At 39.3% G+C, this 574,334-nt stretch overlaps 1 protein-coding gene and 1 long non-coding RNA gene across 14 annotated transcripts; one reads left to right on the forward strand and one right to left on the reverse strand.

Moving 5' to 3' along the window:
* The first annotated feature begins 7,828 nt into the window (after positions 1-7,828).
* On the forward strand, positions 7,829-452,163 carry ptprt (protein tyrosine phosphatase receptor type T). Of its 12 annotated transcripts, none has more exons than XM_047347294.1 (38): positions 7,829-8,240; positions 74,927-75,052; positions 108,916-109,076; positions 109,935-110,045; positions 114,097-114,178; positions 116,640-116,755; positions 119,136-119,310; positions 131,047-131,340; positions 193,279-193,394; positions 195,097-195,277; positions 206,179-206,288; positions 225,154-225,355; positions 231,451-231,553; positions 235,665-235,941; positions 249,008-249,044; positions 252,017-252,073; positions 283,816-283,951; positions 294,714-294,746; positions 305,332-305,361; positions 323,618-323,772; positions 343,209-343,289; positions 345,041-345,076; positions 357,840-357,932; positions 359,647-359,756; positions 373,772-373,859; positions 405,852-405,937; positions 408,786-408,822; positions 409,254-409,351; positions 411,902-412,018; positions 420,338-420,492; positions 423,760-423,895; positions 429,395-429,544; positions 429,708-429,881; positions 429,972-430,103; positions 431,340-431,465; positions 433,274-433,437; positions 447,797-447,932; positions 449,397-452,163. In XM_047347294.1, the coding sequence occupies exons 1-38, from the start codon at positions 8,153-8,155 to the stop codon at positions 449,448-449,450; spliced, it is 4,563 nt and encodes a 1,520-aa protein (XP_047203250.1). In that variant the 5' UTR covers positions 7,829-8,152; the 3' UTR covers positions 449,451-452,163. The 12 variants fall into 12 exon arrangements, with proteins under 12 accessions (XP_047203250.1, XP_047203251.1, XP_047203252.1 ...); XM_047347295.1 differs by having other exon boundaries at positions 405,861-405,937; XM_047347296.1 differs by having other exon boundaries at positions 252,026-252,073.
* Positions 450,118-467,890, reverse strand: LOC124856634. 2 transcript variants are annotated; one of them, XR_007035382.1, is made up of 4 exons: positions 467,353-467,890; positions 455,328-455,478; positions 453,223-453,311; positions 450,118-450,204 (listed from the first exon to the last, which is right to left on the reverse strand). It is a non-coding gene; the product is annotated as an uncharacterized LOC124856634 (long non-coding RNA). The 2 variants fall into 2 exon arrangements; XR_007035381.1 differs by lacking the exon at positions 455,328-455,478.
* Between the last annotated feature and the right edge of the window lie 106,444 nt (positions 467,891-574,334).

Genomic DNA, 574,334 nt, shown 5'->3' on the forward strand with positions numbered 1-574,334 from the left:
ATAGTGTTATAAGGTTTGCCCTTTTTGTGTTATGATTTGTGGGTGTTTTGGGGTTTTGTTGGTCTGTTTCACAGTTAAGGTTTTGAATCATGCTTCTGTTTATTATTTTCCTGGTTATGCTTTAGTTTCATGTTTTTCTAGTTTCTGTTAGTTTGTATTCAAGAGTTTCCGTTCTGCTGAAGCCACGTTTTGTCCTGTCAATCAACTTTATTCGGTTCACCTGCACCTAGTTAATCTGTCTTCTTGTTTCACCTGGTCACGCTCCATAAATACACACCTGTTCAGTTATTCATTACGGAAACATTTCAAATCATACTCAGGTCTAGTCATCTCGATCATGTCATGCCTGTTTTGATCCTGCCTCATCTGGAGTGAGTTTTTGTTAATTAAATAATTTTTTCACTTACCGTCATGCTGCCTGCTAGTCTACATTCTGGGTTCCTCAAGTCCTGACATTTTGACTATAACACATCTGTAAGTTTAACTGGTTTTTATGAAATGGTCAGTCAGTCATTTTCTACCACTTATTCCATAGTGGGTCACGGGGGAGCTGGTGCCTATCTCCAGCAGTCTACGGGCGAGAGGCAGGGTACACCCTGGACAGGGCAACACACAAACAACCATGCACACACTCATTCATTCACCTAAGGGCAATTTAGAGTGACCAATTAACCTAACAGGCATGTCTTTGGACTGTGGGAGGAAGCCGGAGTACCCAGGGAGAACCCACGCATCCACAGGGAGAACATGCAAACTACATGCAGAAAGACCCCCGGCTGGGAATCGAACCCAGGACCTTCTTTGCTGCAAGGCAACAGTGCTACCAACTGCGCCACCGTGAAATGGTTAAAACAAAAATAAAATATATTTTCAGAACAAGCCCATTTGAAGCCTTTTGTTTATTCATTCATTGTCCAAAAGGAAAAGTGAAAGAAATTTGGTCAAAAAGCTTTATCTGAAAACGTTTTTTTGTAATGAAATCAGGAAAACTTCTACAGAAATACTTTGAGGACAAGCAATAGATAATGCAATATCTGGGTCAGAGAGGATTGAACCTTTTGTTTTTGGGTCTGTGTTGAGGTCTCCTCGCAGTCTGAGAACCTTCAAAAGAACCTACAGTAAAGTCAGAGAGGTTTGAAAACTCTCTGCTGGAGACACATTCCTGCAAATTTTGACATCAATTCTCCAAAGATATGACTCGGTTGGTTTGTTTTAAAGCAGTGAGCTCTCTTCACGTCAGTGCTACACACTCCATCAGAAGCCATGACACATAATGGTAGAAAAATACAGAGACATGCAGTTTGTAGGGTGTTAACAGATGAACTGAGATCTGTGGAATGAAGTTTCTTCGTGCTTATGGTGAAATGAGACTCAAAGTGATCACTCGCATGCCGTGAAAAGAAAAAACATATAGTTAAAATACCGACATTTCTGTTTCTTTTTATTTGTTAAAACTCACAAGAACCCCCTGATGACTCAGTGTCTGCATCATTTCTGTTTTAAAGCATCTATATTAAAAACAGCATGTCGCTCATGACATGTTGATTTGTAGTCGGTCCTCATTAAACCCTCTTAATCCTGATGAAAGTGGATTCTTTCCCTGACCCAACAAAGACCATTATATTTTCCCTCTGCAATCACTGCTTGTTATTCAGGCTTACCAAAATGTTTTACAGAGTGATGTCCAATGACTGTTCAACCCACCTGAATCAAATGGTTTATTAGCAAGGCTCTGTAGAACGTGGTGACATGCTGAGGAGGTAATTGAGCTTTTTGAATCGGCTGTGTTGGAGCAGGGAGACATCTAAAACATACTGGACACCGGCCCTGAGGGCTGGAAACTACTGGTTGTTCACATCTACATCACTGGCTTGGAGTATCTGATTTTTTTGTATGAAAGAGGATGAAATGGTATTAATTCAATTCAATTCAGTTTATTTATATAGCGCCAATTCACAACACATGTTGTCTCAAGGCACTTCACAACAGTCAGGTACATACATTCCAATTAATCCTAACAATTGAACAGTGCAGTCGGAGTTAGCTTTTTATTCAAATTGGATAAAAAGTTTTTCTATCTAAGGAAACCCAGCAGATTGCATCCAGTCAGTGACTTGCAGCATTCCCTCCTCCTGGATGAGCATGTAGAGACAGTGGACAGTCACTGGCGTTGACTTTGCAGCAATCCCTCATACTGAGCATGCATGTAGCGACAGTGGAGAGGAAAAACTCCCTTTTAACCTCCAGCAGAACCAGAACCAGGCTCAGTGTGAGCGTCCATCTGCCACGACCGACTGGGGGTTTGAGAGAACAGAGCAGAGACACAAAGAGAACAAAGAAGTACTGATCCAGGAGTCCTTTCTATGAGAAGGAAAAGTAAATGTTAATGGATGCAGCTCCTTTAGTCGTTTCACCTAGAAAGAAAGAACAGATAAACTCGGAGCCAGTTTTCAAGGATAGAGTCTGAAAGAGAGCACATATAATTAGTTACAGTTAAGCTCAGTCAATCGCCATGTCTAGGAGAGAGAAAGGGTTAAACACTAAAAGACAGGGCTATGTGGATCATCGGTAGAGGGTGAGCATTAAGTTGTTGCCAGCAGAAGCTCGGACGATTCCCCTCTCCAAAAAGGTGTCACAGGTAGACACAGAGCCAGGCCAGGTGTAGCTTCTAGGAAGAGAATAGAGAGAACAAGGTTAAAAGCTGAAATAACAGCAAATAATGCAAAATTGGAGAGTAGTGTGAGAATATAGCGAAGAGGGGGAAAGTGGTGGTTATGTCCTCCAGCAGCCTAAGCCTTTAGCAGCATAACTACAGAGATAGTTTCAGTTCAGATTATTTAGTTAAACGGCGCTTATTTACAACAATGTCATCACAAGGCGCCTCACAAAGGGTCCGACTGATGGTCATTGTTCTACTAAAAACCACAAGGATTGGGATGCCTCTCTCTCTCAGACTTACTATCATGATATTGCTATTTAAAGATTACAGCTTAGAGCCAGAACATTTCAAATGGAACATTAAGAAGCATTGAACTCACAACCCTTTCATCACCACTGAAGACCAATCTCTTCTCACTGGTCAGAGATTTTATCTCCTGCGTTTTATTTTAACTGCTTTGAAATATTGTGTTTATTTCTGTAGAGTCTGCTCAACCTATTCAGTAAACCTTTGGCTATATGCTTTTTATGGGCTTTGGTGCTGCTGTCTTGCAGTAAGGAGATCCTAGGTTCAAATCTTGGTCCGAGTAATTCAACATCCCCCGAAAGTCTAAAACATGTCTGCTAGGCCTCTTTAAATCAAAATCAGAAACAATTTATTGCCAGGTACCATAAAAAACATTTTACAGAATTAGGACATTTCTGTGGTGAATGGTGCAACATTAGTCTCTTTTTTTGATTCTTCATAGCATGCTACAATGAATATCTGACATTCACTCCCAAACCCACCCTCACACTCTCCTGTGTATGATAATAGCATCATAAAACTCATGGTATTTTGTTTCGGCATGCCGTCCAGGTGTGCCATTCTAAGATTATAGACAATTCCAAAAAAATAAATTGACGTTTGTGGGTGTCGTGACAAACTGTGAGAAAGTTCAATGGATATGAATATTTTTTACAGCTTTATAAATCCATCTATACATGTTTCCCAGTCTTCTTTAACACTTACTGTCATTACTTGTGTCATGAAGTAATTAAAACATTTTTGGATGTTTGTGTACATCCATACAGTTTGAAATCTACACCAAATGGTTTACAAACATTTTTGCTCTCTAACACAGTCTTTAATGTTCTGTACAGTAAAACATGGTGCATTTTGTACCTCAAATAATGCATTTAAAATACACTAATACAGAAACTGACTTTATTTTACAGGTTACCTCCCAGTTTCATCAAGACTTAGCAATTACATAAAGTCTTAATCCAGTCGTACAGAGTCAGTATTATAATTTACTGGTACTGAAATAATACCCATCACAGGGAACTTAGAGAGACTTGAACAAACTGCTGCGACTCTGCATAATTGATTTGTAATAAATAAGTGATGATGTAGAGGTGAAGAGGATACGGACGCTTGTGTCCCGATCGTGTCTTGGACAAACACTGCCTCATGTTAATGAGACATTGATTTCTGCATCACTGAATAATGGAAATATTCATTACCTGTCAACCCAGAAATTCATAGTGTAGGCAGGGAGGAGGATGTGAGCCAGAGGGAGTACCAGGGAGGTCGAAAAGGACACACACCTTCAGGCTCTCAGGTTAAAGAAGAAACTAACATCGTGCTGTTCAGTTACAGCTCAGTATAAAAAGGATTGTTATGCAACCTTTATGATGATGGAAATGATAGTTAAAGCCTTCTATGTTTCTATGTGTTCCTGTGACAAAAAATTATTTCCTTTTGCCCTCTTTGTTGCAACCATATGCATCTTCAAGAGTAAAATATTTCCGCCACTTTAGCCTTAGATCTAAAGTCCGAATCCGATCTGGGATTAATAAATGTCTTGGGCTGGACTGAGCATGCATTCAAATCTGTTCACTCTGTGTAATTTGCAGGTTGACTGAAAAGAGAGAAGTGAGGCCTGAACCGGTGAATTTAAAAGGTTTTAAGATCATCATAACATTCGTGATTTAATTCCTGAACTTTGAAATCATTTTAGTGAGATGCTGGAGAAAGTACCGGAATAACCACTGAATTACGATATGGTAATGCAGTACTGCCCCCTACCCAAGTGGTTCCTGCACACTGAAAGTTAGCTGGCTGAAAGAGGGCAACAAAATCTTTCCTTTTGCTTACAAGAAAAACATTCATGTGTGTAAACTGAAGAAGCACCACCCATCATTCTTATTAATGTAATGCTTTTATTTAAAACTGCAGTTGGCAATCTACAAATAGCTTTTCTGTTAAGCAGCCGACTGCAGGATGCACTGGAGCAGATAGCCTGACTAGCTTTCCAGCTTATATCAGCTTCTTAGACCTGTGCTACTCCATGAAGAGCAACAAGTGATAATATCCTAACTAATACTTAAATGAATATTATCCCCATGTCTGCAGCTAGCATTCTAAAACGCTGCCAGTATTGATCAACCACTTTGCTTTGCAGAAGCAGTCTTTCTTTTTCTAGCAGCCATCAGGTTGAGCTGAGCAGTGTTAAGCTGTACGGACAAATATCATCTGGACCTTCCCAAAAGGCTACATGGAATTTGCTGAATTTAATGCATCCTGTCACGCTCACCTGGAAAGGGAAGGGAACAAATACCAGACAGTCAGCGGGGGCCTCTGAAGGGCATCGGGCCGAGAAAGATTTGAAACGGTGCATCATATTTTCACCTATATCTGTGTTTTCAGAGAGGTTTTAAATTTACACTATGCTTATGAAACAAGACTGGCTTAAAGTGTTTCATCTAAAATTCTAGGTATGTCAATCAGGAACACAATCTCCACACAATAAAAAAAGATTAGCAGAAACCCAGAGAACTGCATGAATTAAGTCAGTTCTGAACATTTAGCTTCTGGATGGTTGCTTCTTGCTTTGACTTAAAGCATTTGGCATACTGTTTGATTTTTTTGTGGAATATGTTAATTTAAGCCTGGATGTCATATGCAGAGCCACAACGGATTCTGAAAGGTCACCCAGTCACAAGCGGGGAATTTTAGGTTTGAGTGAAATCAATCCAGAGAACAAGAACAGGCCAAACTGTGAGGAATGAGGACTGTGGTTGTGTGCATCAATGGGTTCTATGAGATCACAAGTGTCCAGGTGAGGGTTGTCCAAAACAGACTTGATTTAACACTGCACTGCTTTGTCAGATTCATTTCTACAGGTTTCTAGCAATAACTAATTTCCAACCCCTGTCCCTGGTTAGACTTCCAGGAGTAAAACGGATTCAATAAAATATGGATTTTTTAAATATTACAACCAGTAAAATAAAACACTAAGATAATATAGATAAGTCATGCTCATTAATCTTTTTGGACTGAATTTTAGCTTCAATCGCAGTGTCATATTTTAGTGGCATGCTTTGTATGAACTAATGTTTCATCTCAACTTTTATTTTGAAAATAAACTCACCAGTTCTCTCTAGTTTACTGTAAAGCTTTCCAAATGTTCCACATGGACTGGTGGCCAGTCCATGTGGAACATTTGGTCTGATGCTTCCTGGAACCCTCCTATCAGTTTAGAGCGCAACGAATTCTGGAAGTAAGCTTGAAACTCGGTTAAAAAGCATTTGTTCAGTAGAACTAGTTGTTGGAAACGTTGTTGTATAAGTTGTAATAACCCTTGAATTTTATCACATTACAACCATAAGCATTAATTCATTTTATTAGGACTGTTGTTCTCTAACAAACCTCACACGTTTGTTAGAGAACAACAGCATCATGAAGACCAAAGAACACAGCAGACATGTCAGGGTCAATGTTGTGCAAAGAGGTCAGAGCAGAGTTAGGTATAAAAACATTAACCCCAGCTTTGAAAATCTCTGTTTATTATCTGCAACAGAGAAGAGTAGCATGAAAATACCTTTTCCGTGATGGCACCATCATCCTAGAGGCAGGGAAAACGACCCTAAACATACTACCATAGCTAAGATGAGGGTTTAGATCAGTGGTGCCCAAGTCCAGTCCTCCAAAGCCACTATCCTGCCAATTGTAGATGCGCCCCTGCTCCAACACACCTGAATTAAATGGCTCATTACCAGACCTCTGCAGAGCTGAGTGACATGCTGATAATCAGGCATTTGATTCATGTGTGCAGGGATACATCTTGAAGCTGCAAGATAGTAGCTCTGGAGGACTGGACTTGGGCACCCCTGGTTAATAGCAAAGCATTTTTAAGTGTTAGAATTACATAGTCAAATCTAGACCTAGATCTAACAGAGCCGTGTGGCATTTTACGGTAATTAGAAACAAACTGTTTGTAAGAGTTAAATTTTGCAGCACTGAGCCTAAAAAGAGTTGCAGCGTGTTTTAAAAGAAAATTTTTATTTTACAAAGTTGTCAAATCCGTTTAAACTAATTATATTGTGCAGTTAGTGCGTGTTTGGGTCTGTGTGGATAAAGGTTGAGGTAAAGAAGTGTCTCTTGTTACAGAAATCCTGTGCTGACAGACGGATCTAATGACAGACAGGGAAGGAGAGAATCACTGGAACTCAGAGAACGATAAGCAGCAGAATGAATTCAGTCCGAGCGTGAAACGGATCGCTTTGCGGAGAAAACAGGCGGCGAGACCCGGGGGAAACCTGGGAGCCGGGAAGTTAAGCTGAAGGAAAACAGTGAGGGGGAGGGAAGGTTGTGTCTAATCAACAAAATTAAAGTCATAATGTGTCGTTCAGAGGTGTTTTATGGACATTTAATTCAGCACACATGTTCACAGGAGATAATAAAAGGTTCATAAAACCTTAAAAACACAAAATGAAATGTAAACATCTCTTCTTAAATTTGTCTCACAATTTACAGAAAATAAGTTTATTCTGTTTCTTAAACTTTACATTCTGGAGAACCAGTTGCTAATAGTTTTTTTTTTAAAACAACTGAAGATAATATGACATTTAAAGTTGATACGCTGACAAACTACTCTACCCTGTTTAACTTTGGTGTTCAAATCCTAACGAGGAAAATTTAGAAATCCAACAAAATTTCCTGAAAGGACCCCCAAATTCTCTAGTATTCTACAATCTGCTTTTCAACCTTTCCCGCGACAATCCCTCCGTTTTACTCTGAAGTCATGACCGGAAACACCGCGCGCAGTAGCCCTCGCGTCTTTACGCGCGGATCTGGCACCCGGCGTGGTGAGCACCGCTCCTCATTCCTCTCCCAACTCCTCGCCAGTGTGTAAGAGACCGTCTGAGCGCCAACACACGCACACTGCCATCCCCTCTCCTCTACCTCTCTCTTCCTCACACACACCTGCAAACACTCGGACACGCGCAGTTACGCACAAACACTTCTTGTCGGACCCGGGAGGAGAGGAGTGAAAGAGGAGAGTGAGCTCCAACTTGTTTCTGTCTGTTCTTGGGTCCACCAATGCGCGGATTTAATTATTTTTCCTGCAGACATTATCGGAAAGCCACCATAAGGACCAGACTGGAGTATGTAAAGTAATCCTTTTTAGTACAGAGCAGCGCAGAACAAGAACAAAGAGGAGAAGAGATGGATGAACGGAGTTATTGTCGCGCATTACTGGTACCTTATCTCTGCTTGCTACTTTTGGTATATACTGAAGGACAGTTCTTCCCAGGTAGGAACTCCGTTAATTCCTTTATTTTGTTTGCGCTTTTTAAAGTGATTGTTTAATATGTCTTGCCTTCTTCTTTTTTGGTGCGTCAGAATGTTTTCATTTGAGCCTGGACAAAAGTGAGATCACTGACATGGGCTTTGCTAACAGTGCGTTGGTTTAAAGTCAGCTGTGGGTAGGTTTTAAGTTGTGTAGATTAATTTCATGTGATCCGCCGAGAAACCTTGACATATGAAGAATTCGCTGAATCCTTAAAGTTGAGGTGTTTCATGTTACGAGTTATATTTTCTGTGCGTACAGGATACTTGGAGAAGTTTTTCCTGGAGATTTCACTCCAGGAATTTGATAAAAATAAAATCACTTCTTATATTCTGACGCGGTTTAAAACTGTGGTTCACTGTTCTCACAATCGCTTTAAATACAGACTGACCAAAACATCGAAGCTCATTCTGCTCCCATATTAAAGGCTTTTGCGAAGTTTTCTTTTTCGCCATGGACTCGGTAAACACGCAGGCACATCTGTCCATCAGATCCGCAACCTTACCGCGCCATGTTCTCCAAGAACAATTCACCTTCAGCCTGATACTTTTTAGTCTACCTTCAGGTCCAGATAAAGGAGGCTGAAATCAGAGCCAATATGCCTCCATTGCAGTCAAAACCTCGGGGTCATCCGGCAGTCTGCTGCCAGCATTCCCTTTGCGCACCAGAGTTTGCAGAATCTGCACCATTCTAAAAGTAATCGGATATGCGCTACAACACCGGACATCATTTTATGTTATGGTGAAAAGTCAGTTTTTATGCAAATATCGTTGCATTTCTGCGTAAAAATGAAATAGGCTAATTGTTTAGTAAATATTGAACTCAAACGCGTCGTGTCAACCTCAGCATGCTCCACAAGCTGCTGTTTGCATCCTTTTCGATGATTAAAACGTTTTTTTTGCCGTGTTTTAAGACAGGTTTACGATGTAAAGTTCAGAATAAGCAGGAAAAAAGCGAGTTTTAAAAAGATAATTTTTTTTTATCCTGAAACTGCAGCAGCCTGTCCGCTTTGTGTGCATGCCGCTGTCTCTGCTTGGTATTCATGACCTGTAGGATTGCAAAAGGAGGCTACTCTGAAGGGGAGACTGTCTCCGAGCTCTGAATCCTCCCTTAACTCTTTATACATCTCCTTTCTGTGTTTCTCTCCGTGCGTAAAGATGTAGCGGCCGCTCCTGTTGGCTCGTTTCTTCCAATAAAAAGTCCCCAAACGCAATAATCTGCTCCTTTATGTCTAAAATAACCCCAGAACGAAAAAAATACAAGATTTGAATCTTCAGAATCAGAATGAAAACTGAATTTTAAAACCCCATGTTAACGACTAAAGAAGTCGGATGATACAATCATTTGCCTAAAACTGTTCTCTAAACTTCCTAACATTGATATTTTTATGTATCATCCTTTTTAATTTTGTTTTCTTCCCTGTGAATGTGACTTAGAAAAGGTTCCAAGACAGTTTTTCAGGCTTTTGTTCGCCTATGCCCCGTTAGAGGGCGACATTGGTCCATCTGATCTGTTGTTCCCACACGCACAAATCTTCAAAGTCACCAGGATGTTTCTGAAGTTCCCTTGTTCTCTATATTCAATCAGTTTGTCTTGGAGTTTGCAAACAAATGCAGAGCTCCAATTAGGTACAATTATCTACAATTCAGCAATCTAAGATTTTAATGAACCTACATATACATTTTTTTTATAAAACATTAACGCATAAAATACATCGAATAAAAACACCACTTGTTTGATGTTCTCACCAGTTCCCATTTTGGTTTTAGGGGATCAGATCCTTTAAAAATGATGTATTTGTTGAGCTGTTTTGCCTCATTTTTCTGTCTGACAAGGCTGTCTTTTTCATCCTGTGTGTGCAAGTTCAGTGCAGCTGTGCTCCTGATCCACGCCTCCATGTTATACTGTGGAGCATCTGCCTACATCTAGAGGTGATGGGCACTGAGGCGTGCAGGTCTTCATGAAAAAAAAATTCCAATTTATGTTTGACTCAATTAGATTTTCTTTGGCAGCAAGGGCAAAAAGGATAAGCGGTGAAAGGAGGAGAATGAAGGAAAAACAAGATCTGTTTCTTCTCTTGACATATTGAGGAGGATTCAACATCCTTAAGGTCAATTAAAACAGCCTTAATATGATTAGTGAGAAGTGTTACAGGTACATGCCGTCATACAGAGGTGAAGAGGAAATGGAAGCAGTGGGATGTGGCGGCCAGAGAAAACATAACGAGGAGGAAGGATAGGAAAGGTTGTGGAGGTGAAGTTTAAGCTTCAGGGAGAAAAAAGATGATGAAAGACTTTAAGGAAGAATGAGAGAGGAGGAAGAGACAGGATGAGGTCACAGGGACAAGATCGCTGAGGAAAGGAGGGATGAGAGGGGAGATGAATAATAGAAGAAAAGAGCTGCAAAGCAAAGAGGAGGTGAGTGGACGAGACTGTGGGGAAACAGATAAGTCTTGTCCTCTTTTGTGTCATTCATCACTCCTGTCCAGAAGAAGAAAAACACAAAATAAAAGCAGGATGAAAAAGGAAAATGACACTAAGTTGATTATGTCTGAAGTTATCGATTGTCTGAGTGGCTCTAAGAGTTTCCTGGGCTGTGGTAAAGAAAGAGAGAGCTTTATGACAGGATGTCTGTCACCTCGTGGCCCGCTCTGTTCAGTATGCTGTCCGTTCTCCCTGTGTGTGTGTCAGCCTAATCCACAGCACCTATTCTATTGGCCTGACGAACTGACAGCCTAATGGCAGCAAACGTTGAATGCTGCTACTGCTGGTGTGTGTGTGTGTGTGTGTGTGCGTGCATGTAAGTGTGTGTGTGTGTGTGTGTGTGCGTGCGTGTAGGTATGTGTGTGTGTGTGTGTGTGCGTGCGTGTAGGTGTGTGTGTGTGTGTGCGTGTGTGTGTGTAGATGTGTGCGTGTATGTGTGTGTAAGAGACAGACCGTTGGGTATTGAGTGAAGGCTACTGGATAGTGGAGCTGAAAGAGAGCGAACATATGAGAGATCTGTGATGTGAACGGAGAAAAGAAAGCTGTTTTATCATCAATGTCATCACTCTTCATGTTTTCCTTCCAAGCAGCAGTCGTATGTAATGTTTCAAAGTTGTCTTGAGTTGAAATTGTTCTGGTTTTCTGAAGGTCTTTCTGTTTTTGTCGTTGGACCTTGGCTGCTTTTCTCTCAATATTATTGTATACATCACTGTTTTGAAAGATTCATTTTCTACCGCTTATTTCATAGTGGGTCACGGGGAAGCTGGTGCCTATCTCCAGCAGTCTACGGGCAGGAGGCGATGTACACCCTGGACAGGTTGCCTGTCCATCGCAGAATTGTTCTCTCCTAAAGTCATTCAGACATAAAAACCTTCTAAACTCCAGATATGAAATGGGGCCCTCTTAAATTTGATATATAGACACCTTGACAGAAATTAAGATTTTAGCTCCAACAGGGTGATTCCTGAAGAGGTATTAGCTTAAAACCCAGCATACATTAGATGACTAAAGGCTGAAGCATTATTTGTGTCCTGTGTCGGGTACAAGGGCAAAACTGAAGTACAAAAGCAGCTAAAGTCCAAAGACAAACTGTGTTACCTTCAGAAATTTTTTAAAGATGTGTGTTTATTTCCAGCATTCATTGGGCGAGATGTAGCGTACACTGCTAAAACAGTGCCACCATTCACTGCATCCCATAATATAAAAAACAACATTTTCATTTATCAAAGCTGTTTTTAACAGTGTATGTGAATGCCCTTTTCTGAATGTCTAACCTCTGATTGGTGTTTAGAAACAATGCTGGTTTTGCACTAATTCAACCTCGTCTTCCTCGTTTTACAAATGAGGAAAACATATTTACATATTACATCTTACATTTACATATTACATATATACATATTTACAAACAAAACAAAAAAACTTTTTATTTTCCTACAATTCTTTTTATATATTTATATTTAAAATGTCTTAATTCAGTGCAAAGTTGAACCAACGTCAAATTCCTTGTTTTTGTGCACAAACTTGGCGAATAAAGCTGATTTTGATTCTGGAAATGAGTCACACTGGGTTTGGCTCTATCAAAACTGTGATTTTCTACTGAGTTTGCACCTCTCATTGAGAAAAAAAAGAGATTTTCTAAAATACTTTCTAAAGTAGAATTGCTTTTCAAATTTTGTTTGGAGTGTATCTCAATTCAATTCAATTCGGTGTATTTATATAGCGCCGATTCAAAACACATGTTGTCTCAAGGCACTTCACAAAAGTGTGGATTGTGTAAGCAGTGATTAGACATAACTAAAATAAAGCCCCACTCGATGCTTGCCTATTGTCGCTGGTAATATAGAGTTGTTGAAGGGAACCTAGGAGACCGTGTAAAGGCTTTTTTCAGTAGACGAGTCTCAATATGGGATTCTAAAAACAACTTGACTATATTTAAAACCAGGCAGTGTTTATAAATGTAGCTGCACAATCAGCTGAATCTGCAGCTCTTTGCAGGCGTTTTAGCATTCTGTACATGACCAGAAATGTTACAACGTTGGAGTTTAGGAGGTAGTGACCTCAGGTTCTTCTACAGCTAATCCGACTTTTTATTACAGCTGAAGCTCATCTCTTTTGTTATCTCCACAGACTGCGCAGACTGAAAGGGAAACAAACAAACCCTGTAGTTTTAAACATGCAGTCACAATATTTCAGTGGCTTGTTGGTCTGAATGAGCCCTGATGAAAACAGTGCATTTCTCCAGAACTGATTTCTCAGTGATTAAACTGTGACTTTAGTTTATCCCTGGATCCTGTCTGATGGGAAGAAACAGCTAAACACTACTTATAAGAAGGATATGCATATTCATAAACAGTTTATGATAAACATAAGTTCCTTTACCTGGAAAACAGTCTGTTTAAATCCCACACATTTCAGAGGAGCACTAAAATCTGTAATTCAGATTTTATACATCAGTCCTGAAGGCATCATTTGAACTCAGCTGTAACTGAAAAAACATTGTGATAGAGACAAAAATCTGATCCAGACATTGTTAAAGAGGTCATTAATATTCATCCATGGGAAGATTTAAACAGCCGATGGTTCAGATGTTAAATCTGACAGATTTACCAACTCTTGTGCTTTTTTCTTTCTGCCACTCGTGTTTTCTGCACAGCTTTTGTTGCAGATGATTTGTTTCCTCTTCTCCAAAGCTCGCCACTGCCTTTCTTTAACAGGAACTAAATAAAATATGTGCCTGGTGGACATTAGCTCTTTCATTATAACAAATTAAAAATATTCATTACAGTCAAAGCCATCAATTACATAAATCATAAAAGTATAATTTCAAAGAACCTCATAAATTATACAGAACTCATAAATGATTACACAGCCAGAAGCCTCAAATTTCATGTCTTTATGGTGGACATGATGGTTTCCTTCATACGTTTCTGCAGCAGAATGCCAGCCAGACAGAAATGAGGTGGAAAATGTTTTTGTTTTTTGTCTTTTAGAGGCTGTTAGCTTCAGCCTCAGGGTAAGATGCAGCATATGCTACTCATCTCTCCTGGTATATTACACTCTGACTCCACTTTCAGAGAGAAATGCTCACATTCAGTTTTATACCTGAGACATTTGTGGTAAACTGTCTACTCATTTAATTTTCAAATAAAAACGACTGTCCTTTTACTGTTGATTAAATACCATGGAAGCATCTGCAGAGGCCCCCCAAGTGGCCAAATAAGACCTCACTGTATTAATAAAAATGTTGGCCTAAAGAGAATTAAACATGCTGAGGTGAGTGAATCTTCCTCAGTTCTGACAGAATGTCTGCATTACAGGGTGACACGGGAGTGGATTTTCTCTCCTGTCCCATCCCGGTCCCACAGAAAAATGTCCAGTCCCATCCCAATCCCAGGCCAGCATAAAAAAAAATCCTGTCCCATCCCACTCCTGGTAAATTGACTCCCACTCCCATCCCGCTCCCATTCAGAACGACTCCCACTCCTGTGCCACTCCCATTTTTGTTTTCTTCATTTAGTCTTTTCGGAATTTCTTTGAAGGACCAGTTAGGTCCCTGTTTTTAGCTGTAGTAAAGGCCAGTTAAAGTAAAAATAATAATAATGAAGAAATAATAAAATATCAAACAAGGAAACAGACCATGCCTCTCTTAGCTGAATAAACAAAATGTACATAGTTATATTTTACTCATTTATTAAGTGATCGTTTCCTTTGAACAATGACATTACTTTTATGTTTCAAGTTGCTGAAACGAAAGAAAAATCCACCTAGCAAGAGAACTGTACTTGGTGAACAAAAGTGCAAAAATGCATTACCTTCACAATTTAGAAACTGTACCTCAATGGTTCACAGCCCTGGTCCTCAGGGACCCCTTCCCTGCAAGTTTTAGATGTGTGTTTCCTCCAGAACACCTGATTTAAATTCTGACATGATCTCCTATACAGGCATCAAGAATGGAGGGTCAAACTGGACAAAATTAATACAATAAAATCATCATTAAATAAATAAATGTTGTGAATGTCCCATAAGTGAAGTAAATGTAACATGAAAGAAATGTAACATTAAATGTGCCATTAAATTAAAGGTACCATTTATTTATTTAATACATCATTAGAAACAATAAATGTACCATTATATCATGAAATGGACTATTATGCAATTAAATGTGCCACTGAATAATTAAGTATAATTTTAAAGACGACATGACGTAATTAGTGGTACACTTAATATTTAATGATGTATTAAATAAATTGTACATTTAATAGTACATTAAATGTTTTTCTATTTCACAACATATTTATTTAATATCTTCCCTTGATGAGCCTTTCCCCTCTACTGTGGCAAAGGCTCTTAAATCTTTAGCGCACATGCAGCAATTTTGTTGGTCAGATGAGACTTGACATGTGATGGTACTTTTGGTTTGATGAATGAAGAGATGCAGGGCTGATTCAATCCAGAATTTGCCTAACAAGTGTCCCTTAATCACTGGTGTCCTTGATTACGACTAAACACGTTTTACAAGCAGCAGACTGCGTGTTAACACCGCTACATTCAACTCTCCTGAAGTTCGGTAATATTTGCGACTTTCCTGTCAGCTCTATAAGTTTAATAGATAAGTCCTTACCTTTGACTTTACGTTGCAAATCCAATTTTACCACGTCCAGTTCTCCACCTGCGTTTGCTCCCTCCATTCTGAACGCAGGTGGAAAACATCAATCAGAAGCACTGTTGGCTTGTGGGTCGTGTAGTTCGTTTGACTCACATTATAGTATAGGCTTCTTGGAAAAAAACTACACAATGGCGAGTTTTTTTTCTTAAAGTTTATAACAAAGTCTCAGTTTTACATTTCCAAAGACAATTGATCCTGGTTTGTTTTCCCTCCTATTGGTTAGCTCCGGCTCCCGTCTGCTCCCGTTCATTTTTTTATCCTGTACCTTCCCAAGCACCTGATCTTTACTGATGCTGTCTCCCATCCCGCAGGATTCCCATGGGAATCCTGTGACCTGTAGGATTCCCTAAAAAATGTCAGCCTCTAGTCTGCATATTAATTAGATTGAGTAACATCACTAAAAGGTCGTTGCTGCAAAGTTTTGGTGCCTATATGCCAGCAGTGCCCAAGTCCAGTCCTCGAGAGCTATCTAAAGGTTGCATCTTGCAAACCTTTAGATGCATCTCCAACACACCTGATTCAAATGAATGGCTTGTTACCAGGCCACTGTAGAGCTTAATGACTGAATGCTGATGAGGGAATCAGCCATTTGATTCAGGTGTGTTAGAGCAGAGATGGATCTAAAAGTTGCAGGATGGTTGCTCTTTAGGGTCCAGTTTACAGGACCGTGTTTTTTGGTGAAAACAGAAAAGTTTTGTTGCGTTCCTAGTTTTCGTCAACCCAACAACGACGTGCGTTTTCTCTGAAAAGGCCACAATTTCAAAAAACAGGTTCCAGCAGGTTACGTTTTGAAAATTTCTCCGTCTCCGTTGTTGTGTAGACAGGAAAAACGGATTCCTTCTTTCTGGGGAAGCCCCGGCACATCTACATTATGAGTGCAATAAGTAAACATTTAACCCAAAGAAAAAGAAGATATCAACAATAAAAATGGTAGACTGCAAAGTATTATTTGTGCTGCTGACTCTTCTAAATATAACGACTCCAACAAAGTGCTCATTTTCTACCCCGTTTTTAAGCAGGTAGTGTTTGTATGCAAGCGCATGTTGTTGAGTTTCAAAGAACATACCGCCTACTAGTGGCTTGTCAGTGGAAATACATCATTTTCTCATTGTTCCTATTTTCAGTTGATTGTCATGTGCACCATGCCTAGGACTCAGATTGGACACCACTCATATATGTGATAAATGCAGTTCTGATGGTGTTGCTGGGGAATTTTCTGATATGTTCAATAAATCTGTCTCAATCTGCATTATCTGGTGATCAAATTGTGTATGTTATGTTTTAAGATGCTATTTAAGGTTTGCTAAGGTAAATATGCAATTTTGTTTGGGGCATAAAAAATATTACTTCCTTAATACACAGAACTCCTAGAAATGGTTCCTCCATCTGTTTTCTCTCGTTTCAACAAAGGCAAAACAGTAGTTATTTCTCCCCATAGCTCATAAAAAACTTTGTCATCAAGTGAAAATGGTAAATACAACAAGTGCATGGGCATGAAATGGAAGCAGGTGATGGCAATAGTTTCAGCTGTTTGAAATGATGTGAAACCCCTCCATTCCTGTGGTGAGCTGCGAGGTTTACTAAGTTTTAATCGGTTACTTACTAGTGTTGTGACATCATAAGATACTGCAACTATAGGTTTTAATCATATCTGTGAAGGCTTTCTTTTCTTCTTTTTTCTTTCTTTCTTTTATTTCATTTTTCTGTTATTTCTGTTTGATTTCCACACTCTGATGTTTCTAATCAACTGAAAAAACTGTCAGAGTCCAAAGAAAAAAACTCTGAAAGAACTTAAAAAAGTTTCGAGCAGCTCTTGGTCAAGACCACTTAAAAACACTGCAACAAAGTCTGGCTCCAAAAGGGTTAATTTAAATCATTATTATCCCATCAAACAACTTGACATAACTTTTTTCTTTGCTGATAAACGTATCTCACATTTCAATCAAAAACATTTAAACTGACTGATATAATAATTGCTAGAAACACGACAAAGGCATATGCAAAAGTAGTTACTAGTCGTCTTTCTAACAGCTTCCCTGTTAATCTGGAGCCAGCTGAAGCTTCTTATTACTAAAGATGCAGAGCGTACTTCTCAAATGGCAGAATGAGACAAATCAAGCCGTGATTGAGTTGATTATGATGTCGGAGGTATAGAACATAACATGGTGTAGCACATTAAAAACTTATTTTCCTCTAATTAAAACAACTCCTGGTAAATGCAGGAGGTCTTAGCAATGCTTAACGAGGTTTCACAGTAATTAATCCGTATTTAATAAATGATGTTAGGAAAGAGAGGCTGCTTATTCAGCTGAATCAACAAGCTTCAGAGAGAGCTGGGAGGGCTGTGGACGACAAAATAAAATAAAAGAAGAAATGAGACAAATAAGTGCGGGTAGCAGCAGGATGGTAATAAAGACAGTTATAGAGTGTGGCTGGAGGAGAGAGAGGAGAGGAAGAAGATATATTAGATGATATTCGAGCATCCCCCACTTTATTCTCACAGTGACTAAATTTGATTTATGTCAGACTGTGTGGGAGATCATATTCAGAAGATGGATACGTTGGCAGGGCGGCTCTGAACCGCCTTTAGATATTTTATATAAAAATCATCTAACTTTACAATATAGGAGAAAATCACTGTTATAATTTATTTCTTGTAATAATATAATTTAAGTCTTGTCTTTGTCTGTTTTAGTGGTTATATCCGTCATTTGTACTGTTAATGTTTAAAGTTTTAACACAGGCAGTTAGAGGTTGAATAAAGTTGTTAAAAGGTTAATAAAACTCCACCAAAATGTGTAACTATACTGAAGAGCTTTGTCATGAGTGGAGTTTCCTTGAGTTGTTCCTTCTTGAATTCTTCCAATCTTTGTGCATTCTGGAATTAAATGAAGTTGTAGTAGAAAGTCTTTAACCCCAAACTTTGATTTCATTTTGCTGTATGATACATGTACCTCCACAAGTGCTTGTTTTACTCGTATTTTTAGTGTGAACTTTAGCCTTTTGGACAATGTGGTTCAATTGTGACTCTGACAGAATGTTTCTGTTTTTCTTTCATTGTTGTACCATTGACTGTAAAATAGCCCCACAGCATGATGCTAACACCACAATGCATTGCAGCTGGTACATTGTTCATAGGTTTGAAAATCTCAGCTCCTCCTATCTTTTTCTCATCTGTTCAGAAAACGTGGGCATATGCTTGCAAATTACAGTTCAGTTTGAAGATGTTGACTTTGGAGCTACCTTTTTCCTCCTTCTTACCCTCTCAGTCCAAATAATGTAAAACATCACTGTAAACAGTGGCACTGGTGTTTAACCAGTTTCCATATTATGGTTGGCTTGAGATTCTGTGGTTTTTTTGAGTTGTTCCTGAACATCCAAACCTTATTACTTTTACATAAGAGGGAAAGTTTGGGCCTTGTGCAAGAGCTTGACGAAGGGGTGACACATCTGAATATATATATATATATATATATATATATATATATGCAGTTGTTGAGAGATCAATCTAAAGAAGTAATAAATAAATAAATATAAATAAGTCATATTTATAAATACAATAAATAGGTAAGTAATAAATAAATACAAGTATGTAAAAAATTGTTTATAAGTTTCCATCTTCACTGAGGTCCCCATGAAGGCCACATTCCACAGGCCTTTCTTCTAACCTTCAGGAATATTACAAGACCCGAGAGGTCTAGAAGGACTTTGAATTAAGATGATGTAAAGCTTTAATAAACATTAAAAGAGTCTTAATATCAGTTCTGAAAAACCAGTGCAGAGACAGTAATTTTAAATATTATGAATTCTCCTTCTGGTCCTCATCAAAGCAGCTGTTTTGCATTAGTTGCAGTTATGAGACATGCTATTTTGCAAGACTAAAAAAAAAGCCTTACAATAATCAGTTGTCTAGGTGATTTTAAAAAAGCATGAACGAGATTTGGCCATACTCTGATAATGTTGAAAGAATGCTGGCATTGGTAACGGTTGATAGAAAATCAGGTTTTTCGCTGTGTACCTCAGGGCCTGTGAAGGACCGAGCCGGTCAAGCATGAGGACACAGTAATAATTTTCAAAGAACATGGGTTTTATTTCCCCAAAATAACAAAATTCAAATAACTGTTACAGTGCCCTTAAAAGAGGTCCAATAAAGAAGCTAAACTCAAGACAAACAAATCAGGGTTAAACACGACAAAACCTCAAACTAACTGCTCAAACAAACAAACTGACCTCCTACAGAACAAACAAAGGGGACCTAAATACTGGCTGATCAGACCAGACTAACACACTGAGGAAAAGGGAAGGAAAACATATACAGAAACTTAACTGGCAAAAATAACTAAACACAGTTAGCTTAAAAATGTGCTTGAATGACTAATAACTAAACAAAATAAGCAAATCACAAAAACAAAGAGAACTTATGCAAAAATTTGAATAAAGACTCCATGGTCTTCCCCCATGGTGGAACTCCAGATGGTATCACCCAATCAGTCAATCTGGAATTGGAGTGTGCCAGCCAGAGTCCATTGCTTCTGTTCAAGGTACTCCCCCACAGCACCGACTGTGTGGCTGCAGGTGTGGCCATCACAGGGCCAATGAACAATACCGAGTTTTTGTTCAGGTTTATCTGTAGAAAGTATTCTGCTAAGTCAAATAAAGCTGTGCATCATCCACAGAAACATGAAAATGTATGTCATGTGTCATATTGACATCTCTAATGGCCAGAATGTCCAGATGTTACAAGAATGGGACCTAAAAGCCTGATTCGCTATAGTCATAAACCACCACAGAAACTTCATTTTATGTTGTCTATTTTTCTGGAAATCCCAGCAAAAAAAAAAAAAATGTACAAATAAAATCAGGAGGTAAAGATAGGATCATAAGTTATTACAATTTCTTAATGACACACACAGTAAAGAGATAGCCTGAAGAGACAGAAGAAGCTCTGATGGACTTTTTCTGCTCCACTGTATGGGAAGAACTTCTTATGGGGAGGACATTGACAGCATCGCACACTGCTTTAGCTTCGGTTTGGACAATACTGTGACCCTCATGAAGGTGTTTCTCCAATAACTAGCACTGGATCAACCTTGAAATAAAGGTTCTCCTCAAGGAGAAGACAGTCTTTAGATTAGGAAACAAAGAAGAGCTGTGAGCTGTGCAGAAGGAACTGAAAAGAAAGATAAGGGATGGAAAAAAACATCTATAGGAAGAAGATGGAGGACCGGCTGCAGCAAAACAACATTGGTGGGTTGGAATAGCCTGAAAACAATTTCAGGCCACAAACCAAACTCCCAGGCTGCAGATTTAGAGTTCCAATTTTTTAAGGACATTTTACAGATTTACAGCATATAGCCGAATTACTGTCAAGTCCTTGTAGTTTAAAATTGTTTAGCAAATGAGCTGAAAGTTAGTAAAGTGAAAGAAAAGTGCACCATGGAAAGTCAAGCGGTCCTAAGCAAAATCTGTTGTGAAAGACAATAAAAATCTTTTATCATGAACTTGAATCAGTCTGTGGTCGATAAGGGTGTCAAGGGAAAATGTTCCGATTGTCAAATGTACATAAGAAATTAGTCATAGAAAAATGAGAAAAGAGGTTTACTTTTCAAATGGAAATAGTTCAGATGATAAACATGAGAAGAATGAGAAAAAATCAATTAAAACTGACAAAGGTGTGATTTGAGAAAGACTGAAAAGAAAGACAGATTAGAGCAAATATCACAATATTTGCTCTCACCTCCTGATATTTTCCTATCATTATTTACCCTCAGTTATGCACACAAAGCCTCTCAAACATATTTATTTTTTATAGCAGCAGACTGAAAGTGCAAAACCATCTTCTAGTTGTTTGCTTTCATCTGAACAAACGACAAACACTTGACTCACATACTGCCATGAGTACACATTCATAATCCAGCATCTGCTCTCCTTAAAATGACCCCCTTTTTAAATGTCTTTGTTCTCATCTTTCCATCTTGATGAGTGTTTTTACCAATTCACCTGCCTGCTTATTCCAATCATCCTGTTTAAACATCCATCAAGTGATTCGTTCTTCCATTTACCCTCACTTCCCTCAGCTCTGCTGTCCATCCGCCTGTCGGTCCTTCTACTCATTCTTCCATCATTTCTGCAATCATCCATCTGTCTGTCAGCAAAAAGCACAGAGGCACGTGTGGAAACAGCCTGCGAAGGGACTCATGCATTTACAGCGAGTGTATTTGTGTCTAAAGGTGTGTGTGTCGGCTCAGTTGGAAGTTGATTAACAGATAATTACCTCAGACAGAAATCTCACAGGAAGTTGAAGTTCCAGGTGGACGAACAGATAAACTATTTCTACAGTAGGAGAAGCATGGCACAAACCACTTTACCTGCCAGTCACAGAAAAGGCAGAAGGGTGGGAGTGATGGGAGGGGATAAATACGAGTGAGGGAAATATCTGAGATCAGGGAGAATGATTGGCTTTGGAGGATGAAGGACAGAAATGACAATGATGGACAAATAAGTTGGAGAAAGGGACGAGAAGGAGGATGATAGATTGGAAAGAGTTTGAGATTAAGAAAGTTTTATATTAAAGATAGAAAAAATACTATTTTGCGAGACTTTATTCTTTTCAAATATGTTGTAATTTTATTATTTCTGTTTTCATATTACAAAAATCTGACATCAACAAATAAAGATCTGTTCTCATCAATAAATTAACATAATCGCAAAAAAGAAAATAAACATCAGCAAAATGTTACATTTCACCATATTACATGGTGTAATAGTTGGATAATAACATAATAATCGGTAAAGATTATATTTATCCCAAAGTCATAACCAGTAAGTGACCGTGCTGTACCACAGAATAACAAAGACAATAAAAGTGAGATTACAATTGCATAAAAACAGAGAAATAATTATGAAACAAAATAAAACAAATGTTATTTCATGGTATGGAAACAAATTTAAAGACATATATGATGTAATTGCTTTAATAAAATGAAATCACTGTTGCATTACAGTATTATTACATTATTTATCATAGCTATATTAATATTTTGATCTTGATGATCATTCGGTTACCTTCATTGTCAGAGATTTCATGTACCGTAAATTCTGGACTACAGAGCGCACCTGATTAAAACCCGCATGCTCTAATTTTAGAAAGAAAACCAATTTTGTATTTATACTGGCCGCACCGGATGTTAAGCCGAGGGTGTCCCACGTTGTAATATGATTTACACAGAAAGATATTACACGTGAGGAATTTTGACCTTTTAACTTAATCCGCATGGTAATTTAAACAAATGCATATTGCAAATGCTTTTTTTCGAACAGTGCCTGTAACACGGCTGCCTTTAAATATACGTACGTTATCAGTAACACACAAATTTCGTTGCTAATGCTTTTTTACTGAACAGTGCACGAACAACATTCCAGTATCTCCTAACTGATATCCACTGCAGCCTACCAGGTCAGAAGTCATTGATCACCTTCTTCATCTTCTTCCTGCGCACTGAAACCATCAAAGTCCTGTTCTTCAGTGTCCAACTTGAACAGCCGCAGGATCTCGTCACTGACTTCAGCCTCTTCGTTGATGCTCTCACCTGAGCGCACCCGGTCCCCTTAATCACGTAGCAGTCCAGCCTTTCGAAACCCGTTGGTGATTTTCCATGTTGATGAGGGTGAATATAAAAGTCTGATTTACAACACCGGTAATTGAATTGTGAAAGTGCTCTTGATTTATCGCACAAGTTCATCTGACCTCTTTGAACCACTCATCAATTTGATTGGTCTACTGTTACCAGGCAAAATGTTTTTGGCGGCATGAAAAAAAAAACATGCATTAGCCGCACCATTGTATAGGCTGCAGTGTTCAGAGTGTGGGAAAAAAGTAGCGGCTTATAGTCTGAAATTTACGGTACTTGTGACACTGATTTTTAACTAGGCCTAACTGCGCAACGGTCTCAGAGTCTCAGTTTACTCCACAGTTATGAGATTATAATGTCTGCCTGTGAAATAAACAGCCCTCTGCAAGCTAGCTACAGCTGCAGATTGCTCAACTAATTAACTTTTATTGTGAATTTACAAAGAAATAAAAAAAAGATTGTACTAACTAGTTGTGTTTAACATTTGGCACGGTAAACTGAGCTTGACTCTGTCGTTTTAGGATTAGTTGGATTTGAATGCGTCTAAGTGATTGGACTCAATTGACTGTATATTTCTTTGCATAAATTAGATCTATTTAATTTGTAAAGTCTCCTGAGGCGATACTTGTTGTGAATTGCTGCAGTATAAATAAACTAAATTGAACAACAGCAATTTTTTTAGCATGATGCTGATGTTGGTTGTAAAAAGACATTAACTGGGGCCACAACATATTAGAAAATATTGTGATGGCAATAAGTTTGGTAAAAAGTGCAATGATGATATCAGGGCAATTAATGCCTGTTTTCTTCTCTCCTCTCTTTCTCATCTGTGCATCCATCACTCTATGACCTTAAGCATTTTCAATGTCATTAGTGTCCGATGCAAGCTTCTGCTGCCGTGAGACTCTGTCCAACTGGCAAAATATTACATTAGCATGATAATGCAAGTTCAAAACAATGTGAATGTTGCACACACTTATATCGCTATATATTTGCCAAATATTATGGTGCCTTAATGTTAACCTAAAGTACCGCCAGGTGTTGCTCTTTATTTCAATCTTTGACTACATTTTTTAAACATTTCCAGATGGCTATCTTTGTCTTTTTCTCATAATGGGAAAGGTTTATTGTAATTTCCCACCTTTAGTGTGATAACGGATTTTGTCATAGATGGGCTCTTTAACCTCTGGAGGTTCACTGGTGTTTAATTAAACTATGCTGGGTGTGGAAACTTCTTGTAAAACTGCAATGCAGTTGCTCGAGCTGTTTCAGCTACTAGTTGTTAATTTAATTATTTTCCCTGTTTATACATTTTGGCTAAATTCTTCAATTTTTGTCACAATAATAACCTGTTATGCATAATTACATGTTACCATTTAGTTAGTGACCTGCAATGGAAAGTAAAACAAAAATTAGCTCAAATTTATACTCAGATTTCTAATTATTTGACAGCTATTTTCAATATTAGTACCTAAGAACATCTTAACAATGTGAGTGTAGTTTATTAAATGTAATTATTTTACTAATTAATAATTTAGTCAATTTTACTAAATTATTTAATAACTGATGAAACTTTTGAGAACATTTCTTGGAAATCTTTTATTAAAAGGTGCCGAGCACATATCTGCTTTTTTAAAGGCAGTCATTAAAGAATGGCTCAGCTGTAAAGTTATGGGTTCAATACGCCATCATTTATGCTCTTGAAAGGGAACAGACAGGACTTTTCTTCTTTGATGTTCTTGCTCATCATTCTTTTATCCAGCGGTGCTGCAGCTCCCAGTTGTCCTATCATGTTTAATTGGAGCCATTAAAGAACTTTCACACAACAGGAGCCCTCTTAAAAAAACAAAAAAGGCCATCTTTCTGCAAACAGATGAAGACAGGGTTTGCGGTGAATTGGAATGTCTTTAAAAAGCTGAAGTTAGAGAAAAGAATCTGGCTGAAGTACAGGAAGAGAGTCCAGAACAGACAGAGTGTTGATCTATATTTAATCTGTGTCTGTCCTTTGTTCTCAGGAATGTGCCTCATGAGTGTCCTATAAATAAATTCACACCAACTTTGACTTGGTGGACAGCTAAAGAGCAGAAGCCATTTTTAAAGAACTCAGAATTTTACAGGCTTATTTTTTAACTTAAATCTATGCAGCACCAAAGCATTTTAGTGAGACACAGAAATGTAAAAGATTAATCGACAAGAAAATAAAGGCTCTGTGTTTTAGGTCCTTTTTGTTTTTAATGTTACTTTTTCAAAACAGCCTTCTACAGCCATATCTATTTAGTGTATCTGTATTTTTATAAATGAATAACTAGAAATAGATATATCCAGGACTAATGTAAGCAATAATGATATCATTGGTACGTTTAAGCCAGAAAAGTAATGAAAGGAGAAAAACAGGTATTATCAGTCAACCCTCTACATGAAGATTTAAGAACAATATTTCAATTGCCAAAGACCTTAAGTTTCAAACTAATGCATGTTCCACTGTGATTAAAGCTAATTAAAAAATATATCATGATCATTTCTCATTTTAAAGTGGTTGAAAAAATAAATAAGTGATGTTGAACACGAGGCTCGGACATGGAAAGCTGGTCTGCTGTTCCCGAAATAAAAAAATGGTTTAAATTTGATTCTTATCTTGTAACCTGTAAGAGAAATAGGACTTTAGGAGTAATACAATATAAGACTAGTTTGAAAAACAATCCCAAACTGGAAATTAGAGCTAGACAAAAAAAGCACAAAGTTTTGTTTTGTATTACACATTTAACTGATTATCATGATACAGTTTTAAATGCACCATCCAGTTTCTAAGATAGCATGTTTCAGAACAAGCATCAAATAAAGCAAAGCGTCTCATCCTGTAAAAATGTTAAAAGTCTTCTCCCAGCTAAAATAAAATGAACACATCTAAATTCTTGATGAGTTTGGACAAGGATAAGTAGGTCAGAAACACATTTATAATCACATTTTAGGCTGCATGGTGGAAATGCTTCTCCTTACCATTAATGGAAAATGATCTTACAAAACCTAAGTGGATAGCACAGAGGGAGGGGCATGGATGGGTTGTGATTTTTATTTTCATCACCATCTCATATAACATGATTCGTTTTGTTTACTTGCTTGCTTGTTTTATTGAAAATATGTCTAAGTCTTGTCCTTAAAAGAATAATAAGAAAATACACACAGTAAGCAGTTTATTTGATGTCTCATAATGCCTAAACAGCACGCCTACGCTTCTAGTTTACATCCGTTTTAGCTTAGAGCTGCGCCACAAACCCATGCTACACAGACAAACATGCTGCAAGCATATCTGCAGATGTAAACTGTCACCCTTTAACCTCTGCATAAACGAATGAACATTAACAAGAGAGCGACAAAGACAAGTTGACATCTGGTCACATTAAGTAGAAAAGAAATGACGACGGACGATGATCGTTTTCAACCCATTTCTGTTAGATTTCCATTCATAAAGGACTAACAGTTTAGGAGTTTCTAGTACATAGCACCACTTCTTCAGTAGACAACATGCAGGGTTGTCTACATTAGCATGCAACGATATAAATTGATCATTTAAAATTTTAATGGAGGCTCTAACAATGAAGGTACCACAGTAAATGTATTTTTTGCCCAAAACCACATAAGGCTCCTCTTATCTCGTACTACTTGCCTTCAGCTTTCCTGGGACCACGTCACAGGGAAAGCAGTCTCAGCAGAGACAACCAAACGTCTCCCAATGTTATGTGCCTGGAACACCTTACGAGGGAAGTGTCCAGTGGGGGTCCGGAAGAGATATCTGAGCCACCTCAGCTGACTCCTCTCGATGTGTAGGAGCAGCAGCTCTACACCGAGTCCCTTCTGGATGAGCTCCTCCTGGAGGAGGAGGGGGTCTTGTGTCTATACAATAGCATAAGCATCCTCCTACTCACTTACTCTGTGTGTCTGGAAAAAAATCGTTCTAGTATCCTGGCAGTAGTTCTCATTGATTTCTTTTCAACAGAAAGCTATTATGCTGCTGTAGCTACCACTGGACTGTATTCGTCTCAATACGCTGCCCCTCATTGGCCAAACCAGTGCACTCATTAACTAGTATCATAAACCTATTCTGAGGTCAAAAATATATTAAATATTGAAAGAGGTTTTCAGAGGAGAGATGAGGCTTTAGTATGTAGGCCATAGGAATTGTTTGTGTTTTGGATTTATAAAGCCAACCTTTATCAATGTAATTTTCTGTTCCTCAGTAAGTTAATGTAGTCAATATAATACCCGCTAATACTACTTATAATAATTCAAGAATAGACAACATATATGGGTCACGTAAAGAAGTGATTTGACTAAGTAACAATCTGGCATGCTATGATGTAGTGGATGTTGCAAAAAGCTATGATTTTAGCCTAGCTTGACATATTGACATCTAAGTATTTATTATATGTTATCCTGAATTCCCGTCAACAACAATTCAGTGTTTTATAAGCACTTTCGCAGTAAAAGCAATGTTTTGCAGATAATTCAAAGCTAAGACTCTTTAATGTTTCTCTATCAAGCAGCCAGATGTTTGGTGATATTTTAAGTTGTCTGGATAATTATTCTCAAGGCTTTCTGAAGGTCTTTAATTTTTTTTGGGATTGATTGCTGCATTACTAATGTTCAGAGTTAAGTGACTGAACAAATAAAGCATTCTGAAGCATACTGTAAAGGAGTGAAAAGGTGTATTTCAAAAGGCAAGGCTTATGAAAGTCTTGGAAAGCAGTCATTGATTGCTAATCAAAAATATAGACTAAACAGAGTAAAATACCTTTATTAATAATGTGCTTCATTTCCTCGAAGTTTTGCAATAGAAAATGAATCTAGAATTACTCATCTGATATAACTGCAGCGCAGATTTGCATCTTAGCTGATGGCCTCTGCAGAGTTTTGCATGATTTCCATACAGTGAAAGTTCTGCACATTTTCAGCCGAGTGCCGAGATGCCCATTAAAGCACTCTTTACCAGGAACACAGTCACATTAAACAGGTGCATAAAGCATTTTAGCTTCATGAGAGTGGTTTCAAATACACTCAAGCTCCAATTAACAGCAGTAATTCCCTCAGCAGAATCATGCTGTTGATCGTAAAATTTGTTTCTTATATCATACACTACTTTCTGTGTTTCAGAAACATTTTTAAAGAGGAAACATCTAAACAAGAGTCCATTGTTTTCCTCTCTTAATCATAAAATAGACTTCTCTCATCTAGAAAACTCACAAACGTTTTATTTTAGATGAATACTCACCAATCATTCTGGTTTAAACCATAACAGGCTATGCAACAAAGCTTTTTTTTACTCACATTTCTTCTTAATTATTCCTGCTTCTCCTTATATTTATGGCTAACACTGTTTGCCACTTTTAAATTACATGGAAACTGTCTATGCATGAAAGTCAAAAGTAACTTTCATACATTTTGTTTCCTGGCTCCAAAACAACAAAGGATGTAGCTATCAGAGAGCCATGCAGTCTCCCCTTCTCAGGCTGTCAGTCTGAAACCCAAAGTAGCATGACTGACAAAGGAGCAACGAAACCCAAAGAACTTTAACATCCGTAGTCGACCATGTCGACTTCATCTGTATGTTAGAGCAGACACTAACTGTGCTGTGAGAGTAGCATTTTCACTCCCTAAGCATTAAAGTTGGGGGGTTAAATAGAAAGGGAATTAAGCAATGAGAAAATAGAGCAGATAGAGATATGGTGTAATAAGGAGAGAATGTGAGGTATTAAGAAGTATTAATTCAAGTGTAAACCATGGACAGTAATGAATCACCCTGCTGCCTAATGGACCACTGGCTTGGTGCTGATACCCCGTCTGTGTGCCTGAGTGTGTGTGTGTGTGTGTGTGTGTGTGTGTGTGTTGGTGGGAGGAAGAGGAGGAGGAGGAAGCTCTGGGATGTTACAAACCCCCCTGCCGTACCTCTCTTGAGGTCTTATTAACCTTTACTCAACATTCACACACACACACACACACACACTCCCGCTTCCTGACTATCCCACTCAGACACAGATCCTTCCGTTCTGTTTTGTTTTCTCACCACACACACACACACACACACACACACACACACACACACACACACACACACACACATGAGCAGTGTGTCCTCGCAAAGGAGATTTAAGAGCTGGTTAATTGTTTGGCTGGGGCTGGTTTTTCTGTTGAAAGTTAATGCCACCGTCATGCATGGCTCCCTGCGGAGGGGGTCAGTAAGGCTGTGTGTGTGTGTGCGTGTGTGTGTGTGTGTGTGTTTTGTCCTTTGCATGTACCGCTATCAAGTTCACATTTACAAGAAGGTCTTCTTAGACTTGTGTTTATTAATTTTGCATCTTAAAACAACTTAAGGGTGAGTTAAACTACATGGCCAGTTAACAGTACCTTTTACAAAACATCCTTTTTATATATTTGATATTTTTACAAGACCAAAGAGTAGTGGAGAAAAAGTGATTTGATAGATCAATGTAAAGAACTATAAGAGAGTCTTCTTATTTTAACTCTCTTATGTAGTTTTTTCCTTGTTTAACTTATTTTACTTTAATTGTTGATGTGTAAAGGGCATTTGAGCATAATGTTACTTTAGATTATAAAGTTGAATCAAACTCATGCACTGTTTTGGTTTCAGATGGTGCCATGCACCAGCTTTTCTTACTTTAGGTTAGTGGTGCCCAAGTCCAGTACTAGAAGCTACCATCTTATAGTGTATTTCTTTTATGGACTCCAGGAAGAATAGCAGCAGCATTTGCTGTGGCTAATGGAGATCCAAGCAAATGAACCATCCTGCAACGTTTAGATGCATTCCTGCTCCAACACACCTGAATCGAATGGCTGAATTTGTTCATCAGCGTTCAGTAATGCAGCTCTGCAGAAGCCAGGTAACGAGCCCTACATTTGAAGGCATGCATCTAAAAGTTGCATGATAGCATCTCTCAAGAACTGTACTTGGACACCTGTGCTTTAGGTGTAGGCTTTATTAGGTTAAAGGGGTAGTTACGATTTTTAAAGTGAAATTTAACAGTGGTCACTTGTGCAAAATAGACATTTAATATTCACTACTATAGCAACGTACTCCACTTGTATAAATATCCTCAGTTTAAACTGTTTAAATAATTAAAGTCATACAAAAAGCTCTCTGACTGGGTGACTGTTATCCTACCATCATACTTAGGATTTCTTTACTTTTCAGCAAACATGGTATATAACATCTGTCTATTACAGGTAGGGCAACTACTGACAAAACTTCACTTCAAAAATCACAGCTGTCTTTAACTATGATCCAACTCTTGTAAATATTTCTCAGAATATAATAAAATCATAGCAAAACTGTAATATATAATTTCATTGTGACTGTTTTACTGTGACTGGATCTATTATTACTAACAGCACCTGATCACCAGTCACTCTGTACAAGAAGTCCTCTTCCTGCCAACTGACATATGTGCTGTCCACAGATCATTAGGTTATGATGGTCGGCCATGTTTGGATTCACCAAGAGACTGAGTATTTTTTTAATTTAGTTTGCCACAGGGGCATTACCAGCATTTTAGATTCCAAAAAGCAAAGAAATGTGAGCATTTACCAAGATCTTGAAGCGGCCATCTGTCGCCGCCATGTTTTTTAAGGAGTTATTGCGTGAACAAACTTATTCACGTGTGATTTTAATTGTATTTCTTATTTAATGGAAACACCGGAATTGCGGAATTGTGTTTTTTTCGACATTGGCAGAACATCAACAAAGTTTTGCGCACATTTTTAATGGAAACGCAGCTATTGAGAGGAAGAAAATGCATCATTAAGAGAAGGATTAGATCTAACTATATCCAGATTTTGTAAAAGAACTGAACAGTTAAAATTCTGCTCTAAAATGTCAGTTATATTAACTGCAGATTTTGGTTTTTGCAGCATTTATTGAAAAAATGCCAACCTTTCCAAGAAGGAGCTTCTATGGAAGCTCATCCAATAATTGAACTGACATAGCTTATAGTGTAAAGTCAAGGTGAAAGAGCTGTTGCTCCAACTGGCTTCCTATTTACTGTGGTAGAGGAACGGGCTCTTCATCGATGCTAGAATTATCCATGAATACCGCTTCTGGAGTCAGACCAGAACGGTCAGCTGTCATGTAGCAACGTGGCAAAGACATGTCCGTGCAGTCTGTAGAAAGGTGAGATGTTTAAAAACAAGTTTGAATCAGGTCTACATCTTTAGTCTGAATCCTCCAGCTGACTCCCAGTGTTTCAGTTATATGTGAAGCTTTGATCCGCCGCTGGGAACTTTGGCACCTCGCTTTTTTCTTGTTCGTGACCGTATTCAACCTTTAATAGCACACTACCTTTTTAACATAGTGTTCATTTAGATTGTGTTCATATTTCGAACTGTGAGAAAACCTTTCAGTTTACTTGTTCTTTATCTCTGAAATGTTCCATTCAGAAGATGTATATTTCCTGTCAGTCTCTAAAGACCAAACTGCTGCTGGCTAAAACGGGAAAAAAGACAGGTTTTGAAGGGAAAATAGCTGCTGATTAGATTCCTGAGAGTGGATGTGATTTTATTCTCAGTGAAAAGATGCACTGAATCTTTGTACAACATTACTGGTGTAATGAATAGTCTTGTTGGCTTTTGTGGAGTTTCGTTGAGCCTTGCTGCACAGAGTTCCTATTTGAGGATTTTGTTCTTAATTTTGCTGCAAGCTCATTTGACATAAATTATAGTTTAAGAATACATATTTATATAAAATAATATATAATCAAATTTTCAGTTATAGTCAGCCATAAAAAAGCCATCAACTCTAATAGTCAGTCCCATGACTTTAACTCATTAGACTTTGGTTTACTTGGTTCTACAGGAAAACTAGATTAGCTAATTGTGACATCACAGCATCAGCCAAAGCTTTGTAGAATTATGCATTTATTTCTTAAAAATGATTTAAAATCAGACCAACAGTCAGATGTATTGATCAGAGTTATCATGGACAAACACGGGTACAGAGTGAGAAAAAATAGGATACCAAGAAGCTCATCAGATGGAACAGTCCGGTGGTTCTGAGCATGTGTCTTTACAGAATATTTGAAGAGGAAATATGCCTTTTTTCCTCATGGTACAAGCTTTTTGTTAAATTGTGATAAAACATATGCATTATAATTATTTTTATTGTAGTTTAGCATTTATATATAAAATGTTGATTAATAGTTAATAACTAAATGTTGAACCATGTTTAAAACTTAATTGTGTATTATTTTGTACAAACCTTTCATGGTAACATATTTCAATTTATTTTCATCCTTGATTGAGCCAGTTGACTCTTGCTAAGTGACCTACTATTAAAAGAATTATTGGAATCAACTATATAAATATACCTACTGCCCAAAATCCCAACACATGCAAACTTCTTCCTTTTAGCGCTCTTAAGAATTTGCAGCTATAGATGGATTATTTCAGGAAAGAGAAATCTGCAAAAGTAACATAAGAACCAGAGACAAAGAAAATGATGAGTTGCTGGTTTCTGTGGTGATTCCCGCCTTTCTGGGGAAGAGAGAGAGAGTCCCCAGCACAAACTGTTTCATCAGATCAGCAAGCAAAAACTCAAACAAGATAGCCCACCAGGTACTCCACAAAAACTACAGTATATGGTGAAAAATAACGACAGGTTAAAATATCCCTCATTTCCAGTCTCTGAGTTTTGGTAAAATAAGAAACTATAAAAGCAGCTTTGTCTATTTCACCTGATCTTTTAAATTATTTCTCAAACTAGTAAAGAAGACCATAAATCAGTTTAATTAATCTTATTTTAGTCTTAAAAAAGCCTTCCCACAAACAATTACACACTTGGTTTTAATTATAATTTCTAGTTCCTGTAACCACAGCATTATACAAGCCCCACTGTTATTTAGTGGTATATGTGTCTAAAGCCCTTCTGGATGGTCTTTTTTAAACAGTAGTGTATGAAAACATACAAGCATGTATGCTCATCAGTTTTCTCCCACATTCTTTACATATTAGTAACAGAACAGTTTGTTGAATGCAGTTGAGCTTCAGTTTAATTAGAAGGCAGCAGGTCAGATATTTAGATGGAATAATAAAGAGATGTAAATGAGTCTTGCCCAGTCTGAAAGGCCTGCCTGGAGTTTTTTTCAGTGATAGTTCATGTAAATAAGGCAAGCAGACTAATGAGCTCAGGAGGCATGGGGGGTTTTTAAATTTCACAAAAGTGGCTGTAATTGTTAAGTGGATGCAAAAGAGAGAGCTTCATGACAGGGTGGTCTGTTGTTATCTGCTCTACCAATTATAATAATTGCAAAGACTTCTTCTCCTTTGTGTCACTGTTTTTGTCTTCAGCGTAGGAAGGCTGAGTAAAAGAAGTGTCCTGCTGGCTAAAATACCCAAAGACATGTCCTTGGCAAGGAGGACTGCTGTCCGTGTGATTATGTACTTGTTTGGGTTCCTAAATGTGTACTGCTCATGTAAAGCTGATTGTTTAGGTTTAAACGTAGTAGCTGGGTCTGTTCTGAAAAAGCAAAGAAAAAAAGATGGCACCGTGTGGTGATGAATAAAGCCAACACCTGGAGGGGCTGTAGCGATGTGTGGATTTATGTCTGATTGTGGTTCAGATCCATAACCTCGCGGCAGGGTGTACAACTACAAGGTCACAAACTAGGTTACATTTTCCCCCCAAGTGCTTGTTAGATGGCCTTCCTGTAAAGGCAAACCCTTTGTGTAAATCTGGCTGCATAGTTCCAGTTTGTTTGAAAAACCCAACAGCTTTCATTTAGGACCTAGAGATATCTTCATATGTTGATTATATTCAATTTCTATATCTTATTATGTAAATTATTGAAATTCTCTTGGTGATTAAGGTATAAGACACCAGAGAAGATAAAACGAGGCAGAAAAAAAACATGTTTGTGTGTGTGAATGTTTATGTAAAAGAGGAAGAGTTATAAATGACTTTAGTTCACAGTTTTACACACGGGAACCGACCAGGGATGTGTATGTATGCGTGTGATTGGCAGCAGTAATTGGTGTTGGCTTGGTGAAAGAAAACAGTGAATAAATACAGTCATGGAATACTGATAAAAGCTATTTGGACTGAATAACCAAACGCACACACACACACACACACACTAAGCCCATCCCCTGAGGCCTCGTCAGCATTGCTATTGATAAGTACTGGATATAGATTTTTGACTTTTTCATCACAACTCAGAGTTCTGTATTTCAAAGTTACATAGTTTGATGACACCTCTGTTTACGCGTTATCCCAGGTTAGCATTGGTGTAAGTGAAGAAACATGATGTTAACTTTCAAAACAATATTCAGAGGACCTGAATGCTCAAAACCATCTCCCCAGATCTGGTAAGATGCTACTATAACTACATAGTTGCATACTTTCTTGCTTGAAGTTGTTGTCAGTCAGTCAGTCAGTCATTTTATACCACTTATTTCATAGTGGGTCACAGAGGAGCTGGTGCCTATCTCCAGCAGTCTATGGGCAAGAGGCGGGGTACACCCTGGACAGGTCGCCAGTCCATCGCAGGGCAACACACAAACAACCATGCACACACGCATTCATACACCTAAGGGCAATTTAGAGTTACCAATTAACCTAACAGTATATATATACATTCATTGCACACTAACTGAAATATTTCAGGTCTTTTATTGTCTTAATACGGATGATTGTGGCATACAGCTCATGAAAACCCAAAATTCCTATCTCACAAAATTAGCATATTTCATCCGACCAATAAAAGAAAAGTGTTTTTAATACAAAAAACGTCAACCTTCAAATAATCATGTACAGTTATGCACTCAATACTTGGTCGGGAATCCTTTTGCAGAAATGACTGCTTCAATGCGGCGTGGCATGGAGGCAATCAGCCTGTGTCACTGCTGAGGTCTTATGGAGGCCCAGGATGCTTCGATAGCGGCCTTTAGCTCATCCAGAGTGTTGGGTCTTGAGTCTCTCAACGTTCTCTTCACAATATCCCACAGATTGTCTATGGGGTTCAGGTCAGGAGAGTTGGCAGGCCAATTGAGCACAGTGATACCATGGTCAGTAAATCATTTACCAGTGGTTTTGGCACTGTGAGCAGGTGCCAGGTCGTGCTGAAAAATGAAATCTTCATCTCCATAAAGCTTTTCAGCAGATGGAAGCATGAAGTGCTCCAAAATCTCCTGATAGCTAGCTGCATTGACCCTGCCCTTGATAAAACACAGTGGACCAACACCAGCAGCTGACACGGCACCCCAGACCATCACTGACTGTGGGTACTTGACACTGGACTTCTGGCATTTTGGCATTTCCTTCTCCCCAGTCTTCCTCCAGACTCTGGCACCTTGATTTCCGAATGACATGCAGAATTTGCTTTCATCCAAAAAAAGTACTTTGGACCACTGAGCAACAGTCCAGTGCTGCTTCTCTGTAGCCCAGGTCAGGCGCTTCTGCCGCTGTTTCTGGTTCAAAAGTGGCTTGACCTGGGGAATGCGGCACCTGTAGCCCATTTCCTGCACACGCCTGTGCACGGTGGCTCTGGATGTTTCTACTCCAGACTCAGTCCACTGCTTCCGCAGGTCCCCCAAGGTCTGGAATCGGCCCTTCTCCACAATCTTCCTCAGGGTCCGGTCACCTCTTCTCGTTGTGCAGCGTTTTCTGCCACACTTTTTCCTTCCCACAGACTTCCCACTGAGGTGCCTTGATACAGCACTCTGGGAACAGCCTATTCGTTCAGAAATTTCTTTCTGTGTCTTACCCTCTTGCTTGAGGGTGTCAATAGTGGCCTTCTGGACAGCAGTCAGGTCGGCAGTCTTACCCATGATTGGGGTTTTGAGTGATGAACCAGGCTGGGAGTTTTAAAGGCCTCAGGAATCTTTTGCAAGTGTTTAGAGTTAACTCGTTGATTCAGATGATTAGGTTCATAGCTCGTTTAGAGACCCTTTTAATGATATGCTAATTTTGTGAGATAGGAATTATGGGTTTTCATGAGCTGTATGCCAAAATCATCCGTATTAAGACAATAAAAGACCTGAAATATTTCAGTTAGTGTGCAATGAATCTAAAATATATGAATGTTAAATTTTCATCATGACATTATGGAAAATAATGAACTTTATCACAATATGCTAATATTTTGAGAAGGACCTGTATATGAATGAGTGTGTGCATGGTTGTTATTCTCTCTCTCTCTCTCTCTCTCTATATATATATATATATATATATATGTATGTATATATATATATATTTATATATATATACATACATATATAAATAAGGTGGTCATCAGCTTCTCCAAACACTTTCTGATAAAACTTTAAGTCTGATTTGAAAAACTATTTTATTTTGTGATTTGTAAGGATTATGAGGTAAAATATTTGCAATCCCATCAAGTAATTTTAAACACAATTAAAATAACAGTCTTTATTAAAATATTTTATCTGAATTTATTTAATTAAGAATGTGAGACTGTTGAATTTACTATCAACACACCATTATGACTACTTTCACTTCCCCCACAAACTAATGTGCAGTTTGAAACTTTTAAATGAGATTTCACACATGGACACACACACGTATACAAGCTCACTTGTTTGCAAAGTTGGTATCTTCCCAAAGACATGTCACCACTAACAATCGTAATCATCAGGATCCTTTGTGTTTCTCTTTCTCACTCTGTTAATTGTGATGTAGTTCAGTGTTAAAGAGCGCCCAGTAGCCAAAGCCAATTGTTAGTGTAGCTCCACTGCATAAAGGTTAGAAACTCCATTTGCATTTAGATGAGTGAGAAACTTAGGAAGAGAAGTAGGAAAGGAGAGGAAGTAATTATAACTCGCTCTGTGGTTCATTTAGTGATTGGATGAATGGGTGTGCATATGTGTGTGAGTATTGGGGCTTGTTTGACATTTATTAGAAGTGAGGTCCAAAAATGCAAAGATTACTATATTTGTGGGGTCCAACATCTTTGTTGGGATTACAGTTTTGAGGTAATGTAAAGGTTAAGAATTGAGAATTAGAATGAGCACCAGAGTAGTAGTGAGGATTAAGCAAGGTGGATGATCATCACTGTCTCCATAGAGATTGTACTACATGAATGTGTATGTTGGACATGTGAAAATTCATTTTCACACATAACTATTTGTAAGTTGGTAATGTGCCATTATCAGTTTCTTACACAGCTAAACAGTGTTGGTGCAGAAAAATCTTGACACAACTACCCCTTACTGAAACCCTAAGGGAAAAAAGTGTAAGAAATGAAAAAAAAAACTTACAACGCTCAGGTTAGACAAGGTGTAAAATATATTCTGTACTATATCCAAAACTTTGGCTTCATGTGCTATTACCTCCTCCCTTTCAAACTTATAATTCAGAAATGTGAAGACACTTTTTTTGTGTGTGAAAAAAAAGCAATGATATAACCTGGTATTTTAAAATACAATACAGGTATACAGCAGAGTATTTGTGTCCTACATCTGTCCAATGCTTCCCATATTGTGTTAAGAAAAGGAAAGTCTCCAGTCAATAATTTTCAATCAAAAGTAGGGAAATGGCAATGCAATTTTTTTGGCATTGCATGAGTTTTTAATTGTCCTCTTATATACATTAAATTAAAGATAACTTCCTTTTGAAGCTTAATATTCCATGGTGCCATAATCATTATTTTATTCTTTTGGGGCATGTAGAAGTGATGATTAATACTTGAAAACCAATTCAGTCTTTGTTCAATTAGGGCATTTGCATATTTAGATAACAGGTTTTGTAAACAACACTGTATTGAGAGGCGAGAAAGTTTTTTTATTCCATTGTGAAAGTTTATGGGATGGGAGTAAACATAGGTTGAGGAACTCAGTCATAAGGGCGGAGCTCAGATGCCTGAAGAGGCTCAGGCACCTGAGCGGAGGTTTTCCTGGTTAGACCACGAACTCAGTAGCAGACTTATATATCCTTCTGGCATGGGAACACATTGGACCCGGAAGCAGCTTAGGTGTGCTGGGAGGAGAAACCTTCCCTTCTGAAGCTTACCTCCTCAACCTGAAGTCAGGAATCTGTTATTTCGAGGTGATAGGAAGATAATGCAGGGTTCTTATGTAGTTTTGGAATTATTATTTGCTTTTAGTATTATGTGGATGTGCGTGTTTTCAGCTGAAGAACTTTTTGCAGCGTGGTGCATGGTGAAAAAACATGGGAATATTCAAAAGCAACCACTTTGAAGCATGCAAATAGCAACTACTAGAGCTGACAGAACGTAGCTTCTGAGGTATACTGTGAATTTACCCAGCAGAGCTTTATGAATCAAAATATACCAGTGTTGTTGTCTATGGATGGTTGATGATCTCCAGCCAAATACACCATAGAGCCTGAAGGCATGAGGAAGAGATTTCTTTATTCGAAATGAAACATGAAGAAGTTTTGTAAACTGAAGATAAACTGATTTGATTTAAAAGTCTAGGTAATAAAAGTATGACATTTTGAAATATGATATGTGCAGGAAATGACAGTTTTCTAATAAAACCCTCATTTGAAAGTATTATTCTCATTTGCTGAACTTTTACACTGAACAGAAATGTCACAAAGTGCCGAGATTGTGTGTTTCAAACACCAGGACACACACAAACAGATCCATAAACACCTGGTAATAATCATGAAGTCGATAACATGTTGCAGCTACATGACATTTGTAATTAGAGGACTGGCTTTGCGTTTCCGAAAATGGGATTTGGAGTGCAGGCTAAAGGCTAATTACCATTATTCAGACTGATAAACCAGACCTGACTTATTGATCACTTCTCTACACACTCTGTCTTTCACCCCATCTGTTTCTCCTCCTCCTTATTCTCATCACCTGGGAATCAATCTGCCCTTATGCCAAATTAACCCCTCTGTTCTGTCTTTCTTGATTGGCTATTTCTTAGCAGAAAGAGTCCACACAGAAAGACAACTGTGCAAATGGAAAGGAGATATGAAATATTGTAGATACATTTTCAAGATGAAGAACAAGTTTAGTTTAAAAACATTGAAAGAAACGAGATAATGCATTTGGAAAAATAAGGACAAACTGGATGATCATATTCTGTGTTCTGTCATGCCTGGTGGGTTTTCTTCTCTTTCACACAAACAGACATACATAACTACTGAAACTGGCTTACTCTGTATTGTGTTTGAACATTATTAGACCATTTTGAAAGGTGTTAAGAACGGTTAACTTCATGAAAATGTGTGCATTTTGTAATATACAAGGAAATATTCTTTCCATTAAAGGAGTTGGAACCTCGCCATTCCATTCTTTTCACAGTTATTATTAACCATGTGTGTTCGCACCTGGCAGTGTGCTGATGGACTGCTGCTGAGTCCAGATGGGTGTCTTTGTGTGCACCAAGTTCACGGCTGATTGATTTAAGCAACCACAATAGTTCAACCTAATTACGATGGCATGGCGTTCTCAGACTTTGTGTGTGCATTTGCTCGGCACGACTGGATGCACATTTGGAACGCCTTGTTCATTTTCTCAGAATGAAGCCAGTCATGATTGGTAATGTATTTTTTCAAGCCTGTAGACTGTGTAAGGTAAGTTGAGATTTAAAAACCTGTTAGTTTTTGATGTTTGGTGATTTATATTATGAAGTCATGAATATACAAAGCATTGAAGGCTTTTGTGTTCTGCCACAACACAAGCGTTTAAAGCACCATGCTGCACTCTATTAACTTTCTTTAACTAGTTTTGCTCTGTACTTACTTTTGACTGTATTCACTGCACAAGGACTATACCTTTTGTGTACGTGCAGACATTTCTTATGAGAGACACAGTCTTAAGTGTTTTAGTAATTTGATGAGCTGGCGTGTAGACTTGCATTTTAAGATAAGCAAGATTTTAATGAAGCTTTTTAAAACCAAAGTGAAAGGACAGTTCCAAGGATAAGGGTTGGGATAAAAAAGTGAGAAGAAATTGTAACTGTATGCAGAAACATGTTGGGCATAAGGATGTTTTTGTTTCTTTTCTTTTTTCTTACTTTTTCATTTTTTCCATGTGGTTTTAAAATAGGGATCAAAAAATATACAGAAAGGAAAAAACAACAAATTTTTCAGACGTTTGGTTTAGAATCTATGATTTTGATATGAAAATGAATCACAAACACGAGCAAATAAACACTCGAAAAAGGCGTCAATGAAATAATAGCTTTGGTAGACAGTGTGAAATCTGTTTCAGATAAAAGAAAGTAGTTCATGTGAACTGTCACGGTAAGTAAACAAGGAGAAAAGAGGGAAGTGATGGTAGACAACACAAATAAGAAAATTAAGGCTTTAAATGTGACTCAGTGTGGTAAAACAAATCAACGTGCGCTGCAGCATCAAGTCATGTCATTTCGCCCAATGTGAAACCACTTGAAGGAGATTTTCAGCAGAATTTCAGTCCTGTTAATTATTGGCTGATTGCATGGGGTTTGAATGGAAAGTGGTGGAAGAACAAAACACAATTTAGTCGTTTTGCTTAGTGCTTCTACTTATCAAAGGCAGACAAATAAGAGAGAAAGAGAAAAACACTGTTTGCTAGGATTTTTTGTTTATTCCCCAGTATTTGTTACAAGAACATGAAACTTGATAAGAGAGATTTCGGTATTGTTTTTTGTTGTTGTTTTTTTTACCTGTTTTCATCTTGATTTAAGTCTATTTCATTAATCATGCTGAACCTCAAACAGTGCCCAATTTTTGTGACATGTGAGCCAACAGCTATATAATAAACATAGAAACTAATGGCTAACAGATGGGTACTGTTGAGTACTTAATAACCAAGGAATTCTCAAGTTAAATTATAAAACAAAAAATCATGTGCAAACACGTAAGGCTGTCCAGTTGTTAAAATGTTAACATTGTTGGGTGATAACTGCTAATGACTGTAAATTATCTGGAAGAATATTTGTGCATTAACCTCCTGGGTTTTTACTTACATTTACTTAACTTTTGAATGCAATTGGTAATGTAATAAATATAATGGAATGTTATCACCAACATGTAATTCGCATGTTAGCATGGCTGAAAACCATGTAGCTAGTGACTGTACAAACATCTACCAGGAGAACAGGATGTTCCTTAAATGTATTTGATTGCCTGGGGTAAATGTGCTGTTTGGTAGTTGTCACTGTATAAAAACGTATGAAAAATCATCATTAGGTGAACATCTTATTGGGATGTTTGTTTTTTTGGATGTCCCGATGCTAATGATTGTGAAAACTGAGAACATGTCTTAGAATGTTAAGTGTTTTTTTTTTCCTAGTGTTAGCACGATGCTATCTTACAATGAAGTGGATTCAAAAAGGCTAAAAAATAGTACTTGGAGGACAAGCACTGTGAGATACTTCAGAACCAAAGTCTAAAGTTTAATGAGAAGGAAAACACAAGGGTAAGCACACAAAATGTAATCATTATCATGTAGTTAGCACGTTAGCATGGTTGAATGCTAAGCAGCTAATAACTGTGAAAACATCTGCATGAGGAAAGCCATGCCAGCCCATAGTTTTAAGAGTTGAAGGTTTAATGAGGCTGAAAACCTGCTCACACACATGTAAGCACAAAAACACATGGAGGCACTGATTACTGTGCTTATTCCACATCAATAATTTTAAGGTTCTAAAACAGGAAGAGACTTCAAAGTCAAAGCCCTCAGCAGAATGGACTATTTTTAAACATTACAGGTCCTTCTCAAAATATTAGCATATTGTGATAAAGTTAATTATTTTCCATAATGTCATGATGAAAATTTAATATTCATATATTTTAGATTCATTGCACACTAACTGAAATATTTCAGGTCTTTTATTGTCTTAATACGGATGATTTTGTCATACAGCTCATGAAAACCCAAAATTCCTGTCTCACAAAATTAGCATATCATTAAAAGGGTCTCTAAACGAGCTATGAACCTAATAATCTGAATCAACGAGTTAACTCTAAACACCTGCAAAAGATTCCTGAGGCCTTTAAAACTCCCAGCCTGGTTCATTACTAAAAACCCCAATCATGGGTAAGACTGCCGACCTGACTGCTGTCCAGAAGGCCACTATTGACACCCTCAAGCAAGAGGGTAAGACACAGAAAGAAATTTCTGAACGAATAGGCTGTTCCCAGAGTGCTGTATCAAGGCACCGCAGTGGGAAGTCTGTGGGAAGGAAAAAGTGTGGCAGAAAACGCTGCACAACGAGAAGAGGTGACCGGACCCTGAGGAAGATTGTGGAGAAGGGCCGATTCCAGACCTTGGGGGACCTGCGGAAGCAGTGGACTGAGTCTGGAGTAGAAACATCCAGAGCCACCGTGCACAGGCGTGTGCAGAAAATGGGCTACAGGTGCCGCATTCCCCAGGTCAAGCCACTTTTGAACCAGAAACAGTGGCAGAAGCGCCTGACCTGGGCTACAGAGAAGCAGCACTGGACTGTTGCTCAGTGGTCCAAAGTACTTTTTTCGGATGAAAGCAAATTCTGCATGTCATTTGGAAATCAAGGTGCCAGAGTCGGGAAGAAGACTGGGGAGAAGGAAATGCCAAAATGCCAGAAGTCCAGTGTCAAGTATCCACAGTCAGTGATGGTCTGGGGTGCCGTGTCAGCTGCTGGTGTTGGTCCACTGTGTTTTATCAAGGGCAGGGTCAATGCAGCTAGCTATCAGGAGATTTTGGAGCACTTCATGCTTCCATCTGCTGAAAAGCTTTATGGAGATGAAGATTTCATTTTTCAGCACGACCTGGCACCTGCTCACAGTGCCAAAACCACTGGTAAATGGTTTACTGACCATGGTATCACTGTGCTCAATTGGCCTGCCAACTCTCCTGACCTGAACCCCATAGAGAATCTGTGGGATATTGTGAAGAGAACGTTGAGATACTCAAGACCCAACACTCTGGATGAGCTAAAGGCCGCTATCGAAGCATCCTGGGCCTCCATAAGACCTCAGCAGTGCCACAGGCTGATTGCCTCCATGCCACGCCGCATTGAAGCAGTCATTTCTGCAAAAGGATTCTCGACCAAGTATTGAGTGCATAACTGTACATGATTATTTGAAGGTTGACGTTTTTTGTATTAAAAACACTTTTCTTTTATTGGTCGGATGAAATATGTTAATTTTGTGAGATAGGAATTTTGGGTTTTCATGAGGTGTATGCCACAATCATCCGTATTAAGACAATAAAAGACCTGAAATATTTCCGTTAGTGTGCAATGAATCTAAAATATATGAATGTTAAATTTTCATCATGACATCATGGAAAATAATTAACTTTATCACAATATGCTAATATTTTGAGAAGGACCTGTATAACCTGTCCATCTTGTTTTGAAGAGGTCAAAGCCCTGATTTCATTTGAATATTTATGAGTTATTGTTATAACTTCAACAGTGTGACGGCATGTCGAATGAACTTTCACCTACTTATTTAAGAAAAAAGAAGATCAGACAAACATGTAGTGTATTGGTTAATTTAAAGGTTCTGTTTCTTGAGGTTTGGCTCATTTTTCTCACTGCACAAAATGTCTATTATACAGCTGCCAGCTTAATTTTAATTTGTTTGGCAACGTTTATATAATCATTTCCATTTTCCACAACAACTTAAATAAATTAATTGCAACTTTTGTGTAACCTTTCATTTAAAGTTCATTTTTCTAAGATATATATTTCCATTAAACCAAAGAAGAAATTACGCAAATTAGCTTTTCTTGAATTCAGAGTTTTAATAGCAATCCGTGGGAAGTAAATTAAAGATGCTTGGACATGCTTCACTGTCTTTGAATTAAACTCTCATTGGGTAATGTAGCATTGTGAGTTGTATTTGTCGACAAAAATTAGACTAATGAAAGTGAACTAATTACATTTCAGCCATTATTTAAAATAATGTAGTGAGCTGCAACAAATCAGAGGGAATGTTGCCAGAATACCATAAGGCTTAATTAAATAAAAATGTGATACTTCTGTAAATATACTACTATCATATTTAGAGAAAAAGTATTTCATTGAAAAAGAAGGTGTGTAGGAGAGGTGGATTTGATATTTTGCTCTTAGCTGCTCATCAAGCTGCTTAGAAGTAAATTTAATCATATTTATAGTTCTTTGGTATTACAAATTGAGAGAATTACTTGAGGAGAATATCAGCAGTCTTATCACCAATCGGTGGATTATAGTTGTTATGATTATACTGTAATGAAGCACAGAGTTCAGAAAGTTTGTGGTCTGATCAAATGCATTAAAACACTGTGGAATCCCTTTTTTCACGTTGGAGTATCATGAAAAAGAAGGATATTAAAGAATGCATTGAAGCTTTTTTATTTATATTTGAAAGAATCTGATGAGCTCTTATAGCTAAAACGTAACTCATTTAGTAACTTTCTTATTTGACTAGATTATCTTTGTTTTTGTTGTTTTCTTAGTTCATTAGACATAGGAATGATCCATTGGGGAAAATGTTTGTTTTATCTGTTAATCTGTATAATCTGTTTATCAATTTAAGGATCAGAGCCTGTGGGATGATGAAGTACCACCTTAATTACTAAATAATTAATTACTGAATAAAAACTATTTGGCAAGCATTAAGTATTCTGAATTCTGTTGCCTCGTTTTTGCACAGCAGAATGAGCAGCAGGAGAGAGTCCGACGAAGTCAGAAAAACAAAGTGTTGAGTGGGAGTGAAAGCATCCTCTGGCTTTTACAAGTAAAGCCACTTCTGTGGCGTTAACCATTGGCCTGACCAGGAGCCCCCCGTCCTTCAGCGTGTTCCTGAGTGCGTGTGGCATTGTGTCCATCCATAGGTGGTGATGCAGCCAGGGCTGTGACAAGCAGGAGAGTAGGAGGATGTTCCTGTCAAGAGTTCACTGTGGTGTGTTTGTGCATTCCGCATGTGTGTGTATGTGTGCATGTGTTGTCCACAGTTGAAAGCTGTCAAAGGGAGACAAGTTGAGGTGAGGAGAGGTCCCTGTGGTGTTTTTGTGTGTGTGTTTTAGTATGGAAGGGAAAGTGATTCAACAGTCATGTATTTAGACCTATTTTGTGTGTGAGGTTGTGCTTGCTGGGCTGTGTTGAAGCTCTGTTCCACCCGACCACCCTTGTCCAGACCAGCTGTCAATCAGCTTGTGCAATTCCCCCCTGGCTGACCACTTTATATCCCAACCACAAACACAAAACACTTACACCGACAAATATTTAAACACTCTCCAAAGAAGAGTGTTTAGAAACCCCATTTAATGTGTCTGTATAGAACTGGGAGTATAAGCATTTCCAGCATTGCTCTCTGTGCTAGAAATGCATAAACTAATAAAGCCACAACTTCTGAAACAGTTAGTGACTGAGAGGTAATAACACAAGCCAGAATTCAGATCTGAAAAGCTTGGTCCATTTATCTCGTGTTTGCACTTTTCTTTTAAAATATGTTATGTTATAGTATGTTTAGTATAAGAAAAACACAGTTTTGGTCCGATTCTCAATTTTCCATTGTCAGCATCTTATCCAGTAGATCAAAAACATTCTTTTGGACTGAGGGTTATGTGCAATGACATTACATGTGGGGTCTATAGTATTAAAGTCTGCAGAGCACCTCTTCCTCTTAAGGGCATTTTTATAGTTGTACTCTTGTTATCAGTTGCAATTACTGGGTAAATTAAGTCAGTGCATAATTTTCTGCAGCCATCCAGACAACACCATAGCCATTGTTATTAGTATGCAAAAACACATAATCTGGGCCTCTTTTGAGAGCTACAGTGAAGTAAAGAGAGATGTTCTTTGTTTGAATGTGAGGTCCATGTGTCAGTCCTTCTGCTTCTCTTCAAATGAAAGTAAATAAATGTAGTTGAGTTTTGACCGTCCTCTTGCTAGCCAGCCCACTTTTTAACTGAACAACATTACGTAAGCAAAGTAAGAGTCTGAGTCAGCATAAAACGCAGTGTAACAATCTGCCTTTCTGCAGACAGTTGGAATTGCTCTTCAACAGTTTGTGCATATTCAAACAAATCCTCAGGACTTGGTGAATTGCAAAGGCAGAACAGAGCTTAGCTTACTTATGATGCAAAAACAAAACTTGGCTGATTCACTTACACAGCCAGCTGCCTGCCTTAGAGTAATGTGAAGTTCTTTAGATAAAGGGATGCTTAACTGACATAATGCAGCATTAGAGTAATTAAATTATTTTCGTCTTTCGCCGGATATTGAAAATTACTTTCTGCAAACAGTGCCCACTCTACCCTGCCTGCATGTCACTGGACTCTGGCAGCCACGTGCTTCTCCTTCTTATAAGCTCTTATAATCAGCAGAGGGAGCAATGAAAAATGTTTTGTCACAAGTAGCTCAGTAACAAAACATGGCTTCAGCAACATAGTTACATTCATTTAATATAAAAAAAAAAGGTTCTAACAAGTCTAGTTTCACAAACAAGTCTTTGTTGGAGTGTGTGGCTGCAGGTGATTAGCATATTTCTCTGGGAGACTCATTAATCACAGCCTTCATTCTGGCCCCTGCCCTGCATTACAGATAAAGGTGCTCTAGCTTGTCAATATTATGGCTCCATCTTGTCTTCTATTTCTTAGACCCAACTGCAGCGAAAAGACAGGGATGAAAAAGAGGGAAGATTTAGTCCTGAAAAAAAAAAAAAAAAAAACAACCAGAAGGTTTTTCCAGACAAGTATCTGAGTTGCTGAACAACACTGTGTTTGAGTTTCAGAATTATAACAAACACAGATAAACCCCTAAGTGGTTGGCCTCTATTCGACATTAGGCATTACTATAGATATTTGACATTTTCTTGAAAATACGATTGAAAGAGGCATTACATCCAAAGTAATGTCTGCTGAAATTCAGTTAATTTGAAATAAAACATGGAAAAGCAGAGGTATTTTTAAACCTCACACTATACTGTCATAATACTGATATATATTATGACATAGAAGAGATTTCTATCTGGAATTAATACTGCTTTAGGTAGCTGCTGGCTTGACTTCTCCCAAAAAATACCCAACGCAATTGTCCCTGTGTTTCAAAAACAGGAACACTTCATACCCACTTTGCATTATGTGGTGAAGTCAAAATTTTAGCTTGCCTTCAGCTGCATGTTGCTTTGTTTGTCCAAGGTTACTGACAGGTTATCTGGACTCTGAGAGGAGTACAAATACAGTACAATCTAATGTTTTCAGGTTGAAATAGGCCAACGGCAGGCTCTAGGGAGGATAAGAACACATCAACACACTCTGAGAGACACAGCAACATATCCAGAAATAAAATCAGGACAACGATGAAGAGCAGAGGGGCTAGATGGGTGTGGGGGGGTTGTTCACCTGTCCAAAGCTTTAAATACACACAGACACAACCACATACCCCAGAGCTCTTTGATATGCATGTCCTTGTTCTCAGGTCGGGGTGAGAGGCTGACCTGGTTTTAACAATATAACCTTAGGTGGTACAATTTCACTCAAATGCATACACAATGGATGCCAAACAAGACCTCTGAACATCTGCAGGTGCACTCGTACATGGGTGTCCATTGTAGTCTTTCTTTTTGATTTCTTGTTACATGTTGGGCTCTAAATAATTACCAGAAATTTTAACAATATCAAGTATGTGCTAAGTGGGTAGCCTTGTAGGAATAGAAGTAGGTTGTTGCTGTGCAGTGTTTGATACTTGTATTCATTCAGAAAAAAAGTCTGCTACACGATAAAACATTGACCATAAAATGTAACCTAACGTGTACTAAATTTACATTCAAATCACATTTTTATAAAAGGTTTTGATATTTGTTTACTGGTCCGTAAAGGGCTTATAATCCCGGAAACCTTTGAGCATTAACAGATTTATGCCCCAAAAACATCAGTGAAACATATAACAAAATCTTCTCGATTTAAACGAGCTTGCATCTTTGAAAATCGACGTTTTTCTTGATTGATTCAAATTATCCACAAACCACTACAAGAAGCTATTAATTCCTCTGGCTGTCAGTATCAGAAATCAACATGTTTAGCCGTTACATCTATGTAACTTGTATACTGTTACATATATTTTCTATGTTTATGTGTTACTGCCTCCCAGCACTAAAAAAAGATGCCTTAAATCTTTAAAATCACTGAGATAAAGAATATTGGCTCATTCCACCCATAAATTCCCTCATAATGATCTGTCTTCTACTTGGAGGAGAAAACCAATACATTTTGGCTCTTTACATCTCCCTGAGAATTGGTGATCAATATATGAGTGTGTGTGTGAGGTGGAGGGACTCAATGTTTTCACCAACAATCATCTTGCAGTGTGAATGTGTGTGAATTTACCTAATTTGTTTTTGATTAAATAGTTAGCTGAACTTAAACTGGTGAACTATTTATTTTAACATCATGCAATGTGATTGGATTATGTCTTACTGTGGAAGTGTACCTATGATGAAAGTTACAGACCTCAATTTTTTGTGAGAAAACTTTCAAAATCTGCAGTGTATCAAATACTTATTTAAGCTCACTGTATGTTAGTGGTTATTCATCTCTAATTTTACTGCAGTAAGCTTAATGTTGTTGCAGCATTTTACAGTATTTAAACCCTTACATTAAACTGAAATGTTCCCACATGTGCACATAAATTGAAGGCATATTGTTTTAGATCTTTATTGTTGGAACATGTTTGTAGAAATAGGGATGCAGTTAACATTAACAAGAATGCTTAATGTTTTGTCAGTGGGTGTGTTTGGTGCCTCTTCTTTTGTAGGATTTCAACACAAATACTTTTTCCAACACATACAGATAGACTTTTAGCACAGGTCCCTTCAGAAAGTTTAGAGAGCATTGTAGTATTGCAGCGTGTGTCGGAAATATAACGGTCTTGTTTAATTAAACATGCTAAATTTTAAGAAGTTGGAAACAAAATGGAGATTTATGTTTTATTTTAGAGCCTCTATTTTGTCAAAGGGAGACTTGGCCTTTTAAATAGGAACCCCTATTGAACCAAAGGGAGATCAGGACTTATTTATCTGAGCTCACCTTTTTAGCAAAGTGACATCTGGGCTTTTTTTTTTTTATTAGATTCCTCATTTAAACAACAGGGAATTTGGCCAATTTACTAAAAAATACATTTCACAAAGACGGAAAAGGCCTTTTCAATCATCATCCTCATTTTACAAAGGTAGATTGGGTCTTAATTCGAAATCCCATTCAACAAAACTAGATCAGGTTTTGTGAATTAGAACCCTCATTTCACAAAGGGAGACCTGATTCTCAGATTCTCAGAGTCCTGCCAGAGAGCTCCTAACGTTCCTGCCAAGGACTCCTAGCTTAAGAGTGATTCAGTTCGCTGCTGACAGCGACTCTGAGGAGACGACTGAACTTCCTATCTTAGTGGGGCGGTTGGTGGTTGACCCTGTTCCTGGGTGTGGTTGACCCTGTTGCTAGGTGTGGTTGACCCCGTTACTAGTTGTGATGCTGTCTTCTAAGAGCTGTGATTGGTTGTTGCAAAAAGAAACACAAAAAAACTAACAAAAACACAAATGCACTACTAGTAATCAATGGAAAGAAATTAACAAATGATAGAATTTAGACTGGATACAAAAATGTTTAAATCATGATGGTAAAACGTATCAAAATGATATTGTCAAACAGTATCAAAATGTTTGAACGGAGCCTATTTACATGCACGTCATTATTTTGATTTGCTATTATTATGTTTACTCACCATGCTGGTCATTCTCTTACTACATCTATTTCATATTAATTAATTTCACTTTAATATTAAAATTCTGCATTTTACTGTGATCTTCTTATTGTATAATGACGTTTAGGTTGGTAAAATGATTAAAACAAAATGGAGAAAACCAAACTGAACAGAGGAGCAGAGCCTGCTGGTGGAGGAGAAGAGAGGAGTGTTGAAAGGTAGAGTTGATCCTGGGATCATGGTGGGAACAAACAAACATTTTTCCACATTTGTATATGTTTTAAAGCATTTTACAGTCTGTAAGTATTTAAATAATTCTATACTATACTGATTGTAATTTTTCACTTTTTATTCATGGTTATTTATTATTGTTTCTATTATTTATTTATCCTTCCTTACTACAGGTGCACCTTTAATATTTTCTGCTGCTGAAACAATTTAATGTTCCTCTAGGGAGATGATAAAGTTTATCTTATTTCTATATAAATAATTGTATTATTGTTATAGAAGTTTATGTGCTCATTTACCCGACTATTAAGGGGGTGGATCCCTGTGTGGTCAAGCCGGTGGTGTTTTATTAATTCACTGTTGTTCATTGTGCGTAGAATATCTCTTCTTTCTCTGTCTTTCCACCATCTTCTCTGCTTAAGACGCTCTCAGGCTAACTAAAAGTCCTCCTCACTACTCTTAACATTTGTTCACATTAGGAGCTCTCTTAAGGCTTTAAGATGCTTCTTAAGTTGCTTTGTGAATAAGTTTTATCTTACTGAGGGAAAATTCTAAAATAAATCTTCGAGAAAAGATTTTTCTTAGAATGACGTCACTAGGAGTTACTTTTAGTCATAGGAATCTTTGTGAATACGGGTCTTTTAAATTAGGGCCGCCATTATAATAAAGGTAGGTCTTGCCTTTCTATTTGTAACCCCTATTCATTAAAGGGAGATTAGACATTTTCAACCAGAGTCCCATTTAATAAAGGGAGATCAGGCCTTTTAAATTAGAAACCCCAGTTTACCAAAGGTACCCATTAGGGAGACCTAAACTTTAACATAAGAACCCCAATTTAACAAAAGGAGATTAGGCTTTTTTAATCAGAGCCCGCATTTCACAAAGGGAGACCCGATCTTTTTATTACAACCCCCATTTAACAAAGGGAGGGTGGGTTTTGTAAATTAGAACCACAATAATTTTACTTTTTCTCTGTCACACTAACTTTCCTCTGTGAATAGCAATTGTAATAGATTGATAAAGCCAGTATTTGTTCACCTCAGTGTTCGCTGGAACCTTATGTCAGACATGATCAAATTTGTTTTGAGAACAACAAAAAACGTGTCTCAAATTTCTGTTTTAATTAAAACCACTCTGTAGATGTAGAGGTTTAAAGTAGAAAAATGAAGTGAGCTGAAATATTTTACAGTTCAGAAGGTGATTTTGTGGATTTCTGAAATTGTACTTGCCACCATACATATTTAACTTCCCTTCTTTGCATAACTGATCTGAACTCATACTTTATGCTAATTAATGAAAGGTCAATGTGCAGTCTGAATAACTTGTGTGAATGCAGAAACAGAAAAAATGATCAAAAGCATCAGATATTTGAATGATCAAATCTTATCCAAATCTGCCATAAGTCTGCAGTGTAGCGCTGCATAGAAAAAAATTAATCGACCAAACTAAAAAGTACCCTAAATAACCCTCATCTGCGAATATTTCACTTTCTGAAAGAAGGCCAAATGCTCAGTGGTGCCCATATCTAAGCGGAGAGGAGCCTTTAGTGATGTAGCTAATTTAAATTGAGAATTAAGCCTGGCAGAGGTGGGAAGTGAAGGGCCTCTTCAACCTACACATTTCTGTTCTGAATATTTATAGGGATTAAGTAGGCTTTTGCTTAAAGGGAAATTATGTATGAGCTGATGTGCAGTGTGTTGGCAGGTCATGAACTTCTGTGGCCTTCTGTGTGAGTTTGTTGAGTGATGAAATTGCTAAATGCAATTGACTCCCAGAACATTACAGGTTTAACGTATGTCTGTAACATTTTTGAGTTAGTCTTTAAACTAATCAAAGTTAAACATATCACTAATACATTATATTACATTTCTGTCCAATCAATCAAAACTGCCTTTGTAGTGCTACCAAAGTCATGCAATAAAACATAAAACAATTCTTTTTTCTGATGCACAAGATAGAAATGTATTTACTTGACTAAAACAGCACTACTGTACATTTTAAGGAATAAATCATGTCAGCAGCAGAAAGTACTCAAACCCTGTAAGCCAGATCTGTCATGCCACATTCATTAACTCTTCAGTTCCATCATTTATAAACTGGGAACACTGAAAAAGTCCAGAAAATAATGAATTTCACCCATTTTTATAATGGCATATTGCCTGCTTGTGCATTTTATAATTCATTTGAAGGTTATTTTTATTGGTTATTTAAATTTTAGGGGATGTTTCTGATTTATGAGATTAATTTTATCTTACAAGCCATTCAGAGCAATATGATTTTATGAAGAACTACTTCTAAGTTTTGGTCACAGTGCCAATGTGAACCAGTTCCCATTCATTTTTCAATCTGTGTTTTATGAAAATTTACAAATAACAATGTCATGCATCAATTGGGAAATGATTCTGCCCCTAACTCAGAAATGTTGCTCTTAATCTCACATTTAGTTTTATTGTTTTTTCACAAAGCCACGAGTGTGAAATTTTGATAGAAAATAGCCCATTTTTATTTGCACCCTCCCCTAAATTGCATAAAGGTTGTTGTTCCTCTCTGACAAAATCCTGATTTTGTTTAAACTCCTCGGCTGTTGTCAAAGCCAGAGGAGATTATATCAAATAAATTGGCCTGACTGAAAATCTCTCAAAATTGGGTAACTTATAGTTGCCAGTTTTTTTTTTATTTGCTTTACCATTTTGTTGTAAATTATGCTTTAACAGGATAAAAGTACACCTACAGCCAGTCAGCTTCTGCATTCTTGTTCATGTGACTCAAAGACATTATAGTACTATTTATTGTACATACGTTATTTTATTTTTTTCTATTATTACTACTTGTTTTTGCACATCTATCTTGTTCTTCTTTGATTGCACATTTTCCTAACTATCTGCACCCTACTTGTGTGTTACTAGGAGCTGCTGTAACAAGTTAATTTCTCCATTGTGAGATCAATAAAGTCTATCTTATCTTAGGTGGGGTTTTTTTTGATAGAACTGAGTATTGCTAAGTATAGGTCATGTACTCAAAGTATGGCTATTTGGGTTGTTCTGGACAATAATGTCAGAGAACAAAGTCCATGTGGTTGGATGATTGAAGGTCATGCTAGCTGTCTAATGACCCTCTTTGACATTGGTTGATGTGGAAGTTCACTCTGCAGATGCACAATATTTAAGTGCTCTTTTTAACATCTTTGTATTTTGGTGAAATTATGCTTTGGGAATTCCTAATTCTTGTATCTAGTTGTTGTTTTTAAATAATAATTTTATAGCAGTTGAGGAGTAAATGCACCTCTGGCCATTTACTGCAAGGAAAGCCACGTCTAAACCAGAAAATCCTGAATACAGTATGCAATAGTAAAAATATATTATAAGTGATGCATATTTTTCTTTTGTTGCAAAGACTTTTTTGGTACAAATTTAATTGTGCTTCCAAACCTTTGATCTGTTGTGTATGTTATCAATCAATCAACGGGCTGAGCAGAGACAGATACATGTGTGCTCAGCAGTCAGAGCCAAGCATGGACACACACAGTCACACAAGCACAAAAATAGCACCTAGCTCTAACTCAACGGTAAATGTCATGCATTTTTGCTGCACAGAGAAGCTACAACTTGTCCTAAAAGTTTTAGTTTTTGTCTTCTGTTGAACCCAAATAGAGAGAACTTTAATGACACCAGGGAGAGCGCACTTACAGGGGTTGGACAATGAAACTGAAACACCTGTCATTTTAGTCTGGGAGGTTTCATGGCTAAATTGGACCAGCCTGGTAGCCAGTCTTCATTAATTGCACATTGCACCAGTAAGAGCAGAGTGTGAAGGTTCAATTAGCAGCGTAAGAGCACAGTTTTGCTCAAAATATTGAAATGCACACAACATTATGGGTGACATACCAGAGTTCAAAAGAGGACAAATTGTTGGTGCACGTCTTGCTGGCGCATCTGTGACCAAGACAGCAAGTCTTTGTGATGTATCAAGAGCCACGGTATCCAGGGTAATGTCAGCATACCACCAAGAAGGACGAACCACATCCAACAGGATTAACTGTGGACGCAAGAGGAAGCTGTCTGAAAGGGATGTTCGGGTGCTAACCCGGATTGTATCCAAAAGACATAAAACCACGGCTGCCGAAATCACGGCAGAATTAAATGTGCACCTCAACTCTCCTGTTTCCACCAGAACTGTCCGTCGGGAGCTCCACCGGGTCAATATACACGGCCGGGCTGCTTTAGCCAAACCTTTGGTCACTCATGCCAATGCCAAACGTCGGTTTCAATGGTGCAAGGAGCGCAAATCTTGGGCTGTGGACAATGTGAAACATGTATTGTTCTCTGATGAGTCCACCTTTACTGTTTTCCCCACATCCAGGAGAGGTACGTTGTGGAGAAGCCCCAAAGAAGCGTACCACCCAGACTGTTGCATGCCCAGAGTGAAGCATGGGGGTGGATCAGTGATGGTCAGGGCTGCCATATCATGGCATTCCCTTGGCCCAATACTTGTGCTAGATGGGCGCGTCACTGCCAAGGACTACTGAACCATTCTTGAGGACCATGTGCATCCAATGGTTCAAACATTGTATCCTGAAGGTGGTGCCGTGTATCAGGATGACAATGCACCAATACACACAGCAAGACTGGTGAAAGATTGGTTTGATGAACATGAAAGTGAAGTTGAACATCTCCCATGGCCTGCACAGTCACCAGATCTAAATATTATTGAGCCACTTTGGGGTGTTTTGGAGGAGCGAGTCAGGAAACGTTTTCCTCCACCAGTATCACGTAGTGACCTGGCCACTATCCTGCAAGAAGAATGGCTTAAAACCCCTCTGACCACTGTGCAGGACTTGTATATGTCATTCCCAAGACGAATTGACATTGTATTGGCCGCAAAAGGAGGCCCTACACCATACTAATAAATTATTGTGGTCTAAAACCAAGTGTTACGGTTTCATTGTCCAACCCCTGTAGTTTGTCATGTAAAATTTTGAAAAAAAAAATTTTTTTTCACAAAAACTCTTTTGAGTGCATGAGAAAATGAGTGTGAGAGCAGGAAAATAAGTTTTTATGCAAAATACCTAGGCTAGTTTGGACAAATATCTAAAGCAGTCGAATCATTTAATGAAGGTATCTTAATAAGAAACCTTCTTGCTGTTTGAGTCAAAGGACAAGACAAGAGGACTGAGTTAGAGGCAGACTAAAAAATTAGAAAAGAAAATGTTTAGAGACAAATGAGATAAACGAGAACGATGAATCAACATGGAGCCGAAAGACAGCAAACATCTAAAGAAGTGTATGAAAAGCAAAAAAGATGGGGATCAAAACAAAGTTAAAAAAGGTCAGTAAAGGACAATAGAACAATATGATGTGAGGGGAAAAACCTGAGCAGCGGAAAATAAAAAGAGAATGATTCAGAGGTGAAAGATAAAAAGTGATGAGGGGAGAACGGGGAGGTGGATTGCTCACCCTTGTGGTTTTTCTTGGGGCGAGGTGTGGACCTGCTACCTCCCCTAATGAGCACCTTAGAGAGTGTGTGTGGAGTGTCTTCAGATGTTCTGGAAAAGGGTGTGCACAGATGTTTTTTCTTCCTTTCTGTCTGCTTCTGCATAGATGAGTTATTGGTGTGTTTACATGGAGTGTGAGGCTTATTCTCAGAATCAGAATCAGCTTTATTGCCAAGTTCGTACATACAAAGAAGGAATTTGTCTCCGGTACACTTTGCTCTTTTGTTCTGTTTTTGCATTACAGAATATACAAATTTACAATTTACAATGTACAATATACAATGTACAATGCAATATTCTGCATTACAGAATATACAAATTTACAATTTACAATTTACAATGTACAATATACAATGTACAATGCAATATTCTGCATTACAGAATATACAAATTTACAATGTACAATATATACATATCTAATAAAAAAGGTGCATTTGCAACATCTGTATGCTGTTGTTCTGTACTCTATTGAATGTTCATCAGAGAAACAACCTGGGGTAAGAAACTGTCTCTGTGGCGGCTGGTTTTAGTAAAGAGTGCTCTGTAGCGGCGGCCTGAAGGTAAAACTCTAAACAGTTTTACCTTCTCAAGGCTCTAATTGTTTTTATGTGGTGGCCCATGTACACCTGGACACAGGAGAGATATGATAAGCACCATAAGAATGAAAGGTTTGCTGCATAAATTTTGTATGCTTTATTTTTGCTTATTTCCGCTTCAGTGCTACAGTTTTAAAATGAGCGCCGCTTGGTGACACCCAGGACAGCCCTGGGTTTGAATCCCATCCTGGACTCCTTCAGAATGGTGGGTTCTCTCCTGGTACACTGGCTTTCTCCAACACTATATATATATGCTTGTTAGGTTAATTGGTCACTTTAAATCTCTTAGAATTGCCACCTAAAAGTGAATGTACGCATGTATGGTTGTTTGCCCAGTATGCCTCCATGTTTGGACTGGTGACCTGTCCAGGGTGTCCCCCACCTCTCATCCAATGATGGATGGAGATAGGCACCAACCCTCCGCAACCATGCAAGGATAAATGGATATAGACAGTTTCTGGATATTTCATAATGTATATTATATTAGTGCTTATTTTTTTGTGATCTGCTTTGCTTCGTTAAACACAATATAATATTAGTTTGCTTCAAATTAGAATAAAAGAGAAAAAGATGTGTAAATTTCAGGATTGATAATTAGTAATTGAAAACAAGTCTTAGAATGACAAACGTCTTAATTACGCAAATTGTAACTTTCTGTGACAGTAGTTGGGAAAACGTTGTGGTCTTGCTTTCTTTTTCTGTCAAAACATTTACATTGGTTGCTAAGGATTTTAACAACCGAACACTGCATGTCTTCGAACTGAATCAACATGCAGGGTGTTAATGAGATCAAACCTCCTCCCTGTTGTTGTTTTGCACATCCATGTGTATGCGACAGTCATACTTAGCAAAACAATTAGAAAATGTCCAGATGTACATTTGAACATTACAAAATGTGAGCTACAACTCACATTTTGAATAAATTGTATGGATGTGAAAGATTCTGCCTAAATTGCTCTGCTATCTGGCTTCTTAGATTTAAAACTTTCTAAAAACAGAACTAAACTTCACTAATATTTCATAACTCACATTTTAATAAAATGTATTTTCAAGACATTAATCTATCCTTTATTTTGAAAATAACTGTAAATCAGCAGATAATTAAGAATTTTATGCTGTTTTTACACAAAACCAAATTTTGTGGATTTTTCATAATCTTATTCTGTTTCAGGAACTTTAGATAGCTCTGCTGCGAAGTGATACGCCCTATGATTCCTCCAAATAAACAAGCCTTGTACTATTGACCCAAACTGTGCTTGACAACGTTGAGCCCCAGTTTGATTCCAGCGCAAGCCGAACGGTTCAGCCATTTCTAACAACGTGTACCTGTTTATACTGAAAACTGCGTTTTTTTATGTGTGTTTTAAGATAGATTAAAAAGATTTACTGGAACAGAAAAATAAGATTACTGTGGATGTGAAGCTAAGCTGCTCTGTGCATTTTTTGCTTTGTCATTTTCTTCTGCTCCAGTGCACTGTGACTACTTTCTGAGTTGTCATCTCAAACAGAAACTACTTGTATTCTTCTTAATCTCATACATGTTTACCCTTTAGTCCAGAGAAACTACCTGGTCTGACTACAGGCATGCTGTAAGACATTTAAGTGGATATTAGTGTGATTTCGTTGTGCATCTTAGGCATGTTTTTGTGAATATAGTGTAGTAATGGAGCATGAAGTGTGTCTGTGGAAGCCAGAGTGAGCGAATGGTGGCCTTGTTCTTTTCTGTGCTCTTTCATGCAGAACTAAATATTACGAGGAAGGTCCCCTATTGATTCTTCTTGTAGATAATTGAAGTCAGAATGGATCCTTCAGGACAATGCTCTATGACTTTAACAGACAGTGATACACACACAGAATCAGATAGAGGGAAAACAATTACCAAGCCCAAAAGGCTTATTCTCTGTAGGCACTTAGTGGATCATTTGCTGACTTGGCTGTTGCTAACTCATTTTTTTTGCCACAAGCTCAGTTATGAGTTTTTGTTTGTGGTTTTTGGCCACATTACAAAATAATTAGGGAACAAGAGTCAACTTTTTTCATTAGATCTCGTCTGTATTTCATAATGGTGCAACATTTTACCTAAATATGAATTAAATAGCGCAGCTAAAGTTCAGAACAGATTCCACAATGATTCCATAAAAGCTTGTTATTAGCCCAATGCACATGCATTTGCTTTTCTATGAAAACCTTTATTGAAACATTTGATGGTTTAAAATAAAACCTTTATTTAGTTGCAATCTCTGTTTGTAATAGTCAGTTATGAAAACAGAGGCATCAGTTAAATGTTTTCTGAAAATTGTATGGTATCCTCTTGGCTCAACCCATAGGCAAAACTCCATCGGATGTTTAACCGCCAGAGAATTACTTAATTTTGTTCACAAAAAAACAAAGCAGAAGAAAGGAATATTACAGGATAGAAGAGCATAAAAGTCTCAAAGGGATATGAAAGTTCACCAGACTAAATCAAGCTCTACTCAAACTTTAAAATTTCCCATATTTGCAGAATTCAGTTTTCTTCTCTTTTCCATCAGACATGGTTTATTGCTGTTTTCATAGCTAAACAACTGTGCTACTTTCCAATATCACTTTTATTTTGAGGCTGCTGTAAAACCCACAGTTGTGATCTGAACAAGATCACTACTGTGAGAAGACTAAAGGTCAAGAGATCTGAAAGGTTTTTCTTCCCTTTCTCATTTAGGCTAACAAGGTAGCACAATCCATTCTTTAAAATTTTTAAAACACCTCAGCTTAGAGGTAGATCTTTCAGTCACTGGCGCACAATTGAATAAAATTTCAATGGAACCAAGTCTCTACAAAGGAAGAAAAGTGCTTTACCAAGAATAGATCCTTGGGGCTTTTCAGATAAGGAAAGCAGTTGGATAGAAAATCTTTGGTCTGTAAAGCAGGTGTTGTGATTATAAATATGGATATATTATTTAATATTAATACTTTAATATTTTATTAAATAATATTTCAGTCTGTTAAGGGTTGTCCTATGAATACCAGCTCAATAAGGCAGTGGTATTAGGACAAAATTGAAATGGATGAGCCAAGCACAGAATGAATTCACACAATTTCTGCAAATACAAGAATTATTAACAAAAATAAGTCAACTCAAAGTCAAACATATTTCAATCAACAAACTCTTTACTATGCTAAAACAACCCAAATAAACTACCAAGCAGAATGAAAAAATAAGGAAGACTAATGGGCTATGTACAATATAAACAACTGAATAAAAGATGGTTAAAACCATGACCAAAAGAGTGATGCAACATTACCATGCAATGTTTATGTTTGAGAACCAAGGATTATCTTGAAGAACCTGTAAATGAAGTTAAGTTAGTCTTGGAACCAACTTAGGCAATAATCATCAAACGTTTAGACAACCCTTCACAATGCAAGATCAGATAAAACATTATTTTAATAAAATAAAATTTTAAAGAATGATTTGCTGAATAAAAGGAACCTTCTGGATGACTAATTCTCAACGGTGTTTAATTAGCTGCCTTTGTTTAGTACATGATATCTGGAATCCACATGGAACGAGGTCTGTTTGTTGGAACGCAGGGTTTTTATTCAAACAGTGACGTCACAGGAAGTCCGCTGTTACCCCTCTTGTTCCTGGCTGTGCTGGAAGTAGGTTAATACAGTTTATTTTGAAAGTTCCAGAAAAGTTCTTACTGGCCTTTAATGTTGTAACCCATGGCTGGGGTCCCAACACAAGCAATAACCACAAACTGTATCACATGTAAATTATTCATTATTTTGTTCTTCCACAACAAAGGTTCCATTATTAGATTAGGTGGTGGTGTAGGTTCTGAACTACGTCTGTAAAAAAACTAAACATTTAATAAAAAAGACACTATTAAACTCTTGCGTCTGTGTTGAATGAAGAAATTTTCATTGTATCAGTGGAAGGAAACTCAGTTCAGATTATTCATATTGTTTTTCCACCAAATTAACTTGGAAAACGTTTTTAAACACTGCTGATTGTTGAAATCAATACCTACACTCGGTTTTTCAAAGGACATGCCTTGTGTTTCAAACAGAAAGTCGGATCCAAAGGGCCAAGATCACCGCTGGTGCCAAGAGACACAACCCCCCAGCAACAAAAACCAAAAAAGAACCACCCTCAAAAAGGTTTTCTCCTCTGAAATCAGCAGCATTGATTTTTTTTTTTGGTTGCTAGAGCTCATGCCTGAGCTGCAGAAGAAAAAATGGGCTTTACGCAACAACTGGTACGGGTTTAGAACCAGCAGAAATTTGGAAATTGTTTGGAAAAAAATCCAAAAAACTACGAGTGTGTTGTGGATCAAATGGATCTCCAACAAGCCATCTCTCAAGTTCCAGTCCAACAAGACCTCCTTTTCTTTCCATCATTCAACTTCTGTTGTTATAATTAGGAGTTTTAGTTTTTATCCAACAGAACTCTCTATTTGTTTTACGCCCCTCCATGTTACCCAGGCTTGCTGAAGTGGCAATAATAACATTTAGTTTCCATGGCCTTAGGGTGGACTGTGTGTAAGGAGTACTCTGGGGCAGATGGCATATGCTTTTAAATGACTATATGAAAATATTTATAGATACTGGCTTGTTAGCTGACAGCAGATTTAATATGAGTTAACTAAGACTAACAGGACTGCCTGGCAAGGTTTCCACAGATTTTTGTTTTCTGTCTATCCATACCATCTATCCATCCATACACAGAAACAGACCATCTGAATTTATTGTTTATAAAAAATGATTTAATCAAAACAAGAATTATTTTCAAAAAGTAGTTTGGAGTAGAGCCTTTCAATTACTTGATTTAAAATTCACCAAACTTGGATCTAGCTGTATTCCAGGATTTTCAGCGCCATAGGAACTCTGAACGCCGCCATTTGTCCTCAGTTTGCTCCCACACGCAGACACTTGAACACAGATTGGCACTCAGGATCAGTAGATGTTATCTAAGTGAGCAGTAAACAGACTCCTTAAAAACCGGTGGCCTCAGGGAACCTCCCTCCCGGTTTGAGGCTCCGTGATTCCTGTCGCTCTGTGTTTGTGTCGGCTGACATGAAAACCTCTAATTGTCTATTTGTGCCTTGAAGGAACGGAGAACTTAGCATGAGAAAGACCGAGGATTTGTATCACTGAAGGATGTTTTTACTTGTGGGTATTTTAGGGGCATGGAGTTATTTTTGTTGCTTTTCACATTGCTGTTCCTGCTTGTCTGAGAGTGTTTGTGGATGCAAGCCAGGTTGCTTGCATTGAGTCTCTTTGTTTCAGGGTAAAAATTGTGGTGAGACAAAGTTAATTTGATACATGTTCTCAAATAACAAGTCTAAATGGGTCTGATTGGAGGTCAGGCAGAATTATGTAGTTTCAAATGCAAGTTTGCAGAATAGCCTATCACTAATTAAAGCAGAATATTCATTAAGTCCCAAGAGATGCTGTATTATTTCCCACTAATATTATCATAATGTGGTTATATGCTCTTTTGCACTTGTCTTATTGATCACTACAGTTAAAGTAATCAGGCTAATTTTACTGGAAATATCCACTGTTTGACGATAATTTCCTGGTGTTCTAGGTCACCAGAATTTCACTCATTTTGATTTTAATTAATTAATTAATTCATTCATTCATTTCTGCATTTTGAGATCTTTTACTGATTTAAAATGTTATTATTATTTGGATTTCTGCTTTTTGGAGTCAGCGGTTACCTGGCATATCGAGAAATTTGGAGAATGTCAGCAGCTGTTCTGGCAATTGTGAGGCTGCCTGGCATGTGTGATGGGATCTTCAGGGCGATCAGCACTCAGACTGAGATGTTACGTGAGCTGAATTGCAGACTGGATGTGATCCTTACACAGGATCGCAGGCAGGTTGTGGTTCTGGGACTCGGGGGGGAAATGGGATAAATCTTGGGATAAATCTTGGAGACCGGGAATTTGGATGTTTGGATTCGCCTTTGAGAAGCACCAGCGAGACTCTCAAGGCTGACAGAAAATTAAGAGTCAGCCTAACCCAAATAATTATTGTTTTTCTGAATCTGGCTCCCCTGCACGGCCTTGATGGTTGGCTATCTTCAACTTCTCCTGGAAGTTATGTAAACATGACGCTCTGCTCCCTCTGCCCCCTCCCTTCCATGAGAACATCTGTGGACCTGCTCAGAACTTTGTGGCCGGTTGATGAACATTCCATCGTACCATCAAGGACAATGGCCAATGTGACAGTGCTTCATGGACTTACTTGCACACACACACATGCTCAAGATAAACATATGCACCCCCGCACACCACCTTCACCATTCCCGGCATAATGTTGTTTTGTAAACTTGTTGCTTCTTTGTGCTGAGGTTTTTTGCAATCTCAAACTGTATCCTGCTAAGGATGTGAAATATGATTTTATTCCCTCTACTTACCTAATGTGGTGCTATGAATCAGAAAAAGGCAGACCCAAGACTCAGCCAGACACAGCACTGAAAGTTTAAAAGGTTTATTCAGCGACAGGAAAACATCACACAGGTAACACTCCTCACAGCTTCCAGGAATCACTGCTTTTGTCTTGAGTGGAACTTGAAACCCAGAGGGGAAACCTCAGTGGGCGGCAGGCTGTGATCTCCACAGCACAGGTAAGAAGTGACTCCAGGCTGAATAATCCGAGGGCTAGGCTGGCTCAATAATCCAAGGACAGAAACAGGGTCAATGATCGGAACAAGAGGCGTCTGGCAAGGGGCAGGCAGAGGCATAAACCAGATGCAGGAAAACGGGTCAAAACCAAAATCCAAACAGTCCGACAGGAAGCAGGCAGAGGCAAAAATCCGAAAAGGCAAGGCAAGGTCAAGAACAATGATCAGACAGGAAGGAACGCTGGATATCTACTCACACGCTTGTCAGAGTCAGTATATATCAGGGAAGACACAGGTGCTTGGCATGCCACAGATTGCACTGCACTGCAGCAGCCACCAGATGCATCTAATCTGCTGATTGCAGCCAGGGAGACAGGGTAGAGCAGACGTGCCAGAATCATAACATGTGGTCTCTTTTCTCATCTAACAAGGGCAGCGCCTGTGAGTGGGCAGCAAAGCCTTGGTGACCCGTCCCCCCCTTGTCTTGTGTCATGATGTATGTTTGGATGGGTTGTACTGGAATTCTAATTTCCCCTCGGGGATCAATAAAGTATCTTTGAATTTGAATTGAATTGAATTAAATTAAACCCTTTTCCTTTATGGCATTATCTTATAAACAGTTGGCTAATGCAGTATGTTGCAAACCTATTAATTAGTTTTTTATAATAGATGTAGCTTTTACACATTATTACTAATACATATATACTATTTGTATGTTTTGCTTATCTTTTTCAACTACATTTAAAGTGATAATGCTTATTTAAATTAAAATATACAGTTTTTGAAATGAAACCTAATATATTGACAGTATTAAGCTACTAATACTATGAGCTGAAAGAATGTGTAAAACTTCAGAAGGGTTAAACCTATGACAAAATAAGACTCTAATTCATTATCTGTATCTGTGAACTCTATCCTAAAGACCAAGTTAAAATCTGTCTTGCTTACTCTCTACATTTTTAATGCTAGAAATAAGGATCATCCAGTTCTCTAATATGTCCCAGTCAGAGAGAACATAGTTGCTGAAAGTATGCAGCTTTTATAAGGATAGCCAGGATGGAGTAACATATGAAAGAACCTGTTGAATAAAATAAAAACCAAAGACTAGGTAGTAATGAGTCTCTGGTTGCTATGGTGCATTGTCCCTTTTATGAAGACCAGGAATGACCCCATTGCACTATTATTTTTCAGTGAGGTAGACAAAACGGAAACTGCAAAATGCATTAAAAATAGATATGGAGATATGACAGGGAAAATAAGCCCAGTTTAGAAAGAAAAATTGGGGGTGATCTATAATGGGGGTGAACTGGAGATTGTGTGTGTGCTTTCTGATGTCTTATAGCAGCGGGTGAAAGTAGGCATAAATGTTATTGTATAAACAATAGAAAGGAAGATAGGCTCTGGAATGTGTGATTATCACACTTAAATGTGAAGATCTGTCTGGGATTGGACACTTGGCTTTGTTTTTAGATTTTATTGGGTTATGGATGTTTTCCGCTAATTTTGCTCCATTACCAGTTTGTTCATTTAGGTTGAGATGATCAGTTGTTTCTTGTGTTTTATTCGTTGTGGATTGGTTAAGGTTCATCTTTGGGGCTTCATCTTTACTATGTTCATTTCTGTGTTAACTAGCAATCTTCCCCAGCGCCTCTGCTCAGCTTCTCACCACGCTGGTCTGTATTCTTCTGATTAGTCTAACCAGGTTCTGATGCAGTTCAGTCACCTCCCCAGTCATTTTAATTACTTCCTTCCCAGATTCTGAACAGGACTATGATTTGTCTTTAGTCAAGATTGTGATACTGTCTACAGGAAAAATATTTTATTTTGCTAATTTTATACACACTGGCCATTTATCACTCCTAAAAACCACAGCAAACTAATCCCAAAGTCATGAAATGGTGATGGCTGGACACAAATGCAGGAAGGCAAGTGGAAATAAAAAACAGAAATAAAATATAAAAACTCACAAAAACTAAGGTCCAAGGGATATCCAGCTGACCAGCCACATTTAGGCTGGAGGGTTGATTACTGAACAAGAAGCAGGTGGTTGAAGAAGCAGGTGGTTGATTAGAAATAGGGTGCAGCTGTGAGGGAAGGGAAGGAACTGAAGTTGAACAGTGAATAAAACACATGTAGAGGGGAGTAGAATATAAATACATATGAAATACCAAAATAAAGCTGAAGACAAAAACCGAATGCTTGAAAGATCAACACAACCGTTTGAGTTCCATGTTTTACTCGTACTCGTAGTCTTCCGCATTATCCGGGACCGGGTCGCGGGGGCAGCAGACTCAGCAGAGATGCCCAGACGTCCCTCTCCCCAGACATATCCTCCAGCTCCACCGGGGGGAGCCCAAGGCGTTCCCAGGCCAGCCGAGAGACATAGTCCCTCCAGCATGTCCTGGGCCGTCACCCGGGCCTCCTCCCGGTGGGACGTGTCTGGAACACCTCCCGAGGAAGGCATCCAGGAGGCATCCGGTATAGATGCCCGAGCCACCTCAACTGGCTCCTCTCGATGTGGAGTAGCAGAGGCTCTACTCCGAGCCACTCCCGGATGGCCGAGCTCCTCACCCTATCTCTAAGGGAGTGCCCGGCCACCCTACGGAAGAAGCTTATTTTAGCCGCATGTATCCGGGATCTTGTTCTGTCGGTCATGACCCAAAGTTCACGGCCATAGGTGAGGGTAGGAACGTAGACCGACCGGTAAATTGAGAGCTTTGCTTTTCGGCTCAGCTCTCTCTTCACTACAACGGACCGGCAGAGTGCCCCCATTACTGCGGCAGCCGCACCGATCCGTCTGTCGATCTCCCGCTCCATTCTCCCCTCACTTGTGAACGAGACCCCGAGATACTTAAACTCCTCCACTGGAGGCAGGAACTCCCCTCCAACCTGAAGAGGACAAGCCACCCTTTTCCGGACGAGAACCATGGCCTCGGACTTGGAGGAGCTGATCTTCAGCCCTGCCGCTTCACACTCGGCTGCAAACCGCCCCAGTGCATGCTGTAGGTCTTGGCTAGACCACGTCGTCTGCAAAAAGAAGAGACGAAATCCTCTGGTCCCCAAACCAGACCCCCTCCGGCCCTTGGCTGCATCTAGAAATCCTGTCCATAAACCGCGGCACGCTTGGCCCCACTGTACCCGTCAGCCGCCTCAGGAGTCCCACAAGCCAACCACAGCCGATAGGACTCCTTCTTAAGTTTGACAGCATCCCTTACTGCCGGTGTCCACAACCGGGTTCGGGGATTGCCGCCACGACAGGCACCGCAGACCTTACGGCCGCAGCTACAGGCGGCAACATCGACAATAGATGCGGAGAACATGGTCAACTCGGACTCTATGTCTCCAACATCCCTCGGAATTTGGTCAAAGCTCTCCCGGAGGTGAGAGTTGAATACATCCCTGGCCAAGGGGTCTGCCAGACATTCCCAGCACACCATCACTATCCGCTTGGGCCTGCCAAGTCTGTCCAGCTTTCTCCTCCCCCAGCAGATCCAACTCACCACCAGGTGGTGATCAGTGGACAGCTCAGCCCCTCTCTTCACCCAAGTGTCCAAAACATGCTGCCGAAGGTCTGCTGATACGACAACAAAGTCGATCATTGACCTCCTGCCAAGGGTGTCCTGGTGCCAAGTGCACTGATGGACACCCTTGTGTTTGAACATGGTGTTCATTATGGACAATCCGTGACTAGCACAGAAGTCCAATAACAAAACACCGCTCGGATTGAGATCGGGGAGGCCATTCCTCCCGATCACGCCTCTCCAGGTGTCACTGTCGTTTCCCACGTGGGCGTTGAAGTCCCCCAGCAGAATAATGGAGTCCCCGGGAGGGGCACTATCCAGCACCCCCGACAGGGACGCCAAGAAGGCTGGGTACTCTGCACTACCACTCGGCCCGTAGGCTGAAATGATAGTCAGAAACCTCTCCCCAACCCGAAGGCGCAGGGATGCGACCCTCTCATCCACTGGGGTAAACCCCAACATGAGACGGCTGAGCAGGGGGCGACAAGCAAACCCACCCCAGCCCACCGCCTCTCCCCGTGGGCCACTCCAGAGTAGAAGAGAGTCCAGCCCCTCTCGAGGAGATGGGTTCCAGAGCCCACGCTGTGTGTGGAGGCAAGCCCGACTATTTCTAGTCGATATCTCTCGACCTCCCACACAAGCTCAGGCTCCTTCCCCCCCAGCGAGGTGACATTCCACATCCCTAGAGCCAGCCTAAGGATCCGGGGATCGGGCCGCCGAGGTCTCCACCTTCGTCCGCCGCCCAATCCTCTTTGCACCAGTCCCTCACGGTTCCCCCTGCAGGTGGTGGGCCCACTAGGGGATGGTCTCGCGTCTCTCGTTCGGGCTTGGCCCGGCCGGGTCCCTCGAGGAGCAACCCAGCCACCAGGCGCTCTCCGACAAGTCCAGACCCCAGGCCTGGCTCCAGGGTGGGACCCCGGCTCCGCCGTACTGGGCGACGTCACGTGCCTCGATTTCGTAGTCGTCATGAGGGGTTCTTGATCCGCTCTTTTTCTGACCCATCACCTAGAGCCTATTTGCCATGGGAGACCCTACCAGGGGCATTTAAGCCCCAGACAACATAGCCTTTAGGATCATTCGAGCACTCAAACCCCTCCACCACGTTAAGGTGGCGGTTCAAGGAGGAGGTTCCATGTTTTATTGTATTTTTTTATGACCTCTGTGCAGAGTAGTAATCAAAGAATCCTGACTAAATTAAGTGAAAAGTCCTAAATGGTAATAATGTTGACTAAATGTTTACGCTCTAGCTCCTTTACTTTAAAAATGCATAAGTGCATAAAATGAGTCCAAAGTTATACATTTAGCATTGAAATCATCAGAGCATTAACAGCAAAATAAAAACAAATCATATGCTCATTAGGCTCTGCTAAAAGGGTTTTTGACAACAAAATAAATTGCATCTCAACAGCAGTCCTTGTTATTTCTCTGTTTCCCATTTATTTGTTGACAATAATTACTTCTATTTAATGGGGAAAAGGACAATTTTAGACTTTCATTGGATCAATTAAAGCCTGTGTATTTTCACATCTGTGCCCAATCTCATTGGCTCTATGAGTAAGTATTCATTGATGCTAAACACTATAATCAGATGCTCTGTATAAAAATGAATAGAGTATCTCATCTCTCTGGTGATGCTGGCCTCTTTTAACATCAGCAATAACCAGGGGTAAAAGAATCCTAGTATGGTATATGAATGATTTATGTTACACTGGTCGTTTAATACCTGAATTTTGGATGCTTGAGTTTATGGAGAGAGGGAACCAAAGAAACCTGCAGGTCAACAAACTTGAACTTGAACAGTAGAGCAACTCTGTGCTGGGAAATGGAGCTAGCACACAAACAGAATCATTTCTAGGATAGTCAGCTGCACAGACGGCGCTTCAAGTAAACAAGCAAAGAAGCAAATGTTCAGACTTCCACACAGAGATTTACCTCTTCAGTGACTCATTCACAGCTGCAGACTATTAGATGCAAACTAATCTGCATTTTGCTCCCACATTATAGATTAGAGCAACAAAGCACCTATATCATCATAGTGAAACATCTAATGTGTGTGAATATTTTAGCAGAACATCCCAGAATATTCCAGCTCTGTTTCCCATTAAACTGACACATTTTGTGAGTCATAAAACTTGTTTCTAGAAGCTGATGGAAACCTGAACGGCTTTCCATGCTTGCAGCTATGACACATAGAGAAAATTGTGCAAAGATTTCTCATTAACATCTAATTAAAATAAATCTATAATCAAAGAAATATATTTCTTTAACAAATGATGAACCAGGTCAATCATGTGAAGGTTGAGCATTTTAAATGTGGAGTACTTGTGTGGACTTATATCTGTGGTTTTGCTTTGCTTTTCTGTTAGCAAATATCAATCCATATATATATATAACATTTTATGTTTAGCATTTATTAGGAAAACCTACACGTTTTTTACATATTCAGATTGATGTATTATTTCTCAATTTATCTTTAAATTGAGAAATATTATTTTAGATTGAGGCATTCGCAACATAAAAGTACATGCCATTATTATGATGGAGGGACATTCAAAGCAGAGTTGTTTATCCTTAATTAAAAACTAAAAGATGCCTTTATATTTCATGTACTGTGTCTTCTTCATAGTTACTTTTTAGGCATAATGCCAAAGTTTTGTGGCAACAGGCAGAACAAATGTAGAAAAATCATCACCAGCAACCGTCATCAAACACCGCTTGCATAAAACCTTCTAAATAATGAAAATCAACAGCCAAACACATCAGGATCATTGCAAAAATGTTCCAAAACCAGTTGAATTTGATCATTTGAGATTTAAAGATTCAAATTTATCAAACAATACTTTCGCATACTCTGCTACAGACTGGCGACCTGTCCAGGGTGTACCCTGCCTCTGGCCCATAGACTGCTGGAGATAGGCACCAGCTTCCCCGCCACCCACTATGGAAGAAGCGGTAGAAAATGACTGACTGACTGACTTTCGCATACTGAGCTACCTTTGACAAGCGGTTGTGTGTTTTATAGAAATACAGCTAAACACATTCATTTGGTAACAAGATAGGACATAAGGAAACAATCTTTAACCAAAAACAGTACAAGTATATGTCTCTGGATTCCATACATTTAAACACTGTAACATGTTCACAGTCAGATGTTGTAAAGCACATTTCTGACTGATTTACTGAGATACCATCAAAACTGGAAACAAACAGATAATTTCCTTTTTATGTTCTTTCGGGTTTGTCTTTTTTAGTGTATTTCTCTGCGCTGTTTGTGGTTAATAAGGTGTTGCCTTATAAGTTCATTTCTTTGTATTTGGTTTATTCTGATGTTCTTTGTTCATTTAAAATTATTTCTAAGATCTCTGTTTATCTGTTGTAATTTCTTTGTATCTCTGATCAGCTAATCTGTGGTAAATAGTCGCTTTCCTTCAGCTGCTCTGCCTTCTCTCAGCCACACCTGCTCCACATCTCCTCTGATTGCTCTTCTGGCTTGCTTGCCATTTTTCCCTCCCCTTCCTCAGTATGTGCGTTGCTGTTTTCTCATTTTCTCCCGCTGGATTCTTCTGTTGTGTCCGCTCTCTGCCATGCTCCTCATCTCTCTGACAACCATTCCATGCCTGGTCTGGTTCCTGTGCTACTTGTCTGGTCTCTTTGAGCTAGACCAATTTTTTGTAAGTCTTTTTTACTTTGTCATTAAAGTACACAGCCTCTCTTCAGTTCAGCTCTGCATTTAAGTCCTTTATCAACTGCAAGATGACATTTTTAGACCCCACTTCTGACTGAAAGGCATGCAATAATAAACAATGGCATGTATGTTGTGAACTACAATTTATTAGTTTTTTTGCCCGTTTCATATTTTTACATTTTTTGCATTTTGTTGTAACAACAGTTGTTGGAGCAATAATTAATGCACCAATACAGAAATAAACTCTTCACGATAATTTTCATGTTTTTTCCAGTTTTGATGTAAAGTATGTCTGGTTTTTGTGAAATTTGCATAACCATTTAATTTCGCTAAAGTTAGCAATGCCTCTAAATGACCATCTGCCACTATTTTGTACTCTAGGTTGCTCGAAGGGGGCTCTCATAAGGCAGCATTTATTAATATCTGTTAGTTATTTTATAATTAGTCAAGATTCAGAGCTTCAGCTTTATAAAACACTACCATATGCATACAGCCTCACCGATACAGCCCAATAGACTTTTATCCCACTCCACCTCCTAATATTTCCGTAGTCATTATCACACACATTCTATTACAGAAATGTATTCTATGTAGCTTAAAATACGTGTAATTATGTTTGTGTGCAGGAAAAGGATGTGTTGTACTGATTTATTAAAGCTGGATCAGGGCGCTGGGACACAGAAACATGGCCATCGCTCTGAGCCACTTCACATTGTGTTTCCCCTCATCATGCTTTCAAAATTGCAGATCTGATATTGAATATTGATGGTTTACTCACAATCCCCTCTTTCCCTGTTTACAGCTCTGTTATGAAATTTCTTTTCATTTTTAATGAGATTTCTAAACAGCAAGGGGGCACTGAAGCCTAATTATCTCAGTATTGATTAATTTATAGTTGCCATTTTCATATCTTTAAGTAATACTTTGTTATATTAGTTTTTACCTATTGCTGGAGGTTGTTTCCTTAACACAAGTGCAGAAAGAAGACAGGTTGGTTTCATTTCAAATCTCAGTTGGTATAAGTGTTGCCAGAAGAGGGCTAATCAAAGCTGCATCAAAAATCTCTTCTTCTGCTGGGCCATAACATGGGAGTTTTAAACAGATAGTTGGGATTTCCAAGGGCGTTTGGACTTGCAGTGAACACCTGAGTTTGAAGAATCAGAAACTTTTTACCAGAGAGAAAAACTGACTGTCCTGAAATGAGACCAATCTCACCTATTAGTGCCGGTTTATGCAAACTCAGTTTTATAAACATTTACATGAATTTCACTTTTGTATTAGACATTTACTTGCATCTAAAGTTTATGATTATTTAGACTAAAAACCACATTGGTTCAGTGTTAAAAGGGACATATGCTTTTAAATACCTGCTTTTCACATTTAAACCTTTTAGTTGTGGAACTGCAATTCTTTGGTCTGAACTCCTTGTTATTGCTGCTCCACAGGCTCCTCTTTTACCTGTTCTGAGGTGCGGCTGAGAGCAACTCATTTTGGTGCCGTTTCTTTAAGTGTAATTTAGGCCTTTCACATCTGCCTCCTCCAGGTCAAAGAGCTTTCCACTCCACCCAAACGCAAAAACAATGCTGAGCTATTTATGTGATAATATTATTCAAAACACGAGTACGGTTCTGTCCTCAAGGAGCTAAAAGCAGAACACAGCGCTAACATCACCATCCTACTGGTATCAACACAATGGCAGGACGTCATATCAACATACAAAAAAGTCATGTCTGTAATGAAGTTTGTTGTCATTTTTGCTATGAATCAGAAAAAGGCGGACCCAAGATTCAGCCAGACACAGTACTGAAAGTTTAAAAGGTTTATTCAGCCACAGGAATACGTCACACAGGTAACACTCCTCACAGCTTCCAGGAATCACTGAGGCAGAAAGAGGGATTAGTGACTTGTAGTCTCTCCAGATTTTGCAAGGATCAGAAAAGCCACTAACCTGCTTTTGTCTTGAGTGGAACTTGAAACCCAGAGGGGAAACCTCAGTGGGCGGCAGGCGGTGATCTCCACAGCACAGGTAAGATGTGACTTCAGGCTGAATAATCCGAGGGCAAGGCTGGCTCAATATTCCAAGGACAGAAACAGGGTCAATGATCGGAACAAGAGGCGTCAGGCAAGGGGCAGGCAGAGGCATAAACCAGATGCAGGAAACAAGGTCGACAACCAAAATCCAAATGGTCCGACAGGGAGCAGGCAGAAGCAAAAATCCAAAAGGCAAGGCAAGGTCAAGAACAATGATCAGACAGGAAGGAACGTTGGATATCTACTCACACGAATGGCTTTCAAAAATCTGGCACCGTCTGCTTGTCAGAGTCAGTATATATCAGGGAAGACACAGGTGCTTGGCATGACATAGATTGCACTACACTGCAGCAGCCACCAGGTGCATCTAATCTACTGATTGCAGCCAGGGAGACAGGGTAGAGCAGACGCGCCAGAATCATAACAATTTTAGCGTTATTTGCAGCTTATCGCTTTGCTGCGTCCGTTCTTTCCATAGACAGAAGGAACTGACCACTTAATAGAAAGGGGGAATTCCTATTCCCAGAAATAGGAATTTCCCTACTGATGTGGGTACATTTCCATGAAAAATAAAATTTACTTTGAAGATGTTCTGTTGCTGGGTGACAGTGTAATTAACAACAGAACATTTAAACTTATTAACTTGCAGCTTAGACATACTTGAGATTGGACTACAAAATCACGGCGAGAAAAAAAATATGGCGGATACGTGAAATTGATCAGCTGGAAGTCCATGATTGTATTTAGCTGTTCCGCAGCAAATACTGTGACGTGTCAGTTCCAAAAACGTAGTATATGATAGAGAAAACTGAACTGACCAAAAAATATTACCTAAACAGAATACAAAGATATCTACACCTGGGGAGACTAAATTCAACTTTCTGCACTGCTACAGGCTCCAAGTACACAACAAAGTATATTCAAGGGCTAAAAAAGTGAATTTTGTATTGTATGCCCATTTAAGCCCATGCTGCAAAACAGGATCCATAAAACATAACCAGTCAAAGTAACTGTCTGATTGCAAAAATAATGTCGTGTAAAGCCTGATATTTTTTAGCAGTTAATTTTTTATAAAACGTCCTGTTGGTTTTGCTGAATTATACCTGTTACACTTGGTTATTATATGGGGACCTGTTGAGGGATGTAATGTCATTCCATATAATGTTTGATATGAATGTGAAAAACATGGACCTCTATAGCTGTGTACTGCCAACTGCGGCTGTCAAGGTCGTTATGATGGGAGCAGTTTTATATATTGTTAGAAATAGTGCTTACTGCTTACTACTTACTACTTCCAAGTGCTTCCAGTCTCTATTACTACCCTAAAGGAATAAAGTCCCCTGTGTCCTTGAAAAATCAGCAGTAGGGTAGAGATCAATTGTGTGTAATATATTTGTACATTGATTGGTTAGTTCAGGAGATTGTAGCATTCATAGAGCTGCTGCTGCTTTTCCTCTCTTAACAATCTAGATAATTTGTCTTCTACATGTATTATTAAAACTTTTTGAATTTAAAAATAGTTACAAACCTTTAGACTTTAGCTTGTTGTATTTTTAGGTTGCTCCACTAAGTTTTTATAGTACAAATTACTTGAAAATCGTCTGCTTCAGTTCGTTTAGATTCATGCGTTTTATTTTCAAAACAAGTTTTACTATTTTCACACTTATTATAGTGTTCAGAAGATGAGAAGTATCAAAAGCATAATCAAAAAACAAAGAAAGAAGGCATTAAGAGATATATTTGAGTAAACTAATGACATTATCCCATTTCAGATATTTTAAAAGAAATGAAAATGGTTGTGTGTCAAAGCATATGTCCAATTAGTGTGTTTATGTGCGTGGATGTGATGCCCGGGGCTAACGGAGAAAACTAATGTAATGGAAAATGCATCTTAGCTGGGCCATGAAATAATGATGAGACACTGAGACTTAATCATGTTGACACGTTAAGCTTTCTCTTCATCTATTCTTCTTTCACTCGTTCTTTTTTCTTACGTTCATCTGGCTTTCTGTCTGCTGCCTCTGATAAACTGACAGTGTCTGTCTTGTTTTGGGTCCAGTGAACCCTGCTGAGAACTTATTTGTATTATATTCTTAATAACACCCAATTGGTTGCTATTGGCTGTATTTTATTAAATAAAATTTTATAATTATAACAGCAAGTTAATATTCTAGAATAATAAGTAACGATTCTAGTTAAAATAGAAGTTTAATTTACATTGAGTAGATTTTATCAGCATTTGATATTAAAATTTCTTTTTTCAAGAGTACAAAATAACAAGTGAAGGGACATGGATGAGGGAGCAATTTTTATTTTATTTTTAACCTTTAAATGGTAAATGGACTGAACTTACATAGCGCCTTTCCAGTCATACTGACCACTGAAAGTGCTTTACACTAGAGTCACATTTACCCAGATGCACTCACTAATGCGCACAAATGTATGTCTCAGTTTCAGCTGTTCTAACCTACACCTCAGTAACATTGTTGGTTGCAACGTTGATAAATATGAACGAGAATGTATCTGGCTGATCAATGCTGTATATTTGTTAGGAAGTAAAAAGTCAACACGTGGATCTCTAAATGTATTCAGCTTTTCATTCCTTTCCTTGTGGTTTTCCTGGAGTTGTCGTAGCTCAGTGATTCTCAGCCATGGTCCTCCTGGCACGCTGTCTTGAATGTTTTACGTGTTTCCCAGTTCCCACGCACCTGATCAACATGAAAGTGGAAAGTCTGTCTAGGATTCAGAACCATCGTCATAGCTGATGTTACCATCCACTGAAGCTAATTATTGTTGGCTGCCAGTAATCATGACAGTTTAAACTGTTAATATCACCTTCTTTATTGGACTTTTTTGCATGTTATGTTTTTCTTTTTTCCTCTGTAATTTTTTTTAACGTTTGCTTTAATTTTTAATAATAACCTTCATCTTCATGTTTGAGCGGATGTTGGTTCAGAAATATAATCTAACTCAACCTTGACTTTTTATACTAAGCACTCTTTCCTTTTTGTATCTTTATCTGTAATTTTTTAACTCCTCCTTGTCCTTTATTTTAGGTGGCTGTACATTTGAGGAGTCTTACAGCAGCTGTGGATACAGCGTGTCTTTAGGAACCAATGGATTTACTTGGGAACAAGTCAACTCCTGGGAAAAACCCACCATGGACCCTGCCCTGCCTACTGGTAGGCTTCCAGAAAGATTTCTCATTGTTTTCTTATAAAGCTTTCTGAACTGTTCCTGAGTTAGGAAAGCAATCATTTTACTGCTTAGACACCCATTAGTGACACTAGAACTAATTAGAGGGATGCTTTGGGCATAATGATCAATAAAATTAAGCTGAGTCAACATTTTTAGGTTACAAGTATCTTGCAGTCTCTTGTAATATCAATAAAATATCAAACTAATGAAAACAAGTATTAACAATTATAAACTGTGGTATTTCTGAACCTTTTAAACAGTCAAGATATACATTAAATGTGGGTCTTTCCATGATGGTGTAATGACCTATTGAGCTCTACCAGAACAGTTAGTCTATCTTCAAGAAACTCTCAGTGACCCAACGGTTCAGAGAGCAACTCATACTCTGTATTTCCATACACCCTCTATTGCACTTACCTCTATGCCTGCACTCTGTTTCTACACGGTCAGCCACCTGACTATTGGCCTTCCTTCCAAGTAGCTTACTTATTGGTTTGATACTAACTGCATTGTTATATCCTCATTTGTGAGTTGTTTTGGATAAAAGCGTGTGCTAATTGCTTAAACATAATCATACTAACATAATCACCCAGAGCATTGTTAGGTTTGTATTTCTAAGCTATATGTTTACATGACAACATTTCAATGTGGACATTTTTAAGGTATATTAAAATAATTGCCTGTATAAGAAATATTTTCTATACATGGGAAAGGATAGTTTGCAGGCAATAAGACATTGTTGTGACATCAATCAGACTGCTTATATTATCACTGTAACAAATTTAAAAAAATGCAAAAGATTGTTTATTGTATTGGTAATGCAGAGTTTGAATATTAGACATCTGCAGCACTAATATTGACTTTTTGGTAAAATGTATTATCAGCTCAACTGTGGAGGGTCATATCTCAGAACGCCAAGCGGCTCTGGAAGAGAGTCTCCAAGAGTTTCCTTCACATGCAACATTTTAATTTCACAGGAGTGGATGACTTATTATACAATACAGAGTTGCGGAGTGCATTGCTCGCGGTTAACAATTACAGGTCCTTCTCAAAATATTAGCATATTGTGATAAAGTTCATTATTTTCCATAATGTCATGATGAAAATTTAACATTCATATATTTTAGATTCATTGCACACTAACTGAAATATTTCAGGTCTTTTATTGTCTTAATACGGATGATTTTGGCATACAGCTCATGAAAACCCAAAATTCCTATCTCACAAAATTAGCATATTTCATCCGACCAATAAAAGAAAAGTGTTTTTAATACAAAAAACGTCAACCTTCAAATAATCATGTACAGTTATGCACTCAATACTTGGTCGGGAATCCTTTTGCAGAAATGACTGCTTCAATGCGGCGTGGCATGGAGGCAATCAGCCTGTGGCACTTATGGAGGCCCAGGATGCTTCGATAGCGGCCTTTAGCTCATCCAGAGTGTTGGGTCTTGAGTCTCTCAACGTTCTCTTCACAATATCCCACAGATTCTCTATGGGGTTCAGGTCAGGAGAGTTGGCAGGCCAATTGAGCACAGTGATACCATGGTCAGTAAATCATTTACCAGTGGTTTTGGCACTGTGAGCAGGTGCCAGGTCGTGCTGAAAAATGAAATCTTCATCTCCATAAAGCTTTTCAGCAGATGGAAGCATGAAGTGCTCCAAAATCTCCTGATAGCTAGCTGCATTGACCCTGCCCTTGATAAAACACAGTGGACCAACACCAGCAGCTGACACGGCAACCCAGACCATCACTGACTGTGGGTACTTGACACTGGACTTCTGGCATTTTGGCATCTCCTTCTCCCCAGTCTTCCTCCAGACTCTGGCACCTTGATTTCCGAATGACATGCTGAATTTGCTTTCATCTGAAAAAAGTACTTTGGACCACTGAGCAACAGTCCAGTGCTGCTTCTCTGTAGCCCAGGTCAGGCGCTTCTGCCACTGTTTCTGGTTCAAAAGTGGCTTGACCTGGGGAATGCGGCACCTGTAGCCCATTTCCTGCACACGCCTGTGCACGGTGGCTCTGGATGTTTCTACTCCATACTCAGTCCACTGCTTCCGCAGGTCCCCCAAGGTCTGGAATCGGCCCTTCTCCACAATCTTCCTCAGGGTCCGGTCACCTCTTCTCGTTGTGCAGCGTTTTCTGCCACACTTTTTCCTTCCCACAGACTTCCCACTGCGGTGCCTTGATACAGCACTCTGGGAACAGCCTATTTGTTCAGAAATTTCTTTCTGTGTCTTACCCTCTTGCTTGAGGGTGTCAATAGTGGCCATCTGGACAGCAGTCAGGTCGGCAGTCTTACCCATGATTGGGGTTTTGAGTGATGAACCAGGCTGGGAGTTTTAAAGGCCTCAGGAATCTTTTGCAGGTGTTTAGAGTTAACTCGTAGATTCAGATGATTAGGTTCATAGCTCGTTTAGAGACCCTTTTAATGATATGCTAATGTTGTGAGATAGGAATTTTGGGTTTTCATGAGCTGTATGCCAAAATCATCTGTATTAAGACAATAAAAGACCTGAAATATTTCAGTTAGTGTGCAATGAATCTAAAATATATGAATATTAAATTTTCATCATGACATTATGGAAAATAATGAACTTTATCACAATATGCTAATATTTTGAGAAGGACCTGTATGTTTAAAATGCAAGAATATTAATAAATAATGTGCAGGAAAAGGATGTGTTGTACTGATTTAATAAATAATAATTAATTAAATAATTAGTTTAGGTCAGGTTTTTTAAAGCAAATCCTGTAAGTCCATGGACTGAACAGGAAAATCATGTTTCAGTAAACTTGATCACCCTTTTAAAGCTAAACAGTTACAATTATTAATTTTATATATATATTGTAATAATATGTTGGAACCTGTTGTTTTCGGCATCAAGAGAAAATGTCAGCTTTTTTTTTCCTGAGATCTCTTTCCATCTATCTGAATTGGCAGACTCAGTAATTTGACCCCAGCTGGGTTCTCCTCCATTTGTCAAACGCCAAATGGCAATCAGACAGCCCGTCTATCCATCTCGTTTTCTCTCATAGTTCTGCCCTTTTGCCCTCTATATCTCGCCCACAGTCTCACTTTCTAACACATGTGCTACTCCACACAATCTTCTTCACACTTTTTTCATTTCTTGTTCTTCTCCCTGCTTCACGGCTAGATGTCTGCTTTTTCTGTTTGATTGACATGACTGTTTTTTTAGATACAGTTTCATCAAAGCAGCATTTATAATTTCATGGTAAGGAATATTACTTAAAAAGTCAATTTGTTTTTCCCTACACACCGCATAGATTTGCCAATAGCATAAATATGTTGTTAACATCCCGTACAACCTAAATTTGAGGCCAGTTAAAACTTAAAAAAGTTTAATTTCGGCTTGTGCCATTTGGCATACTTAAAATACAAAGTAGGAGAAAAAATGGGAATATTCAAAACGCAAACTTCTTATTGTGGTTCACCTTCCATTTGTCATTGCCTTATGTTGAGTATTTAGATGTGAGTAGAGAAATCTGTCTGACATTTGCTCCACATGCAGTCAGACTGCGTCCGAAGACTCCACCGAGGTATCCCAAATCATTTTTGAGCAGGTACAAAACGACAGCACTCCTACATATGAAAGGCTCGACAAGCGGTTGTGTGTTTTATAGAATCACAGTAAAACACATTAATTTGGTACAAACCATAAACTGTTTTTAACCAGATCTAGACACAATCTTTCCATAAAACATCAACAAGCAGATGCGTCTTTCTGCATCAAACATGTTCAAACTGGAGCATGGAGTTAGAAAGATGCCACACAAGGAGCTAACATCCACAACAAATGAAACGCAGGGATTTCCTTGCTTTTTTTAGGCCCACCTCTTAACAAAATTTAGGGATTATGTTTTGATTTTGTTACATAAATCCTTTTTGACACATTTATTTTTAATCCACTTTGTTGGTTCTGGTCATTTCACCCCTTTGCCAAATCCATAACTTGTGCAGTTTTGAATGTTTAAAACTCAACATTTTAGATTTGTGATTGCCATGGAAATGTTTCAGCCCTGCTTTGACAGATTTAAAGTGATTTAAAAAAAAAATAATCTTACAGTCTACCATAAGCAAACGTGGTTATGCACGGCTTATTTTGGCTTGATTGGGGCCGTATTTCATAAGAAGGAAGTATGAACAGGAAGTATGAACAGGAATCAGAACGACAACCACTTAAAATAGGTTGTAATATCAAGTCTGCAGAGAATGTTAGAGCTGAAATAATTCAAGAAAAAATCTGATTTCATGCTTTGTTCATGTTTTCTTATAATTGCATATTGGTCACTGTCTTTTGCATGTTTCACAGGGAACAATAGTGTAGGACTGGGAAAAGCAAAAGCAGAGACAAAGACCCAAATTGTTATGTCAAATAAAAGAGAAGCAAACCGACTCTATGGTAAACCAGCTATAACTCATCACAACAGCTGGACTTTAACAGTAACTTTACAGCCGCATTTCTGATTCTTAAAGCTGCTTTACTGGTGGACATAATCAATGTTTAATTTTGGAGTAACATACAGATGCAGCATTCCGAACAAACTAGAAAAAAGTCGTGAGTTAGAAAAATGTTGAATGAGGACTCATAATAATGCGCCTAACAGATGAAACCATCCAGTGGCTCAAGCGCCTCTAAGCACAGATTTTAACAATCTCTGAGAGCAAATCCTATTTTACCTTAGGAAGAAATTGCGAGTTGGTAGACTTCTACATTTCCATTTTATAATATAATTGTGTAGAATAACGTGTCTGTCTTCACACTGATTTAGTGTCAAGGAAGCATTTTCAAAAGAAAGCAGACATTATCAGCGGGCACACTGTTGCCGTTAGTTTCAATTATTCTCTATGTACATAACTGTTGCAGATGACAGCGCCTGGTGAGAAACAAAAACCTTTAACTTGCTGCCTCCGAACATCTCTGTACAATAGGATCAAAAGACCAAGTTACTGTTTTGTGTTTTTAATGGAAACTGAATTTATTGTGATGTTACTGCTTGCTGTTTGTTTTTTATTCACTTGTGCAGACCTTTGGTTGTTAAAGCGTTTTGATTAATTGATTGAAATTTGGGTTCGAATTGGCAAAGGCTATTATTGATCCAGAGCCTGTGTGATATGATAACAGTGAAACAAACATGAAGATTATACTAATTAAATCACTTTGCATTATGATACAATGTGAAGAGGAAATCTTGACAGACTTCAGTAATGTATGTTAAAGAGTAATGTATCTAAAGGCTGAGTTACTGACCAGTAAAGGCCAAAAATGTTATTGCTGTAATGAAACTCATCTGCTTTCAGGCTCACACTTCCGTTACAGGTTAAAGGTATCTATAAATAGAAAACTGCTCTGGAAACAGTTTTAGTGCATACATACAGTATTACATTTATTTGTTCCACTCTTTATCATTTGCAAGTTTAGTTGTGTGGCCTCGTTTTATGGTAAAAAACTAACAATCCAAAGAAACCTTTACGTATGGATCTTAAGGAAAACGTTCTCTATGTTCCCCAGGTTCTATCTCAATCTTAAAAGACGGGCTTTGTTTAACAGAGAACTTGATCTCACTTTGGTGGCAGACAACTCGATTCATTTGCTAGTTCCAGCATAAATATCTCCAAAGCTTAATCTCTTTATCATGATATCTCTCCATTTTAATGAACTCTCCCACAGTGTTGTAAGTTATGGTACTCCTCCTTACGCTCCTAAAAGATCTGGTAGTCATGTCAATTATAGCTATCATCCATCATGATCATCGTCATCATCTTTCCATCTAATTTTCTTCCCATCAGTGTCTGCAGTTTGTCAGTGCTGCAGCCGTCTTCAACCCCAACACCACACTCTTTCAGTGAATATCTGATCAGATTGAGCTGGCTGTTACACCATTCCGTTTCGCTCTCAGTTATGCAGGCCTCTTGTCAGTTATCTGTCTCATCTATCGGCAGTGGGTGGCAGTTGTCAAGCACGATAGCCATCACGGTCTTTGAGCGATCAACTGCCCACTGCTCTGACAGCTAAATCTCTGATAAGGCTGGGCAGGAACAAATTATAGTTAGTTTCATCTCTCTGTCTCTGAGTTTTGTTGATGTTGGGTGGGGTAATGCTCATATTGGTCTATTGATACCTATAGTAATATATCAGATCCATTTATCAACACAACAATAAAACCCACTATGGAATAAGCGGTAGAAAATGACTGACTAACTGACAATAAAACTGACAACCTTCTAAACACCGATATACAATGCTTTCTACTCAAACTTTACAGTAAAGTCATACATAAAATGGCTGAAGCTATGCTGTGCCATGTATTCAGTTATTTTTGTCTGCCAAAAATACCTGAACCTTTAGTTTTGGCCTTTAAATTATATAAAAGTATTAAGAACTATATACTAGGAAATAACCTTTAGAGTTTCCTCGCCTAGTGCAACATTCTTGATGGCCAGAACTGCCATGAGATCATCCTTGTTTCTGCCTTTAACTAACTTTAATCACAGCAGTAATTTATCCACATATAACTGCATTTCCAAAATCCAATTAATTCCAACTTAAATTTAGGTATCTTATGTAGCGAACTACTCTAGCAAAATATCAAAATAAAGATTTAACTGAACGAAATAAATGAAAACAATGGATAAGTCATGCAATGACTAAATCAGTTACTAAATCAAACAAAAAGAATAACTGCAGCATGTTACTGAATTATTACTGCTACGTAGTTGACACACAGGTTGACATATGCAAAACTGTCAATTTAATCAAGAATAAATACAGGAATATAACTCGAATGTAACGGCAAAGTCTTACATCCACAGAGTGAAAGAGTTCACTGCAGCTTATGTCGATGTTAAACTGAAAATGTTTCCTTGACTTCACATTTCTATTTCTTTCAAAAATGTCATCTTTCCTATTGTTCCTGTTTGGTTCCTAACATCCTGTCCTTGCTAATACCATTAAAATATTACATAAAGATAATGTTACCTTCCTTTCTAACTTCTTATATACTGTAAGTGTAAATTACACTGAATAAACCTCAAAGTAACACTAAAACCTTCTTAGTCCTGTAGGTTTTTACACAAACAGGCCTTAACCTAAGACAAACTGGTGACACCTTCTTTATGACACCACTAAATGTACTGTCTTAAGATGAATGTTTCTCTTGTGAAATATTTATTCAAATTCTGAATATTTAACAAAATGTTTCTTGATAAAATCACAAGGCTAGTGATTATATGACTATGGTAATACGATAACACAAATCCAAGATTTCATCTAACTTGGTTTAATTGAAATACATTGAAAACAGGTTTTAGATACATTTCTCAATAATGTCTGGAATTGAAATGAAATGTTATTTTCTCAATAAATATTCACCTTTAGATCTTTCCTGGCTATGTAAAGGCCCAAATGTTTTTGAAGAATGAAATAAACCTGTTCCATTCATCCGTTTATCTTCATCATAGATATTGTCAGGTAATCATCTTCCTCCCTCCTTAATATTGATGTGGTTGATAAGATTGTCATGTAACGTAACCCACACTTGACAGTTTATACCTCTGCTGAGATGGGATTGGCATCTCAGCTCTCTTAATCTCTCACACTAGCCCTCTCCACCTCCATTTAGACGTAGTTGTCATATAGTCCATAGCTGTGACAGCTCATAGATTCATGGGCAAACCCTGATTAGATTGGAATCAGCCCTTTAGCTTCTTTCATCATCTCTGTATTGACAAGGTAATGTTATAATCCCCACCCCTGACGATTTATAGATGAGAAAAGATTTGTCTAGGATGATGTTAATCTGTGCCTGATCACCTTCATATAGATTTGATAATATTACAGCTCTGGAAGCTTAAAAATTAAATAAAAACTACAAAAGAAATACAAATGTGCAAAACAAATTTAAAGAACCTCAGGGAAAACACCCAGCTGAGAACCCCTCAACTGAGTGGTGATACATCAGACATAGTGAACTGTAAATATCACATATGTGTCTATATATAAAGATTAAAAGTTCATGAATGCAGACTAAAGCATGAGATGTGAGACAGAAGATGTCAAAGCAACCTCTGAACAGTGATTGAGCTCTGCTTCCAGGGAAAAGTGAGGAGAAAATGGTTTCCAGAGTTGTTCAGCCTAGAGGCTATTCCTTTCTATTAAATAGACAGTTGAGGAGGTTTAGGAGGTCAGGAAGCTACATCTTAAATCAGGACTTACATAGGCAACAGTCTCTCTACCTCACTGTATCTTCAGAAGAGCTAGACGATGTAGCTACTGAAGCAGTTGTTTCTGGACATTGAGACAAGTCAAAGACTTGGAAAGCTTAAAACCATGTTAAGGCTGAGACAAAGACTTTAGGGCTCAAAACCAAGAATATATTGATGGTAAAAAGTAAATACACATTAAAATAATTCTAGTGTTTTGGCATATAAATAATCTGATGTTTCTCAAATGTTTGAAAATATGTAAAATCCTAAATGTAAATTGGGCGTACTTTCATTTTACTGTGACTATATCTCAAGACCTTGAAACTAAGTCCAGACCAAGACCTGCATACACTCACTAGCTACTTTAAAAGGTGCAACTTGCTGGTTCCAGTAGGATCAACCTTTGCCCTCAGAACTGCCTTAATAATTTTTGACATGGACTTAAGGTGTCAGAAAATTCCCAGAGATTTGTGACATGGTGCATTATCTTGCTGTAAGTAAACATCTGCAGATGGGTAGACTGTCGACATAAAGGGATGGACATGGTCAACAACAATGCTTAGGTAGGCTGCGTTAGATGACAGTGCCTAATATTCGCAGTTTCTGATAATACTTAGACTAGCACATCTGGCACCACTTACATCCCATGTTTTCCCCATTCTAACACTTGGTTTGAACATTAGCAAGTTGTCTTCACCATGTCTAGAATGCTGAATGCATTGAGTTGCTGCCATGCAATGGGCTGCTTCGCTTGATAACCAGGTATTTAACAGGTGTATCTAATAATGTGGACAGCAACTGTATAGCAGTAAATATTTCAGACTTCGAGAACAAGACCAATAAAAAAGGATTAAGAGTTTTGGAGTTGAGGCCAAGACCTAGACCCCAGTATATCAAAATCAAGACTTGAAGAGTTTACACAAAGTCGAGACAAATCAATTTCTAAAGATTTAGGGATTGAGACCATGTTTAGACCAATACCTGCATATAATAACAGTCTAGACCTTAGGGTTTGAAGCCAAGACAAAGACTACTGTTTAAGAAGACCAAGATAAAAACAGGTAACCTTAAGTATTGCCCAATGTATCTAGGGGTTAGGACTAAGTTAAGACCTACACTAAAAGTGCTATAGTCCTAATTTGGAAACCCCTGGCATTGCTAAATTTTATGGCAAAGGTTCCAAGCCAGATCTGTTTACCCTTTTAAACTACAATACAGCCGCTGTCTCTGCCCTGCTCTGCTCTCCCAATTAATTACGCATCTTTTATAGTCAATAAAAGTGTTTACATTGCTTCCGCAGGGCAGGGTGCCAGTGTGTGCGCGACCATCCGGCAAAATTCAAACCGATTATGTTTTTGACAGATGCTGGAGACAGGTCGGTGTCAATCTACACAGTTCAGACTGCACCAACATGAAACTAAATGAGCACATCCAAATTTTCTAAATATTTCACTAAAGACAGACTAGATTTACTAACTCTTAACCTTAATAAATATACGTGTTTATTTATATACATATTAGCAATTGTACAGATTAGATGAATCACTAAGCGATGCACATTAACTTAGGTAATCAAAACCTAGTGATTAAACACTGAATGCAATAAAATAAGAAAAAACAAAAGCTTCTCTGTACTGAGTGTACTCAACCAATGAACAAAACCTCCGCATGTTATACTGGTTTAATTGTCCGATCTGCACATGCTTCTCGAGCACCTCTGGGCTTCAGAACGAAGCTCTTCCAGTGTAAATCAGAATTAGAACGAATGGCAGTTAAGGATGAAGTGGAGACGGACACTGTGTAAATCCAGGGTTAGTGTCTCTTAATCCTATTCAGCAATCCTAAAGCTGATATATATTTGGCAAGACTTTGAAAGTCTCAATACAAAGTAGTTTAATGTTACCCCCTCAATACATTCTGCCCAAGAACAGAATAAGGTTTGGTAAATTCGGGTTAAGGACAAGACCTTCAAAAGTGTTCTAAAAGTTATTCCTTAAGTAAGAAAACTTGAGATCTCTGCTATGAATGAAGATGGAAGTTTCAGAAAACTATTCCATGAACAGAGAATGAAGAAATAACAAGTATATTGCAGAGAAATTAGAACAAAGCAGAGGAAAAAAGTGGTGACTTTTGATAACCACTGCAAAAAGAATAAAACTTTTTTTGAAGGTATGAGAGAAGTGTCTTCAAAGCAAAGGTAAAAAATACACAAAGTGACAAGAACACAAAGTTGTTGAATATACAGACAAATAGGAGACAAACCGAGACACTGACACAAAGTCTGCAGTTTCCTTTAACGACAACTCTGAGACTTACTGTCGATTTGAAAAGGCTGCTTCAGGGAGAGATGGTTGAGAGCATACAATGTGTTACAAGTGGTCGTCAAAGTTTCATGCAGCGTTTGAGAGATCAATATCATGTATCGTTCCATTATGTGATATTTTTACCTCTAGCAGGCAGACAGAGAAAACCCTCACAGAAGACCAGAAGACACAGCTTTCATCTATTATTGATTTATCTTGTCAGTGAGTGCTTGGAGGCAGTAAATAATGATGCAAAACAACAAGTCTGTGAATAACTGGAGAACCAAAACTGTTGGTTAAACTGCTGGGAACAGCTTGGCTGATTTATAATTCAATTGCTGTCTTGTTGGTATCTTTAGATACTTTAGTTTTCTTTGCAATGCTGCTACAGTTCTTGCTTTGCAGAAATGGCTTCAACAACTGAGAAATATATGATGTGCTTTGAGAGGTTATGATTTTGTACCAAAGCTAAAATGCAAAATGTAGCTGCAGTTATTTTCAAAACAAAAGAAGCAACAGATACACAAGGCATGTTGTGAAACTCTTTACACTCAGGGTACAAAGGAAGTACACCTGATTTTAATGTGTAGCATTTCACAGATTTTGTTTATATCTAGGTTTTTGTGGTGTATGTAATTTTTCGTACACTACTTCATTTTTGTCAAAAAAAGACTAGATGGCAACTGTACTGTGTGGTTTTGTATTGTGTACTTCAAGTAGTAGCGGAGGATTAAACTTCAGTGTAAACTGAAATAAAAAATATATTTTAGTGGTTTCAAACTTAAATCCAATGTGCCTTTTATTATCTCCCCTCTTTTTATGACAATTTAGTTGGTTGTGAAAAGTGTCAGTGGTCCTCAGGTTGAGTTCTTGGGTGGGACCAGAGCCCTGGGTCATTTACATGGTTCCTTGGTTCATCACCTCTAAAATATTTGGTGTTTAAGCAACAGACATCTGCAGAACTTGATAGACAAAGGAGGAGGTTTAATCATTTAAATGCAGTATTTTGGAACATATTAAAAGATGCAAGGTACAATATGAGAGTTGGAGACCCCTCCTGTAAATACTATTAGATTTACTTTACATCTTAACCTTTCAGCATTTGTTCATGTTGTGATATGAACTGACCGCTGTTGCTCAAGTTCATGTTTTACAAGAAGTCGTTTAAAGTTTAGTTTACAGATTTAAACTGATTTAGTTGATTTTATAGTTGATAATTGTAATTCCTAATAAATTCATTCATTTAATACTAATATGCATTCATTCATTCAATCTAATTTTCCTGAATACAATGGGCTAGTTGTTAATGCTGTAAATGATGCAATGACGTTGTCAGCATAACAGCTATCTCAGAAGTCATAATTTAATTTTGCTCTGCTTCTAATCTCTCTTCTCACATGTACTGTCTTAAATTGGCTAAATGTACCGTCTTTATTCACATATGTTTGCTGTTTTTGTTACAAGGCAAAAAAAAGTCTGAAGATTTGACCGTGAGGCAGTCGATTTTGTTTTTGCTTGATGTTGTTTTTGCTTTTGAAGCATCGTTTGGTTAGTCTTTTGCAGAAAGCTTGATTTCATCAATCTCAGCATCAAATGATAAAAGTGTCACTTGTAAGACAGATGCCTGTACTGTCATTTTTTCTAAATGCAGATAATGTTTTAAAATATGTATGTTATCCTTGTCTCTCGCTAGAACATGGCATTTATCTGCAACTGCTTGTTTTCCACATAGTTTTGATGCTGAAGGCTTTAGCTGTAGCAGTTTAAATCCAGCCAGAAATGATTTGAATTTATCAAAACTGAGTATTCAAAAGAAGACCTACTTTTACATAAAGCTTTTTCCATGCCTTTAAAAACACTATTTATTGTCATCAGACTCAATTTAAATGAGTCCATTAAATATTTGTTTAGTTGAATGTTTTAGTTCCAAAAATAGGACATAGCCTCTTACTACTTATGTTGGTAAAAAAGAAAAATTAAATATGGAGAGTTGTCACTATAAAGTGCAGGAAATGTCCTGTGGTTCTCATCTGGATTATTCCTGATGTACGTAACCTAACTTAATGTTGATATGAAATCCTTTGCCTGTTATGGATACAAAAGCAAGGAGATGGGAAATGGAAGGGCTCAGGTGCGAACAGAGCTACTTTATTCTCTCACAGAGGAGTTGTTATCAGAAAAGAAATAGATGTGCTCTTATTTTCTTTATCATCTTCCGGTCTCATCTCTAAGAACAGGTCTCATCACATCTGTGGCTGCTTTTTTGTTATTGACCTTATAACAAATATGCTTTATGTTGTCTAGATGTACATGAAATGCTTTATTCATATGTGATTTTATTTCACATTGGGTAAGACAGGGGTCTCCATAGCCAGGTCTCTGAGCTTCAGTGGTTACGGTTTAATTTTAAGTTTATACAATAACAGGCAATATGAATAAAGATGACAGACAGACAAGGGTGATGAGTAGCAGCATTGTCTCACTGGTGGGTATGAATGGAGCCATGGTTGGTTTGAAATGAACATGCATTGCTTCTGCATACCTGAAAACAACAGGGATGTAACAACCAAAATGCAGAAGTAGGAAGTTGTAAAAGGGGGAAAAACCTGTTTCTGCCGGAAACTTTTTGATGGCTACAAAACTTGCCAAAGGACATTTAACTAATTATTTTAACCTGAAAAAAAGATTTGGTTTAACTGAATGCCTGTCCTGAGCATATATGTAGAATTATGTTACATATTTGTGTATGACCATAAGAGAAGAGCCAAAAAGATCACAATGAATTATTTTTTTCAGACTCTGGATCAACTTAACTACTTTCTGATTCATTTTTATGGAGCTCCAGTGACAGTGAATTAAAATTTACAAGTGAACTTTCAAACAGCAACCTGCCAATTTACTGGATTATAGTAAGTGAATAATTTGAAAACAGTCTAAATAATACATGCACAAGTGTACTCTGTGATTTCATCTCATTAAACTGTTGCTCTGGTTGAAGCGCAGCCCGGCTGTTGTTCACATCAGACCAGTAACGGCCTAAAGAGATGTAAGTCGTCGTGAGAGTTGCAGTGTGAGGCAAATTTCAATGTTTTCATACCCACGCGGTCCTAAGATGAAGTCTAATCTGTCAAAAAAAAAAGAAAAACACGTGTGGGTGTGCGAGGCCAAAAACATGACATGCAGATTCAATATAAAGAAAAGAAAATTGAATTATTTTACATTGAAGTTAATCCTCAGCATTGTCTGTTGCATGATTAGTATATATAAGCAGCCTCTTCCTTGTCAATTCATCCCTCTGCTTTAATATTTACTGCATGAATGCAGCTTTTAGGTAAATATAATGAATGTGTGTGCACCGTGCGCCCCAACTGTCAAACTAGCTGCCTAACAGTCTTTCCTGTCTTTTTAATGTTTTCTCCTTTCTGTCTCCGTGCACCTTCATTCCCAGACATTCATTCCTCCTGAGGCATCTGTGGCCTAAATTTGCTTCTTAGCTTCCGTCAATATGTTTTTTCTTTCTTTTTTTTTTTAAAGATTTGACAGTGTGACAGAGAAGAATATTTGAACAGCTTCTACACTTTTGCTGTATATTTTCATGGGAGCGAACGTGCTTGCTTGTCAGTGCTCCCTCTTGTTTTTCCCACCAAGTAGCTGAAAACAAATCAGCACTAATCAGAGAGTGCCTCTTCGTTCAGTTGTCACACAGACTGTGACCACACACTCGCGCATACACACTGTCATGCCTTGTTTAAAGCTGCCGTCAGTAATAGGCCTCTGAATTACAGTGTGTCACCGCAGTATAGCATAAATTGCGCGTGTGTGTTTGTCAAGTGGCTACTGATGGTTGCAGAGGTTAAATATCCCATCCGTTTCTTTCTCTTTTTGCGTACTGATGGTGATTTGAGAGCCCTTGTCAGAGGCAACTTGATTGCATTTGTGATTTGTGGGTGGGCAGAAAATGTCCAGGCAGGGTGGAAGAAATGAAAAATGGTGCAAAAAGGACAATTGACAGGGTGACAGAAAGGACGATTTACAAACACCTACATTTATTCTGAGCAAATGAGGAAAAAGTTTTTATGGGGTTGTTTGCAGTTTGGTAAAAAAAAGAAAATGTTTCCCTTGGGGTTCTGATGCTCTGATTCGTCATGCTTTTATCTACAGTCAGGGCAAAATTATTCATACCCCTGGCAGATTTAGATTTAAAATTTTGTTCCCTTAACCAAGGAGCCTGTTTCTGATAATAAAGAAAATGCATATCTTTCAAAAGATAAAGCAAAGTTTCTTTTCAAATGTGATGGTGACATTTATTTAAACCCTTCTCAATAACAATCACAATCTTTATTGACATTTCAGCAGTCATTCTTTTTATATTTCAAATTATTTTAGACTGGAATGCCTCCTTACCATAACCCTCGTCTTCTGCTCCCTTGTCCGGTTCTAAGCTTTAGGTGAGAAATCTGGCTGGCCCACTCCACTTCCAATGCATATTACATAATACAGGTCAGCATGGTTGCTTTCACATAAATAAACACATTTAAAGAACTCTAAACGGCTTCGAGTGTAATTGTAACAAGTAACAATCTTAACCATAGCATATAGAGCTGCAGCTGAAAGATGTACAAATTGATTCAGATAAAACATGATGAAGGGCAGCAAAGGGACTGAGATATGTTTAAAAGATTTGAGTCAAACAATGGTAAAAGAAGCAGTGGCTGTTAAGGCATTTACACTTTTGTCAAGGTATTGAACAATACAATAAGGGATTAAATGATCAGAAAACATGAAGGGACTTTGGTGGGATTTTAAAAGCTCTGTTGAGTGCAAAGGAGTTGATGTTGATCAGTGATCTGTCAGAGAAAAATGAAAAAAATGCATGTCATATTAAAAAGACATTTCTCTGCACTACCTCGGCAACATGATCAGCTCCATTAGCACCCTACAGGAGTCATTGATCAGACACAACCTCAAACCCAGAGAGGGCTGAAGGGATAACCATAGTTTGTTGCAGTGGCAACCATCAAATTGTTGACATGTTGAAAAGTTGTCTACATGTTACATAACTTCCTGCAGAGGGAGGAAAATAGCATAGTTATTTGTTGTCAATAATCAAATGCAAACACACAAAAACTGATAAAACATTTTCAAAATGTGATTTTGGTACCAAGTGAGACACACTGCATTTAAAAAGATATTGTTTAAACCAGGTTGTGTAGTTTCAATTTGTCAGCATCTCCATTTGGAAAAACAGGTCGAATTCTCAAAGGGAGGTGAAGCCGAATGCCACTCAGAGCAGTAAGTGTTACAGAGGAAATATCCCCAATCTAAAATATCTCAAAGTCAGATCAGATGGTCAAACCAGCTATTTTTGACAATATTTTGTTGTTTTGCATAAAACAGTTGGAGAACATGTCTCTACTGCTCTAGAGTCCAGTGGTGGCATCTGACACTTGTTGATGTAAGGCTTGGATGCAGCTGTTGGGCCATGGAAACCTAGCTATCTGAGCGCTGTTCTTCATCTAATCTGATGGCCACATGGAGCTTCAGGATCTGCAGCTAAAATGGTCATGACCTCTTCTCTCAAGTCAGTGATTATGTAAAGTTAAGGGAATATTTGCATTTGCTAGATTATACAGAGGAAGAACTGTTGGTTAGTAGGATGGACTAACTCTGAATAGCTTCTTGTATGAATTGGGAGGTTGTTTCCCTAAATCTGAATAGTTTTAACTTGACTATTAGTAGTTATCTCACATCTGAGAAGCAGTTAGCCTGACTTTGAGTTGCTTTAGGATAGAGTCAGAGTAGTTGTTAACTTCAGTTCATCTCAGATTTTCCAGGGATCATAGTGACTAATATGACTACTCAAATATTGCTCAAAATGTTCAGAAATACCTTATACAACCCCACCTACACAAAACACTTTAAACTGGATTCAATATTTGTGAGAATAATCACATTATTATATGTCTTCCTCACTATTTTCTCCAAAAACATTGCCTACAACCCAAACACAAATGACTTCAACAAATAATACTCTACATGTGGAGACTTTTATCCATTTCTAGTTTTTTAAACGAGAATCAAGAAAGCAACAGATTGAAAAATAGAGACACACTTACATGATTTATCATGGGGAGCAATAAATGCCCATTTTTAAGACCAAGCCAGCACATAAAAGCCTTGGATCACAGAAGTAATGGGTCCCTGTAGGCTGGTGATAACTCTGTTTTTCTATGTGAGTGTGTGTGAAGGAGGGAGTGAAAGAAACTGAATGTGACAAACACTAAAAGAAAGGCAATAACGTCTCAAAAATTACAGCCAGCATAGAAGAAAAGAGGTTGATAAGCACAAGGAGACGGAGAAAATGTGAGCACAAAGACATCACTGACAGCCTGTGTTTCATTTTCCATCTCTGCCAGCTCCATCTAATCTCAGCCACTGATGTGTTTCTTTCTTCATTTGCAGTTAGTGGCTGGATTACATATTCCACACCCAGCTGTGGGCTCAGTATCACTCAGCGTCTGAGTCAAATGTGTCGTGGGGAGTGTGTGTTTTTGTGTGCATACGTGTCTTTGAGGCAGCCCACATGCCGGGGGGTCATAAAAATGGTCATAATATTCCCTGAGTGATTTTCTTTGGTGAATAAAGAAGGACTAAGGTGGGAAAGTAGGTGCACATGTCTGATGCACGGTATGCTAAAAGAAAACTACTTTGAAGCAACGATTAGATTTTTCATGGTATTGTGATTGCAGAGGCTGAAACATCCTTTACTATCTTATATGAAAAGGAGAAAAAAAACTTTAGTACTGTTATTTTTCCAGAAATGTAGTAAATAACTAATAATAAAAACCACATGGAACTCATAAAAACAGTGTATACAGAGAGCAGGTTCAACAAAATAAAAAATAAATTATTAAACTGAGTAATTGAGTTGGTATTCATAAACAAACCCTGAAAGACTTATTGACAGACTTTGGGATGAAATGTTATTGCATATATTGACACTTACAGTGTAGTCAGTTAAGGTTGTAAACCTGATCTGCATAAAAGATCGTCCTGCCTGAACACTTCCATCACCTAGTGTTGACCAGAATGGAGAACATGAAACTTTCATGAGAGGCTTTAAGGCATCTGCAGAGGAAAGATAAAGCTGAGCTTGATTAAAAGAAACAACTGATTCTGATTGGACCAACGGTGCATTTCAGATTTGTAGGGAAAACCTTAACAGTAATGATGGGGGTCCTTTTGACCCTGTGCAAACTAGGACTTTTAGAAATAAACTCTGTTAGAGGTTACAATAAGGAAAATGGACATTTTATTAATGGTGCCAGTGTGCATTGATGTACACATTAGTATTGAGCATGATTTTTATTATAATTGTATTGTTTGGTATGGTGTGATGTGGGTTTTGGCAGAAATACAATTGTGGTATTGCATTTACAGTATTGTGGTATTGTGTTTACAGTACTTGAAAAAAACTGTGAAAAATGTCTCTAACGACATTTTGATCTAAGGACCAAGAAAACCTAGCCCTTTATGGATCTCCATTTCTTCAAATCAAGTACGCTGAAATAACAAACTTTTTGAGGATAGTAAAGCAAAAATAATAAAGTTAAAAGGTGCAACGATGAGACAAAAAGACTATTTACAGATGACTAAATGTTTTGCTCTGGAGGACCAACCTGTTGCTGCAGTGGAGCATTTAGATTTTTGTCACCATTTGCAGCTGCTGAAGCCATGGTACGACCTCCTCTCTCAACACGACAAAGATGAAACATTTCTAAAATGGTTGCCATCATCTGTGGGGTTCGTTATTTCATAAAACTGCCAAAAGGTTAAATACAGACATCTAGAGTTTGGAGGTTTACCTGATGTTGCTGTTTAGCCTAATGGCACACTGGCACATCAAATATGTGTTTTGCTGCATCAGTTTAATCAGTTTTATTTATCTAGCCCTAAAGAGTAGCTAAGGAAATGCTAAGCAAAGGTGAAATGGCATGAAATGAAAAATAGTTATTGATGAGGATTTTGAGCATTGCCGCATTTTCCTTTCGTCAGGCGCCATCACAGCAATGGTGCCTTTTAATGAGTTGACAGTCATTTCCATCGCTTTAATCTTCTGTAAAGCTACTGAGGTGTCTTTAAAGTACATACATTTTTATAACTATTGTACTTTGATATGCAGGTCTGTTCAATTAAAATGAAGGGATCAGATCGAGAATTGGTATCGACGACCACTTTACTGATACGGATCAGTGTTGGACCAAAACTTGAAATACATCTTACACTGACACGGTGAAATATTCACAAACTTTCTGCTATAGGACCACTCACAGATTTGGATGTTTTTTTAAATAGTTTTAGAAATAAGAATGTGTGTCTGAGCATTCACTTCCGGTCTGTCCTTCTGGCTTCCTGTCTGATGAAAGGAGTGCATTTATTCAGCGGCTTCTTTTTCTTACGATTTAGGCTATTTTAGCCTTCAAGGAAATAGCACCATGTTACCATTCAAAATTTCTTCTTGATGCTTTTGGTTTAACTTATTTCTTTATTGTTACTTAATTGATCTCAAACCACCAATTCAGCAACAGTAATACATAAGCAATAACAACAACTGCATGCACTTTTACGTTTTTATTTTGGTAACTGAAGCTTATACACCATTGGCATTCTGCTAACACAAACTATATCTGTCTTTTTAGTGCTTTAACCAATAGTTCTGCCAAGGTTTAAAAGACAACATTTTTTAGGGTATGCAGTCAAGTCTTCATAAGAGCAGACTCTATGCATGCTACTCTTTCCCAGAACTTAAATCATAATTTGCACTGCAAATATATTTCTTTTTCATTTTCAGAATCTTAACATTTTCTTCTCAAAATAAGTGAAATTTTGTGCCTCATTTTGTTCTTAATTAAGTAATTTGTTATACAAAACAGTATGTTGATGGAAATCCTGGCATCGCCTGGCATGTCTTCCTTTGTGTCGTCTTCTGTCTTACCTGCCCACACCCCTTACACCAACTCGCAGCACGGCTCCTCAAATGAGGCTTGAGGAGGCAAATAACCAAGATGGAAACGTGTGGAAATGCAGAAGTCATTAAAAAGTCAATTACCCACAGGTTCAGTGCTGCCGGGAGGAGATCGGAAAATGGGGGAGAGCGATTGTAAACCCAGTGAAATATGGAGACTAAATAGCTCTGCTTTGAAGGTGTATCTGTGTGTAGAGGGTCCTTAATGGGTGTGTGTTTGTCAAGCTCTATCATTTGTCGAAGTACAAAAAAAGCTTATGTAAATTAAAACAATGTGGGTGCTTATGATTCAGTGGAACTGCCACTGTGTGGCTCTGGCTTTCTGCATGGCTAACATTTAGAACTGTCCTACAGTGCACTTGTTTGGTAAAGATAAATCTAAGAAACATCTGAATACTGTATAGACAAAAGGGCTAAAATTGGGATGAATTTGGTCTAAAAGTGAAAATTAAGTATGTGTCTACATTTTTTTTATTTGCCAAGAATCTATGCAGCGTTCCATATCAATTTTATTAGCTTTGTACTTTAAAATCAACCCTTTCACTCCAAAAACAAAATGCTACGACAGTGTTTATGACAAGTTGCATGTTTTTGTTCTATGACATTATGATTGGTATTGAATTGGTTCCATTTTCTTTTACAAACTTAACTCCATCCCACATGATATCCAGGAGCTGCAGTCTGTACATCTTAATGTTTCCATGACACATCAGATGACACTGGATGTTCTTTCTATTTCTCAGTACAGTACAACTAAGTGTCTTTGAGGATACCGCTATTCTGTCCAGAGTCAATGGTGTATGCAAAAGAAGTTATAAGCTCTGAACTGCTTCTTGGTCTTTGTGCAGTTTAGACTTAAAACTATTTAGGTCTGCTTCTGGGCTACTTATAGACTAATGTGGAGTGGCCTCAAAACACAGTCTATTAGCAGCTGATGAAATCATCTCTTTGTGGGGACGGCAAAGTAATAATTTCATTGCACAGGGAAACACGTTTCTTTACTGTGCATATGACAATAAAGTTGGAATTGAATAAAATTTTTTGGTGAGTTGCTTCCTTGCATCTTTTGTTGCACACACAGGAGCTTATGGAACATATTTGTAAGAGCAAATTTTAAATGGCCTATGCAATTTTCAATCTTGTGATGATACTACAAAGAAAAATAACTGATCTCAGCTTCTGACACAACCTTCAGATGTGCTTTTTTAATTGAGGTTTTGGTATTATCACATTCTCACAAGAAAATACAATCATTCTTGATTCTTACATGGTCTGTGATGGAGTCGTGACCTGTCCAGGGTGACCCCTGCCTCTCGCCCAACAATCACTGAGGATAGGCACTAGCCTCCCCGACCCTGCAAGGATAAGCGAGTGTAGACCATGGAAGCATGAAAAGGCATACATGTGGAGGAGGGATGTGCATTAGTTATTTAAATACGCAAATTCCTATAGTTAATTTAGCTGAAGTGTTGAGAACAAATAACGCTTTTACCACTACCATAAGGGGGCAGCAAAGTACTAAGTTGTTTGCCAAATGCTTTTTAACACAGGCTGTGATGTTCAACATAACACAAAGACAAAAAATTCAAACATCATTTTTCTGCTATTAGAGTTTTATTTGCAAGGAATAATGAAACTACAGCCACTTTAGTGCCACTGTACATCTACATCTTTAGTGCTTGATTTTTTTGATTGTGTCTCCGCACTGATCCACAGGACAGGTAAAAGTAAAAGTAGGTTTTGTGTGTCACTTACATTGGTCTAGTTGCTACAAGGTAGCTCTATCATATGGTCATAGCTGCTCTTTGAATAGTTCAGTCGGAGGGGCAGACCACATCCTACTTTGATGTGTGCTTAAGTGGAAAAAAGGAAACATGGCTTGGCTGCAAAGCCAGCTTAACTCTACTTTTCCTTGTCATTTTGGCTCTGTACAACCTTTGAATGACTCAGGAGCATAACAGAGGATGTGGCAGACTTGACTCTGAGGTGAGTTGTGAAATAGGTGATTGTAAAACCATAGAGCAGCAGGTTTGGACAAAATCCCAGTTGTGAAATAAATCTTTTTTTATCTCTAGAGTTTTGCCTCAGTTGTCTATTACTATCTATCTACTTTGCTTCATCTACTTGTTTTGTTTACTATTGTCCAAAGGTGAGGATGAAAAATGTTAATTTCTTTGTTACTTGCTTTTGTCTTATTCTGCCATTTGGCCTACACACATGCTTTTAATATGTGCTTCTCAGACACATGCACAGGCAAATTAATGGACACCTGAGGGCAGAACTCAACAAAGCACAACATCCCATCCATTGTCTTCAGTGTCGATGGTCACACGCTGGGAGTTCGATCTCCTATAGGTCAAGGCAGCCGTGATCCTGGGATAGCAGGGACTTAGGGATTTAGAGTTCCCATAGGTCAAATATAGAACAAAGATTCACTTCTTGTCTCTCCAGCTGCATGTGCATTGTGTTTGTGACTTACAGGCTTGCTATTGATCAGCCTATCTGTGAAGAAATATAAATGTTGTGCCTTAAAGTCTGGTCAATAATGCCAATGTCCTTGTCTTTCTCGTCTTATTAGAGAGGGATTACAGCAGATTCCTAATGGCCTCTGGGCATACATATGTGTATGTGAGGTCATTTATTTCGTATTTACCACCAAAAAGCTTATTGATGAATAGTGTGGTGGTTAACACACAGCAATTTCCCAATGCTACCTTACTACCCTTCCCACCCTTGAATTTGGAGTGCCTCCCTTAGAGAAATGATAAGTGAATTAAATTTATGTAGCACTTTTTTTGTCATACCGACAACTGAAAGAGTTTTACACCGAGTCCTAGATTAAGATTACTGGTATGAAATGGGACACCCCTTCTAGCATTCACCAGTCTACCAACTGACAAATTGTTGTCCACTTGGCTCCTTATTTGAAGCAATAAATTGCAGGTTAAGGTTAGGGCTTTACAATATCAGTAAAATATATAATTGCAATTTGATTATAATTAACCTTCATTTTTCTGACTATTTTTTCTTTGCCACCATGTCTCCACCTGGCACTTCAGTACGTCAGTAACTGAAAATATACATCAGAGTGGACATTAGTGGCAGTTATCCATCCAACTGGCCAAATATAAATTGACATGTGGACAATTATAGTGTCAGTTATAGTGTCCTACCAAATAATGAATCCAAGCAGTCATTTTGCAATTGCTATTTGTATCTTGTGATTGGACAGACGGACACCACACCTTTTTGCAGAAGTTCAAAAACGCCTATAATATTATTTAGCTTGCTATAGACTTACAAGGGATCTGATGTATTCCAGTAAATGTGTTTCCCTGGGGCCTCCATCTGAAGCCACGAAGGGTTGGAAAAGATTCATTTTACAAAATGAATTATCTTCGAGAAACTGAGAGACATGCAGCTGTCAAAATATTTCGATTGACATAAGTGAGTATAAAATCTTTTTGCCAGTTCCAAAAGGCCATACTAGATAATGTAGCTTCCTACAAAAAACATATTTTTACAAGAAAGATCTATAGCAAAATAAATACTTTGGAATGACACAAAACTAGGCATTACTGGTGTTTTTGAGTTAGTTAAATTGGCTACATATGAGATTTTTCTTACCAAGCATAGCTAATACCCCTCTGAAGGGCTCCCTTTTGAAAACTGTTATCAAGGTCAAAAGCCAGGGCTGTTCCCTCCAGACTGGACATTTTTCCTATGGCCAATCCTTCCTTATCCCAGAAACATATGTTGGAGATTGGACACTATTAGGCCCGTTTGTCCAGTTTAAATGTTGCCTGAACAGTTGTGTTTAAAGTCAGATTTGTTTAGTCCTATGCTGATCTAAAAACAACTTTGTCAATCAGACAATAATATTCATCTTCATGTAGAAATTGTTTCAGTTTTCAACCACATGTACGTGCTGAGTTGATGAAAGGCACTGGCTTTTTTTATTTCTGTCCAATGATTTTAAGCTGGATGGCTCCGCCCTCACTCTGCATCACAGAAGCAACTAAGACAATAGTTGCTGAAAAAAACAAAAAATCCAAGGCTAGGACTAAGGGTAAGGGGAAAGGTGTTAAATGGGACTCAGACTAAGTGTTAGCCCTAAATCTGCCTACCTGTACATATCCAATTGTATTTTTTTACTCACATACCATATTTCAGATTTCAATATGAATATTTTTGTCTTTCTTAATATCTTTGTAAAGTTATTTAAAATATCACTTTAGACCTGCTTACAGGCTTCACGGTGGAGCAGTTGGTAGCATTGTTGCTATGCAGCAAGAAGATCCTGGGTTTGACTCCTGGTCAGGGGTCTTTCTGCATGGAGTTTGCATGTTTTTCTCGTGCATGTATGGGTTCTCTATGGGTACTCTGGCTTCCTCGCACAGTCCTTTCGGTTAGGTCTATGCCTTAGGTGTGAATGGGTGTGTGCATGGTTGTTTGTCCTATGTGTTTCTGTGTTGTCCTGCAATGGACTGGTGACCTGTCAAGGGTGCACCCAACCGCTCGTCCTTAGACCGCTGGAGATAGGCACCAGATCCCCCACAACCCTGTACTGAAGAAGCAGTCATAGAAAATGGATGGATGGACATACTTACAAAAAATTTTGTGCTTGCTGTAAGAACACAGTTTCACATATGACTGTGTTGCAACAGCTGAAAATGCATTTACATTATTTAATTTCCAATCAGCATGATTACAAACATCTGAAAGACACAAAGAAGCAATGAAGATTACCAGCACAATGACAAATTTGTAAGAATGTGTCCACATATGCTGTCTGATTGAGGCATTTCCAGGCCACATATGGACTCATGCTGTCACACTGCCACCATGAAATACCCTCTCAAATACTGTATGAAAAAAGTCAAATTACAGATTTATACCAAAGCCTTAGAAGCTGCAAGAAAAGCCACAGAGCTGTTTCTCAGAGCTCAAAGAGTGTCTTTATACAAAAGACGACACACATTAAATATCTGGATAGGAAAATCAAACAAAGATTTAAGATAGAAAGAGGGCAAAAAATATCCTGCTTTCAGCAAAGACCCCAGGGAGCCATTTATGTAAAAAGTAGTCAGTGAAAATTTTCTATCAGTATCGTGTTTCTACAGAAAATCAGGGGAATTAATTGATCTATGAAAGGGAGATATCATCTCTGCTTTGTTGCTGCTTTAATGCCTCAGTCTGAAAACACAAATGTTCTGTAAAACGTTTGTCATGGAGATTATGCGAACATAGTCTTTTATCATTTAGGCTGCAGAGAATATTTCATGCTGTTTAGTTAAAGATGTAGTGTGCGAAAGTCTTCAGCAAAACTGTAAAGAAAAACGCTGAAAGATCTCCAGAAATTAAAGGTGAAGACTACAGAAATGAAGCAAAGTGGTTTAACATTTTTGCATAACTCTTGTAATTTAATGTTCACACTCCCAATTATTAGTGTTTGACTTAAACTTTTTCTCTCATCTTTACCTCCTTCGCCATGAGTTATTGGTGAAGTGTCAACATTTAACTTCTGTGTTTAGCACAAATGAAGCGAGCCAGCCAACCACAATGTAAACCGATGTAAAAGCATTATAAAAAGCCATTTGCCTGGTTTGTGAAGAGTGATGAAATTTCCCAGCCTCACACGCTCTCACTCAGACACACCGCCTGTTCCATTTGCTGTAATATGAGTAAATGAATTAGGTTTTGATGCTTTAAAAGCTTTTTCTTTTGGCTCTTATTGGGAGTAGATTTCACTATAATGCTGAGGTGTGTTTACAAGCCACTGGTGGTGGAGAGAAATAGGCAACCTGAAGGAGAGAATGCTAAAAAGAGGAACAAAGAGGACAATGGAGAGTAAGAATGATGGATTGTAAATGGATTTTAACAGAAGGACACATTGGGATGAAGGGGAAAGAGGATGAGAGAATGGAAGCACGCACTCAACCTTAGACAGATGAATGAGTTGTTTGCATTCATGGTTTAGTCCATTGCCCCATTAATGGCATTTCAATTACCGACTTATCAGATTACTGCAAGGCTAAGAGATGGAGCTTGGAGCCAGGGAGCAGTGCCATAAGAGAAGAGCTATAAGGATTACATTTAATGAAAAAACATGGTAATGTTGGAACTAAAATACAAATGTAGCACCAATTAAATGTACCTTGGTCTGTAAGGGTTTTCATTTGGGTTTTTAAATACATTTTCCATAATTATGTTTCAGTAAATATATGATTTTACTGGCTCAAAGTTTATCTGTTCTTTCTTTCTAGGTGAAACGACTAAAGGAGCTACATCCATTAACATTTACTTTTCCTTCCAATAGAAAGTACTCCTGGATCAGTGCTTCTGTATTATTTGTGTGTCTCTGCTCTGTTCTCTCAAACCCCCAGTCGGTTGTGGCAGATGGCCGCTCACACTGAGCCTGGTTATGCTGGAGGTTTCTTCCTGTTAAAAGGGAGTTTTTCCTCTCCACTGTCGCTACATGCATGCTCAGTATGAGGGATTGCTGCAAAGTCAACACCAGTGACTGTCCACTGTCTCTACATGCTCATCCGGGAGGAGTGAATGCTGCAAGTCACAGACTGGATGCAATCTGCTGGGTTTCCTTAGATAGAACAACTTTTTATCCAATTTGAATAAATAACTGAATCTGACTGCACTGTTCAATGGTTAGGATTAATTGGAATGTATGTACCTGACTGTTGTGAAGTGCCTTGAGACGACATGTGTTGTGAATTGGTGCTATATAAATAAACTGAATTGAATTACTTTTCTAAGAGCCAATTAGTGGCTAGTTCATTGATATTAGTAAAAAGGTTAAAAATGTAACAAAAATAAATTTTTCATTGTTGAAATTAGAATTTTATTTAAATTTAGAAATACTGTTATGTTAAAAGCATTGAGTAAAGAGATATTAAGAGTTTCTAATGCTCATTTTGGTATTCACAGCATGCTGCATGCTGTGAATCCATACATATTTTTTTGTACATGCATAAGGCAGTTGAGAAATCAGTAATGCTGGAAGCAACACAGTTTTTTGACCAAGTTTTACCATGTTAAGTTTGCTTTACATTAAACATTTTTTGAAGAATATTATCTGGTCTTGCTAGCATTTCAAATGCCTGTTGCTGGACTCTCTCTAAACGTTGTATAGAAGAAACAAAAAATAAACCTTCATTTTGGTATTTTCTTTATTCTCTTATTTTATGAACATACATTTCTCATGCTTAGTTTCTCTTTGTGTCTCTAATTTAATTCCTGAATTTTGTAACAAACTGAAACCAATCAGAGGTTGTTGCAGCAAAGCAGGATTAGCTGCACAGCTTCAGACTTTATTTTGTAGTGATAGGGAGTGTCAAGGGACTTTCATTTAGTAAATCATATTTTCTCGTCTCTTGGCATTAAAATCAACATTGCTCTTCAAACTAGAAAAGACAAAAGAACATGACATTCAGGTAAGGCAGATGTGTTTTGGTGTTCAGAGGTCAGGAAAAGGCTATATAAAGAATTACCTAAACTTGCCTGTATCTACAGTGAGAGCTGTTATTACAAAAGATAAAACAACTGGAAGTGAGACAAAGAAGGCAGGGTCAGAAATGGAAAAAAAAATTATTGGTGAACTGCAGCAAAGAGTAGCATCTTCGATCCACCAAGTTCCCACAACAACCTTTAAACACCACATTTATGCCAACCTGTATATTAGGAGTGATGGAACAAGCCTTTCTGTCCTTCTATAACGAATTAAAAAATTTGAAGTTTCTTCAATTCTACTGGAACTTTACCTGGAACTGTGTGCTTTGAGGCTGTAATTGTGCTTTTAGGTAACAAGGACGGTCTGGGTGGTCTGGGTTTTAAGGATGAATATGTGGAAAAGCACGTTGTGTACACTGTAGAGTATGGTGGAGCATCTATGATGGAGGGGCCTTGTTTTTATTTCAAAGAAACTGGGAACCTTGCTAGAGCACCTGGAATCGAAACACTTTGAAACACAGTGATATTTAAAATAAAAATCTAAACGTGGGTCATTATTGGATCTTTCAGGAGGATAACGGTGTAAAACATATGACCAAAAAAAGAAATAGTTGCTAAATCAATCTTCTTTCATGGCCAACTCTAAATCATTACAATGCATCAATGACACAGTGCCAGTATTTGTTTCCTCGGCACTGATGTAAAAAACAAACATTTGTTAATGTGGGATTTTTCCCCACTCAATAAAAAAGTAAAGGTCAGACTTTTTTTATTGTAAGTTTTTTTATTGAGAGATTACAACAAGGCGCACTTTTTACACAGATTTACTAGGGGTGTCAATGTTTGTGCAGTGAGCTGCATAATGATAAAAGATCAGAAGTTTTGCAAAGTAAAACCATGGAGATGATAAAATCTTGAATTTAACCGGGGTGAGAATTACCTTAAATATGACTGAGCATACAAGTAACATTCAAACTAGTTAGTGAGGCTGAGAGTGAGTTTGTGCTTTTTTACCTGCATGCAATGATATATACAGCACAGCTTTGCTATCTGCGTCTGCTGATGATGATGATCCTGCAGGGCCATTACCCATTCAGGACATAGAACATATGGGGTTGCAGAACTGCATATGTGACACCTCAGGGGGGAATCGGGTTTACTAAATGGACCGAGGGCCAATGAGATATTTGTGTTGGGGTCAAGTGATTCCCTCTGGCATGAATTATGTGACGGTGATAATGAGGAAGATGAGTCATTTTACCCAGCAATGGTGTAGTTCTTCATCCAGAAAGAAAGAAGTCATGTCTGTCCAACAGCTGAGGCTTTTTAATCCTTTCTGCTTTTCTTCACGTTTACTTTCCTTCTCTGGCTCAGTCAAAGTAAGTTCTGTTTTCGGATAATGGGAAAGACTTTGGTAACATTGATTTTAAAAGGGCACAAAAACCAATTTTATACCAAAACAGATGGCACAAAGGCATGTGGACTTCAAGACTGCTTTTAGGATTATTATGAACTCATACATAAAACTTTGGTTCTTACAAGTTTGTTGTGACTTATTTTGTTTTTCATTTAGAGATGTTGATCTGGAGATGAAGAAAAGGTCTTCTGGCCCATGTGGAATTCTCCTCAACTCCAGTTAAAAACTGACTGGAAACTATTTAAAAATAACACATCCTATATGATCTCAAGTGGGAAGATTGTGCCAAGGTATAGAACATTTATTCCCAAAGACCCTTAGACAGCATCATTTCCTTTGTTTGTTTAGTTTTTCTTTAAACTGGCCTCCTACGCCAGTCCTATGCCTACCCTATATAATGGCTTTTCAGCTCTTATAAAAGAATACAAGCCCTCCCTCACACATTCTCCCAAGATATAGACAGGAATCCAGTGCAGGAACTCTTGCAGTGTGCATTACTGTTAACTGAACAATATCAACACTTATATATGGCTGCAGAAGTTTACTTTGTATCTCTCAGATGAATGTGCAAAATGGCTGTGACTTTCCTGCAAACCTTAGGAGAAGTATTAAGCCTTAAAAGACCAGCTCAGTAAAAAAATAATCTTATAATATTTGTTGGGAATTGTTGCTATTTAAAAAAACAAACCAGAATGAAATTGAGATTGATTGTCTAATCTAGCCAACATCTTTGGCTGAAAGTTCTTTGGGAATCACCTTGTTGGAGCTAAAATCCTGTTTTCTGTCTGTTTTGTTTCTCTGTAACAGGTTGCTTGTAACAAAGAACCTAAAAGTGTGTCCTTATGCTGTCTGTGTGTTGATAAAAAAACACGTTCATCCCTTGTTTTAGGAGCCTTTTATGCCTGAATAAGTCAGTTATTGTCACGGTTGAAAGAGGATGCCTCATTTCAAAATGGTGTCTTTATTTTGCAGTTGAATCACATTTTTACATCTACTCATCCTTGGCGTGAATGTTATATTAATGTTCTGCTTTTGATTGTGTATTTGGAATTCATTCTGTTTTTATTCAAGGGGCGTCAATGGCACATCATATATTTGCAGCGTGTCTTAAAAGCAAGAGCTGGGTGCATGTTTTAGATTTTCGTTTTTGGAGATTGTTTTTTTAATCCACAGATTCTAAATTATACAAACAGGCTAATAAATATGCATACTGCCTAAAAATATTTGGGTAAATTTGAGCACTTCTTCTGGTCAAATTGGTATAACCTAAGATATAGTGAAGATTCCTTCACTGTCATTCCAAACACAGTGTACACAAGGAGATTCTGGTGCGCTCCAGAAACGGTGCCCATTTAAGAAGATAAAGACAATGTAAAAGTACAGCTCTGTAAACTAAACTGAAGGGATTGTACCACATTGCACAGTCCCAGGCACCCCAACCTACCCCTACCAATATGCACACACAGCAAGCATACACTCAAAATTCATGTATGTGCAGGGGACTACTGCAGCAACAGTAAAAGATTTTGGTACTATTTCTCCTCCTTTATTATTCCAACCCCTGTATGCAACACATCAGAACCACTGACAGAGGATAGCCCCCTAAGATAAAGTCTACATTGCCTCCGCATTCTGCGATATCACAATCTAATAACTGACCATAGCGGAGTTGTTTGGCTGCCTAAACCAAACCAAACAGCAGGTGAGAGATAAACAAAAAAACATAAGAGTATGTTTAAAGTTATTTCAGTAACTGAAATTCACAGCAGAGGCTTCTGGTTCACTTTGTTGTCGATGTCTTTGAAAAAGTAAAAGTGAAATCTCAGACTCTCCACAGTTTCTGTGAAAACAGTTGGTCTCGAGTGGCAATGTGTGCTGGAATGTTTGTTGCTCTGAGCTGACCCACTTATTCTGCTGTAGGTGGAAGTCTGGAAGTGTGTCTGTGTGTGTGTTTGATACGGTAGACAGATTCATTGGTTTTTCTCACGTTAACAGATTTTTTTCTCTCTAACCTCATAGCAGGGAAACAATGTGAGAAATGACAGTTGTGAGTTTATTCTGTTTCTGTTAATGCTTGCTAGACAGTGTGTTAGTGAATGAAAGCATCTTGTGTTATTGTATTGCGTAGAAATGGGCCGTTGTGATAATTTATTTCTGTGAGATGCCTTCTCACACTCTCTGTTTGTGTTTTTAATGTCTATAGTGCCACTTTCCTATGTTTATTATGCTGTTCCATACGCCTTTATCTACGTGGTTGGTTATGCATACATTATAATGTTTGTGCTCCTCCAGAAATATGTTTTAAATTTACTCTGAGTGTCAAATGTCACAGATATTTAAAAAATGTGTTATTCAAACCACAGTGCCTGGGACATGATCTGGTTAAAAAATACAGGGTTATTGTAGTACACCCATGGTGTAATTTATATTAAAGTACAGGTTTTACATAGTGCAATCATTTCTTCCTCAGCTACGCAAACTGTTCAAATGTTGAATTTGTTATAAAAAAGTAGGATACGTTAATTAGGATAAGTCCTACATTCCCATAGGGTTAAATTTGGGACTTTAATTAATTACATTCATACTGGGACATACTTCTCATGCAATTCTGAACACTTCACTGAAGCACATATTTCAAACCTAAAACAAAATATCATGGTTACGTCTTGTCAGAGTTCTTCAATGGCAATTTCTGTCTCCATAAATTATATATTTTTTTGTAAAATACCCTTCAGAAGCCATCAGAGGACAAAAAGATAAACGTGCACATTTGGTAACTATTCATTTCATCAGTCACACCTGCTTTATTTAGGATGTGATGTGTTGTTTCCTTTTTCCAGAGACGCTCCCTGACACTTCTAATTCTTAGTGAAGCTGATGGCAGTTAGCCAAATGGAGCTGGTCGACCCATAAAAGCTCCATCCTCAGCTGTAAAGCACCGACTAAAACACACTTAAACCATAAGCTGACAAAGAAAATCTGGTTTACGGCTTGGTTTGCAACCCTCTGGGTGTGGATACATTAGGGCATTGATATACCATTTTGGTGATTTAAAGAGCTTTAAGAGTTTAGCTTTTTTGCTGCATCAAGCATCTGGTTTATGCCATACAAAACTTGCCAGCCATTTTCCAGCTCACAGTACTTAGTAATTAATAGTTTGTGGGACATTATTTATCCAGGGAGGATGCACTTAATGTCCTGAAGAAATCAATGACTCTCTCTGTGAAGTATAAAGTACCCTGTGCATGTAGGAATTATGAGCTTGATTATAAAGTAAGACACCACAATCAAGTCAGGTTTATTTAAAAAGACCATTTAGCATAATGGTTTTGATGCAAAGGGTACCTTGAGGGTAGCAAACAGTAAATTAATTCAGAAGAAACATAAAAAAGCAACAGCATTGCTTGATTTGGCCTCAGAGTAAGATTGCTCTAAATGCCAAAGAAAATAGAACATTTGAGCAATTTCATTTTTTATACTGAGATACTCACTGAAAACCAGAAACCTAAAGACTGGTGACAAATAGACGCTTCACGTTCTAAACCCTGAATGCCCAAGGGCATCTTATCTATGGCTAAATGGCCAAATCTTGTCACCCCCCTTTGCAAAAATATGTCTAAAACTGAATGTTTTTAGCCCATAGATCCAATCCAAGTTGTACCTAAACAAAGATCTTAGAATTCAGGCATGGCTAGCCTATTTAATCAACCTCAACCACATTTTAAACACATTTTGACATCACTGGATGTCTTTGTGCCGAAGTCTTTCCATTATTCTCGACATCATATTTTCAAGGACGTAAAGAGTTTCAGTTATATATCATTCAGTACTGATTATGAACCACTTCAAGTACCATTAAAAACCACTAAAATGCATAGAGCGTATTTAGGTGTAGATCCTGACCACAATATCACAATATTAAAAGCATAAAAAAAGTAAGTGTTTGGATCATGATCAACTCTACAAAATAACTAGAAGGACTCATCCTTGTGAAACACTGTCATGCAGTTAAGTAATCAGATCCAATATCTAACTTCAGAGTTTTATTATGTTATTTTCTTTTGCCTTTTCCTTGGTGATTATTCACATTTGGCTAATGTGACTAAATTTATATTGTCATTAAAAACAGTTTCCTATGGTTTGGACATTTATAATTGGGGAGACATAAAAACCGTGCAAACAGAATACTTCAAAATTCAGGTGCAATGTGCTGTACATTAAAGACCAACAATAAGTGTGACACACATTGGGCATGCTGTGGTGGATCTTGTCAATTAACGTTTCAGTTGTCGCCTTTAACACTCATCAGACTCATAAGTGTTAAAGGGCCAAGACAATTCAGATTATTAAACTCTAGCCTTGGATGATTTTTTAGAAGTGTCAATGCGAATACAACAGGTGTTAAAAGGATCGCTGGGGAGTGCGCCTTGGAGCGTTACATGGCGACCAAACACAGCTGCTGTGGGTTGTTTGACTGACAGTAATAGGGGCATATTTTATGTTGCACGTCATTGCTGATGTGCGTTACCCTTAAGTTTAGTTTTAGACTTTCATTTTCAGGCGACTGTGGCTCAGTAGGAAGAGTAGTCGTCTTGCAATCAGAAGGTTGTGGATTTGATTCCAACTTCCTCCTGCCATATGTCAATTCAATTTCAATTAAATTCAAAAATACTTTATTAATCCCAAAGGAAAATTAAATGTTGTTGTAGCTCATTATGAGGGTTTCCTCAAAGAGCCGTTGTAGATGCTGATGGCTCTGGGCAGGAAGGATCACCTGTAGCGCTCCGTCTTACAGCAGATCTGAAGAAGCCTCTGACTGAAGACACTCTGTTGTTGTAGGACAGTCTGATGAAGAGGATGCTCAGGGTTCTCCATAATGTTCTTCATTTTATGAAGAATCCATCTTTCTGTCGATGTGCCCCTGGGCAAGGCACTTAACCTCAAGTTGCCTACCGATCTGCATAACGGTGTATGTATGTGTGAGCGTTAGTGAGTGCAATTGGGTAAATGTGGCTCTAGTGTAAAGCGCTTTGAGTGGTCTGTATGACTGGAAAAGCGCTATATAAGTTCAGTCCATTTACCATTTTCCTCTTGCTGGACCTCTTATGAAAGAAAGATGAGTTTCTAATCAGTTCCATCACTGATTAATGTATAAAATAAATAGAACTGGTCTCAAGACTAAACTGTGGGGAACACCTTTAGATACACTTGAACTGATACCTTGCAAGTTCATTAGGTTTTTGGAACATATGGTAGCTGATGCCTGTTTTTATAATATATATGAGTTGAAGTCAAAATATTTTGGTAAAACAGAATTTTATTAAACACCGTGGTTGAAAATAATGTCATGTGATGTCAGGTTTACTGCATGTGTGATTCTTTTTCCTTTTTTGCATGTGTGCAGGTTCATTTATGGTAGTGAATGCATCGGGTCGTGCATCTGGACAGAAGGCTCACCTGTACATGCCTACCCTGAAGGAGAACGACACCCACTGCATCGACTTCCTGTACTCTATGTCTAGTCGGGACGGAGCAAGTCCAGGCACTTTAAACGTCTACATCAAGGTATGTAGCAGTAAAATGAAGATGTGTGTAATAGTGGATGACTGGCAGAGAAGGATTGACGGTTTAACCGACTCAAAGACAGACCAGGTAAACAGATATCTGCTATCTCTGGAGGGAGGATCTAAGGAGCCTTGTATCACTTTTACCCTTTGTGTGACCTTTCTGGAACATACACAAATTATCATGAAATAGTTTTTGGATTGTTGAAAGAAGTTTTTTTTCCCCACTCTTTCTTCATGGCTCTGTTCTTGGTCAGAATTGGGAGAAAAGTCACTTTGATAGATGAGAAGCTGTTTTTGGGTTTCCAGTCATATGACTTTGTTGCACACTAATTTAATTTGAGTATGCCATTTTGGTAACTGCACAGTATTTCTCTTTTGTCATTTGGGTTTTTTCCTTTTCTATACAGTCTATTCTAATTTTTATTCCTGCTTTTCATTCTAATTTTTGAAAGTCTTTTTTTTAGTGACTTTTTCATGCTTTTTTAGTGATATGTGTGAACCTATATACTTCCATTTGCCAGTTTGACACACCTGCATTTCCCCACTGAGGGACAATAAAGGAAATTTCTATTCTTCTTCTATTCTTATTGTAAACTTTTGGACTAATAAAGATTTTTTGTGATGAACCGACAATTTGCGTTACTGCTAAAACTATTGATCACATTGACAAGAGCCTCTGCTATTAAACAGCAGCGGCTGCAACAATGAATGTTTTATGCATTAGTAAAAAGACAGAGAAAAAAGATCTTTTGTGATCTTCTGTTGATCATTTATACATTGCAGGTACCCTGAACTCAGCTCTTTTGATTAAATATATATCTTTCTATTGTCTTCTCCCTTTGCTGCCTGTCTGCAGGTAAATGGAGGTGCTCAAGGTAACCCAGTTTGGAATGCCTCCGATACTGTCACTGAAGGCTGGGTGAAGGCTGAACTGGCCATTTCTACATTCTGGCCCAACTCCTATCAGGTACTCAACATATACCCATGCTTTTTGTTTATAGTAATATTCATGTAAACATATGGAGGCTGCAGGACTACAGTATGACTTTATAATATAATAGAGTTAGAGATAGATTTGTATGAGTATTTATAGATATTTCTATATTTTTCACAGCTTGTCTCTTAGTCTGGGTACTAAGGTGACACATATAAGTAATAAAATATATTTTAACTACCAAAAGTAGTCACTACCTACAGGTCCTTCTAAAAAAATTAGCAATTTGTGATAAAGTTCATTATTTTCCATAATGTTATGATGAAAATTTAACATTCATATATTTTAGATTCATTGCACACTAACTGAAATATTTCAGGTCTTTTATTGTCTTAATATGGATGATTGTGGCATACAGCTCATGAAAACCCAAAATTCCTATCTCATAAAATTTGCATATTTCATCCGACCAATAAAAGAAAAGTGTTTTTAATACAAAAAACGTCAACCTTCAAATAATCATGTACAGTTATGCACTCAATACTTGGTCGGGAATCCTTTTGCAGAAATGACTGCTTCAATGCGGCGTGGCATGGAGGCAATCAGCCTGTGGCACTGCTGAGGTCTTATGGAGGCCCAGGATGCTTCGATAGCGGCCTTTAGCTCATCCAGAGTGTTGGGTCTTGAGTCTCTCAACGTTCTCTTCACAATATCCCACAGATTCTCTATGGGGTTCAGGTCAGGAGAGTTGGCAGGCCAATTGAGCACAGTGATACCATGGTCAGTAAACCATTTACCAGTGGTTTTGGCACTGTGAGCAGGTGCCAGGTCGTGCTGAAAAATGAAATCTTCATCTCCATAAAGCTTTTCAGCAGATGGAAGCATGAAGTGCTCCAAAATCTCCTGATAGCTAGCTGCATTGACCCTGCCCTTGATAAAACACAGTGGACCAACACCAGCAGCTGACACGGCAACCCAGACCATCACTGACTGTGGGTACTTGACACTGGACTTCTGGCATTTTGGCATTTCCTTCTCCCCAGTCTTCCTCCCGACTCTGGCACCTTGATTTCCGAATGACATGCAGAATTTGCTTTCATCCAAAAAAAGTACTTTGGACCACTGAGCAACAGTCCAGTGCTGCTTCTCTGTAGCCCAGGTCAGGCGCTTCTGCCGCTGTTTCTGGTTCAAAAGTGGCTTGACCTGGGGAATGCGGCACCTGTAGCCCATTTCCTGCACACGCCTGTGCATGGTGGCTCTGGATGTTTCTACTACAGACTCAGTCCACTGCTTCCGCAGGTCCCCCAAGGTCTGGAATCGGCCCTTCTCCACAATCTTCCTCAGGGTCCGGTTACCTCTTCTCGTTGTGCAGCGTTGTCTGCCACACTTTTTCCTTCCCACAGACTTCCCACTGAGGTGCCTTGATACAGCACTCTGGGAACAGCCTATTCGTTCAGAAATTTCTTTCTGTGTCTTACCCTCTTGCTTGAGGGTGTCAATAGTGGCCTTCTGGACAGCAGTCAGGTCGGCAGTCTTACCCATGATTGGGGTTTTGAGTGATGAACCTGGCTGGGAGTTTTAAAGGCCTCAGGAATCTTTTGCAGGTGTTTAGAGTTAACTCGTTGATTCAGATGATTAGGTTCATAGCTCGTTTAGAGACCCTTTTAATGATATGCTAATTTTGTGAGATAGGAATTTTGGGTTTTCATGAGCTGTATGCCAAAATCATTCGTATTAAGACAATAAAAGACCTGAAATATTTCAGTTAGTGTGCAATGAATCTAAAATTTATGAATGTTAAATTTTCATCATGACATTATGGAAAATAATGAACTTTATCACAATATGCTAATATTTTGAGAAGGACCTGTATAACTAACCATTATACTGCTGTGAGTACTGTAACTGAAGTGTTCATTTAATGACCTTGAGTCTTGATGTGGGTCTCTTTGTTTATTGGTCTATTAAAGGTGCAGCACTATACAGCTCTGTGCTTTCAGTAAAGAAACAGTGCAGTACCTTTGCTTTAGGTAATGACCTGAGTGTTGCACGGTGGATGAAAGCACCATAGATACAAGGCTTTATATTAACTAAAGTGAAATAAAGGCTTCTGTATATCTCTGAATCTCTGTATATCTCCCTAATTATTTGTGACCTCCCAGGAAGAGATGATGCTGTCTCTTTCTAAAACGATTATCGGTTAAAAGTTCAACCTTTGCAGAAAAAGTGCAGCAAAGTGGTACACAATGAGTTTATACAAAATTTTGGTGAAAACATCACTATCCATAAAAAATGTTAAACTATACAAAGGTGAAATGAATTAAAATATATAGAACACACTAAACGTTGTCATGTTTAATCCAAATGAAGCAGTAAAGTGAATCTTTGAATGATTTGTCAGTTTCTAAACTTGACAGTTCTCATAACAAAAGGGATATTACTGCACAAGTCAGAGGGAGCAGCTACAAAGGCATGAATAAATTTTATTATTTGAGTTTTGTAGGACATTGGGTGTATTTAATTGGTCCACCTGAATGTTCTCTAGATTATGTAAAATAGAGCAAATGTTCCCTCAGGTTAGATCTACCATTACTATGAAGATAATTAAAAATCCGAGGTGAACTTATCTTAACAACCCATTGACCAGCAATTGTGTAACAGTTATAGTAAAAATAGATTTCATTTCCACCCTTTCTGTTTTTAACACAATGCAGCGGCAGATCTGCAGGGCAAAAGCCTTTAAAAAGCAACAGATTCTTCCCATCATTCTGGAAAGGGCTAAAATGCTTTTTACAAACTACTTAAATTCAATCATTCCTTAATGGAAAAGATTTTTTCCACCAGGGAAAACTCATTTAAGGAAAACACATTTAAGTAAGCTGCAAAACTGCAAAAAGAGCTCTATCTCAGACTCTACGGGCCTTGAACAAGTATGGCTTGTTTGGATTGGTTCCCACGAGAAAGCTGTTTCTAAAAAAATAATATGACCGGGCATAGGTTTGCTTCTTAATAAACCACAAGACCTCTGGACTAATGTCAAATGATGCCAAGGTAGAGGTATTTGGATATTATGCACAATATATGGTTGGACTAAACCAATCGGAGCATATCAACTTGACCACCGCTTACAAGATGTCAAACACAGTAGAGGTAAGCTAATGAAATGGGCTGGTTACAGGATCTGGGTAACTAAATGATTGTACATAAACTCCTGAAGCTTGACCCAAAAACAGTCATCTGTAGTACAATGATCAATGCCTGGTAAACATAAGAACGACGGTGGTGTAACTGCCCATGCGAAGTGACGAGGTCAGTCTAATTGAGATATTGCAGTGTAATCTTAGGAGAAGAGTGCAGAAACAAATGATTGTCATCACTACGGAACTGCACTAAGGTGAAATTCAAGCTTTTAATTTTAAAAGGAATCAAGCAGAGTTTTTTGGACAAGAAATATTTGTCTTTTGCATAGTCAACAAGCATTTTGTGGAATGTGAAATTTGTTTGCTGAAAAAAAATATTCTTAGTATTCAGAGTGAGTGAAGCTTTATACAATTGAGGATCCTGACTCCACAGAAATATGTGCACATTTAAATGTGTGGTTTGAGAGTATATTCATGTTCATATGGGTGGGTCAGGAGTGCAGGACCTCTTAGTCACCCGGCTGACTTCATGTCACCATCAGAGTCTGTGTTCAGGTCTTTTTTTTTTTAAGAATATGAGGTTTGGCTAAAAGGGGTAAAGAAATCAAGAACAACACAAAGCGGCAGCTACAGAAAGGAAAAACAAAATGAGGGAATTGCAGGGGTGCAATGAGTAATGGAAGATGGATGATAGGAAAATGAGAATAAAAGAGCAGAGAAGTGACAGCATATGTGGTTGGCATAAGGATAGAGACAGAATTGATGAAGTGAAAACAGGAATAGTTGCTGACTTTGGAGGATAATTCCCCTGGGCTTCCCATATGAGCTTCTTCACTGTGGTGTCAAGATGCAGCAGTCTGTGACAAAGAGAAAGTTTTAATGTCTGGATTCTTTCATTTATGTTTTTTTCCTTCTCCATCTCCCTTTTGTATTTTGATTCTCAGGTAATATTTGAGGCGGTTTCAGTCCAAGGCCATCCAGGTTTCATCGCCATTGATGACATACGAGTTCTGGCTCATCCTTGCCGTAAGTGAGAGAGACTGGGTTTGACCCTGCAAAACCGTAGTCCTGCTGAGCATCATCTGCTTTATAGCTGTCCTACACTCCCCACAACACACACACACACACACACACACACACACACACACACTCTCTCTCTTGTTTTGCTGTATGTAGTGAGGACCATGTGTTGACTTCCATTGATTTTCAGTCATTTTCAACCCTTTCTATGCCCTAACCCTGACAATAACCCTAAACCTAACCATTACCAGTGCTTACCTAACCCTAACCTTAACCTAAACTCAATTCACACCTTAGTCCTAAACCTAACCGTTATCAAAATAGGTCATGAGGACCAGCAAAATGTCCTCACTTTAGTACAAACGGTCCTCAATTTGATGGTGAAATCGGGAAAATGGTTCTCACTGTGATGCCAAGACAGGAACACAAACACATACGGTAAAAATTGCAGTTGCAGACAGATTGCAGAGAACCAGAGGAAGGTCTAAACTCAGGGTCTTCATCACTCAAATCTGACAGAAATACTTTGCTCCACAAAACTCGGTACTGTAAAAATCACCTACTTGCTTTTCCCTGACTGCTTAAAGTTGTTCGTTTATTTATACAAAAATTATAAAACGATAGTGTTGTTTTTAAAAGGGAAAGTTTCATCTGCCCTAAAGTATCTGAATTATGTTGCTCAATTGACCAACAGGTCACTTGTTCCAAAGAAAATCCTCTACAAGAAAACCAAAAAAGAACAAGATAATGAAACATCATGGATGAAATAGATGGATTATAAAAGCTTTTAAAAACCAACCTTCATGTGTAAGTCCTTGTCATTACTGCCAAAGCAAATTATCATTATTAAATGAAGGATGGCTCTATACTCCGTTGGGTTTATCTACTTCTACAGAAAGTAAAATGAATTTAACCAGTCACAGGCTGCTCTCAACGACAAACCAAAGTCACCATAATGTCAGGCTGCCTGTCCCACTGACAGACCACTCATCTGTCTTATAGCCATGCCTCAGTTCTGATTACAATGTAAAGCTGTCGTATTTTGGCATTATAAATGTGTTTTAGACCTTCTGGTCACTTTATGGACACCTGTTCACCCAAATAGTGAGTCATCGACTAACATAACAGCAACCCAGTGCATTTGGGCCTCTAGAACTGGTGAAGAGGACCTACAGTTGTGTGAATCAAGATGCCTTGTTATTGAAAGCCAAAGTATGTTGAATATCATCTCTAAACACACAATTTGTCAAACTTGAAGCAGCAGAAGACCATACTGGGTGTGACTCCTACAAAACAGGTAACAGGAAACTGAGGTTACAGTTCACACAAGGTTACTAAAACTGGTTACAGATTGAAAAAATATTGTTTGGTCCTGTAAGTCTTGTATCAAGGGTCCATTATGGTGGAGGTGGTGTGTTGGATATTTTCTTGGCATACTTAAACACCTTTAGCACCAATTGAGCACAGGATAAATTGTTGCTAATCATGTCTTTATGGCGACAGTCTACTCATCTTCTGACGGCTACTTCCAGCAGCGTAATGCACTTTGTCACATCAGCGCAAATCATCTTAAACTGGTCTCTTGAGCATTTTATTATACTCTAATGGCCACAACAGTCATCCATGCCATGAAGAATTAAAGTAGCATGGTGTTTTGTAATAGTCTGAAGATAAAGTTCAGTGCTCTACACGCAGTTCTCGAGAGCATTCAAGTGTCCAAATAATTATCAGAGGAACTATTCAGAAAATAGGTCCGACTGCCATTAATTGGGCCACTTCAAGCATTCGGCATGCCAAGGTGAGCGAGTCTTTGCAGGACATACAGACTCTCTGTATGTCCTGCAAAATGCAACATAGACTCTCTGCAAAATGCAACATAGGGTTAAGTAATCTTAGTACTGGATCATTGCTGCAACATTTGAGTACTGTTTATGTAAATTCTTTTGCAGGAGCGCTTCTGTGCAGTATTAAAGGGACCTCAGTGTTGAAAGAAATGTTTTCATCAGTTACAAAATCATTGGCAGCCTGGCTAAGGTGTACATCAAATTGTCTATGCTACTGTTTCAGATGTGTAGAAAGGTGTTGATAGAGCATTGTTTACCCAGGGCAACAATTCATCCTACCACATTAAAATACTTGGCAGATACACTTTCTGTACAAAACCAATGTGAAACCTCTATCTTATTCGGATCTAATGAAAATAAGTAAAATAGCACAGTGTTTTACTCAAACCAAGCTGTTTGATTTAAAATGGAGACTGATAGTAATTTCACAAAGGCATGTTTCTTAAGAAGCTAAATAAAATAGCTTGAATCCACTTGTTTTTTAAATTTATTTTAGTTAAAGCTTAAATTGTTTCATACCAATAGGATTTGTGTGAGTGTGTAATTTGTGTAATTGCATTCAATTAGTTGTTTTGTACATATGGACTTGTTCCCATAATGTGCACTGTGTTTTTATGTTGCAGGTAAAGCTCCTCATTTCTTGCGGCTGCAGAATGTGGAGGTGAACGTGGGGCAAAATGCTTCGTTTCAGTGTATTGCTGGAGGGAAGTGGTCTCAGCATGATAAACTCTGGCTGCAGGTTTGTACTACTATCAGCAAATGTACTCAAATCATTTGTGTAAAAGGAGAGGCAGATTGATGGAAATGTCAAAGTGGTGCAATTTTAGGCACTGTAAAGAAAGATGAAAAATAGGTATCATTCAGTCCATTGATATAATTCAGTCCAATTTAATCGTGTATACTACAATAATAATAATCCAGTTTTAACCATCTTACAGTTCTATTATGTTATTATTCTCAACTACTCTACTCAACATGATGAAGTGTGGAGTATTGGAATTATCTTTAGAAATCAGGCTAAATAACGCTGATATTAATGGTAATATTTATGACATAAATGTTAGCAGAGAAAAAAACTGTACTTCCAACTAGATCAAGGCAATAAACTGGTTGATGTGGTCTGTGCTTCCTTAACATTCCTGTCTGTTTGACTTTGAGGTAAGGCTAGAAAATGTAACCAATTGTTATGGTCACCAGTCTCTTCTAATGTTATTTTGTTGGTTGAAAGCTGAGAAAAGTTTGAGAATCAGTTATCGCTCCATTTAAGTTCAGTCTGATCCAGTTGAACTGCAGTGCTGTTCAATTTATTCTCCTTAGATTTATATGAAACTACATTAAATCATCATCATGTAATCCTATTTCGCCTGGGGGGTGGGGAGGGGGGTCCCATAGTGGACATAGTAGGGCATGACAGCCCTACTATGTCCAGAGCTTTGAGCATCTCAGGCTGAATCTCTGAGCTTTTTAAGTACCTCGGCCATGCTAAGGGAAATAACCTACCCTGGTCTTCTAGCTCCACCTGCTCTGTGGAGGACATGGGGACCAGATTAAAGAGATCCTCAAAGTGCTTCTTTCACGACCTGACAATTTCTGTCCGCGTCTATAGTCCTTTCCCCCAAACCATACACTGCTTCAGATGCTCCTTGTTTCCCATTTCTGGGCTGTCGGATTTTTTTCTAGAACTTCCTTGAGGCCTACTGGAAGTCTCTCTCCATAGCCTCTTTAAATTCCTCCTTTAACCCAAATTTTTTTGCTTCTTGAAAAAATGCATTAAATTAAGACCAGTAGAGGTTGATTAAAATCTGAATCCCGCAGCAGTCTTCAGACTAAAACCTTTTTTTTTTCTTTTTAAAAAATGGGAATTGGATTAGCTTGACCCAAATTCAAACAGTGTGTTACAAATCAGTACAATACTTTTTAAATCAAATACATTCCTAATTTATTTCGCCAGTCATAAATCTGAGTTTAGGCTTCTTTATTGAAAAAAGAAAAAGAAGAAAACCTCCAGGCCTCTAAGATCTATTTTGGTGATTGATTAAATTGAATCTTGTTCTGCTTTGCACCAGTGATTCCATTTCTGCACCAGTGACTCTTTTGTGTGTGTGTTTGTCAACATGAGCATGCTGCGTGTCGTCATGGCAATGTATTAATTTCGGTTTAGATTCACGTGCAGGTTTGCATTGTTGATACAGCAGAAGACATAACCCATGGGAGCTTTCAATGTAGGGTAAAGTAATGACATTTGGAATGAGGAATATTAACTCTCCCAGCAGAGGGTCTGTTGGGGAAAAAGCAGCTTTACCTAAATGGTCTGTCAAGATTGTGGTTGAAAGATTTAATCTAGAGATGGCATTGAAAAACAAGCACTGGCTTTCCTTTTAGTTTTCAGGCTGACTTCCTGGGAGCAAATTGGTTCTGTTTCCTTCCAGCCATAATGCATGATCTCTTTGTTTTTAATTCATGATGCAGAAACTCTGTAAATTCATAGATTGTTTTAGTAAAACCATGGGAGGGGGGCAAAATGCTGACAGACAGAGTCCCAACTTGAGTCTGATGGTGATTTAATGGAAAAAACCCCATAAAGATTAGGGGGTTGGTAAGGAGGACTTTCAACCTAAAACACTTGGAGCTCATCAACGGATAAACATTACCCAAATACTAGTAAGAACATAATTTTAGAAACATTTCTGGCTGAAGGGCTGCTCAGATAGTTTGTCGTAAAATAATTTTAGGAGTAAACCCATAAAACTGCTTTCAACTTCCTCCACCGTTTGGACTTATGCCAGTTTCGGTCCAATTCAATGCAGTGCTGTTTATTTTTATAGTGCCATCCACAACAAATGCCTTCTCAAACCACTGTGACATGAGTAGGCTCCAAATTCCTGGTTAGCCCAATTATACTGTCACTTCTTGGTGTGTAAGTAGGTGCTTAACTGTTTTTATGAGTGAGTCTTTAAAACTAAGAGACTTTTGTATCACACGTTTACATTTAGCATTTGCCTAGTAGCTGATAGAAAATGTTTCATAGTGTACAGATGCAGCATCCTTTACAAGCCTATTTGAATATCCCAACGACCACTTAAGAGAATTTAACTATTCCAATGTTTCCCACCTTTCAGCAGTGGAACGGTAAAGACACGGCACTGATGGTGACCAGGGTGGTTAACCACCGACGCTTCTCTGCAACCGTGAGCATTGGTGACACGTGGCAGCGCAGCACCAGCCGCCATCGTTGCGTCATTCGATCTGATGGCGGATCGGGAGTGTCTAACTATGCCGACCTGATTGTTAAAGGTACGTTCTCCTGTGCTTCTTTTCACAGTAAATGGGACTGGAGGGGTTGGGATGAATTCAAACGTAGAAGAACAGCAGCATTACACAAACTTCATTATTGTGGATGCAGTAAAGTGGGACTGTTTCTTCTGAAAGTGTGAAACAAGCCTTGGTTGTTTGTGTTGATGTGTGCATGTGTGGCTGCTGCCCATTAGAGCTGTGAGGAAGCCGAGGTCGGAATACTGAAAGGATTTCCGTAAGTGAGAGCCCACAATGAGCCCTCTCTGTCTTCCTCTCTGTTAACGCTCCTCCAGATGTTTTTGATCCCTTTTTTACCCAAACTGTGAAGCAGATCCAAAAATGCAAACTTAGTTATACCTCACTTTATCTATGATGAATGTGCTCAAATTGTTAAAAAACGAGCATAGGCCTTTACAAACACACCTTTTTTCATGATGCTGAAAGATGAGCAATCCTTTAGTTCACAAGGACAAATTTCCTGGGTCAAATCCAACTAAGACAAACCTTATAAACTTCACTACAAAACAAGTTTGACTTTAAATGTTGGAAAATCTTGACATTCAACTACCAAAATAAGTTGTTTTAAATTTTTACAAATAGATGATTGCAAATTTAGTCTTGAAAAGAACCAGGTTGCTTCCAGGTCTGCATAAGTATGAAAAACAGAGATTAAATCATGGAAATGTGTTTGTGTTTTCATACTCTCTACAATTTCACATTCTTATATCTGTTGGTCAGTGCATTCTACATATGTAATATAATCGTCTCATTTATCTTGAGGTGGGAATCTTAATTCTTTTCACTATTTTATGAGATTATGATGCATAATGTCGTGATGCGATTGCAAATCAATTATTGACTGAACATGACCCCAAATCCAAAACATGTGGAGTCATGGTGGCATAGGATTACATAAAAGTATCTGCATCAGATGTTAGAGCTAACTTACTTGCTCGTGATCCCATCGCTTTGTTTTGGTCTGGTGGCATGCTATATTCAAAGAAAGCTTCTTAGTACAAAAACTCATCAACTAATTTTCAACGTCTTTGGATGGTCAGAGAGCCTTTGCAATAACAGTTGCAATGACCTTTGTAATGCGCTTTACCTTCTCTGAGTTATGGGGGGCTTCCTTATGGTATCACTGGTCTTCTGGTTTACGGAGGCAGGTAAGATCAGCTGGTTTATTGCCTCCTCCGGGTGGAACCATGTAAAATGACTCCTCAAGATCGTTGTTTTAAAATATTTCCATTTAGTTTAAGACAAAGTTAAAAAAAAAAACAATCCACAAGATTTTAAACTGGAAATGTCTGATTTTGTTTTATATAAAGATTTTTATACTATAAAAATGGTTATCAATTAATAATCAAGAAAGTATAATAATAAAGAAAACTAAAAACATTCCACCAGGTTATTTAAAAATGACCAAACTTCATTAGCTTTTTTAAAGAGTCAAGTTGCAGACATATTTAAGAGGAAAGGGGAGTGACTTCCATGTTCTTATCTTTTTAACAGAACACCAGCTCTGCAAAAGTTGTTTTATAAATTTACCTCATGTATCAACTCTTCATCATCTGTTGTAGTTTTATAATACATTTAAAAGCTTAGTTTAAGAGCAAAGTGTACTGGAGTCAAATTCCTTGTTTGTATGTACGAACTTGGCAATAAAGCTGATTCTGATTCTGATTTAACTCATTCTTTGTCATATAACCATAAATGAGATGATTCATGTGATTTTGAAGCACTAAAGATTGCACTATGTCCACACGTGTGTGAATGAGTGAGCCAAGCCTTCATGCTGAGCTGTTACAGTCCTGCAGAGATTGAAGGTTGGCTGTATTTGAGTGTGCATTGCATCTTGTATGGGCATTTTGACATCTGTGTGAGTGTGTGTGGGTGGGTGTGTTCTGTCTATCACAGATAAGACTCAGTGGGGCGAAGCAGAGATCCAGGAGAGCTGCTGTCAGCCATTGGCCCGTGGATACCTCACATAGAATGTGTTTGAGTGTGTGTGAGTTCCCCAGCAATTGTGGCACATTTTTCTAAGTCTCCCTGGGTCATCATAAAGCTGATTGTAGTCCAAGAATTAGACCCAGCAGTAGCACCAGAGTGTGTGTTAATGTCAGAGTGTGTGTGTCCGTGGAGCTTTTTGTTGCCCCAGAGCTCATTTCCAACATCGCCTGTGTGTCTGTTCCTGATAAGGAAATCAATAGAAGAGTGGACAGCTCTACTGTATGTCAGATTCCTGGAAACCCAGTAACACTCCGAAATCCCACTGGGTGTGAGCACAACACAATGTCCAATTTACAACAATAACTGCCTGGAATATGTTGGACTTCCAACTGAGGAGTTTTATTCCGAAATGAGATGTCAAATGTTTGAAGAGAAACACTAAAGAGATGTCAAACATTCACAGAAACACAAGCTCCTCCTGTAAAGGGGTTGTCGGTTTCTTGTAAAAAAATTTTTTAAATCTTATAAAAAAGATGAAGTTAAGTTAAAGGTTTTGAAAAGTCTGTTGGGCGGACCTTTTCTGTGAGAAGTCTGTATAACTTGTTTAGTTCTGATGCTTACAGGAAGCCTATAACATATAAAGACTAAATAATTGTGTGTCGCAAGCGTACATAAGGACACCTGATCAATAATCTAGATGTTAACAAAAAGTGGCCCATAAATTTACCCTTGAGGAACTCATTTGTGTTTGAAAACATGAGAAAAAAATTATTGACAAAACAATAGCCAGCCTGACCCGTACTGCAGTCAGCCATTTGGGAACCTCTGTTCTAAAACACCACAGTGTATGTGAAGTAAAGAAACATCATAAAATTCAAGGAAAATATTAAATTGGCTAGAATTTTTTTATTGGTTCTGCAAAGAGGTGCTCCGGGAGGCAATAAAATAATGTAATTACGTAGCCTCCATTTAATGAAAAATATTTTGTCTTGTTTCTTTATTTATATTCATTAAGTCTGGTGTATTAAGGGGGGAGTACACTCTGCCTGTCTTTTTAAGCAGGTCTTCGGGGTTTTCCGTAGGGTGTGTGCGTATTTGTTTCTGTACGAGGGTCGAGCTGTGCATGTTGGTCAGTTCGCCATGTTGTTGCCATTTCATGTCTATATATATATATATATACAGGGGTTGGACAATGAAACTGAAACACCTGGTTATTTTGAGCAAAACTGTGCTCTTACCCTGCTAATTGAACTTTCACACTCTGCTCTTACTGGTGCAATGTTCAAAATATTGAAATGCACACAACATTATGGGTGACAAACCGGAGTACCAAAGAGGACAAATTGTTGGTGCACATCTTGCTGGTGAATCTGTGACCAAGACAGCAAGTCTTTGTGATGTATCAAGAGCCACGGTATCCAGGGTAATGTCAGCATACCACCAAGAAGGACGAACCACATCCAACAGGATTAACTGTGGACGCAAGAGGAAGCTGTCTGAAAGGGATGTTCGGGTGCTAACCCGGATTGTATCCAAAAAACATAAAACCACGTCTGCCCAAATCACGGCAGAATTAAATGTGCACCTCAACTCTCCTGTTTCCACCAGAACTGTCCGTCAGGAGCTCCACAGGGTCAATATACACAGCCGGGCTGCTATAGCCAAACCTTTGGTCAATCATGCCAATGCCAAACTTCGGTTTCAATGGTGCAAGGAGCGCAAATCTTGGGCTGTGGACAATGTTAAACATGTATTGTTCTCTGATGAGTCCACCTTTACTGTTTTCCCCACATCCGAGAGAGTTACGGTGTGGAGAAGCCCCAAAGAAGCGTACCACCCAGACTGTTGCATGCCCAGAGTGAAGCATGGGGGTGGATCAGTGATGGTTTGGGCTGCCATATCATGGTATTCCCTTGGCCCAATACTTGTGCTAGATGGGCGCGTCACTGCCAAGGACTACCGAACCATTCTTGAGGACCATGTGCATCCAATGGTTCAAACATTGTATCCTGAAGGTGGTGCCGTGTATCAGGATGACAATGCACCAATACACACAGCAAGACTGGTGAAAGATTGGTTTGATGAACATCTCCCATGGCCTGCACAGTCACCAGATCTAAATATTATTGAGCCACTTTGGGGTGTTTTGGAGGAGCGAGTCAGGAAACGTTTTCCTCCACCAGTATCACGTAGTGACCTGGTCACTATCCTGCAAGAAGAATGGATTAAAATCCCTCTGACCACTGTGCAGGACTTGTATATGTCATTCCCAAGACGAATTGACGCTATATTGGCTGCAAAAGGAGGCCCTACACCATACTAATAAATTATTGTGGTCTAAAACCAGGTGTTTCAGTTTCATTGTCCAACCCCTGTACATATATATATATATATATATATATATATATATATATATATATATATATATAGATAGATAGATAGATAGATAGATAGATAGATGAAGAAGGGAGATATGTGTTTGATGGGTTGGTGGAAAGAACTGAGAAGAAGAGAAAGAAGGACCTGACCTGACAGAGAAAAAGATTAACTCAAAATTTAAAACGGGAAACTAAATAAAAGGGTGGAGGAAAATAGAAAAAATGCAGTTAGGTCTAAAGAAAAGATGTAAATATGACTAATGTTAAACCCTCTTCTACGATGACAGAAAACAGAGGAGAATTTGAAAGAAAACCAGTTAAATCACGAAGCCAAAGCTGACAGCTTAAACCCCATCAGCAGTTTCTGTCTGCAGCTTGTTGAACTCCAATCTGCTCGCACACTAGATGTTCTTGTGGATATGTTCAGATGAATGCCAAAAATAAAATGAAGAGAGTCGACTTTAAGAGGAGAGATGTGTCCACTACAAATCTCCTGTTTCCTCATGTTTGAGACTGTCATTTTATTAGAAAGTGGAAAAAACTGAAGTGACACTAAGAGGATCAGTGTCTCTTTTCAGGTTTTTCTTACTGTTGATCTTTCATTTTCTCCCAAAGCTCCCTGTCTCTGGACTGGTTTGACATTTCTGACTTCTTTATCCTCCATAGTTAAAAGAAGGAAAGCAGGTGGAGGTTTACATTGTGCCTGTAGACACTTTGATGGGCACAGTGTAGTCATGAGCGACAATGTCACATATTTTGGGGAAATGGGCCCAAATGAAAGATTGTTTCTTACATAAAGTGTTAATTACAATCCTTGCTGCTTTCACCGCATTTAAATTTGAAAGTAGCAGCCCTGTTCTGCGTTGCAATGCATTGACTACTTGATCATCATCAATTGTGACTGCCTCTAAAAGGCAGGGGTTTTGACAGCTTGCTGCATTAGAGCACGAAGGAGTGGCTTAACGCAATGCCAAGGCACAGACATCAGCATTTATCTTAAAGAAGCAGTTGTTGCTGACCACCAATCAGGGAAAGGTTATAAGGGAATTTCCAAACAATCTGGAATTTATCATTTTACAGAGATTATTTGCCAAGTGGAAAATAAGTCTTTTGAGAAGTCAACGTTGCACCGAAATGGACCACATTGCTTCCGGAACAATGTATTCTGAAAGAGATGAGACCAATGTCGAATGATCGAAGGGCTTTTTAATTCAAACCAATGTTTGTAAGCACAACCTAACAGGACTTGAACCTGCAAAACATTAGGTTTTCATTTCAGCAAATTTGTTTAATATGTTTCATTTTGACCAAAAATAAATGATTTAGGTCTTTTCGTGTGAGCTCTGAGTTTGGAATTCAGTTTTCTTGAAGATAAAACAAATGGCAGTTCAAAAAATAATTGTTTGCTTTAGAAATTGAAGATTTAATGGGTAATCACCCTAAAAATGCACACAAGCCATTTGAAGCAATGTAAGAAAATAAAAACAAACATATCATACTTTATATTTTAGTTTGAATTGCACTACTTTTAAATGAATCATATAAAAAAGTTCTAAATCATATGAAAAGTTAATAAGGTTTAAAATCATATAATGTTTCATTAGTCCTGATTTCTGTGCTGGAAAATAGAATCTGCCATTTATTCAATTAAATTAAAGGAGCAACATACCAAACCTAGTCAAATGTTAAAGAAGCCTGGAGTAATTTAAAGAGAAAATAAGACTGTACTCCAATTAAGAAGTAATTACAAACAATAAATATGTACCCAGCATAATAAATGTAAAATACATTTCAAAAGTCTTTTGGTTTTGAAAATATTCTGTACAGATTAATTACTCTTACTCCAAAAAAAATCAGTTTTTGTCAGCATACTTTTTCAAAAGGCTTTAAAGTTACTTTAAAAGGACAGGAGAGGAAATGGTGAAAGATTAAGAACCATCTTCTATGCTTTTTCCTCTGTCAACTTGAATGTCAGTTTGTTGCTCCACTGTCAAAATGGGAGAAAAATCAATTTTGGCAACATGATCGTTGCAGTCAGTGCAACTGTCTTTTCCATCTTTTCCGCCACCTCAGGTGATATCTCCTGAATCTTCAAGCAGACTGAGTCCTTCTACTATATCAGTGGTTATGACCCCCATGATTTTGTTCCCCTAACATATGCAAACATTTTTTTGGTGCTGAATCTTTCAGTCTATTAGAGCACGGCACAGCTTGAGAACACCTAGAATTATCGGAAATACTTGTGCAGACCTGCTAAAGCTTGAGCTTGTGGAATCAGTTTTTGTCTGTATGGAAACAGGTCAGTCAAAGTTCCTGCAGGCAGCGATACCTTTAGGAGGGGTTTCATGTTCTTTCTGAACCAGGTCACTCTCTGCTGGGGTCAAATCACTGACCCTTGTTTAAAGCAACCATATACCTCCTTCCTCCTCATCTGGCCTCATTGGTTTTGTGTCTAATTGGATTTGAGGGTTCCTGAAGTGATATTGGACTCTCAGCTTTTGTTAAAAGTAGACTACTGCTAAATCTTTAGTCTTTATTAAATAATGTACCACAAAAACTAAAATCTATTGCATACAAAACTTAAGACTGTAAATCATACTTAGATGTTAAAGAAGCTCAGCCACGATTTCAGTCCCAACCGAAAACGTTGATTCACAGTTTGAGTACTTTGAGCAAAAGATTAATTGGTAACTTTTTAACTGCTTTTATTTGGGACATACAGTGGGGAGAACAAGTATTTGATACTCTGCCGATTTTGCTTGTTTTCCCACCTGATCACCTAACCACTTGTGGGAATCCCGGCTCTCATAGGCCTGTTAGTTCTTCTTTAAGAAACTCTCCTGTTCACCACTCATTACCTGTATTAACTGCACCTGTTTGAACTCATTTTCTGTATAAAAGATACAGATAACGAGCCTTGGAGGAGATCAGCTCTCTCTTCACCAAAGAAATTCACAGAATTTAATCACTATCTGAGTGGTACATCAATAATCACTATCACAAAATATGGCAATACAATATATTAAAATAACTACTTATAGATTGGTGCTATAATTATTAACTAAGCTGAATTTAGGACAACACCATATCGTATTCCTCATCTGGCCGTTAAAGACAGAGAGCAGCTAAAAAGAGCTGACAAGAAGAAACAGTTTTTATAAAGTGCCTTGAGATGACGTTTGTTGTAAATTTGCACTATATAAATACATTCAAATGGTATCAGAATCAAAGTTTGCTGCAACATCTAGGAGAATGGCAAAAAAATATAAATATTTTAAATACATTTGCATTCAGACAGGATTAAAAGAAACATTCTAACGTAGAAAGCAAGTGCACTCATACCTGTAAACTTGACCCATATAACCTCTTACCTTAATATCACCTTCACAATTCATGGCAGATAGTTCTTCAGGTACAAGGGAATTTCATGTTACTTTAGTTTTTATCTCAACTGGCTTAAAAATCCAAGGTTAGAGCTGAAAAAAGCATCAAATTCATAAAATACTCTTACCCAGTGCAGGGAAAAGTATGCGCAAACACATTTTAATATCATACATTTATATCAAGAATACAAAATATTAGTAAATTTGTCAATAAAAAGCTGAAATTGACCTCAAGTACACACACAAAGCATAAGGTAAAGTCTTCCTCTGCGAGTTAATGTGCAGGACTTTTATTAGAGAAATTTATTTTTCTTGACAATATTAGACCTTGTCAAGCACCTCACCGGGGTCGTAATATGGTGCAGTAAAAAAGTTAATGCAGATACTTTGTTCCCCCAGTGGGAAGTAACACAGATCAGTTTTGAGAGGGCAGTGTTTCATCAGACAATAAGCTCCCAGGACACCCTGAGTAAAACCTTTTATGAGGCTTCTGTCCATGTGTTTGTACTGAAGTCCTTATAGGCCTGCAGGTATGGTGTCCTGCATGAGGACAGCTATCGTAGGACTGGTTCATTTTCTTTTCTTGTGCCCTTTAAATCTAATAGTTTAAATTAGATTCTGAGATCAGAAGAAGGGTTTTTTATTCTATTTTTTTCATTTTTATGCAAGTTTACCCTAATTAAAAATGGCTCCACTTTGTAAAACAAATATGGGTCAGTTTTAACTGATATCGGCCAGTCATACAAAAAATAAATGAATTACAAATAATTGAAAAAATAAAACTGACCTTCTACAACCATAGTTTCTACATAGCGTTATCTGATACTTTTGATCAACTCATCCATCTTTCACCACACACAATCCTACTTTTTCCCCGTAAATACAATTTGAGTCTTAAATCAAATTCAAATCAAACTTCTTTTTCCTGCCTGTTTTTTCTAACCTTGTAATCACCCAAGTTGGCCATATGACTGTGTATCTTGCAGTATTCATGTTTTTTTCTTTATTCATTCAGCACTCTATACTCTCTCACTTTTCATTAACATAGCTGTATGAGGGCTGATGGTTGTTGATTAGCAATCAGAGTCTTTACTGGTTCTGTGTCCATGCACTGCAGTAAACAGGCCTTAATGCAGATGGAGATATTTGTGTGCACCTTATAAAATGTACCTCCAATAAACCATGTTGGTCTGCTTGTTGAAACCGTTTTAAACTATAGATAAGCATTTAAAACATTAAGGTTTAAGAACACATATGAAACAACTTCATTTTAACAACTTAAAAGAGTGACTGACGTGCATGAAATGATTGTCGCCTTGCATTAGGAGTGATTACCTCCAAATAGAAGCGTGCACCCATCATTGCCTTTCATCAAAATGGCCTCACATACATGAAATTGCTAGTAAGAATATTGCAGCAGAAATAACAGTTTCCTGTATAATAAAGAACTTCAAGCTTATAGTTTCAGCCACAGTGAAGAATGCTTCATTGTTGCTACCTGTGCAGAGCTTCCTCAGTATTTTCAGCAGATAGTTGTTAGTGCATCTACACGTAAAGTTAAAGCAGGACTTTTGGGCAATAGTTACCAACAACAGCTACCATTAGTCATGTACCAAACCAATAGTGAAGCTTCTTGACCTAATCCATGTGTGAGGTTGCTTTTAATCCAAGGGAGTCGTCCTTATTCTGCCCAAGATTGAAACAATCTAAGGATCTATCTGGGAGGAGACCCCAAGGGAGACCAAGAACTCGCTGGAGGGATTATATATCCTGTCTGGCCTGGGGATGGATGGATGGATGGATGGATGGATGGATGGATGGATGGATAGATGGATGGATAGATGGATGGATGGATGGATCTAAAATTAAATATTATCTGTTATCTGTTATATGATCATTTTTGACCATTAGATTAGAAGAATCCGCAATGCATTCACACTTGTGCATCTAATTCTTACATTGTGAAATCATTGAAGCTGTACGATTATTCTGGCCAAGAAAAATAACTGTTCAAATTAATGATACGGGTGATTCATCTAATGTTGAATGACAACCCCTGATTAAAATAGTATAGATAAAATGATGTCTGATGTGTGGAGTCATGGCTGCATGCACAATCTGCCTCCATATAGTTGAGATGTATGAGTGTGCACCGACTGACAGTTGATTCATCGGTCCTGCAGCCGTCATACATATGCTAATCCAGCCTTAAGGAAAGTAAAAAAAAAAACTTTCAGAGTTAAATCAGGACATTGTTTGTAGACCGCGGTAGAGGGAATGGGGTTCTTTGCAGGTTTAATGTAGTTGTTAACTGACAAAGCACCTGTCACAGAAGAAATATAAAAAAGGTCCATATTAAGAGTCAAAGCCTAATATTTAAAAATATATTTGATGCAGTTGTTTAAGAGGATAAATGAGTAGTTTCATTGTTCTGTAGTATCTTTACATGTGAACATTTCCTGGAAAAACACATTTAGATGTTCAAGGTGAAAAGATTTTGATCTGAATGGAAACTTTTTCAGCTCAGAGCTGCTAAAGATACCTAAAGACTACTGAATGTAATACAATTTGTATTAAAAAAACTTCAGCATTAAAATCAGTGAAGTAGGATTTCAAAAATAGATGTGAATCCTTTGTGATATTAGTATATGTTGGTAGATCTTGTATATGATTGCTGTCCGAAGTGTTGGTCTTGGAGCCGTCAGAAAAGCGGGAGCTGTCCGTGGTAATTACCGTAGATCATGCTGATGAGCGCAGTGCTTCACAGGCACAGGCAGTCTGGTGACTAACGGGAAAGGTCCAATTAATTTCCCTGTCATTGTTTCCATCTGCTCCTGCTGCTCTTTAGCTGTGATGCTTTCAGATTTATGTCACTATGCCCTGGCAGATTTGCTTGTTTATTTAACATAAATGTTACTACTTGGCTTGTAAACAGTCTCTGCATCTCCTTCTAGGCTAATCAACACTTGAACTTAATTCAAATGTCTTTTTACCATTGTCAATAAGCTGTTTTTATTTTTTGTATGTGTGTTAGAATACCTTGCATAGGACACCACACGGCCCTACACCCTGCTACACCTTGGTGTGGAAGCTACTCTATTTCAAAAATAAGTTGCTTTATTCAAAATCTTAGCTTTGCTATGTAGTGAAAAAAGACAAAAAACACCATAAGATGTAAGGCAAGATAAGTAATTATTTTAAAATTATATTATTAGGATAGTCAACTGGCAGCAAAACTGTTTCCATCATTTAAGAAAAGAAATGTATTGGGTTAATGGTTAATTTTCTCACTTAAATCTAAATCTACATACAGGCATTATCATCATATAGGCAGCTGAAATTATGTTAGCGGTGGCTGGGCTTTGCCTTAAAGATAAGGGTGAAGATCTGCTGTAACTAGATCAGGGGTTTACAACCTTTGCACTTTTTCTCAGTCCAGCTAAACAAAACATTAGAGCTGCAAATATTTCATTAACCTATGAAAAAAGACAACTTTAATTTTTTGATAAATATCTGCTTTAGGAAATTTGTGGTAATTTTTAAAGAACCCCCATTTCATTTCTGTTTTTAGGTTTTAAATTAGGAAAAACATAAAAATTTGAAGATGGATACATTTTCTTCTATGGGATGGTTATATTTGTGTAAAAAGATGTAAAAAACAAAGAGTTTCCAACCTAACAAGTAAAATAGATTTAGAAAATATTAGTTACTTTTAGTGTCATTCAGTTTTTGAAGATTCGATGCAAATTTTCCATGAAAAAAGTGAAAAGCTGCTCAAATCTGCATATGTTATTATATTTGTATTTAAAAACATTAGATCGCTCTATATCATTTTTAGGGAAGGTCGAAAGAGCCACATACAGCTAGCTCAGTTAGTTGCATTGCAGTCAAAACAAAGGGCTGTACAGTATTTGTTTTCAAATTGGCTCTGAGGCTGAACTGCACAATTGAAGAAAAAACTGTTGTACAAACAGAGAAAATGTATCAAATACACTTAAATGACTTCCTCCAATTGCATTTTTCAGCCCCACCCACTCCCATCGCTCCCCCTGAACTGCTTGCCGTTGGCGCCACCTACCTGTGGATCAAACCCAATGCCAACAGCATCATTGGAGATGGGCCAATTATCCTGAAAGAGGTGGAGTACCGCACCACTACAGGAAACTGGGCAGAGACCCACGTGGTTGACGCCCCCACCTATAAGTTGTGGCATCTTGACCCAGATGTGGAGTATGAGATCAAGGTCCTGCTGTCCAGACCGGGAGAAGGAGGAACGGGACCACCGGGGCCACCACTGATAACCAGGACTAAATGTGCAGGTGAGTGCTGATGGTTGCATGCCTTTTCGATGATGTTTGGACTATGAGTGAAATCTGAGTGATGTGAGGGGATGAGTGAAAACAATAAAAAAAAGGAAGAAGATTTCCTCTTGGGAATGGCAGCATAAATCACAGATAATGATAACTGTGATGGCTCCGAGATGAAGGAGAGCTTAAGTGCTTCGTTTGGAGGAGGAGAAGTTGTTGGAGGTCGGTTGGGGGCAATCATGGCAGATAATGAGTATCCCAGTGGGGGTGTAAGGGCACAACAAGTGACATTTCATTTGATTAAGTGACAGCCTATCAGGTTTATCACTTAGTTAAGAACTGGCTCCAGCAGCAGCTCTGAATGATGATTTTTATAAATCTTGTGTTGATACTGAACCATGACTGGGGCTGCAATGACTTTCTTCCTAGTTGCGATTTAAGCAAAAAACAGTTATGCTACGTCATTGCTATAAGAAAAAGGATCACAAGCCCATGTAGGCAGGCAGTTTTACCGTGTTCCCAGGAAGGTAAAAGGTTTTTAACAATGGATATGGCGCAGTCTCATTTTATAGAGCTTAGTAGTTTCAGTTGGAAGGTTTAGATGGTTTAATTCCCATTTGAGACACTTTTATGGCATTGTTTTTAGCTCTAGTAGATTAGGTGTGTACTGTTGTTTGGTTTAGATATTCAGAACAATTGTTTCTCCTTGTATTACTTTGCACAAAAAACTAGCAGTTTTTAAAATGATCAATGAGATTTGATTAAACTATATCACTAATGCAGAGCTTGAGCATAAAATAACATGGCTTACTAGTTGTAGCATATTGTTGGTGCAGAGTTTGCTTGTCATTTTTGAAATTTGTATGATATTTTACTTTTACCTGAAAATTAAAACTGTCTATATCTTTGGGCTTTAATGACTTATGTTGGTTGCTCCCAAGGTTTTTAGCTCCACAACCCCAAAAAACAGTGAAAGAGACCAGTGGCAGTTGAGTTTGCAAGCACTGGTAGCAAGTCTATAGCACAGCGGTCTAATGATAACGGAAGCAGCATCAACTTACAATATATTATTTTTTTGTTAGTACTATTTTTAGTTGAGGAAAGTTTTTTTTGTATAAATACACCTTTACAATGATCACTTCCGTTGTTTACTTTAATTATTATGAAGATCCAACTCCCAGTGGGGTGCCAACCCCAACTTTTGGAACCCCGAGTGTCTTACAAGTAAGATTTCTGCAAATTATAAAACCAAAATTTTTTAATTAGTTTGTGGTGGAGAAGAAAGTATGTAAATGTGTTTGTTTAGACCAATATTTTATTTGTTTACCTCTTGTTCTTTTTCTTACCATCTTTTTGTCCCTTTATAATCCCTGTTCCACACCATAGTGATTAAATGTAATTAAAAGTACACAAACCTCACCTGTTTTTGAATTATTTTGTATGCATGCGTGAATACACACGACTTGCTTCTGACCTCTAAACGAAGACAATAAGATACATTTTCACACAATGCCTCAAATACACATCCAACACACACTGCCTCAGCCCCCCGCTGTGCCCTCAAACATCCTCCTGCTTTGCTCTTTTGTTGCTTTAACGCCATTTAGACTTCATTTTGCTGATGGAAAACTTTCCAGACACAAATTGCAGACCAGGATGTACAGCTTGTGAAGTTGTTACAGCAGATGAGCAGATGTCTTCTCTTGAATATGACATCTGAGTTGAAAAACAAATTTTTACCTTCAAATTAAAGTAAGTCACAAAAAATCTAAGCAATAAAACAGCTTGAAATGGTTGAATGGAAAAAAAATGGGTGCAAATAGTCTCGGAAAATAAAACAATAGATGTAGGATGTGGAGAAAGGAAAGGGAAGCATGAAACATGGATGGGATAAAAGGAAGATAAAGATGTGGTTGATGTGAAGTGAAATGGAACCGAAATGGTAGTCATTTCTGTTTGTGTGGAAAATGTACTAGAAAGAAACATGTGTTTCTCTGCTTGTGGTTCAGTGTTGAGCTGTCACAACCCTTCACAGGGTGTGTGTGTGTGTGTGCGTGTGTGTGTGTGTGATGGGATTGAAGCAAACAGTTATGACAGATGTTCAAGAGCCTGCTGGCTACTGGCGTAGCTGCTGTGTGTGGGCTGCTGTGGTTTGTCTCCACACCTTCGGTGTTCACCTCTCTGTTCGAGTTAATATCTACAGCCTTGCTCGGATCTCCCATCAAGCCCAGTAATCGGTTTAAATATGACTACTTCTACATTTGAACTGTTATCATTTCTCGGCTACAGTGGTCCTGATTATCAGAAGGTTTCTTCTTACTTTGCAGAATCCTGTTTTCATGCAGCACCACTTCACACCAGTGAACATGTCTGAGGGCATTGATGGGCCTAACTAATCAATTCATCTCATCTCAATACAACCTTCTGCATTCATACTTCTGTTTAAAACTAGTTGAAGGTCATACTGAGGGGCTGTTTGCTTTTCCAACAATCCTTGGGGTGAAAGGTAGGGTCACTAGTCTAGAAGGTCGGCACAGATTGTACAGACCACCATTGACACACACACACACACACACTTGTTTTGCTATATGTAGTGAGGACCATCTGTTGACTCCCATTGACTTCCATTGATTTTCAGTAATTTTCAACCCTTTCTATGCCCTAACCCTGACAATAATCCTAAATCTAACTATTACCAGTGCATGCCTAACCCTAACCTTAACCTAAACTCAATTCACACCTTAGTCCTAAACCTAACCGTTAGCAAAATAGGTCGTGAGGACCAGCAAAATGTCCTCACTTTGGTACAAACGGTCCTCAATTTGATGGTGAAATCGGGAAAATGGTTCTCACTGTGATGCCAAGACAGAAACACACACACACACACACACACACACACACCTCAGGGTAGTTTGCAGTCTTAACATGCACATCTTTGACTATGTGGAAACTGCTGTAGAAAGTATGTATAAAACGTTTAATTTCCGCTTTCCAAGGTCTCAGCTTAGATTATAACACAGGAGAAACCCATCCTCACCACCACACCAACATGCAGCTGTTCAGTCAACTAGTACATATAAAATATCTATTTTCTATCTACCATATATGAAAGGTTAATTGAAACTAAGGATTATAATTTTGAATAGAACTGTCTGCAGCCAGTCAGATTAAGACAATTTTTAAACAAGTCTTACAACCTGGAACAACATTTTGACTTCTTCTGACCACCTTTAGTTTCCTCTCTACTTAAAAAACACGAGACCCAAAGGTGGCTACAAATAGGTCTAGTTAAAAGGTGATTTTATTTCTGAAGCGGCCATTTCAATGAATTATTTTGCTCTTGTTCTTTTATTTTCTGTCTTCGCTCCAATGGACTGATGTAAAGTCCATCTGAGTGGACTTTGAAGCCTGAAGACATTTGAGAAATGTGTCTAAGAACTGGAACTGCTTCCACCATTCTCAATGTATTTCATTGGGATTTTCTGTGATGGACATTAAATGGGGCCTTAATTTGAAGTAAAATTAAAATGGAGTTTTGATGAAAATTCAAACTGAAAGACTCACCTCCACCCCCCGGCCGTCCTATGACTCCACCATGCATCTCTCCTCCATCCAATCAGTGTCAGATCCAAATGTGTTTTCAATCAATCATCCTCTGAGGCTTCGCTTTTAAGGACCTTTTTGTGATTATGAATCTGAGAATATTATTTAATATTTACTATTAATATTGTAATATTTTATCAAATAATATTTCGGTCTGTTAAAGGTTGTCCTGTGAATACCAGCCTAGTAAGGCGATAGTATTAGGACAAAATAGAAAGGTGTGAGACAAGCTCTGACATTATTGAACAGCATAAACTCTTCACATATATGGAATGAATTCACACAATTTCTTAAAATATAAGAATTTATTAACAAAAATAAGTCAACTCAAAGTCAAACATATTTCAATCAACAAACTCTTTACTATGCTAAAACAATCCAACTAAACTACCAAGCAGAATTAAAGAATAGGGAAGACTAATGGACTATGAACAATATAAACAAGTTGATTAAAGATGATTGAAAATCATGACCAAAAGATTGATGCAACATTACCATGCAATGTTTATGTTTGAGAACCAAGGATTATCTTGAAGAATCTGGAAATGAAGTTAAGTTAGTCTTGGAACTAACTTAGGCAATAATTGGTATACCTTTAGACAACCATTCACAATGCAAGATCAGATAAAATATTATTTTAATAATGTAAAATAATGTTTAAAGAATGATCTGCTGAATAAAATCAACCTTCTGGATGACTAATTCTCAACGGTGTCTCATTAGCTCCCTTTACTTATTAAAATAATATTCAAAGAAATATTATTAAGAGGATGGTAAAATATTTAAGGAAGTATTTTGGAAAAGAGCCAAATCTTTCTGGAGAAATGGGGCTTAATGGTGTTTATTTAGTTATCAGATTTAGTAAAATAATGTTTAGGGACTATTATTTACTAGCTTGAAAACTAACAACCTTTCTGGGTAGATATTCTTCAGCACGCAAGCACGTGTCCTTACCTGTTAGCAGTTGAAGCTAACAAAGAAGCTGATAGCTTAGCTCCAGAATCAAACACACACACCTTTAAAAATACCGTCAGAGAGTCCTCTCTAGGGATTTTTTCACCATCTTTCATCGATCTGAGGTTAACTGAGCTCCTGGCGAGCAGAGCTGCAGCACTATACGGGATACTGCGCCGAAAGCGGCGGAGGGGAAAGCGTGCTGGCACGCTGGTAAAGCTCCGCAAAAGAGGACTTCGCACACCACTGCCTTCAATCCACCTGGCAAATGTATGTCCGCTCTCTAAACAACAAGATGGACGAGCTGCTTCTTCTCACCGATAAAAACACGGATCTCCGCGGATCAGCGATTCTCTGCTTCACCGAGACATGGCTGAATGAAAACATCCCGGACCGCGCACTGCTGATGCCGGGCTTCCAGCTGCTCAGAGCGGATCGCAGCGCGGAGCTATCGGGGAAGAAGTGAAGAGGCGGAATCTGCTTTTATATAAATGAAGGTTGGTGCAGAGACGTAAAAGTGCTGGGGAAAACATGTAGTCCTGATCTGGAGTCATTTTCCATCATCTGTAAACCGTTTTATTCACCGAGAGAGTTTTCCTCGTTTATAATAATTGGCTCATATTTTCCACTGCATGGCTGCACTTCTGCCACAAAAAAACATCTCGCTGAGCTGATTACAGACGTGGAGAAAAAATACACGGACTCTTTCATCATAATACTGGGAGATTTTAACAGAGCAAACCTCTCCAATGAACTCCCCAAATACAGACAGCATATTAAGTGTCCCACCAGAGTCAAAAACATACTGGATCATTGTTACACAGCTTTAAAGGACTCATATCATGCTGTTACCAGGGCTGCTCTGGGTTTTTCGGATCATTATCTAATCCACCTCATCTCAACCTACAGGCAGAGACTAAGAGCTTCCAAACCCAAGGTTCACACTGTTAAGAAGTGGACTGAGCAGATGCTACAGGGCTGCTTTGAATGCACAGACTGGACTGTTTTTGAAACCTCAGCCACTGACCTAAACCAACTAACTGATGTGGTGACATCATACATCAGTTTCTGTGAGGACATGTGTGTGCACACCAGAACCTTCTGCACCTATGGGAATAACAAGCCATGGTTTACTCCACACCTCAGGAATCTGCGCAGGGAAAAGGAAGAAGCTCACAGCAGTGGAGATTGGGCGTGGTACGTTCAGGCCATTAACAGACTTACAAAGGAGATCAAAGCAGCCAAGAGAAGCTACAGTGAGAAGCTTAAGAACAGCCTTTCTACTGGTGACACTTCAGCTATATGGACCGATCTGAGAAACCTGACTGCCTATAGGAGCCCCCCCACCCATCCTGAACAGTCATCTCCTGGCCAACCGTCTGAATGGCTTCTACTGCAGACATGACAAGAAGCCATTCACACCTCAAACCATCTCCTCCACATCCCATTCAGGAACAAGTTCTTCCCACAAAGCTACCAACCCCCTACCTTCAGATCCTCTGCCTGCACTAAAGATCTCTGAGGAAGATGTAAACAGGCTCTTTCAGCGCATGAAAACAAAGAACGCTGGAGGACCTGATAACGTCTCCCCATCATGCCTGAAAGCCTGTGCAAATCAACTCGCTCCGATCTTCACAAGGATCTTCAACAAGTCACTGGAGAAATGTGAGATCCCCTCCTGCCTCAAACGATCCACCATCATCCCGGTGCCCAAGAAACCCACCATCCTAGGATTAAATGACTACAGGCCTGTAGCCCTGACGTCTGTGGTCACGAAATCCTTTGAGCGGCTGGTGTTGAAGCACCTGAAAGACATTACAGGCCCTCTGCTGGACCCACTGCAATTTGCTTACCGAGCAAACAGGTCGGCAGATGATGCTGTTAACTTAGGTCTACACTTCATCCTGCAACACCTCGACCACCCAGGGACGTACGTCAGGATCCTGTTTGTAGACTTCAGCTCGGCCTTCAACACCATCATACCAGACATCCTCCACCAGAAGTTCACCCAGCTCAATGTCCCAGCCTCCACTTGTCAGTGGATCAACAGCTTCCTGACAGACCGACAGCAGCAGGTGAGACTGGGTAGCATCTTCTCCCGATCCAGATCAATAAGTACTGGTGCCCCCCAGGGGTGTGTTCTATCCCCACTCCTCTTCTCTCTGTACACAAATGACTGCACCTCAGCGGACTCGTCCGTGAAACTCCTTAAGTTTGCAGACGACACCACTGTCATTGGACTGATCCAGGACGGTGATGAGTCTGCATACAGACAGGAGGTGGATCGGCTGGTACACCGGTGTTGTCAGAACTACCTTGAACTCAACCCACTCAAGACTGTGGAAATGGTGGTGGACCTTCGGAGAACACCACCCCCATACACCCCCCTCACTATCCTCAACAACACCGTGTCAGCTGTGGACCACTTCAGGTTCTTAGGAACCACCATCTCTGAGGACCTGAGATGGTCTTCACACATAGACACTGTTCGAAAGAAGGCCCAGCAGAGACTGCACTTCCTGAGGCAACTCAAGAAGTTCAACCTTCCACAGGAGCTGCTGGTCATCTTCTACACTGCCATCATTCAGTCTGTCCTGTCTTCATCCATCTCAGTGTGGTTTGGCTCATCCATAAAACAGGACAGGTCCAGACTGCAACGAACAATCAGGAATGCAGAGAGAATAATCAAGGCTGACCTTCCCTCCATCCAGGACTTATACAGGTCTAGGGTCAGGAAAAGAGCTGCTAAAATCTCTGCAGACCCCACACACCCTGCACATAAACTGTTCAGAGCTTTACCTTCAGGCCGCCGTTACAGAGCACTGTTTACTAAAACCAGCCGCCACAGAGTTAGTTTCTTCCCCCACGCTGTTTCTCTGTTGAACATTCAATAGAGTACAAAACAACAGCATACAGATGTTGCAAATGCACCTTTCTATTATTATATATGTGTATATTGTACATTGTAAATATGTATATTATGTAATACAAAAACAAAACCAAAGAGCAAAGTGTACCGGAGTCAAATTCCTTGTTTGTATGTACGAACTTGGCAATAAAGCTGATTCTGATTTCACGTTGTAACCATGGCTGTGGTCCCAACAACCTCCAGTCATGGATTCCCCGCTCTTCAGCTGAGCTCCCAGCTCCCTTACCTTTGTAGGCATCACTCCACCACCAGTATCAGATCCCAAGGGGGGAAGACTTATCTAATTATAATTATAATTATCTAATTCTAAGACGTTAATTCAAGCTCATGTCATTCTCAGCATTCATGTCTTCTTCCGGGGTCCGAGCGCTAAAGATATTAACTTTCATCAATAAACTTCTTTAATCACCATCTTGTTTCTTATTTTCTTTTCAGGTTGAAATAATACACAGTATCTTTTTTTTTGTACAACTACAACTTTGATAGTTTTTGTGTGTGTTTATATTCAGCCCCTTTTTCTCTGATACACCTAAATCATCTCTAGGCTTTCTGCCATTTGTCACATTACAACCATAGTCCTCAAGGGATTTGAATATTTTTGCAGGGCACCATATATATTTTTCAGCTATATCTACACAAATATTACCAATTAGTTTGAAGTAATGCCAGACACTAGCTGTGGGGAACAATATCTGTGTGGTGATATTCTTGCAGAAATAAACAAAAGGTTGGTCTGGCTGTGTTTCATCCTGCAGCTGTTGTTGAAAATAGGGTTTAGGTCATTTCGTCAGAAAGTGGATGTTCTAGTAAGTCTGCTGCCACCGTTAACCATGTATCTCCTCAACTGTGGCACATTTGGGAAAACAAGTAGGCATGCCCAAATAAACACTTTTCTTTTGGTTGAGGTGCTGATAGCACACGGCCTTGATATTGATGGATTTTACCATACAGCCACCCTCCTCCTCAGCTTTTCTTGCTTCTAACTTCCTACTCATCACTCTTTTCTTGCCTTTCAAGGCTTTCAAACAGTTATTCACCCTGCCATGATTTGAATAATTTCTCTCTTTTTCTATAAATGACACTCAGCCGACCAGTTGTTCCCTCATTCTTTTAAAACTGTGTGTTTGTGACCTTCATAGTTTTGTGCTCTCCTCCATGGAGTTTAAATGAGATTCTATCTCCTCAGTTCATCCCTGTAGATCCATCCCTCTTAAATCAGGGACAATGCATTGCTACAGATATCTCATCACAATATTCAACAGTTTGCATTCCGCCCTACTTTTTTATTTTTGTCCTCTATCTTCCTCCAGCCACCGACTCAATCCCCTCTTCTGTGAATATGACCAACATCCTTTTAAAGTTAAAGTAAATCTTGGTTTCCATCTGTCTATCTATAAACATACCCCCACAAACTGCATCTTCATCTGACTTCTTCGGTCCTCTTGTCCTCCCACTTCCGGTCTCTTCCTTATAAATATATATTTTTTTTACGTGAATGATGATAATGTAACTGTTGGCTAATATGTTACCCTATAAATGAGCTTTAAATTCACCTACAGTACATAAATCTTGCTTTAGTATCTCTTCTTTGAATTTTCCTATCTTCGTTATTGGAAGGTGATGCTAATGTGAATGTTGGCTAATGTCCCACTCTGTTAAGACTTAATTCACCTGAGGTTATAAGCTACATCCCAGCATATTCTTTTGTCTCTCTGCGTCTGGCTTGTTTCTTATAAAATATCTTTATTTGAAGGATGGTAATGTGAGTGTTGGCTAATGCGTTACTCCATAAAAATTGATTTTTAATTCACCTGCTGGGTATATACGGATTTGGCTGACACAACTTCTCCGTCATTCTGCCAAGCAGTATAGAAGTACTTAAGAGAGTACATCCTTTCTTCATCCAATGGTTCAGAGCTGTTTTATATAGGGACACATTAAAAAAGATGGAGCCCATTAAACATTTTAGTAAATAAGCTGGCTGTGTTGAAAATCAAATGTCACAACTCTGTGTAGCAATTTGCAGCAACCTGTTGATGTCGTGGTGCAACTCAGAGAGTAACCATTAACCAGCTACATGCGTTTCCTGGTCACAATCACCATAACTACCACATAGTGCTTGTTTTTTTTTTTTACCACAAGACTTCTTCTATTTTCATGTTTGCTCAGAGCACTCATATTATTTAAATATGTTTACATGTATCTTTGTAACACACTTTCTGTATGTCTTTTCTTCCTGGACAGTTCCACACAAAGCTTGGGTCATTTGTTGGAGGCCTGGGAGATACAGTGAAGCTAGCAATACTCTTTTTCTAGACAGAGAGTTTGTTCCTGGCATTTGTTGGAGCCTGTCTCCCAGTTTGTTGACCAGGTCACTGGCAACTCTCAGGCATTGACTTTCCACAATATCTCTATTTCCTGTTTGAGCCCTTGGTATTTCTTGAGCTTCTTGTATTACTTATTTCAGATGTTGCTGTTACTTGGGATTCCACCATGACCAGCGGTTTAGTTTGTGAGTCTGGGTCTGGAAGTCCAGCATGATTTTATCCCCATCATGCTCTACCACCCTTGGTGTCGTTCCCCACTTTGACTTTGAGACTTCCAGCCTATATTTGACAAATATGTTTTTGCACACTTTTTCAACTACTCGGAGCATTTGTATCTAGCAAATAAAACATTTAAACTAAAGCAAAGTATTAATACGTGGGCTGCACAGTGGCGCAGTTGGTAGCACTGTTGCCTTGCAGCAAGAAGGTCCTGGGTTTGATTCCCGTCCGGGGGTCTTTCTGCATGGAGTTTGCATGTTCTCCCCGTGCATGTGTGGGTTCTCACCGGGTACTCCAGCTTCCTCCAACAGTCCAAAGACATGCCTGTTAGGTTAATTGGTCTCTCTAAATTGCCCTTAGGTGTATGAATGAGTGTGTGCATGGTTGTTTGTGTGTTGCCCTGCGATGGATTGGCAACCTGTCCAGGGTGTACCCTGCCTCTCGCCCATAGACTGCTGGAGATAGGCACCAACTTCCCCGCGACCCACTATGGAATAAGCGGTAGAAAATGACTGACTAACAAAGTATTAATACATTTGAATTAATGGTAAAAGCTGAAAACAAGATCAGTTTACCTTTAAAAAGACAAATGGCAGCAACATGCACCACTGCTCAAAGGTTTTAGACATGCTTTCCTCATTAAATGGTTTTCTTTAGGTTTATGACTATTTTCATTGTACTTAGAATCCCACTGAAGGCATCAAAACTGTGAATGAACACACATGGAAATATGTAGCAATTATAATTCCATGTGTGTTCATTCACAGTTTAGTTGCCTTTGGTGAGAATCTACAAAGTAAATAGTCATGAAAATAAAGAGACCCATTAAGTGAGAAAGTGCATCTAAAACATTTGACCGGTAGTGTATATTACAGCCCTTACCTTCCTCGAACTAGGTTACCATTGCGAAACTTGCAGGTAAAGTAACCTGTAATGTCCAAGTTCTTGATGGACAGTTGTAAGTTTAGGAATCTAACCTGTACGTTCTGCAAAGTACTATAAAAGTTCAGCATAAGTTCCATAAAAGCAACTAATACGTTTTGTCAGAGTGAAGTATAATTTCTAGGCAAGTTCCAAATACCTGTAAATTATGTAAAAGTAGCCTCTAAATCCCAGAAAAGTTGTTTACAGTGTTGAATACAAATTGCATTGATTTGCATTGAATTGTCTTTTTGTCTGACTAAACCTGATTGTTTTATTTGCAAAATTGCCTGAAGCGACCTCTTGTGGATTAGCTCTCTATGAAGGAAATGAATTAATCTGAAAATAATACTAGCTGTAGTATTCAAAGAGAGCTTTTCAGCAGTCTAATTGTCTTTAAAATAAACATATTAGGTTAGCTTTTTGGCTGAATAATTAAACAAAATTAGTATATGTGCCTTCTGATATGATGCTGCCTTTATTAAAGGTTAGAATTTTATTCAGTATCCCTCGTTTGTTTTTTTTTGTTTTTTTCAAAAATCTGTTTATTGCTTTTTGTATTTTAAACACGGTACAAGACATGTATCACACATGCGCACATAACAGTAAGTAATAACAGCAACAAAAGACGACAAAAAAAGAAAGGCATGAACAGCCGAAAACCTCAAGGTGACAAACATGTGTAAAGTGCATTGAGACAGTATATTTTAAGTTTGTTGTATCAGAGCACACTAGAATTTAATCCAAACTTTCTGAGCATCGTACATAAGAGGCATCAAACAACTTGTTCACATTAAAAGTTCTCCCCCTTATGTCACATCATTCATTATCAGTGATTCAATTTCTAACACTTTTCATACAGCTAAATACACTTGAATTGTTTTTATTTAGCATGAGCATAGCGGAAACTTTACCCATATAACAAAAAGAATAAAATTAGCCCGATGACGTTCGCCCACTCATTCATCATTACAAACACTTCCACATTCCAAAAATAGCAAGACATTTTTCCACATCTTTTTAAACATAGAGTATTTACCCTTAAGCATAAAAGTAAGCTTCTCTAGGGCAAGAGAACTAGATAGCGTAGATAGCCATGTTTTCAGCTGAGGCCTGGCAATAGATTTCCAGAACCTGGCTATACTATATTTTGCCTGTAGCAAACAGTAGATTATGGGTTTTTTTCAACATTGTTTAGTTGATTTTCAGTGGAAAAAATCCCTAAGATACATTGTTTAGAACAACAATCCAGCTTAACACCTGTGATGTGTGAAACTTTGTCTAAAACCTCCTTCCAAAATATTTTGATCTCAGGGCACTCCCATAAGCAATGGATCAGAGTGCCCTTGGTCCCACATTTAGAGCATATATCTGGAATATTAGAGTTACATTTGTTTAATAATGTTGGGGGAACATATGTTCTCATTAGCCATTTATATTGGATCAATTTAAGTTTAGTGTTGATAGATTGTGTCTGAGCTTTCAGACAGGCCGTCTGCCACTCATCCACTGATATATTACTTTTTAAATCCTCACACTATGCCAGTCTTTTGTTATCTGAGGAGGTTTGCGAACTGTCTTTGATGGTATTGTAGAAATGGGATATTAGACCCTTCTTCATATGGTGATTTATTGCTAGGTCCTCTAATGAAGTGAAAGTGGGTAAGGTGAGATATTTTTGTCTAGCAAACATAAAGCTTCTAATTTGATGAAACTTAAAAAAATGCCTTGTGGGAATATCAAATTTGAGTTTTAAGTCATCAAAACTCATCATAGTGCCTTTATCAAATAAATCTGCAATTTTACATAGACCTTTATCATGCCATGTTTTGAAGCCCAATTCTTTTCTACCTGGTTCAAATGTCATATTGCCCCAAATGGGAGAAAATTGGGATAGTGTTGGTACTTCATCCTTGAACCTGTGTGCATCAAACCAAACTCGAATGGTATTTTTTACCAGTGGGTTTAATATTTTTTTAACAAATCTTTATATTTTCTTTAATATAAGTAAGAATTTAGGGGTATGGTTGTGGTGTTAGTATTTTCTAAGTTTACCCAAGATAAACCTATCGCTGAGAACCAACAGGAGGCACTAGAGAGCTGAGCAGCCCAATAGTACCATTTAAGATTTGGTACCTCTAGCCCTCCTCTATCAAATGGAAGATATAGTAATAATAGGCTCAATCTGGGCCGTCTGTTATTCCAAATGAAATTATTGAAGATTGTTTGCATCTTTGCAAAAAAACTTTAAAAAGATCTGTAGTGTAGTGTTGTCATCTGCAGTGGTAATTTCATTTATTACCCTCTCATTCTGCATAGTTTTTATGCGCCATGCTAAGAGTTTTCCCGCCCTCTCTCCCTGATCATAGTAAGTCTGTTTCAGTCTGAATAGTTCTGCTGAGGCTTTATCAGTGGTGAGTTTATCATGTTTTGCTCTCAGCAATAGCAGTTCTTGTTGTTTTTCTTTAAAATTATTTAAACTTATCTCAAGTTCAGCCTCTTTTATTTACCCTTCAAGGTCAAGCATCTCCTTACTCATTTTATTTGACTTGTTTTTTGTGTAACTTATCATATGTCCCCATATAAATGCCTTGAAGGCTTCCCATCTAATAGATGTTGTAGTCTCTGATTTATTGAAGTTGAAGTAATCATCAATATTTCTTTCTACATATTTCAGGAAACTAGGAGGACAGGACTATGTCTAAAAGCATTCAAGGATGATAATTTAAGCATGCATAATGAGTGATCCGAGATCAATATACTATTATTATATAATTCTGGGTACCAGAGAATTTTAAATCAGGAAATAATCTATATGGCTGTAACTCTTGTGGGTAGTTGAATGACAGAAATATTCTCTCTTTGTTGGATTCATTACTCTCCATATATCTTTTAGATTTAGTTCAGACATGAAATGTTGTATAGCTTGTCTACTCTTAGGGTGAGACGAATCCGAGCCAGTTGATCGATCAAGCTTAGGATCTAGAGTACAGTTAAAGTTCCCGCCAATAATCACATTACCATGGAGAGCAGCAATAGAGAGGAACAAATTATTGTAAAAGTCCGGGTCATCTATATTAGGGCCATACACGTTAACCAATATTAAGTTTTTGTTCATCAATGAACCTTGAATTATAATGAATCTTCCAGCAGGATCTATGATAGTTTTTTTAATACATATATGTAGGGATTTGTGAATAAGTATTGCCACTCACCTCGCAAGTGAGGAAAAGGAGCTTGAAAATACCTGACCTGGCCATCTTCTCCTTAGTCTAGCAACTTGGTTCATAAGTAAGTGTGTTTCTTGAATAAAGACCACTTTTGGATGATATTGTTTAAGCCTATTCATTGCTTTTTTAAGTTTGATCAGTTTCCCAAGGCCTCTTACATTCCAGGTGATTAATTCAATATTTGATTCATTTGATTCATTAGTGCCCAAGTATCAAACCCTGACTGCATATTGTCTCAACTGTAGGAACTTGCACTTTACAACTTGAAGAACACTGCACCTTGAAAACATCGAACATTTATAAACATAAAAAATAATCTTGAGATCTCCCTCCGGTGATAGTCCCATACTCCCTTCTCCTCTTCGTTATGCGACTTGGTTATGCTACTGATACTGATTTAACAGGAGCAGAAAGAAGGTCTACCTAAGAACTTATAGTGTGGCTTCCAACCAAACCCTGACCAAGGTAACTAAGAGTTATGCCCCACTGCTAGGAGGAGAGGACTGGTTCGAAACAAAAATTGTCCGAGGCCACCAGTAATATAGTCCATCAATTATGTTCTCATTTCGAGTTTTATTGAAATTGTCTAAGGTGGAAGTGCGATTACCCATCAGCTTGCTGTCCTATTTTCTTTATGAAGTCCTCCACTTCTTTAGGCGTATGGCAAAGGTAGCGGTTACCGCGGTGGAAAATCCTCATCTTTGCTGGGAATATCAGTCCAAAGCTAATATTTAGATCCCGGAGCTGTTATTTTACCTGGTTGTACTATTTCTGTTGTTTCATGACTTCCGTAGATAGGTCCGGGAAGAACATCACATGGCAGCCGTTATACATCACCTTCCCCTTCAGACATGCCGCCGCCATCACCCTCAACTTGTCTTGGTAATTCAAAAGCTTCATGATGATCACACACGGCGGTCCAATGGGATTTCTCTGGCCCTGCAGTCTATGTGCCCTCGATAATTGGGGGGGGTTGGACCTCCAGCAGCCAGGTCTGCAAGAACGTTGTAATTTCCCCATGCTCAGTTTTCTCAGGTAATCCGAAAATTCTCAGATTGGACCTCTGGCTTCTATTTTCGAGATCGTCCACTTTCAGAACTAGTTCCTGGACCCTCTTGTGGAGGAGTGTTTCTTTCTGTGTTAGCGAAGCGACCTCATCTTCCATGTTACCAATACGGGATTCTGCTGAGGTAAGTCTCTCAAGGAAAACTCCAATTGTGTCTTTAACTTCTTGATTTGATGTAATAACTTCCCGTAATTGAGCTGAGAAGTGTGTCTTCAGGGCTTGAATTGCATCCAAAACATTAGCCTCGGTCAGTTAAGTATTCGCATTGGCTTCCTCCATCTGTTCACTTTCCACCTCGCTGCTAGCCTCGCCTTCGGATCCCTCTTTATCAGTTGCTTTCGCTTTTATTCTATGTTTGTTTGGCATTTTAGTATATCGAGTTGAATAACCAACTCGTCTTCTAAGGTTTGAACAAGCGAGGATGGTTTTAGCAGTGGTGTGGGTAAATAAAAAGGATGTGATGGCCGGAGCTCAGGTTTCAGCAGCTGCTCAGGCAACGCCATAACCGGAAGCCCCTTGTTTCCGTGTTGATGTTGTCTTCTTGCCCTTTCTTTGGGTCTTTCACATTTCTGACAGATTCTTTAATAAAAAGCTGTTGGGACCCACAGCCATGGATACAACATGAAAGATGCGGTACAAACGTTTCTGGAATTTTCAAAATAAATTGCAATTAACCTACTTCCGGCACAGCCAAGGGGGGGTAACAGTGGACTTCCCATGATGCAACTGGCCGTATAAAACCTTCACCTTCCCAAGGAACCGATCTCTTCCACGACAGTGACGACCGGGATAGGAGAGGCACAGCGCGCTAATGTCTCTTTGCTGGCAAACAGACATGACTCTTCAACTGGATCCAAGAGTGTCATACGATCACTGATCATATGCACTAAGTGAAGTAGGGATGAATTACTGTCTGTGTATCCGGTAGATTCATTCATGAAAGGGGGTAATAATTAAGGTACAAGCGTGGCTTGACTTTCCTCTCTGAGGTCTACAGAGATTACAGAGAGTTCCCAGCACGACGCCGAGTGAAGCAGTTTCCCAAGGAAGGACAATGGAACGTCTCACCGTGGTAACGTGCAGTTGGCCGGTCAACAGACCGGTATTTTACAGGTGTGTGTTTGATTCTGGTGCTAAGCTATCAGCTACTTTTGTTAGCTTTAACTGCTAACAGCTAAGAACACGTGCTTGTTGTTAAAGAATATTTACCCAGAAAGGTTGTTACTTTTCAATTCCATAAATAATAAACATTATTTTGCTAAACTTGATAACTAAGTAAACACCATTAAGCCCATTTCCCCAGAAAGATTTGGCTCTTTTCCAAAATATTTCCTTGAATATTTTACCACTTCCTTAATACTATATCTTTGGATATTATTTTAATAAATAAAGGCAGCTAATGAGACATCGTTGAGAATTGGTCATTCAGAAGGTTGGTTTTATTCAGCAGATCATTATTTAAAACATTATTTTATTAAAATAATATTTTATCTGATCTTGCCTTGTGAATGGTTGTCTAAAGGTATACCAATTATTTCCTAAGTTGGTTCCAAGACTAACTTAACTTCATTTCCAGATTCTTCAAGATAATCCTTGGTTCTCAAACATAAACATTGCATGGTAATGTTGCATCACTCTTTTTGGTCATGATTTCTAATCATCTTTAATCAACTTGTTTATATTGTACATAGTCCATTAGTCTTAGTTATTCTTTAACTCTGCTTGGTAGTTTAGTTGGATTGTTTTAGCATAGTAAAGAGTTTGTTGATTGAAATATGTTTGACTTTGAGTTGATTTATTTTTGTTAATAAATTCTTGTATTTTAAGAAATTGTGTGAATTCATTCCATGTGTGCAGAGTTTATGCTGTTCAATAATGTCAGAGCTCATTTCACACCTTTCTATTTTGTTCTAATACCATCGCCTTACTGGGCTGGTATTCACAGGACAACCCTTAACAGACCAAAATATTATTTGATAAAATATTAAAATATTTATATTAAATATTAAATAATATTGTTAGATTCATAGTCACAACAAAGCACTAGCTTGAACCAGAACATATTTTCATCCCCAAACAGCTTAGTGTGAAGAACTACTTTAATTTTCAATGAGTTTGACCCAAACATGCTAAGAGCAACCACTCATATGGAAAGCACAGCGTGGCTGAATATGTTCCTGTAACCCAGCATATCCTTCTGTGCATCTGAGGCTTGTAGAAGTCAACCCAGGAACTCTGCGTTGTGTTTTGGGTGTAGGTGAGCTGTATTCTGTGTGGAAACAGAGGCAACACACAGGGTTGAGGTTGTGGTGAGACCTTGGAGCATTTATTTCTTCCAGCCACCCTTCTTCTTCTTACACCTTACAGGTAGTAAAAGTAAACTATGTTTAGAGCATTCATTCAAAATAATAAAACTATACAATAAAGTAAAATAAATAACGTCCTCTCTATTTCCAAGAGAGACAGTAGAGTGAACTTACATTTCACTATCTTCTCCTTATCAAACACCAAGGCCAATCAGTGTGCTAACATTCCTCTCACATTAGTACCAGTTTTCACTTACACTCATTTTAGGTTACTTTGTGTTTTTTCACTCTATGCAAATCAACATTTTCTTTTTTAGATGTTCCAACCAAAAACCACCCACTGACTGCCTTACGCTCAGTATGAAGTCCTCCTTTGAATTTCCTCTGAAATCTTGTCACCCTCTTAGTATAATTCCTTTGTGGCGGTTGCTAAAAATCCTTCTTCTCTAATAAACGAAGTCAGATGATTGACTTATGCCACTTAGCAGAGTTTGTATTGACTGAAACACATGACATGAGTATTATTTTAGAGGCTTCTATGCAGAAAACAACCTTCAAGCTAACTTTGACAATCATTGTTCTCGCTTAATGTGATGTCATATAGAACTTTTTGCATTAAGTTGTCCAAGTTATGAAGTAATGAAGAACAGAAGGAAAAATAATTACACTCTGTATTTACGCCAGTTAATGGATCACAGGTATGTGTTTGATTTTAGATGCACAGACATGAATTTGGTCAGAATCATAATTTAGCATGGTAGAGATTTGTGGTTTTGTGTTGAGTAAAAGTTAATTCTTGTTTCAAATAAATGTGATATCATATTATTTTTGGTATACCTTTGTATGTATAAATCTATTTTGGGCGAGATTTAAAATGACTGAAAACAAAGTAAGTTTTGGAATGAATAGTACAGGTTAATATTAAATGTCTACAAAAATCCCTGACCTCAACCTTGTTTAAAACCTGTGGACTTTGCTTTAAAGATGGGTGGCAAAAATATTCAGCCAGAATTACAACAGTTCTTGTTGATGGTGCATCCTGATATGTATATATATTTGTGTGTGTATATGTGTGTATATATATATATATACACACACACATATATAAATATGTATTTTAAGATTATCGAGTATAAATCGACCCTTCATGGAAATTCCTAAAAGTAAATTCTTCCTATTCTTGTTTTTAAATTTCACTGCTGATTTATGTTGATCATTCTCCCCGGAGAAGCATAAAATGGGCCTAATAAATAATTAAAATCTTCCCTTATCTTTGAATTTAATACAGAAACAGATACAGCAACTACTGACAAAGTTCAAATGTGGATTTATTGAGCTGAGTCTCTAGCGGAATTTGAGAATTGGTTGAATTTGAATAACGTTTTCAGGTTTAGCCATGGTCAGAGAACATTGTGTAGTCCTAAAGATGTACACATTTATATTTTTCTGTATTTTTAGTCTTGAGTTACTGCAGGTGTGAATCCTTGTGTCTACACACACAGACAGGGTAACGTCAGGTGAATATAAAGCAATCCTGGAATGAAATTATAAAAGCACAGCTGTGCCTCGTTCATAAATTCCTCCTGAAAAAGAAAATACTTCAATTGTTCAATTTAGACTCCCTGGACAATATCCTCCATCTGCCTTCTGTCACATTTTATTTCTTAGCAGCTGAGAAAATTTAAATCTTCTCAATTGACTTTGTTAATGATTTGCACAAATTTATCGTATTTTCCTGGACTTCTGGGTTCAGTCACTGTTGATGCTTTGCATAAATGCAGAATGTTATTCTGGATTTTGTTTTTCATTTGCAATTTTCTTTGTTTAAGGAGCAATAACAGTAGAAATGGCCAGAAATGCTTGCAAATCTTTGAACAATGATAGTTCACTGAATGTGATTTTTCAAGATGGCCATTAACCCCATTTATGCTATTGATGCACCTTATTATTAGAAGTAGGAGGCTAACGTATGAAATATTGTCTCCTAAAGTAGCTCAGGGTAACCCTGTACAGGTTTTATAGTTTATTTTTATCATGCAAAGATAAAAAGTAAGCAAATATGTGTTTTCTTTGGAAGTAAGAATGTATTTCTTTTGCTATAAGTTCAACATCAACATAGTAAATTATAACTTTCACCATTTCTTTAAAGCAAGAACTTCTCAGTGTCCCAGTGTAAATTCTCCCTGCTGGAATGGAGGCTGTTTTTTTGTAGCCATGCCTTTGGTTAATGATTCCTGGCAGTCATCAGTAACTAGTAGATATTTTTCCAAGGCTGGTCAGAAGCTACAGCTCTATTTATCGATTCAGCTCCTGTGCCGACTTTGCTGATGGAAAAAAAGAGAAAAAGTATGGATTTTTCTGTCTGAAGCTCATTCATTCAGAAAACTTAGTAACTTAGTTCATATAGCTTGGATCCAATAGTAATTCTGAAAGCTAAATAGCTTTAATTATTGCGAGTCACTCCGGGAAGCTGCAGCGTACTGCTGTTAGGTTTTTCCATGCACAAAGTTACAGGTCGTCATTCGGGCAGGTAGTGGTGTTCTAGGCTCTCACTCAGAGCACGTCCTCATCTGTCTCCCAGGGACACTAGCTCCACGTTTTGGGTTTGTCTTTGGCTTTGTTTGATCCTAATACTGGGCATACTCATACTCCCCTCATCCATGTCTTTTAACAGGCTGGCTTATTGCCAGTGGGGGTGTAACACATTCTATGCCAAAATGCTTTTTAATTGTAAGGCAATAAATACAAAATCATATTAACTGTAAATGTATTTTTGAAATCTGTCATGTTAGTAATGCTTGGATGAGGGAAGTGCATGTAGTTATCAGTAAACAAAGACAAATCAAAATCTAGAGCTGGTGTCCCTAGGAGAGAGGAAAGATTGTCTGGGAAACACTGAAGTAACCTCTGGGTGAAAGACAACCTGCAACTCTCTGTGTGCTAAAATCCAGCAGGGAGAATCCGAACCTAACAAATATCCAAGAAGCACTACTTCTGTTTTATTTAATTAAAGATATACGTCATTATTGCTCACTTTAAGCTGCATAACAAAGGTAAATAGTTGTTTTAGGAGTTTTTCTGCCTTAAAGGCATTAAAAATGGCTTTATGCTATGAAACCCAACAGTTACTCACAAGTGTTAATAACTGAAAACCTCCAGAAAAAGTACTTCTGACTTAGGATGTGTTCCCAAAATTCCTTATAAGTGAGTTGGTCACTTTGAGTTGCCATTCTCGTTGGCCTCGGCAGAAGTTGGACTCAACTTTTGCAACTAATTGCTGGATATTACCTTGGAAACAACACAAGGGTTGATGTGAAGCTTGAAGATGCTAAAACTAAAATTTTAACTGTCAGAATTTTTAAATAGCTTGGACGTTTTTAGAAAGTGTTGCTTTCTAACTAATAGTTAAATGTTAGGCAATCGTTAATGTTATGTTTTATAAACCTGACTGACCTTTTTATGTAGGGTCAAAGTAACAAAAATTACACTGTGAACATGATGAATGATAAAACTGAAATGGTAAACATGGAGGTGCTAAAATCAAGGCAGTGAATGAAAATAGGTAACGTTGAATTTGATGACTTTAATATTTATAATATTAATATTTACCATGTTATCACTTTAATGACCTCCAAATTCACGGATTCTAATTTTCACAGGGGCTAAATTAATTACATGTTGGTTTTTACGGCACTTCATTTTTACATGTTCAGTATTTCAAGTTAATTTTTGTTTGATTTTTGTTTGACCCTTCATAACCTTTTAGGGTCTATGACATTAACTTAAATTCAAATAAGGCAAAGCGAGTCACAATAAAAAGTGATATCAAGATACTTTACAGGACAAACCAGGTTCAGTTTAAATCCAGTTTATTTTAATCCAATTACATTTAGACACAATATTCTTATTTCTGTTGAATCATGAGTCCAGTTGGATGCACATACATTAAATTTTCAATCTAATCAGTTGGTGAAATGGAAATCTTGACTTCAGTGCAGGTCTTCATGCTGAGCAAGCATGTTGTGAAAACAGAGGCAGGAAACCTCCAGCAGAAACCAGAGTGAGTGGCCATCTGTCTCAGCTGGCTAGAAGCCTAGAGGGTTGGAAGAGACAAAGAGAAAGAAGAAACAAAGTTTGCAACAAACGTTGACATGAGGAGTACAAGACCTGAGGAGATTATATATTTTCTGGATTAAACAAAACTGTGTGCATCTCATTAAATGACAAAGTCCCTGAAGATTTGAAGGTAAAACATATGACAGCCTAAGTTTAAGTCAGACCACATGTTTTTTGCTGACCCCAAGTAATGTCCACATAGAACAAAGACGTTTGCTTCCTACGTCCTCTTTTCAGCTCTGATACCAGAATTATAACAGACTTATTTTACTGCAGAATACCTCTGATTACTGTTCAGTCATTTGAACACTTTTTCCAGTTGGTTCTTTCGAACACTATCAAACCTACATCAAAGTACATATTTCTTCTCTCATATGATAAGTGTGTCCTAAAAACCTACTGTTGGTCCCATATTTGTTCTAATAAAATGAATGAATCCAATGAATTTTGTTCTTTAAACTTCCTGGAAATATGTTGTTCTTCATGCATAAGTTTAAGGATTTTTAAACCTTAAACTTACTGCTGGAATATAAAATGTGAATGCTTCCTTCTGTTCATTTTCAATTCAGAGATCTTTTTATCACCAGATCAATCAAATCAATGAGACATGGGACAGGCTGTGAATAACAGATCACCTCTGAAGCTCCATGAAAATACAGCAAAAGCAGACAGATGGTACACTCGCTGGCGTTCTTCATTATCTACTACTGAGATGCCCTTGAGCAATGCATCTGACCTCTGTGTAATGGCCTCTGTTTAATGTGAGTGCATATTCTCCTGAGGCTGTTAGTTCACCCCTTCAAATCAGAGCTCTATGGGCCAAATGTAGCTGCCAACGGCACTTAAAAAAGTTGGAAAAAACTGTTCTAAAATATGTTTCCAGATGTTCTGGGTCAGGATCTTGTTCCCTTTCAAAATCACAAGGATACATTTCCCAGAAGACCACAGAAGTTCAACTACTAAACAAAGTCTACCTGGATACACCAACACTGAGAATCTTCCTAGTAACAGGGCTCTATTCTGAGGGTGTTACATGCGTGTCATGGTGAAGCAGAGGGGCGTAGAGACGTGTGAAGTTTGTCTGAGAGATGAAGTGAGAACTACTTAAGAACCAGTGTCACACATTAAAAACTCAGAAGAAACTGAGATTATTAAGCACAAAGATACCAACATGCATTGGTTCACTAGAACAAACTAAATCCCATAAAGATGAACACGTGTGTCCTTTAAATGCATTTAACTGTAGATCTTTATTCGCATCTAGGAGTTACACGATGCCCAGACGGGGCATTAACACACATCCTTGCTTTTTTGCTTTCACAGAAGTCTAGTGGTTGTAATCAACACTTCAGAAAACTGTGAGCATGCAGGATGAGTAACACTTGGTGTGTGTCTGTGTGCGTGCATGTCTGCGTGCATGTATATGTGAGAGGGTTTGGTGGGGTGTTGGAAAGAGTTGTTGATGCATGTCTGGAGAGAGAGAACTAATAAAATCAACATAAGTAGAATAACAGGAAAAATAAACTTCATTAGACTTGTGAATCTAAGCTGCTGTAGGGAATTTTGGGGGTCTCTTTAAGGCTGTGCTTATAGACTATTGCTACTTATTAGGACTTAAGATGATGAACTAAAACTTGAGGACAGCAGTATAAATAAGATAAACAAGGCAAAATGCATAGAATCTATGCATGGCAAAGAAAATGCACCAGTTATAGGTGCTTTATTCATTTTGAAAATTAATGAAGTTTGCAAAGATCTGTTTCTCTAAAGCCTCTTTTTCTGTTGCACATGTACTTACAGAAAATGTACTTAACTGTAACCAGCAAGCAAATCCAGTGGCTACACATCTGGATTTTTACTTGCCTACAGTGTTGTTTGTAAGCGATATGATGGATAAGAGATCCTTTTTGACTTTTTAATGAAAAAAAAGTAAGTCCAACAGTGGTTGGAGATCCTTGTGGTAAAGGTAGACAAAGATGCCTTCAAACTGATGGCATTTGTTTTATTATTGGAGACAAAACGTAAAAGAGGCATAAAAGTTGTTTAAATTGAATAATTTCTGAAGGATTCCCTGTGTGAAAACTTTCTTAAAAAAACTTTAAAAATAAATTTAAAGTCCCACTTATGGGATGAAACTTGTGTCATCAGAAACTAAATTTGAATTGCTCAGACTGAATCTGTATTTGTGTAATTTGAAATTAAATGCATTGGTTTGAAAATTTATTTCACTAAACTGAAACTGAATATAATGGTTTAAAATTGAACTTGTTTGCTTTGAAAATTGTTTTGCTTTGTATTGAAACTTCAGTTTGATTACTTTCACTTTCAGGTCTAAAAATTCAATTTCAGTTCCAAAATTCAGTTTTTTGTGTCACACATCTGGGTCCCTGAAGCCACAGATGAATCAAACACAGACAAAGGGACAGTCCTGCAACCATCTCCCACGACGCCCCCCAACAGCTGCAGCCACAATCCACCACCCCCACCTCCCCAACCTCAAGAGGGGCCTTGGCACCTCCAACCCCCACCCTGAAGTTCCCCCCCACCAGCCCCCTACCCACGCCGAGGACGGCTCTTTCCATCCAGGAGAGGGACGTCAACAAACTCTTCAGGAGACAGAACCCCCGGAAAGCTGCTGGTCCGGATTCTGTCTCACCAGCCAGCCTGAAGCACTGCGCTGATCAGCTGTCTCCAGTCTTCACAGACATTTTTAACACCTCACTGGAGACATGTCATGTGCCAGCCTGCTTCAAGTCCTCCACCATCGTCCCTGTTCCCAAGAAGCCAAGGACCACAGGGCTTAATGACTTCAGACCCGTCGCCCTGACCTCTGTGGTGATGAAGTCCTTTGAGCGCCTTGTGCTCTCACACCTAAAAGACATCACCGACCCCCTCCTTGACCCCCTGCAGTTTGCCTACAGAGCCAACAGGTCTGTAGATGATGCAGTCAACCTAGCCCTTCACTTCATCCTCCGGCACCTGGACTCCACAGGAACCTACGCCAGGATCCTGTTTGTGGATTTCAGCTCTGCCTTCAACACCATCGTCCCAGTTCTGCTACAGGAGAAGCTCTCCCAGCTGAGTGTGCCCGACTCCACCTGCAGGTGGATCACTGACTTCCTGTCTGACAGGAAGCAGCGCGTGAGGCTGGGGAAGCACGTCTCTGACTCCCTGACCATCAGCACCGGTTCCCCCCAAGGCTGTGTTCTCTCTCCTCTGCTCTTCTCCCTGTACACCAACAGCTGCACCTCCAGTCACCAGTCTGTCAAGCTTCTGAAGTTTGCGGACGACACCACCCTGATCGGACTCATCTCTGATGCTGATGAGTCTGCGTACAGATGGGAGGTGGACCATCTGTTGGACTGGTGCAGCCAGAACAACCTTGAGCTCAACGCTCTAAAGACAGTAGAGATGGTTGTGGACTTCAGGCAGAACCCAGCCCCACCTGCCCCCATCACCCTCTGTGACTCCACAACTGACACTGTGGAATCTTTCCGCTTCCTGGGAACCATCATCTCCCAGGATCTCAAGTGGGAGCCAAACATCAGCTCCCTCATCAAGAAAGCCCAGCAGAGGATGTTCTTCCTGCGGCAGCTGAAGAAATTCAACCTGCCAAAGACTATGATGGTGCACTTCTACACAGCCATCATTGAGTCCATCCTCACCTCCTCCATCACCATCTGGTACGCCGCTGCTACAGCCAAGGATAAGGGCAGGCTGCAGCGTGTCATTCGGTCTGCTGAGAAGGTGATTGGCTGCAGTCTACTGTCGCTCCAGGAACTGTACACCTCCAGGACCCTGAAGCGGGCCGGGAAGATTCTGGCTGATCCCTCCCACCCCGGTCACAGACTCTTTGAGACTCTCCCCTCTGGCAGGAGGCTGCGGTCCATCCGGACCAAAACCTCACGCCACAAGAACAGTTTTTTCCCATCTGCCACCAGCCTGGTTAACAAAGCCCGGAAACCACCCTGACACTGTCCCTTTCCCCCACACCCCCCCTTTTTTTGCTGACAGGACACCTGTAACCTGTAACTCTATGCGTTACATTAACGCTCAGCTTGGACTCCTGCTTTACTTGCACAATGATCACCTGCACTGTTGTATTGCTCTTGCATCTTATACTGCTCTATATTTACTCTCACTCACTTAAAACTGTGCACATATATTTATATTATATTGTAGATATGTTTATACTGTTTAATTTGTATTGTATTGCACCGACTACGCCAAAACAAATTCCTTGTATGTCCAAAAACGTACTTGGCAATAAAGCTTTTCTGATTCTGATTCTGATTCTGATTTAATGATTCATGGATGTCATTCACTATCCTTTGAAGGACACATTTGTAGGCCGATAACGTCCTGGATGAGGTGACGAATGCTGTCCAATCTCCAAGGTTTCAACAAATGCATCCTTCTTATCCCCAGATTTGAAGGATGGGTCCAGTGTATCCTCCGTGGCCCACCCTATCCCATGATTCATTGCGGGTCGAAGTAGATTGTTCAAACTGAAGTAGCAAAGGCTGGAGGAGAGAGAAGTTGTGAATAAAACTGGATATATTGCGCATTCTGTGAAACAACTGAACTTTTACAATGTTTTTAGATGAGAATGTAGTTGTGTAAACCTAAAATATCTGATCAGTTTATCAAGATATCGCTTAATTACACAAATGCACCGATGTGTTCGTCCGCTGCTCCAGCAGCCAGCTGTCAGCTGACCGGGTGGTTGAGGTGCGCTAAACCCAGAGAGAACAGCTGACTGCCGGCACATTGTTTTCAAAATCCCACTGGGTTTCCTCTATGGGTGGAAGTTAAACCGATATAATTCAGTCAGATGAAATCTAATATTAATGTTTGCTTTGTTTATAATAATAATAATACAAATTATTATTATTATGCTCTGCAAATAAACTGATTTAAACTTTGTTCCTAAAATTAATATGTTAGTGTTTAAGTTGTTGAAAGCTTTACAAATAAATTAAACAAATTGTATTTGTCATCAATGTAATTATCTAGTGATATTTTATTTTTCCATGAACACAAAAAATATTTTCAATATTTTAAATTGCTAAATAATGAACAAGATCATAAAACAATAACCTTTTAAAACAAAAAATCATCATAAGCCTTCAGCCATATGTAAAAGGGTAAATAAAAACCCTGTAGTTATTTATTTAACCTTCAGGCTCCATTTGTACGGCTTCACAGCTCTGCGCTTCACGCTAACACGGTTGCTAGGCAACAGAAGTTACGTTGGTCTGCGTTTCTCTTGCCCTTACTTCAGCGGGGCGGCACACTATGCTAATCTGGCATGTTTAGCTAATAGCTACAGGTAGCATATTTGTTTACATGATTTCTTCTAGACGCTCATTTGACTTGGTGATTGACATCCGCTAAGCTCATGTCTGCTGCACTGCTGCAGCTCAACATGCCGTAAAGGAAGTTTAACCTGATGTGAAACGTATATCGATGAATCTGTGTTTGATTAATCTGTGGCTATCCTCAAGGACCCGGATGTGTGACACAAAAAACAGAATTTTGGAACTGAAAGTGAAAGTAGGCAAACTGAATTTTTAATACAAGAAATACATTTTAAAAGGAAATGAATTCAGTTTCAAACCATAAAATTCAGTTTCAGTTTAGTGAAATTCATTTTCAAACCAATGCATTTAATTTCAAATTACACAAATACAAATTAGTCAGAGCACTTCAAATTCAGTTTCTGATGGCCCAAGTTTCTTCCCATACCCACTTAGTCACATAAAATTGGACCATTTCTGAGCCATTTAAGCTTGGAATTATGTTTCTTCTGTCATCTATTAAGCTGTAAAAATGGTTGTTTATTATCTCTTTAAAGCTTTTTATTGTTTCATGGATTTCACGATTTCACGTTGATGAACCTCCAACAACATTTCGTGCAGCTGGAGAAAACAGAAATCCTGACAGAGTTGTGAGAGTTGAAAGAAACTTGTGTAGCTCATGATGACTTGCATTCACTAAATTAGTTAAGATGAATTAGATAGCATAAAGCCTATGGAATATAAAACATTTTCCTTTAATTATCACTGAAGTGCCTCCCTTTTGTCACATCGTGTAACAAAATCTAAAGAACTGTATGTAATATGCTGCTCTAAATAGTTTATAGATGAACACATCCACAGAAACTTGGTCTCTCATGTGATTAAAATGTGAAATAAATCTTTTAGATTGAAAAATAATATTGGGCTTTGTCTCACACAAAGTGTGTGTGTGCGCACATGTGCCTACACAAACACACACACACGGCATGTGACAAACACCGCCAGAGATGCAGAGTTTGAGGAAGAAGTCAGGCGAGAAGAGCAGAAAAAGAGGTGCTCTATTATAAGGAAATGTTTCCCATTTCCACACAGAATGCCGCAGGGTTGTCCTTTTGTTGTGAAGCCATCACGATCCAATTTCTCCTTCATTAAGTCTATGTAGGTGGCAGTATACAGCCACTAGGTAGCTAGCCTCGCTGCTGTCTCTGCACACACACACATTTACAGAGTCTAAACGCCTGTTATCTTCCCCCAAAGCAGTCACATTAATAAATGCCTTGTAACAACACAGCTGACACACACAAACATGAGCGCACATGCAGGAATAATTTTTCAGATACAAGATGAGAGGGCCACAGCAGCGGACACACACATGCAGCAATCAGAGTCCAGTAATGAAACTCCCAGGTCCCTCCGGAGGAGAAATAACAAGGTCTCTGGCAATGAAAAGAGATCCATAGTTTGTCTTTAATTGACCTGATCTATTACTACACATGATGGATGGATACACAACAAACACTCTTTCCTTTTAGATGCTCCCATGCCCCACTGGGAGAGATTGCACTGTGTGCAGTGAATCAAGCCAATCACTTTGGCATCTTAGAAGTTTGCAACAGCTGCTGAGTGGATGACGTTCACACATCAGTTGTAAGAGAAATATAGACATACTGCAGAAAGTACTAAGAGCTCAGACACACACTCGCAGTAAGAGGCAGCTTTACTGAGATAAAACCTGCTGTAGTTGGTCAAGAGGGATGGAAGTGTATGGCCTGCATGTCCAAATGGCAGGCAGGATAAAGCCCATTAAACGAAAGAGGTCCGACTTTAATTCGTGCTCTTTGGTAATTGGCCTATCGGGGCTGATTTGCATTGTTTCCAGGGCAACAAGCTTGTTTCTCCATAACTAAACGCAGCAGGAGGTCAGTAAGGAGGGAGGGAATGGAGTGTAGTCGGGAAGAGGTGGTGCACCGGGAGAAGTCAAAGAGGACAAGAGGGAAGGAAACGTTCTGGTAAAAAATTACAGCATATTTAAAAGTTATTTCTCTGAAGGAATAAATGGTGGACAATAAGTTCAGATTTATTTTTCACGAGCACGAAGTGGAGAGGACTAAACAATAAACAAATATTGGATCTGTGACATTTATAAAACAATATATTATAGCAATATATGAGCATTAATGAAAGCATTTCCAAAGACATATAACGTCTGCCTGGCTTTCTTAGGCTAAAAACTTTACCTGAGACATGAAATAAAGGCACTAATTTAGTTTAAGCATGTTTCCAAAGGCATGTAGGAGACCCTGGAAAGCTTTTTATCTGTGGCATAAAAGTCTTTAAGCTGTGGTACAAGTAAACCAATAATCTTAGACGTAATGTTTAGACAAATTTTTGGTCATTTGCGGAGATGTCACCAAGCCTAGATGGTTATCAGTTTACTTATTTACCATTTCATACATTACATTCTGGGACACGCTGGAAACTACTAAGCTTTATGTATCACGGACAGAGGAACAGATAGACATCGTGCGCACATGACCAATTTATTATTGAGGTCAAAAAAGCGACAAAGCCTTTTGTAGAGTGCAATTCATTACGATGGAATCTGTTATCACACCTTTGTTTGACCGTGGCAGTTCAAAACGAATGATTGCAATGCAATATTATACAGTGCAATAGATTTTCAGTAGCTTTATTATGCTGTTTTGCAACACAATCCTTATAAACAAAAAACCATATGCATTATGATGGAACAAGAAAATGAAAAAGTGTCAGATTTGTTTGTTTAGGTTAGTGCTAAGCAGAAATAGTGGGAAAAAACGTAGGTAAAAACTGGATTAAACACTCAAAAATCAGGGAAATCCAAACCTGTCTTTATAGAACAAATGATTAATGAGAAATAAAAAATAATAAAATAACAATATATCACTCACTGGTGGTAGTGATTTTGGTACTAACCCTTACCTTTAGGAACCACTAAATTAAAAAATAATATAAAGACCGGGCTGCACGGTGGCGCAGTTGATAGCACTGTTGCCTTGCAGCAAGAAGGTCCTGGGTTCAATTCCCAACCAGGGGTCTTTCTGCATGGGGTTTCCATGTTCTCCCCGTGCATGCGTGGGTTCTCACCGGGTACTCCGGCTTCCTCCCACAGTCCAAAGACATGCCTGTTAGGTTAATTGGTCACTCTAAATTGCCCTTAGGTGTATGAATGAGTGTGTTTGTGGTTGTTTGTGTGTTGCCCTGCGATGGACTGGCGACCTGTCCAGGGTGTACCCTGCCTCTCGCCCATAGACTGCTGGAGATAGGCACCAGCTCCCCCGCGACCCACTATGGAATAAGCGGTAGAAAATGACTGACTGAATATAAAGACATTACTTCATAGCAAGGCTTTACAACATGTTGTAAGCACAGGCAAAGGTATGGAAAGACCAGTAAAACAAGATAAATTATGCTATTCTATAACTTGCACACTTCACAGATTTCTCATTAAGATTAAGAATTAATTTGTTGGTGGATTGTTCCTAATAATAAATCATTACATGATTTATAAGATCTATAAGATGTTTGTTCCACAGGAAAGAGTAAATAAAGGAGAAACCTTGGGTGTAAGGAATGTAATTCTAAAAGCTTGGGCTTACCAAGAAGCTGACATGGTAAAGGACGACGAGGTGGAGGACGGATAAAAGCACAGATAAATGGAAGACAGTTTTACCCGTTTAGTGACCAGGGAAGCTCAGAGCAACTTCGATTTTTCTGCAGCTCGCTTTATACATTCGTGTAAAAGCAGCAGAGGTGAACAGAGTGGATTAAAGCTGAAAGTAGCATTTCTGACAGGGGAAGTCAACAAGACAGTGTGCCAAATTGGACAAGTGATGAAAAGTGGGCCTTTTTTTATCTCCTCTCCTAATGTGAAAGTTTTATTTTCTTTGTGTATTACTGTGCACTGAGAAGAAAGTTCGAAGAACATAGATTTTTAAATCCTGACATGAATGAAGGCAAACAAGAGTGCTTTAGGAAGAAATGATGAAAAGAATCAGATCTCAGCTTTAACTTGTTTATTGTATTTGAGTCGCTCTCTGAAATAGACACAGGATAACGACTACTTAAAACTGAAACCTGCAACAACAAATTGTGTTGGGACCATCCATTTTCATCGTACATTGTGACACATGCAGCTCAACAGACGTCGCAGCTCTGACGTCACTGGGAGTATAAACCGGCTAAGATGCAGAGTGTTGTTGCCATTTCCCACCTGTCTCACAGGACAGTGCAACGGAGGCGCATATGTGGAGAGACAAAAGCTCGGAGGCGAACTTTTGCTCCACAAGGCTATTCCCGGAAGAGCTTGAAAGCTGGAAATCTGTCTGATACGAGAAGATCAGGAGATTTATTTACCGATCGAAGACTGCGCCGAAAACCTACAGAGGTTCTATGTCCAAGGAGATGAGTTTTCCTCCTTGTGTAATGCAGTCGACTAACGGTTCATCTTTTCCCCTCCTGGACGGATGAGAAATTACAGTTTTTTATTTGATCACGGACGCGTGGTCCCCCTCCCCTCATTTTTCTTCAGACCTGATCCCTCCTCAACTGGTGGAGAGCAGAAATCAACCTCCAAGTAATTTCGTTCTTTTCATATTAAACCGGATAGGTGCATTTAGAGACTGGGCAGGATGAGGCAGTTAAGGTGATTTAGAATCACTAGTAGTTAATCTAAGGTTTTTGGACCAGAGTAATGGTATATCAGGATTATTTGGCTTCAATAAATCTTCATATATATATAATTAAGAGAAGCATTCATGTTTATTTCGTGCAAGAGTGATTTATCTGTCAAAACAAGGTCGAAGTTCCCCCACCTTCGGTGAAGCGGTTGAATAAACAGTGAAAGTTTGTGGTCTTGGTTATTGATTAATAATTTGTAATTATTAGAGAGCTTTGAGCCCATAATCACAACACCAGAGGACATCTCTGATTTCTATTCGTAAGTAATGATTTTTGGTTAAGAAATAAACATTTTTTCAAATTATGATTTAAAATTATAATTCTTGATGAATATTAATTAATCAATAATCATAATCCTTACAATTGTCTCTCAGAAGACATTTTAAATGCTGCTTGTCATACTTTAATATTTATTAAGAATCAGTTTCTTATGTAATGCCGTAACATAAAGAAGTGAAGTGAGCTTGCTATGGTAATTCCTGTCTTTTTTGGGGAGGAGAAAGGGTGAGTTAGAACCCTAACTGCCACTCATTCATCAGACAGGCAGAAAGTTAAAGAAGACAAAAAACTGAATCTTCAAGCAAACAACCACTGTGTGAAAATTACACATTTATAAAAAATGTGCTCAGCTGAAACCAGCAAGCAACTCTAGTGGCCGTACATATGGACTTTTACTTGCCTGCAGTGTTGTTTGCAAAATATGTGATGGACTTCAGATGACTGTTTTCACTTTTGAAAGAAGAAGTGAGAGCTAAAGTATAATGAGAATGAATTAGGTGTGCTCCTATTAATGTGTTACGACGGAAATCTGTCCTGTAGTGGTTGGCAATGTATGGGGTGAATGTAGAAAATGATGCATACAAGTTGAGCCAAACTTTGAGCATAGAATTTATTTAAATTGAATAGTTTTTGAAGGATTCACAGGATCAAAACTTTCTTAAAAATGTATTAAAAGGTAAAATCAGTCATGTAATGTCTGACTTTCTCTAAGCTATTTGGTGTTTCTCTGGTCATATGACTGATCTCTTGAGTTTCAAAGAGGGTTAGTTTTTTTCCACATTTGCCAGTATTTTATGTTTCTTGGATTTCATAAACAACGTATGAAGTACCACCAACTATTTATTCAGCACAATTCCTAAATGACTCAAACATTTTTATTTACTTATGCAAGTAGGAGGAGACTGAAAACTATCATAATTTTGAAAATTGGAGGAAACTAATAATAAAGAAGAACAGGAGTTTTTATTTTGTATTTTATTCCTTATGCATTTGATTTTAACTCAGCAAAGTTCTCTTTATCAGACAAGGGATGGCTGGTCATCCTCTCAAATCTTTGAGAGAAGCTTTGAAAGGAGGTCTTTGCAGGTTTTCTCACAGGGTCACTTCTCTGAACTGTTTGAATGAATCAAAAGTGAACAAAATAATCTAGCTTCAAACCAGAAGGGAAGAGCTGTTGTGGCAGAAGAGATGTCTACCCCAGAAGATTTTGAAAGATCTTTTGACACAGAAGGCTCCTCAGTCTGTGATCAAAGGGCAAAATCAGCTCTGTTTGACTCCTGTACAGCATCTCTGATCAGTCATGCTGGACTGAAGTTTAAGCACTTTGGAGAAATGTGGATTTAAGGTCTGTGTGCATGTGAATTTACTCTTTATTCAGTCAGACATATTCATATCCACCCACTGGCTGATTAATAAATGTAGTGACCTTCCTCTATAATAATAAATTCAGATCAGATATTGGAGATCTAGGAACATAAAATACTGCTTCAATGATTAAAATATGATGATGCTATAATATTGATGATTTGATTCCAGCCTCCTTGTTTATATATTCCTCTTCTGGTTTTTACTACCAGCTATCTGGCTGCTTTACAACAAGTTTTTAATCTGATGCAGAGTAAACTGGGGTAAAAGGCTTAAAAAAAACAAATAATAGGCACAACCTACATTCGTCTATCCTTGGAATACACCCTGCTTATCCTCAGGTGGTCTGCGGGTAGCTGGTGCCTCATTCTACTGATCACTGGGTGAGAGGCGGGTTACACCCTGGAAGGGTCGCCAGTCCACAGGGCAATACAGAGACACACAGGAAGGACAACATTAATCCAGAATCACCAAATGCCTTCCCCTAATTAATAAGTAAATTCCTCCTGTGTGTAATTTTGTCTCAGTATGAATGCAGCAGTTCTGTTAAGACCTCAGAGGTTTGTTAGAGAAAATTAAAGGACAAGTAGCATCATGAAGACCAAGGAACAAAGCAGACAGGTTAGGGAGGAAGTTGTGGATATCCCAAGCTTTGAGCATCTCATAGAGCTCTGTTCAATCCATCATTTGAACATGGAAAGGGTATGGCATAAGTGAAAAAGCTTTGAAGATGGCTGTCAATCTAAACAAAGGGGCTGAAATAGATGTGCATTAGCAAACCAGTTGGTGCCAGGGTAATCCAGGAGGAAACACAGGAATCCATAGCTCAGATAGTAGACAGACCAGCCATAAGTTCAGTAAAACAATTCAGGTGTGAATGTTTAAATGCACCTTTATTAGCCAAAATAGTATATTTTTACTTTTGACATCTAGGCTCTCATATCATCACTCCATGACCATGCTACTCAATGTGTTATGGAGTGATGAGCAGCTGGAGGTTTTGCAGTCATATTTGATAAATTCGAATCTATTGAAAGGTACATTTATTTCAATAACGCAATTCACTATGACACACATTATACAGATTAATAACACAATCTTTGATGTTTTTTTTTGGGTTTTTTTTTTGTTAATTACGATGATTTTCTGCTTACAGCTAATGAAACCCCATACATTTAAGATTAGAATACTACATCAGACCAATACAAAACATTTTTTATGCAGAAATTGTCACTCCACAAGTCTGGCCTTCATAGAAAAGTGGCCTGAAAGGCCTATGTTGAAGCAAAGTCATAGGAGGTCACATTTTTACATTGTCTCAAGCCATGTAGAGGAAACGGCAAACATATGGAAGGTGGTGCTGTGGTCAGATTAGACAAAAAAAACTGGACTTTTGGCCCTCGTGTAAAACACCACACGCCACTGCACGTCAACCTGAATGCATCATCCACAATGTGAAACATGGTGGTGGCAGCATCATACTGTGGGGATGGGGAAGGGACAGGGAAGCTTGTCGTAGCTAATAGAAAGATAGAGCTAAACAAGGATAATCCTGGATGAATATCTGCCAGAGGCTGCAAAAGACTTGCCTGCTAATATGCCTGTAAATTCAGTGAAAGTTTGTTTTGCAAAGTATTGACTCAATATTCGCAAATATTTTTCAAAACGTACTATGCCATTTTCCCACCACACCACAATTTAGCACTCCTTTGTGTTGATCTGTCACATGTAATCACTAAACATTGTGTGATTGTAACATTATAAAATGAAAGTTCAAGGGGTGTGAATACTTTTACAAGCCAAAGAAAACCATCTGGTTTTAAAGAGATTTTGAATGATTTAAACTAAGATGAAGCTAAAATGCAAAGCATGGTGTCTTTCTTCAATCTCTGGTTTTGTTCTTTCTTGTTTTCAGTTAAACTTTGTTTTGCCTTTATTAGAAAAGCACTAATTTAGCTTTTTACTAAACTCTACAGGACAACGTTCAGGCTTTGAGAAAAGATTTAGCACAACTTAGCGGGGCTACACAATTTGTGAAATTTGTGTTTTGATTTAAAGTAAAAGTTTTACAACTGTCTTTTCATAAACTACCAACAAAGATGGCTAATGAAGACAGAGGTTAATGACACAGTGACAGTGATTGTTATTCAGACTGTGCCAAACAGCCGTCCTTCTCCTGAGGAGTGACCTTTCTTCAAAACAAGCTGATTGCAGTCATCCTGACATAGACACAGAACTCTCATTAGCACCGTGACTCCACAAATAGCATGGGGGGAATAAAGCACACAGTCAAACAATGATGCTGACAATAATGAGAACAGTAGAGGCTTGAACGTTTGTTTCTTGTGGTGGCAGGTCAAGGTGATAATGAGTTGCTTCTGTGATTGGGAGTTAAAAGTGATGTTGATTGGAGCTTAATGAGAGCCTTGTTAATTGTGTCAATGAGTGAGAGAAGTTTGAGGACAGTTTGTAGAGTGATGAAGAGAGGAATTGATGATGAGTTTACAGAGAGATAAACAGAGAGTGGAGCTGTTCACATGTGTGAGGCAGATGAAGACAGGGAACAGATGGAGAGAAGCTAGTTAGTACAAGAGATCGTATCTCTGTGGCACAGATAAGTCCACAAATACATCCCCCCTCTCAGCTGATTTGATGCACTGTATTGCCTCTGCTCTTTGACAGAAAGTGATGAACACAGGGTCACGATTTGATGTATTTGAGCCGTGAGATCAGAAATCATCCAGCAGAGCTGTTGGGCCTAAATCACTCGGTTAATAGATGTGCCCTTCGAGCCATACTTCACATCACACACAGTCAGCTTCTCCTACTTCTCATCTCAACAATCGATCCCGTCTGTTCCGAGCTCCAAGACACTTTAGAGGTGGAGGCTGATGTCATCATTATCTGTACAGAAAGCATGCAGTGGCTGAACAATTTCAATTCAAGCTAAGCATGCCCTGGACACGTCGGTTCAAACTAAATACAGGAATAAAATAAGCAGCTTCGATTATGATCTATGCTCTGAGAATTTACCATCAAAGAATAGTTATTACAGCATACATTACATTCATTACAGGTTGATAAAAATTTGCTCCAAGTTTGATCATCGTTTATTCACTTGTCCAAAGAAAAAAATATTACTTTTCATTTACATACATTTTACTATATTTGTAGGGTATATTTGTGTGTTAATCTTTACTTGAAGGTAATTTCCTAATAAAAGTGCTTTAGTCATACCATATTATTACTGTGGGAGACAGTAGTTGTGTTTAAGCTGTTAACTGTATGCTGTGACTTGAATACTGCAGACTTTCATAGTTAGAAGCTTAATATTCAGCGTGGAGTGTCCACACCTCTGCAACCACCTGGTAGCTTGAGTCTACACACCTTTAAACTATGCTATGTTGAAGCACATCTATCATCACCTAGGGTAAATCTGAATGATCTTAAGTGAAGCTTAAAGTTTACTTATGAACATGTATTTATTTAGAATAAATAATTCAAAATGCAGAACTAAAGTTTCATACATTGGTCCATATTCTTTTCAAAAACTTAAGGGTAAATTATTGTGCTTTGGCCTTTTTAACAGGTGAAAAAGTTATTGAGGCCAAAATGTTGGCGTCAGCACCATCCAATCCTTATAGCTATATGTTTAAATTGAAATAATACAGCGAGTGAATAAAACATGAACAGTTCATAAAGAGGCAGAATCCATGTCATAATAAACACATTGAAAGCTTTTTTATTCATCGTATCATTTTTTACTTTAATTTGTTTAGTTTTCATTTGTCAGTTTTAGTAGAAAAGAATTTTCTCCTCCTTTTTTTCCATCCAGCGAAGCGATTGATCTATCGACCACCGTGAGGCATCCTTCTCTCTTTCATATCCTATTATACATTCTCCCTCGGGCTTCAAATTTAATGAAAAAGAAATGAAAGAAATCCTGGCTCCACAAACCTGGTGCATTGGGTTAACCTATTATTGACCATTTCAAGCTGCTTTAATTCTGGGACTCCAGCATTACCAGGCTGTGTACATAATAAGGACAGCTATCGTTGAATCTCCATCTATCTCAGTGGCAGGTTTAAGCCATGGTCAGGATCATACTTGGGAGTCCCAGCAGGGGTACAGGAGACATAGAGGAAAAAGGCAGTAAAAGATCTTCTTCACAGTTGGAGATGTTGAGGGTATTTCAGCAGTTTTGTACGGTCTTAACTCCCATCAAATCAAACCATTTAAGAGTCATTAACACCAGCTGTAAATTTGTCCAATATCTTACAAATTATATTTCAATAATTATTTTAATGCTGATCTCTCGCTGTTTCTGAGCATTGCTGTAAAGCAGGAGACTACCGTTTGTAAATTTAAGGGGTGTGAAGCTGTATCCATTTTATGAGATGAGACCCGATATTGGGTTCATCAGAATCAGATGGGACAAGATTTTATCAATATTTTCTGTCCACTTTTGACTTGACCATTTATTGTGGTTTTCATGTTTGTCTAATTCTAATGTGGTTCCATGCCCCAAAGGACATTGAAAAAACAAATAGTAAATGTTTTATAAATCCCACACTGTCCTAAAGAAACTCTGAGCAATATAGAATGTTCAACTTTGGATTTAATCAGTCTAACGGTTAGTGAGTCCATGCAATGAGACAGTGGTTACCAACCATTCTTATATTGTCTGTCACTCTGTCGTAGTTTGTTTTTTTTCCACTAAGTTTCTTACATGCTGCGAAATAAATGATTTTAAACTGATGAAGGCTTCGTCATTGTTTTCTAATGGACTATTTTGAGCCAGCCCAAAGAAAAGTCTTTATTGATTCTATCAACACAAGTCTGCAACTCAAGAACTACCTAGTTTCTTACTGAATAGAATAGAATAGAATAGAATAGAATAGAATAGAATAGAGAGCTGAAATTAGGAGTCTCAAACAGGATGTCAAGCTTAAACCACTCGCCTTCCAAAACAAGACTGATAATCAGAATCAGAATCAGAAAAGCTTTATTGCCAAGTACGTTTTTGGACATACAAGGAATTTGTTTTGGCGTAGTCAGTGCAATACAATACAAATTAAACAGTATAGACATATCTACAATATAATATAAATAATAATAGTTTACAGTTGCAACAGCAACTAGATAGAGCTTTGACTTTGATGCTGTACTATGATGAGAAATACTGGCATTTCAATATAGCCAGGTATACAGTAAAGCCAGGATCTTGTAGCTCCAATTCTCATAGGGTATACATCATTATTATTTCTGTGTTCTTTTATACTATCAGAATCTTGCATTTTTTGGGTGTTGGAGACCCCAGCCTGATTTCTTTATCTGTGTGTATAGTTGTGTGGACAGTTGCTGAGAAAGTTGTAGTGGTAGTCTATCACATTTCCAAAAAATGTGTGACATGTCCTGCAAAGGTGCTTATAATAAGAGTTGGACTTAATTTTAGGTGCAATGTCATAGCAGGTACAAGTTCGCGAGAAGGTTCCTTTAATTTGTTTTACTTTGTTAGGAATTGGACTTGCAAAACTACTCCTTATTTGAGAACTATTTTCCTGTCCTGTTTGATGTTGGCCTACAGGTTTTGTTTCTGCTTAGAGTCTAATATTAAACCCAGATCACTGAAATGAAGTTTGAAATGGTTGCACTCTTAGTGATCCTATGATTGTTCTCTGCACCACCGAGAATACTTTTCTGCACCGTGATTTATCTGTATGACTGTCAAACAAATTAACTATATTGCCAAAGTCGTTTGCAGTATATTACAACTGGCTATAAGAAACACATCAAAATAATGGAGAAAAATGATTTGGTTGCTGTTGCTTTCTTCCCCCTCCATCCTCGAACGCCCACAGCTTCAATCTCTGGGTTAATAAATGTGTGCACAACGGGGGGTTGCCAGCACACACACATAGATGTACAAACACTGAGGTGGAGTTGGTAGCTTGTCTGATCCTGAGTGTTGGAAGCCAGTTCTGCATGGTGGTTTTCATTGTGCTTTCTCTAGAGACACACAAATCGAAGTTACACAGCTCCAGTTTTTGTGTTTGATTTGTTCAAAGGCTAAAGGCTCATTGCTTTTTCAGCACCCATGTCGCATCAGAAGGGTTGATAATAACAACCTAGAAATCTACATAGAGGAGTGTTTGTTGTTTGTGAAGTCGGTGTTGATTACTGGTGATTTACTGGCTTCCTGTGTGTTTGTTTGAGTGTGTACTCCACTCATTTGGCCTCTTCTATCCTCCATTTCTCACAGTTTCACTGTAAATATTGTTTTGTGTCTGTGTATACACTCTCAAAAACGTCTGAGTTGAGCTGGGTGAAAAGCTATAGTTCTTTGGAAAAGTCTTGGGTCGTCAATCGTTTATTTTTTACATTCCAAGCTATTCTTGGAAGGTAAAGAACCTGAGAAAGCTTTACCTTCCAGCTTTACCTTTCAGCAGAAACCTTTGGCCCTATGGACCATGATTTCTGTCCTGAGCATGGCCTACTTGTCCTTCATTTTTCTCAGTCTGATACCTGCAGGTTTAAACTAAATTCTTGTAGGTGGTGAAACATTTTCTGCTTCACTTGTGCCATCAGATTTTATTAAATATGTTTGACTCACCTTGGCTCTGGCAACTCCAAAAGGCAAGCTAAAAGTCTTTTGTAACCATAGTGACACTTCCCTTTAAAGTTTTCTGTCAGTGTTTTGTGGAAGATGTTGAAGTTGCCATTCTGATTCGCCAGCGGATAGGGATACGTGGATTTTTATCCTCCTTAAATTGAAAAGCAGCTTCAGTATTGAAATTCAGCAGAGCCCCTGCAAGGGTTAGCCGCACATGCTTATTTTATTCTGATAAGACCTTAAAGGTTAAGGTGCCCATTTAAAGTGGTAATAATGAATAGGTCTATATCTTTTCTGCTTCAGGAAATGTCCTGAATGAGTAATACTGATTCAAGAAGAAGTGCTTTGATATGATTCCTAATCTCATACATAAAGTTTGATAATTACATACCTAAATACATACCTGCACACTACCCGAGCCTCTTCATTTGTCCCTTCAGTGCATGCTGCCCCAGCTTTCATTTCACAGTACAAGGTGCTGCACTGTCTCATGGGTTTCTGTGCACAGCCAATCCTTGGATCGGGTCTGCTGAGATAAACTTCTGGCTCCTTCCTCAGGTCTTTGTGTTGTATTGTCCAACAGACTGACCTTTTCTACACACAAACAGTGGAGGAGTTTGCTTTTTCTATCACTCTTTCTCCTCTTTCTCTTCATCCTTTACTTGAAGCACTGAAGGGCAAGGTCTTCAAAGAAACAATCTCTAAAATGTCAAGGAAAATGGATTGGTTGCAAAGGACAGCAGTAATACTCTCATTGTTCATGTAAGTACAGTCAAAAAGACATATGGCCAAGATGGTGCTCAACAAAAGAAACAATACAAAAATCTAAACTTAATTTTTAAACTGATTTTTTTAAGTGTTTCAGAACCACTTGTGCCATGGCCTAGAAGGTGCTAGAACAGTGTCACTGCCCCCTAAAAGGCTACTGATTAACAAAGAAGCTCAGCGGCAAAATTAACACCCTAAAGCTTTACTAAAATAAGTACTGACTTCAACCATTTGAAAATATGTGTACTACGCTTAAAAACGTGGCCATGCCAGAAAACCAACCAATTCTGTGAAGAAGAGAGGTCAAATGTCCAGCCTGAACTATCCCAGAAGCTTGTTGATGGTTTTGAAAAGTGTCTGCTTGAGATAACCTGCAAAAGGACACTGAACCTTATTTTCGTGAGGTATATTTATTTATCTGAGTCTTCATGCATGTTTGTGACCCTCTGTTGTTTAGTGAAAATCCATAAGCAATTGAAATCCAGATTTTATTTTTAAGTTGTGTGTTGTATATTCATTCAACACTAGAAAAGTTTGATTTGAATAAACCATTAAATGCCTAAAATTATAATCTTCCTCCCACAATGAGTTCATCTAAACTCCTGTCCTGAACCATATATGCAATTAGAAGGTCAGAAGTGAGATAATAACACTAAGATCTAAATCAGTTTCCGCTAAGCAGTAAGAAATGTTCAAGTCTCAGTGAGATGTTTTGCTTTGGTAATATTTTATTCTGCTCTTGGTCTATCCTTTTAATTACGTTCAAACACACAAACAAATACTTTTCTCCTCCTGTTCACCAGTGAGGTGGGATTAAATGGATTTAACCTACTGGAGCAGGTAATAAGCACCAACAGAGTAGAGGCTGTAGCTCATATTTTGTTTGAAAATGGTTTTAAATGAGTGTGTAAATGTCTATCTGCCATGCTCTGTCTAGGTTTGAGTGTACATTTTTGAGCCTATTAACAGCAGCCAGCAGACCTCAGAGACCTCTGTTCTTAGTCCAGTTTCTAACTATTGAAGGCTGCAGAGGTGCATGTAAAATAGTAGGAATTATCAGGGTCTGATTGGAGAAGAACAAAACAAAGAAAAGGGTTTTACGCGTGGAAACATAAAAGGGGCGACTATGTAATTATAAAAGCAGATGTAACAAAAACCAGAATACAAACAAGAAATGTGAATTACATGAACTGAGGCTGAATGAGAAGGAAGACAGGACTGAAGATGAAAATAAAGGCAGAAAGATAAGTAGAATAATACATGTGATGTGGGGAAAAATTGACATTATTACTGCCGCATTGCAGTCACTGCTATCTACATCTGCTCATATTGTGTTTGCTTTGGCAATAAGTACTTCTTTATTCCTCGCCAGTAAAGCACCTTTTGAAATGAACTGGAAGAAATGAATGCAAACATTTTAAATTCGCCAACTGAGTTCTTTCCCAGCTCAAAACTCAATCTTTGTCTTTTTTCTCCTCCTATTTGAGATTGGTGACGGATAGATTGACTCTTTGCCATTCTGTCAGTGGCCAGGGCAACGGATGGGGACCCGACTTTTCCGCTAGGATAAAAACCATGCTGATGAAAGCTTTGCGGAGCTTTTATGAAAGGTCACCTACTGCCTCAAAAGCAGTTTTAATGATATAAACAGACCATATTCATTTATCAGCTACATTATTTAGAGTTTGCAAATGGTGTTGACTACTTCAACGTTTTAAGTCAGATCGATGTAGATGTTTTCTACAGTTGTCTCTTATCAAGGTTATGTTTGATGTGTATCACATTCATCCTTTCAGTACCTTCTTTTACTGCTACATACATAACAGCTAGTTCAAATGTGAAACATGGTAATGGAAACAAAAATTACCAACTCTGAATTAGAGCTCAAATAATTCAGGCTCTGAAAGCTTTGGGACAATTCTGAAGGCCGTGGACATTTTTGGTTGTGTTGAGATCCTTATGGTGTTGGACTCAGTTAAAGTTTTTAATGCTTATAGGAAGGTTCTTAACTCAGTGATGTGACCATAAATTATACAAGTACAAAGAGATTAAAGAGATTTTAATCTATGATGTGGAAACATTTAGTTACACTTCACCTCGTAACGACATGGCCCATCCCCCCACACACCACCACCACAACAGTGGGGGCACCCCCATACTGTTCCTCCCACCCATAGCCAAGGTCCACCATCCCACACTCTAGGACCCTATCATTGTGTATTGCTACAAATGTTAGGCAGGAGAGGATGGACCCAGGACTACTGATGATTTGTTTCATTAATAGAGAAAGAGCCATGTCAGTAGGTACCTGTGAATACTTTCCCATTAGGATTGGAGGACCAAAAAGAAAAACACTGACGTTTAGAACTCAACAACAAAAAAAAGAACACAAAGCATCTAATTATGTTTTTGTTTCTTGATTTTGAGGCTGTTTTGTACTGTATATTTATATTGACACCTTACATAACAACACAGAAATTCACAAAGACTCAGCAGGTGACCGATCAGATCCTTGCTGGATGCGTTCTCACTGTTAGGATATTTGGGAACGAGTTTCTCAGCAACTAAAAACCAAACCAAATTGACCCCTCCTATGTTTGCACTTGTTTGTTTGATCTCCCAAAAAACAAATACTCATCAATTCAAACATCACAGAAGCTGCTTGTTAATCAAGAACCTAGAACTTAAAGTCATATTGTTGGCTCTGCAGATTATTATACAGTTCTATAAAATATGGGTTTAAATCTAGAACATCTAATTTCTACAGGTCACATGACTCAATTCTTTTCTGGAGGTAAATGTTTGTTTAAAAAAAAGAAAAGGTGTGGAATTGTCTAACTTAACGTTTGACTTACTGTGGTATCTGTTAGAGTAGAGATGGTCTTTGCAGGGTCTATGTGAGGTCTTAAGAATGCAGTGGGCTTGTCATTGCACATGAAAGGCAGTGAATTCACAGAGTGTTATGAGCCTGCACAAAACCTTTTGCCGGTTTATTGACATAATAGAAACCTTTCCATGACAATAGGGCCCACATGCACCAGCATTGCATGGACGTTGAGAACATCTTGATCCAGTCCTAACTGACAAAAGGAGACATACTAGGAGACATCCAAATAATACCTCTGTTGCTCTGATGCGAAGAAGTGTCACTAAGAACCATGAGTTTCCTATAACTACTGTGTAAGAGGCTGGTATCGTCATTTGCAGAACTTTTTTTGTTGAAGGCCTTTTTCTGTTAAGGAAAAAAGTGTAAAAACATTTGGTTTTCATGATGACTTTCATCTTCTTTTAGATAAAGAAGCTTTAGATGATGTGCTGTGACAGCTTATTGGATAGTAAAGCTCCTGTAGAGAGACAGAACAAATGATCATCAGGGGACACTGGTTGGGTTTGTCATTATGAAAGTAAAATGTAGAACAGAATATTAAAAAGAGGCCCTGTGAGGGATGCTTCTTTGAGTGATCAAGCGAAAGGGGTCGGATCAGCCTTCAAAGACGATTTAAAACACCTGAGGTATCATCATGTAGTGTGTCAAACTCTCTCGAGTTAATGTAGGAGACATTTTCTTTTGTAATTCATCCTGGTTGTTGGAGATATAATTGAGTGGCATTATTGTAATGAGCAGCTGTATTCATCCTCTTCTTCTGGGCCCTCCAGCATCTCCCATCTTTTCCCAGCCAGTGAATTCTGCTGTTTTATTATGAAGAGGAATTCATTACGCACCTCCCTCCTCTCTGTCCCCAACCCATCCCTCTCTTTCCAGGTCACACCCCTCATCTCTCCGCCTGTCACACTATCATTCTCAGCCAATTAGTGGCTAGCTTCAGGTGTTTAACCTCAGGCCTTGCTATCAATTGGCTCATTATGTTACTCCTTTAAGTCGTTCCCTGCAGCTCCCTGATTCTGTCACCTTCTCTGAACCCTACTTTGTCAACTCCATCTTTGACTAAACATCTTATTCATTTCTACGGTTGCGTTTCCTTTTGGTAATTTATTGTCTTTCTCCTAAATTGTATTTTTGCTTCTTTCTTTGTCATTTCTTGCTCTTTCCCAGCCACTTTAATATACCATCTCCGAACCCCATATTTCTGCAGATTCCCACAACTCAATTGTCTCTTTCCCTGCCTGTAGGGAGCAATGGTATTAATAAAGCTGGATTCGAAATAGATTTCCTTTCTGCTCCATTTTGAATTACATTACAGCATAGTTTTGGCTCTGAGCATTCTTCTTCCTGTGGCTTGATAACACAATATACATTCATTCTGTATCTGTCCTACTGACGGATCGCAGTCTTAACAATATAAGATTCTGCAATACTCTAATCTGTCCACAGCTGCAGCAGGGTATGAAGCTTTTTGATTTGACTTCAGATCAATAAAGCAGTGTATGAGTTAGAGATTAAGAAGTAATTTTAAGGCAAATTGGGTTTCAGTCTCCTGCCTGACAGAACAAACGATGGTCCTTGTAGAAATCAATATTCTTACTACAAAATTTAATAATTGACCTAATCATATACACCACACCAATAAGGTAAAATGTTTCCTTTTTTATTTATTTTTTCACACTCAGACTAGTTAAAGAGTTTAGATCTACAAAACAGAAACACCAGAATTTGTGCACAAACATGAGATTTGCAAATCCCTCGTGAAAATCTGCTCCTTAAACAAATGTCTCTTTTTGCTGGCACAGTAAGCCGGCATGCCTATATACTGTCGGTAAGCCATTCACATTAAATGATCACAAACTGTTGATTCACCTACATCTCTTACTGATGTAGAAATACCGAAGTGGGTGTTTTTTGGCTGACAAAATGAAAGGGAAAGAAAATGCATGTGTTTTTAAATATCCAAATATAAAAGATTATATTGAGATTGTGAAATAGGAAAAACTTGGATCTGATGCGAAAGCAGAGCAAGTTACCCAGACCTTAAGACCTTAATGGGTGGTTTTGCATCTGCATATCAGTAGTGCTATTTTGTTTGGGAATCTTCTTATCTTCTTCACACCAGTTCGACCTCGTGTTTAGGCCAACTAGAAACATTATCTGATTTTGCCGCGGCGCTGATGGAGTAGGGGTTAAGCGCGCGACCATATACGGAGGCTACAGTCCTCGAAGCGGCTGTCCCGGGTTTGAGTCCCAGACCTGGCGACATTTACCAAATGTCTCCCCCTCTCTCTACCCCTCTTTCCTGTCTGCCTACTGTCAAAAAATAAATAAATAAAGGCCACTAGGGCTGAAAAAATATCTTTAAAAAAACCCCAAAACATTATCTGATTTATATTAGTGTTAGCGCAGAACACCTAAATGGAGTCACTATAAATTGTTTAAAGTAAATTTGCATGTACAATTTCTTTAATTCTTTTATATTTCTGTAATTGGAAACATTTCAATATATTTTTATTTTATTTTGCTAATTTTTTTTTTAACTTCTGGCGTTCATTTTTGCATTCTTTAATATCACCTCAATGATTGAAAGAAGCACAATTTCCATATAAATGTTTGACACAAACTGCATTCAAAAAAACCTTAATCATTGTGTCAAACCATTTTGAAAATAAGCTGCTACGCTCCAAAGTTTAATTCAAACGCTCCGAGTAATGCCTTAACTATCAGTCATTGACTGCATGCTGGGAGGTGTAATTAAAATCCACTAAAAGGCATCTGCTCCGTCTCGATTTAATCCAATTTATCCAAGACGTGAAGCTGCGGGGTGTCGCTTTGTCTGCTGCTGATTTGCTGTGTGGGTCTCATTGTGTCGGAGCTCTTGTGTTCTTTTTAAAATCTCTGTATCTGATGGTACATGTGTAGAGATATGTATCTGTAAGACTGTGTCTCTGACGAGAGGAAGTAATAAAGAATTTGCGTGTCTGTGCATGAGGCCAATGAGCCAGTTTGTGTCTTAAAGTTATCATAATTAGGAGGCTGGTAACTGCTTTGGTACCGTTGTACTTATTGTTAACGTGGAGTGTCCTGACATGCTTTGAATATGAAGGAATGTCCTTTACTGTGTGAGAGGTAATCTGTCCCACAGGCCTTTCACCCACAGAGGTCTGTTGCATGGGAAGAAAAAGATTGTAAGAGGTTAGTTCATAATAAATATACTATCAAAATCAAATCAAATATGTTTCCAAACAGGATTGTATGAATAAATACAGGGGTTGAACAATGAAACTGAAACATCTGTCATTTTAGTGTGGGAGGTTTCATGGCTAAATTGGACCAGCCTGGTAGCCAGACTTCATTGATTGCACATTGCACCAGTAAGAGCAGAGTGTGAAGGTTCAATTAGCAGGGTAAGAGCACAGTTTTGCTCAAAATATTGAAATGCACACAACATTATGGGTGACATACCAGAGTTCAAAAGAGGACAAATTGTTGGTGCACGTCTTGCTGGCGCATCTGTGACCAAGACAGCAAGTCTTTGTGATGTATCAAGAGCCACGGTATCCAGGGTAATGTCAGCATACCACCAAGAAGGACGAACCACATCCAACAGGATTAACTGTGGACGCAAGAGGAAGCTGTCTGAAAGGGATGTTCGGGTGCTAACCCGGATTGTATCCAAAAAACCTAAAACCACGGCTGCCCAAATCATGGCAGAATTAAATGTGCACCTCAACCCCCCTGTTTCCACCAGAACTGTCCATCAGGAGCTCCACAGGGTCAATATACACGGCCGGGCTGCTATAGCCAAACCTTTGGTCACTCATGCCAATGCCAAACGTCGGTTTCAATGGTGCAAGGAGCGCAAATCTTGGGCGGTGGACAATGTGAAACATGTATTGTTCTCTGATGAGTCCACCTTTACTGTTTTCCCAACATCCGGGAGAGTTACGGTGTGGAGAAGCCCCAAAGAAGAGTACCACCCAGACTGTTGCATGCCCAGAGTGAAGCATGGGGGTGGATCAGTGATGGTTTGGGCTGCCATATCATGGCATTCCCTTGGCCCAATATTTGTGCTAGATGGGCGCGTCACAGCCAAGGACTACCGAACCATTCTTAAGGACCATGTGCATCCAATGGTTCAAACATTGTATCCTGAAGGCGGTGCCGTGTATCAGGATGACAATGCACCAATACACAAAGCAAGACTGGTGAAAGATTGGTTTGATGAACATGAAAGTGAAGTTGAACATCTCCCATGGCCTGCACAGTCACCAGATCTAAATATTATTGAGCCACTTTGGGGTGTTTTGGAGTAGCGAGTCAGGAAACGTTTTCCTCCACCAGTATCACGTAGTGACCTGGCCACTATCCTGCAAGAAGAATGGCTTAAAATCCCTCTGACCACTGTGCAGGACTTGTATATGTCATTCCCAAGAGGAATTGACGCTGTATTGGCCGCAAAAGGAGGCCCTACATCATACTAATAAATTATTGTGGTCTAAAACCAAGTGTTTCAGTTTCATTGTCCAACCCCTGTACATATATAACCCTTGTATGTAGTAGGTTATGACACAGATATGGTCTTCCTCTCTAGAATAAACATTATTGATAGCTGAATTTCTTTTTACTTGAGAAATTCTCATTTCAGATAGGATGTGTGTTTTGGGGTAAATGTTAAAATAGCATGCAATACTTTTAGCAGTCCCTGCCCAAACAGATAGTCCAGGTGACTCTGTTTGGGCAGGGACTGCTAAAAAATATTTGGTGTCAAAATGGTGTCTTCCTTTCATCACAAGCAGGGAAGCTGGTGAAAGTTGATTGTAAGGTGGATGGAGCTAAATACAGGGCACAGCTGGAAGAAAACTTGCTAGAGACAGCAAAAGAATTGAAACTGGTGCGAAGCTTCAACGTTCTTCCACACTAATCCTAACCTGCAGCCAGAGCTACAATGCCGAGAAAAAGTTCAAGCCTACATCCAAAAAAACAATGTTCCCAGATGCTCTCCATCTACTTTGACTGAGTTCAACTCACAGTTAGGACTACTTTGTTTTGGTCTTTCACATCAAATCTAAATAAAACATTTTAAAGTTTGGAGTTGTAATGTGACAAAATGTTGAAAGGTCCAACAGGTAAAAATTCTTTAGAAGTCTGAAACAACCTGTAAAAATTACGTTAGGTGATTAAAACCACATGACCAATTCTAGTCGGGTGGTGATCAAATATATTAGTCTATAATTTTAAGAAAGTCTAAAAGTTTTAAAAACAGGACACCATACTACCTTCACACATCAGTGAAAGCATTCTGACACACACACACACTAACACTGGTTAAGTCCTACAAGGAGAGAAAAAAGATCCTTGAGGAGTTCTTCTGATGTTGCTTGTTTGCCTGTGAGGATAATCTTCACGGGAGAGTTCGTCTGTGTGTGTGTGTGTGTGTGTGTGTGTGTGTTTATATAGAGGTTAGGCTGTTATTGGTTTGCAGGGAGGATGCAGATAAAAAGTGCAGCCTCTGCAACATATCAACAGTCACACTGCTAATGCTGAAGATGCAGCATTCAAGCCTCAGGTAAAGTGTGAGTGTGTGTTGTATTGGTGGAAGTTTGCTTGGATCTCCAGAATTTATTAGATTTCTAGCCATTGGCCAGAGTAGTTCCAGTAATAAGTCATTTCCCCTTCACATTCTGGTACACACTAACATAAAATATCAGACATACAAACACAAGCAGACGCAGGCAGGAATGAAAACTTGTCCCTGCCATGTTTCTCCCAGAGGGAAGCTCTCTGTGTTTTTTCTGACACTGCCTCCCCTCTTTTGTGTACTCTCATTTTTTTATGTTTTTGCCTTTTGGGTCTCCTTTGAAAGCAGAAAAGTGAATCAAATGCATAAAAAAGAAAAAGAAAAAAGAGTGAGCAGCTCTGGAATGAAAGGCCATGAATGGAGAAAGAAGGTCCTCTTTTCAAAACATAATTTAGCAGGCTCGCTTTAAATAATTAAGTCATGGGAGCAAAGCCAGAACTGAAGCACACTAATTTTATGACTAGACTGGACCAAAAATTTTGACCAGTTTGTTCCAGTTTTTTACTTTTTCTACAAAACACAAAATGGCCATGGTTTTTAAAGAGATAAAGGCTTTTCACTTAACCTGTAAGAGTTTTCATTAAAGGCTTTCATTAAAAATGATCAATTAAGCAGATTTCACAACAGAATACATGAAGATACAAATTCACAAAATCTTTGATTTTACCAGATTAGTGGAAAAACTCAAAGTGGACCAAAAATAGTCCAGTATTTTCACATGTCTTTGCCCTCTATGTACAGGACTAGGCAATAAACTGAATTCTTCACTCATTGTGACCATTGAGACACAATTTGTCCATTTTTTGCCTAAATCCATAAATTATACCAAAGATAAGTTCTACAAACAGAAAATGGCAGTAACAAACTAACTTTCAAAGACATATATATACTGAACATGCAGTTTCCCATAGATGATCAGCTGAAGGATGATGCATCTGCCATATCTTTGCTGTTTTCCTGTTTTGACTGTCATATTCTGCAAAATCTACTTTTAAAGCCCTTAAATACATTGTGTTGCGTTAGGGTCTTTTTTTTAAAAAATCCGTTCAGTTTTCTCTATTCTCTATTAGGTGTTTTGAACTATTACATCACAGTATTTGCTGCGGAACAGCTAAACAAGACCATGGACTAGCGGTTGCCAATTTTGCGTGTTCCTCATTTCTTGCTGAGATTTTGTAGCCCAAGTCTAAATGTTCAGTTGTTCAGGTGTATTAACCCACACAATTCATTCCACCGCCACCAAGCATCAGAACCTCTTTGAAGTGTAAACTGCGCTCCTTAATAAAGTTACTTGCTATGGATGGAGGGTGTAAATGCAGTAATAACACACCATTGCGATGCATTCATTTGATGACACAGTTCGGCTGGTTCTTCATTCCCCTGTCGCTCTGGGCCAGATTTTGGCTCGAACCTTTAAGGCTGGATGGACAAGTCTTTTATTGGCATCTTTTAATCAAATTGGAATAAAACGTTTCTGTGCTGCTAGCTAACTCTATCTCTGTTATTAAACTACAAAAATGGCTTAACGGGGTGGAGTAAAGCGCTCTTTGACCTGGATTGGCACGGGGGGTGAAGTGTCTCCATAGCATTTAAAGAGAGTTGCTCTCAGAAGCACTTCAGAACAGGGTAAAAGAGGGGCCTTTAGAGCTACAACAACAAGGAATTTAGACCAAAGCATTGAAGTTCCATTTTATATAAACCACATATGAATAATTTAGGTGTGAAATGGAAGGATTTAAAAGCATAATATGTCTCCTTTAAAGCCTGGCTTTTAGGTACTGTTCATCTGTTGGAGGTTGTTTGTAAGATAAGACCTGCTATTCCTTTGTTGTTCTTCACTCATCCAGTTTTCCTTTTTTTAAACACACATTGCACATTATGCTATCATGGTCAGCTACAAGGGCAAGACTGAAAATGGAAGAAGGGCCAAGACAAAATAAATAAAATGAAAGATAGAAAATGTAAGATTAAAAGATAAAATAACAGGAGATCTACATAGCAGAGGACGAGGAGTTTAAAGAGGCAGCAAGATTGATTTTCAGTCTTCTCCTCATTCTCTTCTCACTGGAACAGCTCCCTAAAGTCTTTGGATTAATGGCCCCATTTCTGCTGCTCATTCATCAGATTCAGGAAAGCATCCCAAAACACAATCCCTCACTAGGCCCTCTCCTGAACTAGATACCTACCTGCCAAAACATCCTGTAGGCTCTTAAGTACTTTCAAAGACCGACAGAACAACTTTATGTCGGCTTCAGGTCAAATCAGCAACAATTTGGCACCATCTATCAGAATATGTGCTTGTTAGCCCTCATTGTAGTGATAACTTGCCAGTCAGACTTGGGATTTTAGGCAACTAAATCTAATCTAATCTTTAACTACAAGTAGTCTATACCTCAGAAAATATGATACATCTGATCCATATGTCCAACAATCTGTAGCTTCACATTATGGACCATCAGATGAAAAATATTGGTCAAATGTAAAATACTGTACAACACAGTGATGAAAGAGCAAAGCATGGCTACAAAATAAAATTAACAGATTTAAAGAAGACCGGCTTATAGGGAAGATATTTTGCTGTTTATTATTTGCTGTAGCAATGCATAATGCTTTTTTTTGTAATTACTTTCCTGAAACTTGCAAGGTGTTTTCCAGAAAGTAAAGTTAAGTTGCTTGAAAGTAATATGTTGGCACCCTGTAGGTTCTGGAAAGGTAACCTGCAATTCCAAATAATATTAAAATGCTGGGCCCACACTTTCAAGCAGGCTGTAAGTTCCAGGAAGATGAATTTCAAGTTCTGGAGAGTAACTTATAAGTTCCAGAAAGTAACCTGTTTTTATCATGTAAATTACAGGAAAATAAACTGTAACTTTAAGGTAAGTTCCTTAAACACCTATTAAGTTATGTCAAAATAACCTGTACATTTTCATAAATAAACCTGTAAGTTCCAGGCAAGCACTTTAAAAGTAGCCAAACAGTAACTGGAATGTTCCTAGTAACAGATCATGCCTTAAAGCCCTTTTTCCCAAAGTAAACCTATAAGTTCATATAGAGTTCTTGTACACTTCTGGGAAAGTGATATGCAAGTTCCTTGAAAGTACGGACTATAATATGTATTGCTAGTATATAATGGAAGGTTTTATACTCCAGTTAGATGCTGCTGATTTTTTGTGGTGGCAACGTTCAGCCTTTTTGTCCTTCGTATATTGATGATCATGCTTCTGACCATCCACAGGGTTTGTAATCTCTCTGCTGCATGCCCCACTGTCGAGCCTGGTCACATTGTGCTGTAGCTGTGCCATCTACACTGCCCTTTCACAGCGTGTGATAGCTAACATGCCAACCCTTGACCGTTCCTGATTAATGAGGCTAGCAGCCACTGTTGGGACCGTGTCCCTGTGGAGCCATACAATAGTTTTTCCTCCATGCATACATATTTTACCCTGTCAGTTGGCATATTCTCAATTTTCCAAAGAGTGCTCCAAACAGCTTCTCCATACTCGTTATTGACTATTAAGTTTTCTTTTAGACACTTAATGATCCTTTTTCTCTTTGCCCGTTCATCTGTCCTTCTGTTGATCACAACAAATGTTAAGAGGTTGGGCTAGGTCAGGGGTGGGTGTAAAGAAATGACTGAAATGGATGTCGAAAGTAATAATTAACGTGGCATGGGGAAAGAGTGGAGGAGAAAATGAATGATATAGAAAATCTGGCATTTGTCATAACAAAGGTCATCTAGGGAGGTCTCATCCTTGTAACGATGTAAACAAAGATATAATTGTAAATAAGCTCTCCTGCTTTCCATTCCACCTTATCTGTTTGCATCTCTCCCAGTATTACACTTCAACTCTTCAATTCTTGTAGTTTTCTCAGAGAACATTTTAAAAATCTGTTTTCAGATGACCTTCGATTCCATGGAAAATAAGATGGAAATTAACTTTAAACCCCCTGACACTGGAGGGAGTTATTTGAACAAAACAGAAATGATCTAAACTTTTTTTAAATCTGGTGATTAACTCCATTAAATCTACCTCCATCGCTGATAACATTAGGCCGATTAACCAACAGATTAGGTTTCTTTAAAATCAAACAAAAAACTTACAGGATTAACTAAATGTTTAGTTGCTGTTGATAAAGAGAGACTGATGGTTTAAGCCCAGAATCCTGAGTGCATTTATGATTTGATAACCTCAAGTGAATCTTTTTTTTGAATCGATGCCAGAGACGATTTGATGTATTGCTGTTATTTGTGCAAACCTGTTTTAATTCACTCGATGGCTCGGTGATGAGTGATTATGTCACTGGTAATTGAGGAATTACAGTGTGTGTTATTACATCCCCCCGATCTGTTTTAGCGGCATAATTACCGGTTAGTTCGTGTTTGTTCTCTGGAGTAGTATAGATCTGAAATTAGAGTATACTTTCTCACATTGGAGGAATAGAAATATAACACTGCATTGCCTGTAAGAGGGAAAGGGGCCTATTTTGGGTTCATTACTCAGTTGATTGCATATAATTATAGAAAGTCTGCATTAATTTGGTCTCAAAACATGGTTTTCTGGTTCTGGTCCAAGATGATGTCGTATGAGGCAAAAGAAAGAAATAGCAGCTAATGCAAAGTCCACAAAGCTAAAATCGTAACATTTTTCCAGATGCATGTGATCTTCAGGACAGTATGGTTTGTGTGTTTTACCAGCCTAACATATTTAGGTTTGTATCTGAGGCTCTCTCTTTACTTCACAGGCATGTCAGGAAAATTCATAGTAATACAACAAATAAACTGAGACAACACTTTCTTGAATATAGAAGTCTACATTATATATATATATATATATATATATATATATATATATATATATATATATATATATATATATATATATATATAGACCTGTCCAGGGTCTACCCCGCCTCTCGCCTATAGGCTGCTGGAGATAGGCACCAGCTCCCCCCGTGACTCACTATGGAATAAGCGGTAGAAAATGACTGACTGGCTGACTATATATATATATACACACTACTCAAAAAATAAAGGGAACCATTAAACAACACAATATAACTCCAAGTAAATCAAAGTTCTGTGAAATCAAACTGTCCACTTAGGAAGCAACACTGATTGACAATCGATTTCACATGATGTTGTTCAAATAGAATAGACAACAGGGGGAAATCTTTGGCGATTAGCAAGACACACTCAATAAAGGAGTGGTTCTGCAGATGGGGACCACAGACCACTTCTCAGTATCTATGCTTTCTGTCTGATGTTTTGGTCACTTTTGAATGTTGGTGGTGCTTTCACATTCATGGTAGCATGAGACGGACTCTACAACCCACACAAGTGGCTCAGGTAGTGCAGCTCATCCACGATGGCACATCAATGCGACCTGTGGCAAGAAGGTTTGCTGTGTCTGTGTCCAGAGCCTGGAGGCGCTACCAGGAGACAGGCCAGTACACCAGGAGACGTGGAGGAAGCCGTAGGAGGGCAACAACCCAGCAGCAGGACCGCAACCTCTGCCTTTGTTCAAGGAGGAACAGGAGGAGCACTGCCAGAACCCTAAAAAATGACCTCCAGCAAGCCACAAATGTGCTCCATGAGGACGGTATGAGGGACCGAAGTCCACAAATGGGGGTTGTGCTCACAGCCCAACACCGTGCAGGACGCTTGGCATTTGCCAGAGAACACCAGGATTGGCACATTTGCCACTGGCGCCCTGTGGTCTTCACAGATAATAGCAGGTTCACACTGAGCACATGTGACAGACGTGACAGAGTCTGGAGACACCGTGGAGAGCGATCTGCTGCCTGCAACATCCTTCAGCATGACCGGTTTGGCAGTGGGTCAGTAATGGTGTGGGGTGGCATTTCTTTGGAGGGCCGCACAACCCTGCATGTGCTCACCAGAGGTAGCCTGACTGCCATTAGGTACCAAGATGAGATCCTCAGACCCCTTGTGAGACCATATGCTGGTGCGGTTGGCCCTGGGTTCCTCCAAATGCAGGACAATGCTAGACCTCATGTGGCTGGAGTGTGTCAGCAGTTCCTGCAAGATGAAGACATTGAAGCTATGGACTGGCCCGCCAGTTCCCCAGACCTGAATCCGATTGAACACATTTGGGACATCATGTCTCGCTCCATCCACCAACGTCACGTTGCACCACAGACTGTCCAGGAGTTGGTGGAGGCTTTAGTCCAGGTCTGGGAGGAGATCCCTCAGGAGACCATCCATCATTTCATCAGGAGCATGCCCAGGCGTTGTAGGGAGGTCATACAGGCACATGGAGGTCACACACAATACTGAGCCTCATTGTGACTTGTTTTAAGGACATTACATCAAAGTTGGATCAGCCAGTAGTGTGTTTTTCCACTTTAATTTTGTGCTACTCCAAATCCAGGCCTCCATTGGTTAATACATTTGATTTCCATTGATGATTTTTGTGTGATTTTGTTGTCAGCACATTCAACTTTGTACAGAACAAAGTATTCAATGAGAATATTTCATTCATTCAGATCTAGGATGTGTTATTTGAGTGTTCCCTTTATTTTTTTGAGCAGTGTATATATCCTGCATTTGGAACTTCTAATGGCAAAAAACATCTAAAAGTGTTTCTAAAATGTTTTCTCCTCATAGAAAAACAATGGTCTCTTAGCTGGGTGCTTTGCATGTTCGTTCGTCGTCTTCCGCTTATCCAGGACCGGGTCGCGGGGGCAGCAGACTCAGCAGAGACGCCCAGACGTCCCTCTCTTCAGACAACTCCTCCAGCTCCTCCAGGGGGAGCCCAAGGCATTCCCAGGCCAGCCGAGAGACATAGTCCCTTCAGCGTGTCCTGGCCCATCCCCTGGGCCTCCTCCCGGTGGGACGTGCCTGGAACACCTCCCGAGGAAGGCGTCCAGGAGGCATCCGGTATAGATGCCCGAGCCACCTCAACTGGCTCCTCTCGATGTGGAGGAGCAGCGGCTCTACTCCGAGCTCCTCCCGGATGGCCGAGCTCCTCACCCTATCTCTAAGGGAGTGCCCGGCCACCCTACGGAGGAAGCTCATTTCAGCCGCTTGTATCCGTGATCTCGTTCTTTCGGTCATGACCCAAAGTTCATGGCCATAGGTGAGGGTAGGAACGTAGACCGACCAGTAAATTGAGAGCTTTGCTTTTCGGCTCAGCTCTCTCTTCACCACAATGGACCGGCACAGCGCCCCCATTACTGTGGCAGCCGCACCGATCCGTCTGTCGATCTCCCGCTCCATTCTTCCCTCACTCGTGAACAAGACCCCGAGATACTTAAACTCCTCCACTTGAGGCAGGAACTCCCCTCCAACCTGAAGAGGACAAGCCACCCTTTTCCGGTCGAGTACCATGGCCTCGGACTTGGAGGAGCTGATCCTCATCCCAGCCGCTTCACACTCGGCTGCGAACCGCCACAGCACATGCTGTAGGTCTTGGCTAGAGGGGGCCAGCAGGACCACGTCATCTGCAAAAAGAAGAGACGAAATCCACTGGTCCCCAAACCAGACCCCCTCCGGCCCTTGGCATGCGTTTGCATGTTCATGTTGCATCTGATGACATATTTGTCTATTAGCAAGCAAGCTAACAAAGCCAACAAAAGTTGCAAAATTTGTAAATGTAATACCCAGTGGTTGAAAAAGGTCAACCATGTTATTTCTTATGCAGTAGTCATATGTTTATCTAACTGGAATTGCTCTTGTGTTCAAAATCTAGCTAGTCTACATGTTTCTCTTTAGATTTATGTATTTTTTAAATTGACCTTTATTTATTTAATTTTACCAATATTAAATGTAAGGTTGGACATTGTTAGATGTAAAAATGGAACTATGACTACCAATACTGGTAGGCAATAAAACATTTATTTGACCAGAAAAGGCCTTCTGGAGTTACTGGACTTTTTCAAAGCAAAAGTTATTAATTTATTAGGGTGGTGTGCTCATTGGCCCCGCCCATTAAGAACCTTCAAGGGCTTTGACTCAATAACAAGGTTATTGTTTATAATGCAACAGTTAAGAAACTATGTCTTTGGTCCCAAGACAGGTCCTGCAGCAGATGGTGCCCCCCACCCCACCAACCTAACCTAACCCAACCCCTGCCCCAACCCTCACCAAGCGCTGACCTGGGGATTAAATAATAAAACAGTTTGAATTCGTAAACCAGCTGGTCTCTAAGATATGTAATACTTACAAACATGAGCTCAAGCAAACAAAGTGTGAATATTTTCAAGAATTAACACTTCTAATTAAAGTAATGGAAATAAGTGCACAGGACTGTGTATGTGCACACAAATAGCAGAAACATTCAGCTCAGATGGTCTCTGAAACAGCTTATCCAAGATCATGTTGTCTAATCTTTGTCTTATTTGGGTCATCCAACATTGTATTTAAGTAGCTTGTGGCAATAATTTTTTATGCACTTGATTGCATTCATATAGTTATTGGTGATATGGTTTAAAAAAGGGTAAAGATTAAGGGTTTTGAATTTTATTAGATCTTAAATCAAAATAGTCTTTTTTTACATTTTAGACAGGAAACTATTTCTACTCTTTAACTGTCTCGCCTTTTATTCATTTCACACCAGGATACTTTATAAAAGTGGTCCTATCTAGTATTTCATTATTTATTTAAATATAAAACTGGATTATTGGGTTAGATTATAGTAAAACTATGAGAAATATCTTCCATACCAAACGGCTCATTTTACTTCACTTTCCAGTTTTAACGTTTGTGCAGCAGTTTACTACAAATCCCAACTTCATGGAAGAAGGTTTTCTGAATGGAAACTGAAACTCTGCCCACATCAACGCTTCAGTGTTTTTCTTGTGTTTGCTTCTCCTGTCCACAATTTTCGGTGGGAAACAAGTAAAAAAAAGAAGCTTGGCAAAGTGTAGATTAAAAAAAAAAAAAACACAACTTTTTGTTTGTAAATCCAGAGATGCAGAGATGAATAAAAACATAGATAAATCAAATGGCATCACACGGGGTCCTGTGACCCAGCAGTTATCCGACATATTAACTGAAGGTCTGTTTGATGGACAGAACTCATTTCTCCTGCACACATTTTGGAAACGTAGAATTTTCATTGTCTTCAAAACGTACAGCTAGTACAGCTGTAAATTATGCGGTGACCTGTTTTGGTTGCCATCGTTAGCTGATAAAAAACTAATTAGGCACACAGAAAGATGAGTTTCAACAGGCTCGTTAGAGTGCAGCCAGTTGTGATTAGAGCGTAAGAGAGGCCAACATATGGTTGGGACGGTGATCAGAGGGTGTGTGTGAAAGCAAATGGGACAGGTTGGCTGCTGCTGATGGTTTTATTGAGTTCAAAACTACTGAACAAGAGCAATTCATTTCATTTATTGTTCCGTGAAACTTGACAATATTTGAGTGAGGGTTGATCTTTGTTGCCATCTTGAATGGGTTTTGATTTTTTAAGGCGCTCTCGTATTTCAGAGTTCTTAAAGCTTGGGTTTTATTACAAAACTATCTTCGAAGTCAGAAGTGGAAAATTCCTGTCTTCGGTTGTCGATATCCTGCGTGTTTTTCACGTTTTTATAGTTGTGCAGCAGATCTATGTAAATGTAGACAAATCATGGTTATGATTTGGTTTGTTCTTAAAGAGGTTTCTCTACATTTCTGGCAATATAGCTTCTGTAATCTACCTTCAGAGTAGTCAGACTTTCCTTTAATCATTTGAATTGATCTTGATTAATAGTTCTGCAGGCTTTCTGAAGGCCTTTTAAAGTTATTTTTTGCAGTTTTTCACACATTTTTTTCTGTCTTGTCCCAGTAACCACCTATGACAGCACCTGTGCAGCTTATTCTTCATAAAGAGGAAACTGGAAAGCTAAGAAGAACATACAGGTCCTTCTCAAAAAATTAGCATATTGTGATAAAGTTCATTATTTTCCATAATGTCATGATGAAAATTTAACATTCATATATTTTAGATTCATTGCACACTAACTGAAATATTTCAGGTCTTTTATTGTCTTAATACAGATGATTTTGGCATACAGCTCATGAAAACCCAAAATTCCTATCTCACAAAATTAGCATATCATTAAAAGGGTCTCTAAACGAGCTATGAACCTAATCATCTGAATCAACGAGTTAACTCTAAACACCTGCAAAAGATTCCTGAGGTTTTCAAAACTCCCAGCCTGGTTCATCACTCAAAACCCCAATAATGGGTAAGACTGCCGACCTGACTGCTGTCCAGAAGGCCACTATTGACACCCTCAAGCAAGAGGGTAAGACACAGAAAGAAATTTCTGAACGAATAGGCTGTTCCCAGAGTGCTGTATCAAGGCACCTCAGTGGGAAGTCTGTGGGAAGGAAAAGGTGTGGCAGAAAACGCTGCACAACGAGAAGAGGTGACCGGACCCTGAGGAAGATTGTGGAGAAGGGCCGATTCCAGACCTTGGGGGACCTGCGGAAGCAGTGGACTGAGTCTGGAGTAGAAACATCCAGAGCCACCGTGCACAGGCGTGTGCAGGAAATGGGCTACAGGTGCCACATTCCCCAGACCTGGGCTACAGAGAAGCAGCACTGGACTGTTGCTCAGTGGTCCAAAGTACTTTTTTCGGATGAAAGAAAATTCTGCATGTCATTCGGAAACCAAGGTGCCAGAGTCTGGAGGAAGACTGGGGAGAAGGAAATGCCAAAATGCCAGAAGTCCAGTGTCAAGTACCCACAGTCAGTGATGGTCTGGGGTGCCGTGTCAGTTGCTGGTGTTGGTCCACTGTGTTTTATCAAGGGCAGGGTCAATGCAGCTAGCTATCAGGAGATTTTGGAGCACTTCATGCTTCCATCTGCTGAAAAGCTTTATGGAGATGAAGATTTCGTTTTTCAGCACGACCTGGCACCTGCTCACAGTGCCAAAACCACTGGTAAATGGTTTACTGACCATGGTATCACTGTGCTCAATTGGCCTGCCAACTCTCCTGACCTGAACCCCATAGAGAATCTGTGGGATATTGTGAAAAGAACGTTGAGAGACTCAAGACCCAACACTCTGGATGAGCTAAAGGCCGCTATCGAAGCATCCTGGGCCTCCATAAGACCTCAGCAGTGCCACAGGCTGATTGCCTCCATGCCACGCTGCATTGAAGCAGTCATTTCTGCAAAAGGGTTCCCGACCAAGTATTGAGTGCATAACTGTACATGATTATTTGAAGGTTGACGTTTTTTGTATTAAAAACACTTTTCTTTTATTGGTCGGATGAAATATGCTAATTTTGTGAGATAGGAATTTTGGGTTTTCATGAGCTGTATGCCAAAATCATCCGTATTAAGACAATAAAAGACCTGAAATATTTCAGTTAGTGTGCAATGAATCTAAAATATATGAATGTTAAATTTTCATCATTACATCATAGAAAATAATGAACTTTATCACAATATGCTAATATTTTGAGAAGGACCTGTACTCTCCAGCATTTCAAACTAATTCTTAAATGCAGGAAGGACCTGAGACGGGACCAGAGAACTTTATGGAGATTTCTAGCTCATTGCTGTTTGGAAGCAGTTGATGGAGAGAAATAGTCTAATTTTCTGTCTTTCAAACTGTTTTTCTTAGGATTTTTAATGTCTTCAACAAACAAAATGAGAAAACCTGTGTATTTATGACAAGTTGCTGTCAATAAAGATATGTGCCTGTGACATCTCAACACAACACTGGTTCATCTGTTGAGATTAGAAGCCTTTTAATGCTTTAATGATTGATAATTCAGTTAAGTGGCTTAATAAACAGAACTGGGTAAGAAATTAGTGAAAATAAAGTCTAGAGATGAATAAAGCCAGATCACTTTTAAATAGTTCTAAGAAGTTGTGTCTGCGTGGAAAGAAAACATAAAATCAAGGAGAGATCAAGACTTTTGAACAGCACAAAAAAATGTTTCACAGTTTTAGGTTCACCTAAGTTTACAAATTGCAGTTGTTTTAATTATCTTTTGTTCTATATAACTTCTAATAAGTAAATTAATGTAAGATCCATCTCAGATCTGTGTGCAGATTAGAAATAACTGCTCTCTTTTGAAAGTGACTGTCTCTGTAACCTTTCAGCGCCCCTTGGTGGTCAGCTATCTCTGGGGTGTTTTATTTTGTTGTTCTGCTTTTGTTTCCTGCCTGGACCATGAGCAGGATTCTGACTATCACACCTGCTCAGAATGATTCTCTCTGCATGCATACCCACTGCTTTTCTTTGCTCCGTGCAGCATTCATCTTGCTGTTTGCCTCCATCGTTACAGTTAAGTTCTGGTTCTGCTACTGGATTCTACATATTCAGAATATCAGTTTTTGCCTATGAAGCAAATTCATTTGCACGGCATATTAAAAGTTTGTGTCCTACTTCCTTTTCTGCCAGCTCCTTGTTTAGTTCTGTGTTCAACATGTTGGAGAAAAAAATGTTATTGGCTCCTGAATGCAGTTTTTATTTTTAATTGGTTTTGTCACGTTAATCTACAAAGTGAAAATAATAGTTGGTTTCTGGAAAAAACTGCTTTAATAGTTTCCTCAATTTGACCTTCTTGTTGTTGCTCCAAAGTTTCCTAATTGATATCTGACATTCTTAAGGAATGATGGTTGAAGAGTAACTTAAATTTCAGACATTTAAACCAACAAAATCACCAAGTAATCCCAGATTAGCTGCTTGTTTAAGAGTATAAACTGATTAAATTGAGCTATATTTTAAAGGAATCAGTGGATCAATTCCTTGTCCTATGAGCCAATTGTTGACTGTCTGTTTCTCCATCTGCTGTTAATTCAGATCCCGTCCACGGGCCCCAAAATGTCAACGTGGTGGATGTCCGCGCCCGCCAGCTGACAGTCCAGTGGGAGACTTTTGGATATGCTGTGACCCGATGTCACAGCTACAATCTGACGGTGAGCACAATCACAAAGTAGCACTTAATTATTGTCTACCACTAAAGTTTATTGCACCATATATAACATCTTAGAGAAGATCTTTCACTAGTTTGGTTTCTATCGTGTATTGTGTTATTTGTAAAGATTCAACTATAGGAGGAAGCATGTTAAACAAGGTGGAATCCAGCAAGCTTTTTGGTCACCGTGTTTATGAACCTTTAGAATTTCCCACTAATTCCAAGAGTAGAAGATTCAGCCAGTAAATACAATTTAAAATATTTTGAGTTAGTCGGATCCAAGGAACTAAATATTAAAAACGGGAAACTTTTTTTGAATAGTTTTTTTTTATTGAACAGTTTGGAATAATATCAATAATATCATACTGGATATTATTACTGGATACTGGATTATTACTGGATACTAGATTTATTTTTGAACCTTAAAGATGACCAAATGTGCCACGTTCTAATATTAAAACAATATTTTAATGTGTATTTTTGTTAATTAATACCAATATGAAATAAATGGCTAAATAAATTATTACATACCTAATGTAATTTTTAATCCATCGACATTTATGATAAACGTCTTTGACATTTTTTTTAAATTAATTAAATGTTTTCTCGTCTTCTTTCTTTTTACATATACTTTCTTTTGAACCAGCCAGACTTTCCTGTCAGTTTTAAAATGGGCTTGATCAATAACTATTTAGGCTTTCTGAAGATCATTCAAAGTATTTCTTTCTAGCACAAGCACCTTGTCAAACTTTCAGACAGAGCTTGATGGATAAGAGAGATAAAATACATTTATGGGCATGGTTCAGCAAATACTTAAATTAAAATAAATACTTAAACATTAGATATGTTTTTAACACACAATAAAAACAAATATTAATACATTATTTCTATATTTAATGTTTTAATTAAATATTTTAACATTTTGATAACAATAGATTTATCTGGTTTGTGCATTTCCAGTTTTATGTAAGTTATCACAGGTGTTAACAACTCTGTAGAACAGCTGTTTTAAATTTGATCTTTAGGTTTTGTTTCTAGCAGGTTTTTTTTTAGCAAAATCTTTGAATTATACCACAGAAAGAAGTTGCACCAGCAGAAAATAGGTTTTGTGCACTGACGGTGAGTCGTAGCTGAAATCTTTGCATACAATAGATAATTAGCTGAAGGAAGAAGCATAATGTGAAGTTTTTTTTTTAGATTTTATATGTATTTCCATGTTTTAGAGCACACACTGGGAAAAAAATGCCTTCTTGCACTCATACAAGGAGTTCAAAGAAAATAACCACCAAAGAAAAACCCTTAGAAAGCCTGGAGAACTACTGATCAAGACAACTTCAACCAATGACAAGACAGTCTGACTGCTTTGAATGAAACTATGAAATGATAAAAAAATTTTGACCAGTGACATTTTTCAATTACAACACATGATTATGTCACTGTAAAGTGCCTTATTGGCTTTAATGTTGTGAATTGGTACTAAGATAAAATAAATGAAAGATAAAATAAATTAAAGTCAAACTCAATCATTTTAATTTCTGGACAGTCCTGCAATACTTTGACCTTGAAATGACAACTTGATTTTATGCTTATAATAAAAATACTGCTATACCAGGTGTTTGCCTTGATCTTGCAAATCCTACCAGGGTAAGCTGAATCACTTCAGTCAACATAAAATGGACAAAATATTTTACTCTCCTTTGCAGGTTCAGTACCAGTATGTGTTCAACCAACAAGAGTTTGCAGCTGAGGAGCTGATCCAGACGTCATCCCATTACACACTGAGGGGACTGCGGCCCTTCGTCACAGTCAGGCTACGCCTGGTCCTGGCCAACCCTGAGGGCAACAAGGAGAGCGAAGAGATAGTCAAACAGACAGAGGAGGACGGTGGGTCAAAAGAAATTGTTTTGATGTGTAGCATCAAACTTCATAATATGCTATTGATCCAAAAAATAAGGAGGGTAGTAGAATCTTGAGGCATTTTAGCAACTTAGTATGTGATTGGCCTATGCCTGGAGAAACCCTCCGGCTCCCCAGAAATGAGTCATTATAAACACCTCACAACAGCCATCGGCTTTTTGGTGAAAATAAACAGCTGAACCAGCCGCCTACCTGTTCCGAACGCAGAAGGAACAAGATGAGAGATGTCGCTGTCTAACCCACACTGTGTGACTGACAGGTGGGTCCAGAAGCTGCAGTGCTAAAAACATGAAAGCAAAAACTGCTTGGTGTGCAAAGCACACAGCTTAGAGACCATTGTTTTTCTATGAGCAGAAAACATTTTAGAAACACTTTTAGATGTTTTTTGCCATTAGAAGTTCCAAATGCAGGATATATACACTGCTCAAAAAAATAAAGGGAACACTCAAATAACACATCCTAGATCTGAATGAATGAAATATTCTCATTGAATACTTTGTTCTGTACAAAGTTGAATGTGCTGACAACAAAATCACACAAAAATCATCAAAGGAAATCAAATTTATCAACATTATTAACCAATGGAGGCCTGGATTTGGAGTCACGCACAAAATTAAAGTGGAAAAACACACTACAGGCTGATCCAACTTTGATGTAATGTCCTTAAAACAAGTCAAAATGAAGCTCAGTATTGTGTGTGACCTCCACGTACCTGTATGACCTCCCTACAACGCCTGGAGATGCTCCTGATGAGACGGTGGATGGTCTCCTGAGGGATCTCCTCCCAGACCTGGACTAAAGCATCCGCCAACTCCTGGACAGTCTGTGGTGCAACGTGACGTTGATTTCCCAGATGTGCTCCATCGGATTCAGGTCTGGGGAACGGGCGGGCCAGTCAATAGCTTCAATGTCTTCATCTTGCAGGATCTGCTGACACACTCCAGCCACATGAGGTCTAGCATTGTCCTGCATTTGGAGGAACCCAGGGCCAACCGCACCAGCATATGGTCTCACAAGGGGTTTGAGGATCTCATCTCGGTACCTAATGGCAGTCAGACTACCTCTGGCGAGCACATGGAGGGTCATGCAGCCCTCCAAAGAAATGCCACCCCACACCATTACTGACCCACTCCCAAACTGGTCATGCTGAAGGATGTTGCAGGCAGTAGATCACTCTCCACGGTGTCTCCAGACTATGTCACGTCTGTCACATGTGCTCAGTGTGAACCTGCTTTCATCTGTGAAGAGCACAGGGCGCCAGTGGTGAATTTGACAATCCTGGTGTTCTCTGGCAAATGCCAAGCGTCCTGCACGGTGTTGGGCTGTGAGCACAACCCCCATTTGTGGACGTCGGGCCCTCATACCATCCTCATGGAGTCAGTTTCTAACCGTTTGTGCAGACACATGCACATTTGTGGCCTGCTGGAGGTCATTTTGCAGGGCTCTGGCAGTGCTCCTCCTGTTCCTCCTTGCACAAAGGCAGAGGTAGCGGTCCTGCTGCTGGGTTGTTGCCCTCCTATGGCCTCCTCCACGTTTCCTGGTGTACTGGCCTGTCTCCTGGTAGCGCCTCCAGGCTCTGGACACTACGCTGACAGACACAGCAAACCTTCTTGCCACAGCTCGCATTGATGTGCCATCCTGGATGAGCTGCACTACCTGGGCCACTGGTGTGGGTTGTAGAGTCCGTCTCATGCTACCACGAGTGTAAAAGCACCACCAACATTCAAAAGTGACCAAAACATCAGCCAGAAAGCATAGGTACTGAGAAGTGGTCTGTGGTCCCCATCTGCAGAACCACTCCTTTATTGAGTGTGTCTTGCTAATCGCCAAAGATTTCCCCCTGTTGTCTTTTCCATGTGCACAACATCATGTGAAATTGCTTGTCAATCAGTGTTGCTTCCTAAGTGGACAGTTTGATTTCACAGAACTTTGATTTACTTGGAGTTATATTGTGTTGTTTAAGTATTCCCTTTATTTTTTTGAGCAGTGTGTGTACATATATGTGTGTGTGTGTGTGTGTGTGTGAAGTCAGGGCCAAATTTGACTTAAAGTTACTTTTATTCAAACAGCAAGTTTTCTCTTGATTGGAAATGACACTGGTGTCTCCCAGAATGTAACAAGATGACGTACAAAAGACCCTCCAACCTGATCAACACAGTTCAAGGGGTATGGATAGTTTTTCCAAGGCAATGTATCTGTTAAATGATATTTGGATCTCTTCTAAGCAGTACTTACTTTGCTCTCAGCTCAAAGTAACTTGAGGGTTTACAATGAAAGACTGCAACAAAAAATAAAACGTTTTAGGACTTTAAAGGGAAATTAAATAGAATTAGCTTGAGCTGCTTAGAAGGTTTCTAGTTTGCTATTTTAGATGGCTCACTTTTCAGTTCTCAATTCTCAGAACAGCTGCAGGATTCTTTAATGAGAATTATTTCCCAAATCTCCAAACTGGTATCACTCCAAATGTTGTCTACTCTAGGAAATGTATTGATCCTGATTTTAACAAAATCAAGCTGGCTGTGCTGTGGCTCATTATGAGACAAACAGATTTTTGTCCTACTCAAATGCTCTCTGGAGCTACTAAAGTAACAGAACTTTTATATTTGTGTCTGCAACAATCAAAAATTGCACTAATCAACACTTTTGTTTTTCTGCTGTGCCCCTCGGCAGGACATCTTACTGGCATAAATTATTAGCGCCTGAGTGTACATGTTGTCCAGCAATCAGAATATATCAAAACAGACTCTCTTAAATCTCCTGCTTTCTTTCCAGAGGGCCTCATGTTGCACTGATTGCATGCCCCTCCATAGCTACTAATAATTTATTTATGCCTTAGAATCTCTCAGGACCACGCCTGTGAAAAGCTGGACTCACTGTTCTTTTGCTGATCTCATAGCTAATATGTTTTGAATTTAGCTTATGAAGAACATCACATCTCAGCCTGTTGCCTAAAAGTAAAGCAAACACATCTGGGTAGTAGAAATGCCTGTAAGGGGTTAAAACAATCGTAATTGTTTTGTTCTTAATTGGTTTTTGCTTTACCGTTGTTAATTTCCTGGTTGTAACTCAGTAATTAGGAAACAGAAGAGCAATTGTTCACACTGAGGCTAATTATTGTTTGTACGGCTGTGGCTCCTGGAAATAAATCGGCTTCCATCTCTTTCACATACAGTCATATAAGATTTTTACTTTCCAATCTTGCTCATTACACATAAATTATCTTTAGCCCATGTTTAAGGGCTAAATGAAGTATTTGCAATTAACAAATAAATTAGGTATTTGTTTTTCTTTCTAATGACTCACCCTCCTTTTTAATATATATATATATATATATATTATTTTTTGCCTTTTAGAGATTAATATAGGCCTATTATTTGCAGTCACAAGTTTACAACCTGATCATACACTGATCATATGGATTAATGGTGTATTTAAATTGGACATTTAATGACTAATTTAAAGCTTGAAATGATTATAAAAAAATCTAATGAAATTTAGGAATAGATTGTCCAACTTTTAATTTATTACAGAATTTCCCTGATCCATATTTGGGTCAAATATATGCATTCACCTCTATTAGCATTTGGAAAAATGTTCCTAAGAGAATGTCACCTCAACCACCTGCTTTTCTACCTATTTACAATCTTCTTGCATAATTTCTATATATTTGATCTCTCTCCTTGCGAAGTTGAAGTTTATTTAAACTGGTTGTTTTTCTGGCCTGAGCCTGGCTTTTAAGCACAGTGTAAAAACGTCCAAAATTGGGTGACGTGATCATCCCAGAAGATTATACTGATGATGCTTTTTCCGTTTCAACCCAGTTTTGGTGTCCGTTTCGGATCATTATTCTGTTGGAACATTAAATTGGTTCCAACTTTTAATTTATTATTAGTTGTTTTGAGGTGATGTTAAGGGATTGGGAGGTAGTTCTCTGTTTTATTATTCTGTTTACTTTGTGCTAATCCTGCTAGCATGAAACTGCCACCACCATGCTTGTCGGTAGCACAAAGGTTTCTGATTTAAAAACCTCATCTTGACACCTCCAAACATACACTTTGTCATTGTAACCAAACAGCTTAATCTTTCTTGTCTGATCATAGCATTTTTAATGTGCTTGTCCATATAGACAGCTTGAAAGTGTCAATTTATGAGCAGGCGCTTTGTTCTTGGCCTGTACCCTGTCAGTCCATGGTGATGTTAAATTGGCTTCACTGATGATGGTGACACTGACACGGCTGTTCCAGCACGTTCTAGTTTTGGACAGGCTTAAGCCTTGGATGTTCCTGGGTTGTTACAGAACATTTTAACCAGTCCACAAGGCATCCTCTGTTACTGATCACCTTTTCTAACTGTTTTGACAGACTGCTGGAGGCTCTGGCCTCCATTAATAATGCCATTTGCCTGCAAATTAAAACATTTTCCTTCAATTTGTTTTACAATGAATGTATATCCTTTCTGTCTGAGCTCACATGAATATGCCACAGTTGATCAACAAAAGAAGGAAATGTGTCTACAGTGATGTTATCACACAAAGGTGCACCGCTCTAAAGTTAAGTATTTGTTGAATAAATAAATAGCACTTTAGATGATAGAGGCATCAGTTGTTTTTAACTGTAGATGTCCAATAGTATGCTTAAATACCTCTGAATAACAAAAAGCAGATAATTAATGGAATCAAATCCCCATTTTTATTCCCCCATATATGACTACTACACCAGAGGGAAAGATGATCTTCATACATAGAGTACAACAACTGAGATTTTATAATCCAGAAGGTCAAGTTCTGACTGAGATCACAGTAGAATAAAAAAAAAAAAAAAAAACTACTGCTAGGGTTAGTTTCCAGTTGTGGTTTGACTTTAACGTTTATTTAGAAATATTTTTCTCATCAACTCCTGCCATTATCATAGCCAAACAATTGCTTTAAAAAAGATATTTTAAACAGCTAAACTGACACGTATATAAACCTTAACAAAAATGGCTTGTTCCTATATTGCTCTATTGTTTTACTTCACAAAAAGCATGAAAAAGTAAAATAAATATGTTCTATAATCCCTTGCTTATAGTGTGAAATGTAATCCAGCAGCACTGTTGCTTCCCCCTCCCTGCTTGCTTCTTATAAAAATGTCTTTATATTTTTCTCAGAGGATTAACCTCCGACTAGTGTGACATCTTGAACAACAGGGGGAATTACAAGCACTACTGGACTGATATGGAAATTAAAAATGTGGCTCAGTTTCAAAATGTATACACATCACCGAAAATTAGCAAAATGTATTAAAAGGCATAATTAATAATAAATGTAGAAATTTGCATACAAAGGGCCTGCTCACTTATACAGATGGGTGTTAAAGGTATAAGAACTGATGTTTTCATTTGTTTTTGTTGTCTATACATATCATAGGTGAAATATATTTTGGGTTTTGCTTTGTACTTTTTGACAGGGATTTCCAGCTACAAAGCTCACTCTTAGAGAACTGGGTCAAGGATTGGCATCTTACGGTCTCCATAACAACCATTGGTTCCTTTCTACATGTAAACTGGTTGTTTGGGAGGCATGCTAGACCACAGCCTTTTCTGTCCTATGATCCAAAACCTACATTTGAGTTACTAAATGCAGCTGGCACTTTAAATAACAGATGAGAATGAGATTAAATATTTCAGCACATGTGTCTGGTGTAAAGCAAAGGATGCCTATATGTTGATAAACACCTAATTCCCACTGTTACATATGATGAAGGACCTGTGATGATGTGGGCCTGTTTCTCCTCCAAAGACCTTGGGATCTTTGTTGGAGTTCATTGCTTCACGAACTCTTTTAAAATACCAGAACATTTCTGACAAAAAATAGTCATCACAGTCCTCACACCTAATAAAATGTCTGGGGTGAAGTGAAATAGAATTTTGTTAATCATTTATAGTTAACTTTATTTCTACAGGTCCTACAGTGCAATCAAATCATATTCTTCATGTAAATGTACTCAAATTAAAGGTTGTATTTTTCGAAAAATATTTTTGTGTGAGATTATGAATTTGCAATAGAACTTAATCTTTTTTTTGTTTTATTTACTCCAACCATCCATTATCTTCAGCTTGTTCCAGGGTGGGGTCACGGGGTAGCAGCTTGAATAAGGAAGCCCAGATATCTCCTACCGCAGCCACCTTCTCCAGCTCTTCTGGGAGAACCCCAAGGCGTTCCCAGGCCAGCTGGGAGACATAGTATCTCCAGCATGTCCTGGGTCGTCATTGGGGTTTCCTCCCAGTTGGACATGCACGGAATACCTTCTTAAGGAGGCGTCCAGGGGGCATCCTTGCCAGATGTCCGAACAACGCCAACTGGCTCCTCTCGATGCAGAGGAGCCACAGCTCCAGTCAGAGTCCCTCCCAGATAGCCAAACTTCTCATCTTATCCCTAATGGAGAGTGCAGCTACCTTGCAGAGAAAACTAACCACCTGTACCAGCAATCTCACTCTTTCGATTAGTACCCAAAGTTCATGATCATAGGTGGGGATAGACCGACAGGTGAACAGAGTGCTTTGCCTTACAGCTCAGCTCCCTCTTCACCACAACAGACCGGTACAGGATCACAATACTGCAGAAGCTGAACCGATCCATCACGCTTCCTCTTTCCATTACATGTAAACTAGACCCTGAGATATTTAAACCCCTCCACTTGAGGCAGCACCTCATCTCCCACCTGTTAATGATTTCTTTTTTAAAATTCCTTTAACATGTCTTTACTAGAGGTGACTGTAAGTGCAGAAGATGCGGTCGTTTTTAAGAAAGAAAAATGGCAATGTTCATGCTACTTAAATGTTGATGTAGTTTCTGTTCAAGGAACCGCTGAAAACTGATGAAGTATCGTGTCTGATTTAATACTGGAGTATTTGTACTGATACAAGGAGCAGTGGTTAAGAGCCAAGAATTAGAGATAGGGATAAACCTTTAAAATGAGATTTGGGCAACGGAGAAAACGGATGCATTAAACGTCACTAATGATAATTTGAGTTCAGCTCAGGATACAAGAAATGAAAGAGAGACAAATAACCAAGAAAAAAACAAAGGGGAGAATCACACATAGAGAAGAGAGGTGCCAGCATAACAAAGCAGACTATTCAATGTGTGGCAGGATGGAAGTTAATCAAGTTTTGATTAATGTGTTACAGCTGCTGTTATCTTTTCAATGAAGACTGTTTTCCTCCGTCTCTGCCTCAGAGGAGCACAAGAACACACAAGTTCACACAAAAACAGAGAAAGAGACACAAACACCCAGCAGATAAGACAGAGTTACAAACTGAGACTTACAGGCACACACAGGTGTCAAGGGTGTCTCCTGCTTCACAGAAACACCAGATATTCTCAGACATTAAGATACTGTTTCATAAAAGATAAGCACATGCTTAGATGTCAGACACGCACACACACAAACGCATACACGAGTGAGTGATAAGGTGATGAATGAAATTGCAGGTTGTAATTGCATTTCTTTGTTAGGGTAATTTGGTGCACTCCATGGGCTAGGCCCTTAATCAACACCTTGGAATTACTTATCAAATTCTGACAATTTTCTAAAATGTTTGTGTAGTCTTGTGTTCATCACCACATCTGACGCAGAAGGTTTTGACCCTGTGTTTTCAGGATTCTTACTTCGTGCAACCACATGTGAATTTTGAATTCAGGAACTACTATAATTTTTAGGGTCCTTTTTATTTGATGGTGCTCATGAAAGGGTTTCAGGGAGATTGTTTATTGCCAAAACTACTGTGATTTATTTTCTTGCTTGTATGCTCCCAGCTTCTTTCTTTTTTGTGGAGTCCACCAGGGGTCCAATTTTGGGGTCCCCTTTTTATCCGCTTGCTTAAGGTTCCTCTTGGGCAGATCTTGTGCAGAAATCTGAACAATGTAGTATACCTTTCTTTTCAAATTTCACACAATGTTTGTATGCCAAAAAAATAAAAACATTTGCTCACTTTGTTTCCAGGAGCCACCACTTCAGGCTGAATCAAGCTGCTAACATGAACACACTTATGGATGGTGAATAACCTGAAATTGGTTACTTAGAGAAGATGAGCTTGTTCTTTAATACTTGAAAATCGTTTCTCATCATTCCTCTGAAAAGATTTGTTCACTCGCTATATAGCTGCTTGGAAACATGCAAGGTTACTTCTCCATCCATCAGTACATTCCAGCAAAACTTAAAAGCATTGCCAGTATGTATGCCTATAATTTCATATTTTCTATCAGTACATTTAAAGATTAAAATAACAGAGTTGGTCAGAAGCTGTCATACTGGTTGTGCAAATGAAAAACTGGGTGTGCACCCTTAAACCCAAGCAACATTCCTCATAAAATGTTTGATAGAAATGGAGCTCATTTCGGTTCTGGGCTATGTTGAAAGATTGTTATGAGCACCAACCTGTCCTTCAAGTGACTACCTGTTTAGACCCAAATAATATCAGTTATTGTTTAACAACCTATAAGCATGGGCCAGTTGGCAAAGGGCCTTTAGCAATGAACACTTTAGAAAACAAGTACTGCAATTGTCCATCTACTGCCATGCAGAAAAAAAGCCATGCATTGCACTTTGAGAGGTCATACTGAACAATTAAAAGCTGCATCAAACTACAATTACCCTGTAATGTTTTTGTTTCCATTGCATGGAAGTTGTCTTTCCTTCCTGATAAGTCTGTTTGCTAAAGTTTAGAGGTTCTATTATGTATTAAATAAATTTAGTTGCTGTTTTGTTGTTTCTTTTTAGCAACTAAATAATGTGCTTGGAAGGTGGCAGATATTTGCAAGCTGTGTGCATGAAAATAGAGTTTTCTTTCTAAAAATGAACTACACTATCATGGAGTCTCAGCTTGCTGGATACGGGGTGTTTTTGTGATTGCTTAAATAAGATCAAATGTAGAAATTAAACAGGTCTGGACAAGAAGCAGAAATTCTGAAAACACAATCACTCCCAGGTTTTAATTTCCACAGGCTTCTGACCGGCCAAACCTGAAAACATATCTAGAATTATTTCTCACATCGCAGTTTAACGTTCAGTATTAGAAACACTCAACATGAAACACAAGCTGATTTTCCTCACTTTAACCTATGAAGCACCTTTAGGAAAGAAAAAGTCTATGCAGTTTTTCTTCCTCCGGGCAGCATCTATCTGTCCTTTACATTTTAAACCGTTCACACCTGTAAGTGTGTTTTTGTCTCAGTTTATGAGTGTAGTTTTCATTTGTGCGTTTTTAACATGCTGTTACTACTTCTAGACAAGGTGTCTGACACCCCTCTCCCTGCCTGTACACCTTTGTAAAGTGTGAAATATGCCTTTTTCCTGAAGAGAAAGACAAACACGTATACACTCCCTGCTCTGTTACTAGGTAGAGTTTGCTGTTTAATAAGCTGAGTCTGTGTATCCAGCAGTGAGCCTGCAACCCTACAGATAGTGATGCAAAATTGTTAGGCTGGTTGTTGGGGAAAAACTAAACGTTCTGAATCTTCCAGAGATTGAAATAATAGCACATTGCCCATTCTAAAATGGCCAAACTAACACTCAGTAGTTTATTATTACCTCCCCAACAACCCTACACCATTCCAGACCCTTTGTGAAGTGCCTTGAGACGACGTGTTGTGAATTGGCGCTATGTAAATAAACTGAATTGACTTGAATATATTTAATCAAAGGAATTAAATTGCAAGAAACTGAAAGTAAACTTGAGGTACTTTTGAGAAGTTACCACGTATCCTGCTTTTCTGTGTTAAGTCACTTTATTTTGACAGGTTTCATTTCTAAATTTCTTGGTAATAATGAGTGTCATGCCCACTGATTATTATAAATATTAAATAGTTAACTTTTTTCAAATGTTTTCTTATGGATTGCACTGAAACAGTTTTAATTAGGGCATGCATAGACAAGATTAAACAAATACCTTCTTCACCTTCCTATCTGCAATGGACCAAGGTGTGCATTTATGTATTTTGCATTTATTGGGGTGAGTGTGGACTTGTTTTCCACCTCAATAATATACCGCTATAACCTGCCTACATGGTCGTGCATGCTCAGAACAGTGGGGAACTATTTCACGCTAAGTGTTATTTGGGAGCCAACGTCACTAAAAGACCTTGCAAAGACTTAGATTTTTCTAGGTGATCCTTTTTTTTTTTAAACTGTCATAGTGTGGTCCTAATTGAGGGGCTTTAATAAATAGTTTTTAAATGTAAGTCTTTAATAACTTGGTTTAATTACTAAGGAAATCTAATAAACAAACTTGGAATGACACCAAAGCAAAAGAAAGAAAAACTGAAAAGAGGAAATGGGAGATTCATTTGGAGAACTAAAATGTAAACCATCTTTAGCAAAGGGCTGCGATCGTTACAGAGAAGAAAGGTGGAATAAAGAGAGGCAGTCATGGTCTGCAGATGATTAAGGAACGTTGTATTGAGCAATGAATCACCAATCTGCATTGGTCGAGGAGATGACACCGAAGCCTGAGTTTGGAAACATATGAGTGTGGGAAAAAAAGCAACACACTCAAACAGTCACTGATGATTTTTGTGCTGCATATGTTGCACTCATGAAACAGACAGGGCTCCATCTTCTGTTTGCTGCATATATATTTTTTGGAACTGTTCTCTCTAGAATTTATGGTAAACATTTAAATAATATCTCAATAAGGCTTTGTTATACAGAACCAATCTGTTTACTGCTGTAAACCAAAGATACCTGATTAGTGTAGAGTTAATTTCCCAGCTTACCGTTGTTCAACACAATGCAAAGATACAATGGTTCAACAGAGAGTGTGTAAACAAATATATGAAATGTGTTGAAATGCAATGTTAGTAAAATAAAATATTCTGGTTTATTTTGCAGTACCGGGCTCAGTGCCGACGGAATCGCTGCAGAATACTCCATATGAAGAGAAGATCTTCATGCAGTGGAAAGCTCCCAACGAGACCAACGGGGTTATCACACTATATGAGGTAAGTCAAGCTGTGAATAATTGATGGGAATACGTCTTTTTTCAGTTATTACTTCGAATCAATTCTGGGAGGTTTCAAGGCCCAAGTCCACTATATTGCCTTATTTCTACCCATCTATTGTGCCACATCTGCATGTGAGTTACAAAGCAGATTGCTAGCTGGTGCAGACACACTAATATGAGCAGTTTGCACTAATGTTGCATGAGTTTGCAGTTGTCCTCATTTCCATTGAAAAATAACCTCTACCAGTGGAGCGAAGTAGAAGACTCACTTTTAAAGTTCATCACAAACCACAGAATGATGTCTCTGACAAGCGTTCAAATAAACATGTGGAATGAAAATCTTCATTTGAAATAACCCCGTTAGTTGGGACAGATGCAGGTTTAGAAACAGGAGATGAGCAGTGAAAGCAAGGTTGTTTTTGTAATCCGGCGCATAACTGTCAGTTCATGTCTCATCAAATGAAAGATGTGTTCAGGAATAGATATTAGATGTAAGCAGAAATTCAAGGGTGAGTTTAAAGTTTTAAACATGGAGAAACACTACCTGTGCAAGAAAGCTAAAGGCCTTGAAACAGTGTGAGTTAATGAGTGTATGAGTACTACGGTATACACCTAAGAATGTGGTTGTAGGGAGTTTATTCAGGTTGAACTTGAGTTTAGCCCTCTACCTAATGAATTATTGACCGGCACTCCTCTGTCTGCTTGTGATATCACTGCATCAAGAACTAGCCTTGCATCAACACAGAAGAGATGCTGCTGTGTGTGGTCACAAATGCTTCACTTTAGTGTGACCTCCGAGCAGCTACACTTCCTCTGGTATTTTAAAGTGATGCTGATCAATACTTCTCAAGGCTTTCTGAAAATCTTTGAAAGTTTTTCTGCTGGTCTTGGCCTGTTTTTTACTACATTTTTCTGTCTTTCATGCATAAAATATCTGCATGGAAGGAGTTAGACACTGAAAAATTTGCCAACTTTTCAGCATGAAAAACCAAATGTTGAGATTATCTGATATTTGAAACTTTTGTCTATTTGATATACCACCCTATTTCTGAATGTATATCCTCTGTTGAATTTATTTCAGTATTAGATTCAGAACTGTGTGTGCATTCCTGTCAGGTTTTCACACACTCAGCACTGACATAAATGATGTGAAAACAATGTTTATTTTGTAATTATGTATTAAGGGGTGATAATACAACCTTTCTTCTCTCTCTCTCTCTCTCTCGAAGCCATTTACATGGGTTCTAGCATAGTTCTAGCAGAACATTTCACCAATTTTTTTTATCAGAAATGGTGGACTTCATTTAATTTGGTTCGATTTCTGGCACTGACCCAGCTTGGTTCATAAAATATCAATAGGGTCAACTCCAGGGCTAGTCCAGAAGGTTGATGTCAGTTCTGTTCTGTTGGAACACCCAAACATGACCTGAACCTTCACCCCCAGAATAAAGTAATTTGGAATAGGCTGTTCAAGAACAACCAAGGCTCAAACCTGTCATAAACTGGAAGCTGCTGGAGCACCATTGTACCTGTCCACTGTGAAGCACGTTTAAAATCAACATAGACTGACGTAGACAACATACTTGCACCTGTCCACATATAAAACATTTTCTGCACCACAGTTTTATGGTAAGACAACACAACGTTTGAGTTATTTGGCCACAGTGACATGAAAGGATGATTGGAGAATGCAAATTGAATCTCTTAAATAGTTGAATCTCTTAAACTGATAGTAACAATATAACAACTGTCAAGCATGGGCTCGTCAGTATCACGCTGCATTTCATGTATGGATTACTGAAGAAGGAGGACTACTTCCAAATTTTGTCCCAAATTAATAGCTGGAAGGTGATAACTTTGACACAGCTGGGTATTCCAAGAGGACAGTGATCCAAAACTCACATTTCAAACTGATTAGTGCACTATAACAATAGGCATCACTCGCTTCATTCCGCCATTACTTGAGAACTAGACATTGAGATATTTCAACATTTCCGCTTGAGAAAGGGACTTGCGCTCGCTGGTGGGAGCAGTTCTCCACGGCCACAGACTTGTTGGAGCTGACTGGCATCTCAGCTGCTTTCTGCTCGGCTCAGGACTGCTGTGCAATTAAGGTTATGGCTTGAGGGTGTCAACAAAACCACATTATTCATAAAAAATCTTATTGAAGTACATAAATATATCTTTCTTAAAATTTTGTTCTCTACACAAGATTTCAAACAGAAAACAGAAAACACCGACATTTTTGGTAAAGTAATTTGAACCAGTGCTGAAGGTAACATCTTATAGGAGCACAGTGTGACTATTCTTCGGCTGTTTCCTCCAATACATAATTTTTTTCCTTTATCCCCTGAGCCTTCTGTCTCTCGTCTCATTCTGTACAACACAAAGACCACTCGGTATCATTTCTGAGACCTCCATTAGACCTCGACAGAGAGCTTGAAAAACACTCTCCGCTGTCTCTAAACCTCCTGGGACCATCATCAATTTTGTCTTGTTTTCTGTTGATTTCATTAATATCAATCTAAGCTCCCTCTGCGGCGAGCGGAGGCGTCTCAACTCTGCATCATCTGTTAAACATATCAGACGCTGAACACAATGCTCTGCTATTAGAGATAATTACTATAATTGCAGCTATTGACAGGATTAAAGGCATCATCTTCAACATCTAAAGGGGCTCTTGTTATGTCCCATCCTGCTCTGTTGTCTTACATTTTCTTTTTTTATCCTGCTCTGTGTCCCTTGCTTTTCAGGCTGGAAACCAGATGAATTACACCTAGGACAAAGAGAGGGAGGGAGAGGGGAGGAAAGAGATGGGGTGGGTTGGTTAGATTTGTGGGGGTGGAGAGTGGTAAGGAGAGATAAGGGGAAGGAGGAGTATTGGAACAGAATTGGGAGATAAAACCTAAAGCGAGCAAGTGGAAATGTGTCGAAAAGAAGCATGGTGTCGTGTGATTAGAGGAATAAATCAGTGTGCAAATATGATCACTTCATCTCATGGATCTGTTACTATAATTGTGGCTAATTACAAGATTAAAGGACACATCTGGGGGAGATCTAAAGGGCTCCCACCCCTCCTCGCTCCCAGACTCCCTCTGCTCCTCTGTTCATCTCAGAATGTGGTAAATGTACAGGTCCTTCTCAAAATATTAGCATATTGTGATAAAGTTCATTATTTTCCATAATGTCATGATGAAAATTTAACATTCATATATTTTAGATTCATTGCACACTAACTGAAATATTTCAGGTCTTTTATTGTCTTAATACGGATGATTGTGGCATACAGCTCATGAAAACCCAAAATTCCTATCTCACAAAATTAGCATATTTCATCCGACCAATAAAAGAAAAGTGTTTTTAATACAAAAAACGTCAACCTTCAAATAATTATGTACAGTTATGCACTCAATACTTGGTCGGGAATCCTTTGGCAGAAATGACTGCTTCAATGCGGCGTGGCATGGAGGCAATCAGCCTGTGGCACTGCTGAGGTCTTATGGAGGCCCAGGATGCTTCGATAGCGGCCTTTAGCTCATCCAGAGTGTTGGGTCTTGAGTCTCTCAACGTTCTCTTCACAATATCCCACAGATTCTCTATGGGGTTCAGGTCAGGAGAGTTGGCAGGCCAATTGAGCACAGTGATACCATGGTCAGTAAACCATTTACCAGTGGTTTTGGCACTGTGAGCAGGTGCCAGGTCGTGCTGAAAAATGAAATCTTCATCTCCATAAAGCTTTTCAGCAGATGGAAGCATAAAGTGCTCCAAAATCTCCTGATAGCTAGCTGCATTGACCCTGCCCTTGATAAAACACAGTGGACCAACACCAGCAGCCGACACGGCACCCCAGACCATCACTGACTGTGGGTACTTGACGCTGGACTTCTGGCATTTTGGCATTTCCTTCTCCCCAGTCTTCCACCAGACTCTGGCACCTTGATTTCCGAATGACATGCAGAATTTGCTTTCATCCGAAAAAAGTACTTTGGACCACTGAGCAACAGTCCAGTGCTGCTTCTCTGTAGCCCAGGTCAGGCGCTTCTGCCGCTGTTTCTGGTTCAAAAGTGGCTTGACCTGGGGAATGCGGCACCTGTAGCCCATTTCCTGCACACGCCTGTGCACAGTGGCTCTGGATGTTTCTACTCCAGACTCAGTCCACTGCTTCCGCAGGTCCCCCAAGGTCTGGAATCGGCCCTTCTCCACAATCTTCCTCAGGGTCCGGTCACCTCTTCTCGTTGTGCAGCGTTTTCTGCCACACTTTTTCCTTCCCACAGACTTCCCACTGAGGTGCCTTGATACAGCACTCTGGGAACAGCCTATTCGTTCAGAAATTTCTTTCTGTGTCTTACCTTCTTGCTTGAGGGTGTCAATAGTGGCCTTCTGGACAGCAGTCAGGTCGGCAGTCTTACCCATGATTGGGGTTTTGAGTGATGTACCAGGCTGGGAGTTTTAAAGGCCTCAGGAATCTTTTGCAGGTGTTTAGAGTTAACTTGTTGATTCAGATGATTAGGTTCATAGCTCATTTAGAGACCCTTTTAATGATATGCTAATTTTGTGAGATAGGAATTTTGGGTTTTCATGAGCGGTATGCCAAAATCATCCGTATTAAGACAATAAAAGACCTGAAATATTTCAGTTAGTGTGCAATGAATCTAAAATATATGAATGTTAAATTTTCATCATTACATTATGGAAAATAATGAACTTTATCACAATATGCTAATATTTTGAGAAGGACCTGTAGAGGCAGAAGAAAATGGAAGGAGGACCTTTGAGGGTTGCAGAGTGGAAAAAAACATGAATTTTCAGAACTCAAATATGTAATGTTTTAATACATCTTTATAAAATCAAGACTTTAAATGGACATAAAGACCTTTATCTAGCTGGTGTAACTGGGTCCTTGCAACATTTCTCTGCCCTCTGTGACCTTTTAGATAATACTCAGATAGCTACAGCTTCTGAACTGAGAGCAGAGAAGCACTCAGAAACACACTTGGCACAGATCATGACCCTGTCAATCCCTTCTCTGATTGCAGCATCAAACCACTGAAGCATCCCAGGTTTCCCCCTGTTAACACTTACCTCCCTACTGCTCTCTGCAGAGTTATATCTGAACCCCTGCTTGCATAACAGACGCTGCTGCAGACATTGATTAGAAAAAAGCAGTGAAGTGCATCATTAGATCACGGCTGTACTGATTTGTTTTGACCAGTGAAAGATTATTTTTTTCCTGTTTGTTTCAGCTTAATTCGGAAAGCACCATTACCCAGCTTAGTAACTCAGGTGTTTCTTCTGTTTAGAAATCAGAGCTAGATGGAATGATCACCCGAAGTTAGAGAAAAAAGAACATTAACTAAAAAATGTATGCAAGTAAATCTTTTGTGGGTTATTTTTCCTAATTATTGTACCTATGCAAAAGCACCCTTCTTTTCCTATTTTATTCTCTAGGTGTCACCAATATTCAAGACATTTCTAACAGTAACATCTAAACAAAGAATAGTCTGTTATAGTTGTTGTAAGATGTTTATGAAATTCACAAAAGGCATAGAAAACTTCACCTTGAAACTGTAAAAGGGTTTTGGAAAGTGTTGAAAGAACCAGACTTCTCTCAAGCTGCATAGTTCAACCATAAGTCAAAGCAGTCTGGCCACTCTGGGTGTTCACACCAGGCACCGTGTTTTTCTTTTTGTCAAGTTTTTAAGTCCTATATTGACCATTGCAGAAACCAAAAACAATCTGTTGCTTTTTCTGTCTTTAACAAAAAGTAAGTAAATCCAATCAAATTTTAACCACAGAGATTTGGACAGCAATACATGATTGAGTAGTTGGAGTTTTAAATCACTTAAAGGCCTTTTAGCTGCTCCAAATAAAGTCCAAAGACCTGGGTGGAGATAAAAATGCAACCATTAAGCTGACAAACCTTTAAACCATTTAATCCACCACACTAAAGCAACAGGCGACTAGTCCGGTGAGTAGCTGTTGCTGCCTGATCCTGTGTGTGAATAACTTTGCTCTCTCATTCCTCTCTCCTCAAGCAGTCTTTAATCAATCACAGAGATCAATACCGGCAGCCAGTCTGACATTTATTTCTGTGTTTCTCTGTTCCAAGCTGTTGATTTCTGTAGCAGCTGCAGAGACTTAGTGAAGTCATATTCTCCCTTCTTATCACTGGTTCCTGGACAAAAAAAAAAAAAAAAGATGATTGATTTTCACCAGGAGAGCAGCATTCGTGAGATGATCTCACTATTGACTTTAGCAAGCAACAGGAGACACTTGGCTGACATGCAAAACAGACGATAAAGATGCTTTGAAAATGAATCAGGAACTCAAAGCAGCCAAAGGTCAGTGATATTAACTTATCATCAAATATTTTAGTGGCCTAAAAATTCAAGCATTTATTTACAACTGGACAATTGTAAATACGGTGGCGAAGGAGCCATGAGCCTTTTATGTGAGTAATAACCAGAGTGAGTTACATTTACTAGAGTAACTTCATGAAAAGATGTACCTTCAAGAGTAGATTTACTCTGACAAATATTTTACGTCTACTTGACTTACATTATTTTGAAGTAATGCTTCTCTTATTTTAGAAAATGTTTTTTTTCTGTGCTACCCACCTGTGGTTATTTCACTGAGAAGAACAGGAACACCCACTAGGATGCAGTCAGACTTCCTGTATGTTCACAAGCTGCCTTGTTCTAATGGCATTCTCTATCTGCTGAGCCAACTGTGGCATTTGGAGGGCATCATAAATCCAAATAATACAGTATATTTGTTGACTGAATGTAGTTTTCATTGTAAAAACTTACATACTGCAGGTATTTGTCTCAAAAGCTTTGTGAGATCTAGAAACGAAAGCTCCTTGTAGGAAGTGTTGCGAAGATGTTTTTGTTTTAGTAAAAAAAATTATTTGTACGTATTTTATATTTTGTCTGATTACACTATTACTGAAAAAAGAAATTGGGTGTTATGATCAGTTACTTAATACTCGGGTAGTCTTCTCGGGTAGTCTACTTTGAAGTAAAAGTACAATTTATGGCTACTCCACCCACCTCTTTTACAAATTGAATGCTACAGAAAAAAATCATTAAAGATGAAGTTATTTGCTTGGAATATACATTATCATTCACTGACATTGATTCTCAGAAAATGGTACTTCAGAAACCTTTAATAAATAAGCCGCCCCTGAATCAAGAACTCCGGTAAAACTAAGAAGATTAATCTGAATGCTCATTTTAAAACTTACTGTACATGCATGCAATATACCTAAAGTCAGCCAGCTGATAGTCCCCAATCATTTACCAAAAAGTCTTTTTAGTGAAAGTTACTTCAGTGATTTAATGGGCATCTTGCATCAAGGATGCCTATTAAAGGAAAGGTAAGTAGAGTTTATATAATGAAAAGAAAGTGATCGTGACCTCGTCAGATAGAACTAGTAAGCATGTCTAATGAGCTCAACACATTACACTGCAGAGATAGGAACTATGGAAGCAAATCGTTACCATATTTCAAATGAAAAAGCATTTTCAGAAATGCTTTTTCATTTTAAGAATGTGACTGCATTGTTTGACTCATAAATAAAATTAGTAATCAATAATCCTATTTGCATTTTAATTTTCTTCTTCAAGACTGCTCATTCTTTCACTTAATTAAAATGAAAAAGAAAAATACATTTGAGATTTATTTTTCAAAATGTACCCCAGCAAATAGATACCAAAATTCAATTTGAAATGTAAAATTTGAAAATGAAAAAGCATTTCCAGAAATGCTTTTTCATTTTAAGAATGTGGCTGCATTATTTGACCCATAAATAAAATTAGTAATCAATCATCCTATTTGCATTTTCTTCTTCACGACTGCACATTTTATGCCATAATCAAAAAGAAAACAAAGCAGACATTGCTTTTTCGTTTTCGAGTTCTGGGCAGTACTTTGCGGGCAGCTGCTCTTCCTCAGCTCCCTGCTGACCGAGCTACCCATCTTGTTCGGTAGGGGGCGCTCTGCATGTCTGCATTGCATTACATTGCAAACGTGCCGGGAAATCGATTGAATTGCAGCAGGGCCGAGCTCAATTTGTGGCAGTGGAGCTGCCACCGGAACTGCCACAGCCTGCTGCAGGGTGGCAGGGGATTCCACGAGGATGTCAGAAGGTGGCAGACCGGCCGTAAAAGCTTGCCAGTGCGATTGCCGCTGTTTTTGTGGAAGCTGATGCTGATTATCGGCAAACGGGATGTCATTGTTGTTATAGCCTGTTACCTTTAAATAATGATTTCATTATTGATTATTATTTAATAAACAGCTTTAGACCATAACATAAGGTGATTGTATTTACTTGACATGGAAAATAAATAGCACTATATGTATGTGTGACGTGTTGAAAGGATGACGAAGATTTATTGCACAAACAGCCGGTTTATTATAGAGCACGAGCGGCTATTCTGAATTGTCACTCACAGAAAATTATAAATAAATGCTTAAAAACATGCTGGATGTCCCAGGCCATAAGGCTGCCATGAGGATGCCACAGTCTGCCACCGGAACTACCAGTTCTGCCTGCCACTGCCACAAATTGAGCTCGGCCCTGTTGCAATTCAATCAATTTCTCGGCACGTTTACAATGTAATGCAATGCAGACGTGCACAGCGCCCCCTACCGAACAAGATGGGTAGCTCGGTCAGCAGGGAGCTGAGGAAGAGCGGCTGCTGACGTCACTCTGCTGCACCCACCGCTCGGAATGCTTTTTCGTTTTCGAGGTCTGGGCAGTACTTTGCGGGAAGACCACGAAAACAAAAAAGCAATGTCTGCTTTGTTTTCTTTTTGATTATGGCATAAAATGTGCAGTTGTGAAGAAGAAAATGCAAATGCAAATAGGATGATTGATTACTAATTTCATTTATGAGTCAAACAATGCAGCCACATTCTTAAAATGAAAAAGCATTTCTGAAAAGCATTTTTGAAATATGGTAACGATTTGCTTCCATACGAAACATGCTACAGCATAACAAAGCACAACTATTTTTCTGTCCTGACTTATTAGACCTGTTAAAACATTGGTCTGTTCTAATTTGAAAGTTACAAGCTAGCTCTATGTACTCCGCTTTTTTGCTAAACTTTTCAAATACAGTCAAGGACAAATTATTGCACCATACACACACCCCAACGGACCAACACACATTTAATCTAAATGGTTGGAGGTCATACAAGCACAGGTTATTATAACATCAGTGTGGCCTGCAAACTTTGATGCTGGATTGAATCCAAAATTACTAAAGTTAGACATGCAATTAGGATCCTTTTTGTAGAGCAGAACTGCCCTGGTACATGTAGGCATCCATCTGGTCTATATGGTGTGCCTGAAAATAAATAAAATATTACATTTGCTTTTGCATGTATGTATTTATTTTTTTTATAGCCAGCTTGAAAACCTCTTAAAATAAGCAATAGTAATAATAAAAAGTAACCAATGAAAGAAATTCCAGGAATAATCAACCCCAAATTCAGGCTGGAACAAGCTTCTATACACTTTTCATTTCAAGGGGCCCCTTTTCAGTGTACCTGTTTTAGACCTTGAGCTCCAGACCTTTTTTACTTCATTACACTGGCTCCCGGCTTGCAATAGAGGGTCATTTCTTTTACATTTGTGTGTATACAACATGAAAATACAGATCTGCTTTTCTCTCTGTTGAAGTCTTTTCCTAACATTTAGTGTTTTGGAGCAAAACATGCCTTTTCCACTCAGCGGTGGTTTAAGTTTACATATTTTAGGCACAGTAGAGATTTTTTTCTAGGGAGAATTTCCAAAATTTTTATACATGGTTGAATTCCTGAGTGTCTTTATGTAAGTGGAACCAGTCCATCACCTCTACATCAAATAGAGGACTCTTAACTCTTAACAAAACCTACAAAGAATGTTGGTTCTGAAACAAATGAACAGAACAAACAAGATATTAATTTAGTCTTTAGGTGTAAAGGGATCAAACTAATTCAACTCATTAGTAAACAAAAGACATAAAACAGATTAATGATACCTCAGCATTGTGCCTTTTTCCTAACACATTCTGCAGAAAAAGCTTCAGCTGATGTGTCGATTTGTGATGAGGAGCTTGTCAGCGGTGTCTTTTAATGTGGGAATGAAAACAGAAAGAAGCACACGTGGCCTACATCAGCTTCACGGAGGCGAGCACTCGTAGCTCACGTCGCTTGTCTTAACTTAGTTGGCAGGAGGTTGCAGTGTGGATGTCAAACAAGTGTTGCTGGGACACTTATTTAGGCCGATTCCTGTCAAGCTGTCACCAGCGGCTCAGTTTAGTGCAACAGCTCTGATCACCTCCTCCAGAGTGAGCTTAGTTTCATTTCTTTGATTTCTTTGTGGATGGGGTGGGATTGATATCAATAGAAGCCCTTTAGTTTACAGTGACAAGATACAGGAGCTTTTCGGGGCTCTCTTATGTTGTTTTCTTGTTAAATTATATATTCTCAGAATTTGTTACCCGTGTTTCCTCACTGCTGATTGAAACACATAATTAGGCAACCCAGACCTTAGTTGGACTTTTTCAGCTCTGGTATTTTTGTTCTGAATCTCATTGGTCTCCTGAAAGGAAATTTTATTTGTTTTTTTTAAATTGTTTTAATTTTAATGCATTGTGGATTATTTATTTTTTTTATCTTTCTTTGCCTCCAGACTAGTATTTCCACACAGTGTCTCAACATTGCAGAAGTCGGGAATTTTGGGAACAGCCTGTCTCAAATGGAAATATCTAAAAGCAGCAGTGAGCCTGCAAGTTAAAACAATAGGTGCCTGGCGACATATAGAGCGAGGCATGCGGTGTCAGTGCACGGAGAGAAGGACAGGAAGACAGAGGATGTTCAGTGAGGTTATATATATTTCAGCTGTAAGAAAGGGCTCTAAACTAAATTTCTATGCTGAGTATGAAGGCAGCATTGCAACATCAGGACTGTATGCTAATCACTGTAGCATAAGCTATGTTGGTAAAAACAGAGGTGTAACCAAACCCAGGAAGATGTCATTATTCTTGCCATCTTTGGGTTATTTTAAAACTATGAACTCTAAAGTTAGTATCTAACAAACGGAAACCAAGTTTTAGGTTGAATGAGTCCTTTCCTTGTAAAACCTTTGACTCAGCGGGGTCTTTCTACATTGGGTTCAGCTTCAGTAAACCTCTCCAACCGTCAGAGAAGCCTGAATGTTCTTTCTTTGAAGGTCCATTTATTGCAGCGGCATTGAAAGATTAAAGATGAGCCTATTCACAATACAAGGTTTCCATGCAGAAATGAGTAGTGCTGTACAATACCAGCGATCAGTCACACTGTAAATCTTACTATTCATCTTTGTAAGCATTAGTTCAACATGTAATTTCTTATTCACTGATATAAACATACCTGACATATGAATAGTGTTACTAGGGAAACAATGAGAGCATTTAGAGGTGGGATTATGTATTTGGAGGGATGGTGGATTAAACTTTGATGTCTTCATTTTGAGACAATTGTGGTAATCTGTCACTTCCGAAGCCTAAATTGTACAGTTTAAAACTGACTGTTGTGGATGTATCTCCATTAATGAAGGATTAACATTAAGGATAGTTTTGGATGGGTCTGTTGTGAAGTCAAAAATGCAGTGGGCTCCCTATTATTTACCATAGAGTGTTCTCATACACCATGGGAGTTCTCATGCAATATCTCCAGTATAAATAATGTGAAACTGAGCATGTATAAAATGTCTATAGAGAGATCATGGCATTGCTGCAGCGGTGGCAGCTGTTTGATGACATTTCAAAGTCGGTGCCTGGACAGGATATCTGTTGCGGAGGCGTCATGTTAGCGTGGAGCAATTTTTTAACTCATAGCTATATTAGGTTGTAGTCCAAGGAAACAGTGCACATTCGAGGCTGAGGTGCCTTTCTGGGCGTGTGTGGTAGGGTCATGGGAAGTTCCTATTGACCTGTAGTTGGTGGTGAGGGGACAGGAGAGTCCCAGGGACCTGGTAATTGGCAAGAAAAATCCTACTTGGCAAATAAAGCACAGCATCATCATAATTTCCTTCACACTGAAGGTGTGTTTTCAAATTTACTGTGACCCAGCCATGTTCTGATATTTGATGAGCTTTGTACAGTGTGAAGGCAACCAATATATGAATCCTTGCTGTAAAGGTTAAGACAACTTTATCCACTGGACCTCAGGGATGGTTAAGGTTTTTTTTCTTTTTTTGTGGAGTGCCATAAGGTGGCCAGAGAACCCCATAACTTATAATGATTGAAATCATTAGCATATTTGTTAATCCATGCTGTACAACGTACAAAGTGTTTTGCCCATGAGTTTTGCTGATTACAGCTGGTGAAACATGCCTGTGCTTTAATGAACATATGAGATATTTAATTCACAAATATGCATGAGCCTGACATGAGTACGAGGCACCATGAGGTGACTCTCAGATGCTGCTTGTTTCACATAAAGTTTGCCAAATAATCGATTTTTCTTTTTTCTTTTTGGGAATGGATAGCTGCCACATTTCAAATCAATTTCTTTAAATATATAAATGTATTCAGGTGTAGACATGATTCATTATTAATGTCTAAAAGTTGGGTGTTTGTAGTAATTCAAGTAAAATGTAGTGTAATAACCCAACATAGAAACAAAAACAACCTGTTTGAGTCAACAGCATGTGGGAAAAAAAGCCTTTTTTAATGAAACATGGAGCAGAAAAAATAAAATTTAAGGAACATCAAGCTAAATTTAAATGGGAGTCTACAGCACACAGTGCTGCTCGGTTTATATTGTAAATGTTTTTTCCAGATAGGCTCCAGGCCAGCACTGGATGCACACAAAGCATCTGATATTGCTGCATCTGGAGTTGACTGCTCCCCTGCATAAATCTCTTGCGTGGTCACACGCAACCAGCGGTACATGCAACCAAACTTTTAGGCATGGATGAATTTCCAGATTTTTTTTCCAGTGAGATGCCATTTAAATTGGGAAAATCAGTCTGTGCTTGCATGGCTGTTAAATGCTGCTTTGCTTCAGTAACAACAGGATTTAATTGGTTTTTGAAAGTTTTATTGACAAGGTAATATATAAATATTTTGGAAATAGTCCAGCCTTTATTTGTGATTCTGTTTATGGTACCTCAAAACTTTTTTTGGCCTTTTTGATTGTCCAACCTACTTGCACAGTCACCTATTAAAAGCAGTTAGTCTTTTGAGGTGTTTTGTTTCGTCTCCACCCTTTTCCCTTTCTATCTTCTCCTTTGTTCCTCTCCTCCCCCGTTTCTGCCCACTAATTCAATCACACACACCCACACATAAGCACACCTTCCCTCTGGTGAGTTATTCCCCATAGACACACACTCTATTACCCAAGATGCACTATCCCATTGCGCGCCGGCCTTTTCATTGGCCAATAAAACAACCTGAGCTTTACGGCTCTACCGATTCCAACTACATCAACCGCAGGGAGCCAGATAGAGGGAAAGGGAGAAACATGGTGGAAAGATGGAGAGATGGTGGAGAATGGGCAGGAGAAGGAATTGAAAATGTGTGAGAAAAAACATGGGAAGAGAAAATGCCATTAGGAGTAATAAAATGAAGAAAGATTGTCCTATCACTAAGCGTGGAAAAGAAGATGGAAAAAGTGAGTAGGGTAAGAGCAAACTGTAGACAGAGCGAGAGAGTAAAGCCCATAAAAACATAGAGCCATTTATGACTTATAAAATAAGGGCCATTGATGTGCAAACCAAAACTGCAGCATAGATGAAATAGATGATATTTTATTGTTCCAGCCCCTAAGTCCCAGCCTGTATAAATAGCTATTGATCCTACATGTATTATTCAGCTGGCGAACTTTAAAGCTGAGGAGTCGTCAGATGCTTGTGGAAATCGAGGCTCCTGGTCTTTCAGAGTCTCTGTGCTGCTTTTTCGACTCTTGTCATCTATTGTTTGAAGGTTTATTGCATGTTTTTTAGTCTGAGAAGGATTTTGTCGTCAAAGGCAGGCTTAGAATTAAACGTTAGAAAAAGAGTTAAAATATTATACTTATTAATCACACCTGCAACACTTCAGAAGAGTGTGTTAATGCAGCTACTGTTGGAAAATCCAACATACAGTCAGGTCCATAAATATTTGGATAGAGACAACTTTGTTCTAATTTTGGTTCTATACATTAACACAATGAACTTTAAATGAAAACGCTCGGATGCAGCTGATTGCAGACTTTCGACTTTAATTCAGTGGGTTAAATTAATAAGATTACATAAAAATATGAGGAACAAAAGCATTTTAACACAATCATTTCAGGGGCTCAAAAGTAATTGGACAAATTAAATATCTGAAAATAAAATGTTCATTTCTAATAATTTCCAAGGGTTGAAAGCCCTTTGCTGCCCATGACAGCATGGACATCACTAGATGCTAGATTTCCTCCATTTTAATGCTGTGCCAGGCCTTTACTGCAGCGCCCTCCGGTTACTTTTTGTTTGTGGGCCGTTCTGTTCGAACTTTAGTCGTTAACGAGTAAAATGCATGCTCAATTTGGTTAGGATCAACTGACTTGGCCATTCAAGATTATTCCACTTTGCTTTAATAAACACCTGGGTTGCTTTTGCTGTAGATTTTTGATCATTGTTCACCTACAGATCCTTCTCATAATATTAGCATATTGTGATAAAGTTCATTATTTTCCATAATGTCATGATGAAAATTTAACATTCATTTATTTTAGATTCATTGCACACTAACTGAAATATTTCAGGTCTTTTATAGTCTTAATACGGATGATTTTGGCATACAGCTCATGAAAACCCAAAATTCCTATCTCACAAAATTAGCATATCATTAAAAGGGTCTCTAAACGAGCTATGAACCTAATCATCTGAATCAACGAGTTAACTCTAAACACCTGCAAAAGATTCCTGAGGCCTTTAAAACTCCCAGCCTGGTTCATCACTCAAAACCCCAATCATGGGTAAGACTGCCGACCTGACTGCTTTCCAGAAGGCCACTATTGACACCCTCAACCAAGAGGGTAAGACACAGAAAGAAATTTCTGAACGAATAGGCTGTTCCCAGAGTGCTGTATCAAGGCACCTCAGTGGGAAGTCTGTGGGAAGGAAAAAGTGTGGCAGAAAACGCTGCACAACGAGAAGAGGTGACCGGACCCTGAGGAAGATTGTGGAGAAGGGCCGATTCCAGACCTTGGGGGACCTGCGGAAGCAGTGGACTGAGTCTGGAGTAGAAACATCCAGAGCCACCGTGCACAGGCGTGTGCAGGAAATGGGCTACAGGTGCCGCATTCCCCAGGTCAAGCCACTTTTGAACCAGAAACAGCGGCAGAAGCGCCTGACCTGGGCTACAGAGAAGCAGCACTGGACTGTTGCTCAGTGGTCCAAAGTACTTTTTTTGGATGAAAGCAAATTCTGCATGTCATTCGGAAATCAAGGTGCCAGAGTCTGGAGGAAGACTGGGAAGAAGGAAATGCCAAAATGCCAGAGGTCCAGTGTCAAGTACCCACAGTCAGTGATGGTCTGGGGTGCCGTGTCAGCTGCTGGTGTTGGTCCACTGTGTTTTATCAAGGGCAGGGTCAATGCAGCTAGCTATCAGGAGATTTTGGAGCACTTCATGCTTCCATCTGCTGAAAAGCTTTATGGAGATGAAGATTTCATTTTTCAGCACGACCTGGCACCTGCTCACAGTGCCAAAACCACTGGTAAATGGTTTACTGACCATTGTATCACTGTGCTCAATTGGCCTGCCAACTCTCCTGACCTGAACCCCATAGAGAATCTGTGGGATATTGTGAAGAGAACGTTGAGAGACTCAAGACCCAACACTCTGGATGAGCTAAAGGCCGCTATCGAAGCATCCTGGGCCTCCATAAGACCTCAGCAGTGACACAGGCTGATTGCCTCCATGCCACGCTGCATTGAAGCAGTCATTTCTGCCAAAGGATTCCTGACCAAGTATTGAGTGCATAACTGTACATGATTATTTGAAGGTTGACGTGTTTTGTATTAAAAACACTTTTCTTTTTTTGGTCGGATGAAATATGCTAATTTTGTGAGATAGGAATTTTGGGTTTTAATGAGCTGTATGCCACAATCATCCGTATTAAGACAATAAAAGACCTGAAATATTTCAGTTAGTGTGCAATGAATCTAAAATATATGAATGTTAAATTTTCATCATGACATTATGGAAAATAATGAACTTTATCACAATATGCTAATATTTTGAGAAGGACCTGTATATTGTGAAACTCCACTCAATTAATCGGATTGCATGCAGCTGGGTTTGAGCAGACAGTTTGTCTCTGAACATCTCAGTCCTGAACCTTAAATATGATACAAGTGAATCAGCTTGACTCTGGAATAAAGATCAACAACAGTGGGGGAGACAGTGAGTGAAAAGAAAAACAGTAATATTTTGATGTTTAAACTGCAAATGTGGAGATAAAACAATGGCCAAGGACTTGTAATCAAATTATTATTGAATATTTCAAAGTTTTTCAAATATTACATTCCATCTAGACTTTCCCTGGGGAAATCTCAAAAGATTTCAGATTTAATAAAGGCTATCAAAGGTAACCAAATACCATCTCAGTCTGGGAAATTTTGGGATGAGAACTTTTCATGATCTTTTTCCACTTTGAATTGTTTCTACTACTAAGTGGCTCAGATGTTAAGCTCCAAAGAGGTGTGAGTCTGTAGGGAGTTTGAAAATACTTTGCATTCTTTTGGTGAGTTTTGTACAACTTATCACTACAAAAGACATTTTGCAAACTTTCCAGCTGAGCCGCACATATTTTTGTATGGTTGTTTGTATTGCTATGGAAGCAGTAGTGAACCGAAAAATGTTGTTCAATGCTTTTGATATGATGCCTTTAGTACAAGTCTGAAGACCAAAATGTAATTTTACTGGGCTAGGTTCAGCTCTTTTAATTACCCCATAGGACTGAAAGTCATTAAATGTATGTGCCGTTTTTCTGTCATCGCACTCCCCGAGCAGCTGTCCTGTCCAGTTTTCTCCTGTCCTGTCTCACATCCATGCAAACAGTCACACGTTCACACATCACCATTCTAGCCTGCAGGCTCAGCTGAAGTGAGGCAGCCAGCTGTCAGTGCTTTTGATTCAGCTCTGTTAATGGAGTGACAAGGGCCTATCTGACGTCGAAGGGTGTGAAGTGCCGAGATGGTCCTCCTGCTGCCTCGCTCCACCAAACACCCACACACACATTTCCAGACTCCCAGCTACCTGTTCCTGAACAACATCCATCTACATCACTTATTAGCACTTTTCATTTTGCACTTTTGGGCTTTCCCTGGCTCATTCTGTTTCTCTTGACCTTTTGCACAACTTCATTATTTCATAATTTTGTTTCAGCATGTTCATTTCGATTTTTCTAATTTTATCTATTTTTAGTTGCATTTAAACAATGTAAATGACATTCATTCTGGAATCTCTTCTCAGTCAATCTAATTTTTGCATCCTGAGCAAAAATTATTTTGACAAAAACCTACTCTAACCAAACAGGTTTGGTGAAGTTGGTATGTTAGAGGTGAATATATTGCTTGTTTATTTTTATAGGAATGACTACAACATTTCTAACCTAAGCTAATTTGCAGTGTCAGTAAACTTAAAAAGTGGAAAGACTGCAATAAAATGTTATTTTTGTTTTTTGAAAATCACAATCTGATGTTCCCTATATTACTTAATCTTATAGTTTTGTTAAATGGAATATCTGAAAAAACTTGAAACAGTAAGCTGCAGAAGTTTCATTTTGGAGAGTTAGAGATATTTGAAAGTGCACCGTTATAACTGACCCTTAATAGTCCAACTTATGTGGCAATTGTCTTGTATGTAGTGAATGCTTTTCACTGAAAGTGTTAATTTAGGCTGTTTTAAAACCATCTCACCAGTGTCCACTGCAAACACCTAATTGCTTCATTTATCTAGAGCTGTATGACAAACTGAGATGCTCTCATACAGACATATGCACATGACTGAAATGTGTTGAAATGCTTCTTTACACTCTAGTCATCAGTTCTGGTGTTGAATGCCATTCAAAGTAACAGTTGTCCTCTTGTGTTACACATGCATGTGTCACTATGCCCATGTGTGAAATCATTGATGTGTGGAAACTCGCCAAAAGCATCGCTGCGACTAACAGTGACGGCTCTTTTAAAAGTACTATTGAAGCATTTCTGACTGTTTAGTTGACTGGGTCAATTTATTCAATCTGCTTCATTCTCAGAGTGGAGATCATGTGGAGATACACTGACCTGCTGTAAATAGCCAACACCACTTTCACTCCAAAATTGATCACTGCAGCGTTTAACAGACAATTTAATACCTCAAGATCGATTTTCGGGGTTTGCTTTGGTGTGACAGTTAGGGTTGGTTGGACATCAAACAATGATGGTTGCTGTTTGTTTTCAGCAGGGAATCGAATAAGAAGAAAAAAATAAAATGGGTGTCGAAGGTCCAGTTTTGATATTTTACTTTTTGCAGAACCAGTTGGTAAAATTGAATTTGTCACACTTCTGGATAGTTTAGATATTTGCAAAGAAAATGTTAAGTGTGGTGGTAATAGACAGTCTTTAGAACCTCCCCAAAAATATGAGCTAATAATTTTATGCATGTTTTTTGACGCAATTAATTAAAATGTCTCATTTCCAACGGATTCTGCTCAAGATAATTAGAATAGGAATGTGAATCTTTCCAACCAAACAAGCTTTCTGCTCAGTCATGTCTGCTAAATCCTAAGAGAACACAGAACATAGATACCATCTCAGTGGTAGCATAGAAAAAGAGAACAGAACTGCAAACACAAACAATTATTCTGTCTGCCTTCAGATCACCTACAAAGCCCTGAGCTCTCTGGATCCCAGTGCTGATCTGACAACCCAGAGGGGACGAGTGTTCAAGCTGAGGAATGAGACCCATCATCTGTTCGTCAGCCTTTACCCTGGAACCACCTACTTCTTTACCCTGAAAGCCTCCACCAACAAAGGCTTCGGGCCACCGGTCACCACCCGCATAACTACAAAGATAGCAGGTAAACCTGGGTTGCTGTTGTTTTTAGACACGAGTTCTGCCAGTGGGTCTGTTTTTTCCCGTTTTCTAGTCCACATTGGTTTGATCTTTGCTGTGACAGAGCTGTGCTTATCATTGCAATGCAAGTCAGTAGAGACAAGGCAGTCTAATTTTTATGGCTATTGTTGAGCCAACATGTCAGCCTCTTTCTCTCTGAATGTGTCTGTCCCTGTTTTTGTTTGTCTGACTGACTGACAGCTTTATGACATTTTCTTTCCCTTCTTTTGTAATCCTGTTTATCTCAACAGGCATCAGTCCACAGAAAATGTCAGTTGCACCACTAAAAAGGAAGAAACAAACAGCTTCATAACACGACATTTCTACATAAAATTCACAGAACTTCTCTATTTTTTTACACTCTTTGTAGAAGGTTTTCCTTTGTCATTTTAATGCAGGATGACTGATAACCAAATAAAAGCTCTTTTGTTTATGAATCTCTGCCTTTTATATCTGACTCAGTAACTCCACTCATTGTTTTTAGATTCCCATTTGCTTTCCTGTCTTTTTATTCCTTTCTGTCCTCTTCTTTCTGCCTGATTAACTCTTTTATACTTAACCTTTGTGAAATTCAACTGTTTTCCTTGTTTTGGTTTTGCAGTTTGCCGATCATTTAGACAATAATGGCTTTCTTAAAAAGAAAGATGACAGTGTCAGTTGTAAAGCTTAAAATTGAAATCTCAAAGGACATTTGGGCATTGGTGCTGCTTTCCTGCTGTTTATAGAAACTATTTTAGAATGACATGAATAAAAAAGTACAATCTGTGCTGTGCTGCATATGAAACACAGCATGACATGAGAACATACAGGTCCTTCTCAAAATATTAGCATATTGTGATAAAGTTAATTATTTTCCATAATGTAATGATGAAAATTTAACATTCATATATTTTAGATTCATTGCACACTAACTGAAATATTTCAGGTCTTTTATTGTCTTAATACGGATGATTTTGGCATACAGCTCATGAAAACCCAAAATTCCTATCTCACAAAATTAGCATATTTCATCCGACCAATAAAAGAAAAGTGTTTTTGATACAAAAAACGTCAACCTTCAAATAATCATGTACAGTTATGCACTCAATACTTGGTCGGGAATCCTTTTGCAGAAATGACTGCTTCAATGCGGCGTGGCATGGAGGCAATCAGCCTGTGGCACTGCTGAGGTCTTATGGAGGCCCAGGATGCTTCGATAGCGGCCTTTAGCTCATCCAGAGTGTTGGGTCTTGAGTCTCTCAACGTTCTCTTCACAATATCCCACAGATTCTCTATGGGGTTCAGGTCAGGAGAGTTGGCAGGCCAATTGAGCACAGTGATACAATGGTCAGTAAACCATTTACCAGTGGTTTTGGCACTGTGAGCAGGTGCCAGGTCGTGCTGAAAAATGAAATCTTCATCTCCATAAAGCTTTTCAGCAGATGGAAGCATGAAGTGCTCCAAAATCTCCTGATAGCTAGCTGCATTGACCTTGCCCTTGATAAAACACAGTGGACCAACACCAGCAGCTGACACGGCACCCCAGACCATCACTGACTGTGGGTACTTGACACTGGACTTCTGGCATTTTGGCATTTCCTTCTTCCCAGTCTTCCTCCAGACTCTGGCACCTTGATTTCTGAATGACATGCAGAATTTGCTTTCATCCGAAAAAAGTACTTTGGACCACTGAGCAACAGTCCAGTGCTGCTTCTCTGTAGCCCAGGTCAGGCGCTTCTGCCGCTGTTTCTGGTTCAAAAGTGGCTTGACCCGGGGAATGCGGCACCTGTAGACCATTTCCTGCACACGCCTGTGCACGGTGGCTCTGGATGTTTCTACTCCAGACTCAGTCCACTGCTTCCGCAGGTCCCCCAAGGTCTGGAATCGGCCCTTCTCCACAATCTTCCTCAGGGTCCGGTCACCTCTTCTCGTTGTGCAGCGTTTTCTGCCACACTTTTTCCTTCCCACAGACTTCCCACTGAGGTGCCTTGATACAGCACTCTGGGACCAGCCAAATTTCTTTCTGTGTCTTACCCTCTTGCTTGAGGGTGTCAATAGTGGCCTTCTGGACAGCAGTCAGGTCAGCAGTCTTACCCATGATTGGGGTTTTGAGTGATGAACCAGGCTGGGAGTTTTAAAGGCCTCAGGAATCTTTTGCAGGTGTTTAGAGTTAACTCGTTGATTCAGATGATTAGGTTCATAGCTCGTTTAGAGACCCTTTTAATGATATGCTAATTTTGTGAGATAGGAATTTTGGGTTTTCATGAGCTGTATGCCAAAATCATCCGTATTAAGACAATAAAAGACCTGAAATATTTCAGTTAGTGTGCAATGAATCTAAAATATATGAATGTTAAATTTTCATCATGACATTATGGAAAATAATGAACTTTATCACAATATGCTAATATTTTGAGAAGGACCTGTATAAGCAGTTTTCAGTTGTTCAGTACTTTGTCAGGCTTTATGAAAGTATTGTAAAGTGCTAATTTGGACTTTGGCTCCCTTTTCTATCAAGATGAACTGAACAAAGGTTTCCAAATTTGTAGTTTGTAAAATAAACTTCCCAGGTAATGCTAAATAGATTTTTCTTGCAGTGTAAAGCACAGATTAAACTAAGTAGATCCATGTGTCATCGGCATGTTACAAACACGGTCCTCTCTGTCAACACCTGCAGGGATTTTTAGCGTGACCTTTCCACTGAGCCTCCTTCCTTCAATCATTCTTACTAATCTTAACAACATCTCGCTATAAGTGGGGAAAAATAGAAACACGTTCCATCCACACATAAAAGAAATGTCTCCTACCAAATGTCACGCCATCTTTAATCTTCATTATCTCATTCGGGGTCCAAAGAACAGCAGATTTTAAATTAAAAGATGCAGATAGTTAAAGATGGATGGACAGATGAGAAAGAGGGGGATGGGTGGTGGATTAGTGTTAATAACCTCAGTGTCAGAACAATTCCAAGTGTTGCTGTTTCAGTCAAAGATTTTATACTAACCTCTAATACAAGGCTGTGAGAGATGTGAAATTAAAACCAGGGTGTAATATAAAGTCTCTCACAGTGAACCATTAATCTGTCTTTTCTTTGCACTTTTGTGCACCTGATGAGTTTATTTGATCAACGTATGAAACTGTAACTCTAAACTAAAGTAATCCAAAGTTTGTGACTTTAACAGGGAGATGCATTAGACAGCTTTGTCTTACAGAAAGTATGGCTGGTTGAAACCCATAATAATCAGCTGTGACATCTCTAATGAAAATATAACAGGTCTGTAGTTCATTATTAGCCCTGTTCATACAGTTTTATCGTTATTTTAGAGGTTATTGTAAAACCTGATTCCCATCCCCTGTCCTCCTGGGATTAAAATCTCATCACTCCCTGCCTTTTTAAATGAAATGGTAAACAACACCATTAAGAGTTACACCCCTTCACTCTAGATTAAGATCTTACTAAATGTTTTAAAATTGGTAAGAAGGTTGATGTTTAAGTGAGGTTTTGGAGAGGTTTTGTGGCCGTGCAGGGGGCTGACAAATTACATTTGATTGCTTATGAATTCCCTGAGCATTCACAAAACTTGGCATGGTGGTGCATTATCATAATTCCATCAAATCAGGATCTGGGATGTGGCAAGAGAAAGCAAGGTAGGAGCTGTGGGAGCTGATGTTTCTTTCCAAGCAGGCCTAGATTGGTTGTAAGAGAATTTGAAGCTGGACTGACAAGGCTACAACCTCATCAGTCCTTCACCAGCATAGCAATGCTCCAAATACAGGGGTTGGACAATGAAACTGAAACACCTGTCATTTTAGTGTGGGAGGTTTCATGGCTAAATTGGACCAGCCTGGTAGCCAGTCTTCATTGATTGCACATTGCACCAGTAAGAGCAGAGTGTGAAGGTTCAATTAGCAGGGTAAGAGCACAATTTTGCTCAAAATATTGAAATGCACACAACATTATGGGTGACATACCAGAGTTCAAAAGAGGACAAATTGTTGGTGCACGTCTTGCTGGCGCATCTGTGACCAAGACAGCAAGTCTTTGTGATGTATCAAGAGCCACGGTATCCAGGGTAATGTCAGCGTACCACCAAGAAGGACGAACCACATCCAACAGGATTAACTGTGGACGCAAGAGGAAGCTGTCTGAAAGGGATGTTCGGGTGCTAACCCGGATTGTATCCAAAAAACATAAACCACGGCTGCCCAAATCATGGCAGAATTAAATGTGCACCTCAACTCTCCTGTTTCCACCAGAACTGTCTGTCGGGAGCTCCACAGGGTCAATATACACGGCCGGGCTGCTATAGCCAAATCTTTGGTCACTCATGCCAATGCCAAGGAGTGCAAATCTTGGACTGTGGACAATGTGAAACATGTATTGTTCTCTGATGAGTCCACCTTTACTGTTTTCCCCACATCCGGGAGAGTTACGGTGTGGAGAAGCCCCGAAGAAGCGTACCACCCAGACTGTTGCATGCCCAGAATGAAGCATGGGGGTGGATCAGTGATGGTTTGGACTGCCATATCATGGCATTCCCTTGGCCCAATACTTGTGCTAGAGGTCACTGCCAAGGACTACAGAACCATTCTTGAGGACCATGTGCATCCAATGGTTCAAACATCGTATCCTGAGGGCGGTGCCGTGTATCAGGATGACAATGCACCAATACACACAGCAAGACTGGTGAAAGATGGTTTGATGAACATGAAAGTGAAGTTGAACATCTTCCATGGCCTGCACAGTCATCAGATCTAAATATTATTGAGCCACTTTGGGGTGTTTTGGAGGAGTGAGTCAGGAAACGTTTTCCTCCACCAGTATCACGTAGTGACCTGGCCACTATCCTGCAAGAAGAATGGCTTAAAATCCCTCTGACCACTGTGCAGGACTTGTATATGTCATTCCCAAGACGAATTGACACTGTATTGGCCGGAAAAGGAGGCCCTACACCATACTCATAAATTATTGTGGTCTAAAACCAGGTGTTTCAGTTTCATTGTCCAACCCCTGTATATATCATTTTCTTGGCCCCATGACTACTTTGCGCATCTCATCCTGCCACCACTTTGTCTGCAACCAAAAGGATCTCACCATACAGCTGCAATGAACAGTCCCTGATTTCCACTCCAATAAATCATCCACCATCCACAATAGAGAAGGATGCAGACCTCCATAATCAGCTAAGCTTCAGCCTCAGTTGGCTGCTTGGAGACCCGAGGAAACTGAGTTTTTCAGACTGGAGGATAAATGCAAAATATGCCTATGTAGGCTGAAAGCTTTGGTGAAGGTGCAGAAACCTCCTACAGAAAACATTTGCAGATCATGGTCAGGTGGAACTTAATCTTCCACCATGAGAGGTAGTTAAAGCTCTGAGTTGATAGGAGGTGGTAAGGAGTGTGACTACAGTGCATTTTAATTATTGGTGCCTGGGCTATGATCAGTTCGCTGACTATATCTGGGTGCAGCCTTTAGAAGTAGACATGCTAGCATAACACTACCCCCATGACGCAGTTGTGAGGCCAGTTTGCATTACACTCACATTGTTGATTGGGCTCATCGTTTGCAGCTGAATTGTAAAACTATTCTGTGAAATGGCCTAAAGTTTCAAACTCTGACTTGGGTGCAAGCAAAAAAATGTGTATGAACTGGAATATGAGTTCCATGTCATGATAGAAACCACTAAACAAAGTATATCACAGGTGAATTATGTCTTGTTCTTTTTTTTCTGAAGTGATCTGAATGACATAACTGCTTATCAAAATTTGCAATTACCAGAGAAGAAAAATGGTTTGGGGTGTGCTGCTCAGGTTGGGGAGAGTTAAAAGCACACAGGTGAGATTTTGCTGCTCTGAGATGCAAACCTTATTATCTCGCTAAAGAAAATTTTCTTTGGAGGAACTGACTGAAAGTTATTTTTATTTTACAATAAATGTTTCAGCAAAATCAATACAAGGAGGGTACATAACCAGAACATTTTGCCATATTTATAGGCCATACTTAAATAATATAGACTTGGTTTGGTCAATGTTCATTAAAGGTTGCCCTAGTTTTTATTTTGTCAAAATGTTTTATTTCAGCTCCCATGATGCCTGAGTATGAATCAGAAACTGCACTCAATGAGACGGAGACCACTATCACTATCCTGTTAAAGCCTGCCCAGTCCAGAGGAGCGCCAATCAGGTTAATGTCTTAATTCTGTTATATGCATTTAATTCTCAGCTTTGTTTTCTCCATCTTGGTACACCCTCTCTGTTTTACCTTCCTCCTCTGCTCCTAGTTCTTTCTTTTCATCCAACTCTCCCTTCATTTTCCCCAGGGGCCTCTTTTACAGCCATTAAAGTATTCCACACATATAAAGCAATTTGCGTGCAAAAGAACCGAGAGAATGAGACCAGTTTTTTTTTAAAACAATTTGTCAGTGAAAGACATGATCATTAGTCACTTCTGTCCCTAAACGTTTAGCTTCTACCATATGAAGGCATAACTCTGAGAGAACATGACAAATTAAAAATGTGAGCATTAATTGTTTTTTTTTGTTTTTTTTGACACCCGGGAGTGCCGAGAGTGAGATCATGTATTTTATTTTTTTTCTTATATTCTGACAAATATATTTTCAGTTAAAAGCTCAGTTTGAGAATCTGATTTTAGAAAGTTATGTTTGAGGCTTTGAGGCAAATGCTTCAAGAGGGATACAAATGACTTTAGATTGGATTAGGAAAAACAGATTTGAGAAATATGTGACTAGGTGTTGAAATTTCTATAATTCCTAGGACAAGCAAACAACAGATATTTCTCATATTAAATGTCTGTGTAAATATGTTTTTTTTTTAACCGGACCCAAGATAGACACCCAATGTGTTATAACACATACCATTGTACTGCAATAACTGTGCTTATCCTGAAGTGATCTAAGCATATGATATTGACAAACTTCATTTACAGTATCTTGAATTCAATAATTTTAAGTGAGCAGGTGTTGCCTTGAAATACATGACCAGCTGTGCCTCCATTTAACTCGGATTTTTTACATTAGTGTACAAAGTCATGATATCATCATCTAAGCTTGACCAAATTTTTAAAGTGCTCAAAAGCATACCACTCACAGTGTATGTGAATTTCGCACTCCAAAGAAAGTAACAAGAAATAATTTCTGTCTCTCTAGAGAGAGAGAGAGAAATTTTAAAATTTTACTACTTGCTTCCTCTTCTCTCCTTGTATTTTACTTCTTCTCCATATTTTGTGCAAACTCTAAAAGGCATTAGTTTGAAGTGGATATTCAGCCAGAACGTTAAAAAATGGTACAGAACATGACATCGAGAGAGACTCATCTTTGGTCATCAGCAATTATTTTTTATAAAAGCTGCCAAACAGGAGCTGGGGATAATTGGCTGCAGCCCCCTTCACAGAAACATACATTTCCCTAATTGTGTATAATTGTGAAGTGAGTTCTTGGCATGGAGGATGGAGGTAATTGCAGAGGGCCGCTGTATTTGTCCTGACCGCTAAAGGAGCCCCTCAACCATTCATGGGGCCTCTCGGAGCATAATGGAAACACACACACAAATCCATGATTTTCTATCTTTATGAGGACTTTTCAGTTACTTCCATTGACTTCCTTTAATTTTTCTTGATTTCAAGGCCCTGACCCTGTCCTTAAATCTCACCCTAACCAGATCATACCTAACCCTAAGCATAACTAAATTCATCCCCTAGTACTGAAGCTAACCCCTGTACCAAGAACGGAATTTGAATCTCACACACACACACACATCCGTTAATGTGCATTAACAGACCAAACTTGCTTTATATCCATACTTTGTTTAATCTGTAAAAAAAAAAACAAACAAAAAAAACATGTTACACCAGATTTATTAGGAAATACATGTTAGCTTCTTAATCCTATTTATAATATTAATTGTTTTAGGAAAAATAGAAGATTCTGTAAAAGGCATCCGTCGTGCATTTAACATTACTTGTGGAACGCCATCCGGCTCCATGAACAATGTTAAATGCTAGAGCTTCTGATTGAAACTCGCACTTGCACTGGAGGTGCGTGAAGTACATTTATTTGCAAGGGAAAAGTACCATCTGGCAAACGGACCATATCATCTACAGTACTGTGCTAAAGTCCTGAGTCATCATTCAGTCATTATGTGTATCCACTTAGCCAAACTTCACTATAATGTTGAAAGTGGTCTTGATCAGTTGTCCTTCAGGCTTTCTGAAGGATAGAGTTGTTTTTTTGGGGGTTTTTTGGCAGCTTTTCTGACACTTTTTTGCCTTCACTTGACCATGGCAGCATTTGCTTAAGACATGGGGAAAGGGTGCTACGCTGGGGCAGAGCTGATTGTATAAAGTCATCAATTTGGCAACAATTACCGTATTTTCCGCACTATAAGGCGCACCGGATTATAAGGCGCACCTTCAATGAATGGCCTATTTTAGAACTTTTTTCAGACATAGGGCGCACCGGATTATAAGGCGCATAGAATAGAAGCTACTGCAGTTAAACGTTTGACTGGGGTTGCGTTATGCATCCACTAGATGGAGCTGTGCTAAAGAGAATGTCAACAAAACAGTCAGATAAGTCAGTCAGTCAAACTTTATTAATACACTACAAACCAGCGTTCTGATAACTCCATTCACTCTCATGGTAAGGTCTCCTCTACATAGAATTCTATTGAATAGAGCCAACCGCACGTTAGGAATGCATTGGAGTCTATGAAGTTGAAGTTGAAATTAAACGTTAGTTAAAACGTGAAAGGGAACTTTTCCCTGATTCAGTAAACACGTAAAAGAAACAGTTTGATGCACTAAATCAAACGTTAGTACTGTTAACCTTTCCTGTTTCTGTCCCCTGACCGTAGTCTGATGACACAGGGGAGACGCTTTCTCCAGGGCCGAAGTTACTAGTTTTTCGGGGTTCTTTTTAATGACTTTGCAGCACGTAAAAACACAGGGCTTACAGACTCATACACCGCTGCTCCGGTCGCCGTCTCTACCCACCCCACACACACAATAATACCGACGTCACTCCTTCACTCTTGATTCTCAGCTACAGCAGCACACAGTGCCACCTCTGTCCGGAGGAGTAATGTCAACATCTTCCATACACACACACGAAACATACACCCCACACACTGAGCTTCTAATCACATATAGTTCAGGCAATTCCTGCAACAGTACATTCAAACGTTATACACACACAAGTGGTGTTGGACTAGGAGTAAGCACAGTACAGGTGTTTACCGCTATTACTTCGGCGACGCCCCTGACTACGGTAGCCGTAATGGTGCAAGCGGTGCGGCTTTGTAGATTACCAGTCGTACTGAAACATTTTAACAGAGCGCCGTGTACAACCAGTATGGATCAACCAATTAACCAATTGATCCATATATAAGGCGCTCCGGATTACAAGGCGCACTGTCATTTTTTGAAAACATTAAAGGTTTTTAAGTGCGCCTTATAGTGCGGAAAATACGGTACTCCTTCTGAAGGAGCATCTAGTAACAGTAAACAGTTGATTGCATTGAGTCATCAACTTTGCAGCAATCCCATACAGCGCATACATTTTTTAACAAGCCCGTGACCCATCTATAGAAGCTTCCGCCTTTGATGCGGCTGTCCCCTGGTTTGGGTCTCTGCACGATGACCTGTGCTGCATGTCTTCCCCATCTCTTCACCCCTTTTCCTGTCTGCCTACTTTAAAAAAATGACAAAATAAAGTCCACTAGTGCGACAAAACTATTTAGAAGTAAAAAGAAGAAATGGGGGAAGTGGAAAAGAGAACAAAAAAGCATCAAACCAATAAAACTGTCTGTAGCCAATGAACAGTTTCTGAAAGTCATCTGATTCTGTCTTTATGACAGGCTGCTAGTAATAATGACGCTTATGATCCATTTTAAAACCAAATTATTTGTGATCCTGTGACACATCACTGGTTTGTTCCTTAGGTTTAGCGGTCCTTTTATATCTGAAAATTCACTGATCAGAATTAAGGGCCAGGAGGGTACAAAAACACATTCCTCCAAAATGGGCAGATACCGAAAAAAAAAAAAATAATAAAAAGAGGCAAAAGTTTTAAAAGATCTTCAGGATCCCAGAAGAACATCAATTAAGACATCACTTTAAGAAATGATGGAAAATCTCACTGCTTAGGGAGGGAAAATAGGAAGAAAACAGGACTAGATGAGTAGTTATCTACAGCAATTGTAGTGTATGTAATCTGTTGACAGACTTCTTAGAACTTTGCTTGTAACAATGATCTAAAAACACTTATGTATTTTTCCAGCTCCTACCAGCTTGTTGTGAAGGAAGAGCGCAAGTCTAAAACTCGGCGTGCCGCCTCTGAAGCTCCAGAGTGTTTTTCTACCCCTTTCAGCTTCCGTAACGCCTCCATCCTGAACTCTGCGTATTACTTTGCTGCTGATCTACCACCTTCCAGCCTCACGGTGGTTCAACCATTTACGGTGGGGGACAACAAGAGTTACGGCGGCTTCTGGAACCCTCCACTCTCACCTGCCAAGAGCTACAGCATCTACTTCCAGGCCATGAGCAGAGCCAATGGGGTAAGTCTGAATTTTTGTTTTTGGATTCATAGGTGAATTGAGAAACATGTCCCTATTTTGCCATAGATTTAGTACAAATTTGCCATTTAATTGGGTCATTTTTAATTATTTGATGCTCATGGCTACCTGCTGTCTAATTCAGACCAAAACATGAAAATGTGCATCTCTGTAATCACCGCTGGTGAAACACTGTTCAGGATTCCTGTGCATGCTGTGTCAAAATAATCCAGAAGGACGTTTTTTATTTATATATTAGCCTACATTCAAGGTATTTTTTGAAGTGGGGTGGACTGTTTATTAAATAGTTTAAGTGCCATTGTCAAGATATATTATCTGTTCTCTATGTAGCTTTTTATTTTGCAAAAAAGTTACAGTTCTGAATGGTACAGTTCATGGAAATGTAGCTTTCAGAGTTATCCTTCCTTGCTTTAGCCTTTTTATAAATAGGAAAAAAATGTTAAATAATTACTTTTAGTTTACTTTTATTTAAATTTAATTGTGATTAGTTATATAGTGTTGGTTCACAACAAATGTAGTCTCAAGACACTTTACGACAAAACTACAAAAACATCTAAAGTTATACACAGAGGTATAAAAGCCAGTTCAACCCAATCATATATGTGGATTCAAAGTCAGTTGCAATTTAATCCTAGTTATAAAATGTAGCAGATAAGTTAAGTTTATTTTTTATTTAAATTGGTAAAACGACCTCTACCAGAGGAAATCCAGCTGATTGTAGAAAGTCATTAATTTTGCAACAATTACTCCTCCTAAATGAGAATCTAGCAACAGTGGACAGTCATCAACTTTGCAACAGTCTCATACTGAGCATGCATTTTTTTACAAGCACTTTTCGCCCGTGAAGCAGTCACAGCCTCTGTGAATTCTCAGTTTCTCAACAATCCAAGATAGTTCATTATTTTAACTATTGCTATAATGGCTAAAATATTGAACTAGAGGCTCGATGTGGTAGATAAACAAAACATTGACATGATGGTGTCTGTCTATCTTTTTTATATGCATGTGATAAAAAATATAAAATAAACAAAAGAAGTGTTTTCGCTTTTTCCTATACTTATCCAGACCTGAACATTACTAAAAATGTGGCATACATTTAAAGACTCTTTGTAAACCCTGAATATTTATACCTACAGGAAAACTAACAAAATACATCTAAGGAACAATTTTATCCTTTCTAGCCTTCATTAAGTGTAAAATTAAAAATACTAAGCGGTTTTAAGCCTTTAAAATCCATTCCGACATTTCATGCCCACCACTTTTAGGAATTTTTTTACCACACCTGGAGATGCTGACATCACACAGGTGTTTTTCTGTGTGGGGTTGGAGCGAATGGAGTTCCTTCATTAAACCGAAAGAAAAAGCTGAAGCTTCTTCTTGTGCTGCCATTGTGTTATCAGTCAATCCCACTGATACTAACCCCCCCCACCCCACCCCCACCCCCACCCCACACACACACACCTACCTGTCTCCTCCTCATAAGTATTTCAAGACTCAAACTTGGCTTTTTGAATTTGCATAATACTTTAAAGCCCTGTGAGGCTTGTTTTAATTTTCCACTGCCGTAACCACGGTAACTCGGTGTGGAGAGCAATGCCATTAAGTTGGCCAATGCCATGATGCAATATCCTCCTTCAGACGGCAGAGTTCCCACAATGCACTCATACGGAGACGAACAATGTGGGTGAGAGTGTGTTGATTCCTGCATGGCTGGACCACTACGAGCGGATGAATTTAGGCTCTGAGTGCTTTTGCTCATGTTCAGACCTTGAATCCGGTCACTTTAGGGTTTCGTATTTGATTGGATCGCAGTCAATCCAATCATCGTTAGATTTGTGCGGATCATGGAGTGGAAAATTGTGGGTGTGGTGGGGGGTGATGGTGGAAAAAGTAAATAGAAATATAAGTGGACTTGTTCAGCCACCATAACCCAGATGATTGGATGGGGAACTCAGGCTTAGAAAATGGGCACTCCGTTGGATTATTCATGACTGTATTTATGTATTCTGCCAATGTTCCTGTTCCTGGATTGAAATTGTTGCTGGTATTTTCCTGAACTCAGAAATATTGCTTCTCTGACCAAGTTTTTTTTTCCTTTTCCCAGCTGCCACCCACTGCTGGGCCAAACTAAATGCTTTGGCCCCTTAAGCTTTAGTTTCTTCTTTATAGTTGCAGATAGGTGCGAAGATGATTTTTGTCAATCAAGGATTTAACTTATCTGCTTTCCTCACAAAGTGCTTTTATTTAATATCTTGTTCCGTCAGTCACTTCCGCAGGAGGCAGTGTCACTTTTTCCTGCAGGTGCAGATGTTTCTTTTTTTGCAAAGAAACTTCTCATTTGCATTTTACAAGACTATGTTGGTGTGTCAGAGTTTGATCTTATGGATGAAAGTGCTTCTCATTCCCTGCCAGTCTTGGATAATTCCGCTATTTTATTTTTCCCTCCTCTGAGGATCCACCTGTCCATCAAGACTGCCAGACCTTCCTCTCAGTCTTTTATTTTCTGTCACTGCATCTCAGGAGATCATTTAGGAAGAATTGTTCCCTCAATCCACCCACTCTCAAGCTCTACCTAACTGCTGCTTCTGACAGAAAAATCCTGGTTACACATGTGTAGCCGTCTTTTATCTAATTCCTTTTCTAATATTTTGCCTTCATTTATTTCTTATTTCTAATCTTTTATCCACTCCTTCCTTCTGTATTCTTCATAATTACTTCTTTCAATCTTTTCTGTACTGTACCTTTATTTTATTCCTTCCACAAACATCCTCTCACTTTATTTTTATTTTTTGTTTTTTTTTCTCCTTTTATCACCCCCTTTTACATTGTGCTACCATTTCCAATCTGTCATTCTAAAAATGTGGCCCTTTTATTTTGTCACTTTGTAAAAAGAAATAAATATATTCAGTTTATTGGTACAAGAAAAAAATAATGTAAGGAATTGGTTTTGGGTCAGTTCAGCAGCTCAAAAAATTCGCTTAATTTTAACTAAATGTAACGCTACCCACTGAGTATTTATTTAAGGTTTGACTAAATTTAACAGGTAAATTCCTTTCAGAATGTTTTTTATAACCAATTTAAATATAAAGAAATACCTAACCTATTACTAAATAGCTTATATGTAAAGCTGTAAACCACTTGAAAATTAAATAGTTCTGTAAATTATGTTAAAACCATTGGATACATTCTAATTTAGCCATGGAATTTTATTTTAAATGTTACAGTGGTAGTGAGTGAATGTCTAACTTAAACTTACAGGAAAAATCCTCACAACAAATAAAGTTTAGAAACTCAAAAGTTATATTCCACAAAAATTGGTAATTATAACTATATCTCTCCCTGTATATAATTTAAAGTTCAAGAAAGGTTTACCTAAACCGAATGTTAAAGTCAACTCAATACTAGTGAAATTATGCTTCATTTTAAAAATTTAATTTAATCTAAATTTAGTTAGTTTTTTGTCAAATTTAAAAGCTTAATTACATTCAAAGTTAGTTTGCATTTAATACTTAACAGTTCAATCTGATGAAAACATAGTCAAATGTAAAGTTAATTTAAAAGTTAAATCTAATTGAACATGAATAAATAAAGTCAAAATCACCAAATATCACTGACGTTTAACTGAAGTTTTAGTAAAAAAAACAAAAAATCTCTGTTATTTCTTACTAGTTTTAAAAAATAAAGCCTCAAAAAATGTTTTCAACATTGTAAAGAAGTTTAACTGGTGAAGTAAAACTCAAAAATCTGTGAGAATATAGTTAATTTGTTTTTTTAACTCCAAATATTTTTATTTATTGGGTGTTGGGCTTTTTATCCATACCATATATACTACTGGTAATGGATCAGCACATTTAAATGGGTGATAATAACCACAGTGTGGCCTTTTAATCTCCTCTATCCACTTTTTAATGTGCTTGATCAGGTGCACATTGCCATTTCCCCCATTTAATTTTTCCTTCGAACACACACACACACACACATACACACACACACACACACACACACACACACACACACACACACACACACGGGAATCATTTGCCTCAGGCTGTAAGTAAGACAAGTAAAACGTAGAGGGATTTAGGATTAGGGGATGAGGCAAAATGTGGTGGGGGTGGTAAAACTGTAAAATAACTGAAGAAGAAATATCACTTGAGGCGAAGAGAGAAGCTAGTGGGCGAGTGCAGGCAGGGAAATATTGTGAGAATGTCTTGTAAACAGAAAAACAAAATCAACCTTTCACAAAATGTATGTTTTCTGCTTAAACATAATGTGAGACAGAAGTTGAAACATTAGCCTTTGTTGCTTTGTATTCTGCCCTCCCACTCTGAGCAGATCCCTGTCGCACTGATGCAACCTTTAAATGCAGAACTTCAGGCTCTTTTAAGAATGACATTCCTCCAAGAAAAATTTATCCAGGACTTGCGCGTGCTGCCGGAGCTATCAGTGTGTAACTTTACCTTTTTCAGGAGACTGAGTTGCCTTATCTGACAAAAACACATTTGTAAAATACACCAACTTTTTTTTTTAAGTTTTTCATTTTATTTTTATAAAAGTGGGAATAACTTCCCTTACAACAAAAGTCGTATCCAAACACAAAAGTCCTTAACTGTAAAAGAATTTCCGGTGGACAAACTGAACTAGTTCAGTTTCATTTACTGATGACTTTGATAAACCCACCAAAAATACGTTAGGGAAATTTGATTGATGACTGCATGTATCGAACGACCCGATGATTGTCATCATTTAGCATTTGTAATTCTCTCTATGCTGAATTATTTACATGTTTATTTCTCTTGTCCTCTGTACTTTAGTTTTTTATCAGTCATAAGCTCTTATTCACCTTCACTCACACTCATTCAAAAACCCTGCATTAGTGGGACAATGAACTGTTGCCAGTTATCAAGTTACAAACATGGTAAGAATAAAAGTTTGAAAATAACCCACAAATGAATACAATCATGATTAATATGATGATTCAAATGTTTGTTCACAGCACATCTCACAAGATGGCAGTAAGTTTACTTTAATGTTGAAAAACTCAGCTGCAACTAACAACTATTTTATAGTTGAATCTATTGAATAATGTTCTGATTAGTCAAGTAGTCACGATTATTTTTTATGATCTCCATCATCACTTTGCGATTGAAACTGGCACTTCAGATGCTTGTAAAAATGTTTTAACTCACCTGTTCTAGTCCACACACCTGGGAATGTCCCTTTGTTGCCTCTTGTTGCCACTCTTCTTTATGTCACACATTTTCAAACAAAAAACTAATAAAATATGAATTTGAAATTTAACTGAGTTTATTTTTAACAACATAATTTTTAACCCAGAATATTTTTCAACTGCTAAAAAGTCAAATAAAAACCAAACGCATAAGAACAAGAAGTCTTTCGACCTTCAATCTTTTAACAATGCTTAATGTTTACAAGGATTTAAATTACCGTATTTTCCGCACTATAAGGCGCACTTAAAAACCTTTAATTTTTTCAAAAAATGACAGTGCGCCTTGTAATCCGGAGCGCCTTATATATGGATCAATTGGTTAATTGGTTGATCCATGCTGGTTGTACACGGCGCTCTGTCAAAATGTTTCAGTACGACTGGTAAACTACAAAGCCGCACCGCTTGCAGCATTACGGCTACCGTAGTCAGGGGTGTCGCCGAAGTAATAGCAGTAAACACCTGTACTGTGCTTACTCCTAGTCCAACACCACTTGTGTGTGTATAACGTTTGAATGTACTGTTGCAGGAATTGCCTGAACTATATGTGATTAGAAGCTCAGTGTGTGGGGTGTATGTTTCGTGTGTGTGTATGGAAGATGTTGACATTACTCCTCCGGACAGAGGTGGCGCTGTGTGCTGCCGTAGCTGAGAATCAAGAGTGAAGGAGTGACGTCGGTATTATTGTGTGTGTGGGGTGGGTAGAGACGGCGACCGGAGCAGCGGTGTATGAGTCTGTAAGCCCTGTGTTTTTACGTGCTGCAAAGTCATTAAAAAGAACCCCGAATCTCGTCAACAACTCAGTGTTTTGATGCTGTTTCTTCATGCTCAACTCAGCAACATATGAGTGAGGGAGTTAACCCCAAGGAAACTAGTAACTTCGGCCCTGGAGAAAGCCTCTCCCCTGTGTCATCAGACTACGGTCAGGGGACAGAAACAGGAAAGGTTAACAGTACTAACGTTTGATTTAGTGCATCAAACTGTTTCTTTTACGTGTTTACTGAATCAGGGAAAAGTTCCCTTTCACGTTTTAACTAACGTTTTATTTCAACTTCAACTTCATAGACTCCAATGCATTCCTAACGTGCGGTTGGCTCTATTCAATAGAATTCTATGTAGAGGAGACCTTACCATGAGAGTGAATGGAGTTATCAGAACGCTGGTTTGTAGTGTATTAATAAAGTTTGACTGACTGACTTATCTGACTGTTTTGTTGACATTCTCTTTAGCACAGCTCCATCTAGTGGATGCATAACGCAACCCCAGTCGAACGTTTGACTGCAGTAGCTTCTATTCTATGCGCCTTATAATCCGGTGTGCCCTATATATGAAAAAAGTTCTAAAATAGGCCATTCATTGAAGGTGCGCCTTATAATCCGGTGCGCCTTATAGTGCGGAAAATACGGTACAGTGTAAAAAGGTGAGTATATCAACATGTTCTGTAGTCAGGCTTGCTCGTTTTTTTTAGACAATGTTCCCAGCATCAACATCAAGGAATAAAGATGAACAATTGATTGATTTTCAAATATACCTCCAGCTCTCCAATTAAACATTTAATTTGAATAAAACTATTCTGTTATTAATCTCAGTCAAACCAAATTGCCCAGTAACAAATAAAACACTGAAATAAGCCAAACATTAACGGTTAGATGTCATCTGACTGAATTATAAATATGTTTAACTTCACTTATTGGAGAAAGCCAGTGGGAGTTTGAAAACGATGGGCCGGGAGACAGGCCTTTGCGATGGTAAAAATATCGCAAAATTTCATTTTGTGTCACATGAAAGTGTATATATTCCTTTGAATGACACTTCAACGCATTCAGTTTTGTGTGAAGGTTTTTTGATTACTTCGACATATTTTTGCACCCAAAGCTGAGATTCTTAAAAAAGAATAAAACAAATTATTCACAGAAGCTTGAATCATTTTGCTGTGTTACTTGTAGACAAAGTAGACAAAGCATTAGTTAAATGGATGAAACACAGGAAGCGAACTTAAGACGTAGTTGAAGAGGTGTTTGGAAAAACTGCAAAGATGGAATTTTTGGAGAGGAAGCATTGCAGAGGAGGAGAAGACAAAGAAATTGGCCAAGAAATGGCACAAAATAAAAGGAAATTGTGACATGCATGGAGAAACATGCTCTTCCATGCAGTGAAAAAGGCAGCTAGACACCTTCCTTGACAAGTAAAAGCCTCAGGGGTTGGCCAGGGTACTCTGACAATCAATGTCACTCACCCCCACACACACTTGCACACCAACACATACCCATGGGCACACACACTGAACAAGCTTCAGAGTGCCAGTTTTGGAGTTTCCAGGAGAGAGATTTTACCTTCTGACAGTTGTTGTCAATCAAGATGCACTCAGACTCCAAAATCCCTAAATGCACTTTTATTCTTTGTCTGTTGACAGGAAAGGAACATTCCCTTTGTACAGTTTGTTGGAAAGTGCTTAGAGATTTTTGCACATATTCAATCAGTGTACATTGGTGTAAATGAGTCAATAATTGTGTGGAATTTTAATGTGTATGGATTAGTTTTTTTCTTTACTTTTGATTAAAAAAAAAGAAAGACTGTTACATTCGCGGCTTTCGTTATGTGCAATCACAATCAGTAAATCTCTGAACTCCAGCAGAATATATCATCATGCCAGTCAGACAGAACACTGATCTGGCCAACTCTGACAGAAACAAAAGAAGAAAGATGGACAGATAGCGCTCACCTACACAGAGGCTGCATCTCCAATAGATGTTTAGTGTTCTTATACTTAAATATAACCCAGAAAATGTACTCATTAACATGTAGCGAGAATAGATAGAGCTACTGGCACCTTTAAATTCAGAACAAGCAAGCATTTAAATGGATGACAAATGAATTCAAAGTAAATCCAAAATTCCTCCATCAACTTTTTATACCTGCTTTTTCCTTTCCGAGGTTACAGTAGGGCTAGTGCCCATCTGCAGCAGTCATTAGGCAGCACCTTTAGAGAAAATTATAGTGGCCAATAGTCCCAGCATGCATGTTTTGGACAGCAGAAAGGAACCTGGAGTTCCCAGAGAAAACCCACACATTCACTGGTGGTAAGCACATCTTACCACCAGGGTTTTGGACCCTGATCTTCTGCTACAATGCAAAGGTGCTAACAGTTGCATTGTTGTAGGTCCATCCATCCACAGTTGCATTGTTGTAGGTCCATCCATCCATCTTAATCCTTCTGGGTGACAGGGAGACTGGTGCTAAGCTGCTAAGCTTTAGCATTCAATGGGCGAGAGGCTGGTAAACTTTGTACGGGTCACCAGCCCATCAGGGTCACACAGAGATACACAGGACAGACAGCCATTTAAACACAAATTCAGTCCTAAGGGCAATTTAGGGAGACCAATTATATCTATAATATATGTTTTTGTACGGTGGGAGAAAGCTGGAAAAACTGGAGAGCCCATTTACCTGCAGGGAGGATGTTCAAATTATGTGCAGTAAGGCCGCTTACCCTGTTTTAAAATTCTCAAACCTATCAAATCTGTACAGAAGCCCTGAAAGGCAAGTGAGAAAAAATATTTTTGCGAGACTTTTTCTAAGTGTTGATTCTTGTAATATTTTGCTCTGCCACTAGAGGCGCTGGAATAAAATCACCAGCCTTCACTAACAGCTGTGTTGTTCAAATGGATGGTTTCCAAGAACCAATGTCCCATTTTCTAAATTAGATTGTTGTAAAATAAAATAAAATACAGTAAAAGCACACAAATAGTGTGCTTGTTGGCCATGCTGTGTTGTTATCATACCAAGCTTGTACATTCATGTGCGATATAGAATTCACTACAGTATTATCAAATATATATGTAGGACAAAGGACAATTGCCCACCATGACTGCTCTTTCTTGACTGCTCTTTCTTGGGACCAAGACTATCTTGCAAATGGGCTTAAAACTTGTTGTCAGTACCTGCTTATCATAACTTGTCACAATCAATTTAAAAGGTGCATGATAAATCACCAGACAAAAATTTTAATATGAACCCTTTAATGATTTATATATGTATTTATTTGTTTATGGATTTATATTTTGGTGAAAACAGCTGGATAAAAAACTCCTTGGGTAAAATTAACAGTTTTTTACAAGTGGAAAAAAAAATCTTGGTTTATTTTCTAATTCTGAGGAAGTAGTGTACAATAAAATCCCTTTTTTATTGTTTCATGCAGCTTCGCAAAGGCAACTCCAGTCTCTCTTGTGACTTGTGAATGTGTAGTGAAAATAATTAATTCTCAGGGCTGTTCTTTTATTGCAAGAAATAGCTAAAGGTTCATATTAAAACTGAATTATTCTTGTTCATAATTCAGTGTAAAAAATAGAATTAATTTGGCATACCCCTAATGAACTCCTTAACCTCTTTAATATTTTTCATTAATCTTCCAAAATCATGTCAATTACTAGTAAATAATGTTTTGTGACAATAATATATTAACATCATTCTGTATGATTTGCCTTCAATGTTGTTGGTTCTGAAATATGCTGTGATCTGTATGAGAGTATTTCCAATTAAAGAGCCCCCAAGGCTCTGTTTCAGGGCCACTCCTATTTACTATGTAAATAATGTTGGCCAGGATCTTGTGTACACTAAATACCATTTTTACGCCACTGATATGGTTATCTATAGTTCTGCGAAAATTCCAGTGTTTCTACATTACAAAATACGTTTAACATAAGTACAATTAAGTCAGATTGTAATGGAAATGCAGCACATTTTAATAAAAGTTCTTATCATAGTCACTTTGAAACCATCCCCGGGAGCCATACGCCACTGGACAGAAGCCCACTACTACTGGACGTGGCCTGAGCACCCACACAAACACACCCCATAAAGGGGAGTCAGGCCCCGCAGGCCCCTGTTAGGATTATGATTACTGATTAATTAATATTTATCAATAAATATAATTGAAAATCATAATTTGACAAAATTAATTTCTTAACCAAAAATCCTTATTTATGAATTGAAGCCAGAGATGTCCTCTGGTGTTGTAATTGTAGCCTAAAGCCCTTGATAATTACAACCGTTAAATGCTCAGTAATAATTGATAACTATTACTAGATGTTACTGTTTAATCAACCGTTTCTGCCGAAACGTAGGGAACTTTGACCTTATTTTAACTGACAAATCACTCTTGCACAAAATAAACACAAACACCTTCTCTTTATCTACGTGAACATTTATTAAATCAACAGTCCTGATACAATCCGCTCTCCGATTCAATAATCTTCACCTAATCAAACATGCAAAGTTCTACACAAAAAGGGTAAAATATCTAACTAAACAAATAAAACAAAACAACAGTGTATGGAATCAAACCAGCAGTTATGGCAAACAAATGATAATGTGACATGTAGCGGAGTTTCAGGGAGGCCACTCCCCAAAGTATAGCTCAGCGGGACACAGGCAGTCATAAACTTCCTCCAAGGAAGGTTGTAAACCCAAGAAGACAAAGGGTAATAAACCTTTGGCGGCAAGCTAGTAGCACAGGGTTGAAGACAAAGAAAATGGTTGATTTTCACCATAAGGTAATTATAGCAGTCCAGTTTCACAGCGCGCCTGAGCTCAGGCGTTAAAACAACACAGCAAAACCCACACAGCTGGGAAGCACAGCGGCTTTCAGATGTCCACAGCAAATCAAAGTTTCAATACAAGGTTGCATGCGCATACAGTTTAGAACACATTCAACTATAAGTGGCAATTCTAAATCGCACTAGATCCTACTCTACCCTGCCCACGCTATTCCTAATAAAGAAATACAAATAAAATAAAAGGATGGGTTTTATTTGTTGAAGTTTTCCTCCTGGGGCAGCGAGTGATGGGGGGGGGAGTTACTTGAAACTCCGTGGTTTTTTGGTTACGTGTTAAACTCACGTAAGTGAAAACTTACGAGCCTTCTTATTCCTGTAAGCTTAATTTGCTTAGTTTTCTCATTGGCCAACGAGGAGAATTAATGAAAATCCACGTGGGATCTCCTTCTCCAGAATGCTGCTTCAGATGCCGGTAACTGTGTCTAGGTCCCAAGCTGAAGGCAATGGTGGGGAGTCTCGTTGTCCGTTATATAGTTGCTGTGACATCGGAACTGGGACGCCCCATCTTATCAGCCGCGGTGCCCGCTGGGAATTGTAGGAGCAGACTATCCTGCGGTACAAAATGGCAGATGACGTTGGAAAGGCATAGTGACATCCAGCAACGTGGAAATGGTCCAATATTCAGCAAACAAGTGGTCCAACACCCCCCATTGCGCTGTCAGAGACCCCCAGGCCATCCCCCCACCTCCAGTCCCTGCCGAACCAGCACAATCGCCAGGTCGGGAGCAAAAGAGGACCACGCTGTGTGCTCCTGAGCCTGGCCCCTTCACTCCACAGTTTTGGCATGCGTGTCTGTGTTAATGTGAAATGTTTTGATTGATGCAGATGCGTATGTCTAAAGTGCATTAAAATTGGGGATGGGGTTGGAGTCTGCAATACCCACTGCTTGCTGGCAGCAGTCTCAACCTCCCCAAACACAAAGCCCTAAGTGTCCGTAGTGTCTAAAAATTATGATGTAGGATGGGGTCAAACATAGAAGACAATGGGGCACGGCAAGGTACTCCCCTCATGGTTGCAAGTCTCACACCTCAAGACCCTACTGTTGTGTGGTGTTGCATATGTTAGGGAGGAGGGGATGGGTGCCAAAGTGCCCGCACAAATTCCCCTGGGTGCCAGTGGAGAGTTGTTCCACCCATGCCCAGAACAAAACAGTGCGACACCCCAAGAGAATCCCCAAAGTTGCCAGGGATAAAGTGTCCCCCATCTCCCCAGGAGAGGCTGGCCAAGTAAAGCGACCCCACCGCCAGCAGCCCAGGACCACCCCACTGGGAGCCAAAGCAGGCCCCAAGCTGGCTTGGAACTCAACCCCGAAACAGCCTACACTAGCCATGAGGGGCAGAAGGCCAGACAAGAGGGCACAGTGGTCCATGGCTCAACCCTGCCTTAGTGATGGTAGTCGCAATCCCACCAACCACCACCACCAACCCAGGGCAGCAACCAAATTTTCAGTCCAGGATTTTGTGAAATTGATTAAATAATGTGGAATAGTTATAATAATTCACTTAAGCTTTTCCAGAGCTTTACTGGATATTCCTAGATTAATAGACATCATACATTCAATTCATAATCTGCATTATGCAGTGTGTGGTACTGTAAGGTTTGCTGTTCATCTATTATGTGCATCATCAGGGATGTAATGAACTTTGAGACCAAAATGGAATATTTTGACGAAGTTGTAGGACTGCATGTTAACAAAATGCTAATGTTCTGAGGGCATAGCCATAAGGCACTCCTTTATTTACCAGTGCTGCAGAAGAATAAGTGTTAGGATTTGTGACAGATTATTTTCTGTCAGATATGGAAGATTAAAACAAGGAGCAAGCTGCACTATTAACAAGTGGTAAAACATGTAAATAGGAAGGATTGTATAAAACATATTTGTTATCTTTCTGAGATTTATGTGTTTTATAGTGCCTCCTACACAATTCTCTTAAAAATAGGTGATTAAACGTATATTTCTAGACTGTAGTCAAAGTGTTTGATTAGTCTCTATTAAAAAACAACAACTTGACATCAAAAATGACTTGCCAGGAACAATAATAATAATAATAATGATATATTTTGAAACTAAGCTTGTTTTTTGAGGGACATCACATGTTATTTTCTGAACGTAATGGGATAATTGATGGGATGGGACAACTGAAAACTAAAGTTATCACATCTGAATGATAGATCTCAATATTCTGTGTGTATTTTATCTTCACAGGAAACCAAAATCAACTGTGTCCGTCTGGCTCGCAAAGGTATGAGCACCATTCCATTGATATTTGGCAACATTAGTGAAGTATTGTATTATTAGTACTATTATATTGTTCATATTGTAGAGTTTTGTTATCATGTCAACCTATAGGAGTATGTTAGATTAGACACTCACACACTGCAGAAAAAGGCCAACTATTCATGACCTGGTGAATCCTGCATGCTTTTCTTCCATAGCATCTCTGTCCATCTCTTCTGCTCCAATATTTATCACATTCTGCTCCTTTTCCTCTGTCTGGATTGCCTTTCGTCATTTCACGCCACATCCGTGTTGCTCATCAGTGTTGCTCATCAGTGTTTAAAGTTCAGCGTCGCAGCAGACTGTTCGATCGGCTTCATTAGACCCAATGGACAGATGCTAAAGCGTTACCTCCAGATCTGATTCCACCTCATTCTGTTTGCTTCTCCGTGTCTCAAATATTTATTTGTTGCTCATCTTTTGCAAATGCACCCATTTGTGCACTGGGCAGTGTGCTTTGAAAGCTTTTCAGCTTGCTATCGATTTTTATCACCTTCAGTTTTTTTTTCTGTCCCATTTTTCATCTGCATCAAGCATTGATTTGATTTTTCCACATTTTCAATTTCCGTTTCTGTTTCATCCACAGTACATCAAGGTTTTATTGCTCATTTGTGCATATTTCTCTCTGTTATAGCTTTTGTCTTCATCTATTATAGAAAATGTTTTTTTATTTTTGTTTTGTTTCTTTAGATTATAAGTAATTTAGGTGTGTAGACACTGCGCTTTAAATGTCTGCATGTGTGAGTGAATCAGAAAAGACATGCTTTTTACTTTGTGGCAGTCCTTTTTACGACAAATGGCAAAGTTTCCTTTTTAAAGTTTAGATTGGTTAATTTTCACAAAATCAAGTCCAATTTGAATTTAAATGGACTTGTAAGTTTTAAAGTGGGCAGAGTTCAGTGGAGGCGCAGATGGCCAATTTTAAGAAAGCTTAATGCATCACATCAGCTTTCTCTTTACCGTAGTTCGGTAAAAAATGGCAGCTGTCGAATTTGGTTCAGAATTCTGCAAGCATGCTCGAGCTGAAATAAAATTGAGAGCAGCAATTTTGATGAGAATTATTCTTCACAAATTTCTGAATAAACCAGAGGAGGAGTGATATTTAGTTAAAATTCAGTTTTATCTATAGCAAATTTCTCTCATAAAGCATTTGAATGTACTCCACAAGTCAAACAGGTAAATTCTTTTGTGTTATTTGCAGTCCAGGTGAATCCATATTCATTGAATTTGTTCCAGTATAATGCAATAAAGTCAGTTTCTGTAGACCATGCAGTGCAAATAATTTAGAAATTTACTCCTTAAGGAATTGAGCACATTGCATATATTCTCAACCTCACAGAACTACTTGAGCAACTATGTGCTGACAGTGGAGAGGAACAACTCACCTAAAACCCCTAACAATTCTCCAGCAGAAGAAAGCTTAGTATCAGTGGCCATCTGCTGTGACTGGCTTGGGGTTGAAAAGATAGGAAGCAGACACAGATAAACGATGCTGCAGAAGAAAGATGTAAAGAAAAGGTGGTCAGCACATACAATCCTTTATAATCAGCATCTGGTTGCCTGAGACCCCCCTTTAATGTTAAAAATCTACTCTTGCTTTAGAAGAAAACTGATCCTTAATTGGATGTATCTAGATGCAAAATTAATGTAGAAATCAGTAAATGAGGCAGGAAAATGGCAGTTTGGTTAATTTGCGTACTTAATATTGAGCAAGGAAGAAACCATCTCAGAATAGCTATTCTGTTTTCTCAGTCCTAAGTACGAGGATTTTTACTTCTAATCAGCAGGGCATAGCGATACCAAAATTAAAGCTTTCTTTTGCATTTTTTTAAAACGTTTGCGAGAATTACAAAGTTGTCAGTTTCATAGCTCTAGGTGTTTTCATTCCTTAAAAAAGACAAACATCCAGATAAAGAAACCAAGGTGCTTTAGCATCATAAGAAACAAACATCTGACTACAAAACATATATGTTTAAACTACACAAAAGGAAAGAACAGAGCAAGTAACTGCTTAAAAATTTATTCTGACATAAAAGTTAGGTACCTTATTAGAAACCCAGAAGGAATGTTCTGAATTGGAGATAATTTTGTACACTGAAAGATCAGTGATGAGTATACAAAAAAATGTGATTTACAAGGAGCTGCACCAGAGGTCAGAAGTGGAAGCCGTGAGTTCAGGTCAGCATACACAAAAGATGCCTCATGGATCCATAATTGAGAGTTTGATGGGGGTTAGTTTTAATGAAAACTGTGTTAGTGCCCCTATTTAACCATTGATTTCAACATCAAGCCACTTTCAGAGTATTTTATTTTATTTTATTTTTGCCAAAAACCAGCTCCTGCAAACAATCACTGGTTTGCATTTGAGCACCTGGAATGGGTTATTCCTTCCTCAGAAGTGGGAAAAATTTAACAGCACAACCTAGAAATCTGTTTTTTGTTTCTTCTCTATTTTGCCACATAGTTCTTTTTTTTAACCATCTCTTTCTTTCCTCCATTTTCTCGTCCCTGTCCTTTTATTAACCCGTCAGTCCAGGCTGACACTTGGCAGATTCTGATGTTAACACCAAACACCACATCTGCATTCACTGACCACTCTTAGATAATAAGCATATTCGACTGATCTGCCAGGCCTCCTCCTGGTAATAAGCCACTCAGATTGCTCATTGACAGTTTTTTCTTGGCAAACAGACCAGTCATATCCCAGCTAAGAGCTATTGATTTCATTGTGCTAGTGCCATCCCTCACCGCTGCAGTTTCTCTCCTCTTAGACAGATCAAGGCAGGACGATCTAATGAAACTGATAAATAAAACAATATATCTTTTTTTCTTAGACTTTTTTCTTCTTTTTTTTTCCTTTTTTTGTTGCTGTTTGTTTTTCTCTCTTCCCTCTTTCTCTCATGCTTTCCGGCGGGGACGTGCGGCCCTTGGCCTTAGTGGTAATAGGTAGGGGACAAATAACAACGCCGTACATTCTAGTCATCCCAAGCGAAGGTGATTATTGCTTTATAGGCAGAATATCTTCTTCCCCATGTTATGTCACAGCACAACCATAAACACGATGCAAAACACACTACTTCATTTTGGTTGTTTCCTGCCCTACACCTCCTCCACTTATCCCTCTGTTTCTTGATTTGTCTCGGTTTTCTTTTCATTTTTTTGGGCTCTTTGGTTGTCGTTGTTTCTTCTCATCTTCACCTTACTGCATTTGTTTGCATGTCTGCTCTGCTTCAGGTGTTGCTGGCTGTGGTTGAACCTTAACTTTGTCTTGCATGCAAACCCACATACTTCATCAAAGCTATGCTGCACAGTTGATAGTCCAAGTGTTGTGATAAAATCACATAATTGATGGTTTATGGTTTATTTTATATCTGATAAAAAATGTTTTGTTGCAAATAGCAAATTGCCTCAATAATGATTAAACTTTGTAGCTAAAATCATCTATAGATGCTTGTGGCTTCATTTCACATAAATGCACAACTTTAGACAACAATCCAGCACCTATTTGCCTGTATTTTGTGGCTTAATCCAAGTGAAGCCAACTGAATACTTGATGAAACGGCAAGGGACAATGGCAGCTCTCATTTATATAAAAATGAAAGCCCTTTTTTCACAGTATCATTCAGCTCAGTTTATTTTCATGGTTTCATTTTAGTCTTAGACTTTTTCCTGACTCTTTATTAATGCTAAATGCCAGTTTTTTCTTGTTGTATGCCATGTCTCGACATAGTTAACTATCTGTGGAAAATCAGAGCACAAGACAATTGTTTAAACACTGAATTAAAACTGATGTTTCTTGCTGATGCATTATGTCCTTTGAAAGAAACATTAAGTTGACAGATGGTTTCAAGAGCATCTTTAAAAGCCTGTTGGAACGCAGTGACATTACAGGCAACACAGCGTTTCACAAAACAACATTCTAATGGTATACATTTAAACAAATAGATTACAGTTTCATTGCATTAAAATGTGAAAATGGTAATCAGATTCTTCTGTAGAAAAAAGGAAATCCAGTTTGCTGGATAGCATCACTTATTGCTTTAATGTGGAAAATTGTTGAAGCTATAAGAATATTAGAATTTTATTCACATGCACACAATCATTACTACATGTAAATAACTTAGGTTTTAATTATGAAACTTCAGTTATTGTTACCACTGTAGTATAAATGCATCAGGCTTCGGTTTTTGTATGACAGCCTGTATTAATTTCAGCCAAAGATGATAATTTGCACAATGTAATTTCTATTACATCCCTCATTGTAGCAGAGGTTTTAAATCAGCCTGAATGAAATGGCCAATGTAGCTCATTTTGGAAAATCATGTTATCTGTGTTTACCTTCCTAGTTTAATGGCCATATGCTTTTTGTTAGTTTATGTCATGGTACTTGCTGCTTCTGCTTCACTGCTTTTTTAGGCAACACTTTTAACACTGTTCCAGCAATTCAATTTCAATTCCATCCAGTTTATTTATATAGCGCCAATTCACAACACATGTTGTCTCAAGGCACTTCACAAAAGTCAGGTTCATACATTCCAATTAATCCTAACAATTGAACAGTGCAGTCAGAGTTAGTTATTTATTCAAATTGGATAAAAAGTTTTTCTATCTAAGGAAACTTAGCAGATTACATCCAGTCAGTGACTTGCAGCATTCACTCCTCCCGGATGAGCATGTAGAGACAGTGGACAGTCACTGGCGTTGACTTTGCAGCAATCCCTCATACTGAGCATGCATGTAGCGACAGTGGAGAGGAAAAACTCCCTTTTAACAGGAAGAAACCTCCAGCAGAACCAGGCTCAGTATGAGCGGCCATCTGCCATGACCGACTGGGGGTTAGAGAGAACAGAGCAGAGACACAAAAAGAACACAGAAGCACTGATCCAGGAGTACTTTCTATGGGAAGGAAAAGTAAATGTTAATGGATGTAGCTCCTTTAGTCGTTTCACCTACAATGAAAGAACAGATAAACTCTGATCCAGTTTTCAAGGTTAGAGTCTGAAAGAGAGCACATAGAATTAGTCACAGTAGAAGCTCAGTCAGTAGTTATGTCTAGGAGAGAGAAAGGGTTAAACACTAAAAGACAGGGCTATGTGGATCATTGGTAGAGTGTGAGCATTAAGTTGTTGCCAGCAGAAGGTCGGACGATGCCCCTCTCCAGAAAGGTGTCACAGGTAGACACAGAGCCAGGCCAGGTGTAGCTTCTAGGAAGAAAATAGAGAGAACAAGGTTAAAAGCTGAAATAACAGCAAATAATGCAAAATTGGAGAGTAGTGTGAGAATGTAGCGAAGAGGGTGAAAGTGGTCATTATGTCCTCCAGCAGCCTAAGCCTATAGCAGCATAACTACACAGATAGTTTCAGTTCAGATTATTTAGTTAAACGGCGCTTATTTACAACAATGTCGTCTCAAGGCACCTCACAAAGGGTCCCACTGATGGTCATTGTTATACTAAAAACCACATGGATTGGGATACCTCTCTCTGTCAGACTGATCACAACCATCGGAAAAGAGAAGGGGTCACACAGGTAGCAGAAATGGAGGGTGTGTTTGCACCTCAACCATAACTGAGCCGGTTTAGACTAAACCTGACTCCCCCTTACTCCAACCAACAGGGAGGGAGGAAAGCTCCCTCCCTGATAAACTAAGCCACTCGAACTATAAGCTTTATCAAAAAGGAAAGTTTTAAGCCTAGCCTTAAAAGTAGACAGGGTGTCTGCCTCACGGACCAAAACTGGGAGCTGGTTCCACAGGAGAGGAGCCTGATAACTAAAGGATCTACCTCCCATTCTACTTCTAGAGACTCTAGGAACCACCAGTAAACCTGCAGCCTGAGAACGAAGTGCTCTGTTAGGAACATAATATTAATTTTCATCAGAACTCTTGCTGCAGCATTTTGAATCAGCTGAAGACTTTTAACTGCATTTTGTGGACATCCTAATAGTCTCTCTGTAATAAGCAGGTCTCTCTGCTGGTCTGGATCTCTCTTAACTGCGCGCGCGCATGCACACGCACACGCACACACAAACACACACACACACACACACACACACACACACACACTTGACGCATCTTGACAGTAATGAGGAAAAAACTCCTGGTTGCAACCTTCCAAACGACTTTTATCCATCATCAACGTGTTGCTTTTTGTATGTCTGATTTACAACTTCCCTCTAAAATAATAGTAAACACAGAATATTGCTAATACCTGGGGATTAAATTAACTCTGCAGTGAATAAATGGGAATTTAACCTTTTTAATGCATAGGGAGTGTTTGTGTTTGTTTTCAGTACATCAAGGATTTTAAAATATCAAGTTTCATATTTTGTTTACTTTAAATGAGCTTACAGCACATAGTATTTGTTCAGTGCAGCACACTTCTTTAAATCCAGTCCAGTGTGCGAAAATAGAGAAAAGCACTCTTCACCCAACTCATGTAAATGCCTTTACTTTGTGTAATGAAGAGACATGACAGCAAACTATACATGTCTTCTAATAATGCAATATCTTACTGTTTGCTTGAGCAATATAGGTGGACAATAATTCAGTTGGCAACAATGTGAGTTGTTAACCACCAGGACAGCTCTCTGTCAAGAATATGCAGAGGAACAGTGAAGTACAATTAGTCTGAGAAGATTTAAGCTGCAGACTGTTGTTGGAAGAGTTATACACATCCCACAAAGATCTACTTGTAATGCTGTACTAAGTACATATAGATGTTTTCATATGAAGGCAGAAAAGCATTCGGAAGAATAAAATTGGATTTCTTAACAAAGTTAATGCTTTTAATCCACATGTTTACATGCTGTCTTTAACAACTGAGCAGAAATAGATTGGCAAATTAAATCCATGTGCTCATTTGACTACTTTTCCAAACTGAATTATACCTTTTCATGCAGGTGTCTTATTTCGTACACTTTGCTATAATGATCCAGACTTGCAAGAAAAGGGGCGGGTTTAAAAGAATTTCCTTGGCCATTGGACGATTTTTAACTCCTCTACAGGCTGTCGACTTTGCACTGAATGTCATTCAACATTTATAGGTAAAAAGTTGATTTAAGACTTTTGCACAAGATGCATCCTAGTTACTTGGTACTCCATGAACGAACTCTTAAAAATATGTTTATATTTTAGGGATACACGATAGAAAACTGATGCATTTATATGACAACATTTTCAAAATTTCTGTTTAAATAATTTGAACTTAACTAACCTGGAGAACTGAAAACAAAATTATGTCCAAGTCATCCAAGTCAGCAAACTTTCAGGCTGAAACCAGATGTAATACAGGTAACAACAATTAGTTTATCCTGTTGGTAACTAAGATTGCTAAACTGTAATCATCTGAGTTATAGAACTAACACTGCAGCCTAAAAAGCAAACATAAACAGCAGTGGGAGGTCAAAGTAACAGCACATTCAGAGGGGTTACAGTCCCTAAGATTCTCATACACCTTTTCTAATACTCCTAAAGCAAGTGTGTGAATACAGGTAAACCTAAAATGTAAACGTTTTATATTTCCCAACCAGTTTTTTTTCTAACTCTTGTAGGTGGTACTAAATTCTAGCATGTTATGCACACTTCAGGTAACTTTAGACAGATGAGGTCTATGAGCATGAAAACAGTTTAAACTTAAAGGCTTCACAGGGTTAAATAGTAGGTGTCATTGTCACACTCAAAAATAAATATCCTGTTGTAAAATATTTAAAAAGCCTTAATACCGAATCTGTGATTGTTTAAAAACCTGTCAGTACAGCCTGGTGTTGCGTAAATTTCCATAATCCATGTTGACCATGCTTGGGGTTTCTGCTATAAAGTGTGACTGATCTCTGGAGCTCCAAAGTGGACCAGACCTGCATCTATGCATCCATCTTCTGTTTATCCGGGGTGGGGTCGCAGGGGCAGCAGCCTAAGCAGAGAGACCCAGACTTCCCTCTCCCCAGCCACTTGGGCCAGCTTGTCCGGGGGAATCCTAAGGCATTCCCAGGCCAGCCGAGAAACATAGTCCCTCCAGCCTGTCCTGGGTCTTCCTCTGAGCCTCCTCCCGGTGGGACGTGCCTGGAATACCTCAACTTGGAGAAGGTGCGGCTCTACTCTGAGTCACTCCCGAATGACCGAGCTTCTCACCCTATCTCTAAGGGAGACACCCTGTGGAGGAAACTCATTTCGGCCGCTTGTATACGTGATCTCGTTTTTTCGGTCAAGACCCAGAGCTCATGACCATAGATGAGGGTAGGAACATTTTGATCAGTAAATCGAGAGCTTCGCTTTTTGACTTGGCTCTCTCTTCACCACGACAGACCAGTACAGCGCCTGCATCACTGCTAAGGCAGCATCAATCTGCCTATCAATCTCCCGCTCCATTTTTCTCTCATTTGTGAACAAAACCCCAAGATACTTGCACTCCTCCACTTGAGGCAGGACCCTGTTGTGGAATTTTCTTATCAAAGTGGGTAGAAGTTGACTCATAACAAGAGAAAATCCGGACTTTGTCTTAATAAGTTTTATTCAAAGGCATTCAGCGTTTGAATGACTCTGTCACCAAGCAAGTCAGTTGAACAGAGCCCCGAACGCTATTTACACACAGTATTTATACCAGAACAAGACAGTGTTATCTCAACTGCAAAGAGTCTGTGTTTTACAACCCTAGACCCTTCTCGGGTTCAAAGGTGACAAGGTTACCTAGGAACAACCATCTACTCTTCCAAAGGCATCACCCTGAAAAATGGCCTTAGCCATTAAACTTCTGATAATGACTTTTACAGCTTTCTCCAATAACACAGATGTTCACAGGAGTGAGGTAACCCAAAGGTCATACACTGTGGAATGCTTACTGCAAGAAGTTCCATCACACTCCCTTCTTCTGATTACAAGATAATCACAACTAAAGGAAAATTCTTCAAAACCATCACCCCTTCTCAGCTAACAGATAATCCAAAGCCATTCTAGTTTGCAAATAACATACTCCAGACCAAGTAGCAGGCAGATACAGATATAATCTATTTCCACACATCCAACCCATGTTCTGAGGACATGAGTACCCATCTCATAAAGGAAAAGGAACAAAACCCTGGTTAATTTACCTGCCTGGCCATACAACTAACCTCCATCCGGTAAGGCTGTAAGATTAAAAGTTAACACAAAGGGATCTCAAGCCAAAGATTCAGAAATAGTATAAGGATCAGTTCTGATAGGACATGACTCAAATTTATGTCTGTTGATTAAAGCACATAAAACAGATATAATAGCTTCGCAACCTACTGTCTTCCCAAGGAAATAAGGTGTACTGTCCTCCTGTGTAATACAAATATCTGGATCTTTAATCGGATCTCTAAAACCCCAAATTCTATAAAGAGTTCCTGTAGACGCACATGTTAAATTAGTCTCACTAGAAAATTTACTAACATTTCTGCTTTTTCTTACAGTATAATTCCTCACCCAAGGAAAAATGACCTCCACCAACCGGTTATCTGGAAAGAAAGTAGCTAGAGTATAAGCAGTATCAATAGGAACTGGTACTAAAAATGGTTGATCATAAATAGCACGTGGAATCAAACAACAAACATAGCAACTATCATTTCTTATCTTCCTCATGGTTTGATGCATCAGTTGCCACCAGACATTATCAGCATGATCATAGTAGTCAGAAAAGGGATGAATCTCTCTTTGAATCAGCTGATGAGTATTATTAACACAATTCCTCAAATTAGCCTTACATTGTCTTTGCTGTACCTTTTCCCAAATGAACACAAGAGTTATAAAAATACTTGCAATACCAATCATTAGCATCAGAACAAACTATCTTCCATATAACTGCATCGTGACCTTGAAGTGGAATGTCCTTTCTTCTGGTACTGAAAGCAAACAGTTTTTCCCAAAGAAAACAAATTATAAACACAACTTAAAAAACAAAAAAACAAAAAATCCTGCTGTCTCTCCTGAGTGGCTTCAAGCTGCCCTGTTACCAGTCTGGTACAGGTGGGCGGTCGTAGGAAGCTCCACTAGAAATATATTTAGAAACAGGAACTCTTACCTGCTGGAAGTTAGGCTACCATAGTCCAACTAAATGGAAATGAACACATTCAAATTTGTAATAATACCATAATGATAAATATCAAGCAATAAACATAAAAGTTAGATAAAAGCATCCGAGATATCCTCCTCAGAGTCAGTCTCGCTGTCAAAGTGGGAGGAAAGAATCTCACACTGTGGTGTGTGTGCAGTGAGGCAAATTACCTTATGATTTCTAACTTTCAGGCAATGCGATGGCCTTAAGTAGATTCTGAAATATCGTTGCACTGCCCAAGGGATTATTGTGCCCTTGTAAGAACAGTGTTCTTCAACCACCTCTTCAATCACTCGCCAGTGATCAGCTTACAGTTCTTTGTCTCGTGGTGGTCCGCTGTCCTCACACCTTTCAAGCCGTTGATGATCCAGTTAGAAGATGACTTGTGTCCTGGAAGCCAGATGAAGCTGGAGGAGCTAGAGCTTTCCTGCAGATTTCCTGGGTGTCTAGTAGGATCTGATATGGGCCATTCCAGCACCTGGACTTCCTGTGTTTTCTCCTAGATTCTCTGACCAGAATCCAGTCCCCAGGAATAAAGGACTGGAGGGTGGAAGTGGCTGTTTCTGGTAATGCAGCCTTCACCATCTGTGAAACTTGAGAAAACACAGTGGACAGGTTTTGACAGTAAAACAACATCCTACCTTCACACAAAGATGTGGAAGAAAATTTTCTTGGCAATATCCCCATATCCAAATTAGGAGACCTGCCACACAGCACTTCAAAAGGACTGAGGTTTGCCTGTGTCCTTTGTCTCAATCTCATATAAGTGAGCACAATAGGTAGAGCCTTCACAACACTTGGCTAACTTTCAATTCAAAGTCCCATTCTGAAACCTAAGTGCTTAACTACATGAACTTCATCAAAACATCCAACAAAATCCAAAGAATTGATCTTCTGACTTCACCTGATATACTAGCAGTGACCATCAGCTAAATATTCTGAATATCAAAAATGTGACCTGATGTTTGTGGAAGGCCTGATTACAGGTCAATATTTCATAGTTTCAGAAAACCCAAAAAGAATTTCAAAAATGGTCTAATCTGTGGAGATATAAAATTTCACAAAAGAATCAACACCATAATTTTATATAAACAAAGTACAACGTCTCTCTTGCATTGTCACTAAGTCCTCACTGGAGGTCTGAGCTACCCTTTTTCCCATGAGTGCTACAACTTTTGGAACCCCATGTTACTTTATTCTGACATTCCCCTCTTCTGGCGCTGGGTCCAACCCATGCGACAATCCAGCAAAAAGTTTGTACAAAAATGTTTTAGTAACCAAGATCACATAACCTAGAACCAAAGAAATGAATTCTGACATAACTATGTGTCACTATGAATTTAACGAAAGCAACATAAAGAAAATCCAGATGTTTTTAACTGCAATTCAGTTCCATTAACAACAAAACACAAACTTTAGTTATTCAGTTCATCAATGTCTCACTTAGAAATTAGTCACATATCATCCTGATTTGTCTTGTATGAAGATGAGTATTAGATTAATGGACATCTAATGTAATTCAGATGCATAAACCCTACAAATTCGAATCTAATAAATAATTCCCACCAAGTATAAAGGCATGACTCAGATTCTTTATCAAAAATATATTCCTTACTCTTGCATATCTTGAACTGTCAGCTAGCTTAATGGTACCAGGGAAACTTTCAATCTAATTAATCACCAATGATTCTGCATGCAAAACTAATTCTTCAAACTAGTTTAAACTATTTCATTAACCTTTTAATAATAAAACACATAAATCTAAAAGTCATGCTACATCCTTAATCATTATACAAAAAACAAACAAACATGTTTTTAAGGCAACAATCACTACAAGCATTTTGATTCTATTGTCTCTTAAACAATGTTAAAACTCAGGAATGGAGGTGCTGAGCGTTACCATGACAACAAAGGCATGAACCAACCTGGTAGGTGGGCGGAGTCAGGCAGAACTAACCTCTGATTGACAGCCTATGGGCGGAACCACAGTTTCTTCATCCCATCCCACATTAGTGTAACTTAAACTGCAAAACTGTTAACATGCACCTACTTGAGAAACAAGCTGCTTCTTAACTCTCCTGAAAACTCAAAGTTTTAATCAATCTGGGATTTAGAAACATTATTCTAAACATGGATTATTGTTTCATGCAACATATATAACAAACATTCATTCCAACAAAACAAAGACAAAACATCAGAGACAGACAAATGGCCAAATTTGAAGCTTCAAGAATTCAAAGAAATTTTTAATAATCTCTTTTCAGAATATGTTTTCTCAGTCATCTCTTTTAATGCTATAATTGATCAATTTTGTTATGACAATCGCCAGGATCCTTTTTAAAAAAAAATGAGTGCACATAGTCCAAAGAGATCTCAAAGTATTTAGAAGCACAGCAACAGTTTTCTCTTATATTAATCCAAATTTACTGATGCTGAAACCTTTTGCTAATTCTTTGTAACTCTGTAATAATAACTACAATCCTGAGAGTTATTGTTATAATTCTCTTTTTGTTTGGCTCAATTTGATCGCAGCTGTATTGCAGAATTTCAGGTTAAATGCAAAGAAGTATTTTAATTCAATTCAATTCAAATTCAAAGATACTTTATTGATCCCCGAGGGGAAATTAGAAAAGTCAGCATTGACATTTTTATGTTATACCCAAACAAAACAAAAACTGCAGTGTTTGACTTAATCAGAAATTAAGATAAGAAGCTTGTCTCCAAACTGGACTTTTTCCCACATAGTGTTTCAAAAAGAACAAACATCATTTTCTTTAATTTGGCTATTTAAATTTTGAGAGTTGGGGAAAACGTATTACTAGAACCCCTCTTTTACAATCCAAATGCTGATAAATGTTCCAATATTTTATCTCTTAGTAATCTGAAATTACCTTGTGTACCTTTGTACTCATATGTATTCCTTTAATCTTTAAACCCTAAGAAATCAAACAAGGAGACTTGAGTTTAAGCCGACCATCCTCTTACTGTTAAGAGGGCCTTTATTTCTTTTCTTCTCCTAAAATGAAGGATTTTACTTGTCTTAATTCTGTTATAAAAATCCTAACCTTGGTTCCAAAACTAAAATCTTCAACCCCAATCTGTGTCGCCAGAGTAGAAATTTTTAGTATTATTGCATTTCAAAGCCACCAAATGACTGGAACCCATCATTGGCTTAGATCTGTTTTAATAGGTAATCGGTCTACCTTTAATTAAATATTATAATTTTATGGACCCAAAATCTATGGCTTATGGGCTTCAGGAGTCCAGGAACCACAAGTTGAGTACTACTGCATTGAACAATGGTGTTAACTTTCTGCAGAGATTGAAGGATTGGCTAAATATATTATTTCTGCTTGGACAATAATCAGATTTAAAATTATTAGTTCACAGCTCCTAATTTACCTCAGATCATATTTGCTCCTATCCCAGTTCATAAGAAGCTTCAGACAAACATTATGCTAAAAAGCCAAAAACAAAACAAAAATACAGATCTGTTTTAAAATAAAGAAAAAGCATGCTTAAAAAAAAACTTGTTACTGTGGTGGAAAATAACTCCACAGTTCTGAAGGCCTTTTCATGCAGAGTCTTTTAGGAAACATGAGATTAGTTTAATTTTTGTGTGGTACCACTGTCCAATCAGATTCTTTCTAAATAACCCAATTTTTCATACTCATTTTAAAGGTTTGTTTTACCAAGGGAAATGTGTTTAACAAAACCAATTACTCTCAAAGTTTTAAAAGTTTTTAGCTGGTGATATCTTAGAAAACAACAAGTGTTTTAATATTTCTGTGCAGCACAGAACTGATTAGGTGTCCTTTCCTTCTCCAAAGGGAGAAAAAAAGAACCTGCAGAACCAAACCTTTCATAGTTTTTGTCAGGACCTGATATAAGGTACAGTGTAAATCAACACGCTGCATGAATCAGAAGAGGGAAGAAAAACCTAATATAACCTCTTCCCAGCAGCTGCTGTGAAAAACAATGAATTTGTACTTTCCATAAGCGTCAGTTAACACTTGTGGACAAAAACTGCACCAAACTGTAAATACTGTGTCAGAAACTGTATGAAGACCATCTGCAGTAAAACTAAGCCTATTTTAATGAGGTATCTACCCATTAGATTTATGGGATACAAACTCTGACAACAGAAAATAATATCTGAAGGAGAAACCCATCAGGTTTTACGCATTCGCTGGGTTTTAAAAATACTCCTTTATGAGATCTGTCCTGAGAATAACATAGAAACACATGGTTACTGCTGAGTTTTAGAGATGTTGTAACTTCCTCTGCATTTTCATAACTTTTAATAACTATAATAATTGACCCTGAATATTCCACGACAAAAGAGAACTTGTTTCTCTAAAATAATTAACCGGAAAGTATCAAATGAGTTAAGTTATCACCCTTTTGAAGATACTTTTCTAACCCTAAAATAATATTTTAACCCGCTATATCTGTCCACGTCAAGCAAGCGTGTCACATGAGCAGCGGTTAATAAGCGTTCTTCATTGCAGAAAATAGGAAAAGATTTATGCAAATGTGTGTGTGTTTGTACGTTACCCCCATCAGTTTCTAAATCGCTCCAGAGTCAGACTGTCATGGCACACAGTCCTCTATCAGTCCAAAAAACAACCAGGCCCTTCCCAGGTCTGTTGGTGAGACATTCAATCATTCTTTGTCCACTTTAACTTCTCCAGGAGGGAGAAAGAAGAAACTTTGCTCCGGTTTCTCTTCTGCCCACATAAGATGCTTTCAATATAAATCCAGTGTATCGCTCTTCTGGCTCTTGCAAACAGCATGGATCTTTGTCCATCTCAGTGGGTCCAGACTTCTTCTGAGTTTTTTTTTTTTTTTTCTTGTAGAAAGTCACTGCGATTTTCAACATGCAGGAAGGCAGATCTCTCTCTTTCAGGCCGTGCTGGAGAAGCGTCTCTGGCGGAGTAGCCATGGAGAAGGGCAGGTTTCTAAAATCCAGACTCAAAAACGCATATGTTGAACTCAAATCCCATAAATGTGTGTATGTGTGTGTGAGAGAGGCAGAAGAAAAGTTTAGTATAGGTTCAGATTTTGCACAAAGAAATACTATCAGTCAGTCAGTCAGTTGTCCCCCTGCCTGTCACTTCCTTCCACAACATGCACTATACTCCTTTCTAAAACAACTTTCTTTTCGACTCTCTAATGTCCCTTTTCACTTTTACCTTCTTTTCCGACTGATCGCAATATTTAAGACAAACAAAACTTCCTTCAGGAAAGTTTTAACTCTTTAACCCCCTTAATTGATGCACTCTGTGCTTTTTAATATTTTTCTTATGTTTTTTATTTATTTTTCCATCAACTGTTTTACTTGAAACTATTTAAACTATTTAACTTATTTACACTCAAACTTCCACGCTGTGAAAAACCAAAGGTATCTTCCAAATTAAAGCACATTTAACACAATCATCCCCACTTTTTCCTTTCATTATTTTATAAATCAGAGTATGAAGAAGGAGACACCCCTGATGCTTCAAGGTTCCGGAACCATTTTTCTTTTACCTGTTCAGCGGCACGTCTGCCCTCTGGATTTTCTTCTTTATGAGGTGTAGAAAATTGCTAAAAACCACCCGCAAAACCCTGTGTTCTGCTTTATCCCATTGTTACCAATGAGAACCTCCCTGCCATTTCTTTGCATGGTAACCGGGCACTCAGCTGATGTCCTCCCTCTCGCAACTCTGGAACCTAATTAATTAGTTAGGAGATGATGGTTAATGTGTAAAAAAAAATATACATTATATCATACAGAGCAACTTCTCACCCAGATATATTTGTAGACAATTAGTTCGTATCCAATCAGCCAGAAGCCGCAGGCGGGCACCTGGACTCCACTACCGTAATATGGAGGTGGACTGAGGACAACGTCTCCAGGCTGGCCAGGCGTCTGTGTCCCCTCCTGCGGTCTCCTCTGGCACGTTAGATCCTGTTCGTGACGCTAAAATTGTTGTGGAATTTTCTTATCAAAGTGGAGAGAAGTTGACTCATAACAAGAGAAAATCCGGACTTTGTCTTAATAAATTTTATTCAAAGGCATTCAGCGTTTGAATGACTCTGTCACCAAGCAAGTCAGTTGAACAGAGCCCCGAACGCTATTTACACACAGTATTTATACCAGAACAAGACAGTGTTATCTCAACTGCAAAGAGTCTGTGTTTTACGACCCTAGACCCTTCTCGGGTTCAAAGGTGACAAGGTTACCTAGGAACAACCATCTACTCTTCCAAAGGCATCACCCTGAAAAATGGCCTTAACCATTAAACTTCTGATAATGACTTTTACAGCTTTCTCCAATAACACAGATGTTCACAGGAGTGAGGTAACCCAAAGGTCATACACTGTGGAATGCTTACTGCAAGAATTTCCATCACAACCCCCACCCCCCAACCTGGAGAAAGCACTCTACCCTTTTCCGGCTGAAGACCATGGCCTCGGACTTGGAGGCACTGATTCTCATCCTGGCCGCTTCCCACTCTGCTGCGAACCGTTCCAGTGAGAGCTGTAGATCATGAGCTGATGAAGCCAATAGGATCACATCATCCACAAAAAGCAGAGACACAATCCTATGGCCACCAAAACGAATCCCCTCAACACCTTGGCTGTGCCTAGAAATTCTGACCATAAAAGTTATGAACAGAATTGGTGACAAAGGGCAACTTTGGCGGAGTCCCACCCCTTACCAGAAACGTGTCTGACTTACTGCTAGCAATGCAGACCAAGCTCTGACACTGGTCATACAGGGACCTAACCCGTATCAAAGGGTCTGGTACCCCATACTCCCGGAGTACCCCCCACAGGATTCCCCGAGGGACACGATCGAACACCTTCTCCAAGACCACAAGGCACATGTAGACTGGTTGGGCGAACTCCCATGCACCCTCCAGGACCCTGCTGAGGGTGTAGAGCTGGTCCAGTGTTCCACGGCCTGGATGAAAATCACACTGCTCTTCTTGAATCCAAGGTTCGACTATCCGACGGACCCTCCTCTACAGAACCCCCGAATAGACCTTACCCAGGAAGGCTTAAGAGTGTGACTTCCCTATAGTTAGAAAACACTCTACAGTGCCCCTTTTTGAATAGGGGGATGACCACGTCGGTCTGCCAATCCAGTGGAACTGCCCCGATTGTCCACGTGATGCTGCAGAGTCGCGTTAACCAACACAACCCTACAACATCCAGAGCCCTAAGGAACTCCGGGCGAATCTCAACCACCACCGGGGCCCTACCAGCGAGGAGCTTTTTAATCACCTCGGTGACCTCAGCACCAGAGATTGGAGAGCCCGCACCCAAGGTCCCCAGGCTCCGCTTCCTCAGTGGAAGACGTGCCGGTGGGATTGAGGAGATCTTCGAAGTACTCAGCCCACCTACCTGCAAAGTCCAGAGTTGAGATCAACAGAACACCCTCCCTGCTATAAACAGTGTTGGTGGTGTATCCTCGTCCCCCAGTCAGAACCCATCCCCCCACTTGTAGACTGAGCGAGGCCACCCATTTGTTCACCGGGGTAAACCCCAACGTACAGGCGCCGAGATGGGGGGCATCAAAAATGCCCACCCCAGCTTGGTGCCTCTCACCAAGGGCAAGGGTGGTGAGCCCATTGGAAGGGGGACCCACGTTTCCTCACAGGGCTGTGCCCAGCCGGGCTCTATGGGTGAAAGCCAGGCCACCAAGCGCTCGCCAGCGTGCCCCACCTCCAGGCCTGGCTCCAGAGTGGAGCCCCGCTGACCCGCGTCCGGGCAAGGGAACACTGTTTCCATTCATGGGGTCATCATAAGGGGTCTGTGGACCAGACCTTTTCACTCCAAAGTCTCATCATACTCAAAAGGACAGTCTTTAGTTTTCATGCAAATTTCATAGACACTGTATGAAATATGGTCAGGGCAGGTCATGGCACATCATTTTTGACAGCTGTATGTTATTTTTTGAATGGGTACTTTCAACACTGTGGGAGGAGAAACAAACTGAAAATTAGGACTGAAAACTGAGGAGAAATGTGGTGGTATGACAGCTTCAGTCCCCTTGCATCGGAATGCTTAAAGATAATTGGGATTTCTACATTGACAGGGACTGTATGACGATCACGTCATACAATCCCTGCCGCTGAAGCATCAAATCCACCCCTTGTCATAAGCACATTAGTTTTATGTGTCAGCTTCAATTACTTTTACCATTAGTCCTGAGGTCGCTTTTAATTGGTGCCTTACAGAGTTATGTTGTAACTGACTCTGGTGCTCTGCAATACTGATGCAACAGGTTGCTTGCCATCAGCATATATATGAGGTTGACTTGTAGATGTGTGACTGCAGTTTAAACCTGACATTTTGAATGTGGTCTGATTTGTTTGGACCGACTTGCAGAGCCTTCCTCACAATACACCTTATTATTTTGTCGTAAATAATGACAACGTGCTACCAGCTTGCTGCTTAGTTAGTCAGTTTGCCCTCTAAATTTGCAACAGATTGAGTCAGACTCTGAAAAGGTGGAGAACATGTTTGAAGATGAATATCTAGGGAGGATATGACATTTTAAGGGCACACCCTCAACAAACAAAGAATAAAGTGTGTTTTAAGTAGCTGCACAGTCAGCAAGCAACATTCAAATGAGTTTAGAGTTGACAGATAAAATAGATTAAGAGAAAGGCAAACAAGAAAGACACATACACTGAATTCTTAAGGGGAAAAGAGAAGGAATAGGAAACTACTCCAACAACAAAGACAGATTGAAACAAACAGACATGAAAGTTCAAAATAAGAAAAACAAAGACACCAGCACAGATCAACTCCCGCCTATGGATTATTGTATTTTACTATTTTTGCGTTCAAACAAATGTATTGCTTCACTCTACCAGACAAACTGGTGAATCACCCATCTGCTCGACTTCACAACAGTTCCGTAATTCTTAAAAGCATTATTGTGACATCCTGTACACCATCTGTAAATACCAGAAAGGGAAAAGAAAAGCACCAATAAAAAAAAGAGAATGATGAGCAAAATACATTTATATATTTGGACTAGCACAGAAAGGCATAAAATGGATTTAAGGATGGATAAATTGAGATATTTATAGAGACCAACCAGACATCTTTTCCTGGTTCTTGACAGAGAACCTCTGACAGACTTACTGAGGAGTTTGAAGATTTTGACGTGTTTACCAGCATTTGCACCTTGATGGTTGTTCAGCTGGCATGTATGTCATTGTTCCACCTGACCAACAAGTGAAGTGTTGTAAGCAAAATAATTAATGTTAATGCCTTATAATTGAGTGTCATCCATGCATTTATTTCAAATGACTCTAAGTTTTATAGTCCTATAGTTTTTGCTTCTCATGGATGTTTTATTAAATCCCACAGCCTTATCTTTCTTAGCCTTATTTGATTGTAAGCTTTTTGGAGCTGTGCCTTAGAATGTAATCAGTTCTTGTTCATTGCTTTGTCAGGAAGCAAACTCACTTTAAATAGTTCAAAGTTCCTTTCAAGCTGTCTATCTGTGTAAGCAGGTAGTTGATTTAGGTTTTCTTTGCATTATGGGAAGGTATTATTTTCCTTTAGAAAGGAGTACATTGCTGCCAAAGTTGGTCTGGCGAGATAATCCATGATACACACAAGATCATATTCACCTTCTGTGAAATTCAAGGTCATCAAACACTAATTGACACATTGTACATGCAGTGAGGAATACTTTGAGTTTTAGTTACTTTCTATATGTATTATTATATTTCTGAAAAATAACCTTGGGGATAAAAAAATATTCACTCATAGATGCAAACAGAATACCCATTTTGTTTGTACTAAGTTTCTTTTATGTTATTGCTGTGATTAATTTTTTTTTTAAATGGTTGATGTGAATATGCAATACACAAACACAAGAACTTTATAGTGTTAAATCTGTTGTGTAAATCAAGTACAAGGTCCATTGTGTTCTGCTGACATTTTAGAAGAAATTGTCTGTAAGCACACCCACTATTTTTACAGCTTATTAAGCCACTGAGACAGAAGTTTATTTATGTAAAAGTTCTTAATATTGTTGTAATTAAGACTGTGTTGCTTCGTGGTTCCTGTGGAATGGGTTTTTCAGAATGGAACCTGTTAAGCGTATCCGACCAGAATAATTAATACAAAAGTAATTTAATGTAAAACAAATGTTGCAATAATTTTTACTGCATTGCCGTCACTAAACATTAGATGTCTAGACAAAAATACTAAAAAAACACCCCCTTCAACATGTACAGATAAGGCAAACATGCCATGTTGTGTGGCTTTGGCGGTGAATAGTTATCGGGTCACATAAACACAGGGAGGGTAGATTTGAGATTAGATAGAGCATTGCGGTGTATTTCAGATGAATAATCTTGTTAAACACACTCAGACATACTAACACTAATCCACAGGGGAAGCAGCCCACAGCTGGTCACAAACAAAGCCAAAAACCAAACCTTCAAACCAAATACATCCACGATACTTGAACACAGCAAGGAGCAAAAACCTATACATATACATCTTATAGCACACATTCAGGTAAAAGACTTGGTTCTTTGTCTTCACACAAAGGCTGCACCAGATCTTCAAGTACACTTTACATTTACTAATTTTACTCAAACCTGTAATAAAGACGCTCTCAAAGATCTCAACCTCTCACGTAGACACATACACAAGCCAGCACAAAATGATACACAGCAAGAAAACCTCCCTTTTAATATGCTGTCTTGTAGTGCCGCAGAGCATCGCTAGCTGGGAGAATCACTCTTCTCTGTATTTGGATCAGATTATGTTTTTAATATCTCTGGGTTTACCTCTAATTCCTCCCCAGTAATTTTATTGTGCTCACCAAGTGAATAAAATAAAAATGGAAAGACAAAACTGCAAGAAAAGAGATTTATAAATAAAAAAGATATTAGACAAATGTGCACATAACAATACAGCTGATGGGAACTCAGGATTAATGTCAAAAAGAAGTTGCCAGTATCATAACAAATAGTTTTTAATAACTACTTTTTTCCACCTTTCATTGTCCCAAAATAAATTACTTGTCAAGCGTCAGTGTCATTGTTTCAAAGAATATTTTGATATAAATTTTTGTTTAAATATTGTAAAACCTAATGTTTATTAAACTAAAATATAAATGCAAAAACCAGCAAGTGTCTTCAGTCAAGTTCAGTAAATCATTACAGAATCACTTAAAACTACAAGAATGTGCCATGCTTTTGTTTCCTTTTACCTGCAGTAAGTTTTGTCATCTATGTATTGTGTTCCTCCTGGTATGAGCAGTCACTGGGAATGCCAAGTGGCTGTGAACTCTGGCGTCCACAGAGACATCTGCTGCAGATAAACCTCTCACATCAAAATTTCTGCTTTTCATCCAGGGGAAGTAGTTTCAAGACTTTTTCTGGCATTAAAACAGCAGCCTGCCGCACCTCTTCTTCATGGATCTTGTAGTATTTATTAGAAGAACGGTTTATAAACAATTAAAGGGGGCATATCATGCAAAGTCCACTTTTGTAGCCCTTAAATACATTTTGTTGTGTACCAGGAGTTCGTAGGAGTGCAGAAAGGTTGAATTTAGTCTCTATAGGTGCTGCTCAGATATCTTTATATCCTGTTTGGGTCATATTTTTCAATCCTTTTCATTTTCTCTATTCTCTATTACATATTTTTAACTGTTAAGTTATGGTATTGCTGCAGAACTGCTAAACAAGGTAATAAACCAATTTCGCGTATCTGCCATTTTTATTTTTCACTGCGATTTTGTAGTTCAAGTATGCTAAAGCTGCAGGTTGTCTAAATGTTCGGTCATTGGGTGTATTAACCCTCATAATTCATTACACCATCCCCCAGCATCAGTCATTTTCTACCGCTTATTCCATAGTGGGTCGCGGGGGAGCTGGTGCCTATCTCCAGCAGTCTATGGGCGAGAGGCAGGGTACACCCTGGACAGGTCGCCAGTCCATCGCAGGGCAAAGTGCCTCTTCAAAGTGCCTGGTTAAATTTTATTTTTCATGGAAATGTACCCACATCAGTGGGGAAATTCCTATTTCCCCCCACTTTAAGGACGAGTTCCTTCAGCAACCTCCACCAGTATCAAAATGGATTTGCTGAAAGACTTCATCTAAATAAGGGATCAGTTCCTTCTGTCTATGGATACGATGGACACAGCAAAGCGGCAAGCTGTAAATAACGCTAAAATGACAAGAAGAAACTTTATTTTAGACATTAATTTATTGTGCGTTGATATGACGCCCTGGCCTTTTGTTATAATAGCAGAAGCATTGTGCCTTCTGCTAATGTTAGCACTGTGATCTGCTTTTAGCTCCTTGAGGACAGAACCGTACTACGTGTTTTGAATAGTATTATTACATAAACAGTTTTGCATTGTTTTTGCCTTTTTGTCTTGTTTCTGCGCTGCTAGATAATTGTATCTCTGCTGTCAAACTACAAAAATAGCCAAACGGGGTGGAGTGGAATGTTCTTTGACCTGGAGGGGAGCAGGGTGTGAAGTGCCTCAGTAGCATTTAGAGAGACGGCACCAAACAGAGTTGCTCTCAGACACATCCTCAGAAAAGGGGTAAAAGAGGGACCTGTGGAGCTGCAATAACAAGGAATTCAAACCAAAGCATTGCAGTTCTACTTTGTAGAGACCACAACTGAATAATTTAAGGGCGAAAAGGAAGGATTTAAAAGCATGATATGCCCCCTTTTAAATAGTAGAAAAAGTCGATTTGTACAATATTGGATACATTTATTAAGTCAAGTCAAGTTTATTTATATAGCGCTTTTCAGCAACAAGGCACTCAAGGTGCTGTACATAAGGAAAAACATTACAATGATACAGAAAATCAAACAACATCGGTGATTAAGAAAAAAAAGAGAATAGAGTGATGGATAAGAAAATGAAAGGAAAATTGGACTGAAAACTTAACCAATAATGTTTACATAACATAGTCAAATGCCACTGTAAAAAAATAAGTTTTTAATCTTGATTTAAAGCAACTTAGGGTTTCGGCGCTTTTACAGTTTTCTGGCAGTTTATTCCAGATTAGTGGAGAATAAGAACTAAAAGCTGCTTCTCCATGTTTGGTTCTGATTCTGGGTGTGCAGAGTAGATTTGAGCCAGAAGACCTGGTATGGGTGGTTGATCCACTGACAACAAGTCTGTAATATATTTTGATGCTAAGCCATTCAGTGATTTATAGACTAACAGAAGTATTTTAAAGTCTATTCTCTGAGCTACAGGGAGCCAGTGTAGGGACTTTAGAACCTGGCCGATGTGCTCCACTTTCTTAGTTCTAGTGAGGATGCGGGCAGCAGCGTTCTGAATCAACTGCAGCTGTCTGATCCACTTTTTGGCAGACCTGTGAAGACACCCTTGCAGTAATCAATTCTACTAAAGATGAACACAGGAATTAGTTTTTCAAGGTCCTGCTGAGACATTAGTCTTTTAATCCTGGAGATGTTCTTTAGGTGATAGAAGGCCAACCTAGTTACTACCTTTATGTGCCTCTGAAAGTTCATATCTGAGTCCATCACTACACCCAGGTTTCGAGCCTGATTGGTGGTTTCTAGCTGTATTAACTGAAGCTGTGTGCTAACTTTTAAATGCTCTTCCTTTGGTCCAAAGATTATTACTTCAGTTTTGTTTTGATTCAGCTGAATAAAATTTTGGCACATCCAAGCATTTATTTCTTCTAAGCATTTACCCAGCGCTTGAATGGGTTCATAGTCACCTGGTGACATCGTACCGTATAGCTCTGTGTCGTCTGCATAGTTATGATAACTTACGTTGTTGTTTATTAAAATCTGAGTTAGGGGAAGCATGTAGATATTGAATAGAAAGGGCCCTAAGATGGACCCTTGGAGAACGCCACATGTGATTTTTGTGGTCTATGATGTAAAGTTACCTACTGACACAAAAAAGTCCCTGTCCTTCAAGTAGGATTTAAACCAGTTGAGTGCTGTACCAGAAAGGCCGACCCAGTTTTCCAGGTGCTCTAATAAAATGGAGTGATCAACGGTGTCGAATGCTGCACTAAGGTCCAATAATACCAGCACTGTAGTTCTTCTACAGTCTGCATTTATACGGATGTCATTGAACACCTTGACAAGAGCAGTCTCTGTACTCTGGTGAGCAGGAAGCCTGACTGGAAGACATCGAAGCGGTTGGTCATTGTTAGGAAGTTGTTTAACTGTTGAAACACAGCTTTTTCAATAATCTTACTGATGAAAGGGAGGTTTGATATAGGCCTGTAGTTCTGTAGTAGCAACTTGTCCAAGTTGCTCTTTTTCAATAGAGGTTTGATAATTGCTGTTTTCAGGGCCTGGGGGAAAACAACTGACAAAAGGGACGCGTTTATTATTTGTGTTAAATCAGATGTTATTATGGGCAAAGCTTTCTTAAGGAAAGCTGTGGGTAAAACATCGAGACAACAGGAAGAAGAGCTTAGTTGGTGTACAATTTCTTCTACATTTTTGTAGTTTATTTGGTGAAATTGGGAAATTTTGTCAAAATCAGTTCTAGTTGGAGACAACATTGGTACTGGAGTTGATGTGGATGTGCTGACTGCCCCTCTGATCTTTTGGGTTTTTTCAGTAAAGAATTCAGCAAATTCATTGCAGGCCCTGGTAGAGTGGAGTTCAGATGCTACAGTTACAGGAGGGTTTATTAACCTGTCGACCGTGGCAAATAATGCACGAGCATTGTTTGTTTTTGCTGATAATCTCAGAAAAGAAAGATTCCCTTGCATTTTTCAGCTGTAAGTTATATCTGTATAGTCTTTCTTTATAGATAATATAGTGAACTTGGAGTCCACTCTTTCGCCACCTGCGTTTTCGACACTCCTTTTTTTCACTTCTGACTGGTGGAGCACTTCTCCACGGAGACATTTTCTTCCCAGAAACAACTTTCACTTTAATTGGAGCAATTGAATCAACGATGTCCGAGATTTTAGAATGAAAGTTACCAGCTCATCTACAGTGTTACAGGGCAAAGTGGAGGTAGAAGAGTAAATCTGGTTAAAGGTTTCAGCAGCACTGTCCTTAAAGATGCGTTTTCTTATCATGTCTCTTTGGCAAACTGAGTCATTGCAGATGATGCTTTCAAAAATAACAGAAAAGTGGTCAGATAGGGCAACATCAGTTACAGACACCTTGGAAATGTTTAGACCCTTAGTGATGATCAAGTCCAAAATATGTCCCGGTTTGTGCGTTTGCCGTTTAACATGTTGAGTCAAACCGATATTTCTAAGAGTGTCACAAAGATCTATTGGACTTCTGTCTTCAGGATTGTCCATGTGAATGTTGAAGTCTCCCACAATAATTAAACAGTCATAAACAACACATATCACAGATAAAAGCTAATTAAAATCACTGATAAAGTTTGTTTTGGACTTAGGAGGCCTGTAAATATTCAAGAACATGCTTCGGACCGGGCTCTTTACCTGGAGAGCCAAATATTCAAAAGAGTCAAATTTCCCCAGAAATACTTTTTTACACTCTAATAAATCTGTAAACAAAGTGGCCACCCCTCCACCTTTTCTTTGCTGTCTGCTCTCACAAATAAAAATGTAGTTCGGAGGCGTCGCCTCTATCAGAATGGGAGCTTCATTAAATTCATGTAACCATGTTTCTGTTAAAAACATAACATCAAGATCGTAGTCAGTAATGAAGTCATTGATTAAAAATGATTTTTCTGACAGAGATCTAATGTTCAGTAAAGCCAGTTTATATGACTTTGTTGTTGATATTAACTCTCTGTCTGGTTGTACCTGACAGTTTATGGCTTTCGTTGATTGTTTATTACTGTCTCTTATCCTTTTGGCTTTGCTCTTTCTGTCACGTATAAGCATAGAGATTTTACAACTATCTCCTATTAGGGGCCCAGGTTTTTCCTGGACATGCTCATTTCTGATAGAGTTACCACTGGGGCCCAGACTGTATCACAGAGAAGTGATTTGAAGGTCCTGATTAGGAGGAGATAGATTAGGAGGTGCTCTGCAGCATTTGGAAGATGTTGGTTTAGTAGCAGGGCCTCGGCCATGGGGGATGTTGAATGGAGAAGATGTCAGAGCCATTTGGGTCCCGATCTTAAGAGCTCCTTTCATGTTAACAGAATCCAGTAAAGCAAAAAGGGGGCTCAGTGTGGAGATGGGAGAGTTCTGTGCGGTCTGGGTCGGGGTCTGGGGTGAGAGGGGTTTAACGAGGGGTTGGTCTGGGGGGAGGGGGTATAACGTGGGGTCCACTTCTCCTGTGGATTTCGACGGGGAGACCTTTTGTGATGACCTCTCTTTCTCTGCCAACTGGCCGGTTGTTTCTGCTGGAGCTGTTGGAGGCAGCATTATCATTGTTGTTGATACTCCATGTTCTCTGCTGAAGGTCGAAGCTGCTGGCAGATTATTTACTGAATAGAAAAGATTAGATGTGAGACGTCTGGCTCCTGGCTTGTTCAAGCAGAAACCATCTTGCTTGAAAAGTTGTCTTTTTTCCCAAAAAATATTGAAGTTGTCAATGAAGTTCACAGGTGTGGTGGTACATGTTTTTTTCAACCACTTATTAATCATCAGAAGTCTGGAAAAAATCTCATCTCCACAGAAAATTGGTGCAAAGGGTCCGTTGAGAAACACCTTGATATTGAGACCTCCAACAATATTCATAAGACGAGTGAAATCCTCCTTCAGTCTTTGATTTTTTCTTAGCCACGTCACCCATGGCTCCACAGTGTATAATAAGGTTTTCTAGAGACGGGCGCTTTTCTGTGATTGCAAGAATATTCTCTGAGATATCAGACACCACGTTACTGGTACCAATCATAACTTCTGTGTTTTTCTTGTTACCAAAGTTTTTAATCCCATCCACAGCTGTGCTGCCCACTATTAGGGTTCTTGGTCTGATGGGGTACTTTTTCTCTGGCAATTTAGGAGAAGACTGTTTAGAATGAAGGTTGTTCTCAAACCTTTTATTGTTCTCAGAAGATGGATAGTTTTCCTGGTTTTCATTCTGCAGTGGAGCAAATCTGTTTTGGAGGAGAACTCCATTATTTCCAGCTGTCTCATTCCTATCAATTGTTGTGACAGCAGCTCGCTGTCGAAGTCTCCTTTTCCCAGGGGAAACGGGGACATTTCTCTGTAAATCTGGCCATTCTAATTTATTTAATTGCTGAGATCTTCCAGTGAGTCGTCCACCTTGATTTTTTGGGCATGCGCCTAAAACATGACAGGAGGGTCTGCTGGTAGGTTTATTCTCAGTGTTCTGATTGCCGGCTGAGTTGTTGAGCTGGCTGTCACTGTTTGGGATCACACGCAGAGTTGAATCATTGTTGTACCCCATATTCACCTCCTCATTCACTTCTTGTCGGTGGATTTTCATCTCCAAAACTGCCAATTTCTGTAAAGGTTTGTCGAAGTCCTCTATGGTGAAGGGAGGCATTTTGTGCTGATTAGCTGACGTCAATTTGTCCTCCTTTCGACTTTGATTATAAAAACATAAAAATTATTTAGAAAAAAATTTTATAAAAATAATAATAATCCTTGGGAGTCGCTGGTAAGAAGTAGTGTTAGTCCAATATTTCCATAATTTTGGCTAAGAGATAAAAAGTTAGGAGTAAAAGAATACAAGCAGGCAGGGAGCTTAGGAGAAAAGCGTCTGAGTAGGCAGAGAGGCGGAAGCAGTCATGTTTTACATTGATAATCTCAAGCTGAAAATTTTAGAAATGATGAGGAAGAAACCTTGTAGTAGCCCTTCCCAGAAGAGTTGACGCTGTTACAGCAGCAAAGGGTGGGGCGGCATAATAATTAACCCTGTGGCCTAAGAATGAGATGTCACATAAGTTCATACGTGTCTGAAGGTAGACGAGCAAATGCTTTTGGTTATACAGTGTATACTAGTGATGTGTCGGTCGCGAACGAAACAGCTCTGAGAGACGGCTTCTCATTGGAAGCCTTTTTCCCCTCTTTTTCTTTCTCTCCCACACTTTTTTTCTCTGTAAACCACACATGATTGCTCAAAATGCGTCCCGTTGTCTCTGTGGACTAGCAGAGATTTGGAGGGGCTGATCATTTGGGAATGGGTTTGGTTAGCGCTGCAACAACATAAGTGAGTGAGGCTGGTGTTACAGTTAACGTGGTCTGCTCAATGTTACTGCTTAGATTGGTGTACAATGTTGCACTGTGTAAGGAATGGTGGATTCACACTGAAAACAAGATCCTTGTCTCCTGCATTCTTAGTTGCATTTAAAATAAAAATTCCTTTTGTGTGTAAATTTATGTTTTTGTGGGCAATAAATTAATTCAAGCTACAAAAAAAATGTAAGAGCCATTTGTGAGAGGAAAGAGCTGGCTCTTTTTAGTGAGCCAGGCCAAAAGAAAGGAGCCAGAGATCCCATCACTAGTGTATACACACTTCCGAATGATACAGAGAAGTTGTAAAAATTCTGAAAGTCAAAGGTTGTATCAAGTAAAGAGCCATGTAGGACATACAGTTTCTCTGCCGAGTGTATCTAATTTACGTGGAGCAAAAAGTTAGTTTATTACACACAATCAGATGAAATGTGTCTTTTGACCTTTTAAATTTGCCTTAAAAAAACATATTTGTGAGAGTAATTGGAAATCTGTCACTTTTCAGGGATTAAGGAACAATAACTTACCATAGATGGTAAAAAGGTCCCTTTTTCTCGGCCTTGGCTTTTCTAATGAGAAGATATTGTGTCTGACAGCTGAAGTATACATCTAACATTAAAAACTTTTTGTTCATAATTGTGTAAAGTAATTTACATTAAGTTTTTGGCTCCTTTTTTAAAATATTCTTTGAGGAGGTAAAAAGTTGCCTGTTTGTGAATCAACAGTGATATAAAATCAAAATTAGTGTTCTATAAATAATATTACAGTTCTTTTTAGGGACTCTGTGTTAATACCAAAGCCACTGGTTTTTGCTGATGGCAATAAAGCAAGATATATCTATAAAGTGATACAAACCACCCGTTAGCTTGTTATAGCAATATAACTAAAAATTAGGCTCCACCAGCCTCCATATTGCATCTCCAGCAGCTGTGAATTTGTCCCATGTAGCTGTGGTAATTTGCTTCGACTCAGGTCTCGACCCTTTGTAATGGACACGCTTGCATTATCTCACATCTCCTCTGTCCTGGTCAGAACACCATCTGAGTTCACCTGATTGGCTGAGCGGCTCCCAACCTGGTCAATTGCGATGTCAAATGGAGCTGAACCTATTGCCAGATGGGGTCCTCTGCTGTTGCATCATGAACTGTTGAACCCAATCAGCACGTTAGCCTGTGAAGTGTGAACAAATTGGGGGTCACAGTGAAACATGCCAGCTGAAACATAATGTGGATCACTCATGGGGGAAATTGAGCTTTAATACACCTGTGAGGTGATTACTGGGGCAGGGGCTGACAGGGAAATGTGAGCACTCGTCTCCTGCATGATTGCCCAAGGCTCTCGTGTAACCCTAATATGCTTGATGGACAAGTTCAAACTTCTGCTCTCTGATTACAAAGAGAGCAACAATAAGTGGTAATGGGAGGAAAATAGAGAGCTCTATATTTATATCTTCCCTGATTCTCTAAAAGAGAATAAATGGGATAGACGGAGCGAAACAAATGCAAATCTTAGGATTCAGATTTCCAGATTGTTTTGCTTTTGGAGAAGGAGATAAATGCTATGCATAAACCTAAGAAACCTATTGTTCTTGATTTTAATCTTTAAAATGACTACCTTTATCTGCTATAACAGTGGTTAAGCACGCAGATGGAATGTTCTCATCCATGCCAAATCTGGCCCACATGCAGACCAGTGATGACTTTGCAAATTATAAAATTTTCAAGGAGCTGGCACATCTGGAGGATGTACAAGAGAGCAAATGAAGTGATTGTACAGTTCCTGGAGCATCTTGTTTGTTGCTTTATTATGCCCCACCCTGATGTACAAAACATTTAACACGGTGCTTATTTTTACATGTGGGATGTAAAACTCACAATGAGTGTCTTATTGTTCTACCTTGCTGCCTGGTTGGGTTACTTAAATGGTAAGTGTAGCAACAAATCCCCCCCCCCCCCGGATAAGGAAGAAAGTTAAGAAAACTATTGCTTACATCTTTCATCCTCTTTCCTGTCTGTTTGAGCTTTTTCAAAAAGTATTTTATGCCAGATGCTTATGGTATTTGGTATTTTCCCTGCAGTGAACTGCCAACATTAACAAAATGAACTGCCACATGAACACACATTAAAATATGTGATGCTGTTTATGATAATTTTGACCTTGTGGAACAGAATTGGATTTAATTAAATTAAATATTCTGAATATGGATGGTAAAATGTGGACAGAAATAAGGTTTCCTTTTATTTGTACAAACCTTGTTTTCATGCCTGGAAAATGTACAGAGAAAAGCTTAAAAATATTTTAAACCCATAATAACTGGTCAAGTTCATAAGCAAGATGTGGATTTTTTTCTGTTGAGATTTGTGCAGAACAACTATTAAAGCAAATATGAGAAGTTGCTTTATGGACAAGTTTCACTGGCACATTTCAATGGTATTATATATTTCAAATAGACAAATCTCCCCATGTTCATTGAGCCCATCTCTGAGGATTCACAAACCATGTTTGTTCTAAATGACACTCAGCACCAATATCTCCTCTTTTAGAGAACTACCTCACTGTGCACTTAAGTCTTCAATTAAAATGTCTCTGTGATCCCTTTTAAAAAACATTCAGGGTAAAGCGCTTTGAGCGGTCTGTATGACTGGAAAAGCGCTATATAAGTTCAGTCCATTTACCATTTAAAGTGGCATTTTATTTTCAGCACTGGAGCGTAGGATTGAGAGTGACAGATGTATTCTTCTAATATACATATCTCGTCAAACGCGTGTAAGAATGGGGAGGCCATCTGTGATTATGCTGTCATTAAGAGCGTTCAGGGATTTTACAAGAAAATCCCGTCAGTGCAGACATTGAGGACTGCAGCAGCTATTACCAAGCGTGCCAAGGTTAGATGCTGAAGCTGCTAGTTCGATGTATACTGCTATCAGCCTTGTGTTGTTATTGCAGACGGGGAGTGAAAATGTGAGAGACAAGGGATTAACTGAATTTCCACAAAGCAGTATTACTCTATTAATCGTCTGTCTTTGTCTATCAAGGTTATAACAAGAGTCTGCCCTGTGTGAATTTGTGCATCCATGTGCACAATCGCAGGCTTTTCAATGAGGGGCCTATAAAATCTGAATTTCTAGTTGTTTGGCTTTTTAACTTTGGGCCTCTCTCAACTTTCTGTTTTCTTCATGTTACCTTCTAGCATGTCCAGTGTCAATCTTTGTGAAAGAACTCCCTATTATCTCCAACAAAGGAAGACTTTTCTATCTCACAGAGTATCTGTGGTTTGACAGCTAAAAGGGTACCTGGATCAGTCTCTCACTCTTATTTCTGACATTGTTTCAGTTCTTTGAGGTTTCCAGACATTTTATTTTGCACAGCTTTTTAAAGGTTCAACCACAGCATTTTAAGCAGGTGTTAAGGTCTGGACTTTGACTGGGCCATTGACACACGTTGATTCTTTTCTTTTTAGCCATCCTGTTGTAGATTCACTGCTGTGTTTGGCGACATTGTCCTTTGGAAGACGACGTTTGGGGCAAACACTGACATCTGACAAACATCTGACATATGTTTTTTTTTTTTTATTTAGGCCATGTGTTGGTTATTCTAACCCTGTGAAGGTGCCCAGGTCCCATGGCTGCAAAATAAATCCAAATCATTAGTATGAGTTGTCTATGCAGATATGCCGTGTTTGGTTCTCTCCAAACCCGGTATTGTACATTACTACTTTGGTTTTATCTGTACAACAGATATTTTTACAGAAGTCTTGGGTTTCATTCGGAAGCAATGTTCCAAACCAAAGTAATGCTGCTATATTTTAAGAAAGAATGGGTTCTCTCCTTTAGAGCTTCAAAATAAGCCATAATCATTCTGCCTTCTTTTTCTTGTCCTTTTTATAAATTTAAAAAGGTTTTAATATACCAGCTGAGGAGTGGAGAGACGAATAGATTTTGCATAACCACAATACAGCTGTTCTTAAGTTTTTCACATTATTGTAAGTTGAAAAGAGATTGCAAACGTTCCCTTAAAACAAATTTTCTTTATATTCATATCAACTTAGACCCATTTTTTAACCAATTTACACTCACTGATTAAAAAATCTCAGCAGCAGATTGGTTTTTGTTGGTTTCTTTTGAGCTTCATCTCTATTTCCTCCTTTCCAATTATTTACCCTCTGTTTGTTGGCGCACATCTTTTAATCTTTTAGCATTTATTACAAATGTTTCAGAACTTACACCCATATGCTTTATGTCTGCTATATTTATTTTATTATTGGCTGTTTTGTATCCATAAAGAAAGTCTGGGCTATATATATATATATTTTTTTTTTTTTCCACCTTTTTTAATGCTTACATTACGTCCCTTGCACTGCTGAACCTCTTGTATTAGTTACCCAACCAATAAATGTTTAATGTTTTGTAAAAAAAAAAAAAAAAAAAAAAAGAAAATAATTTGCTGTTTGGATAAAAACCGGATTAAAGTCAGATTTGTTCTCTTTTGTCAGAATAAATTTTTTATTGAAATTCACTTCACCTTTCTAAGAGTATTTATTTAAATTACATGTTAATAAAATAATAAAATTATCCACCTCCTCCACCTGTTTTTGGAAAAAGTATGTTCTGTTTCATATTTTTTTATCCTCCTGCATAACTTTCATGGCTTCTACAGGTCCTTCTCAAAATATTAGCATATTGTGATAAAGTTAATTATTTTCCATAATGTCATGATGAAAATTTAACATTTATATATTTTAGATTCATTGCACACTAACTGAAATATTTCAGGTCTTTTATTGTCTTAATACGGATGATTTTGGCATACAGCTCATGAAAACCCAAAATTCCTATCTCACAAAATTAGCATATCATTAAAAGGGTCTCTAAACGAGCTATGAACCTAATCATCTGAATCAACGAGTTAACTCTAAACACCTGCAAAAGATTCCTGAGGCCTTTAAAACTCCCAGCCTGGTTCATCACTCAAAACCCTAATCATGGGTAAGACTGCCGACCTGACTGCTGTCCAGAAGGCCACTATTGACACCCTCAAGCAAGAGGGTAAGACACAGAAAGAAATTTCTGAACGAATAGGCTGTTCCCAGAGTGCTGTATCAAGGCACCTCAGTGGGAAGTCTGTGGGAAGGAAAAAGTGTGGCAGAAAACGCTGCACAACGAGAAGAGGTGACCGGACCCTGAGGAAGATTGTGGAGAAGGGCCGATTCCAGACCTTGGGGGACCTGCGGAAGCAGTGGACTGAGTCTGGAGTAGAAACATCCAGAGAACACCGTGCACAGGCATGTGCAGGAAATGGGCTACAGGTGCCGCATTCCCCAGGTTAAGCCACTTTTGAACCAGAAACAGCGGCAGAAGCGCCTGACCTGGTCTACAGAGAAGCAGCACTGGACTGTTGCTCAAAGTACTTTTTTCGGATGAAAGCAAATTCTGCATGTCATTTGGAAATCAAGGTGCCAGAGTCTGGAGGAAGACTGGGGAGAAGGAAATGCCAAAATGCCAGAAGTCCAGTGTCAAGTACCCACAGTCAGTGATGGTCTGGGGTGCCGTGTCAGCTGCTGGTGTTGGTCCACTGTGTTTTATCAAGGGCAGGGTCAATGCAGCTAACTATCAGGAGATTTTGGAGCACTTCATGCTTCCATCTGCTGAAAAGCTTTATGGAGATGAAGATTTCATTTTTCAGCAAGACCTCGCACCTGCTCACAGTGCCAAAACCACTGGTAAATGGTTTACTGACCATGGTATCACTGTGCTCAATTGGCCTGCCAACTCTCCTGACCTGAACCCCATAGAGAATCTGTGGGATATTGTGAAGAGAACGTTGAGAGACTCAAGACCCAACACTCTGGATGAGCTAAAGGCCGCTATCGAAGCATCCTGGGCCTCCATAAGACCTCAGCAGTGCCACAGGCTGATTGCCTCCATGCCACGCCGCATTGAAGCAGTCATTTCTGCAAAAGGATACCCGACCAAGTATTGAGTGCATGACTGTACATGATTATTTGAAGGTTGACGTTTGTTATATTAAAAACACCTTTCTTTTATTGGTCGGATGAAATATGCTAATTTTGTGAGATAGGAATTTTGGGTTTTCATGAGCTGTATGCCACAATCATCCGTATTAAGACAATAAAAGACCTGAAATATTTCAGTTAGTGTGCAATGAATCTAAAATACATGAATGTTAAATTTTCATCATGACATTATGGAAAATAATGAACTTTATCACAATATGTTAATATTTTGAGAAGGACCTGTATTAGGCTCTTATTTGATGGAATGTTTTACCATCTCCTCACATCAGGACTAATCATGTCGCCTTCCCTTGTAGTTGACTAATGTATGTTTGTTTGTGCATGAAAGTGAAAAATTGTCTAAATTAATGAAGCATGGAATGTGTCTGTTCTTATTTTTGTATGTAAAGTCTGTTTATTCATTGTTATGAGACTGTAATTGCTGGATTCTGCCTACCGATATGACTTTGTGCATTTTATGTGTGTGTGTGTGTGTGTGTGTGTGTGTGTGTATGTATGCATGGCCACTCAGGTGCATCCACCCAGGATTCAGACGCCATGGAACCAGAGAAGCAGGTTGACGGTACGGTGAAAATGGCTGGTGTGATCGCAGGAATCCTCATGTTCATCATCATCCTCCTCGGAGTCATCCTCACATTCAAACGCAGGTATGCTCCGAAACCAAACACCATATCAGTAGAAGCTGCTAAAGGACCCCTGCACATAGAAAGTGGGGTGGTTGTGGGATGGCTCTTTCATAAAAAAAAAAAGTCCATTGCTGGTTCCAAGGAGACCATAGAAATAACAGGCTGAGTTTCTCAGGCTTCAGCTTCACCGATACAGGTATGATTTAGGGTGCCTTCACACTGGAAGAAGCCATGCCAAGGCTATGACCCCTCTGTAGCGCCATGCTACCATGGCATGATGTTCTAGTGGATAATTGTGTCCTAATGCAGTCTGGGAAGGTTATGCCAGATTGTGATATTTGGTGCTATGAGATTGTTGCCATGTGTGATAAATGTGTTAGTTGAAGCCAGCTTCGATTAGCAGACTATGGTGGGTGTGAGATGAATATCTTGGGATGGAAAAATATAAAGGTTTGGAACCCATTTTGCAGGTTATCATTACATCAAAGTGTCATACTGGCCCTTTTCAAAGTTGTCATTAAAAGTTTCGGCACCTTTAAACTGTTAGAGAAGAGTTTTGGTTTTACGTTTAGCAATGAGGAGGATCTTCAATGAGCTTGAGAATTATCGTTGGGATTTGGAAACAAATGCATGATGTGTGCGACTCTGTCAGATTAGATTAGGTTGTATAACTACTTGCTCGGCACGGCACAGCCCAACTGTACCAAGGCCTTACACAACAATAGGTTTGAATGGAGTGTGCTGCAGCCACAGCTTCCTATGTGCAAGGGGCCTAAAGTTGCCATGTGTAAGGTTTTTGAAAATGTTTAGTTTTGTTCACCAAGATGGTTGGTAGCCTCTGTGAGTCAATTTGTTTCCTGACTTTTACATGAAGCTTCATTTTGGCAGTAGAATTAAAGGTCCTGTCAGACAGTCTTGTTTTGTTGTTACTTTACAACAGAGTTAGATAAACCAGATGTGTCTAAGAATCCTATTAAGACTCAGAATTTACAAAAGATACAATTTGTTAATGCTACAACTTTTAATTCTTCAACAAGTCAGGACAAAAAAAAAACCCCAAACAATTATGCATGTTGATTTATTTTAGACTGTTCAACAGGACCTTCCACTAAAAACTCAGCCAAAAGCTTTATCATCTTTTGGTTTCAAATCCTTTGAAATATAAAAGCATTCCATGCAATACAAACTACCAACAATCTTGATGCCTTTCATGCTATTAATTAATGATAAAAGTATGACAACTTGATGGTTGTTCTAAATAAATGTCATTATAGTTAGGGACAGACATTTTAATTCTGAAAGTGTCCTCATTAGTATCAGTTATTCCATAAGGAGTTACAAATGTTAAAAAGTAAATGCATTGTAACATGTGCTAAAAGTTCTATTAATTTCCGGATTATTTTTATGAAAAGGGTTTGGGAATCCTGTAAATGCAAAACCATTTTTTTCTTCAGGCAACACAACAAAAATACAGCTGGAAATGTAGTTACTCCTTCAATATACAGCCAAAATGGAAAAAAAATGACAAAAGTGTCCAGTTAAAATATGTAAAACCAATCTAATCTGTGTATCTTGTGTTTATTTGGCATATTTAAAATACCTTGTTGTGTCTTTGTGAACATGCACACTGGCTGGTCTCCATCACCTTCTTCCCTTCACAGTCTCTCCATCCTCCTTCATGGGTCCCTTCATCCCCTTCTTCCTCATTCTGCTTTATGCCGTTTGTTTTACTTGGTCCCATTTCGCTTTGATGTTTTTACATTATTGTGATTATTTCTGGACATTTTCTCACTTCACAGACACATTTTACACTAAACATTTCACAACTCACTAAACATGCACTTTGCTAAACATGCAGTTTGGTTTGCCTGAACACATATTTAAAACTACCTGTAACATGATGATAGGTTCATCTTGTGACTAAATAACAACTATATAACAAAATGCCACACAAAACTGAACACAGTAATGCAAAAGTCTATTTTCAAACATAGCTTAAAAAATGTGTTTAAAGCCTAGAAGTAAAAATCACATTATTTTCCTCAACGAATGCTGATTTTATCAAATACACGGACAATTTTTTTTATAAATCTAAAGACTGTGTCCATGTTTTTGATATGTCACAGGTTCAACACACCTGAATCAAAATAGTGGTTTGTTACAATGTCTCGCCACACTGGCTCTTGAGGACTGCAGTTGAACACCTAGTTCCCTGGCATTTTATTTACATCATAATAGCATAATGTGCCATCAGTGCCATTGTTTGTGGCTGAGGTCTCAACTTCCTTCAGAACTTTAACCCTAACCCTTTGCAAGAAGTTGGTCATCTACAACAGAGTTTGGGAATAACTGGTTGCATCCCAAGTTCAGCTTTAGAATTACAAGCACTTACCAAAGCATCCCAAACAGTCAGTTAAAACGGTGAGTAAAGGTGCTTTTTCAGGTAATCAAATTTTTCAGTGAGTGTACATATGTAGTGGAGTTAAACACAAGCAAATAACCTGACAGGGCAAACAGAAGGAAAGCATTGGCACATTTATTTCACCAGAAGAAACATAAGTCTAATGTCTAGGCTGAACACATTAAATGAAAAAAAGACTGGACAGGGGGTCAGCTTGTAGTGCTCATCAGAGGCCAACCCTGGCTAATGGAAACACCTCCAACAATCAGAGTATGAATTGCTATCAGAGTCAGGAGGAAGGGAGGATGTACAGAGGGGGATATATGTTGAAATGTTAAAGAAAATCACAAAAAAATAGAAGGAAGAAAATGTATACAGCTCGAAAAATATAAAAATTGATAACAAATCAGGTCTACTTGACACTGGGTTCAAGTGGATATGCTAATAAATGCTAACCTGGCTAGTGGGACATAGTGTGCATAAAAAGCCAGTAAGAAGGCAATCACCACTGCATTGCAAATGTGCTGAAAGCAGCAAGGATATGGTGGAAATGACGGAAAAGGATGCAGTTGACATGCTGGTCAGATGATCTGATTTTAAATTAATCCAGGCTAGGAGGCTAGGCTAGGAGGTGGGATTAGAGTCAGATACCAGTCAAATCAAAGCAGAGGGAGAGAGGGTTATGAAGATAAATAATTTGAAAGAAGTTATGCAGTTTGAAAGTAAAGCTCCATCTTTATGTTTGGATAAAATGAGATTAAACAAAGATTTTGTGAAAATATATAGAAACAGAAGGGTTAAATGAAGACAGAGATAAATTCAAACAGAAGAACACATATAATGGCAGAGAACATTTTCTCTGGTCATTTATATTTCAAACCTGTACACTTTAGGTACTTGTCTCTGTGGGAAATACAAGGTTATTTGTTTAATGGAAAGTGCTTTACACACATTTTAGTCACCATAAATTATTCTATGACAAAACCTTTCAGGAAGATAGGATGTCCAATTGTCCGATTATTCTTTTAAAAGATTGTTACATGTGTTTTAGACGGACGTTTGAACAAAGCCGGGGGGGGGGCGTTGCTAATAATGTAATGTAAAATTGAACATTGGTGGACAAAGCTGAAGTCTTAATGGGGATCTCATGTTTCTACAGCCTGAGGGCTCAAACTGTCAGTACCACGAGATACACTTTTGTTGAAATGTTGAAAGCAGAATTGATGAATAATTAATGTTCCCCGTGCTCCCTAAACAAGGGTGGATTTTAGTGTATAACATAGAAAAAGTGCATCTGGAACCGCAAATTATTACTAAAATTAGATTCTTTTTCTTTTAAAGATTTGTTTTGCGGCACAAGTGGCCTTTATTTTGTCATTTTTCTTTGAAATTAGCCAGGCAGGAAATGGGGTGAATAGAGGGGGAACACATGCATCACAGGTTGGCGTAACTGGGACTTGAACCAGGTGACAGCCGCGTTGAGGGCCAAAGCATGTCTATACATGGGCCACATGCTCTACTGTTGCGGCAGCACCGCACCCTACAAATGTCCATCAAAGTGGTGTAAAATTCTGATTCATCTCCATTTTTTTAACGCACCTTAAATGCCCCAGTCACCCTGTATAGGAAAATCAATGTTAATTGATTTGTAACTTAACGCATGTAAGCTGAACAAACACATGCACTCATACGGGTAAACAAACAAGGAAATTAACAACAGAAATGTACTTTCTGGCAATGAATTGCCTTTGACTGTTTCTGGGCTCAGAAATAGAAGTGCCTGCAAAAATCTGATTAGAGGCACATAAACACTTTGGAAAGGGTTTACATAATTTATAGAGAAACAAAAGCATTATGTATACATTCAACACTTTGAAAGTATTCATACCTCATACTTTTTCTCATTTTCTCATGCAACAACCAAGTTCCATGTATTGTATTTGGATTTTATGTGATAGACAAATTCAAAGTAGTGCATAGTTTTAAAATAAAGTAAAAAATATTCATGATTTGATAAAAATATATATATAAAGAAGAATCTAATGGCATACATATTTATTCAGCACCCACACGGGTTATTTACATTTAAGTTTTGATATGTTGTCCTTTGCAGGTAAAATACTCATTATGCTACATTCACCAATAATATTGCATGTTTTCCTAATATTGTGCAGCCCAACATTTAACTTCCATCCATTGTCTTTCATTTATCCGAGATCTGTTTGAGGGGGCAACAGGTCCAGGAGGGAACCCTAGACCTCCCTCTGCCCAGCGACATCATCCAGCTCATTCTGGAGGATCGCAAGACATTCCCAGACTAGACGGATTATATAGCCGCATCAGCGAGCTCGTGTTCTTTCCTGGTTCCTCCTCTCAGTGGTGCATTCCCAGATGACCTCTAAAGGGAGGCACGCAGGGTGCACCCTGGTCAGATATGTAAACCACATCAACTGACTCTTTTCGAGGTGGAGAAACAATGGCTCTACTTCTACATCCACAAGGATGATGGAGCTCCTCACATTACCTTTAAGGCTGGGTCCAGCCACCCTCCTTTCGGCTGCTTGTATTGGAGATGTTGTTCTTTCAGTCATGATCCATATCTGATGACTGTTGGTGGATGAACTGGTAAATCGAGAGCTTTGCTTTTCGGCTCTGCTCTTTCTTCACCACAACAGGCAGAAGCAACGCCGACTTTACTGCACATAAAACCTCAATCCATCCATCCATTTCCTGTTACATCCTACTGTCACTCATGAACAAGACACCAAGATACTTAAACTCCTCCGCTTGAGGCAGAGACTTACTGGCAACCCAAAGGCCTCAGTCCCGCCTCTCATAGGCGAGAACCATTAGACTTGGAGGAGCTTACTCTCATCCTAGTTGCTTCACACTCAATATCAAACCACTCTAGTGCACACTGGAGGTTGTGGCTTGAAGAAGCCAACATAACCACATCATCTGTGAAAAACAAAAATGTCATCGTGATGCTCCTAAACTAGACACCCTCCTCTCCACGGCTACGCCTTGGTATCCTGACCATGAATACCACAAACAGGATCCATGACAAGGGGCAGCCCTGGTGAACTCCAATATGCACTAGGAACAGGCTTAACTTTGTGCCGAGAATGCAGACACAGCTTCTTCTTTAGGCATGCAAGGATTGGATACCCCTTAAAAGCCACCCAGATACCCCATTCTCTCACAGCAGCACCCCCACAAAATACCTCAGGGACACATTCATAGGCCTTCTCCAGATCCCCAAAACACATGCAGAACGGAGAAACATACTCCCATGAACCCCTCAGCAATTCAGCAAGGGTAAAGATCTAGTCCACTGTTCCACAGCCAGGACAGATGCCACATAGCTCCTCCAAGGCTCCACTGTCAATTGGAGCCTTCTCTAAAAGACCCCAGGGTATTTTTTTCCAGGGAGGCTGAAAAATGTGATCCCTCAATAATGGTAACACACATTGGGAGCACTACCACAGTCTCCCACTCCAACAGTGTTGTCTTGTTCCCCTTGTGGCATTGAAGAGGTGTGTCACCCATGGTAGCCCCACAATGTCCAGAGCCTTCAGCATCTCAAGCCAAATCTCACCAAACCCCCCCACCCCCCCCACCCCACTCCCAGGGAGCTTTTTAACCACCTTGGTGACCTCGGTGATGGAATCACATTCTCCTGAGTTGCCAAATTGTTTTCCAGAACATCTTTGAGGCCAACTGAAAGTCTGTCTCCATAGCCATCTCTATATTCCTTCCATGCACGCGTTTTTGTTTTGGCAATCGCAGAAACCGCAGTCCTTCTGGCCAGGTTAGACTTCTACCTAAATTTATCTGTGACCTGTCAGGGGGATTGCTTGTTTTCATGATGCTGTAATTGTACTAAGATTAAATCACACACTGGAGGACTTTATTTACTAGTTGTAAGTAGCTTTTGAAGTGACAAAATATGAAAAACTTCAAGTGGTGCAAAACCTTAACATCAGAATCAGAATCAGAAAAGCTTTATTGCCAAGTACGTTTTTGGACATACAAGAAATTTGTTTTGGCGTAGTCAGTGCAATACAATACAAAGTAAACAGTATAAACATATCTACAATATAATATAAATATATGTGCACCGTTTTAAGTGAGTGAGAGTAAATATAGAGCAGTATAAGATGCAAGAGCAATACAACAGTGCAGATGATCAGTGTGCAAGTATGGCAGTGCAAGTAAAGCAGGAGTCCAAGCTGAGCGTTGACGTAACGCATAGAGTTACAGGTTACAAGTGTCCTGTCAGCAAAAAAAAAGGGGGGGGGGAGTGTCAGTGTGGTTTCCGGGCTTTGTTAACAAGGCTGGTGGCAGATGGGAAAAAACTGTTCTTGTGGCGTGAGGTCTTGGTCCAGATTGACCGCAGCCTCCTGCCAGAGGGGAGAGTTTCAAAGAGTCTGTGACCGGGGTGGGAGGGATCAGCCAGAATCTTCCCTGCCCGCTTCAGGGTCCTGGAGGTGTACAGTTCCTGGAGCGACAGTAGACTGCAGCCAATCACCTTCTCAGCAGACCGAATGACACGCTGCAGCCTGCCCTTATCCTTGGCTGTAGCAGCGGCGTACCAGATGGTGATGGAGGAGGTGAGGATGGACTCAATGATGGCTGTGTAGAAGTGCACCATCATAGTCTTTGACAGGTTGAATTTATTCAGCTGCCGCAGGAAGAACATCCTCTGCTGGGCTTTCTTGATGAGGGAGCTGATGTTTGGCTCCCACTTGAGATCCTGGGAGATGATGGTTCCCAGGAAGCGGAAAGATTCCACAGTGTCAATTGTGGAGTCACAGAGGGTGATGGGGGCAGGTGGGGCTGGGTTCTGCCTGAAGTCCACAACCATCTCCACTGTCTTTAGAGCGTTGAGCTCAAGGTTGTTCTGGCTGCACCAGTCCAACAGATGGTCCACCTCCCATCTGTACGCGGACTCGTCACCATCAGAGATGAGTCCGATCAGGGTGGTGTCGTCCGCAAACGTCAGAAGCTTGACAGACTGGTGACTGGAGGTGCAGCTGTTGGTGTACAGGGAGAAGAGCAGAGGAGAGAGAACACAGCCTTGGGGGGAACCAGTGCTGATGGTCAGGGAGTCAGAGACGTGCTTCCCCAGCCTCACGCGCTGCTTCCTGTCAGACAGGAAGTCAGTTATCCACCTACAGGTGGAGTCGGGCACACTCAGCTGGGAGAGTTTCTCCTGGAGCAGAGCTGGGACGATGGTGTTGAAGGCAGAGCTGAAATCCACAAACAGGATCCTGGCGTAGGTTCCTGTGGAGTCCAGGTGCCGGAGGATGAAGTGAAGGGCTAGGTTGACTGCATCATCTACAGACCTGTTGGCTCTGTAGGCAAACTGCAAGGGGTCCAGGAGGGGGTCGGTGATGTCTTTTAGGTGTGAGAGCACAAGGCGCTCAAAGAACTTCATCACCACAGAGGTCAGGGGGCGGGTCTGAAGTCATTAAGCCCTGTGGTCCTTGGCTTCTTGGGAACAGGGACGATGGTGGAGGACTTGAAGCAGGCTGGCACATGACATGTCTCCAGTGAGGTGTTAAAAATGTCTGTGAAGACTGGAGACAGCTAATCAGCGCAGTGCTTCAGGCTGGCTGGTGAGACAGAATCCGGACCAGCAGCTTTCCGGGGGTTCTGTCTCCTGAAGAGTTTGTTTACGTCCCTCTCCTGGATGGAAAGAGCCGTCCCCGGCGTGGGTAGGGGGCTGGTGGGGGGAAACTTCAGGGTGGAGGTTGGAGGTGCCAAGGCCCCTCTTGAGGTTGGAGAGATGGGGGTGGTGGATTGTGGCTGCAGCTGTTGGGGGGCGTCGTGGGGGATGGTTGCAGGACTGTCCCTTTGTCTTTCAAAGCGGCAGTAGAACTCGTTCAGGTTGTTGGCGAGGCGTCGGTCGTTGATGGAGTACATGGCACTGTACCTAGGCCAGAGCACACAAACAAGCACTGACTAAAATATTTGACAGAAGAAAAGGGTAATAAATGATGTTGAGGTGTATGTTGCAGGAATATGTTTCTCTGTGTGTCTGTATTCTGGGACTTTGAGGAGGCCTGTTGATAATGGCACTGATATATGGGTCCTAGTTTCATGCCACAGATGAAGAGTAGGCTGCATTTAGGTTGCCACTAAAGGGCAGCCATAGTCGTCCATACTTATCAAACTGGATGGGTGGATAGCAGGGCTTGGGTTTGGAAACCAACATATGGAAAAAAAAAAAAAAAAAACCCTGTAAAAATACAGTTTATTTCTTGTGAGAATCATGACAGGTCTGCCAGGTCCTGTTCCATTTTCACATGGAACAAATATTGTTGTATAGTACAGACCAAAACAGTCTTCCATGTTAATGAGCCATAGAATGTGTATGTAATTAGTTACCTAATAAAAAAATCAGCTACAATGTATAAAATGTGTTGGTAGCACTGTTGCCTTGCAGCAAGAAGGTCTTGGGTTCGACTCCCGGCTGGGGGTCTTTCTGCATGGAGTTTGCATGTTCTCACCGGGTACTCCGGCTTCCTCCCACAGTCAAAAACATGACTGTTAGGTAAATTGGTCTCTCTAAATTGCCCTTAGGTGTGAATGAGTGTGTGCATGGTTGTTTGTCCTGTACATCTCTGTGTTGCCCTGTGATGGATTGGCGACCTGTCCAGGGTGTACCAAGCCTCTCGCCCGTAGACTGCTGGAGATAGGCACCAGCTCCCCACTATGGAATAAGTGGTATAGAATATTATTGAATGAATATATAAAATGTTTTTCTAAACAGAAGTTGATTAGATATCTACAGCAGGTAAAATGAAGTTGCTTAAAGCATCTCAAGAAAAACATTTTTTAAATGTCAAAAATGTTCTTTTAACAGAGAACAAGAGGAAGGACTTTGTTGCTTTTTAAAAATCTAAAAATTGGACACCAAGCAGGTAAAGACAGCCTCCAGCTATGTGCAACTGGTTAGAAGATAGTTAAGGTGACCCTTCTTGCATTTGTAATTGTAGTGGGTTTATCTACGGTAGTTGACTCCTCTTCATTCATCTACTTACCACCATACATGAAAACTGATTTAAGGACCAACTTTGTGTAGTTGAATATTTGAATGAGCAGCATGTCTTTATTTGCACACATACATTCAAACTTGTACATGGATACACAGTTGCTTTGCTGCTTTCATCTTTTTGTACATTCAAGCTGATCCATTCTAGCTTCCATGCTACCATTCTCTCTTCTTGCTCTAAATTAATTACAGACATATTTTTATATACACATTTTCACAGTATTCCCTAGTGAGGGTATTATAAACAATACAAATCAATAATATTTACTTAATTGTATTAATATCTGAACAGCCATTGAGCCTTTTTGATTGTACTGGCAGAAAAGCTAAAGTGACAATATCTAAAAGCATCGAACTCTGGCTTTTGAAAATAATGCTAGTCCAATAATCTGTTTTTCATCAGTTGTTGTTCTGCTAACAATGAATTATAAAAAAATAGCAACGGAGACAGAAGATCTGACCTCCACTAGCTATGACAGAATGTGTTGAAATCAAAAACAAGAGAGGTGAATGATGAGGATCTAGTTTCATATTCACCTTTTTTTCTTCACACAACAGCTCAGAGTTTACCCTGCAGCACCTTTTTTCTGTAGGTGTTTACTTGGACCCATTTCATAAATTGTTCACGAAGCTCTGGAATATCCACCTGTAATAGTCCATCTTTGAAACCTGTCACCCAGATAAATCCCTTAATCTCATGTATTGCATGACAACAGTTTTGCTAAAGACCTATTTAATGGCCACAGTGTTTGGATTTATACGGAGACAGACAATCTCCTCTATACGGGGAAGGTCTGATTTTTTCATGTCACCATTACGAGATAAAAATCCAATTAAATCAGTTGATTGTTTTCAGTGTTCAGCCGTGTTTATATTTACTGCTATGTGCAACAGCTTCACATCCATGTCATTGTATTAGAGGAAGATAAAAAGAGGTGAAAGAAAATTAATGGGTTTTTGAGTATTCAGATCACTGCCAGTATTCATTTGAACCTCAAAACAATCGTGTGTATGATTTCCTCCTGAGAACAAAATCCTGGAGAAGCTTTGCAGGAAAATGACAATTACAGTGGAAAGCATACTGCCAGCCTCCTAGACAGGTTTGATTTTTTTTTTTGAAAATTCTTGATGTCAAGAGAAATAAAATAAAATGTGAGGGAATGAAAGTAATGAAAACATGCAAATGGAATGGATGTCTTTCTTCCAACAACCTCTCTGACTGGAGTCTCATTCCCTTTTGTTTGTTTCTATCTTCCTGTTTCCTGTCTTTGGCTCCACCCTTCCTGTTCCGTCCTGTACCTGCCTTGCCCTTGCTCCAATAGAGAGATTCACACATGGAGAACTCTGAGCGTGGGGTATTGTATGTTTACTTTAAGACATAAACACATCCAGTCTGTTGCTCACTGCGACTCTCACTGCTGTTTTGCTGACATTTGCCGTTTGTCACTTAAGATTTCTGTTTCCTTTTTTGTTAAGGTTTGTAGAAAGTAGTCATGAGTAGTCAGTATTTTTGCTTGCAACTGATAACAGATTAAAGCTTACTTCAAGTCTAATGAAAGCAGCGCCATTTTAAAAGCAGACACCTACCATCTAAACAACGCAAATCTTTCCTAGTAATTCTAAGTGAATATTTATACATCATGTAATGTTTGCAAAAGATGTTTGGTTTTACTATTTTTGTAAACTGACTAATTTACTAATAAGAATTTGTCTTGATTCTTCAAATTTAGATCTACTACTGTCTAGTGAAGGCAATCTAATACTCTTAGGTTCTCCCTACAACCCTATTAAAAAAGAAAAAACACTATAACAATTTCCTAAAATACAGTAGTTTGAGACAAAGTATTTAAAGAAACCGATATCCTTGCTAATTACTACTGGGATTTAGCTTGGGGCAGTAGACATGCTGTTTACCTCCTACAACTTTTGGCATTACTGTTGTGCTGACACAGTTCACATTCAAATATTAATTGCTGTGGTTACAAATCCTTACTCTGTTGAAAAGAGTCAGAGAATGTGCTGTCCTAAGCAACACTTAAAGATGAGAGTGTGAAACATGAAACACCTAATATATTAGTCTGAGTGACACGTGTGTAATTTTCTCTTGGCTGTTTGAGGGCTGGGAAACCACAATGAGTTTAAGCTCTACTCAGCACCATTACACGGCCAGATCTGTGTCACTTCACAGTTTAAAACGCAGACTTCTCTATTCCTCTGAGAGCTTTAATGCATGCCATTATATAACTCCTCGTTTATGCACTTGTCTTCCATCCTCTCTGGATATTCTCATCACTAGCACACATTCTTTGTTTTCCCTTATTGCTGAAAGGTGCATCTTTTGGAATAAGTGCTGGAATGCATTAGCAGATTATTTAGCTATAAATTAACCTATAAAATGGTTACATGCGGCATTTGGCTTTCATTATTTAGCACAGGCCTATGCAAACTAATATTAAATGATTTTGGTAAACCTTAATCTTTATATGTGTAACCAGTTTTCATTATATTTTCATATATATTTCTACTTACATTCTTTTTCATTTTGCCAAAAATGGACATCAGTTATCCACCTTCTCCAAGGCCTATATTACATCAAATATAGAGCATCCGATGAAATGATTTGATTAGATGTGCAATACTTTTTTTCATTCATTTACTTTGATGTTTTGCCAAAACAAAAATATCATTACTACATGTCTGTACATGTAGTCGTCTACCATTATACATTTTAAAATGGGAAATTAGGTTGAGAAAAGATAAAGCTTTGCATGCGAGGTCGCTGGCTATTGTGGGAGCAGGTTGGCATAATTGAATTGTAGATCAGAGTAAACAATTATGTAGGAACTGAAAGACTGAAGCCATCTAGCCGCCTCCAGTATTAGGAAAAAATAAGAGGTTAAATAATTAGTTAAAGTTTGTAGGTTAGAAATTGTGCTTGGCTCTAACAAATAAAACATAGGTGGATGAATAAGTAGGGGGATATGTGGTAATATCTTTCCAAATGAAAGTGACGCTTCATAAATATCTCCACCCACACTGTTCTGGGCTCTGAGACAATCCACTCTGAGTAAGCAGCTACCGCTGTGGATTTGTCTTTCTCTAATATAATCCTACTTTACATATAAATTTACATACACCTACTTACTTCAGCCTTCAATACTAGATATTAAGCTTCACTTAATAAATATTACAGACAGAAACAAAGTTTTTTCAGTTCCTGTTAATATAGACATGGGGGGATTAAGTACAACTTATGATCCAGTAATTTGTCTTACCACTTTTAGATTTTGTCTAATTTTGTCTAATGACTGTATCTGTAGATGTCAGAAGTAGTGCAAAGGAGACAGAGCTGTAGTTTGATGCACAACAACTTTAAAATCTAAGCATAAAATATGCAAATGCATTTTTTACAATTTATTTCATATTAATGTATCTTCTCAGTTGTTCTTGCTGAAATACTTCGGGGTCATGTGGAACTCATGGACGTTCTATAATATGCAGTGACTGGAAGTGTGTATTTGTGTACGACTGACTGGCACACAGTGTCTCTGAGTTGAGACGCACTGTACCCAGTCTGAGTGCTTTTATACTGAATTTGTATTTTGTTCCTAGATAAATTGGGCACTTTACCATTGATGCACACTAACACTGCTGAACCGGGCTTGACCCCCATTCGACATGTGAGACATGGCTGAATAATGCTTTCTGCAGCTTGCTGAGATAAATGCTTGATTGTGCACTTACAGCACTATTAAAATAGCTGTTGGCTGGCCATTTAGACTCCTAGAAAGATGCAAATTCTTTTTCACGGTCCACCTTTCTTTATTAGTCCTTTATTTTCAGTAAGAAATAATTTTTCTCAAATTTAGCTTCTGTCAACAAGCAATCCAAGAGTTTGCATTCAAAATGTTTCATAAGCTATTAGAACCTTTACAGTTGATGCCACCAGGCACTCTGGCCACCATCAGCAGGCAAGGCAGGTGAAGTGTCTTGCCCAAGGACACAACAACTGAGATGGACAGAGCGGGGGTCCAAATCTGCAACTGGTTACAGGACGAATCTCGACAACCTGAGCCACCATTGCTCAGATGGTAGCAAAGCGTTTGCTTTAATCAGAATCAGAATCAGCTTTATTGCCAAGTTCATGCATACAAACAAGGAATTTGACAGATCATTTAAACAGTGTACAGTGTGTCTTTGATCCACAAATGGTTGCTGGTGAAAATGTCTCAGCTGTGACAGTTGTGCTTTGCAAACTTGACGGACTCAGTTGAGAACTTGTTCTGAAAAAGAAGGAAAAGCAGAAACCAAAAAACTGGGATCCACTTAAAGCACTAATGTGACAAGAATGGGTCACCATCAGTCCAGATTCAGATCTGGTCCAAAAGTTTATATCCAGATTATCAGAGAGAATTGCAAAAAGTTAGGAAGGAGAAGAATCAACATCAAAAATATTCACTCTAAACATAGATTATTATACACACTATATTGCCAAAAGCATTGGGTCACACCACCCAATCAATGAATTCTGGTTACAATCACTTCCATGGCTACAGGTGTATGAAGTTTGGTGTGGAGAAACTTGACGCACCTGATATGTTATGTATATCTGATATGTTCTCTATGTGAGGACTCTATTTTAAACTGATTTTTTGCAAGATGAAACAAGTTGAAAGATGAGCTTTTCAACTCCTGTTGCTTTCTGACCTCAACCTTCCTAAACACTTTTGGGATGAATTGGAGTGGAGGCTGCAGTTCTGGTTTTCTCATCTAACTATGAACACACTCCTGAACCTTCTGGAAGATTTTTACAGAATAGAGAAGTGGGTCCATCAACTCATTGGACCTTATAGATTCAGAACAGGATGTCATCAAAGCTCATGTACATATAAAAGTGGATGGACAAATACTTTTGTCACTATAGTGTATATGTGCCAATCACGAAACATTTATTTATGTTGAAATCACATTCTTGTCTAGTGGGTATAATATTTTCAGTCAGCATCTTTTCATTTAATATCTTTTCACAGTACTTTCTTGGCATATTCCTGTAGCCCTGATATTACAGGTGAAACGTCTGCAATCTGCAGGTGATATTACACATGTTTACATGTTTTTTCAGCTGATAGTATTCATATAAGCCCATTATAAACTGTAGCCATATTATCAGTGTGGACATTTCTTTGCAAGAGAAGTAATTTATATTTAAAAAACAAGATCAACTCCAGTGTGTTCATATTATAGTGGGAAAATCTGAGTTATCATCCAAACAGAAACACTGAATGCTGTATATACATAGAGTGATTTCCATCCTGTTTGTTTGGTATGTTCCCATCATAGTTCTGCTTTTCTTGGCTTTTGCTTTGGTCTGTGGGCTCTGCCAAGACCCACCGATTTAATGATGGCTGTTTGTGAAGGTTTTGTGGTTCCCCTTCAGGATCTGACCAACACCTTAACACTATTGTTAGAAAAGCAAATAATTCAATATTATTCTTGTTGTTAGTCTAAACAAAATGAGAAAATATGCAATATACTGTTTTGTAAAAAAGGATCTGCCTGAAACCATCAAACTCATCAGAACAATGTTTATCGAGTTGACAAATCCGCTTAAAGAAATATGGGATAATTTTATCATTAATACATTTTATTTTCAGAATTATTTTTACCATTAACAAAAGTGCAGGATGAAGACCATCCCATATCCTCACGTTTTGTATTCGCATTGTACGAATATTTTCATTGCGAAGTACATGAAGTTTAAACTTGAATCTTCTCCAGGTTACAGTTCACTTGTATCTCATCCCTCCGCATGCAATTAATGTTATTACAAACAAACAACATGAGATGTAAGAGCAACTTAAGTTTCAACTCTTGTAATGAGTCTGAGCAGCAATATGTTGAACAATCTCTTAAAGGAAGCAGGATTTCAAGAGTGTACTAGCTGCAGGCATACTCCGTGTTGAAGTTGAAACATCTGGCTGAGTTTTTTTAACCTAGCTTTTCATTATACCAGAGATCTAGTAAAGTGTAATGTACAATTTACCAACAGAGCATTAATCTTAACGCTGAAGTTATGCATGCTTTACTATTTCTACAGAACAGTGCAACAGCTCTGTTGCGATAAGGGTACCTTCACATGGGATAATGACCCCACCACACTCAATACCACCTACACGATCTATGAAAATAAGGCTGAATTGTGGCAAATTTGAATAATGTCCTTTATTGTGAAGGAAATTATGATGCTATTATACTGGTCTTGTGTGCTTTATACATCAGCTGCACCTTCCCATAATGATCCTACTATATAGGCCCAGTTTTTCACCATATCCTGATGCACCTGGACTCTTACAGGATGCAGCAATGCTTTAAAAGATTAAACTTCCGCTGTTACCGGACTGCAGCTTTGACATGTGGTGGGCGTAGCCAGTCCTGCTTCAGATTTTTAATGACTAAGCCACTCTATCATGTACAGGCCCAACGTCATGGAAACGCTTTCTGCTCCACTCAGGAGGCCTGCTATGGTACCCCCATCACAAGTTATGGAAGTCTTATTGCAAATCCACTGTATTCTTAATTTGCCTCAGAACAACTCACTGTGACCCTGCTAAGACCATTTATATTTTGGCTGATTTTATTTTGTTTTTCATATGTATTTAAAGGGGACAAATCATGCTTTAAAATCCTTCCTTTTCACCCTTAAGTCATTCAGTTGTGGTCTATATAAAGTGGAACTTCAATGCTTTGGTCTGAACTCATTATTGTAGCTCTACAGGCTCCTCTTTTACCTGTTCTTAGATAAGTCTGAAAACAACTCGTTTTGGTGCCGTCTCTTTAAAGGCTACAGAGGCACTTCACACCCCGCCCCCCTACAGGTCAAGGTGCCCTCTACTTTAACCCGTTCGGCCATTTTTGTAGTTTGATAACAATTATCTAGTGCAGCTGAAACAAGAGAAAAACGGCAAGAAAAATGCAAAACTGTTTATGTAATACTATTCAAAACACGCAATACGGTTCTGTCCTCAAGAAGCTAAAAGCAGCGCACAGCACTAACATAAGCAGAATGCATGATGCTACTGCTATAAAAAACAATAGCCAGGACTTCATATCAACACACAATAAATTAATGTCTAAAATACAGTTTGTTGTCATTTATCGATATTTGCAGCTTACCACTTTGCTGTGTCCGTCATTTCCATAGACCCCTTAATCAGATCCTTCTTGATACTGGCGGAGGTTGCTGAAGGAACTCGTCCTTAAAGTGGGGGAAATGGGAATTTAATGATAAATAAATTGAGTGGGTTAATGCACCCAACAACCCAACCAAACTTGTCTTTTTTCAGCATAGACATACTGGAGTTTGGACTACAAAATAGCAGCAAGAAATAAATATGGAAGATATGCAAAATCAATCAGCTGGAAGTCCATGACCTTATTAAGCTGTTCTTCAGCAAATACTGTGACATAACAGCTGTAAAAACGTAACGGATGATAGAGAAAACTGAATGGACAGAAAAATATGGCTCAAACAGAATGTAAAGATATCTACGCAACACCTGGAGAGACTACATTCAACTTTTCTGCACTCCTACAGACTCCATGTACACAAAAAAAACAAAACTAAAAAAGTGGATTTTGCATATGTGCCCTTTAAGCACACAGAGAGAATAATTGCATTGTTATATAAAGATTGACGGCCTAAGAAAACCCCTAACAAATAAGTAAAAATTTAATTATATTACCCACTCAGCCTCAGGTTTATAAAATTTTCTTTACATTGTTCTTGTGTTCAAAGTAGCAGCTTTTAAATTTATCAGGGCTGTCAAAAATATTTTTTTAAGTATCCACAAGGTGCAGCATGCAACCAAAAAGCTTTACTTGAATTCACAAGGGCAGCTTTCAGTTTCATCTCTGCAAGCCACAGCGCTTCGTGTAAACTGTTAAAATTTGCTGACAAGAGGGAACTGTGGAACATGATTCAATTACTTTTAGCAAAATGGAATATCATTACATGTCTGCTATTGTAGAGTCTCCTCAGGTGTTTGTTATGGCTTTGGTCCAGTCGGAAATGTTAGTGAGGAGCTGCTTTAATGCTGGCTTGTCTGCTTTTTCCGTACCACTTTTTTTTTCTTTGTTTCGGATGATTAAACATATCAGAAAGAGATAACCTCAGGAAAAAGAAAATTGTTTTCAAATGATTATTTCATTTATTAAGGAAAAAAAGCTATCCAAGCAACCTGGTACAAAGAAAGCCCAAAACTAACTGCAGTAAGAGCCATTATCCACTGTAGTTATTAGGCCTGCATTGCATCTTATGTTAAGTACAACAAAACTTGGACTGCAGGCCTCAATTGCCTCAGTTAAGGTCAATTTGTATGATTCATCAATTAAAAAGGGATTGGGAAAAATTGCTCTTGTATGAGCTCCAAGGCAAACATCGCTGCTGACCATCAAGAACACAAATGCCCATCTCGGATTTCCTAGAAAAGATATCTTAATGATCCCCTGGATATTTGAGAAAGTATTATGTGGACTTAAGAGACAAAAGTGGACCTTTTGGGAAGGTGTGTGTCCAATTACATCTGGAATGAAACTAAGATAACATTTCAGAAAAGGTGATGGCGACAGTCAATCACAGTGGTGATTTATACTTTCAGGACCTAGTCAGGTTGCTGTACTTGATGAAGCCATGAATTCTGCTCTGTTGCAGAAGGACAATGTCCGGCCATCAGTTTGTGATCTTAGACTGAAACTGCAGGACAATGATCTAAAGCACAGCAGCAAGTCTTCCCCTGAAAGGCTAAAAAAAAAAAAGAAAGCAAAATGAAGGCTTTAGAAAGACCTAGTCAAAGTCTGGAGTGATTAAGATGCTGTTGCATGCCCATGAACAGGCTGTGGCTGAATTAAAATAATTCTGCAAAGAGTGGCCCAAAATTCCTCCAAAGTGATGTAAAACATTTGTTGCTTGATCAGTCTTTGCCGCCAAGAGTGAAACATTATCATTATTATCATTAGGTTTAGGAGGCTTTGTTTTTTTTACCTAGGGCCAGGTTAGTAAAATCTTTAGTTTGGTAATTATGTAACTTTTTTTCTTTAATAAACAGAATAATTGAAAACTGTGTTTTCTTTTTACACAGGTTATCATTGTCTCTTATTTAATTAGTTCGATCTGAAACATTCAGTTGTGATGACAAGGCAATAAAAAAGAACTTTTTCATGTCACTGTGTGTTTGCGTGCAAATGATGCTGTTTTTAGTGTGTGCATACCAAACCAAAAAGCCGTATTTGAAAATAGCTACACCCATACCAGTGATGTCTTCCACCCTGCGGTGTGGCGAGACCCTTACAGAGATGCAATAAAATGAAGATGTACAGTATCTGATTGTAGATACTGAGTAAAATGTCACACACATCCCCACTATGTCTTTCCCACACAACCTGCTGAGATTTTTCTACACTTTATTAATATTTATGAGGAGTTTTAACTGCTGTGGCTTTTACAGCTCAGCTCCTACACACTGCACTTTATTAATATCATAAGGACAATGTCAGCAGAGGCTCTAAAAAGTGTTATGGTTATGACTGTGTGTGCTTCTGCCATGTGAAAAGAGGAAAGGCGTCAGTGTGAATAGTGGGTGAGTTGCAGATGTGTTTAAGTGCACATCTGTTAAATTGTGTGTGTCCAAAGGCTGCAAGAAATTGCTTGTGTCTGCCTTTCTTTTACATTTTTCTTTAACTATTTTCTGAGGTTTTAAACATTTTTCCTCTTTCCAAAGATGGATAGAAAGAAGCCATCTGTAGTCATAAATGGGTTAAAAGCACTTAATCAGGAACACAGATATTGATCCTTTTTAGTCCTAGTCGATTCCCCAAGTCTCAAGAAGTGAGTTTATGTGTGTTGTCTGTCCTCTGGTATAAAGAATTTCCAATTGCTGGCATTTCATAGGATGAAGGGTGCATGTCGGGAAGCTGCCAACAGGCAATTAAAAATATAGACAAATACATATACACAGAGAACAAACTTAAAATATATACTATATTAAAAAAATATACCAAACACATGGATGAATGAGAAACTGGTCAAGTGGACGGCAGATGTCGATATGAGTTACCTGTGAAGTAAACTGGAAAGACAAACACAACATAACAGTCAGAGACTGCATACCTCCACCACCCAAAATGGGGAATATTATGTAACTTTTTCTGTAAAGTTGTTAACACACACACACACACACACACGCACGCACACGCAGACATACAAACTCAACTAAAAACATTACTTTCTTTGCGAAAGGAATAACAATAAATATTACAAAACTTTATTTTGTGTAAGGCAGCCCTTTAAACCAAACTTACAGCATCAGTACAATAATGGCATAAACCTTTCATGAAACTGATAAATTCTCCTCCTTTCCATTTGTTCCCCCATCAGCATTCATTTTTCTCCTCTGTGTTTCTTCAGATCCTTTCCCATTCCTGTCTGTTGAATTCAGCCTGTGTCCATGAAGGCTTTATATTTTCTTTTTTCTTTGACTACATGGTTGGAAAACATACACATGACCATATCTACAGTTGTTATAAAAAGAAACTACCTTCTTTTATTGCTTCTGTAGATTATCAGTCATCAAGGAAATGATCCTAAGTGCTGAAGTAGAAAACAATTGGACTTCTTTTGTTTCTTAAAGACGTTTTACCTCTTATCCAAAACCTCCGGTCCTGGCTCATTCAAAAAGCTTCTTCAGTTCTGAAGAGAGGAAGTCAATTTGCTTTCTACCCATTCACTTAGGATACCCACTTTTGATTGCAGGGTTTTTTACATGCCAGGTTATGATAAAAAGTTGTGGTATTTTCCAGGTTCTAAAATTATTTAAATCTAACATTAAGTGTGCAAAAATACACAGATTACACACATTCATCATTTATTAAACACAAATTAAGCTAAAGTGGCAATGCTGTGTGTGAAAAACAAAGTACCCCCATGATCCAGTAGCTTGTAAAACACTTAAAATAGTTTGAAAATGGTCTTCAAATTTCAATACCACCTTCAGATTTCAATTTTCAAGATTGCTGGGCAGCAACACTTCCCTCTCTAAGGTCATCATTAATAGCTTGCCACGTTGCCTTTTTGTTAACAGAGACCTGAATGCTCCAAGATGTTGGTTTTAAAGAGGTGGTCAAACTGGTGATTGTCAGCTAATCGAGTGCATTTGATTAGCTGTAATTGCTACCTTCACTTTTTAATCCAATGAAGTGGCAACAATTTAGATTTTCCACATAACTTTTTATATTTTAACCTGACTTTGGTAAATAATCAGTGTGTGTAATATATCGGGTATTTTTGTACAGTTTATATTCTTTTAGATGTATTCCTGAATGCATTTCATGCATTACAAAGAAAATTATCTGGTCTTAATCACGTTATAATATTGTTGTAATTTCTTAATGTGTGCAATCAGAGCTTTGGAAGAGGTTCGGACACTCGTACACTTAGCTTCAAGCTTTTATTGGAAGCTGTTTTATGTACCAATAAACAGATTTTATTTTCTCAAAAGTTAACAAGCGCGAAGACTTTTGTAAAATAAGTAAGATAATTTTGCATGGTAGAGATAATTATTACATTTAATGTGCAATGTTGGCAACTAATAAGAAAACACTAACACAAGTAAACAAATCTTTTCAAAACTTCCTTCTAATCATATTGGTCCAACATAAAAACATCTTCATCTAGGTAACTAAAAATTGTTTGTAAAAAGTTGAGTTTTAATTAAAACCTATTGAAATAAATATGAGGACACACGGAAACTAAATTCACAGTGACAGCTTGTTTAGGTTAACAGAGAACTTTTTTTTTAACTCAAATCATGAACTAATCAAATGTGTTTGTCTTCTTCTGGGTTTTTGCTCTGTTTTCATCATCGGCCTCACCTCACCATGCTTCAGAAGACATGCTTATTCCTACTCTTATTACCTGTAAGTAGAGACTTCACATCAGGCACAACTGCTTTCTTAGCATTTTATATATTGTTTCTGGTATCCTTTGTTTTGTTTGTTCTGTTTAGCTTCATCACAAGTTTCTGAACTAAACTTTGTTGAGTATGAGAACATGTTTAAATGATTATCTCACATTGTAAAGCTGCTATTTGGTGGTCAGACACTGCAGCCTTCTGCCACAACAGGCTATCTGGTACATGGAGCAGATACCTGTTCTTATATAGCTTCATTGCAAAAAACAGCGGATTTCACACCTTTAAGCATGTATAATATTACATTTTAATTGAATGTTACACCTTATATTTTCGCTAATCAGCCAAAATGTATGTATGTATGTATTTTAGAAATTGAGAAAAACAGAGACACTGCTTGACACGGGGCGACCGTGGCGACAGTGGTAGAGGTTTGTCCTGAAACCGGTGGGTTGCCGGTTTGAATCGCTGCTCCGTCTGCTTCAGTTGCTATGTCCTTGGGCAAGACACCCTCCCTGCCTGCTGATGGTGGTCAGAGGGCTCAGTGAGGCCTGTGTATGGCAGCCTCACTTCTGTCAGTCTGCCCCAGGGCAGCTGTGACTACCACTATCAGTGTGTGTGAATGGGTGAATGACTGATTGTAGTGTATAGCGCTTTGGGGTCTCTGGGGACTTGATAAAGCGCTATACAAGTGCAGGCCATTTACCATTTACAATAGTTCATCCTCGATATGTCAAGACAGTTATTATCTAAAATTTTGCAGACTTTAAAGTTTTGCAAGTTGATGCAGAAGTATGAGCAAATAAATATTTTCAATTTTTAAAAATGGGTAAAGAGAATCTGTTTATAAAATAAATTATACTTGGCCACTTTGCAGGCGGGGGGGTATAACAGCTGATCTGTGACAATATCACCGCCATCTGCTGCCATTTTCACTGAAGACGTTTCCTACAAAAGGCACCTTTGGGTTAGTGTAAATTCGCTGAACTGGTGAAGAAAATACCTGGCGGATACAAATTTAAAGTATGATTGGCTGAAGAAATTATAAGTTGATGGTATTCACACAAGAAAACCAAATACTCCAAAGACTGTAGGACAGACTAATCTGTCTCTGGGGACCAAACACAAGAATTTTTGATTGCCTAATTCTTTTTTCTGAACATAAAACTAACCTTGGTGCTTATTGCCCAGACAGAAAACCCTTCTTTGTGCCCAAGTGTTTATACCATTGCATACCTGTTAATTTTCTCCATGAAATATGGACATAGATACTCATAGACATGATCAAATTATAATTTTATTTTTGGTTTAAAATTCTCATTTGTGTCAGTTGACTGTTAAACAATGTCAGAATATGACATCTGATCAAACCAAAATAACTCTAAGCTACCTTCTGCTGGAAGGTAGCTGTACAACCACATTATCTTACTGTTGATTTTCAGTCAGTTAAAGAGAATTACTTTAAATGTTGGTTGTCAAAGTGAGTATGAAAAGTCCTGTGGAAGTCCTGTCCATTTTTTTTAATCTGACAAAGTCAAGTATAAAATAACCAACTACACTATAGGGCATTTTTCTAAGGGGAAGCTCTACTTTTGCGAACAACCTTTATTCAAGCGAAACGTTCACAGAGCATAAGATGAGTGACAATGCAGCCAAAATCCTAAACAGAATTTTTGTTCCAGAACGCTTTAAAAGTGTTTTAAAGAATTTCTGGCTGCTTTGATGAAAAATGAAAGAAATGAGGACTAGACTGGATGTTTTTCCTTATTATTTAAGGAATACTTCAACAGCGGTTTGTGTAAAACCCTTCATCAAACGCGGGACTTGGTAAAAATCTAAGGGGGATTTATGACAAACAGTATTTTTGTTGCGGGCTAATGTGTCAGTAGCTTTGACATAATCCCCTGTATCTTAACGGGATCACACTTAAATCAGCTTTTTTAAATTATTGTATGTTTATTTTGTGTGAAACTGTTGTGACAATAGCTCACACACATGCTGATGAGGTGCAGAAGGGAATATTTTAGTTAAAGTTCCTCTGGATCATCTGCAAGCCCTGCCTCTTAAAGAGTCTCACCCTAAAAGGTCAATGTAATTCACTCTTATCTCCTCCACCAAGTGGCCATTTCCTGCTTATTAACTACTTCTAATGAAGAGCTATTATAGCTGTCTTAAGGTATGCACAAGCACGTAATGACACACTCACACATACACATTTACCTGCTTACCTATGCGGATGTCTGCAGTCTTTTGCCCTGAGCTCATCAGAAAATCCCTGCAGAGAATTTCTGAAAACTCCCTGCTTCTCAATGTATCTTCAAAGCTCCAGAACACTTTCTCTAAATTTGGTGTGAGTCCTAAAAAAGTGGGAACAAATGCCACTTGCCCTAAAATAGCTTCCCTCTGGCACTTTGGCACCAGCTTTATAGAATGAGAGCGTCAGTCAGTCAGTTTCTACCGCTTATTCCATAGTGGGTCACGGGGTAGCTGGTGCCTATCTTCAGCAGTCTACGGGCGAGAGGTGGGGTCCACTCTGAACAGGTCGCCAGTCCATCGCAGGGCAACACACAAACAACCTTGCACACACTCATTCATACACCTAAGAGCAATTTAGAGAGAACAATTAACCTAACAGGCATGTCTTTAGACTGTGGGAGGAAGCCGGAGTACCTGGTGAGAACATGCAAACTCCATGCAGAAAGATCCCTGGCCAGGTATCGAACCCAGGACCTTCTTGCTGCAAGGCAACAGTGCTACCAACTGCCCCACCATGCAGCCCAGAATAAGAGCGTTCAACAGATAATTATTTTTAATTTAACATTTTGCTGCTCATGTTTTACCTTAAATATGTTTAGGAGAACACATGAAGTGGTAATAATAGATTGTAATAAACTTGGAGCAATGAAGTGAGAGTGATCATACAAAAGTACCTCCTAATAATGTGGTATTGCTATATTCACCAACATTGTATTGTTTAAACCAATTTATAAGCGTATTGGAAATTGGAAAATAGTCATCATTTTAATGTTCTTTCATTCTTTCAATGTGACACATCATTAACTTTAAGAATATTATGCCGGTGTGGTCTGATTCTGCAAGGTCCTTGAAATTGTAATAATTTTGGTAATTATATGAAAAATATTAGAAATCTTTTTCTTTTTAAACACTCACAGATATTTATGCAACATTAGGAAGCAATAAAGGAACTGCATTTTCTTAAAACAATAAAACTAAACTTCATCAATTTTTGCAAAAAGAACAAAACACTGAATAAAAAAAAGTGAAAATTGAAAGAAAAATGAGGTTAGAGCAAAAAATACTGACTTATTTATAAAACTGTATTTTTTTTTTATTGCTTGGACTGAAATTTTCAATATACAGGGGTTGGACAATGAAACTGAAACACCTGTCATTTTAGTGTGGTAGGTTTTATGGCTAAATTGGACCAGCCTGGTAGCCAGTCTTCATTGATTGCACATTGCACCAGTAAGAGCAGAGTGTGAAGGTTCAATTAGCAGGGTAAGAGCACAGTTTTGTTCAAAATATGGAAATGCACACAACATTATTGGTGACATACCAGAGTTCAAAAGAGGACAAATTGTTGGTGCACGTCTTGCTGGCGCATCTATGACCAAGACAGCAAGTCTTTGTGATGTATCAAGAGCCACGGTATCCGGGGTAATGTCAGCATACCACCAAGAAGGACGAACCACATCCAACAGGATTAACTGTGGACGCAAGAGGAAGCTGTCTGAAAGGGATGTTCGGGTGCTAACCCAGATTGTATCCAAAAAACATAAAACCACGGCTGCCCAAATCACGGCAGAATTAAATGTGCACCTCAACACTCCTGTTTCCACCAGAACTGTCCGTCAGGAGCTCCACAGGGTCAATATACATGGCCGGGCTGCTATATCCAAACCTTTGGTCACTCATGCCAATGCCAAACGTCAGTTTCAATGGTGCAAGGAGCGCAAATCTTTGGCTGTGGACAATGTGAAACATGTATTGTTCTCGGATGAGTCCACCTTTACTGTTTTCTCCACATCCGGGAGAATTACGGTGTGGAGAAGCCCCAAAGAAGCGTACCACCCAGGCTGTTGCATGTTCAGAGTGAAGCATGGGGGTGGATCAGTGATGGTTTGGGTTGCCATATCATGGCATTCCCTTGGCCCAATACTTGTGCTAGATGGGCGCTTCACAGCCAAGGACTACCGAAACATTCTTGAAGACCATGTGCATCCAATGGTTCAAACATTGTATCCTGAAGCCGGTGCCGTGTATCAGGATGACAATGCACCAATACACACAACAAGACTGGTGAAAGATTGGTTTGATGAACATGAAAGTGAAGTTGAACATCTCCCATGGCCTGCACAGTCACCAGATCTAAATATTATTGAGCCACTTTGGGGTGTTTTGGAGGAGCGAGTCAGGAAACGTTTTCCTCCACCAGTATCACGTAGTGACCTGGCCACTATCCTGCAAGAAGAATGGCTTAAAATCCCTTTGACCACTATGCAGGACTTGTATATGTCATTCCCAAGACGAATTGACGCTGTATTGGCCGCAAAAGGAGGCCCTACATCATACTAATAAATTATTGTGGTCTAAAACCAAGTGTTTCAGTTTCATTGTCCAACCCCTGTATATTTCCGTATATTAATATTTGAACATACAGGTCCTTCTCAAAGTATTAGCATATTGTGATAAAGTTAATTATTTTCCATAATGTCATGATGAAAATTTAATATTCATATATTTTAGATTCATTGCACACTAACTGAAATATTTCAGGTCTTTTATTGTCTTAATACGGATGATTTTGGCATACAGCTCATGAAAACCCAAAATTCCTGTCTCACAAAATTAGCATATCATTTAAAGGGTCTCTAAACGAGCTATGAACCTAATCATCTGAATCAACACCTGCAAAAGATTCCTGAGGCCTTTAAAACTCCCAGCCTGGTTCATAACTCAAAACCCCAATCATGTGTAAGACTGCCGACCTGACTGCTGTCCAGAAGGCCACTATTGACACCCTCAAGCAAGAGGGTAAGACACAGAAAGAAATTTCTGAACGAATAGGCTGTTCCCAGAGTGCTGTATCAAGGCACCTCAGTGGGAAGTCTGTGGGAAGGAAAAAGTGTGGCAGAAAACGCTGCACAACGAGAAGAGGTGACCGGACCCTGAGGAAAATTGTGGAGAAGGGCCGATTCCAGACCTTGAGGGACCTGCGGAAGCAGTGGACTGAGTCTGGAGTAGAAACATCCAGAGCCACCGTGCACAGCCACCGTGCAGGAAATGGGCTACAGGTGCTGCATTCCCCAGGTCAAGCGCCTGACCTGGGTTACAGAGAAGCAGCACTGGACTGTTGCTCAGTGGTCCAAAGTACTTTTTTTCGGATGAAAGCAAATTCTGCATGTCATTCGGAAATCAAGGTGCCAGAGTCGGGAGGAAGACTGGGGAGAAGGAAATGCCAAAATGCCAGAAGTCCAGTGTCAAGTACCCACAGTCAGTGATGGTCTGGGTTGCTGTGTCAGCTGCTGGTGTTGGTCCACTGTGTTTTATCAAGGGCAGGATCAATGCAGCTAGCTATCAGGAGATTTTGGAGCACTTCATGCTTCCATCTGCTGAAAAGCTTTATGGAGATGAAGATTTCATTTTTCAGCACGACCTGGCACCTGCTCACAGTGCCAAAACCACTGGTAAATGGTTTACTGACCATGGTATCACTGTGCTCAATTGGCCTGCCAACTCTCCTGACCTGAACCCCATAGAGAATCTGTGGGATATTGTGAAGAGAACGTTGAGAGACTCAAGACCCAACACACTGGATGAGCTAAAGGCCGCTGTCGAAGCATCCTGGGCCTCCATAAGACCTCAGCAGTGCCACAGGCTGATTGCCTCCATGCCCCGCCGCATTGAAGCAGTCATTTCTGCAAAAGGATTCTCGACCAAGTATTGAGTGCATAACTGTACATGATTATTTGAAGGTTGATGTTTTTTGTATTAAAAACACTTTTCCTTTATTTATCGGATGAAATATGCTAATTTTGTGAGATAGGAATTTTGGGTTTTCATGAGCTGTATGCCACAATCATCCGTATTAAGACAATAAAAGACCTGAAATATTTCAGTTAGTGTGCAATGAATCTAAAATATATGAATGTTAAATTTTCATCATGACATTATGGAAAATAATTAACTTTATCACAATATGCTAATATTTTGAGAAGGACCTGTAAAGAAGCAAGCAAGGACTACACTTTCAAAAAATATAAAATAAAGTGCTGACTGCTTCATCAGCCTTTAGTAAAACACATTGTCATATTTTATTGTCATATCTATATTTTACAGTTATTTAAAGTGGAACTAAACCCAATGTTAAAGCCTAACCCTGCCCCAGGCAAAGTGGGTGGTGCCTAGAGACGCTGAGGGGTGTGGCCAAGTGTGGGAAAGAGCAGGGGTTTGGTCAGGAGGACGAGTGATGGGGGCAGCTAGCTTTATTTGACATATTGAAACATGGAGAGCAAGCAGAGCGACGCTGATAGTTTCACCATGGATAGATCTTTTGAGGTGGAGGATCTTTCATCTACTTTGTCACCAGAGGTTAAGGGAGGCTTTATGGAGCCCGGTGGGCATGAGCTCCATCAGTTTGGCTGAAGCTGGCGCTGCCTAGGCAGTGGAGGACAGAATGCGGGCGTGTGTCTGAGTGAGATGGTTTTATACCCGAACGCAGGGGCTATTATGACGACATGAAATAAGATTTAAGGTTTGAAACAAAATTCAGCCACAGTAGCCATAGTTCAACCCAAAGAGGGCAGCACTAAAATGGTTTCAGGGCAAATATTTACCTGAAAATGTAAAAAAACACACAGAAACATAAAGATAGCCCCCTTAAGGCCCAATTTATACAGTTTATCTGCAAAATAAAGTGGATTTGGGATTTAGTTTTACTTTAAATTCCACATAAGCATAACTTACTGGAAATGTTTAACTATGTGTATTAAAGACGTCGGTTCAGTGGAGTTCTTTGACAGTATTATCAGGGTTTTGTTTCTTTCTTAAATTTAACAGCAGGTATCTAACTTCACGTCTCCACTTCTCCTTCTGCATCAAACAGCAACACCACATCATTATTACTCTGCGGGTCATGTACCTGATTTTTACATCAGGAAACACTTTTTCATCCAAAACTATTGAGGAAATGAACTCCTTTACCCTTTTGCATATGGCGATAGCCTGAGCCTTATAGTCTTGGTCCTTGTCATGCCACTTTCTGTCACCATGGAAAGGCTGATAAATTGAATGTGGTAACAGATAAACTGCTTAAAATTTGTTGTAGTTATTTATCAAATGCATTTTCTATTTATGCTTCGGTATAAACACTCTTAGGTAAATAATAATGAATTAACAGGCCAAGCATTTGTAAATGTATCATTTTGCAGCAAATGTCATTACACATTTGGTACTTCTAAGCTCCAGTTATAAAGTAGTCTTGCTTGGGGTGGGTTTAACTGGTTTGATAAGCAAAAATATCAGTTTATAATATTTTTGTATTAAAATAAAATTAAAACAAAATCTAAAATTTTGTACTTGTTCTTATAAGAGATTATAGCTGTAATAATGTTAATTTGGGACTAATTTTAAAAAAGGTTTTAACATCAGCAGAACTCACTAGTCAGTTTAAAACCCAGAGAGCCAGCAAAGTGTTTAACAAGTTAGATTTCTATTAACAAACTTACACGGTGTTGGAATTAAAAAAATTAAATGAAAACCAAGTAAATATAATAATTAAACTGATAATGTTGCACAGTATACTTTCTTTGCAAAGTAACATTCAGAGCTGAATATGTTTATCTTCCCAGACTCGGGCCTACAGTTGGAAGTTTATTTTAGTGACATGATAACTTTTACTAAGGTTATTTTTAAAACATTTCTCCTCTGGAATCAGAACCAAAACAATCTGTTATTTTTAGAAAAATGTCTAGATAGCTTTTATTTATATTTTTTTTTTTAATGGGGGCAAGTTTGGATAGTTTCTTCTTCTTCATACACAGCTGACTGACAGCTTGGACCAATGTGTGGGGGAGGGGGAGCACTATCATGTGTAAATATTAATTACAACCCTTTTAGTCAAAACAGGTGGTATACTGTTAAGGCAATAAAATAACAAGAGATTCTAAAGTCAAATTAAATATAAAGCAAAATAATTCATTATACTGCAAATCTAAATGCATGTGAATACACTTGCTTTCGCATCTGCAGGGTTAGCCTGAGGAACCAATATTTGAGGGAGGAATTTCAATGTGTGTCGAATTGATACATGTCTGCAATGTCTCTGTGTGTGTTTTTCTCCTCACCTCATCCTGTAGCCCTCCATCTCTCCCTCCCTTGTTTGGGTTGTGATACTTAGATGAAAGTTTGTTTGGGTTTTGCCTGCAGCCTCCTCTGGAGCTACCGCTGTCATCCTGAGGTGACTGACTGTCTGTCTGACTGCAGACTCTAGCAGGGGATGGCTCGAGAATATTTGAGTTATACAGCTGCCAACTGAGCAGCTGAGGCCATTCCAGGCATAATACAGGGGTTTTCGGCCAGTTCTTTGACAATTGCAATTAATGTTGCTTCCGCTGGTTTACTGGATACCTCCAGGTCAGCCTGTGGAGTTGCTGTGCATCAACTAAAATGAAAGCAATCCTCTGAGCAGGCCTAATTTCTTTTGAAGAAACAGTAATGGTCAAGCTGCAGGTGAAAAATTATTTCCTTAGAAAAAAAAAATGAATCCAAGAAATGACAAAACAAACATTTTGCTGTGAATCAAGCATTTTCATAGATCTAAGATCCAGAATCTTCTGTATTCAGCACAAAGTAACTTGGGCAGCACAATTTCTTTCATTCAAGACAAAGGTTTACAATTCAGGCTAAAAATGAGATTGTGCCATCAGTTCTGTCAAATCACGGTTTCTCTGCTTAGCATTTAGAGTTTAGCGTAAACTTTGCAGGGCTCATGAGTCTGTTACTCTGTAGATTACAGTAGAAACAAAACAACAGAACCAGGTTTTAATGGCTGAGGTTTTAGGACTTTGCAGATTAATCCGTTTACACTCTTTTCCTTTACTATTTATTGCCACTCTTGTGTTTGGCATTTTCACCTCAAGGACTTGTGGTAAACTTGATCGTTTTGTGCATGCATGTTGTGATGTAGCATGTCATTTAAACACTGCTAGTTAATGTGGTTTGTATCAGTGTGTGAAACATTGAGGCAGCTGTTGGGTCAGGAAGCTGCAGACTGGCCTATGGGTTTAATATTGATGCATTATTATAAAAAGGGCTCACTTCAGCTGGAACAATACTCACTCGTTATGGTTCATTCTACGTTATTTCATCCTGTACAATTAAGCATAAAATAAAGGAACTCTCTTTATTCTATAAAATGAATAACCTTCAGTAATTAGTCTTTTTTAATGGAAACACGGCTTTTGGGAAATGAACCCCTTAAGGCTCCTGACGTCTAATACATCACATAAGAAACAATTAAAAGGCAGATTTCTTTTTTTCTCCCCCGTATCAAGAGAACTGCTGCTTCACTTCACTTCATTTCCTCCCATCTTGTGCCTCTTGGGATTGAAACTGTTCTTAAAACCATCAGGGGAACCACACAGTTTCCCTTATGGTTTTGAACGTCTCCTTACCACACATCTCTCATTATCGACACATCAAATAGCCTGCAATTAGCGACGCCGGGGGCACAGGAGTGGCTCATGAGTCTCAGTAGGGCTGCCGACGGGTGGGTTAACCTGAGCAGTTAATGAACTGCCGCCGTGATATTCATTAAAGAAGGATTATGTCGCACTCATTACCAATTAAAATATGAAGAAATTTGTCATTTAAACGAGCCCATTATTGGGATAAATGTGTGATAGGAAGAAGTGAAGTGAAAGAATGGGAAGGATAATGAGAAGGTCCTGTCCATATCAGTTTTGAGCCAGTGCCTATTGCTTTTACCACTTTAGTTAGAATTTAAACATTCTTCAGTTTTTATGTCCTTCATTCCCTTTTTATCCCACATCGACCTCCTTCCCATCTTATCCCTACTTTTTATTAAAGTGCATTCAGATAGTCAAGAATAGACCACTCTAAGTAGTTGCTTGGCCCCTAATCACAATGTGTTGTGACTCAAACATTAAGGTAGACTGAAGAGTAAAGGTATCAAATTCCCTCCAAGAAATAGGTGTGTTTACACCTGACACCCTTGGTCCGGTTTAAACGAACCAGAGTTTGTTTTCCCCCCAGATCCGGACCTTTTATGCAGGTGTGAATACACTCATGCGAACCCTAGTTCAGACCAAACAACTGGACCGAGACCCACTTTTTGAGGTAGTCTAGACCCAACTACTGGAAATGTACACTTTTATGGACTTGACAAGCACAACCCCATGGGAAAAATTAGTCAACACTGAAGGACTACACACACACACACACACACACACACAAACACACACAACTTACATGCATACATTGTTGCCAGTATACTGTGGGCCGAAGGATTGATAGGGATAAAGGAAATAGTTCGTCCAAAGCCGACCTCTCGCTTATTGCTTTCTGACCTTCGAAGGGATCAACAATGTTTTGCCGACATACACACACTCAGACACACACTGGTTCTCACAAACATTTAAGCAGAACAAGCACCTCATAAAACCAAAAAGATTATGGATGAAATAGTACACTGCAAGCATCGATTATTATATTCTCTCATAATACACAGAAAAGCATCGGTGTGCAGGCAATCTCACTGTTCAGACACAAACCATATACACACCTGCAAGCAAACAAAAATAAGCAGGCTCCATGCTTACTCTGTTCAGAATGAATAATTCTGCAGCTCATGATATGCCCACAGTTTAACTGTTTATTCAACAAAATTAGAGATATTAGCAATGAACAGACAGGAAGGGCCAGAGCAGTTTATAATGCTGGCAACAGAAGTTGTAGAAAAATTTTCAACTAAATATGTTCTAAATAGTTTATAATCCGTGACATTCTAAATAGTTTCCTCAGACATGAGATTTGAAATTCACACCTCATTATTGTCTGACGAAAGACATTTTCAAAAGTGCCAGTAAGAGGTTTACATACACCCAACGGGGGAATGAATATAACGATTAAACAACAAGCAACTTGAATATTTTTGAAATCTTGAACTGGTCAAATTTTGCCTCAAATTCTACAACTTTTGTTTACTTTTAGTGGGTCAGATGGTTGTTAGTTGGACACAGTTGGTTGATCCTGCAGGAAAATGATCAGAAAAACAGACACTAAAAACTGGTTTTGTAATGGATAATGCAGATAAACAATAAAGCACATGGCATGGCTTTCGCAAAGCCGTAGCCTTGAGACCTATTGAAAATGCATAGTGTATTATTAAAACCTGGGTCTGTGACAGAAAACCAACCAGTTTAAATGAGCTTCCCTAACTCTCAAAACAAGAGTACTAGCAAATTCAGCCATAATTATGCCAGAACCTTGTTGATTGATACATGTTAATGAAGTTGGCAAAGGGCCTTTCAAAATGCACAACCATTGTGGTTTAAAAAAACTAATTGACTTTTTCCAGCAAAAAACATTGGAAGCAAAAAGTTATGATGTACGTGTATATAAAAAAGTCACATACTGCTCAATCATGCAGTAGATAAAATACACTTGTCTAGCATTGGCCTTTTTGAACTGGCTTTGCAGAGATAGCTCATTCCCTTAGAAACACTTGCAAGGAGGCGGATTCGTGATAAGTCACTGAGGAACACGCCAACTCAATTCACAGCGCTGAGCAGCAGCCCGATACAACGGTGTGTGTAACACTCCGAGGTGAAAAGACTGAATGTCCAGCACACACAGCTCAGAAGGAGCTCAAATATTTTCCTCCTGATAAACATACACACACACACACACACACTCATACTGATACATTATGTCTTTCTATCTTTTTAGGGACCTTGCATTGACTTCCATTTATTTTCCATACATTTCTATGGCCTAAACCTGACCCTAACCCTAAACTCACTCTACACTTCATTCACACCTTATTCTTAAACCTATCCCCCAATCCAAAAAGAGCACTTCTTCCGATATGGCCCAGGCTTTGGGCTCCATTAGTGTTTTCTCCACCGAAGTAACCGGTTTGGTTTGCATGCCTTCAAACTTTGTTGTTTTGTTAAGCACCAACCAGTTTTGGGACCCCAGTATGAGTTATCAACAATTGGGTGTTACACAGCATTGTTGCGAGACAAGCTTGCTGAACAGAACGCAGTGTTCTTTTTAATACAAAAGACAGCATCCTTAAACTACAGTTACTCGAAAATTTACAATGGTATGTACAATGTTTTCATTTGCATTTGTTCAGCATCCGCGAGTGTAACCGCAATGCGTGTTTTACATGTTTTTGCAGATATTCATATGATACGTTCTTCGTCCTTGCCGCCATAGTTGCTTCTTCTTTTGTCTGCAGCTTCGAGCTGCTCAAGGTTGACGTTGCGGTTCGCACAGAAAAATCAAGTATTCTGCACTGACAAAACCAAAACATCCTTGGCGAGGTAAATATTGCAGTGTAATATAATGTAATAGCGTAATATATACTACAAAATACAAGACACAAGCAACTTACAATTCTATGAAAGGTAAAATATGTCATATGACAGTCTTATTATTTGTGGCAACATATAACATACACTCACCGGCCACTTTATTAGGTACACTTGTCAAACTGCTCGTTAACGCAAATTTCAAATCAGCCAATCAAATGGCAGCAACTCAAAGCATTTAGGCATGTTGACATGGTCAAGCAAGACGATCTGCTGCAGTTCAAACCGAGCATCAGAATGGGGAAGAAAGGTGATTTAAGTGACTTTGAACGTGGCATGGTTGTTGGCGCCAGACGGGCTGGTCTGAGTATTTCAGAAACTGCTGATCTACTGAGATTTTCACACACTACCATCTCTAGGGTTTACAGAGAATGGTCCAAAAAAGAGAAAAAATCCAGTGAGCAGCAGTTCTGTGGGTGCAAATGCCTTGTTGATACCAGAGGTCAGAGGACAATGGCCAGACTGGTTCGAGCTGATAGAAAGGCAACAGTAACTCAAATAACCACTCGTTACAACCAAGGCATGCAGAAGAGCATCTCTGAACGAACAACACGTCGAACCTTGAGGCAGATGGGCTACAGCAGAGGAAGACCACACCGGGTGCCACTCCTGTCAGCTTAGAACAGAAAACTCAGGCTACAATTCGCACAGGCTCACCAAAATTGGACAAGAGAAGATTGGAAAAAACGTCTGATCTGATGAATCTTGATTTCTGCTGCAACATTCACATGGTAGGGTCAGAATTTGACGTCAACAACATGAAAGCATTGATCCATCCTGCCTTGTATCAACGGTTCAGGCGGCTGGTGGTGGTGTAATGGTGTGGGGGATATTTTCTTGGCACACTTTGGGCCCCTTGGTACCAAATGACCATCGTGTCAACGCCACAGCCTACCTGAGTATTGTTGCTGACCATGTCCATCCCTTTATGACCACAGTGTACCCATCTTCTGATGGTTGCTTCCAGCAGGATAACACACCATGTCATAAAGCACGAATAATCTCAGACTGGTTTCTTGAACATGACAGTGAGTTCACTGGACTCAAATGGCCTCCACAGTCACCAGATCTCAATCCAATAGAGCACCTTTGGGATGTGGTGGAACAAAAGATTCGCATCATGGATGTGCAGCCGACAAATCTGCAGCACCTGTGTGATGCTATCATGTCAATATGGACCAAACTCTCTGAGGAATGTTTCCAGTACCTTGTTGAATCTATGCCACAAAGGACTAAGGCATTTCTGAAGGCAAAAGGGGGTCCCGGTACTAACAAGGTTTACCTAATAAAGTGGCCAGTGAGTGTATTACACAACTAGTCGCATTATTCCACACAGATCATGAATAATACAAATTTTCAAGAATTGCAAAATTGTAGGATTTCGTGAGGATTCTTGGAATTTTTCAAATGTTCGGGTCCAATCTGTGACACCATAAGATTCAGAGGCATGGCAGGAATACTTCACACCTTGCCTGTGTTCCTCTCCGCAAAGTCATGTGGTCAAACAAGCATTATTTAATAGCTTTAAATTAATTACACATCTGGCTAATGCATTTTTTCAATATAAATAGAAGTTAGAGATGATTCCCTTGGTATTAAGTGGGTGTTCCTACTCTTCCAGCAAATATTAGACCAACCTGTCATCTTCTCCTGTCTATCCTGATTTATTCTCCCTCTTCTCTTTGTTCTCGCCATCCTCACAGCTGAATGGCATGAACTTTGTGTTAAGGAGGTTTCAACAATACTGCAGTCAAACCACTTAAAAAACTTGAAATGATATTTTTAAATGATATCCTTGTTGGATATGAGCTACTGATTGGACACTGCATTTGATCAGACTGATCAGATACATCACGACAGCACTGTAGTTCTATATCTGAGTGAAGGCTTTAACACTCAAGTTCTATAATTTATCTGTTTTATGATTCACCATCTAAAGAAATGATTATGGTCTGAACAACAAAATAACCTCAAACAAGTTTCGTTTTTTCTTGTCATGATCTCTTATATTGTAAATACTGATCAGTACACAGCTGACAGACAACAATAATCTGTCATCTTACTTGTAGTAGCTTTAGTTAACCTAAATATTTACAAGCCTCCTCTTGACACACTGACATAACGTACTGACTGTCTTTCAGCCACTTTGAAAAGCTTTTTTTTCATCCCTACAGCATCTTTATTCTTGTCCCTCTTCCGTTTTCTGTTTTCTGCCCTGAAACCTTTCTTTTCTGCCTCTCCATCTTTAGCTTCCTGTCATCAGATCACAACAGGCATTCTCAAGGGGATTGCGGGGGCAACAAGAGGGGTAGTGAAGGAGCGGAGGGGTGCACTGTTCATATCATTAACATATGCACCAACTAGAAGTACAATACAGAAAATGCCGACTAGAAATAATTTACCACCGTCGCTTTGGCGCCCCCTATAGCTTTGCATGTTGTGCATACCCAGTTTTTGCGCCACTGATACTGCGGATGATATAGTTATAGCTATGGTTGTTTTGCTATCTTTTTAAATAAACATGTACACTAGGTTAAGATGCAAAAACAATCATTGGACATTTTTTCAGCACAACAGTCATGCAGCTGTATACATTAAAATAATTGTCCATGTTTATCATGAGGATGTTCCCTCTAACTGCGGATGATGTATAAATACCAGCTGCAACATCAATTTCATTGACCCCTTTCTGTGATTTGTGACTTATTTACAGTACTGACACAAACAAATAGCCATTCATATAACATGTATTCCTCTTTTCACTGTGCACCTTGTATTTCTTGCATTCATCTACAATTGATGACCACTTCAACACATAATAAAAAAATTAAGCCTAATAATATGAAATTTCCAAACATTCTCTGATTGTCTACAATAACTATGCTTTATTTTTGACTAGAAATAAGAAATCTGACTTGGTTTTAGAGGCTGCATGCTTTTAGTTGTTTTAACAGACACTGAAGCATATGAAACACCATGTGGTCCTCTGATGGCACCGTAAGTTTGTAAATGTGGAGAGGATCTGAGTCCAAGAGATGAATCAAACTGCAGAACAAAACAGAACAGACAGTTCATTTATGTTGCTCAACAGCATATTTGGCTAGTTCAGTAACTTCTGCAAAAGCAGAGTTCATTAAAAATGATGCACACTAATTATCATTATTATTATGGAATTGTTATTTTCTGACTTTTCAAGACAGTTCACACAATGCAAGACAAGCACAACCTGTGTTGTCTTGGTACTCGGGTGAGTCTAGTATGCAGGGTTGAATGGTGATGTCTACTCTCTGGTTTCCCGGATGTCTGAAGGATCAGATGACTCTCCAAACGGTCAACAGAAAATGGTTAACAGATGGAAGCGCTGACATGTAAACAGTAAAAGAAAAGGAGGAGATAAAAAGACTCGAGAGATATCTCACCAGCAGAGTGCAGCTAGGTTTAGTTGTAAAAATGGACTAAGTGTAAACACTTTTCTATTCATACTCACCATTCAGATTGCTTTTACTGCAAAAGTGTCATTCATCCATTCACACACTTGGGCAAATGGTGAGGGAATGCTTTTCATGCCTAACTCTTAGCTTCTGCAATGCACAGCTTTATGGACAGAAATATAAAACATTCATGTTTTATAATGTATAACATATAGTTAAAACCACTGGATGTTAGACTGGAAGTAAAATACAGAAACAGTTCAAAGTAATGTGTTAAAAACCAAGAGCAACTTTCCCCTTCCAGAGCAACTAAGAGGAAAAGGTGCATCTGTTTAACCTATTATCAAGAACTACAACCACCTCTGTAAAAGCAGGGCTTTTGTCAGTTTGTTGTTGTGCAGCATGCAGGTTGTTTTCAAGATGTCAAATCAGAAAAATATTAGCAACTGTTGCCCATTTATCTGGGAATGGCCATAAGGCAACTCCCAAAGATTTTTGAGTCCAGCTTTCTATAGAGGGAAAGATGTGTAGAGAAATGATAAACCGAAGAGCACCATCTCAGACTAAACAGCCCTTGGTTGGCATGGTGAATAGTAATGTTTATGATAGGACCACAAGAATAGAAGTGAAGACATATGGCTGTTTGAAAGGGTAACAGTAGAAAGTCTCTTCTTTCTAAAACAGCATGGTACCACAACTTGGGATTGCACATTTCTATCTGAATGAAAGCTAAAACCTCTGGAGCTATGCTATTAGGACTGATAAGACCAAAGTCAAGGTGCTTTGCCATAAAGCAAAGCATTTGGTGAAAACCAAACACAGCTTATCAGAACAGAAGAACTCATACAAGCTACATACCATCATAGTTAAATGACTGGGTCATCTTGTGGCAATGGGGACCATGTACTCTGTTTATCAGAGTATTCTAAAGTCAAATGTGATGCCATCTGTCCAACAGCTGAAGCTTGGTCCAAACTGGGTCATCACCAGGGAAATGGTCCTAGAAACAGCACCAAATCTACAACAGAATGGCTGAAAAAGAAAATAAGCAAGGTGATGCAGTAACCCAGCCAAAGATCAGACCTCAACTTGACTGTAATGCTGTGATGGAACTTCCAGACAGCTGTGCAAAAATTAATATCTGCAAACCTCAATGAAATGAAAGACACGACAATGCATTAGGTATTATTCTGTGAGCACATGACTCTTGTGTTGGCTTCTCTGTACTGGCTTGCAGTCAGCTACAGGATTTCTTTTAAAATTTTGTTGATGGTTTTTAAATGTTTGAATGGGTTAGCTCCCCTCTATCTTTCCGAGCTTCTGTCGATCCACATTCCAGTCCGATGAATAACGTCAATAAATCAGGTAACTTTGGTTTTGCCCGAGATCCCGGCTGAAAACTAGAGGGGCCGAACATTTGCTGAGGCTGCACCGAGACTCTGGAACAGTCTTGCCTTGAATATTAGAACAGCCCAGTCTCTTTGCATTTTTAAGTTGTTGTTAAAAACCCAACTCTTTACACTGGCCTTTAACTCAAGCTGAGCAGATTCTTTTATTATATTTTTATATTTTTAATATTTCTTAGTAGTTAAATTATTTTTTATTGTTATTTTTGGATGTTGTGTATCAGCACTTTGGACAGAGGTATCTCTATTAAATGTGCTATATAAAGTTGAGATTTACCTGATATTCAAATCTTGTGGGGACTAGATGAAAGTTTATATCCTTCCATGTCAAACTGTTACATTTAGAGACAGCTTACTTTCCTTCAGCCGGAACGTTTTACATGTTAACAGAAAGTGATTTAAAAGAATCTGTTTAGACGCAGGCAGTTGGGTGCGCTAACCATCAGGTATACATGTAACTACATGTCTGAGGAGTTCTTTAGAGTTTTTTCTTTCCCTACAGAGTCGATGTTAAAATCACAAAACTGAACAACCAACAAACAGGACTAAACGTAGCGGCAAATGTCTGTTGAAAGTTTATAGCTCACTTTGTTAATGCAATGCATAAACCATGTCTTTCATCTTGTGCTCAATTCAATTCACTTCACGTCTCATCAAAACTTATTTCTTTGTGTATAAATATGTAGATATCATTGTTTCTCTTTTTCTCTCTCTTTCTTGTGATTCTGAAACTTGTATTCATGTCATTGTTTAGATTTCTTTCTCCACGTTTGTTTGACTTGTAGGAAGCTGGCCAAAAAGCAGAAGGAAACTGCGAGTAGCTCAACTCAGCAGAGGGAGATGGGTCCGATCACCACAGCTGACAAGAGCACCACTAAAGTGAGCACCCTGCACAAAGACGACCCCTTCTCCACCTCAAGCCCAGACCTCAATGGGTTCAGTGAGTAAAACTTATCTGCAGTTCTGTCTTAAATGCACGTGCTAAATAAACATACTGTTACTGGCACATGTCGAGGTCTGTGGGAGAATATTCTCCTTAATAAAAGTTTGTAAAGCAACAAATACTCCAGAAATCTGAAGAAAACTAGAGTTTGTACGGTCTATGTACCTTTTATTGGCTGGTTCTCTCGTATAACATGCATATTAATTGCATTACTTACTCAACTAACCGATTTTCTACTTAAAAAGTATACCTTTAACATTAGCAGAAAATTCACTACTTTACAAGCTTTGATCTTACTTTGTGCTTGTGTACATAACTGCCCATTTCACTTGCATATTGCATCTTTTAAAAGAACTGACCGTATTTAAAAAAACATTTTTCTTTTTTAAAATTACACATTGTGTTTGTACTCAACTAGACAGTTGCTCTCAGGTGGGCATTTTTCTCTTGTAAATGTCATGCTGCCCTTTAGGACTTGGATGTTGAGCCCTACAGGTCCAATCTAATGCTGGCCATAACTGCCTGTGCTCTTCTTCTTAACTTTCCCTTCTGATGTACAAAAATGTTCCTGTGCTGAAAACCACCATCAGGATGCTGCATATTTCATCAGTATCATAAAGCTGTAACATTTGTATGTGCAAAAGGTAATATTTTGCATATATAGGTAAATACTCATTAATTTACATTTATTTTAAACTACAGTATTTAGTTTTGTGTGTACTTTTTTGCATATTTTCTTTCAGCTCTTAGCCCTTTAAACTGTTGCACAACATTTTTTCTGCTCCTTAAACCTTCCGGTTAACAGTTGTAACTGTAAAAACCATACTAGTGATTTAGTCATGGATTTAGTCAAACATCTAAAGTCTAAACAAGTTAGTTTAGGTTTAGATTATGTAGCACTGGTGCTATATGTTTGGGGCTGTTGTGCTGCTGGAAGGTGAACCTCCGTCAGTCTCCAGTTTTTTGCAGCCTCTACCAGGCTCTCTGCCAGGATTGCCTCATGTTTAGCTCCATCCATCCTCCCATCATCTCTGACCTGCTTCCCTTTCCCTGCTGAAGGAATGCATCTCCACAGCGTGATACTGGCACCATCATCTTTTACACCAGAGAAAGTGTGTTCAGTGTGTTATGTTTTTTGTTTTGTTTTTTGCCTTCCACATTGTTTCTCAAGTAGACAAAAAGTTACGTTTTTGTCTAATTTTACCAGATCACATACTTTCGGTTACATGGGCTATAGCAAACTGTGAAAGGAACTTTTAATGGTTTTGATCAATGGCTTTCTTATTGGAAATCTTTCCTATTGGCCTCGTTTTCTTGAGTCCATGATTAATTGCTGTCCTGTCAACAGATTCTCCCAGCTGAGTTAAGGATCTCTGCAACTCCTCCAGAGTTTAAATGGGTCTGCTTCTGTGATTGTTTTCCTTGCCCAGCTTGTTAAGTTTATGTGGACATCCATTTCTTGAGGAGTTTTTGATTGCTCCATACTATCCACTGTAGATGATGCTCTGTGTGATTATAAAAGTTTTTGATATTGTTTTATAACCTAAACTAGCTTAAAGCTTCTTCACAGCTCTATCCTTGACCTGTTCGATGTGTTTCTTGGCCTTCGGGTTGGTGTTTGTTCACTAATGTTCTCTAATAATGCCCTGGTTCTTTCACAAAACAGTTGGATTTATATTGAGATCAAATTACACACAGGTGGGAATGTATTTAGTAATTAGGTGATTGATTTGAAGGCAGTTTGGTTGCACTGCATTTCATTTAAGGGTATCAGACAGAAGTTGGCTGAATGCAAATGCATATGACACTTTTCAGAAGTGCAAGAAGTTAGAAAGTGATATCTCTTTTTTTTTTTTCCTCAGTTTATTATTTTACTTAGTTCCCCTATGCATAGCCCATTCTAAAATGGCCAAACTCACTCAGTAGTTTAACCTCCCCAGCAACCTTACACTATTCCAAACCCTTTGTGAAATGCCTTGAGAGGGCATGTATTGTGAATTGGCGCTATATAAATAAAACTGAATTGAAAGTACAAGAGGTATAAATACTTTCACCATACACTGTATGAAGTTAGATGTTTGCCTATAACAATGTCACAAATTAGTGTCCCCCTATCTGGAATTCAGCTTTGATATTTTTTTTTTCTAAAGTGGATATACATTTACTTGCATGCAGCATACACTGGCATGGATTCAGGCTCAGTCCTAATGAGACTGAAAGCGCTGACACAGAGAAGGGGACCCAATATTTCTGCAAGGAGTCTCACAGGGCAAATAGCCTTTTTGTGTTATTGCATTCTCACCCAGTCACCAGCTATCTTCGCAGGACATTGCTGTCAAAGCAGATTTCTCTTGGTATGCAGGTACTCTCCTGACTATATTAAAGCTGGGCTGCTTTTTGGGGAACATTAGCAAACAGTGCCAGTTTGCATAAGACGAGAGGGATTTTATGACCAAGTAGGAGGAAATATGTTGTGTTTGGATGTATTAGAAATGTGGGACGGAGATGAAGAATGATAGAAGTGATGGAAGAAAGGGAGGACAATCACCCACAGCTTGGAAACTGTCATTAAAAAATACAGCAAATAGAAAATAAATAATGGAGAGGTGAGCCAACACAGATCCTCTTTATAAATTACAACCGTTAATAATTTATTTATTTAAAAAAAACAAAAAACATATATAATTCGACAAGCTGTCATGGTACAAACATAAGTCCAATGTATGTAGTCAAACAAAATCAGAAATGATCACCAGGCTGATCCAGGAGAGGACGCTCATTATAAATGCCCTCATGGTACATGAGTAGATTTAATACCTAAAGCAGTCCACAGTTTTATTGTCTCATATTTTTTTTTTCTTCCTTTCTTACCAATGAATTCAGATTTCTAGTGTAACATATGTCCAATACTTTAATGTCTGAAGTGTTTAGCTTCTTCATCAGTAGGATTCTTCCAACACTGACTGAGTGAACAATCATATAAACAATTCTAGCATGCTAGTTTAACATGAACATAATGGCTATATTTTTTAACCAGCCGTGTCATCTTTTTTATCTCTTATTACAATTATTACAACTCTGACCACTTAATTTTGAACTCATACCCCTAAACTTTTACAACAAACCAGTTGCATCCCCAACATTCGGATCCACTGGTCTGAGAGATTTGTTGAGTAGAAGACATTTCTGGGTTGCCAGTTAAATGACTTATAACCAGCACTTATCATAAGTAAACTAGGTGTTTAATGGCGATACTCAGTTAGTTGGGCTCCATGTTTGCTTTGTGTGATTTTCACCTTTTAGCTTTTTTATCCAGCATCACTGTAATCACCAACCTATTTGATGGCTCCTTACAGCAACAATACATAGAGAACCATGCAGCAACTATGCAAAGGTAAAAACAATGGATTTCTTGCAATCTCTGCACCACAAGTAGAAAGACTACCTCAAACAAACAAGGAAGGCGGCCACATACTGCTTACCTTTTTGGCTCGACTCTTTTTCTTGTTTGCGGTGGGATCCCTGCTAAATCATATTTCTCAAATTAAAACAAAGACAGGATTTTAATGGTAAAATTACCATTCATTTGAACTACTTTGGACATGGTCACTTCACAGTATATTATGCTTTTTTTAGATTAATATCAAGGTGCACTGCCATGCACACAAAATCGGACCACTCGAAGAAGGAGATATTGGCATTAATACATATTGCCTTTTTGCTTTTGTTAGCGGGTGACGTACAGCTTAACCCAGGACCACACAAATCTGCCGCTACCGGTATTGGAGGACCACTTACCAATGAGCCAGATCTGGTTGCTGGGGATCGGTGCACTGATGGCGTTAGCAGCGATGTGTCGGGTGTGCGTGTTATATCCAAAAACACATCAGACAGCAGCTTGATCGGACTGTTTTATGCAGGGAACATAGTATGACCAAAGTTAGATCTGAGACCTGTCGTCATGCTATGGTGTCGGACACACCAACTCAGGACACCTGTGGAGCCAGCACACTGTCAACAAATGTTTGTACTAACTGTTTCTGTCATGGAGGTCCTTGGATTGTTCCTCCTGCCACAGTGGATCCCAGTCTCGGGATTATTAAAAACAAACTTTCATACAAAAGAAAAAGAGAAAACGTAATGGCCAAATTAAACAAGATCAAGAGTCACAGACGTGACCAATGTAAGCAAAAGACACTGAATTGCATAAAAACCTTACATTCGGACACAATAAATAAACAGAAACATGATCTATTTTTTCAAACTGTTAACCATGCCAGGGTGGTCTGGAACCCTGCACTTGAACCTAAAGGCATTTTGGAGGACATTTGAATATAAGAAGTCTCATACCCAAATGTGAAGAAATTAGAACACTTAGTTGGATCTAACCTAGCTTTTTTATGTCAAAGCGAAACGGATAACTGATAACATCCCAACCACTATTTAACGGCATAGAGATATTTATAAATAAGCATATATTAATAGAATGTGTCTGTATAAAATGTCTGCCTCTCACCTCGCAATAATTTTTAATATTGTGTCAGATTGGCCAGAGTGTTCTGTCATAGTTTTACGGATTGTTTTGACCCACATGCAGAAAGCAATCAGGAGACAGATGAAGTTTAATAAGAAGTTTTATTTTACAGTGACAAAACCCAAGTAGATAAGGATTCTGCAAAGACAAGGTCAGGCATAGGAATCCAATCTGCAAAGAGAAAATACAAAATTACCAAAAGACAAAGACAAGCTTAGGCAAACTGTGGCTTGAGTCAATACCACTGAGGGCAACACTCTGGCGCTGAACTGCTGGCGGCCTCCATCTTAAGTACCCTCCAGGGATGATTAGGGAATATGGAACACCTGTCACCTCTCCTCACAAACCCAGAACCACCTAGAGGCCAAGCACAGTGCACAACAACAAAGACAACATCAAGATCCTGACATCACCCCTCCTTCAATGGTCGCCACTTGGTGGTCGCGACCCAGAAGAAGTGGAAGGTCGAGAGGAGACAGAGTCTGAGATCAATGTAGGGTCACAAATAAAATAGTGTGGAACCCAAGAACAGTCCTCGGGTCCATACCCTTCCCAGTCCACTAGATACTGCCATCCGCGACCCCACCGACAGGAGTCCACGATCCGACGGACCGTCCAGACAGGATGACCAAGCCGGTCCAGGGTGGGCGGCGGGGGCTTGGCCAGAGTGCAGGGAGCACTGGAAAAGAAAGGTTTAACCTGGGAGACATGAAATACAGGGTACACACGCAGGCTAGGAGGTAGGCGAAGGGCAGAAGGACTGTTGATGGACCCAATGGTATAAGGACCAATAAAGCAGGGAGACAGTTTTTTAGAAACTGCTTTTAAAGGTATGTCCTTAGAAAACAACCAGACCTTTTGGCCAGGCTGATACGCTGGGGCCGGCCTCCATTTACGGTCGGCATACTTCTTGTTCTGATCCACTGAACGGAGGAGAGCCTGGGAAGCAATGGACCAGAATCTCTTGCAACTACAGACATGGAGGCGAACAGAGGTAACTGCAATGTCCCTTTCATCAGCCTGAAACAAAGGTGGTTGATACCCAACAGATGCCTCGAAAGGTGACAGTCCGGTAGCTGAAGAAACATGAGAGTTAATGGCGTACTCGGCCCAAGGCAGGTAAGTGCTCCAGTCTAAGGGATCAGAAGCAGATAGACACCTGAGAATAGATTCCATCTGTTGGTTCATGTGCTCAGTTTTCCGTTGGATTGTGGATGATAACCCGAGGTTAAAGTAGGCTTGGCCCCCAGAGCTGAACAGAACTGTTTCCACACTCGGGAGGTGACCTGAGGCCCTCTATCTGATAAGATCCCCTGTGGTATGCCATGAAGACGAAAAACATGCTGCACTAATAGTTGAGCTGTTTGGAAAGCTGATGAAGCTTTCTTTAAAGGGACAAGATGACAAGCCTTAGAAAAACAATCTACAATAGTGAGAATAGTTGACATACCTCTGGAGATGGGCAAACCGGTAACAAAGTCCAAGGCAATGTGAGACCAGGGGCGTTTAGGGACAGTTTGGGAGTGGTTGAAGTAGGCCAGAAGGTGGTTGATTTCAGCTTTTTGTCTAGCACAGATGGAACAAGCTTGAACATAGTCTTTGATGTCACTATGGAGAGATGGCCACCAAAATCTCCTGGAAATGAGTGAGACAGACCAGCTGACCCCAGGGTGTCCTGAGAATCTGGCAGTGTGATACCAACGGATCAGCCGGAACCGGACAGAGGAAGGAACATAAACCCTATTAGGGGGACCAGTGTTAGGGTCAGGTTCATGACGCTTGGCCTGATTTACGAGGTTCTCTCTCTCCCAAGACAAGGCTCCAACAGTCCAGTGGGAAGGAATAATTGGCTCAGCCTCCTTAACAAAGCTATCCAGGGAAAACTGACGGGACAAGGCGCCTGGCTTCAGGTTCTTAGAACCAGGTGTATAGGAGATAGAAAGGTCGAACCGAGAAAAGAAAAGAGACCAATGTGATTGGCGTGGATTCAGTCTTTTTGCCAACTGTAAATAAGCCAAGTTTTTATGATCTGTCCACACTAATGTAGGATGTTTAGCACCCTCAAGCCAATGTCGTCATTCCTCCAAGGCCAATTTAATGGCTAGAAGCTCCCTATTCCCCACATCATAGTTTCTCTCTGTGTCACTGAGTCGTCTGGAAAAGAAAGCACAGGGATGGAGCTTACCATCTGTGGTGGACTATTGTGAGAGTATGGCTCCTACACCCGTCTCAGAAGCGTCCACTTCCAGAATAAATTGTCGAGAGGAATCAGGGTGAATCAAAATGGGAGTCTGTGAGAATCTCTTCTTTAGTGGAGCAAAGGCTCTATCTGCCTCCTGGGACCACGGGAACACAGTCTTAGTGGAGGTGAGAGCAGTGAGCGGGGCACCCAACAGACTAAAGGTCTTAATAAATCTGGGATAGAAGTTCGCAAATCCTTTGAAGCGCTGGAGCTGTTTGCGGGTGTCCAGGACAGGCCACTCGAGGACTGCCTTAATCTTCTCAGGGTCCGAGCGAACCTGTCCACCCTCCAAAATAAACCCCAAAAGGGTTACTCTTTATGAAAGTCACACTTCTCAGCCTTTACAAACAATCGATTCTCCAGCAGTCTTTGAAGAACTAAACGTACATGCTGACAGTGTTCCTTAATGTCCTTTGAATAAATAACAAATATCGTCATGATAGACAAAAAGATTCAAAAAAATCTCTGAGCACATCGTTGACGAGTGACTGGAAAACTGCAGGTGCATTGCAAAGTCCGCATGGCATCACCAAGTACTCAGTGTCCAAGGGGTGTTTTAAATGCAGTCTTCCATTCGTCCCCCTGGCGGATCCTAACTAAATGGTAAGCATTTCTTAGGTCAAGTTTAGTGAAAATTCTGGCACCATAAACTGGGTCAAAAGCCAAAGAAAGGAGTGGAAGTGGGTATTTATTCTTAACAGTTATCTGATTTAGTCCCCTATAATCAATACATGGGCGAAGGGACCATCTTTCTTACCCACAAAGAAAAAACCGGCGCCTAGGGGAGAAGAAGGAGGGCGAATGATTCCAGCCATAAAGGACTCGTTAATATAGTTTTCCATAGTCTTACGTTCAGATTCAGAGATGTTGTATAATCTACTAGTCGGCAAGGGGGCTCCGGGAAGTAACTCAAAGGAACAGTCATAAGGTCTGTGTGGAGGCAAAGTTAATGCTTTAACTTTACTAAATATCTGTTTTAGGTCATGGTACTCAGTGGGAACAAAAGAAAGATCAGTAATCTTACTCTCATCAAAAATGACATCGGCCGGTTGAGGGGGTACGGCTGCCTGAAGGCACGAAGAAGGACAGCATGTGGATCAGGACTCTACTCGGCACTCAGACCAATTTATATGAAGGTTATGTTTCTATAGCCATGGAAAGCCTAAAACCATAGAGTTTAGCGCGATAGGGAAAACGTAGAAGGATATTTCTTCTCTATGGTTTCCAGATAACAACAGGGTTAATGGCTTGGTACGATGGGTAACCTGTTGTAATCTGTGCCCATCCAAAGCTGATACTAACTGAGGTGAAGGAAGTGGTTCTGTCTCAATCTGGGCTTCAGTAACCAAATTCTGATCAAAAAGATTCTGCTCACTCCTGAAATCCATTAAAGACGAGAGATTCTGAATATGACGATCAAGAATTAAGGAAGCAGGTAAACTAAGTCCAGGGGCAGCAGGATTGTTTAAACGGTCCGCCAGTTTCCCCTCATCTACTGGCGGATCCAACCTTTTGATCCAGTGGGACAAACAGGGCAGCTGGCAAGAAGATGCTCGGAAGAACCGCGGTAAAAACAAAGACTAGACTGGCGGCGTCTCTGTCTCTCCTCAGCGGAGAGGCGAGTTCACCCATAGGCTCTGACTCTGAGTTTTGGGTAGGAACAGGTGAGCGGATAGCTAAGCGAACCTAGTTGGGGGTTTGTGTCTTGCTGGCACAAAAATCCTGCCGGGACCTTTTCCTCTCTCTCATGTGGTTATCAAGTCTGGTGGCTAAATTTATTAACCCATTAAGTGTCTTGGGTTCATCTACTACAGCTAACTCATCCTTTAGAGGCTCGTTTAGAGCCTGAAAAAACGCTGTCTTGAGAGCACAGTCATCCCACCCAGAAGCTGCGGCTAAAGTTCTGAGGTCTATAGAGAACTCAGAAACAGATTGGCCTCTCTGTTTTAAGGACCAAAGTATTTGGGCTGTTGCGGTCTGACCTACTTCATTAGAAAAACCTCTCTAAATTCATTCTCAAAATCAGAGAAGGTACAGCCAAAATCGCAGCAATTGTTAAAGAGGGCATCCGCTCATTTTATTGCCTTACCCGATAATAGTCCTAAAATAAAAGAAATCTTAGCATGATCATGAGGGAAGGACTGTGGAGATCGGTTGAATACAAGTGTACATTGTGACAAAAAACCTCTGCAATCTCCTGACTCACCGGAATATTTTTTGGGGTTGGGGGAAGTAACATCACGAGAGTGTGGGAGCTGCTGTGTGACCGGTGGGGCTGTAGTGCCCTCTGCGGCTGGGCTGGGTAAACTGTTTAGGGTGTGTTGTAGCATGGACGCTAGCTGTTCAATCTGAAGGTTTGTTTGTCTCTGCTGTTCAGCTAAGGACCGGAGAGTGGAGTCATGGGCTTGGATTTGGTGGGACTGTTCAGAAATTCATCTCCTGAAAGCCTCTGCTGAGTCAGATTGGCCAGAGTGTTCTGTCATAGTTTTACGCATTGTTTTGACCCACATGCAGAAAGCAATCAGGAGACCGATGAAGTTTAACAAGAGGTTTTATTTTACAGTGAGCAGGGTAAGGGGAGTGGAGCTGGAACCGTAAGCCAACTGCAAGGTAAGTAGACACGGTAAGAATGTATAAAGTCCAAGATGGTGAATGTAACAAAATAACAAAATCCGTCTTACTAGGAAGTGGAGTTTGAGCTGCCAGGAGGGGGTGAAACAACAATGGAACTGCACACTGAGATGAACGGAGCTGGTAGGTACTTGGACTCACTTGAGGTAACTCTGAGGTTCTGCTGATGATGTTATTGTTGGGAGGGTGGACAGGGTTCGCTTGTGGTGGTCCGTAGTTGTTCCAGGAAAGGGACCGTCGGAATAGCCGCCAGCCAGTAACTTAGGAAGCAAAGTGTTGGCAAACCAGGTATAATCCATGTGGTTAGGAAATCCTTCTCCAGTGACAAAGCCCAAGTAGATAAGGATTCTGCAAAGACAAGGTCAGGCATAGGAATCCAGTCTGCAAAGAGAAAATACAAAATTACCAAAAGACAAAGACAAGCTTAGGCAAACTGTGGCTTGAGTCAATACCAATGAGGGCAACACTCTGGTGATGAACTGCTGGCGGCCTCCATCTTAAGTACCCTCCAGGGATAATTAGGGAATATGGAACACCTGTCACCACTCCTCACGAACCCAGAGCCACCTAGAGGCCAAGTACAGTGCACAACAACAAAGACAACACCAAGATCTTGACAACAAATTTTTCAAAAAACAAAAGAAGGGACAGAAAAAAAACACAGCCACCTTGGTTGTTGGATGATATTCAGTTGTTAATGAAAAAAAAGGGATTATGCCCTGAAATATTTTCTTAAGAACAAAAAAACCACAGATTGGCTGATCTTTGAAAGCTTGTGAAATAGAGTAGTGAAAGAAATATATAAATCAAAAGTTAAATATTATATAAATGTTTTATCAGAAGCTAGAGGAACGGGTAAAATGATCTAGAAACATTTATTTAACCTACTAAACCGCTGTGCGCGTACTAAATACAAATATGAATGTATAATATCTGGAAAAATTATAATTGATCATGGTCAGCTAGCGACAGTTTTTAATAACTTTTTCCTTTCATTGGTTAAAGACTTAGCATCATAGTTTCAATCAATTCAAACAGATATGCATTATAGAAAACCAACTAAAATGGTTCTGATTTGTTTGAGATTAGGGGAGTTGATTCTTTCACTGTTCAAAAAGCTATTAACAGTGTGAACAATTCCTTTGCAAAGGACATGTACAATTTAGATGCTGCGTTTCTAAAACAAATGTAGTAATAGTTTAATAGAAACTTTAGCATGCATAATTAATACTTTAATCAGAACAGGACAATTTCCGTATGCATGGAAAAAAGCTCTGGTGAAACCAATTTTGAAATCGGAAGGCCCTTAAGATATTAGCAACTATAGGCCAATAAGTCTCCATCCGGTCATGTAAAAGGTGTTGGAGTGGATTATTTCAGAACAATTGCTATCATATTTGGAAAATAAAAATCTTCTGCATCTTCTCCAGTTTGGATTTAGACACAATCATTCGACAGAGACCACCATATGTTTGTTGCTTGAATGGGTTAAACAATCACTTGACATGAGACAAACCATTGGTGCAGTCTTCCTCGATCTTAAAAACCGTGAACCACAATTTACTAATCTCAAAGCTTTTATTATTTAATTTTTCAGAACGATCACTGTCTTGGTTTCAGTCATACTTAAAAGATAATAATAGTAATAATAATAGTAAATCTTCCTGTTACAACATTGAAACAGGGATTCCTCAAGGAAGTATCTTAGGTTCCATCCTTTTCAGCCTATGTGTCACTAGCTTGCCTGAAATTTGTCCTGAAGTTAACCTGTAAATGTACTCTGCGTCGGATAAAAACAGCAGTTTAGTTAGTAAAAACAGCTTACAGAAAATATGGTGAGAGAGCATAGTTAAAATGACTCCTACTTAATACAAAGAAAACGAGGTGTATTTGCTTTTCAATAAAGAAAACTCCATTACAGTCCTTGCATATTTGAATCAACGGGGATCCAGTTGAACAAGTATCACAAGAAAATTACTTAATAATAATTATGGAGGCTCAGTAAAATTTTAAAAGCCATGTTGATAAAATTTGCAAAACTCTTAGATCAAACGTAAATTGTTTTAAAATTATTTAACACTTCACTCTGCAGAGATGTTCTTCAACTCAATGATTCAATTCAAATTCAATTAACAGATACTTTATTGATCCCCGAGGGGAAATTACAATTCCCGTTCAACCCATCCAAACATACATCATGACACAAGACAAGGGGGGGACGGGTCACCGAGGCTTTGCTGCCCACTCACAGGTGCTGCCCTTGCTAGATGAGAAAAGAGGCCACATTAGGTAAGTAGAGGGAAAGAAAATCATATTTCACACTTTATCCTTAGCAGGATACAGTTTGAGATTGCCAAAAACCTCAGCACAAAGAAGCAACAAGTTTACAAAACAACATCATGCCGGGAACGGTGAAGGTGGTGTGAGGGGGTGCATATGTTTATCTTGAGCATGTGTGTATGTGTGCAAGTAAGTCCATGAAGCACTGTCACAGAGGCCATTGTCCTTGATGGTACGTTGGAATGTTCTGAGCAGGTCCACAGATGTCCTCAGGGAAGGGAGGGGGCAGAGGGAGCAGAGCGTCATGTTTACATAACTTCCAGGAGAGGTTGATGATAGCCAGCCATCAAGGCCATCCAGGGGAGCCAGATTCAGAAAAACAATAATTATTTGGGTTAGGCTGACTCTTAATTTTCCATCAGCCTTGAGAGTCTTGCTTGTGCTTCTCAAAGGTGAATCCAAACAGCCAAATTCCTGGTCCTTTCCGCCAGATCCAAGCGAACAACTTTCTCCAAGATTTATCCCATTTCACCCCTGTGTCCAGGAACCGCAACCTGCCTGCGATCCTGTGTAAGGATCACATCCAGTCTGCGAATCAGCTCACATAACATCTCAGTCTGAGTGCTGATCGCCCTGAAGATCCCATCATACATGCCAGGCAGCCTCACAATTGCCAGAACAGCTGCCGACGTTTTCCGAATTTCTCGATATGCCAGGTAACCGCTGACTCCAAAAAGCAGAAATCCTGATATCAAACATCCAATTATATACAAATCTTCCACATCCTTGACTGACATTATCGACAGACACACAATCCTCCACTTCTGCCAGGAGTCCATTGTGTATCCAGAGAAAAACATCCCACCCGGACAAGTGGGCTCTCCTTCACCCTGTCTTCTCGTCGAGAAAATTTGATCAATTGCATTGAGAGACCAGCTGACCAAATCCATAACTCAGAATTTGGAAGATATGCAAAAAGAGGTTCCAAAAGGAAGACAAGACACAGAGCTGAAGCAAGGCAGATATGGGAGGGTTGCGGGAGACAGAGAAAAGCGTCCTCCTCCACCGAGGGCAGAAAGAAAAGCCATCTGTCTTATGGAGTTACTGTCTGGTCACAGAGTAACCAAACTATACTCAAACCATTGGAAAGTCCCCACAATTGGGCCTTAAAGGTTTTATTTCAAAAGCCAATCAGATTTCATCATTGTTATTCCGGCTAAATTCAGTATTATAAATCACAATTTTTAAAAAATTTATTTTTATATGTTTAAATGGACTTGCACTCAAACCATTAAGCAATTGGATAAAGGAACTGCAGGGCAACAGCAAATCTACCAGAGCGGCTGTAAAACGGCAACTGTAAGGTCCCCTTCTGTATAACCACTTTTGCTCAAAGTACTCTCTCTGTGAAAGAATCTGCAATTTGGAACTCACTCCCTGTCAACTTAAAGTCAATGACCAGCTTCAGTATGTTTGAAAAAACAAACTAAACCATCTCTGGCTATTTCAAAACCAGCATTGTACCCACACCTTATGTTTCTTTCTTATTGTCATGTTTTGAATTAAACTTAAATTTTTTTTTATTTGCCTATGTTTATATATATATATATATATATATATATATATATATATATATATATATATACAGTACAGACCAAACGTTTGGACACACCTTCTCATTCAAAGAGTTTTCTTTATTTTCATGACTATGAATATTGTAGCTTCACACTGAAGGCATCAAAACTATGAATTAACACATGTGGAATTATATACTGAACAAAAAAGTGTGAAACAACTGAAGATATGTCTTATATTCTAGGTTCTTCAAAGTAGCCACCTTTTGCTTTGATTACTGCTCCGCACACTCTTGGCATTCTGTTGATGAGCTTCAAGAGGTAGTCACCTGAAATGGTTTTCACTTCACAGGTGTGCCCTGTCAGGTTTAATAAGTGGGATTTCAAGCCTTATAAATGTGGTTGGGACCAGGTGCAGGTGTGGTTGGGATCAGTTGTGTTGTGCAGGAGGTGGATACAGTACACAGCTGATAGTCCTACTGAATAGACTGTTAGAATTTGTATTATGGCAAGAAAAAAGCAGCTAAGTAAAGAAAGAAAAACGAGTGACCATCATTACTTTAAGAAATGAAGGTTAGTCAGTCCGAACAATTGGGAAAACTTTGAAAGTGTCCCCAAGTGCAGTCGCAAAAACCATCAAGCGCTACAAAGAAACCGGCTCACAGTAAAGGAAGACCAAGAGTCACCTCTGCTGCGGAAGATAAGTTCATCCGAGTCACCAGCCTCAGAAATCGCAGGTTAACAGCAGCTCAGATTAGAGAACAGGTCAATGCCACACAGAGTTCTAGCAGCAAACACATCTCTAGAACCACTGTTAAGAGGAGACTGTGTGAATCAGGCCTTCATGGTAAAATAGCTGCTAGGAAACCACTGCTGAGGACAGGCAACAAGCAGAAGAGACTTGTTTGGGCTAAAGAACACAAGGAATGGATATTAGACCAGTGGAAATCTGTGCTTTGGTCTGATGAGTCCAAGTTTGAGATATTTGGTTCCAACCATTGTGTCTTTGTGCGGCGCAGAAGAGGTGAACGGATGGACTCTACATGCCTGGTTCCCACCGTGAAGCATGGAGGAGGAGGTGTGATGGTGTGGGGGTGCTTTGCTGGTGAATTGAAGGCATACTGAACCAGCATGGCTACCACAGCATCTTGCAGCGGCATGCTATTCCATCCGGTTTGCGTTTAGTTGGACCATCATTTATTTTTCAACAGGACAATGACCCCAAACACACCTCCAGGCTGTGTAAAGGCTATTTGACCAAGAAGGAGAGTGATGGGATGCTGCGCCAGATGACCTGGCCTCCACAGTCACCGGATCTGAACCCAATCAAGATAATTTGGGGTGAGCTGGACTGCAGAGTGAAGGCAAAAGGGCCAACAAGTGCTAAGCATCTCTAGGAATTCCGTCAAGACTGTTGGAAAACCATTTCAGGTGACTACCTCTTGAAGCTCATCAACAGAATGCCAAGAGTGTGCGGAGCAGTAATCAAAGCAAAAGGTGGCTACTTTGAAGAACCTAGAATATAAGACATATTTTCAGTTGTTTCCCACTTTTTTGTTCAGTATATAATTCCACATGTTTTAATTCATAGTTTTGATGCCTTCAGCGTGAAGCTACAATATTCATAGTCATGAAAATAAGGAAAACTCTTTGAATGAGTAGGTGTGTCCAAACGTTTGGTTTGTACTGTATATATATATATATATATATATATATATATATATATATATATATATATATATATATATATAAATAATCAATATTCCTAATGATTGTTACTTTAAGTCAAATAACAAATATACAAGCAAAACCTTTACTGAATATCAGGTATAGGCTATTTGAATCCATTTTAGGTTCTTGTCTATGCTCTCTCCTTACTTTAAATGCAAATTTTCTGATTCTTTGATTTGGACCATCAAGTTTAATTATCTAGCCAAATCATGCCCATTTTATCAAAAAACACCCCCGTGTTCTCCAAAGACACCCACTCGTGCATCCTTGATAAAATGGGCAGATCAAGAACACTCTTGGAGCATATTGTTTTTTTTTTTGTTTTTTTTATGTGTTCTATTTTGCAGAGTAACACTCAGAAGTGTTGTATGAGTACCAAGAAGAAGCCCAGCAGATTTACTTTCACAAGTGGAGCATTACGGCTAATGCTATAGTGCTCTGCTTGAGATATATATAAACAAGAAAGAGAGAAGTTGTGCAAAAAGAAAAAAGGGAGAGGAGTAAAGAATAAAGGAGAGAAAGAAGAGTGAACAGAATATAAGATAGCACTCTAGAAGACTGCTTCTATACCTGCATAAACATATATAACACCATTGTTACCGAAAAGTGCACGGTACTAGTGAATGGAAGATGTATTTAGTGTTAACTGCAGCTCAGTATAGAACATCTGTGTATCTGTTAATAGCTGAATCTAAACACCTTTGGGTGTAAGTGTGAGTGCGCTTGTGTATATAAGGTTTCTCCATAAAAATATGCCGTATGCAACCAGCCCCCAGACCCAGGAAGTGTACCCTTCATGCCGGGGTGGAGACAGCTAGGCCGCCCCAGCACCAGCCCACACAAGGGCTGGCACCGCCCGAACGTGGCAGACCCTGACCCGCCACTCCGACCCCAGCCCCCAACGACCCCCATCCCCATCTGGAGAGGGCATCATGAATAAAAGAGGGGCCTACCTTGTCCAAATGAGCCTGCCAATCAGAGCTGCCCTAGGACAAAGGAATCCCTACCCCACCATGAATTCTGCTCTCAACCCCATCAGCTCCCCACCCCAATAAACCCCGACATGAATTTCCCCATAGGGCCACCCCCTACTGGGACACAGATATTGAACACATGCCCCTGAGGCCATTTATCCCCTCCCCACAGGGGCACACCCCCACAGATGAGTTCCCCCCCCAAAAAGATAATGACGGCACATTCACACAGCGTGCGCTCCACTCCCAGCCCCACTCTAAGCACTCCCACCACACCCTGCCCCCCTCCACACAGCTAGCCGCGACGGTTAGGCAAGGGCCCCACTCTACACCACCCTAGCCTCTGCCCACAAGCGCAACAGAGCAGACACCACTGACCACCATACTCACAACTGACCCCCCGACCCTACACCAAGACAGGACAAACTCACCTGGGCTCCACTGAATCAGTCATGCAATATGAGTTGTAAAAACCGATGCAAATGCAAATTATATCAGTTTACTTCATTCTTTAAACAGAGTAGGAAATAATTAGTCCTTAAAGGTTAATTGTAAATTGAAGAGATGCACAACTAGATTAATAGTAACAAAATAAATTCTTGATTTGTTTTAATAAAATATTTTTCTTTCCAACATATATATATTTTCACATTTAATTGGGAATATGATCGTATTTTATTTTTCACCCACACTTAATGAAAATCTTATCAAACATGTACTTATATGAAAACACATTTTGAATACATTTAGAAATGTTTTTTTTTCCATGGATGTAAATATATCAAAACTCCCTTTTTTGTTGTATCATAAATGGTTAAAGATTGTGGGGCAAAAAACACATTGACAAATATCCAGAGAGTAGATTTCCTCACCCAGAAACCGACCTAATGATCAATTGCTAGGCTATCACAGAGAAAACAACAATAAAGGCAGAAGCATTCAATGGGCTTTATATGGTTGTTTAGAGCCTGTTAAATGACATCACCATGTCAGAAACAAACAGTGTGCATTTGGCTGGAGGTATGAAAGATAAAATTGTGTTGGCTAGCTGTGATATCCAGTCTCTAGTGGTCTATGGGTATTTATAAGAGATGGTGTATGCCCAGAAACATGCTGGCATTGATCACAGTTGAATGAAGGAGGTGAATCACATTTATGAAATGTGATGTGTCCCCTTAAATGTGACCACTTTGCTCTGTGAACTGTCTTCCATTGGTGGCTAGCTTGACAAACAAGCTTGTGATGAACTGGTGTTAGTAGTTCCAGAAAAAGGAAGTCTTAATGCTTTAGCGTACCAAGACTTGTTGGACAATTTCTTGCCTCTAACTTTGTGACAACAGTTTGGGGATGGCTTCTCCCTGTTCCAACATAACAGCACACGTGTGCACAAAGCAAGGTCCATAAAGACAAGGATGAGTGATTTGGGTGTGGAACAACTTGATTGACCTCAGCCATTGTAAGCAATTTAAATCTGGTGTTTTATCTGACCTCAACCAGATAAAACACCTTTGTAGAATAGAGTTGCTGGATTCACCACATCGAAAGGTCTCAGATGATGATGTTCAGATCCTGAGGTCCTTTGAAGGTAAAAAACAGTAAGCAGGCCCAGAACTGAAATGACCATATAGCCCCTCTTACTTAGGGACACTTTGACACCCAGAATGAGCTGTGGAGAGGAATGTCTAACTTTCTCAGTTTGCTTATCACCTGTTTTTTTTTTTCTTTTGTATTTTTCTCATGCAAAGTTTTCAGGCGATAATTTGTTTATTTAGGATAGGCATACATTTTCCTTTTCTTCAGCCGTTGTCTGTGATTAATTGCTTAATGTAAAAGTGTGAAACATTTTTAAGTAAACAAAATGTAGACATAAGTTGAAAAACTGAAAGAGAAAGCATACAAGGCATTTAAAGCCTTTTAATCAGGTAAGCTAATAAAAGCAAAGTTTCAGGCCAACTGACATATGCAGTGACAGCCACCACCCACATCCACTACTATTCAGTTTCAGTTTTATTTATATAGCGCCAATTCACAACACATGTTGTCTCAAGGCACTTCACAAAGTCAGGTTCATACATTCCAATTAATCCTAACAATTGAACAGTGCAGTCAGATTCAGTTTTATTCAAATTGGATAAAAAGTTTTTCTGTCTAAGGAAACCCAGCAGATTGCATCCAGTCAGTGACTTGCAGCATTCACTCCTGGATGAGCATGTAGAGACAGTGGACAGTCACTGGCGTTGACTTTGCAGCAATCCCTCATACTGAGCATGTATGTAGCGACACTAGTCAAAAGTTTGGAAACATTTTCTCATTCAATTAAATAAGAAAGTGTGTCTGAATATAGAAAACATGAAAATGAATGAGCATTAAAGAGTTGTGTGTAGCTTTTTCAAACACCATTTACTTTTCTCAGAGGAAAAGTAAACATAGCTTTATGTTGTTGGAGATGCACATTTGTTATTCCAACTAAACACCAAGGGCAGGTTTTGCTATTGATGAGTTATCAAGTACTTCAACTACATCACTGATCCATAATGAGGGCTATAATATCTTTAGGGATAGCTGCAATGTACATGTATGGTGTTAACAAGGTTCTAGAAAAGTCTACCGATTTAATGATTGTGTCGCCTCACCTGCTCTGTCATTATTACTGCAGCTCATTGGGAGATTTGTCACTTGACCTTTAACATACTGCATGTCACTTTGGGTAACATAATGAATCATGGCATTGACCTTCTTGGGTCTTTTCCTGATAGCTTTTACTGAGAAATGTGTGACACGTAATGATGATTTTTGTCGTGCTAGTTTGATTTCATTTTCCTTTTTAAAACAGATCAAAGAGACTGGTCCACAGCTACAAGACGTTACTTGTCATAGATGTAAATTTAAATCATTGTAAGCTATTTAAGCTGAAATGCCCAGTGGGGAAAAAGGTCTGACCTAAGGTTCTAGCTTCTTGTACCAAAATCCATGTTTAAATACCTAAAACCAACCATCATTCTATTTTTTCCTACTTCACACTTTGACCAGTTAAATGTATTGACCCACATTGAGAAACACATCAGATTTAAGTGTGTCCCCACTGGCCTGTAATAGCCATTATGTTTCCAAATTCAATGCTGCTTGCATCAGTGGTGCCATTAGTGTTATTGGATTGCTCCACATGCTGCTGAAAATTGATCTGCCTTTGTTGATGTTTTTATTGTTAATTGTCTCTGTGAAAACTGAGATGACGTCACCATACTGTAAAACTCTTTTTTTGACACTTCCTCACCTGATTCTCTCCTTTTTCATCTTCTACCTTTTCTTATACTTTCTATCTTCATTGTTCTCCTTCTGTTGACCTCTGATTTACTATCCATTTCCCCCAGCCTCTACGTTTTCCCTTTGTTCTCATTTTCACTCATTTAAAAAAAACAATTCCTCTTTCTTACAAATATATTTATACTTATCTCTCTTCTCTACAGCCTCCCCCTCTCCCTGCTCCTTCTCTGTGCAGGGAAGCAAGACACTGCAGAGCAAATCCTTGCTGAATTCCTACTACTCAGGTACACTCAAAGACATTTGTGCATAGTCCTAATCTTCAAAGATGCTCAGACAACCATTTGCATATTTATTGTTGTTTTTGTTTTTATAAATGCAAGTTGAAATGTTTAAGGGAAAGTTTCTAGTCCTCAGAGCAACTAGGTAAGGTAAGAAGTGTAAGAGATGCCGGTACTATTACTCTGCCCATTTAAAAGGCCTTTAACCAATTCTGCTCATCACAAACATACATTCCAGATTAATTTTGAACTTTCTATTTATTTTAACTGTTTACAAAGTTGAAATGATTACATAAAATACAACGTCATTAATTAAAAAAATAAAAGAAAAATGAGTGCAGAAGGTTGAATTGATAATGCATGTCCAAAATTTATACATGCAAACTCAATTAGAAACTTCATCTTGACTCCTGCAAACACACTTTGGGTCATTGTCACCAAGCAGCTCACTGTTAGACTAATCTGAACCAAAAACCTTTCTCGCAACTGCATTTGGATTCTACATGTGGGCCGCTGCACATTTCAGTTGAACTTGAATGAGAATGAGTGCTGTTGCAGAAATCCTTCTCATGCTGGCAAAGAGAAATCTGTTGTTGAGCATGAAATCAAAGGTTTATGAGTCTTGTTCTTAAAGGTGACCTATTATACTTCCTTTTAAACATTTGGGATAGGTCAATGAGGTATACAAAACATGTTAATTATATTTATCACACAAATCATTCTGAGAAAATGCGATTGCACCTCCTCTGTCACTTTTATGCAAAATAGCTGTATCTGGCTGCACCCAGCACTTTGTACACTTGAAAACAAAACCAAAACTTATAAGACACAACAATAGGTACTTGAACAGTAGAAACAGAATTTTTCTTCAGTCTAAGTTTTTTTGCAAATCTTGATGTATACTGATGTGAGTTCTCAAAGCAGTCCGCGAATAAGTGATTTACATCACAATTACACAGCTTTTGAAACCATGCATTTTTTTGAAAAAATTAAATATTCATTTATAGCCAAAAAACAGCTGAACGTTTTTTGTTTTTTTTTGCGTTTGATCTGTTTGTAGAAGGATTACAGACCCAAATGGAATCATAAAAACAATCAAAAAAGTGTTTGTTTGTTTTTTTATAATAGGTCCACTTTAAGTTAAAAGACACTAAAGAACCTTTAGGACCTTTTGCTAAAGAATTTTGTGAAATAAAAAACGTATTTTAGCCTGTATGTGTAATTTACAGAAAATCAACTCATAAAATCAAACTAGTGTGCCAAGTCTTGCTGTTAAAATTCATTTTAAGTTGTAAATTATCTACAATAATACAGCTATTAATTTGAACCCAAAATTAGTGGTATTGGTGTCTATGATGCATGTTTGTAATTTTCTTGTTGGAACTGTACTTCTATTTTGTTTTACTTTATAAGCTGACATACATTTGACCCACTCAAAGATTACAACAAATACTGGACTTGTCCCAATAACCATGAATGGATTGGTCAGAAACTAACTCATCTGTACTGCTCTGGAACACAGAGCCAGAAATGTAAAGAAACATTTCCATCTACAGTTTTTATCTACTCTAATTTCTGTTCTTGGTAAAACATTTTCATAAAATGTCCTTCTCCGGTCACCAGAAAGTGTTGTTGAAGAGATTTAAAGATTTGATTAATGTTGAAATGTTTTCAATGTGTATCTTGGCTGCAGTTATTTGATTGATGTGAATAATGTTTGACATCAAGCATCTGTTTTCTCCCTGTGTGTTGTGCAGTATCCAAAGAGCCCGTTCCAGCCACAACTTCAATAGGTATGAAAACCAGTTGTCTTTAAACCATTCATTACAATGATACATACACATGGACCCTGTAAAATATTATTACCATTCTCTGGTATCTTCCTTCTTTCTGTTCACTTTATCTTGCTCTTCCGTTCTGTTGAACAGCTTGATTAATTTTTTGCCAATAGGCTTGGCTCTGGCCTCTGAAAGTGTGTGACATGCTCTGTGTGTGTGTATGTTTAGCCAGATTTTACACAAGAATGCCACTTCACCCAAGTTCACACACAAATCAGCAGGGGATGTATCCCGACCAGTGATTGTAAAAGTTTTCTAACCTGTTTCCTTTTCATTGTATTATTTTGTCCTTTATTTTTACAACTTAATAACATGTTTAATTTTTTTTTTTTTTTATCTTTGACTCTTACCTCTCTCCATCTGGCCTGAACAGGTAGCAGAAAGAAAAGTGCTTTTTCTTTATTCTCCAAAAATACTGCTGATGACCAGCTAAAATACTGCTGTGTGTTGCACAGAAAAAAGATCAAGATTATGGTGACATAAACTGACATTAAATTTTGTCTATCTGGCCAAAACTAAATAGACTATATGGCCAAAAGAAGGAAATTGGACAATTAACAACTCTGTTTCAGGGTCTTATTTTTTTCACTTGATTTATTGCAATTTTCCCCACCTGTCTGTGAAGGCTTCTGTGCCAATTGCTGATGCACATCAGTGTATGATGAAGCAGAATGCAAAAAGATGCTTGGGTGATTTATGCAGTGGCAGAATTTTGGTGTCATACATCTTCACGTAATGACATTAGCTTTTTATGAAGCCATCTGTCCCCTTTACAGTTAGTCAGAAAATCAAAAGATGTAAAACGGAGCTTTGATCATTATAGCGACAAAAAAATCAGCTGCTTGAAACAACCAAATCTGACTGATGACCCGTTCTTGTCTTTTAGTGTTTGATTTTGATTGCAATTTGATAGCTTCTTTTTAACTCACCTGTTTTTTGTGAACCAACAACAGTTTCTGGTGCAATTAAGATCTGGAAAATATCTTGAGCACAGACCCAAAATGTTACATGGTGCTCCATCATGCTGGAAAATACAGAAAGTATCAGTGACTGCAGCTGGATAGTTGGAAGAAGTTTTGATTTACTGCGGTGTTCCTTGGCAGAATTGGGAGGAAGTCCACTCCCCAACAAGAACAAACACACTCATGGATTTCATCAGGATGCCTCACAGTTGGCAAAACATAGTACTCGACACAGGCTTCACTGTAGCCCTCCTCTGTATTTTCCCCAGACAAATGATTTCCCACATGTCCCAAACAATCAGAAAATCTGTTTTCACCAGTCTTCCTACATCCTGCAGAATTTCTGTCCTTCAGTGACATGCAATGGGGTTCATGACTGGTGAGGCATAGACTCCGCTGGAGTCTGATGTACATGTCCACCACACTGTTTTCAGGTGTACCACTCCCGTTGAAGAGGGGGGTTATCTTTCACCCACTTATTTGAAGCAGATCTTTCAGCTCCAGAGTTGGTCTTCCTCTCTCTAAAACCTCCTGTTTCAGCTGAAAATCCAGTTTAGAAAAACCTTTTCCAATGTTGAGAAGTAATCTTCAATTTTGTGGGACCAAATTGAACTAAGTGTACAGTTACAGGACTTGTCGGTGAAAACTCCTCTGACCTCTGCGTAGCTGAAGAGTACGTAGCGACGTTTACTGTCTGTGCTTCTGGGGCTCAGCACTGTCCCCTATCAGTGTGGCACAGTACTATTTGCCTCACCTTGTCCATTTTCACTATGCATTTTTGGCTGATGAGAAAGATTCAATATGTCAAACATACATTTAATATATTAGACAGACTGTGGAACATCAGCATGTTTAGTACTTGTTAAATCCAGCATGTATATTGCCTATATAAAGAGAGACAACAAAGGGGATGCGGCAACTGCCTGCATCAGTCAGTGTGTGTGACACAGTGCCATCAGTGGTGTGGCACAGCTATTCACTGCCTCATCTGCTTTTCTCCCACGTATTTGAACCCACAATGCAAAATTCAGTGATTTTGAACATAAAATGATGAAATCATACAGAAAACAAATAAAACAATCAAAAGGACATATTGATGTTGTCTTATGATGACAGGTGAGGCTGTGCAATACCTGTCTGCCCTGACTGCATGTCACTGCTGTCCTTGATGTTTTTCTTGGACAGAAGTGCCGTTTTTGCATTCTCTCTTGTCACAAAGCCATTGTCCTAATGTCTTTGCTTCTCTGTACGTGCATATGCACTCACACCCACCTGCTGTTGAGCGAGCTTTGCACTAACATGACTGTAGTGCTTTCAAGAGGTAACAATGGTTGCTGGACAGTCTTGGAAGTCCTGGACCTGTCCTCAGTGCAGCTGAGCATCTCCACCTAAGGTTTTTGATCATTTACAAAAGTGTTTCTTCAGCGGTAAAATTCTTGGCAGCAGTTTTTTACATGTGAGGCAATTTTAATGGAAACTGGTCATAGCTGCATGCTTTTAGTTGGAGGTTAAACCACAGAGCACGCCAGCCCTCAAACTGCTATGATTTGCAATTTTGTTTTAGATTTAAGCTCCAAATATATGGATAGCAGTTTTACAATCTGACTGCCAACTTGTTTTTATAAATCATTTTATCGAAGGTCAAATATGAATCGGTGAGGAAAAAGAACGGGAGAAAGTTTGAAAGTGAAACTGAAAAGTACAGCCTCTTTAAAAAGAAAAATATTGATGTTTTTTCAAGTTAAATTCAAGTTGAATTGCGATGAAGAAAAACTGAAGGTGGTCTGAATTTAAAGTGGCAAGATAATTAAAGCTGCAAATAAAACTCTTCCATTTATTAGCATGCTGGTGTTTCGGTGAGTTCATTAATTGTACTAGTTTAATTACTTTCAGGCCGGCTTTGATTATTAAAAAGGAAGCTCACTAGGTTGATATGTTCTCTGAAAATTACCATAAATTACAGAACTAAACAAAACAGCTTCCTTTTTGCCCTTAAGACAGAAAACAAATGTTATCCCCACACAATAATAAACATTTTAAACAGGTAAAAAATTAACAAAGTTGGTCACCTTGGATCCTTTTTATCTACACAGAGAGCTTTATTGATCCCTGCACATTGTCATTTTAACACTTAACACATTGATTTCTGTCAAGTCCATTAGGTCAATCATTTTCCAGGTGGCCTCTAAAATAAGCAGAATTTCCACATTCAATAAATGGATGAAAATGGTTTCATTTTGAAAGCAAGAGTCCTACATTTGTACTCGCTCTGACACCTTTTTAGCTTTGTGAAAATGGATAATAGCACTAGCAAGCTGAATGATGCCACTGAGCATCGTATTTCAGTGGCTTAATGGGAGACAGAGACCTGAAAGAGAAAAGTATTAGGATGATGCTGAAGGAGCCTTACGGATTGAAGGATCAAAGCGAAGGACAAGTAGCTCGCATAAATCCGCTGTGCAAGGTAGAGCACGGTTAGTTGTTTTTGTTTGCCTGTTTTCTTTTGAAACCACCTTAATCTTTTGCTCCAGGATTTTCTTAACAGCTAAAACGGCATCAGCCGTCTTACTTCAATATGTCAGCTTCACATATAATGAATAATATTTCTAAAATACTCATATTTTACTTAAATTACTTTTGCCTGAAGAAGTACACTTTGAAAGACATATCTAATGTACATCCACAGAGTACACTGGGCCTTAAATCCCATGGATCACTGGATAACTACTGCAGCATCACATGAAAGTCATGTGCGCACACATTGTTTTTTTTAATAAAATTATTTTCCAAGACACCTGTGTGGCTTAAAATGTTGTGCAACACTATGTTTGTTTTTAGCTTAAAAATCTGTGGTCAGCCATTTGTGCCTGCCTAGAATGGGCTCCCACTGCTATTTACACAAAAACTATACATAACTGTGGATCAGAAGTGTTTCCTGGTTAATAAGTTGAACATAGTTATCACGATTACCACAAAAAACAATGACACATAGAATAGATGAAAACAATGCTTTTAATTCGGTCTTTGGCATTCTTGCTTGCTTTATACAGTAGGGAATCTAAACAAAAATTGAACCTCATTGTGTCTGAGTCATATTTACAGAATTCTCATCTGTTCAGTTACATCTTCACCATAATTATGTTCACATGAGAAAACAAACAACATACACATTCCTATATGTTTGATTGGGAACAGGTTATATAGGTCTAAACAAAAATACTGTTAGTTAAAAACAATGAAATAATCCCAAAGAGTAAACTGGGAAAATCCCATTCATTCTCAACAGAGCCTGTACTCCAACATAAAAAATATAATCACCCAAAAACAAGGTTGCCAGATAATCTTATGTTTTCACCATCGCAGAAATTGATGGTGGAGGCCCAAAAACTTCCCAGACATAGATGAAAATGGTGCTTATACTACCAAGGCTAGGCAAACACATTAGTACAAAAGTGATACCAGAGGTTGTAGCATTCGTGTAGTTGCATTCCGATGCAATCTGAGAGAGTTGGTCTAGTGTGGTAGATAGTATGATATGAATGTCACTGGAACATAAGAAATTGCAATAAAAACATTATTTTACCAAAGCTAGAACCCTACCTTCATATTCTAGGCTTTGCCGTTTTGCTGTGAGCTAGACACTTTTAGGTCATTAAGAACATAGCGAGTCACTGACTGACTGACTGAACATAGCGAGGTCTTTATCCATTATGAAGGGACTGTAAAAATTACATGTAATACTTTTGAAAGTACTACACCTAAAACAGTTTTGTACCAAGCCTCTCCATGGCAGTAGATTGTACTGGGATGCCACCTGTGCAGAAAGCCCTTAATTTCTACCCACAGCAAGTAGTTTTTTCACAGCATTACAGAAGAGAAATTATTTTCCCAGTCTAGTTCAGCATAACATTAGGCTGCATGTAAGGTGATTATGGCTAATGGTAGTCATTTTGTGTGGCCATAATGTGGCGCTCCTGGGTAATTGAAGGTGAGAGCAACAGAGAGAGAGTAATTTTTAACTTTTATGTTCGCAGACAAGATTGAACCTCTGTGCTGTTTTTTTTTTTCAGCTCATCTTGACTGCCTGTTTTCCTGCCAGTCCTCTTCTCTCTTCACTTCAATCTGTTACTTTTCTGGCTCAGTCTATTTCAATCAGCAGAGATGCAGTGCAAATATGTCAAAAGGGCCAATCATAAATACCAGTCCGGAAGTGGACTTACTTGCAGTCCAGGTTTGAGTGATGATGCTGTAGTTGATAAAGTTGATGATAAAAAAAGAGCTACAAATAGAAGATGACTGATATTAAAATCATGTCTCACGGCAAGTTGAGATCAAGGAAAAATTTTAACCTCTGGTGGCAAAAATACATGAAAGTTTGTTGAAGGGATGTAAAACAAAAAACTTGTTGAATTTTCTTCAGTCAGTCAGTCATTTTCTGCCGCTTATTCCATAGTGGGTCATGGGGAGCTGGTGCCTATCTCCAGCAGTCTACGGACGAGAGGCAGGGTACACCCTGGACAGGTCGCCAGTCCATCGCAGGGCAACACACAAACAACCATGCACACACTCATTCATACACCTAAGGGCAATTTAGAGAAACCAATTAACCTAACAGTGAGAACCCATGCATGCATGGGGAGAACATGCAAACTCCATGCAGAAAGACCCCCAGGAATCGAACCCAGGACCTTCTTGCTGCAAGGGAACAGTGCTACCAACTGCACCACCATGCAATCTGACTTATTAATTTGCAGGATGCCATGCAACCCTCCATCAGCTCTGAGATGCATCTGAGATAACAACAATGCAGCAAAAAACATGGCTTCGTATGTAGGGAATGTACATCATCATTCAGTTACTGGACAGAAATGAGTGAAGCAGCCACCAATTAAAAAACCCCAAAAAACCTCAGATATCTTGGAGAACCTTTAATGCCATAATCTTTGAAAGATTACAAGAACATTTGCATTCTTGAAAGTAAAGTATGTAAAGTATGTAAAGTAAAGTAAAGCTTGTTAATTTTTCTTCTTGTGTAAGAAATTACCATCCATTGCTTTAAAACAAACCTACAACATTTTGGTTGCAGGTTCGATGGTAATTATTTCCTTAAAAAGCTATGTTTTTAATAAAGAAGCCAACTGTCTTTATTTTGATATTTGTCATGATGTTTTGTGCACACAAACAAGTCATTTGCTAGCTTTGACAGTAAAGTTACTTTAGTGAAAACTCTAAATCCTCCCATGTTTCCTGTGTGTTGATTTCACTACATGTTGGGCCTATTTGTCTATTTTCATCTCCGTGTTACCATCCTCAGATTTCCATTTGCATTACTTGTTCTCAGTTTTTCAGCTCAGCTGAACGTATAGTTTCCATTTTTCATCTATGTGCCTTATTGTTCTGCCAGGGACCATATTGTGTGTCATCCATCGGAAGAGATTTTTATCTGGACCAGAGAGAATTCATTGGCTTGGCTCTCCAGCAATGAAATGAAGTTGAACTTGACCTCATCCTTCACAGACAGAAAAAGCAGGAGATGCAGAAAGATGAACTTATCATCCAAAGCTCTTCCACTTTGTTTCTAAATGCTGCAGGCAGAGATTTCTAACTCCAAGCAGCAAGAGTGCATCCAGCTCTTAACCTTTAATGTTGAAAGGATTCAAAGCATGCCATTTACATTTTGACTCAGTACATTTACATGGAAATTTCTTGAACACAGACAGTTTCTTCAGGTTTTGCTGGATTGGGGTATTTAAGCAGTGGAACTTGTGTATGATGAGGTTTAAATTCATTTGCTCAGTAAATTCATTTGCTCAGTAAATACTTTTAACTTGAAATATAATACATAATTCAGTACAGTTAGGATGTGGTGTTTAACATAATTTAGAATTCAATACCAAATATTGTTTTTACTCTTCAGGATTTCATTGCTGAGGTTCTGGTAATGCATCCTGTAATAAATGAAAGCAGATTCAGATGAAATGGTGCCTACAGATATCCAACTGTTGCTATAATTAAGTTTTCTTTTTTATGGCTAGATCTTGTAGTAGTTAAACAACAGTTTTCTTAATTTTTTTTTCTTTCTTTGTGATATTCTAATATAGTTTCGGGAAGTAAAACATAGGTTATGTCATTATTGTTGTTGAACGCTGCGATGACGATATGACCTAAAAACACTACTGATGTCTGCTTGGGTATCATTGTGAATATAGACGAGTAGGTAGATGAGGTACATCTAGTTACAGTTGCTATTTTAGCAGTGAATCAACTCAGTAAGGTAAGGTAAGTTTATTTATATAGCGCTTTTCAGGAACGAGACACTCAAAACGCTGTACATACAGTTACAATACAATCACAAAGAAAATAAACACAGATACAGACACAGAAAAACAAATCAAATGATACCTCAATCCTTCTAAGAAATCTACAAATCCTTCTGAGAAATCTAAAAATCTCTGGCCAACATTACAATGATACAGATAACATTAATAATCCTTTGGGTTTTACTGTTAAGAGCTGGTTCTAAACCAATCTTTCTAAAGAGGTAATTATATCATTCAATCCTCTATGTAGGGGAAACCATCTTGGGCTAAAAGAGAATGATCCTTCGGTTCGCTGGTATAATGCAGTGGTAGTCCCATAATAAGTAATTTGCATTCATTGAAATTTAACGAAGCAATCATTGAGTTCTGACCAAGGAAGCTGAGTCACTGGTGTAAAAACAGCATTTGTTCAAATTTTTAGAAACTATCTATAAAAAGGAGAAGAAATTAAATCCACATTTAGGTAAAAAATAAGGAGCATGGGAAAGCAACACACATAAGCAAAGATTGTGCAGGGGCATGGTGGACTCGTGAGGGTGCCAATATTTAAGTATGATCATGTGTGCAAAGAATTAGACTGTCAACACTGACGAAGGTGCCATTGTCCTTGAAAAAGAGATGGAAGTTTTATCAAACGGCCATACAGTTCAGTTCACAGATGAGGGGGGTTGCTGGGGCAGAACGTCGTATTTACAGAACATCCAAAAGAAATGTTTTGATAAGAAGCCTGTGAAGGCCATTTCGGGGCGCCTGAATTAGACAAAAAATAAATGTTTTGGTTCAGGCCGGCTGTGATTTTCCGCCTGCGTTCAAAGTCTTACTGGCATTCTCAATTTCAAATCCAAATGGCCAAATGTCTGGTACTTTCAGTAGATCCTGAGCAAACAACTTTCTCCAAGATTAAATCATATCACCTTTGAGTCCGGGAAACGCAGCCAGCCTGCGATTCTGTTCAAGGATTGCATCCAGCTTGCGATTCTGCTCTCTTAACATATCAGTCTGAGTGCTGAGAGCTCTAAAGATCCCTTCAAACATCCCAGGCAGCTTTGGAGTGCTTTGAACAGCTGCCGATGTTTTACAAATCTTTCGATAAGCCAGGTAGCCGCCAACTCCAAAAATCAGAAATCCAATTATGTACAAATCTTCCACATCCTCGACTGGCATTGTTGTCAGGCACACAATCTTCCACTGCTGCCAGGAATCCATTGCGTATCCGGAGAAGAACGTCCTGTCTGGACAAGAGGGTTCCCTTTTACCCAGTCTTCCCATCGAGAACATTTGATCGATTGCGTTGAGAGACCAGCTGACCAAATCCATAATGAAAATTAGGAGGATATGCGAACAGAGGTTCTAAGAAAAACATAGACATAAAGCTGAAGCAGGGCAAAAAATGGGGGAGGATCAAGGATAGAGTGGAAAAGCATCTGACCCCACCGAGAGCAGAAGAGAAAAGTAGGCGTATAATTTTTTTTAAGCATCTTAATGCTCTTCTAAAGCATTTCTGCTGCATTAAACAATATATTACTGACAAAGAGAGCATGAATGTGTGGTAATTGCGTAATAATATATTTAGTGCAGTCCAAGCAATTATTTTATCGATATCAGCAGGTGAGATTACAATGTAAAAAAAAAAGTATTGAACACCAACATTTTTCTCAGTTTTCATATTTCGAATGGGGCTGTTGATATAAAGTTCACATCAAATCTCTGCAACAACCCAAGAAACCCAGGTGGGTTCAAAGAATTGGCAAGATATCTAGGTAGGTGGCAATTCTGGACCTCAGTGAAGTATGTGAAAATACCCTAGATGTAAATGGGGTTTATCCAAAGAAAACTTCAAAACTATTTATTGCATCATTATCTCCTTTAAGAACACAAAGACAAGTTTTAGGTATACATGTCATTTGTCTCACCTGTCCACTTTGTTTAACCTCCTTGAGAATTTCCTTTCTCAACCCTTGAGCTAAACATCCCATAATAAAAATTTTTGTGATTTTGCTGGTAGCATTGCTGGGCCCTTGTGACAGTTTTCTTGTTACGAAGTCATCATGTTTGCTCATAAAGATCTAAGATATCAAGGAACTTTCGCGTGTTTTTAAAGGTTCATGTTTCATCATGGCCCTGTTGAGAAATGTTTTGAGTGGCTGTCAATGCTAAATTTCAGCCAGATTTTTAATGTAATTTTGACTTTTATTTTTTTCTATTAACATCTCCCATCATTGTGAGTTCAGATGTATATTTCCAGGCCATACTTTTGTACTCACTCCAAGCTATTATGGCATTCACATGTGAACCTGACCCTGGGGTGCCAGTACAAAGACACCTGATCAAGACTCAGTCTTTCCTGCCTCTGCATTGTGTAGCTGTTGTCAGGAATATATGGCCTTGCAGACATGACTTTACATTGACGATAGTTATATCTTTCAGTGCTGGATTCCCATGGCTAATGTTAAGCCATTATTAGGCCAGTCAGTTTTATTGTCAATGTCAATTATGTAACACATACACAGAGACACACACACCTGGCAGTGGTGGTACACAAGGAATTAAGAAATAATAAAGAAACACTGAGAGCCCAAGTCATCCATAACTCAGTCTTAATAAAGTCAGAGGGTAGGAAGTAGGAACTTTATGACACACACACCACCAAGCATGAAGGACTGCATTAACATACACACAGTGGCAGTGTAGATGGCCTTCATGCACACACACAAACTCCCAGCACGCGTTTTCATCCCAGTAAACCATTTTCTCTCATATACATTGTCCAACGCACACATTTCTGTGCACATCTGACAGTGTTGTCTTGTCTCACACAAACCTACATGCACACGCATATATTTGTGCCTGTGGGGGTCAATAAATCTACCCATTAGCATTGAGATGTTCTCCATCATAGTCACTGTTGTGGAGCTGCCGCTATGAATTAATTTCATGCCTGACTTAATGCATATTTGACCTTGGTGAGCTTATCATGTGTTTTTTTTTAAACACACTAAATGTCACAGTAAGGTCTGCACACCAACATGTCTTAATTTAGGTAAAGAAAAAAACATGCATTTGCTATGAATGTAGACTCATCAACAAATGATGGTGGTCAGCAGGGTGTTGAACCCTTCAGAACGATTTAATGCAGCTAAAGGAGTCATACAACTGTTGCATACTTTCCTGTTATGAACTGGCCTACAGCTGTTGTAATTGGTCCTTGAGATCCTGCAGATTGGCAGTGGGTCAGAGTTGTGTCGTTTATCTTGTGTAATCAGAGGTCCTAATGCTAAATGTACCAGGTTGCTGTATCAAGAGGGCATCGATATTCATATTCAGGATGAAACAGATGTGCTGTGCTGTAAGGGGCCAATGAAGTCACTGATAGTTTTAAAGGTAATTATAAGAATTGAATCTCACAACCCATGTTCAGAACTGAACAAGCCAACTGAATGAGAGCTGAAATGTCTTTAAAAAACAAGTAAAGAGGTCCATTAGAGTTCTTTTTAAACACTTAAGAGCATCACATCCTGGATGACAAAAATTTTAAGATCCTCCTTGGGTGTGGTGTGTTTTGACTGACCCGATACTTCGACAATGTGTGTGTTTATACCATCTGTGGTTCTAGTATCAGGATTTTTTCACAATGTGACCAACCTGTGTGATATATACCCACCATGAACCCTTGATCAAACTCTATCAAGTTTACACTGTATGGGCTGGTGGACTTTCTGCAAATGCCTGATAACATTTCACTTGCAATGCTACCTATTTTGTCCTCTGATTACTTATTCTTGACATTCCAAATTTTTGGAAAAAATATTATTTACACACCAATCTGGGGTCTGAATGTGTACCACATTACATTCAAAACTGTTATTTTCTTCTGGGTTTTAAACCATTTCTGTCAGTAAGTCCCTTTGTGCTTTTGCTTACAAACACCAAATAAATACACCTCAGACAGCTGAAAAAGCTTTTTGAGGCACTTAAAACTCTTTGTCTTCACGTTGCTCTATGTAGAAGCCCTGTTCGAAAGAAAATGAAGGGGAAGAAAGGCACAAAAAATGTTCGAAGATAATCCTTGAAAGTGACTTAAAAAAATTATTTTGGAGGTTAAAAGAAGAGCAAAAAAATGATGGTCATTACCTCAGGAGAATTTCTGACTGCTCTGGAAACGTACAGAAAGTTCAGTAATATAGAGACTGAAACTGTGCATATAAGGGTTCACAAAAACACACGCTCAGCACAACTGAGAATCCACTAACACTGCTGTAATTTAAATGGTCAAATAGAGGTAATCAAAAAAGCATATCCACTCATAATCAGTTGGTAATTTCACCAATAAAGGCAATAGAAATCTTTGGGGATTTGACATTTTTGGTGAAAGATACAAAATATCTAGATTTCTTTATGAGAGCGCAAAGACAAAAACATCTGTTGTAATGGTTTTGTTTAGGTCATTTGGACAGTGTTATGTACTGTGTTGTGTCAACTTTGGTGCCAAATATAACGGAAAATGAAAGTTCAGAATGGATTATAATCAGAGGAGAACGTAGTTCTCTTACAGTGAGAACACACACCTTCTTATTTAAACTTCTTGCTTTTTTTCTCCTCAGTTACTTATCTTTTCCCTGGATGTTACATTTCCTTCTCCCATGTCAGACCCTTTTCTTGCTCCTGTGATTTTTCTCTTAGCTACCTCTATGACCACTACTTCTATCTGCCCATCATGTTTACATTTGCTTAATTTAGTCATTTGTCATTTTTTGTCCTCTCTTCAAAAAACACAATCTGCTGGATTTTTTTTAATCCCTTATTGTGAACCTCTCTCTTGTTAAAGCTGCACATTGACCACAAGGTCAACTTATTCTTAATTTGTCAAGGAACACTGGAGTTTACAAACCTATAATAGTCATTCACATGTAAATAGATCTATAGAAAAATCATGTACCAATGTATTTAAATATCACCTTTTTTTTTTCCTTTTTCCGATATATGCACAGACAAGAACACAACTTGAATTTATTACATTAATTGAGTTATCAGTAACCATAGTATCTCAGTGAAAATAATGCAATTTTGTTTATTAAAGACACAATGCCTAGATTCTCACATTTCTATTAGAGAGGCAACTTAGATAAAACTAAAATATATTTTGTCTCAATGCAGTACATACTCTTTGTTTTGTTTCTCAACTTTGTGATGGTTTTCTTTTATTTATTCTCTCTCTGTCCTTTTCCACAATTTTTTTCACTCTTCTCATTTTTTTAATAAAGATGAATTGTTTATTAACTTATTAAATATTTGTGTGGGTTGTTAAATTACCTGTGTATTAGTGACTTGTCATTCTTACTGTAATATCCAATGTATTTACAGTACATGTTATACATGTCTGAAAATATTATAACCATGATTATTTCTCTATCTGTTCCTTTTTGTTTTTGTCAACAGATGGCAGCCAGCCATCTCTCGCCCAGCCATCCCTGACATTGCAGAGTTTTCCTTACGGAGGCTGTGAGTCTGTGGAGCTCTCCTACCAGAGCGGTACGTGCACATAGATTCTGATTTGAAACTGAATTGAATTGATACAAACTGGATCTTTTTGCCTTGTAAAGTGCCTTAAGACAACAGTTGTTGTGACTCGGGGCTATGTAATAAAAACTAGACTGTTTTGAATTTAATTTATTTGATTGTGCCTCTTGACCACATGTAACTGGTAAGATTGGTGAGAAAAAAAAAAAAGATTCTTAACACTGAGCACAGTTTATCAGTGTGCATATTTTAAAAACTATGAGTTGTATCATGTATCATCATAAGTTGTAGCTTAGAGCTGGAAATTACATTACACCCAAGTTGAGTGTTTTTCCATTACAATTTGGAAAACAGTGGGATTTTCTTTTTGTTTTAGTCATTAATGTAGTTCTCTACATTTCATGTGTTTATACACTAAAGGAACATGTCCACAACTAGAGGTTGTGCATTTTAAGGTATGCCACTGTGTTCATTTAATATATATTTTCAGAAGTGCTAATTAATATTTTATGCGAACAATCTTCACAACACGTACATGTATATGAATGACATATTCATCCTGGAAAGTAAATCTGGAGCGTCTCAAAGATTCCCTGTCAGAATTCTGACTTCTGGGCCTTTGTGCTCTATCTGTCATCAGAGCACAAAGAAACACCATAAATCTACAAACAACGGAGCGACTTTCACCTGTTTACCTAGCTACATGTTAGAGGCGACTGTGGCTCAGAGAAAAGAGTAGTTGTCTTGCAATCTGAAAGCCCTGGGTTCGACTCCAGCTTCCTCCTGCCACACATTGATGTGCCCCTGGGCAAGGCACTTACCCTGACGTTGCCTACTAATTGATGTATCAGTATATGAATATGTGCATGTTAGTCAGACCATTTAGCTATTTGCCAAGAATTTGCTTTTGTAATATTTTTGAAGAATCTGCACTAGAAAAAACACTCATGCTTTGGTGTTTGATGTGCTTTTTGAAATTTGTGGGTTTTAAATTTTGGGTGATATCTAGAGTTTTTGAATTTCTGTTTGTTTACTTAATAATGACAGTAGAACATCCAATTTAGTGTTCTGGGCACTTAAGGCTAACATTAGAACCTTGTAAAGTTATATTTAAATCATAGACCTGAAGGAGGGTTCGCTTACTTTTTTCACTGTCTTACTGTATAGGATTATCAAAATTGATAATATTGTGTAATATATATTTTACAATGTTAAAATAACCCACATCATGTCCGTCTGATCTCGATAAATGGGACTAAGTAAGGTCAAATATCTTACAATTTAAAAAAAGTAGGGAAACTGGACCATTTAAGGAGAAGAAAGCTGGAGGGCCTTTCTTTTATATCTTAACAAAAAACAAAATAAGTAATCCAAAACAGGAGAAGTAGAAAGGATGCTTTTTGGGTATAGTTCCCAACACACTGAAAACATGAATAAACATGAGGTTCATATTGTAGCATTTTTCCTTACTTAACAAATAGCTGCTCGTCACCAAGTAAGCAAACCGAATAGGTTTTATTGATTGTCATTCTTTTTTAAATTTAATTTACCAAGAGCAAAACTCACTGAAGGCCAAAGGAGTTGATCCACAAGAACCGACCTAATGGGGAAATGTAATTTTTTTCTATTATCTGCAATGTTTTTTTGTGTGTTTTTTTTTTTTGTTTTTTATTTCTGACAGTTTATTTTACCCGTTTCTGTAAAAAAAATGCTTTTGTTCCCATAGGTCAGTTCCAGGCCGGCCAGTTTCAGCCAGCTATTCGAGTTGCAGATCTCCTCCAGCACATCACACAGATGAAATGTGGACAGGGATATGGTTTTAAGGAAGAATATGAGGTAAAGACACACACCAACACACACTATTTAAAAAAAGATAAACAGATTCACAAAATTAAAGGCTACTACTGGTGAGGTCAAAGGCTTGCATTTTTGGAAAGCTAAATATTGCTGTAATAAAATGCTTTCTAATGCTTTTGCTCTTAGAGTATATGAATGTGAATGGAAGTAAAACATCAAGGCAAAGATGTTTTTTTATGTTTTATGAAATATTAGCTAACCTCTTTGTTGAAGTAACATTATATTAATAATACCTTTTTTACTTCTTCCTTTGATTCTTAAATGTTGCAAAGTTTATTTTACATTGCGTCTCATGAAAAGCAAAATGTAATTAGCCCAAAAATAATAAATAAATAATAAATATGAACTAAAATATTATGTTAGTTTGATGAGCGCTAAGGAAGTTATAGCCAGGAAACTCGACATATTTTAACTTTCTTCCTTCAAACACAAAGTGGGACGAAACTCAAAGCTGAGATAGAGCTATACTCTTGTTCTGAGTTGTGAAGTTAAAGTCAAATTAAAATTCTTCTTTACTTATGCTTTATTTTTTTAGGGCATGAAATACTGATTCTGTCGAGTCTTTCAATTCTCAGTTGAATATGTTCAACGGAATATTGGTAAAATATTTTATAGGGGGCAACCATGATGAGGTAATGTAAGAAATAATCTTGACTTGACCCCTCAGTCTGTATACATTTCAGACCAATCTCAAAGCTTCCCTTTCTCTCAAAAATCTTAGAGTAAATTGTTTTTATTCAATTAAATATATTTTTGAATGAGAATGGAATGTGTGAAACTTTTCTGGTTTTAAACAATTACCTAGCACTGCATAAGCTTTAGTAGGGGTCTGTAATTATATTTTTCTAGCAAATGATGCTGGTCAGTTTGTGATCCTTGTACTTCTGGACCTTACTGCAGCTTTTAATAGTATTGACCACAGTATCCTCATATCGTGGTTGGAGCACTGGGTTGGGATTACTGGAGCAGCATTAGAGTGGTTCGCTCTTACCTGAGTGACAGATGCTTTCCTGATAATGCTGGTAATTGCTTTTCCATTTCAGCCCCTCTTACCTTTGGGGTTCCACAGGGCTCAATTCTCAGACCCCTTCTGTTTTCATTATACCTGCTTCATAGGTTCTATTCTGAGGAAACACTGTCTTTCTTTTCATTGTTATGCGGATGATTGCCAGATTTATCTTACATTAAAACCTGTTAACAGTTCAACCTCCATCCACCTGCTGTTGAGATGTCTGGATGACATTAAGGCCTGGATGGCTTACATTTTTTTAAGTTTTAGTGATGAAAAGACTGAAGTTATTGTATTCAGCCCCAGGTCTACTGCTGGCTCTCTTCCAGTGAACCTTGGCTCTCTTGAGCCATATCTTAAGCAGTCTGTAACAAACGTGGGGAAGATTTTAGACTCTGATTTTATATTTAATATGCAGATTAGCTCTGTTTTGATGAAAAGCTCCTTCCAGTTAAGGCAGATAGCTAAACTTAAGAAAAAAATGAGAAAAAAATGTCCATGTCTTCATTACAAGTTGTTATGTTGGGGCGAATCAGGTTTCCTCTTCCTGTCTCCATCTTGTCCAGAATGCTGTGGTCCAGCTCTTAACTGGAACATGTAGGTTGGAACACATTTCACCGGTTTTATTCTCCCTTTACCGGCTCCCTCTGAGTCACAGAATAGACTTGAATAGACCTGAATAGACAGAATAGACCTGTTGACCTACAAATGCCTAAATGGCCTTGCACCCGTAAATCTAGCTAAATTATTTCAACCTTATGTTCCTCCTCGAGCACTTAGATAATCTGATCAGCTGCTTCTGGTTGTCCCAAAAACTAGGTTGAAACTTGTAGGAGAACAAGTTTTTCAATTGTGGCTCCTAGCTCCTAAATCTGCCCTCCAACATTAGACAGTCTTCTTCACTTCCTGTTTTTAAATCTCTTTTAAAATCACATCTGTTTTCACTGACTTTAACCCGTGTGAGTTGTCTTAGTATATTATGGTAAGCTTGTTTTTTTAGGTATTTTCTGTGCTTATGTTTTTATTGTTCAGCACTTTGGTAATAACCTGTTGTTTTCAAATGTGCTTTATAAATAAATTTGATTTGATTTTGATTTGAAATAAGAACCTGCTGGGAAGTATAAAGACTAAAGGCTAATTTTATTTTTTCGTGGGGATTTCTACCTTTTCAGGATGAGTAAGGTCAGTAGGGTACCTCCAACACCACTCTTTTTATCAAAACCTCTGACACAAACACAGACAAGAATCAAAGCTTTAAAACAGATGTGGTGTTAAAACTCTCAGATGTAACAAAAGATTAACAAACTGTGAGTGCTGTGTGAATTTTCGTGTCTCTCCAGAATTTTCGTTAGAGATATAACTCTGTATTTTTGGGCCTTCAAAGACAAATTCAGAGCAAACATTCAACGAGAGTTAATAAGAATTTGGGTGTGTCTACTCCGCACTCTGAGGTGATTTGAAAGCAGTGAGACACACGTGGAGATTAATCTATGGGCATGGGCGTAGTTCAAATAATAAAAAAAAGATTTCACAGGATCAGAACCTAAATTGCATGATATCATCACACTCCATAGTAAACATTGTGAAAAAAATCTGAAAAATCCCAAAACTTACTGTGATTGCGTAAAGCTTGAAAAAAGTAACAGTTCAGTTTAGTAATCCCTTTTTGTGTTGTGCTTAAAATTTAAATAATGATCTCCTACCTTAAAGTATGGCATAGTTATAGAGCTCCAAATAGCGCCAGGCTTTTTCACTAGATACTCCAAATTGTTTCTCCAAATTCCTATTAATATTGGTAGGAAAAAACACATTTGTATATTGATGTAGTATATTGATAACAGAATGCAAAGCACAAAATTCATAATAATATGCCTTGGTAAGCCTGCTTAATAGAGACAGAATGGAGGAATATACAGGGGTTGGACAATGAAACTGAAACACCTGTCATTTTAGTGTGGGAGGTTTCATGGCTAAATTGGACCAGCCTGGTAGCCAGTCTTCATGGATTGCACATTGCACCAGTACGAGCAGAGTGTGAAGGTTCAATTAGCAGGGTAAGAGCACAGTTTTGCTCAAAATATTATAGGTGACATACCAGAGTTCAAAAGAGGACAAATTGTTGGTGTACGTCTTGCCGGCGCATCTGTGACCAAGACAGCAAGTCTTTGTGATGTATCAAGAGCCACGGTATCCAGGGTAATGTCAGCATACCACCAAGAAGGACGAACAACATCCTGTTCGTTAACTGTGGACGCAAGAGGAAGCTGTCTGAAAGGGATGTTCGGGTGCTAACCCGGATTGTATCCAAAAAACATAAAACCACGGCTGCCCAAATCACGGCAGAATTAAATGTGCACCTCAACTCTCCTGTTTCCACCAGAACTGTCCGTCGGAAGCTTCACAGGGTCAATATACACGGCCGGGCTGCTATAGCCAAACCTTTGGTCACTCATGCCAATGCCAAACGTCGGTTTCAATGGTGCAAGGAGCGCAAATCTTGGGCTGTGGACAATGTGAAACATGTATTGTTCTCTGATGAGTCCACCTTTACTGTTTTCCCCACATCCGGGAGAGTTACGGTGTGGAGAAGCCCCAAAGAAGCGTACCACCCAGACTGTTGCATGCCCAGAGTTAAGCATAGGGGTGGATCAGTGATGGTTTGGGCTGCCATATCAAGGCATTCCCTTGGCCCAATACTTGTGCTAGATGGGCGTGTCACTGCCAAGGACTACCGAACCATTCTTGAGTACCATGTGCATCCAATGGTTCAAACATTGTATCCTGAAGGCGGTGCCGTGTATCAGGATGACAATGCACCAATACACACAGCAAGACTGGTGAAAGATTGGTTTGATGAACATGAAAGTGAAGTTGAACATCTCCCATGGCCTGCACAGTCACCAGATCTAAATATTATTGAGCCACTTTGGGGTGTTTTGGAGGAGTGAGTCAGGAAACGTTTTCCTCTACCAGTATCACGTAGTGACCTGGCCACTATCCTGCAAGAAGAATGGCTTAAAATCCCTTTGACCACTATGCAGGACTTGTATATGTCATTCCCAAGACGAATTGACGCTGTATTGGCCGCAAAAGGAGGCCCTACACCATACTAAGAAATTATTGTGGTCTAAAACCAGGTGTTTCAGTTTCATTGTCCAACCCTGTAAATGCACTGAATAAATTGCAAAAGTTAAATAGAGGCGTCGTCTAGTTTTGTGCCACAAATTTGTCTGTTAAAAGAGCCTGTATACATTGTAGAAATAGAAGCCTTGTTGTTTTCCGTTGTGGTATTTGTTTTATCAGAAATCATTTAAGATTCAATCAATTATTTCAAACTAAAATTAAAAACTGATTTTTGTATCAGTAGCTTGGTAATCACATTCCTTTATTTTGCAAACAATTTGTAATAAGTCCTCTTGTACATTGTTGCTGTTCGATTAGCTTCTGTTTAAGTTTTAATGAAGGTAAGACATTTTAAAGCAAGATGTCATGTGAGACAATGGGTCATATTTATTATTATTACAATAACCACGTTGATGTGCTTGATGAGCTTGATTTTCTGTCTCCTGCATTATTTTTGTTCTGTTTGTTTCCTTCACTCACTTCAGTAACATCATCAAACTTATTGGTCTAATGCATCATTTATCATGTAACATTTTTCATATCAATCTTTTGTCTTATTTAACTGACTCACTCACTTTTCTTCTTTCACCTAATTAATTATTCACTTCACACCTCCCTCTAGCTGTGTCCTTAAACTCCTTTCTGATGTATTTGTGTCTGAAGATAAATGTTAGAAAAGGCACAGGGAATAGTCTGTTTTCACCTCCTTCAGCCTCCATTCTCAGAAGAATGAATATTTTCTATTACAGACTTTGCATGCGAGTTGAAAATTGTCCCTCTGTGATACTGCGACTTATATTTTCATTTGCTTCCTGTCATTTTGGTTCAAAACCACTGATACGTTTCAGGGGAGAGAAAATGTGATTTATTCTTGAGTGTGTGTGAATCTGTGTGTAAAGAGGACACACACACACAGAGAATGGGGCTTCTTTTTTTTTTTTTTTTTTACTTCCACTTGTTTCCAGCAGCAATTGATTTGACCCACATTAGAAGACTTTGGAAGTTGAACTTCATTACATTTTCTCCAACACATTGTCTGCTCTATTTGCTGAAAAAATACATAGGTTCAGGTTAATTTCTTCATCACTAAAGTTTTTGTGTGACAATTTAGCATCCACCACCACGGCTGCTATAAACAGCTTTAACTGAATCTTTTACAATTAGAGCGTTGTGTTGTGAATTTACAGGGGACTCATGCAGTATAAAACAACGAAGGAAACACTAGAAATATTTTTTTTCCAGTCTGTAGTCTCTGTTTTTATTTCAAAGCCATGCAAGTCAAAATCTCTAAACAAAAATGACTCAAACATTTGTTATTGACTTAACACTGGATGTTGCCACCATTATGCAAACTGTTTTCAAGATTTCAGAATAATATTTGCTAGCAAAACATACATTGTAAGACCTGTGTCGAATATTTGAATACACTTTCCCAAAATGATGAATAATCTGTAACAAAGCAAAGAAAAATAATCTGAAGGACTACAGTAGTCTGCTGGACTATCCCATTGGTATTTTATGTTTAGGGGAAAAATGTTGGGACTGTTGCTGAGTAAAAGCTCTAACTGCTGAGATCAGATGAGTCTCAACTGATCTTGGTTGCTCTGGTCCTGCATCTCAGGCGGATGTTTTCATAGAAACCAGAGAGATCATTGTCAACACCTTTCTGCTCAATGAGTCACTGTCTGTAGGTTTTTCCAGTTTTAGACCTACCTTATGCCACTTTTGTCATTTTTTTTAAATTAGTCATCTCAACAGTGTTAGAGTAGAAGGGCTTTAAAATCACAGAAGAGATCCCAAACTTCCTCAGCTCTCTGAGATGGTAGTCTCTCTACTAAAGCTGGATAAAATACTGAACTTGTAAGACATGCAGGCCTTTGTCTCCTAACCTCTTAAGCCCAACGGGCCCGATAGGCCACGCGCCTTTTTGCCAGTCTATAAAACTAGGTAAAACTCCACCAATACTTTTTTTTTCTTAAATATATCGCAAGAGGAGGCTTTAATCTTCACAAAACAATTCCCCAAATATGTTTTGCGCAAATACCTTTTAGTTTTACAGCAACTTAAACATAGGTGAGGACATTTTAATGTCCCTCAGACATTGCTGACTCTGTACACAATATGGTACAAAAAGCACCTTTCTCTTTGCAGCACCCCCACATGTCTCATATCATAACAAACTAGAGACACTCAACTTCTGGACACTCAGTCTTCTGGTTGCTGTCCGCCGGCTGCTAGCTTGCATGCTACTCCGTTATCTTTCAGTTATATTTGCAACTGTACATTTTGATGGTACACGGGGTAAATGTCATAACCGTACGCTTTGTCATATGCACTTTTTATTTCACCAGATTCCCTTTTATTTCCGTTTTTTGAGGTGAGAAACACATTTGGGAAAGTTTTGGCACCCTTTGCCAAACTGCCATTTCCGCCTGGCACATTGCCCTCTAAAACATTTGTGGAACATATATGGTTTAACTTATTCAGTCCAAATTTGCTGCGGTTATAGTGACGCACTGGAGAAATCAAAGAACACGATCCTCACAGTGCTGCTGGCTTTGTCCAGATGACAGTGGGTTTGTTGAAGCAGGTGTATGATGGCATCTTCAACTCCAACTCCACAGCGATAAGCAAACTGAAGAGGGACCTGATAGTTTAGTTTGCTTATTCAGGTGGGCTGACAGGAGTCTCTCTAGGACCTTCATGATGTGGCATGTCAGGGCAACTGGTCTATAGTCATTGAGAAGTGATGGGTGAGTTTTCTTTGGTACCTGAACAAGACAGGAGGTCTTCCATAACAATAGAACCTTCTTCTCTGGGCCAGGCTAAGGTTGGAGAGGTGCTGCAGAATCCCACAGAGCTGCTCTCCACAGGCGTTAAGGACTCTAGGACTGACACCATCTGGACCTGCAGCCTTATTCTGGTTCAGTCTTTGCAGGTGTTGCTTCACCGGACTTCTTGAGACACAGGTGGACGGTGGAGGCAAAGGAAGCATCATTAGCTTCTGATTTAGTTGAAGGCAAACATGTAGAAGCAGAAGGGTCCATGGTGAGGTGGAAGATAAAACATTTGAGGTGTGACAGGAAAGCTGTGGGTCAAAGGAGGGTGGGATGTCTGTTTGGCTGTGAGCAGGAGAGGAGAATGCTGAGCTCGTTTCTGAACTGAACCTATTGAAGAATGTGTTCAGTTTATTGGTTCTGTCCAGACATCCATCGATCCGATTTTCTTTCTGCTTGAAGCCTGTGATCTTCTACATCCCTGACCACACATCTCTAATATTGTTTTGCTGGAGTTGCTCTCCAGCTTCTTCTTGTACACCTCCTTGCTGTCTCTTATCTTGACTTTATGTCGCTTCTGTATACTCCTCAATAATTCTCTGTCTCCCTCTCTGAAGGCTTTTTTTTCTTGTTAAGCAGGTCCTTCAGGTCACTGGTGATCCAGGGTTTGGTACTGGGGAAGTATCTCACCATTCGGGTGGCAATGGTGTTACCCACACAGAAATTAATATAGTCGGTGACACACTCATGGCATTGATATCCTCTCCATGTGGCTTGCACAGTGCATCCCAGTCTGTAACCTCAAAGCAACCTTGCAGGGCTTCTTCAGCTTCCTGTGACCATTTTCTCACAGTTCTTTTTATTACAGGTTGCCTCTGAACATGGGGTGTATATTTCGAGCAGAGAAAAACAAGATTGTGATCTGATTTGTCTAGAGGAGGTCTTGCTTTAGAGATGTATGAGTCCGTGCTTCTTTTTTTTTTCCTTGTCATTTCTACCTCCATGTTCGTAACAACTGAAATAATCCCAAAGCAGTTTCTAATAAAGTTTATCTTATAAATATCAAGCAGAGCTTTAAACCATTAGCTGTAATGCTCTACTTGTGAAAGTAAATCTGTTGGGCTTTTTATTGGCACTCAGACAACAATTCTGAGCGCTACTCTGCCGGACAGAACACGGTTAAAAAAAAAAAAAAAAAGATGTATGAGTCCTTGACATTTGCAAAAAACAAATCCAACATTTTGTTTTCTCTGGTAGAGCAGCTAACAAACTGTTGAAATGTTGGAAGTGTAGCAGAGAGTGAAGCATGGCTAAAATAACCAGAAATTGCCACAAAAGCATTGGAATGTTGTGTCTGTATCTTAGTATTACCCAGCAACCTTGGATAGGCTGAGGGTAATGTGATTGTTGTCCTTTCCACGTGTGATGCTGTGTCACAGAAAATATGAGACACACATTGAGCTTCTGTTAGCATTTAACAGGAAGGTTCATTCTTCTCACAAGTGAACCAACTCAATATACAATACTTCATATCAAATACTTCAGGTATCATTTAGTAACTCCGATAGATAGCCCTTAGATTCAGTAAACCGCAAATAGCTATCATATCCCTTTAAACCAAACAGGAATTATTTGAACATGCTCCATTTCAGATTGTGAATTTTATTGCATGACAATATCTTTCACTTTTGGCTTTTGATTCTATAACTATATTACACAGTTTTAAATCAATACTTGCCTTGTCCCACAAATGCCTTGTGCCTTTTGCTCAGACCTTTTGTATTTTTAACTAAGACAAAATATGAATTTCTTTTAACTCTTTAATAGCTTTTACTATCAACAAATCAAATACACTTTAATATTTAAGAATTTTAGCTTTTAACTTTATCCATTGTTTAAACAGAATACCAGCAGTTTGTCTCTTAACAAAAAAAAACCAAAAAAAAAACTCTACTATAAAACCGAAAGGCGTAATGCTCCTTTAATGCTGTGTCTTTTTACTAAGCCACACACAGAGGCAGCCATTACTTGTTCACTAAATCACACAACAATATAGTGTCCCTAGTTTTGGCTATAAACCATAAAGAAATTTACATTTTACAACAAATGGAGACCAAAACAATGCTATTTAGTGTGAGAACCAAAAAGTTTCTCAGTTAGCTTAACACGTATGTTCAAAGTCCGCTAGCATTAGCATTAGTTAGCATACAGAAATATCTCCAAAATACTCATCTGAAACCACATAACGTGAGTAACAGGTTGACTCACCATTCAATGATCTCTTCAACTCTTAAAAGTCCACAAAACATTAAAATACATAGTTACTGAACTGTGACACAGAAAAGTTGAAACACACACGTTGAGCTTCTGTTAGCATTTAACAGGAAGGTTTATTTTTCTTCTATGTGCCCATAAACCTTCTCTATGCCACCAATGCGGCAAACGCCCCCCCTAGCGGCTGGATATGGAATAGTGCAGATCAACTGCAATAACACAAAAGGACGTATTACTGGAGAAATTAATGATAGAAAAAGAAAAAAAATTAAGTCGGGATGCCTATTTTCCCTCTATCCACTTAATTGGTCTTTTCATTCACTTATAACTACTTGTTTTCACCTCTACATTAGCAACAACTGAGCTGATGACATCACATGCAACGTTGGCAACAGCTAAAGGTGGAAAGTATACTATTGCAAAAATAACGCTGGTGAACTCTCTGGGTAAATAATATAGACGATAACGTACTGCTAACAGTTCAATATCTAGATGACACTTCACAGTAACATGTCTAGGATTACAGAAGTACTGCCAGTCCTCCTCCGTTACGTTTGCTGCTCCTCTTTAAATCTCTGTCTGCTCATATGGTCAGAAAGCCTGTCAGAGAGACGCTGGAGTCAGGGATATGATCCTGCTGACATGTCTCAGTAAAACACATAATACTGCATTCCTGATACTCTGCCTGGGTCCTTTGTAGGGCTTGGAATTCATCGAACTTGCTTCCCAATGATCTCACATTGCCCATCATGATCGATGGAAGAGATGGTTTGAATTTCCTTCATCTCTCTCTTCCCTTTGCACCTGCTCTGCATCCACGGTGCCTCCTCTTTAACTCATTAGGGATTTGGGGTTGTAGTTGATGTATAATTTGAGCATTTGAGATAGTAATTAGCTGCTCCTGGCTGTAAAAAAACAACCCCGTTGCCATGGTGATGCATAATAACAAACGTCCATTCAGAACTTTAGGAAGGACGAGAGGGTTGAAAACACACTACAGAAAAACTAGTACAAAGGACCATGCTCCGCTGAAAGAGTTTCAGCTCATGCTTAGGAAGAAACTCATTGCCTTCTGCAGAGCTGAATACAGTAGGACAGGAATGAATGAGTGGAAAGTTTTTACTGGAAGTTCTTTTGGTTTCACTAAGCAGCTCTTTGGACAAAAAGGAAGTTAATTCCTGACCAGCTTTATGGAACAAGTGATAAGTTCAGTGAATCGGGTTGAATGCCATTATTGTCATTGTAGGGTTAATGTGAAACTAGATTAATTATTTATCAAGGAACAACGGTTGTCTCCTCTCTTTTACACATGTTGAAAAAACATTCAGGAAGGCAAAGGATATAAAGGATATAAGGCAAAAGAAATAAAAGGCTATTCCCATGCACAGCAATACAGGCCGTTATGATGGGAATGGTCCTTGCTTTCCCTTCTCTGAGTTTCTGTGATCCCCCTATAGTTGGAACACACCCTCCGGCTACCCTTCTTATGAAAGTATTCTTTTTAAGTAAAAAAGTATCAGCAAAAATCCGTCCAGCTGCAGAGCATCCGACATTGGAGGGGTACAATTTTCCAAAAAATGTAAATTTTATCCACAACACGAGGAATTTGTGTTGTTGAAAAGAAATAATCAAAATAAAAAGTAACAGCCACTCCAACCTGCTGCCACCTTGAGCGGCGCAAATCTAGAAAGTTCTAATTTAGGTACCATTGGTCTCCTGGAGGTCAGTTTTGACCTGGTATCACTTTAAGAACTACTCCGTTTATCCTAAAACCTTTTTTTTTTTTTGGTCTGTTAACTGTTATTTATTGGGATTTTTTCAGATTCAGATGGAAAGAAATAGTTTTTTTTGTGACAGGCCGCTGGTAACAAATACCCTAAAGATCCTATTTAAAATAATTTTTTTCTTAACTTGTCTGTGCTGTATCAATGTGGCACTGGTTCATCCTTCAGGAACATTTTTGCACCTAAATGGTTCATCAGTCACTTTACTATGAACCTTGAGAAGAAAGTCAACCAAACAAGACTAAAAACATTCCTCTGAAAATAGTCAGAGTAATCTTTAAACTAAAAATCTTCAATAAATGTAACTTTTAGTCAAAAGCCTTAATCCATCCATTTTCTTCTTCTAAGCAGCCACAATTGACTTGCATCATTTAAAGTTTTAAGTAACGTTTTTTTTCTTCTGAACTTTAGGACATGAAACAGCAAGGCAATTGACTGTGATGTGAATAAATATCCATGAGGGGAAAAGATAAAAATGTCCTTCTGCCTCATAAAAGTGACCCACATCACAGCGCAGCAGCTGTCCTTCACTTATGTATTTGGTTTAGTTTCAGTCCTCAGTGCAGTGGATGTCTCAGTGTGTCTCTGTCTACAAACACACCCCATATGGCGTCCTTTTGTCCCCGTCTCTGTGTGCGCTGTGACCTACTGTGTTGAAAGCGATTAACCTCACTAACATTGACGGCAGCCACATTGTCAACATTTTACTCCCCAGTGGGAGTTCACCTCTTTCATTTCAAGTAAAATCCAACTCATTTTTAAATCTGGCACCTGAAGCAAGTCAAACAGCCATTAGGTTATTGTGATGTGTCCTTTGCATGAGCTGCTGCTTAAACTGTTTGGTACATTTCTTCTTTTTGCTCTTTTGTTTGTGTTGGGATTTTCAGTTCTCAACTTTTTACTTAGTGTTGGAAAAATGCACACAAAACAAATATGCCTAAATATGTGACTTGACTGGAAATACTTTACGTATTTTTGACAAAGTCATCTTCTTTTACTCACCAAGTCAATGTACTGTGAGCAAGCGGGACCTACCAAACTAGTAACTTAACAGCTATTAAGAGTAATGTTAATAGCAGCACAGCGCACTACACTAATGGCTGGAGGCGGAGTTTCAGCTGTCAATGGGTCAGTGGAAAGACAACAGGTACCGTACCAAGTAGAAACGAAACCGAGGACAGCAGCTTGGAGCGTGGACCACAATGTCTCTGACCTACATAGCTGCCCATCGCGCTGTTTCAAAAGTCAGACCCAAAAGGAATAAAATGTCTATGTCTACATAGTAAATGAGAAAATGCTTTGTAGTGCGGACAAAACGCTCTCTGAGTCCGGATTTGGACCTGGAGTTTGGGGTTTGGGCACCCCTGATTTACTGGCTTTGAGCTCGGTATCGGCCAATGTTAGTCAATTTTTGACATATTGGTATCGGTCCAATAAGTAAAACTGGGCTGATATTAATAACTGATATTTATTTCCATCTTGTTGTCATTTGTGTTTCAGGAGGGGGAGGGGAAGGGGTTGGTCATGTGGTGTTTGTTTGGTCATGTGACATGATGCAGTGCAGGATTGTGGTGTTTTTACCTGAATCTGAGAAACAATGTCAAGGGTGTGGTTGTTTTTTACAGCTTCGAAAGTGTAGGGAAATATATTTATAATATTGGTAAATATCAGTAGCTAAGATGGCCTAAAGATAGAATTCCAATTGCTGTCACTATAAAGGCTAGTGTGAATTGATTGAAAATATTAATAAGTACAGAAAGTGGCATGGCTTAAGTATGAAGCATCACAACACTGTCCTTTTTGGTTAAATATGCACACATGCTTAAAAACACACATGTAGGCCTTAAATCTAACAAGTAAAACCACATGTTCGGCACACCCCACTATTTTTATATGGGCATAAAAATAATTGTACAGTTATTAACAGAGGACTGACTCATGCTGCTTTTTACACACAAAAAATACTAAATCTCAATCCAATGTGCCAGAATCAGTTTTCTGCTTGACTAAGCAAGATGTTTAGGTGTCTATTTTTCTGTCTCACTGCATTTGTTGTGTGTGGATGTAGGTCAGATCACTGTCTGAAAGTAAAAGCTGTTGTCTGGCCTTCCTAAGCCCTTAATGGACTCAAAAACAGGACTGTTCACTTGTGCCTACTGGGAGAGTTTGAGCATATGAATGACCTGAGTGTGTTGGAGGAGATGTTCTAAAATAGTTTAGCTTCCATATGGCAGCCTTTGAGAGTTGAGCTTTAGTTGCTCCACAGATGCTTACAAAGGACGTTATTGTCAGATATTCTTGCTCTTAAATATATTCACAAAAAATAATAAATGTATAAATAATCACACATATATTAAAATGCCTATTAGTATAATAGTGTGCTCAGAAAGGTGCATGATGAAGAATGCATGAAGCAGAAACACGCAGTAGAGCGCAGTTATGCACATTATGACCTTGTTATGTTTGAAAGGCTTGCCACACAGGCTAGCACCACAGCAGGGAGCACGGACAATCTGTCTTTCTCCTCTAACAAAAGACTGGGTGGATATCCTCCCTTCTTTTTTGTAATTTCTTTCATTTTCAAAAGACAGTAATGTGAGTTTTTTTTTTTTTTTTTTTGCTAACTGCTGTTAGGTTTTCAGCAAAGAGCAGAGGCCTCAGCAGATTACCTCTACCCAATCTGGAAAACGGGTGGTGTTTTCTTTAGAGTTCACTAATATTTAAGAAGTTGTCTGCCTTCTCTGAACTATTCATATTTTACCTTTGAATATCATGTTTTGGAAAGATCTGTCAAACTGCAATTCTAGCGAATGTTTAAGCCCTACCTTTGGTGCCTCAAGTACCAAAGTGTGTATCTTCATTCATATTCATGCTATAGTTTCAACTCATCCCAGCCAATTTGTCATTGTACTAGCCTTGTGTCTCCAACCATATCTGCATGCATATTACTGTGTGCTCATTCTCATTTTCTGACAGCTTCTGTGTGTGCACTTATGAGCCCATATATGTCTACATGTGTCTCTGCAGGCTCTGGCGGAGGGACAGACAGCTCCATGGGAGACAGCCAAGAAGGACGAGAATCGCAACAAGAACCGCTATGGCAACATCATCGCATGTGAGTACTGCACCGACTTTGTTGAAAATTTGTGTAGTGATCTCTTCTGACTCTTATAATGTTTTTTTTTGTTTTGGCGACACTTCTAAATTATGTTTTCCAGGTTTCATTGTGTTTTAGACCAGATGGGTTTGGTTTAATATGGTTTCTTTACATTAGCGGTTAATGTTGCTATTTGTTTAATCATTAATAATGATGATTGATGTTATTAATTTGGCGTAGAGTCACTTGGATTGTGTTTACAACTACGCAAATAATGACACATAAAATATCTTTATGAACTGTTTCTCCTGTCTGTTTTGGGATTCTGTGTTTTATTTATTTTCCATATGTAATAGAAACACTTATTACGTACTTATGTACTTCTCTTTTGTGACGATTTCAGTTTGACTGTGATCAATACTTTTTTGTCACTTGTTAAAAAAATTAGATCACAGACAAAATGGCACAAATGTCAACAAGAAGGACCATTTTAATTACAGGGACCAGTTTTTTGCTGACACTACTAAAAATAATCGAATAACAAAATGGTAGTTTTTCATTTTCCAGGAACTCTTTGAATGTAATTTTGTGGAAGAAGAGTGCAAAGCATTTGAAATTTGTTAAACGTTTTCAAGATTTAATGAGACATATCAATTTAAAATAGTATGTATCTTATATATTTTTTTCAAATTGTCACATCTATGTACAGTTGTAAAGGTGGAGCTGAGGTGAAAGGTGAAGACCTTTGTTCAACCCCACCTATGGTCATGAGACAATGGTTCATGACCCACAGAGAGTGAGATCACGCATAAATGTTGCTTAAGCTACTTTCCTCTAGAGTGTGATTAGGATTCGCCTGAAGCATAGGCTATGGAGCTCCATCTCTTGGACTTTGTAAGAATGACTGCTGCTCTTCACCTGTTAAGGCTATTTGGGCATCTAATCAGAATGACTCCTGATCTCCATCATTTGGGAGTTTTTCATGACTGTCCCACTGGGAGGAGCAGGGATGGATCCTGTTCTAATTACAGGGAACATATTTTTGTTCTGGTTTGCAATGGTTTAGGAGAATCTGGATCTGTTGCCTCTGTGATACATTTCGGTAGAACCATTTTTTTCTTACAGATTATAGAACTGACTCAATTGGATAAGGGGAGTAGCTCCTTCATTAGAGCAGAAATTTATAAAATGTAAAGCAATAACAACCTTTGTATAACAACTGTTAGAATTATGAATCTGAGAATATTATTTAATATTTAATATTAATATTTTAATATTTTGTCAAATAATATTTCGGTCTGTTAAGGGTTGTCCTGTGAATACCAGCCCAGTAAGGCGATGGTATTAGGACAAAATAGAAAGGTGTGAGACGAGCTGTGACATTATTGAACAGCAAAACTCTGCACATATATGGAATGAATTAACACAATTTCTTAAAATACAAGAATTTATTAACAAAAATAAGTCAACTCAAAGTCAAACATATTTCAATCAACAAACTCTTTACTATGCTAAAACAATCCAACTAAACTACCAAGCAGAGTTAAAGAATAGGGAAGATTAATGGGCTATGTACAATATAAACAATTTGATTAAAGATGATTGGAAATCATGATCAAAAGAGTGATGCAACATTACCATGCAATGTTTATGTTTGAGAACCAAGGATTATCTTGAAGAATCTGGAAATGAAGTTAAGTTAGTCTTGGAACCAACTTATGAAATAATTGGCAACATTTAGACAACCCTTCACAATGCAAGATCAGATAAAATATTTTAATAAAATAATGTTTTAAATAATGATCTGCTGAATAAAACCAACCTTCTGGATGACCATTTCTCAACGGTGTCTCATTAGCTGCCTTTATTTATTGAAATAATATTTGAAGAAATATTATTATTATTATTATTATTAATGAAAGGGTTAAAATGCATAAGCGTGGACGGCGCGTTATGATCAATGTTCTATTTAAAATCACCCTTTAAATAAAGTTTGTCTTAACTTTAAACACATGCAAAGTACACAAAACAGGGCAGATAGCCTGCTAGCACTAAGGTAGCAGAGTTTCACACAAACAAAACTTCATAAAATGAAAAACGTTTAGATCATTTCATCTTAACTGTTAATATGCCCAAACCTAACCTCTGTACTGTGGTGAGGAATGTTGTCCAATAGACGATTAAGTTTGAAGACTTTATGTCTGTTTGCCAGCAAAGAGACATCAGCGCGCTGGGCCTCCCCTGACCGGTCCCATTAGAGGCCATGTGGAAAGAGGTCGGATGTAGCAACAGCTGTGCTTTTATTTAGGTAGCGGTGTCACAGGAAGTCCGCAGTTATCCCGTTTCCTGGCTGTGCCGGAAGAAGGTTAATGCACTTTATTTTGAAAGTTCCAGAAAAGTCCGTACCAGAGTTTAATGTTGAAATCCATGGCTGTGGGTCCCAACACAACCTAAGCAAGCAGAGCCTGTTGATTTTCTGTTTGGGTTTCTACGTGCATATTTCACATGACCCATTTTTGCTTGTCATCTAATTAAAGGTTTTTGGGTTCAGGTTCTCCAATATATGCAACACCAGTATTCTGAGCAACAAATTGATGCCAAACTAAACTGCAACACTACTTAGTGGAAGCAACTTTAAACTGATTGGGTTCCTCTCCATTCAAGGTCAAAATCTGCTATAACTGTCCCACAGTCTTATATGGGACCAACACTGAAACATTGTTGGCTTACAGGGTTTTTCCGTTATTCACACAATGAACACATAGACACATTTTTATTGTATTTTGTTGGATAAATTAGTCACTGGGCAAACTTATCTACAATCAAGTTAACATTTCAAGTTTTGTGTATGCAAGAGAGAATTGAAATTGCTAATTAGAAAAGAAGATTTTCTGGCTTTGCTGCCCACCTCCTATTTTAATGCAGTTTTAAAGACCACTGAGACTTGGGTTTTAAACTTGTGTAAGTCTAATACAGGAAACCTTGTAAGAAATTGCTTTCAGTTTGCAGAGGGATTTTCTTTCAATGATGCCTGATGATCAAAGGCTGCAGCTTCTATTTTATTCAGAGACTTTTGTCAAAATGAGCCTTCATTTTGGTGCAAAGATGGACTGTAGTAATGATATTCAGAGCAAGGGACTGCATGTAGGATTAGGGTGTGTGCGTGGTTGTTAGTGTAAATTACTATTGGAATATAACAGTGTCTAATATCAGTCATTTTCCTTGCACCAGCGATGTCCGTTTGATTGAATGTTCAGTTGTCGTGTGCCTGTTATCTTGCATAAGGCTACCTCATGTCTCTATTAGATTGGACCTACAGACACAGATTTTTGATTTGAGTTTTAAAATGTTTTATGGTTTACTTGTTTGCTCATGTGAACCAAATGCACACATATGACAATCATTATCCATATGAGTAACATGTTAGGCCTCATATTTTATGGTTAGTGTGTATTAGTGTGAACGAGCCTGGGACTGTGTACATATTTCATTAGGAGGGTTTAGATGTCATGGCAAAGACACTGCACCAACCTGAAGGCTTTAATATGAAACTTAGTGCTGGAAAGAAATAGCCTGTCAAAGACTTGATAGCCAACAGGAATTATGATAAATTTGCTATTAGTACAAATCCTTTAATTACAAGGGGCTAGTAATGGAAACTGTCCATCTTGCTTGCTGTGATTGTACAAAGGCTAATTTTCTTGAGAAAATGTTTTAAAAGGCCCTCAGGGAAATGACTTTGTGCCATGTCTTTATTAGAACATGGAAATGTGGTGACACAGCCGGATTGACTGTCTCTAGCTAAGAGTCTCAGTATGGATAGAAGCGTTTTTCCCTTTTGCAAGGCTGAAATCAACTCACTCTCTGGAATTAAGCTTTAAGAAGTAAAATGTAACATTTTCATATGAAAAGTGAATGAAAAATTATTCATATTTCGTCTCATGAAAGCATAAGTGGCCTCTTTTTGTTTTTAAGTTTAAGTTAATCAGAGGAGGACAGCTTGTGTATCCATGTACAGGCTGCAGCACAAAGTGTTGCTGCAAACAGCTTTGGATGGAGCTATAGGACTTGTTTAATGTATAGCTGTCTGAAGTGTCAACTGGCTTATTTTTGATCAGAAACCAATTTTTACCTATCATATTTATAGTTTAGCTGCTCGCTAGCTGGGATATAAAAGTCCACATAAACAGCTTGTTACACTGTCGAGTTCTTTAGATCTAAAAAGCATCTTCATTTTCTGTTAAAACAGTCTTTGTCTGAGACCATGGACTCTGACACTTTGGTATGAATACACGCAGCGTTACAGCTCCACCGCTTAGAAACCACAGTGAAAAGAGGCATCTGTTTTGCTCAGATTTACATTCAAACACTGACTTCTATCATATAGGCTCTGATGCTTGATATCCAAGTCAGCGTAAAAAAAGCTACCAAAGCACATGCTCCCTAGTGTTCAACTTATACTGTAGGTCTCTGGTTTAACTGTATTTCAGTAGTTATAGAGATGGTGCTGTTTCATCAGCTATTCATTAAAAATAAAGAAAAAAGAAGTTTGGGTATTCTGGGATCTTAGCAGCCAACTGCAAAAGCACCTTGTGGACCCGCAAGGACCAGTACTTGTACTCGTCGTCTTCTGCTTTATCCGGGACCGGGTCGCGGAGGCAGCAGACTCAGCAGAGACGCCCAGACGTCCCTCTCCCCAGACACCTCCTCACGCTCCTCCAGGGGGAGCCCAAGGTGTTCCCAGGCCAGCCAAGAGACATAGTCCCTCCAGCGTGTCCTGGGCCGTCCCCTGGGCCTCCTTCCGGTGGGACGTGCCTGGAACACCTACCGAGGAAGGCGTCCAGGAGGCATCCGGTATAGATGCCCGAGCAACCTCAACTGGCTCCTCTTGATGTGGAGGAGTAGCGGCTCTACTCCGAGCCCCTCCCAGGGGCCGAAAGCTTCACTTTTTGGCTCAGCTCTCTCTTCACCACAACGGACCGGCACAGCGCCCCCATTACTGTGGCAGCCGTACCGATCCGTCTGTCGATCTCCCGTTCCATTCTTCCCTCACTCGTGAACAAGACCCCGAGATACTTAAACTCCTCCACTTGAGGCAGGAACTCCCCTCCAACCTGAGGAGGACAAGCCACCCTTTTCCGGTCGAGAACCATGGCCTCGGACTTGGAGGAGCTGATCTTCATCCCAGCCGCTTCACACTCGGCTGCGAACCGCCCCACCGCATGCTGTAGGTCTTGGCTAGAGGGGGCCAGCAGGACCCCGTCATCTGCAAAAAGAAGAGACGAAATCCCAGGAACAGGTCCAACTTAGTGCTGGCAATGTGAACCAAACTCTTGCTCCGCTTGTACAGAGATCGGATGGCCCCTAGTAAAGGGCCCCCGATTCCATACTCCTGGAGCACCCCCCACAGGGCATCACGAGGGACACAGTTGAATGCTTTCTCCAGGTCCATAAAACACACGTGGACCGGTTGGGCAAACTCCCATGAACCCTCGAGTACCCTGTAGAGGGTATAGAGCTGGTCCAGTGTTCCACGGCCGGGACGAAAACCACACTGCTCCTCCTGAAGCCGGTGTTCGACTATCGGCCAGACTCTCCTGTCCAATACCCTGGTGTAGGCCTTACCAGGGAGGCTGAGGAGTGTGATCCCTCTGTAGTTGGAACACACCCTCCGGTCACCCTTCTTATGTAGGGGGACCACCACCCCAGTCTGCCAATCCAAAGGCACTGTCCCCGTCCGCCACGCAATGTTGAAGAGGCGTGTCAACCATGACAGCCCCACTACATCCAAAGACTTGAGGTACTCAGAGCGGATCTCATCCAACCCCGAAGCCCTGCCACCGCGGAGCTTTTTAACCACTTCAGCCTGGGTGATGAAAGAGTCCAACCCCGAGTCCCCAGCCTGTTTCCACCAGGGAATGCGTGATGGCAGGATTGAGGAGATCCTCGAAGTATTCATTCCACCGGCCAATAATGTCCCCAGTCGAGGTCAGCAGCTCCCCACCCCCACTGAAAACAGTGTTGGCGAAGCACTGCTTCCCCCTCCTGAGGCGCCGGACGGTTTGCCAGAATCGCTTCGGGGCCAACCGGTAGTCCTTTTCCATGGCCTCACCGAACTCCTCCCAGGTCCGAGTTTTTCCCTCTGCCACCGCCCGGGCCACGGCACGCTTGGCCCCACGGAGGCCACCTCAGGAGTCCCACAAGCCAACCACAGCCAATAGGACTCCTTCTTCAGCTTGACAGCGTCCCTTTCTGCCGGTGTCCACCACCGGGTTCGGGGATTGCCGCCGCGACAGGCACCGCAGACCTTACGGCCGCAGCTACGGGCAGCAGCATCGACAATAGATGCGGAGAACATGGTCCACTCGGACTCTATGTCTCCAACATCCCTCGGAATCTGGTCAAAGCTCTCCCGGAGGTGAGAGTTGAATACATCCCTGGCCAAGGGGTCTGCCAGACGTTCCCAGCAGACCCTCACTATGCGCTTGGGCCTGCCAAGTCTGTCCGGCTTTCTCCTCCTCCAGCGGATCCAACTCACCACCAGGTGGTGATCAGTGGACAGCTCAGCCCCTCTCTTCACCCGAGTGTCCAAAACATGCGGCCGAAGGTCTGATGATATGGCAACAAAGTCGATCATTGACCCATTGGCCTAGGGTGTCCTGGTGCCAAGTGCACTGATGGACACCCTTATGTTTGAACATGGTGTTCATTATGGACAATCCGTGACTAGCACAGAAGTCCAATAACAAAACACCGCTCGGATTCAGATTGGGGAGGCCATTCCTCCCGATCATGCCTCTCCAGGTGTCACTGTCGTTTCCAACGTGGGCGTTGAAGTCCCCCAGCAGAATAATGGAGTCCCCAGGAGGGGCACTATCCAGCACCCCCGACAGGGACGCCAAGAAGGCCGGGTACTCCGCACTACCACTCGGCCCGTAGGCTGAAATGATAGTCAGAGACCTCTCCCCAACCCGAAGGCGCAGGGATGCGACCCTCTCATCCACTGGGGTAAACCCCAACACGAGACGGCTGAGCTGGAGGGCGACAAGCAAACCCACCCCAGCCCGCCGCCTCTCCCCGCGGGCCACTCCAGAGTAGAAGAGAGTCCAGCCCCTCTCGAGGAGATGGGTTCCAGAGCCCACGCTGTGCGTGGAGACGAGCCCGACTATTTCTAGTCGATATATCTCGACCTCCCGCACAAGCTCAGACTGCTTCCCCCCCCAGCGAGGTGACATTCCACGTCCCTAGAGCCAGCCTAAGCATCCAGGGATCGGGCAGCCGAGGTCTCCACCTTCGTCCGCCGCCCAATCCTCTTTGCACTGGTCCCTCATGGTTCCCCCTGCAGGTGGTGGGCCCACTGGGGGATGGACACGCGTCTCTCGTTCGGGCTTGGTCCGGCCGGGTCCCGCGAGGAGCAACCCAGCCACCAGGCACTCTCCGAAGAGTCCCGACCCCAGGCCTGGCTCCAGGGTAGGACCCTGGCTCCGCCGTACCGGGCGACGTCACGTGCCTTGATTTTGTAGTCGTCATGAGGGGTTCTTGAACCGCTCTTTGTCTGACCCGTCACCTAGAGCCTGTTTGCCATGGGAGACCCTACCAGGGGCATTTAAGCCCCAGACAACATAGCCTCTAGGATCATTCGAGCACTCAAACCCCTCCACCACGTTAAGGTGGCGGTTCAAGGAGGCGTACAAGTATGTATAATAAAATTTGCTTTATGGACCTCATGGTTGATGGTGGACCAAGAGTTGGGCCTGAAAATGAATGGGACGGATGGATGGATTACTGTATAGAGGAAAAAATAAAGAATTGATGGATTCAATAATTAGACAAGGGGACAGAGGAAGAAAGTCTGGGAATGTCTTCCATATTCTATGTTCTATTCTAGTTCTATTCTATTTTTCTAATAATAAAATATTGTGCCATAATTAATAGTTGCAAGAAGTTGCAATGTGTGGGTGACCACACATTTGGCATCTATATTCCCATTTGTATTGTGTTCAGTTATTTGCTATGTTATAGTTTTAGTCTAGTTGAATTGCTTGGATTAAGAACTTTTGGTACATTATTGTTGTAACTGTCTGGCATTGTGACTATAAAATAATAAAATTGTTTCTTGTCTCAAAACCCCAGTTATTCTTGGTATAGAGATTACCAAGCTCCTTCTGTCTCAGTCGTTGTGTCATTGGGCGCTTTGGAGTTCTCCAACTTGATCAAGCGCTATACAAGTACAGGCCATTTAATTTGTGATGACAGATATTAAAGTCAAAACTGATCTACAATTTGCAACACCAACCTCTTCAGTGGGAATTTTTGTGTAAATTTGGTAAATATACTTCAACTTCCAAATTATAAAAAGTAATTTCAGTTAGAGAATATTTCTGCTTCAGGACAAGAAAAGATTGTAATCATATCTGATTTTGGATAAAGTCTGATCTTGTTGCATCTAGAGTAAATTTGGTCTCCATGTAGTCTCAGCACCTCTAAGCCAAGTAAATTCTCACTGAGCCTGAGAAGCAAACTGTAGACGGACCTAAATATTTGGCCTGGCTTTGTGAGATTTTAAACAAAATGTGACCCTGCCACATTTGGACTGACTGTTCTATCCTTTCACATCTTGCCAATTCTCTGCAACACTTCTCACACACAAATTCAAACTTGTGCCACCTCGCGCTCTCCCTCCCTCTGGCTCTCTCTGGAACAGTTTGGAAAGGGCTGATTTGAGTTGAAGTGTTAACACACTCTTCCTCCGGCCATCTGCCAAACACAAACGCTTGATGCCATGTTTCAGATCCCCTCAGCACACTGAATAAATGTTAATCTACCAGCATCCTGTCCTCCACTGTTTTTCAACCAACTCTTTTCTCCCTCTCCTCAAATGTTGCTCTTCTTTTCATCTCATTCCCATTTCTTTTGTTCTTTGCTCCTTTCTTTTCTGCTTTTTCTATTACTTCTTTTTGCCAACCTTTCTTTGCTTGAAACTATTTTAACACAATTGTGTTGTTACCCTTTCCTCCTTTTACTCATGCTTTACTCTTTTTTTTATCTTTTCCTTTTTACTTTCACATCTTTCCTCCTTCTGTCCATCTGTTCATGCTCTCCGATTGCCTCTGACAGCTTATGGATTGAGGCAAATCGCACTAGTGTTTCCTCATCTCAGGCATCAGTCTGCCTCGATTTCCTCCTTCTGCTCCTCATTCCCCTCCTTTTCTTTCTTGGATCTTTTCCTGCTCTGCTCTTAGTTCTTTGAGCAATCATTCCCATATGCTCATTTATAATTCAACAGAGGCTTTTTTTTGCAAAAATATTTTTCTTTCTCAATATTTACATATATGTTAAAAAGTTTGTGTGCTTATGGGTTCCTATGTGTTTTTACTTGCACAAAGTTTTAGTGTGATTTTAAGAACAGGAAAAGAGATATATTTGGCTGGGGAGGATTTTGAGGGATTTCTTCAGAATCAAAGGGTGGTTAGGAAGGGGTTGTGAAGTCAAAAAGCCAGTTTGACTACTGAAATCTCCCATTGGATTTCATTTAACTTGTACTTCTACATTGGGTTTAAGCATATAAGAAAAGATTAGGTCAAATTTCTGAATAGTTGCCTGGAGGCAATCATTGTAGCTGGTTTAATTAGGAGATAGTCCTCAGTGTTGCTTAAAACATTTCATAAAGAATAATAACTTTTAAAGTTTCGTATTGTTTTCTTTCCCACTGCATCATCTCAGATCTTCAACACAAGGCTTTCTAATCAAACTGGCTCTCAAGCTCTCTTTAAGTGTCAAATTAAAAATGAGAAGCCTGCCTAACATTCATGATGCTACTCTGTTATGAATACTGAATGTGTATAGGGTTGAAGCACATTGTGCAGTAGAACACAATTAAATTCCGGAGCGGCATATGAGGAATAACATCTCCTTGCTCTCATTCTTGCATTTGATAGAAATAAATAAAAATCCAGAAACAGTCTGTTTAACCTGCACATTTATAATGATCATCGATCGGCCAATTGATTTTCCCATTCCTCACTCTTGTATCCATCTCAGCGAATATTGCACAATAAACCTCAGAAACATCAAACATTTCTGTTATTGAATAGAATCTATTTCCACCAAGCATGCAGTTTGTGTTAATGGCTTAAAGTCAATTGAATGTGATAAACTTTGATTCCTTTTTTCAAAGGTTCAGCTAAAAGCAATGTCCCCGCCCAGACATGGATATTCATCCTCATTTTTATTCCAAACTAGTTCAGCCACCTTTGTACATTTTCTCTCTCCTAGAAGAGCTGAATGTTTATTCAGAAAAAATAATCTCTTAAACTTCAAAAAATGACTTGGATCAAAGGTAATAGAACTCAAGCTGTTTGAAAAGCAAGTATATATAGCTAAATCTCAGTCTGGACTGCACACTTCTTGGATTTTGCTGTCTAAACAGTCTTTCCTTTCTTGCCTTCAATTCTTATCTGCTTGTTATCTCCTCTATCAAGTGTTTACAGTGAGAAAGGCACCAGTAAAAGCTGGTCTACAAAGTTTGACATAGATGTACGAGTTAAAAAATTTTAGTTTCATATAACAATTCCTGACTTTGCAAGAGCTCTGGGATGTTTCTTTAATGTACCAGCTGGAGGACCTGGGAAGAGATGACTGCCAAAAAATACACACATTTATTCTACTTTCCTGTTACCCTTTGCTTTTGCTTTTAATAATTCCTTGACTTATCACTTCATTCATCCTTTCACATCTGCCATTCTATTCTCATCCACCCCAGTTTCATTGATGTCCTATTACTCCCTTTTGCTTTTCACCTCCTCTCTTCTTTTCCCCATATACAAACACAAACTCACTCCTCTTGGTGATCACTTATTTCCCAAAGTGTTCTGGTCAGTGACATTCATTAAGGAGTCAGTTTTTGCTAAGCAATGCTACTCAGCAGGCATACAAGCCTCACCTGGTGTTACACCTGTGAGCATTGCTGCCATAATCAGATTCCTCTCTCGTGTCTTTGTTGCTTCTCATTACAGCGGAGGTTACATGAATCATTGTTTGCCACAGAAATAAGAGCAAAAAAAACAAGGGGTTTATAACAGTGTGTGAAAATGTCTGTGAACAAAGCAAGCAACAAAGGGGTGTTTTTAAAAGGAGAAAACCATGTGTACATGTGTGTGTGTGTGTGTGCTAATTTTACATGCAGCTGTACACGGTGTCTCTCCCTCCTCATCCCTTATCTGGTTTCAATTCGCAACACGTCTGCTGAGCTGATCTGAAGTACCGACGCAAACATCTCCTGTGAAGTGTTTGACCAAAGAACCACAACAAATATTAGCATCCTTAGCTGACACACCCACACACACACACACACACACACACACACACACACACACATCCGTGTTTTACTATCTTTATGAGGACTTTTCGGTTACTTCCATTGACTTCCATTCATTTTCCTTGATTTTTAGTGCCTAACCCTGACCCTAACACTAACACTAACCCTAACCCTAACAATAACTCAATTCATACCCTAGTCCTAAACCTAACCCCTGTCCCAAGAACGGAATTTGAAAAAGTGAGGACCAAGAAAATGTCCTCACTTTGTCAAAATGTCCTCACTTTGCGATAAAAATACAAAAAATGGTTCTCACTCAGCAACATGTACAAGAACACACACGCACACACACACACACACCCACACACACACATTAACATACTGTTAGACAAATAAACACACACTCGGCACTCCATATAAACATGAGAGCTCCAGTGAAACAGAAAATCCTATCTGTCATCCATGTGCTTTTACATGCAAACACACTCAAGCTTCTTCACATAACCAATATAGTCAACAGTGAATTGTTGTCATTGATTCTACCTGCAAACCTACAGTAAATACTAATGTTAACCTCAATAACTGTTCAGTTATTAATAAAGACTATTTTATGTGATAGTTGCGCAAAAGACCTGAAAAGCTTTGCTTAAATCTAGTGGGATCTTTTACAGTGTCCCATTTTCATGCCAATAATAACCGTGGGAATTAATATTCTGCTTAATAACAGCCTCTACTTATCCCAGAGGATTTTCTGCTAGATCTTCTAACTTGGCTCCAGGAGATTTGTCAGTGAGACCACCCACTAATGACGGACATTATGCCCTGGCTTGTAGTTGGCGTTAGTTTATCCCAAAGCTGTTGCATGGAGATAAATTGGCCTGTTTCCTGTAAGTACCAAACTAGAAATATCATGTTTTTTTGTGTTTGGTAGTCTGTGAGAGGGAAAATGTGACTAGATGCTTCAAAACAGTTGTAAATACCATTCTGATATTAGAACAGCATTCACATTTAAACATTTTAAAACTACGTGAACTATTTTTCATATTGTTATACATGGGACAAAATTTTTCATTTAAAATATCTTCAAAATTTCTAAATTATCAACTATTTTTAGTTTTTTGCTGTGCCTTTTCAGCTTATTTAGTGGCTAAAATGACATGTTTTTATAGACATCTTCGTGTTTTTATGGTCACTAGCAAACACCTATGATATAATGGGTTAAATGAGTCTGTGTTCTGACATGGTTTCTCAAGGGTCTTAAAAGTCATCAAAAACATTAAAGGAAAGTAAAAAGTATGAGTCCTAGAAGAGACCACTGAAGAATATCTGAGGCAAGGTCAACCACCATCTTAAACCCTTAAACTGTGCACAAGACTATAAAACTGGTCTGTTTGTGGATAAAGAAAAAGAAAATTTCTTGAACAGCTTAAAAAAACAAACTTTTTTAGTTCACTTTACTTTTTAACTTTCATCAGTAGTCCATTCAGTTTTTTTTCTCATTTAATGTATCCTTTTTTAAGCATGATTGCATATCAGGAAATATTCGTTGTAAAATCAGACGGATTTTCCTCCCCAGATGATGATGATAAATTGATTTCCATTACAGCTCCCTGTGGGGACAGTCACACTGATAATGGTGATAATTTTTCTGGTTTTAGCATCATCGGTGGTATCATTGATACTCTTGATGATGATTGCTGTTAATTGTTGAGGCAGATGGTGGTAACACTGATTTTGTAAAAGGATCCAAGCCGAATGTTGATTTTGAGTACTTTAAAATGATCTTTAAGAATGTATTCTGATTAAGGTTTTATTTAGAGAGTGTAGGATTACCAGGGGTTAAAGGTCACTGTTCCAAAACCTCATTGATTTGACAGTTCGTAGTAAAGATCAGCTGTTATCACTGTGAATGATTAACTGATGAGGAACTAATCTGTATTTACAGGTCCTTCTCAAAATATTAGCATATTGTGATAAAGTTCATTATTTTCCATAATGTAATGATGAAAATTTAACATTTATATATTTTAGATTCATTGCACACTAACTGAAATATTTTAGGTCTTTTATTGTCTTAATATGGATGATTGTGGTATACAGCTCATGAAAACCCAAAATTCCTATCTCACAAAATTAGCATATCATTAAAAGGGTCTCTAAACGAGCTATGAACCTAATCATCTGAATCAACGAGTTAACTCTAAACACCTGCAAAAGATTCCTGAGGCCTTTAAAACTCCCAGCCTGGTTTATCACTCAAAACCCCAATCATGGGTAAGACTGCCGACCTGATTGCTGTCCAGAAGGCCACTATTGACACCCTCAATCAAGAGGGTAAGACAGAAATAAATTTCTGAACGAATAGGCTGTTCCCAGAGTGCTGTATCAAGGCACCTCAGTGGGAAGTCTGTGGGAAGGAAAAAGTGTGGCAGAAAACGCTGCACAACGAGAAGAGGTGACCGGACCCTGAAGAAGATTGTGGAGAAGGGCCGATCCCAGACCTTGGGGGACCTGCAGAAGCAGTGGACTGAGTCTGGAGTAGAAACATCCAGAGCCACCGTGCACAGGCGTGTGCAGGAAATGGGCTACAGGTGCCGCATTCCCCAGGTCAAGCCACTTTTGAACCAGAAACAGCGGCAGAAGCGCCTGACCTGGGCTACAGAGAAGCAGCACTGGACTGTTGCTCAGTGGTCCAAAGTACTTTTTTCGGATGAAAGCAAATTCTGCATGTCATTCGGAAATCAAGGTGCCAGAGTCTGGAGGAAGACTGGGGAGAAGGAAATGCCAAAATGCCAGAAGTCCAGTGTCAAGTACCCACAGTCAGTGATGGTCTGGGGTGCCGTGTCAGCTGCTGGTGTTGGTCCACTGTGTTTTATCAAGGGCAGGGTCAATGCAGCTAGCTATCAGGAGATTTTGGAGCACTTCATGCTTCCATCTGCTGAAAAGCTTTATGGAGATGAAGATTTCATTTTTCAGCACGACCTGGCACCTGCTCACAGTGCCAAAACCACTGGTAAATGGTTTACTGACCATGGTATCACTGTGCTCAATTGACCTGCCAACTCTCCTGACCTGAACCCCATAGAGAATCTGTGGGATATTGTGAAGAGAACGTTGAGAGACTCAAAACCCAACACTCTGGATGAGCTAAAGGCCGCTATCGAAGCATCCTGGGCCTCCATAAGACCTCAGCAGTGCCACAGGCTGATTGCCTCCATGCCACGCCGCATTGAAGCAGTCATTTCTGCCAAAAGATTCCCGACCAAGTATTGAGTGCATAACTGTACATGATTATTTGAAGGTTGACGTTTTTTGTATTAAAAACACTTTTCTTTTATTGGTCGGATGAAATATGCTAATTTTGTGAGATAGGAATTTTGGGTTTTCATGAGCTGTATGCCAAAATCATCCGTATTAAGACAATAAAAGACCTGAAATATTTCAGTTAGTGTGCAATGAATCTAAAATATATGAATGTTAAATTTTCATCATGACATTATGGAAAATAATGAACTTCATCACAATATGCTAATATTTTGAGAAGGACCTGATGAACTGAGCAGTTTACCCCCCCCCCCACCACACACACAACATGGTGCAATTTTAACTCTTGAGCCTCACTTCCCATTTAATTTATCTGAAGAACTTCTCAGTGGCTGTTCTAAAAATTAACAACAGCTTAATCAAGTTGCTCCTGTGATCATTTCATGCATATCTGCGTTTTAATCAGGAGGATGAGACTCAGGAACAAGTCAAGCTTGGTTAATCTTAATTAACCTAAAGTAAGTGAGTCACTGTCTGTTTCATAGAACTGCGGAGTTCCAGAAAAGTTACCTCTCAAATAATTAGTGTTAATGTGAAAACTCAGTTCCATTACATCAACAAAAAAACCTCAAAACCCACAGTTGATAGTAGTCATGCTCTTGAACTCCTCATGGGTGATCACAAGGAATTCACACGTCAGAAACAATAGTCCATCCAGTGAGTTCAGGGTCTCTGCCAGTCCCTGGAAAACTTCCAAAGGGAGGAGTCCAAGAAGCTCACCTCGCGTATGAACCTTTTTCAGCTTCTTGTATTTAAGATCTCATTCATTCAGTCATGATCTACATCTTATGACAGTAGGTGAGGTCTGGAATGTAGATGTTTTGGCTCAGTTCCTTCTTCTACACTGGTGTTTCCTAACCCTGGTCCTCAGGGCCCATTGTCCTGCATAATCAGTGATTAACAGGTATCTGCAGCCCTGGGTGGCATGTTGAGAAGTTAAAGCAATCATTTAAATCAGGTGTGGTGGAGCAGAGACACATCTGTGGGACCTGAGGACCAGGATTGAGAACCACTGCTGTACACAACAGATGAGAAAATTGTCAGCATTACTGCAGGCAAAATTTATATCTTTCGATCCAATTCATGCTTTTTCCTGCAATCAGTGAAGATCAAGACACCAGGATAATTCAAGTTAAGCTGTGAAGGCATAGACTTCCAACCATGAGGGAGGAGTCCAACATTTTTCAGTAGAGAACCATAGCCTCAGACTTGGAGGACCTGAATTTCATCTTGGCTGCTTCACACTTGTCCCTTAACTGATTTGCTGAAATTCATGACATTAAAATAGCAACAGAACAATATCACCTGCAAAAAGCAAAGATGAGACCCTGAGATTCCCAGACACACACCCTCCTCTCCATGACCGCACCTTTAAACCTCGTCCATGAAAGCAGGAACCTTGGGGTAGTGCCATCCAGACTGAAAACAAGCTTGACTTTCTCCAGACAATTTGGTTTAATTTCTGTGAATTCATAATGTACGTAACAATACTCAGAATTTGATGGGTTATGACTTTTAATGCGTCATTAGATTGAAAGAGGAATGAGCTGATACATGATTATATGATTTTGCTGAAACAATAGAAATATTGTAAATTGTTTACAAAATTTTTCTTCATCACCTTCTGTACTTGCACACCATCTGAGATAAATAGCAAAGTGAGGCAAAAACTAATATGTTGTTCTGACATCTTCACTGGACCTTATTGTTGTCATTCACTTTTCTTTTTCTGTGTTTATGTTGTGGCACTAAAACTGCGCTTCACTTTAGTGCTGCTCCGAATGGACCAACAGCTCTGCTAGGTGCTGTGTCAGTGCGAAGAAGGTGCTGTTCTTTCTGCACTTCATCTGTCTCTCTCCTCACCCTCTTTTGTCTGTCTTTTGCTTTCTTTTCCTCTTGACAGCCTTTAAACAGCTGGAAACATCTTTTGTGTGCGTTTGTGTGCATGCATGTGTAAAACGACATCATTCCTAAGTTGTTTGACACATCAGCTGCAGGCAGAGCTGGACTAAAGGCTATTACACACCAAAACACCCTTCACTCTCACACTTCCACACTAATGCGCATACATTACTGGCACCCCAAAAACAGCTGGAATACTTCAAAGAAAATGCAAACAAATCTGTCACACCCTGAAGAAGATCTGTAAGCGGGAACACGCTAACACACCACTCAGTCTCTTACGTATTTCACTCAATCACAGATGCTATTAAGTTTTCTAACGCCTTAAGCCAAGCTGACAGCGGAGAGCACGCTATGTGTGAGCTGAGCTCCGAAGGGAGTTAACTGATTAAGTATATCTGTGACAGACACAATCGCTGCTTAGCAGCTACTGAAAAGGGAGGCAAGAGGACCAAGTGGAGGAGATGAGAAGGAAAGGAGTGGAGAGGACATAAAACACCTTGTTCAGTATGTTCATTTAATGCTATGACCGTCCTTTATTCGTCTCTTAAACACCAACTCCATCTGTTTCTGGAGACATTTAAAGTAATTTGAAAGCAGTATTAAAATATGTTTACCAAAAGAAAAAACAAAACAAAAAAACATTCAATGACTCAGCACAGGGTAATGATTTATTAATTAGGTTCTAAATTAATCAAAATTGTGGAAAAAAAAGTAGTTTAATTAATTTCTCTGAAACTCTAATGCCAGCCCAGATTAACTGCACTGTGATTTTGTTTTAAGCTGTTGAAACTAAAGTGTATAAGTGTGATACATTTACCCCACAAGGCAACATCAGATTTTAACAATATTCTTAAGAAAACTGAAAATCCCCAAATATTTTTCTAAATACAGATAAGGTTGCTGAACTATGCACAATGGTTATAGCGAATATTTTGGCAATAAGGAAACTTGCATATAGGCTGAAAATAAAAGAATACATAGGCACATATGGAAGTTAATATACATCTGGAGTAGATACATTTTCTAAATTAATGTGTTGACTAGCTCTATCACCCCTAATGTTTGGTTGGTCTTTTTCTGTAAAAACTTATAAAAAGAAAAAAAAAAGTAAAACGTCTAAAAACTGAACAAAGAGTGGACAGATCAAAAATGATGTTGCTGAATCTAGGTTAGGATAGAGTGATCAGTACAAGATTGATCAGTCCAGAATTGAAGATGATCAAATACAGCCAAGGTTCCTTCAAAACAGTAAAATGCCCATTTATGTTGGTACCGACTGGGAAATGTCACTCAAACTTCAGTGTCATTTCTAGAGACCTTCCTACAAAAAAAGCATTACAAATGTCCTCTTTTGTCTTTTCTCAAATATATTGAATATTTACCTAATCATAGTTGGGGTTTTAAACAATCAAATCATATAAAATTAAATCATATCAGCTTTGACCAGTATAAGTAATTTACATTTTGAACTATGAATGGGAGACAAATGCAAATGGGATCCACACTTCAGAGTTGAGTACCCAAAATGTAACGACACAACCAATTGATAAATGACAGGGGCTTCTTCAGTTTTGATTGATCTAGTTAAGAATAAGAAAAAATAGAATATCCTTTATTGTCATTGTCACAAGTACAAGAAATTGAGGAAAAACCTTTCTTTCTCTTTGCATGAGCAATGAATAATTTGTGTAAAACAGAAAAATAGAAGCAGTTTGTTAAAAGATTAAATAAAAACACATAAACGCACATTCATACTGATTTCACATTCATGTTATTGCATCTCCCTTTATATTCTGGGTGTGTTGAGTTTAGCTATCGGTGTTAGATAGAAACTGTTGTTGAATAATCTTGTCCTGGCTTTAATTGAGCATCTGATGGTAATAGTTCAAACACAGCGTGAGCCGGGTGATACATGCATTTTACGATGTTCTGGGCTTTGTGGAGACAATAATGCAGAGGTAATGCAGACCGCAGTTGAAAAGCGCTTCATGAGTTAGATTTCCTGTGGACAAGAACCACTGTAACTTTATATTATTTCTCATTACACTGCTGGTTAAAACACAACTAAACAACAAGCTGAGAGCGCATTTTGCTAAAAACTCCAAAGAACCTCCAAAATTAATGTTCTTAAAATCTTAAAAGTATGACTAATTTCTCCTACTTGCTTTGTATGTTGCACAAGTGCACAATAATAAACATTTTTATCTCCCCCTGCTGCTAGAAACATAATTTTTTGTCTCATCAACTTCAATATTCTGATAAATACAAACAAATCCTAGGGAATTGCAATTTTTGGTCAAGTTAAATATTGTCTCATAAACTGTTTGTGTCACTTTATTTTTACACCACTTTAAATCTTAACCCAATGTACTGATGCATAAAATCCTCCTTCTCAAGCAGAAAAGCTTTCTTTTCTTTTTCACGCACTTTTCAAGCAGCTATAAAGACAAAAGTAAACAAAGGAGCCTGTGAGTAGACATCTTTGCTTATTGCCTTGCATCTCAAAAGTGCATAAAATCTGCAGGAGCTTGATAAGGTTTTGTCCACTATTGGTAATACAACAACAACTTTATCCTGCAGCCTGGACAGAAAAATATCAAATGTTGCAGTAATAGATACCAAGTCTTTTTCCAAACCACGTAGGCCATTGTATTACTTGTGTTCAGAGCAAAATATGCTTGTTTGCTTAAACAGAGATTAAACATCTTCCTGTTCTGTATGCTTTAGAAATCCTCAAAAAAACCAAAATATACATTTGAAACCAGACATATATACATGTACACAGTCTAAAAATACACAAAACCATTTTTTCCACTATGATGGATATTAAGTTATACAAAACTTTCCTGTTGTAGGTCTGTTAGGTTTACTTATCTTTGTATTTGGTCAAATTGCCTTTTTAAACTAAATGACTCAAATGCATGCTACCGCAAGCTGCTCACAATAGTTTGCTGGAATTTTGGCCCATTCTTTCTTCAGAGCTGGTCTGAGTCCAGTTAGGGTCAGAGAACAACTGGAAGACCCATTTGTGCCCAAGTTTTAACTTCCTGTCTGATGTCTTGAGTTGTTGCATATTAATTCCTCAAAATATTCTTTGGCATCTATTTATCTGAGTGCTCCAGTCCTTCCTGCAGCAAATCATCTACACAACATGATGCTGCCACCTCCGTACTTCACAGGTTGGGATTGTGCAAGCTTCCTCTTTTTCATACAAAAGTAACTATGGTCTTTTTGGTGAAACATACTTTCTGTTTCAGAATGCCTTAAAAATTAAGGTTTCTATCCCCGAGTACATATACAAATTGTAATCTTGCTTTTCATTGTTCTTTTGGAGTCATGGCGTCTGCTTTTCTGAGAGGCCTTTCAGTCTTTGTTGGCCAGCAGCTTCACAGCCCATAGCTTTTGTTGTAGGGTTGATACACACCTTTCCACACCAAACACATTAATCTCTGACACAGAACCTGTCTCCTTTCCTATGCCGTTTATGTATGTGGATAACTGAATAGATCAATGAGGTTCCTTCGGTCACACAAGAAAGCAGTTTTTGAGGTCTTGCCTTAAATATACACCTACACCTGTTTAACGCAAATGTTGTGAATTAACAGAAAAAACTTACATTGCCATAACATCATCATCTGGGCTTTTCTAAATGAGTAGAAACCAAAGAAGGTAATACAATATGTTTCTATTCTGTCTGCTTCTATCTATTTCTGGCATTCACAAACAAGAAATAATTTTAGTAATCTGATATAAAACAGGAACATTTAGTTTGATTTACTGTCAGACTGTGAGGGGAAAAAAAAATTTGTCTTTTTATACAGCTTATGTAAATATCTTGTTTACGCTGTATTTATGTATTAATAGTGTCTTTTTGTTTTTATGTTGCATGATACTATGTGACATTTGATTTTAAAAAAGCAACCGAAACAGCTGCTTCTTTTTTGCTGCGGACACCAACAGTCATTAGACTGTGGTTACCTCCTCTCATTTGTGTTCAGCAGCGGTCTGCAGGCTCTCACTCGACTACAATGTGATGTGATGTCTCCAAATTGCAGCTTTCTGCTGCATTCGACTGCCTCTGCGAGTCTGCCATGATAAAAGACAATTTTATTTGGCCTATTCTGGACCCCTCAAGTTAACAAGTTCTCCCCTCCAAAAACTTTCTTTCAGTGGCTGGCGGGGTAATGGCAAGAATTTCAAAGAAGATGGAGGCAAACAAAAAGCAGAGAGCAGAGGGGACAGGAGAGGAAAGGGAGGAGTTGCAGGGTTATAAAGAGAGGGAGACTCTGCCAAGGAGTGGAGCTCATTAATGAGTAATGGGTTTGTGACTCTTTGCCCTTGGACACCTCAGCTTCTGATGACTTTGTTGTTACTCCAGTCCAGTGCCACAGATGCCAGCATGAGACTGTGTGCACCCTGTGTGTCTGTATCTTGTTCCAAAATCAGGTCATGGTGATGGGTCAACAAATGAAAGCCTGAACCACAGACCCTTTTTAAAAAAAAATCATCCTGTTACTGAATATACTGTGCCAGTAGGACTGGTTCTGAAGCTCTGAACAGGACTTGAAAATACATTATTATGTGTAAAGCCTGAAGCTTATTGCAGGCAACGTTTTTGGAAAGCATAGATTTAGATAATAATTCCAAACTTAATTGCGTGCCAGTTGATGTTGCAGCCCCACAAACCACAAACCCATGTTCCAAATGTCAAAATCACACAGTACTTCATAAAGCTTAATTGGCCATATTTTTAAGGTATAATGGGATGAGTTCAAAATAATCTTTATTTAGTCTACCACCATTGTTTATATATATATATATATATATATATATATATATACACATGGAGTTAAAGGATTGTCTAATTTTTTAACCAAAACAGTAATAAGCATAACAAGTAATAGCCTTTTGTATACCTTTGGTTTCAGAATGCCTGCTTCATTTGTGTAAGAACACATCGATCTGAGATGTCAATCGGTGTAACTTGTCTTTGTGATTGTATTTGGAAAGATTTAGTCTAAGGGTGTTTCTGTGTTGGTTTCCACTTCATACAATAAAGTACATCCGCTCATACTTAGAAATTTGTATATTGGTTCATTATATAGCCAGCCTAATTTCTTATATACTTTTCTTTTACATATGTTCACACTTATTGCTCTAATTAGAAAATAAATCATTTCTCTTTGACTCAATCCTTTTTAGCCATTCATCTACTGTACACAGACTACAGGGAAATCCAAGCCCCTGTCAGCCTCTTCAAACCTGTGGCCTGTGTCCAGATCTGCAGTGTTTGCAAGCCAGTACCTCCTGCCATTTCAGCCCAATTAGAAGCTCCCCTCCCTGGGCAGAGTGCAGCAGAAAGGGTCCCTCCTCCCTTCCAACCTATCTGTTGCTCTCCTGTTATGACAGCCTCTGCCATGAGGTCTGTGTAATTACTCCTGCCTGAAAGAGCAAGACATTATGGGGCAAAGCAGGGGGAAGGGAGGAAGGAGTACAGCAGACGGAAAGTACTCAAGAGGGAAGAGACCTGTGGACAGGATTTGGAAAAAGAAGAGAGAAACGGAATCGTAGCAGTGATTAGAAGGAGAGAGTGAGCAAACGGCTGGCAGATGACCTCCTGTTGTTTGCATGTACATGCAGTGTGTGTAAAGGAGAGTTACAAAGTGTGAGTGAGTTGATAGCTGATGACAGCATCTTGTACCAGCAGAGCGGATTCATGCTGCCATTCCAGTGGCCACTCAGTCAGAGCGGCAAGATTTCTTTCATTAAAAAAACACAAGACAGATAATTCTAAAGGTGATGCAAGAGGGTAATTAAAGAAGGGTTTTACTGCACAGTGTTTAAAATGAATTATAATCAAGTCTGGAATATGGCAGATTTATGTAGAACCTTTTTAAAAAGTAGAACAGCAACAGCTGTTTGCTGTTAGTTCGAAGCACTGGTTAGACGCCACCAGGGCTGACACCATCATTGATCCTGTTTTCTGGTGGTCGTCGACAGGATTGCAAAGCGTAGTTGTGTAGTAGAGATCATCTAGTTTGGGAACCTCAGTATCTTTTATAGATGATGTGATTGTGTTGGTGTTTTCAGGACCTTTGGTACAAGTTGGAGTGGTTTGAGTCAGAGTGTGGGGTGGCTGGATTTCTCTGTGTTCAAAGCCATAGGTCTGTCCATGTAAACGGTTGAATGCTGGCTCTGGGTCAGAGGTCAGTATCTGCCTAAAACAAAGGACTTCAGGTATCTTGACTTCTTCTTAATGAGTTATTGCAAGATGGAGCAGGAGATGGATAGAACAGTCAGAGCTTTGTCCTTACTGATGGAGTAAAACCATGGTATAGAGCCACTGCTGCTCTGCATCATGAAGAGGCAGCTGAGGTAGTTCAGGTATCAGAAAATCAGAATCAGAATCAGAATAGCTTTATTGCCAAGTACGTTTTTGGACATACAAGGAATTTGTTTTGGCGTAGTCGGTGCAATACAATACAAATTAAACAGTTTAAACATATCTACAATATAATATAAATATATGTGCACAGTTTTAAGTGAGTGAGAGTAAATGTAGAGCAGTATAGGATGCCAGAGCAATACAACAGTGCAGGTGATCATTGTGTAAGTATGGCAGTGCAAGTAAAGCAGAAGTCCAAGCTGAGCGTTAATGTAACGCATAGAGTTGCAGGTTACAAGGGTCCTGTCAGCAAAAAAAAAAAAAAGGGGGTGTGGGGGAAAGGGAGAGTGTCAGGGTGGTTTCCGGGCTTTGTTAACAAGGCTGGTGGCAGATGGGAAAAAACTGTTCTTGTGGCGTGAGGTTTTGGTCCAGATGGACCGCAGCCTCCTGCCACAGGGGAGAGTTTCAAAGAGTCTGTGACCGGGGTGGGAGGGATCAGCTAGAATCTTCCCTGCCCGCTTCAGGGTCCTGGAGGTGTACAGTTCCTGGAGCGACAGTAGACTGCAGCCAATCACCTTCTCAGCAGACCGAATGACACGCTGCAGCCTGCCCTTATCCTTGGCTGTAGCAGCGGCGTACCAGATGGTGATGGAGGAGGTGAGGATGGACTCAATGATGGCTGTGTAGAAGTGCACCATCATAGTGTTTGGCAGGTTGAATTTCTTCAGCTGCCGCAAGAAGAACATCCTCTGCTGGGCTTTCTTGATGACGGAGCTGATGTTTGACTGCCACTTGAGATCCTGGGAGATGATGGTTCCCAGGAAGCGGAAAGATTCCACAGTGTCAATTGTGGAGTCACAGAGGGTGATGGGGGCAGGTGGGTTGCAGGTGGGTTCTGCCTGAAGTCCACAACCATCTCCACTGTCTTTAGAGCGTTGAGCTCAAGGTTGTTCTGGCTGCACCAGTCCAACAGATGGTCCACCTCCCATCTGTACGCGGACTCGTCACCATCAGAGATGAGTTCGATCAGAGTGGTGTCGTCCGCAAACTTCAGAAGCTTGACAGACTGGTGACTGGAGGTGCAGCTGTTGGTGTACAGGGAGAAGAGCAGAGGAGAGAGAACACAGCCTTGGGGGGAACCGGTGCTGATGGTCAGGGAGTCAGAGACGTGCTTCCCCAGCCTCACGCGCTGCTTCCTGTCAGACAGGAAGTCAATGATCCACCTGCAGGTGGAGTCGGGCACACTCACCTGGGAGAGCTTCTCCTGGAGCAGAGCTGGGACGATGGTGTTGAAGGCACAGCTGAAATCCACAAACAGGATCCTGGCGTAGGTTCCTGTGGAGTCCAGGTGCCAGAAGATGAAGTGAAGGGCTAGGTTGACTAGCCCTTCACTTCATCCACTGCTCTGCCATTCCTAGAGGAAGCTGGTTAAAGGTCCATGCCCAAAATACCCACAGACCCATCACCGCCGGAGGACAGGCCACACAGGCAGAAATAATAGCCTGTACTGACACCTGTTAGCTAGCAATTCTTGATCCAATTCTTGACTTCTTGGAGTAGTCACAACATGAAACCCAAACAGGCCTGGAAGCTCTGTAACAGTACCCAAAGGCTGAGAAAAGACAAGTAGCACCAGCCAATGGGAGACCCAAGGAGGCCTTCCAATACACTGCAGCTCCATGTTTGTCATAGTTTATTTGTGATTTTTAAATTAAATTCCTTGGCAAAAACCAGATTCTCTCAAATGTTGATTACATCTAGATATCTCAATCCATTTCAAACATTACTCCGAGGCTCTATTCTAAGATGTTCATTCAAACTCTCGAAATGTCAACGCCTACTTGACAAAATAATTGTTGCCATATTGGTGCAGCGAGGAAATGGTCTCAGTTGAAGTTCTGAGTCATCGGTTAAACAATAAATTCTCTTCTAAAAGCTGTTGTTGAAGGAGAGAAGGAGACTCATACAAGCTAAGCTTTGAATTTAAAGTGGATAAAACAAAATTCTGTTAGTATAAATTTATTGAGCACAAGGTTAATTTTGTGGACCAGACTACATGAAACCAGTTTCATGTGTTCAGTAGGATTTTGCAGTTATTTTTAAGCCATAGGGGACAAAACTCAGAATGTAAAAGGTCTGTTATTTAAAGCTACATTTCAACCAACAAACTTTGTGTCCCTATGGTCATGTTTTACTTGAAATAGAGATTATTCTCTATTATTTTCCTAATCTGTTACTTGATGAATGTCAGTAATTTATACTCACCAATTTCTGCTTCAGGCTTTTTTTTGTTCTCCTCTTCTTCTTGTCTTCACATTATCATATTACCTCACAGTGGGGGTGGTAAAAAATAAGCAAGCAGCTAAAGACTGTAGGTAACGGGGAACAAACTAGAGATAATCAGACTGAAGTATGCCCACCTCATCTGCAATTACCTCCTGTTGCTATCACACATTAAAACCAAATGACTGCCTGCCATTATATGCAATCACTCTCATGTGCATCCTAATATTATAGATGGCTATCAGAGAGCCTAGAACAAAATAATGACTTTCAGAAGCCCAAAAAGCAAAAGCTGTCTTGTTTGAAGTGTGTTGAAGAGGGAAGTGAAACCAACTGGAACCTTTTTTATGGTCAGAGTGGAACAGTTGGTTTAAATAATCGTATACAAACCTATTTTGTTGTTGCATTTAGCTTTTTAATATACAAATTCTAAGGTTTACTTAAAAAGTTAAATTATCTTTATTTTGCACAAAATTATTTTGTGCAAAGTGGTTCTTAAAAATCTATTCTTCAATTTTGTTTTTAAAATTACCACTTTGTAAATATTCTCTTCTCAAATATACCTGAAAAATACCTTATAAAATATAAATACTTTTTCAATAAAGCCCTGCTAATTAATGTATGTTTTGCTTTTTAGTGTCAGAAAGAAAAAAAGAAAATAACTACAAAAAGTAGCCAGTTGAGACTACCTTTCATACACTTTACAAGGCAATCAGCCTGTGGCACTGCTGAGGTCTTATGGAGGCCCAGGATGCTTCGATAGCGGCCTTTAGCTCATCCAGAGTGTTGGGTCTTGAGTCTCTCAACGTTCTCTTCACAATATCCCACAGATTCTCTATGGGGTTCAGGTCAGGAGAGTTGGCAGGCCAATTGAGCACAGTGATACCATGGTCAGTAAACCATTTACCAGTGGTTTTGGCACTGTGAGCAGGTGCCAGGTGGTGCTGAAAAATGAAATCTTCATCTCCATAAAGCTTTTCAGCAGATGGAAGCATGAAGTGCTCCAACATCTCCTGATAGCTAGCTGCATTGACCCTGCCCTTGATAAAACACAGTGGACCAACACCAGCAGCTGACACGGCACCCCAGACCATCACTGACTGTGGGTACTTGACACTGGACTTCTGGCATTTTGGCATCTCCTTCTCCCCAGTCTTCCTCCAGACTCTGGCACCTTGATTTCCAAATGACATGCAGAATTTGCTTTCATCCGAAAAAAGTACTTTGGACCACTGAGCAACAGTCCAGTGCTGCTTCTCTGTAGCCCAGGTCAGGCGCTTCTGCCGCTGTTTCTGGTTCAAAAGTGGCTTGACCTGGGGAATGCGGCACCTGTAGATCATTTCCTGCACACGCCTGTGCACGGTGGCTCTGGATGTTTCTACTCCAGACTCAGTCCACTGCTTCCGCAGGTCCCCCAAGGTCTGGAATCGGCCCTTCTTCACAATCTTCTTCAGGGTCCTGTCACCTCTTCTCGTTGTGCAGCGTTTTCTGCCACACTTTTTCCTTCCCACAGACTTCCCACTGAGGTGCCTTGATACAGCACTCTGGGAACAGCCTATTCGTTCAGAAATTTCTTTCTGTGTCTTACCCTCTTGGTTGAGGGTGTCAATAGTGGCCTTCTGGACAGCAGTCAGGTCGGCAGTCTTACCCATGATTGGGATTTTGAGTGATGAACCAGGCTGGGAGTTTTAAAGGCCTCAGGAATCTTTTGCAGGTGTTTAGAGTTAACTCGTTGATTCAGATGATTAGGTTCATAGCTCGTTTAGAGACCCTTTTAATGATATGCTAATTTTGTGAGATAGGAATTTTGGGTTTTCATGAGCTGTATGCCAAAATCATCCGTATTAAGACAATAAAAGACCTGAAATATTTCAGTTAGTGTGCAATGAATCTAAAATATATGAATGTTAAATTTTCATCATGACATTATGGAAAATAATGAACTTTATCACAATATGCTAATATTTTGAGAAGGACCTGTACTTTTAAAGTACTACAACCTTGGTGTGTTGGTTAAATGAAAGCCATGTACAATGCATGCAGGCACTCGTAATGTAAGTCTTGAATTTGAATTGTTTCTGCTTGTGCCTTTGTATTGTTAAACTCAAGGAGAGGAAATGCCAGATATCTTTTCAATTACAGGAGTACATCGATGTCTGTGCTGTAGCCTCACTGTGTGACACTCACAGCAGACAACAATCCTTTCCTTGACTTGAACTTTTTTCTGAATGGAGTCACTAATTTTGTCATACGAATATATGGAGTTACACCAATGTTTATTCCCAAATACAGCATTATCTATTGTACCCACAATAAACCATGGTCAGTTCAAGTTCTTCAGGCTTGGCTTTTTAATTTCAAACTTAACTGAAAATTACGTCCCCACTACTGCGATCATTCACACCACTGTGTCATACAACTCATACTATTCCAAATTGTTTAAAGTTACACAATGTATCACAAAGTTCAATGTATTTTATCAGGGTTTTATGTGATCAACCAACAGAATTCTGTACATAATATTGAAATAGAAACAAAATAAAAACATATCTGAAAAGGGTGGTGGGCATTTTTGTTCAGTCTCAGTGCTTTTGACTTTGACAAAGCTTTTGTAATTTATGAATGTTCTGTGATCTAAACTATCCTGCTGGAGCCCTGGGTGTATGTTTAGCGTTGTTCTGCTGGAAGGTGAAATTCTGTTCCAATCACCCATCAACTATGATGAGCATCCCTGTCCCACCTGGAGAGAAGGAACTCCACACCATGATGCTGCCACCACTAAGCCTCAGTGTGGGGATGGTGTATTCAGGGTATTGTGAAGTGTTAGTTTTCCACCACATGAAGTTTTTTGCATGTTTACCAGAGAGTTCAGTTTTGGTTTCATCTAAGCAGCGCAACTTGTGGCGTATACAACTAATAGTTGTCCTGTTAAAAGATTCTCCCACCTGAGCTGTAGTTCTCTGCAGCTACTCCAGAGTTACCATAGGACTCTTGGCTGCTTCTCTGATTTATTATTTCCTTGCCTCCCTGTCAGTTTAGGTGGACAGACAGTAGATTTTCATTTGAGCCATACCCAATCCTTTTACAGATGAAGGATTGAACTATGTGTGATGCTCAGGGCTTGGGATATTGTTTTGTCACCTAACTCTGCTTTAAACCTCTACACAGCTTTATCCCTGACCTGTTTCTTGTATTCCTCAGTCTCCATAATGCTGTTTGTGTAAAAACAGCATCATATGTTTTCCTTAGAAGGAAACACGTGCAGACTCCTATTAGGTGACTTCTGAAGGCAGTTAGTTGCTCTGGATTTTATTTGAAAGGAATTAAAACAGATGGGGATTTATGCAATGCACAAAACACTTGTCAGATATACACTCACTGGCCACTTTATTAGGTACACCTTGCTAGTACCGGGTTGGACTCCCTTTGGCCTTCAGAACTGCCTTAATCCTTCGTGGCATAGATTCAACAAGGTACTGGAAACATTCCTCAGAGTGTTTGTCCATATTGACATGATAGCATCACACAGATGCTGCAGATTTGTCGGATGCATCCATGATGTGAATCTCCTGTTCCACCACATCCCAAAGGTGCTCTATTGGATTGAGATCTGGTGACTGTGGAGTCCATTTGAGTACAGTGAAGTCATTGTCATGTTCAAGAAACCAGTCTGAGATGATTCGTGCTTTATGACATGACATGTTATCCTGCTGGAAGTAACCATCAGAAGATGGGTACACTGTGGTCATAAAGGGATGGACATGGTCTGCAACAATACTCTGGTATTGTTGACTTATCCCCCACACCATTACACCACCACCACAAGCCTGAACCGTTGATACAAGGCAGGATGGATCCATGCTTTCATGTTGTTGATGCCAAATTCTGACCCTACCATCCGAATGTCGCAGCAGAAATCGAGACTCATCAGACCAGGCAACGTTTTTCCAATCCGCTATTGTCCAATTTTGGTGAGCCTGTGCTAATTGTAGCCTGAGTTTCCTGTTCTTAGCTGACAGGAGTGCCACCCGGTGTGGTCTTCTACTGCTGTAGCCCATCCGCCCCAAGGTTCAACGTGTTGTACATTCAGAGATGCTCTTCTGCATGCCTTGGTTGTAACGAGTGGTTATTTGAGTTATTGTTGCCTTTCTATCAGCTCGAACCAGTCTGGCCATTCTCCTCTGACCTCTGAAATCAACAAGGCATTTGCCCCCACAGAACTGCGGCTCACTGGATATTTTCACTTTTTCAGACCATTGTCTGTAAACCCAAAAGATGGTAATGCGTGAAAATCCCAGTAGATCAGCAGTTTCTGAAATACTCAGACCAGCTCATCTGGCACCAACAACCATGCCATGTTCAAAGTCACTTAAATCACGTTTCTTCCCCATTCTGATGCTCAGTTTGAACTGCAGCAGATTGTCTTGACCATGTCTACATGCCTAAATGCATTGAGTTGCTGCCATGTGATTGGCTGATTTGAAATTTGCGTTAACAAGCAGTTGGACAGTTGTACCTAATAAAGTGGCCGGTGAGTGTAGGTTTTGTAATTATGTTGACGTTTGTTGCTGTAACTTGAGAAACTGTGAAAAGGTTCTGGGAATGTGGGTACTTAAAAAAAATGATAATAGATTACTTACTTACAAATTTGGAATGTATAAATAGTTTATTCATGCTGTAAGGATTATGATTATTGATTAATTAATATTCATCAAGAATTATAATTTAAAATCATAATTTGAAAAAAAAAAAAATTTCTTAACCAAAAATCATTACTTACGAATAGAAATCAGAGATGTCCTCTGGTGTTGTGATTATGGGCTCACAGCTCTTTAATAATTACATATTATTAACCAAACCACAAACTGTCACTGTTTATTCAACTGCTTCTTCGACCTTGTTTTGACAGATAAATCACTCTTGCACGAAATAAACACAAACGCTTCTCTTAATTATATATATGAAGATTTATTGAAGCCAAATAATTCTGATATACCGTTGTTCTGGTCCAAAAACCTTCATCTAACTAACAAGCACTATTCTACACAAAGGGAATAAAAATGACTACCTAACAATAATAATAAAAGAAAAACATATATGCGGATTAAGTGTCTATGAAGATCAAACCAGTAGTTTTATGGACAAAATGTGTAATTTGGGTTAAATGGAAAGAAATCCTGTTGTGTTGATGTCTCGATTGCAGCGATCAGCTGATAAAACGGTGGGGCCACGCCCCTTTAGCCACTATCAGCTGATTGCTCCAAATCTTAACAAAGAGTCATAAACTCTGAGGCTTGAACTCAGTGGAAAATCTCCAGCAATAAAACTGGAACAAAGAGTGGTCGGGCAAAGCCCAGACCGCAGTTGCTTTGAATGAAAAACTTTTAAAAGTCCAACTTCTAACTCCTGGCTGATTTAAGATCAGCCGGACAAAACATTAAGCACACATGATTCAGCAGCGCTGAAATCAAAACACAGCTCAGCATAACATAATTCAATCAGTATTGCATGCAACAAGTTAATACCTGAGACTAACTACTGGTGATTCTAAATCACTTTCACTATGCCTCATCCTGCCCAGACATCTAAATGCACTTATCCGGTTTAATATGAAAAAACGAAATTACTTCAACGTTGATTTCTGCTCTCCACGGGTTGAGGATGGATCAGGCCTGAAGAAAAATGAGAGGGGGGGATCAAATTAAAGAAAAAAAAACGGTAATTTCTCATTCGTCCAGGAGGGGAAAAGATGAACCGTTAGTCGACTGCATACACAAGGAGGAAAACTCAACTCCTTGGACATAGAACCTCTGTGGGTTCACACCTGCGCCGGGTGACGGCGTGGTCTTCGATCGGTAAATAAATCCTCTGATCTTCTCATATCAGACATATTTTCAGCTTTCATGCTCTTCCGGGAATGGCCTTGTGGAGCAAAAGTTCGCCTGCGAGCTTTTGTCTATCCAGATTTGCTCTCCGTTGCGCTGTCCTGTGAGACAGGCGGGAAATGGCCATGAAACTCTGCATCTCAGCCGGTTTATGCTCCCAGTGACGTCAGAGCTGCGACGTCTGTTGAGCTGCGTGTGTCAAAACGTGCGACCAAAATGGATGGCCCCAACAATGCTCTTATCCTTCATCTGTGAGGTCTGTGGCATTTTACTGTGGCTGTCTTATTTCTTCATTTGAATTAGTTCTCTACTCAATTCCGATGCCCTTGTAATTTTATTAAACTGCTGCTGACTTTATGAAAATCTCTGAATACATTTCTGGCAGTGTGGAAAATGTTTTCCAGCTTTAAACAGCAACGTAAAACAATCTTTCTCTTGATGGTTATTTGGCAGCAAATGAAAGTGTTTGCTGAGAGCAGCGGCTTGTAATGGAAACAGCATTTCTGACACATCCAAATAATGTTGGTTTTGAATTGCATCGGGGAGAGCATTTAACAAATCTATTTTCATCTGAATGCAACTGCTCTGGGACTGAATGAAGTCAAAGAAAACAATTATTCCAAATGAAACCATACTGAACCAAACCATGCATTCTTCCGCTCCGTCACAATGTTTTTGTGTGATTTGTGTTTCCTTTTTCCTTTGAAGTCAGATGTTATAACTGTGTATTTAATTTTTTGTGTGCTATTTTTTGTCTGAAGTTGTTTCCAGTGCCAACATCCGATTAAAGAGGACTCATGTCTATAATGCCATGATTTTGCCCCTGATAGCCAGTTCCCCACCCATGCAGTTAGCTTCTCCGATCTGTGGGTAAAAGTAACTTTAGGCTTGTTGTATTTTTGTGCTATCTGACCCCACAGACGATCACACCAGAGTCCGACTGCAGCTGTTGGATGGAGACCCCCACTCTGACTACATCAATGCCAACTATATTGATGTGAGTTAATACACACACATACACACACATTACATAATACCTTTTATTTAGGACATAATACGTTTTATTTAGGAGGTAAAAACCTGACAAAAAATTTATGAATCTTAAAATTAAGTAAATTAAGTATAGTAAATTAAAGTTTTCACATCAGATTTTTTGAATTGTTAAAGAGAAAGAAGGTTAGTTTGCCCTAAATGTTCAAACTTTTTAAACTGATGAATAATCCTGATGGTATGCATTGTGAATTCGGTACTGTGTCAAAGTTTTAGACCATCTCTAGTTTTTGTATATTTGGCTTTGAAGCAGCCAAATCAACAAGTAAACAACTTGACCTTAATAGATAAACTGTATCTGATTGCCATGTCTTTAGGTAATGGAAAAAATACAGCAAATGACTATAACAGGATCTAAGAGGTACATTATCTGACTGCCAATGATTGTATGATTGTATTTTTCAGAGATAATCAAAGCACTTCTGAAAACTGTCAGATGCTTGAATATAACCAAGCAAAAAAAAGTCTAAAAAAAAACTCTGAAAGACACCCAGAAAGCCTGGAGATTTGTTAATCATGACCATTGTAGAGTTTATAAAGAAGTCAGGCTGCTTGGGAAAAAATTTTAAAGAAATGATAGATGATGCAATGCTTTCAAATAGCACTGCATACAATTTCTCTTATTTAATCTTTAAATTAGAAAGAAGAAATACTTTAGACAAATTCACAATGAGGCATTCCCACAGCAAGCTGTTATAGGTTTTCAGAGAAGGCAGACAGTGGTCCAAAATATTCTCTGGTTGGAAAGTCAAAGTTGAAAAAGTTTGTTTTGCTTAAGAAGTCATCACAGATATACATTTAATTGTCAATTAGGCAAATGTTGTGGGTAGGCCTCTTTAACTCTTAATTACCATACCCTAATGACTCAAGGATGCATCAACAAAGACTTCAATTTAGCTTCAGGTATAGACTATCTGATGACAACTTGTCACAAAGAGACTAGAAGGCTCAAAAAACAAACACTGCCCAGTTCTCAAAGCCTCTTTACAGCATCAGATAATTTCCTCAAATGTTAATTTTGCCTAAAAGATGCAAAAAATACATAAACTTTCATAAAATGGTTATTTTACCAAGGTGGTCTCAACAAATTGACTCGACACATGTGACTCGAATAAAATTAGATTCTAGAAAACTATGTCTCTTTAATTTAATTTTATTCCCTACTCAGTGCTGTCATTGATTCCTTCGCTGTTTGCATGTCTTATTCCCCTCAGCTTATCAGATCTATTCATTGCATTACTCATCTTCTCCTCTCCATCCTGTAGGTATTATGCTTCATGTATTCGTGTAATCTCTTTATAACACCTCATGAATGTATTGAATGTGCTAATGAATTTGTTGGGGAAAATCTATCTTTCAATCAGCCTCCTTACACTGGTAGTTTATTTATTAAGATGTAAAGAAAGAGGGGGGGGGGGGGGGGGGGGGGGGGTGGAAAACACAATTGTAGCATCAAATGGTCTTAGTTAGGAAACACCAAGAGTATATTAATAGCAAAAATAAATTGCTAAATGTATTAATCTCAGCCCAGTTATCAGTCTTACTAGGAATTCTGCCTAACAACAATGGGATCCTTGGTGTTTAGAAAGACGTCACTCTCTGTCGGTCCCAGACAGAGAATAATTATGTTTTATTATCTGCTGATTATTTGAAGAACAACCTTGGTTTATTCATCTGGGAGAAGCGGATTGTTTGGAGGACAACAGGGAAAACAAAAATGGAAAAAAGGGTAAAACACAAGTAACTGATAAAGCAAATGAAATAGGCAGAAAACTTGAAAAGAGTTTCTTTGATTTATGAAGTCAAAGCCTATGGAATTCATGATTGTTTCTCCAAGAGGAAATAATTAAACAAGATATACATTTTTAGAGGTATTTAGTGAAAGATTTAAAAGAAGAAGAAAATAATGCTAAATATGGTCAGAGGAAAGTGTAATACACAAGGAAAAGAGAAAAATGGACAACCTAAAGAAAAAGACAAACCAACAAGAATGATAATCAAATAAATACACCCTCTGTGAGTCCTGTGGTTTTAATTATAAAAGAACAACCTGAAAATGTGAAGTGAACTAATACACACAGTATGGTCTACACTTTCATTATTTATTACAAAGATATAAAACCAAAATGGAAAACCTTTGTGGAAAGTACAAACCATGATTCAACAGCATATGGTACCACCTTTAGCAGCATGAACTCTCATTAGCCCCTTTTCTGTCTGTTTGTATCAGTGTCTCAGATTTTAGGAATTGTTACCCAACTTCATCAAGGTTTGCAGAGATTTGGTTTCACACTGTAATTTTAAGGTCCCATACATGCATTTTAGTCACTTTCAGATCTGGACTTTGATTGGGCAGTTGCAATGTTTTGATTATTTTCCATTGCAGCCGTTTCATTGTAGGTTTGCTGCTATGTTTACAATCATTGTTCTCTAGATGACCCAGTTTTGTGCAAAGTGTCCGCTGTTGGACAGATGGGCTCACGCTGACCTCTAGATTACTTTGCATATAGAAGAGATCATGGATAACTCTGCAAATTGCTCATGTTCTGTGGCTGCAAAACGAGCCCAAAATCATCAGCCCTCCACCACTGTGCTAAACAGCTGGTATGGGATCAGTTTTACTGTATTCTGATGCGTAAAATTTCTAAAACCTTAAGTAGGTAAAAAACTAAATGAAATTAGACATAAGAAAGATTTTGGGTTAAAAATAATAGAACACATGAAGTAAAATATAACCAAAAAGTTAAGAATGATGTGGAGAACCTTTTTAATGCTTTGTTCTCTCTGACTCACAGGGGTATCACAGACCTAGACATTACATCGCAACACAAGGTAATTAAACTGGTGCAATAAGTTTGTGAAAAGCTGAGGCGTGGTGCTGGGTTTGTGTGGATACCAACATGTTTCTGTGTGTGTGTGTGTGTGTGTGTGAGTGTATGAGTGTGTAGCCGTCTCCTGCATGGCGTCACTCCGGTCTGGAAGGCTGTTACAGCAGCCTCCTGAATCTGAACTGCTGTATAAAATCCCTCTGACAAATTTAAGACCCCATTACCTCAAACCCCCAACATTCTGAGATTGATGGCGTGTAAGTGCATGTATGAAGGTGTGCATCTGTGTTTGTGCTACACGTGTGTGTTTACAACAGTGTCTGAATTATCACTGCTGATATTTTCTTTCTAACATGAGTTTGCACCCGTCTACACACACACACACACGCATGCTCTCACCAGTGTCAGCACTGATTTGTGTATTTTGTCTGTCAGGGCCCATGCAGGAAACTGTGAGGGATTTCTGGAGGATGGTATGGCAGGAAAACTCGGCCTCTATCGTCATGGTTACAAATCTGGTGGAGGTGGGAAGGGTGAGTTCATCTTCAGAGCTGTTGAAAAGGACTGTGCTCTGAGAATACCTGGGAAATTTCATCTTCTCTGTGCAGCCTGGCCACTTTTGGTTCAGTTTGGTGACTATCACAGCAACTCCAGTCTTTGTCACCTGATGCTTTAAGTTTCTTTCTTGGAGATTTTAATCATGTGGACTGCAAAAAAGCTCTGAATGGTTTTAAAAAGTATGTTACTTGTCCTACTCATGGCTATAATACCTTGGACCTGTGTTATGGCTCTATTAAGGAAGCCTACAGCTCTGTTGCTGGCCTACTGATTAATTCCTTTGACCACAATGTTGTGCATTCGCTCCCCACGTGTATAAGGCCTTGCCGCACAGGGATAAAGTGAGCATTCAGTATGTACATGTGTGGGATGAGGAGAGCACTCTAGCACTACCTGGCTGCTTTGACAGTACAATATAGTCCATATTTGAGGAATGATCGAATAACATTGATTAGTTTGTAGCTGTAGTATGCAGCTATATAGCTTCTTGTACTGTCAGTGTGATCCCTCATAAAAAGTTCCTTTCTTACCCAAATAATAATCCGTGGATCAAAAAAGAACTAGGAAACCTACTTAGACAGAAGAAGAATGTCTTCTGGAGAGGTGACAAGGCTGAGTTTAAAAACGTTGTTAGAGCTGAAATTGCAAAAGCCAAAGGTGTCTACAAACACAAAATTTAATCGAAACGTAAGTTTGGAACGGCATGAAATCAATGACAGGCCTGAAGAACACAATAATAACATAATTTTGTCGCCTTGAAAGGTTTTACCTCTGATAGGCAGCATGCACATGAATTACCTAGTTTTTATTTGAGATATAACTCAGATGTTTTTAAGGAAGATATAAGCAATATGCAGTAATTTCTGATACTTTGGCCTTGATTTTGATTTGTCCTCTGTTACTAAGCTTTTAAAACGCACCAAAGTAAATACGAGTCCAGGGCCAGATCATTTCTGTGGCAGAGTGCTTAAGCACTGTGCCTCGCAACGTTGTGTATTTGTAATCAGTTTCTCCAGTTGCAGATTTTTCCTAAGATGTAAAAGCATGCCACTATTGTTCCCGTTGCAAAATACAAGAGTCCCAAAGTACTCTGTGACCTTGGACCAGTAGCCCTCACCTCCTAGGTGATGAAGGTCTTTGAGAGGCTAGTCAAAAAGGAAACCCCGGAGCAGGTCATTGGCCAATTAGATCCTCTTCAGTTCACCTATCAGGCAGGCAGGGGTGTGGAGGATGCAACGTTGTCCTTAATAAACCTCTTAGTTAAGCATCTGGAGGTCCCTAGGACACATGCAAAGCTCTTGTTTGTTGATTTTTCACCTTCATTTAATACAATCCAGCCCTATCTTCTTGCAGATAAACTTTTGTTACAGTTGAATTTCAATCCAAATCTTGTTGGATGGTTGTTGGACTTTGTGACAGATCGGTCACAATGTGTAAAAGTTAATGGTGTCGTTTGCATCCACAGGCTCACCACAGGCTGGGTCCTTTCTTTACTGCTGTTCATTCTCTACACAACTCCTTGTAGGAGTACTCATGGGAACAGGCATTTTCTGAAGTTTGCCAATGTCTCTGTTATAAGTCTTTTAAACGACAGTGAAACTGAAGATGGTGCTGTAGTTGATGACTTAATAACTTAGTGCAAGGACTTTTTGTTGTCAGTAATGTATATAACTGAAGAGATGTTTATCAACCTTCGGAAATCCCCATCTAGCAGCACCTCTTGCACGATCATTCAGGACCAAAAAGTTGGAACCGAGTTTAAATATTTGGGATTTGTTATTGATAACAAGTTGAGTTTTGGATCAAACACAGATGCAGTGTACAAAACAGCCCAGCAGTGACTTTTCATTTTGAGAAAATGTTGTACTTTTAAAGTTTGTAATTTATTACTTACTCTTTTTTTTTATCAGTGTTTTATTGCGTCTGTTCTTTCTCACTGTTGTGTGGCTTGGTTTGGTTTCCTTGTCTTGTTGAGCACAAGTAGGCTGATGCTCAATAATGTGGCAAGCAAAGTGACTGAAATGCAGGCAGCCCAGCTCCAGAAAATATATTCTGAGTGAGTAAGAACTGAGGCTAAATCTATCATTAACTGTCCCGAACACCCACTCTATAGGAAGTTTGACCTTCTTCGATCTGGCTGCCGTTTTAAGATGCCCAAGATGCGAACAAAGGGCGCCAGAGGTTCTTTTATTCCTGTTGCCATTGCTGAGCTTAATCTCCTTATTATCATTGGATCACTATGCACTTTAATGCATTATGGCCAATGCCTTTAGTTTACCATGTGTTAAGATGTGTCAACAGCGTCTGAGAGTGGTAATATGTGCACGTGATCGTTGTATTGCTCCTGAAATTTGTAATTGTGTTCTAAGGGAGTGACTGCTGATGTCATGTGTAACTGTGTCTTTTTTGTGTCAATCATGTCTGCTGCAAATCAAATTTCCCTTCGGGATATTAATTAAACTGACCTAAATTATCACTAGGTGCTGTGCTTAATGTTGTGTGTTTGTGTGAATTGTGTTTTTCAGGTGAAATGTGTTCGTTACTGGCCCGATGAGACGGAGGTATATGGAGACATCAAGGTGACCTTGATAGAAACTGAGCCCCTGGCTGAATATGTCATCCGGACATTCACCGTCCAAAAGGTCAGCAAGACTTCCTTTATCCGACAGATTTTGCAAACTAGATTGGGATTATGGAGACGGTCCTTCCTTTGACAGTAGGAGCTGCTGATGTTTACATAGCATGTCAATATACTCAGACTGTTGGATAAATTGGTTCCAAAATATGGTAATTAGAACCTTTTGGGCTCTTTTGATACAGTTACTGCACACAGATACCAACTCTAAACCTGGATTATCATAATTGCAAAAGTGTCACCAGGTATTGGAAACAGGCAGGTTATCAGTGGAGCTAGCTGTCAGGTTCAATCAACATAAAATACTTATAACATCACAAAAAGAAGAGAAAGACAAGATAATTAGTTTCTTACTCGCTGCGAGGAGAACGGACAGAGATGTGCTTTCAGTTACAAATCTCCTACCGCTCTGAAAAACATCTCTCCGAATCCTCTTTTTATTTAGGGTGGTCCCTAGTTACAATGAACGTTGCTGCTCTGAATGATGGGGGAAAACAAACAACAGCAACATGACATAGGTCATGCACACCATTATCCTGTACTAACGCGCTTGCATTGTCTCCATAATCTTAAGATATGTACGATCTTTGTTCAGCACAATCAGCTGTTGTCTTTGTGATGTCCTCAACTGTGACTGCATCATCTCGATTCCACCTTTCCTCCTTGCCTGCAAACAACTCATCACATGTTTGCTTATACATACAACATGAAAGGTTATAAAGGTCAAATAGTAAAGGTAATAAAGAGAAAATGTAAGATAAATCTATATACATTTATTCCAACACTAGCTTTTTTGACACTTGTACATCAAAGGAAAGGAGAGAAAAAGAAAACAGAAGAACCAACAGTATTTGCTATGGTACATTATGTAAAAGGACATGGTGCGAATTCTGGATTTTCAGTTTTTCTTTTAAAGATGTTTTTCATTTTACTTCCAATAATATAGTTTTCTCTGTTTTTTTCCTCTGTATTCAGTTAAAGGAAGACAATAAGTCGTTTCCTTGACCAAGTCTTGATTAAATATTTTTTTTATTTGAGATTATAGAGGTTTCTGTTTGAGGAAACGGTAAGTGGACTTTGTCAGCTACAGCCAATCTTCATATCATATTTAAAAAGGACTACATAACCTTTCACTGACAGTGGTCAAAAAATCACATTTGTAAACACATACATCTTAAAACACAAATTTTTGCCCTCTGTCGTGTGTTTTTTTTTTTGTTTTGGCTTTTTCTGCACTTTACGTGGTTTCTTTCCTCATCCCATATTTCCTTCCTCCTTTAACTCATACCAAAGGAGCTTATCAAGACAAGTCCTCAAGCCCCTCGCCGTCAGCGCATTTAGCAAGCCATTAATCCAAGGCACCTCCGTGTGTGTGTGAGTTTTCAAAGGAAAGCTGATTTAAAAATGCCTGTCATTCATTTCTGCATGCAATAATACATACGAATGCACACACTCAGATTCAGAATTTTCCATCTTTTCTCTGAAGAAGCTCTTGTTACTGCCTGCGTGTGAAAAACAAAGCAAAAGGAAGACAAAGGCACAGAGAGAGGCAGAAAACGAGTGAGCAGGTTACAGGGAACAATTAAATTGCTTCACTTGCAGTGAATAATGAGAACAGGATCTTAATGAAAACATTTATTAATGGCACATCCAAAGAGATTTACTGAGCAGAGAGTAAGGGAGCCCAACAGTTTCAAAGAAAGAGAAAATATGCAAATGTGTCTGTGAGAGAGAGAGAGAGAGAGGTAGTTTCACAAAAGGTAGTTTGTCTTTTAGAGTCAGGATCAGTCACAAAGAAAAGCTGTGGGTGAAAGAGCTGCATTTCTGTTCCACTGAATGCCAGATATTATTTTCAAAGAGTTCATTTTTATCTGTGAAAATGGAATTTTTACAAAACATGCAGAAAAGAAGATTGGAACTTTAGCCTCACTGTGTCCCTTTTTCACTGTGCAAAACAAATGTCACCTTGTAGTGAGTGGTATGTGTTGCTGAAGAGAATTTCATTCACGAAGCACTTGTTGTCATCTGGCATATTTAATCCAATAAAATTGGGTTTATCTAGTAAACAGAAGTATAGAAATCAAACATCTTTTTGTCAGACCAAAGATTTGGCTGTTTAGAATTAGAATTTTTATTGAACACCAATTAAAGATGAAGAATTAAAGCCAACACACTTCAGGTGGGAGACAGAGAGGGCAGATTACCAGTTTAAGAGAGGTGTTTGTGCTGTTAAACACTGTGCATGTGCAGATTATTATCATCTTCCTAATGTAGAATGCGGAGCTTTTTAACCACCTCGGTGACTTCAGCCTGGGTGATGAAAGAGTCCAACCCAGAGTCCCCAGCCTCTGTTTCCACCAGGGAATGCGTGATGACAGGATTGAGGAGATCCTCGAAGTACTCCTTCCACTGCCCATTAATCAGCAGCCTCCCACCCCCACTAAACAGTGTTGGCGAAGCACTGCTTCTCCCTCCTGAGGCGCTGGACGGTTTGCCAGAATCGCTTCGAGGCCAACCGGTAGTCCTTCTCCTTTGCCTCACCAAACTCCTCCCAGACCCAAGTTTTTGCCTCTGCCACAGCCGGGGCCGCGACACGCTTGGCCTCACGGTACCCGTCAGCCGCCCCAGGAGTCCCACAAGTCAGTCACAGCCGATAGGACTCCTTCTTCAGCTTGACAGCAGGGCTTCGGGGGTGGATGAGATCCGCCCTGAGTACCTCAAATCTCTGGATGATGTGGGGCTTTCATGGTTGACACGCCTCTTCATTGCGTGGCGGTCGGAGACAGTGCCTCTGGACTTGCAGACTGGGGTGGTGGTCCCCCTTCATAAGAAGGGTGACCGGAGGGTGTGTTCCAACTACAGGGGGATCACACTCCTCAGCCTCCCTGGTAAGGCCTACGCCAGGGTATTGGAGAGGAGAGTCCGGCCGATAGTCGAACCTCGGCTTCAGGAGGAGAAGTGAGGTTTTCGTCCTGGCCGTGGAACACTGGACCAGCTCTATACCCTCTACAGGGTACTCAAGGGTTCATGGGAGTTTGCCCATCCGGTCCACATGTGTTTTGTGGACCTGGAGAAAGCATTCGACTGTGTCCCTCATGATGCCCTGTGGGAGGTGCTCCAGAAGTATGGAATCAGGGGCCCTTTATTAGGGGCCATCCGGTCCCTGTACGAGCGGAGCAAGAGTTTGGTCCGCATATCCGGCACTAAGTCGGACCTGTTCCCGGTGCATGTTGGACTCCGGCAGGGCTGCCCTTTGTCACCGGTCCTGTTCATAACTTTTATGGACAGGATTTCTAGATGCAGCCAAAGGCCGTAGGGGATCTGGTTTGAGGACCAATGGATTTTGTCTCTTCTTTTTGCAGACGATGTGGTCCTGCTGGCCCCCTCTAGCCAAGACCTACAGCATGTGTTGGGGCAGTTCGCAGCCGAGTGTGAAGCGGCTGGGATGAGGATCAGCTCCTCCAAGTCAGAGGCCATGGTACTCGACTGGAAAAGGGTGGCTTGTCCTCTTCAGGTTGGAGGGGAGTTCCTGCCTCAAGTGGAGGAGTTCAAGTATCTCGGGGTCTTGTTCACGAGTGAGGGAAGAATGGAGCGGGAGATCGATAGATGGATCGGTGCGGCTGCCGCAGTAATGGGGGCGCTGTGCCGGTCCGTTGTGGTGAAGAGGGAGCTGAGCCGAAAAGCGAAGCTTTCAATTTACTGGTCGCTCTACGTTCCTACCCTCACCTATGGCCATGAACTTTGGGTCATGACCGAAAGAACGAGATCCCGGATACAAGCGGCTGAAATGAGCTTCCACCGTAGAGTTGCCAGGCACTCCCTTAGAGATAGGGTGAGGAGCTCGGCCATCCGGGAAGGGCTCGGAGTAGAGCCGCTGGTCCTCCACATTGAGAGGAGCCAGTTGAGGTGGCGAGGTGGCTGGGGCATCTATACCAGATGCCTCCTGGACGCCTTCCTCAAGAGGTGTTCCAGGCACGTCCCACCGGGAGGAGGCCCAGGGGACGGCCCAGGACACGGTGGAGGGACTATGTCTCTTGGCTGGCCTGGGAATGCCTTGGGCTCCCCCTGGAGGAGCTGGAGGAGGTGTCTGGGGAGAGGGATGTCTGAGTGTCTCTGCTGAATCTGCTGCCCCCGCGACCCAGTCCCGGATACGCGGAAGACAACGAGTACGAGTACTAATGTAGAATGCACTTAATTGAGGTTATTGCACAAAGAAACAGTTGTGGTATATTAAAATAATCTTGTTACAATGATAAGGCATGTTTCCAATATAGGAACTTTTTCCAGGAACGGGCGTATATTTCAGTAACACTCTTTAGAACACCCTGAAAATGTTTTACCAATCTCCAGCAGTCATTCCAGTTTAAATTAATCTACAAATCATTATTTCTTTCAACTTAAAATGTAAAGCAGGAATAATTTGGTTTCACTTGTAAACACAACAGTAAAAGCCAGTCAGCCATCACTCGAACCAGTACACCTGCGTCGAGGACTGAAACCTCCATAAATGGGTTGCGCGTTCTACCGCTACGCCACTCGCCTCGCCCCAGATGCTTTTTCCTTTATTACATTTTAAAATATTTAATTATTTAATTAAAATCCCTACAAAAATGTTCACACCCTCATCAGACCTGAATTTTTGGCCTTTTAAAAAGTTAAAAAAGTTAAAAATGTTTCACTGCAGTTATGCTCCAAAAAAATTATGGATATATTTTGGAACATCAATTCCTGTCATGTTTTTGAAGAATGCGTATGACTTTTAACATGCTCTTATTGTGAAAAGTGTTTTTTCTGAGATCAATTGGGTGAAGTTCAGTGTTCTGAGGTACATTCATTTTATGACGTCACCATCTCATTTCATTTCCTGTCCATATAAAGGCAACAGCGGACCTTCTGGGAATGAAACTCCAATGATCTATTGGCGCCCCACAGTGGTCAGATAATTTTAGCCATATCAATCAGAGTACGGGATTACTCAATAAGTTTGCCTTACTCACACTGCTGGTGTGTGCAAAGTGTGGTTAGAGTTTAAGGGATGTTATTGTGTCATTTCTGTGATATCTGGGTCGTAGTTGTGTTGCTTCCACAGTGGCAACGTGTATGTTAGGCTTCCATGGTGTGTGAGAACTGTGGCTCTCCATGGCAGGCTGGTTTATGTGGTCACGGAATGGCGTATGATATACTGTTAATTGCTTTGTAGGTGATGTGGGAGCCTTATTTCCTATGGAATAATGTCTTCAACCGTCATTAAAACAAAAGGCTCATATTCAATAGCCTGTCAGAACTGTGCCATGTTGTTGGGACACGGCAGATGTCCGGTATTACCGATTTCCCCTTTTATTTTCTAGACTAGAGATTCTATTTCTCTGTCCCATAATCTGAAGCTACCGAGGGGCAGTGTTGATCAGCACAAGTTGTTTCAAATCTTTTAGCTAGTAAAGCCTTTCCAGAAAGTTTGGAGTGGTTTTGCTGATGTTCACTTCAATGTTTTTTAGCTTTGGTACTTGGGCCTCACTTCCCGGAGTGTTCTTGACATTTCTCTGCTTGGACACACCTAATTCACATGATTAATATACCTTTTCAGCATGTCAGTAATTTCTGCAGAATCCTAATAATTAGTTATCTAGTTAGATCTAATTTGTTCAAGCCATGAGACATTTAAAATATGTATGTGTGTATGTATATGAATGTCGGATTCATTCTATTTAGTCCTTTATGTGAAACTGTTAAAATAATTGTATGGATCTTGGTAGAAATTATTCTCATATTTCACAGTGATGGGCATTTCTAGCTGTTAATGTTTTTGTTTTACTTTTTTAAACCAAGTATCATGAATCCGAGGCAATATTTTTATGCTGCATATTGATTTAGAGAAGTAATTTCAACATCATAGAGAAGAGCAAATCGATAGAAAGTCGACTGATCAAATTACATTGTGGTTTTTTAGGTTTTACTATGTCTTTTGTCCTTTCTGTCCCTCTACTTCATTTCAGTCTTTACTTTCCTCCATTTCCTTGTAATTTGTCCCATTTCCCTCTCTTTACCACCCACCTCTTCTCCTCTTCCTTACCCAAAATCTTCTTGACCTTCCCCCTTTCTCTTGTTATTGTGTCATGCCTTGAAGCCGTCATGAGGCACAGGGTCAAAAGAAAAATCCTCTACAACTCTGCTTAACCTGACCTAGAATGAGGGAGGCAATAACAACAGTTCCATTTCAGTTTCTATTCTTAGAGAGTAAACTGAACTTTGGAGATCGTTGCTCTCGCCGTTTAAGCTCCTCTCAGTTTAGAAGCATAAAGGGAAATCGATTGTTTTGAATTATTAAAGAAGGAGAACATAGCATTGTGGGAAAAAAAAAGTCTCCTGGAAAAGGAAATAGAATCCCAATGTGTGATGCAGGTCTGTGTTCAAAATAGTAACAATAGGTTGCTATGAACAGTTAGTCATACTAATAAAAAGAAAGTACACCGTCTTTCACTTCCTGAGTTTCATAAAACTATGTTACTATGTTTTAAAATTTGTAAAGTCTAATCAAGTGTACAAAAACACACATCAGATCACACACTCATTATTTATCACACAAAGATGGTGTCAAGATGGAAAAGCTTTGATTCAATATCTGAGTACACCCATTGATTTAACAGCTTCTCACATCTGTGTGTTCGCACAGGTATTGCAGAATCAGTTACTGCAGGGCATTTGTTTGTAAGAAAGTTTGTAACTCATGCTGCTACCCACTTCATACCTACAGACCAATTCAGCTCTGTAACCACCTCTGCTGGTGGCCTCAGGTATCTTTTGTGGCTGCAGACATTGCCCATTTGACCCTGCCTTCCCTGATCCAAACAGCAAACCTCGCACCTGTGTCCATTTAATCTAACAGTAGATCTGACTTTTAACCAGTGCATTCTCCAAAAACATCAAAAGTGCAGTCTGACTGTCCAGTTCAAAATTAGTAGACCAAAGCAGATGAAGATATTTATATGGCTCATATGTGGGCAAAACGCAAATCTTTGTAAATAATTAAACCACCATCAAAGTTAGGCATCAAATGGCAGCAACAGGCCAGAGTAAAAATACACCACGGCCAAAAACCAACTTAATTGCAATCTATTTGCATATGGACATTTTAAGACTTTGAACAACTTGTAATATATCAAGTGTAGTTATTAGTTAGTGCAGTGTACCTCACTGCTTTGTTAAACTATGTGGTCTTAAATTTTGATATTTGTCTAACTTAAAAAAAAGGAGGAGTTGGAAACTTTAATGTGGCCAGTGTGGCTGGATGGATATGACGTGATGTATTTGGAACCACTTAAGGCTGTGAAGTAAATAAAATGTTAAAATAAATACTGAAGTTAACAAAGAATCTGTTCAGAAATGCAAGAATGGGAAAGGTTTTTGTGCCTTCTAGTTCCAGTAATTGGTCTTGCTACAGATGGAGAACATGTGCATTATCTGTGATTAGTCAGCGGTTGAAAGATTTTCAGATTTGTGAGAATGTTTTTCCTCCACATGATGGTTAAGTCATTTTATATGTATAGAACAACAAAAGAATTGCCCACCATGATTTCCACTAGGAATCATCATCAATTATGGTCATTAGATATTACCATCCTTTTGCCTCTAGAAATAGTTTAACCTGCAGTCACAGTGAATGCTTTTTTATTTAATATTTATGCAATGCTGTGCACAAAACTATGCCTCTACTGTTGGTAATGTGCTTTTCCATTTGTGTCTTATTGTTTTTTCCCCCTTGACTATATTGTATTTAGATGTGTCCTTTTACATCGATGTATGTTGTACCTGAAGGACTTAGAAGAGTGTTAGTCTCCTTGGTAGCAAACTGGGTAGCTGAACTGGACCATGGCATTTCTTCCTGTAAGTTTCTCCCCAAAGAGCCATCACGAGATTTGTGAAATCAATTAATCTTTTTTATGGAGCTTGAGTGGCCTTCAGTTTCCTCAAATCTCCCCTGTAAATTAGGCAAATGAGCCACAATCAGTCTTCCTGCCTCTCAGTCCCAGAAGTGGCCCAAAGTGCCATCTTGACTTCCACAAGATTGATTTATTTTCCATGTGAAACCAAAGACACATCAAGGCCCTTGTATTCCTAAAAATCTCTGCTGTAAATTAGGGTCCTGAACTGTGATGTGTCTTCTTGTCAGTTTGCCCCAAAAGAGGAACGAACAGCTTCTTGACATTCCTGCATTTATCATAATCAAGAGATGAAATGGTGGATACTTTTCCTAAGCAGACAGAATCTTTTCCTGAAGTTGTAACTGCAAAACATGCATCTAAGCAAGGCCTGTCCCTTTGCTTTTCAGAAGGGACATCATGAGATCCGTGAACTTCGTCAGTTCCATTTCACCAGCTGGCCGGATCATGGCGTTCCCTGCTACGCCACAGGACTGCTGGGCTTCATACGGCAGGTCAAGTTCCTCAATCCACCGGACGCCGGACCCATAGCAGTACACTGCAGGTAACAATACACACATAAAAATAGTTTTGTTCAGAAGATAAATCTTTTTTCATATTTCTACCAGATATTTGATACTTTATAAAACATCACAAAGCACTACATTCAAAAATAACTGATTTGTTTTTTGCTGCAACTAGCTTACCACACAATTTTGTATTATATCCCCATACTATATATTCACATTAAAACGTTTCAGTTCTTTCTTTAACTATTTTTTGCAAGATGAGAACATTAAAAGGGTACATTTTTGGGCTCCACCAGAAAACCAATCAAAGCACAATTTAAACAGGGAACTGGCAAACTGCGACAAACAATAAACATAATATGCTATACTTTCTACTTTCAATACATGTTTTCTACATGTCATCTTTGTTTTACAAATGTATGCTTGAACACATTAACATAGCCTTTTTTATGAACTAGATATTAAGCCCTTTCAAAAAAAAAACAAATCTGCAAAACAAATTTTTTTCATATTTGTAAACTTTGTAAAAGGATCCTAAACACAACTATTATCAATCCTTGTCCTTATAATTAAAATTATGTTCCATATCTTGCTGTTTTTTCTAGACGGTGGGCATAAAAGCGGAAGGTTTTCTGATGTTTGTCTTTTATCCATTGTCTTTGAAGCAAGAACAACAAACGTGTTTAATGTCAGTCAAACTAAAAGCACTTAAAAGCACAAATTAAAGTTTTATTGGATTAAAAAGATTTCCAGGAAATAAGGCCTGGTGCAATTGTAAGTTCCACTTTTTCTGGAGAAAGGGACAAATTAAAGAGTTATCAACTGGGATACAAACAAAGGAGATGTAACTATAGACGGGCTGTTATAGGAGCTGGTAAATTTGACTTCATATAAAAGATTCCTTCCTATCTGTAGCATTCAGATTCCAAAAATTTTTTTTTACTACAAACACATTTTTAGGCAACATTTCAGCCCAAGCATGTGCCAGGGCCTACACAAACATAATCTTGAATTATTAGTATTGGATAATTAAGCTTTTTTGTTTTCATTCTTCATGGGCTATTCAACAAAAAGGCCAAATTGTTAGCATGCTCAAGCTTTAAAAACTCAATCATCTGATTGCTTGAACTGGTTTTCTCAATTGTGCACATCCCCAAAAGGGGTTAAAAAATAAATATCAAAATCTAGCAATTATTAGTAAATAATAGAGGCAAATGACTGTCATACAGGAACTTATTTTTTAAAATTCCCATATTTTTATCCCATGGTTTTTTATTTTTCTCTCCGACCTATTTTCTTTTCTTGGAATTTTTTCAGTCTGACCCATTTTCTTTTGCATTTGGCTGTAACACAGTGTTTACATCTATAATATGACGTAAAAAGGCAAACATATGCTGCGAAGTAAAATTGCTTTTGTGTTGAAAGTTCAACATGTTGTGAAATTGGGGCACAGTGTGCAGATTCCTTTTCTTCAAGCATCTAAAATAAGTATGACATGTTTTCTGTCCAAGCAGCAAATCACCTTTAAATTAGTAAAATGATTTTACTGCAACATGTATTTATTTAAGTCAAGCTCATGGTAATTTATTAAATTAAATTAGAGTGCAAATGTGATCAAAAAAGTTATTTTTGATCACATTTGCACTTTATTACCAAATTTTAAAACTTTCATCACCCCGAGGCTGTTCAAACAATTTTAACAAGAACGTTTTGTCAAATCAGGACATTGAGAGACCAGGTGAACAATTTAACCCCTTATGCAAATCTTTGTCAAATGTTTTCTTGGTGTCTTATTTTTCGAAAATGTCTCAGTTCCCTGTTACTGTCTGTCTCACACAACTATGTTTGTCATTTTTAAAGATTGTTATTAGGGGTTTGATGGTTGGAACTCACTAAATGGCTAACTGTCATTGCATTGCACACTTTTGAAAAGAGTAAAAATGTGAAAACAAATTGAGTCATTCCATCCTTAAACCTCTGTTTTCCCAGATACTCGATTGTCGTACAGCTTTTAATTATGACTTGAATTACAATTAAATTACAGAAAGTTTTTTTTTTATGGAAAATGTTTAAAATACACACTTGTGAGCTCCTCGTCAACTTTATAGTAAAAAAGAAAAACGACGCGCAACTTAACAGGAGAATGAAAGAAAACAGCAGACAGACAAATGAGGAGAACCGACATGTAAACAGATGAGCGTGGTAGAAGTATGTGGACAGACAGGCAGGAAGTTATGGCAGTCACTTCCAATTTCCGGGGCCACTCTAACGCTGTTGGCCTGTGTCACAAAGCTTTCAGACACACACACGCAAACACACAACAGTATTCTGGTCTCTACATTAATCACAGACGCTGACAGGTAATCTGCTGAGGCTCTCTTTCCTTTTTTCTATCTCTCCTTCCCACTCTGCTTCTCTCTCTCACTGTTTCCTCTCTCTCCAGCCATCTCTGAAAGCTGTCATAAGGATTGCAAAATGAAAGATGGGTCTCTTGCCTCTTCTTTCCCGTCCTTCTGTGCTTCGTTCCTTCAGTTTCCTCTCCATTCCTACACCAGTGCCTCTTTTTTCCCTTTGATGATCTCGCCGATCACTCACATTAACCCCTTCACCTCATCCCACGGCTCTTCCTCTTTCTCTCATGTGCTTATTTAGTCAATCTTTCCATCTGTTTCTCTGCCTCTTCCCCCATGTTTTCTGTCCAGATGTCACTGTTCAGGTTCTGTTACTTTAACACAACACATAGGACATTAAAGTCTCTTGTATGTTTCAGTCTTTGTTAAGTTTGTGTTTTTGCAGGGCAATTCTTTTGTCAGAGCTCAAATGGCAGTAAAAAGCAGCGAAAAATGTCCCTAAAGACTGTAATGGGATTCTGGTGTAAGGAGGTGAAAACCTCATTGCTTTATAGAGTAACTTCAGATACACTAACCAAGGTTTAAACCTGGTATGGAAATTCGGCACTCTGTAACTTTTACAGTTTTTACACAATCACCGTTTACATTCATAATGCTTTCTCTTGTTTTACTTCCAACTCACCTGTAGTTTTAAGCTGAAGATTGTTTTCCAAACTAAAGTAAAGTTTGATGCAAAGTTGGAGGATGGTGATTCTGAGTTACCCCTGAGAATAATGTATAGGGCAAGTCTTAAAAGAATCCGGTCGGTTTGCAAAATTATTCGTTGGAAGCATTGCATGCAAGTTTTATTTAATGGCTCTTGGGAGTTTTGAGCAAATCTTTCTTTAAAGCTTTCACAAAACTAGACAAGTTGCTTACAGGTGAGTTCAGTCTTTTTATGTGTTTTGGCAGCGCTGGTGCCGGGAGGACAGGTTGTTTCATTGCTGTGGACATCATGCTGGACATGGCTGAGAATGAAGGCGTGGTGGATATCTTCAACTGCATCCGGGAGCTGAGATCCCAACGAGTCAACATGGTCCAGACAGAGGTAGAAGGAAAAATATGCATTTTGCTGGTGAATACAGCAGTCATTAAATCAAACTAGTAAGGTTAGATGGATGTGCAATGGATAGAAAATATTTGATGATTTAGATTTCTTTAAGCAAGTGTCAAATAATTATGAGGAACATGGTTAAAGTTGTAAATGCACAGCAATGCCCGAAATTCCTTCAGCTGTCAAATCTGAAGAGCCTTAACCGAAAACCAACCAACAACCCTTAAGTGACCATTGATGTGTATTGAGTCCTAACCCCTGCTGGCACTGACAAAGTGACAGCTGAAGTGGCTCTCGACTGTCCACACCATTGTTGAAATGTTAAAGAATACTAAATAATTTAAAATGATTTTCATCTTTATTGTTATATATAGATATATGATCTGTACAGCTTAACTGAAAAACAAATCTGTTAGGAGGAAAAATAACAGATAAAGGTACAATAATCAGGGTGAAGAATTGTGCCTAACATACTTTGTAAGTTCATACATGCTGTCCTAGTAGGATTTTCCTGACATTTGCTCATTTGCATCCTTTTGCAAAAGCCGTTGTTTGTAGAGTTTAAGTCGAAACAAAAGGTTCTCCAACAATATTAGTCACGGAAAAGGTACTTCTCCAGTTACCAGCATTCATATTTGTACAAAAAACAGTGCCAAAACTAAATGTTTCTCCTTAATTATTTAAAATGTGTGGAAAAAAACTGGTCAGGGAGTTTGCCAACAGGCTAATGACCACAGTACAAGAGCTGGACGAATTTCTGGCAACTACTAGTGTCAACAAAAATCTACGTTTTGCACTCACTCGCCTTAATTAGGCCTTGCTAGTAGTTACACTATTCTGCCATCGGCAGATGTGGACACTGTTGTGAAAAAGGGATATAAATGGTCAGTAAGAATACTAAGAAAGGCTGTGAAGTTGAGCACAGAGGTTGCGTTAACCGAATATTTTTTTGGTTTTGACTGGTTTTCTTAAACGGTGATGGAAAAATCTGAAGGCCATCCATCATTTTGACAGATTGTAATTCACACCCTTGACCACTTGGTGGCGAGTTAGCAAATTAATTAGCTGTTTGCTATCACAGTAGAGTTCTTGCCGGTGTTACACCATATTCTGTGACCACCGTAGGTTGTGACCATAGGTGGCGCTGTTGCGTTTTTACACCGTATCTTGGCCTCAAAGAAGAGTATTCTACGCCAATTGCATTATCTTGACTGAAGAGAGTGGGGCAAACGAACGCAAAGAAAAATCCGAGCAAGCCCTGTCATTTTTTGAAAAGGTGACTTGCGTAGAAAATTTTAAACTTAACTCTCACACAATAAGACAGCAACAGGACCAGTGCACATGCACACTAGTATTATTATTGTTATTATTAAAACGTATGAGAGTAGTTGTTTTGTGTTTGACATGTTTGTTTGCTTTTATTTACACTGACATAATAGGTAATATTAAATATAGACGGTCATATAATATGTTGTTTGCCCCACTCTCTTCGGCCAAGCTTTTGGCGTAGAATACTCTTCTTTGGGGCCAAAATACAGTGTAAAAACGCAACAGCGCCTCCTATGGTCACAACATACGGTGGTCACAGAATATGGTGTAACACCTGTTCAGGACACCCCTCGTAAGCCCTGCTAACTTCTGAACATTTCAATTGGAAAAATCTTCAATGATATCACAACTTTGGGTGAAGTAGCGCTTGTAATTCCAGTCTCTAGTGTGGCGACAGAACGCAGATTCAGACTCCAGAACATCAAAACAGCCACGAGAAGTCGTCTGTCCAAAGGCAAAAGAACCAACTTCATTACAGTAGCCTCTGCATCAATCACACTCGAGACATTTGATCTACGCACAAGCAACTACATAATTCAGGTCCGTGCGGACCATGAGGAAGCTGTGAGACTGCGCATTCAGGGCACAGCAGGTTATCTGTTTGCATTTTAAGTGCAATCGTTTAATTTTATTGTTTATAAGTAGTTACTGGGCCCACAGTCAGTGCTGTTGGTTAGTTAACCCTATCTGGTTGATGTGGATTCTCTGTTCAGCTTGTTTGGACTGAATATTAATTAAAATCAATGAAAATAAATACTATTGATTATTTATTATCACTTTAAAAAAGTAAAGTGACGGGTAAAGATTATGATTATGACGGGATTTTTTGACTGTCAGTCAAACTGATGAACAACGAAAAAGTCGAGCACAACCAGTCCTTATATGTGATTACATTACCACCCTGCAGCACTGATACATGGCATGATGGATCCGTGCATCCATTTAATGTGTTTCTGTCCCTACCATCAGAATGTTGTAGTTCAAATTGAAACTCATTTGACCAGGCAACATTTGTCTGTTACTGTCCAACTTTGATAAGCCTGTTAATTGTACACAGTTTTCTGTTCCTGGCTGATATTAGTGGCAACTGTTGTGGTCTTAGCTGCAGCCCATCTGCTATTAGGTTTGATATTTTGTGCTGTTTTTACATACCTTGTTTTTAACAAGTGGTTGTTTAAGCTACTGATGCCTTTCTGTTATCCCAAACCTGTCTGCCCGTCTAAGGTAGCTTCAATGATCAAAAACTCGATGTCAGTTGTTAAATATATCTAAACCACTGCAGGTATTTCCTCAAGAGTTGTTTTTCTTAGCCAAATTCTTCAGTTACATGCATTGTTTTACACTGTTTATTTAGCTGCTCTAAATGAGCCTGATTAGTCATTATTAAAGTCTGTCTGCAACTGTTGGCCATGCCATTTTGGAACAGAAGTATTCATTTCCTTTCTAAGCCATTGTAAGCCCATCTAATCCATCCCGCCTCTGCTTTTCATTTGTGCCTTTAATGAAAATAATGTGCTTCCAAAAAAGTTAACTTTTCCAACATTACAAAAAGAACAGCATGACTGCTCATGCTTCAAGGCTAAAATGACTTTTCAATGTATTATAAAAGTGTTAGGTTTATGAAACTTACCCAGAGCTTTACATTGAGGGTTTTTCTTTATTACAATAATAACAGTAGTGTTACAGCTAGCTTTGTGTGTGTATGCCTCTTGAAACCAAGCTAAATGCATCCTGCCCTGCCTTTTTAAATGTGTGGGAGCAATTTGTGTCACTGTAGAAGCTGCTCGCCTCTATTATAATCCTGCTCCGCACAGCACAAAGCAATTAATCTTTTAAAAGGCACAGAAAAGTATGTGTATATCACTCATCTGTTTGTGCATGTGTTTTTGCATGCAGGTGTGTATGTGATTCTACTGAAGTAGGAAATGACCAAGAGAGGTCACTTTGGTAATGCTTTTAAACTTGCCTTTCCACTCGAAGGCCAACAAATAAAAATTCAGCAGAGACAGAACCTGAGAGATAACATTGGAGGCAAATTGAAAAAGCAAGAAGCAGCAGACAAACACGTGTGGGACTCAGACAAAATAGACGAAACTGACACGAGATAAAACAGCTAGTGGGTTTAGACTGAAATGAATTAGTATGCACTTTGGCTGTAATGCATTTACCTGTAAGTTTGGGGATTTTCAGCCAGAAAGACCAAACTTTATTATTAAGGACCAATGCACAGCAAAGGTGTTTGACCCCTGAACTCACTAGAATGCAAATTTTGAATTTAAATGCATAATCAAACAGAAAATTTGTTCTAGTGGTTTCATTACATTTGATTTAGTGTTAAAATGCTGTTGGCCACAAACACATACAGTACATACCAAACGTTTGGACACACCTTCTCATTCAAAGAGTTTTCTTTATTTTCATGACTATGAATATTGTAGCTTCACACTGAAGGCATCAAAACTATGAATTAACACATGTGGAATTATATACTGAACAAAAAAGTGTGAAACAACTGAAAATATGTCTTATATTCTAGGTTCTTCAAAGTAGTCACCTTTTGCTTTGATTACAGCTCTGCACACTCTTGGCATTCTGTTGATGAGCTTCAAGAGGTAGTCACCTGAAATGGTTTTCCAACAGTCTTGAAGGAGTTCCCAGAGATGCTTAGCACTTGTTGGCCCTTTTGCCTTCACTCTGCGGTCCAGCTCACCCCAAACCATCTCGATTGGGTTCAGGTCCGGTGACTGTGGAGGCCAGGTCATCTGGCGCAGCAATCCATCACTCTCCTTCTTGGTCAAATAGCCCTTATACAGCCTGGAGGTGTGTTTGGGGTCATTGTCCTGTTGAAAAATAAATGATGGTCCAACTAAACGCAAACCGGATGGAATAGCATGCCGCTGCAAGATGCTGTGGTAGCCATGCTGGTTCAGTATGCCTTCAATTTTGAATAAATCCCCAACAGTGTCACCAGCAAAGCACCCACAAACCATCACACCTCCTCCTCCATGCTTCACGGTGGGAACCAGGCATGTAGAGTCCATCCGTTCACCTCTCCTGCGCCGCACAAAGACACGGTGGTTGGAACCAAAGATCTCAAACTTGGACTCATCAGACCAAAGCACAGATTTCCACTGGTCTAATGTCCATTCCTTGTGTTCTTCAGCCCAAACAAGTCTCTTCTGTTTGTTGCCTGTCCTCAGCAGTGGTTTCCTAGTAGCTATTTTACCATGAAGGCCTGATTCACACAGTCTCCTCCTAACAGTTGTTCTAGAGAAGTGTCTGCTGCTAGAACTCTGTGTGGCATTGACCTGTTCTCTAATCTGAGCTGCTGTTAACCTGCGATTTCTGAGGCTGGTGACTCGGATGAACTTATCATCCGCTGCAGACGTGACTTGGTCTTCCTTTCCTGGGGCGGTCCTCATGTGAGGCAGTTTCTTTGTAGCGCTTGATGGTTTTTGCGACTGCATTTGGGGACACTTTCAAAGTTTTCCCAATTGTTCGGACTGACTGACCTTCATTTCTTAAAGTAATGATGGCCACTCATTTTTCTTTACTTAGCTGCTTTTTTCTTGCCATAATACAAATTCTAACAGTCTATTCAGTAGGACTATCAGCTGTCTACTGTATTCACCTCCTGCACAACACAACTGATGGTCCCAACCCCATTTATAAGGCTTGAAATCCCACTTATTAAACCTGACAGGGCACACCTGTGAAGTGAAAACCATTTCAGGTGACGACCTCTTGAAGCTCATCAACAGAATGCCAAGAGTGTGCGGAGCAGTAATCAAAGCAAAAGGTGGCTACTTTGAATAACCTAGAATATAAGACATATTTTCAGTTGTTTCACACTTTTTTGTTCAGTATATAATTCCACATGTGTTAATTCATAGTTTTGATGCCTTCAGTATGAAGCTACAATATTCATAGTCATGAAAATAAAGACAACTCTTTGAATGAGAAGGTGTGTCCAAGCTTTTGGTCTGTACTGTATTTTACTCAACAAGTGACATTTGTTGCTGCTCTGAGAAAGTGGGACAGAGTTCACAGATCAGATACAGGCCCAAGGCTCAACAGCTGTTTGCTTACAAAGGAAGAAGATTTAGTTGTTTTCACTAGAGAAAAACATTGACACCCCCAGTCTTTCTTTTGTTCATGTTGCAGGAGCAGTATGTGTTTGTTCATGATGCCATCTTGGAAGCCTGTCTATGTGGGAACACAGCGATTCCGGTGTGCGAGTTCAGAGCAGTTTACTACAACATCAGCAGACTGGATCCCCAGACCAATTCCAGCCAAATTAAAGATGAATTCCAGGTGAGCCCATGTACAAGTTTTCTGTTCTTAGATTTTGGAAAGTGACGAAATTCTGCTCATCTGGAAATTTACTCCACTTGTGTTCCTTAAAATTTAGAATTTGTTTTTCAGCTAGAAGGTGAAGATGAAGTAGGTTTAAAATATTTGTCTATAAATCCAATAGACGCTGAATATAGTGACACCTAGAGTGCGCCCAGAAGACTGCAGTGTGGGTTTATTACCCCGGAACCATGATAAGAATCGCAGCATGGACGTTCTGTCTGCTGACCGATGTCTGCCTTTTCTCATATCTGTGGACGGAGAAAGCTCCAACTACATCAACGCTGCATTGATGGATGTAGGTTCAGACAAAATTCTGATCTTTCTCAGATGCCTACATTGATTGTTGCTTATTGCCTTTTATCTATGGACCATCTTAACCTTCCAGAGTCACAAACAGCCAGCAGCCTTCATCGTTACCCAGCATCCTTTGCCAAACACCATGGGTGACTTCTGGAGGCTGGTGTTTGACTACAACTGCTCCTCCATTGTCATGCTCAATGAGATGGATGCAGCGCAGGTACCAAAACATGCTAACACTTACCAAAGACAACTCCCAACTGTTTTAGGAGTGCTGCTATGTATGGCTAGAACATGGGACTACAAAAAATATATGAAAATCCTGTTCCAGATAATTTATTTTCACATATATATATTAATTTCAGTCAAGATTATAAATTGTTATTCTATCTGCACATCCCAATTGGTCTTTTTTAAACTAGAGTCAAAGCAACTTGTACATAAAAGGGCTTGCAAAATAGTTGAAAAGATGAGCCTGTGTTTTAGACTTTAGTGAAGGCAAAATGGGTGAATGCTGGTTAAAAAGGAGTACTGTTTGAATCACCTTGCATCTCACACTTACTAACTCCACTCTTTGACTACCCTCCTTTTATGAGTTGTGGGGCTACAGTAAAGCTTTAGCTTCAGCCACCATTGTGCTGTTTTTACATAAGATTCACTGAGACAGGAAGATTATGTTTGAGGCCCAGGTAGAACGTGTCTTGTAAAGAGTAGCTCTGCAGTACAATACTGAGAGTTTTTCTAATTAGACTTGTCCTGGGTTACAATAGTAAAGGCATCTGTCCTTTGCAGGGACATTTTCCAGGAACCAAGGTGGTTTCATGGGGATAGGGGAGTAAATCATTCATTCTAAGTACAATTTTGGGGTTTTAAAAAAGTTTATGTTCTGCTAATGTGAACTTTATGCTTAAGCATTATTTATTAAATATCTGTGAATATTACAAACTTACTTAGTTAAAAATAAGTGTTTTACAGATTTGCTGGGTAAACGTTGTCACATCGTTAGAATACAAGGTTGAAATCCCAACCACAACACAGAAGTCTGTCTGTATAAGCAAAATCCTCCAAAAGTTGTTGCAAAAACATCTCTCCATAGACTTTGCAGCGACTCCGTATAAATTATAAAGTGTAGTCGCAATGGCAAGAATGATTGGGTGTAGTTTTATTGGTGATAATAGAAGGTTTTTATTTCATGATGGGAATGTCTCTCCCACTCCCAGCCACTAAGGGAGAGCTTGGTAGACACTGCTGCAGTGGGAGGAGTTACCCACTCTGCTAACCCACAAGCCATGTTCCACAGTGGAAACGCTTGCAAAAGGGTAAATTAATTTCCTTAATATAACTCAACCCATTAGGTTATTAACGTTTTGTATAAATCATATGCTAAAGGAGCATCATGAAGCACCGACATTCTAGAGCCTGATTAATACTAAGCTCCCCTCTTCTTTTTTCATAGTTTTGTATGCAGTACTGGCCGGAGAAGAACTCATGCTGTTACGGTCCGATTCAAGTGGAGTTCATATCAGCAGACATAGATGAAGACATCATCAACCGAATCTTCAGGATCTGCAACATGGCTCGGGTATGACAAAGTTTTCTTCTTCATTAACCCAGAAAGGTTTTACTGAACACAGGGAGAAGCTTTGTAGCGCAGTTCTGCAGTGATTCTGTGAGTCATAGCAGTAACATTTTAAAGCACCTCCTGCACAGTTCACATTGCCCCACTTGGTTTAAAGATGCTGCTTGTATTTATTAGGGTGAAATACAGTAAAATGTGATAGTTCTGACCTGGGGTCGGCCTCAGGCTTACAAAGATCTGTTTAAAGCCATGTAGATCTTTAAGGACAGAGTTTATGGATAAAATAGATTCTTTTATTTGGTAAGAAACTGAGGCCCTGTTAGTAATATGTTCAACATGCAACATTTAAAGCAGACCAGAAAGTTGTTCTCCTTGATGGACTTTAGAAAGGACATTTTTAATGCCTTTTTAGCCTTACCTTTCCTTCCGACTTTTTTTTTTTCCGTTTTTTTATTTATTTGCTTCTTATCTCATTTTCTCGCCCATCCATGACGGTACAACTCCAGTGCTGCTCTCTCGTCTGTGAGCTCCTATAGTGCTTAGTGAACTCTTCTCCCACCTCCCCTCTATATTCTGTCTCTCTCTTTCAAACACATCACCAGTGTGGTGTGAAATGGCTTATATCATTGCCATAACAGCACATCTCACTCTGCTAGTCTGAAGCACCAACCACTAAGCCATCAAATCAGGGAAACTGAAAGAGGGCAAAGGAGAAAAAATATAAATATAAAAATGAGTGGAAAACAAAGCAGAGAGGGAAGACAAAAGGTGGAAAAAAGAAAATCTGCAGATGTGGATAAAGCTGTAGACCTCCCCGGTAAGGATGCATAGAAACCTTCAAAATGAATACATCTTTGATTGTAATAATATGTTACACTATAATAAAAAAAATCCCATTTTAAGTACAATTATTCAGTAGGGTAAAATTGCACATTAAGCAATTGTTTGTTTTAATAGAATTAGCAGTGGCACAGTCATTGGTACCTCTGTTAACCATCTTTTGCAACCTCCCTCCCTATATTTCACAAGAACATGTATCTTCAAGCTGCCCCACACATAAAGTGTAGCTCTTGGGTCTGATTAGGCTATAGTTTTGAGATCATTATCCCTTTAAAAGACCAAAACTCACCCATTTTCAGTTTACTGACAGAGGCCACCACAGCATCACACTTATCAAGGTGCATGTTAATGGTACCACTAGTTGTGCCACTTTTTTTTTGTTTTTCCAAACCAAAATGCTGAATATATTTCAGCATTGAATAAACAGTAAAGTTAGAGTTTGAATTTTTCAGTTGGAGATGAGTCCAATGCAATTAAAGATACATAAAAAAAATTGTGACATATTTATCAGGGTTGCCAATAATTACGCAGAAGTATTGCTGGTCATACACATGTACAGCAAACCAAGCATTAGGTTGGTTGGACAGTAATGGTAGGTTTTATATTATTTGTTGGTGGATCCCACCTGCCTGAGGTCACATGACTGGGAACAGGCCATGAGTAAAAAAGAAAATTTCCTATTTCCGTTAAAAATACTTTTGTTTAAAAAGAAAACCAAACTGAAGGACAAAAGTATGTCAATGCCTCCCAGTATTTTTCTATTTTCACCTATTTGCCAACTTGTTAAGCTTCAGAAATGTCAGATGAGTCATTTTCTAAAACAGAAATGTGTTTTCCATGTATGGTGCAAATAATTTCAGAGGCAGTTACATAATAACAATCTCAGAGAGACATATATCGAATGACAATTTAAAACCCTGCATGATTGTATGTGTTGTGATAATATTTTATTTTTACACTTTTCTTCACAGCCGCAGGATGGTTACCGCCTGGTGCAGCACTTTCAGTTCATCGGCTGGCCTGCCTATAGGGACACGCCCCTTTCTAAGCGCTCCATCCTCCAGTTGGTAAGGAGGTTGGCCAAGTGGCAGGAGCAGTATGACGGAGGAGACGGGAGGACTGTGGTGCACTGCCTGTGAGTATAGTGCATAGTTTCCAGTGACGGGAAATAAACAATGTTACTTCTTTTTTTTTAGTAACGAAAATCAAACTAATTACTTTTTTCAACATTACAACGCCATTAAAATTAAATAGGGCACGTTATAAACTGAAACTACTCATTGAAGCTCTTGTCACCTGTCGTGGCTCACAGCCACAGGAGCTAAGGTCTTTTTCTTTGGTGAAGGGAGGAGTTACGGGCAAGACAATCGCGTACGTGATGATGATTGGCTAAGGTAGAGTAAGCTTTCATTGTATGCCAATCAGAGGCAGTGTTCAGTTTACACACAATGCACCATGTATAGTACTAATAATATATACACGGCAGCGCTGCTCAGGCAAACTAGCACATGTAAGCTGCAACAATGGAAGGTCTGGAGGGAAAGATTGCGTTTTCAAAGTGGAAGTGCAGACACTACTTTTTTACCAAGACAGAGACCGATGATTGTCACTCAGAATCAGCTTTATTTTAATCTTGCAAGAGAGAAGGATTTTTTACAACCTTGGAGATGCGCTCAGTAGTGCTGCCAAATCGTTCTGACTAGACAAAGCAAAGGTTCTCCTTATAAGCTACAGTTTTCAAGGCAACTCTCATGAGACCCAGAGAGAGAGAGAAACAGAGCGAGAAACCTGTTGTCCGAAACATAATCTTAACAGTGTGGCATACATATTATCTCACACAGCTGCAAGCAGAAAGATGAGAAACCATTACTCTAAGACTAAATAAGAGAAGAATGGAACAACATTGAGGGGTTCTAATACTTTTGTCAGTTCCTGTAGAGAGTATCAAGGAGCAAAGAAAGCAAGGCACTAAAATGTTCCATAACAATCCATCCTTTTCGATCATAATGAAACAAGTTTCATATGTTATGGAACCCAAGAACAATTTTACTGAATGACAATAAAGGAAAGTATAAGAAAATGAATTTCAAAATGTGAATTGATTAGTAATAAAAAGAATAATGAAAATTGACTAAATAATGTAAAATGAACATGAAACGAATGCTATGAAAGAGAACTTTAGGTTACTTTCATAACCCCGGTTCTCTGAGTAGCATGAGTGAGTGTCTCACATTGGGAACGCCCTTGGCGTGACCTCATCAGAAGCTCCTATTGCATTACGCCAGCCAGAATTGGCTGGAAATAAGCCTGTCAGTGTCAGAGAGGGCAGAGTCCCTCCCCCTATTTATAGGGCTGTTGCTGCACTGATAGTTTATTCAAAAACATTCACCTCTTCCTCGCAACATCAGAGCAAGGAGGGTGACTTGGTGAGACACTCACTCATGCTACTCAGAGAACCAGGGTTACGAAAGTAACCTGAAGTTCTCTTTCATAGCATTCGTTTCGTGTCTCACAACGAAAATATACTGACTCCCGAATTGCTCAGCAGATTACACACTGCATGTCAGCAGATTGTAACACAATTAATCACAGTTCTCTATAGTGCTTGGAGCCACACTGAGTACTGAATGAGCCAGCGATGACGCTGTGATGTCAAGTTTGTAAAACCGAGCAAATGTGTGAGGAGATGCCCAGCTTGCAGCAGCACAAATTTCTCGCAGAGATACTCCTCTGAGCAGGGCCCATGAAGAGCTTAAGCCCCTAGTAGAGCGGGCATGCAGGCCCTCTGAAAGCTGAAACCCTTTTGAACTATAGGCTAAGGAGATTGCAGCAGTGATCCAATGGGCGAGCCACTGTTTTGACACCAGTTTCCCATAATGATTCTTAGCCCAGGAGACAAACAGCTGGTCACTTTTCCTGACCTGTTTTGTTCTCCCTAGGTAGATCTGTAAAGCACGTATCGGACAGAGGTTGTGCAGCTTCTCCTGTTCCTGTGAGGAGAAAGGAGGGGGATTAAAAGCCACCAACTCAATTGGAGAGTATGACCCCAACACGTTAGACTCAAAAGCAGGGTTGGGGAGCAAAACCACCCTGGTCTTGTCTGGAGAAAAGTTTGTGCAAGAACGATGCACTGATAAAGCGTGGATTTCTCTCACATGCTTAGCAGAGACCAGTGCCAATAGGAGTGCTGTTTTTAGAGCTACTATCAAAGAGTGGGGTAGTGAAAGCATCCAGCACCAGGGGCAGATCCCATGATGGAGCAGTGGGTCTTGAAACGGGGAGCTTCCTGCGAGTCCCTCGTATGAACCGGCCCACTAATGGGTGCTGTCCTGCAGTTTTTCCTCCAAAACCTACATGGCAGGCCGAAATTGCAGCTAAGTAAACCCTAATAATGGAAAAAGCTTTTCCCTTTTCCATCAGGTTCTGTAAGAAGGCTAAAATCACCACCACAGAACACTGAAAGGGGATTTCTTGAATTTCAGAGCACCATTTTTAAAAAACGGACCATTTGCGCTCATACAAAGATCTTGTAGCAGGCGCTCTGGCATTCTGTATTGTTTCAATGACATTCTGAGGGAGACCTACATATTGCAGATTGAACCACTCACGGGCCAAGCCCACAGAGCCAGATGTTCTTGGTGGGGATGGAATATTTGTCCTTGTGCCTGAGAGAGCAGATCCCTGCGTGCAGGAAGAGGCCACGGCTCCTGGCAGAGGAGCTGTGTTATGTCCCTTAACCAGTGTTTTGCTGGCTAATTGGTGCAATGAGGATCATTGTCAGGCCTTCTGCTCGTACCCTGGCTAGCATTGGTGAAATGAGAGCTTTTGGGGGAAACGCATAGAGCAGAACACGAGGCCAGCTGTGGGCTACTGCGTCCAACCCCAGAGGTACGTTCTGATTGTGCAGGGAGAAGAACAGTGGGTACTGATTGTTCTCCTGTGAGGCAAACAGGTCCACTGATGGCTGACCAAACTTCTGCCAGACCAGCCTGGTCACCTCCGGATGGAGCTTCCACTCTGCATACAGAGGATTCCCCCTGGAGAGAAGGTCTGCTCCACAGTTCAGTACTCCTGGGATGTGAGTGGCTCTCAGTGACAGAAAATGTCTGCTGCTCCAAATTATTAGTTTGTGAGTTAGCCTGTGGAGCCTCAGTGACCTCAGACCTCCCTGCCTGTTGATATGAGCCACCACAGTGGTGTTGTCTGTTCTGATCAGAACGTGGTGTCCCCTCAGGATAGGGAGGAAATGTTTTAACGTTAAGTGAACACCCATCAGCTCCAGGTAATTTATGTGAGCTGATAGCATGTTTGGGCCCCAAGACCCATTCACCATCGTTCGCATGTACCTCCCAGCCAGACAGGGAGGCATCCGTCGTGACCACCTTTCTGTTTTGGACGACTCCCATCGGAACACCCTATGTCAGCATATCGGCATCCCGCCAAGGACGTAGTGCTTTTGTGCAGGCGGTGGTGACCCTCACTCTGACGGAAGTGTGGGTTCAACCTCTGAAGAGAGGCCACCTATCGTTGGATCCCTCTCATGTGGAGCCGTCCCAGCGGGACTACTACTAATGCTGAGGCCATCAGCCCCAAAAGCCTTCTGCAGAGTGTGAACGATACCAGATTTTCTCTGTGAAACATGGCCAAGCAGTCAAGCATGGTTTTCACTCTGTCCTCTGTTAGTCTCACTCTGGCCTGGACTGAGTTTAGAGAGAGACCTATGAAGAATATATGTTGAGAAGGAAGCAGGACACTCTTCTCCACATTTATTTGGAAACCCAGATCCATCATGTGCTGTGCTAATACAGCTGTGTGGTCTGCAGCTTTTTGGTGGGAGGACGGGGCGATCAGCCAGTCGTCTATGTAGATCACCACGCGATGCCCCGCCTCCTGAGCGGACCCACAGCAGCCTCCGTGCACTTCACAAAAACTCTGGGGCTCAGAGACATTCCAAAAGGGAGTACGAGGAATTCATAACAGTTTCCCTGAAATGCAAATCTGAAATATTTTCTGTGTGGTGGGTATATGGGGATGTGGCAAAAGGCATCCTTGAGGTCGATTGAAGTAAACCAATCGCTGGGACGTAGGAAGCCCAGCATGGAGGTGTAGGTTAGCATCCTGAATTTGTGTTTTCTCAGATGCTCGTTCAGCGCCCGGAGGTCTAAAATCGCACGCATCCCCCGCCTGCCTTTCTTTGGCACGAGGAAATAGCGCGAATAAAAACCGATGCTGCTGTATTCGTGAGGAATCAGTCTTATTGCTCTCTTCTCCAGCAACGAGGAAATTTTCTCCTGTAGGAAAAGAGCGGCTTCCCCTTCTGCTTGTGACTGAATCACTCCCCTGAAGCATGGGGGGGATACGGCGAAGTGCAGCCTGTATCCCCTCCTTATTGTTCTTAAAACCCACTCTGAGTCTGTGCATTTTTCCCAAAGATTGATTTTCACTGTCAGGCGGCTGACAGGCCTGTCTTTGGAAAACTGGCTGAGAGCACCGCCTTCTGGCGCTAGGTTGCAAAAAGCTCCGTCTTGTAGTGCGCATGCGCGCGGTATTGGCTGCCCAACCGACCTAATCACACTCGGGAGAGGTCTCACTCCTTCCGAAAAAGGAGGCACCAAATCCCCAAGAGTTAGTGCGTTTATATTTTTCAATGTTTTTAACTGTGCCCTCGACTCGTGGCCTGGATGCAACAGTTTGTGAACATTATTTTTGTTGAACAGAAAAATGTGCGTGTGTGACATGAACGGGGGGCACTGTGGAATTCCCCATAATGAACACAGTCTCTCAGTTTCTTCATGGCATGCTGAGCAGGCTCGAACGTCCTCTTGGTCACGCACTTAACTCGGCTGAACTCCCTGAACGGGCTCGGGAACAGAGCCGTGGAGGGAAGCGATCCCTGCTCGCTCCCTCCATCCAGGGAGGAGGTCAGGTCAACCTCTTCCTCCTCCTTACCACCTGAGTGGAGGTGGGAGGTGGCTGGTCGGGGTGAGAGCCTTCGGGCTTCCTCTGCCACTGTGCCTTGGAGGCAGAGGGTTTCTGTGGTGCGTGAGCAGCTGATTGCGCTTTCGGTTGTCTCTGGATCCTGAAGGTGGGGGGAAAGCGAGCTGCCGCCTGGGTAAAAGTCTGGCGCTGGTGTGGCGGGGCTGTGGTCCCAGTGGCAAACGTACGTCTGGGGAGACACAGCTTCAAGGCTTCATCATGCCTCTTCTTCTCCTCCCACCTTTTTTGCATCGAGGTAACCGCTGCTCCGAACAGCCACTGAGGTGTGATGGGGGTGTCCAGGAGGTCCTCTTTCTCTTTAGTGGAAAGCATGGTGAGATTCAGCCACCTGGCTCTCTCCTGCAGAACCATGAGCCCGATGTTTCTGCCCACAGCCTGGATTGCCACTTTATGGAGGTGAAGGCAGTGATCTGTTATGATGCACACTTCCTCCCATAATGCAGCATCAGGTGAGGCGATCATCTGCTCCTCGAGTTCCGCCTGATAAGTCATCAGCAGAGACGAGGCGTTCAGAGCACGGACTGAGAGCGCCGCAGCCCTGTAGGACTTATCCGTCAGGCAGGACTGAAAGCGGTCCGCTCTTGAAGGGAGGGCGGGACCACCCGCTGACATGGAGGTCTTCGGGTGTAGGTGCGCTGCCACCGCCGGCTCGACTGGTGGCATCTGGCGCAATCCAGCACCGAACTGCCAGCCACCGGGTGCTTCTCCTTAAAGGGCTTGTTGCGCCAGGAGACAGCCAGTTCTTCAAATAGCTCCGGGAAAAATGGCAGGAGTTGTCTGCCTGTTTTCCGTACTTTTGGCAGCTTCTTTCCGTCGAAACGAGAGCGGACTACCTCCGCCTGAACCTCGGGCCACTGGATGTTTAACTTGGCAGCAGCGCGTTTGCACACGTCGTGCAGGTCAAAATCCAGTTCATCCATATCATGACCGGGTCGGCCCGCGCCGGAGAAAGTGGGTTTTGCAACCCGTCCTGAGGGAGGGGGAGATGGGTCATAATTCTCATCCTCATCGTTATCCGAGAAGGGCATTTCCGAATCCAGGTCAGAGAGTTCATCATCTCCCGCCATCAGGAGGTCCAGCAGGCCGGATGCAGGGCCGTGCTCGGACATTTTAGGTGGCAGAGGGTCCACGGCGTCGAGGATTTCTCCCCAACTTGGTCTGGCTACAACATCGGTGGTCAGAGAAACCGCTTGATCAGCTGGTTCCTGTACGGATGCTGTCAAAGCCAACACTGGGTCGTTGCTGGACAATGTCGACTGACGGCCCGGACGGCGACGGGGCACCTTGAGGGAGAACCGGCTACAGTGAGAGCACTCTTCCCCGGGCTCAAAGGCTGCTTGAGCGTGTTTCAGACTGAGACACACCACACAAGCTAGGTGGGTATCCCAGCTTGAAATTGTATTGCCACGCGGGCAGGTTCGTGCCTGTATGCTCTCCTCAGCTTTTGTGGAAGACTTGGCAGTCTCCATGTTTAAAGGAGTTTCGGCTGTGAGGCTACAAAAAAGAAAGGAAGAAAACTAGCTGGTGACAGCTAAGCTAACCAGATGTGGCTAGGTTGGAGGGAGCGTTGCGGCTTTCCTATGGGTAGCTTACAGCGGGAGTATTGCTACTCTGTAACGGCCAACCGTAGCAGGTAAGTTGACCCACTTTTTTTTGTGAGTATTTCTACTCTTCCTGCGGTATTTGTACCGAGGGAATAGCTACTCTCCGCGATACTGGACAAACCCAGAGCAAAGTGCCCGGCGACCGAGCTTGCGCATGTGTCTATGGACAGTTTAGCTAGGCTCCAAAGAGAGGCCGTATCCAATGGAGAGCTAGTTGGAACTTCCGCTCGTTGCGAGAAGAGGTTTTTGAATAAACTATCAGTGCAGCGACAGCCCTATAAATATGGGGAAGGACTCTGCCCTCTCTGACACCGACAGGCTTATTTCCAGCCAATCCTGGCTGGCGTAATGCAATAGGAGCTTCTGATGAGGTCATGCCGAGGGCGTTCCCAATGTGAGACACGAAACAAATGCTATGAAAGAGAACCTGTTGTCCTAGACATAATCTTAACAGTGTGGCATACATATTATCTTACACAGCTGCAAGCAGAAGGCTGAGAAACCATTATTTCAAGACTAAATAAGAGGAGAATGGAACAACACTGAGGGGTTCTAATACTTTTGTCAGTTCCTGTAGAGAGTATCAAGGAGCAAAGAAAGCAAGGCAATAAAATTTTCCATGACAGGGACTAAAATAATCCTGATTAAAAAATATTATTTCCCTAACAATAAAAGTAAATCAGCAGTAGATGACTCATCCTGACTGACTAGCATTATTTGAGGGACTGCAAAAACAATAATTATGTAGGCAAACTGTAATGTTGCTGATGTAAAAATATAGGACTTGATCATTTAGTTTGATTCCATGCATCTGCAGGAGCTGGTGTTCTTATTGTTTTAGATGTGATCCTGCTCCCAGTGTACATTATTAAAATCAAAATGGAGTTTCACCAAATCAACCCATTGTTACTAATAATTTCATTTAATCCATTGTTTCTAATAAATTACAAATTATTCCTGCCACACTTTTAAATGGTGCTTTAGTGCAGCAATAGAAATAACCAAAACAACTGACGACTGTATGAATAATGCACCTAGCAAGGCAAAGATATGATTTCATAATTTTCTGAGCTTCTAAAAGGGTATTTCTGTATGGACAGGGCCAAAATAATGTACCTTTCCATATTAACAAAACCACCATTCCAATGTAAAAAAGGTACACAAGTCAAGTGTGTCCAAGCAGAGAAAAAATCTAAAACCTACAGGCCCTTGGTGCTGGAACTGTCCAACACAGATTTAAAGGAATAATTTAGGAATGGGGTTCTGTGAAGAAGTTATAAATAGTCAATACCTTTCCTGCAGGTGAAATTCTAACAGCTAGGCCTGGGCCCCTAACACAGAACCTGCATTGTGAGCAAATGCTTTATTATTGGAAACTTCTACATTTTTTGGCATGTGTTCATTTTCCAAAGATATATTTCAATAAAAGCAACACCATTAAAGGGGGCTAATCAAAAAGTTTACCCAGGTCTTGGTAGCCTCAAGTTATACCGGCAGAATGAACTAAGCAGGTGGACTGATACAACAATCAGACTCAGCACAAGTAATTGTGTGTAGAAACACTAACATTGATTTTCTGAGGTATGAAATTCTCTTTTTCTGCAAACTCTCTGTGGTAAAAAAAAAAGTCTCTGCTACTGACAACTACTTCACATTACTCCACCTTAAAATACATTTCTGTGTAGAAATGCTGTTTATAAACTTGGTTCTGATTCATTTAATTGCAATTTCATCCTTATGCATAGCTTTAAAAAAGAAAACTCCAAAACTTCTTAGCCAACACTGCAACAAATTACACAGATCATTTATCTTTAGGGTTTGGAGGTGCTTCTGCTGTTGTGTTCAAGTTCATGCAGTAAAACAATTCTTCAATGTCCACTTTTGAAATTTATAACACTGTTGGTAAGAGGCTGATTACACACAGTCAAATCCACAAATGCTGCTGAGCTCCATAAAACGTCCATCTGAGCAGAACAAACGAGGAAGTAAAACAGAAGCTGTAAAATATTTAAGAAGCAGATTATAAGAAAACACACTATCCAAAGATTCCCTGAAGCAGAAGTTCTTATCCAGTCAACATCCTCCATTAAAAATTACAGGATGGTCCAACTGCAGAAGCTGCAGTCACATCTTGTAAGTTAAATGTGTCAATATAACATCAATACAATTAAGTGTAAATCTACAGTGGGAGCATAAATATTATAATTTTAAATCCACTAATTAAATAGGACTGGATGTCACTCAGCTAGAATTTCACTTTCAGTTAAAGGTTCAATACAATTTAAGCAGAAGTACATTTAGGTTTTGTAGCAAACTGTAAGAAAATAGTGAGAAATCACGTAAAAAAACTGACTAATCAACCAAAGTGATTGATTTTACTACTTCTTAACATAAAAGATGATTCAGTCAGCAGCGATTAAAAATTCATTGATTTTTCCCCACTCTTCAATTTCAGCCAATAAAACTGAGTAGCAGACAATAGCAGAAGGCAGCACTTTTAATGCAGCAAACTCTGTATGCTTTAATTCAGTGGTGAAAATATTAGATAAAGCAGAATTACAGAAATGTGGTTCTGCTTTTACACAGTAAATATTAAGTTATATGCTATTAACTTTCACTGCAACCCTAAAATAATGTAACTTTAAGGTTGAAACATGTTAAGCCCCCTCTTGAAGACATTGTCCTATTTGCATACAATATATGTGAAAATGACTGGATTTATAAGGAGCTTTGACATCCACAGCAGAGACCACAGGGCATTTTAACAAGCAGCTCATTAACACTAGAACTCCCAGGGCTGTCAATTTGATGGTTTTGAAAGTTTGACATGCCATAACTCTGGTTTATTAAAACTCATATCTTCCTAGCATCCTGACTTTTTCTAAACCTGTGTCCTGTGTATTCCTATGTCTCTATTTTAAAAAAATAACAAAGTAAATAAAAGATCTAAGTATTTCTACCTCTAACTACCACACCCGCTATTTTGACAGCCCTATTATTTACATTGATATTTTTTTCCCACGGCTGAGTATACGCGCGAGCGTTGCCTAGCAACCACCACTCTAGAATGGAGTCTGAGAAGGAGATTGTTGGCATCCTATAAGTGGCTTCCAGAAGGATATTTTCTGCTCAAGAGGCATTGGAAATGCTTCAAAAATTATATGATTGTGATTCTGGGGTCGAGAGGGATTCTGACGGCTCTTGGTCAGCATTCAGTTAGACAGCGGGTCAGAGAGTGAGCCTCCCCCGGCTAAAAAAACACAAGTCGTCCCATTAGCAGGAGGTTGTAAAAGACTAGCCTATGTAACGATTGTATCATTTTAGGCTATAGTTTATAGATTAGCAAACTAATAATCTATAATCAGTGCAGGTTCAGAGATAGGGAGACTAGCCAGGTGCCCAGTACCCAGCTATAAACCCAGCAAACCAGCTCCCTGGCAGGAGAGAAACTACAAATCAAGGTACTGATAAAAAGAAATAAACAATAAGTTCATAGATATAGTAGCCCAGTAACAACAATCTATTCTGTGCTTTACAGCGTTTTCATCGCAAGACGAGCGCACACCTGGGAAGGAGGTGGAGATAGGAAAGGATGGCACTGTGTGGACAGTGGTAGGGGAGGAAGAAAGTAGAGGGAGCCGTCAGAGCCAGAACGCGTTGACAGAGCGCCAGATCTAAGATGTCCAGACCGCATTCCTTTGCTTGGTGGACACCGAAATGCTCTTCCACGTTCAGGGCTGCAGTGTGGCTGAGGCCCGCAGAGTTTTAGGAGATGATTCCTCCTCGGACATGAGTGTGGATGAGCTGAAGGCATTTTTGCACTATTTTATGTCCACGAAGTGAAAGGGGGGCGTAACATGGAGCTGTCCAGCTTTTGGTCAGATTAGTAAAGCTTGTACTCATACTCGTACTCGTCGTCTTCCGCTTTATCCGGGACCGGGTCGCGGAGGCAGCAGACTCAGCAGAGATGCCCAGACGTCCCTCTCCCCAGACACCTCTTCCAGCTCCTCCGGGTGGAGCCCAAGGCGTTCCCAGGCCAGCTGAGAAACATATTCCCTCCAGCGTGTCCTGGGCCGTCCCCTGGGCCTCCTCCTGGTGGGACGTGCCTGGAACACCTCCCAAGGAAGGCGTCCAGGAGGCATCCGGTATAGATGCTACATTAGTAAAGCGTCATCACCGCCATCGCATCCAGAATGCTTGCCGTCAAATTGACGGGCTTGGGAGTTATAGTAGTGTTAGAATTCTGGGAGTCCTAGTGTTAATCCACATAGAACTACTACTAAAGGCTGCTGTTTTAAATAAAACAAACCGCAGGAAGAGAAACAGTTATTTCAGAGCTAATATGACTGAATAATGATGTTCTATTTTTTGTGATGGTCTTAAATCAACCCTTTGTAGACTATTGCTGCAAATTTACCTTAGACTACCAGTAAGGCTTGTTGAATCATATTCAACACATACCACTCTGCTGCCATCTAGTGGTCAAAGGTCTGCCCAATAATTCCTAATTTGCATACTACATACCAAAATGCATATGGATTGTATGTGTTATATCCAAAATAATCTCTACCTAATTTAGAATTTATTTGAAAGCAAAAGTAAATGTTACACATGATGCACACAAAATTTTAATTTGGCTAGTCTCCATGGGCCCACCATCAGCTCCTGATGAGAACAGCTGATTAGAACAGCTTTTACCCAGCATAGATCTGGTGCTTTCTGTGGTAGCAACAAAGAACTGATTGTAATCTTGTACAATGAAAGCACAATTATTGGTACCAAGTGCTGGTGGAATAACTCCCACTCATTCCAACATTAGGCCACCATAACATCTGTGCACCAAATATAATAGGCAGTTGCACAATACAAGCACACATCATCAAACTTCATTGAGTGCTGTTTAATTAATCTAAAGGGAATTCTGTCTGCTGACCTTCACTCCCATTTTTGACGGTCTGATAATCTCCCACTGCTTAGGTCTTCTGGTGGCCGTTGTAGATGTCAGCTCCTTGCAAATAGAAACCTTTACATTACCATTTACATCAGGTTTGCATTTAGACAAAATTAGCTCCAACTCAGACGGTCACATCAGGGTTCTTCTGTTTATCGAAGCATATATATCTATGAATTAGACCATATTTTTACATCATTAGTTGAAAAAATTTAATTAAAAACCTCCTGAAAGTTTGCTACCTCCATCTTATGTTTAAGTATAAAGATAAAATTATGTGTTAGATTTACAGATGACAAAGTCAGGGCTCAGAACATATTGGGTAGTTTTAATCAAGCATGCAAACTTGTAACTAAATTTTGTCCTGATACCATGCTTTTTCAGACCGAGTGCAAGTACTTCAGTTTGGGTACCTCCCGATAGAGTACAGATACCGAGTAGTTAATGAGTTAGTACTTAAACATTACACAATGACCTTTAAAACATTTCATTTTAGAACAAGGTGGCTCTTTTTTCCTTAAAGCCTACAATCCCTCTGACTTTATTGCTGCATACCACTGAAAACGGTTGGCCATCAAGAGCAATGAACTGGGTAAGAGCTTTAGTTATCCTTACCACACATGGATTGTCATTAGCCATTTTTTCACTTTTCTGGAGAACTTGCTGCAACGTTGGTTGTGTTGTGCTGCTACTAGCAGCAAACTATTTTCTGCTTCGTGTTTCGTCTTTAAATGCTTTATCAAATTACTTGTAAAAGAGGTATTGTTTGCCCCTCCGCTTGACAGCTTAGCTGAGCACAGCAGACAATCAGATTTTTTTTATTATCGTCCCTGTTTATTTTGAAATATCTCCGAACTACGGACATTTTTACCCTCCACCCCATCTTCTTCTGGTGGGTTTATTATTGCCACCACCTGGTATAGAGCGTGGTTCATCCAATCAGTTGCAGTGCAGGGAGAAATCATCAAGCATAAAATGGTATCGGAACGATGTCGATATGGGGACACCACTACTTGTGACTTCTTGTAAATGCTTTCACAGTAACTGGATTTATGATACATTATGTTTCTCTCAGTTTATTTGCCCAACTGTAATCAGAAGGATTCTGGTCAGGACCAGTGTTAATTTTACCGAGCACCATTTGGGTAATTCAAAACCATCAGTGTGGACTCAAGTACAACCTAAAACAACAGCAAGGAAACAAAAATATTCATAGCTTTTGATTTCTGGGACCTAATTACCAGTATAAATAAATGCATCACCTTCATTTTAATTCTGACTGGAGCAGGAACGTAAAACCATAACCAACGGGAAGTAGGGGAAAGTGTGCATTAGGAATACAGTTGCATCCTAACCCTGGTCTAAAAGCAGTGAGGACATGAGGTGTTGTTATTCCTTTCAAAAACTGGAAAATTACACATACTTCATTAAACAAATTATTAATTTGAAGCTTCTGTTAGTTTGACATTATCTAAACGAACTGGACAGCAACTGGATCTCTCCAGACATTAATAATTCACATAAAACGTAGATGATTCAGTAACTGGTTTTGCTTTTATTCAGGAGCTGGTTTGAGGGTAGACTGACTGCTACTTGGTGCACGTGGACAGTAAACATCCCACAGACATGCTGTATGTTTGTTATATGTGCTTTACAGAACTGTAGTCAGACAATAAATGTAAGTCAGCTGGTTGAAGCCACTTCACTCATTAAGAGAGCTCCCGTTTTTCTCATGAAGGGCACCAAATTTAAACAGTGTCTCATGCAGTCACAAGTAATTCACTGTTGTTGCAACTTTAAATGCAAGATTGTTTTGCGGTTTGAACATATTAAATCCTGAATTTATTAGTCTTGCTTTTCCAATTGAATGAAAATTAAATAAAAAAATTGCAGTAAAGAGGTTACAGCCTCTCTCTAAAGTCTGCATGAGCTACAGTACTTTGGTCAATTAAAATATTTTCAAACTATGTTACGTTTTCCTTTGCCAACCCCTACACACTCTGTTGCAGTCAGATGTTTACATACATTCATCATGAGCATACATTTTATTAACTTTAGGTATTATTGCATCATTCATTTTCAAGGCAGAATGACTTATACAACTCAATGATTTTAATAAACAAGAATTTGCTGCACAAGTTGGATTTTTTTCGTAGATCTTTTCTAACTGTTGCAGGGTCAGATTTACAAAGATTCCAAGTAATCTTTGCAGTATTGGTAGACTTCATTTAAACAGTTTTTTCCTGTTTTTTTTAGAGTCTGTAGTTGTTTAGTCTCCAAAAGACTTCCCCGACATGCAAACGTCAATAGTTCATAACCTGGAATCTCCTTGTTTACTGAGTTCCTGGAGCTTTCCTTATATTCAGAATTCTGGTAAATGCAATGAGCGCAATTAAACAAACCTTCCCTATGCTGACAGCTTCAATCAATCACTACTTAGATGTTATTAGGTCTTAACCTTGTCAAATAAAAAATATAAATATAAGAGACATTGTGGACATTCACAAGGACTGAGTTTTAGCCACACAAGGACTTTTTACACAAGCTAGGTCAAAATTTAAAAACTAAACAAATTTTACTTCTCACTAAATATTTAATTAATCCTTATTAAAAGTTAGTTTCCTCCCATTCATTGCTCCTTGGGATCTTTAAATGTAAAAGCAGAAATATAAAGCAATATGAACTAAATCAAAATAGCTGCAACAAAGCTAAATAAAAATATTTAAGTGAGAACCAAAAGAAACAAAACCTTGTGCCTACTGTTCTAAAAATAGTGTTTATTTCATTGTTTAGTCCTTCATGCTTCCCACAACCTTTTCTACTATTACCATTTGAGGACTTCCAGACTACTTACAAGCTTCTCTGCTTGGTTTATGAGTTGTGCTTATTAGCATCTCCTGTCTCATTTTTAATCCTGTTTCCTGATTCCTTCTCCTGTGCAGCACTGGTGGAGGGCGTTCTGGAACGTTTTGTGCCATCTGCAGCATCAATGAGATGATCCAGCAGCAGAACATTGTGGATGTTTTCCACACAGTCAAGACACTGAGGAACAACAAGACAAACATGGTGGAGACAATGGTGAGAATTATTTAGCTTGTGGACAGATGGAATGTGTTAGGTGTCAGTTATTATGACCCCAGATTGTTGTACAGTTCAGATCTGGAATCATCAAATTTTATTATTTGAATTAATTTATACATTTCCACCAAATGCTTTTAGTTAGAGCGCGTATTGAAAATTGAAAGAAGTGAAGCGAAACTTAAACACCTACTTCAAGGTAAAATCTTAAGTGTAATAGGTCGCATGGGAAAATTAAAGATTCAAAGCAGAGCTGTAAAGTCAGCATGTTGACATTCAAGGTAATGGTGGTTTCAAGAGTTTTAATATCAGAGTAGTTCTTTTATATGTAAAACTTTTTAGATGCTACGTAAGAGGTCAAAGTTTGAGAATACAGGATTTGGCTAGGTGCTTGCTTATCTCCTTACTTATGCCTCAGAGGTTCCCAGCAGATAGATTGTTTTATTAGATTATAATCCTGGGCCAGAATTATTACATTAAACTTCCCGAAAAGAAGCAGGAGGTCCTCACACCATTAGTCACTGTGCTCGCTCATAAAGTCTTTGATTAGAATAGCCTTAAAAGGCCAACCCAAGCTCTGTCTTTACTCCAACAGCATGGCTGCGAAATAAACTAATTTCACTGCAAATTAGTTTTGCACTTTAATTAGTTTTGTGAATACAGGTACAGTTGAGCCAAAAATGATGACAAGCTCTCCACCCCTAATTTGACAATTTATTTTTGATGATGAGTCTGGAAGAAAATCTGTGGAGGAAGTCAGAACTCTGGGTGGACCGCTCTGAAACAATATTACTTTCAATCTGAATCTGCTAGCAGTATATCAGTTGCTTCATTTTAATTGGATGATGTTCTGCCTTTGTTCATGGATAAACATGAGGAAAGCAGCTCACATTAATGCATCTGACCAAGCCTTATTAGTGCAATGTTAAAATGTGTACAATGAAACTGGTGTTATGGTACCGTTTAATATTTTCTTTTGGTTAATTAAGAAACATAGGTTAATCTAAACAGGGTAATTATAATGTTACCTTATGTTCTGCCCTACTGGCGATAAGAAACTTGTACAAAGATTACCAGCAGGGGTACTAGTTGTGCCGAAAACAAAATCTTTACAGTAAGAGGTAAAACTATTAAACTAATATAGTTAAAGTTTGTAAACATCTTAGTGTGAGATCAAGCTTCTGCAGTAAAATATTAATTTAATATGGCTTTTTACAAGGTGGCCAATAATTGTGGAAAGTGCTGTACCTGAAACAATCACTCTTGAATTGCCTCAGTTAGCCAAAAATGGATTAGAGAAGAAACAACTGCTTTTATTTAGGTAATAACTATTGTTTAGTAAATGCTTTAATTGGCCGTCCACTGACATTTTGTTTTTACTTTTGTAGTTTAAGTCGAATTGAATGAATCTTCATATTGAATTAAAGTGATGACTGATTCCTCTTTGGCTTTTCACCCTCTCAGGAACAGTACAAGTTCTGCTATGAAGTGGCTCTAGAGGCTCTGAACTCCTTCTGATCTGATGGTGGGCAAACGAGTCTCTGCTGCTGACGCTGCCCGTCTTTCTCAAAGCAACACTGAGACACACAAAGTGCAAAACTGCTTCATGCTGAGCTGAACTCGACCTCAGAGAGGCTGTGTGTGTGTGTGTGTGTGTGTGTGTGTGTGTGTGTGTGTGTGTGTGTGTGTGTGTGTGTGTTCGTTCATCTTTTGGTGAGCCTGTGACCTGTACAGAGGATGGAAAAAATGCCCCAACATACACACTCAGTGTTTTGTGTGTGCATCTGCTTCAGCAAGACAATGGACTTTACATGCTTGTACAAAGAGAAATTATGTTTAAAGAAAGTTAAGATGTTTAAAAAAGCTAATTTTTTTCTTAGTTTCCTCTCTGTCAGGTTGTGATGTGACTAATGTACAGTATTTCCTTTTTAGATATATTCTAAGCCTTGAATGTTGTTTCCCTCTGAAGGCTCGAAGCACACTGGAAGATTTTACACAACTAAAATCAGGTTAAAACTAAGGTAATCAACAAACTGCAACAAAATAAAATCTAAGAATTTTCTATAGAATATTTGTACTTTGACCGAGACAAACTGTTACAAATGCAACAAAACAAAGTTGCAAATCTCACAGAATGACCAGTTCAGAGCAGAATAACCGCAGAACATGGATTAGAACATCCTACCTTTGAAGGCCAAAGTAACTGAATCTTTTTTCTGTCTGGAGCTGTGAAATAATTAAAAGTGAGTCGTCCAGTGTGCATCCTCTGTTTCTGTAAATAAAATAAGACAACCACAGTCAAACAAACAAACTAATACCAGAACAAAATTATTTTAAAACCCTGCAGCTCTGAAAGGCCGTTTGTCATTTTCATTAGTTTATAATTTGGTGCATAATCTTTCTACAAAGTGTACACCTGTACATGCTGTGTGAAAAAAAATAAGATTTTTATATTTTGCATTTTGCCTTTTTAACTCCAGGGACAGAACCTGGGATGCTTGGTTGTTATTTTAGGTAAAAAACTAAAATCAAAATCATGTCTCCATCTAATTCTTTTAGTGATGCAATTGCATGTGTGACATTATGAGCTCGGCTGAGCTTTAGTAGCTTGTGGAAAGGTGTATATATGGAAAAAGGTAACCTTTTTTGCACAATTTTTGCAATGAAAGATGGATATCATCCATTTGTTAAGATACGTACTCGTCAATTCTGATCAGAAAAAAAAAATGTTAAGTGTCCTTGATTTCCATCCAAATAAGAAAACATGCCCTAAGGTTTTAGAGGTGAAATTTCAGTTTTAACCCTCTCCTCATTGTGTTTTTAATCATTAAAATGACAAAGATATGGTTCATATTTATTTTTCCTTTGTTAACAATCAATAAGACATCTAAGCAGGTTTAAAAATGATCAGACTTTTATGTAGAGCAGAAAACTATTTCAGCTTGTAATGTTAGACAACCTGCATGGGGAGAAGGTGGACCTAATTTGAATTTTCTAGGTGCCGCAGGACGTACTTATCCGTTACCGTCACTTAGTCATGGGAAAGAGAAAGCACACTCTGTTTCCATTCTTAGATTTCACATACCAGGACACGAAAAGTATCTTTACCAGGTTCTAAGATTATTAAAATGTGTACAAAAACATGGAACAGTCACCACACCTGCTCAGATAAATTATAAAATCTCAAGAGCTCCATCTTCAACTCTAGGCTTCAGTTACATGTAATAACATTAACATCTTCTCTGTGTAGCAAAGTATTGTAGAGTCAAATGTAAGCTCCCGTCTGACAGCTGAAACATGGCCCAAACTGTGTCACTAGCAGGACTGCAAATCTACCACAGAATGGCTAAAATAGAATCAAACGCGGTGCTGCAGAGACACCAGTCAAAGACAAGACCTGACCTTAATTAAAATGCTGTGGTGGGACCTTAAGGAACCTTGCAAACATAAGTGAACTGAAGCAACATTGTGAGACTACTAGTAGTTATTTCCACTACAGGTTGTTCTCCAACTATCGGAATCATTGTTACTTAGATTTACAACTTTTTCATTTTGGCAACTTTCATTTATTGAATAACTGTGGAGTTTGTAGGATGTTTTTGTACACTTGAGGTTAGATTTAAATTGTTTTGGAACTGGGTGTAGACTTTATTCTTTATTTCCCATGTCCTGAAATGTTAAACACTAACACTGAAACAGTGAGTTCCCTCCTTTCACCCTAACTGTACCTTAAGCCTTTTAGAACCAGCACGCATTGTCGTTTTTTTTTTTTCCAGACATTTCTCATAATTGTCCATGATCACTGAAAGAAGCAGCAAACCTAACATTTATAAAATATGATAAACTGTTCCGTCTGTGTTTAAGTTCTGGTTCTTTTTTTTTTTTTACTCGAGTCCAATTGGACTCATTATGGACCTATTGAGACAAAGATCATAACAGTTCTATACTGAAGACAGAGTGAATGCCAGACATCTTTATTCCTTGTCATTTTTACAGAGGCTTTATCTATTTTATTTCATGTGCTTGGTTCACGGCTCTTAACCTGTACTATATTTTATTTCTAATTCATTCATTGTAGAGTTTTGTCCTGAATTTGTACATTTCTTTTGTAAAATAATCTGATGATTATTTGTCAAGCAAAGTGCTGTTTGGATCTGGTGATGCCATTTTCATTTGTTGTTTAGTTGTTTGAAATGTGGTTAACAGTAAATAAAGGGACCAAAACATTGAATTGGATCTTGCCTCTTTTTTATTTTTTACAGTTTCATAACAGACCTAATATTATAATGGCTATGGAAACATTATTTAAACATTTTAGCATTAAATACAGATGAGTCGTAGAGCTTTTACTGGAGTAGAAAAATACTGCTTTCATGTCTCCGTAAAGATTGTAACCTGAAAATAACTCCTATTTATTAAATCCATTCAACTCCATTTCATGTGACCAATTTTAACTCTCTGTAATATGAGCATTAATCATTTATTATGAGCATTATAGGTCTGGGGTTACAAGGAATCCATTAAAACTAAATTAGTTAAATTTGATCACTGGGAAAGAGTGAAAATATCTACTTTTTTATTGTATGGGACCCAGGGTTTCAATGTGAAATAACTGGTAGAAATAACTGAGGCTGATGACTTTAAGATAGTAATTAAATTGCTAATGTCCTGCCTAACCATAACCCTGCCTTCCTGATCCTCTGGCTGTCTGAGTAAGTCACATCAGGATACTTGCATATTTTATATACAACTATTCACCGACACAGCTCGAGATTTAAACTATGGGATCAAATTGTATTCAAGCAAACCTAACTTGGGCTGAATTGGATTCTGCATATTTGGATCAGGATTGGACCTGCTTGGGGTGAGTTGGCCCTACATTGATAAACTCATTTAAACCGAAATTGATGCATTAGTATTAATACAATATAAGGTCTGGTACAGGTTGAAATATTTGCACTTTTTATGATCAGACAGTTTTCACTATCAGACAAATACTCCATTTTTACAATTTTATGATAGGCCGTTAGAACAAAGTATTCTAAGGCTAAACCCAGTTAATGAGACCCGACAAGATTATACATGATACTGGTTTCACGAGACAAGATTTTAGCAATATGTTTGCGAAAAGTAAAAATCCCTATTACGTTATTTCTCTCATAATAAAATATTTTTCTTATTTTGAGAAAACACATGAAAAGGGATAGTAGAGTTGGCTATTGTTGGTTTTCTAATAATTTGCACTTGCTTATGAAGAATAGAGACTTAATATGGGGAAAAAAAAACCTACCTGAGCACTGCGGTCCCATAAAAGCAAGTTTGCCTTGACATTTTAATGTTTTATACTCTGCATGGTCATTCAAATCTGGATCAGCCGGACTGAAAACAGAAAAAAAGAAAAGCTGGCTCATGAAAATAAACTAGTTTAAGCAATATTTCATCACTCACTTGACCCTATTAGTAGCGTATAGTCGAAGAAATTAAAAGGAAAAATCTGAAAGAGGAAACGTATCAAACATTTCATAATTGTACAAATAAACAGGACTTCAACATGAGTGACCAGCTTTACTTGTCATCCTACCACCATGAGCTCCCATTATGATCCCTAAAGTTAAATAAAAACAAAACCTTTGGTCTTTCCAGGCTGATTTTTTCCTTTTTCTAATCAATCACCAGAGATCACCGCAGTTCAAAGCCAATGGTCTCATCCTTTATTTAGCTGCTTGATTCCCAAGGAGCTCATAAATATGCATGAGGCTGCGATTAGCATAGGCACCAAGGACGGGGCCTGTACCTCAGCATTATGACGATCAATCAGAAACACCGAGGGGCCCCACAGAGGGAAGCTGTCTGTCAGTTCAGCTTTGGGCTCAGCTGATGCTCTCGCACACATAAAAAAAGATTTTCTGAAAGCGTACAGAACACACACCTCATCCAGGTTGATGAAAGGCTCAGAGAAACCCACAAACATCTTTCAAGCCATAGTCGGCATCTATCAGCTCCCATTTTTTAGTCACTTTCTCGTTTTCTGAACCGACTTCGTAATGAGTTTGAAAATTGGCCCATTTCATTTGCTCTCACTGAAATGTCATTATCTGGGTCTGAGAGGGAGGGGTTCCCACTGCCACTGTAATATATTTGTTCCACTCAAACAGGGTTATTAATAATTTTTCTTCCTTGGAAATGTGTAACAAGGTTATTGGAAGTCTGCAGCACATCTAATTCATCTCTCTCTGTCAGTTTTAGACCCATTGCTAAACTTTTATTCCTCTTTAATGTGCCTGATGCTTTTATCCACTTTTATTCTGTATATTTGTGCAGAAAGCTGCAGAAATATCCTCTCGAGGCTTCTTGGAAACATTCAAGCAGATTTCCATGAGATAACTGTTCCGATGGTGTAAGAATTCTTCGGAATGTCCCCTTTTGAACATGTATGTCTTTTCTTTGAGTACAATCAAATTAAACAATTTGTGCATTGTTTCACATCTTTTAAACTAATGTATGTCATTTTAGATCCACAAACGTTTTATGAATTTTATGTGATAGATAAACACATAGTAGTACTAGTGCAGAAGAGTTGGAAGGAAAAATATACATTCTTACAATTTTGTTTTACAGAAGAAAATCTGAAGTTTGCATGTTTGCTGTATTTATAGCTACAAATGTTTTTGGGTATGCCTCTACCACCTTTACATATCTGGAGACTAAAATTGTTGCCAATTCTTTGCAAAATAGCAAGAACGCAGTTGAATTGGATGGATATGACTTTGAACAACAGTTTTGAAGTCCACAGATTCTCCATTGGACCTAGGTCTGGACTAACTCCAGATGGCCATTGATTTTAACTGATTTTATTTAGGGGTATCAAAGTAAACTGACCCAATTTTAACAAAAAAATAAACCATGTATAATTTTCCTCCATTTCACAATTAGGCAACACAACTTTGCATTTGTCTACAACATAAAATCGGATTAAAAATAAAAGTTTGTGGTTTAAATCTAAAGCTACTGTAAATGAAGCTTCCCAGAGCTTCAAGTGAAATTTGGAAAACACCATGGTCTAATTCTCACGTTATAGTCATGCCAAAAATAAAAAAATAAAACAGTAGTAGTAGTTAGTTCATTGTTTTTGCTCATTGATTAATATAAAAATCATAATCATTTGAGCAAATATTTAATATTTTAGAGATTAAAACAATGCTATCTAAGCGAACTTCCACAACAGTTTGTTTTAGGAATCTGACTTAATTACCATTTTTAGGTTAACACTTCACTCTGAAACCCATGCCACTGCATCTCTACTGACAGCTTTATGAATTGTTTTCACTTGACATTCACTTTGTTTTCTTGCTGCCTTGAGGCACCAACAAAACACTGAACTTGTTAAGAGAATACCTCTAATTAGACAACAGCTGTAGTGTCTGATGTTTTGACTGCTCACGCTTGTGACACCGGATATGGTTGTGGAAGAACAGAACAGCTGCTTTGGTCATATCGAGTCCCCTTTTTCTTCTCTCCAGGATGGCGATTAATTAAAGCAGGAAGGCTGTCAAAATGAACACAGTGGAGTAATTACCAGGCACTTCGTGCAAAAGGTTGCAATGACGGCGCTGATGTTTGAAAACAAGAAAAACTCCAGTATTTTTTTCCATCTGTAGGTTAATTACTAAACAGGTAAGCTATGAAATAAGCAACAACAGCATGGTATGTTAATTATTATATTTTTACATATTTCTGTGCCTTTAAATGCCTTTTTAAACATCTTCTTGAATAGCTCAATTCAAGATTTATCTACTAATCTTTTGGTGAATAATAATGATACAATAATCTATTTAAAGAAAGAATCAGGTTTATCTTCCTATATTTATGCTACTGAATTCCCAGAATTTAACTAGGAGCTGAAAACATTCATAAAATACAAAGCTGATTCTGAATCTACGTAAATACCTTTTTCATTTTTATCATGGTATGTGCCAGTTTTCTTCATCAGATTCTCCATCAAACTGTTGCTAAGGTCTAAAGTTCTTTCAGTTAGAGGCCAACAAAGTACTGGATTGATCTGCGATTTCTCGAGTTCTATCGGGGAAATAGAAACACCTCACTGCCCCTTCATATCTGTTGCAGCACACTGCTGGTCAGCTGGCCAAAAGAAGACTCAAACGTTTCCCATGCTTACTAGAAAGGCAAATTAGGCTGTTTGGAAATGTTTCATGTCTTGAAACAAAATAATCTTGGCATATAATCTAAAACATGACTCCTACAGTCACGTTTTAGATTAAACAGTGATGCAGTTTTAAACTACAGTTTAAAACAGCATCACTGTTTAAACTACAGTTGGCAAGCTGCAAGCAGGTTACCTGAGCAGAAAGCCAAAAATATTTAACCAGCTTATATAAATGTGTTATACTTCTGTTACTCTATAAAGAGTAGAACAATACAAAAGTAAAAGTTTTATTATGCAAATAACAGTAGAAAATATCTATGAAATTCTTCAGGTGTTTGTTCTACATTTAAGTCAATTTCTGAAAATGAAAATACAAACAAAGAATGTAAAATGATCACTCCTAATTCACAGAGTCCATCATCTGTGTTTTGCTCTCCGTTGCAAATAGAAGTCATTCTACTCAATGTGATAATTAGCACTGGCTCCGTGGCACTGCGAGATACAGATCAAGTTTATTTTTGAAGGAGGATGGACCACAAACACCAGAATTACAATTGGAGTAAATTCATGGATAACGTTGTCTGATGCATGAACGGATCCCAAAACGTATCCTGTATAAACTACCATAATGCACAATCTGGGACGGATGAAGGAACAGGCAAGGAACACAGTCAATGTGAAATAGGGGTCACTATGCTAATCAATGTTATATAATTTTAGCAGCAAAAATACCAATTGTTTCTTTGAAATCAAAGTAGTTAGGTTACACCATACATTTTACTAATAAATGCTGGAGGAATCTTACAAAGGAATATAAAAAGTATGCACCAATTTCCAGCTGATAACATTTTCATACAGCCCCTTTCGACTGAGATAAAAGTCAAAAACCACAACCTTCTATTGCAGCAGAAGTTGAAAGGAGAAGTACCTTTTTGCTCCCAAATTCTGATCTATTTACAATATGGACATAAATAATTACACTCCCCTCAGAACATCTTTTACTGTTCAAAAAAGCAATATAAACTTGATCTTCAGCACTAAAATCTGATTAATTAATTGCTTATTCTAAGTTTAATAGGAAATTTAAAAATTCTCAAAAGGTGCATTGGATATATTGTCATCACAATATCAATGTGTGCAATATTCATATTGCAAAGAAGTGTGTCGAGATCAATAATTGTTGGCTGATATATTCCAAGTGTTATGAAAATATATAAGGCAAAATTAACATGTTTATAGGTCAGAGCAATGGAAATAGTTTTCAGACTACCGTATTTTCCGCACTATAAGGCGCACTTAAAAACCTTTAATTTTTTCAAAAAATGATAGGGCACCTTGTAATCCGGAGCGCCTTATATATGGATCAATTGGTTAATTGGTTGATCCATACTGGTTGTACACGGCGCTCTGTCAAAATGTTTCAGTACGACCGGTAAACTACAAAGCCGCACCGCTTGCAGCATTACGGCTACCGTAGTCAGGGGCGTCGCCGAAGTAATAGCGGTAAACACCTGTACTGTGCTTACTCCTAGTCCAACACCACTTGTGTGTGTATAACGTTTGAATGTACTGTTGCAGGAATTGCCTGAACTATATGTGATTAGAAGCTCAGTGTGTGGGGTGTATGTTTCGTGTGTGTGTATGGAAGATGTTGACATTACTCCTCCGGACAGAGGTGGCGCTGTGTGCTGCCGTAGCTGAGAATCAAGAGTGAAGGAGTGACGTCGGTATTATTGTGTGTGTGGGGTGGGTAGAGACGGCGACCGGAGCAGCGGTGTATGAGTCTGTAAGCCCTGTGTTTTTACGTGCTGCAAAGTCATTAAAAAGAACTCCGAATCTCGTCAACAACTCAGTGTTTTGATGCTGTTTCTTCATGCTCAACTCAGCAACGTATGAGTGAGGGAGTTAACCCCGAGGAAACTAGTAACTTCGGCCCTGGAGAAAGCGTCTCCCGTGTCATCAGACTACGGTCAGGGGACAGAAACAGGAAAGGGTAACAGTACTAACGTTTGATTTAGTGCATCAAACTGTTTCTTTTACGTGTTTACGGAATCGGAAAAGTTCCCTTTCACGTTTTAACTAACGTTTGATTTTAACTTCAACTTCATAGACTCCAATGCATTCCTAACGTGCGGTTGGCTCTATTCAATAGAATTCTATGTAGAGACCTTACCATGAGAGTGAATGGAGTTATCAGAACGCTGGTTTGTAGTGTATTAATAAAGTTTGACTGACTGACTTATCTGACTGTTTTGTTGACATTCTCTTTAGCACAGCTCCATCTAGTGGATGCATAACGCAACCCCAGTCAAACGTTTGACTGCAGTAGCTTCTATTCTATGCGCCTTATAATCCGGTGCGCCTTATAGTGCGGAAAATACGGTACTATTGGCAGGAACATGCCAAGAGTGTTCTTAGAATGTATCAAAACAACAGGATTATGGAGATCTGCAAAGTGTCAGAAAAATCGGTGAACTGTGTGTTTATTGTACCAATTTCAACTTAATTACATTTTTGAATGAGCAACTTCAATTACCTGAACATCTCAATGAAATAACCATGTGGAAATTGCATATTTAAGGTTGAGGAAGTTGGAGAGGTAGAAAAGATAAATATGATCATGTACTAATTGAGTTATAGTGAGAGTGCTGGTTTGTTAAAGTTAGTTTGTTCCACTGAAATCAATCTAAATGTATTCCTCTATAGCTATCACCGACAGCTGTGATGATTATTACTCAAACTGTCTGGAAATAGAGCTCTTTGACAGGGCTTTGTGCATAGTTTACTGACTCCCATTAATTATAGAAGTCAGTATCACAGAGCACAAGCAGCCAGACATTTTCAGAGTCAGGAAGCTGACAGTGAAGCCTATGTGCTGTAAAGGTGTGTATGTGTGTGTGTGAGAGAGAGAGAGACTCCAGCACTAAGAGAGCTTACTTAAGCGTGCCGAGCTTAACGGAGCGTATTAGCCTATGGAGGAACCCTTCAATAGTAATTGTTGCTCAGAATAATTGTGTGTGTGTGCGTGTGCGTGTGTGTGTGTGTGTGTGTATTTTATGCGTACAACAGCAAGTCTCTGAGACGAAGAGGTTTAAGAAAATAAGACGGAATAGACTGGAACAAAAAGAAAAAAAAAGGTTAGGGCCAACAAGATGAGAGAAATGGAGAAAAAGAGACAAATTTAATCAGCATTTTATGGCACTGGCTATTAAATACAGACTGAAAATGTGATACTCGTACAAGTGGATCTCACTTAGAGTATGGAGTCACAGTAATTTTTTTTTTTTTGACATTCACAGTTCTGAAGAGACATTGTGAACCTATATTCAGAACAGAAATACATTTCAACATTTGGACTAAAAGTGAATGTTGGACTGTGTACCTTTTATATTAAAGACAGACAGACACTGTTTGTAAAATTGAACATTTTCCACAAACTAAAATTCATGGAAATATTCATACTACAGTAATATATATATTGAAAGTAGGGAATTTTCTTAGAAGCATGCAATAGTGACTTCTAGATCTCTACAATTTATTGAAACAAAAGCCAACAACAGTGGTGGGTATACCACAACAAAAAGTGCCAATGTCTCAGTAATGTGTCATGTGCCTGAGCATCAATTACAGTTTGATAATGACGTCTCAAGCTGTTCAAAAGTCCACTTATTGTCTGCTGTTTTCTATGGGATTCAGGTCTGGAGAAAGTGCAGGCCAGTCCATTCAAGGTACCCCAGTCTCCAGCAGCTGTACCCTAATGATGCAACCTCAATGAGCTGGAGCATTGTGGTCCATAAAGATTAAAAACAGGCCTGTGTTCTTGATGCAGGGGCCCAATGCCTGGATTAATGATGGTATTCAGATAGTATGGGCTTATCACTGTACCATTCGGAAAGTGTAGGGTTGTTCTGTTTTAACTAGACGCACCTGCCCGCACTGTAACACCACCACCTAAGGCTCATCTGGTGATAACATTGGCTGATGCATAGCACTCTCTTTGATGTCTTCAACATCGTTGGCAGACATCGTTTCTACTCAACGTGAACCGACTTTCATTAGAGAACAGCACTGAGGCCCACTGGTCCCTGCCCATGCAGAACATTAATGCCTGTGCCTGGTGGAGTGGTCAGGTACCCTTACAGGTTGTCTAGCATGCAGAACATGCTGATGTAAACAGTTTCGAAGGGTCTGAGGGTGTCTCTCACCTCCTTTAAATTTGACAGGTGTTGAGTAGCATTCATCATCATGTCAAGTTTTTTCTCCATCTGAAGTCACTTCAGCATTTTCCCAAACTTGAAAAGGCTTGCTTCCTCCAAAGAGACGCAGGAACAATTCAGCTCAGTCACATTTCTCCCCATGTGAAAACTCCATCTCCTCCTAAATTGTGTAAAGCTTGCTTGACAATCTTTACAGCTGCTTCTGCTGCTCCATTTCTGTGGGGTGAGTCTGCAGGATGTATTTTCCAGCACCATTCAGTCCCATGTTTCAAAGTTTTCTGTTGAATTTGTTCTTTGATAAGTTGGTTAAAAAAACAAATAGAAATCACTAAGAGCAGATTTAGCTCCGACAAAGTTTCTCCCACCATCTGACCACAACTTTTTTGGATGCCCCCTCAGGGCTCTGAATCTTTGGTATGCCAACAAGAACCCTTCACTTGATTGATCACTTACAAGATCTGTGTGGATAGCTCGAGATGACATGCAGCAGAAGATGATGCCCCACACTTTCAGTTTCACCCTTTTCCGAGCTTCATCTCTCACTTCATAGGGCCCAAACAGATCAACAGCTGTGTACTCAAACGGTCTGGCAGGCTGTGTTCTTTCAGGAGGGAGATCCCCCATTATCTGCTTACACCTTTTTGCTTTGGCTTTCTGGCATATCACGCAGTTATCCACAACTTTTTTAGCCAATCTTCTGCCTCTTACCACCCATGCTTTTGTTCTCATCCGCAATAATGTTCCAGCAATATCTTCGTGATTTATCTCATGAGATTCAAGGGCAAGCAGTGTGGATATCCATGAATCATATGGTAAGATAGGAACTACTTTTTTGTCTTCAACAAAAGATTGAATGCGTCCCCCACATACCTGAAGTCCAGAGCCTTGTTCTTTAAACACAACTAGTCTGTTCAAAGTGGTGTCATTGAATAGAGTACTCTCTTGAGCAGCCAGAAAAACATCTTTCATCACATCCTCACACTCTTTAGCACTAAGTCCAGCATGAATGGCTGTCTGTTGGTTTGTGCAGATCTTTACTTTCCCTTTGCTGGCACTCTGTCTTTTTAATATGAGTTTCCATTTTTCAATAGCTCTTCTCACCCATGCAATAACTCTGACCAGTTTAGAAAGATTACTGTATCTTCTCTCTTGGATTAATTGCTTGGCAATACAAGTTAGTGGAAAAACTTTGCTTTGACTGCCCTTCCACTCACTGGCTTTTAATGGATTCTTTGTCTCATCCTCCTTCCTAATTTATATCACATTAATTTGCTTGGATTGTGCCCTGGTCATCACTGCTGAAAAAGCTTTCCTTTGGAGCTTTGCGACACAGCAATATCTTTGGCAGACTTTATCTGCCATTGTTCAATAGGTTGGCACAGGAATTTTGGTCCATTTTGCCACTGTGAATCCTCTTGAAGGTACTCAGGAGATGCTCCTCTTGTTATACTGTCGGCAATATTGAGATCACCTGGAATCCACCACCAATCTGTGACAGGTCTAGCTTTCTGTATTTCACCTACTCTGTTTGCAAAGAAAGACCGGTATCAATAACTGTCACGCTGAATGGCTCGGTTTGTCTATCCAAAAAATGGAACCAGTTTCCAATGTCCATCCTGCTGTGCTTTTCAACATACCTCCTCAGACGAGCTGCAAACACTGCACCACAAATTTCTGCCTTAACAGAGTCTCCTTTTTGATCAAGTGGAGTGAGCTTTGCTTTGGATTCAACCAATCTCACTTGGATCCCTTGCTTAGTCTCCCATCTGAAGTATAGAACTGCACCATAACTTTTGTCGCTTCCATCAGAAAAGGTTATTCCCATGGGTTTTCCACTCCAACTAATTGGTGTCAAACTCCTGTAAAATGTAATTTGGCTCAGACGCACATATTCTTGGAACAGTTCAATTGCTTCATTTCTAAGCCCATCTAAAAGTGGTTGGTCCCAGGTGTCCCCTGCTTTACCTCCGCTTCTGGCTGCTTGAAAAGCCTTTCTCACTAAAATTGCCCCCTTCTGTTTGATAGGTGTAGCTCGACCAATGAGATCAAAGAGGCTGGCTACTTGGCTCAGAGGTTCTCTTCTAGTGAGAGGATTTAGAGTATTTATCTTAACTTCCTCTTCTCTTAGGTCCTGTCCCACCTTCATTATTTTCCTTCTTTTTGAGAAGTTGATTGATGTCATCACATATAATTTATCTTCTTCCACCAGGTATCCAACTCCCAAAGCCTTATTGTCCTCCTCCTTCAGCTGGTTGGGGAGTATAAAGACTTTTCCTTCATCAGGAGAGGAAATGTCCTTTTCTGAAGAAGTGTTTCGCCTACCACTTTGGCCTGACAAGACCCATGGTTTCAACAAAAATCCTCCAGCTTGCAAGATTTATTCCACCTTCTTTATGTGGTTTTGCAAAAGTTCTGGATTATTGTCAGATGTTAAAATGTCATCAACATAACAGTCTTCTTCCAGAATCCTCCGCTCCTCTACACAACAATCAAACATTAGTAGTTTTGCTGTTTCCCGCATTGCTATTTGGGCAATACATCCAGCGGGACGATCCCCAATATTAACTCTGGTAATAGCAAACTCACTGATTTCCTCTCTTGGGCTGTCTCTCCAGAGTAATCTGTGCAGGTGTCTCTCTAGGTCCTCTAACCATACAGAGTTGTACATCTTTTTAATGTCTCCCAAGGCAGCATGTACTCCTCTTCTGAACCTAAGTAAAACAGCACGTATAGGATTTAAAACATCAGGACCTTTCAGCAGAATGTCATTGATACTCAGCCCTTCAAATCTTTAACTGCTGTTCCATACTAAGCGCACAGGAGTGGTTACAGAGTGAGGATTTGGTGCCACTTGATGGTTTACATACCCACACAGGTCCTTCCCAGCTGTTTAAAGTTGCTTCTGACAGTTTAATTGCTGCTTTTCTTTGCACCATTTCGTCATCCAAATTGCAAAGCACTAAAACCCCTTCTATTTGTTGTTTTGTACCGTCCACAAGGCCCTTACTCTCAATTTTTAGATCAGTTTTCAGACCTTTTATCTGATTTAGTGTTAAATACAGATCAAGTTATTATAGTGGGGGATTTTAACATTCATGTTGACGTTGAAAGTGATAGCCTAAATATAGCATTTAATGCTATCTTAGACTCAATTGGCTTTGCTCAAAACATTAACAAACCTACCCACCTTTGTCTTAATTCTCTCGACCTTGTGCTGACATATGGCATTGACTGTAAAGACATAACAATATTTTCTCATAACCCTGTCCTGTCTGACCATTTCTTAATAACCTTTGAGTTTAATTTAACCGAGTACTCCACACCTGAAAGAAAATTTCATTATAGTAGATCATTATCAGACGATGCTGTAACAACCTTTAAAAAATCTGTTCCACTTTTAATTTCCTCATTATCACTGAAAAGCACAGTGGAGGGCAATAATTCTGTTTCTGCCCCTTCACAAATTGATTCTTTTGTTCATAGTGTTACTTCATCATTGCGTGGTGCATTAGACAATGCAGCCCCCTTGAAAAAGAAGGTAATTATTCATTGGAGGCTAGCTCCTTGGTTTGATTCAGAGCAGCATACTTTAAAGCACAATGTTAGAAAATTGGAGAGAAAATTGTGCTCTGCACACCTAGAGGATTCCTACTTAATCTGGAAAAATAGCCTACTGTTATATAAAAAGACACTTTGCCAAGCCAAAACAGCTTATTTCTCATCATTAATAGAAGAGAACAAGAATAATCCTAGGTTTCTCTTTAGTACAGTTGCTAAACTTACAGAGTCATAGCTCTGTTGAGCCATCCATTCCCTTAGCTCTTAGCAGCCATGACTTTATGGGATTCTTCTTAAATAAAATTGATTCTATTAAAAATAAAATCTTTGACATACTCCTGACATACTGGGCTGTGGACAATGTGAAACATGTATTGTTCTCTGATGAGTCCACCTTTACCGTTTTCCCCACATCTGGTAGAGTTACGGTGTGGTGAAGCCCCAAAGAAGCGTTCCACCCAGACTGTTGCATGCCCAGAGTGAAGCATGGGGGTGGATCAGTGATGGTTTGGGCTGCCGTATCATGGCATTCCCTCGGCCCAATACTTGTGCTAGATGGGCCAAGGACTACTGAACCATTCTTGCGGACCATGCGCTTCCAATGGTTCAAACATTGTATCCTCAAGGCGGTGCCGTGTATCAGGATGACAATGCACCAATACACACAACAAGACTGGTGAAAGATTGGTTTGATGGACATGAAAGTGAAGTTGAACATCTCCCATGGCCTGCACAGTCACCAGATCTAAATATTATTGAGCCACTTTGGGGTGTTTTGGAGGAGCGAGTCAGGAAACGTTTTCCTCCACCAGTATCACGTAGTGACCTGGCCACTATCCTGCAAGAATAATGGCTTAAAATCCCTCTGACCACTGTGCATGACTTGTATATGTCATTCCCAAGACGAATTGACGCTGTATTGGCCGCAAAAGTAGGCCCTACACCATACTAATAAATTACTGTGGTCTAAAACCAGGTGTTTCAGTTTCATTGTCCAACCCCTGTATATGCTTCCAATAGGTCAAATTATGAGGCAGCATGGGATGACTTTTTACTGTTCTGCTGATGACACTCAGCTTTACTTATCCATAAATCCTGATGAACCCAAGCAGTTAGATAGACTACAAGCATGTCTTGAAGATATAAAAACTTGGATGACTTTACATTTTTTGCTTCTAAATTCAGACAAGACAGAAGTTGTTGTCTTTGGCCCGGAGTCTTTAAAAAAGAAACTGCTTAGTCAATCACTTAACCTGGATGGCATTAAATTGACCTCCAGTAATAAAGTAAAAACCTTGGTGTTACTTTTGACCAGGACATGTCATTTAAATCCCATATTAAACAGGTTTCTAGGATTTCCATCTTTCACCTCCGGAACATTGCCAAAATTAGAAATATCCTATTCAGGAGTGACGCTGAAAAACTAGTCCATGCATTTGTTACTTCAAGGCTGGACTATTGTAATTCTTTACTATCAGGATGTCCACAAAATGCAGTTAAAAGCCTTCAGCTGATTCAAAATGCTGCAGCAAGAGTTCTGATGAAAATTAAAAAGAGATCATATTTGTCCTATTTTAGCTTCCCTTTATTGGCTCCCTGTTAAATCCAGAATAGAATTTAATATTCTCCTCCTCACATATAAAGCCCTTAATGATCTAGCTCCATCATACATCAGAGATCTGATTGTTCCATATATTCCTAACAGAGCACTTTGTTCTCAGACTGCAGGTTTACTGGTGGTTCCTAGAGTCTCTAGAAGTAGAATGGGAAGCAGATCCATTAGTTATCAGGCTCCTCTCCTGTGGAACCAGCTCCCGGTTTTGGTCCGTTAGGTAGACACCCTGTCTACTTTTAAGGCTAGGCTTAAAACTTTCCTTTTTGATAAAGCTTATAGTTAGAGTGGCTTAGGTTATCAGGGAGGGAGCCTTCCTCCCTCAATGTTCGTTGGAGTAAGGGGGAGTCAGGTTTAGCCAAAACCGGCTCAGTTATGGTTGAGGTGCAAACACACCCTCCATTTCTGCTACCTGTACGACCCCTTCTCTTTTCCAATGGTTATAATCAGTCTGACAGAGAGAGGTATCCCAATCCTTGTGTTTTTTAGTATAACAATGACCATCAGTGGGACCCTTTGCGGGGTGCCTTGAGACGACATTGTTGTAAATAAGCGCCGTTTAACTAAATAATCTGAAATGAAACTTTCTGTGTAGTTATGCTGCTATAGGCTTAGGCTGCTGGAGGACATAATGGCCACTTTCACTCTCTCAGCTACATTCTCACACTACTCTCCAATTTTTCATTATTTGCTGTTATTTCAGCTTTTAACTTTGTTCTCCCTCTTTTCTCTTCCTAGAAGCTACACCTGGCCTGGCTCTTTGTCTACCTGTGACACCTTTCTTTCGTCCAAGCTTCTGCTGGCAACAACTTAATGCTCACCCTCTACCGATGATCCACATAGCCCTGTCTTTTAGTGTTTAACCCTTTCTCTCTCTTAGACATGGCGATTGACTGAGCTTAACTGTAACTGACTGCACTGTTCAATGGTTAGGATCAATTGGAATGTATGTACCTGACTGTTGTGAAGTGCCTTGAGACAACATGTGTTGTGAATTGGTGCTATGTAAATAAACTGAATTGAATTGGCTGATTTGTTTTCAGGGGTGGGATTTTCTCAAGCTCTTCAATAATCTCCAAAGCAATACTTGACTTGTTTCCATATCTATTTTCCATCACTCTGAACATGTCTGTAGCAGCATCTTATGAAAACAAGTGCAATTCACGACATATCCTTTCATCCACACTATCCAACAATTGAAACTTTTTCACCTCAACTAAGCCAGTTGGATCCCCCTGTTTCTGTAGATTATCCCAGTCTTTCTTCCATCTATGAAAATTCCTTTTATATCCATAACATTTTGGAGGGATAATGGGATGGATCTTCACAATGGATGTGGCTTGTGCCTGTATAGGTAAAGATGTGAAGTCTGATTGAGCTGCTGCAGATTTACTCTTTTCCTCTGTGATTTGTTTGTGCTACAGCGAACTGTGATTTTCTTGTTTGAAGTTTATTTCTCATCACTTTAAGCTGCCTTACTTTACCATCTAAACTGTTTCTTTCTTCTGCTGGAACCCATATTTCCCAGGTAGCAAGGCTTTTAATTGCTTTGTGAATCACTTCCGCAACAAAGGACAGCTGCATTTCATACGCCCTTTTGTTCACAGCTAAAACCTGTATATCAGCAGCATCATCACAAGCCTTTTCTGTCTGCTGAATTGCAGTGCAGAGTTCATCTTGACCATATTTCCTCCACAAATTGAAATGAACTATTTGTTTGACTTCCTCTAATTTCAATTCACAGTCATTAATAGTTTTTTCCAAATCGGCTTGTTGCTGTTTATCAAGTTCCACTTCACCATGTTCCCCAGCTTTGTCTTCCTTTTCTGCTAAAAGCCCAGCTTTGTAATCATCATTTGAATCACTTACATGTCTAGCATCAGAGGTGAGCTTTTTGAACTCCTCCCGCAGTTCCATCTCTGTCATATTGGGAGCTCTTTTGCTCAGGAAGTTGGCTTGCTTGGTGAAGGAAGATTTAGCCATGGTTCGCTCCAACTTTAATTGTTTTAGTGACTTTCCAAACATTTCTTCAGCCATTGTGAACCTTAATGCTGATGCGTGATGTCCTCCTTGATTGTCCTCTTCCGCTCACCAGGTCACTCAGTTCTTCACTGGAACCTCGGTTATCAACTGTCATGTTTTTTCTCCATCTGAAGTCACTTCAGCATTTTCCCAAACTTGAAAAGGCTTGCTTCCTCCAAAGAGACACAGGAATAACTCAGCTCAGTCACATTTGTTTATTCCTCCTTTCTTTTTAGATGGACCTTAACAGCAGTGCAACATTCCTAGGACATAAGTAGGTTGATAACCAGTGGTGTCTTTGGAGAAGCTTTCAGCTGAAGTTCTTTCTCTGAATAGAATTCAATCTGAGCACAGGTGAACAGGATTACCCTATAGATTTGCCTGCTGAGATAGAGCAATGACAGGGATGGGTGCGCTTGATTCGTTGTAGAGTGCACTCCAGTTGCATGGAGATAGTAAACCATTTAAAACTGTCAGATATGTTGGATTAACTTGACAATCCGGTTGTACCGTTTACAATTAAGTGGCCATCAGTGATGGATGTGGCCAAGGGATGTCCACTTCTATGCCTTTCTGTGACTCTTACAGTGTCTCTGTTGCAACCTGTTGATGAGCTCAGTAGCCACTTCTGTCTGGAAACATCCTGTTTTAAGCCTCACAATGGTGAGGTACTGTTGATCAATAGGTGTTGTCTTGGTATCTTGATGTCAAAATATGAATATGATCATATTTTGAACTGTTTATCATGAAATTTCACCCAAAATGTGTGTATAATTTGCACACTGTTTGACAGTAAATGTTCAGATGGATTCAGTATTTTAAAGGGAGTCAGGTATTTTTTTGCACATTGGTATTTTCCTGTAACAGGAAAACTCTGAACTCTGGTCTCAACATTGCCAATCATTAAATGATGTCACACTACCTCAGTTTGAAATTCGGACATGTCTGCTGAAGTAAAAAAAAGGTGCTTGTGTGTGTATGGGTGGGGGTGGGGGGTCATCCGTTGCTTTAATATTTGAGCTTGACACTCTGATGACCTGTAGAGGATGATTGCCAGTAATCACAGGACTGTCCTCCTCTCTTCTCAGAGAAACCATTGCAGCCTGTAGGTCCCTTTCTCTGGCTCACATTCTCTTTCACTCATGCACACACACACACACACACACACACACACACACACACACACACACACACACACACACATATATATAATAGGGGTTCATTTCACACCACATTGCCACCATTATTTGCCATTTCTACCGACAGGCATAATCATGGAGTCTGAGATGAGTATAGGGTGAAATGATTCCCTCTCCAGTTAGATCAACCTGCTCTCACTCAGTCTCCCTGTGTGGTTGTGCAAAACACTGGATACATTTTATAGTTTAATTTGACATGTGTTTTTTATTAAAGTTATTTTTATCTTCCATGCATGTGGTTTTTGTGTTAATTTTGTTTAAAGGTATGATTTGTGCTATCCATCATTTCTTATTTGCTGATCAGAGCCAACAGCATCTACTTCAGCATTACTAGTTTTTTCTACATACGTTCATAATCAAAGTCTTAGGGCAAAACGTTACAAGTATTCACAATTACTGTAGGTGCATTGTAACCAGATTGTAAAAAGAAAACTTTAAAATGCAAAGAGTAGAAACTGGAGCAAATGACAAAAAACTGTAGCCTTGATGCAAGGTTTGGATCTTGGTGCTTAATACAAATGTTTCCAGTAGGGTGATAGGGATGTTGCTTAATTTGGTGGAGATGGTTTCCAAAGAGCATCCACCTGCTGACATCCATGCCCTACATCCTCAAATAGGCAGAGGACCATGCAGGATGGTCTAAAAGGTTAGCTTTATTCACCTGCAAGAAGTCATTTGTCATAGAGGCAATGTGAACTTCAATGCTGTCCTGTTAAAAGAAACAATGGTCTTTGCCTAAATGAGGGTCCTCAGTCAAGAGGGATGTATGATCTCCACTCAGCCACCTGTGGCTTGATGTCCATGCACAATCTGAAGCTACACTGTTCCACTGAAGGAGAAAACTCCCAGATAGTGACTTTTTCCACTATGCTGTATAAAAAAATGTCTACAGTGGCATCTCTTTGACATGGCTTACTTCTGCTCCTTCTCCACATTGACATACTTTTTGAAGTAAACAAAAACATTTTGGACCATGAAAAGGATATATATGGCAACTCAATGAACTGTGGAGACGCAAGAGAGACGCAAAAGTTGAAACGTTTTAACTTTACATTTCCAAAACTGTCCAGCTTCTTTTTCACCCATCAAGCAAACAGAATCCTCTGCTGCAGATACAGTTCTGTGAGAACCCTCACTAAAGCCACCGACTTCATCTCAAAAAAAGCAGTGTTGCCTGTTATGCGCACCTCCCTTCTCCACCTCGCCTGAATCTTTCAAACCACTTCTTCGTGCCTGCCAATGAAATGCCAGAGCAGCAAGTCAATGATTCAATACCTGTTGCTCCTTTAAGGCTGCAGTGGAGCATTAATGCTCTTTGGGGCTGTAGCTGAAGCCCCAAGGTATGCTGTGCAGTTGTAACAACCATGATGGTTTACATCCCAGCGATCAAAACCCCTCTGCTCTTCTTTGGGTGCTGTTTACACTATCACTCCAAGCACCAGCACCCTCTAACACTGATAGGTATTATTTAATCAACTCAGAGGTAAGGAAAGACACCGAGTCAGTTTCACTTGCAAGGGTAGCTGTGCACTACAGACTACGAAGTATTAGCCCCCTCTCTCTTTATTTATACATGCTTGGTCACACACAGTTCAAACATCATTCAGGGTGGGGGTGTATATGTGTGTGTGTGTGGGGTCAGAAAGGTTAGGGTTCATCTGTCTTGATTATAAAAAAACAGAGGAGGTGGGAAGTGGGCACCTGGTGTATAGCCCCCAGATGCTGCTAGTAATAAAAGCATAACTCATTCTTGTGACCATCTCCCCTCCTGCAAGATGTAAGGAGGGAAAAGCACTTAGATGAGTGATAAACAATACAAAAAGTCATAAAAACCCTAACAAACACCCTCCCCTGGCACAGGCATCAACTTTTTGTTCTCCTACAGACAAATAGACTGCTTCCTGACTTCCATGACTTCATGTCCTGCTAACAAACTAGACATTTTTCATATGTGTGAAGGAATAATATGGCTTCTTTAGCATAAGAAAACAGAACATCAAAAGATGTTTACAAGTTACAAGTCCAAAACCAGCTGTATCTGACCAGTCACATTTAGGCGAGTACTGGTTTGTTAAGTCCATATCCAAGAATCCTTCACTATGAACAATTTTTCTTTTTTTTTATCAGGGATAATTTGGAATTTTTATTTCTTACTGAATGATGGCAGCAGGATGGGAAATCTGTAAATTTCCATAAAAATGTTCTCCAAATTGCTCTGTTTTTAACCACACCAAGCCTTTAAGTTCATAGTCTTGCTGTGGTCTTGCTGTGGTCTCACAAGACCACAACATCTAAATGTGATGGACAATGGCTCATTTCTAAATTTGCTGATTTGTAGCATCAATTATCAAAAGGGGGAAGGTTTTATTTCTTGGTGATTTTATCTTACAAATTGAAGACTTCACCTGTAATGCAGGTGCAATGTTAACTATGAAAGGATCTTTCGATCTTGAACATCATGTTTCATGTTTTATTTTAATTATGTTGTAATGTTTATACTGTCCTGGAGCACTTTTGGATTTTTAGATGTGAAAGGTGTTATAAGAATACATTTTACAAGATTTATTTGCAGATATGTAGTTTTTGGGCAAACAGCCTGATTGACAGCCTGGGAGAGTTTAAATGCAACTTTCCAAAAATGTTTGCATTTAAAAGCTTTACTCAATGCCTGGTTCTAATTCACCCTCATGAAATGGGATCACTTGTAGTTACTAACCGGTCTCAAGATTTTGATCAGGAGTACAGGTCCTTCTCAAAATATTAGCATATTGTGATAAAGTTCATTATTTTCCATAATGTCATGATGAAAATTTAACATTCATATATTTTAGATTCATTGCACACTAACTGAAATATTCCAGGTCTTTTATTGTCTTAATACGGATGATTTTGGCATACAGCTCATGAAAACCCAAAATTCCTATCTCACAAAATTAGCATATTTCATCCGACCAATAAAAGAAAAGTGTTTTTAATACAAAAAACGTCAACCTTCAAATAATCATGTACAGTTATGCACTCAATACTTGGTCGGGAATCCTTTTGCAGAAATGACTGCTTCAATGCGGCGTGGCATGGAGGCAATCAGCCTGTGGCACTGCTGAGGTCTTATGGAGGCCCAGGATGCTTCGATAGCGGCCTTTAGCTCATCCAGAGTGTTGGGTCTTGAGTCTCTCAACGTTCTCTTCACAATATCCCACAGATTCTCTATGGGGTTCAGGTCAGGAGAGTTGGCAGGCCAATTGAGCACAATGATAGTATGGTCAGTAAACCATTTACCAGTGGTTTTGGCACTGTGAGCAAGTGCCAGGTCGTGCTGAAAAATGAAATCTTCATCTCCATAAAGCTTTTCAGCAGATGGAAGCATGAAGTGCTCCAAAATCTCCTGATAGCTAGCTGCATTTACCCTGCCCTTGGTAAAACACAGTGGACCAACACCAGCAGCTGACACGGCACCCCAGACCATCACTGACTGTGGGTACTTGACACTGGACTTCTGGCATTTTGGCATTTCCTTCTCCCCAGTCTTCCTCCAGACTCTGGCACCTGGATTTCCGAATGACATGCAGAATTTGCTTTCATCCGAAAAAAGTACTTTGGACCACTGAGCAACAATCCAGTGCTGCTTCTCTGTAGCCCAGGTCAGGCGCTTCTGCCGCTGTTTCTGGTTCAAAAGTGGCTTGACCTGGGGAATGCGGCACCTGTAGCCCATTTCCTGCACACGCAGCGTTTTCTGCCACACCTTTTCCTTCCCACAGACTTCCCACTGAGGTGCCTTGATACAGCACTCTGGGAACAGCCTATTCGTTCAGAAATTTCTTTCTGTGTCTTACCCTCTTGCTTGAGGGTGTCAATAGTGGCCTTCTGGACAGCAGTCAGGTCGGCAGTCTTACCCATGATTGGGGTTTTGAGTGATGAACCAGGCTGGGAGTTTTAAAGGCCTCAGGAATCTTTTGCAGGTGTTTAGAGTTAACTCATTGATTCAGATGATTAGGTTCATAGCTCATTTAGAGATCCTTTTAATGATATGCTAATTTTGTGAGATAGGAATTTTGGGTTTTCATGAGCTGTATGCCAAAATCATCCGTATTAAGACAATAAAAGACCTGAAATATTTCAGTTAGTGTGCAATGAATCTAAAATATATGAATGTTAAATTTCCATCATGACATTATGGAAAATAATGAACTTTATCACAATATGCTAATATTTTGAGAAGGACCTGTATATACTAAAAATAGATAAATATAAAAAATTAATCGGTTGTCAAAATAAGGTGAGATCTTTCCATGTAATCCATGCAACATTCAAAAACTGCTCACAGTTAAATCCATAAAAATTAAAATAGTATCCTTTTGTGTAATCCATGCAACAATTATTAAAATACACAGTTGAAGCAATAAAGAGTGAAACAAGCATATTCTCACATTCTGGGACTGAGAGACTGGAGAGGCCTGTGTGGAGTCTCATATTAACTTTCTTATCTTTTGCAGAAGTATAAACTACAAGTGTAACCAAAGAAATGATATATGATGATTTTCTATTTTCTACAAGTATTAAATGAAATGAGTAATCTTTGATTTTCAAGTTAAAACACGTGATTGAAATATGATTGAGAACTGATAATTAAAATAAAAAACATTAAGGTTTAGAAATTCTCAATCAGCTAAATATAAAAGAGATAATGTTGATCAGTTGTGGTGTATGAATAGAAAGGATGAAGTTGAAGTAATGGTTTTAAACTGTAAATGAAGTAAACGCTCTAACTGAAAGCTTGAGCAGCACCGATGTAAGAATTAAATCCTCTGTTTAAGAGGAAGTGTAATGTTGAGTGAGACAGGAATAGAGCAGATGTTCAGGAATTGAGGAAGTGAGAGCTGTAGCTTACAGCACAAGGCTGATGACAGGCGGGGGCGCAGGTCAAAGAAGAGGCCAGCAGATAGCTCAGGAGTGAGGTGATGATGGCATGTCTGATATGGACACGACTCGGGAAATTCCAGAGAAAAGATCACCTTATGTCACGGGTGACCAATGGGACAGCCATGGCAACAACCACTGGCCAATGAGCACAAAGAGTTTGGTGAAAATGCTCTATAAAATGGGCAAGAATAGAGGAACTAGTTGGTTGTTTCCTCGCAGAAGACCAGCGAACAAGATCGGACGGAGAGAGACGCTGCAGATGAAGCAAAGGACCAGAGACACAACCCAGCTGATTGACTGTGTTAAAGAGAGGGTCAACCCATGTGCCCTGGAAGGACTGTGGCTCGAAATTAAGAATCTTATTTCATCTATGTCCTTTTTATCCAGATAACAGAAGTGAACTTGATCGGTGAACAGCTGATTGCTCTAAGTTTCAGGCTTCTGGAAGTCCTGAATCAACCTCATTTGTACCTCTGGGGTTTCCTTCAACTCTTCAGCCTCTGGAAGCTACTACTGTCTTCTGAGACATATGACAACAAAGTTCCTGTTTGACCATCAAAACCTGGAGCATCAGTGCCTGTCCGCTTAGAAGAAGAAAACTGAAGATTAAGTCATCTTTCCTTCAAGAAATCGCTCATTGTTACCAGAAGAATCTTCTCCATCAGGTGCATGGATGAGCCTCCGTCTTCAAAGCCTCTCCAAACTCACTAGTTTCAGCATCAGGGAAAGACAGGTTGAGTTGATTGATTCATTTCTATTATTGAAATTATTATTTGTTACCGAATTTAAGCTGTTACTGACCCCTGCAAAAGCGTTACTAATTAAAGAAAACATATTCAATTTTAGATAAATCGTGGACATTCAATTATTTGAGTCACCTTATTTTTGTTTTTTTCATTGGTGGTAAAAAGTCTTGTTGCCTGGTTCTAAGAGATTTTAGGAAGTTTTTATAGGTTGCCCTAGCCAAGCTTGTTAAAACTGCGCCCTTGGGGTTCATGCCGAGTCACTAAAATTAACCTAACCCATATACCAAGAGCCAATTGTGATATTAGGGACTGAGCAAATCCCCTCCTCCACAGGGGAGGGGATTTGTGGCGTTTGGGTTCGGGGCATGTGTTCGATATTGGTGTCCTGGTTGGGGGTGGCCCTGTGGGGAGGTTCGTGTTGGGGTTCACTGAGGGTGGGAGGCTTATGGGGTTTGGATCGGAGCTCATTGGGGGGTCGGGACTGCTCCATCCTGGGCGACTCTGGTTGGCGGGTTGGTTTGGGCCATGTGGACCCCTCTTTTGTACATAGCCCCCTCTCCGGAGGTGGATGGGGGTTGATGGGGACTGGGTTCGGGGCGGGGGCCAGGCCGGGCCGGGGCCGCCTGGGTGGTGTGTCCTGGGGTCTTGGGTGTCTGGGTCCATGGCTGGATCTGCTTGGGCGTGGACGGCTGCCGGCGGGGCCTGTGGGCTCGTCACTGTGGCTCCCTGGGTGGCTCCCCTGGGACTCTCCACTGCTCTTCTCTGGGGGGGTTGCGGTAGTCCCGGCGGTGGTTCTCCTGGGGTTCCTGTGCTTTGGGGGGCCTTTGAATGTCTGTGGCTCGGATCTCCTCAGTGTCCGCCTGGGGACCACGGGGCAGGTCGGTGGGTCCTCACACTCCCTATTGCATATTTTTGTGGAGAAACCTTGTATACAAAGCGCGTCCACACTCATACTCACAGGTGTTAAGCTTCAGGTGTTGACAGATACACAGATGATTTATATTGGGCTGCACCTCTCACTGGCTGATGTCAAATTTATACTGAGTCCACTTTATAACCCTTAATAATTATGAAACCTAAACTGATTCAATAGAGTATACTGGTCCTTCTCAAAATATTAGCATATTGTGATAAAGTTCATTATTTTCCATAATGTCATGATGAAAATTTAACATTCATTTATTTTAGATTCATTGCACACTAACTGAACTATTTCAGGTCTTTTATTGTCTTAATACGGATGATTTTGGCATACAGCTCATGAAAACCCAAAATTCCTATCTCACAAAATTAGCATATCATTAAAAGGGTCTCTAAACGAGCTATGAACCTAATCGTCTGAATCAACGAGTTAACTCTAAACACCTGCAAAAGATTCCTGGGGCCTTTAAAACTCCCAGCCTGGTTCATCACTCAAAACCCCAATCATGGGTAAGACTGCCGACCTGACTGCTGTCCAGAAGGCCACTATTGACACCCTCAAGCAAGAGGGTAAGACACAGAAAGAAATTTCTGTACGAATAGGTTGTTCCCAGAGTGCTGTATCAAGGCACCTCAGTGGGAAGTCTGTGGGAAGGAAAAGGTGTGGCAGAAAACGCTGCACAACGAGAAGAGGTGACCGGACCCTGAGGAAGATTGTGGAGAAGGGCCGATTCCAGACCTTGGGGGACCTGCGGAAGCAGTGGACTGAGTCTGGAGTAGAAACATCCAGAGCCACCGTGCACAGGCGTGTGCAGGAAATGGGCTACAGGTGCCGCATTCCCCAGACCTGGGCTACAGAGAAGCAGCACTGGACTGTTGCTCAGTGGTCCAAAGTACTTTTTTCGGATGAAAGCAAATTCTGCATTTAATTCAGAAATCAAGGTGCCAGAGTCTGGAGGAAGACTGGGGAGAAGGAAATGCCAAAATGCCAGAAGTCCAGTGTCAAGTACCCACAGTCAGTGATGGTCTGGGGTGCCGTGTCAGCTGCTGGTGTTGGTCCACTGTGTTTTATCAAGGGCAGGGTCAATGCAGCTAGCTATCAGGAGATTTTGGAGCACTTCATGCTTCCATCTGCTGAAAAGCTTTATGGAGATGAAGATTTCATTTTTCAGCACGACCTGGCACCTGCTCACAGTGCCAAAACCACTGGTAAATGGTTTACTGACCATGGTATCACTGTGCTCAATTGGCCTGCCAACTCTCCTGACCTGAACCCCATAGAGAATCTGTGGGATATTGTGAAGAGAATGTTGAGAGACTCAAGACCCAACACTCTGGATGAGCTAAAGGCCGCTATTGAAGCATCCTGGGCCTCCATAAGACCTCAGCAGTGCCACAGGCTGATTGCCTCCATGCCACGCCGCATTGAAGCAGTCATTTCTGCAAAAGGATTCCCAACCAAGTATTGAGTGCATAACTGTACATGATTATTTGAAGGTTGACGTTTTTTGTATTAAAAACACTTTTCTTTTATTGGTCGGATGAAATATGCTAATTTTGTGAGATAGGAATTTTGGGTTTTCATGAGCTGTATGCCAAAATCATCCGTATTAAGACAATAAAAGACCTGAAATATTTCAGTTAGTGTGCAATGAATCTAAAATATAGGAATGTTAAATTTTCACCATGACATTATGGAAAATAATGAACTTTATCACAATATGCTAATATTTTGAGAAGGACCTGTATATCTAAAAACAGTTCCATACACACAGGTTAAATGATCTGTTGCAATATTGCAAGACCTGTAGACCTCCCAGAAATAATCCAAGCATGAATTCTGCTCTCTAGCAGGGAAACGTGAAGGAGAATGTCTGATTTCAAGGCTCAAGTGTACTTGGCCTTTCCATCAGTACAATGATCTGAAGCACACCAGCAAGTCTACCAACAATTGGTTGAGAAGAATGACAAAATTAAGGTTTAGAGTGCCCTAGTCAAAGTCCGGGCCTAAATTCAATTGAAATGCCATGGTATGACCTTAAACAGGTTATGTGTGTTCAAAACCCCTCCAATGTGGCTGACTAAATACATTTATACAAAGATGATTGGGCCAAAATTCCACCACAGCAATGTAACACAGACAACCACTTGATGGTAGTTGTTGCTGCCTAGAGTTTCACAACCTGTTTAGGGGGCAATTACTTTTTCACATATGGCAAGGTTGCCTCGGATAACTTCCTTCCCTTAAGGACGAAAATCATCGTTTGAAGAAAGCGTTTTATTACTTTCTTTGTGTGGTATTAAAATTTGTTTGATAGTCTGAAACAGAATCTGTTAAACGCTGTGAGGAACAGTTTGGGGCAGCATACACAAACATGCAGAAAATATATTCTCAGCCCTTGCACTTGTAGCAAATATACCTACACAGTAATTGTGAGCCAGTAAGTGAGAGTCAAGCAGGCTAATAATGCTTTTAACATGTAGTGCTGCTGCAGTGTACACTACTAATAAGCTGTGTATGTTATAGCAATTGTTAATAAAATCAATAAAATGTCTTACTGTGCCTGTTACGATAGATGTGTTTTCTTTTAGGTAGTCAATAAGTGTCCCCTTTTTCCAACTAGCTGTGAACTGGTTGTCTCCTTTAAAACTTTTATTTGTTTTCTTTAGAGTGGCAGTAAAGGTGAGATCTACTGAGAGCACCAAGTTCTTCATCATATGGATGTATGAAACAATTGGTCACAATTATGACCAAATTTGCTGTTTGGTATGTGGTTTGGATCTAAGCAAAAAAAAAAAATCAAACTTTTGTTTCTTTAAATTCATTGCTAGTCCTCTAAGAGGGAGCTCTATGTATGGTGACATTAAATCACACAATAATGTCTGGAAACAGTTTTTCATTCTCGATTTATTCTTTTCCTTGCTTATTCAGAGGAGTAAAATATGAGGAAACTCATTCACAAAACCTTTCCGAGAATGCCCAGGAACTCTGAGAGATGGACCAATTTTACAAGTCTGCAATACGGTCGAGAGATTATACTCCGCGCGCTCTGCTGACATCCACAGTCCTGCAAGAAATAATAAAAAAACAAACAAGCCAAAGTATCTTTTTGTGGTCCAGTACTGCCTGTAGGATGCAGCATAATACATGCTTCCCTGTGGTCATAGCCTGCAGGCTTGTTCCCCAGGAGCAGGTACTTGCTGCTGGCATAATTTTTCCTCGGTCAGAATGTGCACATGTCTGAGCACGCTGGGTAAACACGCTGCTGTTGCATTCAGCAGAAGTAGCAACTTTTCTTTAATGAAGGCCTTCTCTTCAAACTTGTGTATCTTTGTGTTTTCAAAGGTGTTAAATGAATTTATTCAGGCAAGTACAGACATAATATAATACTGAAAGTGTGTTTTAGAATTAGGAAATTTAAAGATACAAGGAGATAGCTTCCATAAATTAGCCCTAAATTATTAAGATAAGTGGAAATTTGAGAAATTTTGAGAATCAAAGAAAAAATCTTAAAATAGTTTTTTTTTGTTTTACAGAATAAAGCACCAAATATAAACTAAGAAGTGATCCAGGAAGAGAGATTGAACCTTAAAAATAATTTCTTTTTTATATATGCCTTGGAGGAAGAGAAATGTTCTGTCCTAAGTCTCGCTTGTAGGTTTATTGCAAGACTAAATAGAGATACAGTTTTTCTTCAACAGAGAGAGTGATTTTCTCCTCAATGCTCGATGTGACGGTTGGTGTAATTTAGCTCCTTCGCCTGGGGAGGAACACGATGCCACTGCTAGGTCACTGGAAATCATCGGTTTACCAAAATGCCAAGCAGATTATTTCTACATGCAGGCTGAGAAGAGTTAGGGAAAGGGCTTGATTGGAAAAGAAGTGAGGAGAAGAAAAAGTTGAGAAGATAAATGTTGATAAAAATTCAGGTGAGACTACAGTCTAGCTGATCAGGTCCAGAACTGTTCCTCAGTTTTTAAAGCTTCGAGTGACATTAAGACCCACTTCAATCAATGCTGACTGATCTATATAACTATTCTGTAGAGGTAGGATATATTTTAAGTGAAACTCCCCAGCTGAAATTTGGAGAATTTAAAACCACACAGATTATATCTAGAACAAATTAGATTTAGACACATGCATAATTTTCACATCACCAGGGGATTAAAAGATACTTATTTAGCATAAGTTGTGGAACATTTATAAGGCAAGGGTATCTGAAAATCTATAAAGCCTTAAAAAATCTTGGAGCTGTGTTCATTTTAACATATACTAGCAAATACACTAATGACAAAAAGTTCACATTTCAATTTAATCTCAAGTGAAAACAAAAAGCCACAATGGATTCCACACTAACTATTTAACAAAGAAAAAGCCAATATAAACAAAGCTGTGTGTGGAAAGTAGCACACTATTGCTACTTCCACAGCCAGGTGTTGCTAATCAAAATCACTTAAATAACTGATCATCTGCAGTGAGCACCTCTGTTAAAGCAGCTGGAAAACTGTTGCAATGGCCTAGTCAAACTCCAGACTGTAGAGGGACCTCAACAGATGTAAACAGGAGGCCCACCTGTGAATGTATTTTAAAAGGCAAAATTCTGAAAAAAATATCATGGAATAATAAGTTAAGAAATCAGGAAAAGAATTGTGGACCTCCACAAATCTAGTAAATACTTGTTTTAATTTTTCAGACGTCGAAGGTGCACAGCCATCTGCTAAAACAATTATATGCTAGTATAAACAGTATGGCAATGTCCAGTCATCAAACCTTATAGGAAGGAGACTGGTTTTGTGTCCCATACATGGGGCGAATTGTGTTCATCAAATGCAGAACAAAAGTAAGAGACCTTGTGAAGATGTTGGCTGAAGCTGGTAAGTGTGTCATTATGCACAGTAAATCCAAATAGAGTCCTGTACTAATATGGGTAAAATCATCAAACATCTAAAAACTTTATTGTTATCTGGAAGCAACAGCAGCAGTGCAGCACACCATGCCTGTAGTCAAAATACATGTGTGGAAAGACACAGAAGTGGATTTAGGTGGTGAGCTTTACAGTAAAGATGTTGCTGCTGAAGGATGGAAGGTGTCCAGCAGGGAGCTGGTGGAGGGCAGCATCATTATAATTCAAAGCAGAAGTCTGACTTATCACCTTTTGGTCCCCAGCTAGGTGCTTTTCGGCCCATACTAATGTGCGCACACACCCTGCTGCACAAATATGCCCTCAGCATCATCACGGCAGGTGGAAACATGACCCCTCATCCTGCTGTGTGAATCACAGCACACATGCCAAACACAAATATGCTAATATATGCATAATCCTTCACATATGCACAGATGTCGTTACACAGATGATTACTCCATTCTGCAAAGGTGAACACACACACAAACACACACAGGAGATAAAGTAGGAATGACCCCTGACCTTCAATGCTGTAGTGATGTCTTTAGGAAAGCAGCAACCGTCCAGAGCTGCTTTCTTTGGCTTGTTTGGGAAAGAGATAATGCTCTGTGTTTGTGTGAACATGTGAATGCTTGTGAGATCCCTCCACCAAACAGTCCTACTATTTTAGACACAATTTCTCTTCGTGCCTTATGACGTCTCTCCCATCCGCATTAAGGTCCTCTAACGACTGTAGAAGAAGATGACATCAGGATGACCTTCTGGTCTCCCTGTTAAGACCTCCTGTAGCTGCTCGTAATAAAAAACTAACAGATGGAGAAAACACCAGCCAGCCTCCCCTGATGGATCAGGGGCTGTTTACCTGACAGGTACCACAGAGGTTTGTAAGGATACCTTCAGCTGGTAGTCAGTCATTCAACCTCTCATTTCACTTAAAATTGTTGCAATGTTGCCATAACTGCAGAAACAAACTCATTACAAGAAACTTTCTTCTTTGATAAAAATGGAAATATATTTTAATGATCTTTTCTTATAAAAAAAAGCAAAAAGAGGTAATTGAATAAAAGAGTGTATGGCTATAGACTTCTATTAAAATGCTTTGAGTAATCCATAATTGAACATCTGTAGGTAGGTGGAAGTTACTTATAGCAGTTCTTAAAATCTTGGTGGTATCTGTCCGGACTCTAATGTGGGGTGTAAAAGACTGGGGTCCTATCTTTTTACTATAGTGTTTATAAATTCTCATAAACTAATAAAATCTAGTGAAACTGCTATTGGGATTCATTAGGTCATTGTGTTCTTATCAGTTTGCTTATTTGTCATGTGTATAGTAGATTTGAACCAGCAACCAAAACCAGCTGGTTAGTTTTGCAAATCTCCACCACTGCTTTTTTTATGAATTTAAAGCAGAAACATTTAAGAGCATCTGCATTAAACCATGATGAAATAAACATAAATCAGCTGGAGCCCTCCCAAATTGAACATATTGACATTTATGCTCAAAAATCACAACCTTTTTTCACCTTTCAAACTTGATGTGCAATGAAAAAGCACACTGCCACTATGCTAACTGACTTTTCTTGATGCTTCTTTCATGCAAAAAACACACATGTAGATTGCATACATAGGTTTAAATGACAATAATGCCCTGGAATGTCATGTAAAGAAATAATAGGCAGTACTAAGATGAATGAATAATGGTAAAACATAATATATGAAGGAAATACAGTGAGGTTTATGATTAAAACTATGTATGAAAACTTTTGCAAGGCACTGAATGTATTCTGGACCTTTGCTTGCAAAAAATGTTTCACTTGACTGCAACACCCTTAAAGGTCTTTGCATTTTGGGAATATTAATTGTCCATCTCCCATAGTGCAGTTTTTTCCATATATATATATATATATATATATAGTAAAGACCAAACATTTAGATACACCTTCTCATTCAAAGAGTTTTCTTTATTTTCATGAGTATGAATATTGTAGCTTCACACTGAAGGCATCAAAACTATGAATTAACACATGTGGAATTATATACTGAACAAAAAAGTGTGAAACAACTGAAAATATGTCTTATATTCTAGGTTCTTCAAAGTAGCCACCTTTTGCTTTGATTACTGCTCCGCACACTCTTGGCATTCTGTTGATGAGCTTCAAGAGGTCGTCACCTGAAATGGTTTTCCAACAGTCTTGAAGGAGTTCCCAGAGATGCTTAGCACTTGTTGGCCCTTTTGCCTTGACTCTGCAGTGTGAAGCTACAATATTCATAGTCATGAAAATAAAGAAAACTCTTTGAATGAGAAGGTGTGTCCAAACTTTTGGTCTGTACTGTGTATACAGGTCCTTCTCAAAAAATTAGCATATTGTGATAAAGTTCATTATTTTCCATAATGTCATGATGAAAATTTAACATTCATATATTTTAGATTCATTGCACACTAACTGAAATATTTCAGGTCTTTTATTGTCTTAATACGGATGATTTTGGCATTCAGCTCATGAAAACCCAAAATTCCTATCTCACAAAATTAGCATATCATTAAAAGGGTCTCTAAACGAGCTATGAACCTAATCATCTGAATCAACGAGTTAACTCTAAACACCTGCAAAAGATTCCCGAGGCCTTTAAAACTCCCAGCCTGGTTCATCACTCAAAACCCCAATCATGGGTAAGACTGCCAACCTGACTGCTGTCCAGAAGGCCACTATTGGCACCCTCAAGCAAGAGGGTAAGACACAGAAAGAACTTTCTGGACGAATAGGCTGTTCCCAGAGTGCTGTATCAAGGCACCTCAGTGGGAAGTCTGTGGGAAGGAAAAAGTGTGTCAGAAAACGCTGCACAACGAGAAGAGGTGACCGGACCCCGAGGAAGATTGTGGAGAAGGGCCGATTCCAGACCTTGGGGGACCTGCGGAAGCAGTGGACTGAGTCTGGAGTAGAAACATCCAGAGCCACCGTGCACAGGCGTGTGCAGGAAATGGGCTACAGGTGCCGCATTCCCCAGACAAGGGCTACAGAGAAGCAGCACTGGACTGTTGCTCAGTGGTCCAAAGTACTTTTTCGGATGAAAGCAAATTCTGCATGTCATTCGGAAATCAAGGTGCCAGAGTCTGGAGGAAGACTGGGGAGAAGGAAATGCCAAAATGCCAGAATTCCAGTGTCAAGTACACACAGTCAGTGATGGTCTGGGGTGCCGTGTCAGCTGCTGGTGTTGGTCCACTGTGTTTTATCAAGGGCAGGGTCAATGCAGCTAGCTATCAGGAGATTTTGGACCACTTCATGCTTCCATCTGCTGAAAAGCTTTATGGAGATGAAGATTTCATTTTTCAGCATGACCTGGCACCTGCTCACAGTGCCAAAACCACTGGTAAATGGTTCACTGACCATGGTATCACTGTGCTCAATTGGCCTGCCAACTCTCCTGACCTGAACCCCATAGAGAATCTGTGGGATATTGTGAAGAGAACGTTGAGAGATTCAAGACCCAACACTCTGGATGAGCTAAAGGCCGCTATCGAAGCATCCTGGGCCTCCATAAGACCTCAGCAGTGCCACAGGCTGATTGCCTCCATGCCACGCCGCATTGAAGCAGTCATTTCTGCAAAAGGATTCCCGACCAAGTATTGAGTGCATAACTGTACATGATTATTTGAAGGTTGACGTTTTTTGTATTAAAAACACTTTTCTTTTATTGGTCGGATGAACTATGCTAATTTTGTGAGATAGGAATTTTGGGTTTTCATGAGCTGTATGCCACAATCATCCGTATTTAGACAATAAAAGACCTGAAATATTTCAGTTAGTGTGCAATGAATCTAAAATATATGAAAATTAAATTTTCATCATTACATTATAGAAAATAATGAACTTTATCACAATATGCTAATTTTTTGAGAAGGACCTGTATATATTCCTGTGATTTTGTTATGGCTTTTGATTTAGGTGTGCCCCCCTTACATCACAGATGGCCCCCACTTTGCCTCCTATGTGAAAAGGCACTCCTGACAGACATTGTAGAAGATCTGCAGAACTTATATTTAGAGCTCTAATGCTTGATTTAACAATTTTTTGCCTTTTGGAATGTTCATCCTTAGATTGCAGTGTCAGCCTGATATGTTATTGCCAGTCCATAACCTAGACTTGCTGAAGAGGTTGTTGTCCTTTAACAGATGTGGGGCGTTGATTGCACTCTGTCAGACAAATTTACAGCGATGAAGGTGGCATGTGTTTGTCCTATCTATATGATAACAAGCTGTGCTGCTAAGACATTGTTATTCTGAATGCTGCTCCCTTTGTAACCACTGATTACACAGATCTATCATCTAGAAAGACATTTGCAATTGTTTTTCCAACCCACTGCAATCAACAGATGCTCAGGCAAGTTTGCATCCCCACATTCACGTTTTACCTCAAACACCTGACAGATACATGGCAAGGTCCAGCTCACACAGTAAAGGTGAACAGCAGAAACCAATTACCTGCTGTCAGAGTAAAACTTAGGTCCAGCTGAATGTGTTTGGACTGATTGGATGCTCTGTTGCTCTGGGTAACGTCACTTCCTGTTTTCGCTGTTGGGTAATTGTTTGGTGTGTGAAGTTCTCTCGTTTGATCTGATTTCTCTCTACTGTGATATCTCTTACTTGTTCTAATACATAAGCACGTTAAAACACTTATTTCCTGTTGCTACTTTTAATGTTTGGGGACTCTCCGTGTTTACACAGTTTTTCTAGTAGTGGTAAGGGGTCGCTAGCTTAGCGTTAGCTCCACCATGGCTACTCGTTCTGCTGTTTCTCTCTCTGAGTCTTCTCTCTCCTGCTGTCTGTGTCAGATGTGCAGTTACTCCTTTGCCTCCTTTAGTGATAATGGTACGTGTAATAAATGTAGCATTTTTGTAGCTCTGGAGGCAAGGGTGTCGGAATTGGAGGCCCGGCTCCACGCTGTTGAAAAACCAGCAGATAGCCAAGGCCCCTTAGCCAGCGTGGAGCCACCGAGGGTAGCTCCCCGTAGCAGTCCTCCAGCAGAGCCCGTGCAGCCGGGGCTTCAGGCCGGCTGGGTGACTACGTAGAAAGCATAGTCCTAGATCTCAGCCCACAGGTCACCACCAACCCGTCTTTGTTTCTAACAGATTTTCCCCGCTCAGTGACACACCCGCTGAGAAGCCAACTCTGGTAATTGGCAGCTCCATAGTCAGAAACGTGGCACTAGAGACACCAGCGACCATAGTCAAATGTCTGCCAGGGGCCAGAACGGTTACGTCAATCGAAGGTCACCAAAGTTAGTGTTGCTTCGGTGTGTAAGTTTGCCAAAACAATGTCGGACTCCGTCATTTTCTCTGGTCCCCTCCCCGATCGGACCAGTGACGACATGTTTAGCCGCATGCTGTCATTCAACCGCTGGCCGTCTAGGTGGTGTCCAGAAAACAATGTGGGCTACATTGATAACTGGTGAACATTTTGGGGAAAACCTGGTCTGATCTGGAGAGATGGCATCCATCCCACTTTGGATAGAGCTGCTCTTCTTTCTAGGAATCTGCCCGAATTTATTAGCTCTCCAAAACTCTGACAACCCAGGGTTCAGACCAGGAAGCAGGGTCGTAGTTTAACACTCCTCTCTGCAGCTTCTGTACTGCTACCCACCCATTACCCTATTAAGACAGTGTCTCGCCCATGGCCAAAATTGAATAGATTAAAAAATAATCTAAAAGGAGGAAATCAGGAAAATCTAATAAAAATAAACACAACTCAGACCGAAAAGAAAAATAAAACAATTAAATGTGGCTTACTGAACATAAGATCTCTCTCTTCAAAAACATTGCTAGTTAGTGACCTGATTAGTGACAATCAGATTGATTTACTTTGCCTCACAGAAACCTGGCTGCAGCAAGAGGATTATGTTACTATAAATGAGTCAACTCCTACTAATTATTTAAATTTTCACATTCCTCGAATTACTGGGCGAGGAGGAGGAGTAGCAACCATCTTTCAGTCTGATTTATTGATTAGCCCCAGACCAATCAATAGCTACAACTCTTTTGAATATTTAATCTTTAGTTTTCCTCATCCAAATTGCAAAGCACTAAAACCTCTTCTGTTTGTTGTTTTGTACCGTCCACCAGGCCCTTACTCTCAATTTTTAGATCAGTTTTCAGACCTTTTATCTGATTTATTGTTAAATACAGATAAAGGTATTATAGTGGGGGATTTTAACATTCATGTAGACACTGAAAGTGATAGCCTAAATATAGCGTTTAATGCTATCTTAGATGCAATTGGCTTTGATCAAAACATTAACAAACCTACCCACCTTTGTCTTCATTCTCTGGACCTTGTGCTGACATATGGCATTGAGTGTAAAGACATAACAATATTCTCTCATAACCCTGTCCTGTCTGACCATTTCTTAATAACCTTTGAGTTTAATTTAACCGAGTACTCCACACCTGAAAGAAAATTTCATTATAGTAGATCATTATCAGGCGATGCTGTAACAACCTTTAAAGAATCTGTTCCACTTTTAATTTCCTTATTATCACTGAAAAGCACAGTGGAGGGCAATAATTCTGTTTCTGCCCCTTCACAAATTGATTATTTTGTTCATAGTGTTTCTTCATCATTCCCTGATGCAGTAGACAATGCAGCACCCTTGAAAAAGAAGGTAATCATTAATAGGAGGCTAGCTCCTTGGTTTAATTCAGAGCTGCGTACTTTAAAGCACAATATGAGAAAATGGCGTTCTACACACCTAGAGGATTCCTACTTAATCTGGAAAAATAGCCTACTGTTGTATAAAAAGACACTTCGCCAAGCTAGAACAGCTTATTTATCATCATTAATAGAAGAGAACATGAATAATCCTAGGTTTCTTTTTAGTACCGTTGCTAAACGTACACACAGTCATAGTTCTGTTGAGCCATCCATTCCCTTAGCTCTTAGCAGCCATGACTTTATGGGATTCTTCTTAAATAAAATTTATTCTATTAAAAATAAAATCTTTGACATACTCCCGAAGATGATTACTTCATCCTCAGCAAGTGAGACAACATTGGAAATAACTGCAGAACCTGATTTGTGTTTGGACTGTTTTGATCCTGTGAAGCTTCCTGAGTTATCAGAAATATTAGCTTAATCTAAACCTTCAACTTGTATGTTAGACCCAATCCCAACCAAATTATTTAAGGAAGTGTTCCCTCTGATTACCAGCCCCATTTTAGATATGATTAATCTATCTTTAGTAAATGGATGTGTACCACAGGCTTTTAAGTTAGCTGTAATTAAACCTTTACTTAAGAAACCTTCGCTTGATCGAGATGACTTGAAAAATTACAGACCTATATCCAATCTTCCATTCTTATCTAAAATTCTTGAGAAAATAGTTGCTAATCAAATGTGTGAGCATTTATACAGCAATGACCTGTTTGAAGAGTTTCAGTCAGGCTTCAGAGCTCATCATAGCACTGAAACAGCTCTGCTGAAAGTCACTAATGATATTCTTATGGCCTCAGAAAATGGACTTGTGTCTGTTCTGGTTCTGTTAGATCTCAGTGCTGTATTTGATACAGTCGATCACAAAATTCTCTTAGAAAGGCCATTAGGTCAAATTATGAGGCAGCATGGGATACATTTTTACTGTTACGCTGATGATACTCAGCTTTACTTATCCATAAATCCCGATGAGCCCAACCAGTTAGATAGACTACAAGCATGTCTTGAAGATATAAAAACTTGGATGACGTTAAATTTTTTGCTTATAAATTCAGACAAAACAGAAGTTGTTGTCTTTGGACCGGAGTCTTTAAAAAAGAAACTGCTTAGTCAATCACTTAACCTGGATGGCATTAAATTGACCTCTGATAATAAAGTAAAAAACCTTGGTGTTATTTTTGACCAGGACATGTCATTTAAACCCATATTAAACAGGTTTCTAGGATTTCCTTCTTTCATCTCCGGAACATTGACAAAATTAGAAATATCCTATCTAGGAGTGACGCTGAAAAACTAGTCCATGCATTTGTTACTTCAAGGCTGGACTATTGTAATTCGTTACTATCAGGATGTCCACAAAATGCAGTTAAAAGCCTTCAGCTGATTCAAAATGCTGCAGCAAGAGTTCTGATGAAAATTAAAAAGAGAGATCATATTTGTCCTATTTTAGCTTCCCTTTATTGGCTCCCTGTTAAATCCAGAATATAATTTAAAATTCTCCTCCTCACATATAAAGCCCTTAATGATCTAGCTCCATCATACATCAGAGATCTGATTGGTCCATATATTCCTAACAGAGCACTTCGTTCTCAGACTGCAGGTTTACTGGTGGTTCCTAGAGTCTCTAGAAGTAGAATGGGAGGCAGATCCTTTAGTTATCAGGCTCCTCTCCTGTGGAAACAGCTCCCAGTTTTAGTCCATGAGGCAGACACTCTGTCTACTTTTAAGGCTAGGCTTAAAACTTTTCTTTTTGATAAAGCTTATAGTTAGAGTGGCTTAGTTTATCCTGAGCTATCTTCCTTATTTTTTACCTCCGTCTTCTTCCCTCCCTGTTGGTTGGAGTAAGTGGGAGTCAGGTTTAGCCTAAACCGGCTCAGTTATGGTTGAGGTGCAAACACACCCTCCATTTCTGCTACCTGTATGACCCCTTCTCTTTTCCAATGGTTATAATCAGTCTGACAGAGGGAGATATCCCAATCATTGTGGTTTTTAGTATAACAATGACCATCAGTGGGACCCTTTGTGAGGTGCCTTGAGACGACATTGTTATAAATAAGCGCCGTTTAACTAAATAATCTGAACTGAAACTATCTTTGTAGTTATGCTGCTATAGGCTTAGGCTGCTGGAGGACATAACGACCACTTTCACCGTCTTCGCTACATTCTCACACTACTCTCCAATTTTGCATTGTTTGCTGTTATTTCAGCATTTAACTTTGTTCTCTCTTTTCTCTTCCTAGAAGCTACACCTGGCCTGGCTCTGTGTCTACCTGTGACACCTTTCTGGAGAGGGGAATTGTCCGAGCTTCTGCTGGCAACAACTTAATGCTCACCCTCTACCGATGATCCACATAGCCCTGTCTTTTAGTGCTTAACCCTTTCTCTCTCATAGACATGGAAATTGACTGAGCTTTTACTGTAACTAACTCTATGTGCTCTCTTTCAGACTCTAACCTTGAAAACTGGCTCAGAGTTTATCTGTTCTTTCTTTCTAGGTGAAACGACTAAAGGAGCTACATCCATTAACATTTACTTTTCCTTCCCATAGAAAGTACTTCTGGATCAGTGCTTCTGTGTTCTTTTTGTGTCTCTGCTCTGTTCTCTCAAACCCCCAGTCGGTTGTGGCAGATGGCTGCTCACACTGAGCCTGGTTTTGGTTCTGCTGGAAGTTTCTTCCTGTTAAAAGGGAATTTTTCCTCTCCGCTGTCGCTACATGCATGCTCAGTATGAGGGATTGCTGCAAAGTCAACGCCAGTGACTGTCCACTGTCTCTACATGCTCATCCGGGAGGAGGGAATGCTGCACGTCACTGACTGGATGCAATCTGCTGGGTTTCCTTAGATAGAAAAACTTTGTATCCAATTTGAATAAAAAGCTAACTCCGACTGCACTGTTCAATTGTTAGGATTAATTGGAATGTATGTACCTGACTGTTGTGAAGTGCCTTGAGACAACATGTGTTGTGAATTGGCGCTATATAAATAAAACTGAATTGAATTGAATTGAATGGTGTGGGGGAGAAAATTATAAGCTTTAATTTTAGGCAATCTAAAAATGTTGTGCTTGAATTAAGGAAATAAAAAAAACAAAAATCAAGATTTGCATAATTCCTTAAAAATTGTCTACTATTTTGTCATTTTTCCACTTTTCTGTAAGGACTTTCCAGTTTCTAGGACTTTCCCAGAGCAACATCTAAAGCTTTTTATGCCTCACTTGCCTCAGTTAAGGTCAAAGTTCATGATTCAACTATAAGATAGCGATTTGACAAACATTACATCCATGGGAGGGTACCTAACCCTAACCCACTGCTGACCAAAAGGTACTCAGAAGCCCATCAAAGCATTTGCCACAACATATCTTGATGATCCCCTAGACTTTTGAGAAAATATTGCCCAGACTGTTTAGACAAAAGTGGATCTTTTTATAAAGGTAGGTGTACCATTACATGTCGTCTAATCTGAAGCACACCACCTGGTCTACGTCTGAATGGCTCTAAAAGGCTAACTTCAAGTTCTGGAATGGCATTGTCAAGGTCTGAAATTAAATTTGATCGAGTTAGAGTCTTGAACAGGCTCTTCATGCTGGAAAACCTTCCGATGTGGCTGAAATAAAACAATTCTAAAAAGATAAATGGTAAACTGTAATGCTAATTAACAGTCAGCAGAAAGAAACACAAAACAAAAACAAAACAAACGGCAACGGTATGTCTTCATTAAACAAGTTTCAGCTTTGACTGAAATACTGATCTCATCGATACAGTGTTAATCTTGTTTACGGTGACCTCTTCAAGCTGATGTGGTTTGCATAACACTGGAGGGTACTATAAAGATTTCTATGACCAGACTACTTTGATCTATGTTACAAAGTGATGCCCTAAACTGCTGAAAGTCCAAAAACAGTTGCAGAGCAGATGTTATTTGTTTCCTGCTTTTTTCCACAACAGTTCTAAATACAAAATTGCTCCATGTTTTCATTCAAAGATCAAAGCCAAGTTTATATTCAACACTCTTTTCTCTCAATATGACCATTTTATCTGGGGCCAACTTTACTCAGTTCCCCTTTCTACAAATGACATAAAAGAGACACATTTTAAGAACTCCACTCCGTTCACCTACAGTCTTGATCAAAACACTTTTGATAATATTGGACATTTACTTACGGTGTATTTTGTTGCATTCAAAAATCCCCCAGTGTTTCAGATCTGGCTGCCTAACAAACAGAAAAGACACTAAATAAATTACAGGGCTTTAGATAGATAAGCACTTTTAAAAAAAAATGTTGTTAAAGCAAAGAACATGTTTACTTCCAAGTGAAATAGGTTCAGTAGTGTTTTATTGTTTGAGGTATTCCAAAATGCTTAAACAGTAGTCTGAAACTTGCCTAAAATTTTAACTTTGTTTTATTGAATTTGTCTATTACATGGATTTAGTATTTAAATGAAAAAAAAAAAAAATACAAAACAGCTTTCGAAAGTCAGTCACCAGTTCACAAACACAGACCTTGATTTTATGTGCATGTGTGCTTCTGATTGGATGCATTGAAATTAACAATACATATTTTTGTACTGTGACACAAGACAAGCTGAACAGTGTGCTGTGCTTTGTGTGTCACTCAGCTCATTTCAGTACCGCCCTATTGTTTTGCAAATCAGACACAATAATGGACTTGCCTGTTGCTAGATTCTAGCTCAGAGCTTGGAAAAAGGGGCAAACCTCAATCTGCACTCACTGCTAATTGGTATGGGAGGTGATTTTTTTCAGGCTGCAGTCTGAGCACAGCATGGGGCTATTTGCCAACAAACCTAAGCCAGGGCACTTAATGTGCATGATTCTTTCTCACTGGATGAGTTAAAGGAGACATGCTGTGCTTTTAAGTCCTTCCTTTTCACAATAAAATCATACAGTTGTCTATATAAAGTGGAACTGCAATGCTTTGGTCTAAACGCATTGTTATTTTAACTCCCCAGGCCCCTTTTTTTTTACCCTTGTTATGAGGTGTGTCTGAGAGTAACTCGTTTTGGTGCCATCTCTTTAAATGCTATTGAAGCACTTTACACCTTGCCCCCCTCCCTAGTCAAAGAAAGTTCCACCATAACCCATTCGATCATTTTTGTAGTTTGATAACAGAGATGCAATTATGTAGCAGTGCAGAAACAAGACAAAAACTGCAAAAACAATGAAAACTCTTTATGTATTAATACTATTCAAAACACGCAGTACAGTTCTGTCCTCAATGAGCTAAAAGCAGCACACAGCATAAGTAGAAGTCACGATGCTACTGCTAACATGACAATGGCCAGGACGTCATATCAGCACACAATAAAGTCATGTCTACAATAAAGTTTGTGGTCATTTTAGTGTTATTTGCAGCTTACCGCTTTGCTGTGTTCATCGTTTCCATAGACAGAAGGAACTGAAGGGGTTCTGATGCTGGGGGAGTGTAATGAATTGCATGGGTTAATGCACCCAACAACCGAACATTTAGACTTATCCACTTGAATAGACGTACTTGAGCTTGGACTACAAAATCGCAGCGAGAAATAAAATTCGCGGATATGTGAAATTGTTCAGCCGGAAGTCCATGAGCTTATTAAGCTGTTCCGCAGCAAGTACCGTGACGTAGCAGATGATAGAGAAAACTGAAAGGGCTGAAAAATATGACCCAAACAAAATATAAAGATATCTCCACAACACCTAAAGAGAAAAGTCTACTTTTTGGCAGTACAGACTCCAAGTACACAACATAATTTATTTAAGAGATAAAAATGTGGATTTTGCATAATATGTCTCCTTTAAGATAATGTTACAGAGCAAATCATAAATAGTGACATGGGTTACTGTCTGTATGTAATGATTCAGAGTTCACACAGAGTGACAGGGACAAGAACTGCATGACTTTGTTCAATTGTTTGGTGTCTCACAGCCATTAAATTCAAGGTCTTAGGCCATGAGTTTCTCTTTGGAAATTGACCTCTGAAAAAAAAAAAACATAATAAAAAATGTATTAATTAAAACCAAGTGGAGTAGCTCAGTTGTTGACACTTTTCAAACAATTCACCGGGAATGATTCATAATTTTAAGAGTCAGATGAATAAAGAGCTATAACCTAGCTCTATCCACACAAGTCCATATATAAGAAACAAACTTAATGTTGTCATTCATGCCCTTGCAAACAGCTAATTTTTGGTAGAGAAAAAAATATTATAATAAATGTCTTCTGACAGTAGTATTGTTCCTTACATAGTCATGACAAACAGAATATGTAGAGACGTTATCACTGCCAACTTTTGCTGTCTGCAATGATCATCCGCAGGAAATCACAACAGCAGTATCATCATTTTCACTTTTTCCCCATGTCTGGCTTGAATTGTTCTGACCCTCTTGCCAGAGAACTTTATCTAGGACTTAAAATCAACCAAGCATCTTCATAGTAAAGCAAAAAAGCCTGTTTTAGAAGAACAACTATTCTCTGAATATTATTCTCTTGTTAATTTTTATCTTATCACCACATTTTGGCTGGACATGGGTATTTAAATGGTTATTTATATTTCTGGGTTCTAGTCTGGATGAAGGTATATTTTTTGAATAGAGGGGTGATAAATATTTATGGATGTGTTGTTGTTTAGGACCGAGTGGGGCAAATTTTTAAACACCCTTATGGCCTACATTATGGATACAACATTTCTGTCAGACTCAGAGGGTTTCTGCAAACAAAACCTCTCTCAAAGCATGGCTGTTAAACTGGTGATAAAGGCCCAGGTTTGCAGAAAAAAATAAAACAAGCACTGCTCTGTGTAGATAAACTGTGTACGTTTGCAATGATTGAGAACAGACCTGAAACAGGTTCAAACAACAAAACACAACTCTTTGGTGGTTCCCTAAAGGTTCTGATGTTGAATCAGTTCTGATCTTACAGCGCAGCACATGGTTGAAAACCTTTGGATAATGTCCACAGCCTATGCTAGCCAAACTCTTGTTATATCTGTCTTTCATTGCATTGCTGCTGCTGGTGTAAATCACGCTCAGGCTGCTCATCTCTTCTTCATCTTGTCTCATGTTGATAATTTGCTCATCAGCTGCTGCACTTCGATTTGCCTATTTAGGCCTTGGCACAATCAATGCACACCACAGCTGTAGCTGCCGTTTGATCCCATACATTAAACAGTAGGTGATGACAGCAGACAGATGCAAAAGCCATTTACAACCAATTTGCAGCTCAATCTGTGAGTATTAGTAACGACACATTTAATTGGCTTGGCTCGGAGTATCACCATGTTGGAACTTAAACATCCACAACAAGAAAAATCTGTTTATGGATATTTTTTTGGGGCGGGGGTGGATCCTGCACTAAAGTGGATGCATTTATATTACACATGATCTCAACTAAAGTCTCTTTAGAATACATTATATCTTGGAATCTTAAAATTCTATAGTTTGCTGCTGATGAAATTCACTTCAGTGAATAATTATACATACAACGCTGCAGTTGTGGCAGAAGTCAAAGCCAGTTTACCCAGATGCCAGACAATGCAATTATCAGAAAAAACTGCAAAAGCCCATTTGCTAAACCCCTATAGACCTTAATGTATAGTTAAAAAAACAGAACAAGAATTGCTTGTTTGGAAGAGGGAAAAAGAAAAACCATCTCTGAAAAGGAATATGGTAGAATGACTTAGGTTTGCAAACTTCTAATTAAATCAGTCAAAAGACAGCCCTTTGGTCAGATGAGACCAAAAGCAGAAATGTTTAGTCATAGTGCACAATGCCATGCTTAGGGAAAACCAAACACAGCATCTCAACATCTCATACCAGTTGTGAAGTACAGTGGTGGAGGATGATTATGTGGGTTTGTTTTGCAGCCACAGGACCTGGACACCATGAAGTCATTGAGTTTACCAGGAACTCCTGTGTATACCTACTGTATACTCTCAGTATTCTAAATAACCAAATAAAAAAGAATAAAGATAGTGTAATGACCTAGTTAAAGTTCAGCCAAATTGACATGATGTGGTGGAACCTAAAAAAGGCTGTACACAAACAAATATATGGAAACCTCAATGAATTGCAGCTCTCTTGGAACAAAGAGTGAGTAAACAAACTATGTGAAAGACTGATATAGTTGGACAGAAAATAACTAATGAGAGTTATTGATCCAGAAGGTGGTGGTTCCACAAATTTTTGAAACGAGGGGTGTACTTAGTTTTTCCACATAGTTATTTATTTTCTCTTTGTTTGTGTGTAATGAATTGCAATGCAGAATCTGTTTTGTGTTTTTCTTACCATTTCAACAATTTTTAATCATGATTTTATATTATATCATGACACATAAAAACCCAGAATTTAAATGGTGGGGGAAGTTGGCAGGGAAGAAATCTTAAAATATACATAGACAGTGAGTATAATGTAGTTATTTTTTTATGAGCAGGCTTCTTAATGTTCCAACAAATGTACTGAGCGAAGAGACAACAAAGGAAAAATAAGAAGTACATCCACATCTACTGCATTAAGGTTTGTTTATTTTTTGATGCTTCTTATAAAACAGTTTTTATAATGTTGTTGGAGATAAAGCACATTACTTTTTTTGAATGGTTCATAGACCTAAATATCGTTTGCAAGTGGCAGTGAAGGTCTTGAAAGGCCTAAAAATTGTTTTTTTGTCTAATCTGACCACAGCGTGCTGATGGCTGTGAGCAGATCAAACACATCAGCTTTGTGATGGACCTTCCTTTGAAAAAGTGCAGCTGAAAGAATTTTAAAAGAGCGCACGGGCAAGAGAACAGGCATCACGCAGATACACCTGCCTATGTGTGTGTCGGTATGTGAAGAGCTCTTAAAAAATAGATGAAAGTGCTGACATCGGCAGTCATTCTGGCACACTACCCTCCTCTACACACAGATAAATATGCATTGCTGATACACACTCAGACTTCCAATCTGTCTCTCCTTCTCGCCTGCTTGTTGTCTCATAAATGCTCAGAGGAGCTTAGTGGTATCTGCTTTCATATTTACACCGTCTATTAGTCACACTTTTTCCAAACCATAATCGAATAGTTTTGAGAACCATTTTAAAAATCAGTCCGTAAATACAGAAATTTCACAATTTCCAAAAATATGCAACTGAATGTCACTCTTCTGGTCTGTTAGCTGCACAAGTAGCAAACGACTTGAACCTCTGAAAGTGAATCTGCTCTCTAGGTGAACTCAGATGTTGAACTGTGGGTGTAACTCCTCTCTAAAAAAATTGATAAAATGCACATGTTCTATTTAAAAAAAATAATTTGTCAAGTTAAAATGCCTCTGAAACTGCGAGGCTTCGATTTGATGTGTTGGGTTACATTCTGAAAATTTAACTTTGATTAAGATGGTAGTACAAAGCTATTGGTTAAATTAGGACATGACTTTGTCCAGCATCTTTGAGTTGGTTAGGAATGTTCCTTACTGCACACTCAGCAGAAAGATCCTCTTTACAGTAAATGACATTACTGAGTTGCACTGACGGTTGCAGTAACTTAAGCATTTAAATTACTTGAGGCTAAAGTTTGTTGCAGCTCAGCTTTTTTTGTAGAGCGCTTTAAACCTTGTTCAGCCATGTGTCATTCAATAACAAAGCTGCTCCACCAATATTTTCAGATCAGCAATTTCACTCAGACCTACATGCACAGTATACACATAAGGAAAAGTAAACACAGCCAGTTTCAAATCAAACATGTCTACGTGTACTTGGGATGCATATGTGCTACTTGCACGGAGATGTTTTTGCAGTTTTATAGTCATCATCTTTTATTTTATTGCTTCACAGGCAATAAACTGAATTTGAGTTAGCACAAAATAAGATTAAGAGTGTTTGAATCACAAATTTGAATTTCTAACTTCTCAGCTAGAAATATCAGCTGCACCAAGGCAGCCAGGTTCTGATCATCCTCCTTACATACAGTTTTACCCCTGTTAAATAAGTTCAGTGGAAATTGTATCATCCACAAACTTCACAATCATGTTCATGTTGTTGATAGTTTGGCAACCAATTTGTAAATTTTTAGAGGAGGGCTTAGCACATGTCTACTGGCTAACTACAAATGTAAAAAAAAGGAATAAAGCAACATTTTGGTCAAAAAATACTCTTAAGATTTTTAGACATTTTGAATAGAAAATTTTACCTTCACTAAGAACCCAGATCTTTTCAAGTTTGGTATCCACACTGTTGTTTTCATCCTTGTTAGAGGGAAAAAGATTACTGGACAGAATACTTGGAACATAATTAATCTTTTTTTTACTTTTAAATAAATGTGCTTGATTCAAATTTGTAACACATGTACCATTACAAAAATAATTATTTGTACCATAACCATTATGGTACAAAAGCAATATCAGTTTGGAGTTTAAAGCTTTTTTAAAATATATATATATATTTTTTTTTTTACCTATTGACTGCATAGGGTTTCTTTTTCAGTCATTTAAGTTAAAGCTCTGCATAATCCTCTCATAAGCCTCCTCACTGGAGGATGACATTTTTCTGTTTAACAGGACCAGAATATAACCAAACACAAATATTTCATAAATAGTAGGTTTTACATGTAGTAACGCTCTAACCCAGGGGTTCCCAAACCTTTCCATACCATGGTTCCCCCAAACAGCATTAGTTTCTGGATGGGGACCCCTTTTTGTAAACCCACAGACAATGCTAAAAATTAGGTAAAGAAACTTTTTAAAATAGGGCTCCATGGTGGTGCAGTTGGTAGCACTGTTGCCTTGCAGCAAGAAGGTCCTGGGTTCAATTCCCAGCTGGGGGTCTTTCTGCATGGAGTTTGCATGTTCTCCCCGTGCATGCGTGGGTTCTCACCGGGTACTCCGGCTTCCTCCCACAGTCCAAAGACATGCCTGTTAGGTTAATTGATCACTCTAAATTGCCCTTAGGTGTATGAAAGAGTGTGTGCATGGTTGTTTGTGTGTTGCCCTGCAACAGACTGGTGACCTGTCCAGGGTGTACCCCTCCTCTTGCCCATAGACTGCTGGAGATAGGCACCAGCTCCCCTGCAACCCACTATGGAATAAGCGGTAGAAAATGACTGACTGAACTTTTTAAAATGTCTTTTATTAACTATTCAATAATCAAAACATTTCTTTAATGTAAGAATATTAAAATATGTTAACACAATTATAATCCCACTGAATAACATACAACAAACTTGAGAATAAGAACAGTTTTCATTTTTTTTCAAATCATCCCCCCAACCTTTCTGAGGCACCCCTAGCGCCCCCTGGCGGCCCCCACTTTGAAAACCACTGCTCTAACCAACAGGGATGCATTACCTGAAAGCCAAATGACCTCTGAACTTCTTACCATCTGGTGAAAGGAAGATAACAGTTCCTCTTCATCTCGCATGCTCACATTTACTTCTTCTTCTTCCTCCTTATATATATGAAATCTCAACTGCACTTCTAACTCACACTGTTTCAATAACTGCACTTGTATTTTTTTCCTGACTCTCCATCACCGTAGTGCTTACATCTCTATGACTTTATACAGTATGTGCTCTCTTTTTCTTGTCAGGTCTTGTTCCCGCTGCTGCTGTGCAGAGATTTAATCAACTCCACAGTTGCTGTGAATTCCATTGCAATGCCAGAACCAGCTAATTTAAATGTGAAGCATTTAAAATGTCAATTACAAGCTAATTAAATTAATGGCACAATGTCATTTAGCCATTTTACTCCTCTCGCCCTGAGCGACGGGTAAATTGTCTCGGCTCAAGAGAGGGAAAAAGGCTAAGTGTTTAATACAGCTGGCTCTTTACTCGCGCAAACACGTGTGCCCTAGGACCCCACCCGACCTGTGGGGAAATTGGTTTTTAGAGAGAAAAGTGTGAGGAGTAGATGGAGGGATTATGAAGAAGTGTGGAGAAAATGTGAACAGGATGAAAAGAGGCCAAAACAAAGGGTAAGATGTGATTGGAGAGTTGTACACATAATGCAAAATGAAATGTAAGAAGTGGCAAAGAGAAAAGTGACAGATGAGAAGATGAATGAATGGCAGAGTAAGGAAGAACAGATGGAAAGATCAAACACACGAAGTAATGAAAACAGATTAAAGACGAGGGGTAAATTAGGAAACAGGCTGAAGAGAAGAGAGAACAAACACAGGGGAGAGGAGCAAGAAGAGAAGGAATAAACAAACAGGAGAGAGGGAACTAGGAAAATATTTGACAATGTAAAAAGGAAAATAAAACCTGAAAAATACTGTTAGGAACAAAATATTATGACAAAAAAATATTTAACAATTGAGTTTGAGACCAGATAAAACTAAAAAGAAAAAAAAATAGGAAAGGGAGCAAATGTGCAAACAAGCAGATGAGGAAGAGACAGGAGGAAGGGGGAGAGCAGCATGGCACTCTTTCCTCAGCTTGAGTCTTGTGAGCTTTTGGTAAATGGGGTATTGATTCAGAGGAGATGAGAGTTTCAGAGTAAACACATAACCAAACTCTGTCCTCTGATGTGGGCAGAGTACACTCACAGTAGGCCAGCGTTCAGAGCTGAAAACATCACTCTCTGCTCTCTCAGAAGCCAGGTCCACTTCTGAGCCCAACACACGTCTTCATTGTCTGGAGGTTTAAGAACGAGCTTTTATACTGGTGTTGCTTCAGCCAGGTTGTTCTGTTATGACTGACGTGAGAGGCAAAAGGCTGCAAAGGCCTCAGAGTTACCAATCTAAACTGTCTATCTATATAAAAAGCAATGGAAACTTGTATTTAAACCTTAAAGTTGGACTTTCTGCTAATTCAATATCAAAATAAGTATAATTCCACCTCAGGAGTTCATATTTAAATTCTTTGTGTGAGCAGATGGGACAGTTGTGTCTTCACCTGAAGTTTGTACAAAATGCTGCTTTTCGTCTTAACAGCAAAAAGGAAACATGAAAATACAGCTCCTGGAAAATCTTTACGTTTTACATTGTAGCATAAATACATGTACAGATACATTATTTTTTGGGACTAATTTTAGAGACTGAACAAATTAATTATATAGATTCATTACACAGAGTGAGATCTAACTAAACACTGGATGTCTAATGGACGTGCAGATCAGGTCTATATTAAGTCCATCGAAATATATTTGAAATATATATTTCAAACTTTTATTTCTTGTAATTTTGATGATTTTGGCTTACAAATAATTAAAACCAAAAATTAATATAAGACATAAGATGAATTTAAAAAAAGCATTTTTAATGTATAAATGGTGTGTAACGGCCATATAATGGCCTACACATTCATGGAGAAGACTGCTGACTGGACAGATGTCCAGAAGATAGTCATTGACAAGGAGTCCTCCACAAGGACGGTCAGCCACCACATGCATTTGGTAAAGAGGCTAGTTCTTTACAGTGTGCTGTATTCAAGCATATTCATAGAAAATTGTGTGGAAGGAAAAGGTGCACTAGTTACAGAGATAACTAATTCAAGAATTTGGGGAAACTACACAAGCAGTGGGCTGAGGCTGGATCCAGCGCATCAAGAGCAACTACACATAGATTAATTTCACACATGGGCTACAAACTTTGCAGTTCTTCGTGTCAAGCCTCTCTGGCACCAGAGACAGCATCAGAAGCACCAGCATATCAGAAGAACCTGGGCTAATGGAGAAAAGGAATCGACTGTTGCTCACACACTGCGCAAAGAGACGTCGAAACAACGTAACCTCCAAGTAATTTTTGCAATTCTAATTTGGGTCCCCTGAGGGTGGAGACTGTGATGCCAGACGACGTCTTTTTTCGACGTTTACCGAACGTCTAGTTTTTGATGTCCTTAGCACCGCCAATTGTTGTATACAGCGACCTGTCTGGGATGTCTGTATGACCTCCAAAAGTCTGACGTTCAAACATTTAACTGCCTATTGATGTACAAGAGGGGTCATTGTTAGACGGCCAAATTGCAGACCTTGTCTGCACGTCATGGACACGTCCAGAATTGGTCTTGGACCGACAGACTTAATATAGACCCGATCCGCACGTCCATTAGACGTCCAGTGTTTAGTGGGCATTAGTTTAAAGTCTTCTTTTCAGATGAAAGTAAAGTTTGTATTTCATTCGGGAATCAAGGTCAAGGAGTGAAAAGGCACAGAATTCATGTTGCTTTAAGTCCAGTATGAAGTTTCAATTGTCAGTGATGATTTGAGGTGCTATGTGATCTGCTGGTTCTAGTCCACCAGGTTTTCTGGAATCCACAGTCAACACAATCATCGATCAGGACATTTTAGAACACTTCAAGCTTCCTTCTGCTGACAAGCTTTATGGAGATGCTGGTTTCATTTTCCAGCAGGACTTGGTACCAGCCCATACTGTGAACGGTACCAAAAGCTTGTCCAATGACCATGATCTTTTCGTGCTTGATTGGCCAGCAAACTTGCTTGGCCAGAACCTCATAGGAAATCTAAGGAGTACTATTGAGAGAAAAAAATGCAAGGCACCAGAACAAACAATGTGGCTGACCTGAAGGCCTCTACGAAAGCAACCTGGGCTTCCATTACCGAACCACAGACTAATCTCCTCCATGCCACACCGAATTGATGCAATAATTCATGGGAAAAAAAAGCCCAGACCAAGTATTGAGTGCATTAAAATAAACAATTTTCAGAAGCCTGACATTTTTGTTTGGAACATCCTTTTTTATTGATCTTATGTAATGTGATGTGATCTTATATCCTAATTTTCTGAGACACAGAATTTTGGGTTTCATTATTCTTAATCCATAATCAGCAAAATTACTATAAAATTATTAAGAAAAAAAGGCTTGAAATATTTCAGTGTAATTAATCTATATAATATATATTTCACTTTCTCAAATAAGGGACAAAAATATCGAACTCCGTCATATTAAAATTATTTGAGATGTACCTGTGCATCACGGCTATGATACAAATGTATATTATTTTCTGGCTTTGTGCAATGTACCTCAACTTCCTCCTGTCACATGTCTGTTGGGACCCACAGCCATGGAAAAAACATGAAAGATGCAGTACAAACTTTTCTGGAACTCTCAAAATGAATTGCATTTAACCTTCTTCCAACATTTGGAAAAGGGGGGATAACAGCGGACTTCCCATGATGCCACTGGCTGTATAAAACCCCCGCCTTTCCAATGGTCCGATCTCTTCCACACCGGTGATCATCGGGACAGGGGAGGCACAGTGTGCTAATGTCTCTTTGCTGGCAAACAGACATAAACTCTTCAAACTGGATCCAAGAGTGTCACCCGATCACGCGATCATTTGCACTGAGCAAAGTACTGTTGGAATAATTGTATATAGTTTTATCTTATATTTTTTCCTTTTTTTTTATTAACTTTACTATTTGACCTTTATAACCTTTCATTTATGTGTGAGTAAGGATGTGATTAGTTGTTTGCAGACAAGGATCAAAGGTGAAGCGGGGAAGGAAGCAGTCACAGTTGAGGATGTCATAAAGATGGTGGCTGATTGTGCTGAACAAAGGACACAAAGATCTTAAGATGGGGGAGACTGTGGAAGTGTGCTGTTACAAGATAATGATGTATATGACCTGTTTACGTTGCAGCAGTTTATTCCACCCTTTAGAGCGGCAACGTTCATGTAACTAGGGGACCACCCTAAATATAATAAAAAGAGAGGATAGGACAGATGTGTTTTCAGAGCGGTAGGAGATTTGTAACTGAAGCATATCTCTGTCCATTCTCCTCGCAGCGAGTAAGAAACTAATTCTTTGTCTCTCTCTTCTTTTTGTGATGTTATAAGTATTCTAGGTTGATTAAACCTGACAAGTACGATGAATTACTCTTTGTGTACCTGGTATTCATTCATAAAAAGGGGAAATTAAGGTATAAGCATTGCTTTACTTTCTCTCTGAGGCCTGCAGAAGCAAACTGTGTTCCAGAGATTTCACTGCAGAGACGCTGTTTCTACGAAGCCACGTGGAGCGGTTTTCTCAGTCTGGAAGGAGGACAACCGAGACCGCATCACCATGGTTACAATAACTGTGCAGTTGGTTGGTGGACAGAACGAGCCGTTTTTCATCCACAGCTATGGAGTTTAGCCGAAGCTAACCGTTTGTTCAGAGTGGATGTTTCTTCAAACCTCGTCGCCCCGGACAACGTTTCCTCACCATGGTTCATGAGGTTAGGTTTTGGGCAGAGAGAGATAGAAGTGATTTAGAATGTAATAATCTAAATGTTTTTCATTTTATGAAGTTTGGTTTTGTTTGTGTTGAACTCTGCTATCTTGGTGCTAGCAGGCTATCTGCAGCACACGTGCTCAGCTTTGTGTTCAGTGTTTGTGTGTTTTTAAAGTTAAGACAAACTTTATTTAAAAGGGTGATTTTAACACAGAAGATTGATCATAACACGCCGTCCGTGCTTATGCATTTTAACCCCTTTTATTAATGGTATTTTAAAAGTATGTGTTTGATTCTGGTGCTAAACTATCAGCTTCTTTTGTTAGCTTTAACTGCTAACAGCTAATGAAACACCATTAAGCCCCTTTCCTCTAGAAAATGTGGCTCTTATCCAAAATATTCCCTTAATAATCTTTCTTTAAATATTATCTTAATAAATAAAGGCAGCTAATGAGACACCGTTGAGAATTAGTCATCCAGAAGGTTGGATTTATTCAACAGATCATTCTTTAAAACATTATTGTATTAAAATAATATTTTATCTGATCTTGAATTGTGAATGGTTGTCTAAACGTTTGCTGATTATTGCTTAAGTTGGTTCCAAGACTAACTTAACTTCATTTCCAGATTCTTCAAGATAATCCTTGGTTCTCAAACATAAACATTGCATGGTAATGTTGCATCACTCTTTTGGTCATGATTTCAACCATCTTTAATCAACTTGTTTATATTGTACATAGCCCATTAGTCTTTGTTATTCTTTAATTCTGCTTGGTAGTTTAGTTGGATTGTTTTAGCATAGTAAAGAGTTTGTTGATTGAAATATGTTTGACTTTGAGTTGACTTATTTTGGTTAATAAATTCTTGTATTTTAAGAAATTGTGTGAATTCATTCCATGTGAGTGCAGAGTTTTGCTGTTCAATAATGTCAGAGCTTGGCTCACCCTTTTGATTTTGTCCTAATACCATCGCCTTACTGGGCTGGTATTCACAGGACTACCCTTAACAGACCAAAATATTATTTGATAAAATATAAAATTATTAATATTAAATACTATTTTCAGATTCATAGTCACAACATGTCAATGTGCCACTGGGTAAGGTATTTACCCTGTGTATTGGTGGGTTTAAATTCAATTTAAATCTAATTGTACAAATGTCAACAGTCAAAAGAGACCCTGTAGACCTTTGAAGCTGGCTGACTGGCAGGAAAAATATCCCCAAGAAGAAGCTGCCAGCTGGTAAGATGATCTGTAACATAAATCCTAGTTGGGTACATTCCCGGGTTTTAGGTCAAACGGCTTTACCTGCGTCACACTATAAAAACTGAAGAAATTATACATTTTTTATATATATATATATACTATTTTTAAACAAAATGTTTACAATAACCATTATAACTACCAGTTTTAGAGTGGACACTTAGGTAGAAAGTTACGTACAGCAAAACCTGATTTGTCTTCTGGTAATTTTACTATTAAAACACAAACATTTTCGAAATTGCGCAAATCAGTGTCCAACAGATCATGTGATCAAGTTTTAAACTGAAGGCTTGTCTCATTGTGAGAGTAGTATAATACAAAAAAAGCAAATCATAAGGAGTGTTTCATCTAAATAATTTGGTCTTAATGCCAAATAATTTATTTAACTGAGCAACCTCTACTAACCTCTTCTGAATGAGTATGGTTAAGTATCTGCGACTAAAGTAATTCCCGCCTGATTGCTTGAACTGAACCTGGACATCCCTACTGTGATGTTTGAGATGAATACATGTACAGTTACAGCCCCAAAGGAAAAGATGATAACAGTTTCTCAAGGAGGTAAATCCTCACTGATTGTGACAAAAGATGAGGGTTTTTCCCCATCAGCTCAAGTATTTTTGAGCTCTTACTGTAAAATAAAAAAAAAAAAAAATCGTTCTGGGGTTTTCCAGCACAATAATTTAGATACCTGCTGGTTGAAAATCATGAAACTTCCAGGGACAGGAATCCATGCAAAACACATCTTGAGATTTTTTTTGCTGATCAGTTTCTCAATGTAGGTATTACAGGTCCTTCTCAAAATATTAGCATATTGTGATGAAGTTAATTATTTTCCATAATGTCATGATGAAAATTTAACATTCATATATTTTAGATTCATTGGACACTAACTGAAATATTTCAGGTCTTTTATTGTCTTAATACAGATGATTTTGGCATACAGCTCATGAAAACCCAAAATTCCTATCTCACAAAATTAGCATATCATTAAAAGGATCTCTAAATGAGCTATGAACCTAATCATCTGAATCAATGAGTTAACTCTAAACACCTGCAAAAGATTCCTGAGGCCTTTAAAACTCCCAGTCTGGTTCATCACTCAAAACCCCAATCATGGGTAAGACTGACGACCTGACTGCTGTCCAGAAGGCCACTATTGACACCCTCAAGCAAGAGGGTAAGACACAGAAAGAAATTTCTGAACGAATAGGCTGTTCCCAGAGTGCTGTATCAAGGCACCTCAGTGGGAAGTCTGTGGGAAGGATAAAGTGTGGCAGAAAACGCTGCACAATGAGAAGAGGTGACCGGACCCTGAGGAAGATTGTGGAGAAGGGCCGATTCCAGACCTTGGGGGACCTGCGGAAGCAGTGGACTGAGTCTGGCGTAGAAACATCCAGAGCCACCATGCACAGGCGTGTGCAGGAAATGAGCTACAGGTGCCGCATTCCCCAGGTCAAGCCACTTTTGAACCAGAAACAGCGGCAGAAGCGCCTGACCTGGGCTACAGAGAAGCAGCACTGGACTGTTGCTCAGTGGTCCAAAGTACTTTTTTCGGATGAAAGCAAATTCTGCATGTCATTCGGAAATCAAGGTGCCAGAGTCTGGAGGAAGACTGGGGAGAAGGAAATGCCAAAATGCCAGAAGTCCAGTGTCAAGTACCCACAGTCAGTGATGGTCTGGGGTGCCGTGTCAGCTGCTGGTGTTGGTCCACTGTGTTTTATCAAGGGCAGGGTCAATGCAGCTAGCTATCAGGAGATTTTGGAGCACTTCATGCTTCCATCTGCTGAAAAGCTTTATGGAGATGAAGATTTCATTTTTCAGCACGACCTGGCACCTGCTCACAGTGCCAAAACCACTGGTAAATGGTTTACTGACCATGGTATCACTGTGCTCAATTGGCCTGCCAACTCTCCTGACTTGAACCCCATAGAGAATCTGTGGGATATTGTGAAGAGAACGTTGAGAGACTCAAGACCCAACACTCTGGATGAGCTAAAGGCCGCTATCGAAGCATCCTGGGCCTCCATAAGACCTCAGCAGTGCCACAGGCTGATTGCCTCCATGCCACGCCGCATTGAAGCAGTCATTTCTGCAAAAGGATTCCCGACCAAGTATTGAGTGCATAACTGTACATGATTATTTGAAGGTTGGCCTTTTTTTTTAATTAAAAACACGTTTCTTTTATTGGTCGGATGAAATATGCTAATTTTGTGAAATAGGAATTTTGGGTTTTCATGAGTTGTATGCCAAAATCATCCGTATTAAGACAATAAAAGACCTGGAATATTTCAGTTAGTGTGCAATGAATCTAAAATATATGAATGTTAAATTTTCATCATGACATTATGGAAAATAATGAACTTTATCACAATATGCTAATATTTTGAGAAGGACCTGTATGTGTTTCCTCTGTTCCAAATCAACCACTGCTGTTTTATAATGAGGCTTTTTCATTTTTGCAACAAAACTTCATTTCCCGTTGAGTTTAGTACACAATATGTAATTAGCCTCATAATAGATTTTTGTCTAATAAACATTGCAAATGCTCCGTCCTGCTGCTTTTGAGGCATTGCAGTACACTGATCAATACAGACAGATCATAAAGGATACTGTGGTTTTTAATGGGGAAAGCAGTGGCCTAAGGCAGTCGGCTAATTAAGTTCGGCTGCACTGGTTGGTGAGAAGACAGTTTAAACTGATGCTTCTACATAAATGTTCTCAGAGAGCCAGAACATGACTGTAGGAATGTTGGCATAAAATATCAAGACAGGGCCCATTCATTTGACAGCTAACTCATTTATATGACCAAATGTGAATGAAATTTAAACTTTATAAGCAGCAAACAGTCCAGATTTCAATGCAACTGAAAATCTAGGTAAAAAAAAAAAAAGATGCATGGAAGGGGTACATCTGGCTGTTGTATGAGAACGTTTGTGACAGGCTGCTGGTAAAGTGCCTACTGACCAGAACCAATTTAACCTTATAACACAAAATGTAACATTTTTAAATGTTATATTTCTAAATTTTTTCTGTCTTTTAGAGATTTCCAACCTAACTAATGTACTTTCCTCTAAAAGCTATTTTATCAAAGCCCACACTTTTAAAGTACAAATTATTTTTTTGCAGGGGCTGCAAAAGTGAAACGTAATACAATAAATAAAATTAAATGTATTTGATAGTCGTGCAGAAAACAACTTGAAATATAATTTACTGCACTATAGACAAATGGTGGTGAAAATAGACCTGAGTATTACTGGGTCAGCCTATAAGTTGTCTATAGGAACCAGCATTGATTCCTCCCTTGTGTTTATGAGATTTTTAATGCTTAATGAATTATAAGTCAGAGAAAAGCTTCTTATCCAAAAACAAATAATGTGGACAGGGACAGTTAGCATCGAAAATTGTGAAGTTTCTTACATTAAAAATGAGTTTCTTGAAACCAAATAAAGAAAATATGCAGCTTAAACTTGTTCTACATTGTCAAGTATTTAGAATTAAATTTGTGACGTTACCACTTCAGCCAGAGTTTCTCTGCGCTGAACTACAAATCATTTCTTACCTCTCAAAGGAAAACATGAGATTTCTCACAGCGGGCAGCATTTCAGCGTATTACAAAATTCATAACATAATTTAAATCTTGGCACACAGACACATGGCTCCATACTTTAACATGGTGTGTCAATGTAAAAAGAGTTTAGCCTGTGTGTGTCAGACAGTGCAAGAGAGATGGAAAAGAAGGCAGAGATAAATAACTAAATTCAGCAAAAAAATCTGAAAGATGCACAACGGTGACTAAGATAAATTTGCTGCCACTCGTCTTTACAACGTATGTTTCATCTTCTCACATACACACTAATACAAACACCTAGATAACGTATAAAATTCAAGACATGCATTTCAGTATTTTCATCGCAAACCCATGAGGTCCTGTAAAAGAATGCAGACACTGAAGCACACTTATGCCTTAACACAAATATGTTGCCCACAAACACACACACATGGGTGCTGACAAACATATGCCACATGCTAACAGATCTTTTTCCAAGGCGAAGGCGAGACACTAATTACCACCATCTTCAATCATCCTGTTATCATTCAGCTTGTTGTTCCCTTATCACACAAAAACACTGTGATTCAGCACAACAGGTAAGTTGAATTGATACAGAACGTTTCCCATATATCCAACTTGGAATCTGTCAAAACTATACCAATTTGTTGATGCCATGACTGCTTTGGATCAAAATATAAGGAAATGCAGTTTTCTGGATGAAGAATATTAAAGTGTGAGGACCAGCTGCATAGGAAAAATTCTTCAAAAGTCCCCAGCAAGCATCAGGACCATCTCATGAGAAGACTATTATACAACTGTGTTGCCATCAGTGCAGAGCTTGCTCACCATCAGCAGCAGGTGGGTGAATGCCTCTGCACGTAAAATGAAGAGAAGACTTTCTGGCAGCTGCCTGGTGTTGAAAACAACAGCAAAGAAGCCATTTGTAAAAAGATTAAGTAATTCTAGTGAATTTTTTCCATTCTATAACTGACAAAGAGCTTATGTAGGTATTCAATGAATAAAATAGAGCTTGTGTCATTTTGGATTTCAATTTTGGCACTCATTTGGTTGTTAGTTTTATTTTTGAAGGTTACTTTCATGTCCATTTCCTCTGTTTTCTGTAACTACAGTCTGTTTGCCCATCATAGGTTATGTATCATTATGTTAGTCAGTGTAATATTTATAATATTTTAAAGCTGTCAGCCGTCACACAAACAGGAGAGTTTCTTAATAAAGGGGAAGGTGTTCTTTTTATAAACGCAAATTTAACATTGATTTTATAATTACTGAGACATTTGTTTCTTTTTTTTTTTTTTCTTACCTTTATCCATTTTCAGCTACACAATAATATCATACCACCTTTATTTATATAGCACTTTAAAATAAGCCACAATCTACAAAGTATTGTACATATGCAAATGACAAATGATTAAAGAAAAGAAAAATGTTAATAAAGTTAGAGTTAAACCTCAAAATGTACTGGAGCATTTCAATTTGCTAGACATCAATTGAACCCTTACAGGCCAAGTTTTAATAATTTGCATATGATAACTCCATATTAACTAAATAAATTGCTAAAAAGTGCAATTAACCACCACATATTTTTACACATATTTTGCTAAATACACAAATATCATAGCTGTATCCCTAAAAGTTGTAATGTACAGATGTTGCACAAAACCCTTTCAAAACAGAAAATTTATTTGTAGGGTGTCCATAACTTAATTTTTGAAATACACACATTTTTATAAACAGAGACAGAAACTGAAATATAATGTTCATTGTGAACAATTTGGGAATTGATATGTACATCAAAATAAAATATTTAAAGAAGTGTAATCAAATCTCTACGTTAGCCAGATACCTATGAGCACACACATGTTCATAAGAGCATCTTCTTACAATAAAAAGTGCAAAAAACAGCATAAAATATAATTGTTAATTTGTTTGCTTGCTGCCCCCCAGCTCAGCCGTCTCGTGTTGGGGTTTACCCCAGTGGATGAGAGGGTCGCATCCCTGCGCCTTTGGGTTGGGGACAGGACTGTCATTTCGGCCTATGGGCTGAGTGGTAGTGCGGAGTACCCGACCTTCTTTGTGTCTTTGTGGGGTGCTGGATAGTGCCCCTCCCGGGGACTACATCATTCTGCTGGGGGACTTCAACACCCATGTGGGAAACAACAGTGGAGGGTCGTGATCAGGAGGAATGACCTCCCCGATCTGAATCCGAGTGGTGTTTTGTTATTGTACTTTTCCAGGTCTGGGTAGGTATGAAAAAACAGAAACATGAACAAAATATTTAAAGATTTCATTCTTTCTTACATTCTCTAAAGAATAAAACTGTTCATCCATTCACAATGGTCACATCTGTAACAAAGCTGTTCTGATTGCCCACTCCCTGATTACCTCCATCTTATTTGGAGGGACTCTGAGGTGTTTCCTAGCAAGTGAGATGCCTTGTTCTGTCGGAAACACCATCCTATTGGAGGCATCCAGAGAGCATTGTTCCAAAATTACCACCAACGATTAAAACATACTGCATTTGGGTTCAGAGACGATCTGAATCTGAGTGGAGTTTTGTTGTTGGACTTCTGTGCCAGTCACAGATTGTCCATAATGAACACCATGTTCAAACATAAGGGTGTCCATCAGTGCACTTGGCACCAGGACACCCTAGGCAGGAGGTCAATGATCGACTTTGTTGTCATATCATCAGACCTTCGGCCGCATGATTTGGAGAATCGGGTGAAGAGAGGGGCTGAGCTATCCACTGATCACCACCTGGTGGTGAGTTGGATCCGCTAGAGGAGGAGAAAGCCGGACAGACTTGGCAGGCCCAAGCGCATAGTGATGGTCTGCTGGGATCGTTTGGCGGAGCCCTTGGCCAGGGATGTATTCAACTCCCACCTCCGGGAGAGCTTTGACCAGATTCCGAGGGATGTTGGAGACATAGAGTCCGAGTGGACCATGTTCTCCGCATCTATTGTCGATGCTGCTGCCCGTAGCTGCGGCCGCAAAGTCCCCGAACCCAGTGGTGGACACTGCCAGTAAGGGACGCTGTCAAGCTGAAGAAGGAGTCCTATCAGCTGTGGTTGGCTTGTGGGACTCCTGAGGCGGCTGACAGGTACCGTGAGGCCAAACGTGCCGCAGCCTGGGCGGTGGCAGAGGCAGAGGCAAAAACCCGGGCCTGGGAAGAGTTCGGTGAGGCCATTGAGAAGGACTACCGATTGGCCTCGAAGCGATTCGAGCAAACTGTCTGGCTCCTCAGGAGGGGGAAGCAGTGCTTCGCCAACACTGTTTACAGTAGGGGTGGGGAGCTGCTGACCTCGACTGGGGACATTATCGGGCGGTGGAAGGAGTACTTCGAGGATCTCCTCAATCCTGCCATCACGCATTCCCTGGTGGAAACAGAGGCTGGGGACTCGGGGTTGGACTCTTTCATCACCCAGGCTGAAGTCACTGAGGTGGTTAAAAAGCTCAGCGGTGGCAGGGCTTCGGGGGTGGATGAAATCTGCCCTGAGTACCTCAAGTGTGACCGGAGGGTGTGTTCCAATTGCAGGGGGATCACACTCCTCAGCCTTCCTGGCAAGGCCTGCGCCAGGGTATTGGAGAGGAGAGTCCGGCTGATAGTCAAACCTCAGCTTCAGGAGGAGCAGTGTGGTTTTCGTCCCAGCCGTGGAACACTGGACCAGCTCTATACCCTCTACAGGGTACTCGAGGGTTCATGGGAGTTTGCCCAACCGGTCCACATGTGTTTTGTGGACCTGGAGAAAGCATTTGACTGTGTCCCTCGTGATGCCCTGTGGGGGGTGCTCCAGAAGTATGGAATCGGGGGCCCTTTACTAGGGGCCATCCGGTCTCTGTACAAGCGGAGCAGGAGTTTGGTTCGCAATGCCGGCAATAAGTCGGACCTGTTGTCACCGGTCCTGCTCATACCTTTTATGGACAGGATTTCTAGGCGCAGCCAAGGGCCAGAAGGGGTCTGGTTTGGGGACCAGAGGATTTCGTCTCTTCTTTTTGCAGAGGACGTGGTCCTGCTGGCCCCATCTAGCGAAGACCTACAGCATGCGCCGGGGCGGTTCGCAGCTGAGTGTGAAGCGGCCGGGATGAGGATCAGCTCCTCCAAGTCCAAGGAAAAGGGCGTCTTGTCCTCTCCAGGTTGGAGGAGAGTTCCTGCCTCAAGTGGAGGAGTTTAAGTATCTCGGGGTCTTGTTCACGAGTGAGGGAAGAATGGAGCAGGAGATCGACAGACAGATCGGTGCGGCTGCCACAGTAATGGGGGTGCTGTGCCGGTCCGTTGTGGCGACAAGAGAGCTGAGCCAAAAAGCAAAGCTCTCGATTTACCAGTCGGTCTACCTTCCTACCCTCACCTATGGCCATGAACTTTGGGTCATGACCGAAAGAACGAGATCCCGGATACAAGCGGCTGAAATGAGCTTCCTCCAGTTGAGGTGGCTCGGGCATCTATACCGGATGCCTCCTGGACGCCTTCCTCGGGAAGTGGGACATCCTGGAACACCAGCAGTGTCCCCCTGGAGGCCCGGGGGACGGCCCAGGACACGCTAGAGGGGCTATGTCTCTCGGCTGGCCTGGGAACGCCTTGGGCTCCCCCCAGAGGACTGGGGAGAGGGACGTCTGGGCGTCTCTACTGAGTCTGCTGCCCCTGCAACCCGGTCCCGGAAAAAGCGGAAGATGAAGAGCACGAGTAATTTGTTTGAAACTTTAGAACAGAATCCCGCCTTCATCCGTCTCCGTAATAAGCTCCAAAGCTTTGAGTGTCTGGCGAATCCTGTGTTTTGCAGCTCCATAAATGTGTGTTGAGTGTGTGGTGTGTGTGAGTTTGTAAAAGAGCAATAAATACTAAAAGACGAGCGGAGACAAAAACGAAAGTGCGAGGGAAGTTTACCGCGGAAAAACTACAACTTCTGGGAAAAAGACCCGGGAAATAAACATCACTTCTGGTTTTTGCAGGCATCGGTGTGCAAGAAAATCATGTGATAGTTCGTCCTCCAAAGTCAACATGCATATCCCGATGTAGGAAGCACACTGTGGCCTGGATTTTAATGTTTATTTTTTGTGATTTTTTTTGAGGATTTCTGCAACAGTTTCTGGAAAATGAACACCATGCTCTGGGACACGTGGTGAGTACACTAAAGGTATGTCCCAATTCAAGGGCTGCATCCTTCAAAGGACTCTTTGGGGTCTATTTGGGCTGGTATCTTCGTCGACCGCTAAAACCACGGAGGCCGGATGTGAGCAGCTGCGAATTGGGACGGTCTAGCATCACCGCCGGGAAGGCTGGCGAGGCAAGCCGCAGTTACTACGGCGGGAGCGGAAAACTCCCAAAACATCGGAGCACGTTTGAAATTAAGCGATGTCTTGATAAATCAAACAGATATTTCCCATCTACTCAGTTATATTCCCACACTAAAAACATTGTAGAAGTCCATTTGTGTCACAGAAAGTGTAATTTTTCACAATTTAATCACAGCTTTTGCCGCTGTGGTCCGCCATGGCTGCCCGTGCTTGATTAATCCGCTTTGACACGCAATGAATCATGTGAAATGATGAACCGTGAAGGATACTCACTTCAAATCAGGCAAAAGGAGGACACATTTGTCGGTTGCATTTGAAGGAGTCTCGGTTGGATTCATGAATTGGGACAGCCTTCGTTGCTGCACTGTGAAGTTATCGGCCTACAAATACGGCCTTTGAAGGATCCAGCCCCTGAATTGGGACATACCCTGAGTTTAACTCTCTGGCATTGCTCTAGCTCTTTTGGTTGCAATTCTACAGGCGTTTAAAAATAGTTATGCAAATGGGAGCCAATATAAACCAAAATATAATTTTACTATTTAGAAATCCTAAACCATGTCTGAAGGCTGAAAGAAAAAGACACATCAACTTTCTGAGTAACATGCAGGCGCGGCGGTGTGTATTTAATAACGTCATAAATCAGTTGATCACACGTAAAATCAGCTGTTCAGATGCATACATATCTCCCAAAACATACAAAACAATACCGCCATAAGACGGCGTGTATGGTTCAGAAATTTATTGACGGTCTTTAATCAGACTGCCTGCATCGGATTAAATGGAAGGAAGACCTTGCTGAATCTGGAGCATGAAAATCCAATATCAAACCTAAAACTAACTTCACCGAATTCAAAAGTCTGTGGTTTTGTGCTTTAGAGTTCTTGTCCCCATCATTGCCATGGCTGAGACAAAAACTCTCTTTAACTCTCTAATTAACCCAGTGGATCATTATATACAAAAAATGACATTCTTGCATATAAGTGGCCATAGGGAGATTTAAACACAAATAAAATAACTTTAAAGAGGATTCTGAAATGTACATGTAGCCAGTGAAGTCAAGATGGGGGTAATCTGCTGACTTTCTTGTGCCAGCTAAAAGTGTGCTGCAGCATTGTGCGCAACCTGCAGATACCTAATGGACGCAACACTAACCTCAAAATCCAAACTAGATGTAACAAATGCATTGATTAATGTTTCAAAAAGCTGCCTTGATTTAATGAGCATTATTTTAGTTTACTGCTGTTGGACCATTTGTTCGCTACTATACCTCCCAGTGTCATCCGCTACCATATACCCCAGGATGGTCTGCAACCACAACTCCCAGCAGGAATTGCAGCTCATAGGAAGGGACGTTGCAGCTCTGATGTCACAGTGGGCTATATAAAGATATGGGAGACGCCCCACCTTTTTTCTCCTGCTGGAAACTGAGATGCGGTTATCATGCAACGGAGGCGCATCCTTCTGGTGAAGAAACCACACGTAGGTTTTCATTATTTCTCCTCACTGAAAACTCATGAGAAGCTCAATGAGCTAAGTTGCCTGGGATAAGAAGACCAGTAGACTATACTTTACTGATCGAAGGCGTGGATTTAACACGTAACCCAAGAAAAACCCACAGAGGTTTTCCAAGGAGACGAAATATTCCACTTTTTTAAAAATTTATTTTTCCCTTTTGCCAGAGGAAGGCCGGCCGTCTTTGAGTTTGTTACGGACGCGTAACAAACTCCCCCCCCACCAAGAAATCCCATTTTGTTTTTTATTTCTATTAGAAATTGCTGGGGCAGGATAGAGTAGGATTTTAGGGCAATATAGAATCGCCACTTATAGTCCAATGTGTTCATAGTTGTATGTTCATGCAATGTCTTATTGAAACTTTGATTGCTGCATATTTTGAACTCTGAAAGCCGCCGCACTTTGAAGCTGTGTGTGTCTCACTGTGTTTGAACACCTGAGCACAGACTCAGGTGAACTTAAAGTTGGACTGCTAGAACCTTATGATGAAAACTCACTATTCCTTTGTCTTCACTCTTCGTGTTTTTCCACTGGTTGCCACCTAAAAGTTTTATGACACTTTGTGTTTCACTGAGCTCCAACTTTGGGGGTTTTATGACTGTAGTCTGGTTGAGGCCGCTCCCAAAACTTCGCTCAGTACTATATTTTCTCTTGTTTTTGTCATAACTGCTGGTTTGACTTTCATACACACTCAATGTTGTTTTATCTTGTTTAGTTAGTTAGTTTACCCCTTTTGTGTAGAGCTTTTGCATGCTTGATTAGGTGAAGATTATTGAATCAGAATAGCGAGGTGTATCAGGGCTGTTGATTTAATAAATATTCATGTAGATAAAGAGAAAGCGTTTGTGTTTATTTTGAGCAAGAGTGATTTGTCAGTCAAAATAACGTCAAAGTTCCCCCACCTTCAGTGAAGCGGTTGATTAAACAATGACATCTAGTAATAGTTATCAATTATTACTGAGAATTTAATAATTGTAATTATCAAGGGCCTTGAGCCATAATTACAACACCAGAGGACATCTCTGATTTCGATTCGTAAGTAATGATTTTTGGTTAAGAAATTAATTTTTCAAATTATGATTTTAAATTATAATTCTTGATAAATATTATCAGTCATAATTCTTACACTGCCTCAGATTATGTTTACTGCAGCCCTAATATGGCTTTCAAGTTTAAGATCTGCATCCATTTTAACTCCCAGACTAGTGATGATAATTCTAACAAATTATGCCAAAGAACCCAAATATAAGGTGGAGGTCTCAGAAATGCCACCAAAAACCATCACTTCTGTTTTTTTCCCAGTAAAATGGGAAAGGTTCATAGCCATCCAGGCCTTTATGTCATCCAGATATTTGAACAGTGAGTCTACTAAGAGTTCTTGACTTTTTAAAGGGGAGATAAATCAGGGAATCATCCGCACAGCAGTGGAAAGAAACTCCCAGTTTCCTGAAGATAGTGTCAAGTGGTAGCAGATATAGAGACAAATGAAGGTGGCCTTAAACTAAGACCTCTAGGTCTCCACATTGACGAGAAGCACCAGAGGATACAAAATCAGTTTCACAGAGGTTTGCTCTGCCGAAACAGATTTGAACCACTGCAATATCAGTAGTCCTGACACCCACCCACAGCTGTAAGTGACATATTAAAATGTTCTGATCCATTGTGTTGAAGGCTGCAGTTGATCAAAAATGATAATACAGTCACTCGAGTCAGTTGCTAAAAACACATATTTAAAAACTCTTAAAAAGGGCAGATACTGTACTTTGTAAAACTTTAAAACCATATTGAAAAAACCCTAAAATGTCATGTTCTTAATACCTATAAGGACATGCATCGTTTTAATGCTTGTTAAAGATCTGTGAACAATCTTAACAAATCATTAATTTTAAAAACTGAGAAGTCACTAATGAATCATCCAATTATGATGCACTGCCCCAAGTCATTAAAATAAACATTTGATTGTAGTTTACAACCATCACAATATATTTTTCATTAAAACTAAATCAGAAAAAAATATAATATTTAAATGGTCTTCTATGTAATTATACCAATTCCCACACAGTGTTTTGTATATGGGCTAAACCCACGGACATATTGCTTTTTTCTCAGCAAATTTCTGACCTTTTGTTTGCTAATACAAAGCACTTGCTGCTTCGTTATTTAAATAAATGCTGATAATGATCAGTAATTGTTGTTTCTCTGTACCCAGGAGCCAAATGTTAATGAGCCAGGCACAGGCTAATAAGGTTAAAACAGTCCCACCAGTAAACAATGTGTTGACTTAAGTTAACTGACAAACTAAACCTCAGCAGAGTCATTCGAGTTCAGTCCTGCTGTTTATTTAATGGATTGAATGTCATTATGTTTATCAGATTAATGTACATTTTATGCATATATTCCACAACATTTTTCACCAGCGTAACACAGATTTACTCAGTTTACACAGTGAAACTGGAACTCATCATTCCTCCTCATTAATGCCAGAATTCCTGTTGGAAGGCACTCATTACATTTCAGGCCATTAGTATCTGGCAGTTACAAAATGCACTGTGTTTTCTCAGTTTTAAAACAGATTTCCCAAATATTTTTTTCATTTCTGTCATGATGTAGGGTTGTTTGGTTTTTGGTTTCAGGTTTTTTCCTTATGTTTTTCACTGTTCAAGTTTTGAATCATATTTCTGTTTATTTTCCTGGTCATGCTTTTGTTTTGTCGTCTTGTTCATGTTTTGTCAAGTTTGGTTTTCGGATCTGGTTATGCTTTTGTTTCATGTTTTTCTAGTTTGTGTTCAAGAGTCTCTGTTTTGCTCCAGTCACATTTTGTTCTGTTAATTAAGTTTATTCAGTTCACCTGCTCCAAGTTAATCTCTCCTTACTCCACCTGGTTTTCACACCATATATTCACACCTGTTCTGTTAGTCTTCGCGGAAACATCTTTCACTCTCATGCTCATGTCTAGCTCTCTAACCAAGTCTTGTCTTTGTTTTGATCATGCCATGCCTGTCTTGCCTGCCCGTTTGTTTTGTTCCTGCCTCCTGCTGAGTGTGAGTTTTTGTAATTAAACCTTTTCTTCACTTACCATCACGCTGCCTGCTCATCTGCATTGTGGGGTTCAATTCCAAGTAAACCGTGTCAGAACCGTGACAATTTCCTTAACACACAATTTTTCCATTTTCTAATTTCTACGTTAATTACAAGTTTGAATGTTTGTTTACTCAATATACTTTTTAAGACTCCAATCTGTACAATTTGTTGAGACATGTGTTTGAGAGTTCCCATTAGGTCCAAAAATCAAGCATCAAACAATAAAAACATTAAGAAGGGAATGAACACAAAGGTAACATTTGTAAATAAACAATGCCAAGGCATTCACTTTTTTAAAGTGTTTAATAAAAAATAAAATCACAATTAAAGTTTTGACTGCTAAGCCTTTGTTTTCAATATCATCAAAAACCATACCCTTACCATTTTGGTTATGGGAAAGAGCTGAGTGCAACTCGTGATGAACAAGTCCAACTCTGAGTGTCCACTCTGCTTCCACCAGGGAAGACGTGACGGTATTAAGGAGATCCTCAAAGTACTCCTTCCACCATCCAATAATGTCCCCCGTCGAGATTAGCAGCTCCCCAACCCCACTGTGAAAAGTGTTGCTGAAACACTGCTTCCCTTTCCTGAAGCGCCGGATGGTTTGCCAGAATCGCTTCGAGGCAGACCGATTGTTCTTCTCTATTGCCTCACCCTACTTCTTCCATGTCCTGAGTTTATGCCTCTGCCACCGCCCAGGCCGCAGCACGCTTGGCCTCACAATACCCATCAGCTGCCTGTGGAGTCCCACAAGCCAACCAGAACCAATAAGACTCCTTGAGCAAGACAGTATCCCTCACTGCTGGTGTCCGGTGTTTGGGGATTGCCGCAACAAAAGTCATTGCAGGCCTTACGGCCACAGCTATGGGCGGCAGCATCGACAATAGAAGTCGAACATGGTCGACTCTGACTATGTCTCCAACCTCAGCCCCTCTCTTTACGTGAGCGTCCAAGACATGCGGCAGAAGGTCCGAGGATACATCTACAAAGTAAATCATCGACCTTGACCTAGGGTGTCCTGGTGCCAAGTGCACTGATGAACACCCTTATGCTTGACCATGGTGTTTCTTATAGACAATCTGTGACTGGCATAGAAGTCCAACAACAAAACTCCACTCAGATTCAGATCGTCTCTGAACCCAAATGCAGTATGTTTTAATCGTTGGTGGTAATTTTGGAACAATGCTCTCTGGATGCCTCCAATAGGATGGTGTTCCAACAGGTCTCACTGCAAGGATACCATGGGACAGAACAAGGCATATCACTAGCTGGGAAACACCTTAGAGTCCCTCCGAATAAGATGGAGGTAATCAGGGAGTGGGCAATCAGAACAGCTTTGTTACAGATGTGACCATTGTGAATGGATGAACAGTTTTATTCTTTAGAGAATGTAAGAAAGAATGAAATCTTTAAACATGTTTCTGTTTTTTCATGCCTACCCAGACCTGGAAAATAGCTAAACCCAGATCTACAGGCACCAGGACTACATAGGAGCTCTGTTTGCTATAAAAATATTCTTTATTAGCAGTTAGACACTGTTTAAATCTAAAGAAAAGTGTATAGGTATCCTTAGCATGGATTTCAACTGTCACCCATTTCCTAGTTATTTGAATAAGAAACCATTTTATCCAAGATCAGTAAAATCTGGGCAAATGCTGTGAGTAAGACTGCATTAGTTACAAAGCTAAAACTGTTATTAACAAACCTCATATAACATGATACTGAACCTTATGTCAGAAATACAGGCTCAAGGATTAGACAAGATTTTTAGGGGTACTGACATTTACTTAACTGGGAATCAGATTTATGCCTTTAAGTGTCAAGATCAACTGCCACTGTTCAAATTGTTTCTACCGCCAAAGATCCAAAAGCCACAGCAGAGACCAACGACACCCAAATGCATTAACTGTGTATGTGTTCACGTACTCTGATGTGTGTGTGTGTTGGGGTGATTTATTTCCTGTTTAATCAGGTTTGGCAGAGCGGACTGAGTTCAAGCTTAACATCGACGTCTATTTATGGTGTGTGAGTTAGCTTCCGTGTGTGTCTCAGAAAGAGTATTTATAGTTCTGCTCAAATCTGTGCTCTATCCAGCTGCAGTGAGGAGATAGTGGTGTCAAACAAAAACACACAGCACACCACATCTCCTTTACACACAAATGTCATACATAAACATATATGAACATATATAGCACAAGCTACTGTCTCATGTAGGGGAGGTGACCTTGATGACAAGCACAAAAACGAGGAATTTGCATATTTATGTTCATTTTGAAATGTAAACACTGCAACTTACAGTTTCATTAAACATGTAAATTACTTTTTAGTAAAATGATTTTCTACATTTAACAGTTTAATAATTTATTAGTCTATCAATATTTTAATGTTTCAGTAATTCTGCATTAAAAATCAGTGACTGTAGTAAAATACATGTATGACTTGTATAATCTGAATTTGTATTTTATTTTTATGATGTTTGCATTAAGTAGAATGTTTTTTATCATTTAAAAGTTGTTAGCTGAGATCTTCATGGAGTAGGCTTGTTTGTCCAGCACATTACACACACAGATGCTCAGCTGAATTCAGATGTAAAGTAACTGGTGGCCAAGTCAGCACCTCAAATTCGATGTCCACGTTATACCATTACTGAAATAATTGTTTGGTTCTGGCAAGGTAGACTTTCTTGCAAAAGGAAGCCAAATATATTGTACAATTATATAACATATTTAAGGGTGAACATGGTCTTTGACAATACTTAGCACAGGTAACAATCACATGGATGCTGGATCCAAGGTTTTTTAGCAGAAAATCTGCCATTTTGTGTTACTTCCAGAGTCCATATTGTTGCCATGTTGTTGGGACCCACAGCTATGGAAACAACATGAAAGATGCGGTACAAACTTTTCTGGAACTTTCAAAATAAATTGCATTCAACCTACTCCCAACATTTGGAAAAGGGGGGGTAAAAGCAGACTTCCCATGATGCCACTGGCCTTATAAAACCCCCACCTTTCCAATGGTCCGCTCTCTTCCACCCGGACTCCGTGCGAGGCTGGCCGGAGAGGCAGCGCGCTAATGTCTCTTTGCTGGCAAACAGACATAAACTCTTCAAACTGGATCCAAGGGTGTCATAAGATCACGCTATCATATGCACAAGTTAAGAACTCATGAATTACTGTTGAAAGATTCCGGTATTCATTCATAAAGAGGGGAAATTAAGGTATAAGCATTGCTTGACTTCCTCTGTGAGGCCTGCAGAAACAAACTGTGTTCCAGAGAATTCCCTGTAGAGATGCTGTCTCTACGAAGCCAAGTGGAGTGTTTTTCCCGGTCTGAAATTATGACTACAGGAGCCGCATCACCGCGGTAACGTGCAGCTTGGTCGGCCCGACAGCGAGCCCCCCCCCCCGGACCTTTGTTCAAAGTGGATGTGTTTCTTCAAACTTTGTCGTCGTCCGGACAACTCCTCAGCATTGTTCATACAAGGTTAAGGTTGGGCAGAGTAATGGTGCGTTTACACCGAACGCAGTTTCTGTGAAAGGAGCGGCCAATTTACATGTTATCCCTATGTAGAGGCGCGTTCAGGAGCGGAGCGGAGCGGCGCGGCGCAGTGCGAAGGACACGGAGGGCACAGCGCGGAAGGTGTGCCAAGCGAAGCGGGAGCAGAGCGAGAGCAATGGACGAGTTGAAAAATCTGAACTTTTTCCTAAATTCGCATCGCGTCAACCAATCAGGGACTGGAGGTGACTGTGACGTAGGGTGAAGGACCGCAGTGGAGAAGAAGCGGTTATCAGTGAATGGAGGACCAGATCATAGTGGCAGTGTGCGGCAAGCCAAAGTTGTATGACTCAACTAATTACTTTTACCGAGACAAGTACAGAAAGGACCTGGCCTGGTTATGTTTAGGCACAAATATCTTATATTTAGGAGATGTGGACATTAAAAATCGGCTGTTTTTTTATTGAGCTGAGATTTATTTACTCACCGAAGACAGATGGACAGGCGTTTAGCAGCGGGGATACAGCGCCGGTAGACCGCGGTGAAGTTAGTTTGAAGTTGGATGTTCAAGCTCCGCGGAGTTAGCGGCATCTAGCTCACGGTTGATCCGATTCAGGCACTTAGATTTTCCACGATCATTTGGTTCAAAAACTTATTGACGGTCCCTAGTGAACCACTGCCCGTCAGAAGAGGGAGCAACAGAAAGCAGCTAGCCGAAATCTGGGTGCCTGACTTGGATCGGCCGTGGGCTGGATGCCACTGGCTCCGCGGAGCTTGAGTGTCCGGCTTCGGGCTGGCTTCACTGCGGTCGCCGGTAGTTGGTGTCCCGGAGGCCGATTCGTCTCCCAACGCAGGGCAGCAGATCTTCGAACTGGGTCCTGGATAGGTGGAAGTACCACTGAAATCGAACGTCATCCAGACGCAGCTACTGGAGTAGGTGGTGGTAATCTCCGAACTGTTCCCGTCCCTGAGGAATCTGATGAACCAGGGACATTGACGTCGACGGCGTTTTTCGGCTCTCCACAGGTAAAACACCATGATTATCCGTGAAATCCATGTCCACCATGTTCAGTTGAAACCAGCAAGCAGCAGATGGAAGCTCCTCCTATTTGATGACGCGGCGAAGTGTTGCCGCTTGTTGCCAAATGCCAACGCGGAATGTCAAGCGGGCAATAGCACACAAATGATGCGAAATATTCGCAGAATCAGCATTCGGTGTGAACGCACCATAATAGAGAAAGATTTATGATCTGAACGTTTTTCATTTTATGAAGATTGGTTTTGTTTGTGTGAAACTCAGATATCTTGGTGCTAGCAGGCTATCTGCAGCACACATGCTCCGTTTTGTGTTCTTTGTTTTTGTGTTTTTAAAGTTAAGACAAACTTTACTTGAAGGGTGATTTTAAACACAGATTGATCATAACGCGCCATCTGCGCTTATGCATTTTAACCTTTTTATTGGCGGTATTTTAAAGGTGTGCGTTTGATACTGGTGCTAAGCTATAAGCTTCTTTTGTTAGCTTTCACTGCTAACAGGTACGTACACGTGCTTGCATACTTAGGCCTATTTCTCTGAGAAAGATTTGGTTCTTTTCCAAAATACCTCCTTAAATATTTGAACATTTTCTTAATAATATTTCTTTAAATATTTTAATAAATAAAGGCAGCTAATGAGACATCATTGAGAATTAGTCATCCAGGTTGATGGTTGGTTTTATTCAGCAGATCATTCTTTAAAACATTATTTTATTAAAATAACATTTTATCTGATCTTGCATTGTGATTGGTTGTCTAAACGTTTGCTGATTATTGCCTAAATTAGTTAAAAGACTAACTTAATTTCCAGATTCTTCAAGATAATCCTTGGTTTTCAAACATAAACATTGCATGGTAATGTTGAATCACTCTTGGTCATGATTTCCAATCATCTTTAATCAACTTGTTTATATTGTACATAGCCCATTAGTCTTCGTTATTTAATTCTGCTTGGTAGTTTAGTTGGATTGTTTTAACATAGTAAAGAGTTTGTTGATTGAAATATGTTTGACTTTGAGTTGACTTATTTTTGTTAATAAATTCTTGTATTTTAAGAAATTGTGTGAATTCATTCCATGTGTGCGCAGAGTTTTGCTGTTCAATAATGTGAGAGCTTGGCTCACCCTTTTGATTTTGTCCTACCATCGCCTTACTGGGCTGGTATTCACAGGACAACCCTTAGACCAAAATATTATTTGATAAAATATTAAATTATTAATATAAAATAATATTCTCAGATACATAGTCACAACACATGTGTACCCAAGGTAAGAATCATCAACATACACACCCAGCAAGTCATGTGATGTAAAAGAAAACTTGACCTATCAGGCCCGGTCCACTTCTTCTATACTCCTGTTGCCCGGTTTTGATTACTTATCTGGTGAATAATAACACACAGGCCAGCCTTTGCTCCCCATGCACATTCATGACACTGTTGGGTTCTCCATTGTTTCTTCCTTGGAGAACTGAGCACAACACCCCTGAAGACACCTCAAGACCTGCAGTGTTAAAGATGCTCCCCTTATTGAGCCATCACTGTTTGGGCCGATGTCAGCATTGCTCAAATTCTTAACTTTGCCCCCCTTTTTTGCGTCTACCACACAAACATGTTGTCCTTGCATGTTTGTCCTCTTTTGGGTTGGATTTTCTCCACTGCGAGAGTGTTGATGTGCTACATAGGGGATCTGGTATCTAGCTGTTGGGACCCACAACTATGGATTACAACATCCGGAACGAACTTTTCTGGAACTTTCAAAATAAATCACATTAGCCTACTTCTTGCACAGCCAGGAAAAGGGTAATGGTGGACTCCTCGTGATGTCACTGTTTTGAATAAAACCCCCGCCTTTCCAATGAATCGATCTCTTCCACGCCGATCGCTAGAGGATTGGGACAGGAGAGGCACAGCGCGCTAATGTCTCTTTGCAGGCAAACAGACATAACCTTTCAAACTGGATCGAAGAGTGTCATAAGATCACGCGATCATATGCACTAAGTTAAGTACGAATACATTGCTGTTTGAGTATCCAGTTGTCAGGTTCAAAATACCTAAAATACCTATCACACAAAAAAGAGAAAGACAAGATAATTACTATCTCACTCGCTACGAGGAGAACGGACAGAGATGTGCTTCAGTTACAAATCTACCGCTCTGAAACATATCTCGCCGAATCCTTTTTATTTAGGGTGGTCCCTAGTTACATGAACGTTGCTGCTCTAAGGGGTGGGGGAAAACAAAAAGCAGCAACGTGACATAGGTCATGCACACCATTATCCTGTACAAACACGCTTGCATAGTCTCCATAATCTTAAGATATGTGCGACCCTTGCTCAGCACGATCAGCTGTTATCCTTGTGATGAGTTCCCAACATCCTGATTTCACCTTTCCTCCTTGCCTGCAAAAGAACTCATCACATGTTTGCTTACAGCATGAAAGGTTATAAAAGGTCAAATAGTAAAGGTAATAGAAGAGAAAATGTAAGATAAATCTACATACATTTATTCCAACACTGTTATTCATTCATGAACGGGGTAATTAAGGTAAAAGCATTGCTTGACTTTCTATCTGAGATCTACAGAAGCAAACTGTTTCCAGAGACTTCCCAGCAGTTTTCCGAAGGAGGACAACGGGACGCATCACCGTGGTTAGCTTTAACTGCTAACAGCTAAGAACACGTGCGTGCTTACTAAAGATCATCTAGACAGAAAGGTTGTTCGTTTTTTAATCCAGTAACTATTTCCCTAACATTATTTAACTAAACTTGATAACTAAGTAAACACCATTAAGCCCCATTTCTCCAGAAAGATTTGGCTCTTTTCCAAAATATTTCCTTGAATATTTTACCATTTCCTTAATAATATTTCTTTAAATATTATTTTAATAAACAAATGCAGCTAATAAGACACTGCTGAGAATTAGTCATACAGAAGGTTGGTTTTATTCAGCAGATCATCCTTTAAAACATTATTTTATTAAAATAATATTTTATCTGATCTTGCATTGTGAATGGTTGTCTAAACGTTTGCTGATTATTGCCTAAGTTGGTTCCAAGACTAACTTAACTTCATTTCCAGATCCTTCAAGATAATCCTTGGTTCTCAAACATAAACATTGCATGGTAATGTTGCATCACTCTTTTGGTCATGATTTCAACCATCTTTAATCAACTTGTTTATATTGTACATAGCCCATTAGTCTTCCCTATTCTTTAATTCTACTTGGTAGTTTAGTAGGATTGTTTTAGCATGGTGAAGAGTTTGTTGATTGAAATATGTTTGACTTTGAGTTGACTTATTTTTGTTAATAAATTCTTGTATTTTAAGAAATTGTGTGAATTCATTCCATGTGTGCGCAGAGTTTATGCTGTTCAATAATGTCAGAGCTTGGATAATCCCTTTTGACCCTAACCCTAATCCTGGTATTCACAGGACAACCCCTTCCCGAAATATTATTTGATAAAATATTAAAGTATTAATATAAAAAGGACAGGTGACAGGTGCTGCGAATTAGCTATGGCTATAAGCACTATGACACAGGCATCAGATTATTTTGCATAATGTATTCGTACTCGTACTTGTCGTCTTCCGCTTTATCTGGGACCGGGTCGTGGGGGCAGCAGACTCAGCAGAGACGCCCAGACGTCCCTCTCCCCAGACACCTCCTCCAGCTCCTCCGGGGGGAACCCAAGGCGTTCCCGGGCCAGCCGAGAGACATAGTCCCTCCAGCGTGTCCTGGGCCGTCCCCCGGGCCTCCTCCCGGTGGGACGTGCCTGGAACACCTCCCGAGGAAGGGGTCCAGGAGGCATCCGGTATAGATGCCTGAGCCACCTCAACTAGTTCCTCTCGATGTGGAGGAGTAGCGGCTCTACTCCGAGCCCCTCCCCGATGGCTGAGTTCCTCACCCTATCTCTAAGGGAATGCCCGGCCACCCTACGGAGGAAGCTCATTTCCGCCGCTTGCATCCGAGATCTCGTTATTTCGGTCATGACCCAAAGTTCATGGCCATAGGTGAGGGTAGGAACGTAGACCGACTGGTAAATTGAGAGCTTTGTTTTTCAGCTCAGCTCTCTCTTCACCACAACGGACCGGCACAGCGCCCCATTACTGTGGCAGCCGCACCGATCCGTCCAATCGATCTCCCGCTCCATTCTTCCCTCACTCGTGAACAAGACCCCGAGATACTTAAACTCCTCCACTTGAGGCAGGAACTCCCCTCCAACCTGAAGAGGACAAGCCACCCTTTTCTGGTTGAGAACCATGGCCTCGGACTTGGAGGAGCTGATCTTCATCCCAGCCGCTTCACACTCGGCTGCGAACCGCCCCAGTGCATGCTGTAGGTCTTGGCTAGAGGGGGCCAGCAGGACCACGTCATCTGCAAAAAGAAGAGACAAAATCCTCTGGTCCCCAAACCAGACCCCCTCCGCCCCTTGGCTGCGCCTAGAAATCCTGTCCATAAAAGTTATGAACAGGACCGGTGACAAAGGGCAGCCCTGCTGGAGTCCAACATGCACCGGGACCAGGTCCGACTTAGTGCCGGCAATGCGAACCAAACTCCTGCTCCGCTTGTACATCGGATGGCCCCTAGTAAAGGGCCCCGATTCCATACTCCGGGAGCACCCCCCACAGGGCATCACGAGGGACACAGTCGAATGCTTTCTCCAGGTCCACAAAACACATGTGGACCGGTTGGGCAATCTCCCATGAACCCTCGAGTACCCTGTAGAGGGTATAGAGCTGGTCCAGTGTTCCATGGCCGGGACAAAAACCACACTGCTCCTCCTGAAGCCGGGGTTTGACTATCGGCCGGACTCTCCTCTCCAATACCCTGGCGCAGGCCTTGCCAGGAAGGCTGAGGAGTGTGATCCCCCTGTAGTTGGAACACACCCTCCGGTCACCCTTCTTATGTAGGGGGACCACCACCCCAGTCTGCCAGTCCAGAGGCACTGTCTCCGACCGCCACGCAATGTTGAAGAGGCGTGTCAACCATGACAGCCCCACAACATCCAAAGACTTGAGGTACTCAGGGCGGATTTCATCCAACACCGCGGAGCTTTTTAACCACCTTGGTGACTTCAGCCTGGGTGATGAAAGAGTCCAACTTCGAGTCCCCAGCCTTTGTTTCCACCAGGGAATGCGTGATGGCAGGATTGAGGAGATCCTCGAAGTATTCCTTCCACCGCCCGATAATGTCCCCAGTCGAGATCAGCAGCTCCCCACCCCCACTGTAAACAGTGTTGGCAAAGCACTGCTTCCCCCTCCTGAGGCGCCGGACGGTTTGCAAGAATCGCTTCGGGGCCAAGCGGTAGTCCTTCTCCATGGCTTCACCGAACTCCTCCCAGGTCCGCGTTTTTGCCTCTGCCACCGCCCAGGCCGCAGCACGCTTGGCCCCACAGTACCCGTCAGCCACCTCAGGAGTCCACAAGCCAACCACAGCCGATAGGACTCCTTCTTCAGCTTGACAGCGTCCCTTACTGCCAGTGTCCACCACCGGGTTTGGGGATTGCCGCCGCGACAGGGACCGCAGACCTTACGGCCGCAGCTACGAGCAGCAGCATCGACAATAGATGCGGAGAACATGGTCCACTCGGACTCTATGTCCCCAACATCCCTCGGAATCTGGTCAAAGCTCTCCCGGAGGTGAGAGTTGAATACATCCCTGGCCAAGGGGTCCGCCAAACGTTCCCAGCAGACCCTCACTATGCGCTTGGGCCTGCCAAGTCTGTCCGGCTTTCTCCTCCTCCAGCGGATCCAACTCACCACCAGGTGGTGATCAGTGGACAGCTCAGCCCCTCTATTCACCTGAGTGTCCAAAACATGCGGCCGAAGGTCTGATGATACGACAACAAAGTCGATCATTGACCTCCTGCCTAGGGTGTCCTGGTGCCAAGTGCACTGATGGACACGCTTATGTTTGAACATGGTGTTCATTATGGACAATCCGTGACTAGCACAGAAGTCCAATAACAAAACACCGCTCGGATTCAAATCGGGGAGGCCATTCCTCCCGATCACGCCTCTCCAGGTGTCACTGTCGTTTCCCACGTGGGCGTTGAAGTCCCCCAGCAGAATAATGGAGTCCCCAGGAGGGGCACTATCCAGCACCCCCGACTGGGACGCCAAGAAGGCCGGGTACTCCGCACTACCACTCGGCCCGTAGTCTGAAATGATAGTCAGAGACCTCTCCCCAACCCGAAGGCGCAGGGATGCGACCTTCTCATCCACTGGGGTAAACCCCAACACGAGACGGCTGAGCTGGGGGGCGAGAAGCAAACCCACCCCAGCCCGCCGCCTCTCCCCGTGGGCAGCTCCAGAGTAGAAGAGAGTCCTGACCCTCTCGAGGAGATGGGTTCCAGAGCCCACGCTGTGCGTGGAGGCGAGCCCGACTATTTCTAGTCGATATCTCTCGACCTCCCGCACAAGCTCAGGCTCCTTCCCCCCCAGCGAGGTGACATTCCACGTCCCTAGAGCCACCCTAAGCATCCGGGGATCGGGCCGCCAAGGTCTCCACCTTCGTCCGCCGCCCAATCCTCTTTGCACCGGTCCCTCACGGTTCCCCCTGCAGGTGGTGGGCCCACTAGGGGATGGTCTCGCGTCTCTCGTTCAGGCTTGGCCCAGCCGGGTACCGCGAGGAGCAACCCAGTCACCAGGCGCTCTCCGACGAGTCCCGACACCAGGCCTGGTTCCATGGTGGGTTCTTGAACCCCTCATAAAAATATTAAATAATATATTAATATTCATAGTCACAACACTAGATATGATAACCGTGCTTTTCAATTTTTGTAACGAATGGAACTACAATTTGTCTTTGCAAACGGAACCTAGGAGCCTCATTGAGGATTGTAAAAAACAACTTCAAAAAATAAAACCTATTTCTCAAGTTGGTATGCCAAAAATCTAAACCACCCATTTTGCTGCCACATATAGTTTTTTCAGCAAGTCCTGGGTGTGCTGTCAGTACCCTGCACATCCAAAGTGAGGTACTATAAAGGCATGTAGATCAACTGCCTTGGATCAAGGAGCTCTTAACTGTAGCTAACATCAGCCACTTCTATCCAGATTCTTGTTCTTTAGGTTTTGATTGACTGCTACTGACCATAAGTAATGGTCAGACCATAGACAGAATGGTAAATCAGAAGCTTTGTTGGCTCATTCTTCCGTCACTACGACAGATCAGAGCAGTGCCAGCATTACTACAGACAAGGCCTCAATCAGTCTCTCCACCTCCTGCAAAGAAGACGATAGGATAATTAAACTCTTCCACTTGAGGCAGAGACTAAGACCAAACAAGGAGGGAGCAGCCCAGCATTTTCTGCTTGAGAATCCATGGCCTCTGACTTCCAGGGACTGACTCTCATCCCCATCCCTTCACTGTCCAAGAGTCCCATCCAGAGTCCAACCTGCACCAAAGAATTGCTTTGGTTCAATGCTGAGAATGCATAGGCTTTGCTTTAGGTTAACAGTGACTGGAAAGCAACCAGAACATACTCAAACCATATGGATTTGGGTTCATATTAAAAGGTATTTTCCAGATCCTAAGAACATTTGGACTGGACAAAGTCATATGACTCCCTCAGAAGCTCTAAGGGTAAAGATTTTATTCACTGTTCCATGTCCAAGATGAAAGCCACACACACTTTAAAAGATTAGAGAAAGATGGTAAATAGAAGGGAAAAACAATGAAGAATACTGTATAAAGTAATAAGAGAGGACTTCAGACTTTTCCAAAAATACTGAAGATTCCAGTTCAAGTCAGTTCATTGCAACTCAAATCAGATCATTACCCATTTTATCACAGAGATTCAGTAAATTAGTAAATTTTAAAAGCGAAGCTGGTAAAAAAAAAATTTACAGAACTTTATTGAATTAATTCTAGAGCAAATTTAGTTAATCCAAATGGCAGTAGTTGGAGCAAGAATTCAGAGGCTGATCAAAACTTGAGTAAATTCTTAAGATTCAACCTTTATAGGACTTTATAGGACCTAATTGTTCAATTTGCATAGATGTACCTTCATATAAATGGGTCCAGAAATGCTGTTGAAAATAAGAATGGAAACTCAATTTTAACAAAAACAAAGCTCATTTTTAATTATATGATTACATTACATGTATTCAAAAATCTCCCAAGGTCTTAAAAAATAAGTTTTTCTTTTTTTATTGGATCATACTGCTAATTAATTTCATTCCCACCAAACCCCAAAGTAATAAGTGCCTCTCAGTCTTTTCCCCATAGTCTCTCTCTTTGACTTTGTCACTGTCAATCTTCCTAAGTGATGCCCCTCATCACTTCTTAAATGACAGTTGCAAATCAAAGGAATTCATAATAAACCCAAAGCCGTCCGTGTGTTGGTAGCTTTCATTCCCGATTAGCAGACGTTATTCAGTTACAAGGTCTCGTCAGTACATCGCTCCTTGTTAGTCGCTGATGGATTTCCCTTGTTAGCTGGGATCTCAACATGTGTGTGTGATCATTTATTAAAGGATGTGTGTGTGTGTGTGTGTGTGTGTGTGTGTGGGGGGGGGGGGGTGTTAACTGGCTAATTCAGCGTGAAGCCTGCAAGGCCTTTGGAGTCTGCTTGCTGTCATTATGCAAATCCTTGTGGATTAGAACTCCGGAGAAGGTGAGGAGCAAGGCTAAAACTGGGATGCACGCAAACATGGAAAAAAGTGGAAGGATGAAAGAGAACATACAAGGACAAGGAACTCTATTCAAATCAGTTTTATTTATATAGCGCCAATTCACAACACATGTCATCACAAGGCACTTTACAAAGTCAATTCAATATGTAATTCAAACAGAGTTCATGTTGGGTATATACATTCTAATTAATCCTAACTATCAAACAGTACAGTCAGAATCGGTTTATTATTCAAATTGGTTAAAAAGTTTGCTATCTAAGGAAACCCAGCAGATTGCATCGAGTCAGTGACTTGCAGCAATCCCTCATACTGAGCATGCACGTAGCAACAGTGGAGAGGAAAACTCCCTTTTAACAGGAAGAAACCTCCAGCAGAACCAGAACCAGGCTCAGTGTGAGCGGCCATCTGCCACGACCAACTGGGGGTTTAAGTGAACCGCCAGAAAAAAGAACACAGAAGCAATAATCCAGTAGTAGTTCCTATTGGAAAGCAAAGTGAAACATTAATGGTAATAGCTCCAGCTTGATCTATGAGAGAAAGTCAGCTAAAGAGATGAACTCTGAGCCAGTTTTCAAGTCTAGAGTATGAAAGAGAGCACATGCAGTTAGTTACAGTAGACATTTGACGAGTGGTTATTTGTGTTACTGTTGCCTTTCTTTCAGCTCAAACCAGTCTGGCAATTATCCTCTGACCTCTGGCATGAACAAGGCATTTGCGCCCACAAAACTGCCGCTCACAGGATATTTTCTCTTTTTTGGACCATTTTCTGTAAACCCTAGAGATGGGTAGTGCGTGAAAATCCCAGTAGATCAGCAGTTTCTGAAATACTCAGACCAGCCCGTCTGGCATCAACAACCATGCCATGTTCAAAGTCACTTAAATCAATTTCTTCCCCATTCTAATTCTCGGTTTGAACTGCAGCAGTTCGTCTTGACCATGTCTACAAGCCTAAATGCATTGAGTTGCTGCCATATGATTGGCTGATTAGAAATTTGCATTAACAAGCAGTTGGACAGGTGTACCTAATAAACTGGGCGGTGAGTGTATATACACATATATAATGTGTATATATATAATGTATATATATATAATGTATAATGTGTATATATATATATATATATACAGTACAGACCAAACGTTTGGACACACCTTCTCATTCAGAGAGTTTTCTTTATTTTCATGACTATGAATATTGTAGCTTCACACTGAAGGCATCAAAACTATGAATTAACACATGTGGAGTTATATACTGAACAAAAAAGTGTGAAACAACTGAAAATATGTCTTATAGTCTAGGTTCTTCAAAGTAGCCACCTTTTGCTTTGATTACTGCTACAAACACTCTTGGCATTCTGTTGATGAGCTTCAAGAGGTAGTCACCTGAAATGGTTTTCACTTCACAGGTGTGCCCTGTCAGGTTTAATAAGTGGGATTTCAAGCCTTATAAATGGGGTTGGGACCATCAGTTGTGTTGTGCAAGAGGTGGATACAGTACACAGCTGATAGTCCTTCTGAATAGACTGTTCGAATTTGTATTATAGCAAGAAAAAAGCAGCTAAGTAAAGAAAAACGAGTGGCCATCATTACTTTAAGAAATGAAGGTCAGTCAGTCCGAACAATTAGGAAAACTTTGAAAGTGTCCCCAAGTGCAGTCGCAAAAACCATCAAGCGCTACAAAGAAACTGGCTCACATGAGGACCGCCCCAGGAAAGGAAGACCAAGAGTCGCCTCTGCTGTGGATGATAAGTTCATCCGAGTAACCTGCCTCAGAAATTGCAGGTTAACAGCAGCTCAGATTAGAGAACAGGTCAATGCCACACAGAGTTCTAGCACCAGACACATCTCTAGAACTGTTAAGAGGAGACGGTGTGAATCAGGCCTTCATGGTAAAATAGCTGCTAGGAAACCACTGCTGAGGACAGGCAACAAGCAGAAGAGACTTGTTTGGGCTAAAGAACACAAGGAATGGACATTAGACCAGTGGAAATCTGTGCTTTGGTGTGATGAGTCCAAGTTTGAGATCTTTGGTTCCAACCACCGTGTCTTTGTGCGGCGCAGAAGAGGTGAACGGATGGACTCTACATGCCTGGTTCCCACCGTGAAGCATGGAGGAGGAGGTGTGATGGTGTGGGGGTGCTTTGCTGATGCTTTGCTAGTTCCAACCGCCGTGTAACAAAGACACGGCGGTTGGAACAAGCTGGACAGTCTTGGCACAGCTGGACAGTCTTGGCACACAGTGCTTCTTGGTGGATTATACAGTGCATCCTAACAGCCTCACCTCCGCTCTCTTTTACCTTGGCGCACACCAACGAGGCCATTCCTTTGTGCTCGCCCATCATGGCCGGAGCTCCATCCGTTGTTACACCACAGAGCTTGTCCCATTTAAGTCCCATCTTTTCAACTGCCTCTGACACAGCTTCAAAAATGTCTTTTCCCGTAGTTTTAGGCTCATCATATCAAGCAGCTCCTCCGTACAGCAAAAGTTATCATCTGCTCCCTGCAAAAAAATTAACAGTTGCACGGTGTCTGTGTTATCTGTGCTCTCATCGCAGGCTATCGAGTAAAAATCAAAAGCACAAGCGATGTCTCTCAGCTGGAGTTTCAAGTTAGTGGACAAGTCCTCGATTCTCCGCACCACTGTATTGCTGGATAAGCTCACATTGTTGAAATCTCACACTTTTTCTGGGTACATTATTTCTGGGACTTTGATGAGGCACTGCTTTATAAAATCATCATCTGAAAACTATTTTCCATGCTGGGCAATAAATTTAGCGACTTCATAACTTGTTGTGGCGTTTTCCTGTATTTTGTTAGCACGAAAAAAAAAAAAACTGCTGTTGAGCTTGCAGGCTAGCTGCCATTTGCTTGACTTTCTGTGTTCATTCGGCACCGGTGTACGATGTGCAGCTCTGATGTTTGGTCTCATAGTGCCAACGGACATTATACTCTTTCATCACAGCACCAGCTTCATTACAAATCAAACAGACACACTTTCCATTGATTTCTTTGAAGAAATACTCATTTTCCCAACGTGTTTGAAATTTTCTACACTCAATTGCTATTTTGCATTTCTTCACTGCTGCCATTTCTGGTGACTGGCGGTAAAACTTTTTCTTCGACTAATTTCATTTCTGTGGCTTGCTCCATCTAGTTTTGAAACTAAGAAGTGCAACAGTGTTGACCTTAAGCTTCTTGGGGGGTCATATTCAATTATATTTTCAAAATTCGCTGCGGGCCAATAAAAACTGGATCACGGGCCGCAGTTGGCCCACGGGCCGTAGTTTAGACATCCCTGTCAAACAGGCACATGGAGGCCACACACAATACTGAGCCTCATTTCGACTTGTTTTAAGGACATTATATCAAAGTTGGATCAGCCTGTAGTGTGTTTTTCCACTTTAATTTTGTGTGTGACTCTAAAGCCAGGCCTCAATTGGTTGATAAATTTGATTTCAATTATGATTTTTGTGTGATTTTGTTGTCAGCACATTCAGCTTTGTACAGAACAAAGTATTAAATGAGAATATTTCATTTGTTCAGATCTAGGATGTGTTGTTTGAGTGTTCCCTTTATTTTTTTGAGCAGTGTATATATATATATATATATATATATATATATATATATATATATATATATATATATATATATATATATATATATATATATATAGTAAAGAGAATTGGGCCAAGCACTGAACCTGGGAGTTTCAAGATGTTTTATCATTTATATGAAAACACTGGAATATATCAGACAAATAAGATTTAAACCAGCCTAGCGCTGTTCCCCTGATTCCTACAGCATATTGCAGCCTTTCTAAGAGAATATTTTGATCGACTGGATCAAATGCAGCACTGAGATCTAACAGAACCAGTACAGACACAAGTCCATTATCTGAGGCCATGAGAATATCAGTGACTTTTACCAGTGCTGTTTCCATGCTTGGATGAGCCCTAAAACCTGACAAACTCTTCAAATTATTTTCTAAAGAATTTTAGATAAAAATTTAAGCATTGATATAGGTCTGTAATTTATTAAGTCATCTTGATGAGGCGAAGGTTTCTTAAGTAAAGGTCTAATTACAGCTACCTTAAAAGCCTGTGGTACATATCAATTTACTAGGGATAGATTAACCATATCTAAAATGGGGCTGGTAATCAAAGAGACCACTTCCTTTAATATTTTGGTTGGGATTGGGTCTAACATGCAAGTTGAATGTTTAGAGGAAGCTAATATTTTTGATAACCCACCAAGCTACACTGGCTCAAAAAGAAAGTAAAGAATAAAACAATAAGAATGGGAAATGTTAAACAAAATGTGAAATGAGATGAAGAGGAAGAGAAAGATGCATGATAAACAGCTGATGATAAATAAGGCCAAGAAAGGAGACACCTGGAGTTATAAATGACACCGGAGGTATGGAAAGTAAAAACATTATAATTTAGAAATGAGAAATGACAGAAAATTTCCCCACTTACACAACTCTTTTCTATCTCCATTATAGGACCAGAAAAAGTTGGAGATTACTTAAGACTTGCTAAAATATCTTGAATTTAATGATGAAGTGTGTCCCGCAGATTGTCTTTTTAATTATCTCACAGGCCTCCATCAATAACAGCAGGAGAGAAAGCTCAATCTTCAGACATTCCTCCCTCTCTGTTGGATTCTCTTCCTCTCTAAATATTCCTCAGCTTTCTTCAGACGTATATTTGCAATCTTGTCTCATGTATTTCTTCCTTTATTTCCTCATCTTTTCAGTATGAACAATTTTTTTCTCTATTTTTAACATTTCTAAATTTATGCTTTCTTCCTGGCCATCTCCTTCTGTTTCCCTCATACAGTGGGGAGAACACTGATACACTGCCGATATTGCAGGTTTTCCCACTTGCAAAGATCTGGTCTGGTCAGTCTGGGGCTTCATGCAAGATCTCATCTCGTGGGGCATCAATAGTCATGAGGAAGGTGAGGGATCAGCCCAGAACTGCATGGCAGGACCTAGTCAATGACCTGAAGAGAGCTGAGACCAGTCTCAAAGAAGACCACAGTGTGCCGCCATGGATTAAAATCCTGCAGCACACATAAGGTCCCCCTGCTCAAGCCAGCACATGTCCAGGCCTGTCTGAAGATGAGAAGGTCATGTGGTCTGATGAAACAAAAAAAATTGCTTTTTGGTCTAAACTCCACTCCATGCTAGGAGGAAGAAGAAGGATGAGTGCAACCCCTAGAACACTATCTGTACCATGAAGCATGGAGGTGAAAACATCATTCTTTGGGGATGCTTTTCTGCAAAGGGGACAGGACGGCAGCACTGTATTGAGGGGAGGATGGATGGGGCCATGTATCAGGAGATCTTAGCCAACAACCTCCTTCCCTCAGTAAGAGCATTGAAGATGGGTCGCTGCTGGGTCTTCCAGCCAGAGCAACTAAGGAGTGGCTCCGTACAAAGTACCTAAAGGTCCTGGAGCAGTTTCTCCTTCCATCTTCATCCCTCAAACTGATCATCCTACAAATTTACATACTTCATTCATTCCCACCCCTCTTTTCATTCAGGTTGATAATTTACTACCATGTATTTTACCATCTCGTTCAGGCTCAGCTCTAAATCCTACCGAGGCAGCTTATTATTTGGTTCTTTCATTTTACCATCTCCCGAAGCTGTCTAAATGTGTCGCTTCGTCTGATGACTTTCTGCTTCGTTTAAATCATCTCGTCCCCGGCTTTCTGTCCGAACTACCGCACCCTGCTGCCGGTCAGACCTCTTGGAGTTCCTCCAGTCCTTGGTTCCCAGAAGCGATCACACTCTAACACTGGATCTTAAAGGATGATTATCAAACAGCTTCTAACTTTCTGCTCTTCTTTTCTAAATTAAGCAGAGGAATAATTACAGAGATCAGCGCTGAGGCTCCTGTCTCGGATCATCGCCGTATGTGAAAGGTTGACAAAGAGGCCCGAAAGAAGGTCACACGTGGTTTTATCTGGCACTCCAAAGCAATAGATGTGCACTTCCCTAGTGTTTATCAGTAGATTACGTGCCACCATTACGGTGTCTGTCTGATAGGTTGTGTAGTAGCTGGTGTCCATTTTTAATCTAAGTGTGCTGCTGCATTTTAATTAAACAGTTATCGGCTACTCCCTTTAAAAAAAAAAAAACAGTGTCCCAGCCACAGGTCAGTCATGTCAAAACCTTAGGCCATTTATCCCCGTATGGTGTCGATGTTGTGATTATTAATCTGAGAATATAATTTAATATTTAATATTAATATTTTAATATTTTATCAAACAATATTTCGGTCTGTTAAGGGTTGTCCTGTGAATACCAGCCCAGTAAGGCGATGGTATTAGGACCAAATAGAAAGGAGTGAGATGAGCTCTGACATTATTGAACAGCATAAACTCTGCACATATATGGAATGAATTCACACAATTTCTTAAAATACAAGAATTTATTAACAAAAATAAGTCAACTCAAAGTCAAACATATTTCAATCAACAAACTCTTTACTATGCTAAAACAATCATAGTAAACTATCAAGCAGAATTAAATAATAATGAAGACTAATAGGCTATGAACAATATAAACAAGTTGATTAAAGATGATTGAAAATCATGACCAAAAGAGTGATGCAACATTACCATGCAATGTTTATGTTTGAGAACCAAGGATTATCTTGAAGAATCTGGAAATGAAGTTAAGTTAGTCTTGGAACTAACTTAGGCAATAATCAGCAAACCTTTAGACAACCATTCACAATTCAAGATCAAATAAAATATTTTAATAAAATAATGTTTTAAATAATGATTTGCTGAATAAAACCAACCCTCTGGATGACCATTTCTCAACGGTGTCTAATTAGCTGCCTTTATTCATTGAAATAATATTTGAAGAAATATTATTAAAGGAGTATTTTGGAAATGAGCCAAATCTTTCTGGAGAAATGGGGCTTAATGGTGTTTACTTAGTTATCAAATCTAGTAAATGAGATTTAGGGACTATTATTTACTTGATTGAAGACTAAACCTTTCTGGGTAAATATTATTTAGCACCAGAATCAAACACACACCTTTAAAAATACCGTTAATAAAAGGGTTAAAATGCATAAGTGCGGACGGCGCGTTATGAGCAATCTCCTGTGTTTAAAATCACCCTTCAAGTAAAGTTTGACTTAACTTAAAAACACACAAACATAGAACACAAACAGGGCACGTGTGCTGCAGATAGCCTGCTAGCACTAAGATAGCCGAGTTTGACACAAACAAAACCAAACTTCATAAAATGAAAACTTTCAGATCATTTCATCCTAACTGTTAATCTGCCCAAACCTAACCTCTGACCATGGTGAGGAAATGTTGTCCAAGGGGTGAAGTTTGAAGAAACGTCCACAGTCAATAAGTGGTTAGCTCGGTAGCTTCGCGGGGGGTTGACGGTGCGTTTGCTTTGTGAACAAAAGGGTTAACTCCGGAGCTGTAGCTGGGCGACCTGTCCTGTCCGCTGACCCCACGGGTTAACATGATGAGGCGGTCTCTGGTGTCTTCCTTCCAGACTGGGAGACCGCATCTTTGCAGGGGCTTCTCTCAAACACCGTTTGCTTCTGCAGGGCTCGGAGAGAAAGTCAGCAATGCTTATACCTTAATTTACCCTCTTTATGAATGAAATCACCGGGTACACAAACAGTGCTTCACTCATACTTAACTTGTGCATATGATCGCGTGATCTTATGACACTCTTGGATCCAGTTTGAAAAGTTTGTCTTTTTGCCAGCAAAAGAAATTAGCGCGCTTTGTTCCCCTCTTATCCCGATGAACACCGGTGTGGAAGAGAGTGGATGTAGCAACAGCTGTGCTTTTATTTGGGTAGTGGCGTCACAGGAAGTCTGCAGTTATCCCATTTCCTGGCTGTGCCAGAAGAAGGATAATGCACTTTATTTTGAAAAGTTCCAGAAGAGTTCGTACCGGAGTTTAATGTTGAAATCCATGGCTGGGTCCAACAATGTGTATTCTTATCTTTATGGGATGTATGGACAAAATCAGCTATGCTTAATATTATTAAAGATTCTCCCTAACATTTCTTAGGATCCTCTTTTGGCACTCAGCTGTCTCTAGGCATTCAGAGTCGCCAGCTGCATAGTTTCACCCGAGCATAGATAATTCAATAGTCTGTAGCGTCCAGGTCTAAAAGAAGGTCTCTCAGCGGATGGTTCACAATCCTTTGGTTGAAAGAGCCTTCCATGTGATCACATAGTAAGATCTAAGGATATGCAGAATGTAATGCCTTTTAATAACTCAATCTTTATGCTGTTTTAACCTCTTTGCCTCATTACCTTACCATAAAAGACTTATTTATCTTTAATTATTACAACCCTTTCGCCCTTGACAATCTTTCTCTTGAGTGCTTTTACCCTGTTTCACCATATATTTATTAAACATCTCACCTCCCTATATTTCCCAGTGCCATGAAATGATATTAAATATATATTTCAACTGTCTGTGACTTTATTTAGTTTATGATATCGAACCTAATAAACTTTCGTATTGCGATTAAGCGTGCATAACGTACTAAGAATATTGGCACTCTCTACTAAAAAAATAAATAAAACTTTTATAAATAATGTAACTTGGTATTCGCATGTCAAATAAGCTCAGCATATGACCTTGCTGCACACCTTCTCTTCTGTTTGTCTTCCATTTAAAAACAGAGTTGTAAAGGAAGAGCATGTGTGTGCTTCTCTGACTCAACAAAAAGGAAATTGTACTTGAGCGACAAATCTTTGTCCTCGACGCAGCTTTTAATATGTAAGCCCTTATTTTTTTTTTTTTTTGCTGGAAGCAGCCAGATTTTTAATTGACGAGAAAGGCTTGTCTTAATGGTCTTATTCCCAAAAGGATTTGAGAGTCATTTTAATAGCAGAGTTCAGCTATAATTCATTTAGGTGTTTATCATCTGAGTAACACGTTGAGATGTTTCCTTAGTGCATGGCTAAGAGATCATTGAACATTTCTTCTTTCTTCCTGTCTGTGGCAACTGGCACCATGCTCCACCGTAACCTGCGAACAGGTGGATATGACCCGCCAGGGGTGGAGCTAAGCAATGTGTCTCCCATTGGCTACCAATCCTTATCTCATGATGGAACCCCAAGCAGCCAGTCAGGAATTATTATTATTATTATATTTCAACCTTGTTCCCTTATCAACCAGGCACTAAAACTATTTCCTGTTACAATATTCATCATAACTATCTTTTCCCGTGATGATTATAAAACACACTTTCTCTCTGCATACAGGGTTGGTGCTGCTCTGTTCAGTGGTTTACAGCATCTCCCCGGACTATGCGTTTCAACATAAGCTTTAATCGTGCGGCTGCCACAGCAGCTTAACAAACTTATGAAACAATTTATGAACTGTCAATTTTTATTAAGGGTATTTACACGGACGTAGCTCCGTCCGTAGATTTTGGGGGGTTTCTCAGGGCAATTTGTTTCCGCTGTTAGGCCTTCTTTCTTCCCTGATCTGAATCCCCAGCTTTCTATGAGATCATCCCATCACTATAGCCTGCTGCATTTGGGGCATTTCTGGAAGAAGCGCATTGCCGCTTTTCTGATAATGCAACAGTGGTCAATCTCGTTAGTCAAAGCCGCTCGTCCTCTAAGGCCTTATGCCTTACCTCCTGTGCATCCTGGCAAGCCATAACTCATAACTTCATCAATCCTGCTCATCATGTTCCAGGTTATTCTATTTAGTTCCTAGGTCTTCTGTTGTTTCTCCCCATCAGTCTACTTCAATTTCTCTTTTTAAAGTCTAAGGTCGATTGAATCCATCTCTTCATCCTTGCTAATATCAACCTGCATTCTATTATTTATCAGGTTTAACCTTTTTCTGCTTTCAAATCCTCTTCCTTCGCATGCCCCATTTCCTCCGCTAGGAGGAGCCCCATGTCCGCATCCTGGTTCCTCAAATATTATAGGCATGTCCCAGTTCAATGCATTACGCCCCATCCAGTTTTCACGCCATTCCTTCAGAATAGGAGCAGCCACTACTGCAGTGACCCAATGCCTCTCCCTCAGCCGCTCTCCAGCAATTGGGTCGTTGGTCTTCTTCACCCTTCTCTTCCTATGTTCGCCCGGATTTCCACTCCGTTCTCTCTGCTCAATGTTTTATCAGCTCTCAGGTAAGAGCTCCCAACAATTCCTGGTGGTGGTTGGCCTTTATCCATCATTGGCTTTGTTCAATTGTCATGTTACTGTTTTACAAGTCTCTTCCCCTCAGCACCTGCCAGTCTTGTCTAATTTTCTCCCTCACTCTAGCTCACCTATGTTCTTCGAAAAGTACTTCTATTTGTTTCGCCCTTCCTTAATTGGAGGCTGATTATTCCTTGTCTTCTCATGCTTTGTGCATTACTTTACTCATCTTCCTGCACTTACTTTGTCATTCTCTAATTACTCAACCCCGACTCATAGATCTTTATTTTAACCTTATTTCTTATCTTCATCTGCAGTTCTTTAATGGCATTTTCAGCACTCCATAGATCCATAATTTCTTAATCTAATTTTTCTTCATCCTTCAGCTTTTTATTCCTTCATTACCCGTTCTATCTGTTCTTTACTAGCTGATCCGTTCATAACTTCATATCTTTATTCAAATCCTCAGCAGATATTCCTCTAATCACGCATTGCCACACGGCATATCTATCACCTTGCTCTACTCTCTAAACATAATCAAGCATTGCCAAAATGGCATATCTATCACCTTGCATTGCCCCTCTCGGCATATCTATCACCTCGCAATGCCCCTCTCGGCATATCTATCAACTTGCATTGCCCTTCACGGCATATTTATCACCTTGCATTGCCCCTCACGGCATATCTTCCATCTGCTTTGCTTCTTTATTATTTTCCTTGCTTCATAGCCTATTTACAAACTTCTTTTCTCTGCTTTTAATCTTCCCTGCGGCTTTCGCTTCTCTTTTTCTTTCTTATTTCATTCCACTTTCTTGATAGATGCCCCTCTAGTACTCTATTAGGCCTCGTCCCAGCCTCGGCCCTTATTTTTTGGGGGAAGACATATTTAAATCTAAACCTTACAAATGATTATCTTAGCTCATGTCATTCCCAGCATTCATGTATTCCTCCCAGGTCCGAGCGCCAAATAAATAACCATGTAATTTCTCATCATTAAACTTTTCTAATTGCCATCCCTCTCTTTGTGAGTCTTTTCAGATTGAAATGGAGTTTTGACAAAAATTCAGAATGAAAGACTCACCTTCACCGCCTCCACTTTCCAGTGACTCTCCGGTGCGTCTCCCGGCCTTCCAATCACCATCATGTCCGTCTGATTCTCCATCCAATCACCTTCCGACGCCTTGCTTTTAAAGGAGCTTCTACCGTGTTCATCTTCGCTTGTCAGCTGAGCTCATCCCTCCTCCACTCCACCTCCACCATCTTCCTTCACATCTAATCCTGGCTTCCTCGCTCCCTGGCCGCCAATACACCACCAGTGTCGGATCAGGGGGAAAACCTATTTAAATCTAAGCCTTACAAATGATCATCTTAGCTCATGTCATTCTCAGCATTCATGTCTCCCTCCCAGGTCCGAGCGCCAAAGAAATAACCATATAATTTATCATCATTAAAACTTTTCTAATTGCCATCCCTCTCTTTGTGAGCCTTTTCAGATTGAAATGTCCTTAACACAAGTCAAAATGAGGCTCAGTATTGTGTGTGGCCTCCACGTGCCTGTATGACCTCCCTACAACGCCTGGGCATGCTCCTGATGAGACGGCGGATGGTGTCCTGAGGGATCTCCTCCCAGACCTGGACTAAAGCATCCGCCAACTCCTGGACACTCTGTGGTGCAACGTGATGTTGGTGGATGGAGCGAGACATGATGACCCAGATGTCCTCAATCGGATTCAGGTCTGGGGAATGGGCGGGCCACTCCACAGCTTCAATGTCTTCATCTTGCAGGAACTGCTGACACACTCCAGCCACATGAGGTCTAGCATTGTCCTGCATTTCCTGCATTTGGAGGAACCCAGGGCCAACCGCACCAGCATATGGTCTCACAAGGGGTCTGAAGATCATATCTCGGTACCTAATGGCCGACAGGCTACCCCTGGCGAGCACATGGAGGGCCGTGTGGCCCTCCAAAGAAATGCCACCCCACCCCACACCATTACTGACCCACTGCCAAACCGGTCATGCTGAAGGATGTTGCAGGCAGCAGATCGCTCTCCACGGTGATAGACGTGACTCTGTCACGTCTATCACATGTGCTCAGTGTGAACTAGAGGGTGACACGGGAGTGAATTTTCTCTCCTGTCCCATCCCACTCCCACAGAAAAATGTCTTGTCCCATCCCAATCCCAGGCCAGCATAACGAAAAAAATCCTGGCCCGTCCCACTCCTGGTAAATTGACTCCCACTCCCATCCCGCTCCCATTCAGAACGACTCCCACTCCTGTGCCACTCCCATTTTTGTTTTCTTCATTTAATCTTTTGGCAATTTCTTTCTTTGAAGGACCAGTTAGGTCCCTGTTTTTAGCTGTAGTAAAGGCCAGTTAAAGTAAAAAGAATAATAATGAAGAAATAATAAAATATCAAACAAGGAAACAGACCATGCCTATCTTAGCTGAATAAACAAAATGTACATAATTGTATTTTACTTATTTATTAAGTGATTGTTTCCTTTGAACAATGACATTACTTTTATGTTTCAAGTTGCTGAAACAAAACAAAAATGCACCTAGTAAGAGAACTGTACTTGGTGAACAAAAGGGCAAAAAGGCAAAACCTTCAAAATTTAGAAACTGTACCTCAATGGTTCACAGCCCTGGTCCTCAGGGACCCCTTCCCTACAAGTTTTAGATGTGTGTCTGCTCCAGAACACCTGATTAAAATTCTGACATGACCTCCTACACAGGCATCAAGAATGGAGGGTCAAACTGGACAAAATCAAAACAATAAAATCATCATTAAATAAATAAATGTTGTGAATGTCCCATAAGTGAAGCAAATGTAACATGAAAGAAATGTAACATTAAATGTGCCATTAAATTAAAGGTATCATTTATTTATTTAATACATCATTAGAAACAATAAATGTACCATTATATCATGACATGGACTATTATGCAATTAAATGTGCCACTGAATAATTAAGTATAATTTTAAAGACGACATGACGTAATTAGTGGTACACTTAATATTTAATGATGTATTAAATAAATTGTACATTTAATGGTACATTCAATTTTTTTCTATTTCACAACATATTTATTTAATATCTTCCATTGATGAAGCCTTTCTACGAGGTCCACAAGGGGACAAGGGGAATTTTTTCTCTTTTTGTGTTCCCACGCAATAGTCTTTGCGTTATTTCGCAATACTTTGTGGGATAGTTTCCAAACCAGATAACTGCAAAAATGAAACAAACACTACACCCGTATTGAGATTTATTGAGTTTTATTTTGAAATCGGCCTTAAATAAAATTATCTTCAAATCAGACTAAAAGACAGTTTTTATCCACAAGCTGTCAAACAAACTACTGAACAATAGTACGGCACGAAACCACATCTGTGACACTTTGTTTGCTTGTTGCTGTTGTATGATGTGTACTTTTTTTTGTACGCCATTAGTGTTTTTGTTTTTATCATGATTTGAACGGTTCTTCTTATCCTAAGCATTTCATCGCATTGTTGACTGCGTGTTAACCTGCATATGACAAATAAACCATATCAATCACATATCAGTGCTGTTTGTTTGTCATCTGTGCTGTTGCTCCAAAATGCCGAACGCAAAAGTATTGCGTGGGGACGCAAAAAAAAAAAATCCCCCATGTCCCCTCGTGGGCTCCGTACCTTTCCCCTCTACTGTGGCACAGGCTCTTAAATCTTTAGCGCACATGGAGCAGTTTTGTTGGTCAGATGAGACACATGATGGTACTTTTGGTTTGACGAATGAAGAGAAGCAGGGCTAATTTAATCCAGAATCTGCCTTACAAGTGTCCCTTAATCAATGGTGTACTTGATTACGACTAAACACGTGTTACAAGCAGCATACTGCGTGTTAACACCGCTACATTCAACTCTCCTGAAGTTCGGTAATATTTGCAACTTTCCTGTCAGCTCTATGAGTTTAATAGATAAGTCCTTACTTCTGACTTTACGTTGCAAATCCAATTTTACCACGTCCAGTTCTCCACCTGCGTTTGCTCCCTCCATTCTGAACGCAGGTGGAAAACATCGATCAGAAGCACTGTTGGCTTGTGGGTCGTGTAGTTCGTTTGACTCGCATTATAGTTTAGGCTTCTTGGAAAAAAACTACACAATGGCAGCGTCGATCCAAGTTTTTTTTTCTTAAAGTTTATAACAAAGTCTCAGTTTTACATTTCCAGAGACAATTGATCCTAGTTTATTCTCCCTCCTATTGGTTAGCTCCTGCTCCCGTCTGCTCCCGTTCATTTTTTTGTTATGATTCTGGCACGTCTGCTGTACCTTGTCTCCCTGGCTGCAATCAGCAGATTAGATGCACCTGGTGGCTGCTGCAGTGTAGTGCAATCTGTGGAATGCCAAGCACCTGTGTCTTCCCTGATATATACTGACTCTGACAAGCAGTGCCAGATTTTTGAAAGCCATTGTGTGAGTAGATATCCAGCGTTCCTTCCTGTTTGATCATTGTTCTTGACCTTGCCTTTTGGATTTATGCCTCTGCCTGCTCCCTGTTGGACTATTTGGATTTTGGTTGTCGACCTTGTTTCCTGCATCTGGTTTATGCCTCTGCCTGCCCCTTGCCTGATGCCTCTTGTTCCGATCGTTGACCCTGTTTCTGTCCTTGGATTATTGAGCCAGCCTTGCCCTCAGATTATTCAGCCTGGAGTCACTTCTTACCTGTGCTGTGGAGATCACTGCCTGCCGCCCACTGAGGTTTCCCCTCTGGGTTTCAAGTTCCATTCAAGACAAAAGCAGGTTAGTGGCTTTTCTGATTCCTGCAAAATCTGGAGAGACTACAAGTCACTAATCCCTCTTTCTGCCTCAGTGATTCCTGGAAGCTGTGAGGAGTGTTACCTGTGTGACGTATTCCTGTGGCTGAATAAACCTTTTAAACTTTCAGTACTGTGTCTGGCTGAATCTTGGATCTGCCTTTTTCTGATTAATAGAATCAGAATCAGAATCAGAAAAGCTTTATTGCCAAGTACGTTTTTGGACATACAAGGAATTTGTTTTGGCGTAGTTGGTGCAATACAATACAATAGCATTTTTATCCTGTACCATCCCAATCACGTGATCTTTACTGATGCTGTCTCCTGTCCCGCGGGATTCCCATGGGAATCCCGTGACCCATGGGACTCCCGAAAAAATGTCAGCCTCTAGTGTGAACCTCTTTTCATCTGTGAAGAACACAGGGCGCCAGTGGCGAATTTTCCAATCCTGGTGTTCTCTGGCAAATGCCAAGCGTCCTGCACGGTGTTGGGATGTGAGCACAACCCCCATTTGTGGATGTTGAGTCCTCATACCATCCTCATGGAGTTGGTTTCTGACCTTTTGTGCAGACACATGCACATTTGTGGCCTGCTGGAGGTCATTTTGGAGGGCTCTGGTAGTGCTCCTCCTGTTTCTCCTTGCACAAAGGCGGAGGTAGCGGTCCTGCTGCTGGGTTGTTGCCCTCCTATGGCCTCCTCCACGTCTCCTGGTGTACTGGCCTGTCTCCTGGTAGTGCCTCCAGGCTCTGGACACTACGCTGACAGACACAGCAAACCTTCTTGCCACAGCTCGCATTGATGTACCATCTTGGATGAGCTGCACTACCTGAGCCACTTGTGTGGATTGTAGAGTCCGTCTCATGTTACCACGAGTGTGAAAGCACCACCAACATTCAAAAGTGACCAAAACATCAGCTAGAAAGCATAGGTACTGAGAAGTGGTCTGTCGTCCTCACCTGCAGAACCACTCCTTTATTGAGTGTGTCTTGCTAATCACCAAAGCCAAAGACATACATATATACATATATATATATATATATATATATATATATATATATATATATATATATATATATATATATATATATATATATATATATATATATACACACACACACATACACACATACATACATACAGCATAAATGCATTGAGTTGCTGCCATGTGATTGGCTGATTAGAAGTTTGCATTAACAAGCAGTTGGACAGGTGTACCTAATCATTCAAAGTGTTTTCTTTATTTTCATGACTATGAATATTGTAGCTTCACACTGAAGGCATCAAAACTATGAATTAACACATGTGGAATTATATACTGAACAAGAAATTGTGAAACAACTGAAAATATGTCTTATATTCTAGGTTCTTCAAAGTAGCCACCTTTTGCTTTGATCACTGCTCCGCACACTCTTGGCATTCTGTTGATGAGCTTCAAGAGGTAGTCACCTGAAATGGTTTTCCAACAGTCTTGAAGGAGTTCCCAGAGATGCTTAGCACTTGTTGGCCCTTTTGCCTTCACTCTGTGGTCCAGCTCACCCCTAAATCCCCAACAGTGTCACCAGCAAAGCACCCCCACACCATCACACCTCCTCCTCCATGCTTCACGGTGGGAACCAGGCATGTAGAGTCCATCCGTTCACCTCTTCTACGCCGCACAAAGACACGGTGGTTGGAACCAAAGATCTCAAACTTGGACTCATCAGACCAAAACACAAATTTCCACTGGTCTAATGTCCATTCCTTGTGTTCTTTAGCCTAAACAAGTCTCTTCTGCTTGTTGCCTGTCCTCAGCAATGGTTTGCTAGCAGCTATTTTACCATGAAGGCCTGATTCACACAGTCTCCTCTTAACAGTTGTTCTAGAGATGCGTCTGGTGCTAGAACTCTGTGTGGCATTGACCTGTTCTCTAATCTGAGCTGCTGTTAACCTGCGATTTCTGAGGCTGGTGACTCGGATGAACTTATTGTCCGCAGCAGAGGCAACTCTTGGTCTTCCTTTCCTGGGGCGGTCCTCATGTGAGCCAGTTTCTTTGTAGCGCTTGATGGTTTTTGCGACTGCACTTGGGGACACTGTCAAAGTTTTCCTAATTGTTCGGACTGACTGACCTTTACTTTCCAGTGGTTCAAACATTGTATCCTGAAGGCGGTGCCGTGTATCAGGATGACAATGCACCAATACACACAGCAAGACTGGTGAAAGATTGGTTTGATGAAAGTGAAGTTGAACATCTCCCATGGCCTGCACAGTCACCAGATCTAAATATTATTGAGCCACTTTGGGGCGTTTTGGAGGAGCGAGTCAGGAAACGTTTTCCTCCACCAGTATCATGTAGTGACCTGGCCACTATCCTGCAAGAAGAATGGCTTAAAATCCCTCTGACCACTGACCACTGTGCAGGACTTGTATATGTCATTCCCAAGACGAATATATATGTCACACACATATATACATATATATCTGTTTTATAAATAAAAAAGAGAGAGAGACAGAGAGAGAGAGAGAGAGAAGCGTTTGTGTTTATTTCATGTAAGAGACATTTAGCAGGGTTTTGATAATTAACTAATTGTAATTATCAGTATCCAGAATCACATAAACATCAGAGGACATTTCTGATTTCTATTCGTAAGTAATGATTTTTGGTTAAGAAATTATGATTTTTAATTATATTTTTTTATAAATATTAATTCATCAATAATCATAATTCTTACATTATCATTCATCCATCAACTGTCTATACCCACTTATCCATGCAGGTTGAGGGGGAAATGTTGCCAGTCAACACAGAGACTCATACAACAGACAGCCATGATACACTTATACCCAATTCATTATTTAACACAAAGTTCGAAGTAAAAATAAAAAAACGTTATATGCCTTTTGTCAAAAGGAGATGATGCTTACTGATGTCATTTAAAAGAAGGCTCTGATATTTTTGTTGCTGCAAGTTTTTTATTGTGGTGATATTTTAAATTAACATCGGAGACTTATTTTGATTTCCTATATAACCAACAATATTCTCGCAGCGGTTTCAGATTCCATTTACATCTGGACGTTTTGTTGCAGAGTTCTGCACCAGCACTTTTCATCCCAATAAATTTGACATGTAGACAAAACAGCTTTTTGTTTCGTAACCAGTTTTTTGAAGCGAAGCAAAAGAGCCAACAAAACTCTATAAGCAGCAGGATTTTGTCTTCCCTTACGGGGGCTACTCTGAACATTGCTCAGATGAATTGGGTGAGCTTATGTTCTCATTAAAATAATTGGCAGAACAGCTAAATCACTTGTTTTCTGCTCCATTGAGTGATTTATCAAAATCTGTAAACGTGACTGGAGGAGAAAAGGAAGTCAGTACAGATGAGGTTTCATGTGATGTTTGATACATGGAAGCATATAGCACGTGTTGTGTGTTATGGGTTTTCTGTATTTAGAATTTGTGACAAATTTTTGACAATAATACATTTGTACCAGAGTTGAGTTACATTTAGGTATTTAAAAATTACAAACTGGCTTGGGTTACGATTTCTCTAAAATATATCTTAAAAAGTAACTCTCAGGGAGCAATCTTTATATTATATTTATTGATCTGTTAATGTACGGAACAAAGGAGGAGATATCTATATTTCTATTTATTTAGAGTTATTGAAAAGCTTAATAAATACCTCAAAGAGGAGGATTGGCAAAAAACTGATTGCTAAAACCAAGAATGTATTATTAATGTCGATTCACTCCCAATTAAACAAAAAAAAAAATGTACAGTGATTAACATTGAAATACTACACTAATCTACACATTAATTATTAAGAATTGAAATGTCATGGCTATTAAAAGAAATATCAAAATGCAGTTGTCTAAATTGACTTTGATAACTTTGGGAATAGGGTCTCAGAAGCCTAAAGGAAATTATTTATGGCCTAATTCCGATTTTATGCTTAAACGTTAGACTGAAAAAGGAGAATTTTGGAACACGGATGCTTTAAGTGGATTTGATTTATTCTGTTTTTAAATGCCTTGCTTGTTACACTGTGTTTTTGACAGAAAATACCACACATTGTAACAAACCATTACTTTCCAGGTAAAATATTCTGATGAAATTTCACAAATGTGAAATTGGGACAATGCATCAGTGAGTTCAGGATATATAATTTTAATTCCCAACCAAAATTTCTTGGAACTATAAATACAGGGAAATCCAGACAAAAAACATAAAATTTGATCTAAAGATTAAAATCTTTCACTTCACTGTCTAACAACAAGTCATACTAAACGTTCCTTGTTTAAGGTCAGGACTACCAAAATTATTTTTAGTTGCTAAATGCCAAAATGAGAGAATTTTCTTTTACACGATCTTGTTTAATATTTATCAAATACAAACTGTACATTCATTTCCTTAGTACTTAGTAGAATTGCTTTTTAAAGTGTCTGACTTGGTCAAGTCAAGTTTATTTATATAGCGCATTTCAGCAACAAGGCACTCAAGGCACTGTACATAAGGAAAAACATTACAATGATACAGAAAAACAATAGAGGTAATTAAGAAAAAAAAAGAGAATAGAATGATGAATAAGAAAATAACAGGAAAATTGGACTGAAAACTTAACTAATAATGTTTAGATAACATAGTCAAAGGCCACTCTAAACAAATACGTTTTAAATCTCGATTTAAAACAACTTAGGGTTTCGGCGCTTTTAAAGTTTTCTGGGAGTTCATCCCAGATTAGTGGAGAATAAGAACTAAAAGATGCTTCTCCATGTTTGGTTCTGGTTCTGGGTATGCAAAGTGGATTTGAACCACAAGACCTGAGAGGTCTGGCTGGTTGATACACTGACAACAATTCTGTAATGTATTTTGGTGCTAAGCCATTCAGTGATTTATAGACTAACAGAAGTATTTTAAAGTCTATTCTCTGAGCTACAGGGAGGCAGTGTAGGGACTTTAGAACTGGGGTGATGTGCTCCACTTTCTTAGTTTGATAGGGATGCGGGCAGCAGCGTTCTGGATCAACTGCAGCTGTCTGATCGACTTTTTAGGCAGACCTGTGAAGACACCGTTGCAGTAATCAATTCTACTAAAGATGAACGCATGAATTATTTTTTCAAGGTCCTGCTGAGACATTAGTCCTTTAATCCTGGAGATGTTCTTTAGGTGATCGAAGGCTGATCTTGTTACCATCTTTATGTGCCTCTGAAGGTTTAGGTCTAAGTCCATCACTACACCCAGGTTTCGAGCCTGACTGGTGGTTTCTAGGTTTATTAACTGAAGCTGTGTGCTAACTTTTAAATGCTCTTCCTTTGGTCCAAAGATTACTTCTTCAGTTTTGTTTTGATTCAGCTGAAGAAAATTTTGGCACATCCATGCATTGATTTCTTCTAAGCATTTACCCAGTGCTTGAATGGGTTCATGGTCACCTGGTGACATCGTACCGTATAGCTGTGTGTCGTCTGCATAGTTATGATAACTTATGTTATTGTTTATTAAAATCTGAGTTAGGGGGAGCATGTAGATATTGAATAGAAGGGGCCCTAAGATGGACCCTTGGGGAACGCCACATGTGATTTTTGTGGTCTCTGATGTAAAGTTACCTACTGACTCAAAAAAGTCCCTGTCCTTCAAGTAGGATTTAAACCAATGGAGTACTGTACCAGAAAGGCCGACCCAGTTTTCCAGGCACTCTAATAAAATGGAGTGATCAACAGTGTCGAATGCTGCACTAAGGTCCAATAATACCAACACTGCGGTTCTTCCACAGTCTGCATTTATACGGATGTCACTGAACACCTTGACAAGAACAGTCTCTGTACTGTGGTGAGCAGGAAGCCTGACTGGAAGACATCGAAGCGGTTGGTCGTTGTTAGGAAGTTGTTTAACTGCTGAAACACAGCTTTTTCAATAATCTTGGTGATGAAGGGGGGGTTTGATATAGGCCTGTAGTTCTGTAGTAGCAGCTTGTCCAAGTTGCTCTTTTTCAATAGAGGTTTGATAATTACTGTTTTCAGGGCCTGGAGGAAAACACCTGACAAAAGGTACGTGTTTATTATTTGTGTTAAATCAGATGTTATTACAGGCAAAGCTTTCTTAAGGAGAGCTGTGGGTAAAACATCGAGACAGCAGGAAGAAGAGCTCAGTTGCTGTACGATTTCTTCTAAGTTTTTGTAGTTCATTTGGTGAAATTGGGAAATTTTGTCAAAATCAGTTCTAGTTGGAGACAACTTTGGTACTGAATAAATAACTGAATCTGACTGCACTGTTCAATGGTTACGATTAATTGGAATGTATGTACCTGACTTTTGTGATGTGCCTTGAGACAACATGTGTTGTGAATTGGCGCTATATAAATAAACTGAATTGAATTGGAGTTGATGTGGACGTGCTGACTGCCTCTCTGATCTTTTGGGTTTTTTCAGTGAAGAATTTAGCAAATTCATTGCAGGCCCTGGTAGAGTGGAGTTCAGATGCTACAGTTACAGGAGGGTTTGTTAACCTGTCGACCGTGGCAAATAATGCACGAGCATTGCTTGTTTTTGCTGATGATCTCAGAAAAGAAAGATTCCCTTGCATTTTTCAGTTGTAAGTTATATGTGTATAGTCTTTCTTTATAGATAATATAGTGAACCTGGAGTCCAGTCTTTCGCCACCTGCGTTTAGCTTTTCGACACTCCTTTCTTTCACTTCTGATTGGTGGAGCACTTCTCCACGGAGACATTTTCTTCCCAGAAACAACTTTCACTTTAATTGGAGCAATTGAATCAATGATGTCCGAGATTTTAGAATGAAAGTTATCTACCAGCTCATCTACAGTGTTACAGGCCAAAGTGGAGGTAGAAGAGTAAATCTGGTTAAAGGTTTCAGCAGCACCGTCCTGAAAGATGCGTTTTCTTATCACATCTCTTTGGGAAACTGAGCCATTGCAGATGATGCTTTCAAAAATAACAGAAAAGTGGTCAGATAGGACAACATCAGTTCCAGACACCTTGGAAATGTTTAGACCCTTACTGATGATCAAGTCCAAAATATGTCCCTGTTTGTGCGTTTGCTGTTTAACATGTTGAGTCAAACTGACATTTCTAAGAGTGTCACATAGATCTATTGTACTTCTGTCTTCAGGATTGTCCATGTGAATGTTGAAGTCTCTCACAATAATTAAACAGTCATAATTAACAGATATCACAGATAAAAGCTCATTAAAATACCTGATAACGTTTGTTTTGGACTTAGGAGGCCTGTAAATATTCAAGAACATGGTTCGGACCGGGCTCTTTACCTGGAGAGCCAAATATTCAAAAGAGTGAAATTTGTGGTTGTACCTGACAGTTTATGGCTTTTTTGATTCTTTATTACTGTCTCTTATCCTTTGGCTTTGTTCTTTCTGTCACATATAAGCACAGAGATTTTACAACTATCTCCTATTAGGGGCCTATGTTTTTCCTGGACATGCTCATTTCTGATAGAGTTACCACTGGGGCCCAGACTGTATCACAGAGAAGTGATTTGAAGGTCCTGATTAGGAGGAGATAGATTAGGAGGTGGTGGAGCTCTGCGGCATTTGGAAGATGTTGGTTTAGTAGCAGGGCCTTGGCCACGGGGGGTGTTGAATGGAGAAGATGTCAGAGCCATTTGGGTCCCTATTTTAAAAGCTCCTTTCATGTTATCAGAATCCAGTAAAGCAAAAAGCGGGCTCAGTGGGTAGATGGGAGAGTGCGGTGCGGTCTGAGTCGGGGTCTTGGGTGAGGGGGGTTTAACGAGGGGTCGGTCTGGGTTTGGGGGGAGGGGGGTATAACGGGGGGTCCACTTCTCCTGTGAATTTCGGCGGGGAGACCTTTTGTGATGACCTCTCTTTCTCAGCCAACTGGGAACCCCATGTTTTGGTTTTGACCTTTTTGTTTTTAAACTGGTGAAATCAGTCAGATTTGTAGGTCTTATTATTACATACCTTTTGAGCTTTGTTGTTAACACTCCTTAACCAGCTTCAGCCAGAATCTTCACAGGGGCTTTTTCTTTTGTTTTCAGGTTAATCAACACATTTCACACTAAAACACGTTCCTCTCTGGGTAACAGATCCCATCTTTCTGAAAGTTTGTGATGTGATTCCCATAGTATTTATAATGTTTCAACTTATGAATGTGGCACCTTCAGGCATCTGGAAATTGTATCTGAGGATAAACCAGACATGTCACTTTCTCATATCCTGGCTCACCTTTTTTTAGTTTTTCCTATGATGTTGCACAAGGAAACTTTCATTGTGGCATTTTGCAAATAGAAGTAATTTTGGTAATCCTAACTGCTAGACTTAAGAATTTAGGCAGAATAAATGTCAGGCTGTGAGGAAGAAAAAAAACAACTAATATCTTAAAGATTCAAGCTAAAATGTTTTACTGTGTGCCAATGAAAAATAACTTCGATATCACTTTCACTTGTGTGTACTATGGTTGATCACGTCCAGCAATAACTGATCACTATTTTTTATTACTCAACCATAAAATGTGGTCATTCATCCTCTTCACAAAGCTCTGATGTTGTCTGAAAATGAGAAATCTGCATAAACATAAATTTTTATGAAGCTGTTGTTGTGTTTTTGCAAGGATTCTATCTCACCAGGAAATCTAAATCTATAACAGTTGTAACGCTGCCTACACCGCTACCCTGGTCATAATTTCCAGGTTTTAATTCACTTCAAACCAGTTTGTGGAAAAAATGACAAAAGCTATTTGTCATTCTTTTCCACAGTTTGGATTACATTTCATTGACCAGTGAACGAAAACTCAATTACAGAAAATATATAAAAACAAATTAAAAAAAACAGTTTGCACACACAACAGAACTTTTATTGGCTACTTCCTTCTAACTGAATACATTTGGCACACTATTTAACTCCAAAATCATTCTCGGTGGCTCTTGTATCTTTATTTTTTCTATCAAGCGTTGGTCAACCTTAACTTTATCCGTGAATCTTCAAATTGAAACATCCTTCTCTTCCTTTTGGCCCACAAATGCAGAAATATATTGTGCATTTACCCTTTGAGGTTTGCAGGTTATAAATAAAAATCTCAAATAATGATATTGGCAGCCCTTTTAATCACTTAATTTCTTGTGCCATTCAAGAAGAAACAAAAAAAAAAAAAAAGAATAACATTATCTATATTCATAAAATAAAATATTTATATGCAAATGTTAAATGCTAGTATGGTCCCTTGACCGTCTCGACACTGACTGAAATGCAAATAGGAGCATTTTCAAATATCCAAGATTTCAATAACAGAAACCAATGAACAACAGACATTAGACACAGCCAAGAATAGACCTAAAAATACTCATACAGAGTTCCATATAGAAACTCTAAGGAGTGTTCTCCATTTACTGCTAAACAAAGGATTTTAATCTTCAGCTGTGCTACAAATGGCAAGATTTTCTTGAATCTGAAAGTAAATGTAAGTAGAATTTATACTCTTAAATGTAGGATTCACACTAACACTTATTGCAGATTAAATAAAATTGTGTGCATACTGTTGACATTGGCCCTGTATTTCAGTGTTTAACCCTTTCTCTCTCCTAGACATGGCAAATGACTGAGCTTTTACTGTGACTAACTATGTGTTTCTCTTTCTAACCTTGAAAACTGGCTCAGAGTTTATCTGTTCTTTCTTTCTAGGTGAAACGACTAAAGGAGCTACATCCATTAACATTTACTTTTCCTTCCCATAGAAAGTACTCCTGGATCAATGCTTCTGTGTTCTTTTTGTGTCTCTGCTCTGTTCTCTCAAACCTCCAGTGGCAGATGACCGCTCACACTGAGCCTGATTCTGGTTCTGCTGGAGGTTTCTTCCTGTTAAAAGGGAGTTTTTCCTCTCCACTGTCACTACATGCATGCTCAGTATGAGGGATTGCTGCAAAGTCAACGCCAGTGACTGTCCACTGTCTCTACATGCTCATCCGGGAGGAGTGAATGCTACAAGTCACTGACTGGATACAATCTGTTGGGTTTCCTTAGATAGAAAAACTTTTTATCCAATTTGAATAAATAACTGAATCTGACTGCACTGTTCAATGGTTAGGATTAATTGGAATGTATGAACCTGACTGTTGTGAAGTGCCTTGAGACAATATGTGTTGTGAATTGGCGATATATAAATAAACTGAATTGAATTGAAATTGACATTTGCCAAATCATGTTTTTTACTAAACTTTGTTCTATTTAATACAGTTTTAGGATTTTGAATTGATTGATTCATCCTTCCATTTAAACATGCTATATTTAGGAGAGAACAAATTATGAACCAGTATTTTTCATACCTTTTCTAGTCAAACTTTGATACTTTCTGAAAACAGGTTCTGCAACATTTCTCTTTCAAAGCAAGCGATTGCCAACTGATGTGTTTGTGTGTCTGAGCGAGCACAAGCATGTTTCATCCACTACACACCGGCAGTCCATGTGGGTCACCCTGTACTGGTAATGTGCATCTCTCCTCTAGCCTTAAAACCATTTTCTTAATTAAATTATAAAACATCTTACTTTTTTCACTGTTTTGCTGCAGGAGGGCTTGTTGCACTTTAAAAAGTAAATAGCATCATAAGGAGAGGAAGATTATGTGGAAATATCAAAGTAACATCTCAGACAACTAATTAGTAACAAAATGGCTTAAGGACAAGAGAGGCAATTTTTTGGATTGTCCATTTAAAAAAAAACAATATTTTAATTCGTGGCCAGACTTAAAAAGTTGTGTGTAAGCAAGAACGAACCTGACTCAGTTGCACCAGTTCTGTCAAGAGGAAGAATATCAGAAGTACTTTACCAAAGTACTACAGTTTAAAAGGCAATGTTACCAAATACTATACTGTATATGTGTTTTCTTTTTGATTTTGGAAGTATAAAAAGAAACTATACCCCTACAAAAAATTAATAAATAAACCACTCATTGTTTTTGCATTTATCAGAAATCATATAGTAATCTGAACTAACAGGAAATGTCTCGACAACAGACTGTGAAATATAAAAGGTTATCTTTTGTTTTGTACAGTGTTTGGAAAGATCTGGCTGCAACTGTGGATGAGCAGAAGGCCATTTGGGTATTTTAGGGCAGATGTGACCCATATTTCTCTTATAAACCACCAGAATTATGTCACTGGTGTATGCTAAAGGTCAACCCTTTAACGGCGTAATTATTTTTACTTATTAAAAAAGCAAATCCTTCCTGTGTACGAGTGAGGTCTTAAGCGCCTTCCTAGTATGTATCTTTAAAGTCCAGCAAACATTGTTTAAAAGCATCTACCTTAGAATGAATCTGGTGTAATGTAACATTCTTTTACATCTAATTGTGGTCTGTGATAGTGGCCTCAACTTTGTGTTCTTGTCTGTAATATGAAACACATTCCTAATTAAGTTGACAAATGCTTAATGCTCAAGTCTAATGCTCCCATTTTACATGTTTAGAGCCAAACAGAATTAAGGACAAGTGAAGCTGACTGTGCTTGCTTTCTTTTTTAGTAAATAAACATGGCAGCTATCCTAAGTATGATGTTTATGAGGACAGGTCCACCGAGAGCTCATCTTCACAGCATTAGCCTAATTTTCTTATGAGTGAAAATTTGATATTTGATTCCTCTCCAAGACCCTGTTAGAGTTTAAGCAAACAATGTAACTTGCTCTGCAGCCTGCAGCAGGCATACTAACACAACAAATATGGAAATGTGTCATTCAGCATTTACACAAGGACCAACAAAGTCTAAAATCTCAGCAACCAGCATCACAACATTGCTTTGCCAAGTTCTCCTGATGTCGAACATTTCCTTTAATCTGTATTAAGAATATGAAAACGAAACCATCCGCCTCATTCGTCGTGATGCACTGTAAACAGAAAATTCCATAACTTATTCATATAGTTTTATTCTAAACTCCACTACCACACTTGAATATTTCTTGTTTTGGTAAAGTAGTCAAGTGTGGTAGGTCCTATAAACCCCAGAACTTGTTAATCGTCTTGTTTGAAAATGCAGTGCCAATGTGCATTTGTAAATTGTTGTGTTCTGACTTTTAAATTTGATGAAGCATAAATTCACAAACATTTTGCAAAATGTACAGTCTTTTGGATGCAGACTAGATTTTACTAGAGTAAAATTGTTGGCCATTTTCTTGCAAAATACAGTAGCTCAATTTGGAAAGTGTATGCTTAGCCCAGCATAAGGCTACGTTCACACTGCAGGTCTTGATGCTCAACTCCCATTTTTTTTGCCAAAAAGTAGAGTTTTTTGCATGGTTGTTTTAAACTTCTAATTAAATGTAACCACCAGACTTCAGTCTTAATGGTTCACGACCCCAGAACCACCTGCATGCACAGAAGGAGAATGCAGACATCACACAGGAGTCATAATGGATGTCGGCATCTCTATATTTTTATTAAGTTGATGAGCAATAGGAGTCGACAACTACATCATAGCAAGACAAAAAAAGGTAAGCAAAAAAGAGAGCAAAACTAATTACAATGTCCTTTTGTGGAGAAGTAACTGCTATTTCTGTAGAGAAGTCTGTGTGCATGTGTAGTCGGAACCAGGGCAATGACGTAAAACTCTGTGTTTAGGGTGATGTGCAGTGCATCTGCATGTTGTTTGCCACAAATGGCAGAAAACCTGTAGATGAAAAAGTTCAATTCTTGTCTTATCTGACCACAGTACCTTCTTCCACATGTTTCCTGTGTCGCCTATATGGCTTATGGCAAACTGAAAATAAAACTTCTCATGACTTTCTTCCTGCAATGACCGTCTTCCAGTCACTCTTCCATTAAGGCCAGATATTATCATTAATAGCTTACTTGTCAAGATGGCCATGACTTGTTTGGATTGTAGCTGTGCCATACTCTTTCTCCTTTTTGAGGAAATATCAAGCAGTGCTCTGTGAAATCTTTGCAAGACATCTTCAAACCTATGTAAGTTTTTTTTTGGTTTTTTTTCCCTACCTTACAAAGCCTTGAGTGGGCTTGCCCAACGGCTGGGCTAAATTTGGACTGCCCACACTAAGCCCAGTTAACCTCCACTGGGCTCAGTGGTGCGCCAGCAGCTGAATTACATTTTCTTCCCACATTTTAAAATGGGTTCTCTTATTTCAGACTATTCAGAGTCTAATACTATGGGACTGCCATACACCCCAGATTTTGTATGGTTGTCTAAGCCCTCACAAGTGGGCTGACCACTTGGACCTTATGCTGTGGGACCCACACGGGGCTTGCATTTCATGATGATATTTATGTGGTACTGTCACAAATATGGTACAATTGGGGTTGTTAAAGCATAATGCCTCAATTTGACTTTGGTGTGTTACACATTTGCCCAAATGTTCGATCCAGGTAATTCCCTAGCAGAACAGTCGACTTTGAAATGTAGTAATTTAATCTGGTAATTGCAGGCCCTCCAATGATCCAGTTGGCAGTCCATCTACGCAATCTGGTTCAGAGCCCACTGTGGCCTCTGAAAAATTTACTTGCTTATTTTCACTTTATCTACCTTTACATTTTGCATCTTATATTTGATCAAAACTAACTTACAACAGAGAACATCTTGGCAATGAAACTTTCTTGGGCAAGGAACATTCTAAGGACCTCATGCCAACATCATTTGCCATTCTTTATTGTCAATGATCAAGCACTAATATAACTAGAAAACAACGTCAATATAGTTGGCACATTTCAGAGAATATAATTTTTTACATGTTATCAAATAAGGTTATACAATAGCCATTACTGACATCCAGTGATACACTCCTAAGCATTCTGTACTGGGGCAAGTCCCACTGTGGGGTGCCCACAGAAATCCCACCAAGGGATGGAATAGATCCAATAATGTACAGTGTCCAACTTATGAAACCAAGCTTAAAGATTAACGTAGACAATACAATTACTTCTAAGGGAATTGTTTGATATTTTAGTGATATTTAGTATGTTATGTGATGGGGACCAATTTTTATGTCCAAGTCTACAAGTCTACAGTTTCTTGGGTACCAGAACTTCACATGGGACATGGTCTGTGGTTTAATACTTTGAATCTTCCATGCTGGATTAATGAAAACACTTCTTCAGAGGACAGAGCAGACAAAAGATGACTGGATTTCATTCATTTAGTCCAGTCATCTTCAGTTTAGCTACATCCCAACAAGAGGAAGAAGGCTTACACCAAATAGTAAGCATCTTATATATATGACGACTCATCACTTCTCATCTCGACTTTCATCCTTTTCATCCACAGCTGAAATTTAAGCCTCATGAGCCCACAGAAGTAACACAATAGCCTAAGTTGTCTCTTTTATGTCTTTGTTTTTTTTTAAAAAAGGCCAAAATTCCTTTAGGGAAAACAGTGACATTTTCTGCCACAGCCTCCTGAATGATTTTAGCTTAGCTCATTGAGCGAGATCTTGCTATAAAACCCAAGCATGGGATCATGCATTTAGAGGAACTAAATCTCAAAACGGATAATTGTTAGAACAAAGAGTGAACTGGGGTGGGGGGAGGAGTGTGGGAGATCAGGAAAAGAACATTCTCCACTTAGATTTTTCTGCAGTACATCATGACTGTCTAATCTTCTAAGCACGGGGCTATTGTTGGGCTATCATCGAAACAGCACGTTTCCTCCTGGTTTTACCCTATACTGCTCTTTTTGATCACCACAAAAGAGCTTAGTATGAGCGGTTAAATACGGCAGCTCTAAGCTTTAAAGTGTGCCTGCAGAATCCATTACATGATGTCATCAAAAGGGACATGTGTCACTGAGGCTTCTGTCCACCACACTAAGGGACAGTTGACCCCCTAACACTCTGAATGTGCTAAGCTGCGTTTATCCTCTAGGGGTTAAAATGGGTTTGTGTGTGTGTGTGTGTGTGTGCTCTGTGGTGCACTGCTGTCCTTAAGTCATCCGCAAAGGCTACGACTTTTGTCTGCCTAACAATGGGTTCTTTTTTGGGTTGTGGGTGGGACATCAGAATCAGAATCAGAATCAGAAAAGCTTTATTGCCAAGTACGTTTTTGGACATACAAGGAATTTGTTTTGGCGTAGTCGGTGCAATACAGTACAAATTAAACAGTATAAACATATCTACAATATAATATAAATATATGTGCACAGTTTTAAGTGAGTGAGAGTAAATATAGAGCAGTATAAGATGCAAGAGCAATACAACAGTGCAGGTGATCATTGTGCAAGTATGGCAGTGCAAGTAAAGCAGGAGTCCAAGCTGAGCGTTAATGTAACGCATAGAGTTACAAGTTACGGGTGTCCTGTCAGCAAAAACAGGGGGGGTGTGGGGGAAAGGGAGAGTGTCAGGGTGGTTTCCGGGCTTTGTTAACAAGGCTGGTGGCAGATGGGAAAAAACTGTTCTTGTGGCGTGAGGTTTTGGTCCGGATGGACCGCAGCCTCCTGCCAGAGGGGAGAGTCTCAAAGAGTCTGTGACCGGGGTGGGAGGGATCAGCCATGGCTTTCTTTGTACAACTTGTCTGCATTTCTGTATATGCTTCTTGAGAGCCAATCTTTTATTTGCATTTAATATTGTTTTGTTTTTATGTAATTTAACAGTCTGTATGCTAAAGTGTATTCAAGCAATTTTATCTGGCATTGTGTACGTACTGCTTCCAGTTTAGTTATTTTAGTCTGTTTATGTGCATTAATTTCTCATTTCTCTTCCACTTTATGCTTTTTAAGAATCAGCTGGCTGCTCATGCAGCAGCTCATGCTTTGTCAAAGGAATATTAGAAACAGAACCAAAATCATTTCTGTCTCTGAGAGATCTGTTTTCAAGCAATTTTGTTTTAGATTTTGTGGATTGTACACTTATATGCACAATGAGGGCTGATGATAAAGTTCAGTTTCAGTCAGTGCATGTGTAAGCATACATAAAAATGTAACCAGTCACTGTTATTAAAAGAGATAATGTTAACTTGTTTTTATCAGCCAAAAACAACAAAACCTTGCTGTACATTACCAGTATTTGTGCATATATCCTGCCAGCATTTATTTTTGGGGCACATAATTTAGAAGACCTGGCAGATAATTATAAAAGACAGCTGCTCCCAGTTTTCGAAAAGCAAAAATATTTGGCTACCTCTATTGATTTTTGTTTTCTTCCACTGAACACAATTTAGTGAGCAAGTAATGAAATGAGAAAATTTCTAAAAACACAGTTTTGTAGTAATTACATACAGTTAAAACCAGATATGTATATACACTGTATAAAAAGACACATTTTAAATGTACATAATTTAGATAAAGTTTAATGTTTTAGGGCAGTTAGGATATCCAACATTTTTTTTTGCCACGTGCCAGAATATTGAAAGAGTTTTACTTTTTATTTTATACGTTTTATTACTTTCTTCAAATTCATATGTTCAGATACACCAAGATTACAATGTCTTTAATCAATTTGGAAAAGGCTTCATGATGATGTCATGGCTTTCTAAACTTCTCATAGGTTTATTCAGAACATTTGAGTTAATTGAAGGCACTCCTGGATGTATTTCAAGGCAACACCTAAAACAGATTGTTTCCTTGGGTGACACCATAGGAATAAATGTAAGAAATTAGGCAAGATATCAGGCAAAGAAATGTGGACCTCCACAAGTTTATCTGGTCATATAAATAAAAACATCATGGGAATGGCCAGCCATCATATTGCTCAGGAACAAGACTGGTTATGTGTCCTATAGATAAATATGCTTTGGAGCAAAATGTGTATAATATCCAGAACAAACACAAAAGACCTTGTGAAGATGCTGGCTGAGGCAGGTATAAGAGAGCTTCATTCAAAGTGAAACGAGTCCTGTACCAACATGGGCTAAAACTAGATATTATAAAAGTTACATAAAAACATTATAGTCTGCTAAACATTTCCAAGACAAAAATGTCATTTTTTTGGAGACTGTGATCTGAAAAATAAAAATGCTCTTAAGCATAATGACCATCTTTATATTTTGAATAGTAATGGAGAAGCTATAGTTCACAGTAGTAACACACAGTGTTACCCTCCAATCCAATTTAGGAGTTCATAACAAAACCGTATTAGGAATTGCAGAACGAGTATAACTTAGTGATACAAAACAAAGCAAAGCCAGCAGAACCAAGAATTGGTGGGTGTGAACATAGCTGAGTTACAGCATAATCTTGCAATGTCTGTATAACAAAAAATCTGGTCAGTTGAATCTAAATTAGGTAACATTTTGAGGATAACACAAAACAACTTTTCATCTATTTGAAACACTGAATGCATTTAGGCAGCCTGCATGAGAACCCAACGCACAAATGGCCTGCACCAGCATAATGCTTTATCGAGTTCAAGGACGCCAAAGCACTTTACACTACAGTCATTCATCCACCCATACTGTTGTAATTATTTATATGAATATATTATTTAATATTTAATATTAATATTGTAATATTTTATTAAATAATATTTCGGTCTGTTAAGGGTGGTCCTGTGAATACCAGACCAATAAGGCGATGTTATTAGGACAAAATAGAAAGGTGTGAGAAGAGCTCTGACATTATTGAACAGCAGAAACTCTGCACATATATGGAATGAATTCACACAATTTCTTAAAATACAAGAATTTATTAACAAAAATAAGTCAACTCAAAGTCAAACATATTTCAATCAACAAACTCTTTACTATGCTAAAACAATCCAATTAAACTACCAAGCAGTATTAAAGAATAATGAAGACTAATGGGCTATGTACAATATAAACAAGTTGATTAAAGATGATTGAAAACTATGACCAAAAGAGTGATGCAACATTACCATGCAATGTTTATGTTTGACAACCAAGGATTATCTTGAAGAATCTGGAAGTGAAGTTAAGTTAGTCTTGTAACTAACTTAAACAATAATTGGTATACCTTTAGACAACCATTCACAATGCAAGATCAGATCAAATATTATTTTAATAAAATAATATTTTAAAGAATGATTTGCTGAATAAAACCAACCTTCTGGATGACCAATTGTCAATGGTGTTTAATTAGCTGCCTTTATTTATTCAAATAATATTTAAAGAAATATTATTTTGAATAAGAACCAAATCTAGATTGACAACTAACAACCTTTTTGGATAAATGATCTTTAGCAGGCAAGCACGTGTTCTTAGCTGTTAGCAGTTAAAGTTAACAAAAGAAGCTTATAGCCTATCATTAGAATCAAACACATACCTTAAAAATACCATTAATAAAAGGGTTAAAATGCATAAGCGTGGATGGCACGTTATGGCCGATCTTCTGTGTTTAAAATCACCCTTTGAATAAAGTTTTAACTTAAAGAAAAAACACAAACACATGACACAAACTAAGCACATGTGCTGAGCAGATAATCTGCTAGCAGTTTCAACACAAACAAAACCAAACGTCATAAAACAAAAAATGTTTTGATTATTTTATTCCAAACTACTTCTCTCTGTTATGATTTGGGGTTTTTTGGTTTCAGGTTTTTTCCTTATATGTTTTTCACTGCTCAAGTTTTGAATCATGCTTTTGTTTATTATTTTTCTGGTCATGTTTTAGTCTTGTTCATGTTTTGTTTGTATATTAGAGTCTCTGTTTTTGCCGCAGCCACGTTTTGTTCTGTCTGTCAATTAAGTTTATTCGGTTCACCTGCTCAAAGTTAATCTGTCTCCTTGCTCCACCTGGTTTTCACTCCATATATGCACACCTGTTCAGTTAGTCATCACGAAAACATTCTCAAACCAAGTCTTGTTTTTTTGATCATGCCATGCCTGTCTTGCCTGCCCATTTGTTTTCTTCCTGCCTCCTGCTGAGTGTGAGTTTTTGTTATTAAACCTTTTTTCACTTACCATCATGCTGCTTGCTCGTCTGCATTCTGGGGTCCTATATCTCGCATACCATAACACCCTCTGCCCAAAACACAACCTCTTACGTGAACTGTTCTGAGGAAAAGTTATCTGGGCGACGCAGTTGAAGGAAGCATCCACAGTGAACAAAGGGTTAGTTTGCAGCTAACCTCCGTAGCTGTTCTGTCGGCCGGCCAAACTGCACGTTACAGCTGTAACCACGGTGATGCGGTCCCGTTGTTCTTCCTTCAGGCCGTGAAAACTGCTCCACTCTGCGTTGTAGACACAGGGTCTCTGCTGGGAACTCTCTGGAACACAGTTTGCTTCTGTAGACCTCAGAGAGAAAGTCAAGCAATGCTTGTACCTTAATTACCCCCATTCATGAATGAATGCCTGATACACAAACAGCAATTCATTCCTACTTAGTGCATATGATCGCGTGATCGTCTGACACTCTTGGATCCAGTTTGAAGAGTTATGTCTGTTTGCCTGCAAAGAGACATTAGCGCGCTGTATCCCTCCGTCCAGTTCCTCTGGGGACCTGCGTGGAAGAGGTCAGTTTGTTGCAAAAGCGGGGTTTTTATTCGGACAGTGACGTCATGGGATGTCCGCTGTTACCCCGTTTCTGGCTGTGCTGGAAGTAGGTTAATGCGATTTATTTTGAAAGTTCCAGAAAAGTTCTTATCATGTTGTCCATGGCTGGGTCCCAACACCTACATACACACTGACACATCTTATGTATATAGCTCAGGTAAATGTTTGGTTTCACAATTCCAGCTGCATGCTTGTAAAGCTCAAACGGCGAATCGGCTTGCATGTAGAGCTGCTTGAATAAAGAAGAAATATCGATCTATGAATATTTAAGCAATTAATAAGAAATAAAAACGGCATTTTAGTACCCTTTCAAATTGACTAGAAACAATTAGCTTAACTGGAAACAAAACAAAAAAAAAAAGAATAAAATGTCTAAAGAAATACTAAGTTATAAAAAAATTATAAGTAAAAAAGAAAGAATATCCAATAAAAAGTTAATTTAATAAAAAGGCATGTGGTCACATTTCAGTACACTTAACTACTAGAGGATTCTATACATGTATTTATGTGTTGGGCAAAATATATTCCAGTGGGTAATTAGTTGCTAAAAGATCACTTCAGGCAATCAAACGGACTGAAAAGCTGTGTTTATGGAGGTGGTCATATTTTCCAATTATCAACTGATTAGTATAATTAACAAATTTCCTATCTTAGATCTGATAGAACTGTGTAGTATTTCTACACACACCTTTTTCATGTTGTATACTTTTTGAACCAAGGTTAGAATTAAATATTTTCAAGCTAGTAATATCAGATTATTCTTTTATGTTCTGATATATAAAACCCTTGAACAAAAAAAAATGTTTGAGTGAGGTTATATTTGCCTAAGTGTATTGAAGAGATGCCCCTTGTATTACTGTGACCAGTAGTTTTAAGAAAATAAACATGCTAAATTCTCTGGCAATATAATGTTTACTTTACCCTTATGGTGAATCTAATCTATTTTTAAGGGTAAAGAACTATTTTACAATGAAGACAGTTTTCCCACCATTTGTGCAGGTTAATGATGGATTCGCAGAGCAGCTATAGGGTGTTTCTTTTTTTATTTTAATGCTTCAATCACACATGATGCAATGAAGGTGCAATGCTGTGTTGAGGTAGCTTTCATTGATTTCTAACAAAGTATTCCCTTAAAGGCTGATGACCATACCTGATAACCAAGGGTGCACATTTTATGAACACTGGCTTCAAAGAGAAAATCCACCCTCTTTAATGTGTCATGTGTTAGGAAACACCCAAACGGACTAGATTTTTGGAAAGTTTCTATGCAATTTAAAGTTGTTAAGATTTCTAGAAACAAATTCTTTCCATGTGAGTGCACTTGGAAAATGGTTGGTGTCTTTCTTATTCAGAGTAAGGAGAGGAAGAAAATCATCTTAAGGGCTAAACGTGGCAGCAAGGTGAGGAGAAGTAAACGTGAAAAGTATGCTGACTTCTTTGGTTTACATGTTAGGTGTGCAGCACTCTCATTGTTACAGCAAAGACATGGGCCAGAATTGCACACTACCATTTCAAGACCCGCCAAGTATGTGTGAAGGTACAAAGAAGCCAGATTTCCCCATCTCACACACATGCAAAAGCTTATACTGAAATTTGCTGGCAGTTGCTTATTTTGGCTCAGAACCTCTCAGAAGGGAGAAAATAAGCCAAACCTTTCATCTTGGTAAAGGTTTGCCATTTTAGAAGTCTGTCAGCCATTTGCATACTGCGTGTGTATGCAAGTGTGTGTTGGTGTCTTAGAAAGCATATTGTGTCAGGATGTTTAAAGAAAATGATATTCAGGGTAGAAGAGTTAATCCAGACCTAACTGTATTAGCTACACTCTGCCTTTTACCCGACAGACGCACTCATGCAGGCCGTTTTCCTCTGTTGGCTCTTGGTACTCTTGGTAGCCCCCCCCCCCAATGAGCTTTGTGGCATCTTCACAGAGTAAAAGTGTCAGAAACAAGATAATTCAGCAGGAAATTTTATCCTATAATCTCCCTCTAAATATAGAGACTCTGTACAACCAAACTTACACATCAAACTGTAGTCCTTTTAAGGCACACAGTATAACTGTGTGCTCAGATACAAACACTATCTGATATCACATGAAAGCTTCTTTGCCATCTTGCTGTAATTCCATCAAATATGATCTGAAGAAAGAAGACCAAATGTCTTGCTGCTGAAATCAGATGCAACACATTGCAGGACACTTCTCACAAAAAGTCAGGGATATTCGGTTTTCTGATGAAATTTCAGAATCCACCTGAAATGTACAACAGCCTTTACAGGTGAACCCAATTGGATCTTGTCTAAACATGTGAATGCACCTCTCCAACTGTTCAGATTTACAGTATTTATTGCATAAAATGCTGTTCTCCAACAAGGTGATTCACCACAAAAATCCCAAGAAATGTCTGATCTATGAATCAACCATTAAGTGTTCTGGTTCAGTGACGATTTTAATTTGAACTGTCCTTTTCATCAGGCTGTTCAGATTTTGACACCATCAGATCAAGATAACACCCTAATCAATCGGCAGTATCTCGCCATTGCTAAGCTTCAAACGAGATCTTCATAGAAAATTGTTACTAAACTCAGTGTCACACAACGCCATCAGCAGGTCGCAAGAGTGTTACACAGAGACTAGAAGAGTCACAGAAAGCCGTAGAAGTTGACCTCCTTTAACCAAATCCTGCATGAGCAACGTAGAGCCAGTTAAAACTTGATGAACAATGTTCCAGGTAAGGTTCTAATAGTTTTGCAGTTATGATTAGTTTTTATTTTTATTTAGTTTTGACTTAACATTTTCAATTCTATTTTAGTTTTAATTAGTTTTTAGCATTTGTTTGCTAGTTTAGCTTTTACTTTTTGAAAATGCTTAGTTTCAGTTATAGTTTTAGTCTTTTTTCTGCAATCAAATCCGGGGACATTTCCAGCTCAGAGATTAAAATAAATAAATTTGATCAAGATATAATGAAAACTATGGGAAGAAACTTGTGCCATCAGAAACTGAATTTGAATTTCTCAGACTGAATCTGTATTTGTGTAATTTGAAATTAAATGCATTGGTTTGAAAATTTATTTCACTTAATTGAAACTGAATTTAATGGTTTGAAACTGAATTGATTTGCTCTGAAAATGTCTTTTGTTGAACTGAAAATTCAGTTTCACTACTTTTACTTTCAGTTCTAAAATTCATTTCATATTTTGTGTCACACATCCGGGTCCTTGAAGCCACAGATTAATCAAACACAGATTCACCGATTCACGGATGTCATTCACTATTGCTGTGTCCAAATTGAGGGGCTGCATTCTTTGAAGGACGCATTTGTTGGCCGACTACGTCATTCTGAGGCAATGAAGTCTACAGCTTCGCGGCTCCCCCAAATAGGGCCGACAAAAGCGTCCTTCTTTTCCCCAGATATGACGGATGGGTCCGGTGTATCCTTCGTGGGACACCCTATCCCATGATTCATTGCGGGTCAAAGTAGATTGTGCTAACGGAAGAAGCAAAGCCTGGAGGAGAGGGAAAAGCTGTGAACAGAGTTGGATATATTGCCCTTTCTGTGAAACAAAATGAACTTGTTTTTAGACTAGAATGTAGCTGTGTAAACCTGAAATATCTGCTCGGTTTATCAAGATTTCGCTTAATTCCACACGTGCTCCGACATGTTCGGAGACGTCCTCTTCTGCTGCCCTGACACCGGGCTCACAGCCGGCTCACCTCGCCAGCACACAGCTGACCGGGGGGTTGAGGTGTGATGAACCCCGAGAGAACCGCTTACTTCCGGCACGTTGTTTTCAAGCTCCTGCTGGGTTTCCCCGATGGATGGAAGTTAAACACAGATATAATTCAGTCAGATGATATCTAATGTTAATGTTTGGGACTTTAATTTTTATGCTCTACAAATAAACTGATTTAAACGTTGTTCCTAAAGTTAATATGTTAGTGTTTAAATTGTAAAATTTTTACAAATGGATTTACAAATAGATTTTTTTTTTTTTTTTATCTGTGAACACAAAACTTTAACAATTTAAATGGCTGAATAATGAACAAGATTATAAAACAAAAAAATAAGCCATTAGGGCTCCATTTGTTTGGCTTCACAGCTCTGTGCTTGCTTCAAGCTATCACTGTTGCTAGGCAACATACGTTACACTGAGGTAAAGGCAGGGGAAACGCAGACCTACATAACTCGGCGGCACCATGTTGATCTGGCATGTTTAGCTAACAGCTACAGGTAGCATAAGTGTTGCTGTTTGACCATCATTTGTTTACATGATTTCTTATAGATGCTCATTTGACTTGTTGATGGACATCCGCTAAGCTCATGTAGCTGCGCTGCTCCAGCTCAAAATGCCGTAAAGGAAGTTTAACCTGATGTGAAACGTAAATCAATGAAACTGTGTGTGATTAATCTAAGGCTATCCTCAAGGACCCGGATGTGTGACACAAAAAATTTAATTTTAGAACTGAAAGTGAAAGTAGGCAAGCTGAATTTTCAAAACAACAAAATACATTTTCAATGCAAATTAATTCAGTTTCAAACCATTAAGTTCAGTTTTCAAACCAATAAATTCAGTTTCAAACCAATAAATTCAGTTTAAAACCAATAAATTCAGTTTCAAACCATTAAATTCAGTTTTCAAACCAGTAAATTCAGTTTCAAACCAATAAATTCAGTTTCAAATCAACGCATTTAATTTCAAATTACACAAATACAGATTCAGTCTGAGAAATTCAAATTCATTTTCTGATGGCACAAGTTTCTTCCCATAGAACATTGGTAGAGTTATGGTTTCATTTATTTTAAAATATTTATTCATGATTAAACTATAACAATCAAGTGTAACAGCAGGAAAGTCTATCCACACTGTTGTTAGCATCTCCTAAGAGTAATAAAATAAATAAATAGCAATAGTTATGTCTGTCTTCTTTACTCTCCTCCTTTTTCTAACACTCATCTGCTATTTCCCAGCTCTTAGCTTTACTCTTCTTTCTATCAGTCTTTCTATTTTCCTCGTCTTGCCTCTTCTATCAGACGTTCATTATTCTAAAAGAGACATAATATAAACACAATCATCTCCAAAAACATTAGAGCGTATAACATACTGAAAAATTATAATTTAACAAATAAAATAGGATTTTTGATTCAGACACCCTTTAGTAGTTGGATATTTTTAGATACTAGGAAACTATGATAATCCTTTAAATAATAACTTTCTTTAATTATTTAACTATTTTCCTCAGTTGATGAAATACCAAAATTGCTATATTTAGCAAAAAGAAAAAAAAAAAAAAAATTTTTACCTGGAGCTACAGGCTCATACAACAGAAGAAATACACATTTAACTAGGTGATTCTCTCTCCCTTCTCATCATTTTCAGTTCATGCAGTTCTTGTCTCATTCACTTTCCCTGTTACTGACTCCTTTCAGTAACTTTTTCATATGTGCAAACTGAAGGAAAAACACCCCTGAGCCTGAGTTCACAAATCACTATAATAAATTAGCAAACAAGCTAATAACTAACTCAGGAAATATAAACTAAAGGTCACCAATGAAGACACTTTTTTCAAAGTTAAAACCACTGGTTTTATCTAAAAAGCAGTCATATTCAATTTAATCCCAATTTGGACTCTGTCGCTTTATCCCAAGTTTTGCTAACATGACGCTAGGTGTGGACGGACCGCACAGATGACTTGACTGATGTCCCCGCCATCTGCTGGCGTAACAAGAAAAAAAAAAAACAACAACCCGAGACTAGACTTCATACTTATGCATGAGACACATAAAAACTAAGCACATTATCTCTATAAATTCAGTTAATTTTAGTTAGTTTTGTGAACGCTCATTATAGTTTTAGTTCATTTTCGTTTTTTTGCAAAGTCTCGTTTTTATTTTTATTTCCACAGGGAACAGCTGCTGGAAGCTGGGATTCCAGGAAAACATATGGTTGCATCATAATTCCACACTCAGCAACGCCGTGGCCAGAGGGTACCAATTCAAAAAACTGTGAATTGTTATGCTTTAGTAGACAGAGATTGGTCTACGTGTCAACAGTGTGAGGTTTAATGTCTAGCTGTAATTGATGCCCATGGACACACGTCTCTCAGTTAAATACACCTACACCACTGTTCATTTTTGTTTTAATTACTTATTGGGGATCAAGAAATGACAATTGCATATGTATAATTAAAGGCCCTACATTCATGTTCCATACATTTTACCCAATTGTTGAATTTACCTAACTTTTATTGAGTAGTTATATGAAACTGTGTAAGAACACAGGTTGTGAGCTCTTAAAAACCAATGTTACTAAAGACACAGAAAGTAGGAAATGTAATCTTGGTTAACTCATTCTGTTACAGCAATAAGCAAACAGTTATCTTGGTTGATTGTTCTGTTGTGATCAATTTGTAATTTATGAATAACTATTGCAGTGAAGGACACAGCTCAGATGTGTCTTTTAATCTCCATAAATGTCATTTGCAGGTCCCTATAATCACCTATCCACTCAGGTGGTGGCTAGGTAGTTTCAACTAAAGGACTCTATGAACTTGCAAGATTGCCATCCTTTTGCTTTTCTGAACACTAGACAAGAGAAACAGTGTTAACTCCTCTAAGTATGAGGGTATGGTCAGAAAAAGGTGGATTGCTTGTTTTGAGTTGGGGGCCAGTCTTTGTCTCAGGTGGAGGAGTTCGATTAGCTCAGTGTCTTGTTCATGAGAGATGGTAGGATGTCATGGATAAATGGACGGGGGACTCTGCAGAAATTTCAGTCAATCGGTAGATTTTCAATTATCGATCTGTCTATATTCCAGCCCTAATTATGGTCATGAGAAATTAATCATGAACAAAACAATGAGAACCACACACAAGTGAATGAAATAAGTTAACTGCTTTAGGGTGATCGGGCTTAGCCTTAGAGATAGGGTGAGGAGCTCTGTCATCTGGGGGGAGCTCGGAGTACAGCCGCTGTTCCTCTGCATTGAAAGGAATCAGCGGAGGTGGTTCTGGCATCTGATCAGAATACATCTCTGGCATCTCCTTTTGGAGATTGTCTGGGCACACCCCACAGAGAGGATCCAGACTATGTTGCAGCATCTATATATCCCTTCTGGCCCGGAAATGTATTGGGATATCTCAGAATGAGGGGGTCAGTGACACCAGGGAGAGAAATATTGGGGTTCTACAAAATATTTCAAGCATCAGGTCAATTGATATGTTCATTTTGAAATGCAGAACGGTTTGATATACCTCATTAGCTGTAGATTGAAATATGTACAGCTTCACGTGTCAGCCTTTGATTTTAATGTTTTTTTATCCACATTCATCATTATTATTTGTTCTTTATTATGGAGTTTAAAATAGTCTCTCTGATGCCCAAAGAAAATATTTTTAAAGATAGATACAATCATTTTTACAATGGTTTTTGCTGTATATGTGGAATATGTCCTTTCCCAAGCCAGCCTCTGACTGGCTGACCAAATTGCCCCAGAAGGGATCTCTTCATCTGAGCTGACGTCAGTGGACTCAAAAAACCTTTTATCGAAAACTGTTCTCCCTGGACTCAGGAAAAAAAAAAATTGCTTATCCCCAAAAAAAGATTGCTAAATGATTTACTTGTCAACTTAGCTCAGTAATTTTTTTAGTTTTCACCTGTTCTAAAAGGAATGACACTACCTAGAGACCTTGGAGTGACCCCAGACTGATAGAACAAGTGCTGTGCCCACACAACCGTCGTCTACGCTGGGAGCTTATTGTCGGAATTACGCGTCCAAAGACCCAGGCGGGTTCCTTGAGAATTCAAACAGCAAAAAGTCAGATCTCCAATAGGGCACTATTTTTTCTTTTTTTTGCTGTCGCTGCATTCTGGTGCTAGGAAATTATATACACTGCCCTTCCAAACTGTTCCCCTTTAAAATAAGCCATTAGAATTAACAATAAGACATGCTATTGTAAGTGTTGGTTCAATGGTTAATGTTTTATGAAGTAGAAGAAAAATGCAGACCCTAGGACACCTTCCCCATATCCCTGTGTGCATGATGCAAAGCAGAGTCATGTCCATCGCTTACTCAGATTACTGCTTATTTATATAGTTTCTATTTTTTACTTTTATATCATCTAAAAACAAGGTTATCTAAAATGTATTACGAGTTCTTCCTAGATGCCCTTATGCTCAAGATCACATCATATCAGGTTATGCCTCACTTTCTCTCTCTGAAACACAAACAATGTCAGCAGTAGAAGACAGCAAAAGAAAATCTAAATTATGACCTGATTAATGAGCCACACATTAATGCATGCTGGCACAGGACACACACACAAAGCAATGTTTTCACAAACATTGTTTGCTGATGCAGGGTGAAAATAGTTCTTGTGTTTAATTATCACACCATTTATCTGTCACTGGCATTAAGTTAAAAGCTGGTGTTTGAATGGAAGAGCTGTCTTCATTGTTTGTCTGACTGCAGAGTTATCAATGGTTTTGTTAGGGCTGGAAGCTGACAGATAAGGAAGCAGTCACTCATTTCATCAACTTTCAGCTGCACTGTGCTAAAGTCATGACACTGCTAAATAAAAGTGTACATTTAATGGTATTTTGAATAAAACTATTAATCCAAAAGATACATTAGCATGTTAATGTACAGCATAGCAAACAAAACCTAAAAAAGTAAATTATATAAAAGAAAAAAGCAGAAGGTTTTAAATGTAAATCTCACCACGGTCTACTGATTGTTGCATTTAAACGTGTTCTAACTTTTCACTACTTCTCACGTTAAATGCTTCCAGGAATTAGTAGTTTTAGGGCTGAAAACAGGAACTTCCTACAAAGACACTGGGCAAGTCTATTTGCATATGAGCAGACGACAGTCATCCTTGTCCTCACAGAGCCTTTGATAAGCAGGCGGCAACATCAATTAGCCTGCTTTTAGTGCCGATGCAGTCAGAGAGAAACAATGGCCAGTGGTTGTGATTAATATTTCAGCAGCTTAGCATTCAGAACCAAACCTACTGGGAGGTTACCAACTCAGAGCTAAAAGGCAGCTAGCCCCA

The sequence above is a fragment of the Girardinichthys multiradiatus genome, chromosome 20 (assembly GCF_021462225.1).
Source record: "Girardinichthys multiradiatus isolate DD_20200921_A chromosome 20, DD_fGirMul_XY1, whole genome shotgun sequence".
Lineage (NCBI taxonomy): Eukaryota > Metazoa > Chordata > Actinopteri > Cyprinodontiformes > Goodeidae > Girardinichthys > Girardinichthys multiradiatus.

What these genes read in the sequence shown, in the direction of transcription:
- ptprt (XM_047347294.1), top strand. Translation starts at nt 8,153, where the DNA reads ATGGATGAACGGAGTTATTGTCGCGCATTACTGGTACCTTATCTCTGC. An exon ending in TGGAGAACTCTGAGCGTGGG is followed by an intron (nt 294,747 to 305,331) that starts GTATTGTATGTT and finishes ACCATGCTTCAG; the next exon opens with AAGACATGCTTATTCCTACT. An exon ending in GGAGCTCTCCTACCAGAGCG is followed by an intron (nt 357,933 to 359,646) that starts GTACGTGCACAT and finishes TTGTTCCCATAG; the next exon opens with GTCAGTTCCAGGCCGGCCAG.